The 576,716-nt window shown below is 52.1% G+C and overlaps 2 long non-coding RNA genes and 1 other non-coding gene across 4 annotated transcripts; all 3 read right to left on the bottom strand.

The window, feature by feature from the left end:
* Positions 1-138,732: 138,732 nt before the first annotated feature.
* Positions 138,733-144,012, bottom strand: LOC116657782. 2 transcript variants are annotated; one of them, XR_004312915.1, is made up of 4 exons: positions 142,944-144,012; positions 142,267-142,461; positions 141,128-141,717; positions 138,733-139,633 (listed from the first exon to the last, which is right to left on the bottom strand). It is a non-coding gene; the product is annotated as an uncharacterized LOC116657782 (long non-coding RNA). The 2 variants fall into 2 exon arrangements; XR_004312914.1 differs by lacking the exon at positions 138,733-139,633 and having other exon boundaries at positions 140,950-141,717.
* Positions 144,013-156,723: 12,711 nt separating this feature from the next.
* LOC116657870 lies at positions 156,724-514,228 on the bottom strand. The gene is made up of 6 exons (XR_004313024.1): positions 513,841-514,228; positions 494,647-494,770; positions 332,239-332,352; positions 323,168-323,382; positions 157,669-157,756; positions 156,724-156,781 (listed from the first exon to the last, which is right to left on the bottom strand). It is a non-coding gene; the product is annotated as an uncharacterized LOC116657870 (long non-coding RNA).
* Positions 373,878-373,984, bottom strand: LOC116658057. Its single transcript, XR_004313260.1, has one exon. It is a non-coding gene; the product is annotated as a U6 spliceosomal RNA (small nuclear RNA).
* Positions 514,229-576,716: the final 62,488 nt, after the last annotated feature.

The raw sequence follows: 576,716 nt of genomic DNA, 5'->3' as shown, positions 1-576,716 counted from the left end.
AGGTGTGTCACGGGTAAGAACCGAGCTGGACCAAAGGGAGCAGATCTTGCTGCTCCTGTGTCCTCTCTGGTGAACCTAAGGCGCCCTGGTGTTGGAAGCGGCTCCTGGGACCCATGAGAGTCCCCTGCCCACCCCTCCCCTCCCCTCCCCTCGTGGGACCCACACTGCTGACTCACAGTTGACCGCAGTGAGAGTATTTACACCAGGGAAATGGGTGGACACCGCAGATGGAGTCCTTCCCAGCCCTTCTGCTGAAAGCGCGTTGTTAACCTTTGCCAGCCCCCCGCAGGCTCTCTCTGTCCCTAAAGTCTCCCCCTGGCGTCCTGAGCTGCTGGCTGAAAGGAGGACCCTGGCTTCCCAGTTTGGAACCGATGGGCCGTCTCCCCAGGCATCTCCTAGAGCCCAGACAGGTGGGTAACACCCTCGGCCACATTTGCAAAGAGCGCCAGGGGGTCACAGTCACCTTTCGGGCAGGGGCAGCAGGGGAGGAGGGAGGCCACATCTTGGGAAGCCCTGGAACATGCTGCACCGAGCACTTGAGAGGGAGTCGTAGCTGCTGTGCAGTCAAACCGCCTCAGGAAGGAATCGCAGGTGCAGAAAATGAAGGTCCAGGTACTGGGGGGGAGTCCAGTGTCGCTTGGGTAAATTGTGATGGGTTGACTCACCTGAAAATTGTAAGGGATGGAGTAAAGGGAAATAGAGCAAAGAATATGGACATTAATGAACAGGGAGTAATTCTGGATTTAAGAGGTATTGGATTATGGGAGTCACCAAGAATAAACTTGACTAAATTGCTTGTTTATTTTTAGGCTCAACAGAATTTGCAAATCAGGGCATTGATCAATTGATTGATTTATTCATTGAATCAATCAGAAACTTATGGAGACCATACTGGGTGCTGGGCGAAATGTTCTGGGTCTGTGATATTGAATGAATGAGCTGAGGGCCCCAGAATCAGTACGAATACACAAGAATCCAACAATGACATCAATAACCAGGTGATTACAGATCTTGTGTGTGAGCTTTGTAGACAGGAAAGAGCACATGCAAAGGTCCTGGGGTCCAAGGGAACTGTGAGTAGGAAGGGCAGGAAGTGACAGAGTGGCAGGGTGTGGCGGAGGAGAAATCCACAGGCTAAGCCAGGGCCACGGCAGCCACGTTGGTTCTTCTGGTCTTGGGGGCAGAGTGACTGGAGGCTGCTGGAGGCGTAAGCCAGGCGGGTGGGCCGTCAGAGGTGCCGATTTAAAGACCACTTTTGAGAACTCTGTGGGGGGACAGACGGGACAGTGGCAGGTCCTTGAGGGAAAGCACAGCACCCCCCTTGCTTCCTGATCCTACAGCTTTGCGGCTCCAGGGCCTGGGGAGGCACAAACTTGCACCGGCTTCCCGAGCTCATGTTTTGATTTTCATAAATGCAAATTAAAATGCTTATCTGCTCTATAAAGACCTGGCATGTTTAACTAACCGTTATCCCTTCAATGTGGTCCCGGGATGTTGGCACCATTACTCTCCCAGGTAGAACAGGCATTGAATCCACAGGGGAGGCACTGAAGACGGCTCTTTCTGTCTGTCTGACCGCAGCAGCAGTTGAAATGTATTTATTCGGGATTGAGAAAATAGAATTCAATTAGAGCTGGAAGGGTGTTAAGTTAGGTAATCCCCGTCGTCTCTGTCTGACAGACGGGGGCGGCCTGACCTGGGAGGGAAGGGCTAGCAGATGTCACTGGATGCTGCTAAGCCCCTTAAACACTCGCTCAGTTCCGTTCATGACGTCTAAGAACCATGCAGGCTTACTGATACAATCTGATACCCTAATAGGAATCATCTTCTTTATTCAAATTGTCTGGTAGGGGCGTCCCTTCCCCGGGGCTTCCGTCAGGTGCAAGCCATGTGGCTAGATCACGCTCCCTTCAAATAACAAGGTGCAATGAGAGGACAAAACAGATGCAAACGGGTACGCCAGCTCACTTTTTATCTTACTTTTTTTTTTTTTTTTTTTTACAGTGGTGGAGTTTGAGATTTCAGTGACAAGGAGACTTTGAGATTTTTGGAAAGAAGCTGTTCTAACACCTGCCCTGTTGCAGTTAAATTCTTGGTTGCCGTTTACCAAAGAAGGTGGGTTTAAGGTAATTATCATGGACCTGAAGACAGAATTTTCTAGACGACTGGAAAACAAAATGAAAAATAATTATTATTTAAGAAAACCAACGCCCTACAAAGAAAAAGGAACACACGGGTTTTGGGTTTGGCCGCCTCTGCCAGGTGAATGCTTCACACCGCGGTTCAGCCTTCCCCCCCGCGTCACAGTCCCCGTGTAATGGCACATTCAGATGCTTCACCGGGACAAACGCCCGCAGACAGGGTTAAGACGCACACCGCTGTTACAACCACCACACTCCGAAGGCAGAAGCGGGGTCCTGACTGGCAGAGGGCCGTTCACCCACTGGCGGTCACAGCTGGAGCCACGGCTCACTTCCGCTGGTGAAAAAGTGTGCTCCCCTCCCCTAAGCTGCACGGTTTATTTGTATAGACAGCGAACCAAAGGCAGGGACACCTTCTATATTCTTAGAAAATAAATGCTAGACGGTTTGGTTTTGAGAGGAAAGGGAGGGAGGGTGCAGGGCTTAAAGCAACCGAGACCGGATTTCCCTGACGGGTGTTGAAATCAGAGAATGAACTGAGGCAAATGGTAGGAAATGCTTTCAGTCCCTCGACGAATGTTTCACACGTGTAGACAAAACATTTCTGCACGCACAGGAGTGGTGACCGTGTGATAAAACCCCCTTCGATGTGGACAGTCCCTCTGGAGCGTCCAGGAGCAGATGGCGTGTCTCTGCGAAAAGAAGGAACAGTTGCCAGACAGCTGAGGCGCGTGGGTCTCGGAGGTCCAAGTTAGCAGGACGCCTTCCACCCAGATGCCTGGAACTGTTTGCTGAGCGGGAGAAAATTCCAGAGTTCAAATGAAAGGGTATTTCCCTCGAATCCACCGAGGAAGCCGTAACTCATCACACGGACTTTCGTGGCCGTGACTCCCCTGCAGGCGACTTCCGGAGATGCTCACGCAGCAAGTGCTTCCTCTCGAAGAATGAGGTCATCGGCTGGAAAATCGGCTCAAAACCCCGTTGCACCAGACAACCAGAGGCGTCCCCAGGCCTGGCGGAGAAGGCGGGGACTGAGGGAACAGAGCACACTCTGCTGATCGCGTCAGGCCTGGCTGCGCGGGGGGCGAGTCGGAGGGCCGGCCGTTCTGTGCCACGGAGGCTGCTTCCCACGGTGGTGGGTGCGTCAGGACACACCAGAGTGCACGTGCCGTTTAAGGAGACGGATCTCAGCTTCCTTCTGATGGCGCAGGCTGGGCACCCCGACAGGACACCTGTCCCCCCCCCTCTCTGGGGTCACCCGCGAGCCCCAGGCCTGCTGCCCGAGGAACGCCCAGGCCGCCCCTCCAGGGCTCGCGGCCCCTGGAGCCCCTTCCGCGCCCATTGTTTGGAGCCCTGGTCATTTCTACGAATGGCCTGTAGATGGTTCCAGAGAAGACCCCCGCCGCTCCCGTAGGGGCTTCCTGTGATCGCTGGCCTGCCTGAGGCGGCCTACAAACCCGTGGTGATGTCGTGAAGTGGGAGCCTTGTCGAAGCGTTGACACCTGCGGATTTCAAAGGGAAGCCGAGAAAATAAAGCCCTTGCTTGGCGGTGCCCTGGGTCGGGGGGGCCTTGTCTCCGACGGGCTGCACTGACTTAGTTAAATCCGTATTTCCTTTCTCGAGAGCAGGAGTGGTAATAATAGCCAAGTCTCTGAAAAGAAAAAAGTTTACAACACTCGTCCTTGGTGCAACACTGCAGCCAGCGGCAAACAGCACGGCCGCTAAGATCGCGCAGGGAGCCTTGGTCTCAGCACGTGGCAGGCGCACGCGGGGACAGGCCTGGGGTCCAGGACCTCCGGCCGCTTGGCCACCTGGACGTCTGCACCAGCTGAGGCAGTGCACAGGCTGCGGGACCCCTCCTTCCTAAATCGTCGTTGGAGAAAAGTTGTTCTGAGTTACCAGCGTAAGGGCCGATCACCGTCCAGTTTACTAGGTCACATCCAGTCCACTCCTGAAAGGTGAGTCCTAGGGAAACATCGGCCCTACGGGATAGTAGTCATAACACAGTGTCTACCTGGCTGCCTTGAGCTGCGGTGCATGTCACCTGGTGGAATCCTTACACAGTGGGAGTTACTATTCTAGTGTCATTGGTGAAACTTAGCAATCGAGTAACTTTCCCGGACAACAGATGGGGGTCCGGGATTTGAATCCTCCCCCTTTAACTGTTACCCGGAATGGCAGCTGCTCAGCGTGGAGGGCCGGCTCCTGCCCACCGCGTGCTGTGGGCTGGCCTTCACCGTAAGCGTGTTACGTCGGCGGCCACCCGCACCGGAGATGCTCATGAGGACTTTCTGCTGGTCAATAAGGCACATCGGTCCTGGAGAGACCGACACGGAGCAGACAGCTTCCTTTTTTTTAATTGAAAACAAACTAATGGTTACCGGGGGCAAGGGGGAGGGAGGGATAAATGAGGAGTTTGGGATTAGCAGATACAAACTGCTTTATATAAAACAGATACACAACAAGGTCCTGCTGTGCAGCACGGGGAACTGCATTCAATATCTTGCAATAGCCTCCAGTGAAGGAGTGTGAAAAAGAACATGTACATATATGTGTGTGTGTATGTGTGTGTGTATATGTGTGTGTGTAACTGGAAGGCTTCTGAAGCCCACTTCCTCCCAGCCGAGCAGACGAGCCCTTGGACGGGGCCTCGTCACAGAGCCAGGCTCCAGGCCACCTTGGAACACCCGTCTCGTCTTCCAGTGCAGGGAGCTCTGCCTCCCTCTCAGCTGCGTGGTCAGTGTGGCGCCCTAGGCCCACACCCAGGGGGCAGGCAGTGCCCAAGGTCACTGGCTCCCCTCGCAATGGCTTCCGCAGCCGTGCGGCATGACAGTCAGGCTGAGGAGCCGGGCTGCGCTTTTCATGGAAAGTAAATGGCCAAAAAAAAAAAAAAAAAAAAAAAAAAAAAAATCACAGCTTCCGAACTGCATGCTTCAATCCTTCGCTGGTGATTTAAATTTTAAAATGTTTCTATTATAAACCCCAAAGAGTGGTTTCTGCTGGGTTCATTTTCAAGTCGCCCTGTAACAATCTCGTCCCTGGAAAAACCAGTCAAACTTAATAACAGGAGAGTTGAAAATAGAATGATAAGGACTCTGCTAACACTCTTCTCTCCCCCCATTCGAGTTAGAGGACAATTTTGTTTACCTGATCCGGGTGAGGCTCCAGTTGCCCTGTGGGCCTTTCAGGAAGATGAGGAATTTATCTCCTCCCTGTGCAGCATGGCGCTCACAAACCCCTGAGATCGTGATGTAAGCTTTACAACGGTCGGTAAAGAAGGCCGACACTGTATGTAAACCCACAAGGACCGGGCAGCCGACGTTTTCCAGCCCCCGGACCCCACGACACTGAGCTGCCTCATCGGTCCCTCAGGGAAGAAGACGCAACTCACACGTACGTGCGCTCTCAAACAGGAGGCCTCAAGTCCAGCGTCGCCGAGGTCAGGCAGGGCGTGGAGGCCAGTGCGGCGCAGCTGGTGCACAGAGGACAGAGGGGAACTCTCTCCTCCCTCCCCGTCCCTCCAGCCCCTTCTGGTCACGTGGGAGGGAGGCCACAGCGCTGCCAGATCTTAATTTTCCAGGAAAAGCCGGGAATCCAGATACTTTACGTGAAATTTCCCCAGTCTTAAATATTGACAGGTCATTAAAAAGCCACACGCAAAGCGCAGCACAAACCCAGCCTGCGCCCCGCCCCCACGCGCCCCGCGGGCCCGGCCGGACCTAAGCGCCTCCTCGGAGCTCGTCCAGACGGGCGGAGTGTTCTGAGCGCCTGCTCTGGACGTCGCGAATTGGAGGCTCACACGTTTTTCACCTTGTTTTCGTTCGTCCGTCCAGGTACGCACTTCAGGGCTCTGCCTCATCGCCCGTCGTCACCCGGGTCACTCCCACGAGCAGCCTGGTTTGGCGGGTTTTCTCAGTTTTCTCCCATCACTACTCCACCGTCTGTCCCCCCGCGTTGCTGTACTTTATACACACGCTGAGACACACCGGGAGCTTCAGACGCACTCAGCACCGAGCAATCCGTTTCACAGAGTGACTGCTTAGCGCCCTTCGCAACAGTTGCGTGTAAAAACGTGCCGTGCTTTTATTTACCGCTCCGGTCCGAGCGCTCTCCTCGATGCTGACGATACTTGACTTAGCATTCCATCAGTAATTCCCGAGGACAGCTGCTTCCCCTGAGCCCCCACCAGGGTCCTTAATTCCCCTGCTTTAATTCCCAGAGTCATTTGTGTTAATCCCCAGTCTAGGGAGCTTACAGCTTTTGGCTGTTGGTTGAGAGGGACCCGTACAAAACACTAAAAATCACGCAGGCTTGTGTTTCCTGGTGGGTCTGCAGCATCTCCCCTCTCTGCCTTTCATTTTTCAGCCTTCAATGAAGCATCTGTTTGATGTGTGTGCCCTCGAGTCACCGTGTTTTGAATTCATATGGGCCATCATTTTAAAAAATAAAGCCACAGATGTGTCTAAATGTATGGTAAGTGCCCAGACAACATGGGATATGGACAAATTTAGAAGCTCTCTCCTACAAATGTTCTGTGAGGACCCAGGCCGGAACTGGAAACCCAGAACGCCAGTGGCCATTGCTTCTCTAGCAATTTGCTTTCGCAGATAAAAGATGTGCTCTCAAAACTGGACATTAACAGGGTACAGTGGAAATTGACACGAGCAGCGTTTTCAACAACTGTGTTGTTGGGTTTCCCAGCGCTGGTGCAAAGTTGGCTCAGTGAAAATCAATGATTTTATTAGTATATATAGGACCCAGATCCTCAACCTGCTTAGAGGCTTTTTAATGAGGTGGATGCTGCAAACTCGAGGTTTTGAAAAAAGGTGAGTAAATGGCATGTCGGTTCTGTGAAGTCATGATTGGTTCTGTATTTTTTTCCTTTTTCTCCCCAGATGGAACAAGCTAAATAGCCAGAGCTCTCTGATGCATGGGGTCTTGTTAAAACAGGCTCCTGGATTAAGTCACAAAAACGAGGCTGAGACCACGCCACACATACCAGCCCCGCCGCCCCTGTCTCCCGCTCCCAAGGTGCCCACGCAGCTGCCCCTCTCCACCCACCGCCCCACACCACGGTGCTCATTAGTGTCGCGATGGTGTAATATGAACTTTCAGAGCTGCTGAGAGATCTAATTAGATGGAATGACTGATTTTTTTAAACACTTCAGGCTGTGGATGACACCCACTTTGCAAAATAAATCAAGCTTCCCGTGAATCTATCCGGGCCAAGTGGGTTAGAAGGAAAAGAATGCAACCCTGTCTTTGTATGAGTCTCTGGAACCCTCGTCCTTATGGTTAAAAGCACATCTCGCTGTCGTAGAGGGCAAGCGAGAGGACATTCTGACTTCATACGTAGCTCCTTAGGTAAAGCCATTCAGTCATCAAATCTTAATTGGAATGTTTTAGTCTTCTAAGACAGGAGGGAGAAAGACATAGACCTGGGGCAAGCCCACTTCAGTTCCCTGCTCTCTATTTCTAATTGGCTACTTCAAAGGCAAGACATGTCCTGCCCTGTTCACAAAAGGAGCGCGGTGAGGAGTGACAGAATTTAGTGCCCTCCCTAAAGCTGCGGCCCCTCCCGAGCAGACGCCGTCTGTCGCCAGCAAAGATGCTGCCGGGTGCGGGGCTTCCGCGGGGCTGGGAGCCCGTGACCTTCGGCGTGCAGTGGTTATTAAGATTTCACAGGAGTTACGTACAGTGTCACAATATTATGTCACCTCCTTCGAGACAGTATCACAGACATTATGACAACATGTAGCTCGTCAAACAATTATCAGTTGAGGCTGATGAACGTCGACAGTCTGGGGGAACACGTCAGGTGGTTGCGGAGCTCCGGGCTGGCACTCGGACGAGCTTCATGCAGGCGTGGCTGCCCTGACACCCGAGCCCATTTCTCTGGAAGAATTTAATTTAGAGAGAAGAGAACACTGTGTCTCCCCTGGTGTTCCTTCAGGTCACGGGTGAGTTCTGTCCTATAGGTGTGCCAGCGCGAGTGTGCAAGGGCGTGTTAAAAACAAGGTTTGCTGCAGCGCTGTCCCTTTTCATCATAGCTCTCCATCCCCGCCCCACACTCCAGACCGACCTTCTGTCTCTGCACCTCCCTAATTCTGGCTACTTCACACGAGCAGAGCCACACAGGATCTGCCCTTTCGTGTCTGGCTTATCTCACCAAGCGCCACGCCTTTAATGTTCGCCCATGTTTCGGCATCTGCCAGACTTCCGTTCCCTTCTGTGGATGACAGTGCTCCCTTGGATGGATAGACCCCCTTTTGTTTATCCAGCACTTGGGTTGCTTCCCCTGCTTGGCTGATGCCAACAGAGCTGCTGGGGACGCTCGTGTAAAGTACCTGAGCTCTGGTTTCAGTTCTTCTGTGTGTAGACGTGGGAGTGGGAGCTGGTGTAATTCCAGTGTTACCGCCAAGACCGTAAATCCCGCAGTGATGCCCTTCCGAGGGCTGCCTCGCGCCCCCGCACACAGTCTCCCCCTGAATTGAGAAGGAGAAATAGAGTCGCTACGTGGAAGAGGAGGTGCACTTTAACTCCTAATCAGCCTGACTTCCCCTCCGTGGAACAGACTAGGCGAAGCACCTGCGTCCTATCAACGCGGCAAGTGCAGCTGGAGCTTCGGGGTCACGAGGTTCTCATGGCGTTTGGGTTTCCTGAGCGCCTGTGGGTGACCCTTGCCAGCCTCTTGTGTTTCCAGGACGTACCCCGTGGTGCTCTGCACGGCTCTGATATATCCGAGTGGTAATTACCTGGCGTGACTGTCCTTGATTGTCCAGATTGTGAAGCAAATATTTGTGTGCCCCATTGCCCGCACTTTTCCCAGTGCCGCCCACACTCACCCACCACCCCCTGCACCTGGCCAGCAGGTGCTTTGTCCTGCAGGAGCCTTGCCCCTGACATCCCTTTTGGGTTCTGGGTAACTGTGCTGACCCTTATGGGTGGTGGAACACGAGTACACATCGATGTTGTCCAGCGCCTCTGGTTGGACAACAAGGTGCCAGGTCTTGAACCCCTTGGAGGACGAGGGTGCGGGGAACTGAAATCTGTGGACGATTAGGATTGCAGAAGTCCCTGGGTCTTCCCAAAGGCACTGGAAACACCAGTGCAGCCAGGCAGAATGACGGGGACTTGAATGGAGCTGGAAGAGGCGACAGCTGGACAAATCAGGACTTGAGGTGATGGGAGAGGAGGGGAGGAGCTGCCAGGGAGAGGATGGAGACCCCCCCCCCCGGAAGGCAGCACCACCGACGTCCAAAGAGCCCTGGCCTGCCAGCCCTCGCCTTTCCAGGGCCACCGCGGTCTGCCTGGGGTCTGTCTACGTGGCCTCCTTTGAATCTGTAGCTGCTTCTGCTGATGGGGAGGTCGGCGCCTGCGGTACTGTTAACGGACGTGAGAACAATCATCGTCACCATCATCTCTGTCGTTGGCTTCCTTTTGTTTTCCGGCCAAGCAGCTGCATGGGGAAGGGGGCGGCCGCTGTGGATACACACACACACACACACACACACACACACACGGCTTTCCAGGACGCAGCGAAGAGGGCCCAGATGTCGCTCCCAACACCTCCCGCCTGTTTCTCTTCACTTTGCAGATTCAACACTTTTTCAGGCAAAGCAGCCTTGTCCTCCTGGGTCTGCAGCTGTGAGGTCTGCTCTCTGGCTCCTGGGACCCGCCTGGAGGGCCGGGCTCAGCCGCAGAGGCCTTCCTCATCCATGCAGGCCTCTGAGTGCGGGGGCTGCACATGCCTCACCTGACCCGGGGAGGTCAGGAATCCGCCCGGAGCCTCTGGCCCCGGGAGCAGAGTGGTCTTCCCCTCTCCCAGACAGCCCAGCGCTGACCAGCTGCTGATGTGATGTTGGCAGAACAGGGACCAGCCCACCAGTGGAGAAGGTCCCCGCTCACAGTGAAAGGAGGATCTGGACCGTCCGCCCTCCTGAGCTCAGCCGAGGGGACAGCAGGGGCCTTGGCGCCCAGAGATGCTGCCATTCTCAGCCAAGCAACAGTCCAGGTGAGCCCCTGCCTCAGGACGACCGGCTGCCTGGCTGAGTCAGAGACACAGACCCCTGACCGTCTGGCTCACACATAAGCAAGGCCAAGCAGGCTCCACGGGCACCTCCCGGAAGCAGCAGGTTCGGTGCAGTCGGAGAACCGGGGCCGGCCCCCTGCTGAGCAGTTCCGAGCCGCAGCTGGGGACGGACTGCCGGGGTCCCAGGCTAGGCTCAGGAGCACGGGGCAGGGCTGGAGGAGGGGGCGGCGGCATGGATGCCCGCCTGCGTGGAAAAGGGCCGGGCAGGCTGCTGGCCTCATGGCAGTGGGGCCGTTTCACCTCTGGTGCTTCCCTTCCCAGACGGACACGCCGTTGGCTCCCAAAGGACCTGGAGTCCAGGACAAGCGCTCGAGACCCCAGAGCCGGGTTCTTATGCCCCGAATGGGCTCACACGCCGCCCGCCGGGCCAGAGCTGGCCAGGCCCCCTCTGCCAGCTGGACTCCTGCAGGAGGACCTCTCTGCCATCGTGATGCGGGCTATTTTAAGACCCTTTGGATGTAGTCCGGCCAAAGTGCACGCGCTAATTACGATCCCTTTTTGTTAATCACGGTGATCATCGTCAGCGCGGTGATTTATCACCTCTTCGGGGGCCTCGCTCAGCGCGATGATTAGACCTGCTCTGACAGCCGCCGGGACACTTCTTCATTTTAATTATGGAGGAAACGCTGTTTGTGAAGGAGACAGCTTCATTTCCTCCCCCTCCGCAGACGAGGAGGTTTTGTGCTGGGACGGAGCGTCCCCGGCAGAAGCAAGGGCTCCACCTGGAGCCCAGGTGTTCACTGCGAGGTGGCAGGAGCACGGGCTGGAGTGACCCCCCATTGGACGGTGTCTGGTTAAGCACTAGACTTGTCCGAGCTCTAGCCTCTGGCCAACCGGGAAAACACTCCCGCCCCCAGTTCTCCCGCCTCCCCCGACCCCAGCAGGTCTGTGGCCAGGCGTGGCCCGACACGGGGCCCTGGCCCCGGGCTTGTGTAAGGAATGCTGCGGCTTGGGGAAAAGTGTGCATTTAGTGGCGGCCGATTCCCTTTTACTGCGTCCTGCTCAAAGACTTTATCCCTGACAAGTTTGCAAGTGAGCGGAGCTGGCTTTCAGAAGAAAAGCCACGGAAGTGGGTGTGTTCTTGCACAGACAGATGTGTTTGAAGGATCCCCGAGCACTTGGCACCTGAGCAGAGTAACCACAAGCAGCTCGCTGCTCAGGTCTGGTCGGCCACCTGCTCCAGGTCTTCCTGGGTGGAGGGCGTGGCGGTAAAGGGTCACCAGGATGCCTACGGTCTCAGCTCTGGTGGAGCCTCCATCCTGGGAAGCAGCCATCCTGTGCACCTGCTGCGAAGGTGACCCCGAGGTCATCTCCGAGGTACCGTTACTGAAAGGGGTCATGTGGACTGACTCAAAGTCAGTCTCCTGCAAGGATGGTGGGGCCCCTGAGACAGAGGAATCAGGGGCAGGAAGACCAGCCGGCACTCCCTTGCAGCAAGTTGGGTGGGCCAAGCGGCAGGGGTGGTTGACACTCAGGGCTGGTTGTGACCAGTCCACTCTGGCAGCAGGCGTGGACCACGGAAGACAGTGTGTGCTGCGGGGGGCCTGGGCCTGGGCAGTGCTGCCTTCCCCTGGCTGAACACACTAAGGCAGGGCTCCCAGGATCCATGGTGGCTCCAGTGTCTGGGCAGGCGGTGACACTGCAGTCCCCATGGGTGCTGGCAGCCATAACAAACCCCAGAGGTTCCTTCCAGCTGCCTGGGTTCTGACTGTGAGCCAGGCACCCCCACTCACACTTTGGAGGAAGAAGTTTCAGCCCTGACGCCACCACGAAGAGCTCCTTGCTCCCCCAGCTCCACGTGAGCCCTGTGGACCCAAGCCAGACCTGGGGGGCCTCGCAGACATGCTGGCAGGGACCCCGGTGCTGCAGGAGGGCAGGACTGGACTCTGCCATCCAGACTTGGAAAAGCTCCTGCAGTTTGGGGGATGCATTGGAAGGGGACAGAACCCCAGGGCCTGCTGTCAATACCAGCAGGGGCAGAGACAGTTCTGCTTCTGTTTGACCAGCCCAGGCCCTGGCACGTCCAGGAGCATCGCTGTTAGTGAACAGTCGCTGAGTAAGGCGGGATGTAATTAGTGGGTGGACGCGCATGAAGGCACATGGCTCCTCTTCCTGAGGTCTGTCCTGGGCCTGACAGAGCATCCGGAAATGATGGAGGCACCCCCGCACAGCCATCAGGCTGCCTGGTGCCCTGTTGGCTACAGGATCTAGACGTGGGGCCAGCAGTTCCAACTTTACGTTTATGATGCTTAGAAAGAGCGCATGATTCATTGTTCCTGTTCCATCTCGCCATGGGCTAAACGTTCCCACAGCATCCTTGCCTTGGTGACTTGCAGAAAGAGAGCTGTTTTTGCTACTGTTTGCTTTGTGTACAGTGCGGCATATCCCAGGGAGTTGACTCCACAAAGGCCAGACTGGAGGAGGAGGTGGCAGATGGGAACAGGAGGATGGAAGGAGGCCACTTCCACATCCTATGACACGTGAGGAAGAGCAACACCCGTTTGCTGCTGCGAAAAGGCTAATCCAGCTCTGCAGACAAAGGCAGGTAAGATCCAAACAGCACATCCTTTCCTTTGAGACACGTGGCATCATTAACGGGCTCTGTAGGGGTGAATTTTAGGTGTCGGTTGGATGAAATGGTCAAACGTTATTCTGGGTGTCTGCGAGGGTGTTTTTGGCTGAGATGCATGTCTGGATGGGTGAGTTGAAGAGAGCAGATTGCCCTCCGCCATGCGGGTGGGTCTTGTCCCATCAGTTGAAGGCCTGAATAAAGCAGAGAGGCTGAGTAAGAGGACCACTGTCTGCCTGACTGCTGAGCTGGGATGCTGGTCCCTTCCTGCCTCCGGACTTGAACTGAAACTTCCACTCCTCGGGTCTCCAGCTCATTGACTGCAGATCTGGGGACCTTCCAACCTCCATAATCATGGGAGTCAATTCTCTATAATAAATCTCTCTCATGCACTATGCGTTTTATCAGTCTGTTTCTCTAGGGAACCTTCACAAACACAAGCCCCCAAGGTAGGTGATCCAATGGCATCACTGAGAGAGTCCACCCCACACCAGGTCAGTGCTAAGGTGTGTGTGCGGGTGGGGTTGCAGGGTCCAAACCTGGGGAGCCACCTCCCGACCTGGCCTTCACCAGTCACTGTCCAGGGGCCTCGGTTCCTTGAAGGGGGCTCTCTGAAGCTTCCACCCAAGCTCAGGCTGTAAATCTTGGCTGGCATTGGAAGCCCCACCTCTGGACACCAGCCTCCCAGGGGGCATCCCTGGGGCTGTATCCCGTGCGAGGGCAGGACCCGGACCCCTGACCCATCAGGACCTGCACCTTCACCTTCATCTGCGTCCTCCAGCCACCTCTGCTTCCTCACTTTCAAAGGCACTGCCTCTTCCTCATCCCCTCAGGGAACCTAAGCTCTCCTCAGTCTGGGCTTCACCTGCTCTCCAGGTGGCTTCCCATTTGGCTCTGCCTTGGGGTCAAGGGCACACGTACATTCTAAGAGAGTGAGCAGAAAACACAGAGCAAAGTCTCCCAAATCTCATCCTCTCACAGCGAGACCCAGCGACGTCGCTGAGATGAATGACACCGTCCATGGGCATGTTTAGGTGGATGCCAGCCTCCACGTTTATGGGAAGTTCTGTTTATTTACAAACAGCTGTATTACCCCCAAGTTGACCTCCACTTGAATTCAGCCGTAGGGAAGTGCTCACTGGGACCCACTTAGTAAAAACTGGCGGGGACGGTGGTAAGCCGTCTCCACCCGCGGAGACGCGCAGTCCAAGACAAGCTCACGCTTTACTTTATGTGCCTTGGGACTGGCTTCTTATTATAAGAAGCCATATTACTCATAATAGAAATTAAACACAGGTTAATATGGTTCACAGTGAGTATATAATAAGAATTTGTAGGAAGAGAATGTCTCCATCCTGCTTAGAAGCAGTGTGTGCTCTTACACAGGTCGTGGGTGTCCCCGGTGATTAGATTTGTACTGAGGTTTGTCTACTAAATCGAATTCTCCTCATGAAGATTATAAAGACTTTTTTTAAAAGCCAAAGCTCACCTGCAGCACAAGTCCTGGAGTAGCAGAGGACAAATTAACGACAATTTACTGCATTTCCAGTTGTTACCGGGCAACTGACGGGTCACTCCTTGCCGGCTGTGTTCCATGAGCTGCACTCGGGGGTGCGTTCATTTTGCTGAATAAACAGGTAAAATGCTTCAGGAGCACAAACACTTGTTTTCCCTCGGGCTTATAGTATCCTGTTCTTTGCTGATTGCAGAAAAGGAAAAAAAACCCACGTTTTTATCTTTTGATTCATAATTCAGACGCTTGGTGCACGGGATCTTCTTATGATCTCAATTGTTAATGTTTTCTCTTTGTAAGACAGGGTTTGAGCAAAGTCAACATTTTAATGTCGACAGTTAATGCTTGCTTGACATAATTTGTGTATTACTTCCTTTAGAAACTGGAAAGAGAAGAAAAGCACCTTTCCTGAAATAAAAGTTTGCAGGATGAAGATAACCGCCACGTTGAACATTCAGGATCCGTTTATCTTAGGACTTTCAAGAAATATTAGAAATATTCACAGTGGCAAGATATCACCAGAGCCGTCTGCAAGATAAATTAGAAACAGTGGTATCTTGCCTTTGATTTATTGCACAGAAAATGTAAATGCGATTCTATGAATATGACTCAATAAGTGAAAAATGCCAGGCGCAGTTTACTGTGATTATTCGAGGCTGAAAATCCTGTCCGGTTGTTCTATTAACGGACTGGGCGCTGGGAGCTCTGATCCAGGGACATCCTTCTCTTGAAGAGCGCCGGACGCCTTCTCCTCCCCTCTGGCAGAGGTGGGCGGGAAGGGCCGTGCCGCACGTAACTGCCGACGGGGGGCTACGCCTTCCTGGCTGAGTGGCTCTGCTCCGCAGTGATCGCTAAGGTGGTGCTGGCTGTGATGAGATGTGGGGCGCCTCGCCAAGCCCAGCCGTGGCCTGCGCGGTGGCTTTTGATACGCGGGTATTCAGGGTGCAGGTGGTCCCCTCACCGCGGGGCTGCTGTCCCCGACTCCTGATGTGAGAATCGGGCTCTGGGGCCTCCCCATGGCAGCAGCAGTGTCCGCCCCGTCCGAGAGCCACCATGAGAGTGGCAGAGCTGGTGCGCCCCACCCGGCCCAGGGCGGAGCGGGGGCCCCCGCGCGGTGGGGAGAGACTTGGAGACCCAGGGTCTCTCACGACGGCTTTTCCAGAGTCACTATTTCATCGTTTTTCTAAATCTCAGTTCATCCATCTCGGAAGAAAGGGGGCATCTCCAGCTGCAGCCCGTGACCTCCGACACCACCGTCAGGGCTCTGAGAGGTGTCCTCGCCCTGTGGCATCGGAGGAGGCTGTGTTCCCGGAGCATCGGGCCCCGGGGAAGGCAGGGCGCGGTCTGACCCCAGCCTGGCCGCTTACAGCTCGGCCGGGAACCCGCATGAGACTTGACGCGACGAGAAGTGAGCTTCCGTAAAGGAGGCCGTGTCGCGGACGGAGAGGACGAGCTCGCGGTTGTGGGGGCTGGGGGGCCGTCTGGGGGGCGGGGAGCGGGAGGCACAGACCACCGGGTGTAAGACAGGCTCGAGGCTCGAGGGTGCATTGCACACGCGGGGAATGTGGCCAATGTGTTCTAATAACTGTAAATGGAAAGTAACCTTTAACACTGCATACAAACAAAATACTTTTAAAAAAGAAATGAGTTTCCCACAGGGGAGCCCAGTTTCACATCAACACGTGCAAGCTCTGGTCCCTCTGGTGGGAGGTCTTCTCAGCCCCTTCCTCCCCTTGGGAAGCCGGGGCAGCAGTGCACTCCGGAGATGAGGGTTAAGGAGAGACAGCGGGCGCCTCCGGCTCAGCCCCGCCTTGGTTGAGTGCGGTTTGGTCGCACTCCCACTCAGTCCGTTTCGCCAGAGCAGAGCCTCGCCCTGCAGGTGCGTCTTGCTTCCCAGAGCAGAGGGACGTCCAACTCGGAGCTTCCTCATAGCCAGCTTGGGCGACTCAGTTCTGGCCGAATCACTCTGGACTCTTAAGTGCTCCTTCGAAAGCACAGCTGTGAGCCTGTCTCTCGATGTCTCAATATTCTAAGCATCGAGGTGCCGCTCAGTTCTCACTGAAAATTACTAAAAAGGGCTCAACGCGCATGAGCCTGCACACACGTGGCCCACGGCTGCCCACGCGGCGCACCGTGCCTCTGGCCTGCCATCCAGCTGGCCTGGGTCCCCGGGCTTGCCCGTCTCAGCCGTCGTGGGAGGCCCTGGTGGAAGCCCAGAAGCAGCAGGGAGAGCCTGGTGGTGCGCGGAAGCAGCATCCTGACGGGTGGCCTGGAGATGGCCGCCTTTGAAAATAAACCGAGAAAGATGAACAAGGACACAACTCTCCTAAAGCAATAAAGAAGACTTTGACACTTGAGAGCCAATATGGTGTCAGAAATAGATTTTTATCTCTATTTTTCATGTGCAGTCTATAGATCACAATTTCCGTAAAGCAAATAAAAGGACCCATGTTACTGGCTCTATATTTCACACATGATGGAGGCAGCACGGTAAAGCCTTCTCTTCTACATTGGTAAATAAAAGAATACTATTACAGAGGTAATCGAAGAAAAAAAATATACAATGGCCATTGAGGAAACGGGCCGCTACTCGGGGCACTCACTCTCTCAGGAAAGGAGCAGGCACCAAGGGAGGATGAGTCCGTTTTCTCTCTCCCTGGCTGGTCGTGTCTCTTGCTGGCATAAATAGAGATCGGATGCTTCTGCGTCCGTGGGACCGAGCACTGCATGTCGCGGAGCACGGCGTGGCTCCTGCTCTGACGCTGCATGAGACACACTGAGTTCCGGGTGCTCAGCTCAGCTCCCTCTCGGGCTGTCGGAGAGGCCGGGGACCTGTGACGACCAGAACAGCGTCTGGGGGAGGAAGTGTCAGAAGCAAGACTCGGCGGAGGAGGCGGGGGTGACAAGGGCAGGCGTGCACGGGGAGTGACCTACTTGGTAAACCGCATCCATGTTGGACGGACACTGGCAGGAAGCACCTGCTTGGCATCACTGTCCGGAGGGGTGGCTGAGTCACTGGTTCTAGAGCATTCCTCAGATGTTACCGTCGGAGCCTCAGCCCTGCCCACGGTGGTCTAGATCCATCAGTGAGCTGCACTTCGATTCGTTTCTCACAGCCTACGTTACCCCCACTTTATCCCCTCCCCAAATCCAATCAGTCTGCCTGGTGCAGCTCAGCGGGGCACGACGCGGCCTTACGTCCACCACCCCTCGGGGGCACGTTTGTAGGGGCTCAGCACCCGTGTCTGAGTTCTGCAGCCTCACGTGGGAAGAGGCACCACTATAGACAAGCTGGAGGCTCAGGTGCTGCCTTTCCCTTTCCTGAAATGTACGCTGGTTTCTCCTTGGATATCGGGACCCAGCCGGTTGAGGTGGAGTTCAGAAGGGCGGAGTGTGGACACCGTAAAAGGCCAAGAGAGGAGGGGCAGGTCTTCAGGGAGACGCCACATGGAGAGGACTTGCTTCTTGCCGTGCGTGTGCGGGAGCCTGGCCAGCCTGGGTTTGAAGGGAAGCCTCTGGGGCGTCGCCCGGGGCTCAGCCCCGCCCCGCCCTCTGCCCCCGAGATGGTCTGGGCGCCGGCTTGCTCCCGTGGATGGATGGCTTTGTGATTTTGCTGCAGTCTTCCTCAATCTCAATATGTTTTGCAGAAGTAAAGGATGGCATAATTTATCGCAGTTGAACATGTGCTTTGTTCAGTGACAGGGTAATTAGACATTCTTTCAGCAGACACATTAAATATATACTTATGCATTAAAGCTCTGTGTCTCCGATCAGCGCCGCTGATTTATTCTTTAGGCTTGGATCTTTGCCTGTTGATGGCCATATAAAGTGAAACTTCCATGCCGAGAAACAAAAGTGACAGGGAAGGAGAAACGGCTTCCATATGCTAAGTCAAGGTAAGGGCTGGGGGGCTGTTTAGGGGGGCGGGGACACGCACACACGTGCCTGTGTATATACCTGTATGTGTAGATCTAGAAATACTTAGCGGTCCCGAACAGGCTGGGGCTGGGTTCTTCTCTCCCTGCCTCCCTCCGTAAACATTAATTATGCAGCGATCAAGATAATTTTGCGTGCATAATGCTGACCTCTCTCACTAGAGGGCAACACAGCCTCAGCATAAGGATCTTCTGCCTTGTGCTTCCAGCGACAGGAGGTGTTTAATAAGGTGCCATGTGGATTTTATAATGAGCACCCGATTAATTCTACATCAGCGTAAAGTTACTTTTGAAAATCCGGTGACGCTCCTGAGTACACATGACTTGGCCATCTCAACAGGTGGCAGGGAGCTGGATCCTAATTTTGGCCGCCGTGGACAGGGCCCCGCCCTGTTTTCACTTGGGGTGCATACCTACAAGACTGGGGTGTCCCACGGAGGCACATGTCAAATCCACTGCTGCCCCCCACTCCAGAGCACAAGGCCACCTCCGCATCCCAAAGGTGTCCGGGTGGGCCTGCCGCGGCGCACCGCCACCTGCGCACCTCCTGGACAGCGCCTGCCTGCTGGGCGTGCCCTCTGGCCTTCCGCTCCGCGCCCCCCACCCTGGTGGGGGTGCAGGGAGGAGCCGCTCCTTGGGCCTTAGAGTCCAGCTTCTAGGAGCAGAGTGGATTTTTCATCTCTGTCCCCAAAACGTTGAAGGCAATCCGTTCGCCACCAGAACTTGTGTCAGCAGCACTCATTTAATATTAAAAAGTCCATTTGCTTTAACAAGTGGGGCTCCTGGAGCTGCCTTCCAAGTTATACGCAGGAGTGTCAACCTGCCCCCCGTGCTCGGCCGAGGATGGAGGATCTTTAAAAACCCTGAGAAATTGACTACACAGATTCTGCCAATTGAAAACGTAATTGCGTAAATCTGTCGTGCGTTCCTAAATATGTTAAAAATACTAGGAATCATTAGAGAAATGAAACAAAGCCTCAGGTTTCAAGAATCTCTTTGTCAAGTGCTGCGTGTGCGAAGAACACACTGAATTTCTTCTCTCAGAAGCTTTTCAGGCCAAGATGAATAATGAGGGCCCGGTTTTCCTTTGGAGGAAGAAGTCTGACATTTGACAAACACCCTTACTCAGCGTTTGCAGTTTTGCTTCCAGAAATAACCACGGCCTTTTCTTTGAAGTGAGCTCTTTGGAATAGGTGCTCAGGTTTGTAGAGTGGCTTTATTTCCAGAGGAGGATGGATGTGTGGGTCCTGGGGTCATGGGGGGAGGAGGGTAAGAATATACAGGTGTGTTTTTTCACTGGACAGCTGGCCAACAGCCCTTGGGGAAATGGGGGATGGGGGAAACGGGGGATGGGGGAAACGCAGCTGTGAACTCCGTGCAGCGTGTCCGGAGTGTTTGCAGTGTGAACCTGGTGTCCTTACACTCCAAGTCCACAATCACTGGCAGCATGAGGCTGGAAAATACCTCCAGAAGCCTCCTGGGTGCCCTTTGCTTTCTCGTCCCTCTCTTCTCGGGATCCCACCGCTGTGGTCCAGCAGAGCCGGCCGCATGTGGAAGTCAGGTCGCCAAGGCGCCTCCCTCTCCAATTCGCCAGGCCACGCCGTGGCCCGTCCATGCTGGAGGGTCTCACCATTTCCTTTGAAATGTAACTCATTATCCCAAAGCAGAACTAAATAACAAACACTCCAGAGAGGGGACAGATGGTGAGCTGCAGATTAGAAGCTCAGCCTAACCCTTCACCAGCATTAAATATTTAACATAATCGCACCACAGGTGCCAGGGAGGAGCCGGCATTATTTAATTAGGCTTAATTAAACATAAGGCAAAGTCTAGTACTGATTCAGGTTGAGTTTTTTAATCGATTACACCCCCCCCCCGGCCGTCCCTGTGTATTGGCCGTCTTGCACCCCACCCTCTGATTAACCAGAAGACTAGCAGGAAGAGTCAAAGTCGGGCAAGAAGATGGAGATGCTGTCAGTAAGCAGCCAGGCTGTGCATAAACAGACCAAGGAAAAGAGTGTTTTTGCAGTAAAGAAATTGCGTGAACACTTGGCGATTTCCAGCGCCTGTAAGGTGGGCATAGGACTTCTGTCTGGCTGGCATCTCATTCTTGATCTGAAATCTTTCCATTGGGAATGGGTACAGCGGGAACCTGAAACTGTCCATGCATTTGTGCCTGTGAGTGTGTAAAGGATAGTGTTCAGACTGCACTGCCCACATGGGAATGCTAACAAGAAATGTGGCAAATCCAACTTTGTGCACGTGCTTGCAACACTAAATCTAAGACCTCTTAAAGGGCAGGCAGAGACACTTGCTACACAAAAGGCATATTGTAACATTTCGTATTTATCATCAAAATAATAACCTGTCTTGACACCAACGCCAGAGTGTGAAATTATTTCAATTTCCGGCACCTGTGTCTCCAAAACGAAGAGGAACACGAACCTCAGATGCCGCTACGGAGTCATGAGAACCACTGTGTTTAATGTCAGTTTTCTTAACGCTGGCTTCTGCGGGTAAATTGTGCAGCACACCTCTCGTGTGAATGTATGTTGGCCGCAGGAAAGCTGGCTGCTGTCTCCAGGTCAGCGGTGCAGGTTTGCAACCTAGGACGAGGGATTCGCAGCGCTTGGCTCTGCCAAGTCTGTCCTTGGGCCAGAGATGCCTTGTCCATCTTCCCTTCGCATGCTCCGCCCACTTCCGTTCAGGAGCCTGACCCTGGACTCTTCCCCTGCGCTGCCTCCCAGGTGTGCTTTCTCTCCACCCCCCCACCCGGCCTGGGTTCCCCGGGCTCCCCAGAGCCCGCCCTTTTACACGGTGAGGATGCCCTCTCCAGTCATGCCTCACGTGGGCAGATCATCAACTTTATCACGTAATTTCCCTCTGAAATCCATCCGTAGCTCTTCCCTGATTATAGGATAAAGTCCTAACACCTACTGTTGGATGCAGATACTTCAAAATCCAACCCTGCCCAACTTAGCCAAAATCACCTTCTATCTTCAAATGAACGGTGAGCTCCACGCCAGCAACGTCTGCCCTGCACGCAGAAGAAACCACACTCATTCTCGCCTCCAAGACTTTCCCACCGCGTTCTTCCTGGAGACCCTTATCTTCTCCCTCTTCCCATGTCTTTAGGACTGGCCCAGGTCATTTCTCTCCAAGGTGCCAGCCCTGCCCTCTCTGGTCACTGTTGGCTGCCCCTTCCCTGAGGTCCTGCCCAAAGGAAGGTTTCTCTGAACCACTCACCATTACACCATCTGCTCCTCTGACTTCTTACCTGTTTCCCTGAGGGTCTAGTCTTCCCAGGGGGTTGCAAGTTCCTATAGGGCAGAGACTAATTTACATAATTATGTGTCTCCCAGGTTCTACAGCACAGCACCTTGAAAGGCACCAACGGGTAATATTTATCAGGTCTGCAATGGACCCCAAGGAATAGAACTGACACCAGTCACAGCTCATGAGGTCCTGAAAGGGTAAGTCCAGATAAGGGAGGCAGCTGGGCACAGAGGAAAGATACAGTAAAATACACACAAAAGTGGAGAGCTGTCCCCGCCTCTCTTTCGGCGTTCCCTTTGTGACAGGCTGGATCACGGTCCCCGCAGGTGTGCACACCCTCCTCTGTGGACCCTGTGGCCGTGTCACCTTCTGTGGCAAAAGGGATTTTCACCTGTGATTAAGGATCTTGGGATGGGAGACTATCTCGGACTAGCTGAGCTGGCCTAACGACGGAATCACGGGGTCTTCATAGGAGAGCGGTGGGAGGGTCGGCGACACTGTGGTCAGAGATGTGATGAGGGAGGCACAAGGGCGCAGTGATGGAGGACGGAGCCCCGGATGCAGGCAGCTCACGGAAGTTGGGAAAGGCAAGGAAACAGATTCCTCCCTGGAGCTTCCAGAAGGAACCAGCCTTGCCCACGCCTTGATTTGAGCCCCAGGGCAACTGGTTTTGATTTTCTGGCTTCAGAATTGCGAGTGAACACATCTGTGCTGAATTTGTGGTGATGTGTTCTAGCAGCCAAGGGAAAATAATTCACCAGCAGCTCGTAACCGCCGAGAGTCTGCCTGGAGGCCACTGGGTTGGCGTGGGTTCCCTTACCTTTCAGGCTGCAGTGGTCGTGGGGGGAACCGGGACTGAGGACCAGAGGGAGGGGCAGCCCAGGCGAGCCCCGCAGCCTGAGACCCTGGCCCCGCGCCGGGTCGGCGTGCGGCACCTCCGGCGGGATGCGCTGCCCTCGGCCTCGCGGGGGACGGGAGCGGCGCTCCTTGCCTCCTCCCACTGCAGACGGATTCCGAAGCTAATTTGAGGTAAAACTCAAAGAAAAGCTTCAGCCTCTTTGAAGATTCCACCAAGATGTTCATTGAAAATGTTGGAGCAATGCTTTTTAAGGGAAATGCCTTATGGTTCAATTAAAAGATCTATGTTTTTCTTTTTCAGGTTTTACGGAAATTCGGCCGTGTCGTAAAGATAAGCGGACTGGAAGCATAGTGCCCCCTCCCCAGAAAGCTGTTCGGAATGTGCCGCGTGTAGCTGGCAATTCATGGTGTCAAAGAGTCGAGGAAGAATGGAACAGGTTTTTTTGTTTGTTTGTTTTCACCTCCACAATTTAACAAGAGTTGAAGAGCATTTTCGTGATGACTTTTGGCCGGGGCGGGTGGGGGCACATTTCTGGAGCCAGTGCTTCAGGGGAAATGAGGGTTAAGTAACCTGGGAGCTCATTGTTTCTGCAGAGACCGGCCCACCCCCACCCCACCCCACCCAGTAAAAGAGGGATGAGATGGGACCGGGTGGCGGGGGGTCTGATTCCAAAGATGCGGGGGGCGGGGCTCAGTGACCTTGCCGGCTAGAATGTAAAAGAGCCCCAGACTTACAGAACGCCACTGGCCATTTCAGCTCTCCTCGAACTTTAGCCTCGGTCACAATTTTCTGTGTGGTTTGTTTAAGGGCTTGAATTCATCTCCCAAATAAATTGCTTTGGCTTTTCTGGAAATACAGAGGTTTACAGCAATTTCTGAAATAGCTTAATGACAAGACCAAGGAGACTGTGGGGAGGGAAGCTGCCTGGGCGACTCGCTGTGAAGAGTCATGGGTCCCCTTTCGGTGTCCTTGCACCTGGTGGGGGCTCAGGGTGTGGCCGCCTCCAGCATCACTCACTCCTCATCACTGACGGCAGGAAGCCTTCAGCAGCTCCAGGCATGATCCAAGTAGGGCCATCGAGGGACACGGAGACGGTCCAGCTTCCAGGAGCAGCCAGTCCTCCCTGCTCTCTGTCCATCCCCCGCCCCGCGCTCTCCCGGGTCTGCCTCATCTCTCACTCTGACTTGGTGCTATTTTATTAAATTGTGGAGCTGAAAACAAACAAACAAAAAAACCTGTTCCATTCTTCCTTGACTCGCTGATAGAATTCTGTGACCAGAGTCCTCCTTTTCTTCTGCAGTAAAAATGCCCGCCCTCTTCCAAATCTCTCCAGGTCTTGCCTCTGGTGAAAGCATGGCCGTGAAGACGCCCCTCAGACCTGGGACGCTGGCGTCTGACCCTCCGACTTACACGAGTGAGGTGCCGTGGGAGCCCCTGGGGCTGGGGGGGTTGCTTGGTTTCTCTGGTCCCAGTGCCTCGCCTGTGAGAGGCTGCCCGCCTGCTCACCCTCCGAGCTGTCATTGGCCTTGTCTTAGGACGCGGGACATTTCAGAGGCTGATGTTCCCAAGTCAGCTGCTGCGGTTTCCCAGCCCAGCTCTGCCCTTGCAGCCGGAGGGTCTCGGGCAAATACTCAGACTCGCTGAGACTTAATATTCTCCTCCGTGCAAGGCAGGCAATCACTCTGTCTTGTAGATTGTTTTGAAGAGTAAATTAAATGAGGTTTTGTAGGTGAAGCCTTTGGCGTGATGCCCAAGCAAACTATGACGGATAGACATTACGATGCTCACTGTACGTGCTCCCAAGCCCCAGATGAGTTATTTTTATCATCATTGTAAAGACGAAGAAACTGATTTGACATATTCATTTTTACAGAAGTCTGGAGAAATTCTCCCCTCCCAACTCACCCCCTGCCACCCCCCCCAGCCCAGAGGGTGAGCTTTCTAAGCATTGGATCTGATCATGTCAACTGTCTTCTTTAAGATCCGGCAATCGATTCCCATCCCTTCCAGGGTAGAGAGTCCAAGAGCTTTAACCTGAGAAACGTGTGGCCAAGTGACCAAAAACCTTGTATTTCTCCAGCCGTATGAGACATGTGGACAGATGTCTCTCCATCCAGGTTTGCTCCTCTGGCCATGCCCCACACCCCCGACCCCTGACACGCACAGACCACTCCTCTCCTCTTGGAACGCCCTGCTCACCTCCTCCGTCTCCTCTGCCACCGTTTCTCAGCTGGGCAATTGCCGCAAGCTCCAGAGGATCCGTGCCCACGCCCACCCCCCCACCTGCTCACACAGGCATCTATTCAAAGACACACATGACCACTGTACCCTTGAAACCTTGGCTCCCCAGGTTCTCAAGACGCAGCCAGATTGCCTGGCATTTAGCGGGTGCTGGGGAACCCTGCTGCAGCCGGCGTGCTCACCGTCTCTGCTGTGGCCCCGCCAAGCCCGGTTCTGGCACCTGGTGGGACTGGGTCAGTATCCCTGGAGGGAACAGTGCTCTGAGATGCTCCCAATGGGGTTGGGGCCATGCCCTAAGACCCTCCCCCAGCCCTGTGGTCCGTGGCCCTCTGCCTTCTGAGGGGAGAGTGTCCCCACTGAAGAGGGGCTGAGGATGGCACGTCCGGTGGAGTCTAGACCCGCCCCCTGGAGTCACAAAGGGCCCCACCGACAGGGCTGGAGATGTGATCCTACTGGTAGAAGCCTTGGGGTCTTCCCCCAGCCCAGGTTCCCTCTCACCTACGAGCCAGTCCTGTCGCCTGAGATGTCCAGAAACCATCCGAAAAGAGGCGTCCGGGTCAGACTGGCCTCGTTCTGCAGGACGACACTTTACTCCGGCACGGGGAGGAGGTTCTTCAGAACGGAGGGTCAGAGTCCCATACACGCTCTCAGCAAGGGGGAGCAGCACCCGAGCCTCATCGCACCTGCCACCCAAGGAGAGGAGCCAGACCCCTGAGACACTGACACGGCCCCCGACGGCCACCATTGCTGCCTGTGTCACTCCCCAAAACTGAGCTGACCCTGTGCCTCCAGAGGGAACTCAGCCCCACGGGCAGACGTCACGCTCCCGGAGAAGACAGGCAAGTCACGGGTTCCAGCAGGCCCGCCGGGTGCACAGAGCTGTGTCCAGTGTCGGATGCAGTGAGGACCAGATGGTCTGCGGCCTCCCCATCCTCGGGCTCCCTGCAGTGGCCTCTCCCTTTGACCCCCAGGCACCACTGGCCACGTGGGTCCCTTGGAGGCCTGGCAGGGACCCAGGCTCTGTCTGGATGAAGGCTGGGGTCTGACGGGGGCTGTGATACATTCTGACTTGCTGAGAACAAGAGGGGTCTGACGAGCCCACGATGCAGGGAGGAGAGCCTGGCGCCAAGCCTCCTGTCCCCGGACAGCGACTTCCCCAGTAACTTTCCAGCACAAACCAGGTGGTCTGTAAGACAGATTGAACTTGTTGGATAGGCCATGTTGGAAAACATATGTAAGTTCCATCCAGATGTGCTCTGGTGGAAAAAGCAGAACATACTTTGTAGGTGACATTGTTAAAGAAATGGATGCAGTGGACAGACACCGGACGAGGGAGGTGCCCACTGGAGTGAGGCCGGGATCGCAGCGGCGGCGGGACCCGCGGGGGGACAGTCACATGCTGACATAACATTGGCAGCCAGGGAAGAGCGTTCAACCTCCCTGATGTGATGCAAAATTATAATAAGTACCTGCTGTACAGCCTGTCAAATGAACATATTTTAAAAACTGTAATCTTTATGAATTAGAATTTTCTCCAGAGACATGCCCAGAGCAGGATACTTGGATCATACGGTAGCTCTATTTTTAGTTTTTTAAGGAATCTTCATACTGTTTCCCATAGTGGCTGCACCGAATTACATTCCCACCATCAGAGCAGCACTATTCACAGCAGCCAAGTCATGGAAACAACGTAAATGTCCATGGACAGATAACTGGTAAAGAAGCAGTGGTATGTATATACAATGGAATACTACTCAGCCCTAAAAAAGAATGAAATAAAGCCATTTGCAGCAACATGGATGGACCTGCAGATTATCATACTAAGTGCAGTAAGTCAGACAAAGACAAATACCATGTATCACTTACATGTGGAATCTAAAAAAAATGACATAAATGAATTTATTTATAAAACAGAAACAGACTCCCAGATACAGAAAGCAAACTTATGGTTTCCAAAGGGGAAAGGGTGGAAGGAGGGATAAATTAGGAGTTTTGGATTAACAAATACAAACTACTATATATAAAACAGATAAACAACAAGGTCCTACTGCACAGCACAGGGAACTGTATTCAATACCTTGTAATGATCTATAATGAAAAAGAGTACATATACACATGTATAATTTCATCACTATGCTGTGTGTAAGAAACTGACACAACATTGTAAGTCAGCTGTACTCAGTTAAAAAAGAAAGCGAAAAAACAAAAATAACTAAATAAAGAACTGTCATCTTTAATATTATTGGGGCTATCGTGTGCTACTGTCGTAAACTGCTGACGGCACTGTAAGTTGGAAGCACTGTAATTTCATAGTTCCTTGTGAAAATAATTTGACAAAATATAAAAATAAACACAGAAATACAAACTTAGACAAAAAATTTAGCTCCCAAGAACCTAGTCCGCGGCAGCAGGTGCGTGACTAGCAATGCTGTGGTCAGAAGACCAGCTCGTAACCCATGTTTCCCCAAAGCCTTGCCCCCCAGATTACGGCGAGGGGGGGTGGGTGACGAGGTGCAGTCTGACCCAGGAGTGTGACTGTGTACAGTGGTTTCTCCGGAGAGTCAGGACCACAAGGGAACTCAGGATCATGGTGGTAAACTTGTCAGCGACTAAAAATGAAAAGAACATATTCACGTTGTCTTTAATTTGGCTTGAATTATCCATCTGAAAAATAAGAAAAGGAGAGGGACAAAGACCCCTCCAGCAAATGAGAGCAAGCGGCAGCTCGGTCGCCTGTCCCCAGGCAGCGTCCGGCAGCGGTGTTATCGCCGCACGAGCTAGCTCCGGAAGGGCCTGGTTTTGGCCGCTTGAAACATCTGAGCCACCCACCTGGAGCCGGGCCCCGGCGCCCAGACGCAGCTCAAGTCGCTCGGACGCACGCCGGGGTCAGCTCTCTCATTCCCAGCCCGCTGCTGCGCCGCCGCCGCCCCGCTTACTGAGCGCAGGCTCTTCATTCCGGGTAAGCGTTCCCCTGTTGGGCTCCTCCTCTGAGCGGGGAAGGTGTCATGGGAAGCCAAATTGCCTCCTTCCCGTTTCACAAAACGGCTTCTCATTCCTCGTCACTCCACTCTGAAGGGCGCACAATGGACTTACCCACGCCGACTCCGCGTGGACCCCGCGTCGGTGCCCTGTAAACGGCTTGGTTTGTTCTGAGGAGTTGGCAGCTATCTCAGCGGTGAGAGGACCTCGGAGATGTTCATGCTGATTGAGTCCCCCCACCGCCCCAAGTCAGATTTCAAGGAGCAGATCCTTTCAAAGGCAAGACGAGCATCTGAACCTTTTGTAAGAAGCACTGGTCTGATGGCTGCCGTACTTATTACGGGCATTAAAGGCTTGCAACTGAGAATCATGCGCAGCTTGGTTTTCACTTGAATTCTGCCTTCCTGGTTCTTTTGACGGAGGGAAAAGGAGAGCCGGTGAGGGGAGCGCGCCCTTCATCTCGGCCTCTACTTCAGCTGCGCGCAGCGAGCCCTCATCAGACCCGTGCCACGCCCTCCACCGCCACCGTCAAAGGTGGAGCTGCCGTGAGCCCGGAGCCAGGCGGCCCGTGAAGGCCATCCGCCTGCCAGCCCGCGCTCAGAGCTAAGTCTTTGGCAACATGAGGGCAGTTCACTGGTTTGCCATCCCCCAGAACAAGCTTGGAATCAGACTCTGACTTTTTTTTTTTAACAGGTGAATTCAAAGAAGTCAGTGAGAGAAAGCTGCCTCTGAAATCCCTCCTCACCCAGGCGGCGCCGGAGCCCGCCTGTGAGGGCTGTGCTCGGCTGCGTCAGTAACGGGCTTGCGTGGGCCCCCACACTGCTCGCTGTGCGGGGGGCGCCATCACTGGGGAGGACTGTCCAGCCCTTGGCTCTTTCACAAGGTGGGCAGTGAACCGAGGGGCCCAGGAGGGCGAGGATCTTGGACGGAAGCCGCCGCGCTCGGGGCCCAGCACGCGGCTGACCCAGGGCCGTCCTGCCGCCCGTGGCCTCTCTCTGCAGAGCAGCGGTCCGCACGTGGGGTGCTGTGTCATGCCAGTGATGCAATGACCCGTGCCTGACTTTTCATGTCCTTGGCAGGGACGGTTTGGGAGAGAAGGGAATAAACAGCCATTTTCCCTTTGAGGATGACTGTCTCTGCAGGCTGCAGGTGTCCGCGGGGGTCAGTGAGCTCGCCGCCCCGCCCCGCAACGCGTGCACGCCGGGGTCTAGGTGTGCGCGTCAGCCTCCCTCAGCAGAGCCCAGAGAAGCCCCTACACGTTTAAAACTTCCAAACCAGGTTAAGTGTGAGAGAAGAAAGGGAGGGAGGGGAGAGCCCCAAGAACTGACATTAAGCGACTAGAAGACAAGAGAAGATGCCATTCACGATGGCAGGCTGCTGATCACCCGTGTCCCCGTGTTGAGACCCTCCAGCACACGTGGAGCTGCTGCAGCCGGCGGCCAGTGCCGTGCTCCGGAGGGCGCAGCGGGGCCACCACCTCCAGGATGAGGCGACGTCCTCCTCCTTTATGAGTTGATGAGGTTTCACGTAGTTTTGCTCAGATTGTGCTCAGCTCCTCTGCCTGGCCCCCCGGGGGACTCTGGGTGGCTGCAGTGGTCCTGTTCAAACCTGGAACGCAGTCCCCGAGATCCTCCTGGCTCCAGGCAGCCCAGGCCACAGGCAGGGTCCCCAGACGCCTTGGTCTGCCTGGAAGGAGGCAACTGTCCTGCGTCCCTCAGTGGTCGAATCCCCCCCGCCCTCAGGCCCCAGGTCCCGCGCCCAGCCCTGCACCTGACTTGGCCGCACATGACCTGAGGCTGTCGGGTTCAGGACAATCGTGTCTGTTCTTAAAAAAGCAGGCATACGCTGCTCAAGTCATGGGGCTCTGGGATTCTAGGCCTGCGGGGACGGGGGCAGGGGAGAGACCGGATGTCCCAGGAGCCCCTTGGAAGACGAGATGGAGCGTCTCTCCTGAACCCTCGTTCTGGCAGCGAGGGAGGAGAGGTTGGTCTCAGCGACAATCCAGGATGGTTCTAAATTGTTTTTCAATGCTTAAATTTTAGAAATACCAAAAGCTAAGAGTGTGGTACCTGTATAGAAGTTAAAGAAAAGGCATTACTCACTAAACATTTCTAACATGAAAGGAGAGAGAATGATACCATGACCCCCCCCATCCCCCAGACTCAACAGTGATCAACACACGGCCGACCTGTCCTCAGCCCGCCTGCTCCCAGATCTCAGACCCCGGGTTCTGCTCAGGCTTCTGTAAACGCCGACATTTGGCCTCTGAGAAATAGTGGAGATTGGTTTCTCCTTGGCCTCTCAGCTTCCGAATTCAACCTGATGAACATTAGAGTGTGAAACTTATATGTAAGCTAATTAATGGTTCTGGTTTGTTTTCTCTTTAGGCAACCTTGTTCGTTTCTCTGTGGGACAGAAGGTCGACGGGCGGGTGGCAAACGGGCGCTAAAACATCCGTGCGGTTAGCTGGCGCCTCCCCTGGGTTAGTCAGCCGTTCCCTCCTTATAGCCGGGTCGTGCTCTCACGGGTGGTGCAGCTGCCCCCACTCCCGTCTGACGTCCCCCGACGTGGTTCCAGGGAGCCCCAAAGATGTCACACGGAGGCCCGGGGGCCTCAAGCAAGGCCTGGGAAGTTTCTACCAGTCCACGGTCTGTGATGAACCAACGCCACGGAGGCCAAACCTGCCCCGACCCAGGGCTGATGGTGTGCGCTGGGCCGCAGAGCCAGGCGGGGAGGCCCCCACGGAGCAGACAGAGGCACCCTCGGCCGGCCAGGGGCAGGGGCCAGTTCAGAGCATCTCTCTCGCGTCACTAAGCCACGCGAAGGGTCTGCGGGGGCCTCTTCCCAGGCCTACTGCTGCTGAAGTCCAGCTGCGCGGGGTGGAGGCCTGACCTCCAGCCTGTGTGGCTGCGGAGGGCCTGGGCTGCGTGGCCCCGGCTGACGCCCTCCCCCGGAGCGGGCCGGGCTCCCGGACCCCGTGCTTCCAGGCGGCATCTTCTTGTTCGGACCTGGGTGGGGAATCAGCCAGTGATTGCGTTTCTCTCTGGGCGAGTGTTTTCCTTTTTCCTGTCTGTGGGGAGCTGTGTCCTCAAGGAACAGAACGGGACCTGCAGAGGGGGAGGGGGCAGTTACTGGAGCGCAGCGGCCTCGGGGATGGAAGGTGGCCGTGGAGTCCTGCTGGTGGGGGCGGGCCCTGGTCCATCCCTCCGCAGCATTCCAGCCAGAGGAGGCTCACGGACGGCAAAACATTGGATCATTTTGTTGTTCTGAATCATTTCCAACCTTCCATTTATCACCACGGGAGTTTGGCTGCGAAGCAGAATCTTATCCCCTGTAACCAGGCAGAGAAGCGCGGGTTTGACTTTTCCTAGAATTCTCCTTATTCTGCCCGTGGAGCTGCCTTCAAGTCCCGTTTGGAAGACGTGAGTGGGGACAGTGTTACCGAAATGCAGGTCCAGCCTCTCGCAGCTTGAATGGAAGCCAACACTTAGAGAGGCACATGTCGGTAGAAAGTTGGGTGCTCCATTCCCGAGGCCGGCATCCCAAGATGGGGCTGGGGGTCGGACTCCTGCCCCCAGGCCAGCGCCTCCCACCGCTGGCAGCCAGTGGGCGCGGGCTTCTGAGGGGGAGTTTCGGGGTGCACAGGCGGAGGGAGGGGCTCCGTGCGGCGCAGCAAGGCAGCTCTGACAGGTGCCTTGGAATCAGTCATGGTGTCACGTTGACTGTTTTGAGTGCAGTTAGCCTTCAGCTCCAGGGTCGTTTGTTCACATCTCCTTGAGGCCAGTTGTTGGAGTCGTGGCAGCTTCTGTCTTGGCTCCCGTCTGGTCATCACGGGGTTCACATCTCCCCCCGGTGGGGTCTCAGTCTCTGCAAACCAGCTCAGAGGACACGGCTCAGAAGATTGTCTACAGCCCTTGAGGAGAAACTAAAGGTCCGTGACTTGGTTTAATGGCTAAACTATTATTCTTCTGTTTGGCTTGACTATTTCCTCTATCTTCTGACTTCTCTGACTAAACTGACTCTTTGACTAAAGATTTTCTACCGAAAAGAAGCAGGCAGAGGGTGGAGGAGGGTGCGTCCTGGGGAGGCCCCACAGGGCCCTGCTCCGTTTCAGCAGGACCCACGCTCGCTTACGCTGGGGGCCGCTTTATCCGCTCAAAGGATGCTCACGTCCATCGTCTCACGGACATTCGCAGAAGCCCTGGGTGGAGCTGCCATGTCCCTGTGCTGTGGAAGAAGAGGTGAGACGCTCCCTCGAGGTCGCACGTCGAGTCAGTGCAGCCTGGGCCAGGCGCCCGCGTGCTTTCCACGGCGCTGCATGTCCCTCTGGGCCCAGCCTCACGACCAGGCGCTTCGGGTCACATGTCGGGCTCCTCCCTGAAGGAGTCTCCTGAAGAATTACTTTCAAGTTTGTTCTCACTTTGCTTTCAAAACCGGCAGATTTTATAACCCCCGCCTTCTCTCAGCAAGGTTTTGTGGTCATGATCGTGTTCATTTCAAAGCATTTTCGAAAGCAGCTGTTTATTAAAATGCCAACAGCCGTGATTAATTTCGGAGGCTCTGCAGTGCGTCTGCCGCCCGACGACGTCCTGGGCTGGCGCCGGGGTCTGTGCAGCGAGCGTTGCCAGGGCACCCCCATCCACGTTTATTTTGTCCAGGGAAGATCTGTCCGTAAGCCCAACGCCCAAACAACGTTCATGCCATTTGGCATCTTTGCAGACAACTGGCACTTCTTTAAAAAAAAGAAAGGCAAAGAAATCTGTGGGTTAACTGTTTGCACTCGACTCTCTAAAGAGGACATCTGTTAGCTGATAGCCCAGGACGGTGATTGATTTAGGAAGCCCTAAATCACATCTGTGTGGGGACAGAGGGCGGACGGGCTGCAAACTCTGGCGGAAAAAAACATCTGTCAATGGCCAAACAGGGACCCACGTTTGCACAGTCGAGGATGCCAACCTCACTGTGGTTCTGGGGTGGCGGGCAGAGCACTCATTTCACGTCTCAGTGGGAAAGGAGGAGGAACTGACTCCTTGACCAAATAATGCTTAGCAGAGTCGTTCACGGGGCAGCCCACCAACTGGTAAAGTCAAAACGATGAAACGAGGCTCTGAATGGAACACATACACGTCTGGAGATAGCAGAGGACCAGCTCCCTGGAGAAGGGCAGTGTGGTCGTGAGGGTCTGTGGCTAAGTGGGAAGACAAGCTTTTCACCCAGAACTAACTTGCGGTCAATCAGTTCACGAAATGAACGCTTTGCTGCAGGACTGAATCCCTGAAATCGGACAAAATCCACTTCACTGAATTCAATTTGCAAATTTATCAACTGGGTGCGTTACCTACGTGCTAAATGTGCTTCTGTTAACTGCTAATAACATGTGTAGCCGTTGCAAATGCTACTGGTTTCAACAGCCTTTGAGGATGTTTCCAAACAGTTTGGGAGAATAAAAACACACCCTGGGGACTCTGAGTTTCAGGCCTGGTGCACGTCACGGATGGACACATTGTAAGGGCTTGGACAGACTCCCCCGCCCAGTGCATTTTTCATTTCCAGCTTTCTTCCCAGCTTCCCTTACTTCATGGAGTTGATTCTTAGAATGGAAGAGAGGGCTGACGTGCAGCCCAGGAAGTCGAGCCTGGGAAAATGTTACAGAATTGGAAGACACGTGCCTGTTTTACCAGATTATCCTAGGAGTCAGAGGGATGGAGTCGGGGGCATGGGGTGTCAAAGTGCCCAGCTGGCAAGGAGAACTCGGACGAGGGCCATGCACCCTGCAGCGGGTGTGCAGCCCCCTCCAAGCTCCTTCAGCGTCACTCCCGAGACTGCTGTGAATTCCCCATGTGACGCGCTTGCCCCCCTCTGGCATCCAAGCCAGCTGTTCATCACCTGGGGGAAGCCCATCTCCCTCTCTTTGACATAAGGGCGACCACAGGAATGCCGCAGACTGTGGTCGAGACTGGAGAACCGACCGGCGTCTTGAACGCCCGAGCCCGCGTCTCCGGGGCGAGCGCACCCTCCGGGAGCTCGGAGTCCTGGCAGCCCAGGTCCTGCAGAAGCAGAGCGGCCGCGGCTGGGGCTGCGCGGCTGGAGACAAGGTAGGTGGGCCACCCGCCCCGCTGCCGCCCCCAGACGCCGAGTCCCGCACCTGCTCCTGTTCGCCAGGCGATGCTGACGCTGTCCCGCTGTCGGCCCTCTCGTCCTTGTCTTCCTCGCTGCCCCAGGACGAAAGCCTGTCATCTCCTCCCTCTGCCTGCGCCCTCGCGGTCTCTTCCTCCTCGACGCAGCCTCCCTGCCCGGCTCCTTGCACCGCCCTGTTTCCCTGTGGAACGTCCTGGGGTCAGCGCAACAGTCTGCATTCCCCACACGCGCACCCAAGCTCCCCAGAACTGCTTGAGGAATCCACACGCCGACTTGTATCATCATTAATTCAGGACTCCTCCCTGCGCCCTCACACAGCCCAGTGGTGTTTCTTTTTTTTTAATTTTTTAATATTTTGCTTTTTAAAATGGAGGTGCTGGGGACTGAGCCCAGGACCTCGTGCGTGCTAAGCGCGCGCTCTGCCCCCGAGCTGCCGGCCACCCCCACCCCCCGAGCAGTGTGTCTGAGTCCCCTGCTTGGAGCGGCCTCCCCCCTCTGCTCCAGTGACTGTCAGACCTTCTGGATTTCCTGCTGCTGACTCGCCTTTGAGATACAAGAGCAAAAACTCGGAGCCCCCAGAGGCCACCACCCCCAATGGCACTGAAGATGAAACCGGGGAGAAAATCCGCCTCCCCTCCCCACAAACCCTGTGCCCTCTGGGGGCGCATGTCCTCGTGGAAGGAGGCAGGGTGCAAGTAAAGAGGGAAAGCGGAGTTGGGGGGGAGGCGGAGACGGCCAGGTTGGCTTTAAATTGAAGGAAGGTGTGCAGGAAAGAGACAGGGCGGCAGTGCCCCGAGAGGCTACAGGGCCAGTGGTGCAGACGCCCCCCTGCCCTGAGGACGGGGACCTGCCGCTCTAACAGGCCAGGAAGCCCGGGGTGCGGACTCGACCCCCGCGAGCCCCAGCTCCCTGCTTTCCAGACATGCGCGCCATCCTTCATAGGGTGCCTCCCTCTGAGACGACAGCTCCCCTCCTTCTGAGACACTCTCCCCCCTCCCCGCCCAGTCTCCCTCCTGCTTGCCTATCACTTTGCAGCGTCTGTGTCCCCAGCAGCCACACCTAGGTCAAGCCCCCGTGACAAGTTCTCATGTCACCCTTCGGGCGTCCCTGCGCTGCCACGGCTAGTGAATGTTGGCCTCCCCACCAGGCTGTGGGTCCCCCAAGGTCCGGACTGTGCTGCCCCCGGGTCCAGGGCCATGGATAGTCCACGCCGGGCGTGGATGAAGCGCCTCAGCAGAAGAGGAGCGCCGTCTGTCCTCGTCACCAGACGGTGACCTCCTGTAGGACAGGTGCGTGTGCCTCCACCTCTGGGGGAGCCCGGGGTGTCCGCATCCCAGGACGATGCGAAGTTGGGTTGAACTTTAGGTCAAGCCTCGCGTTTCACTTGCTCGCTGCTCTGGGTCTGTGACCTGATCCACTGGCCGTCCCCAGCAGCTGGCTTTGTTTACGAGAACTAAGCCTGTGGTCTCTGCCCCGAGCGTGAGCCCACCCAAGTGCTGCTGGTGCCCTGATGGATGGAAAACGCCACTTCCACACAGAGCCTGTCAGCCCCCCGTGAGCCCAGGGTGCCGCTCTCAGCCGTTCCGGGGTGCAGCCTCTGTCTCCCGAGCTGGGTTCCCAACAGCATCACGACACTCCTTTGTTCTCTCAGCAGGCATTCACAGAGCCCTCCGTGCTCGGCCCTGCGCCGGCGGGGAGGCCGGCGAGTGAGACGTCGGGCCCCCTCCCCTCCTCTCTCACAGGGAGCTCGGGTGCCGGCGAGGGTCCGGCCTGAGTGCTGCCATGAAGCCGTCTCCTCGTCACCTCCTCTACTGTGCGCAGGCGGCCAATTTCCAAAGAATTGGAACAAAAAGCTCTTAACACTAAAGCTGTTTCAAACTTAATTGCAATTAAGCTCCTTATGAGCATCAATTATCCCTGTGCGGTGTGATCGCCAGTTAATAAGGGTTTGCAGCCGACAGAACGCCAAATTATGTGCCTTCGTTACTCTCAGGGCTGGGCCACCAGAAAGGCATGTTCCCGCCCGTGTTTTTACCTGCAGGAGCTTTGGACAGCAAGTCCAGCCGAGGGCTGGCCACAAACTCTGTCGGCGCAGGGTCTCCCCGTCCCTGGACCTCATCTTCTCATCAGCACGTGTGATGGCGCCAGCCCACCAAAGGGTGCCGTGGCAGGGACGTGAGATCACATAGTGACCTTAGTCAACGCTGGTGCGCCACGTGCCATGAGCTGCCCCCATCTGAAGTGTATGATTTATTCCCATGTTATATAATAACATCTGTTACAATAAAAGAATAATGATTGTGTTATTACTGTTCCCATTTTACAGATTCTGCACCACGTGACAGATGAGAAGACTGAGGCTTCAGGAGGGGACTTTGGGGGGATGAGGGACTGGCCCAAAGAGCCCAGCAGGTGGAAGCCAGTTCTTCCCGACATCCCAGGTGGGCTGGGGGAGGCTCTCTGGGGAGTTTCTCCAGCTGGGAGCAGGCTTGCCCCCGGGGGGCCCCGCCCTCAGGCCTGCCCGAGCGCAACTCTCCCCTGCTTCAAGCTGACACTGAGTGAGTGAGGTCGGTGTCTGCAAGTACCCACCACGCCTGAGCCGCCGTCGTCTGGCTTCGTGCTCTGCGGACCTGGCCCTTCGTGGGGGACCCCTCAGCCCCACCCCGGGGCCCAATCCCCGGCAAGATAGGTGGCCGAGAGCCCCCTGCCCGGCTCACCGCCTGGAGTTTTCATGACCAAAATCCTGAATTCTAAACTGAGATTTTATTTCAGTATGCCCTGCTTTTGGTTCCCAAGGCTTGTATCTTTATAATTTTGTTTTTAAAAAACAACCGTATTGCGGTTTTATTGAGTCATTCTGTCTTCTGCGTCCCTATTTGGTTATTTCTTTTCACGCTTTCTTCCAGGGCTGGGGGAGGGTTTCTTTCCCTGAGGACGGCGCTGGCAACTGAGGCTGGGAGGACACGGGCTCCGAGCAGGTGCAGACCGAGGAGAGCCCCGTGGCGCCCGCACAGCAGCGCGTGGTGTAGGGACGGGCTGGGGTTGGGGGCGGGGGGCGAGCTGCAGCCTCCGGAGGGCGGAGTGAGGAAGGGGGGGAGGGCTGGAGCACGGACACCTCCCAAAATTGTGATTGCATTGGCCGCCTCTAACTTTTGCTTTTCTGTTTTGTTGTTTCCTTTCTTTTTCAGTCACTCATTCCTCCACATCCTCTGGGTTTTGCTGGGCGTCCTGCTTGGGGGGGCAGCATGGAGCAAGGTGGAGGGGGTGCCCGGCCTGGGGCACACGGCCTGCTGGGACCCCTGCTCCCTCGCGCCCAGGCTGAGGGGTCCCGGCCTCTGACTGGTCCACTCTGAGCCCCCTGTCCGTAAAAGCAGGGGTGGTAGGTCCCTACCTCAAACTGTCATTGCGAGGATTCAAGAAATAGTGCTTCACGTGTTTGATAAAGAGTGAGAACACAGAGCATCTTAGGCCTGATTTTTCCTAACTTTTGAATTAAAAGCTTAATTCTTTGCTTTTTAAAACAAGTTTATTTTAAGAGCAGTTTTAGGTTTACAACAAAATTGAGGGGGAGGTACAGAGATTTCCCATATACCTTCTGCCCCCAAACATGCACTGCTCCCCATCACCATCCCCCACCAGAGTGAGGCTTTTATTTTAACCGGAGATGAACCCAGATGGAGCATCATCACCCAGACTCCGCAGTTCACATTCGGGCTCACTCCGAGCCATGCATTCCACAGCCACGGACAAGCGTGTAACGACACGCGTGCATCATTGTAACATTCCATCCTCACTGCCCGAAAAGCCTCTGTGCTCTGGGGGCTCACTCCTCCCCCCACTCACCCACACCTTGACAACCACTAGTGGTTTTTTTTTTTTACTGTCTCCATAGTTTTGCCTTTTCCAGAATGTCATAGAAGTGGGGCTTAGACAGCCTGTAGCACTCTCAGACTGGCTTCTTTCTCTAGTAACATGTGCTTAAGTTCCTCCCTGTCTTTTCACGACTTGAGAGCCCATTCCTTTTTAGTGCTGAATAATATTCTACTGCCTGGATGGACCCCAGCGTGTTTATTACTTAGCCTCATAAAGGCTTGAGTTGGGCAGTGTCAGTCCTCCGACTTCGCTCTTCTCCGGCACTGTTCAGTGGGCTATTCTGCGCCTTCTGCATCTCCATGTAAACTTTAAAATCAGTTTGTCAATATCCTGCATCTCTGATCTTGCTGGGGTTTGGACTGGGATTGCGATGAATCTATAGATCAAGTTGGGGAGAATCGACATGGTGACAATTGAGTCTTCCTATCTGTGAACGTGGAATCTCTCTCCACTTACTAAGTTCTTTGATTTCATTCATCACAATTTTGCAGTTTTCCATATATATATATATATATATATATCTTATATTAATTTTGCTAGATTTATACATAAATGTTTCATTTGGGGTGTTAATATAAAGGGTATTTTGTTTTTAATTTCAAATTTTACTTGTTTAATGTTGGTACATAGGAAAACAATTGACTTTTGTATAGTAACCTGGTATCCTGCAACCTTGTTATAATTGCATATTAGTTCTAGGAGAGGGGGGTTTTTGTGGGTTTTTTTGGTCAGTTCTTTAAGATTTTCTTCATAGATGATTATGTCATCTGTGAAAAAAGACAGTTTTATGTCTTTTTTCCCAGTCTGTATACATCTTATTTCCTGTTCTTTAAAATTCATTAAATGGCGTTAACAAGGACTTCTGGTACAGTGCTGCAAAGAAGCGATGAGAGGGGACATCGCTGTCTTGTACCTGCTCTTAGCGGGGAGCTTCAGGTGTCCCACCCACCATGAAGTATGACAATTTTTTGTAGGTGTTCTTTGTAAAGCTGAGAAAGTTCTTCACTATTCCTAGTTTACTAGAGGGTGTTTTTAATCATGAATGGGTGTTGGGTTTTGTTGAATGCTTTTTTTGCGTCTCTTGATACGACCATGTGGTTTCCCTCGTTAGTCTGCTGAGGTGATGGCTCACATTAACTGATTTTTGAGTATTGAGCCAGCCTTGCATACATGGGATGAGTCCCGTTTGGTCAAGGTGTGTAACTCAGTTTACACGTTTTTGGGCTTGATTAGCTGACGTGCTGTTGAGGATTCTCATTGTATGTTCGAGACAGATACTGGCTTGTAGTTTTCTCTTCTTTCAAAGTCTTTATCTAGTTTGGGTGTTGCAGTAATACTGTCTGCATAGAACGCGTTAGGAAACGTTCCTTTTGCTTCTAAACTCTGAAAGAGATTCTGGAGATTTGGCATCACTTGCCACCTCCAATGTTTGGCAGCACTCACCAGTGAGCCCATCTGGGCCAGGTGCTTTCTGTTTTGAAAGGTTATTAACTATTTCTTTAATTTATTTAATAGATACAGGCCTGTTCAGATAGTCTGTTTCTTCTCACATGAGTGTTGGCAGATTGTGCCTCTCAAGGAACTGGTCCACTTCATCTGGGTTATCCAATCCGTGGGCACAGAGTTGTTGACAACAGTCCTAGGTTAGCCTTGTAGTGTCCATGGTGCCGTAGAGATGTTCTCTGCTTCTTTCTGCTGTTAGCACCTCGTGTCCCCTCGCTCACTCTTGGTTAGTCTGGCTGGAGGCCTGTTGGCATTACTGATCTTTTCAAGGTATCAGCTTTTGGTTTCACTGATTTTTTTTCCTGGTGATTTCCTGTTTTTAATTTCATTGATTTCTGCACTAATTCTTCTCATTTTTTTTCCCCTTCAGCCTCTTTTGGATTTGATGTTTTTCTTCTTTTCTAGTTTTCTGAAGTGGAAACTTTTACTATTGATTTTAGATCTTTCCATCATATGCATTCAATGCTGTAAGCACTGCTTTCACTGAGTTTCACAAATTTTGGTAAGTTTGTTTATATTTTGCTTTAGTTAAAATGTTTTAAAATTTCTCTTCAGTTTTCTCCATTGACCCATGTGCTATTCTGAAGTGTGTTTTTAACTTCCAAATGTTCTGGGATTTTTCGGGACATCTCTCTATTACGGATTTTGGGTTTAATTGTGCAGTGGTCTGCAGGCGACACTGCGCGACTTCTGTTCTTTTAGACTTGTTACGGCGGGTTTACCGCCCAGAACGTGGCCTTCCTTGGTGCGTGTTCACGTGAGCTTGAAAAAAATGTGTGTTCTGCTCTCGTTGGATGGATGTGTCTATAGACACCAATTACATCCAGTTGATTGATGGTGTTGTTGAATTCAACGCCATACTTACTGACTTCCTGCCTGCTGGGTCTGTGTTTCTGATACAGGATGTTGAAGTTGCCAGTGATAACCGTGGGTTTATCCGTTTCTCCTTGCCGTTCTGTCCGTTTATTGCCTTATGCAGTTTGATGCTCTGTTGTTAGGCTCACACTTGTTAAAAGTTGTTATGTCTTCTCAGGAAAATGACTATGTTATCGCTGTGTAAAGCCCATCTTTATCCCGATGACATCCCCTGTTTTTAAGTCTGCTCTGTCTGCAGTTAGGTAATTTCTCCTGCTTTCTTTTGATTAGTGTTGCCAAGGTATATTACCTCCATCCATTTACTTCTAATATGTCTGTGTCTTTATATTTAAAATGGGTATTTGTAAACAGCATAGAGCTGGATCTTGTTTATGGATGCTCTCTGACAGCCTCTGTCTTAATTGGTGCATTTAGGTCTTTGACATTCCAAGTCATTACTGACACGGCTGGATTCACAGCTACCATAATCATTACCGCTTTCTATCCGTTGCCCTGGTTATTTGTTTCTGCTTTTGCTTCTGTCCTTTATCTGTCTATTGTGGTCTTAATTGAGCATTTAATATTATATCATTTTCTCTCATTTCTTAGCAAATTAGTTATACACCTTAGAAAAAAACATTTTTGTACTTGCCCTAGAGTTTACAATATACATTTACAACTAATCCAAGTGCACTTTCAAATAGCACCGTGCCTTTTCACTAATAATGTGAGTTCCTTATAATAGCAAAATAATCAGCACTTCTTCCTATCATTGCTGGTACCATGCTTTCATCCATCTCACTTACATCTGAGCACACACAAGCACATACATATTACATGCATAAGCAGACACAATCAAACGTGTTGCTGTTATTATTTCGAACAACCTGCTATCTCTTAGATCAGCGAAGGATGGGGAAAGCACGTTTTTCTTTTACCTCACCTATCCTTTCTTCAGTGCTCTTTCTTTCTTTATGTAGATGCGAGTTTCTGACCTATATTATTTTCCTTTTCTCTGAAGAACTTCTTTCTTATTTCTTCCAAGGCAGGTCTACTGGCAACAAATGCCCTCAATTTTTGTTTGACTGAGAAAGTCTTTCTTTCCCCTTCACTGTTGAAGAATAATTTCACAGGTTACAGAATTCTAGTCCAGTGGGGATTTTTTTTCTCTCAACATTTTAAATATTTCACTCCACTCTCTCCCTGATTGAATTGTTTCTGTGGAGAAGTCAGATGTAATTCTTGTCTTTGATCCTCTACAATAAGGTGCTTCATCCTCTGGCTCCTTCAGGATTTTTTCTTAATCTGTGATTTTATGTAGTTTGAGGACAATAAGCCACTTCTGGTATTTTCCAATATTTATCCGTCTCGGTGTTCTCTGAGCTTCCTGGGTCTGTGATTCGGTGCCTGCCATTAATCTGAGGAAATTCTCTGTTGTTATTGTTTCAAACATTCCTCCTGTTCCTTCCTTCCTTCTGCTCCTGGTGCTCCTGTTAAGCGTGTGTTACACCTTCTGTAGTTGTCCCACAGTCCTTGGGTATTTTGTTCTTTTTTTCTTTTCTTTTTTCCCCATCTTTCTTCTCTTTGCTTTCTGGTTTTGGAGGCCTCTATGGAGAAATCCTTGATCTCAGACACCCTGTCCTCAGCCGTGCTCAGCCTACTAACAAGCCTGTGAGAGGCAGTCTTCATTTGTCTCGCAGTGTGTTTTATCTCAACGATCTCTGTTTGGTTCTTTCTTAGGATTCCCATCTCTCGGCCTGCGTGGCCCATCTGTTCTTGCCGGCTGCCTATTTTATCCATTAGAGCACTTAGTATATTTTCACAGTCGTCTGAAGTTCTTGGTCTGATCGCTCGGTGTGCCTAGTGGTTTTCCTTCCTCGTCATACACGGCGTTCTGGGTAAAAAGAGCTGCAGTAAACAGACCCTCGGTGCCGTGGCGGAGAGAGGTGGGGGGAGCGGAAGGGCTGGACGGCTGCGGTTAAGTCTCCGTCTCTTAGGGAGTCTGTGCCTCTGGGCGGTGAACTTTACCGGGGTTTCTCGGTTTTCCCCCCCTTTACGGAGAGAAACGGGCAGGATGAGAGGAGCAGACTGGAGCTGGCGTTTCCCTGCCCCGGGTCAGCTAGGCTCTCACAGTCCCGCGGGTCAGGCCCTGGTTACCTAGCGCCCCCGAGGGCAGACCTTGTTGGGAGAACAGCGTTCTCTAGAGTGGTTGGAAATGGTTCCTTTCCCTCCCTGTGCTGGAAGCCTGGGGGGCACTTTTCTCCAATAATTACTGTGGAAACCTTGTCGAGCTGCTGGAGGTAAGTCTCATGATACTGTGGGGCCCCTACGACTGGGACCCTGGGGTTTCCAGAGCTGAGCCTCCCACAGTTCATCAGCTACACTCAGCTTCTCCGGCCTGGGTGCCGGCTCCTGCGTGGGTCCCCGCTGTGGGATGCTGTGACCCCCACGCTCGGCTGTCTCTCCAATCTTGCAGCAGCAGCTTGCACTGTGTTTCCCTTTTCTAGGAGCCAAGAAGAATTGTTGAGTTTTCAGTCTGTCCAGCTTTTCATTTGTTAGTACAGTGTAGTGACTTCCAAGCTCCTTAACATGTAGCATTGGAAACTGGCCAGTTCTTTGTTTTTAAATATTTTTCCCCAATAAATGCAAATAAAGTTGTGCCTTTGACTCTGAGCACCACTGGGACAGATCCCGGTGTCCCAGCAGGGCCGTGGTCCCTTTGTCCGTTCCTGTTCATTGTGAGTGACCACCTTACCCAGGCTCTGCTCCCCCTACCGCCTCCTCCCCGCACAGCTCCCTCTGTTCTCCGTGCTCGTGAAACATCGGCAGCCGCCCCAAGTTCCATCCTGTGGGCTCCCTAGTGTTCCCAGCTTCCAGGGGAGCAAACTGAGCCTTAGAAAGTTGCACACCCCTCGAGGGCACTGAGACAGCAAGCGGTCATCCGGAGTTCAGGCAGGACCTGCGAGAGTCCACAACCTGAGCTGTGGACCCCGAGCCCCGGCTCCCCCGTTTCCTGCAGTGGCCACTGAAGGGGTTTGGTGGTGGGTGCGGGTCACAGCCACCAGCAACCAGCAAAACAGACCTGAGAGCAGAGGCTTCTGATCTCACTTCTGGGAAGGCCAGGGTGAAATAATCAGGGCTATTTTTAATGTGGCATTTTATCATCTAATCTATGAAGGAATACATACTCAGGTTTCCAGAGTAACAATTTAGATGTCTTGTTTGGAACTAATATCTTGCAGCTCTTAAAGCCCTGGAAAAAATGGAGTATTAGTCAGGTATTTTGTTGCTAAGAAACCGGTGCAGAAGCAGGCAGCCCCATTTACAGAGGACCATGGCACTGCTGCTCACCCGCCGCAGGGTTTGAAATGCTTGGTTGGTGGAGAAGAGAGCTCCCCCAACCTCCAGGACAGCCCCCAACCCCCAGGGCAGCCCCCAACCCCCAGGGCAGCCCCCAACCCCCAGGACAGCCCCCAACCCCCAGGGCAGCCCCCAACCCCCAGGGCAGCCCCCAGCCCCCAGGGCAGCCCCCAACCCCCAGGGCAGCCCCCAGCCCCCAGGGCAGCCCCCAACCCCCAGGGCAGCCCCCAACCCCCAGGGCAGCCCCCAACCCCCAGGGCACTTTTTTTAAACACAGAAGGTGTCTCCAGTTAAAGGTCCCCTTGTTCCTACACCCACTCCTGGGAGAATGAGAAACGAGCCCAGACATTCTCATGTTGAAAGAAGGAAGCCCCAGAGAGGAAGGGCTCTTTGTGGGGAGGGGGGGGGGTCTTTGCTCAGTGTGCACTGTGGTCCCCCGCACCCTCCCCTCACCTCCCAGTTTGGGCCCAGGTTCCAGCCCTGCCCCTCGTGACCTCACACCTGGCCGTAGTTGGATGGACGCATGACCTGAGTGGGAACCACTGGATTCTGTGTCCTGGGAATTTGGACCTGGGTCTGAGAGATTTTTGAGTGGGAGTCTCTCCAATGCAAACAGACAGAGCACGGGGGTCTAGGGGTGACTGTATGCATGGCCATTGGTGTGGGAAGCAGAGAGAGGGCGGGGAGCCAACGGAGGTTTGTGGAAGCCCAGAAGAGCGGGTGGCGGTGCCCGTTCCTGCCTCAGCCCACATCCCTGACCTGGTCTCCCTGAGACGCGGGGGTCCTTGTCATGGGTTCCCTCCCTCCTGGCTTATGCTAGCTCAAGATGGTTTCTATTTCTTGCAACCAAAAAATCACATGGAGAAACACACTTCCATCTCCGGTGTGCTCTCTGGGGACTTGGATGTTCGGCGTCTCTGTTTTCAACCACCCTGAGCCTTAAATCCTGGACTCGCAGCCTCAGGGCTGCAGCCCTTCAGGGGGCTCCGAAGTCCAGGTTAGTCCCTTTTTCCGTTTCTCCCTCCCCGGCACGCCTGCCTCGGCCTCCCCACCTGAGGGAGCCCCGGGTTAGGGGACACCCCCGCCTCCTCAGCAAAGACGGGGTTGCCCGCTCGTCTTGAGAAATGCAGGCTGGTGACAGCTGAGCGCGCTCTGACGCCGAGGAGGAGGCATGTGAGGAAGCGTATGCAGGCGGGGCCTGCTGGGGCCTGCGTCCTGGCGTCACCGGGCACAAGGCTCGCAGCGTCCGGCTTGTCATTTGATCTTTTAAAGCCTCACTTGCCACATCTGTAAATTGAAGACAGCAACACTGTCTGGTCCTGGGGGTGAAATGAGGAGATGTCTGTGGTAAGCTGAATCGCCCCCCAACCCTGTTCATGTGCTGGAGTCCTAACCCTCCAGGACCACAGAATGTGCCTCTGTTTGGAGAGAGGGTCTTTACAGAGAAAACCAGGTTACCATGAGGCCAGTAGGGTGGTCCTCAAGCAGTATGTCCTTATCGAAAGCAGGGATCTGGGCATAGGCAGGCACGCCGGGAGAGGGCCAGGTGAGGGTGGCGGGGGACCCAGGAAAGAGGCATCGACGCCTCGGGAACAGCAAGGGTTGCCAGCAAACCCGCAGGACGGGAAGAGGCCTGGGGCAGCTGGTCCCTCCCGGCCCTCTGAGGGACAGCCCTGCAGGCGTTTGGGTCCTTACATGTCCTCGCTGTAATTTCGTCCAGCACGATCTTCTTTCTTCTGGCTGCCTTCCCAGTCAGGACCCTGTGGCTGGTTCTGGCCCCGGATCCAGGTTCCTGGCGGGATTCGCTCCTCTCCCTCTCGGGGAGGCCGTCCGAGGGCCCTGGCAAGGTTCAGGCTGCGAGCCACGTGGGGCCCCCAGCTTAGCTCAGGCTAGTTTGCACGCTTCCGCCAGCTCCTGCGAGCCTCCACTGGCTCCCTGCCGGCTCTCTGCTTCCCACGCCCATGGCCCTATGTGCATGCAGTCGCTCCCGGATCCCCCACTGGAGAGACTCCAGCCCAAGAACCGCTCAGACCCAGGTCCAAGTTCCCGGGACACAGAATCCAATGGTCCCCACTCAGGTCATGTGTCCACACTGTGGTCCATCCAGCTGTGGCCGGGTGTGAGGTCACGAGGGGCAGGGCTGGTGCCCAGGTCCAATCTGGGAGGCGAGGGGAGGGTGACGGGGACCACAGTGCACACTGAGCGAAGACCCCTCGCCAAGAGCCCTTTCTCTCGGGGCTTCCTCCTTCCAACACAAGAATGTCTCCCAGGACTGGGTGCAGAAACAAGGGAACTGTGATGAGGGATTGGGGACAACTTCTTTGTTTAAAAAATACACCCTGGTGATTGGCGGTGGAGCTCTGTTCTTGACCAAGAGTTTCTGGGGGGTCCCCACGTGCCCCTCTCAGCACCGCACACACGATGATTGAATCCCTTACACGTGACCCACAGAGGAGGGTCTGGGCCAGAGGCCGGAAGAAGAAGAGGGATGGGGGACGAGCACAGGTCACCTTGGATCATTGCTTCTCAGCCCGAGTCTCCTGGATGACAAGCAAGAGACAGGGAGCTCAGTGTCACCACGGTCCTGCCAACTGTCTCTGTCCCCAGGGCCCAGGAGGGTCAGCCTGGACGCAAGCACTGTCCCCTCAGGCACCACCGCAGCGTCTGTGACCCCGAGTCGTAGCCAAGCTCAGCCCTGCACCCGCTGGAGAGGGAAGGACAGCCACTCTGACAAGGGCACTGGATGGAGGGGGTGCCACTCGGGGCCCTGTGGCCTCCACGCGTCTTCCTTTCCAAAGCTTGTCACTGGGGACACCAGGGCTGGAGTGACGTGCCCTGGAGGCCACACTTACTGCCTTTCTCCTTCCCGGCCAGCAACCGAGGGTTCCGTTTCTGTCCAAGGAAATCGTCCCTGCACGGTCACCCTGCCTCCCGTCTCCTGTCCCTTCAATCGCAGCCACAGCAGCTGCCCATCAAACTGTGAGCAGGTTAATGACGGTTTGTGAAAATGTTTCGCGTTCCCAAGACTCAAAGCCACTACCATGCAGGCCGTTCCCATGGAGACGGCGTAAACAAAGCGGCTTTCCCGGTGATCACTCCCGTCGGGGGCACGCTGGGGGCCAGGCTCCCAGGTCAAGCCGCGTGCCGGCAGGACGCCCAGAGAAAACTCGTGCGTCCTCTCCCGACCCACCAGGTGGCCCCAAGCATCTTACTCCCAGAAAACCTGCTGGAGAGAAGACTCTAGAACATTCTACACCCAAACGGATTCTCCAACTATGACAAAATAAAAGCAAGTGCAACCATTCCAAGATTTTCATTTTCCTTGTTGTTGAAACAAAGAAATCCTACATCAGTGCGTTCTTTAAAAAAACCCAAAACCCTTTTTAGCAAGGAAAATGGTACATCCCTTGCATAGAGTGTGTTTTTCCCTGTCGAGGGAGGAGCAGCCACGTGGACACATCCTGATGTTTCCAGATCTGGAGTCTCAGTTCACCACAGAGAGGACCAGAGGATGCTCTCTGGTTAGTGTGGGCAGCTGAGTAACGGTCCCCGAAGACGCCCACGTCTGAAATCCTGGAGCTTGTGACTGTGTCATCTGACCTGGCAAAGGGTCTTTGCAGATGTGATCACGATAGGGACCTGGAGGTGGGAGCTGACCCTGGATTCTCTGGTGGGCTTGGTGCCATCATAGGATCTTTGTAAGAGGGAGGCAGGAGGGTCGGAGTGGAGGCAGAGGCGGGAAGAGGCTACGTGCTGGCTTTGAAGATGAAGAGTCCGGGAATTGAGGAATGTGGGCGCCCCTAGAAACCGGAAGAGACACAGAAAGGGATTCTCCCCTGAAGCCTCCAGCAGGTGCAGCCCTGCCCACACCTTGATTTTGGACCTCTGACCTCCAGAACTGGGGGCGAACCAGTCTGTGTTGCTCCAAGGCAGCGCCTTCGTGGTGATGGGTTTCAGCAGCACAGGAAGCAGGTACAGTCCGCGTGCAGAGTTCAGTGCACACGCCACACACTTCTCTCTGGGCAGCCTCTGCTCCTCCCTCCAGAAACACATGGCGCTGAGTTAGGACTGAGGGCGAGGAGGCAGCGCCACAGGAGGGGTGCTCCTGGCTGACAGCACCCCTCCTCATCCCCGCCTGCTTCGTTGCTCCTAGTTGCACACGTCACCACGTGACAGGCTCAGCGCTTGGGGCTGGGCTGTGTCCTTCCGAGAGGCGTGGAACTCCGTGGGAGCAGAGGCTTGGTCTGTCTGCTGCAGGGCGCCCTCCGCACCCCCGCCCGGGGGCACATCTGTGGAGCACGTGGCGACCGCTCAGTAAATATTTGTTGGCTGAGTGACAGCATTCTGCTGGAGCCAGGCTCTTGGCCATGTCGGGTCAGTAATTTGTTTGCATCCAGATCAAAATGAAATAAAAAGAATGCGGTAAGACATCTCCCTGAGCCAGTGTGCCCCTGGCTCCAGGAAGCCAGGCTCCCACCCACCCTTTCCCCACCCTGCGTTTCCCTCCTGTGGCCCAGGGCCGCCAGACGTGCTGTTTTGGGGAAGTGCTTTCCTGCAGGTGTCCTGGCTGAGCCCTGCGTCCTAGACATTTTTATTAAGGGTGTTCTTTAAGGTACGCATTATCACCCCAGGTAGCAAGTGCCAGGCTGCTCTGGACTGAGTTACTGTGGTTAGCAGCTCAGCTCACAGGGTGGACGTGGTCCTGCATAGAAATGCAAACCGTTCCAGGCGCTTGGAGAGAACTGGGCCTTTCAGAATTGTCCAGGGTTGTCATGCAGGGTGAGCTGGTGGGCCTGCCCACAGTGCAGGAGATGGTGACCTGCCCAGGGGGTGAGGGTATTGCATCATTGTGTCCTGGATCAAACCAGACCTGAAAGTCACCTGCTGTGAGCCAAGAGCTTGCTTTTGTCCCATCCTATATAAAGTACCTAAAGTGCTGTGGCATTTACAGTGTCAGCTTCTCCACTTTACAGCGAGGAGATGAACGCTGAGGGAGATCAAGTACCTCTTCCAAAGTCTAGCTAGTAAGTGGCCAGCAGGTTTGACCCCACAGGCTGATGCTGGAATCAAAGTCCCAGCCCCTCCATGCCTCTTCCTCCCACAGGTCATACAGTTTACAGATGTAAACTCAGCACAGAGAGGAGCTTGCTGCAGATCAGACAGCCTGCCCTGTTAGGTAGTGAGTTCCACATCCACAGAGGCATTCAAGCAGGGCATGAAAGGAACGTCTTTCTCAAGAGGCCAGGGCCCTTCACCCTGGAGTGTGTGTTCTGATTTCCGGTAGCCTGGGTCTATGACAGGGCCTTGAACAGCAAAGTCCTCATGGAAGGTACTTACTCTAAGACTGAACTTGCTTTTAGGGCCCTCCCCCTGCTTTCCTGTATCCTCCGCCCTCCCCTATGTGCTCAGTGCCTCAGACCTCACCAGCAGGTCTGTGAGGTGGGAGGGCAAGGACTGCTTCTTTCTGTCTGTCCTCAGGGTCCACGTCAAGGCTCCGAGAAGCCCTGGACTCGTAAAGACAGTAGGAGGCGATGCGGGAGCCAGAATGGCCCCTGCCTGGCAGGTGCGAGGCTCTGGGCAGATGGCGTCCGAGTGGACCCGGTCACCTGGAAGCCTCTCCATCCGCAATCACACGTCCCACAAAACACGCAGCACTGGGCACCGAGGGCCTGTGAACTGGCGGCTTTCTCTCCCCTGAGTGCGGGAGGGTGCTTGTTCCCTGACCACCCAGGAGAGGAAGTAAGGTGGCTCTGGGCCGCCCTGGGCTCTCTGTCCTCCAAGCCTCCACTGTTTCCAGTAGTCAGTGATGACACCCTTAGGTTTTCTGCCCTTTCAGATGCTCCTGGACCCCTCCTCGCCCTGGCTTCTGTTGCAGAGCATCCAGGGATGCAGTCAGCCTGGGGCTGCTGCTCTGCGCCGCCCTCGCAGGGGTCTGATTGCCCCGGGTCTGCAGAAGGCAGCCCGGCTCCCTGCCCGCGGGCAGCGCAGACAGCGTGGCTCAGCGCGGCCGCAGCCTGAGCCGGACGGGCTAGGACTGGCCGGGACAGGCCCGCACTCGGGTTCCCCCAGCGCCCCCAGCTCCGGGTCGGGAATCAAAGGGAAAGAGCACTTTGGATGCAGCTTGTTCCCTGGGATTGTGTTCCTCCTGCAGCTCAAATTCTGGGGACTTTGCTTTAAAGCCAGTTTTAATAATAACAAAGCAATTAAACGTTCATATGAATGCTATTGTTTGCCTGGGGCCCCTCCGGGAACTTCCCCTGTGCTGTTTCATCGAACCCTAACAACCACCTTGGAGTGTGACCGCCTTGGAGTGACCGCCTTGGAGTGACCGCCCTGTGAAGAGGCTCCTGCTGTCAGTCTCTTTTTAGAAGGAAGGGAAATGCGGCTTTGAGAGCCTAAGAAAGCTGCATTCTTCTGCCCAGAGGTGCTCAAGAATGACTTGTCTGAGACATCTCTGCCATTTCCCACTCCCTCCCTCCTTCCCAGACACAGGCTCCTTCACCCGCAGAGGTCAGAAAACTCATGCGTACACAGACGTCTGCAGCCTTGGAGCCACACGTGTGGACCTCAGTTACTCTGCAGGTTTGGGTTTTTGCAGAGTGAGCTTGGCTGCTGGAGTTGAAATGCTTCTGCAAAGTCACTGGTTGGCTTGGGAAGAGTTCCGGGAGCTGGCATCGCCTCGACTGGGCAGCATAAGATGACTAGGAGTGCGCATGCGTCCATTCATTGAGCAAACATTTCCTGGGTGCTGCTCGCTGCCAGGGACTCAACACCCAGTGAACAACAAGGAAATTCACTTGCCCTAACAGGACTTACGGACAACGAACAGAGTGAACACTAACGTATAGATCATGTTAGATGTCGCGTGAAAAGCACACTCCCACGTGCTTACAGCACGTCGCCCTGTTTCCTTAGCTGCGAACATGGGGGTGATGCAGTCACAGCCTGGGGATCCCTGGAGGGGTGGTGGGGTGACGCGCTCGGCCAGCACCGGGCACACGGCGACACTCACGCTCGTAGCTGGTTATTATCCTGTTGTGGGAACAGCCCCGTCACCCGTTTTCTGTCCCTGCCGCAAAGACACAGGTGCACACGCACAGGATGAGCTTTGCTGGGAATAACCGTGAAATAACGAAGCACGTGTGTTTCCGCAGCAGGAGGGATGGGTGAGACCTGACCAAGTCTTTGTTGTTTTTGCACCTGCGGGTACATCTGTTGGGTCATTCTAAGTATTTCTGGCTTTTCCACATCGGCCACAGGGAAGGAACCCATTTGCATCATTCCAAAGCTTCAGGTGGGAGTGACTGTGTCTCCGGCTCCCCTGGTGTTGGGGGCACCTGCCCAGTGTTCTGAAGATACTGACCCATCTGCAGCCAGGTGGGTGTGGGCTGAGAACAGGGTGGAGGTAAACACAGTGAAGCTGTGTTTGAAACTTGTAACTATGATGAGGTTGTTCTATGATTATCCAGTTAGTGTGTCCTCGTCCCCGGGAAAATTCATGCATCACTCCGAAGTTAAGGCAGGGGAGTAGAAGAGGGAAATGCAGTGTTTCTCTCCCTTGAGTGCCCGCCTCCCTGTGCACACGTCCCCAGACCTCCCGCCTCCCCAGGCTTTCCCGGCAGCCCATCGCTGCTCGGATCCTGCGGGCTCCCCGGAGGAACCCTTGAGGGTCGCTGTGTAAATGAGGAGAAAATTGGTTATAAATCAACTTAATTGCCAAAGATATTAGTCCAAGGAGAACCCAATTTTGTGTGAGGTGGTGGCTTTATTAAGAAGTTACCTGAACCGAGAAGGGAAAAAACCCCATAAATGTGTCTCTTAAGTCGAAGTCATAGGAACATTTCAAATTGTGGCACTCTTAACATGTTCTTAAATGTTTCTCCAGATTCACTCCCTTCTTGTTTTTCCTTTATTGCATCAGTTGGGCACAACGAGGAAACACCGCGTGCGGGAGGACCACGGCAGAAACGGCGTCTGTGCGCTGCCAGAAGCTCAGCGTGTCTCCGCCCGCTCTGCTCCCTTCTCCCACCGACTGGGTGAAGACCCTCCTTGTGGAGGCCCCCTGGGCAGAGGACAGGCTATGGGTCACCTGGGTGGTGGGGAGACCCCGCCACCAGGTTCCTCCTCCAGGAGGCAGCAGAGGGGACCCCCGGGAACCTTCCTGGGAGGGACGGCCCTGTCCCCAGGCTCAAGGGGAGGGCACAGGGGCTGGAAACCACAGGCAGTGGGAGACAGAGAAAGAAATGCAACAGGTAACTAAGGGTTTATCTGTGCTTGAAATTTGGTTCTTGGGTTTCCAAGATGGGATTTGGTGCCCTCGGACCACAGAGGGCGTCCTCTCTGAGTGCCTCACAGCCGCTACGGCGTGCCCCTCACCTCCGGATTGCACCGCCTTTGGTACAGAATTTGCAATATTTTCTGTAATTTACTTATGCAAATATGGTATTTTTCTAATTAAAAAAGAAACCCATGTCTTTCTGTCCATTTGGGAAAGTGTAGGAAATCATTTAGAAAAACAGTGAAGTCTCCAGTCGCCCCAGCATCCCTGCGTGCCTCCCTTCAGTACCTCCCGCCGGTGCCTGGGTTCCCTGTGCGCGCGCGCGCTTGTGTGTGTGCGCGCGCGCGTGGGCTCAAAAGCGAGACAGCTCTTCATTCACGTTTTTCTTTTGCTTTTTCTCTCATATTCATAGAGCGTGAGCATTCCTCATGTTCTCAAAATACTTTTCGAGAATGAATTTCTCCATTGTTTCATATTGCATCTTGCGACTGTTGTATTTTTGACACCTGGGCCCTTACTGTAGAATATGTCGGCCGTATGAAATTTTTCATCGCAATTAACCTGGTTGCAAAGCCCATCCTTCCACAAGAGGCTCTGGCATGTCTGCTGGGGAAGCCACTGATGTTTCAGATGGAGTGGGATTCACGGCCCCTCCGGGCTGAGGCGCTGGGCACCGGGAAACGTGGCCCAAACTCCCAGCTCTCTCTAAGTGGGATCTCGCTCCGGCTCGGGGGTCGGGCCCATGGCTGAGCCCACAGATGAGGCTGGTTAGAAAGGGTTTCTAAAAGGCTCACGTTGACTGGTTCCAGACGGTCCCAACAGGGTGAATGCGGTGCTGGCTTCCGAGTTAACAGACACTTTTTCAGAGATGTGCAAGCAGAGGGACCAGGTCAGGAAGGACACATCAATTTCTAACTGACAGGGAAAAACAATCCAAAATAAAGCCCTCATCATTCAAAATACTCATGTTCCAGCTTTGTGCTGTGTCCAGCTGGTCAGACGAGAGGGGTTCCAGGACAGAGGACTGGGAGAAGTGCAGCAGAGTCGCCCGGAGCCCCGCAGGGAGAGGCAGGCTCCCCGGGCCACTCCGCGCCAGTCCCGCGCCAGGCTGCCTGTCTCAGCTGTGGGCGCCGCGGGGCACCCCAGACCCGCCAGGCCCATCGGAGGAACAGCGGCCCCTCGGGGCCCGAGGAGTCTGGATGAGCAGAACGTGACCCCAGAGCTCGAGGCCAGAGGATCGTGGACGAAGTGGTGCCTTTTCTGGAAGGTTGTGTTTCATGGGACGAAACTTTGCAGGATGTGTCCCCAGGACTAGCGGGCTGATGTCACAAGGACGGGTCCCTCAGTTTGAGGTCTGTTCTTTGCAGGTGGCTCAGGGAAAAAAAGGCAAATTTAGGATAAGGATGGAAGGAGATATTAGGGAACCCAAAAGAGGAAGATGCCAGCATCTCAAGAGGCAAAGTAGCTGGGAAAGGAGTCTCGTGGGAACCCAGGGCCTCTGTCCCCCTTCCTGCCTCTCACCGTTTTCCTCTGCTTCTCTGAGTATCTGGGTCAAAAGTGGCTTCCTTAATGTTTTCTTCTTTACCTTCTTTAAAGCCACTGGACTAAGTCACTGGCGGGGGTGGATGACTCTCTCTCTGCCTCAACTGTGTGTCCGACAGAGGGACCCACTGACGGGCTCAGCTTGGATGGGGCGACCACCTGTGCTTCTGTCCCCTACGTCCAGGGCCACAGCACTGACTCCGCCTTATCTCTTTAGATATTTATGCTCCAAAGGTCTGAACAGCATGACACAGGGGAGTCGCCAAGAAACCTGCGACGTGCTGGCCTCGGCGGACCGTTGGTTCCCTCTCCTCACACGTCTGCTGCACAGGAGGCAGGGCGGGCCCCGGCAGCCCTGGGGTATCCGAACCCACGGGACGGGTCCGATGGGACGGCGGCCAGGGCCTTGGGCTCCAGCTGAGAGGCGGTGCTGCTCCTCTTCTGACTGCGCCTAAAACATGGCCCGCCAGCCCCGCTGGCCCCGCCCCACCTCTGTCCCTCCGCCTGCAAGGGCCTCTGAGCACCTCGGCTCATAGTGATGTTGGCTCCACAAAGGGTGTCTTTAAGCGCGATGGGAAATCAAACCGCCATTTCACTAATGGGCCCGTTACCAGGAACCGCCTGCCTGCGGTTACTACAGCTACTCCTCTCCTCGGGCGCTCTCCAAACAAACGGCCGCGTGGCTTTCCTGGGCTTCGGCCCCGTGCGTGTTCTTTGATAGACGTGATTATCCCAGGCATGCTCCATGATCTTTATTTGAATGCTTCGAACTGGTGGACAATGCTGCAAATGCAGACTGCAGAGGGGGAAAGAGAACAGTGTGAGTCACAGCCTACCCGGTATTATTCCTGCTGTAAAAAAATCGGAATCGGCGGGGCCACTGCCTGCCCCTGACTTATGGAGGCAGCACGTTCTCATCTGCAACGAGCCGCAGGGAGATGGTCACACTCGGCTGCCGCCGACGCACCAGGAGTCACGACACCGCGGAGCGGGTGCCCGGTGCCCTGGGAGAAGCCGGGATGATGCGGGCTCCTCACGGGGCGGAGAGTGAGGTGGGAGCCACGATGCCCAAGACGGAGGAGCCGCAGGGGTGCGGAGCCGGGCGCGTGGGAAGTGGTCATGGGATGAATTACTCCTCAGTGCTGTCTCCTTCCGAGTGTGCAGAGAGTAAGGGGTCAGGCCTGGAGCTGCCGATGACGAGGTCCCCGGATCCTGCCTCTGACTCGGTCGTGTGGCACTGATCCCCCCGGGCCTCTGCCCTCTCACGCTGGCTGGGCAAGCCAGGCCAACATGTGGAGAGCACTGGGGAGCGGCTTTCTCTCTACTGGGGTTTTACAGTCGAGGCCACCTGGCCCACGAAGGAGTTGGTTCCTTGGTTCAGGTGTTCCCCCGAGGCAACAGGTGGCTCTGATGGGAGGTGGGGAGAGCCTCCCCAAGTCCACTGGAGTGATTTCTGACCTGGGCGTGCAGAAGAGCTGGCCAAAGGCGGGCCTGGGAGGTGAGTTTGGCTGAGACTGAGCCGGCAGCTGTGGGTTGGAGAACGTGCAGAGAAGATGGGTTAGCAGCGTGGCCTTGGCACCCGACGGCTGTTTCCCAGGGGAGGAGTGACAGTGACACCTTTCTGTGTCTCCTCGCAGTGTCAGCTGTGTTCTCCTCTCACAGGACAGGGTGGGAGCCGGGAAGGCAGGTGCACTTCGTTTTCCCAGAGGTTCCCAGCATTATGGCCAGACTGACGGCCTCGGCTGGCGGGTCTTAAACCTCATCTCCAGAGCGGTCTGGGGTTCCGTCCTTGAAAGGCTCAGCTCATGTGTCCCCGACGCAGGCAAAGGCTCTGCTGCTGGTCTGCTTGATGTCCCTCCTCCCCGGCCACCTCCCTGCGCCCCAGGCCCCCGCCCGGCTCTCCCCCTCCCCCTGACTCCGAACTGCCCTTCATGAGACAGGCAAACGGTTCCATCAAGGCATGGACTCGGGTCACATCACTCCCTTTCTTGAAACTCCTCTGGGTGCCCCCGAGTGGTCATGGGACTCTCCCATTATCTGGACTTCGTGCCAGCACCCCGCACCACATCATCTTCTTTCCCTCCATCCCGCCCTCCCTCAACCTTGGCCTCGTGAGACGAACTCCTTGTGGGACCCTGACATCACCATTCTATTCCTTCCGGGCCAGTGTAATGCAGTGTCCCCCACCTCCTCCTCTGGGGGGCTCCTGCCCGTCTTCCAGGCTCATTTCAGATGTCCCTTCCCCTCACTGGGAAGCCTTCGCTGGTCCAGCGGCCGGGGAAGGAGACCTGCTCTGTCCCAGTGGTACCCCAGCCCCTCCATGGAGACCTTGTTGGAGATCGTCCACACCGTCTCCTCTCCTGTATCCTGACCTGCCTCTGCCGGCACGTGCACCTCCGTCCGGCGCCCTCTCTGCCCTGCACAGTCCCCCTTCCATGCCCAGCAGGCCAAGGGCCAGACACCCAGAGCTGCCCAGGTGCCGATCCGTCCCTCCTGGGAGACCATGTAGAAACACTCCAGCTCCCACTGCCTTGGTGGGGATGACACCAAGGTGCACGCTCTTTGCTGGATCCCAAGGTCCCCACAGGGACTAATTTCGTGTCCCACGGTGGCAGTTGGTTCATTTTCTTCCTGCTGGGGTTTCCTGGGGCCCCCTCCCAACAAACTTCTCGCACTTGAATCCTTGCCTCAGGCTCTGCTTCTGGGGACCCTGACAAAGGCAGGAACCCTGGCCGTGCTGCTGCGGGTCCTGCTCTGAGCTCACTGGACGGGTGAGCGCCTGAGGGCGCCAGGCATCTTCCCGCCATGCTGACCGCTGTCCCCAGCCTGGAGCTCTGGGCACGGCGACCCTGCAGCTGATACAGAGGAAAGAAGGCACAGGAGCTCACGTCATGGCTCAGCCAAGCAGACCATCGCAGGAAGCGCTGGCGCGGGGGCCGGGGTGGGGTCTCTGTCGGCGCAGGAGCTGACAGCTGTCACCGAAGACGCTGCATTGTTTTCTCTTCCTTCACGGCTGTGCGTCATGTGCTAAGCTTTTCACAGGACTTACAAGCTGGTGGGGGCGGATGGGGGGAGGGGGACACGTGTCTGTAAAACGCACGGTGATCTTTACCCTCCTCTCGCTACAGAAATTCACAGGCTCCTTGGCACTTGGGATCCCTGTGAGAAATGCAGCCCTGAAGCCAGCTCTTCCTCTGACTTTAACTAAATTGAGGGTGACATCTCCCCTGCAAGATCAGCCGAAAAAGAGAGAGAGAGAGACCATGAGACGTCCTCTTCTTGTTTCTCTCTTCTTTAAATCTGCATGGTGAGCATTTTTTTTTTTAAAAGGAAAAAAATTAGGTTGTTTATTGATTGAAATCTCCAGTACAACTTTCTTCCTTTACTAATAATTTTTCTTATTACTATAGAAACAGAACCCAAACAAACAGAAACCACCTGCAATTTTCTGTTGTCATCCTTCACTCGTAAGATTTGGCAGCTGAAGTGAATCCCCAGGAACACTTGAAAAATTATATAATTATCTATGAAGTGTACTAATGGCAGTATAGCAAATGGCTTTTTATTTCTCTTGCCATCCTTGACCTCTTAGTACAAATAATTCCACAGAGAGACGGCAGCCACTTTCTCACTAATGGGTAGAGGTAACTGCCATGAGATTTGAGGCTATTTCTAGCAATTTCAGATAATTAATTCTCTGAAACAGAGAAGAGGAATGCCCCGTAAAGGGTGGAGAGACAGATAAAACCACAACAGGGATGGTGTTCGAGGTCTGTGCTCGGCTTAGGGGAAACCCTTACAGGGACAGATGGAAGGGCCCCCAGTGAGGGAGGCTTGTCCCGCTTGTGTTTGGGGAGGTTGGCTGGAGAATGTGGGGACGAGGTCTCCGTGGCTGGCAGCTGGTCCAGGTGACCTCAGCCTGCAAGGCTGTGTGATCGGCTGGAACCCAGAGAGCATCGCAGCTGCAGAGCACCAGCGGGGAGAGAGTGCAGCTCTGGGGGAGAAGTGGACTTAGTGGAGCAGAGCCAGGAGGGGGAATCCACGTGGGCTGAAAACCAGGAAAGGGGGAATAAAGACAGAACTTTCTCAGTGAATAAATCATCATTTAAGAGTACCTCCGACTCACAACTGCATGTGCAGCTCACGCTGAGTTAAGTAATCCCCACGGTCAGCTGGGTAATTATAAGTTCCAGAAACGGAAAGTTACGGAGTGTTATTTTAGGTTGATGGTACGATGAGGATAGTACTGGCCACGGCTGATACAGGGCCTCTCAGCTTACAGAGCCCTCCCATGGCCGGGCACCGTGTGAGTCACCATCGTGGGTGAAGACGGCCATCTTGAGAGGTGGGAGGTGGAATGATTTGCTGAAGGTAATTCAGACTTGACCATCACTGATCAAAAGTGGGTATCTTGTTATTAATAATTAGGAAGTTTCTGGAAGAAACTTCAGTGTCCATCAACACATCACTGGATAAATAAGTTGTGGTATATCAATACAATGGAATATTACTCAGCCATGAAAAAGAATAAAATAATGCCATTTACAACAACAACATGGGTGGACCTAGAGATGATTGTATTAAGTGAAGTAATCAGACAGAGAAGGACAAATATCATATGATATCACTTATATGTGGAATCTAAAAAAAAGATACAAATCCTATTTACAAACCCAAACAGACTCACAGACATAGAAAACAAACCATGGTTAATAAGGGGAAAAGGCGGAGGAGGGATAAATTAGGGGTTGGGGATTAACAGACACACACTACTATATATAAAATAGATAAACAACAAGGACCTAGGGTAGAGCACAGGGAACTATATTCAGTCTCTTGTAATAACATAATGGAAAAGACTCAGAGAAAAATATACATGTATGTGTCTGTATAACTGAATCACTTTGCTGTACACCTGAAACTAACATTATAAATCAGCTACACTTCAACAAAATTTTTTTTTTTAATTAGGATGTTTCATTTCACATCACACAATATTCTTATTAATGGCATCTATAAATTTTGGTTCATTCTCAAATTTAAGAAATCTTTTGCCAAATTTACTTCATCTGTGAATCATAAGATTTGGGAGAACTTTCCAAAGACCAGCTTCTGGCTTCTTGAATCTCTCTTTAACTGTCCCCGGGCTTCTAGTGTCTGGTGCCCGAGGGGTTCCTGTGATCATAATAGAACTCCTGCTCCCAGCTCGGTCTCTTCGCGGCCGGATGGCGGCTTCATGTCCTTCTCAGACATCCTGGAAGGCCACAGGCGATGGCTAGATGCCGCGGGAGCACTTTGTGCTTGCAAACCGGGGAAATCTGGACCCTCAAACACAGGAATCATTGTGTTTTAACTGGCATTACCAGCTTGCTGGGAGAAACCTTTTCCTTTCAAAATAAGAAAAGGAGAGGCGGGAATGCCCCTGGAAGGGGCTCCGGGAAACTTTTCCCGGCACTTTCCTGGACACGGAGGCCGCGAGCTCCCGCCCAGCTGCTGGAGTTCCCGGTGACCGAATCGTTTACAATAAACAGTTTGGACAAGTCGGAGAGGAAGTTAATTTACCCTCTTGCTGAAACATTTCATTAGATCAGGGGTCTCCTCATCATTCATTCTGGGGAGAGCAGAGAAGGAAGGTCCTTGTGGGCTGTGGGTGTCAACTCCCTTGTCCCGAGGGACAGATGGGGTCACATTGGTGGGGACCTCGGTGCCCACGCAGCCCGCAGTGCCCACCACGCCGCCGCGGGCAGTCTCCATATTAGCTCTCGTTTCTTCAGTGGCTGGAAGTTCCGGGTTCTTCGTGGAATAAGAGAGGGAAATGACGGGGGACGAGCCGGGGGCTGGGCCTGTCTTTCCTGGGAGCAGCACCGTGGGCCTCTGGGAGGCGGGAGCACGGCTGCCTTGGTGGCCGGTGAGACATCAGGGCACTGAGCCTTCTGCCCCGGCCACTGCAGCCCCACTGTGCACAGAGAAGCGGGGACTTGAATGTCATCTCTGGGCGTCACTGCGGTGTGGCCTTTGGCCAGTTGTTTAAACTCTGTGAGTCTTCCTCGTCTCTGCTCCCCTCAGCCCAAGGGCAGTGGGAGAACGAGTCAGGTGGCGCAGGGACTCGCTGGGGCACAGGGCTGGCGGGAAGGAGGGGCTGCGCACCTGGTTTGAGCCACTGTTACCACTGTGCTGTTGTTACTGCCTGTGCACACCAGGTCTTAGCAGGGAGGGAGGCCTCCATCAGTGCCAGATGCCGCTGCTGCTAGTCAGTGCCATTTCCCTGCGTCACACCCAGGACCCGAGGTGGGGCGGCCTTCCTTCCGGGAGGCGAGGCGGGCGCTGAGCTTGCCCAGCGCTGGACGGTCACTGCGGCAGCACCGTGCTCGGGAGAGGGGCTGCTTCTTGCCTTTTTCCCTTCTTTTGTTCATTTTTTTCTTGCTTGCTTGCCTTTTTTCTTTCCTTTCTTTTTTTTTAAAACCTCTGCTGGCCTGTTACTTTTCTTTTCACGGGATGAAAGGGCAGGGAACCAAATCTGAGGTGAAGCAGCTGGCAGGAATGCATTTTCTCAATTTTTCAGACTTGTATCCTGGTAAATTACCCTGGCGTCAAACACGGAGATGAATATGGAGAGTGTGCGTCCGTGGAGATTCTTTTATCATCTTCAAATACACTGTTGGGGAGAGAAAAAGCCAGAGCAGACACCAGACACACTGGCCCAGTGGGCAAATGCATCTTTTGGGGTTTGAGGGGGGAGGGTAGGAGGGCCCACATGCCAGGGTTGATCTCACCTGCTTTAATGATCCTCAAGCAAACAGAATGACACTGACTGCACCAAAATTTACAGAAATACAGTATAAACAGAAGTGGACACCATTCTATACCAATCAGATTTGCAAAAAGCAAAAAAAAAAAAAAAAAAAGGTCAAAGAAAAAAGTCTCTATGTGATGACAAGGATGTGGAAAGGGAGGAAGTCAGACAGCAGGTGGGCGTCCACTCCGTGGAGAGCAGTTTGCAATCTGAGGATATGGAAGAACACAGGAGAAACCCAGGTCTCTACCCGGCAACTCCACACCCAGTGCCTGCTCTAGAGAAGAACGGTAACCTGTCCGCCTGGAGAGCGTCTACGGCTGCCCACTGCTGCTTTGTTAGTCAGAGGGCAACAGTGGGAAAAACCAAATTCTCATCATTCGGGGAGGCGGCCGAGTCTGGACCACCAGACAGCCGTTGATATGAACAGCCCTGACTCCACCCTGTGGCGTGGATCGGGGTGGAACGGCATCCTGCTGAATAACCCAAGATGCAGACAGGTTCCTGCAGCACGAGGCACCTCATGCAAACCACAACCCACGGACCACACGTTCTACAAGAGACTCCGGCGTCTGCCTAATTCTATTATAGCCTTAATGAGCTCAGTTTAATTGAATGAAAAATAAAAATGGGAATGGGGTGGGGAATTTTTCATAACAAACTGGGCATGCCCAAGGCTTTCTGCCAGCTTGATGAGTGTCAAAACCTCCCCTTTCACAGGTTGAAATGAACCAAAATTATGACCCACCTCCGCGCATGAGGCCGGCCGTGAAACAGGGGAGGTGTGCATTGGCATTTCTTGATGGGCCCAGGACCTCCTTGGGCTTCCTGGAGAGAAAAACCAGCTCCCATATTGTTTTGCTCTTAAGGAGTCACAGTTCAGCCCAGGATGTCCGTGCAGGAGCCAGTTCGTCAGCAGCTGGGTGGGCGTCTGCTTTCACCAGCAGCGGGAGAGGAGCGATGCTCGTGGGCGGGTGCGGGGCTCCCGGCCACGCCTCCTCTGGGGCTGCGACCTGGGTGTGGGACGCTGCCTTCCCGCTCACCGCAGACTCCGAAGCCAAGAGGAAGTCAAAAGCCAGTCAGAAGGAACCTTCTCTCTTCAGTGACTGAAGAGGCTCAGAAGTGAGGGGTGTGGAATGAGTGTTGACACTGAGCCGGCCTCAGTTAGAGTGGGAAGGCTGTTTAAATAATAATAAAACCCTAACTGAATGGGAAGACCCACGTGTGTATTGCTTTCTGAAGTGAGAGCCGTGGACGGCCTTCGCCTGTAATTGCTGTCAGGTTTTAAGCAATCCTCTTTTCAGATCCCTCCTTTCCATGCAGCCGTGAAAATTGTTACCAAGCAACAATCAGGTCTTCAGCGCTGAGAACGCGGCAGTGAGGGACGTGGAGAGCTCCCAGCCAGCGGCCGCTGCCGTAGCCCCAGCCCGGCCGGCGCCAGGTCAGCATACTCCGGCTGGGGTCGGGGGCAGGTGTGATGTTCAGGACGGGGGTAGGGGTGGGGAGGCCACGAAATTGAAAATAAATAAACAACCAGAGGAGACGCGCCCTCGCTCACCTCACAGCAGCACAACGTGGGGCTATTTTGCTGCACAAAGGCGGCTTGGAAGGGTGGGCGGGCCTCTCCTTGTAGGGGCTCTTGTGCCATTTCAGTCTCAGCCACCAGAAACGGCCGAGAAGTCCTGCCTCCGGACTCCACGGCGGCCTGCGGACAGGGCAGACCCCAAACCCCAGCCAAGCCCAGCAGCGAACTGGCCATCAGGGGCCTTGACGTGCTCGGTCTCCTTCAGTGGTACCTGGAAGATGCTTTTTGAAAGGAGAAGGGATTCAGAGAACTCACGAGGCCTCTTCACTACTGCTGAAGGATGAAGGCTGGTGGGACCATTTTTTGCCATCCTTGGGCCAAAAATGAGCCACAGAAATAGCCAATCATAAGTGGACACCCTCAGGTGAGACTCAGTCGGCCTGTATTTTGGGCCAAGACGGGTCTCTTCAGAGGCCTCTCGGGCTCCGTGGCGCCTGTCCCGCTGGCACCGTGCCGGCCGAGGCTGCCCTGAGTGGTTAGTTCTGTCCTTTTCCACACAGAACTGTAAACTCACCACTTGGAGGGTCAGCACCCAGGCCTTCAAAGGGGGCTGGACTCTTGCCAATGACCCGTCCACGGGTTATGTTCACATTAAAAGTAATTCTTGCTCGCAAGTCCTTGATCCACTTATCATCGTCCCAGCCACTAATGGTGTGCGTTCATTTCCTTAAAATTTGAGTTGGCAAGTAACTTCCAAGACTCTACCAACATGCCAGGCACTTGGGATACTCGGACCCTAAGCTCTTGGATAGATGTCCAGGAGTCACTCTCTGAATAGTGCCTCTGAGCAGACCCGCGGCTGCAGCGAGTGGGAAGAACTTTCCAGTCAGAGAGTGGCCTGTGCAAAGGCTCTGGGGTGAGAAGCTGGAAGCAGCAAGGAGGCGAGTGTGGCTGGCCCAGAGCTTCAGGGGAGGGAGGCCAGTCATGGGATCAGGCCCTGTGGGCCCTGCAGGCTGCGGCAAAGACCTTGGGTCAGTACGGGGCACTCTGGGAGCCACGGGTGTGGTGTCAGCAGAGAGATAACGTCCTGGAGCAAGGGACTTTCACATGCCTTCAGATGGAGAGCGCACTCTGCAGGGCCGTGCGGCAGGGCCAGGGCCAGGGCCAGGCGGGCGGCGCAGCCGCAGGGCTGGCTTCTCCTTTGGGGCCAGCGCGGTCCCCAGGCTCGCTGGGCTTACGGGACACAGTCACAATTCAGTCTCCTTTAAAACCAGAAGGAGCACAATCCAGCATGGGTTGTACTTGCCTTTATACCAACACAGCCATTACAAAGTTTACTACATATAAGCCCTGATCTGTATTGTATAGAACACACAGCCATTAAAATGTTTTACATACATTTTACATGTGACATTTTTGACCACTGTTATACAGATGACATAAATAGACAGAAAAATAGATAGACATACAGTGGTCCCCGGGTATCCATCCTCAGGGCTTTGGTTCCCCACCACAGGCACCCAAATCCAGGACACTCGTGTCCCATAGATTCCCCTCTGCATCCGACGTTCCCCACCTGTGGATCTAACCAACTGTGGAGCCCGTAGTAATAAATGTGTTTATTGAAAAAAGTCTCAGTGTAAAAGGACCTGCGCAGTTCAAGTCCACGCTGTTCAAGCGTCAGCTACAGACAGGCACGTAGTAGGTAGACACATGAATAGCAGATGGATGGGCAGTTGTCTGCAGTGGAAGACTGGGCCATAAAGGCAAAACTGATTGATTAGGGCATGAAAGTCCTTTGCGTCCCTGACTGCTCTTGGCCCAGCCAAGGGTGCCGGGGGGCCCAGACCCAGGCAGTGACAGTGGAAACATGTTCAGATTCCCCGTGTACATCACAGGTAATCCTGGCCAGGTTAGCGGACACATTGGAGGTGGGGTGGACGAGAGTCAGTGCTGACTTCGGGGGGCTTTGTGCTGCAGGGGACACCCATTTCCTCTTACCCACCATCATGTACCTGTCAGCCTCCGAGGTTCCAAACCCTGGTGAGCTCAGCTCCTCCCCGGACAGAGTGCCATCTCCAGGAGACCTGGAACCAAGCAGAGGAGCCAGCGGGCATCCAGCAGGGAAGCCAGCTCTGCTCTCTAAGAGGAGCTGTCACCATTCAAGGCATCCCTCGGGGATGAACACTTGCCCCCTGGAGCCTGCTGATGTGCAGACATGGCCCTGCTGACATCGGCCCTCTGCGGCGTCCGCGGGGCGGAGTGGAGGCGGGGGGGGCTACCCCTTCTGAAGAGGGTTGTCTTCCCTGGCGTCGGCATCTCAGGCGCTGACACCAGGACTCTCCTGGCAGAGCGCTTGATGGAGATCAAAGTGTGTGTGTGCACCGTGTCATCCAGGGCCTGTTCCCTCCTGCCACTTTCAACATGATTTCCGAGTCGTTCCGGGCACCTTCAGAGGAAGCAGCCCTGTCGCTCCAGCCGGCCGCTTCGGAGCAGCTCGAAGAGAAGCTACTTTGAAAGCTTCCTCGCCTGTGCCCTGCTCCTGTGAGCGGGTCCTGCTTTCCTGGGCTCCCGGCTCTGGCCTGCCTCTCTCTGATCCGTCTCATTTCCAAGCCCTGTGTGGAGAGTCCTAGCAGCTGGCACAAATGGGAGCAGTTAGCTTCCGTGGGTAATTAGTCTCCGCGGCCGGCCCTGGGCTCGGGACACAGTGGAGATTTTTATTTCAACTCCATTTTGTGTCACTTCTCCCACGTCTGAATCGGATGGTGTGGTGTTTAGAAAACCCCATTGTATTCCAGTAGCTTCTGGAATATTCCCGATGTGTTCCAATGTGGGTTCTTGCCGATTACTTTAAAAATGAGTCTCTTTCTGACCTTGGCTATTCAGCATTCACCTGGCTGTAAGAAAGGGACGCCTCCTGGCCTTCCTGTCAGAGGTCAGATGCAGGGGCTCGGGTGGAGCGTTTCAGCAGTGGGAGGAGAGTGAAGGTGAGCGCTGTCGTCCTGGGAAGCACTCTCCACCCAGTGGTCCCTTGAACTGCACTGAAAGGTGCTCTGAGGGGTCAAAGAAGGACTGACGGGAACTCCCACAGCATCACTTGCTAAGATCCCGCTTCCTGCAGAGGTCACACCGCTCCCCCCTGAGTGTGCAGGCGGTCATCCAGGCTCGGCCTGACCACCTTCAGAGACCGGGCGCTATCAGTGTCAGAGAAGGCTCCTTGCCGAGAGCTTGAATCATCAGGCGTCCCCCGTTCTCTCTCCCAGACACTTCTCTTCATTGCTCCTAACTCCGGTCTCCACACCCCACAGACTGGGAATAAACTTCCTACAGAGTGAGGGCCTTTGCAGTGAAGAAAGCACCGTGTCCTTGGGAAGCCTTCCTGTCGCTGGTCACAGACTCCCAGGACCTCCAAATGTCCCGTGATCACCTGCGTTTCCAGCTTGGACAGGGCAGCCACCAGCCAGCGTGGTGGCTTTGTGCACAGAAGAGACAAGCCACAATCTGAGTGGGTGGACCAAGGAAACACCATCCCTCTGGGTGGGCACAGCCCTGTGGGTACAGGGCTGAGCTAGAGGACGGCACTCCTGTGCAAAGCAAGGAGCCAAGGACGCGTGGGAAACGTCCAGCCCCATCCACCCCGACAGCCAGGGTCTTTGGACGACGCCCTGATCTCGCCAATAGCAGGCACTCGTGTTTTAGAAGTTGACAAATGGAGGGCAGGTTCTCACACAGCAGGGTTTTGCTCACTGGACAGGCAAGTGTCCGGGCGATGCACTGAGGAATAGTGTCCCAGGCCCTTTTCACCTTGGGGTTCACGTGTGTAGAAACTGGAGAGTTTAATGGGGAGTAATTTAGGGAGTCAGAACAATAGATCACAGGAAACGTCATCACGGAGAGGAAAGGACTCCAGCTGCCGCGGGCCTGGGTGGTGTCCTGGCTCCGTCCCTGCTAACTTCGGCCACCACGTTTACTCCCTCTGAGCCTCGGTTTCCTCGTCTATAAAATGGGGCAGGGAGCACGCCCCCCCTCTTCAGAGAGCTGTTGTGAGATTCAAAGGCCGTGATTTCTGCAGCACCGCCTGGAAAACTACAACGTCCCTTATGTGCTTGAGGTAGGATTAGGCCGTCTAATTCGTGTTTGGCCAAGATTCAAAGTATCTCGAATTCACACGGAGGAAACACACTCAGGTACATGGTGAGAAAATTGAAGGGCTTTCTTGACTTTCCAGGAAATAACCCAGAAGCCAGGCGGATGTGTGAGGGCTCAGAGCAGGAAACAGAAAGCACTCGAGGCGGCGGGAGCGGGAAGTGACTTGGTACGGGGACTCGGGTGCTGCGCAGGTGGGAGGGGTGGACTTCCGGGACGCCCGGACCGGCCAGCCGGCAGAGGCGGCGTGTCCTACAGAAGCGACCTGCCAGGGGGCTGCCCCCTCCTCCACCGTCAGGACGGTGGGAAACCAAACATCTGATCCGCAGAACTAAACACTCACCTGTTGTTGCTCAACAAATTGTAACAACGTAGCACACGTTAATTCTCTCACAGTTCCTGAGGGCCTGGGGTCTGAGCGGGCTTGGCTTGGTTGTCTGCTTCGGAGTTTCTCACGAGGCTGCAATCAAGGTGTCAGCCAGCACTGGGGTCTCATCTGAAAACTCAGCTGGGGAAGGGCCCTCTTCCAAGGTCACTTAATTGTTGGTGGAGTCCATTCCTCCAGGGCTGTTGGCTGGGGCCACCCTCAAGGGATCATGGGGGCCACCTTAGCATCGGCCTCCTGCACAAGGGATTTTGGAAGCTGTGGCTTTCAGCTGGTCAACTTTGGCAGGACAGGAAGCACTTGGGAAGGAGGTGTGAGTGGATGCTAAGTGCCGATCGACCACATTAGAGGGCAAGAGGAAATTAAAGAGCTCACAGTGCAACAGGGAAGAGCCTGGATCTGGTTGAGCCAGCGGCAGTCCCTGTGTGCATGTCCAGTGACCCGGGGCCCCTGTGGGCTGGGAGGCAGCTCAGAGGCCACTTTGTGCAAATGCCACCACAGGTGAGCCTTCTGCGGTGAACAAGCTGTGCAGTGGCAGACTGTCAGTGGAGTGTCACCACCTCCTACAGCTGGAAGGAGTCTTCTGCTCGAGGGAGGAGGCAGGGTAAGAGGGGCAGTGCAGCAGGACCCGGGGACCCCTCTGGTCCCTGGGTCCCCACTTGCACAGTGCCCACCTCTTGGCCCGTGTCCTGATCTGATAAACAGGGTGACGACCGTCTCTACCTCCCAGTGTTGGGGAGCATTGACACTTGCCTATAATTATTAAATGCTTATAAATCATTAAGGCCTTAGCACATTTCCCAGAACATGATAAATACTCAAGAATGTGGGCTGTCATTAGTTCAAGATGAGGAAACAGACAGACGGCTAACCTGACCCGGAGATTTTCAGTGGCCAGGTGGTCCTCTGGCTGGCTCGTGGTGAAGGTGGGCCTAGAAGCCAACGTTCCAACCAACTCCCATTATACCTCAGGAGAGCTAGTCCAATAAAATTGACCATTCTTTCCCCTGGTTAGGCTGAAACATATGAGACTGGCACTTTAAGAGGTTAAAATGTTTGCACGTGGACAAGTTCATGTGCTGTGTGAGACGCGCTCCTGCCTGCAGCCTGCCTGCCTGGGCACAGGTAGGGCTGGCCGTCCCGTGTCCACAGAAGTCCCTGTCCCCTCGGTCACGGACACACCCATGCTGTGACCTCTGCCCCCGCTGGCCACAGATCTGGTACAAACAGCCCTGAAGCTCAGGCTGGGAGTCGGCTGGTTTCCCACGATGAGTGCGCACCACAGAAACCCACCAGTTCCTGTCTCCTGACCTGTGTGACGTCTGTGCTTCCAAACAGCGCCTGGCTTGCTCTCCCTGCCCTGCCCCCGGCGCTTTCCCGCCAGGTAGAGCCGGCGTGACTTGAGGCTTCATCAGCTAGGCTGAAGGGAGAACGTTCATCATCAGCGTGCTGTCTGAGGCAGGTGAGTCCCAAGGGCCGCGGCTCTGCTCCGCGGCCAGCGGGTCTGCACGCTCACTGAGGACGGGCGGCAGGGCAGGGAGGTGACAAAGAAGACCAAGTCAGGGCAGAGGTGCACGGGGGAGCAGGGCAGGTTTAGCCTCCTTTATATTCAGCCCAAAGGGGCCGGCCTCTGTCGAGGAGGCTGCTGAGAACACAGGAGCTGGATGAACTGGATCCATTGCAGGGATGTGCCGTTTTTGCCACAAGGAGAGTGACTGCACTTGCAGTGGAGCATTGCAGTGGAGAATGATAGCCGCTCCCTGTAGTGGGAATCCCACAATCCCCGGGGATGCACGGCGGATTAAGCTCCCAACGCGTGGGGTTGTTTGCTGGGATCCCGTTACACAGTGTAACGGGAAGATGAGCCAGGACGATAGAATGTGTGGCCCACATGTTTACTTTTAGACACTAAGATGCATTTTGTGCACAGTGGGTCTCCAGGGGAAGCAGCACAGTGCCCCGGTGGTTCAGAGTGTGTGTCCAGGGGACGCAACGCGGTGCCCTGGTGGTTCAGAGTGTGTGTCCAGGGGACGCAACGTGGTGCCCTGGTGGTTCAGAGTGGGTGTCCAGGGGACACAGTGTGGTGCCCGGTGGTTCAGAGGCACGTTTTGGAGCCTGTGGAGTCCAGTGGATAGAGACTGTTTATGCTCGAAGGGAGTGCCTGGCAGTGTGGGGACAGGTGGCTTGGGGGAAGAGGAGGGATTCTGGTGGCAGACTGCTGTGGGGTCAAACCCTGCTTTTCCTGCTCACATGCCCTTATCCGTAAGACTAGGAGAACTGACAGCTGCATTGTGGCTTCGTGCAGACCAGAGCTGAGTCTGTAACGTACTAGGCACTGCAGCTGACACACAAGAGGTGTTTAATGAATGGTAAATGAGCTGGGTTGTATCAGCTACCTACTGCCTCAGCCTCAATGCCGTGTAACAAACCATCCCAACTCTAACTGCTCTGCTTGAAGGAACTACTATGCAATACTTTTTCCATGAGCATATGGGTTGGTTGGATTGTTCTGCTGATCTGAGCCAGGCTCAACTGACTCACCCAGGTTGGTGCCTTCTGTCTGAAGTCAGCTGCAGGTGGGTGGGAGCTGCTGGGCCAGGACACTTCTGCTGGCTAGCCTCCACTCTCCTCCAGGTGGCTCTCACCTTTTTTTTCTAGCAAGTTACCCAGAATGTGTTCTCCAGGTGGTGGAAGGAGTCAAAGCGTGAAGGGAAATGTCTGAGTACCTCTTCAAGTCTCTGCTTGTGTCACATTGCTAACATCCCACTTACCAAAGCAGGTCAGCTGGCTGAGCCCAGAGTCAGCTGCAGGGCCAGTCACGGGACAGAGGATGGAATGGGGCACCAGGAGGTCACTGATTGGGCCAGTGGGGCAACCATGCGACCATGGAATTCATGGGAGAAAGGGTCAGAATTGGAAGATAGTCTACCAATTTCATCATTTCTCCTTATCTGATCTGAGGTGCTGTGGTGCCCAGTTTGGTGACAGGGGTGGCAAATCATTGTGATGCTGAATATAAAACAACTGCCCAGACCCAAGAACCATCGTGCTGGGAGAGTATGGAGAGGTAGAAACCAGAACGGACCGCGGCATCCAGGAGGTTGCAGTGATCAAAAAAATAAGCCAAAAAATAGGGTGTGCCTTAGAAACAGCAGAAAACCCTCATTTTTAAAAGACCTTTCAGAATGTGTCTGTTGAATGTACATTTTTCTTTTGCAGTTTTCTCAACAGTAAACATGGAAATAATTGAATGTTTGCTGTTCAGAGGTGCCTTTTGTGTGAACTAATAAATGTCTTTCCATCTTGTGTTTGGGGGAGAAGTTAAATAAAAATGGTCACCAGGGGTTAATTTCGCCCACTGCCAAGATGTTAATTGTTCCCCTTTCCTTCGTTTCAGAGTCTGAGCAATGGGTCTTCCTGGGCAGCCCGAAGAGCCACCCGGAGAATGGAGGCTGAGGGGTGCTTGCGGGTGATGGGTGATCCCCCAAAAAACAGGAAGGGGGAGGGGGTCCTTCTCCACGCTGGTCTGGACCCAAACCTCCTGCAGAGTCTGTCTTCCCTCTTCCCTCCCAGGGAGTCCCTAACCTGTGGGTGGTTTTGAGGGACGATGTGTTAACCTTTGCCCACGATCGGTCCCCTGATCCCTTGCAGGAGTTGTTACCCCCATGGTGACACGTTGCCGCCTTTGGGAGAATAACTGTAAGGAACTCAGCTGCTTGTGGCTCATGAACCCACTACTGAGAGACAAGTGCTGGGTAAAGGGAGAGAGAGCTTGATCGAGGAAGTCAGCAGTCCTGGGGAGAAGCTGGACTCACGTCCCAAAGAACCAATGCCCTGTTGTCCAACTGAGCTGAGCAAGCTGAGCAGGAGCTTCCAGGGGTGCACGGGCCGGGGGCTGCGTGCGGAACAGCACAGCCAGCTCCAACAGTCGTCTTGAAACAGGTCTTGCAGTGGCCTGAGCGGCGCCGTCTTGGTGAAGTGCAGTCAGTCTTCAGCCCCAGGGTTCGTCTGCACCCATTTCCTTGAGGCCGGGTCATGGAATCGTGCACGACGGAGCAGCGCGTGTCCTGGCTGCAGTCTGGTCGGCGTGCAGTGGGCTCTTTCCCTCTGGCGGCAGGTACAGTGTCTGCGAACCGCTCAGGAATGTGCATCCGACACTGCAGTCTGTGTCCTTCAGGGAGGAACTGAAGGTCCTGTGACTCTGTTGTCCTCATCGTTAACCACTCGCGTCTGCTCTTTCGTGGCTCAGGGCGGGCGTGGGAGACGACAGCTTCTTTTACAAACAAGAGACGGGGGCATGGAGGCGCATCCGAGCCTGGGAGGGCCCCTCAGGGCCCTGCCTGGTTTCCTCGTTGCCCAGTCTGGCCAACGTGGGACCCGCTTCCATCATCTTTATTTCCTCTCTGGGGATGCCCTGACTGGTATTTACTTTCACTTGAAAGAGAGCAGTTCCTTCTGATGAAGTCAACAGCTTCCCCTGCGTGCCAGGCTTGTTTTATGATATTAAACATTTAAATAAAAAATTATAAATGCACCATGAAATGCTGATGGGACGATTCATTTATTTTTATTTTGCATGTTTTGAGGCCGTGGGGATTACTGTTTTGAAGCAGACTCAATTATAGTTCTTGAATTCTGCGCAGCGTGGAGAGAATTAGTCCCCGGCCGTCCCTGTGCGAGGGCCGTGATGCAAAGACCCCCACGCCTGAGCCCTCTGGGCTGCCGCGGTCCCAAAGAAGAGAGCGAAAAGACACGGGGGGCACAGGAGGCTGCAAGGCCACCAGGGGCGTGGGAAGAAGGGAATTCGCTCCTTTGTGCCCTCTCTCACTCAGCCCAGGAGCCTTCTAGGGAGGTCAGGTCCTGCCCCCCCTGCAGCGGCATGGCCTTTCAGGGTCAGCTGAGGCTCTGGCCAGGACCCAGTGCTTGAGTGGGGACGTCTGTGTCTGAGCCATCGCCCTGCTGTGTCTAGCTATGTGGTCTGGAGCAGCATGGAAACTCCCTAGGCCTCAGTTTCCGCATCTGTGAGATGGGCAGTTGCCTCACCTGCTGGGTTTGCTGGGAGAATGTGGTCGGTATCTGTGGAGTTTCTGAGTGCTTACGCCCATCAGCTCCAGCTCGCACCCGCCTCCCTGACCCAGGACTTCCTTTGCTGGTCTCCTGAATATGCTGAGTGGTTCAATCCATTTTTTTCCCCAATTACAGTGGCCAAAACTGGGGCTCTATTCAGTTAAGTAACTCGTCAAAGCTCAAGAGCAGAAGTTGAAGCCCAGTTGGTCTAATGCCAGAGTTTGCACTCTTTTTTTCTTTAATTGAAGTTACACTGTGTCAGTTTCTGGCGGTGCAGCGTAATGTTTCAGCCATACGTGTGCATACACACATTTGCCTTCATACTTTTTCATTATAGGTTACTGCAAGACTTTGAATATAGTGCCCTGTGCTTCACAGAAGAAACTTGTTTATCTCTTGTGGGTGTTGTGGGGAAGAGGGTGGGAGGGGAGAAACTGAGAGTTTGAGATTTGTGGGTATTAACTAGGATATGTAATAGAGTTTGCTCTCTTAATGCAGATGGCCCCTGCGGAGCCTGGAGGGACAGTGTGGCCCTTTTCTCGCCCCAGAAGCACCTTAGCCCCTCCAGCTGTTCTTCCCTAGCCGCTGGCAGACCAGCTCGCCCTGACTCAGAAGAGGGCTCTGAGAGCTCCAGGAACCTTGCCCTGCCTGCGCGTCAGCTAGGGAACGCTCACCCGTGTTTTAAAATATCGTTCCTTAGTGGGAGGGGCAGGGGTGATGCAGGAAAACACAGCTAAAAAAGTAAATTGAAAAGCCACTCATTTGGTTTCGTGTTTGTATCTGATGCTGACGGAGCGGCACTAGGTTGCAAATTCACAACGATTTCCTTCCACTTGCTGTTCTCGGCTCAGAACCCATCCTGCAAGCCTTCCGGCGCCTCTTCCGCCCCGTGCTGTGGAGCGGGGCCGGCACAGGTGCCCGCCTGCTGCTTCAGTCCAGGGTAAGGGATGCAAATCTAGGCCCTTGTAGTCATAATCCCATTTGAGACGTCGCCTCCGGTTGCCATGGTGATGAGTATGTTATCAGGGGATTATTATTTCCTGTGAAGGATGGGTCCAGAGAACCAGACCAGCCTCGAAGAAACAAAGACCTTGTGCATAAGCAATCATTCTGAAAAATTAAAACAGAACACAAGAAGTAACACATTAGCTGCCAAGTGCGTGACCCTTCAGATTCTTCAGCTCCAAATAACAAGATTTTCAGGTCTTTAAGTCCAAAGCCTATGTTAGGGGAAGAAGAGAAAGAGAAAAAGAAAGAAAGCCGTCATAACAAGAGAACGACGAGGGGAAATTTAATGAGAAACATGACAGGAGAGCAGAGAAAGTCCGAAAGTTGAAATACAGCAGATAACAGAGCGGAAAAGCATTGGATGGCTTTTAATGAAAGGATTACCCTGAAAAAATGCAACTGGAAGGACAAAAGTAATTTATTTTATTACAAGGAGAAGGTAGGTCAGCTGTCACGCATGGACAAAAAGTCCGCACCTGTGAGCCAAATCTGGGGAGAAGGTTTTCAGTGGAGAATGACTTGAATGGAAGGATCCTGTTTGTCAATTGCGCTACACGTAAGTTGAATGTTCTTCCACGATCCTCCCAGATTATCAGCTGACATGAATAATCTAACGTCAGTGAAGCATTAGATGTAAACAAAAAGCGTCCAAAAGTTAAGTTGAGAAGTAAGTGTGTTTACAGACATCTTGGTATTGCATTCAAAAGACCTCATCCGAGGACCACTCCATCTTCTATCCCACCTCAAATTCGAATTTCCTTTTAAATGTGAAGAGCCACCCTGAGTACTGGCTTCCAGTCAGTTAGACTTGGTGTCCAACTCCATTCTGGGTTTCACTTTGGGCTGCCTTTCTGGATCAGAGGTTGCTCCACTGATGTTCTTTTTGAGATATATTCCATATTTGTTAATTATTTAAGCTTTGATCAATCTGTATCAGCCAGTAGTTGCTACAATGCTGAGGAACAAACCACCCTCCCGCCCAGACACTGGAAGCAACAAGTGTTTCCTTCTCACTCACGAGTCAGCGGGTCAGCTGCCTGGCTCCCTGGGTGGCCGAGGCTGCACTGTCTCCCAGCTCCAGGCTCCAGGCTCCAGGCTGCAGCCGAAGTGGAGTTCTGCTCAAGGTCCCTCTCCTTCCTTGAAACCCTGGTCACCAGGGGCAACAGTAGAAGCACAGCCGGCCGTGAGGAAGCCCCAGATGCCATCAAGACTCGGCTCTGGAATGTCACCTGTCTCTGCTTAGGTTCCATCAGCCTAAACAGGCAGCATGTCCTGGCCCTGCTCCAGTGGGAGCATGCGGTATGCTGGCCCCAGGGGAGCGGGGAGGGACTGTTTGCTGAACTGTAATCCAGCGTTTGGTTCCATCCGACCCTGAGGCTGCTGCACCTGCTGTGGGCCCCAGAGGAGGCAGCAGCTCGTAGTGGAAGAGCCGGGATGGGAAGTCGGGGGATTTAAGCTCTGTGTCTGCCACTTCCCAGCCCCAGAATCACAGAGACTCATCCCCGCATCTGTAGAAGCAGACCAGGCAGGGGATCCAGGAATGCGGCCTAGGGAGCCACTCAGATTGGGGTCTGAATTCTGGGGCTTGCCACAGGCTGGTCCTGTGTTCTCTGATCCTCAGTTTTCCTTACCTGTGAAATGGGGGTAAAGCCACCTCCCTTCCCCTTTATATATTCAGTGCAAATCCCAGTGGGTGGGGGTAAGGCAAGGGCACCATCAGATTAAGTGAGTAAATAAAAGTAAAGTGGGTAACGCCACGCAGGGCACAGCATAGGTGTCTACTTGGCAGGCGAGTCAGTTACCCAGGAGAACAGCGTCTCGGGGACCCTCAGAAGGCGGGCTCACCTGCCAACCCTGGAGCCTCTGAGCGTGACTTTATTCGGATCTTTGCAGATGTGACTAAGGGTCTTGAGATGAGCTCATCCTGGATTTTCCAGGTGGACCCTAAATCAACAACATGTCTTTGTAAGTGACACAGTGGTGTGACAGAGGGAAAAAGGACAGAAGCGCCAGGTTGAAAGCAACCCTTGCTTGACCCTGGACTGCGTGGTGCACAGAAAGTCCCGTTTACTTCTGGCAGCAGTGGCCGTGAGGTGGCCGCTCACCCTCACGTGACTGGAGCCTGAGTCGAAGCTCCAAGCGGCCGCGCGCCTGGTCAGAGTTGGCCAGACCTCGGTGCTGTTTGGAGAAAACCGTAGCCTTTCTGGCCAAGTGCCCTGAGCTCCGGTTGTGCAGCGAGAGACGTGGTCCAAGAGATGCTCTCTGGGCGCCCAGCTCCCACGGCACGTGGTGAGGTGACGACGTAGCGGGAGCAGAGCTGGAACCTCACTGACTGTCCACTCTGGTGACTCAGTGGCCAGGTCCCTGCCGTAGTCAAGGCACTTGCTGGGCTTCCACATGCAGAGGAGCTCAGGGAATCCACTTGCCCGCGAGGGGCACAGACGTCCCTGTCCCCGCATTACAGGTGAGGAGACGGAGGCTTAAGGGCAGCACATCTCATCCCAGCACCCGTGCCCGGATCCACAGGTGAACAGGTCCCTGGGTGCCGCCCCACCGCCCCTCCAGTACGTACATGCACCTCTGTGCATACAGCAGGTGCTCACTAAGTGCTTACCAAGGGAAAGAATGAATCCTGTGTGACGTTTCAGTGGGGTTCCCTTGTTTTGTTTCAAGGGGGTCTTCCTAGTGCACAGGACGGAGCTACACCCCGGGAACCGGAACACGGGGTGCACAGCGAGGCTGCTGTGATGGGGACTCTGCTGTGTGAGCCTCAGACCTCTCGCTCTCCGCCTGCCCGGCGGTTGCAGAGTTTTCTCCTGTCCCTCTCCGGGGCCCAGGAAACTCCATCCCACAAGCCGAGAGAAATGTGCAGAACGCGGGGCCTGCCTCTAGACCTGTCTTTGCTAAAACCAAGCAGACAAAAAGGACCTCGGAATTCCGGACACCAGATGTCCAGCCACGGGATCAGGGAGAGTCTGAATGCCCGGGACGATGCTGGGGCGGCTCGGCTCCCCTCTGGTTCTCCGCGGCCGTCTGGAGCCAACCTGCCACAGTGTCGCTGCGGAACAGCTCCCCCCAAGGGCAGGTGCCGCCCGGTACCCTGTGAAGGTCATTCTGTTCACCATCTGATCAACTGTAACTCATTGAGGATAAAAAAAAACAAAAGAAAAAACAACGGGCCCAGAAAGAGCAGAGACCCAGGGCAGGAAGAAGAGAGATGGTCAAACTGAGCATGCGCCGGGGCTGCGGAAGCGGTGTCCTTTCCTTTTCTAATAACCTCATTAATACGCAATGATCAACCTCCCCATCACAGGCACTTTGAGCTCCCCCGCATATCAACACAAGGTGGCTTCATGTCGACGGCTCTGACGTGTCCCCGATACAGACGAGAGGCGATGGGCGGGCATTCGTCTCTGAAAGCCAAGGACTGTGGTGGCAGATCAATGCACGTTGAAGTGCCCTCATTCTTCATAAAATCACACTCTTATGACGGTAATTAAGCCGTGAGAGTGGGTCTGGCTGAACCCAGCATTCTTCTGCCACGAACAAATTTCTCATTGATCAAACGGATTTTATTTTTAATATTCATGGATTAGCCACACTGTCAAAACACCCCATTACTGTGTGCTTGTGGACTGAGCCCTGCCCAAGAGCCCAGAACCAGACGGCTGGTGGGAGGCAAATGCCTGGAATAGCCAGAGGGCCTCTCTCGCCTGGATGAACCCCACCCAGGAAGCCAACTCCGCCTGTGGTCCCCACCCTGCCGTCTCCTGTGAGATGGAGAAGCCAGGGGGGAGGAGGCCACAGGGACACCTGGGACATCCCCTAACCACCTCTGTTTTGTGCCCACCTGACCTCCACTGTATGGTCAGGTGCTGGGAACAGACCATTTAACTTGGGGAGAGACTGGGGTGTGGCCCTGGGGGTGTGTGCAGGGTGCGTGTGTGTGTATGAGTGCATGTGTGTGCACATGTGCGTATATGCGTATGAATGGTACGTGCTGGATTATTTTGGCCTCTAATTTGGCAGGCCCTACTCCACCTTCTGTAGCGCATCGGACTGAAATGGGAAGGTGACCATTGCCTTACATTTAAGATAAGGTGCTCCTGACAGCCGTGCGATGCTGTAGAAGTTCGTAGGAGGTTGAGTCCCGATGGCATTGAGGGGGGGCAGGGACACCCTGAGAAGACACCTGTCGTGAGAAGTAACCATCACATAACCATCCTCAACCACCAAGGGGGGGTTCAGTTACATTCACTCTATGACTGCGCTGAAGACAGATGGGCATGTCTGTATTTAGAAATACGCTCAACAAGGAGGATTCTCAGAGCAACCATGAAAACGTTCGCTGATGACTCTTCAGTTTGCTAGAATGTCCTGCCCAAGCCCCGCAGTTGGCTGAGAGTTTCCATGGTGGTTCTTGCAAAGCAAGAGAAGACAGAAAAGTAACGTGAGAGAGGAAGACCCCACAGCCCCGAGAGGACCAGACGGGAGTGGCGCGGGGCTGCGGGCGATGCCAGGAGTGACTGGCGGTCACATGCACTGACGAACTCTTTCGACAAATGGCTCTGAATTTCTCCTCTGCTCAGGCTCTGTGCTGGGCACTCCCAGGAGACAGAAGGATAATGAACCAGACCTTGTGTTTAAAAGTCTTCTGTTCTTGCAGGGGAGATAATACAAGTACACACACAAATTATGATGCACTGTATTTGTGGAAAGGGGTTGAAAAAAGTTGGGAAGAGATGACTAGCAAGTTCAGAGAACTCACGACTCACCCCTGCCTGGGGGCCGGGGGGGCCAAGTTGGGGAGGATGGGATGGGAGCTGCGTTTGGTTTGTACACAGTTGTCCTGATTAACCTCCGAAGAGTGGATGTGTGAGGGGTTTGGGCGTTTCCTGGGATGGAAGGGAATGCTGAGATAGATTTACTGCAAGAAGGAGCCAGTGAGCCAGTCTGTGACTCCTGTTGGGCTCTGTGTCAAACAAGCTGTTCACAAGCTTGACTGACAACAGGCTGCCGGCCAGTCCCCATGGTCAGCGTCTGTCTTCCTCCTCCTCCTCCCACAGGCACACCTCTGGCTCACCTGGGCCCACGGCTCCAGGGGAAGCACAGAAGCTTTCACAGGTTATTATACAGGCATGCGTGGGCTTTGCCAGCACAGACAATCTCCAAGGGGAGGCCAGAAGGTCGAGGGGACGTAGTTACATCCAGGACAAGTCCTTTGTGCCCTTCGGGACACCGATTCTGCTATTAGGGCATCGCACACTGAATTACTACTGGACCCCACACCTGGGAAAGAGCTAGTCCAGATCAACCCAGCATCGGCTGGGCAGGAGGAGAGGTCGGTGCATTCACCTGGTCCCATATTGCGAGCTTTTATTTTTCCTTTTGCACAGCCAGCTGTATAAAAGTCTCATATTCTTGAATTTCACTTTGGATTTAATTAAAAATACCAAGGTCATTCACCGACTATTCCACCTCGTTCGGAGGTCTGTTCAGTTTTTATGGACTCCCATTAAAGTTCACTGCTGGCGTGCTAGAAACGTCGTGTTCTGCAGAAGGTTTAAACCACCTCGTGTGACTTTCACCGTGTGGAACAGGGTGTTGGGACCCTCCGACGGCACCTCAGTCTGCAGCCAGAGTGGAGACAGAATCTGGCAGTGCTGGGACCCACGAGCCTCCATGAGGGCAACACTGCAGGGAACTGACTCCCAGGGGACGCAGCTGTTCAGGCCGCTGCTGCCCCAGCCCCGTGCTGGCCGGGCCCTTTGCAGGACTTGCAGGCAACGGATGCAGGGCCTGGGCACCCCTGTGCTGTCCAGTATGGCGGCCAATGACCACAGGCCACAACGGGATACTTGAGATGTGTGACTCGTCAGGACTGAGAGGGGCTGCAGGGCTCAAACGTGCACCAGTTGAAGGCCTGGTGCAAAAAGGGCTCATGGAATAGCTCGTTCATGCTTTTACAAGGATTGCGTGCCGCAGCGATGGCGTCTGGATATGCTGGGTTAGCTGATCCACGTTATTAAAGTTCGTACTGCCTGTTTCTTTTGCCTGTTTAAATGCGGCTACTGGAAAACAAAGTCTCACTCGCTTGTGGTCCTGCCAGAGAGCTCTGCTCTCAGCCTCCCGACACCCCCCTGCCCGCCTCCTCCCATCAGCCCAGGAGACGGGCCAGTTTGCAGTGGGTGGAAGCCTGGCTGTCTCCCTGGACGCCTCCCCTTGGGCGTCCTCTCCTGGACCACTCTGTCCCGCTGTGCAGGGACTTTGGGAACGGACACGCAGCCCCGTCAGTTTGTGCCTCCCTTGACTTACACCGCCATCAACAGCCCCCTGGCTTCGTGGATCAGGAGTGGGGTTGACCCTTCCAGGAGGGAAAGGACCAGCTTGCGCCCCGACACCCACTTCCATGAGCATCGGTCAGTCCACTGCACAGATAAGAACGGGACGACGTGGGAGGCGAAGGAGCGCTGAGATCCGAAGCGAGGAGGCCAGATTGAAGTCTGACCCCAAGTCTGAGCTCTTGGTTTTTAAAAAAGCGATGTTTAAGACAGCCTCACCTATGAGCACAGCTCATTTGTATTATTCCTGTCGTCCTAACGAGTTCTGAGCTCTCCGGGGGTGGGCAGAGCTCGGTCACCTCCCTCTGCAGGTCTGCGGGTGAGCGGCAGCCGCTGCCTTCACCTTTGTTTCTTCTTTCTTTTTCAAGGTGGCCGGAGAAGGCTGCCATATCGGCTCCCGCGAGATCTTTAGGGATCCACGTTTCCCCAGATCCCTTTAGTCACCGTCCTGTTCTGGGGGTGGACGCGGCAGCAGAATTTGGGTCCGGGCTCTACTTGCCTCCAGGAAGCACGGAGTCGCTGCCCAGCCCTCAGGCACGGCCAGCCCTGGAGCCCACAGACGGAAGACTCGGACCCCCACCGCGGGAGACGGATCTCACTGTTTCCCAGTAAGTGGTCCCCGCTCTGTCCGACGTAGCACGGGGTGCTCACACCTACACCAAGACGCAGGGGTGGCTGGTGCACCCTTCAGCCTTGGCCGCGGGGTCAGGGCTCCTGGGAGCGGGCGGATCAGGGAGACGCAGCTCCACCCGCAGCACGTTTCTCCGGTCCTGGTCCATCTGGATTTGCTTTAACTCCACTCCAGACCGGGGGCAGGTGGTCAGAGGAAAACATTTTGCCCCCTAGAAATAACTAAGACTCAGTAATACTAGGAAGACCCATTTGCACATTTGCCGTTGAAACCACATGGAAATTAAAGTCCTATCAGTGACGACACGGACACTCTCCTTCCACGTAAACACCACGCACAACCTGCTCTGGGAGTGTGCGTACACACCGAGCAGTAGCAAATGGTCATTAGTGACAGACCGCTGAGGCTTTGGGCTGAAGACGCCGCCCGGCCGGCAGGGTCCTGGCTCCGCGCCCCGGCTGCTCGCACCGGCTCTGGATCTACCTGGAGCGCGCAGGCCCCTGCTGGCCGGGACCGGAGTGATGGCGTGGAGGCAGGTGGTCTCCCCGGGCTCACGTGAAGGTGGCCTTTCTCTTCGGTTAAAGATGTGAAGACACCCGGTCGCTCGTCTCTGCAGAGCAGCCCTGGGGAAGCCGCTACCTTGCGCAGGTCAGCGTCCCCACCTGCCCCCTCCTGCTGCTCCTCAAATCCCCACTCCCCGTCCTGAGCCCCCAGGCTGGCTTCCTCCCGCCCTGGCCCCGTGTCCTGCATCAGACCTTGACGTCCCCTTTTGTCACAGGCACCCCCCTCTACAGGCTTAGGTGTTTACCTTCCAGCTGCTTCCCCAGCACGAGGCCCGACTCAGGGCAGGCCTTCATTCATTCCATCACTCATTCCTTCCAGAAGTGCTGCTGAGCACATCTGTTATCCACCTGCCAGGTTCCGTCATTCAGGAGAGCTGAAATTGAGGGGGCGGCAGAAGGCGATGAAGAGTGGAAAACAAAGGAGCCTGTGAAAGCATCCTGGGGTCCGGGAGGGTCCCCGCTGGTGTCCCCAGGCCGGGGGAGGGGAGGTTTTCTCGGAGGACGCGTGGTCTCAGCTTTCGTATTTGCCAAAGGAGTATCATGCTGTCACCTCGGGCGTTTCTACGAGGAGCCCATGAAATAATGAGGATGTGAAAATGCCAGGAACAGAGCCAAACACGGGGCCCAGGGTGGCTACTTAAGAAAGTGCATGCATCCTGTTTGCTTTTGCTTGTTTGTCTGTCTTCTGTTTTGCAAAACTCCAGAGGCTCTGGCCCTTCTCTGCTGCATGCCTGCAGGCCGCCACCAACCTCCGGGGCCGGCCGCACCCCCGTGGCAACGCAGGAACTGTCCTCCAGCCTTGCTTTCTCTCTGCAGACGGCGGGTAAGTGGAACGCTTATTTTTTAATTTTTGAAAATTTAAGTGAGTGGTACCCACTTGCCTCCTTCCTCGGCACATTAGGCTGCCCTCCCTGACCTGCCTTCTAGGGGTCATTGTTCTTTTTTTGAGCGCTATCTTGATTAAAAAAAAAACAATAAAAAAGGCAGTTCCAGATAAGCAAGTCCTTGTTTATTGATTTGTTGTCAAGTGCTTTTATGCAGACATACGTTTTATGCTAAGATTTCAGTCTCGCCTTTTATGACAATGAATATCGCATCCTGCTTTTCCAGCGTCCCCGTGGCTATGGGAGGTCCGCGCCAGCCCTGGCCCCAGGTTCCCAAAAGGACTCGTCCCCCCAAGTCGCCTGCTTCCAGGGGTCCGATCGATGTTCTCTTTCTGAAAGATGAGCTCAAGATGGCCAGCTGGAGACCAGCAGCTCTAACGGCCAATTAAATTCCACCATATGCTCTTTTGGTTCTGTCTTCTCAGCTGAGGGGTCTCGGCCACGCACGCCTTGACCGGCAGTTATCACGGCATCTCCACCTCAAAACCCCTCCCTCCCTCCTGTGCCCTAGGTCCCCCCAGAGGGAAGCTGTGGCTGTTGGAAGGGCACGGGGTGCCCTCAGGTTTTCTGAGAAGATAAATCCTGGCTGAGCCCGCTGGAGGAGGAAGGGAGGCAACCCGCCCCCCACCCCGTGCTCCCCACAGAGGCGTCTGGACCAGCATCACCTGAGGCCCAGCCCGGGCATCCTCTTGCTTTCTGCAGCTTTGAGGCGCTCGGATTGCTGAGACGCGAAAAAGCAAAGCGAGACTCTCTGGTGAAGAAGGATGCAGAAGCTCTAGGGGTCTGGGTAGGTGGCCACCGGGAGCTGGGCCTGCCTGCTGACCCATGCAGGGTCCACGCGCAGGCAGGAAGAGGACTTTCCAGAAAGGTAGGGGTGGGAGAGAAAGGGGTGGCTGGTCTTTCCTGAACCACCTCCCCCCCTCGGGAACTCACTCATGTCTAATTCCACCAGGGATGAAGAGGCCCGGACCCACCTCCGTCGTGGACAAAGGCCAGAGCCAGCGAGGAGATTAGAGCCAGTGAGTGCCTTCCCGGAGAGGAGCCGGTGTGCGCACCGCACCTGCAGATCCAGCGCAGTCTCGCCTCCAGCCCCTCCCGAAGGCCGAAGAGGAGCCCTCGGCCTTGGCCTCGCCGTGGCCCCGGGGCAGTGGCAGGGGAAGCGCTGTGCTGCCCGGCTGTGCGCCCCCGCCCCTGAAGTCCCTTGGCTGCTGCACAGTCATGCAGGGAGCGTTCGAGTTCTTTGGTGATGATTGCAAACTTAGCGGCTCCCTGGACGAACCAGTCGCTTCCTGCGGTTGTAAAATGAACAATTCACCCAAGATTATTTGAAGGCAAATCACTTTAAGTGTAAGAAATAAAAAGACAAATTGGCAATTGGATTTTGTGCGAGAACATAAGTGGATGATTTGCATTGGCGAGTGTGCTAGGAAGACTTAACTAGACGGGGTAGGGGGAGAGAGAGGAAACCAGGTCAGGCGGAGACGCGGTCATTTCAGGACTTGAACTTGGAGCCCCGGGAGAGGATTGCGGGCCAGGGACGAGGGCTTCCCCCGGAAGCTCTTTGCAGTGCACTTTGTTAGCGCAAGTGACCTGCCTTCATAACTGGATTAGCCCCGGAGGACCTGAACAGCTTGTCAACAACGTAACTGATGTTTACACCACACTTTCTAATGGGACAAATATTGATGTTGTCCACAATAAGTCTTTCTTGGATTGTATCCAGTTCCCCAGAGCACCTTCGATGGAGGCTGTGGGTTCTATTCGTTCCAGTTTCGCAGGGTGAGCCCAAGAAGCAATTGCCTCTTTAAATTGCCAAGGTCTCCTGGGACAGAAAGCCAGCGCTCTGCTGAAACACACTCGCAGAGCCAGCCCCCTCCACTGACCAAGCCCCTTCTCTGGCATGTGCTGCTGTGCGGGGAAGAGGCTCTGGAAACCTCGCTGACGGAATTCCCACGGAGCCCACCCGGAGCGAGAAGCACCCGGGCACTGATGCAACCGCAGCCCTTCAGACAGCAGCTCAACCCACCCCCAAGCTCCCCCCCAGGTCCCCCTCATCCTACCCTCTCTTCTTTCCAGTCTTTCTCAAACAAATGTCTTTGGATGCACAGGTCCCGAGGAGGGCTGAGATGCTGCACTCTGCTCTGGACCCCAAGAAGGGTGTCTTGCCCTTCACCTCCTGGTCCCCATGTCCTGCTTAATCCCTGCAGACCAGCATCTTAACTGGACACCGCCGTCACCAATGTTGTGAGACAAGAAGAGAGCTTCCATCTTAATGAAAGTGTTCTGGTTGAATGTATTTGGTATAAACCAAGTGTAATGTGAGGAAACCAGGTCTGCTTATTGCAGGACGTCTCAGCATTTCTCGAGCTGGCACGTGAATTGCAAAGCTTCCAGGGAGGGCGGAGGGGGCCGTGTAGTGTTTCCCAAGGGACGTCGTTCAGGAGAAGCCCTTTTCTCTGTAGCTGGTGGTCTGCTGGACACATGCATGAGAGTAGAAGCTCCTTTTCTGCACCCCGCCTGGGTCCCCCAGCTCCGGACGAACACCTCCGGTGACCGTTTGCCCACATCACCGGGCCACCCTCTAACTTTCTCCTTCTGCACATCAGCCTGAGCACTGTCCCCTTCGAGTGTCTTGGACCCAAACCCTCAGCCTCCTGGGCCCGTGAGGACCTGTCCTGCTCTTCCTGAAGAAACTTCCCCACATTTGGCAGAACACAACCAGTTCCTTCCATGGTCCCCCTTGTCACATGACCCGTCTCCTTGCTGCCCGGGCCACGCCCCTTTGGACACTGGCCAGCCCGTTGCATCGATGGGATGGTTTTGAAAGGAAATTTGTGGAGTGTTCGGGGGTACTTAGCAAGGCCCCTTGGCAGCATGGTGGCGAGGAGGCTGCGGGGGACCAGGGCGGGCAGCACAGCCTGTCGGGCCTGGCCAGTCAAGGTGAGGCTTCGGGGCAGGAGCAGGATGGGGCTGGGGGCTCCCCCGGGGCCAACCTCCCCTGGGTGCTGGAGCCTGGGAGCTCCGGGAGGCCTGGCGGCTGGAGGAGGGAGGAGGGACCTGCGGGCCGGGACAGCGGCTTCCACTCCCTCCTGCAGCCAGGCTGACTGCACATCGGCCCGGGCAGCGCCCGACAGCACAGGGGCTGCTGGTACTTCATGCGTCTGTGCGGTCACCTCCACCGGCCACGGTCACCTCTGAGGGAGCAGGGCTGCCCCCACTTCCTTCAAGATGCCAACAGAATCCAGGTCTAGGGGACGGAACCCCTCGGAGTGGGAAGGGCGTTGTAATCGCACTGCGTGACTTAAAGGAGCAGAGAAGTGGGGTAAGTCCACTGTGATCTGGCCTTTCTCCCAGCCGGGTTTAAGCAAACAACCTCAAGTTCATTGTCAGTATTTTCGGCAGATGACTCCGACCTGATGCTGGGGGGCCGCTCACTCACCCAGGAGCCAGTAGTGCCGTCCTGAAGGAACCCAGGGCCCCGCGGTCTCTTTACACAATGACGCTCAGGTGCAGTCTCGTCCTGGCCCCGTGGGAGGGGACAGCGGGCCCAGAGCTGCCCGGGAAACGGAGGCGCCTCCCTTGCGGCTGCGGGGTCTGGGTGGGGACAAGGTGCACCTGGGCAGAGGGGCCGGTTTACCCTCGGAGGGCCTGGGGTCAGAGGTGGAGTGGAAAGCAGGGTCCTGAGGGTGGTGGCAGGCCGGGGGAGGCCAGAAAGCCACCTGTGTCTGCCTGCATCCGCCTGCCTCACTCTCGGAGTTGGAACCCTCTGCTCCACTTTCTTAGAGAAAAGCAGAGGCTGCACCTCGTGTGGAAGACACACCCAGCCTGCGCAAGGCTGCCATGTTCTCCGCCTGGAGAGGGGCCTGCGAGGCGCTGGGGGTGGTGAGGGTCGTCCCCGAGCGGTGGGCAGTCACGGGGTCTGTCTTCCTGGCTGCAGCCTCGGCTGGGGCGGGGTCCGCACTCACTGGGGATGCTGTGGTGCCGTGTCCATGAGCTGCACGGAGTGGCCAGTGTCCTTGAACGGACACCAGCAACACGTGGGCTGCCTGGAGCATCACCTGGGAGAACCCAAACTCTGTGGAGACTAAACAACGCATTTCTGAAGAACACGTGGGCCAAAGAAGAACTCCCAAGAGAAGCTTAAAAATAAATATTTTAAACAAAATGGAATTAAAAATGTAACATCAAACTTTGTGGAATACAGAGAAAGCCGTGCTTAGAGGAAAACGCGTAGCAGTGAGTGAACACGCGGGGGAAGCAAGACGGAGAGCCAGGCGTCTGAGCTTCCGCCTCAAGAAACCAGAGAAAGGAGAGCAGTCCGAGCCGAAAGCAAGCAGAGGAAAGCGATGCGAACTGAAGCAGATGCTGGTAGAATTCACAACGGGGACAACGGAGAAACCAACCAAATCCAAGGCGATTGTTGTGAAAAGGTTATTAAAGGGCACGTCTCTGGCCAGGACGCCCACGCTAAGGACAGTGACATCAGAAACGAAAAAAGGATCGTCGTTCCTGACCCCACAGACAGTAAAGGGCACGGAAAGAATTCTTGAGCAACTCTACGCCCATAAGTGCGATAGTTTCAACACAATGGACCGACCCCTTGAGAGACCCAGGCTCCCGAAACTCACAGAAAGATAGACTGGTAGCATGAATAGATCTGCGTTTGTAAAATAAATTGAATTAATAATTAATAATTTCTCAAAAAAAGTTAGCACCAGGGCAAGACGGGCTCACCGGCAGTGCCTGAGGAAGAAGTGGTGCCAGGTCCCTGCAATCTCTTCCGGAAGCAGAGGGGACGCTCCCTAACCCGTCCTGGGAGGCCACCAGTACCCTCACACCAAATCCAGGCGAGGACACCGCAAGGGAGGAAGACGGCTGGCCAAGGCCTCCTGTGAACACGGATGCGGCCGTCCTCAGCAAAACAGCAGCAAAGTGAATCCAGCAGTGCATGGAAAGCGTTCCACACCGTGACCAGGTGGGATTTGTCCCAGCATGCTGGGCTGGCTCAGCACTCAAGGCCAGCTCATGTCTCCGTCGCCTCAGTAGGCCAAAGAAGGAAAACGGAAAGACTGTAGCCATAGATCTAGGGAAAGCATATGGAGGGATCCAGTGTCCATTCACGGTAACAACGCCTGGACGAGGACAGTCACTAGCCACCGGCAGGGCTGCAGTTTTAATCGGCAAGTGCGCAGCCCCTTGTGTCAAACCCCTCCTGGAGGCCTGCGCAGCCGGCGCCCCTGCCGGTTGGAAGGCCCGCAGCGTGCCGAGCAGGCTGCTATCTGAGCTGCCCCTGCGCAGGCACCGCAGGACCGGCTGGGGCGCCGGAGGAGTGCGGGCCCGGGAAAGATGCAGGTTCCTGGGCCCCATGCTCCGGGGCGGGCTCACGTGGCGGCCCGGGCAGGGCCAGGGAACGCGAATCCCCAGAGGGCAGGCGCTCCTCAGAATCAACCGTCTGGGAAGCACAAGAACAGGGAGGGAATTAAGTCAGGAGCAAACACGGCAAGTCGGGAAGAAAGCCCCCAGGAGGCATCGAAAGCCGAGTCTCATGACATGAAGAGAAAATCAAAATCAACACAAGTTCTCAAAACTCATCCCCTCGTCCCCTCGCGCCCGGAACGGCGGGCTTCAGGCACGTTGTTATCACAGGGACAAAGCGACAGACTAACGCAGGGGGCGTCCACGTGTGACCCTAACACCGAAATATCTTCTGCAAAGTGTCATTCAGAACTCTCAGATCCTTAAACATCGGTGCCCTCTGGGAGCAGGGGTCGTCACCCCACACTGAATAACTAAATTATTACCGTGGTAACTGCATGATTACCTGCTATTGCAGCAGTGACCCCTGCTCAGCCGCAGGAGGGGACAGCACAGAGCACGGATGGGGTTAAAAACACCGGCACGGCCCCGTCCGGGGTTTCCGGGCCCATTGCTGGGAGGCACTGGAACCCCGGCCTCTCTGACTTTCAGACAGAAGATGGTGCTTCCTCCTGAGTTGGAACGGGTGCCCTGGACCCAAGGGAAGACGCGCCATTTGGAGGAGCCGCTGCGGACGGTCCGTCTGGGTCTCTTCGCAGCGGCCAGTCCTGGCCCATCGGGAAGGGGCTGCTGGGCCCCTCCCGGTACTGAGCAGAGGTCGCCCCTTCTTTCAACGTGAGCTCGGCGATCAGGAGTCGGAGGCAGCTTCCTCCCCGGGGTCACACCTGGTTGACGAAGCTGCTGAAATGACTCTCTCTCGCTCTCTCCCCCCGTCACCGCCCCTTCTCAGCACTCACTGGCATTTTCAACAGAAAAGTCTAGAGGGACGAGTCAGGCAGAGGTGGCCAGCGAGGGTCCCAGGCTGCTTCTTCCCCTCCCTCGTGCTCGGCCCTCCCCACTGTGGTCGTCACTGTGGCCCCAGGGCCCTGAAGTCTCAGACTGAAGGTGGTGGAGGCAGGGCCGGGGCCGGGGTTCTGCCTGGGGCCACGCTCACCCCGCGGGTGGGGCTGGCCGGTCACCTGATGGACAGCCCAGCAGGTGGCGATTCTCTGGGAGGGTGGGGTCTGTTACTGGGATAGCGGACAGGAGCCTGGACCTCTGTGGGGGCTCTCAGACATGCACGTGGGATGGAGTGAGGGTGGGAGCAGGCCCTGGGCTGCCATCTCCCTGCAGGGGCCGTGGTCCCGGGAAGACACACAAAGGCCGTCCTTTGTCACCGTGGAGCCAGCCCAGGGTGCATCCAAGTGCCTACAGGCTCATCCCCTGCGGTTTCCGTGTGCGGTTCATGCATCCCCTGTGGTTTACAAGTGCAATTCATTTGGCTTCACTTTCCCATGGCCTGTGCCTTCACTTTCCCATGGCCTGTGCTCCGCTCTGTGAACTGAAAGGGACAGAAGCAGGGGGTGCAGGGTGGGGGGTCCTCCCGGTGCAGAGGCGGGTCCTCATCCTCCTCCTGCAGGGCCCAGGAGGCTCCCAGCCCTGCGGCCTCAGGGGAACCGCTGCTGGAGGGAGGAGGCTGCCCTGCTCTCCAGGGATCGGCCGTCTGACCCCAGAGGCTGTGAGACTTGGGGGTTGTGGAGGGCCTCCTGGAGGGGGTGACACCCTGAATTAACATATGAGAGAGGAGCAGGAGTCAACAGGGTGAAGAAAGGGGAAATATCTGGGGCAGCAAGGACCCAGGTTCTGGACCGAGGATGCTGGAGAGACCGCAGGGCCGGCCCTCAACGCTCCGTCCAGGGTTTTGTCTGAAGACACGACAGCCCCGGAGAGAATGCAGAGACAGGGCTCGAAGCAGAAGGCCCAGCTCTCACGCCCAGTGCCAGGCGGCCAGGCGCCTGGGCTGTTGTCCCGGCTACGTGGAGGGATGAGACGCCAGGCGCTCGCGGGGACGTGAGCCTCCCTGACTCCCAGGCTACTTGTCAGCCTTAGGGTTGAACCAAGGAGCTGCTTTTAACTTTCCTGCTCTTAAAACACTCCGTCTGCATAAGAACCAGCACAGGGCCTGAGGAGGACGGTGCCTGCCGCCAGCCCGCAGAGCGGCTAAGAGCGCTGAAGGCGGGCCGTCTTAGTGGGGTGTTAAGGTGTGCTTTAGTTCTGGAATTTTCCCTTCTTGCGTCTGAAAGAGGGAGGTGGCAGCTGCTGACATTCAGGACGGATGTGACCTCACTGTTGTGACAAACCTGTGTGATGCTTACAGGCGAGCCGTGTCGCTCTGCTATCAGACACGAGCTGGGCACGAAGGCTCTCGGGGAGGTGACAGAGCCCGGGCCCCGCGACGGAGGGTGGCTGCCGCTCTCCGCACACAGCTTCATCCTCTCCCTGGACTTCTCTCCTGTAGGCACGACCGCCTGAGACCCCCCCACCCCCGTCACAGACCCGCCCCTTTCCGACCACCCCCAAGTCAGAGCAAGACCCCACTTCCTCTGGGGGTCTCCTCACACACCTAGCCCCACCAGGTTCTTCCAGTCACCCTTGAAATGAGATGTCCTGACTCCCCAGGGTGTGTGGTGTCCCTCGCTGCAGCAGGCGACAAGCCGACGCGTTCCTCTGTGGGTGTGCTCCGGGGTCCTTGCGGCCGACAAGCACATCCATGGCCCGGGAAGAAAGCCGGCCCGTGGGTCTCCCCCGGGGAGCAGAAGTGGCCTGGGGACAACATCGCCACTGATTCAGCACGAAGGTCAGAGCATCTGATCAGGCTTGTGGGGTGGCCTGAGATGAGGGCAGAGAAGGATGATTTCGGGGGGAGGGGAAGGAAGGAAGGGAGGAGGAGGTAGGAGAGAGGTACAGAGGGAGGGAGACAGACGTGCTTCACCCTGGGGACGGGGCACGGGTCTGAGGGCCCCGGGCTGTAGCCCGCGGGCAGTACCGGCAGCTGGGCCCCTGGGGGGCGTGGAAGCCCCCTGGCACAGTGCCTCCCGTCCTGGTCTAGTGCCCCCAGGCCCATGTCCCCCGGAGACAGGAGGGAAGAGGAAAGATGACACAGGGAAGTGGGAGTGAGAGGATGGCTGTGTCCCAGGCCTCAGGTGAGTCCCTGGGACGCTCCCCGCCAAGTGTGGCTCCTTGGCTTCGCGCAGGAAAGAAGTCAAGAGCGAGCCACTGTTGAGTAAGGGTAGATTTACTCAGAGAGATGCACGCTCCACAGTCAGAGGGAGGGCCTCGCTCAGAAGGGGCTGCGGCCACGGGGCTGTTAGTCTTCTGGGCTTGGGAGCCTCATGTGCTGACCCGCGGGAGGACTATTCCAGCCACTTTGGGGGAGGGGCGGCGACTCCCAGCAACTGGGCCACCGCCCACCTTTGGCCTTCTATGGTCGTCCTTGGCACTGTCATGGCGCCTGTGGGAGGGCCATTTGCATGCTAATATATTACAGTGAGCGTGTAGTGAAGCTCAAGGTCCACTGGAAGTTGAACCTCCGCTGTCTTGGCGCTAACTGCTGCCATTCCTTGAATGGCCGCGCCCTGCCCGCTTCCCTCCTGTCCCAGCCTGGGTGGCGCAGAAGGTGGTGCCCAGGGTTTCCTCTCCTGGCTTGGACAGAGAGGATGTCAGCGTGGTCAGCAAAGACTGAAGACCGGGGGTCCCTCCAATTCCTTTGCTTTATATAGGATCCTGGTGGTCTTCGCAGGACCCTGGGGACTGGAGAGAGGCCGCAAAATGGCTGAGCTTTAAACTGACTAAATTTCGGGCACATTGGAGCTCGCTGTTGCCACGTGTCACCACTGACTGCGTTGTGCCCCACAGAGCAGTTTCATCGCAGAGGGAGCCTGTCAGCCACAAAGCTGCCACCTTTTGGAGTAGAAACCCTGGCTCCTGACCTGGAAAAGACTGGACTCTTTTCCCAACTTGTTGAAGCTGTTTCTACTCAATCATTAAATCTCACAATCATTCCGTCTTCCGAGCAAACGTTTTGGAGCCAGCGGAAGACGTGTGTGCTGCTGGCGCGGGAACGTCACGTCTGCGGCGCGTGGCTAGCTGTGCTGCTGTCAGCACAAAGGGAAAACAGCCCATCAGCATGAGCCCCGCAAGCCTTTCTTGTCAACGAGAGGCTGGCCTTTTTGAAAAGAGGCACACAGCTGGCTCGCTTACCCGCAAACCCTTGGAAAGCTGCAAATTCATAAATAAAGCCCAGAATAGAATTTGAGCAGCGACTGCCTTACCCAAGGTGTGAAACACTTAGCACTAAACAAGCGCTCTCACTCATGGCTGCTACATAAACAGGGGACTGGACACAACCAGGGACGCGCAAGGAGCTGGAGAGCAGCCGAGAGGGAGACGCGGACTCAAGACCGAGCACTTACGGTTTCTGCTCAGCCGTCTCCGTCCACGGATGATCCCCCTCAGGTTTGGAGTGTGAGGTTTCTTCTCTTTGCCTGAATTCAGGAGGCTAGTGGTGGCAAACATATTCTGATTAGTGGCTTGATTTGGGTCCAGCCTAAGCTGACTCTGCCTTTACTGTGAAAACCAGAAAGGGCTCAGGAATCCGGGGGTGTCACAGTGCGGCGGAGCGACGTCCCACCCGACACACGGAGGGCTGTCCACAGCCAACTGCTGTGAAGGACCTGAAGGCTTTCCATCAAGGGGTTTTTGTAACCCCAGCAACACCACAAACAAAAGACCTTATAAAGACGTCCGCTGACTCCGTTTCACGTAGAATTAAATACTGTGCCTGAGAAGCACAAGTGTGTGCATTATTTTGGGGGGACAGGCGCGAGAGAGGGGAGCCAGCTGAGGCCGCAAAGCCTCATTTAGATTAGAAGTTCCTTATTTCCTCATAAATAACTTATGTGTCAGTTTTTTATAGCAAAGGAATAAATTTACACTTCGACTTTTTAACACATTGGTTGTCACTGAAAATTCATCACACAAGAGTAAGCAAGTGTGTAATGCTGAAACGTGCCGTTCGAAGGGATTTAGAGTTGCCATTTTGATTCCAGTCTTGCCAGAACGCCTTGCCTGAGCTCACCACCCTCACCCATTGCCTCAGGACATGATTCCCGCATCTCCAGTGACCCTCCCATCGCCAGATGACAGGTCCCGGCAGAGTTTCACGCAAGGAAGAGGTAAAAAGCGTAATTTGCCGACATTCAGTTCTTTTGTGTTGCATCCAAGTTTCACACTGAGCAGTCTGCACCTCAGAAAGCATTATTGGGTTTATGTTTCTGGAAGTACTTTTCATTATTCATATTTAAATTATGTTCCTTTGAGAAGGAGATAAAGGCCCGGAATTTTTATCAAGAGACAAATGATGTAGGTTGTGAAAAATCTCAGCCTTTTATTATTAAAGGTATAAAGCATTCCAACAGTAACCAAAATACTGAAGTAGCATAAGGTCTGGTGGTAACGTGTTTAATGGGGGGAGGAATCGGAGGGGCTGCATACAATAAACTGCCCCTTAAAACTTTGTGCGTTGGATCAGGTTTACCAGATGAGTCTAAAGGGCTGACAGTTCATTACACTGCAGGACGTTGGCAGGACCTTGCTCCTCTGGTGTGCTGGACTTGGGCACAGGTGTGTGTCACCTGCCGGACAGCTGCCCAAACCCAGAACACGCATCAGGCGAGGCACAGGAAGCAATTCCCTCGGGGAAACGGAACAGAACACCAGGCAGTAGCGCTGTTACCGCAAAGAGGGCATTGGGTAGTAATTGGGTAGTGTTTAATACAAAATCAAATCAAATAAATAAATACATAAATGCACCACTTTTTAATTCTTGTAAAAGCAATAAACCAGAATAAAGTCATTTTTAAGAAAATATTTTAAGGTAGTTGAGTTTGTTAACACACAAAAGTAAATGAAACCTGCAGGGCTGAAGAATCTGTCCTTGGAGATTCACACGGGTCAGCGGACGCGATGGCCTTTGATTTTGCTAAGCCAGGACGCTCACGGCGAGACGGGGACTCTGGGATCCGTACGGATGGTCGTAAGGACAGAAGCTGCTGATTTGAGTGCCAACCAGGTACCAGGCGCTGCCCTAAGGCTTAGGAGCCACCCGGGACTCTTGCTAAAATGCAGGATCTGAGTCCATACGTCTGGGGCTGGCCTTGGGGCTGCCTTCTTAAACACTCCGACGATGCAGGACCCGTTTGTCTGCGACCTTCTAGGGCTTTACAGACAGGATCTCTTACAAACGTCATCAGACTCCACAGGACAGGACCGTGATTGTTCCTGCTTTCAAAATGCAGAAACTGAGGCTCAGAGTGATGAAGTGGCCCTCTGCAGGGGGTGGATGGTGCCCCGACCCCAAAACGTGTGTCCACCTGGAACCCGTGATGTTGATCTTATTTGGAGAAAATGTCTTTGTAGACATAATGCTTTAAGGAACTCCAGGTGAGACCAGCCCAGCTTAAAGTTAGGGTTAGGGCCTCTCAAAGGGTTCGCTGACCACCTGACCCCCGGCACCGCCTCCATCAGGTGCCCTGGGAGGGAACAGGCTGACCACGCTGCTTCTGGCCCCACCGCAGACTGGCTGCTGTAGCTTGAGGGGAAGCCTGGGCGGGGCCAGGGCCACCAAGAGCACCACCTCGTCCTCATCATCACCTGAAGGTAGTGGGTGGCCCTGTTGCCCCAGGAAAGAAATTACACCTTACGGGTTCCCAAAGCCAGAGCCGGAGGGCAGAGGCACCTGGAACACGAGCATCCCCCAGGAGGGAAAACGTGCCGAGGCAGCATTTTTCTGAAGCTGCATTTAGCTGCACGGCAAAGAGTAAAGGAAATACAAACCAGGGGCGCGAGAGGGAGCGGGGCTCCTTCCAGGAGGCCCAGGCAGCCCTCGGCCCACCTCCTGGGAGCGCTCTCCCTGCAAGGAGGCCCTGTGGTGGAGAAGTAGCTCCTCCAAGGCAGCAGATCAGAAGCCCTGACTGCAGATAAAAGGATGAAATGCAGCTGCAATTCTTTGTTATGGGATTTTGCAAGGACACTAAGAGGACAAGGTTAAAACATGTTAAATGTTTAAAACGGAAAAGGAGAGGAAAAGAACAGGAGAGAAAGAAACAGATGGTGCAGGGCCCACCGGTCAACAGAGCCGCCGTGTCTGAGACGGGCTGACACCGTCTACGTGTGGCGACTTCTTGGTTTTTAAAACAAAGCCAGGAAGAGTGTTCGGGTTAAACGTGGAGGGACTTGACTCCCCACCTGGCCTGAGGTATGAAATTCCATGACATCTGCCCATGAAACACCACGCTGCAGAGCACGGGCCGTCCATCCAAGAGCAGGGGGAGCCTGGCGAAGCCTCGACGTCCCAGCAGGTGACGGGGTGTGAGGCAAACAGTGATGCCAACGCAGATCGACCCATACTCGTCCTTAGATTGTCAACCTCGACTTGTCGTCATGGTCTGTCCTCCACCAGCCACGCGGCTCAACCCTCACCAGCCACAAGAGAGCTGGTGAGAGGTGTGTTTCAAAGCTCTGGGTCTCGTAACCCTCCCTCAGGCCTTGCTTGCTGTCCAAAGCGTGCAGTGTCCCCGAGTCCCATGTCTGAGGGTGACACTGACCTTCCCAGCTAGCGTCTCCGGGAGTCGCACCAAACGGGAGCTTTATGTCAGTTTAGGCCACTGGCTCCTGCTGCTTTGCTCTGACACGAGAACAGAGAAAAACCTCGTCAAACCACTCATGGGTTAAATTCTCACCCTCCCTGCTGGGGGAGGGGGAGAATCTACAGTCTCACGGTTCCGCAGGGAAAGGGGATGCGAAGGGATAAATTTGGAATTTTGAGATTTGCAAATGATAACCTCTCTATAGAAACATAGATACAAACAAATTTCTGCTGTGAAGCACATGGAACCATATTCGATATCTTGTAATAACCTTTAATGAAAAAGACTATGAAAACGAATATATGCATGTGTGTGCATGACTGGGACGCTGTGCTCCGCACCGGGAATGGACACACTGTAACTGACTGTACTTCAATTTTTTTTAAAAAGTTAAAATAAAACCATGAAATACCACCCAGGGATGATCATGGTAGCATCTTGCATGCTGCCTTCCTGTCTCTCAGAGAGACAGAAGAGTATTTTCTTTTCCAATAGAATGAAAACACTGCACAGCCTACTTGGAATATCGCCGAGCTGGGACGTCCTCCACTTACACAATCCGCCGCGGGTCCGGTTTGCCGCCGCCCAGAGCTGCGGTGACGCCCCCTGTGGCCCCGCCCCCGACACGCCCTCGCCCCGCCCCCCAGAGGCAGCGCTGGCTCGTTCCTGGCGTGAGCTCGTTCCTGATACGCTCGGATTTCGTGCCTTAAACCTCCTTTATTTCCCACCGGCTGGTCCGATTCCAGGGGAGCTGCGGCCGCCCGCGCACGCCCGGGAAAGCTAAGCCGGGAAGTCAGGGGGACCGGGCTGCCCGCTCTCCCCGGGCAGAGCGTTTCACTTGCCACTCACCTTTCATCTGAGTTATTTTCTCGTGCCTCCCCGTCCGTAAACGCGGTAGATCCCTAGGGCACGGTTTTGAGGATTAAATTGCATCAATCAAGTTTAAGGTTAAAGGAAGACACAGGTCAAGTGAGTTTGATGCACAGAGGAGTGTGCGTGGTGTTTCCAACAATCGTGACCCAGATTCCTTGTCTGCACAGCCCCAGGTAGAATTAGGCACTCACTTACTTGCAAAAATACCCTATTTTAATTTTAATTTTATTTTAAAATCAGTTCACAGCGATCAAGTCTGAAATAAAGATTATATGAATGAGGAACGTAAATTTAAAGTATGAAAACATAGAATATAGAAATGTATTAACCATTTTGTATTTCCTGTGGAAAGCCATTGAAAGACAGGTTCTCCCAACCTTTCTGCCTGCCCCTTGCCCTTTTCTTTTCTCCCTTGTTCACTTACTCCAAGGACTCTGCGGGGAGCGTGGGGAGGGAGGCCGTGGCCCCGGGTGACCGTCTCTCTCCAGCCGGTCAGTATCTGTGCTCCTGGGCCAGAGGGAGGCGGGGTATCGTTTGGTTTCCCTGTTCCCCGTCTGTGCTGATTCTAAGCTTGGTTCTCTCCGGTGTCCACCTCTCCAGGGCCTCCAAATAGATGTTGGGAACTGGACAAAGATGGGGCCCATCTGAAGCCCATCTATCAGGTCAGGCACCGGCCAAGGAGCCCACCAGTAGGACTGGCCTGTGGGCCTTTGCCCAACATAGGGAACTGAAAAGCACGTGTCTTCCACGTCCTGCAGCGCCGTCCATCCTCAGCGCCCCTCTTAGCTGCCTTTTACACCTCACTCCTTCAGAACGCACAGCTCACGGAGAACGAGCTCACGCCAGGAACGAGCCAGCGCCGCCTCTGGGGGGCGGGGCCACAGGGGCGTCACCGCAGCTCTGCGGCGGCAAACGGGACCAGCGGCGGACTGCGCAAGCGGAGGACGTCCCCGCTCGGCAATTCCAAGCAGCCTGTGCGGTGTTTTCATTTCATTGAAAAAAACACTCATCTGTCTCTCTGAGAGACAAGAAGGCAGCGTGCGAGATAATGGCCATGATCATCCCTGGGTGATATTTCGTGTTTTTCTTTTAACTTTTAATTAATGAGATAGTTGTAGATTCACATGCAGTTGTAAGAAATAATACAGAGAGACCCCATGTGCCCTTCAGCCAGTTTCCCCAGTGGTAACATCTTGCAAAATCATAGTACCAAGTCACACTGGGTCCTGACACTGGTACAAATTATTGCCCAGTTTTGTGTATACGTGTGTGTTTATTTCCATGCAGTTTTATCACGTGTATAAATCCCTTGACTACATGCAGTCAAGACATAGAACAGCCCATCACCTGGACCCCTCATGCAGCTCGTATAGTTACACCCTCCTCCCTCCCTCCTCCTACCACAAACCTTAGCAGCTGCTAATCTGTTCTCCATCTCTATACTTTTGTCATCTCAAGAACACTTTATAAGTAGAAGCACACGGTAGATGACCTTTGGGGATTGCTGTTTTTTTACTCAGTGTGGTTCCCTTGGGATCCATCCAAGTTGTTGCATATCAATGGTTCACTCCTTTTCTTTGCCAAGTAATATTTCTTGGCATGGATCTGTGCACCCACAGTTTCACCCATTGAAAGGACATTTTGGTTGATTCCAGTTTGAGGCTATTATGGCTAAAGATGCTTTGAGATTGGTGTACAGATTTTTTTTTTTTTTTTTTTTGAGCATAGGTTTTCATTTCTCTGGGATAATGGCCCTAGAATTCCATGGTTGGATCCTGTGGTTGGATCACATGTTTGGTTTTGTGAAAGACCACAAACTCTTTTCCAGAATGGCTGTACCATTTTACATTCTTGCCTACTTCACATCCTCACCAGCATTTGATGTTACCATCATCACCACTGTTATGTTTTGGATGTTAGCCCTTCTGTTAGACATGTAGCCACGTCTCATTGTAGCGTCAGTTTGCACTTCCTGAATGGTCACAACATTAAACGTTCTTTCATGTGCTCATCTCCATCCCAGCATCTCCTTCCATGGAATGTCCCCTCAGCTGCCCGTTTTCTAGTTGAATTGTTGTCTTTGTTTTTGCTCTTGTATTTTGAGTTAGCAGTACATCCCAGACAGGCGTCCTTTGTCAAATGCATGCATTTTCTCCCCATCTATAGTTTATCACTTCATCCGCTTAGCAGCATCTTTCTCCGAGCAAAAGTTTTACATTTTGCTGAAGTCCTATTTACCAACGTGCCCATTTGCAGAACGTGCTATTGATGTCAAGTGTAACCTCTCTCCGTCCAGTCTGCGGTCCTGAAGACTTTCTCACTTTCCCCTGAAGCTTTGTAGTTTGATGTTTTACATTTAAGTCCACAATCCAGTTTGAATTAATTTTTGTATAAGGTGTGAGTTTTAGGTCAGAATTCACTTTTTGCCTTTGGAGCCCAGTGGCTGTAGCATCATTTGTTGAAAAGTTCATCTGGGGCTCAGCTCTGTTAGCGGGGGTGGGGGTCATTGTACTATTTCCCTCTTATCTTTTAAATTTATGTTGTAGTTCTAGTTCTGGCTCCTGTTTAATTCTTAATATTATTGGCTTTCTTGTAGTCCATCTTTCTTTACCAGCCTTGCTCTATCTTTTCATAGAACAAAGTTTTGAAAAATTTTATCTGTTTTGAAATCTTAAATCATGGAACAATGCCTAGAAAAATATCGATTACTGAAAAGTAAGTTAAAAAGAATGCAGAGACAGACTGCAGTGAAATCTAATTTCACATCATCTTCCCGGCTAACAGTGACGGTTTCGGGTGATTTCAGCCAGGCCGTGCACGCAGCGGGAGTGAACATGGCATCCACCCCTGTGCAGGTGGCTTGGTGCTTCCCGGTGGAGGCACCCACCTTGTGATTCATCACTCCTGTCCTGGGTGGACGCTTACACAAACACCTGCTCCCTGTGACAGGAGAGGCACCCAGGCCTTGGTCACCCGGCTGTTCTGGACGCCTGGGGAGGACGTTTATCAGCAGCAAAAATGAATCGATAAACTGTGGTGCCTGCAGGGCACGCAGTGAACCAGAGCTACGCCAGCCACACGGTGACCATCAGAGAGAGACTTGAGTGCGATCAATAGGTTGGGGGGGGGGCGGGGGAGGGTATAGCTCAGTGGGAGACGGTCATTCTAAGTGAAGTCAGCCACAGAGAGAAAGAAAAATACGAAATCACTCATATGTGGAATCTTAAAAAAAGGACACAAATGAACATATTTATAAAACAGAAACAGACTCACAGACATAGAAAACAAACTTGTGGTTACTGGGGGCTGGGGGGGCAGAGGAGGGATGAACTGGGAGCTCAAGATTTGCAGATGCACACTGCTGTATATAAAATAAGCAGCAAGTTTATACTGCGGAGCCCAGGGAACTGTATTCAGTATCTTGTGGTAACCCAGAATGAAAAAGAACTGAAGCGTTACGCGGGACACCAGCAACTGGCTCAACATTGAAAACTGACTAGACTCCAATTTTTAAAGATGGAATAAAAGGTAAGTTACAGGCAGTGTGTTTTTTAATAGAAAGTTCCGTGTGCACAGGGCTGCGTGAACATGAAGGGGTCCGTCAGACACAGTAAAGTTACAAAGTGAAAGAAGAGAATGAGAAATACAGATCTTATTTATGTGTATTTTGCATTATTATTTTTAACTTGAAGGTCTAATTGGCTTCACTGAGGCATGCACGACTGGGGCGGGGTCTCATCTAGCAACTAGAGCGGTGACCCCCGAAGACGGTGGGGCGCCCATGGGCGTGCCGTCAGTGTCTGAGGCGCACCTGCTTCTCACACACGCCCTCAGGCACTAAGAGGCAAAGCCGCCTCGCTCTCCGCCGGGGGAGCTGGAGGGCAACATGGCGGCGGGGTCTTGGGGGGGCCCTCTGAGCCTGCTCAAGGATGCTCGGCCTCTGCTCCCGGAGGCCTGCGGCCGGTCCTGCTGGCACTGGGAGTGTCCTTGCTGTTCACCCAAAGGTCAGATTTCGCGGGGCGTCCTGCCCTTTAACTTGCTAATCTGGCCAGCCTGGCTCCCAGGGGGATGAGTGGGGCTCTGAGCAGCAGGCGTCAGGTCGGGGAGGAGGGTTTGCCACCTTCTCCAAAAGAAGCTCCCCTCTCCTGTCCCCGTACTACTTGACCTTCTCACAGAGCCACCCTCAAGATGACAGATTGTAACCAGCAGAAATAGGTTATAACCGCAAGGAAAATCGGGCTCACGTGTGACCATTTGGGCCATCTTTGCAGCCGCCCGGTGGCCAATAAACAGTCCCCTTGATGAGCGATATCTCAGGACTTATCATCCAGGGGCAGCGTCTCCCAGCGAGCTGTGGGCACGGACGCTGGCAGGAAGGTCTGTGGGGATCTGACTAGGGGGCTCTCGGGACTGTAAAATATTTAAAAGGCAGATGTGATTCAAGGTTATCTCTCTGATAAGGAACATGGCTCATGGAAGACACAAATCACAAAACCCCCATAAAAATGACTCACCGCAGGGATCTCTGCTTCCTCCTTGGCTGACCCAGGATGCAGGGGGTGCCTGGCATCCTGAGGGCATCACGGGGTAGTGGAGCCAGGTGGTCCATGGGGGGCTGGGCTGGGGGGTGATGGCAGGGCTGCGGGAAGCCACGTGGGGACCCACTGGTTCTGGGTGCCGGGTGCATATGTTGGCAACATGCAGCAGCCCCCCAAGAAATCCCTCCTTGGAAATGTGCACCTGCTTCCCTCACAAAGGTGCTTGTAACCGGGAGGCTGCTGCTGGCGGGGCGGCTGGGGATCAGCCTCAAAGGTGGTGCCTGGGGATGGAGGCATCACTGAGCATCAGGGGACCTGACCTTTCCCCTCACCGCCTGCCCTGCTCTGTCACCTGATCTTGCAGGGAAGGTGGTCCCCCCCCACGCCCCCGCCCCCCAAGCTGCCGGGGCCCCTATGGGGACCTGCCTTTGCCTTGTGTTCTGACGCTGGCATAAGACTGAATGTCCTGCCCCAGGACGCTTGAGAGGGTTTAGGGGCAAGGCAATGGGTTCGCCACGTGATGTGAAAGCTGGCTTGCCGTGTTTTCAGAGCTTACATAGAATAATTAGTCAATTATCACCTCTAAAGACAAAAGACAAAACTGAGAAATAATGGCCCTGTAAGCCTGACCTGCAAATCCTTCCTTCTTTTACTGGTGGAAAAAAAGGCGTGTGGCGTTGGGCTGTCGGTGTTCTGTTTTGCATCCTAATGACTTGCTTAGTTATTTTTTTAAGTGATTTTAGTTTAATTATCCCAATGAACAATACCTTTGATTTACTCTTTTCGTTCTAACTTGACGTATCTCTCATGCTTCTTGCTGTTTGCTGAGTTTTTGGTAAAGAAATCATTAATTTACGATCAGCACTTCCGTACACTCATGCTATACTTCACGGATTCTGAAGTGCGTTTATTTACTTGTGTTTCATAACTTGAATAATTTCGCCACGTGAGTGCCTTTAGGTCTTTTGTAATGAATTCTTCCAACTGTTGCATTTTGCTCAGTACTTAAATATGCGAAGATAAGAGAGAAGTAATTTTTCTGTATTCTGCCAACATAGTTTTATATAATAAAATCATCCATTTTTACCTGAAAAAAAAGAAAGGACTGTTTGTCAAAAACAACCCTACGTCTGCCCTCCATGGGGACCAGCATTGCCCCGTGGTTCTCGCTGGGGGTGGTACTGGCTCCCCGGAGGGTGTTGGAAACGTCACCGTCGTGGCTTGCGGGGTGCGGCCTGTAAGCCTGGGCTGGCGACAGCGTCCTGCTATGGACCCCGGGAGAACCGCTCCGCTCACCCCCAGGTGCCCGTGGGCCCCCACTGAAAGCAGAGAAGACCCAGACGCGCACGCCCGGGGCTCTGCCCGTCGTCCGGCGGCCCCAGCAAGCTCTCCACGGGGGAGCTGGCGCTCTGGCTGTGGAAGGCTGGTCGGCTGAAGTGTCCCTGAGTTCCCGAGGCATACGCTCCATTCATCGATCCCACATTTTACAATAGGGAGGCGGGCTCCCTGGAGAGGGCAGAACATTTCACACAAATAGGGGCAAGAAGGAAACTTAGGCGTCTGCAGAGGGGGAACGTTTGCTGATCACCGCCGATGCTGGGCGGGGAGCGTGGATGGAAGCAGGAGCCCAGCCTGGGGCAGTTCCCTGGTCCTCGGCCCCGCAGGTCCTCGGCCCGTCTCCCCCGCGAATCCGCTGGCCACCTGTCCTGCCATACTGAGACGCTCTTAAGGGCGAATCAGATAATGTGGGTGGAACATCTTGAGCAACTCAGGAGGCACATAAGCTCAGAGTAACCATGCTACAGCCCTTCCAGAGCACAGATCACCACCAGCTCCTAAGTAAAGAGGTTTTGGAAGGAGATGGAAAAAAAATGTAATCCTAGCTGGGGGCTAGAAGTAATGAATCTGCCTAGTGGTAATTAACACTAATAATGACAAAAATAGCAAAACCGAGCACCCGCTATGTAATGGTTAAATGGTATTAAATTTAATGGTAATTTAAATTTCCCTCTGTGACCCTCCCCGTTTCCCTGCTGGATCCGACAAGCTCTGTGGATGAAGCTTCTCGTCCTGGATTACAAGCTTCTAGGGGCTAAATTATAATCACAAATATTGTCATGGGAAGTTCTAATAGTAATTTTCATAGTGATATTGTAATCATATCATAATAGCACTTGTTAACAGTGTTCGAGGTTTTTTTGGCTTATTTTTTTTAAAGGTAATATGATTTAATCCCTACAAAAATCCACTGAAGTCGGAATAAATATCCTCATTTTCAGGTAGGGACAGCGAGGCTCAGACAAGTCCACTGACTTGCACAAGGGCACACACTACCAAGTGCTGAACAGGGATCCAAACTCAGAGCTTTAGAAGGACGTGGCTCATGCTCCAGCCACACACTCTGCTGCCCGTCTCCTGCTGGCCTTCCCGGGACGGAGCTGGGGTCCAGGCATCCAGAGCTGCCCACCTTACAGAAATCTCAGGGTCAATAGCCAGGCTTATAATGTTCACATCTCCAGCCTTCAAAAAAAAAAGAAAGGTGATCAGGAAAGGCACAGGACTCCACCGTCCTCCCAAACCTCACTCGATCTGGCTACTGGGCTCCGGCGAAATGGGTGAGACTGTTTCAGGTAGCTGAATGGATAAGTCTCATTTCCCGTGATGTCCACCTGCTAAGACGTGCGTCTGTCCCAACACAATGGCAGGCGTAAAGACACCTGTCTTCGTGGTGAAAGGCCTCCTCTGGGGTTGGCATTCAGACGTAGAAGGAGAGGAATGCAGTGTTTGCGCTGCTCAGCAGGCGGCCACAGCTTGGAAAACCATCTTCAGTGTCTCTTTTCAAGTGGAAAAAACCCCAAACATGTGGAATGTGTGTTTATTTCTTTTTCAGTTTGTGGTCTAGAAACACAGGCTGGAAAAGCCCCTTGTTTATAGATAGAATCTCCCTGAAACCTCAAACTCAGAGTCAAATAAACTGAATAGCAGTCAGCATTAAGACTGAGCACCAAGCTCATTCATTCAGCACGTGTGTTTTGAGTGCTCACCATGGCCAGGCCTTGGGGTAAGTTCTGGACAGATGAGTTAAAGTCGGCGTGGTTCTTGTGGTCACGAGGCTTTCAGCCTAGCGGAGGCGACCATGAATCAGAGAGTGACACAAACGTGCAACGTCACCCACTTCCCCTCTCGGGTGGGAACAAGGCTATGATGTAACCCCTCGCTGCTTCCGTTCAGTGTTGTCCTGGAAGTCCTGGCACATGACACAAGGCAAGAAAAACCAACCAACCGAAAGGGCAATGCATACAGAAACGAAAACCAAGAAGTAAAACTTGCTGTCAGCGGCTGATACGTTAGTGCACATCCAAAACATATGGCGCCTACAAACATAACGGCTAAGACTAGCACATGAATTTCACGTGGTCCCAGGGTTCATGGTCAAGGTGGAAACGTTCTGAGGTGGCTGCAACCCGTTTCCTTCCCCTGCAGGTACATATGGCACAGCCCCATTGAGAGGTCAAGTCTCTTGCTCCCCAGCCCTTGAATTTGGGCTGGTCTGAGTGATTTGGTTGACCAATAAGATGATGTGGAAGCGACAATCTGGGGCTAGGTCGTGAGAGGAACGCTCTCTCTGGGGGTGGGGGTGGGGTGGGGAGGTGTCCAGCCATCATGTAAAGAAATCCAAGAACCCCCGTTCTGAGGAGCCCATGCTGTATGGAGGGCGAGATGCTGTGGAGCAACAGGAAGCGAGGAGACAGAGGCCACACGAGTGAGAGGACCTGCACGACACCGAGTAGATCGGAGAGGAATCACCAAATTAAGCCCTTCCTGAACCTGTGGTTTACAAAACCATGAGTGAAACGCAATGGCGGTGCTAAGCCACCAACCTGGGGGCACTGGTGCTGAATGTGCCTAGTGGCTGCCGTGCTGGAGGGCACAACTCCAGGAGAAAACACGGGAGAACGTCTTCAGGACACTGGTGGGGCAGAGGTTCTTTAAGCACGACACCGAGAGCCCTGCCCGAGAAAGGACAACTTGCTTCTTCAAAATTTCATCCAAATGAAAACATTTGCCTATTAAAAGATGCCATTAAGAGAGTAAGTAGGCAATTCACGAAAAGAGAAAAAACTTCGCAAGACATTCCCCTGACAAAGGACTCACATCCGACTAAACACAGAATTCGGACAAAGCAACCAGCCCAAGAAACACAATCCAACAAAAACGGGGAAAACAGCTTAACGTCCACTTCACGGAAGAAGCTCTCGGAACAGCTGGCAAGGGCAGAACCAGGCGCTCGGCACCGTCGCCCACAGGCGGGCGCCCGTGAAAGCCGCAGCGGGACGCGGCCGTCCGGGCGGGACAAGCACGGGAGGCGACAGCGCCGCGCGGCGGGCGGACGCGGGGCCGCGCGCGCTCCTGCAGGCCGGCGGGGCGGCGCGGTTCAGCCCTTGGAGAAGCTGCGCGGTTCCTCGGAAAGTTAAATGCAGGGCATCCCCGTGACCCGGAATTCCGCTTTTAGATAGCTCCCCCGGGGGAATGAAATCACATGTCCGCAAGAAGACTTGCGCGGCCGCTTCTTGTTCGTACGCGCCGGGGACGCGGCGGGCGGAGACGAGCAGACTGCAGGCCGCAGCGAGGCGCGGCTCACGGGAGGGGCCGCGGTGGCGAAGCGGTCGCAGAAGCGTGCATGCTGTGCGGTTCCACCGGGGTGAAGTCAGAAAACCTGACTCTAATCCATGCGGATCCGAGCTGTGGCTGCTTCTCGGGGTGGGGGTGGGGGTGGGGGGCGCTTGTCTGGAAAGAGGCACGAAGGGGCTTTGTGGGTGGCGGAAGGGAGCTGTGCTTGTCTGGGGAGGTGCACACAGTTTATGGGTCTGTATAGTCGTCAAAACGTGTTGAATGGAACACTTAAGATCTGTGCCTTTTAGTGTCTATAAATTATACCCTAATTAAAAAGACAGACACAATAAACGTACACTTGCAGGGTCCTGCAGGGAAGGCTGTGACTCTGGAAATCTGTAGCAGAGGCATCTGGCCTGATGTTCCCCGAGCAAATGACCTTTGTACTGAGATGTGGAGGAAGGTTTAGCCCTAATTTGGAGAAGTGGGTGGGGGCAAGTCTGCAGTCCACTCCAGGGAATCTTCAGTGTGTTTGGGGGAGAAAACAGATGCCTGCCTGGCTGACTCTGACCATCCCGGGTTTGGGTGAGAGCAGAGTGAGGATGTGAAGGGCTTCTGGTGCAGAGGGGATGTGGTCAGATCTGTATGTTTAAGGGATTGTCCTGGCAGCTGAGAGGAGACCGGCCTGGAGAGTGGGGGCAGGAGACTCAGCGTGGGAGGAGGGGGTCCCTGCAGCCGCCCACGTGACAGGTGATGCAGAGAGCTGGGCCAAGCCGGAGGGAGACGGGTAGGCACGTGTAAGGGGTGTGTAGGAGGCGCCTGTATAAAGGATTTATTTGGGATTTGCAATGACGATTGAGTAAGGGGGAGGGGGGGAGGGTAGGGGATGACCTTTGAGGTTTTGGCTTATTTCTCAAACGTTTCTTTTTTCTTTCTTTCTTTTTTTTTTAATTGAAGTACAGTCAGTTACAATGTGCCAATTTCTGGAGTACAGCATGATGTCCCAATCATGCATGTATATACATACATTCATTTTCATTTTCTTTTTCATTGAAGGTTATTACAAGATATTGAATATAGTTCCCTGTGCTCTACAGAAGAAACTTCTCTTTAAACCTATTTTTATATATAGTGGCTAACCTTTGCAAATCTCAAACCCCCAAGTATATCCCTTCCACTCCCTTCCCCCTGGTAACAATAAAAGTGTTTACCATGTCTGCAAGTCTGTTTCTGTTTTGTAGATGAGTTCATTAGTGTCTACTTTTTTTCTTTTTTTCTAAAAGGAGAATGATTCTTTTAGAAACAGGAAACAAGCTTGGAGGACCAGGTTGGGGAGAAATACATGATTAGAGAACTAAATTTATACCACCAAAGAAAGTGGAAGGATAGCAGGCAATTTTTGGAGTGTGTGGCCATCTAGTTAAGTTAATTTGAGAAAAAAAGCCCACATCTTCCCCAAATTTTGAGAATCATTAGTTCTATCATATCGAAGAGTTGATATTTTGCCATAAAATGTACACTCCTTCACATTCTTATATATATATATATATACACATATGCAGTTGTAAGAAATAACACAGAGAGATTCCCGTATACCCTTCACCAAGCTTCCCCAATGGTAACACTTTGCAAAACTCCAGGATAAGATCATAACCAAGGTACCAATATGGATATAATTCACCACTCTCTTCTGATCTCTCCGATTTCACTTGCACACACACATTCGTGTGTATATTTAATTCTACAGTTTTACTCTGTATATTTTTAAATGTTCTATCTCTATTAGGTTTTTACTTTTTTCCCCAATAATTTTAAAAATTAAAGGAAAGGAAGTCGACAAAGAAATTGCAAGCTCGTATAAATGTTCCTATTAAATTAATGATGTGGGACCCACCCATCGATCCATTGTAAAACTTGAAATTTCTTAATTGAAATGGGGACCAGGGGAAAAAAATATAAAAACCCACTGTAAAAGCTAATGGTATAAATGGATTTCTAACATCCAAATTATTTAAAGCTGTAATTAAATGAACTGTGGAACAACGAACCTTTCTTCCTGGACGTAGAGCCACCATGAAAATGGATTTCCTTCCTAGGAAGGGTTAGTGCCCAAATTTGTCATCTTAGCAAAGTCGTTAATGTCAGCAACGTCTCCGGGACGGGAGGGAGCAAGGGCCACTCGGTTCCTGTTACTGTAAGGACAATACTTCGTGGACATAATCCTAAATACACGGTACGTTTTCTCAGGAGTGTGCGTCAACGATGTTGATGAAGACGGTGACCTTCACTGAGCACTCACTGTGCGCTGATGGCGTCCTCCTGGGACCTCGTGCAGCACCCAAGCCACTCACGGCGGAGGAAGGGAGGCGCAGGGCAGTTAAGCAATTTCCAAAGTGCCCGGGTGGCCAGTGGCAGCGTCACACTGCAAACCCGAGTCCATCCAACACGGCGTCCTAGTTTCTGATTATCACAGCATTTGCCTCTCTTCTGTGAATGTAATTAAGACACAAATTGGTCCAAGGTTGTTCGGCTGTGGATCACGTGACTGACGTTAACGTAACATCTTCAATCTGAAGGTGGGTAATTCTCCTCCGCCTGAGTGACACTTCCCGGGGACAGTGGACACCTTGAGGCGTGCTTGCTCTCCTGCTGATGTTTAATCCGTACATAACTGGCCACTTCTCTGCCTCCATGGCCGCAGAGCGCCATCCACTCCCTCCAGCCAGGTCTCCCTTCCTGCCCGTGGTTCCCGCTCACAGCTGCCAAAAGGTGGGTCCAGTCCTGCCCATTCTCCGAGCACTAGAGTGGCCCCGAGTCCCTCAGAGTCAGCACTGGAGCCTTGGCAAGAGTGAGCGAGGCCCAAGGGTCTGTCCCCGGCTCCCCCGGCCTCCCGGCTGTCCCGCGGCGGCAGGGACAGTGGGTCCCCCTGCAGCGCCTGAGTCCGTCCTTCCCTCGCTGAGAACGCGCCTTTCCAGACTTTCCTTTGGGCCTGTCCTCCCTCGCTCCCGGGTTCTCCGAAACACCCCCTCCTCAGAAGAGCTCCCCCCTCCCCCACCACGGGCGCGAGCAGCCCCGCTCCCCCGCACCGTCCCGCCCTCTGCGTCCCCGCCGCACGCTGCCCTCCGGCCCTCAGACAGCTGACGCGTCAGCACGCCTTTGTGTGAAAGTCCTGACAGCTTCAGCCCAGCACCTGCACCGAGCCTGTCACAGGGCGGGTGCTCCGTGAAGGCCATGTCCTCAGAGTCCACCCCCCCCCCACCCCGGGCACGTGGGGACCTCACCCACAGCACGGCAGCCGGCTCCAGGAGGCAGCTGCCTTCTATGGCCCGGCCTCTGAGGTCACGTAGCGTCCCTCCTCTGTTGTCACCCATCCACCCAGATTCAAAGGGAGGAGACGCAGACTCACCTACTCGCTGGGGGGAGCCTTAAAGTCACCTCATGGAAGTGTGTGAAGCTACCCTTGAAGCCACTTTTGGAAAGCGCCACCCGCCCCACTCCTCCAGGTGGCCTCGCGCACCTCCACAGCCAGGCGGCCGCACCTTCTCGGGGCTCCCAGGAGACCCACTGACACCCACCACCTGCCAACGAAATTGTCGCCACGTATGGGTTTCCCAGTCCGTCCTGCCCCCACTCCCAGCTGAATAAGCTGCTTTATTTCAGGCTCTGTGGATGCCGAGTGCATCTCTGTACCCCCCACTAGCAAGTCCGGACCTGAAAGCAGAGGAAAACCAAACATTTCTGATCAGGGAATCCTTGAATAAGTGAGGGAAACACCTCTTCTTTTTCTTTTTTCCTAATTGCATGATTCTGAGCAAGTTGTTCAATGGCTTTGATGGCCAGCTTCCTCTGTGCCACAGAGTAAAGGCTTGGATCACAAGTTTGGCCAAGAGTCAAAGTCGTGATCCACAGAAAAGCACCCAGAACGGAGGATGCCCCGGGGGATGTGGCCTGAGCTTGAGAAGGCGGGGATGGCGCAGGGTCTGGCTGATGACAAGGGGGTCCCACGGGCCAGCTGAACAGGAGAGGGACCGCACGGGCCTTCCCAAGGGGGAGACCTGGGCTCGAAACATAACTGGAAAAAGGGAGCAGAAGGCCTTCAAACAATCATCATTTAGAACGAGCAGGAGCTACTTTATTTAAGATCTAAATACGTTTCCCATAATTAGTTCTCCACTTAGCTCAGTAAAGTCCCCTGTAAGCATATCATTCATTATAAATAAATATTACCATGGAGATGCCATAATTATAATAATTTTCCGAGTGTTTATACGAATGCTTATTAACCATATGCATTTACCTTTGTGGAGATTTCTCATGAGATTTCTTTTCGTGTTTGCATTCTGATCACCGTCTTCACACGCAAACCCTGCAGCCTGAGCTGGGAAGCAGCGTAAGGCCTCGGGACTCTCCGTGACACGGTCGCGCGGGTCCTTCCGTCTCGGGCGAGGTCAGGGCTTCCCCGGCGTCCGTGAAGAAAGGCGCATTCTCGTCACAACGCTCAGGGCGGGTTTCCTCTCTCGCTCTGACTTTTCATGAGTGAACAGGGGGCTTTCCAGGAGCCATGACAACAGACATGACACCAGTGTGACGGTTAAGGGCATGTGTGACACATTGTCTTGAGCTTGAAACTACCTCGGCTTCCATTTCTGGTACGGTAAGTACCGGTAGACAAGCAGAAGGTCTTTGGGAGTTTTGCTAAATTTTAAGGGTGAGAGCAGTTCCTGGGACCACAACGTTTGACGGACGTGAGCTAAGCTGCGTCCCCCCCCCCCCCCCCCGCTCACATCCAGGGATGACCCGTCCCCTCCCCGGAGGTGCTGCGGCAGGTCTGCGGCTCCTCCGCTGGATTCAGGGGACTGTGGAGAGAGGGGCGGAGGTGGTGCTAGAGAGACAGAGAGGCGAGAGGCAGGAGGAGTTGGGGGGGGCTACTGCTGGGTCTGGGCTGGTCAGCTCTTCCTGTTTAACAAACCGCTCCAGAACTTGATGGCTTAGAACCACTGCCTCAGGATCTTAAACCGGCTACTTAACCCTTGAAGCTGAGGCGTGCCTTTGGGCTGGGCTGAGCTGGGTGGTTCCGTGCTGTCAGCTGGGCCCTCTCCTCCCTCTGAGGTCCATGTGGTTGCCTAGGCAACACTTTCTCTATAGGGATTGGTAGATGCTGGCCACAGTAACTTGGCTCTTCCCCACTCAACCTCACCTCCTCCAGGGGGCCCACCAGGCTTGCTATTATAGCAGGAGCAAGTTCCAGAGGGTGAGCAGAGTCTCTCAAGGCTTCTGAGGCCCAGCCAGCCATGATTCCAATCCACTGTCAAGGGCTGAGGCTATAGACTCCACCTCTCCATGGGAGGGGCTGCAAAGCCACTGCAAAAAGGGTCTTCACGGCACAAAGTGGGGCCACTTTCGCAAACTCTCTCCCTCTGGGCCTCTCTCTCTGCCACTGTCACACCGGCACCTCCTGTGTTCGCCTCCCAAGAGGTGCAAACTGATGGTCACGCCCACTGATGGCTGTTTTTTGTGTGGAGCAGTTGTTCAGGCAAAAACACCAGACTTTGTCTTCAGAACATGAACCCTGCCCTTCTTGTTTACGTGGCGTCCTTTGTAAGAAGCAGATGTTTGGAACTACAAACTTTGTTCTTGGAATCAAGGACAATTCACGTTCCTTCAGCTGCTCTCTGAAATACGCACTGCGCTGGCGGAATTTGGACTTCACCCAGAGATGCGCACCTGTGTGTTCTGAGTCACAGCTTTTGACAGGGAGGTCCACAGAATCACATCAGCATTGAATCTGACTCACGTCCGTCATTTTCAAATAATTTTAAATCATAAACACAGCTGGAAACGTGGCTGGAGGGGATGGAAAACCTTTGAATAGCGGGATGGTTTTCTTCTCAGTGACAAAGTGGGCATTTAAAGGTAGCACCACACAGAGGGAGGTATTGTTCTACAGGAGCTGGTAAAACCCAAAGGGCTAGTGTGATTCTTTGGGCAGAGACTATAGAATCTCAAGGAAAGAAAACAAAACGATTTAATGATTTAATTGTCATTATTTCCATGTATTCTTTTTTTTTTCCCTTTGGAAATTGCAATGTTTGAGTTTTTAAATAGATGTTAGCATTTGCCAAGGTACCATATGGTCAGCTCACATCAAGTGCCTGTTTCCAATCCCAGGATCACGGAGAGGGTGAACTCCGGAGCTGCTGCGTGCAATCACTCAACTCCAAGCAGCCCTGCAGGTGCCGATGACAACAACCTGGACGCCGATCACGGAAGCACCACTAGGAGATTCCATAAAAAAAATATCCTGGAAACGAACCTCTTCCCAAACCCATAACTCAGAGCGAACTCCTCAGAGGGTTTAGTGCACAGAAACGACAGGGCTGTTCAAGGAGAGTGTCATAGCTGGGCTTTCCAGAAGGCTCTCTTGGACTTGGGAGTTAGGCTGATTAGCTGCCTCCAGCTGTAAGTGGAGGGAAATATGACTTTGCATCTTGAGGAGCCCTCCATGTGAGTTGCCGCATGTCCCATCCACGGCTGCAGGTGAATCGCCACGTCAGCGTGAAATCCAACAGAAAGAGGCGTGTTTCCCGCCGTCTGACTCATCGTCAACGGCCCGCTCCTGGAGATTCCTGGCTGCCTCATCAGGTTATGCCAATAAATCTGAGTGAATCGCTGCTTGGTTTCTGATCGATGTCCCCACGGACGGGCTCGGGGCTGCATTTCCAGTGATGGGTCTTCAGCGTGGGGATGCGGGGCAAAGGAAAGGCATAGCCACTATCAGGAGGGTCGAGGGGTCGCGCCCTCTTCCTGATGGAACACTCACTGTCAGAATTGACTGGATTTTGTGGGCACGGCTGACGGGAGCCAGGGAAGGTACCCCTGGCGCAGAGTGGAGAAGTCTGGCCCAGAGCGAGGTCTTGCTCTGACGGTGACGTCAGCAGTCTGGGGACACTGGTAACAGAGCAGTCACCAAGCTTTCCCGTATTGTTCACAATTCTGATTGATTTTGTCTAAACTCATCTCATTGCCAACCAAGGTCCCATCAGTGAAAGTCCCTAATGCATGAACACTCAATCCCACACGGATCGCGTGTCAGGAAAAGCTGGCAGCGTCCCAGAGCACCCAAAGGCTTGACTCAGCTTTTCTAGGGTTCTGGCCTGCAAAATCTTCCTAGTTGGAGTTTTTAGACTATGGTCAGGGGATACTAGTCTTTGGATCCCGTTTGGAAGTGGGTTGTGTTGTCAAATCAGAGAAGAATGAACTTCCAACTGCAACAGAGACTAGAAGCTGAGCTCGGTCTCCTCTCATGTTGGCCGGTGTGTTACTGCAACATCACCAGTCGAGGTCAGTCCCCTTTTACAGGGATGCGTCCTCTTTGCCTGGCTCTTCAGAGCAGCCCGCTACACCTGTTCTCATGTGCTGGCCCTGAACTCGCTCCCGACACGTGTTAATCTGTCTCTCGCGTTTTCGTTAAGTGGACTCTCATGTCACTCTGTCTAGTTTCTATTTATAAAAGAAAACCTTGTTCATTGGAAGAATTTTGGAAATTTGAACTGAAGAGTGAAAAATGGTTCAAAACCGTCTTTGGAGCAGGGTGATTTTCGAGTTTTACACCCAAATTCTCCGCTGGTGTGAGGCTCCATGTTTACAGGGTCCCAGGAGGCTCTGATTTGCAAGGCCCCTGAGGCAGCCCTCTCCCCCTCGGCACAGGCATCTTCCAGGCTGCTTTTCCGAGACGCCCGGCTGCCGTCGGTCCCTTTCCAGGAATCCGGCTGGGTGCAGTGTAAGAGGCCACTGGATCTAAGAAAATTGGTCAGAGATTTGGAAGTCTTGGCATCGAGTATTAAATACCCATGGGATGTTCGGGGAACATAGAGTTTCACATTTTATCCACCAGGCGTCCGGGGCTCAGGCGTGAACTCCTGAGCTGCGGCAGCAGGGAAGAAGCCGCAGGCTTGGCGCGCGCAGCCGAGCGCCTGCAGCCCCGTTCTCGGAGCTGCCCGGCTCTTCCCCGCCCGCGTGTCCGCTAGCGGGACCGTGAGCCTCTCCCCGCACAGCAAGCGGGGCCGGAAGAACCTGAAGGACAGAACAGTCCCTGTGAACCTGAATTCACCCGGGGGCGGTTCCCACGACTTCCCACCGTCCCAGAACGACCAAGGGGGCTCCAGCGCGTGCCCTTTGCAAGGAGTGGGCTGGGGAGGAGCGGAAACACGTGTCTGCGCAGCGCAGGGCACTCGGGAGCCCCGACACTTTTGCCAGTCACTTATTGTTCGAGTTTGTAAATTGAGAAGGAGTTCTGGTCCGTGATTTTGGTCGTTTGCAGAGTCTGAAAACCTCTATTCTTTTTTTTTTTTTTTTTGCTGGGGCGGCAATTAGGTTTCTATCTTTCTTTTTCTAGTGGAGGGACTGGGGAGTGAGCCCACGCCAAGCGCGCGCTCTGCCACTGCGCTGTGCCCGCCCCCCCATGGAAAGCCCTGTACTTTTGAAGACAACGGCCTCGGTCTTACTTCTTCACTAGAGAGTTCCCGCCTGGCACGGGTCGGAGGCACAAACACCCCTGCTTGTCCCTCGGGGTGGGGTGGTCGCTGTCTCCCTTGCCCGTCCTCCCTCTTTGACAGAAATAACGGCGCTCTGCCGGTGTGCGATGGAAGTCAGGGTTACAGGTGCTTTTCAAAACGCAGAGAAGTTTTGGTGCGTTTCCTCCTCTTCTCTTCAAAGGACAAAGTGGCCGAAAAAGCTCCGTTTTGAGATGGAAACCAGCCTTGTTTTAACACCACTGACTGTGCCCATCAGCCGCTGCTTTGAGCTCTGGGAACTCCTGGAGCCTCGGCCTCCTCGTCGGAGAGCGGGGGAGCCACACCCGCGTGGCCGGGCTAGCGCGCGGCCTGCTAGGAGGCGTGCTCCCCCCACGTCCGGGACGGGGCCGCGTTGCCTGATGAAAAGGCCAAGCGACGCAGCTGCCAGATGTGAGCTGTGCTCCTGGTCTGATTTTGATTTGAACACACCAATCATAAGACGACGTTTTTAGGGCAATTGGAGAAATTTGAATATGGATGTGTTGTTAGATGCTGTTAAGAGAGGACGCAGGGGAGGGCGTAGCTCGGTGGTAGGGCGCCTGCTGGGCATGCATGAGGTCCCAGGTTCCAGCCCCACTACTTCTGTTAAAAAGAATTTTTTTTTTAAAAAAGAGAGGAGCTTCCTTTCTGAAGTCTAATAAAGGTATTGTGGTTTATAAGTAAACGTCTTTTTCTTTAAAGACACTGTACAACACGGGGGATGTAGCCAATATGTTATAATAACTATAAATGGAGGGTGACCTTTAAAAATTGTGAATCACTACATCATATACCTGTAACATGGAACTTCCTATGGCAACTATACTTCAATCTGAAAAATCAGAAAGAGATACGTACTGAAGGGTTAAACCAGAGGTGAAATGTCATGCTGTTAGGAATTCATTTAACTATATTCAACATCTTGTAATGACCTATAAAGAAAAGAATCTGAAAAAGAATATGTGTATATAAATGCAGAACTGAACCACCGTGCTGTGCACTGGAAACGAAGGTGACACTGTCAATCGACTACACTTCAATACAAAACAAAGTGCTTAAGTCAAAAACATTCGAAGCAAATACAGCTAAATAGTAGAGATCATTCAGTCAAGCAGGAATGTGGATATTTGTTACACTATTCTGCCTCCCTTAGTGTCTGTTAAAATTTCCACAGCAAAAAGGTTAGAAAACATTATATGCAAAGCTCCCAGCATGGGAACCAAGCAGGTGCTCCAAGCCCGGTCACTGTGTTGCGAGCCAGCAGGCGTCCACTGCTCTCTCTCCTTCCCGAAGAAAGACACGCGAGCAGGACAGGTATGGCTGTGCCCACCAGGGGCTGCTCCTGTGGGCAAGCCAGGTGTTTATGTTGCCACTAAAGTGGGAACGAAGGGCTTCACCCGGGGGCGAGATTCCGTAACTTGTTTCCCAGACAGTGGAGTGTATGTGGGTGTGATCATGCAGGATTGAGATTTGCAGTCGATACAGATTTTACCGCATACCCACTGTACGTCGCGGGGAGGATAGACTGGCCCCCAATTCCTCGCCCTCCTGTGGCCTGACTCTGCACCTTGGGCAGGTCAATGCCGGGTCTGTGGTGTCCGATGGAGACTCGGACCGTGTGACTTGCCGCAGCCAGTGGGGTGTGCGGGAGCCGGACACACGCTGACATGGAGAGCACGTGGAGGTCGGGGGTGTTTGCGGGGGCCCCGCCCGCCCCTGCCGGAGGACACGCCCCGTCAGGCCTGCGAAGGACGGAGATGTGGGGGGGCACCCTCACCGCCGGGCGGGGCCGCTGCGTAACTGGGTGCACTGGACTCACACTTAATTGTGTTCTTACTCCATTCGCAGAACGTTACCGAGGGGCTTAGTCACCCAGTGCGTGGTGGGTCCTGTCAGGCTGTTCGGAGACCCAGGGGACCCGCCGTTGGTACCCGCTTCTGCCACCTGCCGGCCCCAGCGTGATGGGATGCCTCCCCCGCGCGCGGCCCTCGGGAGCCGGCGTGGGTGGAGGAGGTTCAGTCTGTCCTGCCCAGGGGCAGCAGCTGCATCTTGCGTCCAGGGAGAGAGCTGTCTTCCTCCCCCACATTCTCCCAGAGGTGATGGAAATATAGAAAGAGAAGGGTGAAAAAAAAAACCCTGAGCATTTTCAGCTGCAGAGCCGCACCGGGGCGTGTGACGGCGGGTCACATCGCTCATGTCTCGTTACGAGGTGCAGCCCCCCTGCGGGGACACGACCCACCGTGTCAGCCAGAGAGAGGGGAAAGCGAAGGAAAAGCAAGCAAGCCACCCCCCGGCTGCTCCGGATCGGAAAGGGCGACTTCTTAGCAACGGAATTTTCTTCATGTATAAAAGGAGGTGAATGTGGGTGTTTAAGCAGCCAGATGTTCTGGCTGGAGTCAAAGGCTGGGAAGAGCCAGAGGGATTTCCACGTTCCTCAGAACTCGGGCTTATAGTAGCATTAAAAACCCTTCTCTGTGATGACAAAATTTCAACTGCACAGAAAAGAAGAGGAATGGCAGCATGAATGGCCACACGCAGGTCCCCAGTGGTCAGCTGGTCCCCACCCCTCCCTCTGTCCCTCGCCGGAAGGACGCCTCTCAAGCTCCAGGACACTCTGCCTTTAAACACCTAGAAGTAAGTACAGGGCGCTTTCTCAGAGTGCGACCCTGCAGAGGCCCAGCGCCAACTCCCCAAGCACCCGCATGAGAACCTCTGAGTAGCTGACAAAGGGACCGGGTCCTGGCCCCATGCTGAAGCCACCAAATCAGAATTCCTGTCATGAAACCTGCAACAGGCATGCAACACGCCTCGCCTCGAATCTGCTGCACCCTCCGGTCTAAGAACCCCAGCAGTGCCTTCCTCTGGGCCGCTCGTGGGTGGAGCCACCACGCTGTCCCCAGGGCTGGAAGAAGCACCCTTTTTGAGTCTGGGGGATGTGACGCTCGGCTGCGGGATGGGCGTGATGTGCGCCTGGTCCTCCCCGCCCTTCCAAAATAACATCCTACTTTTCATGAACATGTTGCCAAGCGTTGCCCAAGGCTACGCTCTCTCCCAGGAGTGAGGACCACAGCATGCGTCTCCCACGGCTCCCGTAATCAGCCAGGTGTGGTGGAAAGGGAGCTGGACCAGCCGTGGAGGGAGAGTCGGAGCAAGGAGACACAGTGGGACACAGAGACAGCCCGGGGCGACCTGGGGCTGCCACGCTGCCTCTCACTGCTTCCTCCCGTCCTTACAACATCCCAGGGAGGAAGACGAGCAGTGAATGGAAAGCTACATCCCACCGGCTCCTGGGAGCAGCCGCCCTCAGACCCAGACTCGTAATTACTGTCAATAAAGGAATGGGACAGTGTAAGGCGACGTCCCTCGTCAGTGTTTACTTTGCCCTTAATAAACGGCAGACACAGAAATAACCTCTTTATGCCATTTAATCCTTCCAACAGCCCTGTGAGATGGAATATGATAATTTCTGATTTCCAGATGAAGGAGCTGAGCCTCAGAAGGGTTCAGTAAGCCGTACAGAATCTCCCAGCTCGGAAGTGGCGAGGACGCTGGTACCCGAGTTGGTAACCGTCCGTGTGGAACACCCACCCATGGGGCAGAGGTGGTGATTTTTTAGCTTAAGATTATTTTTCTTTTCTAAAATTGTGCATCATGGGCGGGCACAGCCATTGGCTTCAGAAACTGGCACCAGCTTCTGCAGCGCAAGGTGAAGAATTTAAATCTGATTAGGAAGCACGGTTGCTATGGCACCAGGAAAGTACACTTTCATGCAAAGCAATTTAATAGATGTGAAAATGTGTGCCTTCTAACAGAAACACTATATTTTAGAGATAAAAATCCTCCAGCAGGCAGCGGGCTAATAGCCAGCCTCCTCGTCCAAGGCCTGGTCTTCTCCCCGGGCCCCGTCCTGCCCCCCACCAGGAAGGACTGATGCCAGCGGGACAGCCTCCGTGGGCGGCCTCAGGCTGCTTCTCAGCAGGAAGGGAAGAGCAGGTGAACCACACCCACCCTGCCCGGCGGCATGTGCTCAGCCCAGATTTCTGGGACTCAAGGGACATGCTATTCAATCCTGGAAGTTCACCCTTCCCCACCCTGCTCTGCCCCACAGCTGCCCTGGGGGCCCACTTCAAGGCGTATCTTCTCACCTTCGCCTGCTGTATCCAGGTGCCCAGGGATGTGGTCTTGCAAAGTGCTGGGGGCACCCGCTCCGTGACGTGGGTCCTTCACCTGTGCCCAGAGTCGGCTACATTCTGTCTGTGAAACCTTGGACAGGCTACTCAACCTGAGTCTCAGTTTCCTCATCTGGAAAGTGGGCTCCATGATTAATCCACCTCCCCACCCCCCAGTTCTATGGAAATACTGCTGACATGTAACATTGCGATGGTTTTAGGTGTACGTGCAAATCTGATGTACGTGTATATTTGGAAATGAGGACCACAGTAAGTGTAGTTAACATCTGTTGCCTCCTATAGTTACAAACTTTTTCCTTGTGATGAGAGCTTTTAAGATGTACCCTCTAAGCAACTTTAAAACATGGGGGTGGGGGTGGTATAGCTCAGTGGTAGAAAGTGTGTTTGGCATGCACAAGGTCCTAGGTTCAATCCCCAGTACCTCCGTTAAAAAGACAGTAATAAAAAATAATAAAAAAGATTAAAAATTAAAAAAAACCTTTAAAATATACACGTCAGCATTGTTAACGTTAGTCACCCTGCTCTACATTAACTACTGCTAAGATGCTTTAAGCAGATGAGCTCTAACCTGGGTTCTGGACTCATGAGAGCTCACCACTGGAAAGTCTCATGCCTGGCGTATTTGCTGAATAAACACAGCTCACGTCTCCCCACTGCCTGGCCATCCTCCTCACCCTGCCCAACCTTACCACCCACTTATCCATCCATCCACCCACCCATTCACCCATCCATACAACAAGTAGGCCTAGATGCATGCTGCGTGCTCAATTCTGCAAGGAGTCACAGAAAAAATGGTGAAGAAACACAAGACAAACTGTGCCCTCACAGCAGAGACTCTCGATGGGGGAGAAAGACATGGCCCCCACAAGCCCAAAGGCAGAGCAGCTGTGACATGAGCTACCAAGGAGAGAAAGGAATGTGGGGCCCCAAGGACACGTAATGTGGACTTGATCTAGTCAGGGAGATCAGGGAGGGCTTCCTGGAGGAAGTGGCTCTTGGGCTGAGATTTGAAGAATCAGTAGGTGTGAAAAAGATGAAGAAAAGAGGGAGAACATTCTTAGAACAGCATATTCAAAGGCCCCACGCAGGAGTGCCGAGGAGCTGAGCACGGCCGTGGCTGGAAGATGCGCTTCCCTCTGTGGGGAGCGGAGAGCTGGTGAAGCTAGGGCAGTGGCCAGCCAGGCTGACCCTTAAAACTAAAACTGAAAGTTAATCCATCAGCAGGAGGGACCACCAGTCTGTGAAGCTGTGAGTGTGAACAACATGGAAGGAGTTTCTGTCCATCTGACCGACAGCACGGGGATGCGTTAGCCGCCAGAGGGCACATCCCCACGAGGTGGAGTTCCCTGTGGGCACAGGTGTGGTGGCACCTGCCGTTTCTGCTCCATCCCCGCCCCCCTACGCCTTGCCCACGACTTGGGCTGCAGAGCTGCCTGTCTGACCACAAGCTCTGGGCGCTCATGAGGGTGAGGGGCCGCCTGGGGGGGTGGGCTTCACACAGGCTCATGGGGGAGGGAGAGGCAGGCCACCGCCTCCCCGCGTGCTGGGCAGGTCAGCAGATGCGGGAGGAAAACCGAGATGCTGTTTCTCAGGGGTTCTGGCTGTCACCGCAGGAAGCATCACAGCTCCCGCTGCAGACAAGAGGACGTAATTAACACGGAATCCCTCTCTCTCCATAATTAAACGTGTTAATTCTGCTTCGGCCCGTGGGAGCCCGTGTTAGGAGGGTATGATGAAGCCCGGCCACACTCTCAGGCCCCATGATCGCTCGCCTTCGACGAGAAAGATACTAGTTGGTGCTTCTGGAGCTCAGGACCCCGAGTGCCTGTAACGACCTCTTTTATGAATCAGACGCCCTTACTGCACCTGCCACTGGGGCTCCCCGTGCTGCAGAGAAGAAACACTTCGGACGGCGTCAGCCCCGCTCCCGCAGGGACCGACTCATACTGAGGAATGAGCTCGTGCCTTCTGAGCACTTGCGTTATCAGACATCCATTATCCCTTTTAATTTTTATCACAGCAACTCAGAGAGGCAGTTCCTATAACCTTTTCCATTTTACAGATAAGGAAGCGGAGCTGCAGAGGGATGCTGTTCCTCGCCCAAGGTCACCCGTCTTGTCGGACATGTGGCTGCGGCATCCCCAGGGTTTGGAGATGGATGTGATCTGTCGGGATGGATTTTCAGACTGGAGAATAAAGATCTGCCACCAAGTGAGAGCAGGCCTGTCTGCTATCACAGGCAGAACACGGAGGAGGAGTGTACATGGCCTGGGGGGATGGAGCCCAGTTTCTCTGGGGCCACGGTGTGACACGGAACAACCTTTGGACCAGTCGCCCCCCCCACCACGAGACCGGTACCCTCGTTCTCCGTTTCTGCTGCTGCTGCTGAAAGCGAGCTTCGGTCTGTGTGCTGATGCCGGCGGGGCTGGCCTGGGCACGCTGGTCCTCGGCATCCAGGGCCAGCAAACGTGGGGTGTGCAGTGTGCGCATTTGGAGGATGGAGGGAGGGAGGGAGGGACAGAAGGATGGAGGGGCAGATGGCGGACGAACTGACAGACGGCAAGGGGGAGGGCAGTGTGAGGAGGACCTGGCAGCCCGGGTTAAGGGCCATGGGCTTTGGGGGTCGGGGCCGCGTCATCCCAGAACTTTGGGTTGGGCTCTGCTATGTGCTGGGTTTGGAAGACCAGTTAGGTTTGGGACCCAAGACGGCAGAAATTAAACTTAAGCATAATTGGAAGAGGAGTGGGCAGTGGTTTTTTTGCCCTCTCCTTTTTGCAAGTCTCCAAATCTTCTCCTCTTCCTCATTCAACCAACCCCCAGCTCCTGCCATGTCTGTTCCCAACTGCCCCTGAATCGTACCATTTCTAAGTGAAAAACTCTTGTCAAATGATGATTTCCTGGTAAAGCTAATCATTTGATAGGAGTGGATTTTTTGAATGTTCACAGGACTCCAATCTCAAAAGATCCATAGGCTTCTGTCTGCATGTGAGATGCCTGAGAGTAGAAACTGGGGTGGTGGGAGGCTGTGGGCTCTGGGCCGCAACGGCTGGGATTTGGACCCTGGTTTCAGCACCGCAAAGCTGTGTGACATTGGGCAAGTTCCTTAACCTCTCTGGGCTGTAACTGCTTCATCTGTAAGATGGAAATGATGATAGTTCCTGCTTCATAGAGTCTTAGGATGATGAGTGTGAACGTGAACATTGGGCCAGAACAGTGTGGGGTGCACAGAACCAGCTCAGAGATGGGTTTGTGTTGTTATGCCCCTGTTATCTGAGTGGCTTCTGACCTCCCGGAGGCTGAAAACACTTCTCTCGTGTGTCTAAGAATTCAGATCTCCATCCGTTTCCCGTTTATCAGCTCTCCGCCTCTTCCTCTGCAGGTCAGCCCCACCAGCTGTATTGGGAATGTGAAGTTGTAAGATCTTAGTCTATCTTTTTTACGCAGTATTGGTTTTGGCACTAGATAGAGGTTGAAATTCAGTTACTCAAAATTAAAAAAAAAAAAAAAAAAAAGCCAGGCAGGCAGTCTCTGGCAAAAGGCAGAACGGCAGGGAAAACAGCTGCAAAGAGAATTTTTTTAAATGTATCACATAGAACACACGTGGACGTTAGCATCAGGGAAGGAATGAGTGAAAAGTGACAACAACGTGACAACCCAAGAGGCAGCTGAGGAAGACTCTCGAGCCCTCGGCAGCAGGCCTGAGGGAGGCAGCGGGCGCCGGCTGGGGTGACACATGGCACTGGACAGGGTGGCACACAGTGCTGGCTGGTGCGCGGAGGGGCGAGCACACGGGGGTGCCCAGACACGGGAGCCTCCAAATCCATGACCAGCAAAGGCGGAAGGGGCGTTCTGACTTGGAGGTGAAGTAAAGCCATGAAATGAAATAAAACAGAACTGCGGCTGGGAAGCCGGCCTTTCCTGACTTAGTGGGCAGCACGTGGTTCCACATGGGGCTGTGAGACTCGGAAGCCTCGCGCTGCGTCGCAGAGGCAGCAAAGGCGGTGCGGACACCCGCCTCCTCCCTCCCTGTCTCCTTCCGCCCTCTCTCCTCGTCCTGCCCCGCTGGCCATCGTGACCGGCACCAGGTCCTGGGTACTGGCCGCGGGGTCAGGCACCGGCCACTGCTCACCCTTCACCCACTTGCTCTCCACGTGGATCCAGAGCCAAGCACAGCTGCCGCCCCATTTTACAGATGAGGACACTGAGGTTCAAAGGCTGAGGTGACTTGCTTGAGCTGACACTCACTTGTAACTGACCAGGTCAGGATTCACACTCAGAGCTTGTGCCCAGAACTGTGTGCCGTCTGTGAATGTCAAGACCTCAGCTCCAAGGGTTTTGTGTTGGCGAAGCAGCCTCGCTCGGTAGGACCCAGAAATCCTACTCCTTGGTATCTGCTGAAGGGACGGGAAAGATCATGTCTGCACAAAGTCTTGCTCTCAAATCCATGATAATGCCACTCGGGAAAACCTCAACGCCCTCGTGTGGGTGAGGGGCAGACACCCAGATGGTGGGGTGCCATCCTCCCACAGACGGGAACGGAGCTCCGATACGCACCCTGCACGGGCGAGGCCTGGAGATGCTGAGAAAAGCTGAAGATACCACGTAGTGTACGATTCAATTTACATGAAACGCCCAGAAAAGACAAATTTACAGAGACAGTGCGTGAAGGCGGTGACCTGGAGCCAGGGTGGAGGGGGGGCTGATTGCAGAGACACGCGCGTCTTCCTGGTAAGGATGAAAAGGCTGAAATGATCTGTGGTGACCGTCGCAGCCCTTGGTAAAGTCGCTAAAAATCATTAGATTGTGCACTTAAACTGGGTCAGTGTGCTGATACGTAAAAATAAACCTCCATGAAGCTGTTTAACAAAAATTAAAAGCAACACTGGTTTACTGTCTTGGGAGATTCTCTCTCTTCCTCAAAAATACGGTGTGGAGGGGAGGGTGGGGGCGATTGGCAGTTCCCTCATCGTTCAGAAAATGTTCCCAGAAAATGAATAAAACATAGTGTTCCTTCCACATGTTCTCAGTGACATCCTGGGAAGCAGGGAGCTAGGAAGACCCACATGACAAGCCAGCCAGGCGGAGGGGAGGCCTGGAGCGGGCGAGCCGGGCTGGGCAGCCCGCCCCCTCACATCTCCGCGAGCTCCTGTCAAGACCAGCTCCCCGGCGCTCGGAAGTGTCAGCCTTGCGCCGGGCACGCCTGCAGGTCTGGGTGCGCGCTCTCTGCCCCGAGCCTCCGTTGCCTATGAACTGCCGGAGCCCTTGATTGCTGACGTGCTCTGGCTGAACGGTGCCTAACTCTCGCCCGGCACCCTGATGGCCACCTGGAATCGCTGGAGAAGGGCAAAGAAACGGGCAGTCACGTCTCCTCCGGTGGCAGTGGGCTCTGCAGCTGCCCGTCTCCTCTGCTGAGATCCACGCCCACCCTCCGGAGTCCGGCCGTCCCTGGCGCTGGGGATGAGGTGGGTGCTCGGGTCTCCCCGAGGAGTCCTGGCCTCGTCTGGGGGGGCCACTGCTCCGCTGACTACACCCTGTCCCTCTGTGGGGAGTGTCCGGACACTGACATCCACGTCCTCCACTCTGCTGGGCGACAGGAGGCAGCTCGCCATGGTGACACCATTTAACGCGAACCTGTGGGACAGCTGAGCCCGAAGACGGCCGTGTTCCTGGTGACTGAGCGAGACAGAGCTCTTTCTGCCGCGAGTGACAGTGGTGACCAGGAGACAATTAGAGGAATCTGTAGGCTCGTCTCGTTGAAAGTCCAAACTGGAAAGCTTCAGCCGCGCCACACCAGGGGCCCCAAGATGTCCCCTCCTCGAAGCTGCTTCCCATCCGTGGGCACCACGCTTCCTCCAGATGTCTCCCTGGGGGGACGCAGAGGACCCGGAGGGTGGCAGGCGGATGGAATCCAAGGAGTCAGAGTGTGGAAGGGAAGATGCACTTCCAGTGAAGGTCCCAGGAGGACCCCTCTCTGGACTGAGGGGCAGAAGTGGTCCGGGGGCCCAGCCGAGCACGAGGTCTGACCCCGGGGGCTGCAGACACGAGGGTGAGGGGTCCTCGGCTCCACCAGAATTAGAGGCCGAGGGAGGCACAGAGACAGCGCCTCCTGGAACCTCAGTGAAAGAAGGCAGCGAGGACGCCGGCCACCCCCCACGGAACGGCACGAGGACTCCCCGGGGGCCCGTCCACCCCGGACGCTGCTGCCCCGAAGGGAGGAAGGCGGCCGCGTCTCTCCGGGCGCCGGGTGTGATGCCAGGGCAGCACTCTCTCTGTCCGGGGACCGTCCTGGGAGCTCACGGTGGCCCGGAGGCGAGGTCGGCTTTGTCTTGGGGATGAGCTGACAGATTAGAAAGCCCCCGCGCCCCCGGAAGCACGACGTCTGGGGGCGGCCGAGCCCTCCTGGAAGCGCCTGCCGTGCGGACGTCACGCGGCCGCCGGCTCCACGGGACCAGAGCGCGCGGCCCTGGCCCCGCCCCCTTCGCGTCCTCGCCGTGCCCCGCCCCTCCGTGCCCCGCCCCTCCGTGGGCAGCGCCACGCTCCCTTCTCGGAGCTGCGCGCGGCCCTGCCGCTGGGAACGGCCTCACCGCCGCCCTGCTGCCCCGCGCACCCCGGGCCCCCGGCTGACCGGGGTCCGACACTGCTCCGCTGGGGGTTCTCTTCCGCGTGAGCACACGTGGCTCCCTGGCCCATCGTCCACGGACCCAACGCTCAGTGCCTGCTCCTCGTGGGTCTCCCCACCGAAGCTCGTTTGAGGTAAACGACACTCTGGTGAAGACAGACCCGCGAGCACACACTGCAGTCATGCAACAGCAGGCAGATCACAGCCCAGGCTGGGCAGACACACAGAGAGTCACGTGGGGTGCAGGCGAGAGCCTCTCCCGTCCCAGGGATCTGAGCCCCACTCCTGACCTTGAAAGAGGGCGTACATTTTCCAGGACATTTGTTTCAGCAAGGAACCAACGGCAAAGCTGTCTTTTGGCATCTCCTTATTTTATTATTATTATTTTTTTAATTTTAAAAGATCTGGTAACACCGTGACTGGATCCCAATCGTACCAGAGAGGAGACAGCAGACGTTTGAAACGTGTCTTTCTGCTTCTGCCTGCACTTCTGACCCAAACAGCTGTTCTCCGCTTCAATCATCTTTTGAAATGAGACAAATCAAAGATGCAGACAAGGACGGGTTGATGGTCTCCTGCGCCGACGAGCTGGTGGGCCTCGGGGCCCGGCACGTGTCTGCTTACACGCCGTCGCTGTGTTTTAGGGGCAAGTGGGGTCTTACACATCCTCGGTGACGGCCTCCTGTGTATTAGCTGAGAGACTCAGGCACTTAGGTGGAGCACAAGGTTAACCACGAGCAGCTCGCACCGGGTAAACCCCCTCGCAGGGGGCTGTCTGCCACTGACGCTGTGCACAGAGGCTGCGGCCAGTTTTGCATTTGCAGGGGAGGGCGTCACGGAGGAGCAAGAAGAGGTTGTTCCCGGGCTCTTTGCCCACAGGGTTGAAAAGGATGCCATAGCTCATAGTGAGCCAAGAACATTTCATCGAGCCCTGGACTGCAGACCGGGGGCTGGGATACAAGGGTCAAGTGGAAGACAGCCCGTGCCCCGCAAGGTCTTGGTTTGGGGTGGGAGACAGTTTGCAATGGACCCACGCTCTCAGGGGCTTGCACGGGCAAGGTTTTACTCTCTCTCAGTTCAGCTTTATTCTTGCAAATGCATTGAGAACCAGGCCCCATCCTGGGGGCAGGCGGGTTCATCTTCAGGCAGTGGCCTCCCCTGCACGTCCCAGCGTCATTGCTGCAGGACATCACGTGGCCACGCCCGCTGCGAGGGGATGGCTTTTGGAAGTCAAGTTTAATTGGAACACAGACACGCCCGTCTGTTTACACATTATCTGTGGCTGCTCTCCTGTGCTGCAGGACAGAGCTGAGGAGTTGTGATGGGGACCATATGGCCCACAAGATAAAAATATTTACTTTCTGGCTTTTTACAGGAAGATTGCCGACTTCCACTGTTAAGCGGTCCTGCTCCCGCCTGTCTCTCTGACCTCACGTCGCGTCATCCTCTTCAGCCCCCAGCACGTCTGGGAGTCCAGGGAACAGCGCAGAGACCCCGCTGTGCTGGAAGGAGGGTGTGCACGTGGCGGGATGAGGGTGTTTGATCTGGAAGGAGTATTTTGACCATTACTCTGGGCTTTCGGCGTATGAGAGAGTAAAGCCCGTTTGTTAAGCAAAGCCAAGCCAGAGCTGTGCCGTGTTTATTTCGGAGTGGGGGACGCTTCCGATGTGGGGTCTCGGCATCAGTACCGTCTCCGCTTACTCAGCAGCCAAGGGCTGTGATGACTGTTAACGCCCACAGCCAAGTCCTGGACTGAGGCCCCAGTCGCTTTTTCCCAGCTGAAGTGTGGGGCGATACCAGGCAATGTCTTGGGGACAGAACCCTGTGCTCCGAGGGGAAATGCGTGCAGACTGGCTTTCTCCCTCCTTCTGCGTCTCCGTGGGAACCCCACCCCCTCGCCGCAGGCGCTGGGCTCCCCGACCGCGGCGCCCCACAGCCGCCCCTCGGGGCCGCCCGGGGCAGCCGATGCTGCGGGGCTGGGCGCCGGCGCCACGGGCTTCCAGCGCGTCGTCAGAGCCTAAGTGATGGCCCTCCTTTTGTTCCTAATCTTGGTAATTTCAAATTTTACTGTAATGAGGAGTTTATTAATTTTACTAGCTTTAAAAAATGGTGAGCCCTTCCTGTTTTTTGTTTGTTGTTTGCTTTCGATTCCACTGATTTCCACTCTTAACCTTTGATATTTCCTTTTCTCTAATGATTTGGGTGTAATCTGTTCTCTTTGTAGCTTTTCAAGGTGGAAACTAAGACCATGGCGTCCAGTCCCAGGCTGGCACTCTGTTTGCAGCTGAACGTGGGGAGATCTGACTTACATTTTAAAGACAGAGGGGAAGCAGCACCAGGGACCCCAGAAGGCGGACATCAGATCTGTCCAGTAGGATGAGGGGCGCTCCCTGGGTGTCAGACCTGAGGTTTGTCTGAGGGCGGCAGTCCATCCCCGGGTAGATTTATGAAGGTGGAGGGAGCCTCCTCGTGTTGGGGAGCCCTTTGGACAAGAAGAGAGGAGGAGAGAAACGGAGTGGGCGTGTGGCGTTGGGGCTACGCTGGCAGGTGGTGAAGGTCAGGCATCTGACTGCTGTGGTCTAAGTCACATCTCTACCTCTCACTGGCCACTTCACCTGGGGACAGGGTGTGTCCTCTCACTGTTTCTGCATCCTGAGAGTTGGGTTAAGGACCAAACCCAAGGTGCGGGGTTCTTCTGAGGATGAAATGCAATCACCTAAATACAGTTTTGAGCCGAGTGCCTGGCGGACAGTGAACAGTATCATTAACAAAGCTTCCCCGTTCCAGGGAGCTTCACGACTGGATGCAGGAGAAAATGAGGGAACACAGGGGGAGGCGGAGAGCCCCCGACTTCCGGACCAGCGGAGAGAGCAGGTCTTTAATGAGGAGGCACCGCTCTGACCCTTGGAAGACACCAGTGTTTGTTTTGTTTCGTCCACTGGAATCGTCTTTATCCTCCGAGCAGAGCTGGGAGGAGACACTGTTCTTGCCAGAGGTTTCCAGCCTGTGGTGGGAACGTCTCGTCCACGGAGCAACAAAAGGAACACTGTGACTGTTCTCAGAGCGATTCTGCTTTTAAGTCTCTGCTTAACTCTTTTGAATGTAAAGTTCCTTTAAAGCTATTTTTAAATCTAATTTTATATTAATCTTTTAATAAGATCTGATTCAATCACAAGCCTTAAATCTCGCACCTTGGCTGGGTGAGCAGCCATCAGACTCCACTCTCGGAAACACTTTGAGGCGGGTTTAAGGAGAGGCACCTCTTCATGCTCTGGAAGTTGAATTGGCACCCATCTCCCTCCCTCACGTGTTCCCACCACGGAGCTGATGTGCGTAGACGCAGCTCCTCCTCACACACCAAGACAGCACCCGGCTCCACAGGAAGGGCAGGCTGAGCTGACGCCCTCCTGGAGATGAGCAGGGCGGACGCTTTCGCCTGGGTCTCTGCACAATGATGCGCTCAACCGGGGTCTCTCGGGCAGAGTATCTCACTGCCTGTCTCCAGCAGAACTTACGGTCCACGCTCCTTACCAGGTTAGAAAGGTGTCGGAGCCAGTGCTGTGTGGTTTGTCTTGCTCCCTTGATAGCACTTGGCCTGGAGCAGGCAGGCAGCACATTTGCCCCCGGAGACGTGTCAGCATCTGGAGACATTCATGTTGTCACCCCTGGGAGGGGGAGATGCTGACTTACAGGCGTGGGGGCCAGGGAGGCTGCTAAACTTCCCACAGAGCACAGGGCAGCCCCCTAACCAAGAATCCCCTGCTCTCAAATGTCAGCAGGGCCCAGGTGGAGAGCCCTGGCTCATGGTAACTCACTAGTTTTTAATGTAGCGGCTGTGAGTCTGGGAGTGTCCCTCCTGATAAGCAAATTCAGGCTCCAGAACCCCTTCATTAAGAAGATGCCCCCTCGGTGCTCTTTATGCCTAAAACCTAAACCCCAGGGAGATGCCGCGTAAAGCCTGCTTTGAGGGCCACGTCCCAGATGGTGTGCCAGTGGGATTTCTGGTTAAGCTGCACAGACTCGCACAAGGAGCAGTTTTTCTCCCCTTGAAAGTCTACACATTCTGTGGCTTCAGCTTTTCAAGCTGGGAGGGTTAACTTTGTCATGGGGTGCCCAGATGTTGTGTGGAACTTTCTTCTGGGTGTGTCTGTGCGGGTGTTTCTGGCTGAGATTAGTGTTTGAACCAGTGGGCAGGGGAAAGCAAACTGCTCTCTCCAGTGTGGGTGGGCCTCATCCAATCAGTTGAGGGCCTGAACAGAACAAAATCTTTCATCTAAAAAGAGGGAACTCCTCCTGCCTGACTGCCCTTGAACTAGAAGATCAGTCTTTTCCTGCCTCTAGTCTCGAATAGAAGTTTCAGTGGCTGTCGGCCAGCTGGCTCTCAGACTGGACCCACTCCACGGGCTCTCCCAGGTCTCCAGCAGGTCGGCTGCAGATCTAGGGACTTGTCGGCCTCTGATGGAGTTCTGGGAGCCGACTCTTTATAATAAATCTCTTTCTCTCTGTATGTTTCTCTTCCTCAGGAGAACCTGGGCTCACACACTCCTACTGAGGTTTAAACCCGCATTTATTTCTACACAGGCTTCTCCTCCTCCTCCTCTCTTCACCGCACTCTCCCTCCGACCGTGTGCAGCAGACATGCTGTTTGGTTTGGTTCTGCCAGCCGGGACTGCTTCTGCGGGCGGCCCAGCCTCCCTGCGCTTGCTGTGGTGGGGTGTGGGGTGAATCGTCCCCCACCCGCCATCCAAACTACAGTGTCACCTGGGAATTGGTCACGGGGACACGTGTTACTCCCAAAATGAAATAATAAAACTTCCCACACGTGTGATTTAACAAGAAATCCATCTTATGCCCTAACTCTAATATAGAGTTCAGGGGAAAGGAAAGCAATTTACAATAAAATATGTGTTTCAAAACATCAACGTCCATGAGCGCGCGCCCTGGACGACGCAGCGGAGCCTCAGCCGGTTCTCCCCGTGCGTCAGTGCGGCTCCTGGAAAGGCAGGGCGGGTGCAAAGCAGTCACTCAGAAACTCAGACCCACCAGAACCGCTGCAGTCAGAGACAGGCCACCTCAAAACGGAATACACTCCTGGTGAAGCCCCCACCGGCTGCCACGAACAATTTTACAATCTTCCTTAAATTCACATAGAGATTGTGTTCCTGGAAAATTCAGTGTGTGTTACAAATGCTCGTGTTCCTCACAAACCAGCACGAAGACATTAGGCTCAGACGGCGGTTAACATGCTTCTTCCGACACAGGCGTCTGGCCGGACGTATAAACGCGGTGGAGGATGGGCGCAGGTCCCCACCGTGCAGGGCGGTCCAGCGCCCCGGCACGCGGCCCCTCGGGCGTCCCTGCGCCCCGCGCTCCCCTGGACAATGCCAGCAGCGCCCCCCAACTGTTGTGACACCAAAGACACACAATGCTCCCCGGAGCTCTGAGGCCCTACTGAGCGCCTCTGAGCAGTCACGTTCCTTCAGCTGGAGCAAAAGCGGGGAGGTCGTGAGGCTTGGGCTGCTGTTACTCACTCTGTCCCCACACGTAGGAAGCTTGCAGGTGTCATGAAAGCAGGCTGAGGAGAAGCGAGCTGAGAGGTGCAGTGGGGACAGCATACCGTCCCGGCAGCCCCTGGATCCAGTCATACTTGAAGATGGCTCCACCCCTACGCGTGGGACTGTCTGAGCCAATAATTCCTTCATCTCTCTCTGCACCTAAAAGGATTAACCAGGAGCAGGGAGTGTCACACTGAACCTTCTACCAAAGTAAAGAATATTAGGATGTACAGGATGAGACCTTTGAACAAACGCTTTCTCCCCAGACTCCCCACTGCACAGAAGTGCCCACCCCCCCACACACGCCTTTCAAATACAACTACATGGCCACACAGAGAACTGCCACTCTGATTTCATGTAGTGATTTGTTGTCCTGTGTTCCTTGGGCCGTGTTTTCATCCCCAATATCAATACACTTATTTTCACAAAATCTTAGCATAGGCAAGTGGCAGCCATGATCCAGGATCAGTCAATTATTTTTGCGTAGGGGTGATGCGGGTCACTTATTTTTGAAGTCACACGGGATACTCATCTCACTCAGAAATCTTTACGCCATCGGTGATGCCTTCAGAGGATGTGTATTCATATTTTAATGCAGAGAGAGACTCACAGGAAGACCGAGGACTTATTGCTGCTTCCTTGGAGCGAAAACATCATCATCACATTCACCTGGGCTCTGGAGCCGGGCGACAGCTGCTGGCAGGAGGCAAAGGAGCCAGAAGACACCGAGCAGCTTGGAGGCTGGTCTGCGGGGCGCCAGGGTCGCCTGTCGGTTTCTCAGGAAGATCACTCCCCACCCCCAGTTCCTGCCCGTCTCTGAGTCGGTAAAAGGTGAGCTCATCTTTACAGAAAACCAGCGCCGCCGTCGGTTCAACCTTCTAGCATGAGGTGTGCGGAAGCTCTGCCTGCACCTCCCCAAAGAAGACCTCGCTCGTCCCTGTAGCGCGGTATCGCGAGGTCACGCCACGTAGCTTCTGGAAGCTTCGAGAGCAAACACTGCATTTCCTATCCTGCCCACGAGCACCAGGGGAAAGGTGATGAGGATTCTCTCCAGGCTTCCTCTGCCGATAATTAACCACCGTGCAGAAAACTGAGGCCAAGTGAGCATTCTGTCATTTTTGCTAGAAATGAAATGCAGCTTTCAAAACTGCTCCTGAGAAATTGGAGATGTTAGTGTCTGCACATCACATTGTATTTAAAAGCAGAATCGTGACAGAAGAATAACATAATCGGACCGCTCTTCTTGTGTGTGCGTGTGTGTCTGTGTGTGCGTGAGTGTTTTGAAACTGGGTTGAAAAGATCTGCCTCTTCTTATGAAATTTCCTAATATTTAAAAATCTCAACAGCAAACATCCTACATACACAAGACGGGCCGTAACACACCTGGAAATCACACAACTAATTTTCAGCAAGGCAAATACTGCTTAGGGATCTGGGCGCATTGCTTAGCAATGAACACACAGGGGGTGTATTTTCATTCTATGATAAACGCCTTCACCAGAGACGGTTTCTCAATAACGGGTCGTTTTTCTCTCTTTTCTGAGGATCAGAATCCAAACATATCACCAGAACCAGGTAGAAATTTTCCGTGTTCTCAACAAAAACTGGGGGGAGAAACACATGGATAAAACCCATCCTGGCTTTTCCAGAAAAGCTGAAGCATAAACATTTGAACCAGATGCTTATTAACTTTTCTAACAGGAAACCTGGATGTGCCTCCACGAATAAACTGACATCAGTATTTCTGCAGATGTTTTCATGCCTGTTTGCTCACACCAGAGCTCCTGCTGGACTTCTTCTTTCAAGGGTGTTTTTTGTTGGATTTATCACAGGACAGTTGCTTTTCTCAACACTCGCACCCCCCGGCTTTGCGCGATGTCGTAAAGTGCGTGAAGCTCCTTACTGCGTCTCTCTTAAATGTCTGCTTTTTAATCTCGAGTCACCAGGCGCATTTCTGGTACGGGAGAACTTGGACTAACTTTTTCCTTGTTCCCGGCTTTGAGAAAATGATTGTTTCTGTACAGAATGAGACCAAGTGAGGAAGAAGTCTCCTCCAGCCTTAAATTAGAGCCTTTGTTTTAAGGCGGGACACCGAGCTCACTGGCGTTTGGGTTTGGGGCCGCTGTGATCAGCCCTGCGCGGTGGTGGCGTTAATTGGCTTCAGTCCTCAAGCGGGAAGTGTCTTGACTTAACTTCACCAAACTCTCATTTCTGCCCTGTCCTCCTCCCAGAGCTCTTCTCCACTGGGCTCCGAGCACCTTTTGTTATGGAAATCATTGGCTTCATTACAGACCCTCCCATAACCTCCCTGTGGTGGGTGAGAGCTGGGCCAGGTGATTGATTCAAGAGGAAAAGTTGATTTCCAGGCTGCTGCCATTTCCACTGGCCACTCTTGGAAGGGACACCGTCTCCCTGTGGCCAGACCGAGGCTTGGGTCCTACCCCAAGCTCTGCAGGTTCCAGACAGAGGGCTCGCCAGCTCTGGTGGCCCTGGACGACGCAGAGTGACAACCAACGAGAAAAGTGTCCGCGGAGGCCCCCGAAGCCGCAAGGGTTGGCTGAACATGACGGATGCTCGGTCTGAGTTCTCCCTGTTAGATGCGAGTGGGGAGGGGCCTCACATCTTATCTAAATGACGAGGGGCTGGACCGGGAGAGACCAGCTGGAGACCCAGGGGAGCCGGGGGCGAAGCTGTTAGAGTCAGAAGGCCTGAGGGCCCGGGGAGCTGGTGTTGCGAGTCTCCGTCCAAGGGCAGGAGAAGGCCGAGGTCCGGCTCAGACAATCAGGCAGAAACGGTGCATTCCTCTTGTTCCTCCTTTTTGTGCTGTTTAGGCTTCCAACATGGGACAGGGCCCGTCCACGCCACGGGGCCCGTCCACGCCACGGGGCCCGTCCACGGCACGGAGGGCCACGTGATTTACTCGGTGTGCACATTCCGTTGCTAAGCTCGCCTGAAAACAGCCCCACCACACACTAAAAAATAACTTTTAACTGAATATTGGGTCAGGCGGTGGCCCGGTCAAGTGGGCACATGACATTAACCATCACACTTGCAGACAAGGAGCCTGGTGGCCTGGTGCCCAGAGAGAGTGACACCCTCCGAGCAGAGACCAGTGGCACTGCTGGTGGCAGAGCCAGGGGTGTGGGCGTGGGTCGGGGTCAACTGGACAAGGGAGAAAACCCACCCCCGTGCCTGCGCTCCGAGGGGTGGGGGCCGGGACCCTCGCACTGCAGGCCAGGCGGTGTCACAAGGAAAACAAAACAGAAGACGAATTTATCAAACAATTGTTCACTTGAGGCAGAGTGTGAACGCTTGATAAGAAAAATGCATGAGGTGGGGAAAAATGATTAATCTGAAGCAATCTGCCTCCTTTTCAATTCTCTCGTTTCTATACAAAAAAAAAACCCCAGAAATTATTAATCACATAACAATCCAGGAATGTTCCCAGTCTCCTGAGTGATTCTGAAGCCACAAGGAACTAAAGCCACTGATTTTTTTTTTAATTGAAATATAGTCAGTCTACAATGTTGTGTTAGTTTCTGGTGCGCAGCATAGTGATTCAGTTATCCATATATATATATATATATATTCCTTTTCATATTCTTTTTCATCATAGGCTAGTACAAGATACTGAATACAGTTCCCTGTGCGCTTGCTGTTTGTCTATTTTATATACAGGAGTGTGTATCTGCAAATTCCGAACTCCCAATTTATCCCTCCACACCCCACCTCCCCTGTCTGGTTTTCTATGTCTGTGAGTTTGCCTCTGTTTGGTAAATAAGTTCATTTGTGTCACTTCTTTAGATTCCACATATGAGTGATACCATATGGTGTTTGTCTTTCTCCGTCTGGCCGACTTAGTCTGATGAGGTCCACCCAAGCTGCTGCACGTGGCGTTATTCTATTCTTTTTGGTGGCTGAGTAGTATTCCATTGTGCATGTACCACCGCTTCCTTAGCCAGTCACCCATCAGTGCACATGAAGGTTGCTTCCACTTCTTGGCTGCTGTAACTAGTAAAGCGGCTGACTTCACTTTCGTTTTCTCTGCCTTTCTTGGGCAGTGATTTACTGAAAAGCTGGGAGGTCTTGATTTCACCCCTGAAAAGCTGGTGACTTAAAGGCTGTTTTCATAGAAAATAAATTTATGGTTATCAGGGGGAAAGGGGGCGGGAGGGATAAATTAGAAGTTTGGGATTAGCAGATACAAACTGCTATATACAGAATAGACGAACAGGGCCCTGCCGTGCAGCACAGGGAACTGTATTCAATACCTTGTAATAGCCTGTAATGAAAAAGAAAAAAAAAAATATATATATATACCTGAATCACTATGCTGTACCTCAGAAACTAACACTTAAACACTGCAAATCAACTACACTTCAAGAACAATAATAATAATGTAAAGGCCATGTCCAGGCTGAGGCTCCTCTGGGCCGCACGTCTGGCTTCAGGCCGGAGACGCGCGCGTGAGGCCTGACCCTCCGCTGCAGCCGCTTCCCGAGGGCAGCGGGTTCAGTTACGGCCCCGTTTACAGATGAAAACACGCGCTTGCATTCAGTCTCATTTGCCTGATGAGTCCAACCTGGATGGAGACAGTCTGAAGTGACCAAGCGCCTCCCTCCTGGGCTGACCTGAGAAAGCCCCTCACAGAGCGCGGCTTCGGGGCCTGGGAAAAGTCGGGTTTCCTGATGAGCACGATTTCCATCTGAATGTATCATTATTATCCGCTTTTGCAAGTGGGTAAGCACGTGATGAGGTTACGGTTCTATCCATCTTTGTCTATTCATCAATCCGTCTGTCTTTCGATCCATCCAATCTCATCTCTCACCACGTGGTTTTCCATTCATAAACATTTTAGCACAATGGGACGCATGACAGTCTCTGTGGTGAGACGCTACCTCCTTGGTGGAGAGATTTTCCGCCTCACGTGGCATTGCTGGAAGATTGCCACTTGCAGGCAGCGGGCTGTGCTCGCCCCGGCCCCCACCCCCAAATGCGTGAGTCTGGCTAAACTCTCTTATCCTACAGGTAAAGGGTCTTTGCGTCTTTGTTGCACATTGTAGTTCTCCCCAGAGTACCAGCGCCATCTGTGTCTACACGTCCGTCGGTGGAACCAGACGGTGACAGTGAATACGTGCTTCCTAATCTTGTACCGCGGAGGCTGATTAAAGGCGTCACGCTTCGGGGATGGATCGGATCCGTTTTAAGGGGCCTCTGGCCCCGTGTCCGTGTGGTCAGCGCTCTCACTTTCTCCATCGCATCCTCGGTGAGAAGGAGGCGCCGGGAACACGGGTGCTGGTTTCAGGCCCTGCCCTGAACCTCGACTTGTGATGGAGGAGGTCACCTTGCTCCTCTGGGACTCCTTCTTCTGTCAGACGGAGTTGAAAGCAGTGCTTTGCTCCTGGGGAACGCGGGTGACTGCTGACACCCCCAGGTTGTGACTCGCAGTGGTCAGCTCAGTGGGAGCCCGGTGTTGCCCCAAGAAATTGACTGAGGAAGCCACGTGCCCTGGCTTGTCTTCCTACAGCCTTGGAGACGCCACTCCCCACCTCGGAAAGCCCCACTTGTGTTCAGGCAGCTAAGGGCACCCCCACCTTGGTATCACCCCTCCCACTTGCCCCGGGCGGGGTGCGTGGTGGACCTGGCACACGACGGAGGCTTCTGAGGAGGCTTGAAAGGTGTTTGCTCCCTAACTGAAAGGTAGACTGAGAAGCTGACCCTTCCTTCTTTCTCTCTTGAATATGGTTATGGGTGGTCAGGATCCTCGAAGATCAAGCACAGAGCTGTAAGCCCCAGGGTTGATCGCCAGCCTGGAGAAGATGGCAGAGAAAGGGCAGAGGAAGAGGCTGGGTCCCTGATGGACCACAGCACCACATCTGAGAGTCTCTCCTTCCAAACTCATTGTTATAGGAGATAATTAATTATACACCTTTCCTGTTTGATGAACTCTTAGCTGGTGATTCTGTTCCCTACAGTATGTATGTATGTGTGTGTGTATGTATGTGTATACACACACATACATATATACACACTTCCATAAACTTCCATATATATTTATAGAAGGTACTCTGACTGTAAAATATGAATGTATCTTCATGGATAGAATCACACAGCCAAGCCTTATTTCTCTAACCAGGCAGCCCTTTCTCTGTGATTCCCCTGGAATTACTTCTCTGTTCAGGGCCAGAGAGAGATGATTGAGATTCCTCCTGTGCTGGCCCCTCTCCATCCACAACTACCAGGGCCCAGGAGGGTGAAAGAAAGAGCTAAGCGAGAGAGTGAATTTGGAAAACTCTGCTGGTCCAGCTTCTGTAGGCAGTTTCTCTCCCACTGAGCTCTCCGCATTCTTTTGATTTGCGCTTCGGTTTTTAATGAAGTCCCTACTTGGGCCAACTGCCTTGCATTTTCAGTTGGAAATCTGACCCTGGAAAATTCCTTAATGAGAAATAGTGTGATTAATAACTCAGCTTACGTACGCTCCGCAATAAACTCTGGCTTCAAATACGATTTTTGGGACTCGGAGGGAAGGGTTAATTTTTTGCTTGCCCGGGAAGGCTGGGTGCACCCTCTCTGCTCTAAAGAAGAGGGCGGCCAAGATAAGTAGCCCAGGGACCAGCTCATTGGGGTGCTCAATGCATGCTTCACGGATTAGTAAGTAGCAAGGTGAATGCATTTTTAAGATATGAGGCAGTTAGTTCAGAAAAAGACACCAGGAAGAAGACAGTGGGGTTTCCTGACTTCGGACCTGGGGAGGAGGAATTGGGGTCTCACGGTCACTCTTCCACGTACTGACCGTTGTTCCAGGACAGGGAGGCGTCAGATACAGAAAGAGCTTGTGAGTCAGCAGGAGCCGCCGGGGTGGGGGTGGGGGTGGGGGTGGGGGGCAGGTTGGACACAGGAGGTTGACCTCGGGTCTTTCTGAGAGTTGGGGAGCTAAGGTCACTTTGGGAAGGAGAAAGCTAAGTTTGTCTCCTCCTCCCCCAGTATGAACGCCACAGACCTCTGGGGGAAACTTCAGTCTCCTTTAGGGGGTCTGCAGAACTATCTTCATAGTCATACTGAGACAGAGTTTATCTTTCCCCTGGGTTGATGTTTGCACTGATGGTCAGAAGTCACGGAGGTAAAAGGGCTGGTGCCTTAGTGGGATGGGGGCGTGGGTGCCCGCAGTGACTGTCCCCTTCACCTCCACGCACCCCAGGGAAACGAAGCAATGCCGGTTTCATGTAAGGATTTCCTTGCTGAAGCAGTAAAAGGTGCTAATTTTCCTCACAGTGCTCTGAGTGCTCTGGTAAAAAGTACTGTGTGGGCTGATACAGGAAGCCAGCGCGTGAGGGCCGTCTCAAGGGTGTTCGAGTCGCCAGCTGCACTCTTCTTTTTTTCAAGAAACATCATTTTTACTTGAAAGAGTCTCTGACAGGTCGGACACTATTACTTAGACCTGGGTATTATGTAGAGGTCTTCCCCCGAATGAACTAAATTGAATCTCTTGTGCAGAATTCCAGATAACGTGCGTAGCCGCGCCAGCCTCAGGGGGGCAGAGGTGACAGCTCCCCACGCCACGCGCCTGGCTCGTTCCCAGCACGCAGCTCGGACACGGGCGGGGCAGAACGGGAACTCACGGCGGGGCGCTGCCGAAGCGACTCCAGGCAGACGGTCAGGGCCGACACCCTCCCCAGAAGGGACGTGATGAGCGAGGTTCTTCACCTCGGGGTCCCTCCCCAAACCCCATTACCCCAGCTTCAGCACGAGAACAAAAACTTCAGGCAAATCCCAATTCAAGGACTTTCTACAGAACACTTAACCAGGGCTCCTTAAAACTGTCCAGATCAAACACAAGGAAAATCTGAGAAGCTGTTACAGCCCGGAGGAGCCCAAGGAGACAGGACGACTAAATGCGGTGTCGTGTCCTGGACGCTGGGATTCTGGGACAGACGAAGGACACAGGGAGAAACTAAGGGTGTTAATATAACCACAGGTGTTACTGAGGGCACTCAACGAGAACGCATCAATACTGGTTCACTAACAGCAACAAATGAACCGTATAACGTAAAATGTTAACTCCAGAGCACGGGGCGCCTCGCACGCTCTTTACAGGTTTTCTGTAAATCTAAAACTCTTCTAAAATTAAAAAGTGTGTTTAAAAATATAAACTATTGAATCTGTCACTTCACGGAAAAGAAGTGACAGTTCTCGTTGCCACTGATAAACTTTGAGCTTCCAAGTTCAAATTAGGATTTTGGACAACTTGTATCCTGAGCTTGGCAGCCTCCCAAAACTTAGACTTTTCTGATGAAAATGGTGATATTTGCAAGTGTGATTTTGGGGGGATACTGTATGATAGAAAATCTGTATAATTTTTGGAATTGTTTCCCAAATGACCCATATGATGTTACCAAAACCAAATCACGCATTGGTAAAAAATTCACTGAAACTTGAAGATGGACCCGTGGACTTGACCTTACTAGGGTACGGGAAGCTCCCTGGTGTAACTGCGGATGTGCACTGTACCGAACCTGTAAGAAACCAGCACTTGTGGACTTGTGGACAAAACAGTGTCCACAACTGTCTGAAAGACCACTAAAATACATCTCCCCTTTCCAACTAAATATCTGTGTGAAGCTGCATTTTTTCATATATTTCCCCCAAAGTAACATCTCACAACAAATTGAACGCAGAAGCAGATGCACGACCCCTGCTCTGTGGATGGTTGGATGATCTCTTATGAGGCTGTGTTCCTCTGACCCTTGGCCTTTGAGCTGGGCCAGCTTGGACCGCAGCTGTCTCCTTCTGGTCAAATCTCTGAAAACCACGAATCGCCATCAAGCCACTCCAATTCGTGGTGCTTTCTACAAAGTCATTCTCACTTAATTGTTGAGAAGAGATAGGCTCAGATTTCCAAAGCGTAGGATAAACCAAGAAAGAGGTTATCATTTGTCAGTTTCACACCTGGGGATTGCCAAATTCACGCTGTTCCAAGCGTGATGAGTCAGCCAGGCCCACATCTGGGAACCGTTCAATTTTAGCGCCCTAATTTCAGGATGGATTTAGGATCTTCGCACATCTCCTTCGTAACAATTTCTGTTCTGTTGGAAACAAACACCAACTTACGTGTCTGTCTTCAATGCAGGGAGGCGATTCACTTTTCTGGCTCTGGAATAAAACACGACGGCTGGAGGTACATTTTGAGACATTCAGTTATGAGCTCTGCTTGCTGCTCAAGCTACTTCATTTACTCGACCTCTCTAAGCCTCAGCTTCTCCGTTTGTGGAAAAGGGGATGGTGCCTGGGTTGACCACAAAGTCCTGTTCCAAAGTGTCTGCGTGATAAAGACTGTAAACACACACACTCACACACACACACACACACGCACGGACACGTGTGGGTCTGTTTACTGTGTGTCTACGTGCATACGTTACACATTCACATTTACACGATCGCTATTATTACTTCTGCACCAACCTTTGTGAGGTTCTAGAAGGCGGAACCGGGTCTCAGGTGCCCGGTACACGGTTTGGCCCAAAGTGAGTCTTCAGCAAGTGTTTATTAACTTAAATTTTGGTGGGAAAAGAGTTTCCCTGTGTTTCACATTAAAGAAATCTACTCTCAGAATAAAGCCCCTTTGCGCCCCTTCCTCCAGGAAGAGCAGGTGCTTCAGCTGCCCTTCGTGTGATCGCTGCCAGCGGCTCCGGCGGCACCGCTGTGGGCGGCGGCCCGGCGCAGAGCAGAGGCGGCCTCCGGCAGGAGCGGCCGTGGGAGGCAGTGTGACTCGCGGGGGAGGCACACAAGAAGGCAGCTCTCTGCAGGGCCCGGTGATTTTGTGCATGGCCGGGCACATCCACGGCTGAAGCCTCCTGATTAATTTTCATTTTGATCTGTCAACCTAACTTTAGGGTGGCGCGAAGAAAGCAAAACTCACTGCGGCCCCGACTGACCAGGAGATGCAGACCCGTGTGCACGCTCCTGTGCGTGTGTGTGTACCTGCCGCCGTGTGCACGGTGGGGCGTGTCTGTGTCAGCCGGGAGCCCGAGACTCACCTAGGTTGCCCCGTGAGGCTGGATGCTCTGCAAAGACCACGGGAGTGGAGCCAGATCTGGCCTGGAACCCAGCACTCATCATGGCCCAGACTTGGAAAAGCATTCCTTTCCCATGGACCGAATTGGCTTATGACTAAGAGGTTGAACCTGTAACTTCTGATAACCTCTGATCACGCGTACAGCCCAGAGATGGCCAGAGTCCCTGTTCTCTCCTGTGTGTTTCCGCCATCAGACAAAACCAGTCTGGACTTGGGTTGGGAGAGATTTTATTTGAAAAGACTATTGTGGAAAGAAGGAAACACTGCAGTGCAAGGTGCTCTGGCCAAGAAGAGCCATGCTCGGACACGTACGTCGTGTTCAAGGGCCAGCTGGCGCTGTGCTGGGTCGGGCTCAGGGTGGGGCAGAGCCCAGGGCCCCACGGGGATGAAAGGAGCCTGACCACCGTGTGGCCAGGTCGGTTAGCACTTTGACCTTATTGGCCACGTCAGCCAATTGTTTAGGAGGCAAAGAACGGGAATTCGGAGGGGCCGTGTCTGATCCGGTCACAGGTGTATGCGGGGGCATCCGTGAGTGCTCGCTGAGTCATACTGCAGGGAGCGGGTCCCTGGACCATGAGGCTGTGTCCCAGGAGCACGGGGCTGAGGTGAAATTGGACGTTGTGCCCTGAGAGCCAACGTCTGCTCTGAGCCCCGTCCCGTGGGGCGTCTAGAACGGGATGCTCATGCTGGTTTCCAGGATCAAAACGACAGCCAGCGTTGCCCCTCTGCCCTGTGGGCCGAGCCGGGAGTTCACAGCCAGGACTGCGCCCAGCTGTCCGGGAAGGAGATGCCCATCAGAGCCGTCAGCAGGTCCAGGCTTCGCCTCTCACGTCGCAGCAAGTCGCAGCTGGAGGGTCTCAGCTGCTGGGCCGGGCCAGGCCAGTGCCATCCGGACCAAGGGTCTCCCCACCCCCATCTTCCCTGTTCTCCTTCCTGGTGTGACTTTCCTCTCAAGGCAGAAAAGTGGTTGGGGCACTTGTGGGCACCACCCCTTTATCCAGGCAGGCTTTGTCGTTTTATTCAAGAAGTGGCATGCTTCCTGGAGACTTCTGGGCGAAACTCCTTGGCAAGAGTTACATCACGTGGTCACTCCGAGCTGCATGGATTTCTGGAAAGCTGAACCTAGACAGTATAAAAGTGACCCACCTCATTCTCAAATCGTGACGCCTCATCTTGAAAAATCTAGTGAATTTACTGTATAAGCCGGTGTTTGTTTTAATACGAAAATAATATTTTAAGTACACACCAATTAAATATGTTTTTTTTCCTCCCTCCAACACCGGATTAAATTGAGGGGAGACCTAGTGCATTTGGTGACCTCGAGGGCAGCTGGGCACAAGGCAAAGCCCTTGGAGACGCACTTTCTTGGACCCTCCCAAGACGTGCCAGACAATTATCAGTTTATAAACTCAGGGCGAACAGACTTTGTCGAGTTGAAAACATGGACCCTGGGAGATTTGAATTTAGAAACACTATAGATTTTCTGTCCCGAGAAAATGTGCGTTTAGAGAAAAAAGGTTAAAATACAGTCGTGGGTAAAGCTGCCCTAAAGAGAAATATTGATTATTGTTCGATACAGCAAATAATAACAAAGTTGCCAGAATACTCAGGATTTTCAAAAATAAAAGCTGTGATTGAAATGAACACCACTAGGTTTCTGAATCCCATTGGGTTGGAGGCCGGCAGGGTCTCGGAATTGGGCGGGGGCTCGGAAGTGGGGCGGAGGCTCTGCTGTCTCCTTTGTGCCCGTGAGATGCTCCCTCTGCTGGGAAGGTGGCACAGCCGGCCTCCGAACTCTCAGGTGCGAGGACAGAACTGCTCTGACCAGCAGTGTCTTGTCCCTTCGTGCACTCAGACACTCACCTGTGTCATCACTGAGCCCCTCCCATGCATCACATGCTCTCCTAGGACCTGAGTGTAGGTGTGGGAAACACAGCCCCGTCCTCAGACAAATACACAAGCTACGTTTAGAGAGTGGTAAGTACTAGGAATTAAATAAATTATTACAGCAAAGAGTGATCCTGGGAGTCGATAGCAGCCAGGGAGGCCCAGGAAGACTTCTCTGAGCAAGCGATATTTAAGCTGGATTCAGCCCTAGGAACAGAAAGGGCATTTCATTTCAGAAAGCGAGGACAGCAAGTGCCAATGTCCTGTGGCACGCTGGAGAAAATCTTACAAGGACGACTGGGTTGAGAGAACAAAGACGAGGGTGGAGGGAGATGAGGTCAGAGAGAAAGGCAGGGGCTGGATGATACGGGGTCTGCAGGGCATGGTGACAAATTTGGATTTCATTTTAAACATGGGCACCTGCCACTCTATGAAATGTTTACCCATTAATCTGAGTTTTCATCTCTGAAGTCACATAGAGCTATTCTCTTCCACGTTACTATGCTCTTCAGGTAAATGAGCACGTGTCCCTGTGCCGTGAGCCCCTTTTCTCAGTCCTGTCACTATTTCCTGCTACTGTTCTGCCTTCTCACTATCTTAGGTGCTCCCTTCCGACTGGGGACCCCGCACGGGTAACCGTCCCCAGAACTCCAGCCAAAGGGCGCTGTCTGGACAGGTGCTCCCCCTCCCTCTCCCTCATCGGGCATCACCGGAGCATGCATCACTTACACACACTCTCCTCAAATCTTCCGTGGATGCTCATTTGTTAGGTTCAAGCCCACACTTCCAAGGAGAGGCTCCGAGAACGCTGAACGCCTCGGGCTCTGTTCGTGCTGAACATTCAGATTCTTGCAGTAATTCTCACCCTTTGTAATTCTGCTCAATTCAAAAAAAGGACAGAACTCATAATAAAAATCATTGTAATAAAAAAAAGAAGGAGGGAAAACAAGGCGTCTGTGCCGAGCCCTGGAGAGCTGCTCGGTGAGACTGCCGCCCGGGAGGGGCTCCGGTAAGATCCCATTTTAGCCAAACCAGGTCAACCTTTGCTTTTCTCTTTCTTGCTTAACCAGCTTCTTGCTCGCTTGTGGTTTCTCGGGCTGCCTGTAATGAGCAGTGTGTCCCAGCGTAATTACGGAGATGGAGCTTGGGGAGCGAGGCGTCAGGGAGAACCACGCTGCTCGGGGCTGCTCACCTCACCGCCCGGCTCTGAGGGCCTGGCTGAGCTGGAGGCCCGGAACCTGGTCCTGTCTTGGGGGTCTTTGTTAGTGAAGCCAAGGGTGGCTTCCCCCGCCCCTTCCGGTAGAGCTGAAGTTCTTCACCTGTTATAAAATGAATCTGCATTCATGGTGACAACACTGCGTCACAGTTTTGCCTGGAGGCGTTTTGCCTGGAGGATGAAAGCTCTAGGCGAGCAGCATCTGCCTCCTTCTGAAGGACTAAGCCATCAGTCCAGCTGTGAGTCTGCCCATCGACTTATCCACCCCCTCACCCACCCATCTACGCAGCCACCCCCTCACCCACCCATCTACGCAGCCACCCCCTCACCCACCCATCTACGCAGCCACCCCCTCATCCACCCATCTGCTCAGCCGCCCACTCACCCACCCATCTACTCAACCACCCACTCACCCATCTATCTACGCAGCCACCCCTCACCCACCCATCTACTCAGCCACCCACTCACCCACCCATTTATTCACCTACCCATCCATCCATCCATCCATCCACCCACCATTCCATCCATCCATCTATGCCTTCCTTCCATCCTTCCTTCCTTCCTCCCTCCTCCTTCCTTCATTCCATCCAATGTCTCAGGCATGTTCTGAGTACTGGGGAGTCAGTGATGAGCCCAGTTATTAAAATCTCACCTTCATGGGCCTTTCACTGTAGCTGCAGAAGACAGACAGCATACAAGGAGACTACAAACAAAATGCCCTCAGGAAGTTGAGTCGTGATAAAGTAAGGCCGTTCACGTGAGGCAGCACTGGGGTGGGGGCCTCTCAGATCAGGTGCTGTAGCAGCCAAATCCTGACCCAAGGCCCGATGTCCCTCACGGTGATGCCCTAGAGAGACAGAAAGGAGGCAGTCAGGTCTGCGGAGGGGAAGTCAGAACCACACCTTGGTGTTTGCGTGAACGGCACCCCTGGAGGTTGTGCAGTGCACGGCCCTGAGCCTGGCGCTAACTGCAGGCCACCTGCCCGCTCCCATGGTGCACCTGAACTGTCCAGATTTGCTGTCAACCAGCCCGTTGACGAGGAAGGCTGTGGTCAGTCCTTCCTTCATTCATTGATTCAATAAAAGCACACACTGGGGGACCCCTGGGGCTGGGGCTGGGGCTCTGTCCCCCTCCGGGGCTCTGCCTCTCCCTAGGCTGAGGCTGCTCCTTGGAGCCCCACTGGGGGCCACTCTGGCCTGCCCCTTTCCTGTAAGGAGGGGGATCCCTGGGACCCCCAAGGTCCCTGCCTAGATGCCCAGGCAGAGCAGCTCCCAGTGCCCACTGCCCACCCTACCTAAGCTGCTTTAGCAGGATCCAGTCTGCACCTACCTGGGGTTCCCAGGTGCTCTGTGCTGGGGAAAGGCAGGGGAGCAGGCTGCCCCTGGGCCAGCGGGAGCAGAGATCTGGATGGACCTGGTGGGCGCTGGTGTCAGACTAACCACCCCGATCGCTGACCGCGTTCTCACCGCGCCGGCAGGGGGCCGAGTGCAGCACTCACACCAGCTGCACACAGGTAAAGGGCGGGCGCTGCAGCCCACACTTCACAGGGACGAGCTCGGGGGGTCAGTGTCCAGAGTCCAGTGCAGACAGTCCCTGGGGCATCACTGGCGTGCTGTGTCCCTCCCAGGAGCCCAGCTTCAGGGACCCGGAGTCGGCACAGACTCTTAGGAACAAGACGCAGCCACGAGAGCTCATCAACCATCAGTGCCAGGTGCTGAAGGCCTCTGCATCCGGTTACCATAGCTACCGCTTCCCTGCACAGGTAGGGATATTTCTGCGTGCTGCCCAGAAAACAGTGATTCAGCTGTATCAGCTGATGACTTGAACGACAAAGCCATCCTTCATTAGAGAGAAAAGAAAATCATTAAAAAAACAAATTCTGAGAAATCACACCCGTGTGACTTTTTGTTTGGGGCCTAGGATTCATTTTTGTTTGAAGGCAGCTCCATGTGGAGTCAGATATCTGGGCTCTGACTTCCAGGGTGATGGGTGGGGAGCCCTGGCCTCCCCGACAAGAGGCAAAAAGAACAAGCCGTCGCACATCCTGCCCTTGAGACTGGCGGTGGACAGCGGTCCAGCGGGTCAGCTGGGGCGGGCTCGCACCCAGGAGGGCGCCAGGCCTGGCTGGGGAGCTGGCTGTGGGACACACAGGCCGGTGGGAAATGTTTCTGCCGCCGAAAGTAATGGCATTCGTGAGCCGGATGTCCCAGAATCTGCCCCATCCTCCTGCTGTGAGAGTCCGAGAGACGGCAGAGACGTGGAGAGTGAGGGGCCCACCGAAGGCCCGGCTGGCGGCTCCAAGCTGTGTTCTGAGGGCTCCAAGCATCCCCAGTGGCCGCTGGAACCCACCTGGCGCAGCTCAGGGACACCCGGGCAGGACGACTTCAAACCCGACTGAAGTCAGACCTGCTGGCTCACAAATTTTTTTTTCCTTAAGATACAATTTAGATACAGTAAAGTGCAACCTCTTCAGCGTGCAGTTCTGCGCGCTTTGACAAATGCCTGCAGTCACGTAACCAGCACAACCAGGACAGAGAACGCTCCGCTGCCCCGCCCCCGCCCCGCCCCCTGCTCCCGCCCCCGCTCCCCGCCCCCTGCTCCCGCCCCGCCCCCTGCTCCTCCCCCCGCTCCCGCCCCCTGCTCCTCCCCCCGCTCCCGCCCCCCGCCCCCGGCAGCCTCTGAGCTGCTTTCTGTCCCTACTGTTTTGCCTTCTCCAGAACGCCGGCCGTGTGAGCTGCCTCGCGCGGCGCGCAGCGTTCGGGGCTGGCTTCCTGCAGGGCGCGCGGGGCCTCTGAGGCCCGTCCACGTGGCCGGGCGCCTCCTGGGCTCCTTCTTTTCCGCACCGATCAGTTACTTCCTCAGATTGCTCTCAGCTCCCCAGTTAAGGGACTTTTGGGTGGTTTCCAGTGTGGGGTGATTTGGAAATAAAACTGCCATCAATACTTGCATTCAGGGTTTTGTGTGAACAAAGGTCCTCATTTTCACTCTGCTCGGTTCCTCGGGCTGGGCGGCCGTTTGCGAGCTGCAAGGTGTAAGAAGCTCCCGCCTGTCGTGCAGACGGGCTGCACACTTCTTCGTCCCGCTGGCAATCAACGAGGGCTCCTGTTTGTGCCCGTCCCTGCCAGCATTTAGTGTCACCAGTTTCTGAAAAATGTGACTGTTCTAATAGGACGTGGTGCTGTCGCCGCGTTTTTAATTTGCATTTCCCCCGTGACGGATGATGGGAACCATCTTTTAGGTGCTTACGTTCTCTTTGTAGATATTCTTGGGTGGGTTTCCATTTAAACTTTTGCTTTGCTGGCTTCTGTTTGTCTAATGAATTGAAGTGCCTCCAAAGATTTTATTATCGGGGAAAAATGTACAAGAAAAATTCCACAGCCTGATAAAACAGATGGGAGCAGAGGTAAAGAGGTGGCCTCCCAACGCTGCATTTGGTACTTTTTCCAAAATTCCAGATTAAGGTCTGCATCCCGTTTGTCTTGGGGTAATGGCAGCAGTGGGGCAGGCAGCTCCCAAACAAAGCCCCCAGTGGTGGCCACTCTCACTCCACCGTCCACGTTGTGCTGAGAGTAAGGATGTGTCCGATCATTGCTGTTTGCACACGAGATGAGAGTGCTTCCATCACAGCGACTGCTTTCACACTTTCTGGTACCAGACAGTGACTAGTTCATGATGGTTGCTAATAAACACTTGTTGAATACATGTGAGATTCAGTCCCCACCCTCCAGGTCCTGCATTTGGTTTGAAAATCCAAGACCTCCGTATTCAGAGGGAGAATTAAAAACATAATCTGTGCCGCGGGCCATGGACAACAGGTACTGATTAGAAGTTCTGCAGGAGGTGGAGGTTAGGAGGGTCCACCTGGGGGAGGCGGGGCTTGAACTGGGTACCGAAGGAGACCAGCAGAGAAGACGATGAAAGAGAATCCAGGCTGAGGAGGGCAGGCGTGAGCAGGGCACTGGGGGTGGATGGGCGGGGGGGGGGGGGGAACCAGGCCGGCCAGAGTGGAAGTGGCACCTGTGGTGGGGTTGCGGTGGCTGAAATTACAAAGGAAACGAAGGAGAAATGACAAGGGGGGCCCATCTCGTGAATCAGGGAACTGGTCTGGATTTGATCAAGGTCCACAGTCTCCAAGCCTGGTAGCCGTTTTGGTGACAGATTGGCTGAGGTCACAGGGGCCAGTACCAGCAAATACACCTGCTGAGTGAAGCGTCTGCCTGTCAGCTTCCCAGTAACGGGCAGACATCACTCTGACAAGAGGTGCCTAGCGTTTCATCAGATAAGTCAGCTCCAACCCGTAAGGCTGTGAGGTCGGGCAAAGAAAGAAGAAAAATTTCTGGGCTTATGCAGTAAAAAGGCTCAACATGGAGCTCTCCTTAATCGATACAATTATTGCAGCATTTTTCCTTAAATTACATGCTTCAAGAAGTGCATTCCAGTGCGTCGCAGTTAAATCACTTTGCTTTACATTTTCGGCCATTTCTCTAGTTCCTTAACCACCTCCTACTTAGTGTCTTTTATTGAAGGAGAGATCTATACGTGCATTGATTCAATTGCAACAGAAACCACGCTTCCTTCAGCTGGTGGTGGAAACAAAATCTATTTGTCAAGACTCAGTCCATGGTCGAGCCAACCACCGAGTCTCTCGAGAGTCGCCCTGTGTGGGATGCCGTGGGCAGGTCTATGGCTGGGTTTACATCCCTAGGAGCTAGCTGGCACCTGTCGCAACCCAGGCTGTACAATCAAGAAACACATAAGAACAGGGCTATAAATGAAGCCAAGCACTGGCCCTGGCTCTCAGCTCCACTGGTAAAGTGGCTGGAACCCCACCCCCCCGTCCCTTGGTTCATGGGACCCCTGGGGAGTCCGGCAGCTGTCACAGAGATAACTGCCTCCGTGCGTCCCCTGGGCCCCTGGACCCCGTGCCCCCACTCTGATGGTACCATGAAAGCTTGCTTCCCAGGACCCACAGAGGCGTAAGGAAGGGACAGACCCACCTGGCGTTGGTGACGCTGGCTCACAGGGACAGCCCTGTAGCTGAATAATCACTCTGTGTCCCAGAAATTAAAAAAAAAAGAAAAAGAACAGACATAGAGCTGGCTCACGGCGACCCAGAACTGTAGAGTGTGGTTTCTGGGCATCTGTCTGGAGCTCTTGAAACTCACTTTCCAAGGGAACACCTAACACTTACACTCTAAGGGACTGTCACATTAACTGGCACATCACCATCCACGTGGTCGTCCGTGGTCGTCCGTGTTTGTCCGTGTTTGTGCAGTGGCTGTTTCAGAGCTGGCTGGCCGTCCCCACGTCCAGCCTCACGTGGTGACCTCTGCCTCAGACCCAGGTCTGGGAAGTGACTCCTTCATCTGGCCTCATTGATTCACTGAGGTCACCTTTGGGGCATCACTAAGTTCTACTGGAACATGGCCAAGCCCATTCGCACGGGTGTTTTCTAGGGCTGCAAAGGCAGAGTTGAATCCTTTCCACAGAGACATCTGGCCGGCAGAGCCTAAAATATTTACTCTCTGCTCCTCTGCATAAACAGCTTGCTGACCCTGTTTTAGACCGCAGCGAGCACCTGACCACGGGCAGACACTCAGGGCTCCAGGCTCAGGAGCACCCTCGACGCTCAGCAAACGTGCACCGTGGGGGGCGGGGGCCACGCGGCGGGGCTCTGAGAATCAGGTGGCGTTTTTGCTACATCCCATCTCCCAGGTGCCTCTTGCCCCTGGATCGCCCAGCTCTCAGTGCACCTCAGTGATTCGTCTGCTGCACACATCGCCTTGGCGCAGGTGAGGGCTGAGGTCTTGGGAGGTTCCTGGGGTCTAAGGAGCTCAGACCGGAGGCCCCCTGGTCCCCTGCCGCCTCCCCCACAACTTGCCCCCTGAGCTTCCGGCTTGCTCTTTACTTGCATCCTTGTGAGATTCGTAATTATGTGAAATTGCATGAAATGTGTGGTGCACTTGATTAGCTCTGCCTGAGGCTGTCGGTAGGTACGGGGTGTGTGTGTGTGTGTGTGTGTGTGTAGTGATTTTGAATTTAATGGTTTTTGCAGTTAAGCCAGCTAGAGCTGGAGGGTACGCACAATCACCAGGTGAAGGCAGCAATTTAGCGGGCAGCCTGCTTCTGCTCCCGCGCATCCTAGTGCCCAGTGACCCAGCAGCCTCCACACACAGAGGCTTAACTGGGAAAGAGGAGGTTCTGGGCAACTCACTTCTATCCCAAAGGCCTCAGAGTTGTCCACTCCATTTCCCTTCCTCTGTCCCATGAGGTAAGTGAGGGGCACACGGATCGGGAAGAAGGCTGGACGGCCCGATCACAGGCGGCTTCTCCGTCCAGAATCCACCCTCCCGGTGGTTCTGGGCTGCACAGAGCCAGGCCAGCGTCTCCCAAACGCGCCTCACCATGAGAGTCGCCTGGGACGCAGGTGAAACGCGCACACCCGCGGTCCCCCTCTGGGGATTCTGCCTCAGCGGGTCCGGGGTGACGTCTGGCGCCTGCCTTTTCCCTCTCGACATTTCTGAGGATTCCGATGCTTCAGCAGCCTTGGGGAGCACGGAGCTTGTCCACCAACGAATACAAATGCCAGCTGGCATATTTCCTGTGCTCACCTCGTTCATCTGCCCGTCCACCCTCTGAGCAGGTGTCAGCACCCCCATTTCAGAAAGGAGGAAGTGGGGGCTTCCAAGTGCGTCTCTGGGGCAAGATGCCCCTGCAGGATGGGCCTGAGAGCGAGCGTGGAAGCAGGTGCACCCTCGGGCGCGTTCACTCGCTCATCCACGCACTCACTCACCCACTCCAGCTGTGGCGTCAACACGCGTATCCCTCATGTATCCCTGTCCACAGGGAGCGCCTGCATCTGTGCCTGACCCCATCAGCACCTGCGCTGGACCAGCATCTCTGTCTGTCTCACATCTGCTTCTCCTTATGTCCAGTCACACCCCCGTCTGTGTCCTTACCTCTATCTGTTTATAATTAAGCACCTGGGTGCCAGGCACTGGAGATGCCCATTTGCAAGTTGGGAGGTTCCTGACTTCGTGGAGCTTACAGGCTCCTGGGAAGGAGGGCCTTTAGCATCCAGTGGTCCAGATGGCTTTCCCATCACAGTCCTCTTAGGTGGCACCAAGGAGACCCCTGGGCCCCGCCTGCTCTGGGGCGCCTGGGAGAGCTCCAGAGAGGAGACGTGGGAGGCGAGACCAGGCGAGGGGTAGGTCCTGGCCCAGGTGCGGGGCCGGAGTCCCTGGAAGGGCATGTGGAGGCTGTCGGGATGAGCAGGGCCTGGAGCCCTGCTGCTACTGGAGCCCAGGGGTCTGGCAGCCCCGGGAGGAGTCAGGTCGCCAGGTGAGGATCAGGCCTGGATCTGGGTGGGGCCATAAGCAGAGAAGTCACGGGGATGGCTCTGCAGGGCATCAGCTCATCTTCAGAGCAGAAACACATCTTCAATTTTATTATTTTCTTAAAATATCCAAACTCTTCAAACCTGCAAAATCAGGCCCCAGTTCCTCAGCTGCCCATGCTGCGGTCTTTGCGAACTCGAGCACAAATGCCCCGAGCCTCTTCTCCGAGCCACGCAGAATGTCAGGACCCTGACAAGCGTGACCGGGGTGTGCTACCTCCCTCCCTGCGCTGAGGTCACTGGGCGCGAGGCCCTGGGCTTCTGCACCTTTCCCGGGGCTGGAATCTTTGGGTGCAGCTGTGCTCGACTCGCGCCGTCCGGCCAACGGTCAAGTATGCAGTCTCTTAATCAGTGTCTCCAGCCTTCAAAGCGTTTTTAATTTAGGGTCTGTGTTAGGCCCGCACGCTGGCACCCAGGAACCCTCGCGGTCCATTGAGACTCCCACCGCTCTCAGCGGGACTCACACAGAGCGCAGCGATCGATCGCTGTGCGCTCCTGAGGCACCTGCGAGAAGCGAGCGCAGAGGAGTGCCTGGAAGGTGCTCTCTGAGGCTGTGCTGAACGGGACTTCGCAGACCTTCCTTCCCCGTGTGGTCTTCCTTTCTCTGCTTATCTCTGAAACGCTCTTTTCCGTAAAGATTTTTTTTTCTCATTTCACTTTTGCAGAGGTGTCCAAGCGGCGACTGACACCAAGATTGTCTGAAAAATTATCTCGACCATCAAGACAAATGTGAAAATGGGCTTATATCGAACTTCTGGGCATGGTTAAAACACGGGTCATCGGGGAACGTGAGTTTCACAAAGCGACAAAGTAAGTATCTTGGCTTTGAAATGCCAGCAAGGTGCTCTGACATCTCCACAGCAGACGGGGATTGCGGGTCGGGATCAGGGATGCTGGTAACGCCAGGGAGGGCATAACCCTAACCCTACCCTCCTGACCGCTTCCCGGGCGCTCACGGTGGAATTTAACATCAAAGCGGGCCCCTACATTCCCCCGCCCTCCCCTCCCCCTCTGAGTAGATGACCTCGCTCTGGCAGGAGGAGGGGTGGGAACCGTGGTCCACCACCCAATACGCCACCATCCAGCTCCCCTCCGGCTGTCCCACGCGGGGGCCTTCCAGGTCCCCCTGCAGCAGTGCTAGCGAGGCGATCGGGGCCGAGGCGGGTATTTAACTACGGGATCTTGGCCACAGCGGCTTCCTAGGTGCGCAGGCGAGTCCCAAGTGCTGCTGTTTGGCTCCTCCCGAAGCCACCTCAGGGTGAGGGCTGAGGGCAGTCTGGGGATGCGGGAGGTGACCCCCCGGGAGCAGAAGGGCCTTGGGAAGGGAGCCAGGGAAGGGAAGGATGACAACTAACTAATTCAGTGAATGAGCAGGCTGCCCCGTGGCCGTGGCCGCGGGGCTCGGTCTCGCTGGGGACTCTGGCGTCTGGGCGTGGCCTCCGGAAGGGGGTGGGGCGGGGGCACTTACGCACCAGCATTTCCCCAGGGCTCCCACTGGGTGCTCAGGAACTGAGTCCCAAGGGGAAGTGGGCGAAGCCCCAGCCCCATCTTCCCAAACTTCCTTTGTCCTTGTGTCTCGCCGGTGTGTCCGCTGGGGCTGATTTCACAACCCGCCTGCCCCCACTGTCCCCCACCGTCCCCCGTTACGCGTGCAGGCTGTGAGGTCCCAGATGCTCTGCCCGCTGACTCCCCTCTGGGGGTGGCCTGCTAGACCCCAAGCTGTGACCGTCCTTTCAGGTGTTCTGCATACCTGCCTGTGACCCCAACAACGCCAACCCAGACATTTACTTCCTTTAATCCTTTCCCAACATGTTAAGCTGACAATCTCCTTTCCTAATGTCTTTCTTTCCCCTGTTTAGTTCAAAACTCCCCCCATCAGATGGTTAAATCTTACTTGTAAAGCACCGTGGATCCGAGCACACGGGGGCATTGTCTAGCCTGCCCCCCTTCTCCGGCAGGGTGACCGGACCACGCTGGAGCGCGGCCTCAGTTACATTTATAACAAGCCGGGAAAATGCACGCTGTTCCCTTTGACAGAAGAGAAACTGGAGTCCGGAGTCTGGTGGCGAGCGGAGGGTGGCAGGCGCCGCGGGAGGTGGCGGCACCAGGATCTGCGCGTTGACCCACCACGGCATCAAGTGCACGAGCTCTTTCTGTTCAACCCTGTGGCCTCTGGTGTCCATTGAAGCCTTGCATCCTGCTGGTCCCTTTGCTAGAATTCAGTCAAGGCAATGAAGTCAGAGGCCAAGAACAGCGAGAAGCTACAGAGCTTAAGAAGCACCTAGATTTGTGCCTGGAATTCCTTCTTTTGTCCCTTAATTCATTAATTAATTTAAGGTGTGGTTAAGCTCACGGGGGCAGGGCTCCTTGCCCGGTGCCGGCTATGTGATGCCGAGGGGTCTCAGGCCCCATGCAGCACCGACATAGTGGACGGAACAGGCACTAAAGCCAGCAAACAGGGGCCTCTAAGATTACACACTTGGCCAGAATTGTCCAGGGAGCAGGGGGCAGTGGGGGATGGGCTGTTAGGATGGGCTGACGGGGAGGACCTATCCGAGGTCCCTGGGGGCCTCTGAAGGCGGGCAAGGGGCAGTGAGGTGCAGAGCGCCCCTGGTGGGAGGGCAGGTCAGCGCGCGCAGAGGGCCTGACGGAGGGAAGGGGCTGGAGCAAAGGACAGACGGACAGAAGGCAGAGCGCAGGGGTGGGGGACCCAGCGCCCCGAGCCCTGCAGCGCTGGCTGGAGCCAGCTGCCCACACACGAGAGTGGGTGTTGGTTAAAGGTCCGTGTGAAGAGAATACCTTCTTAGCCGTTAGACCGTTGTCTTCTTGTGACAGAAGAAAACACACAATAAATGGTTCACGGCCCCGTGGCCGCACGGGCCACAGCTGCAGGGCGGTAAAGGAGCTGCTCGGCTGGGAGGGACAAGCGCACCGGACGCAAAGCCGCCGCCCGCCCCGCCTGAGCGCCCTCTCCCTGAGCAAGACACTCAGTAAGAGCTGGAGGGTTGTTTGTTTGTTTCAGTGATTCCTTCTAGAAAGGTATGTTAATCTATGTATCTATGTATTTTTTTCTCTTTTTCAGAACCCAGCCTGGAGAGCTTCCGGTGTCGATACCCCGTCAATCCCACGCTCACACCGGCTCTTACTTCTCCAGTCTTTTACCCACAAACTCCACAGGATCATTCTGTGTCTTGCTGCTGACAGGACGCTGCTGGGGACGTTCCTAGCGGACGGTTGGCGGGATAGAGCCCTTATGAGGGGCTGGCTGGATTTGTGTGGGTTAGCGTCACGAGCACACTGGGCAAGGTATGTGCTGGGCCCTCCGCCCCCAGGCCTGGGGCTCAGGACGGGGACTTTCTGACAACGAGGACACTTAGAGCTCTTGGCGAAGTCTTTGCAGAGGAGCTGGAAGTGGACGGGGCTCCAGCTGCCCACGGGTGCTGCCAGCCTTTCTCCAGCCCCGCTGTGTGGTGGGCTGTGTTCCTTTCCTAGGATCACAGGGCCACGTTCTCCCGACTTGATGGCTGGATCCCAGCAGGTGCAGAAGGAGGCCCCCGGGTAGGTGTGGGGACCAAGTTTGAATTTAGACTCGTCTACGGGGTGGTAGGTTGTGTGACTTGAACAGCAGATCATCTGTAAAATCGGTGCAGTTAGGTCAACAAGGAAGGTTGATGGGAATGGCCACGGCCGGCCGGCAGGAAAAATACGGTAATGGAGGGTGCCGGAGGAAGGGACGCTGAGGAAGATGGCGATGCTGGAGGGGGAGGGGGGAAGAGAGGAGAGGTGGGAGGAGGAAAGGCGGGGAGAGGACTGATGATCTGTGCAAGGTTAGCTCACCCTCAGGTGAGCCGCCCAGCCCAGGAGTGCGGCGCCTGCCTGTGGTCCCAGCAGAGTCATGGTCTTAATGAGCCGAGTCAGCACCACTCCCGATGCAAACAACTAGAAACACAGAAGCTCCTGGAGACGAGAGCTGACAAGGGGACAGGGCGGCCCTGATGGCCTCCTCCTCGGCCACTTTCGAGAGTCGGAGCGGCTGCGCCAGAGGATCCCCTTTGGCTTCATGGATAATCACCCGCATTTGGGTGTCTTTGCTTCAAGGTATCTTTTTCGGAAGCTCAGGAGAGAAGCAAGTGCCAGAGACGTTTCTGTGCTGCCAGGCTGACAGTTCATAGGACTTTCAGCAGGTTCCTCGGGAGCCGGTGGGAGGGGCCTCCTCGGGAGGGGCACGGGGGCGCTGGGGGAGGGGCACGCTGGGGGAGGGGCATGGGGTGCTGGGGGAGGGGGGCTGCGGAGGCCGCAGCCCGGCTTCCCAGCCCCTCACACTGAGTCATTTCTTTAAAGCACTGTCCTCGCCGTCTGCAGTCTCTTGCTCTTGTTACCGTTTATTCAAAGTTTTATACCAGGATAGGAACCGGGCCTCCATGGCCACGATTTCCACAACCGCCCCGGGAGCAGGACAGACGGGAGGGTGGGCGCCCTGGGCTTGTAGTCTGAGGACAGGGGTGGACCCCTGGCTCTGCAGGCGGCTTGTCCGCAGCCACGTGATCTCTCTGTACTTGGAGGTTGTCACTCCTGCTCGACCTGCCCCACAGGGTCACAGCGATAACCAGGGAGCCAGGGTGTGTGTGGACGGCTTGGCGACCAGAAATAGTCTGCAAATAGGAAACCAGAATCTCTTCTTAGTCTGACGGATCTGCCTGAGATCACAGAGCTACTCAATGCTAGAAACTGGTCCAGATTCCAGGTCGGTTTATCTCTGAGCCTGTTCCCCGGAGCGCTCAGGAGAAACGGGGTGGAGGCAGGAGGGGCCGGAGACTGCGCAGAGCGGGGGTGTGGTCTTGGCTGGAGGCGGTTCAGCCTGTTCCCCGGGAGCTCCTGAGCGGGACACGCCCCACGGGGCTGGCCCCCAGCGACAGTCCCCATGTCAGCCTGTCGTTCTCCACTCTTGGGCGGTGGGAGGCCCTGGCCCCACAAGGCCGATTCTGCAGGGATGGGGCACCTGGGGCCGTCGACAGCCACAGCTCCAACAGCTCGGGGGAGCGCCAGCCTGTCCAAGCGGTCTGGGTGGGCACCAACGGCACCCACTACACCCCGAACTGTTTGTCCCCATAACATGCAGCGTAAACGTAAACCGCGTGCCGTGACAGCTCACGCGGTATGTGACAGCCCGGGCCCTAAGGAGGGACTTGCACCGAGAAGGGAGACGGGCAGAGCCGTTCTTCCCGCTGGCTCATCCCCTCCTTGACTGAAGTCCGTTATAAAACCCGTGGAGAGCAGAGTATGGGGCCATCAGGCCCCCTCCTCGCCCTTCGAGGCTCCCGACAAGGCCATCCCCACGTTCTACTGGTCTCTCACTCTCTCTCGGGGACACTGTTTAAGAAAACTAATACAGACTGACGGGCACAGAGTTGGGGAGGGGGGTGCGGAAAGTCCACCTCCAGGGAAACCCATGTTGCATCTGCTTACAGTCATGATATAAAAGCAGTGTCTGTCCCTCTCCTGAAGAGCCTCGAGTCGGGTGGGCCACACGCGGAAAGCATTTCCTGGACCACGTGCCGTGGACTCGGATGCCCTGGGCTCCCGTGATGGGCTAGATTATTATCTATGAGCCGTTCATGGAAGGTTAATGAAACTGGCGTTGGGCCTCAGACTGGGGTGCAGACGCCAGTTCTGAGCACAAGGAGTGGGAGCCACAGCTAAGGACCCCCTCCTCACACCCAGGCCTTCCTCCTTCCTCCGGCTCCTCCAGCCTGGGAGTTAGAAGTCTCCATCTCCGCTTTCCCGCTGTGGAAGGAAAGATTGTCCTGTTCAGTCGGAAAGCTCGTGACGCATGCCCTTTGGGGAAAATGGGCGAGAAGTCCAGTCTAATTAAAGACGGGACCGAAGCAGCATCTTGTGGAGCAGGTGGCTTGCAGGTGGTCCCAGACACGTGCGGATGCGAGGAGACCGCCCCAGCCCTGCTCCCCACCTGCCCGCGTAGCTCCTCTCTGCAGGAAGACTTGTGCGTCCTGAGAAGAAGGAGCGGGGTTTGCGGAGAAGCGGCTCAGGGGAGGGGTGGGAGAGTCCCACCTCCGAGGGTCCTGGTGGGACCCAGGGCTGGGGTGACGGGCCCTCCACACGCCCGAAGCCGTAGCAACCTCCCCTCTAACGGCAGTGCCTTGTGGGGGACCTCACCCTCAGCTCTGCTCTGTCCTGCACGCACGTGCGCCCCGTGCGTCTCACGGGTGTGGGCCACGCCCGGGGGCTTCCTTGTGGCGCCGGGTCCGAGTGGCTGATGTGCGGGCCTCACAGCAGGGCCCCTGGTAATAACCTTGGCAGGCGCCCCTGCGGCGCTGATCACGGGCCAGGCGCTACTTCAAGCCGTATGTAGGTTCACTCTCCGAGCTCTCCCGAGAGCCTGTGCAGCAGGACTCGCCGGGACCCCACGGTGTGGGACCTGGGTCACAGCCAGCCCGCCGCAGAGCTGGGGGGGGACGCGGCGGCGGGCCCCGGGCCGCGCCTGTGACCCTTGGCTCCACCGCAGGCGGGGAAGATGCGGCGTTCCTGCAACAGCAGCACTTTCTCGAGAGGAACAGAAATGAGAACAAAAGTGAAAACAAAGCCAAGGGGCGTTTTCAGTTCTGAAAGGGGGCCGGTCACCGGCCTCCAACAGGGTCCTTAGCTTCCTGGGCCGGCGGGTCCTCCTGCCTTGGAAGAGACAGCGAGCACATCTGAGACACAGTCAGGGTGGACGGGGAGGGACAGGAGGCCGGAGGAGGGACCCAAAGCTCAGCGGCTGCTGACGGCTGCAGACGTAGCCCCGGGGCAGGGTGGGGGGGGGCTCCTGGGACCAGCAGCCGCTCTCCTGCCTGAGGCTCCAGGAGGGGCTCAGCACCCCGCCCCCCCCCCTTTGGCCCCTTCCTGCGGCCACCATCACCCCCATCCTGCTCCTTCTCCCCTGACCAGGGGCACCGGACCCCGCCTCTCCCACAGCCGCAGGTGAGTCAGGGTGCTGTTGGGACCCTCCCCAGCCACCACGCGGCCCCCTCCAGGCCTGGCCTTGGCTCCCTCTCTCTGGGACCCCCTTACTGGCCCTGCCGCCCCCTCGTCTTCCTGGCTAAGTGTATACGGAGGCTGAGCTCCGTCATGGCTCACTCTGGAAACCCCTCAAATGCATCCTTGTCTGTCATCTTTGGTGTCTGTCCCCCCCACCCCCGGTCCCCAGATTCTCAGCTCTGAGAGTGCGGGGCCATGCTGTCCACAGTGATCCCAGGGTGCATCTCAGGGCCGGGACGCAGCAGGTGCTCAGTAAATGCCGCCCAGTGTGACTGAGATGATGAGCAAATGCGGGCGGGGGCACTAGCCTCACTCGGTACAGCCCAGGCTTCTCCTGGGTCCTCTGGAGGGTGGAGCCCTGGGCAAGGGTGACCTTCCAGCCTCCACCCTGCCCTTGGGATGTGGGGAGGAGGGGACAGCCCAGGGGAGTCTTCTTGAGAACGCGATGAGTACTTAACACCCTTACCACCAAGAAAGTGTTCAAGGTCAAATCAAATATCAAGTCCAATACTCTGCCGATCCTTGAATGATGCCTCCAGCTTCCAAACAGGAGTCCACAGAGACATGACAGAATTAGACAGCAGCCCCGTCGAAGGGACAGAGAAGGAAAGAGGAGAAAGGGACACCGATTCTAGAGAGAATTAAGCATCGCCAAGTTCACTGTCAACGCTGGGTGGGTGAAAACCGCTGAAGGACGTGGCGCCTTTTCACAGCTGGTGCGGCCGCGAGAAGTCACCTGTAAAGGGAGCTGTGTGACAGTAAATTAAGCAAAGCTGCCCTATAAATGTGGATTAAATCTTACACTGGCTTTAATATGTAACACATCATCGTGAAACGCATTTTCATAAACCACGAGAGAAGTTCAGGAAAGGCCTTGAGAATGCGCTCGGTGTTGACGCCGGCGACGGCCTCTCTTCCAGTGAAAGCTTCCTTTAGCGGCAGCATGGAAGCAGCCGCATTTCATTCTGCTCTGTCACAGAAATGGGCTCTCACTGACCGTGGATGTCGCTGGAGTTGGCTCAAGGCACAGAGGACAACTTCAGTTCATATATTATCAGAACAGCTCAAATTATATCCCCAAAGGGTCAAGTGTGCGTGCTCATTCCCTCTTGATTTATTTTGTGATTCTAAAGAAAATCGGCTGGCGGGTGGATAATAAAGTGCGGCGTGGTGTGAGAGAGAGGGCTGCAGAGCAGGGGGCTCAGAGACCAGGGTGGGAGGTGGTCTGAACCCTGTGTTTCCAGCTGCGCGCTCCGCTGTCCGTAAGCCGCCAGCACACACAGGCGCGTTCTCGGCTGATCGAGTGTGTAGAGTCGACCTGGTTCACGAGCTGTCTCCCCAAATACATGGGAGCTCGAACCTCGTGGCTCAGCTTTAAGTTCAGATGAATGAGTCTAAGTTTAGGTTGATGGGTCTTATGGACACGAAGGAGGGAAAAGCATCTATCACGGAGGGACCAGCTTAAGGAGCTCATGGTTTAAAAAGAGCCAAGATTAAAAGGTACTGAAACAGAGCTGAGACACCAATGGCTCCAGCCCCTTGGCTGCTGCTCACAAGCAGCAGACACCTGACTGGTGTCAGTCAGCTCAAAGGCAGTCTCAGAATTCCTCTCCACGTACTCACCTCCACGGGGTCGGGGTTACGTCAGTCACTGGGTACCAGGCCTTCCGGTGCTGAGTCAGCCCAGCAGAAGCTTGGAGGCCAAGAATCCCTGTGGGCAGGAGGGAGGGTTAGGGAAGGGCAGCTGCATGTGGACGGCGGGACGGAGGGTGGGGTTTCTGTGAGGAGGACTAATGCGAGCAGAGCCGCTGAGGAGGAAGGAGGAAGGGCAGGCAGGACCCAGCAGAGAAGAGTTCAGATGTGTCACGGAGCACGTAGTTCAGAGGTGGGACCTGTCAGGGGATAACGTGGGAGCTCAGAGAAGAACCAACACTGTGAGAAAAGGAGAAGCCATGTTTGGGTAAACGAGTTTGGGGCTGATGTGATGTGATCCAGGGGGATTCTGGAGGGTTTGTGTCCAAGGGAAGAAAGCACGTTATTGAAGGATGCTGCCATGAGCCTGCGCAAGGGAGGAGCAAAGCCGAGCGTCCCAGTCACAGCCCCGGGCACCCGCAGCACCGCCCCAGCCAGCCCGCAGGGCACAGGAGACCGGCAGCTGGGTCAGGAGCAGGAGCAGGCGCAGACAGAGACCTCCCGATCACCCTGAGAACAGACGGCCTGGAAACCATCCCAGGTCTCCAGTGCGCTGTCCTAGGTGGGCTCCTCCAGAAGCAGACCCGGGAGGAGGATGTGAGAGCAAACGGGTCACTCAAGAGGCGATGGCGGTGACCCCAGGAGGCACAGCTAGAGAGCGGAACAGCGAGAAAGGGAAGGAAGGCAGGCGACGAGCTGTGTGGGTGCGGAGTTCGCGACGACGAGTCCACTGGGCCTGAGCCCTGGCTCTGAGTGATAACCTCGCGGGGCGGCAGACGCCAGAGCCAGGGTGCTCACTGCTGGGGAGGGAGATTACAGGTGAGCACGGGGAGGGCCGAACGACCCACGTGGTAAAGGATCGGAGTTGGGAACATCAGGGTGAACTCAGGTCTGCCTTAGTAAAGATGCAGGTGGTTACATCTCGAAATATTTGTAGATACGTGAATGCACGCAGATTCGTACACGTACAGAAATCCTGCTCCGTCAGCGAGGGCGCCGAGGAGCGATGACGGCTCAGTAACGGCGAGCACACCCGGCGCCAGCTACGGGTCTCTGCCCCTTTCCCCAGTAAAAGGGACCACGACCCCTTGGGCGAAGCGGCTGATCCAGGACTGGGGCAGCGGACATTCAAGCCAGCCTGGAGCTCCTCGTGGAGCTGGAACCTGAGGAGACGCTCAGCAAGGCCACGCCACACCCACACTGACAGGGAGACGTCCAAGGGCGCCCAGGGGCCAGAGCTGGAAACAACCTGAGCAAGAAAATGCAGTTTTGAGACCAAGTTGGTGGACTGCAGGAGGGGCTGGATGAGCAGAGATTGGGGCATCTTGAGGCATAAATTACAAGCAAACAGGAGAAGAGAAATAAGTTAGACAAGGTAAAAGGGGTCAGAAAGAGACGGTCTGAGAGGAAGCGCTCTGGGCGGCTGGCTCCACGCACGGTCGGCTTTCCCGTGATCGAGCAGGCGCTTCAGCGGGAAGGCTCACCCGCTCTGAAGAACAGGGCACTTCTACGCCGCCGTACTTCCCGTTTTCCTGAGAATTAGGGCTTGCTTCCATCCTCCTCTCCCAATCATCGCCTGGCACTTCCCCCAGCGTGAGGCTGCTCTTCCCCCCACAGAGGTGTTCCCTGAAGAGCCGGCAGGCGCCCTTTCACGTTTGGTCTGAGGCAGGCCGGCCAGCGCCGCGCGCGCGTGCGCGAGACAACGCGGGGTGACGCCTCAGCTGCCCTGCGCGTGCCGACGCTCACGGGGCAGGGGGCCCGCCCCCCCCCGCCAAGCGCCGGTGGGCTGGGAGGCTGCCCCTCTCCGAGCCCTGGGCTGGGCGGGAGGGCCAGGTGTCTGCTCAGGGGACACAGAGCCACTTCAGATTCCTCAGAGGAAGCTGAGCAGCATGGGCTTGAAACGAACGTGACAGTGAGGTTTCTACAAGGGACACGCTAGGTGTAGTTCGGGTCCCTTTTCTCAGAAGCAGCCGGGCTGCCGCTCCACTGGAAAGAGAAGAGAGGAAACAGAAAACCCGGTGCTTTCTCTGAGCCCATAGTCGGGACGGGCTGGAGGTGCTGGGGCAGCGCTGGCGGATGAACACCCCGGCTCCCTCACCTCCCAGGCGCGGTCACCTAAGGAGCGCTCTCGACTGCCGCCTAGAACTCCCAGCGGAGCCAAGTCCCAGGCGCTCCCACACTAACTCTTCAGTAAGCCTTCATTTTGGGATACTTTTGTGTTCACAGAAAAGTGCCCTGAGAGTGGGAAGTCCCCATACGTCCCACACGCCTGGTTAACACCTTCAGTGCGTTGTGTTTGTCTCAACCAGTGGACCAACACTGATGCACTGGATTAACTGAAGTGTGTATTTTTTAGACTCCTTCGCTTTTACCCAATGTCCTTCTTTCTGTCTCAAGCTCTCATCCAGGACAGCGCAGTACATTTAGTCATCGTGTCTCCTTCGGTTCCTCTGGACAGACAGTTTTCCAGACTGATTTTCTATTAACTTGACAGTGTGAGACCTGCCAGTTGGGTGTTTTATAGAATGTCCTTCGATTTGGGTCTGCTTGCTGCTTTTGTTCTCACAGGGTTAGCGTGGGGTTAGGGGTTTCTGGAGAGACGACCACAGAGGCAGAGTGCCGTCCTCATCACATCCTATCAAGTGTGCGAACGGTCAGCTTGACTTCCACCGCCTGTGTCAGTCTCGATCACCTGGTCGTGTTTGTTGGATTTCTCCACCATGAAATTACTTTTCCTCCAACTTTTCATAGGTTTTGGAAGAGAGTCACTATGCATGGCTCATACCTGAGGAGTGGGGAGGTTTACCCCACACACCTGAGGGGGGAATCTGTGCCTACACCTACGCCTACAGCTACAGCTACACCTACACCTACACCTACGGCTATACCTACACCTACACTGACACCTACCCCTACAGCCGCAGTCACATCTCCATCTCTCAGGCTGTCTCTCTATCTTAATTCTTCTGCACTGGACATTTACCTTCCCTTCCCTCCTCCTTTTTTTCCATCTTTTTTCTTCTTTCTTTCCTTATCCAACCATTAATTTATTCTTCTTTATTTTATAAAAATTAACAGACTGACTTTCAAGTTTATATGGAAAGCAGAAGACCGAGAACAGCCAGCGCAGCACTGAGGAGGAAAGGGCTCCGAGACTGAGGCACCCGACCTCGAGGCGTCCCTCAAAGCTGCGGCGACCAAGACAGAGCAGCCGTGATGAAGGAACAGACGCAGGAATCAATGCAATAGAACAGAGAGCCCAGAAACAGACTCACACAAACCGGTCAACTGATCTTTGGCAAAGAAGCACAGGCAGTTTAATGGAGAAAGGACAGTCCTTCCAGCAAACAGTGCTGGAACAGCTGGACGTCCGTGTGTGAAGATTAAGTGAATAAATAAACCCAGACACAGACCTTACATCTTTCGCAAACATTAACTCAAGATGGATCATAGGTCTAAAAGAAAATGGGTTAAAAATAAAAATAAAACAGATCATTATAAAACTTACAAAACTAGAAGGGCACAGTGGAGACAGCCTGGGTGACCTTTGACCTGGCAATGAGTTTTTTCCTGAAATAGCAAAAACCCTCTTAAAATTAAAACCATGCTCTCTGTGAAAGCAACTGGCTAGATAATGAAAAAACAAGCCACGTGCCAGAAGAAATATTTGCAAATCACACATCTGATAAAGCATCTGTGCCCAAAATATACAAAAATCCATAGAACAAGTTAGAAAATAATCCAATTTAAAAAACGTGTAAAAGATTGTAACAGACACCCCACAATAAAGACACAGGAGTAACAGACCCAACACCGCTTTCCATCGTAGAGTTAAAAGTTACAACAGTGAGACACCACCACACACCTATTCAAATGACCGAACTGCAAAGTAACAGACAGCAACGAGCGCGTCGCTGCTGCAGAACAGTGCGACCCTCCTTCATTCCTGGTGGGGCTGCCGAGTGCTCCAGCCACGTGGGAAGACGGTTTGGCAGCCAGAGAAAGCCTCAGCATACACCCCGGCCCTCGTACTCCTACCTGCCCCCCGTTGCTGGGAGACTTGTTTTCACGGAGAAACCTGCACACGAACGTTTACAGCAGCTTTGTGTGTGGTCGCTGAAAACTGGAAGCAGCCAAGATGTCTCTCAATCGGTGAGCGGATAAACAGATTTGGTAATGGATTAGAGCTAGAGAGATCAGTGTGAGCTCATGTTTGGCTTAACACAGACATGGAGGAATACTCTCGGAAATATTTCTAGATAGGCCCACAGACAGGAGTTGGCACGCACGCACACACGCCCGTGCTGGGCCAGCTGGGAGGGCCTGGGAGCAACGGTGCCAGGAGCGGTGAGCACGCCCAGCGCCCAGATCTTAGTCTCCACAGCGCCCTCCTCGGGAAGGTGGCTTATCCTGGGAACGGCGCAGGCATTGCACACGACGTGCCTGGAGCATCTTGTAGTGCCAGAAAGTAAGGGAGTGCTAAAAAAAATTAAAATCCCATTAATGAAAGTAAGTCAAAGAGCACAGGAGTCAACTGAAAAGCGCCCGGTGGTCAGCGCAGGAGCAGTATGAACAGCACAGTCCGTAAGGGAGAACTGGGCCAGAGCGCCAGATACAGCACGAACATCCGTCAGCCCACGGAAGTTACTGATTAAACAAATGGATGAATAAGGAAAGAAAGAAGAGACAGATCCGTGCAGGAGAACTCCGAACAATTTATGTAGATACTCTGTCCTCATGAGCAGGGCTAGGTCCCCAGTCCTTAGGTGCGAGCTACACACACTGACTTCCTTCCAAAGAGCGCAGTATGGACGTAGGGAGAAAGGAGTCACTTTACAGCAGGAAAACCTGACAGACACGACCTCAGCCAAGTGATCAAAGTCGGCATGGACAGGGACGTCATGTGGTTTCATGTGCCCTTCACAGGCTGCGATGGGAGTAACACTTCACCTGTGTGACCTTCCAAAACCCATCAGCCCAGGGCAACCAAGAGAAAGTCAGACAAATTCCAGTTAGGAGGCGGCCTCCAACGCACCTGCCCAGTCCTCCTAGAACCTGCCAAGGTCGTCAAAAGCAAGGAGGGCTGGAGACCCCGCCACAGCCAAGAGGAGCACAAGGAGATACGACGACCAAATGCAAGGAGGAGTCCTGGGTGGGGTCCGAGGCCAGGAAAAAGAGACATCAGGTAAAAACTCAGGGAATCTGAGTAAAGCATGGCCTGAACGGTGTCTTGATGTCGGTTCACTAACTGCGACGAATGTACCATGCAAAACAAGAGGCTAATAATAGAGAAAACTGGAGTAGGGTACACGGGAACTCTGTGCACCATTTTCTCAACTTTTCTATAACCCTAAGAGTCTATCATGCAAAAAAAGTGTTCTCTACTTGAAATAGTCAAGACAGACGTTGCTCAAACACCAGGTGGATTTTCCTGAGAAATGATGATTTTGATTATTGTTTATGCAGCTAGCATTTATTTGATGCCTACAAACACGTCACGCGCCTTCCCCAGCTCTGAGAACAGAACGAAGGACAAGGGTCAGACGAGGTTGTCACGACACCCGTGACCCACTGCCCTGCTCTGTACACTTGATTGTGATACTGAGATTATTCTGCCTGGTGTTTTATTTGTGCATGAATTTGTTTCACCCTCTTCAACTGGTCATTACCTGTTTTGAGAACTTCAAAGTCCCAATGCCTAGGGAAGGGCCTTGCAAAGAACAGTGTGATTAATAAATTCTTCCTTTCATTTATCGAATGCTTGTTAAACATCTGTTCTCTGCTGGGCACCATCCCAGATCAGAAGTCATGGTCAAAGGATGTTTAAGAGGGCCCTAAATTCTTCCTATGGGACAGCATGCAGACATAAGGGATAAAGGTGATAACCACCAAGAGTTACAAAAAACATTCCTGTGGTTTTGTGCCAAGCACCTGTGCTAGAGATAAGCAGGCAGACCGTCTCTATGGAAGGAGAGTTAGCCATTCAGTTCATGCTGTGCCCCCACATATACTAAACTGTTTGGATAATGACTTTGTTATGTAAAACTTGCACTAATAAGAAGAAAAGATTGCACTAAATTATTGAAGACCTTGTAGAGGCAGGGAAGGGGAAGGGGACCCCCACAAGTTAAGCTGTCCTGCTCCTCCTCGTCCAGAGGGCCATAGCTGAATGGGAAATTTTATCCCGGTGTGACCCCCCCTCACCAGGATTCCCCACTGATTAACCCACATGCCTTAATTTTCTGATTGACCTGTTTACCAGAAATCATTTTGTCTTCAATGTATATTCATATAATTCACTCTTCCTGTTTCCTCACACGACAGATATTCGGGGGTGGGGGGCACGTGCCAGTTCTGTTCTAGGCGTGGTGGGAACACCAAGGGACTGCCCTTGGCTTCACAGAGACTGCAGTCTACTTGGAGAGAGAAAATGAACAAATAAGCAAATAAATGGGTATTTACGTATTAGTAGACATCTTGATATTAGACACCGTCCTGTGACCACTAAGTTAATGTCCTTGGCTAAAATAATTACTCCTTCTCTCTGTGTCTGTTTCCTTCCCTGGGTGGTCATTATACGTCCCCCAGCCTCGTCTCCACCCACTCTCCTACCTGCCCACTGGGATCTAACCCGACCGTGGCCCCATCTCATTCTTCTGGTGTTGGATTAAATGCTGTCTTGTTGGCAAAGTCTTCCCTGATCATCTCCATGTGGTTACTGACTCCTTTTTGCCAGGAGAAATCCAGGCTCCTGGTCATACTGCCACCCACCCCAGCACTGACTTGAGTGTACATGTATGTGGCTGCAGCACTGAGGCTTTTCCAGCTATACTAGAACTACTGCCTGAAATAATTATTTGCATCAAATCCTATGGGGTTTGCACTTTCTTTGCCAAAGAAGCCTGAATAAGGCACTGAGCTGGGGCCAGAAAAATGGTGTTTGGAGAGTGAGTCTCAGCTGGGACAAAAGCAGAGGCAGACAGCTGGACCCAGACTGTAGTTTGTACAATCAGTCAAGATCGGGCAGAGCAGATGTGCGGGCAAGTGGCTGGATTTGTGGAGGCGAAGCCTGAAGGGCTACACTCAGGGCAAACAGCAGCTCAGCAAGAGGACTGTTCTACCTTCACGGAACTCCGAACCCAGAGTCCACTTGGCACCTCGAACAGTCCCCAAGCTAGCACCTCGGACAGCTCCCAGGGAGCCCAGAGCCTGGACACCTGGGAAAGGCCTGCTCTCTCCACTTCTGAAGGAGCGGCATTCACTCCTGGGAAAAAATGCGGACGCGGAGTAATCATCTCCAGCCCACTCTGAGTGCTTGGTTTCAGACACACATGGAACAGTTTATCCATTCACTTGCTACACTGTCTTTGAGAGCCTGCTAAAAGGCCACGGGCACTTCTGCACAACGAGGGGTTCCGCAGGATGCCTGCATGGGGGTGGGATGCGAGGCATTCTGCAGGGCTGGTGTGGGCGGATTGCCCAGCTTGCTACCCCGCGTCAGTGTGAAAGGAGCCTCTGGAGCCGGGGGCAAGGGCGGACTTAGGCTCACGTCTCAGCTCTGCCACTCACAAGCTCTATGGCTTTGACATAACAATAACATAATAATTAATAAAAACAGACAGTTAAAAAAAATAACCTTCCCAACTTAAAACCCATCATCCATCTAAAACTGCTGGACTGTGGAAAGGGCAAAAAATGATGCTCGTGAAGAATCCAGCATGGTGCTTGGTGCCTGGATGCCACCCAGTAAATGAGTGAGTATGGAAACTGGGGAGGGGCTGTCAGCTTCAAAACCCTCCAGCCCGTCTTGCAGAAACCACAACGTATGTCACATTTCTCCAGGCACTGCACAAAAGGGAGTTATTAAAGTCTGCTTTTTCTGCACGGGTGGTGCCCACAGAATGTGTCTGCCTCCAAACACAAAACCTGCTGCTTTGAACTCAGTGCAACTCCTATGTGGGAGGCGGCAGGTCAAGCTGGCCTGCCTTATCAAAGCCACGTAACTAATATACAAAGCCCATCACGCAGCCCTGGCCTTCCTAGGCTCTGTCCATCTCTGTGAAAGCAAAGGCTGGCAGCTTCCCTGCGGTGAGCCCCTCGGAGGTGTTCGCTGCGGTGGTCCTTCCCCCTTCCCTCACTGCCAGCCGTGAGAGGCTGCCTTCCCCTGAGCCACTACTGCGCTTCCTTCCGTTCTCCTGTCACTGTTGAGTTTGCATGGGGGCTATTGCGAAGGGCACTAATTGTTTCCAGGAATAGGAGATGTTCCCTTAGAAAGTTAAAAGCCCCACCGCATCCCCGATGAGAACACTTGTGGCTCATTCCCCTTAAAATATGTAAATATGTCACAGCCTCTGTGTAGAATGCACAGCCTGGAGCTCTCTGCGATGACTGCTTAGGTTTGAGGACTTTCTGACAGTTTGAGCACTGGAAACAATGAGAGAGAGGGAGAGGGTTAGACAGGAGGAGAGGGAGAGGGAGGGAAGAGCAGCGGAGAGAGATGTGTGGGGAGGCAGGCGGCACAGAGCATCACATTTCTCTTCCTTAAAAGAGACACCAAAATTGACAGAACCATCCTTTTATTTCCGTATTAGGATCTCCAGAGCATTCTTATTTAGGTAGCAATCTTTTAGAAAAGATACAGTTTTCAGCAAAACACACAAACACCTAATTCACTGGGGTGATATTTGCCATGGTGATTTTGCAGATGAAGAACTATTTTGTAGTGTTTTGTGAACAAGCCATTTTTAATAGTTGCATGCTGATCCTCTCTTGGTGGAAACAATCCCATTGCTTCTGGCAGATCCTTAAACCTACGTCTCTGCTCTCTATGGAGAACTAGACCTGGGTTCATCCCTTAAAGTCCAAAACGGCAGGTCCTGGGTGGTGGCGGTGACATCTTTTTGGATATTTGAATTGTCTGAGCCAGGTAACCTGTCTGAAAGGGCACAGGTATGGGAAGTCAGGTCTCGGTGGTCCCAGGTGAGATGCACGGCAATACAGCAGGAAGATATAACAACTGCAAACATCTGCATGCCGACTAACTGACCAGCAAAACATATGAGGCAAAAGCTAATAGAATTAAAGGGGGAAATGGGCAATTCTATAATAATAGTTTGAGATTTCAATACTGTACTCTCAATAATGGATAGAACAACCAGATGGAAGGCAAGTAAAGAAATAGAGGACTTAACACAACGAACCAACTGAATCTAACAAACATACCCTGTGCACACGGGGCTTTCTCCAGGATAGATCATATGTTATGCCACAAGTTGAGTTTAAGTGTATTTTAAAAGACAGCTCTCACACAAGTACCCACCCTGAGCACAGCGGGATGAAGGTAAAAGTGGACAACAGAAGTGAAACCGAGGAACTGGCAAACCTGTGGGAACTAAACACCAAGCTCTTAAACAACCAATCACGCCAAGAAGAAATCACAAGATAAATTAGAAAATGCCTAGAAGCAAATGAAAATAAAAACACAACATGCTGAAACCTAGGGGTCCAGCAAAGCAACGTCGAGGGGGAAGTTTATAGCTATAAATGCTGACATCAAAAAAAAAAAAAAAGAAAAAGAAAAAAGAAAGATCTCAGATCAACAGCCTGACTTTGGAACTTAATGAACTGTTTAATGGACACAGAGTTTCGGTTTCACAAATGAAGAGAGTTATGAAGATGGATGGTGGTGCTGGTTACACAACATAATGTATGTATTTGATACCACTGAACTGTACACATAAAAACGGTTCAGATGGTCAATGTTCTGTGATACGGATTTTACCACAATGAAAAATTGGAAAACAAAGTTATCTTCAAAACCCGGATAAGGCTAACTGCTGACTTCTCATCAGAAACCACAGAGGCCAGAACACAGCAGGATGGCACAATCAACTCGATGAAGGAGAAAGATGACCAGTCAAGAATTCCACACCCAATACAACTGCCCTTTGAAAAATGGAGGATAAACTGGGACAGAGTCTGATTTAAACAAAAAGGAAAGAGCCCATCACTAGCAGACCTGCTGCACAGGAAACAAAGGGAATCCTTCAGGCTGAAAGGGGAAGAACATGACGGCAATCTGAATGGACGTGAAGGGATAAAAATCCTTATAAAGCTAACTGCATAAGTACATATGAAACAACATAAACGCATTTTTCTAATTTTTCATCTCCCAGCTAATTTAAAGGATAACTGAAAAAAAAGCAACAGTTATAGAACTATGCTGATGGGCGTAATGTACAAAATGTAATTTGTGTCACAACAATAGCACAAAGGAAGAGAAAGAAAAAAATTGTCCTGAAGCAAAGTTTCTGTGTACTATTGAAATCAAATTGGTGTTGATCCTAACACGAGTATGCTATTATAATCCCCAGGGAAACCACTAAGAAAATAACTCAAAAATATAGTAGGAGAAATAAAAGGGAATTAAAATACTGCACTATTTATCTCTAAAGAAGGCAGTAATGCTAGAACAGAGGAATAAACAGACACAGGACATACAGAAAACAAATAAAACGGCACGTGTAAAATTCTACCTTGTCAGTAATTAGATTCAATTTAAATGGGTTAAAGCTCCAATTCAAATAAAAAGCTAAATAGATTAAATCTATTAAAATATGATCCAATATCTGCTGTCTACAAGAGACCCTGTAGATTCAGAGACACAGAAAAAAATTGAAAGTAAAAGGATGACAAATTACAGAACATGCAAATAGCAATCAGGGGAGTGGGTCCATCAACACCAGACAAAATTCAGTTTAAAGCAAACAATTGTTACTCAAGATAAAGCAGCATATTTTATGTCAAAAGGGTCAATCCACCAGAAAAACATGATGATTATACACATCTATCCACTTAACAACAGAGACTCAAAATATATGAAGGAAGACAGGATCCGAAACGAGAGACAGACAATTCAACAGCAGCTGGAGACCTCGATACCCTGCTTTCAACGACGGTTAGACCAAGCAAGCAGAAGGCTGCTGAGGGAACAGAGGACTCTTCAGCACTACAAACCAACCAGACCTCACGTACATCCACAGCGCCCACCCAACAGGAGCGGAATGCACATTCTTTTCAAGCCTGCGTGTAACCGTCTCCAGGACAGACCAAGTGGCAGGTCACAAAGCAAGACTGAATACGTTTAAAAGGAGTGAAGTCCTTCCAAGTAGGTTCTCTGACCACAGTGGCATCAATAACAAAATCAATAACGAAAGGGAATTTGGGAAATTCACAAATACATTAAAACCAAATAAAACACTCCTCTGACCAATACGTCAAAGGAGAAATTACAAGGGAAGTTAGGAAACACTTTGAAATGCATGGAAACAAAATCACAGCATGCCGAAACCAGAGGGTGCAGCCAAAGCAGTTTTTAAAAGGAAATTCCATTTGTACACTTTTAATGAGAAAGACCCTCAGTCAATACCCTGACCTTCCACCTTAAGAACCAGAAAAAAAGAGCAGGCTAACCTCAAAGCAAACAGAAAGGAGGACGTAATAAAGATCAGAGCGGCAATAAACGAGAAAGAGAACAGGGGACCTCAGCAAAAGCAAAACGGAAAGAAACCCTGCGGTGACGGTGCAATACATAATTTAGGCTGGTCTCACGGAAGTGGGTCTTTGAGGATGCGACAGGAGAGGGTGTGCACGTGCAGGGAAGATTTCAGAGACGCTGCGCGCCTCCAAGGAGCCCCCTGCCTAAAGCAGCACAAAGGGGCTTTTCTGTTTCTTCTCGTGCACGTATCGAGAGAACAAGCCCGTGTTTGTGGGGACAAGCCACATGCCGCAAAAGGGAACTTCTCTCGGCAAAACTCCTCAGGGGCTTAGGAAACTTGGGATCACAATGCCGTAGGTTCTTTCTGATCATTTCCGTTAGTCGCTCTTGGTCTCCATCTGTTTCTGTGCGAGTCCGTCACTGTGGACAGTGTGATTATTTGAATGCGTGCATGCGTTTAAGTGTTGATAACATGTTACAAAATCACATTCAAGGACGCTTTCCAGCTTGTTATTTTCATTCATTTTTCGTTTTTCTAATCTGATTCATGAAAAGGGTTTGCTTACTTTGTTTGAAGTTACATTTCCCTGATGGTTTCTGATTGCTGGGTTAAATGTATTTCCTCTTTTGTAAAACAAACGTTTGAGCTCCTTGCCCATTCTTCTATTGGACGGCATATGCTACGCATATTTCTATGCTAAGGATATTAACCGTCTGTTACATACAGTGCAGCTGTGTTCCAAACTGGCCTTTTAACTTTTGCACTTGCATGTGTGTGCGTGTGTGTGTGTGTTTGTAATACAATGCTTTAATTTTGCAAACTCTATCGATATTTTTATTTAGGATTTCTAATATCACGCTTGGGAGAATGTCCCCTTTCAGCAGGACTGCATACTATGCAAGTTAATTTTCTTCTAGCACTTTGATAGTTGTGTTTTACACTGACGTTTTAATACATTTGAATTTGTTTGATGTAAGGAATGGTATTTTGAAATAACTTTTTTTTTTCCAAATACTTGATGCCTCCTCCATTAACATGACTTAAATAAGTTCTTCTATTATGCTGACATAGGTTCTTGTTCTATTGATCTATATGTTTTGATACCTTTACCACAATTTTGTTTTTATTGTGGTAAAATACAGACGCCATAAAACGTACCATCTTAACCATTTAAAAATGTGCAGTCAAGTGGCACTGAGCGCATTCACGCTGCTGTGCAGCCGTCACCACCACGCTTCCCCGGGACTCCTTCCAGCAGCAGAACCTTTGCCACGGCTATTACATTTCATTGGAACATATCTGAGACACTTTTCTTGTTTTTTTCAGCACCGCATTTCTGATGTTTATTCCTCTCAATGAAATGTAGAAATGCTTTTTCCCTCCAAAAAACTTATCTTAGGAATTTGGTTGGAAATATATTATTGGGTAGAATGCACATTTCAAAGGTATTTAGTGTTCCCATTCCAAGATGTGGGATCCTAAACTTTGCAGTTCCAGGTCGCTGATAATGTCTTGCTGTATACACACACCTAGTGATTCCTTCTCCATTTGCTGAAGGTTCCCAGGGGACGTCGGAGGCGCCGAAGTCGTCTGTGGCGTCCCCAGCGCCTGATTCTGGCCGACGTGTTGTCAGAGCTAAGCCTAGCACCGAGCACATCAATGAACGACAGATGGCGTGTCTTCACGCAGGATTTGTGCTGTTTTCCCTGAAGGATATTTACTGAGCTTGTCTTGGTACAAGTTACTGGTATTACTATGGTGACTGCAGCATGATTTACTGGAGGTTTTATTCCACTGGACTTACTAGAGTTCTCGAAGGCCATCTGTGATGGGTGAATTGTCTCCTGGAAATCCCTATGTTGAAATCCTCACCTCCAGTACTTCAGGACATGATGTTTTTTGGAAACAGGGTCACTGCAGATGTAATCAGCTAAGATGAGGTCCTCCTGGACTAGAGTTGGCCCCTGATCCAGCCTGACTGTGGTCTTCATAAAAGATGGGGAACCTGGACACAGAAGTGCATGGAGGGAGAACACAACGTCAAGACGCCAGCTCTGCTGGGTCAGGACCGCATCCTGACGGCCTCGTTTCATCCTCATTGCCTTCTTAGAGCCGCCTCTGCATACAGCCCCACTGAAGGCCAGGACTTCAACACAAGTATCTGGGGGTGGGGGGTTATACCATTTAGTCCATAACATACACCCTCCATCGACTTGTTAACATGTGTCTGCAGGGGTCCCTGGGTTAGGCGGTGACCTTGTAGCTCGCGCGTTCACCTACGAAGTTCCTGGAGAATTGAAAACTCAAAAGGTCCCTTCAAGATTGACGTGCGGACAAAAGCAGAGTTGAGAGGAGAGACTCAGGGGCCAGTGGGCTCTGCGGGGGGCGGGGGAGGCACCAAGGGACATTTCCCCATTTTCTCCATTTCACTCAGGTCCTGCCCACCCGGTTCCTTGTCTTTGCTGGGTGCTGGCTTCTGCCAAACGCGCCTGGCCCACTCACAGACGCACCTGGAGACTGGCCCACATCATGTGCTTGAATTGGCGAGATGCCTCCCCGTACTTGTAAAGAGGAAGCAAGCTATAGGAAAGGGTCATTTTCTAAGGTATTTCTCTTAGCTTCAAGTTTGGTACTTAAAACAGTTAATCACATGAATTAGAGATGAATGAATTCTTTTTTTTTTTAAGGCATCTCAGCATCTTCATCTCCTGCCCAGAGGAACAGGATATTTACACTAAGCAGTACAGAAGAGCCTTTGAGGAACCACTGGCTTTTTTTTTTTTTTAGCATCTTAAGCGTTAACATTTTTAGAAAATATTTTACTCCACCTTCTAAAATTTTTTCTTTAAACTGTTTGTCTTTTGGAGGGGAGGAGGTAATTAATTTTATTTATTTTCAATTACCTTTTTTTTGATGGCGGCACTGGGGATTGAACCCAGAACCTCATGCACGCTAAGCACACGCTCTACCACTGGGCTGTGCCCTCCACCCCGAGAGATGAATAAATTTCCTTGTGAGAAGATAGGGAGAAACGTCCTAATAAGACTCAAGTTTCTCTCTCTCTTTCTCTAAGCTTTAAAAATATTTTTATACACTTCCATATATTCCTATAGAAAAATACATACTTTAGTCAATCTGAACCCCCTTTTACTCTAAGTGAGGTGAATTCAGAGATCCACCCCCGTCAGCAGACAGATGTGCCTTCATTCTGAATTGCATGTTGTCTTCTACTGAGAAAAAAGATCCGTTTTAATTTAGCCATTTTCCTGTTGACAGACTTTCTCCCTTGTTTTTCCTTGAAACGTAGAATGATGTGCACGTTTCAAGCAGCATTTAGCCATCAGTGTGATTACTTTTAATACATATTAACCTCACTGTGCTGTAACCCTCACGTGGCAGTTTGGTTTGTTTGTTTTTGGTCTTGTAGTATTTTTTTGTACAATTTCTTTAATTTTCATTGCCATGAAAGGACGCGTTTCTTGTTCAGCTCCAAAAGGCACCCGGTTGAAACAAAAAGGAACTGACCTCCCGGAGCAGCCTCACGGGCGTTACTTAACACCTTGATTTCTAAGAGGATCGTTTCTGCAGGGTCAGGTGGGTCGGGGAAGCCTGGAACGTCCCATCTGCCTTGGGAAGAAGGCTTGCTGTGAGGTGACTTCTGTGACAAAAGAGAACAAATAACCTTCAATAAATCAACTCCAAGAAATGTACTCAAACGAGCCAAGCCAATAAATCAAGCTCAGCAGCTCTGGAGAGAAAGCTCAGGCTCCGCCCTTCTTCCTCCGAAGCTCTGGCAGCAGGCTTACAAGGACACCGGCGACAGGCCCAGCTGCAGCCAGAGGCCAGCTTTCTCCAGGTCCCACGGACCAGCCATCAGCGCCACCAATGTCAGCAGCACCACCACCCTCATCGCCAACATCATCGACAGGCGTCCCGTCAGCTGACAGCTGCCATGTGCCTATGCCGAGCGTCACACTCTGCTCAGAGGTCGCGTGGATCACGCCATTTAAACCCCATAACTGCGGTACGAGGTAAACGTCATTACTGTCCCCATTTTGTACATGAGGAACAGAGGCACAGATGGCGGAGCAACTTCCTCAAGATGATATAAGGACCTCAGTTTCTTGATTCATATGACCTTAAACCCACTGGATGAGAGACTATCTGTAAAGCTCATGACTTACCTTGAACATCCTCACCTCACTTGGACTATGTTTTCCTAGCAAGGCCCCTCTAATGACATAATCTAGGCTCCTGTTACTCGAAGTGTGGCCCCTAAACCAGAAGCACCAGCCTCATCTGAGAGCCTAGTGTAAATGCTGGATCTCAGGCCCCACCCAGACGGACAGAATCAGAATCTGCGTTTTAACCAGACTCCCCGGCGGTGCGTGAGCACGGCGAGGGCAGAGGCACTCGGCGCAGGCGCGGGTCGGAGACAAGCTGTGACTTGGTCCTACGGGGGGCGGGACACCTCTCAGCCGGACCTCCCACTGTCCCAGCCTCACAGGCATGCTCAGAACGCATGGGGGTGGGTGTGCTACGGTGACTTGCATTTGGAAAGCTCCCCAGGTCGGCATGGAGGGCTGGAAGGTGAAGTCCTCCTTGGGACTGGAGCTGGGGACGAGCTCCCTGCAGGGCCGAGCCACACCCTCCGCCTGAGGGAGGCCCACCCACAGCTGGCTCCCGCCCGGGCCAGCTTCCCGGCCTGACTCCCGCCCTGGGCAGCCGTGCCTGCCAAGGGACACGGAATCGTTTACCTCCATCAATGGAAACTGGCCACCGGCTCTGCTGGGCTTTGGGGGTCCTTGGATTCTTTGTGCCTAAATCAAGGTCACGGAGTGGAGTCTGCTCTCACTTCAGAATCGTGGCTAGGACGGAACAGCAATCAGAGTTCACGTGACAACGGGCGACAGCTGAGTAGAATAAGGACTGGAACACACTTAACAGTGTCGCACTAGTGCCAGCTCTTTGGCTTTGATGCGCTGCGATTCTCCGAGAGGCCACCACTGGGGACGGGTCAAGGACTCACGGTGCTGCGTCTGGACTTCCCGGGAGCCAGAGATCACTCATGTGGCACTGCTGCCGTGTGGGGACATTCGCTTGTAACAACACACCTCCTGCCGGTCAAATCGAGCAAGGAAGGAGATCTCTGGGAAGATGTCGGGGGACACACGAGAGCAGAGGACAGGTTCAGAAAGGGCAGGGAGAGGACCACGACCTTCCGTTCCGGAGGGTCTTGCTGGCAGGGCCTCTTGCTGGACCTGCGGCCAAGGATGGCAGCTGTCTGGGTAAGGGTCCCACTCAACTGAACCCAGGAGGGACTGTCACCCTCGCTTGACAGGCAGCTAAATAAGCACCCGGAGCATCATCACACGCCCAGGGCGCAGTCACCGATGGAACCACCGTCCCCCCGTGCAGGGCAGAGCCTGCGTGTCCCAGCCCTTCCTGGGCCCGAGCACGGCTGGAGCCAGGGACGGAGGGGCTTCGCATCGCTGGACACGCTGTGCGACGTCGGGGTTGCGTGTGCGGTTTATGCTCCTACCACGAGTTCTCTGGAAACCACAGCATGGAATCTTAGTATGTGCGGGTGGCTTCTTAAAAGAGGAAGAACAGTAGCCGCCCATAACCCCCTGCTCGTGTTAACAGGGCTTTATATGTGTGTACGTAGCCTCCTGGCCCTTTTTTATGCATAAAATTATATTTTCTCAGACACTTGAAGTGGATCCTAGGAGTTAGGGCCCAGAAGGAACCGCTCTGTCGACCACTTTGCTATGATTTTAAGTTCCCGATGGAAGCGTTGTTGCCTGAGTTTTTCAGACCAGCATCCCCAGGGTGGGTGCGGGGAGACACCTCTGGCAGTTTACGCCCGTGCGGTGACAGCTCTCAGAAGCCCTGACGCTCCTCTCCGCCTTCCCGCCGTCGGGGGTGACTGGGGCATCCCAACTGTGAGGAGTCTCAGGAAAACCAAGTCTCTAGAAAACATTCGGGGGTCTCACCCCTGCCCCTCCTGACACAGTGAAACCTACGGGTGACGACAGCTGTGGTCGCCTGGGGACAGGCGATGCCAACGCAGGGCTGATGCCAGCGTCACCTGAGGCCCACGCGCGCTCAGCACGCCGCCAGGGGCACGGCCACCCGGCCCGGCCTGGGCAGCGGCCCCGTCCGCTCGGCCCCGGAGCGCAGTGCTGAGTCCTGTGGAGTGACCCGCGCGTGGGCAGGGCCTCCCCTTCCAGGGCCTCTGGTGCTCCCTTCTCAGAACAGCATCCCCTTCAGAAGTGACCTTCCAGAAACAGCGCTCCAGGCGGGAACTGCGCGTGGAGAGCTGCAGCCACGGCCCCGCACCTCCCCAGGTACACATCACTCAAGGCAGGGTCACCTGCACACCCACTGCCTCCGACCCCGCAGAGGCGTGGCCAGGAGCCGGACCGCGGGTGCTCAAGTCCCCACCACCGCCTGGTGGCCCTGCTGTGCCCTGATTCCTGCCTGCAAAATGCAGATAGTAAGAATATCTAATAAAAAAAGTTAAAAAATAAATAAAAACTACAAATGAAAAAAAAAAAGAATATCTAACGTGTGTCGCCAGGACCCCGGCGTCAGCACAGGAGGGGCCCACGTGGACACAGGATGGAGTCGGCCACCCTGGTTGTTGGGCTTCATTAAACCGTGGGCGACACTGAGGGGACGTTCCCCCCGGGCAGTTGGGCAGACGGGGCTGGAATGTCAGGACTAACACTTCCGACTTGTCACGTCTGTGAGCATGAGTGCCGCCCAAGGGTCTGTGGGATCTGGTCCCTGCTCCACTGCCTCCTCCCACCACCGCCTGCCTCGCTCTGGCTACTCTGCTCCCCTGGCCCTGGACGTCCACGCTCTCTGACCCTCAGATCCTTCTTGCTGGCTGCCCCCTCTTCCTGGAGGGTTCCTCCCAAAGGTCTTGCAATGGCTCACCCTGCCCCCCCCAGATCTCAGCGCAAACGCTGCCTTTTCCCTACCCAGCCCCCACCAGTGTATTTTATGTCCTTTGCAGCACTTAGCATCGTCTGAGATTGTCTTAGTCATTCGTTCCCTTATTAACAGCTTTCTCCTCCAGCCAGACCAGCCTGTCCACTAGGGCGGCGTTCCCGTTTGCTGTGTTCACTTTCTGTGGCTTCAGTGCCTGACGCAGACCGGGCTGACAGCGGGAAGGCAAGGCATACTCGCTAAAAGGTGAATGAATCTTCCCGAGCCTCGGTTTCCTGCTCCGTAAAGCGGGGCTGATGGCAGCACTGGTGACGTGGGGCTTCCAGGAGGACTGCCGTAGGCGAGGCAGGAGCGACGGTGAGCCCGGCCACCTCCACCCAGGGCGGCAGCCACCAATGTCAGCGTTGCTGACGTGGGTCCGAGAAGTGCACAATTCTCCGTATTACACGGTAAAATGATCAAAGGGACAACGAGGGACAAAGTCCACCTGGGGCTCAGAGAAGGGAGAGAGACAGAGCAAGAGAGCGTGAGGGGGTCCCCCTGGGTGAGGAAGACACGAGAACGGCAAGAGCGCGGGGGCCGGGGGGGGCATCTGAGGCTCCCAAGGCATGTTGAGGCGACGTACGGGAAAAGGGTGCGGAACGGCGCCAAAATGAGGGGATGTCGACTGTCAAACGTGAGCCGCCCGGAGGGGACAGACCCACACAGCATCGCTCTCTGGAACCAGATGTTCACAACCACCCCTGGAAAGCAAACACTCCTCCCTGCACTCACGGGGCGGGAGGAAAGGACGATCCGCAGAAGGGCTGGGGGGTCCTCTGGGCTGAGACACGAGGGGAAGTTCACGAAGGAGCTCCTCCCGCAGCCTCTCCTCTCCGCAGCCTTCCCGCGCCGACAGGAGCCCCGGCTTATTTGGAGCGGGTTGATTCAGAGAGCTGTCTGTGGACTCAAGGTTTGCACCTGTGGGTTTTGCATACGGGGCGAGCTGCAGGTGTGCAGACATAATTGCATGTAAGATGCTGCTGCCTGGTGGACGATCCGTCTTTCTTTTGGATGAAAATGCCTCATCACAGAAATGTGCCGGGGAGGGCTGCCCTGCCCCCCACCTCCCCCGCACAGCACCTGCCTTCCCTCCAATAACGCAGGTGCATGGCTGAGACCACCTTTTGAAAATGGGGGCTCAGTGATATCTCAGCACGGAATCTGGGAATGGACCCTCAGCAGGGTGAGTGAGAAACACCGCGCACCCCGGGCAAGTCGGAGGCCACAGCTCTGAGGCTGTCGACAAACACGGAGGAGGGAGGCTTGCTTGGGAGTCAGCCGCCGCCCTGCTCAGCGCCCACCTTCCTAGTCTCCAGCGGAATCGAGATGAGAGCTGCCTGATGTGCGGCGTTTTCTCCTAACCCGGTTCTGGGGTGCGGCCGCCTTGGCCACGGCCCGCTCCTGATGGTGCTGTGAAAGCACAGTGGTCCCCGCTCCAAACCGTCTTTCAGGAAGCGGGGAACCAGGGTAGAAGCACCAGCTTGCTGGAGGCCCGGCCACGTGGCTCCCCTGCACTGGCCCTGCTCAAACCATCGCAGCAGTAACTCTTCGTGAGAGCCCCAGGAAAGCTGCCGTGAACTTGCTGTAAATCAGGAGCATTCTAACGACCTCAATTCAAGAACTGTCTGCAGGAGGAGAGAGCTGCGTCGGCTGCGTCTGCTGGGGCGCTCCGAGGAGGGGACACCTGTGTCTCTGGCCCTTCTATCTCTCTCTCCACCCCTCTCTCCCTGGCTTTGTCTGAGCTCCAAAACGAGAGATATTTTCTCTCCTCCTCGCCAAGAAACACGACTGCCTGGAGGATTCTCAGTTCCCCGGACTGATGGCTGAACGGGCTTCTCCCCACAGAGTGACATCAACCCGCAGGAAGAGGAAGATGGAACTGACAACGCAAACGTTTAAATCATTTGCGCTGGCGCAGGGAGCACGCTTTCTGACGCGGCCTGGATTCAGCGTGTGTTTTAAGTAGAATTGTGCTTGAACCCACTAGGACACGTACATTCTCACAGTGAATTAATCCGGATGTCCGTTTTGGTTACCTTTTTACTATGGAAAACTTCAAATTTACTAAAGCGTGGAGAGCAGAGTTTAATGATCGCCATGGCCCCATCACCCAGCTTCCGTGGCTGTATTTGAATCTACTCGTTAAGCACTTACAGTTCTCAGTCTGCCTTCCAAAACCAGGTCAAAGGGCACTGCTTAGAGACCTCTATGTTTTCCTTAAATTTGCGTTTGTGCCACGGTCTGCAGCCTAAATCACCAAGCATTATTCTCCCATTAGCCTCTAGAGCAGAAAACCAAAGCGGGCGTCGCCATCCTGGAACAGTGGAGAACGGCGCCCCTCGGGGAGCAGCGAGCGTGTCGGAGGGAACGGAGGCTGGCGGTCAGCGGGAGAGAGTCCTGGATGCCTGCTGCCTCAGGCTCCTGGTTGACACCAGATACGGTCTCCTGTCCATGGAGAGTGTATGGGACACACCTTGACAGGCGTTTGGGAACCCAGGAAGGAACCCGCATGCCCCAGATTCCACTTTTGCCTGTTAAAGGTAAGACCTTAATCCTTCGCCTACAGAAAGATGAGCCCTGTTTGTCCTGCAGAGTTGCAGAGGGCAATCTCACGAACAAGTCTGAGGGATTTCTCCTGCAATGTGCAGACAAGATCAAGCAGGAGGGGGCTTTTGGAGGCTGCAGACCGACACCGCAGGCTGACCGGGGATGGACCTGCCTGGAGTTTGCCCTGACCACCCAGAAGCAGGGAGCCCGCCCCGCGGGGACAGGGCTGGAGGGGGAAGCACGTGGTAACAGCGCCAGCCTCACTCGGACGTGCGTTCATGAGAGGAGGTTTGGGCAGAGGGTCTGAGTGGAGCCTACTTCGTGAAAACAAAGTACCTTCTTCATGAAAACAAAGAACCTGGGGACGTCCTAAATGTTCCTAATAGGCGATTGATTGTATAAATTCAGATTTGTTCAGACAAGAGGAACATCCTGTCAACATTCAAAAATCACCATGCGAATCATGAAATATTTTTCAGACACACGTTAGTTGCTAAGAAGCACCAGATCCAGTTCTGTGATTCTGGTACACCCCTCTCCGGATCGTTGTTCAGAGGTAGGCTGCAGCCAAATGGGTGTAAAAAGTGGAACGTTTACAGGATTAGATCTGTGTTTCATTGTGTGGGAATCTATTTTCTCTCTGATAACTTTCCGTATTCTCTGAATGAACACATAGACACACACACACTGCAATAAAGACACATTCATTTTATACTTAGAAATGGCACATCTGTTAAATGAAAATAAATCTCCAAGTGTCATTAGTAAGGGTGGGGGCAACACGACCCAGGGATGGGCACTTCGTCAGGACACAGAGCAAGTGAACGTTCTGGGAACGCTGTGTCTCCCAGGCCGCGCTGTGTCTCCCAAGGCTCTTGATCAAATCGAGGTCTGCTTTCCCCAAGCAGGTCTGCCATTTTTCAGCACCTGTCAACTTTGATATAAGAATCAAAACCAACCTTTTCTGGTCTTACGCGTGCCTCGTTATCTCTGCCCTTACAGCCGACTAATCCAAGGAGAGCACCTCCCTTTGCCTGTGGATTTAGTGGTAACAGAAGCCTGAAATGAGGAACTGGTACAGCCTCCTCGGCCAAAACTCCTCTTTCCCAGAGAACGCCTAGGGATTTCTGCCCTAACGCCTTCCCTCTCTCATATGCAATGCTGATTGGAAGCCATCGCAGGTGGCTGGGGTTAGCTCCAGACATTTGTCTCACTTGGCGAAAATCAGCTCACACTTCAGCAGTGTTATTTGGGAATCGGTACTATCTGTCTCAGGGAGAACCTCTGTCTTTCCACAGCACCGGGAAAAATTCAAATCAGCGGGGAGCAGATTCTGAAGCAAAAGAATCTGTTATCTAAATGAAGCCCTTTTAGACCATTTTTAATGGTGATAAATTGGGAAAGCTGCTAAATGAGACTGAGGCCATAACTCACGCTGGATGGTATGAAGAAGAATTTAATTTAGCTTTATCTTCTTAGAAAAATCCAAGGGAAAAAAAAAAGAAAAACCTCAAACTGAAAATAGTGGTTCTTCGAGAGAATGAGTTTCAGAAGCGGGGCATTAACTGCCCTGAGACAGGACTCAGTCCTTAAGCCCCCCTCAAAATCACGGCAGTAAGTCACTTAAAGGCAAAGTCAGATTTTCTCCAGTGGGTCTGCTTAATGACTGACAAACTTAGAAGACTATATCCTGGCCCGTGCAAGGCGCTTGAAGATGTTTATCTGTTCAGGAGGGTTGACTGGCTTAATTCTGCTCAAATGTACATAATGTTGAACTCAGACTTAGTTCAGTTTTCCAGCACCTCTAGCTCAAATATAACTCTCACTTCATAGACTAGAGGCTCAGGGACGCCGAAGCTGCCTTAAACCACGTGTCTGGTTTTGAAAGACCTGCACGTGGACCTCGTGAAGTGTGTAGCAGTGAACTGTCCACAGACCACCCGCCCAGCACTCTAACCGTAAGGAGCCTCCAAACTGGTCCTTAAGGGCACGAAACATGGGGGAACTGGGCTGGGGAACACACGGGGTCTCCCCTCCCCTCCTGCTGCAGCAGGGGCTGTCATGCTTCTCCCGCAAAGGGTCAAATTGTAAATATTCTAGGGTTTGCGGACTGTACAGTCTCTACTACAACCACTTGACTTTGCGTTGCAGTGTGAAGGCGGCAACAGACAATGTGCAAACAAATGGGCATGGCTGCATGCTAATAAAACTTTATTTACACAAACAGGAAAGTGGGCTAATAACACTTTATTTACAAAACAGATTTGGCCCACCAGCCAGAGTTTGCAAATACCTGCTCTATAGGCAGCCTCCCCTGGACTTTAGCTTCAGACCACAATTACCACCATCACCACCATCACCACCATCACCACCATCATCACCATCACCACCATAACCACCATCACCACCACTATCACCACCACCATCACCACCATCATCACCATCATCACCATCACCACCACAACCACAACCATCACCACCATCATCACCATCACCACCACCACCACCATCATCACCACCATCATCACCACCATTGCCATCATCATCCACAGCCATCGTCACTGAGTCCAGGAACAGCCACTGTGACAAAGTGAGAGCTCACTGCTACTCTTCTTGCTTGGACAATCCTCTAGCTCTTTTGGAATATTGTCATCTTCCTTTTCATGGTATTTAAACTGTTGGCCCTGCATTAATCCTCATCAGCCACTCTGAGTAGATCAGAAGTTCCTCTTCAAGGCCATGAGATTTAAATTAGGAAACAGAGATTGGTCCGACACAAGACCTTTAAGAATTTATATTTGTGTCGTTACACGAAGGATGCTCTGAGCCTACATGTCAAGGTCCTTCTCATCAGGTTGTCTGCAAGGGCTCCCTGAGCATGGTCATTTTGCCTCTTATTTACACACTCCAGCCTCAGCCTCCCCTTACCCCCGCCAGGAGTTACTCTGTCCTTATTTTTGAGTGAACAAATGAAAGTCGAATTCAAGCAGCGCACTGAGTATTTTGAGGTGGATCCATGGCCCCAGTCCCTATCTCCAACAACAGGTCTGAGGATTTTCATGTCTCTTGCCAGCACATGGCTGGAGGAAAACCTCCCTCAGCTCAGATGACACACAGTCCAGTCTAGAGGTTTTCAAAGGGGTTCCTCTTAAGAACAGCTTTTGAAGGCTAGAAAGCTTTGGTATCTTTAGCTGAAGAAATTGAAATCTCAAAGCATCACTAAAGAAGTAGGCAAGCATTGAATGGGGTCTCCACCATGACGTAACAGTGCCTCACGTGGTCCGTAACGGGACTGAGCACTGGATGGACCATAACTCAGCGTCTCTGCTGTTCTAACAGAACTGCTAACGTCCCTGACTGTGCGCTCTTACATGCTCGCCCCACAAAGTCTTCCACATTTGATCTTTCTGTGGTGCCTGCCTAACAGTTCCCTTGGGATTCCCTCTTCCTCCCAGCAATGTGGGCACCACTATGCAGATACAGCCTGACCCTCAGCTCCGCAGTGCCCCAGCAGATTCTGCTCTGAAGAGTACATCTGGATAATTTTACACATTCACCAAAGTTTGCTACTGCACCTGTGGAGAGGGCCATGGTACTCCAGGTTGCCATGACACCTGGATGAGCATCAATGATCTGGGGATTATTGGATCTTTGTTCCCACGAGATTTCCCCCATCACCCACCCACAATCTCAGGAATCAGAGTTCATCACTTTTTAATATACATGGTTTCCTTAAAATTCAATAAAAAATGTAAATGACATTAATTCTATTCTCTGGAAGCCCAGAAGAGAAAAGGAATGGATGCTCCTTACTATCCACTGTGTCTGGTTAAGAGAGGGTTTTGGAGGGAGGCCAACGTAGATCTGAGTTCTGACTCTGCCACTGGCTAGTGACCTTGAGTGAGTCATCCAAACTTTCTGAGCTTCAGTTTCCTCGACTGTGAAACAAGAGTGCAGGAAGCTGTCATGCTGAGAAGGTCAAATGCCATCAGATGTGGAAGTACTCAGGGAAGTGCCCTGCATGGAGTGAAGGCCCATTACGATGAGTGGTACCAGTACATTCATCGACTGAACGGTTGTCATATTCTAACCTTTTTGTTTGGAAAAGGAGTGCATTCATTTCCTGGGGCTGGATTAACACATTATCACAAACGGGGGCTCCAAACAGTAGGACTTCATTCCCTCTCAGCTCTGGAGGCAGGAGGTCCAACATCAAGGCATCAGCAGAGCCAGGCTCCCTCTGAAGACCCCAGGGAAGGGCCCTTCCTGCTCTTCCAGCTTCCGGGGCTGCAAGTGTCCACGGTTTGGGGAAGCGTCACTTCCAACCTCCCTCTTTATCTTCTCCTCTGTGTGTGTGTCTTACAAGGACACACGTGGTCGCACTCAGGACCCGCCCAGGTAGCCCAGGATAACATCCTTCTCCCAACAGCCTTCATCGACTTACACCTCGTGCCACAACGTCAACGTTCACAGGCTCCGGGGACTGGGACGTGGGTGTGTCTTTTTGGAGGCAATCATTCAGTGCACAAGGGGTGGCAGTGAAAAACGGGGAAGAAAGGGACTATGAGGCCAGAGCTGGACGCTTCGAGATGGACTTAAACAAGGAGCCGCAGGTCTCTGATGTGTGGGTGCTTTCGTAGGTGCCACTCTGTCCCTGCGCTGCTTCTGCCGAGATGAGTTGAAGGGGCTGGAAAAGAGTGAACCCCAAGGGCCCAGGCTCGGAGGCCACCTTCAGACCAAGTCCACGGAGGCAGGGCACACGAATGATTTCCTGCAAGGCCCCCACGTTGCTTTTCTGCACCCAGCTTCTCACTTCCTCCTCCCGGTCCCTCTGTGCCCCAGCACTGGAGTGGGTGTGAACTGCGGCGTCTTCTGTGGGCGGAGTCGGGAAAGGAGGAAAAGGACGCATCTTGGGCAGCTCGGTCAAGTTCTGCTTATGGAAGCACATTTCCTACCCGAGGCGTACGGGGGGACCCCAAGGACTATCAGTTACTTCTTCAGCCAGGAGACAGATTTACGGCTGGTGGAAATGGTCCCACAGCATCAGAGGCTCTTCCCTGCGGACTCCCTGGGTGCTCATTAGATGGGCAGATCAGAAACTCCCCCACCCTTTGCAGAAATGGACAGCTCAGCAAAACCCAAACTCATTTAATTCAAATTTAATTACAGTTGGAGCAATGTGTGTGTGTTTTTTTTTTTTCACTCTTCAGTCCTAATAACAATAATGTCGCCGTGTACAGTGACACTGGCGAGCACGCGGGGGGTTTCAGAGGCAGCGTCTGGCTGGCCATTGGCGGCGGCAGCAAGAAAGCGGAGGCTTCTTTTCCAAGTTTCTAAAGCTCCAGTGATCGACGGTTTTCTAACCAGGTGGCCATTTAAAATGGAAACCAATCTTTTAGGCAACAATCAGATCTCAAGGAATGACATTAATAAAAGTGCATGTGCGCTGGAAAATAAAAAGCTACCAAACAGTGCAAAGAGGCATCAAAGAATAAACGACCCAAGTCGGGGTGGACTGTGTTCTGTAGTAAATCTCCGTGTCTCAACCCCACGAAGTTGTTTCTGACGGTGCGGCTGACGGAAGGTGACGCTCCAGGCGGAAACCCCGGAGTCCGGGATCCTTCTGGATCAGGGCTGCACCTGTTGGTGGTCAGGGCTGGAATCCTGTGCGCTCACTTACGTGTGGTCTCTGGCTATTTCAAGTGACAACAGCGGAGTTGAGAGGCTGAGGGGCTGTAAACCCTGAAGTATTTACCATCTGGTCCTTTAGAGAAAAATGAAACAAAAAAAGCCCTGGGCTGGGGCCTGGGCGTCTTCGGCGGGAAGGGGGAAGGGCCAGCAGACCCGCAGCGGGGACTGCGAGGGGCCACCCTGGGAGCTGAGCCCCAAAGCCGTGTGTGCCCTGCTGCACAGGCCCGGGGGGAGCACGTGGGGGGGGGAACAGGAGGCCGAGAAGTTGACTTCAGGGGGTTCAGTGTCCTGCTGAAGGCCTCCCAGGGCAGAGCCCTCGGAGCCCGCAGAGGAATCACCCCTCATTCCCGGCATGCTTGGCTGTCCCCAGATGAAGGCGGCAGGCTTGGCCCCGAAGGACAAGCCCCCAGTTCACCCAAAGGTCCCAGGGACCCAGCGTTTCTCAGGGTTAATTTCACACGGGACGCAGACTGTCTGGACCAGGAGCCGAGGTCTAGTGAGCTGGATACACATGCTGAGAGGCAAGTTCTAGATCCGCCCTTCCCCACCGCCCACTGGCCCTGGGGGCTTGCCGGCCTCCCACCCGACTGCCTGATCCCTCCCTCACGCTTAGGCACCAGCGGATTTCGAGTGCACGGTGTAGGAGGTAACCACGCCCGCTTAGGAGTCAGGGAAACTTGGGTTCCCGTCCAGACTCCAGCCCTTTCTGGCTCTGTAACTGTGGGCCGATTACGCGGGTTTCCCGGCTTTTGTGCCTCTTGGACGGAATGGTGTTGGGGAGAATTAAATCGGAAGCCGGTGTTAAGGGCATGGAGTCTGGCGCACGGTAACTGCTCCACCTGTGTTAGTGGTTTCTATTCTCAGCAGGCCATGCCCTGGGAGAGTGCTCGGGACCACGAGCCCAGGCAGGGAGCATCAGAGGACTCGAGGAGGGAGCGTGGCTGGGCTGCTGGGCGCTGGACACCTCGGTCATTGTGGCCTTGTTTCTCGAACGTGCCAAGCTGGTTCCGCCACAGGGCCTTTGCACCTGCTGTTCCCTCTGCCTGAATCCACTTTCCCCCACGTTTGTACCAGTCTGGCTTCTTTCATCTTTGAGGCTCCAGTTTAGATACTTCTCTCTTGGAGAGGCCCTGCCTCACCACCCATCAAAATTGTCTTCACTTATTTCTTATTTCTTTGCCCCTAGTGAGTCATCTCGCCACCTTCAGTCTCATCTTAGCATTTGTTACTTATGATGATCGCCTTTTTAGTCTGTTTCTTCTTTGTCTCTCACCCTCTATAAAAGGTAAACTCTGAGAGCAAAGCCCCAGAAGCCTGCTTTGCTCGGAGCGGGAGAGTCGCCGCCATGAGCTGGCCCCACACAGAGCAGGAACTTGGTAAATCTCCACTGATGGGCTCAGCAGTCATGACAGAGCTGGCCAGGCCTGGGGGTGGGGAGTCAGCGGAGCGGGGGGTTTGGGGGAAGAGCCTGAAGAGGTCACAGGCCATTGAGCACGCAGGGCAAGAGTGAAGGAGGCCACGGCCACTACTCTACTGTGGGTGGGAGGTGAGGGCCACCTGGGCCACCTGGACTGGGCAGTGCTGGCCGGGACCTGGCATCTTCTCTGAACTGATTCCATGCGCGTTTCCACGAGTCCCGTCCTCAGCCGCCCGAGCTGTTGGGAGCAGAAACGCTCCCGTTCCCTGTCAGAGCTGCCCGGGGAGTGAATTATCGGGCAATTTCTGAGAGGACATTTAAGAAGAAGACATCAAATTTAAGAGGTTACAATGAGCGTTCAGAAGTCAAAAGAATTGGGGAAATGACTTTGTGATTTTTCTTTTCTATCACGGCAACACAAATAATGAAATAACACATGCGTGAAGGCCTGAGCCCTTTTCCTCCTCTGAGTATTTTATGCTGCATAAAAACATGTCTTGAGAGCTTTCTTTGAGTGATTTGAAAACCAGATGGAAACCAGCAAACAGACTGCATCTGTCCTGGTAATGCTGTCATTTATTTCCTGGGTAAGTGAGTAGAAATGGTGGCCTGTGCTGCTTGCTGGGTGCTGAGCGCACAGCGTTTGGCCTCAAGCTACAGCACAAACATTTCTATGCATGATGGATCCCTCCAATAAGGAGGCCTGCGAGGGCAGGATCAAGTCGCAGGCATCAGCGCCCGGCGCTCCTTCCCTACGGCCGCCTCAGCGTCCCGGCGGCAAGCCCCGCTGCAAGCTGAGGGCTCTTTGCGCCTTAGTCTGCCGTGTTTATTCTTTTTGTCCTTTCAGAAGCATAAGAGGTCAAGATTGTCGAGAAAGGCCGAAAAATGTCCACTGAGCAGAACTGACCACTCGCCCTGTGGTGAGCGGGGAGCCCGGCCCCCTCCTCGCACAAGCCCAGGGGCTTTCGCAGCCAGAGGCAAGGAGAGAGGCAGTGGGTTCGTGTCAAAGATGTGCCCCTCCCCTTCATCCTCAGATGTGCACACCGGACTGACTATGATCCTCAGTTTGGACGACACACTGCCGTCGTGCAACGACCATCGTGCTAGGACCATCCTGCAGGGACGAGCTTTTATGTATCTTCAACCCTCAGTCCCAGCCTTCCTCCTAAGAGGCAGCGTCATGTGTGCTCAAACACCGTCAAGCGTGCTTTGCATCCAGCTCCCCCGTCTTCACGCACAGTGTCTCAGATACACCGTGTGAATTCACGCGTCATGGCCCTTCTCACTGACGGACAGCGAACCCCTGTTGGTCTCTCCTACACTTAATGTATCCACTTCTCTCCCGATGGTCACGCAGACTATTTCTGGTGGTTACCAAAGTCAGGGTGCAACCGACATGCTTCTGTTCATTTTATGCTTGTGTCTCTGTGAAAGTTTCTCCTTCTCTATGGAAGCACACGTGGGAAAGAATTTTAGGTCAGAACGAGGGACGTCCTCTTTGTCACTAGAAACGTCCCAGTTGTTTCCTGTAACTGCGGCCCCAGCGCTCGCTCCCACAGCAGCTGACAGGCCCCTCCGTGCCCTGGTCACCGCGGGACGCCTCATTTCTGACAGCCGGGCACAGACGGTGCCCCTCGCTGGCCCAGGTCCGGCCCCTCAGTGGTGCTTCTTAGTTTGCGGATCCTCACTAGCGTGTCCTGGCCCGTCAGCTCCTGGTGGCCTCTTTCCTCCGTCCTGCTGATTCGCTGGACGTTCCTCTGTGTTCCTGATGTTAACACCTGGTCAGTTACTCACGCTGTAAATGTCAGTACCAAGTATTTATTCACCAGGAGCGCAGGTAAGTTCTGAGTGTGCGGCACAGAACACACACTCCATGCGCCTTTTCCCTGGGTGAGCAAACTTGATGAATAACAGGTTAAATGGAGAAGCAGAGCGGATTCACGGGGAAAGCAGGGTTTGGAAGCCGAATGGGCCTTTTTTCAAAACAAATCCATTCTAGCTTGGCCACTGCCCTGTCATGGGACCCATGGCAGGGTCATCACTTCTGACCTGTGTTTTCATCTCTGTCTCCCAGGGTGTGGGTTACTTGAAAGTAAAGGACTGACATGCCAGAGACACGGGGTGGGGGCCTGGGGGGCGTCTACGTGGCGGGAGGGGCTGTTGCCCTCCTTGACCTCCAGCATCAGGAGACAGAGAATCAATATTTAAAATAAACCCTGGAGCCTGAAAGGGTTTAGACAGACAGACAGATAATAGATAACACAGAGCAAATGAGCCTCTACCTAATTACTCATTTATTTTTTTCTTTCCCCTGTTGAAATGGAAATAAACTTAGCCATTAAATAAAAATCAACATCTAATGGCATTTTAATAGGATAAAGATGGAGTATGGCTTACGATTCCATTCTGCCTATATTCCAAATAAACAGAATGGGTAAAACTTTATGCCAAACACACACAGTGGGCACAGTGGTCCACATCTGTATCTACCATGTCTATATCTGTACATCAACCCCCCTTCCACGCACACTAAACAAATACTTGCAAAAATGATAATAGCACTCATTTTTAAGTGTTGGGATTATAATTCAATTTTATTCTTTTGCTAAACATTTTTTCACTTTCTCTAGAGTTAATATGCAATTATGAGCATAATAATACAAACAATGGAATGTGTTTAAATAACATTTGTGGAGCATACGAAGCTGAGAAAGTACTTGCAATGTCTCATCAAAGAGGCTGGTTGCAGAGCGGGGCCTCCGTCCGCTCAGAACGGACAGGAGACAGACAGGCGGGGAAAGCGCCCCGTGCGCGTGCTCTAGCTGCGCGCCGCTGTTCCTGGTTTCTCTTTTTAGTGCTTTTTGCCTCTTTTGTTCTTCTGAAATACGTTTATTAACCGTTCATTACTTTATTTTGTTTAAAACGCCACAAAAGCCTGGAAAACTTTCAACAGGAGATAAAATTTTTAAAGGGAATTCTTTAACCAGAAAATTCCATGTTCCTCAGACTTCAGGAGAGTCCAGGATATAGAAGAAGTTTTGCTGAACTTTTCCAAAGCTGGAGGCCACGTGGCGGCCCCCTGCACCGACCCCTGTGCGGGAAGCTGCTCGTGTGTGCGCTAGGGTGTGTTACACTCACGCTTCACACAAAAACACGTGCTCATGTGCCAGTACACCCTCTAGTTCAAGCCACGCAGGCACCTGGGGTTCCCACCTGGAGAGCTACCTCGCAGGTGCTCCGTCAGCACCGTGCCAGGCAGGGTAGCTGCCGTGGCTACAGACCCTCTCCGCTTTCCTCCCTTGTGGCTCCCCCTGCCATTCCTCCTCTTGGACCCTGACCCAGAGCTGTGCTCCGTCACCTCCACCTGGGAGGGGACAGGGGCTGCAGGGGTGCAGGGAGCAGGCAGCCACTAGCCTGGCTCCTCCAGGGAACCTGCTGCTTCTGACGGCCCAGAGCTGGTGTGTCACTGCAGAGCACACGCTGGCCGGGGTGGAAGGTCCTCTGGGGAGAACGCCCTGGCTTGGGCTCTGTCACAAAAGCCACTTTCGTAGGAGCAGTGAGGAGGAGCACTCCCTTCCTGTCCACCAGCTCCTCCCAGTCCTCCTGTGTGTAGGCAACCGTCAAAGGCCCCATCTTCTCCTGGAGGATCCGGACCTCCGTGTGTGCTCGCCAAGTCCGGACCTACCTTAATTTTTTGGAAAAGTGCCTCTCAGGGTGAACCGCTGTTTCACCCCTTTAAGTTTCATCAGGAGTTTAAACATCGAGACAGACCTGACATATACGTTGTGTGAGTCTAAGGTACACAAGGTATTGATTCGATGCATTTATATGTCGCATTATAATTATCACCTGGTGGCATTATTGAGCACCTCTATCACGTCGCACAATCATCATTTCTTTTTTGTGCTGAGAACAATTAAGATCCAGTCTCCCGGCACGTCTGAAGTTTATAACACAGTGCTGCTGCCTGCGGCAGCTTCGCCGAGCATGCGCTCTCCAGGACGGACTCGTCTTCTCCTTCCGCGTGTGCGCCTGAAAGCACCTCCCCGGTTCCCCGCCCCGGCCCTGAAGACTGCCCCTCACTGTCCCCACCAGTGCAGCCTTTACAGGCTTCACGTATCAGTGACGCCGTTCACTCTCCGTCCTCCTCTGCCTGGCACCGCGCCCTCAAGGTCCGTCTATGTTGACAGACGGCAGAATTTCCTTCTTTCTCACGGCTGAATAATATGCCGTTTTAGATATGGCTCATTGTATAATATGAATTGATATTCATATTATTAGAAGGAGTGCAGTACAGTATTTGGACCAGGCACTGGAGCTGTGTAGTCTAGGTTTTAGTGCCTGGTCTGCCGCTCACCTGCTGTGAAACGTGGCAAGGTACGACGCTGTGCGCCCTGGCTTCCGCACCTCTAGTCTGGGGACAAAATAGGTCGCTGTGAGGACCAAATGAATTATTACTCCTAAAGTGCTTAAAACAGTGCCAAGTACACAGTGTGTGCTTAACAGATAAAACGATCATCACTGACATTGCCACCACCGTCACTGTCATCATCACCACCACCTCCATCATTACCATCACCACCATCACCACCACCATCACCACCACCATCATACTGGTGATGGTGTAGTTTAGAGTTTGGGCTTTGAATGCTGACGGATTCTGGTTTAAATTTCAGGTTCATGACATACCAGTTGTAAGAGCTTAAGTAAGTCACCTGACCTCTCCTACCCCCCGTTGTTCCATTAAAGTAGCATAAGCACCTTCCTGACAGGACTGTTATAATGATTTAATTAAATAATGATCCTCCTGTACTCACCATGGTACCAGGTACACAGTAAATGCTTAATAAATGATATATGTCAATATATATAAAATAACATATACTAATAAATACTAATATGAGCACCGCATTAACACACACACTAATGCTTGTACCCGTGGTATACGTCACCTAATGAGCTTATCTATTATATGTGTAAGCTTGTGTGCACGTGTGTGTTCTAGTCGGCTTCTCCCATCACACTTTTAAGACTGTGAGAGTTGTCATTTTAAGCCTCTTTTACTGTTGATACTTTCGAGACAGTTTGAGAATCAAGGTCCCCTTGCTCGCTTGACGGGTTTCCAGGCGGGGCAGGCCTGTGAGAGCTGCCTGTCCTCGGCGCTGGCTCTGTGGTTCCGGCAGAGGCGGTGTGACCGTGTTAACAAGGGCAGGTCCGGGGCGGGCGAGGCTTGCTGAACGTCTCAGCTTCGGCAAGAGCGGCCCCTGCGTGCGTCCCAGCTCCCTGGCACCGCGGCAGGCCCTCTGCCATTTTATCCCGGGATGGCCCCACCTGTCTACTCAGTTTTTTCTGCCAAGAACTCTGAGGGCACTCTTGAAAACACCGCACGTTTTTAAATACTGGCTATTCTTTTCTTTCGCTGTGTCACCCACGCAGGTCACTTAGGCACTGTGGACTTGAGCCTCGCCTGGAGAGCTCAGGCACAGGGCTGGATCGGCTGTGCCACCATGGATACCCACACCCCAGTGAGCACCTGTGTACGTAGCGTCTACTGAGTGGGGGGCACCGTGCTGGTCACTGAGGACACACAGGTGGCGGAACGGTTCCTGTCCTGAGGAAGCGCATCTTAACGGGACATCACGTAACACATACCGGTCAGCACAGAGGCAGCCCCCTGCCCAGTGTGTCCCTGGAGCACAGAGGAGGAGCCATCCCGCTTCTGTTGACAGGATCGGGCGGACTACAGGTGAAACGTAACAAGCGTGGAGGTGAAAACCAGCGTGACCCATGTGGGGAAGCACGAAGAGGTCAGCCTTGTGGACCGCAAACTGCGATTCATTAATTGATTCATTCAACGAGTATCTATCTGAACACCTGTCACGTGAGGGGACCCCCAGGAGGGACGAGAAGTCACGCAGGGAAGGAGCGGGGCTTGGGCTGGAGGTCCTACACTGCCTTGGGTCACTGCCTCCATCCTGTAGACCACGAGGTGAGGACACGGGACTTAGGTGGGGCTGGATGTAAAGACCCGATTCCCAGGCCCCGTCCCTGAGGAGCCCGAGTCAGCTGTCTGTGTCGAGAAGGGAGGGTCTGAACTGTTAATGAGCCCCCGGGGGCTTCCATTGCCTACAAAGTCTAGAAGCATTTTCAGTGGGCAGTGACAGGGCCGAGATATTTTTAGCTGATGGGAGGCATGGTTTCGGGGGCGTGCAGGCAGCAAGGCGGCGAGCCAGAGGCTGTGGGTATGTGGGAGGGGTGCGGAAGGGGCGGCACCAGGGGGCCAGCTGGTGAGCCAGAGAATTCAGGGGAAAAATGGGGTCTACAGGACCGTAGGGACCCGGATTTTCAGTTTAGCTGGGGCTCTGCTCAAATCAGGGATGGCCCCTGCCCCGTTCTGTCGACCACCCTCTAACTATTTAACAACAAAAAACGTCAGAGCATCAAGAATTAAAGACCCCCAAAGACTTCCTATTCTCTGCAAATCCCTGCTAAAAGGACATCTGATAATATTTAGATTCTACCCGCAGTGCCTCAGCCCTCCGTGCAGAGGGGAACTTTAATTCTGCCAGTGGTCCTGAGCCCAAGCAGGTGTCACTCACCCAGGCCAGGGGTCACCAACAGAGGGGGTGAGACCCTCGCTTGCCAGGTGAATGCATTCCCAGCCCTTCATCCCTTCCATAATTTTCAAGGGTGATGCTGGAGGCAAAATTAAGTCATGAGTTCACCAGTGTTCTCAGCCCTGACTACCTCCTCCCCCCATCGCCGGAGAGACTGTCGAGGACACAGGCGCCCAGACCCTGCCTGCAGAGACGTGAGCTTAATTGTTCTGGAATGAGTCCTGGGCATGGGTGCTGAGTCACTGAGTGATTTTAAGGCGCAGCCAGGCTGGGGAGCCACCACGTTAGGCCTTCTCCTGCCAATCCCTTCCCTCGGGCAAATCCTCTCAGTTCTTGACAAAGAGACAGTCCGCTCTTTAAGTAAACATGGCCTCTGGGCCGAACTAGAAAGATTCTCCAACAAAAGCAAGGGGCTTCTATGTATTATGTTTTTCCTTCCCTGCAAAGCATGGTTTTACTTCCCAAGGGGGCAGCGGCCTTTGGCAAACTTTGCTTGGAAAACAAAGGCATGCATGCATTTTTGCGTATTTCTTACCATTAGTGCTCCTGGCACGCTTAGGACCCTGGGGGATTTTTCTGGAGACTCTCCCATAATCCTTTTCCTCTGGGACGTCCAAGTGGAGGAATCCAGCAGGGTGGTGGACTCGGCTTTATCATTATACTTAATTCTTAGTTTTTGTTCAATAGAAATGAAACTGGCTCATCCTTTGCCCCTTTGGGTTTTTATTTTTGTTCAGCATAGAGGAGGATTTTCTAATGCTTGCGCTGTTTAATCACGGCGGGGACTGTCTTGAGAGGGGCTGAGGACCTGTCCTGTGAAGGAGGGCGCACTCCCCGCACATATACACCCACCTGCTCAGCGCGTCCTTCCGGGGAGCCCCCCTGCGCCAGGTAAGACAAGGACCCCCTGGGCTGGGGGACCCAAGCCCAGCAGTGACAGCGGCCTGCGTTAGGGCCACCGCTGTTCCCCGAAGCATGATGACTGCATGCTTGTGGCAGTGACCCAGAACCTTCCTTGCCTTTTATTCTGACTTGGGTCCGTTATTGAAATGGCTTGGATCTGAGCTGGTCACGTGGTTCTTTGGAGACTCGCCGGGCGCCCCCTTGATTTCAGGTGCCATGATGCCTTTGGTTAGAGCTCTCAGCCCATCTCTGCCTCTAAGTGGGCTGTTCTCCAGCGGATGGCCGCCAGGTTGGAAACTCGCTCCGGAGGCTAAAATCGCTGGTGAGCTTCATGTATCTTGATGGGGACGGGCCCGCTGCTGCGTGTGAACTGCCAGAGCCACCATCCTCGGCTTCCCCGCGTCCAGGGTCCGCTCCGGAGACCGGACGCCTCTCAAGCCTGGGCAGAAGGCCAAGCGGGGTGAGCACGCAGGCTTTTTCATCTCGGCTCTGAACTTGGGCTCTGAGGCTCGCACTTAACTCAGATTCTCACATGTCGGGGAATCAATCACTTGGAAAGAGCACTTGTCAGCATCAGTGTAACTCCTGGAAAAAGGAGACGCGGCACCTTCGCCGTCCGGCAGCCGCCCCTCCCGGGGGAGCGCTCACACCCGTGTCACGGGGAGACTAGGGGTCAGAGAAGATTCGCTGTGACTTTTACCTCTAATATGTTGTGTCAGTTTCTGGGGGAATTCTCCACTGCTCCCTTGAATTTTCAAATACCTCAGACCAAGAGCTCGTGAAGATATGCCCATCTGTGTGTGTCCTGGGCTTGAATTCTACCCACAGTCAAAAAAAAAAAAAAAAAAAAAAAAGCTTTATAAAACGTGGGTGTGCAAAAAGGTAGCTTTATTACATTTTCCATAACTCAATTTGAGCTATCATAAGCCCACATTTTCCTCTAATAACAGAAAATTAATGGATTCACTTGTAAGGGGTTCTGTCCCATAATGTAATGTGTCTCAGTTAATTCAGGCTTAGAATGTTGTCCCATTCAAGGTTATAACCTGCCCCTTAGGTCTCTCTCTCTCCCATGTCTAGGGTTAACTTATTTCCCTGGGACTGTGTCCCCAGTGGGTTCCGTGTGGCTCCCTGGGCTGGTTCTGCGTCTGCCCTAGGCCACCTCCTGTTCCAAATGGGAGTCACCCACCACGATGCGCGCTGGCCTCTGGCTGCTGTCCCTCTGCCCCAGCGTGTGTGGTCCCCTAGCCCGGTGCTGTGCACCCTCCGTATACAACTGGCTCGCAACTGGCTTCCCCAGCAATCTGTAACCTCCTTCTGGGCAGTGGAAAGGTTTGGCTCTTCTCCTGAGTCCCTCGGTGTACGGGGCTGTATTAGTTAACTTGCTGCAGTAACAAGTAGCCCCAAAGCAACAACGACAAATACTAGCAGGTCCCACATCGGGGGCCGTGACGCAGCCGCTGCTCTGCTTTGTCCTCATCCCGAGACCAGACTGAGGACGCGGCTCCTGATGGTGACACGCCACTCGTGCGCGGCCTACCAGGCCCCGTCCTGGGCAGCAGGGGGCGCAAGGGGGCTGCGGTGACGTCAGGTTGTGCTTACTGTAGTAAAGATGACACTGTACTGTCAGCCCACACACCTGCACAATGTAACACGATGTGGCGCATTTGATCACCGGACACGCAAAGCCCAGCCCAACACAGAGGAGAAACGGCAGGTGGGGAAGGGCTGGGGTGTTGGTGAGGGTTCTGAGCATCATGGCTGGTCAGCTGGGTGGACGGCGTGGTCTTTTAATGCAGCACGTTGTCCAGCTTCAAGGGCAGAGGTGGCCCGCTAGGCAGGATAAACCCATGGAGAGATGCTAACAGCCCAAGTGCCACCCCGAAGGAAGGCGTGTGACGGGCTGGTGAGGTCGGAGGGGCTGCAGGTGTGTCAACAAGGATGCTGCGTCTCTCTGGGTTCAGCACAAAGCAGCACCGTGACGGGTTAGCAACGCCTCTGCGGATGAACGGAGGGAAAGATGTGTGTCCTGCAATCACCACCCTGTGCTGCGTGAATCAGGCTTGGGGAAAGGCTGGAAAGGGCTGGCGTGCATAGAGTGCAGCGCTGAGATGGAGGAGCGGAAAGGAAGGGGTGTTTCCGGGAGGTCAGGCTGATCCCCTCTTGATATCCAAAGTGAGGTCTCAGAAGCAGAAATGCAGGACCCCGTGCTCACCCCAGACTTCCAGAAACGGAACCGGCATCACCTGCTTTTCACAAGGTCCCCAGGTGGCTCGCGTGCATTCAAGCCCAGGGCCATCTGCCATCAATGCTAGTCTGCGCGCGGTCTGCGCCGGCACCAGCTTCCCCACTTCCCTCCCGACCGAGCAAAGCAGAATCTCCGAATCCTAGAGACCCTAGGGCCCAGGAGTCCTTCAGGAGCTTTCCGCGGTTCTTAGACACAACATGGCCCAGTTTTGCCCAGGGGTTTCCCAGGCCGGGGTGGCTCCCGGGAATGGTCACAGAGGTACTTGGAGGCGCGTCCACGCACACTGACGAGGCTCTGAGCGGCAGGGCGTGTCGCTAAGGCAACTGGCTCTGTTACATCACTTTCTCCAGAAATGCCAGACCCCCTGGGGCCAGGAAGCGGGGGTTTCCTGAGGCCTGAGGAAGGGGAGCCCCTGGGGGGACGGTGAGGGTGGCATGGAGCTGGGGGTGGACTGCTCGCGGGCTCTGGCTGGAAGGGGGACACGGGGGCTGGAGCAGCGCTGAACCAAGGATGCGAGTCTGCCGCGGAGCCGGAGCCTGAAGGGAGAGCCGGTAACGGCGGGCCCGGGGCGGCGCTTCACGGGCTCAGACACAGACGGCAGATCACACGCCCGGTCCCTGAAGGCGCCTTTGTTCCTTCTGGAAGGGGGATCAGCAAGGAGGCTCTCGCTCCAGGCCCGTCCTCCCCATTTTGCTTAATGTCTTTGTTGAAAAATTCAAACTAGCTTTTTAAATGTGTTTCTGGGATTTGGAGACTCATTTTCAGAAAAGTGAAAATGTCTATCTGATGGACGTGGAGAAGACTGTCAGTTTTACACACGTAGCTGAGCAGATCAGAAGCTGCCACACCTCATGCGCAGATCCTACTTCTGGAAATCAGCTAGGGAAGGCGCGGCCAGGCCGGCCGGCGCCACGCAGTGGAGAGGACCCTCCAGCCACGCCGCAGACAGTGGGCGCGACACCCCGCCCTCACCCCCTCGCGCCCGCGCGGCCCCCGCCCGGCTCCCCGCCCCTCACATCTGACTGCTGCTGCGTGCAGACGGGACCAGCTGGCCACTAACTGCATCTCCTTTCGCTAAAGAATTATTTGAAATGAGTATTTTAATGAAATTATGCAAATGGCTGATTGGGATTTGTATCGGATCAGCAATACTTTAAGCAATATTTCATGGTGACACTTGTAGGAATCTACGGCCTGGTGGGTGTTCTGGGGAAAGCAAGGTCTTCCTCTTCCCTCTTCACGGTCTTGGTACTAAACAGCCATGTTTCTCTGGAATCCTCGGAGTCTTGGTGAAATGGACAAAGTCCATTTTAATGCTTTAAATGTGAATTTTCTAACAACACCAAAGATGGTCTTTATTGAATCTACATGAAACTATAAAACTGAATGGTTGTAAAAAAAAAAAAGAGAACCATTTTTTAAAAAAACTAGGGCCAGAAATTCTTTTATCACTGTTTGCCTCAGTCCACAAAGATCTAAACAATCGTTCTAACAAGAGGACGCTAAAGAATAAAAACGATAAAACAGCCAAAACAATCATGGGGCGTGAGCACAAAAGAGGCTCCCTCAGCCACAACACGCGTCAAACACACAAAAAGAGAGGTGTCGGAGATTGGGAGTGAAGACCGCGGCGAGTGACTCGAGAGCAGAGAGCAGAGAGCACAGTGTGTGGATTTATTTCCAAAGCAACGAGCGCACTTCCTGCCTCTAGAAGTTATTCACTAAGAGTTTGTTGAATGAATAAGTGACCGGGTGGCGGGTGAGCAGAGGCTCCCTGGGCACCTTCCCCAGAAGTGTGGCGCCCAGGCCTAGAAGGTGGGGTCACCGTAGAGCACGGAGCTGGGAAGACGTGTGTCCCTGTCATAGCAACCAAGGGAGTGAATGGTCTCCTGGCTGCCACCTACTTCCCAGAGAAAGGCCACATCTGGGGAGCTGCTCAGGGCATAATTATCGCCTGGGTCCCCCCGTGCAGACACCTGCCCTCCCCCTCTTCCTCCACTGTCTTCTCTCTCCTCTCTGCAGCCTGGACCCACCCTACGTCCTAGCTTCGTTAGTTCCCGCTAAACACCAGGCTCTGTTTTAGGAGAACCAGGATGGCCTCCGGCTGCCAGGCTGGACTCTCCAAGGCGGCCTCACAAGGACAGGAGTCCCCCACATTTGTCTTAGGGTCTGGGCTCTGCTCTGACCTCGCCGGTGCACACACAGCACAGAGATTCATGCCTGTCTCAGGCGCATCTCCTACCATCAGTGCCCAGGAAGTTCTTCCCCTCCCCTCCAGGTTTACCTGGCTCTGTGATAAGCATAGAGGAGTCCGAATCAGGAAAGTGAATTGGAGGGTCGAGTCTACACAGGCAGCCCTCACATGGAATTCACAGCTCACGCATCCACTGCTCTGGAGATGTTTCAGTACCAGGCTAACGGGAAGCCTTCTGGGCCAGGGTCTCCCCACTTGCCGGGCCAAAGGCTATGATTCAGAACACAAGACTTTCCCTTAACGTCCAGTACCAGGAGCGCCACTGGCTCCAAGACGGTACACATTTCAATCACCAATAAGCAGAAGGTGAAGGATGTCATCTCCAGCTGCCTCAGTCACACGCAAAACCACGAAACACGACAGCAGGTGTCCACGCCCACCCCCAGAGGCACCTCACACAGCAACGGGGACTTGGCAGATGTGGCTGAGTTAAGGACCTGGAGAGGGAGATTATCCTGCAGCATCCAGGCGGGCCCAGTGCCATCACAGGGTCCCTAGAAGAGGCAGGTGCAAGAAGAGGTCGAGGCGTGTGATGGGAGGGGGACTCAGCCCACCTCCCTGGCTCCGACGAGGGACGAGGGGGCCACGGACAGTGATGGCCCTCGAGGAGCTGGGAAGGCGAGCAAGCAGGTTCTCCCCGGAGAGCAGCCCCGCCCACATCTCACTTCTGTCCCAGAGAGACCCCGTTCAGATCTCTGGCCCCAGAACCGCCAGAGCGTGAGCGCACATTGCTGGAGCCGCCACATTTGTGGTGGTCTGCTGCAGACGCCACAGGAACTAGCGCACGCCCCACGGAGGAAGGAGGCCACGCGGCCGCGGGCCCTCCCGCAGGGCCTGCAGAAGGCAGAACCTCGTGGCCGTACCCACAGAGGGCACGCCAGCGACCCCCGAGCGCAGGCTGTCACCTCCCTAAGAGGCTTCACTGGTCTTAACCAACGGGGCACGCGCCACGCTCCTTCTCTGGGCCGTCTGCAGTTCCCCCGGGAAGACTTTAATCCCAGGACGTCTGCGAGGCTCAGAAGGATGGAACTGTCATCACGGAACTGCAGGCACAAAGGCAGCAATCTCTGGAAGGGAGTCTCCGGGACCTCAGATTCCACGGCGCCCTTCTGCTCCCTGTCAGCGCCGAGCTCCCTGGGCTGAGAAGGCCTGGTCCAGGGCACAGCGAGATGCTCAGCGTAGGTTTCAGGCCAAACGTTAGAACACCTGGCTCGACACCGGCAGGGAACATGTTCCATCAGAGCTGCCCTGCCGGTCTGTGAGTCACAGTCAAAAATCAAATTCCAAATTGATGAAATTTGCCCGAAGGGCTCCCCCCGGCGTGGGCCCTGCTTGCTTCCAGAGGCACCATGGCGCTGTGTGACCCTGGCCTTCGCCACGCTGTGCCCTCCCGGGCTACGACCTCGGCCAGGTCCCGGGTCTGTCTAAGCCCCAGCTTCCTTACCGCGACCACGCGGGCGGTGCCTGTCCTGCCCGTAGACATGCGTGCGGATCAGATGAGGTGATAGAGGCCGAGCACCAGCACGGCCCTGGACCCACGGGGAGCACGGCTTTCGTGGACGTTCATCTTACCGGCTTTCCAGAGAGTTCTCTCCCACCCCGCGCCCAGCAATTGCACGAAGCCCGTCTGCCTCCGGAAGCAGAGTCCTGCCTTCTGCTCCCGACAAGCTCGCCGGGCCTTTCCAAGCCCTGACCTCTGTGACGGTGGTGATGAACTCAGAGGTGCCTTGCCTGCACCTGCTTGGTTCTGATCAAGGGCCAGCGGTCAGGACGGGCAAGGCTAAGGGGGGCCTGGGGCTCTCACAGACCCAAGGTGCCCTTTGGGCAAGTGGAGCCCCCTGGAGGCCTTGGCATCCTCTCCCCAGATGCCTCACTCCCCTTCTGTCTCAAGAACCTGTTCTTCCTAAGGAAGCACATCTGGGCTTGGCCTAAGGGCTGTTCAGAAAACACAAGAGCCCAGCGGAGGCGGGGGCAGTGAAGTGACTGTCATGCTGAGAAAATCCTTCTGAGTTACTTTCTCCCGCGGTTTCCGCAGCGGCCCTTCTAGAGAAAATGAGGCCCCGACTGTGGCTGGAGTGGACACAACACAAAGCAGGCACTGGCAGAAAGGACCGCAGGTTAACCACAAGGACCTGTGTGTTTATGCAGAGATCCCATGAGGGGAAAATGGAGTACTTTTCTAAAAACACAGCTCAAGTAGCAGCAGCCGGCCAGCGGTGTCCATCTGGAGCCTCCCCGGCCCCCTGGGGCTGGTGGTCCACGTTTCAGGCATGTGGCCTGGACGGTCACACACGCCGCCACCGCCGGCACCCCTCGGACGTGCAAGGGAAATGGAAGCAGGTCTTGAGGACCGTAGAGCATCTTCTGGGGCCCTGAGCCGCCTCCACCTCCCAACCAGTTCTGCAGCTTTTATACACAGAGTCTCCTCAGTGACGACCTCAGCAGCTTGGCCAGGTGTCCCCGCCTGCTCTCCCGAACTCGGGCACGTGCTGGTCCCAGGAGGCATCTCGGTCAGCGGCAGAGGCCCAAGTGTCCGCTTCGTCGGCAGCAGAGCACGTTTCGGTCATTAGGAAATAAGTTTAGATCGGTGTCTGTCTTCACTGAGGATGTCTTCCTGATTCCGGGCTGAGGTGCGCTCACCTGATGATGAAGAGACGGGAAGTGCCAACACGGTGGGTTCTGGCAGAGGCTCAGGGTGTGCTGGTCGGGGATGGAGGCTTTTTTAAAATTGGAGGATAGTTGATTTACAGTGTTGTGTTAGTTTCAGGTGCACAGCACAGTGATTCAGTTATACGTGTTCTTTTCCACTATCGGCTATTACAGTCTATTGAATATAGTTCCCTGTGCTCTATAGTAGGACCTGGTTGCTAATGTCTTATATTAAGAGCCTCTCTGTGTTCAGGCAGCTTGGGAGCAACTCGCGCCTTCACCCGGAGTCCATGAGGCCTCAGGCAGGCGGCTCTGTGCCCTGTGGCCCAGACCCAACGCGGCCAGAGAGATTCCGTGTCCCCCCCCACCCCCAGCGCTGGGCCTTGTGGCTGCCGGGGCCCAGGCAGTCCTGGGCTTTAGGACAGCATGGTCCCCCGCTGAAACGCTGGCAGTGCAGTCAGCCGTCTTTGGCTGGGGACGCTTGTGCAAGCGGGCAGCCTTTCTCCTCCTCTCAGCCGCCATCCCTGCCCCGCAGGACTGCGGGGGCGTCACCAGCCGGCCTGGTGCCTGGAGGAGGCTCAGCACACATCGGCTGAATCAGAATCGACGTCTGCTTGTGACACAGGGCTCAGCACAGCCTGCTCCTCCAGATCAGGGCTCCGTCAGACGGCTGCCAGTCAGCCTGAGGGGGCAGCCTGGGGCGAGTGACTGAGGACAAACGCAGGGAGCTCCCACGCAGCACAGAATCCCTCCCAGGGGCCGAGAGGGGACACTGAATAATCTACCTCCAATTTTGTCACCGTCTGTTCTCTAGTACCAAAGGGGATGATGCTGGGACCGCGACAGTTGCAGACTCCCTCTTCTGACACACAGGTCCCGACTCGCTGGCTCAGTTCTGTAATCGGGAAGCCCGCTCTGGCGTTTCTCTGCCCTGCTGTGCAGGGGACGGGGAGGGGGTCTCAGGCGCCTGGGGGCGCAGGGCAGCTGCGCGGTCTGCCTGACGCCACAAAAGATGACCTGGCTCCGGGCCCTGCAGGGGAGGAGGACGGACGTTCTCACAGCCAGGGCAGGTTCGGGAAGAGGCGCCCGGGCAGCCAGCTCCCTCGCTGCAACCGTCACCGCGGTGCGAGGGGCGTCCCTGGGGCTGGGCCAGGGCAGGGCTCCAGCAGAGAGTCACCGCCCACCCCGTGCCCAGGCGCTGCCATGGTCTTCCTGCTGCGGCTGCACCGCCCTTGGGTTCTGACCCTCGCCTGGCTACCCAGACTTCTTTCTCCGTGAAGCGAGGCCACAGACTTCTTACAGCAGAACACGACTGCCTGGTCTTCCCCCAAACCCAGAGGGTAGCGGTCGAGCCCGGTTCACGGCTTCGCGGAGCACGTCCAGCAGCGGGCGGTGGCCGGTGTCTCCCGCTGCCCCGGCCACTCCTCCAGGCCACGCCAGCCCCTCCTCCCCGTGTCCACCCCACTCGGACACACGCTCCCCTACACGTCACCTCATCACCCTGGGGTTCTCGGGGTTCCTTCCCTCTAGGTTAGATCCGTAAGGGCCCAAACTGAATTTCGGCACCTTGCCCGGCAGGTTTTCATGAATGAATTTTTTCACTCAAATGTATACACCTGTTTACCTACTGGACAAGGTCGATGTCGCTGACCGTTGGTTGGCCTGGCTGCTCTCTGACCCCTGGTTTTGGAAACAGCAGGAAACTCACTAACAAAAGGGCTTCCCAGATGCTAAAGCTGTTCGCGGATTCATTCTGACTTAAAATTCTTGCAACTTATTTTTCTCTTTTCTCTGACAAACCCCCATCTCTCCTTCACTTGCTCAACTGCTTTTGTGCGAAACAGCCCCCAACCTTTCCACGACCGTCTCCAGTCCCTGTGCTTCCTTCACCCAGAACAGCTTGGCCTTTAACCCGCAGCCGTGCTCCAGAGAGGTGGTCACGGGCTGACGGCCTCAGAAGAGAGAACAGACCCTCCGGAGAGTCTCTGTGACGCCAGGCGGATCCACCAAGAGTAAGAACACAGGCCCCAGGAAAAGCCCTGATTGTCGCCTCCTTTCCGTCCCGCCCGGTTTTCCCATGCAACCTCGGGACACCAACCGCAGGGTGGATTCGCAGCCTCTGAGGCATCAGCCGCTCTGACCCCCCTTGGCCGGGCAAAGCAATCAGGCTTTTCTAATTCTCCCAAAACTCTGCCTCCGAGCCTCAATTTGGCCACTGGGGTTCGGAGGCCAGGTTTTCGGCAACAGGTTTCACCGGCTCCCCTTCCTCGCTCGGCCGGGGGCTCCTGCGCTGGTCGCCCGTCACCCCCCCGCCCCCCCCCCGCACAGGAGGAGACAGCCTCTCTTGCATTCCGGCCCCGGGCCCTCATTTTCCTGTAACGAAGGAAACTAACCCATCATCCTGAGCCCTGGCAGGTGCAGCGCACGGTCTGGATTCCAGTGGCTCCAGGACGTGCGTGATTAGCTCCGCTCCCCAGCCCAGCGCAGCTACAAGTGCAGGAACGGGCCAGGTGTAAACGCGGGTCGGGCTTACAGGGGAGGCGGCAGGCGGGCGCGGCGCCTCAGAGCGGCTTCGTGGACTTGGGTCAGTGGCTGGGGTCCTGTTATGTCTTCTTCGGGAAGGATTTTCTTCCCGTTTGCAGCGCGAATCCGGGTAGGAGTTTTACTTTTATTCGTGCGATTATCTGCCGCCGTCTGCGCTCCCCACTCGTCCGCACAGCCCCCGGGGCATGGCTGTCTGTTTTCCTTCAGCCCATCTACCCGCTGCCAGCAAGGGCCAGGCACGGAAGAGCTGCTATGCAGATCTGCATTTTTAAAAGTCTATTATAAAAGCCTTTATCAGCAGAACTATCTTACTTGCCGTAAATGTCTCTGTTAATATTCTCCAGATTCACATTTCTTGTCCGACAGTGGGAGAGTGATAAGTGTGGTTCTCTGTGCAGAGCTGCTTCAAGGAAATTTTTAAATTTATTGCTCTAAAAAGAAGTTGGGTTGGTTGCTTTTTTTTCAGGTTATAAAGACATTTCTTTTCCAAGGTGAAGCCTATGGATTGGATTGATAGTTTTAAAGTGTTCTTTAATCCATCTTTTTAAAACACATTTTCTTTTGCCTGATTATAGACGCAATACTATTGTAGAAATTTAGAAAAAAACCCAGGAGAGTTTAAAAAGAAAAACTAAAGACAGAGTATCTCTGCCTACAGCTCAGAGACAACCGTCCTGACACTCTGGTGTTTTCCTGACTCCTGTGTGTGTGTGTGTTTATTGATACACTGCTTTTTTAACTTAAAATTACAGTGCAGGAATTTTCCCAGATGGTTAAATCTTCTTCATAATATTGTTTCTAATAGAAGCATAATATCCCATCATTTACTTAATAATACTCAAGTTTGGGGACATTTAAGTTGCTTCCAATTTTTGGTACTTTATTTGATGTTGAAATAATTATCTGTTTACATGAAGCCTGGTGAGAACCGTTGACAACGGCCCCAGATGGTCGCCTGGTAACAGAACACAAGGTCTTTTCCTTCTTAGCTTCTTCCTTTTCCTTCTGCACGTATGAAGTCCACTCCTAACATACAAACTAAAAAAGTATTCACCTAGAATTTCTTTGGTGAGCCTTTTACTTGAAGTTAAGCCTGCACGCAGTAGAGCGCACAGGTTTGACAGGGATCCGCTGACGGGTCCGTACGAGCGAGCGCGCCCTGCAGCCAGCGCTGGGCTCAGAGCGTGCTGTGTCGCCCAGAAGCCTGCCTCGTGCCTCTGCTGACCGGCAGCCCTTCAGAGTATCCCCTCTTCCTACTTCTGTCACCGTAAATTGATGCTGCCTGTCTGGACTTTGCACAAACGGAGTCATACGTCCACCTTCCCCGTCTGGAATCTTTCACGCGAGGCTGTGTCTCGGGGTTTATCACGTACTCTTGTACGTGAACGGTCGCTTCTTCCGTCCCCTTCCTCTGTGGCAGGGTCTGGCCAGTGACAGCCCAGGGGCCAAGTCTGGCCACCGCCTGTTTCTGTACAGCCCACAAGTTAAGGTAAGAGTATTTTGTATTATTATTAAATGTTTATTTTTAGTAGGCATATTATCCTTGATTTTGCCTTTTGGTTCAGAAGACTGGTTCACACGCACAATTGACTTTCCGACCACTGACAGAAGACGTCTGTTGGGCCTGCATGTTCCATGCGCGGACTGCTCCGTGCACTCCCCCACTGGTGACAGCCATGCAGACGGCTCCCAGTTTTGACCGCAATGAGCTGCCCTGAACATTCGTCCGTGTACCCTGCTGCTGTTCCCACAGTCACACGGGGCAGGAATCCACTACGCCTCGCCTTTGCTCAGCTTCTGTGGGTACTTCAGTGTTCAAGGGGGCTACTTGAACGCTGCACCGCCGGGCACTTCAGAGCAGGGCGAGTAATGACGACATTAGCGGATATTCTTATCTTCTTCCTGATTTTGGTTTTTCACCACCAAATAATGATAATTATATTTATCATTATATATATCACCCTTTATCAGATTAAGGAAGTTCACTTCTATTCCTAGCTTGCTGAAGTTTTCATTGTGAATGGGTGATACATTTTTTAATGCATTTTTAACATCTATTGAGATGAAAACATACTCCACCCACTCCCTGGTCCTCCCAGGGATTGACTTTTGAATGTTAAACCAATATTTTTATTCCTTAAATAAATCCTGGACTCAGTGAGCTAACAATTTGTTTAGAATGTTGCCTTTATGTTCATGAAATTAATGTTCCTTTGTCTGTAATTTTCCTCTGTTGTAATGTCCTTGTCAGGTTTGCTATCAAGTTTATACCTGTTCATGATGAATCATTAAGAATTTGTCAAGAAAGTCATACACATCAAGAATGTAAGGAGTTCTGGTCAAGATGGCGGAGCGGTAGGACCACGAACTCGCCTCTCCTCGCGACTACAATGAAACCACAGCTGACTACTAAACGACCACAAAAAAAGAAAAAACAGTGGAACCTAGCAAAAAAGATCTTCTTCAACTGGAGACATAAAGAGGGAACCACAGTGGGGCGTGAGAAGGGGACATCATAACCAAGGAACTTCCCGGGATTCTGCAAAAAGCTGACACCACCTGCCATGGCAGTGGGGCTCCACAAGAGGGCAGGCTTTGTCTGGTTAGTTGACCTCGGTGCCCCTGATGCCTGCACAGAGCTCACACACCATGAGTGCTGCTAGGGACCCCTGAGCCCCAGCCCCACCACAACCACCCATTCAGGCCTTTTCTGAGCATCTCCTTGAGCTGGGGCTATGGAGAAGAATATGACAGGGGATTTGAAGGGGCTCAATATTCAAAGGAAACCATCAACAAAACAAAAAGACAACCTACTGAACAGGAAAAGGTATTTGCAAATGATATGGTCGATGGGGGGTTAATATTCAACATATATAAACAGCTCATACAACTCAACATCAAAAAAACACACAAATGAACAACTCAGTCAAAGAGTGGGCAGAAGAACTGAATAGACATTTTTCCAAAGAGGAAAGGCAGGTGGCCAACAGGCACATGAAAAGATTCTCAACACTGCTAACCATCAGAGAGATGTGAGTAGAACGACAATGAGATGTCACCTCACACCTGTCAGAGCGACTGTCATCAGAGGGAACACAAATAACAAACGCTGGTGAGGACGTGGAGGAAAGGGAGCCTGGGGCACTGCTGGCGTGAAAGTAAAGTGGTGTGGCCACTGTGGGAAGCAGTGTGGAGGTTTCTCAAAAAACTAAAAACAGAACTACCATATGACCCAGCAGTTCCACTCCTGGGTGTATATCTGAAAAAACACTATTTCAAAAAACACTAATTGCAAAAGATACAGGCACCCCAATGTTCACAGCAGCATTATTTACAATCACAAGATATGGAAGCAACCTAAGTGTCTACATGAGCGGATAAAGAAGATGTGGTGTGTGTGTATGTGTGTGTGTGTGTGTATGTGTGTGTGTATGTGTGTGTGTGTGTGTGTATATGTATGTATATAGTTAATGGAATGCTACTCAGCCATAAAAAAGAAGTAAGTTTTGCCATTTGCAGCAATGTGGATGGACCTGGAGGCCATTATGCTAAGTGAAATAAGCCAGAGCCAGAGAGAGAAAGACAAGCCCTGCAGGCCATCACTTATAAGTGGAATCTAAAAACTACAACGAACTAGTGAATATAACAGAAAAAGGAGCCGACTCACCGACATAGAGAATAAACTGGTGGCTACCAGTGGGGGTGGAAGGGCAGTTCGGGGTGGGGGAGTGGGAGGCACAAGCCCTTGGGTATAAGATAGACTCAGAGATGTGCAACACGGGGATATAGCCAATATTTTGTAATCACTGTAAATGGAAAGTAATCCTTAAAATTGCATAAATATTAAAAAATTAAAAAAAATACAGTGGTTGAAACCAACAAATTAACACTTCTCTGAATTCTGCCAGTTTCCTCACTAATGTCGTCTTTCCATTCCAGGATGCAATCCAAGGTCTCACATTTCATTTAATCACCACACCCCCCGAGTCTCCCATAACCTAGGACGGGGCTACAGTCCTTCCTTCTTGTCGTGTGATCTCGACACTTTTGAGGAGCACTAGTCAATTACCTTGTAAAATGTTACCTCAGTTTGAATCTGTTTGTTTTCCCATAGTTAGATTAAGACCTTGCGGTTTGGCAAGAAGGGATGCTCTGCCCTTCTGGGCACAACGCATCAGAGGTCACGCGACGTCAACACGTCTTATTCCTGGCGATGTTCATCTGCTCACTTGGCCAAGGTGGTGTCAGCTTAGTTTCTGCGCTGAGAACCCTCTTTGTAATTAATAAAGGTACGTCAAGACTTAGGGGAAAAAAGTATCGCTAGTGCTGTTTCTCCCTTAGGCACATGGAAGTTAGTGGTGGAGACACTGGCTCTGGACTCTCCTTCGGGGAGCCTCATGTCACAGCTGTGTGTGTTTAACATATTCAGGACTGTTTGGAGTTTCTATTTCTTCCTTCAATAATTCTGATGACTTTTCGAAGGATTTTTCTGTCATATACTTTTTCAAATTTATTACCAAGAAGTTGTTCAAACAATATTGCCATATTATTAATGTCTACTGATGCTCTAACGATGTCCCATTTCTCAGTCGTGTCCCAGCCTCCTCCTACAAGGACTCTGTCAGGCTGGATCAGAGCCCAGCCTAACGGCCTCGTTTTAACTGAATTACGTTTGTTTGAAGGTTTCACCTCCAAATGCGGTCACATTCTGACATCCTGGGGGTCAGGACTTCAACATGTGGACTTGTGGGCGATGCTATTCAGTCCGTGGAGAGGAGTCAGGCAGAGGCAGGACCTGTCACTGCCCCCAAAGGTACGCTTGGTGCTGACGGTGGCAGGAGGCACGATTCCGGCAGCCCGGAGTCAGTGCGACGCACGCTGGCCTGCACGCGGCAGGCAGGCGCGGTGGGCGCCGGCGGGCTTGGGGCCCCTTACATTTCAGCCCCAGCCATGCTGACTGTAAATGCAGCTGCGGCCGTGGAACGATTCTCCACTTACTTGATTGGCCTGGTGACCGACTCTCCCCTCCTCTCCTTAAGCATGTGGACAGCGCTCCACCCCCTCCCCCGAGTGCCCGCTGCCTTCAGCCCACCCTCCAGCTACCCAGGCACCCCTGCAGCCTCCAGCCAAAGCCTCTGCTCAACAAGATTCGGCTGCGTTTGCGCCCAGATCAATTTATGCAATTGTACACTTTATCGTAATTATACAATTCGACCAAATACCACATGAGCCAATGAAATGAGAGGACAAAAACAGGGTTGTTTTTAGGCAAACGGAGTGAAATGTTTCGGAAAGTGAGCTGCCAAAGAGAAGGTGCCGGCACACCGGGCTCAGAAGCAGAAGGTCGCAGACGGGGGACACGTGTTCGAAAGGAGGACTGTTCGCCCGAGTGATTTCAGCCACCTTCCTACGCCCAAGAAACTGACATTTTACAACATTAATGCTGCATCGTGATGGTGGTTAGAGGCTTGCGGAGAAAAACACTTCGGCAGTGTAATCGGGGCGTGATACTCAAGGAAGAGACTTTGGGTAAAATTCCGAATGATTGGCTAGTGAATGGTCACTTGCACGTGTCAAGTTAAAAATTTTTTAGATTGTGTGATTTTGAATGCGTCCTGGTCTTAACTGACTTCTCCCATCAACTTACTTGCAAGCATGCCTTAGAGATTTGGTTAAGAGGGCAGGACAACACCTCTTCTCCCAGCTGAAGGGAGAATGAAAGACAACGTCCCGGGAGCAGCTTGCTGAGCGCCTGGCAGAGGGACGCGCTGGGGAGCAGGGGTGACGACCACACGTCTCTTTTTCACAGTTTGTGATCCGCTCTCTCAGCTTCTTTCTGAAGAGGGTGAGGCTCCCTGGGAGGTGACCCTGGGGGTGGGGCTCCTGTCTCCTGGGTGGTGGGAGCAGCACCAAGGGGCTGATCTCCCCCCACTGGTGGGTACCACCGGGTTCCACACACTCTGCTTACAAAGAAAGTCATCTGCATGACAAAGGCGAGCATACAACACCAGGTAAAGCGAAACCTAGGCAGGAAAAGAGAGGAAAAGAGCTGACGACTGAATGGAATTGAATGTAAATTGTGTTACGGGCACTGTGAGTTTTTGGAGAGGAGACTGTACTCCCCCCCCCCCCCCCCGTGAATTCTGTTTGTCTATAGTTGCTTCTCAGAAACAAAGCCCCAGGAGCCCCCGGTGCCCACGGGGCCCCTTCTGCCCTGAGTGCTCTGAGCCTCCTGCTGGGGCGCACCGCGCCGCCCCCACAGTGATGCCGGGCACAGGCCCCTCGCTCCTGGGAGACCTGCCTCCACGCCGCACTCACCCCCCCAAGGCACCTGCCCCTCCAAGCTCCTCTTCACCTCAGCTGGCTGGATGCTGGAATTCTCTGTTTGAAAGGAGGGCAGGTCCGGCTTTATTCATTTTGTTTCACGGAACCGAGCTGAGATCTCAGGGTTTTGGCTTCACAGGAGAATAAAGCCTCACTCTTCAAACCGCCACCTGCCACCTGCAGACAGCTGGAACTTTCCACTCCTGGAAGTGCTCCCCTCCCGTGCATGCCCAGCCTCTTCAGAGCGACCACCCCGCAGGCAGCCTTGACTTTGCCGATGAAAATGGGCATCTCTGAACAGAGCTGGTATGTGCTGACAGGTTAAAAAACAATCAAAATGCTCTTTGCAATATTTCACTTTCAAGCTTTCCCAGAATTAATCGGAAAGAAAAAAAACAACCCACCCAGTCTTTCCTAACAGTATTGGAGAAAACCCAAAGTGTTTCATTTCACGGTTAATTTACTTTGTAATTATAGATCTGTTGGTAAACAGTACAATAATTTTTTTTTCATTTTGCTTATTTATGCTGTTTATGCTCTAAATGTTTTCACTGTGGTGTGATAGCTGTTTGTGAGGGAAGCTTGCTAACGACATTAATTCCAATAAAATTATCTGCACCTCACATGTACACGCACACACTGCTTATGCATAATCTGAACTCTGAGGAAGGCTGCTTTCAAAGGAGGAAGTGCATGTTACCCATTTTTTAATTTTTAATTAAAAATTCGAGTTAAAAAGCAGTATTAAATCTCCTAGTCTCAATTAAAAAAATTACACATTAGCACAAATATTTTCATTTCCAGCTTGAGATTTATGTACATGCTTATTTGAAAAGATACACAGCTATCAAAATTTTCTCCTGGCCGTTTTAATTTTATAACATTTTTATCATCGTGAGCTTGATTCAGAGAGAACAGAATGCAGAAAAGGGCACCCCCCCACACACACACAGAGGAGAAAAAAAGAAATGCGCCCACAAGCTCACAGCTCCTCCTCTGGAGCTGCGCACAGCCTTGAGCGTTTGGGTGTGTGCACGTGTGCACCCACTCATCTTCTTAGAGCAGGTGTGCACACTGTGCTGCGCCCCGTCTCCTCTCATTCGCGATGGTGGTAAAGCTCTTCCCCGGTCAGTACTGCTCTTCCACTCTTTTTTTTTTTTTTTACACTTAAGTACAGTCAGTTACAACGTGTCCATTTCTGGTGTTCAGCACCACGTCCCAGTCATGCATACACATACATATATTCGTTTTCATATTCTTTTTTCATTAAAGTTTGTTACAAGATATTGAATACAGTTCCCTGTTTTCTTCTCCCCTTAAAGGTTGCCGACTTGCCCCTCCAGCTGGTGGAGCAGAAGGCACAGAGCCCAGCCTCTCCTCCTGGACACTCTTGGGTTCCAACTCTCAACCTCTCGCCAACGGTGGGTCACATTTTTCAGAGCTGCAGTCGAGACAGGAGTGCCATCTTGCAATTTGGCTTTTTTACAGTTTTTACAATCATCAGGTTAACAGATAGATAACCTTCTTCCATTTTGATGGATACTAATTTCTGAAGATATCCTCCTAAGAATTTCCGTTGGTTACAGGTTTTACCTTTAAAGACAATGCTGCCGTTAACATTTCGTGTCAATATCTTGTTCGTTGTTGAATTATTTATTGAGCACGATTTTTGGCCAGGGCTGGAATTTCTGGGTCAAGGTCTTGATCACCTCGAGAGTCCTTGGTTTGAGTATCCATTTCTTTCCAAAATGCTTATTCTGTGTTTACCTGGGAAAAGTAAACTCATTTTTACTTCCAGGGTGTTCTAGCCTCTGAAACATAAGAGTAAGTGGTCATCTCCAGAAACAGCGAAGCCACAGTGAGGTTTTTCTCCTCTCCTGCAGCATACACGTCCTGACCCTTCATCTTGACAGGCACTGAGGCAGAGATGAAGCCCAGCTCCTGTCTTGTGCCTTGCTGACTCCCCATGTCTCGGATATGAATTACTATTGGCCCTTTTTGTTTGTTTTCTTTCTTTTTTTTTCGGTTGCAGGAAGAGGCAGCACATGAGAAAACAACTTTAAATGAAGAGTTAGGTGTCAATCGTGTGTAAGAAAAGTTTTAACATATTTTTACTAAATCTACTGTCTTATGTATATCATTTATCAAGACAAATTTCTGAAAATGTCTTTAAATATTAAATATTGTTTTAAAAAATAGTCAATGTAAGGTTGATTTGCAGAGAACTTTTCAGTAAGTAAGAATTCGTCCAGCACGTGGCATGAGGAAGATGTGGGGGGTGCACTTGGGGAGACCGTCTTCGGAACTCAGATGCCACCACTGCAGGTCACCTGCCCTCTCTGCTATTGGAGCTCAGTGTTTGGTAGTGAAATCTCAGGGATAGGCAGGTCTGCACAAGCAGGTGTTTGGTGAAGGGCTCCGAGTCATCTTTGAACTTGGAGTCTTTCAACCCATCGGTGGCCAAGTGTCTGCTTGTACTGTCTTTGTCCCTTCCCAGTGTCTGTCTTCTGCCCCCTCTGGCGGCTCCCGCCTGTGGTCAGCCTCCCCTGCATGATGCAGCATTTCAACAGCCTCCTCTTGGTCCTTCTCTGCCTCTCATTCCTCCTGCCTGTCCGCCCTTCTCCTCATCCCTGACCGTGAGTTAACACTGGTTCATCGGGGAGGGAGAAGGCAGTGGACAGGCTCGTGGTCTGCACAGCTGCTCTGTCCCTACCTGGAAGGAGTCTCTTTCCCACTGCTGGAACGGGACCCTCCGTCCCTGCCCCTCCCTCTCCAACAGGATGGGTGAAACTGTGGACACTGGCCTTCACTGGTGAACGTCTGAAAGGGGGGACGTCCTCTGGCTCCTATTTCCTGTATTTCTCTCACGCTGTGTAGATGGGTGCTAGGAATGCCGAAGTCCATAGAGGTGCCTGTCCCCCAGACACACAGCCCTGAGCCGGCTCAGCGTCCCCTTGGCCACGGCCGAGGTGCCGCTCCAGCCACACTCCCCTCGGTCCGCCCTCCCCTTTGTCTTTGCCCATCCATGACTTCTCTCCACAAATCTTAGATAAGTCCTCCCCTTTGCTCTTCCCGTGTTCCTCAGCTGCTGCGGTCCTCCCACCCTCCCTTGCCCCCGCCCCCTAGGGATCCAGCCATTTTGAAGTTTTTGTTACGTTGATTTGCCTTGTGCCAAAAAAGTCATCTGTGTATTTCCTCAAGTTGGAGATCACACCCCAAGTCTCTGTGAGTCCCCGTGCCTCTCACAGAGCCTGGCCGTGGTGACAGATCAGCGGGGTCTGCAGGAAGGAATGTAGTAATCGACCGTAACATCCATGGGAGGGAGCCAGCGCGGCTCCCAGGCGGTGACCGCGACCACGTGCGTCCTCCTGGAAGCTAGCTCGTCTAGTCTCCTCGGTAACTGCAAAAGGTGGGCTCCCTTCCTAACTCGTAATCTGGATGGTCTCCCAGGAAACCAGGGATGTAAATTAAGGATCTACTGAAACGTCTCTTTTTGCCCTGGGGTGAGCTTTCTGACCTTCTGTGCTGGTGATACAGCAGGGCGCCGTGAAGCCGCTCGCGCTGCAGGGACCACGGCAGCGAGCGCGTCGCACGTCGCACATCCAGCTCTTCGCTCGGCTGAAATCTGCACGACTTTTCCTTCTGCTGCCGGAGCCCCGGCCGCTACGTCCCAGGTGGGCCCCCAGAATGCAGCTTCCCTCCCAGGCAGGTACCCCTCTTCTGGGCTGGTACCAAGCCAGGGGGAGCAGCACCATCTGCTGGGGCTCCGGCTGAACACCGGTCCACGTTTGCCCTCTCACTCGGGAGCATCCTGGAAAGGTCACCGGGGGGACGGTGACACCCCCAGGTGACAGGGAAGGACGTGTCACGGGGCGGTGGGCAAGGGTCCCAGGGAGCTGTCGCAAAGCTCCCTACCTCGGAGACTCAGTTCTCGGCTGCAAGTCAAAAAACTGGGTGGGGCAAGTGTTCTTTAAAGAAACACACTTTGCTTTTGTTTAAGATGAACAGCTGAGCGCCCCTCCCCCACCCGACGGAAGCCTCTTCCTAAGAAAGAACAAGAGCTGTGAGAGCTTCCGGGGCGCGGGCCGGAACGAACGGAGGGGCTGCCTCCCCATCTCACAGCGGCCATGGTGGGTCCGGGTCGGCCCTGCGCTGCCTGTGTCCCCCGTGGTTGTGCGCTCGGCTTACGTAAACCAGACCGAACGGCGCGGAGGACCGACGCGCGCTCGCTCCATCTGCTCAAATACCGGACAGCTTTGCACCGCCTTCCACTGTCCCTCACACTGCCCAAGCGAACGTTAAAAAGGACAAGAAACCCATTTGTAATGACGACCTGAGGAGCCTCTCGTGGTCTTAACAATGTCATGTTAGGGAAACGCATGGATGGGCCTTTCTGACCCAAGACTGGCTGCTTCTGAACCGAAAAGTCCTGACACCTGACAAAAGCCCTGCCCACAGGGGCGTGCGAGGCCTGGGGGAGGGGTCAGCTCACTTCCGTTCTGCACGAGCATCGTGGTGGTAGAAGTGGTCATCGTGGGAAGTCCAGCCAGGTTTGGTTTCATGAATAGAAGAAAACACCAAACTTGCACTTTTTATTAACAAGCTGCCCCTTCCTGGGGCTTTAACTCTCTTGTACAAGTGAGCGTCCCAGGTGGCGTGGGCTGTCGTCTTTGTTTTGTTTGGACCTGCACCTTTTCAAGACCCGCAATGTCTTTTCTCTTTTCTATTAAGTCCTCAACACCCACATTCACCCGGCTTTAGTTTAGAACCTCCTGCGTTTGTGTGGCCCGCCCAGCGAGCCGACCCCAGGCAGGCTGGCCTCTGGTCACCAGGCTCGCCCTCCACTCCCCTTCGGAGGGGTCCTCATGGGACGGCCGAAGGCAGACCTCTGGCCTTAGCTGCATTTCAGCCACCCTTGGGTGTGTTCTGTCTGTGAACTGGTGCATTCCTCTGAGTTGCTGCAGGCCCCTTTGGGTGAGAAACATCTTTTATTCTCTTCATCACGCGCCCACTCTCTCCCCCACGGACGGCCTCTGTTTTCATGGCTCTCTAGCGAAATCATTCTCAGGGGGTTTTAAGTCATTTTGAACATGTATTTGGGCCAACAACAGAATCTCAGCAGAAGCCTAATAAAGTATTTATGCTCATCTGGATTCTTTTGAGGAGGTTTGGACTAGAGCTGGAACAGGCAGAAGTCAGTGCACAGTGAGCGTCTTCACCACATTTGGCAAAAGCGCTCTGAGCACATGCCTGGCGCGGCCCTGGGCAGACCTGGGCTTTGGACGGGGCAGGTACTGCGCCTGACCTCCCGGGGTTGCCAGTGCAAATGGGAGAATCCGCACTGATCAGGTGTGTGACAGTGAAATTAGGAGGGTTCTGGGGCCTCCAAGGGCTTGGGATGGGGCTGCTAAGTGTCCTGGAGAAGACCTGCCTCTGAGGAGGTGAGGGTTACGCTGGGACCCGAAGGGTGAGCAGGCAACTGGGGGCCAGACGGAAGGGACCATCTTCAGAGCTTGCTGGAGGAACTGGAAGAGGAGGAGGACATCCCCGAGGGACAGGGTCACACGCGCCCAGACAGACGGGGGGGGGGGGGGGCGGGCAGCCTGCGTGCCATGGTAAGAATCTGAAACTTTGGGAAATCATTACGACTGGGAAATCTTTACAGACTGAAGCTCATAAAGGTGATTCCAGTTAGAAGAAGGAACAGGTTGGAGGAGCAAAGTGCGGTGCCAGGACTCGGGCTCTGCTCAGCAGTCAGAGGAGGTGAGGGCGGCGTGGCAGCGGCAGCGGGATGCAGACAGAGAGGGTGCGTCACAGGTTCTCTTCTGGGGGCGAATCTCAGGTTCTCGGTAATCGATGGTCACGGGCGGGGAGCCAGCGTGAATGGAGAGAGAACGCCCTTTGTTATATTTGCAGGTAAACACTGAAAATCACTGAATCATGCGGCTGTTTATCCTCCCTGAATAAACCCAAGGCGAGCCAGCGTGGAAGCTGACACGATTCTGTTCGCAGTGCTGACCCAGCGGTTCTGAAGGACACCCGCGCACTCGGAAAGGATCGGAGCAAGATCCAAGCCCTCTCCCACCCAGCGTGGGAGGCGAGCCGCAGAACTGCGCACACGCGGGGCCCCGGCGGGATGTTCACGTGGCAGAGGGACAGGGTCCCTGAGGGACCCTCTGGGGGCACCAGAAGGAGGAGGGGGCGTGTCGGCGCAGAGCAGCTGGCGTGGAGATGCGATTACGGGGACCTGGGTGGGACGTCAGTCCTTTTATTAGAGAATTCACTTTGACATGAACTGGAAATCCGGAGTGTCAGAGCTGGAGCGTCCAGGTTCTCCAGAGAAGAACGTGAGAAAACCCGTGCATCCAGCTGTGACAGCCTCGGGGTCTGGGGCCTCCGTCACTGGAGGACGGGTTTTCTCTGGTTTTGATGTAAAAGAAAAGCCCAGGGAACTGGGGTTTCTGAAGCAACTTCATGAAGTGAAATCCACACCAATAGTGTCCTCTCCAAAGACAGAGCCGCCGAATTCTGGTCCGATCAGGATGCGCCCACAATGCCACTGGCACAGAGTTTGGGCTGAACTCTCCACATCTCTGTAAAAGGCACAGTGGTCAGAGCAGCTCACCTTCATATATCTCCGATTTTCAAAAACAAACAAGTACTCTTCATCAACACGTATTACAAGGGGTAATCCGAGAAGGCTGTTACAAAAGAAGTTCTTAATCACTAGTATCCGAAGAATACACATATTATTGATTCCGGGTTCATTGAAGACTATGAATTTAATGCTATAACCCTTCTCCCTCTGAACGCTGATAAATGGGACTTGAGGCTGTATAGGTAAATAAAACCGGGCGCAGGATATGAGCTTGCAGCACAGAACTCATTCTTGGTGCCACCAAATATTAATGCTGAGAGAAAACAAATTATCGGCCCCTCCTGCCGGAGCCATGAGAAAATGATCAATATTTCATTACATGGTGCTCTTCAGACATCTGAATAGCTCGTCTGTCCTATTTATGCCGGTTAAAATGAATTCAACCTATCAGGGCCAAATGCATTTTTAATGTTTCTCGTTACCTTGCAGGGAAGCGGCAGCACAAAGTCCATCTCACTCTGGGCCGTATCCTTCATTCCCTTATAGGCTGTACATAAACTGTTTATGTGCAAGTGTCCTTTCCTTATTGGGGGCAACATTTGTGTGTGTTATAGAATAAATGCACCAAAGGGGGCCTCTGAGGGTCACTTTGGGGGGCACGGAAGCTGTGGATCTTGATTTGAGGGCCTGCTGTGAAACAGAAGGTGGGGTTTCCCGGAGAAATAGATCCTCCCAAATCCTGACGGGTTCTTGTCCATGGCAAAGTGGCAAACGGCCCTGTGGGTGACAGCTGACACTCACCACGCACCCCCTGTGCACCGAGAACTGAGCCGAGGGACCTTCGTGCGTTGGTTACCTCAGCCCAGCAGCCAGTCCACCGCAGGTTCGGATCGGGCTCCGGTTCTCCAGCGGGGTTACGTAACCGCCCAGCTTCCCCTGCCAGGCTCTGCCGAGGGAGGGCACGGGCAGAGGGGGCGCCGTCTCTGGCTGCAGGGCGCCCCGAGTCGCCTTTCGTCGCTCTGAATGACGACCATTTGCAGAACGCTCACATTCCCTAGTCAGTTCCTACGGGAATGGTGGGTCCTGGGGGGCGCGCTGCCTCAGAGAGGATTTTGCCTCAGTGGGAGTGATCCAGAGCGAGGGAAAGATGGTGGTTAGCAGCCAGGATTCCTCTCAGGCCCTGGCTGCCTTTCAGCTCAAAGCTGGGCGGAGCAGGACCTCACATCCGTAGAGCCTCCCCTCTCCTAGGACAACACCTGGCCCCCAGCCGCAAAGCCAGCCCTGCTCCCGTGCCCCCACCTGACAGCACGGATGCCCTTCGTTACTTTTCATGCTCACGTTTCTCTGGCAGTGTGCCCTGGAAGTGAATTTTAAAGACTTCGGAACTCGGTGTACAGATTGCAGAAACAGTTACTTTTAAATTTTTTTCCAACCACTCATGGAAGGGGGAGCCACAAACGCAGCGGAGGAGCGGGATGGAGGAGAAGGGTGGCCGCCCTGCGTGGAAAGTTCACTACGTTCCTCTGAGCTAGAAACGCGGCCTCAGACGGCCCTGCTGTTGTACCTGCTGGTGCCTGAGAGAGGCTGGATTCCCGGCTGAGGCGGGAGAGCGCACCTTGCGGTGCTGTTCCAGGTGTGCCTTTGCTTATTTTGAAGGCTGATTATAGTTTGTCAATAGAAGAGGCAATTTGGTAGATAGGACATAAAATTGCAGCGTATCATGCTCAAAATAAATCTCAGACTGTTCACCTTTCCAGCAGACAGCTGAAAGGCTGTTATCCTAAAGACTACAGAGCGTCAAAATATTCCTTTAGCGTGCAAACAAAGGTGTGGTAGCACAGGGGCCACCTTTAACAGAGCATCTGCTAGAACCTGGAAGTGTGTGTCACGGGATCCCAGAAGCTCGGGCTGGGGAGCAGCTCGGCTTCAGGACTTCCGGTTACAGTCAGCGGGACTGCTCATCATGGGGACCAACGTACACCCACCAAGGGCAGCGTAAGTGACTCTGTTCTCGGCTCAGCGGAGGGGCCGGGGCTGCAGGGGCACCACCTCCAGGAGGAACAGACCTTCTTGCCGGCTCTGCTCAGCATCACCGTCACCATGTTGGAACACATGGGTCTGTTAGAATTACTTGGGTCTTTGAGACATACTACAGTGGAGGACAATGGCATTTGAGGCAAGGCCGTTGGCTGATTCTTTTAATACCAGTGGAAGGGAGTTTCAGAGTCCAAGACCAGTTAGAGATGATACTGGCCCTTAGCTTCCTATCCATGCTAAACAGCACTCAGAATCACCTCTACTGTCGGCCAGCTGAGCCAAGGAGCTCTTAATTCCAGGGCAGACACAGAGGGCTTTCTGGCCACCGTATGTCAAGCACCAAGGGCAGGACCCCAGGACAGCCAAGAAGGGTGGAGGGGCCAGGAGCACTGTCCTCACTTTATAAGTCCAGAATCAGGGGCCCTGATGACACTGCACAATTTCTAATCTCCTGGACTCAAGGAGCAAAGTTTGACTTGTTTCTCCTGTTCTGGAAACAGAAGCACAGAAGGCCGATCATGTGGTCTCTGAGGAGGCTCAGGGATTTGGGGTTACTTTTTGCATTTCTGAGAAAAGGACAGCTGTGTCTTGTTGGATAAAGATGCTAGAAAATAACGATCTGCTAACCCCACCTGTTTCACATGAGAAAGAAGAGATGATGAGAGTGTCAAGGGACTTTCAGACCCATGATTGGGTTTGACAGAGGGTCGCCACTGATGGGTCAGTGGAGGATCTGGCAGACGAAGACAGCCTGTGAAGTGACTGGGCGACCTGGGACTGAGGGGCAGACGGCAGCAGCCCCGGGCGCGCTGGCAGCTCTCTCTCTGCTGCGGAAAGCCCCCGGGTGGGCTCCCGTCTCCTCTTCACTACTTGGGAGTGTTGCTGCCATACTGTGTGCTTTCCTTCCTGCCTCTTCCATTCAGCCCGTTGGGACCATCAGCAAACATCCACCCTTTCATCTCCTACCTAAGAAACAAAATCTCCACCACCAGTCCTGAGCTGGATTAAAAATATAAATCAACAGCCAGACATGATCTGAAAAGTGATCCTCACACTTACAGAAACTTGAAATATGACAGAGGAGGCCAACAAGTCACAGGAAAGGAGAGTCTGTTCAGTAAGTCGTTCTGGGACAACTGGCGGCACATGTGAGCAGAAATCTGCACGAGTGAATCCCTACCTCACGTCCTACACAAACTCAAGTGTCAGGTGGACTAGAGACCTAAATTTGAGGAAGAAATAATTTTAAATTACTGGAGGAAAATACAGAAAAGTATCTTTTTGACTGCGGTGTTAGAGAGAAATTTCTTAAACAAGATGGAAGAAATCACATTCAGTGGAGTAAAAGATGGATAAATTAAAATAAAAACTTGTGTGCAAAAAAAGCATCACCACCACCATTACCACCATTACCACCACCACCACCACCACCACCACCATCACCACCACCACCACCACCACCATCACCACCACCACCATCACCACCACCACCATCATCACCACCATCACCACCATCACCATCACCACCACCATCATCACCACCATCACCACCACCACCACCACCATCTGCATTATCACCATCATAAGTGATAACAGGGAAGCCAAAACTGCAAGGTCATTTCAATGCACTTAATGAAAAAAATGATTAATATCCAGAAAATATAAAACAACCTCACATAAAAGGATCAAAGTGTGTGACTTTCCAAAGTGGTCATAGAGATGTAAAGAGATGTTCAAACTTACAAGCCACCAGTTGGAAGTAAATGAAAACCATTAAAATAATAAACAAATCACATCTATCCACCAAACCGATCACAGAAATTACTGAGTCTGAAGACACCAGATACTGAGGAGGCTGAAAAGCGAGAAAACCTCTCCTGCTCGCCAGTTTGGAGCCTCCGTGTGTGCCCCCACTTTAGGGGGACAGTCACCCACGTCCTCAAAGGTGACACACCTGTGACTTAGGACCTCCGCTCCTGGGTTTGCCATCTGAGTAGAACTCGTCTACGCGTGCAAAAGAGACAGTAACAGAATGTTTATCACGCACCGTGTGTGACAGAAAATGTTGGGGGAAAGAGTCCCCGGGCCAGACGATGGTGGCTAAACTGTAGTGTGCTCATACAATGAAGTATTAAGGAGCAATTAAAACATCAGACGTAACTGGTCAGTCTTAAGAACGTCGTGGTGAGTGATGAAAGGTGGCAGCAGAAGAAAATGCCGTGTGATGTCATTTACCTACGAGTTAGAAGCCTGCTGAACTCCGTACAGTCCACCGAGATACACACGCACACAGTGTGACTACAAAGACCTGCGTCACGACAGAGCCCGTGTTCTGGTGCAGCACGGGAGGGACTCCTGCCACTGTCCCTCTTCTGACCGGTGGAAGACGCAGATGGTCCCGTGGGGCTGTGGACCCTGCAGAGGCTGCTGGGCCAGAGCAGAGGCAGGAGACGGAGGGAAGAAGTGAGTGTGATAGAGAGAGATGCGCTCTCTGCTCAGGGGGCCGTTACCAGTGGTCCGGGAGAGACCAGGACGGCCTGGGGCGCCCGCAGCCCTCCCTGCCGGGGCTGAGCACAGCCTGCTGGAGGCGCCGATGCTGGTCGCCCCCTGCCGGCCCACACTGCAGAACCCCTTTCCTGCCACAGCCGAGACTTGCCTTGTTTTCCTCCCCCCAGCTATGTAATTCTGCAATAAGGCGACTCCTCTGGTCCCACTTTCTCTTCTCTTCCTCTTCTCATTTCCCCAGTTATCTCTTTTGCTTTAATGACAAAGCAAAATCAGGAATAACCAATGAGGGTGTCCTCACGTGGAACTGAGTATTTCTCATGCATTTGGCCTTTTAATTTTCACCAAAGCCTTTTCTCGTTAGGGAGGAATCCTTTGATTGCAAATGACAGAATCGCACCACAAACCACTCAAGACAAAAAACAAACAAACAAACAAACAGAAAAAGTAACAACATCAACAGGACGCACAACGGGGTGAGAGGGATGTGCTGGTCCTGCCCCTCCGGGACCCCCCTCCTCACCAGGCTGTGCCTCCCCGCTGGCCCGGGCTCAGCGGTGCTCACTCCGCCTCGGCTCCAGGCTCGCATCGTCCAGTCCGCTTTTCCAGAGGAAGCGAGAGGACTTCGCTTCCCCCAGATTCCAGTGTGATGTGCTGGGGGAGGCGAGGGCTGGACGGCGGGGTATCGGACGCCTGCTCCGGAACCCTCAGCATCTAGGAGGGGGACTGTCCCGCCATCAGCCTGGAAGACGTGCCTCCCCTTGGGCCTGGGGGGGGGGCGGTTCAGAACCTTGATCAACAGGACCAGGAAGGACCGTGTGGAATTGGTTTCCTAGCCAGAGGCACGTGTTTTTATCAGGAAGAGGGGTGGGATTCTGGGCCGATTAAATCAACACTACAGATGGGGCAGGGTGGGTTAAAAAAAGGTGACTTGCCCACAGTCACACACATTCACTCACATTCACACATTCTTAGCCGGACCTTTGTGCGTCTGAATCCAAGGACCACGGTGTAAAGTCTGCAATGTCCTTCTTTAACTGAAGTAGTTTGTTTACAGTGTTGTGTTACGTTCCAGTGTACAGCATAGGGATGCAGTTGTACATGTATGTATATTCCTTTCCATATTCTTTTTCATTATAGGTTATTACAAGGTATTGAATATAGTTCTCTGTGCTGCACAGCAGGACCTTGCTGTTCACCTATTTTATGTATAGTAGTTAGTGTCTGCAAATTTTGAACTTCCAATTTATCTCCTCCCACCCCCTTTCCTCTGGTAACCGTAAGTTTGTTTTCTATGTCTGTGAGTCTGTCTCTGTTTTATAAATTCATTTGTGTCAATTTTTTTTTTAGATTCCACATATGTGATATCACATGGCATTTGTCTTTCTCTGCCTGACTTACTGTACTTAGTATGGTCATCTCTAGGTCCGGCCATGTTGCTGTAAATAGCATTATTTTAGTCCTTTTGGTGGCTGAGTAGTATTCCATTGTATATATACCACATCTTCTTTATGCAGTCATCTGACCATGGACATCTAGCTTGTTTCCATGTCTTGGCTACTGTAAACAGTGCTGCTACAAACACGGGGGTGCATGTAACTTTTCAAATTAGAGTTTCCTCCAGATATAAGCCCAGGAAGGGGACTTCTGGATCATAGGGTAAGTCTATTTTTAGTTTTCTAAGGAACCTCCACACTGTCCTCCATAGTGGCTGCATCTCCCTTTTTTTAATTGTGGTAAACGAAACACAGCATGAAGTTTACCATCCGAACCATGTTTCAGCGCATCTGTCAGTAGTGTTAACTAGAGTCACACTGTCACGCATAGATCTCTAGAACATTTTCATCTTGCGGCAAACTCTGTCCCCATTAAACACTAGCCCCGCGGCCCTGCTCTCAGCCCTCGGCAACCACCATTCAGCTCTCAGTGTCTGTGATTCTGACGGCTTCAGAGACTTCATGTGAGCGGGATCATGCAGGGTTCATCTTTTTGTGTCTGACTTGTTTTGCTGAGCATAATGTCCTCAAGGTTCATCCGTGTAGTAGCGTGTGACAGGACTTCCTTCTTTTTTTGAAGCTGCTTAATAGTCCGTGTGTGTGTGTGTGTGTCACATTTTCCCCATCCATTCATCTGTCAGTGGACATCTGGGTGGCACCTGCCTCTTGGCTATTATGAACTATGCTTCTGTAAACACAGGCGTGCATATGTTTCTTCAAACCCCAGCTTTCATTTCCTTTGCACGTAGACCCAGGGGGGAGATTGCTGGATCGTAATGTATTTGTTTTACCTTTTTTGAGGAAACTGCGTTCTGCTTTCCTTGACGTCGGCACCGTTCTCCATCCCCAGCCACCGTGCATGGGAACTGAGGTCCCTGCGTCCTCACCGGCATTTATTTTCCGTTTGTGACAGCAGCCGCCCCTCCTGGGAGTGAGGTGTGCCGTGCACTTCTTGAAGGAGTTCTAGTTTATCTCGTTTGGCCACAACTCAGAGAAGGCTGAGGGGCATGGAGATGGCTGTTCCCAGCATAGCTGGGGCTTTCGCGGAAACCTCGGCCTCTCATCACGGGTGCGGTGTCCTGGGGAGAGGACCCAGATGACAGCCTTGCCTTTGGATCAAACCCCGGCTCCACCCCGGCACTGCTGAAAAGGCGCGGGGACCGAGGCCGCCGGCGGGAGAACCAGCTGAGCCCCCGCCTGCCTCGGCCTCTCTCGCTTGGGGCTGCCGCTTTTTTCTTCAGGGTCGTGTACATTCCTGTAGGTTTCTTTCCTCCTGGCTAGATATCCAGTTTTATTTTATTTTTGGCCACTGAAAGTAATGACCGCGATGCTGCTGCAACGTCTCTTGGCTGCTCCAAAGACACAGCAATCGTAAGGCAGAGCCGGAGAAGGTGCACAGGGCGCTGGGCCACGCGGAGCGGGGAAGCCGTTCCCTGAGAGTCTGCATAAACTGCTCTCTCGTTCCCAGACAGACCCGCCCGTGCTGGGGACGGCCGTCCGCAGAGAGCAGGGCAAAGGGGATGTGAACGGAACTCTGTCACAACTGGCTGCTTCTGCTCGTGACCCGATACCCAGAAACAGCAGGAAAGTCATTGTCGCATTTAATCATTAATTTAGACACATTAACCTGTTAGGAACTGGAGACACCAGGAAAATAAAACAGACACAGGCTGAGGAAACAGATCTCTTTTGAGGTGTGTTTCCTATAATTTTTTTTTTTTTTTGGCCTCTTGGAGTTTTCTCCCCAGTTCACATTTCTTTTTCGTTCTGTTCTTGGTTTCTCTGTGCACTCAGGGCCTTCGAGAGAGCGCAGCAGAGCGGGCAGCCGTGGCACACACACCAACACACACCGACGCCGGGGGTGTTCCCCTAGTGACCCTCCACTCTGACTTAGCTTCTCTGAATATTAACTTTCTGTGTTACAAATAATTAATTGATCATTTTCCCTGTAGCTCAAACTCGTAAATGCTCCAAGCCGGTGCGACCCTGTTGGGCAGGTGGAGCCTGGGAACCGCGGGGAGCTCCCTGGGCAGCTGAGTCTCGGACGCTCAGCGGCGCAGAGCGCGTGGCCCCGGATCCCAGTGCTCGGGCGGGCGTGTCCGCCCCGTGCACGTTTGGCTGCACAAGGCTGCCGGCTGCAGTGCCTGGTGAGGGGGATCCTGGGGGTGCTCCTGGACTGAACGTGCGATTAGCCGTAAGACACCCCCCTACCCAATCTGTGCTCTTCCTTTTGTCTTGTTTTGACATTTTACAGCCACAGCATCCATGTTCCTTGTAAAAATGGAAAGTGGCCATTCTCCCCCTTAAGCTAGCCCGTGTCCAGAAACTCCACTCTGCACGGGTGGCCAGGCAAGAAGCACAAGCTCACTGCAGACACTTTCCCTTCTGCTGCCACCACCGCCGTCAGCCCCGGAGACACTAGATCAGGACCGGCTTAGGGACGTGCCACTGCCAGCGACACTGAGGCGTGCTGACCTCCATCACTGAGCTTCCAACACCTTCTCACACAAAGAAAAGAAAGAACCCCCTCCCCCCGTGGGTCCAGCGTCTCCTCTGCACAGAGAGCAGGAGGGCCTCCCTCCTGAGCCAGCGGGAGCCGGGCTGGGCGGCAGAGGGCGCTGCGCTCCCTTCCGCTTCCACAGGGCGCTTAGCCAGAGAGCTCTCGGCCTCCGTGGCTGTCTTCCCGTCTCTGTGTTCAAGGTCAGCCGGACGCGATGGGTGACCCCTCCTCAGTCCTTGGGGTTTGCAAGTGACATGGCCTCTGGCCGCGTGGTTTCCAGGGACGTTCCTGCTTCCCGGGCGGATTGGCCACCTCTTCCTACGCACTGATTTCACATTCGTATCAAAGCCGCGGGCAGGCGTGGGGCAAGCCTTTAGGTCACTTGCGAGCTTTGGCTGCAGAAACAGGGTGCGTACTAATTGCCAAACAGAGCCACGTTCGACAGCGCGCAGGAAAGAAAGTGAGGGCACGTGTGTCCTTGAGTTCAAGGAGCAGGGGCCTGGGGGGTGGGGGAGGCATGGGGAGGGGCCAGATGGGAGGCAGGGACTGTGGGAAGCTGTCTGTATCCCCAACGGTGATGTTCCCGGCCTTCGCCCTCCTTTCCCGACTCACAGAGAGCTCTGAGTCCTGACCCCTCCCTCGCTCCCCGGCCTGCCTCCCTCGCCTCTGCCTCTGCTGTTTCATCTCCCAGCATTCCAGAGACAAAGGTGCCCTCAGGAGCGGCTGTTTGCTCTTAAGGGAGGACTGTGGTCTCCTCAAGGCCTCGAGGTTCCAATCCTGCTCCAAAGTCTCCTAGAAACTCTAGGCCAGCCCTTTTCAAAATGCAGGGCGAGCACGAAAAACTCTGAGGATCTTGTCAAAGCGTGGATTTTGATGCGGCAGGCCTGGCGGCCTCCCCTCCCCTCGAGATTCTGCATTTCTAACCAGGGAGTGCTCAGGCTGCGGTCCTCAGCTGTGATGGAGTCCACCAGCTAGACTGCGCGGGACCGGTAAGAGCACAGCCGACCTCCCAGCTAAGAGCACCCCAGCCTTCAGAGTGTCGCCGCCCGCCCGCCCGCCCGGCGCCAGCCTGGGGGCAGCACCCCGCTCGGCACAGAGAAGGCGCTTCCTGCTCTTGGGAGGACGTCGGTCATGGTGCATCACGGCCAACAGGACAGACCTTTTGGTACCAGGTGCGCTGTTCCGAGGTGGGATTCCAAGAGGGAGGTTCTATGAGTGCCCCTTTTACAGAGGTGGAAACTGAGGCTCGGAAGAGTTGATTATCTTGCAAGCTCACGCTGAGCTAGCCTTTGGCCGCCCATCTCACTGAGTGTGATGAAACGCAGTCAGAATTCTGCTTCTGAGAAGATGGAGTAGATTTACTGCTTCCACTCCTCCTGCTGAGTTTAGTAAAGCTCCTGAGACACACAGATGGATAGACAGAGCCTATTTATTTTATACATATAATAGGTCTTGTATACCTACTTGTATTTATATGTATAGATCTCTAAATAAGGAGGCTCTGAAAGGTAGAGCGCAGAGGCAGACCTCCTAGGGCCCTTGAAGAAGACGTGTTTGTGAATGAGTCTCCAGGCCTTTGGGGGTCCACACATACCCCACACTGGGCGCTTGAAACGGCAGCAACCTGGAAAGATCAGCAGGTGCAAACCAAAAAGCTTCGCCCAAAGCCCGCCCTCTCCAACCGGAGGGACAGGAAGGAGGACCCGAGCAAGACGGAGAATGTTTAGGAAAGAACTGCTCAATGGCAGGGCGCAGAAAACCCCCAACGGCGCCTCTCCCCAGGGCGGCAGAGGCTAAGGGGCCTGGACTTTGTCCTCAGCAGGTTGCACGGAGGCACCCAGACTCGGTCAGCACTTGAAAAATCACCCAAAGTAATCTGCCACAGATAAACAAGTTCACGCTGTAGAGCTCAGGGAACTGCACTCGGTATCTGGTAGTAACTTACGGTGAGGAAGAACATGAAAATGAGTAAATGTGTGTTCGTGTGTGACTGAAGCTTTGTGCTGTGCACCAGAAATGGACACAACATTGTAAACTGACTGTACTTCAATAAAAAGATATATATACAGAAAAAAAAAAAAACACAGCAATCTACCATATCGATGGGCTAAAGGAGGAAAATGACATGACAGTAACAATTGATTTAGAAAAAGCACTTGGCAAAATGCAGCTCCCGATCATGATTAAAAAAATAAAACCTGTAAAAATAGGAATAAAGGGATGTCTGCAACCTGAAAATGATAATCTAACAACAACAGCAAAATAACAAATAATCCCCTGCAGCAAACATTCAAATTGATGGTAAGAGACTGCATGCTCTTTACCTAATATTTGGAACAAGGTAAACCCATCTGCTCCCTCCACTCTCTTCTTTTTTGTCTGTAAATAAAACTTATTTAAAGCAAAGCTCATTCATTTATGCAATGTCGGTGGCTGCTTTCTTTTAATTTTAACATTTTGCTTATTTGTTTATTTATTGAGGAAACACTGGCTTGTAACATTACGTAAATCTCACGTGTTGCAGTTCAGCGTGCGTCTGCACGACAGCCTGCTCACCACCGCGTTCACTCTTCATCTGTCACCACACAGAGGACCCCTTTGCCCACCTCTCCTCCCCTGATGCCCCTTGCCCTCTGGGAACCACTACCCTGTTCTCTACAAGCATGTCTTTGTTTTTATTTGTTTGTTTATTTACTCATCTACTTATTTTTATATTCCACATATGAGTGAAACGAGACGTACTTGACTTTCTCCGTCTGACTTACTCTCTTAGCATAAAACCCTCAAGGTTTTGCATGTGTCTGTTCGGTTTTCCCAGCACCATTCATTGAAGAGACTAGCCTCTCTCCACTGTATGTCTTTTGCTCCTTTGTCACGAATTAATTGACCAAATCTGTGTGGGTTTATTTCTGGGCTCTTAGTTCTGTTCCATTGATCTGTGTGTGTGCTTTTCTGCCAGCACCATGGTGTTTTGATCACTATAGTTTTGTAATATCGTTTGAAATTAGGGATGTAATACCTCCAGCCTTGTTCTTTTTCCTCAGGACTGCTTTGGCTATGTGGGGTCTTTGATGGTTTCATATAAAATTTAGAATTTTGGGTTCTATTACTGTGAAAAATGTAGCTGAAGCTTTGCTGGTATCGCACTGAATCTGTGGTACACTTAGGACATTTTAACAACGTTAATTCTTCCAGTCCATGAACAAAGCGTGCCCTTCCATTTCTCTGTGCTCTCACCACTCTCATTCAACATCTGCTGGGAGATGTGCCCAATGCAGTAAGGTAAGAATGGAAACAAAGTATCTACATACATAAAGCAAAGAAATCAAGCTGCCTTCACCTGCAGAGGACATGCTTTCTCGCTTACTTGGAAAACCCCAAAGGAATCTACCAAAAAGTCTCCTAAAACTAACAGGTGAGTTCATTGCGGCTGCAGGATTTGTAATAAATATAAAAACAAATAAATTTACTTCTGTAGAAAATACAGAATTCAATACTAGCAATCAAAATTAAGCTACAATACTACTTGCAGTTGTTGAAGTAAATAGTCAGGTATAAATGTAACAATGCACGTACGTGACTCACATGCTAAAAAGTTATAAATACTGGGGTAGCTGCCAGAGAAATAAAGCTTATGTTCACACAAACCCTGCAGGTGAGTGTTCGTAACAGGTTCATTCACGATGTCAAGAAACTGGGGAAAAAAACCCACCTGTGCTTTAATGAGTGAACAGTTTAACTGGGGAGCATCCACATCATGGAATATCATTGGTCAAAACCAACAGCAACCTGTTGACCTTAATGACACAGACGAGACTCCAGAGAACGATGAGCGAAAAAAATCCAGAAAGTTTACCTACTGAATGATTCCATTTGCATAAGCTTCTCAAAATGACCAAAAAAAAAAAAAAAAAGATGGAAATGGAGAACAGAGTAGTGGCCGCGGGGCCGAGGAGAGCTGGGCAGACAGGACGGCGGTGTGGCTGTGAAAGGACAGCACGGGGACCTGGGCAGAGGGAACAGGGGACCTTCCGTGTTGTTCCTTACGACCGTGTGGGACTCTACAGCCACGTCAAAATAAAACATTCGATTCTTTAAACATTCACTGACATGATGGATTTTTGCCCAGCTGACATGAAAGCAGTTCTGAACCCCAACCTCACTTGGACTCCGCGCAGGCAGCGGGTTTTCAGTAATTCAATCCAAGAAGAAATCTAATTTGGTTTTCACATGTGACCAATCAATATTTGAATCGTGCCCAACTGGTTAGCCTAAAATAAATATGTCTTCAGTGAACTGGAGAATGCAAATTCTGTTTTTGAAATTGTTCTGGGACTCACAAAGGGAAGAAAAAGAAAAAGGAAGTTCAAGAAAGTGGACAGAGCTATCTGCCAAAATGAGTACAAAAGTCAGGGCCCACGCGGCTTCCGGAAGGAGCCCTTTCGGGAGGTGCTGACCCAGATGGATCTGACACAAACAAGTAAGCCTGACCTGTCCTGCTTATATTGAGAGAGTTTGACTCAAAACATAGTTCTTCACGGCATCTGGACCAAAATTCTCTCATTTACTGTGAAAACGGTGGTGAGTGTTCTGAGACAAAACCGTATTTTATTAACTAAGGCATCTTGATGTTCAAGTATTTCGGGTGGAAAAAAATCAATTTTCTCTAATGGGTCAAGGAGGACCTTTTGTAATAACCAAATCAGGGGTTTCCCCTGTGCCCGGGGACTTTTCCAGGTTCGCTCAGTCCACAGCATGCAGCCTGCCCTCCGGGGGCTCACAGTCCTGGGGGCAGCCCGCCTCATTTCGTTTTCATAGCAAGAAGCTGCCCTGATTACCTTTATTCTGCAGTTCAGTGGTTCTCAGCTGGGGGAGGGCCTGCCCTCCTGGGGACACGCTGCTGTGTCTGGACACATCTTTGGCTGTCCCGGCTACAGGGGTGCTGCTGGTATCCAGTTGGGGGAGAGGCAGGGATGCTGCTCACTGCCCCGCTCCGAGCACGGATGGCCCCACAACAGGGGGTGATCCAGCCCCCAGTGTCAACAGCGCCACGATAGGGGAACCCTGTGACAGTAGAAGAATGGGCTACTGAGAAGTCAAGCTGTTTGCCAGGGGAGAGCCAGCGAGCCTGCAGCCCCGCAGAGAGCTGAACCCAGGGCGGTGCGTCTGCTCGTCCCTCTGTGTTCTACCTCGTGGGGCCACAGCATCTGCAACTTCGCTGGCTCGGCGTGAACACCTCCAACGGCTCGCTGCTTAGAAACCCCGGGAAGTCAGAGGGGCGGGGTCCGGCCGTTGTCACAGCGGAACCAGAGGCCAAGCGCTTGGACTGAATACGTGAGGAAGCTCTTGCATAACCAGACGCTGTGCAGGTTTTTCCAAACTTCTCCTAACTTCTGACGTTGCCTTCTCTGGCCTGACCCTTGACCCCGCCCTGCGATCTTCATGTCTGGCTTTGGCTCTATGGAAGATCTCAAGGGACAGAAGTCAGAGGCTGACTTCATCTGACCCCTAGAAGGGGGTGCCTCCCCCGCAAAAAAAAGTATAGTATTTCCCTCCCCCTCAACTCAATTCCTTCATCCCACATTCTTTCCCGAGTTTGAGCAAAAAGATGAGACTGAAAGAACACATTTAAAACTAATCTAACCGTAAAAATCAGAGGTCACTACCGCCTCCCGTCAGAGCAAACAGCACTTTATTACTTTCGCCTGTGTCTGCTATTGAGCCTTAAATTAGCAAAAGGAAACAGGCTGCGTTCCTGGCTCCTTCTCTCTCGCTTAGACAAACAGCAGCGTTCTCAGAGGAGAACGCAACACAGCGAATCACGTTATTTTCAATAAATTCCAACAGTGCTGCTATAGTAACTGTCTTAACCATGATTAACGCAGGAAACGTTAGGAAAGCATGTTATTGTTATTCTAAATTAGGTTTTGGTTGAATTCATTTTTATGCATGGTTACTAAGATGTAAGAGTTTCGGAACTGCTAATTGTAACATTCCTTCTTTGGAGATAAGAGGGGACTGTGCACACAGGGCTTCTGCTGAAGGGTTTTAGTTCGGGTATTTGCCTGAGGGCCAACATGTTATCCAGTCAGCAGCCTGCTAAGGCGCGGCAGCCTGACACCCATGGAGCCCTCTGTTCAAGATTTTCTTTTCGTGTCGCCCACCTGCATCGACTTTGTGGAAAAAGCACAAAGGAGATTAACATCATATCATTTTCACGGTGTGTGGGGGGCAAGAAGGCAGGGAGGCAGCTCCCTACAGAGCCAAGGGTACCCTTTTCTTTCTCTTTCCAAATCTCCTTTTCATCAGTGATGGTGGGAAAATAAATACAAGAACACGAAACGCATTGATCGAGTGCTGACCGTGCGCCAGGCTTACATCACATACTGCCACCCGCTCACTTCACCACAATCGCCGAGCGTCTGCCACACGCAGGGCAGGGTGGGCGCTGCGGACGCACTAGAGGATGCCGGCCTCCCTCCTCCTGGAGCTTTCATTCTAGGGAGACAGCCAAGAAGTGTCTGCAAGGAAGTGGGCGAGGGGATGTGACGAAAAACTACCGCCAGCCCTGTCAGTAGACCAGGGGTGCTGTGGCCATCAAGTCATCAGCCACTGCCGCCAACTCAGGATGCAGACAAGCAGGCAGCTCGGCCTCTGCAGCCACCCCCAGCGGCGCCCCCCAGGGACTCAGGATGGGGGAGAACAGGACCCTGGCCCTGGACATCTCAGGTGCAGATCAAAGGAATGACTCCAATGAGCCCCGAACTTTGGTCCCTCCCTTGCACAGAAAAGCGCTAAATTCTTTCACTTGAGATGCCTGGTTTTCTTTAATTAGCAGTAATCTTTTGAAGCTCCGACTACCTGGTCTTTGTTGTAAAGCTCCTATATATCCTGGCTCGTCCCCTACCTCTTCGGAGCAGCCCCTCAGAGCGTTCCGAGAGGCTGTCATCCTGGGCTGAGCCCTCAGAATTGTCTGCCGAATAAAACATAACTCAGCTTTTAGTTGCATTTAGTATCAGTCGACAGGGGAGAGTGAGAGTGGTCGGAGGTGAGTCAGAGAGCATGGGTATGTGGTCAGACGCTGCAGAGCCTTGTGGGACCCTGGGTGGGGGGGGTCAGGCTTTTCCCCTGTGGCTGGTGGAGAGCCTGGAAGTCTCAGCAAAGGAAGGACTGATTTGACTTTTGTCCTAACGGGGTCCCTCCACTGTGGGTTTGGAAATAGAGCACAGGGGGTCAGGGTGGAAGCGGGGAGATGGATGCAGCTGTCCGGGTAAGGGGCTGTGAGACAGAGCACGATTCTAACAGTGGGACGGGGAGAACTGGGTGGGTCCTAGGTGGGGGTTGAAGGTTGGCAGGATTTGCTGATGGACTGTGAAGACAGACAACAAGAAGATGCTGAGGTTCTGGGCCTTTGCATCTGGAAGAAGGGATTCTGTTTCCCAAGGTGGGAGAGAACATAGGAGTAACAGGTTTAGGGAAAAAGTCAGGAATCCGATTTTGCACACACTAAGTTACAAATGCAATTTAGTCATCAAGGGAAGAAGTGAGTGAGATCCTGGGCTCTGGCTCCGCGGACGGAGTCAGCAGGCAGGCCCAGGGCAGAAATGAAACTTCAGCAATGATCACAGTAGACTGGTATTCATAGACACCTGGCTGAACGGTCACTAGGGGCCAATGGAACCGTCTCCCCAGTGGAAGAGGTGATCTGAGCCTTGAATTATCCCCGTGCTGAGAAGATCAGCGCAATGGAGACCAGAAGAATGACTCGTGACGTAGAAGGGCTGAGAGAATGGGACCCCCATTAACAAAAGTTAAAACCAAAGGTAAGACAAAAGAAACAGAGAGATGAGGTTTCTTTCTTACCTAAAACGAGGGAAGAGGGACTGTTGAATGAAACCATCCAGATAAAGTTAATGGAAAAGTGAGTTAGGAGATTTTTGCAGTGTCTAAAACTCACAGAAGATTTAAATATAGACTAAAAACCCACTCCTGCAAAACACCATGAAACAAAAAGCAGCTCCATCAGGGGAAGGGACAACGGGCTTGAGATGAGTAAGGGAAGACGAGTTCCGTCCGCCCAGACCCATGAGGACGTCACACTGTCCAGGGAGCAGGCGTGTGAGAAATGAAGCGAGGCAGCCCTGCATCCACTAGGGAGAAATGGGGAGCTCTGGGGTACCACGTGTGGGCAGGGCCGTGGGGCACTGGCATCGCCAGGTTCTGCTGATGCCAAGATACCGATGGCCGGTTACTCAGTCAAGCAAGTCACACGATCAGGCTCAGAATCAGCTGACAGGACGCACGCGGGGAGGCCAGGTGGAACGGGGTGGACGCACACCACGGAGCACTAGACCCCACTAAGGATGAGGCGCACATCCTGCTAAGCGGACAGATCTGTAAATACAGAGCTGAGTAAATAATGCAAGAAAGGGAGACGTGAGAAAACGACAAGGCGCGCTCCCCAAGGACACGTGCAGGCGAAGAGGCGCGCGGTGGAGGGCGGAGCTGCCACCTGCGTGGGGGGGGGGGCGTGCCGGGGCTGGGGGCAGCGGGGACACACCAACGGGGAGGCGCTAGCGCTGCGGCTGACGGTGCGCGGCGCACAGACGGTCCGGGGAGTTTTCTTTTACTTTTAAGATTCCACTTGGCCGAGGAACCTACTGGTCTCGAACTTCCGTCAGCGGAAAGCTTGAGACTCGAAAATGAACCTCCAAAGAGCAGGACAACGCGTGTCTGGGGGCTGCTGCAGTATAGGACCCACAGTGGTGCCTGGAAAATAGAAGTTAGCCAATGTTTTTCAAAAACTAATTGATACAAATGAATACAAAAGTAAATGTTTTTCTTACAGATGTTCCTTGAAGCCCCAACACGGTCCTCCAAGGCATTGTAGTCTTTGGTCCGGTTACGCGCCCGTGGCCACTTCCCTGCCGCGAGCCACGCTCCGTGCCCGGTGTCCCCCCCACGCCGACCGCGTCACGGCCCCACATCCTTGGCTCTTGGCCTCTCACTTCCTCAGGGGAGGCTTCCTGACCTCGCACGAGGGGAGGGCCCCTGGTGAGGGCCTCCTTTCCCACTACGGATTCTTTTGCTGAGACCTCTCGTTGCTCTGATTAGGTCATCATTGTCCACTGATTTTTTAATAGCTGTCTCCCCTGTTAGGTCCCTGAGCCCAGAGATTCTTTCGGACGTCACTGAGTCCCTCGGACCAGACACCTAACGTGCGATTTAGGAACTTTATTGCTGGAATAATGAGCTGCTGGAATAAAGGGAAAAATGAGACTTAGATAATTTCTCTTCTTTTGAGCAGCGTAAGGAAGAGGCTTTACAGGGCAGAGGGTTGGAGCTGCAGCGCTAACCTGATTCCCCACGGACGTCAGCTCTCTGCCCAGCCCTTGACCCTGGTTATTAGCACGTTCGAGGGGCCGCCTCCTGGTGGGCCCCCTGCACTGACACAGAAAGCACCTTCCTCCCTCAAAGGCTCCCAGCGTCTAGATGAAGAGGGCCGGCAGCCTCCGTTTCAGGCCTTGGATTCTATTTTCTCAAAACTCATCTAATATATTTGACTATATACCTTATTTAAAACAATTTGGTCAATAAAGGCTTGAAATCTCAGAAAGGAGATGAGATGCTTATTTGTCATGAACTGGCAGCATCTTATTATCTGCTGAGGAATGATTATTTAAGTTGTGGGTAGTGTACATGTGTGTATGTTTGTGTTTCTAGTGTCCCAAGAAAACATTTAAACTTGCTACTCATTTGGTCTCCAAAGCACAGCAATTTCCATGGCTTTCTACGGGGCTTGGGGTCTGAGCCGAGAGGTCGGAGAGCTTCGCAGGGGAAGGAGCGGCTGGAGCCCTCTGGTCCCAGGTTCGCCGAGGTCTGCTCTGCTTCCGCTCCGTCTTCCCAGCCTTCGCTTTGAAATGGGAGACGCAAGGCAGGATCCTTTGTTCATTATTGGCTTATGTATCTCTGTTAGTTAATTGCTTTTTATTATCTGTTGAATGGAATAATTATGTGCACAATCCTCTGAATTCTGCTTTTTATTAACATTTTATTTAGAAACGGTCTGCACTGAATGGGCTCTGTAAGTGACTCTGCGTCTGTGCGCGCACGCGCGCGCGGTTATATCCGGCGGTAATTGATCCGTTGCCAGCAATTAAGCATCCTAAAAACGGGGCTGGGAGACACACACTTTCCAGCCCAAACGCCAACGACCTTCTTTACCTTTCCAGATTTACTATGCTTCCTTATAACATTAGTTTTTACATGTCCTCAGGGCAGTCTTGTCACTTTGAAAAGATATTTTAAACTGAGTGGTACTTTGTCAGTGTGCAAGCACTGCCTACATGTCAAGTGTGTATCCTCGCTTTAACACGTGTCACACCGAGACCCAGTGGGACGCCCGGTGACCAGGAGATCGTCCCTGAAGACACATTAGGACCGGTGACTTCCCCTGGGTTCCTGAACCCGCATGATCGGGGTGCTCACCCCTCAGAGCAGGGAGAGCCAGCTCATGGCTTTTTCACAGGTTCATTAAAAATTCAGCTCTTACCCAACTGCGTTGGTCAAATTCTCTTCATCACTTTTCACCCTGGGAGCAGATCACTGGCCCACTAACGGTATGGGTCTTGGGGTGTTTAAGTGACTCTGCATTGTGTTTTCAAGACCCGAGCTGGGAAGGCAAGAGGTTCACAGAGTAAACCCACACGGCAGCCGCCCTCACTGCTCCAATTTAACGCTCCAGAAAAAGTACCAGAACGGCTGCTCTGTGAGGGTCTCAATCGTGCCCAAGGACAGGCGCCGTGAGGCGCGGGGGAGGGTAAAATGTGAAAAGCCACCCGCGCAGAGGTGCGCCTCCGCCTCTCTCCTTTCCCGGTCGGCTTCCCGGCTCGGCCCGCGCACCTGCGCGCCCGACCGGCAGAGGGCCCGCCGCCGCGCCGCCGCAGGACCGGGAGGGGCCTCGGCCGGCCGCGGGCTGGGAGTGAGCGGCGCGCTTCTCTTCCCTTCTTTCCCTCCCGGCGCCGCCTCAGGCTCAGCCGTGGCCGTGGAGCTGGGTGTCGGCAACGGGGGGAGCTAAAACGGCTTAAAGAAGCCCGTTGTCCTCAACAGAGAACCGGGGACAGGGCCCCGGGAGGCTGGCGAGCGCAGGCGGAACCTCGGAGAGAGAGGCCTGGAGCAGGGCGCCCTCGGGCTCCGGCAGAAGCCGGCTGTCTCGGGCTCACCCGCCGGCAGCGCAGGCGCAGCGACACCCCCGAAGCAGCCGGCGGAGAGCTCGACCGCGACACGGGTCGCCGCGTCGCAGACCAGCCCCGGGCGCGCAGGAGGCGGCCGCACCTCCCCGCGAGGGCTTCTAACGCTGAACGCGCGCCGCGGCCGCCCCCACAGAAGGCTCGGCGCGGCTCGCGGCCCGAGCCTGACTGCGTCTGATCGCCTCGCAGAACCACACGAACCCCAATAAGCCTCACCGAGAGGGTGGTAACGGGAGCCGCAGCGCACGCTCCAAACGCTCAGAGGCCAGTCCAGTCGAGCCCAGCATGCAATCCAAGAAAAGCGCGGCCGACTGTCAAGGAAAAGACAGCCAGCAAATTCCAGCCCCGGGACGAGTCCACGGGTGGAGGTGACATGATCAGATAAACACAGCAAATCAGTTGTTAGAACTATGTTCCAGAAGTTAAGGTAAACACGCTCGAAGTAAACAGAAACACAGAATTTCTCAGGAGAAAAACAAATGGTATGAAAGAGAATCAAATGGAAATTGTAAAAGTGAAAATTTAATATCCAAAATTAAACTCACCTGTTGAGCTGAATGTTAGAATGCAGATACAGAAGGAGTTACGGGATTTGAAGCTAGACTAAGAAAAAAGATAACCCCATCTGAGGATCCAGGAAAAGACTTAATAGAAACGAGCAGCATCTACTGGTGACGCACAGCTCTCGTCGGTGTTAGGAGAGCACGCGCTTAGCACAGAGCAAACACACACAGCCGCTGAAGACAGCTTGAATTCCGTGAAAGACACACATTTACAGGTTAAAGGAAAAATCCAGTCAAGACAAACTAAAAACAAACAAACAAAACCTCACAGACACGCCTTAATCAAAGTCCTGAAAAATAAAGACAAGAAAACATGGTTTGAGGACTGGGGTTTTTCATCAGGAATCGTGGAGGCCGGAAGACAGTGGAACACGTACTTTAAAACCCATGAATAAAGGAACTGTCTCCCCAGACATCATATTAATGCTTAGAAACTAGAAGCTTCCTCTGCTAAGGTGAGGAGCACGGCAAAGGTGTCCGCTCTGACCTCTACGCCCAGCATTGTGCTGACGGCCCTGGCCAGGGCAGTAGGAGGAAAGAAATACAATAAAACATATACCAATTGTGAATGAAGAAGTGAAACTGCTTTTGCTCACAGATGCCATAACTGTCTGTGTGGAAAATCATTAAAAATGGACCCCAAACCCCCTAAACCCTGGAAGTAATGGAGTAAGGAAAGGTCACAGGCCATGAGATCAGATTCAAATAGAAAAGTGAAATATAGTAACTCTGGCCTCATCATGAGAAGACATCAGATAAATCTAATTTGAGACACGTAAAGAATAAGGAAAGTCTGAGACGCTGTCGCGGACCAGAGGCGACTTAGAACACGTAGTGTTTAAACGCGAAGACTTGTCTTGGGTGGGATTCCGGAACAGAAGGCGGGATCCCAGGGGGGACCTGGAGAAACTGAACGATGTCTGTAGTTTGGTCAGCAGCGCTGTATCAACACCAGTTCCTCAGTTTTGATCAACGTACCACGGTCATGTAAGACGTGCGCTGCGCCGAGTGGACACATAACGGCACGTCATGGGCCATGCCTGCGACGCGCGTGTGACTCTAAAGTGATTTCAAACGGAAAAGTTCAAACAACGAAAGAAACCGAGTCTCTTCCAGAGGCGGCACCGAGGGGCGCTGGGTGGAGTGTGGGGCTCACTGGGCCCCTCACACTCTTCATAGTTTATTTCCTGGTTACTACAGAGACAATTCATAATAACAACAACGAGAGCCTTTGATGTGCGCGGTGAGGTTTTTCAGTCTTATGTAAGTGCAAGCAAAAGCATCGTTAGAAGCAACGACACACTAGCAAATGCTTAGCTTAACTCTTATGAAACAGTACACTTGCTCCGGAAGTGCCTCTTTCAAGCAAACCCTCCCTCGCACGCCCTCCGTCTTCCTCCACCCGGATTCCTGACCCCAGATTCCTGCACTGAGATGCCAGAGCCACTGGCAAGATCTCTGCAGGTTTATCGGATTTAATTCTCACCACGGCATGAGGTGGACATGGCTGTCGCCATGATACAAATGAGGAAGCCAAGGCCAGTTGAAACTCACTGCAATTTTATTGTGTAAGAACACTGGACATGAGACCTACTGTCTTACCACAATTTTTAAGTCTCCTTTATGGTATTGTTAGCGACAGACACAGTGTCATCAGTGGATCTCTAGAGCTTACTCATTTTGCGTAACTGAACCTCCACGCCAGTTGGTTAGCAATCTCCCATTTCCCCTCCCCCCAGCCCCTGGCAACCACCGTCCTGCCGTCTGACCACAGGTCTGACCATTTCGGATTCCTCGAGTAGGTGGAATCATGCACCGTTTGTCCTTCTGTGACTGGCTTTTTTCACTCACTGCCGTGTCACAGACGGCAGAACACCCTCCTTCTTTAAGGCTGAGTCATAGTCTATTGTGTGCACACACCACATTTTCTTCATCCATTTTTCTGTTGATGGGCATTAAAGTTGCTTCCACGTGCTGGCCATTGTGAACATTGCTGTAGTGAACCCTGGAGTGTTAATATCTCTCTGAGATTCTGATTTCAACTCTTGGATAAATACCCGGAAGGACTGGATCATACGGTGGCTCTGCTTTTAAGATCCTGGAACTCCCATACAGGTTTCCACAGTGGTGGCACCATTTTGCTTTTCCACGAACAGTGCACAAGGATTCCAGTTTCTCCGCATCCTCACCCATGCTTGTTGCTTTTTATTATTATTTTTTGATACTAGCCATCCTGGCAGGTGTCAGGTGTCAGGCTTTGATCTGTATTTCTCTGAGGATTAGTGACACTGAGCATCTGGTCACATACCTGTTGGCCATTTGGGTGTCTTCTCTGGAGAAATCTCTATTCAAAACTTTCACCTATAATTATATTATTATTATTATCATCATTGCTGTCGAGTTGTATGTATATTTTGGAAACTAGCCCCTTATCTGCTAAGTGGTTTACGAATGTGCTCTCCCATTCTGCAGGTCACCTTCCCACTCTGTTGATGGTTTTTTCTGCTGTGCAGAGCTTTTTAGTTTGATGCAGTCACACATCTATTTCTGCCTCTGTTGCCCGTGCTTCTGGTGTCATACTCATTAAATCGTTGCCAAGACCAGTGTCACGAAGCTCTTCCCCTCACTTTGTAAAGATCCCGCATGATCCGAAGACGTGGGAAAACTGCAAAATGTGGAGAAGGGGTCATGTGGAATCAGCAAGCTCTGGACGGGAGACCGGGGAAGAGTCTAAACAATCCACGGGCAACTCAGGGGCTCGGAGTCCCTCTGTTGGCCTTTGCTCTTGAAAACTTCCTGGGAAAGGGAGTCAGTGCATCGCTGGAGGACCCTGTCTGCTGAAGCGGGAATAGGACGGCCCTGGGCTGGGAGCAAAGGAAGGGAGACTGGCACTGACAGTTCCTGTCTGACTAATACAGACTCAGAGGCCATCAGTGAAGATAAATATTGGAATACAGCCTGATTCTCAGCCCTCCCAAGCGGTCCATGAATTTAAAAAATGAAAATCTTGCCATTGTGAGCGATCAGAAGTCGGTTCACTCACTTTTATCATACCGAGGGGAGAGATCAAATTCGGTGATGTCCTTGGCATGTGGTACTTTTAAAAAGAGACCTCTAGGGCAAATGTGTCTGAATGAATGTTTAATCTGCTCTCTCCCCTGCTGTGGGCCAGGGAGCAGGGCTGGGTCCAGGAAGGAATAGGGTATTTCCATCCGAGGAGCGCCCGGAGCCTGGGACACCTGCTCCGTCTGGACCGATACCCGGCAAACATCCCTGATGCCTTGCACGGAGAAGCGCCCTCCTCCATAAGCAACAGCAAGGGCCGGGCAGGCTCAGAAGGAGCCAGCGCATTTACATCAAACAGAAAAGCCAGGGGGTAGAAGAAGGAAGGGCAGCAACACACTTGGGTGAGTCTTCTGCTCGGAGCGCTGCGGCAGTTTCTCTCCGCTCCCCTGAATTGCCGGGTGCACGTTAGTAATTGCCGTTTCAAAGGAAGCCTTCCTGGAACAAAGTGTCTCATCGCTTGAGCTGGCCTCGCTTTTACCCTCTCCAGAGAGTGACTTTCGTCTGGAAAATGCTAATGGGAACGGCCAACACTGTAGCGCTCGGCAAGCGCGGGGCTGCAGGGTGTCGGGCGTGTGGATCGAAGCTCACGGAGAAGTTCAGTCCGCATCTCTCTGTAGCCAAGATCCGTTCCGCCTGTAATTGCTGCTGAAAGTTCAGGGTGGCATTTGGCTGATGTGCCTAAAGTAGTCTCCTTGGAGTTGTTGGGTGCGACTTGACAGCAGTTAAGGTACAAGGGGCAATGATCCAGCTGAAATCTTGTCTAAGTCATTTTGATAAGTGAACTGCCTGCAGAAGCTCCTTAATTGTTCCCACAGTCTTCAGCTGTTCCATTTGGCAGGGTCCTTTAAAAGGTCATTAATCAATCACTAAAGATGTGACGGTTTTACATTTTGCTTGCTTAACAAAACACAGCCCTAACAAAGTCTCTCCCACTTAATTTCAGATTAGTTGATACCGGGGTGCCTTCTACTAACAGGCAGTCAATCTGTTAATTGTGCTTTGGAGAACGTGTCTGTTCAGCTCCGGGTCGATGGGCGGGGACCTGGAACTTAGGGCCAGCAAGGAAGGACGCGGTCTTTGAATCGTCACTCGGCTTCCAAACTTTACAATGTGAGGGGACAAGCAGCTGACCTCCTCACTGGATCTGAGGTTCAATGAAGGAAAAAAATCTTATGCAAAACTGGAGAGACCAAGTCAGTCTGTTCAATGGGTAACTCACGCATAGCGCAGAGCTCTGTTTGCCACTTGGCTCCGTCGCACTGAATGACGCCCAGTCGCCTCAACCCAAACAGAAGCACCTCTGGTATTTTGGAAGGGATGGTTCTTTGCTGCGTGGGGGCTGTTCTGGGCATCATAGGATGTTCAGCTACATCCCCGGCCTCTTCCTTCATGCAAGTCATGACGACCAAAATGCCTGCAGACGTCAGCAAATATCTCCTGGGGAGCAAAGTCGCTCCCAGTGATTGAGAACCATTGGCCTAGACCACAGAATTAAGCTTTGTCCACATGTTCCTGGAAATAATTCATTTATCAACAAAAACCTATAAAACATAGTGAAATATTGACAGTGTCTCCCCCACTTTTATTTAGTAAATGTAGTGTTGATGGACCCCGTTGGGGTCTTCCTCCTTCCAGAGCCATCGCACGTACATTTAAGTGTGTGCACGTTTACATCTGTGTGCCCAGAGCAGCCTGTCTGTAGGCTCTTCATTAACCTTTCTTTAGAAAAATAAATGAGCATGTGTGGTCAACGGAGATGAAAACACAAGTTAGAAGGGTTAAAACCCCTGCTTCCTTGGTCCCCTCCCCACGCAGCACGACACCCAGGAGGGGGCCCTGGGGTCGGCAGGTCAGGTGTTGTGAACTGGCCCTGTCACCTGGAGCCTGGGTGGGTTTGGGGAAGCCTTGCAGCCTCCCTGTCCCGGCGTCCTCTCCCTCAGCGCGGGCAGACACGGTCCGCCTGCGGGGTGTCGCGGTCCCGGGTGAGTTAGCACAGGCCACGTTCGCAGGACGCTCTGGTGGGCCGGCTGCGGGGGTAAAGGCATCCTCACCCGCGTGCAGGCTGCACGCTCTCAGTCCCTTTACTCTGTCTCTGTACCCACCTGTGAGTCCCCGGGGACCGAGGCCCCTGCGTTACCTGCCACTGTGTGTCCAATGCCTCAATTAATGTCTCGCACACAGGAGACACTCAGTCAAAGGCGACTGTGGAATAAACACCAAACGAAGAAACGAGAGTGAAAGGCGAAGTCCCAGCCTGGGCGGGAGGCGGTTTCTGGAGGACCTCAAGGCGCCCCCACCTGTCTGAGCAGGTGAGCCCACCTGACGCGACTCCCGCCCCGACAAGGGCCTGTTTGGGTCACCCAGCACCGCTGCGGTCCTGCCCGCTCCCCGACCACGCAGTTCCGGGGCCAGGACCGCCCCCAACGTGGAAGACTCAGGCACCCCCCCGGGGTGACCGCCCGCCTCTCCGGGCCCCTCCCCTGGGAAGCACCGATTCCTGCAAACACGTGGGAAAATTCCACGACTTTGCTGTAAGGAAATAAACAGGAGGTGGGCATTCTGGGGGGACATTAGAAAAGCGACTTCCTTTAAGGTTAACAGGCAGGCGGAGAGCAGAGTCAAGGCCTTTCTGTACAGGCACTTTCTAAGGCGGGGACGGCCTGAGCGGGGTTCCGCAGTTCGGGTTTGCCGTCGTCTCGCTCACGGAAGGACTCGCAGTTGCGGGCATTCTGCTTGTGCCGCTTGTACCTCGTAAAGCCGCAAAGAGCGTGGGGGAAGCCAGGGAGCTACTGCAGAGTTGGCCCTGCTCTCCTGGAAGCAAACACGAAACAGAATTTTCAGCGTTAGGGCTTCAGCCAGGACGGGGGCAGGGGGCGGGAGGGCGGGTTGCCTTCAGCAGAGGCCGGAAAGGGACTCCTCGGCAGCGCGGGGGCGAGCCGGCGGCGCCAGGCACTCGTCCCCTCTCGGAAGCGGGGACCGGAGGTGGGGCACGCCCTAGGGCCTTCGAGAGTCTTGAGGTTGTCTCCAGTGGCATGAACATTCCAGCAAGATCACACTCCCCCTTCTCTTTGCTTGCACTTCAGCTCGCGGCCCGGAACGCAAACACACAGCGGTCTGCACCGGGGCTCTTGCAAGTCCTGGAGACAAGCAGTTGCCGGGGAGAGAGACGCCCCTACCTGATGTTTGATCATGAATACATGAAAGGGCTCAGGACTGCCGAGGAATACGGCAGGGCTTTCTACCTGGGAAGTGGAAGAGGGTTTGAATCTTTACCTGCCCTTTGAGCGTGTGTGCGTGTGTGCGTGTGTGTGTGCATGTGTGGCAAGATTACACATTCATAATGTTTTGACACCTCTGCTTTCCATTTCAGACCTAATATTATCCAAAATCAGGTGGTGAATTTAAGTGTCGTTAAACTGAGGTTGACAAGCATTACTGACAGCAAGACTGTTTCTTTTTTTCCCTCTTTTAATTTTTATCATTGCATACATTTTTGTTTTTTGGGGGGAGGGAAGTAATTGTGTTTATTTAATTATGTATCTGGGGGGAGGCAATTAAGTTTACTTATTTATCTTTTTAAATGGAGGCACTGGGGACTGAACCCAGGACCTCATGCCCGCGAAGCACACGATCTACTGCTGAGCGACACCCTCCCCCCAAGATGGCTTCTAAAACGTAATGAAACAGAAAAGGAAAACGAATGCGTGTGTGTGCACGCATGACTGGGACACTGTGCTGTGCACCGAAACTGACACACTGTAACTGGCTGTACTTCAATTAAAAAAATACGTAACAGCAGAAGAGGCAGTCGCATCCCCAGACAGACCCGGACACGGTGAGACCCGTATGCGGCGCATCAGCCACACAGAAGTAAGACGGGAGGCGCTTTTAGAGCACCCAGTTCTTAGGTCACAGGGTGCAGGGGGCCCCCAGCGGACACTGAGGCGCAGAGTCCATGTTCGGGGAAAGGCGCCAGGAAGCTCGGTGCTGCTCTCGGACGCTGACGCGGTGCCAGCGCTGCGGGTCCAGAGGGTGTGGCTGATTTTCTCATCAGCGTTTTTATCACTGAGATGATCAACCTGAGACTGTGATAATTTTGTCACACGAATCAAACACATTTTGATTAAACAGTACCAAGTCCACTTTGGTTCGTATAGTGAAAGCTGTTCTGGGTTATTTAACAAAAATTCAGAACAATCAGGTGACTTGCTTCAGGCCAAGCAGCTCTCCAGAGAGAACCGGGCCTCCTGAGCCTCGTCTGATCATCTTCCTCTTGATCAGGGGGAGAAGTCCATGTTCACGAGGACAAAAGGGAGGTGGAAATGGCTGCACTGGTTTTGCTTCTGTGTCCCCTCCCCACGTGGAAAGGCTTTACACAGAAGGGAGAATACCACATGTGGAATGACACCCGCACGCACGTGTGGAAGACGGACGTATGTCTTCTCCAAAGACAAACCCACAGTTTCACCTGCACTGGATCCCTCTGCTTTCCGAGGTATTCTTTCTGACGTGCACTGCTCTCCAGAGCAGGACGTGCTGACGGAAGAAAGCATCTAACACAGATGGGGACACGAGGTCAGGCAACTGGTGACCGGGGCCACCACACTTCTTCCCAGCAAACTTTAAGGAAAAACGACATGAATGAGACGGAATTTGATTTTTTTTAACCGCGCCCTGAAGGATGGGCCAGGATGCGTTGGTGCTTTGCTGTGCACCCTGAGGTGGGTTATAGTGAGTCTGTCTTTCTCCTGTTCGGGCCGTGATACAGGGACAGACATACACGCACATCTTTGCCTCCAGGTGCTGTCTGTTGATTGTCTTGCACGAGGAGCGGTGACCGCCCGCCGGAGGCTCCCGGGAATCCTTCAGCGAGATCTGGGCGGGCCTGGTGTCCCAGGATCCAGGAAACACTGGGAGGGTTTGGACTGCTCCCCAGAAATGGGACTGGGCAGCCCAGGACATCGTATGACGCTGAGTGTACTCGTAATCAGCAGTTCATTTATGAGTACTGACTGATTAGCTGGAATCCAGCTATTTCGCCTCCAGGTTTTTTATTCCATTCCAGGAATTAAAACCAGAAAGATCACCCATGTTGGCCCCTTTCTTGGTTGCAAGGCCCACGCACACCTGCTGATGCCGAAATTGATGGCTGTGACTTACTCATTTACTCATTTCTTAGCGTCTATATAGCAAGGATCTGCTCTGAGCTGGTGCCGGGCTGAGGCCTGGAACGGCTGTGGTCACGGGGTGGAGGCTCCGACAGCAGGGAGAAGTGAGGGAGAGAAACCCGAGCTCGGGGCGCAGTGGGGGGTAAAGGATGTCAGGGAGCAGCCGCTACAACCTGGGGTCTCATGGGATGAGCAGGTGTGACAGGAGGGCGCCTGTGAGGGCCGGGCTGGGTGTGGGGTCACCCTCAGCTGCTGGACTGGGTGGGAGGCTGGGCACTACCACATCTGTGAAGACCAGCCCCCGAGCCTTCCTGCCGGTCCCCTCTGAGACGCCCAGAAGGGCTGCAGGCGTGGGGCCCTCCACGGCTCAGGCATCAAGCAAGACGGTGAGAACATCATTTTCATTGTTTTATGATGTGCAGTTACCTTCTCACCACAGGTGATAATGAGTTTAACTTAGAGCAGATGTACGCATCTTCCTTTGAAAATGAAAAAGTGTTAAGGGGACCCCGTCAGAAAGGGGCAGGAAACAGTGACTTGGTTTGTGGACACAGCAAGCAAACATCTCACACGGGGCCGCCTTCGGGTTTGTGCAGTCCTCGCCCCAGAGAGGCCCCAGGGCTCGCCGTTGAGTCGAGCACCCTGGCTGCCGCGCAGGCGGGCGGGGTGCAGGGAGGTGGGGTGGCCTTGTCCACAGGGGGCGCGGGGCCCGGCAGGTGCCAGCCGGCACTGTCTCCTGCCTGAGGGCAGAGCCAGAGATGTCGGGGTCCCCGCGGAGGGCTCCCTGAGGCCCCCTTCTTAGAGGCCGCTGCTAAACTGAAAGGCAGATCCCTTTTGAATTGTCTCATTAGTAGTATAAATAGCAGCCACACGTCTTTTCATTTGAATGATAAATATTAAAATATCAAACACTGCATTGTTTTCTAAGTTTGAAATTTACACACAGCTCTCTCCAGGGGGAGAAAGGGAGGAGAGTTTGAGAGGGAAAGATATGCTGGGACTGGAGGGCCCGCCAGGGTCGGGGGCACAGACTCCACCAAGCCCCTCCGTCCCCACGCAGGCCCGCCCGCTCGCTCCCTTCCCTGGCACGGCCGCCTTCTAAAACACAGAGCGACGCGCCCTCTGGCCCGTGGCTGGGGGCAAGTACGCAGATTCAGGCGGGGGGCAGTTTTTGGCTTTATAAACCAACAGCTTTTAAAACATTCAAACCATGTGGCACAATATTTCCATTTCTAGCAGCTTTCCCCTGGGAAAAAAATCCCCTAGGTGTATGCAGACACATGTAGGAAGGTTGGCCTCACAGTGTTTTTATAATCAGAAGAAAACCAAAAAGGACCAGCTTGAGAGCCCACGAGGCCGACCAAGAGGGAGGTGGTTTAGGAACTGCATCTCTGCGTCCAAAACCGCCATCACTTCAGGCCCGGGTCTTACGTCGTTTCTGTGGCATCTGAGAACTTTTTGGGTTATTTACTTATTATTTACTTAGGATTATTTCTTTCAGTCTTTTATTTTAACTTAAATAGTGCCTAGACCTAATCTTAAAAAAAATTTTATGTAATCATTGGCTCGATATTCTATTTCTATAATTTTTTCAAGTATAAATTAAAACATATGAGTAAGATAAAGACATCTTTATCCAAGTGCCACCTTAGACTCCCTCGGAAACCAGCAGTAGTAAAATATCACATGTTGGGAAACACCGAATCAGATGGCATCGATGTGTCACTTTGGCAGAATGTTTGCTTGGCGCACACTTTACTTTGCTGGGAAGGAGCGAGGTCTGGGCTCAGAGGCTCCGAGTTCTGATCCAGATCAGATCGTAAGTGGTCCCTCCTCGGTGTCACTGCCCGGCAGCCACACTGGACGGCCCAGGGCACCTTACACGGCTTTCTTGGTTTCAGAGCACGTCACAGGGGAAGCAGAGTCTCAGGAAGGCCTCCTTTGAACCCCCCCCCAGGACATCAGGAACTGTCAAAGGCCTCTAATATGCATTCTGTGCTCAAAAAGGAAAAAAAATATAAAGGGAATCCTAGGAGCCAGGGAAGCCGGAGAGGGTGTGACTTAATGAACGTCCCTCCCGCTCCTGGAGAGCGGTCCACCCTTCTCAAGTGCACTGACAGCTGTCAGCTCCTGGGGGTGCTCACCGGGGAAACCAGCGTGGTGAGAGAGGCCCCGTTCTCAGACCGCACGCACCGGTCACTGCAGTCCTGGTCCCGGTAGTGACAGCGGCATCGTTCGTGCTTCCTCTCCAGGAATGAATAGCTATGCATTCAGCAATAATCGTTAGAGGCTGGTTTCACGGAGGCGGCCGTGGTTGGCAGAATTCGGAGATTCCTGCCCCTGGTGTGTGTGCCCCGTGTGATTCCTCCTTTGGGCGGAGGCAGGACCCAGTGTCCTTAAAGAATTGTCAAGTGTAGAAGGCATGTCACATGACGTTCAGGTTTACAGGGACCGAGTCAGCCAGGGCAGGACAACGACCTCTGACCCTCCGGCCCACATGCAAACTGCAAAGTCTGGTCTCCATGTGGACATTGGAAGCTCAGATGCAGCTCCTAGCCGGGATGTCCCGCATAGAGGACCACATGTGACGGGGCACAGGGGAGCCAACAGGGAGGACATGTGAGTTGTCACCGGGGGCGGGTGAGGAGGAGCGTGGGTTTTGGAGCGTTATACACCTGGGTCTCATTCCTGCCTCCACCAGGTCTCAACCAGCCCACTCAACAGACTCCATCTGCAGCCTGAGGGTAACGGAAGTGCCTACCTCCGCCAGAGCTCGTAGTGAGAATTAACTAAAATACCAGGTGGGCTAAAGGCTGGACACGGTGAGGCTTCCCCAGAGAACAGCACAGCTCGGGGCCAAGCCCCCTCCTGCAGTCATCTCCACTGTTACCCTCCAGGGCTCCTTGAAGAAGTGGCTGATTCTGGGACTGGGGCAAGAAGTAAGCAAGACGAGCCCGGAGCACCTTGTAAGTCCAGAAGGTGGGAAAGCACTTAAAAAAAATCGAAAAGCCAACCAAATAAAAAACTAACCCTTCAAGGGTGGCAGTAAATCAAAGTGACACAGGGGCCCATTGAAAGGTCACTCAGTGGCCAAAGCTGGGACAATTTGAGCAAAGAAATAATTAAAGCAGCATGGTAGTGCGGTGCTGTACCCAAAATACAAGATAAACATCCTTGAGTCTACACTGCGTACATGGCCGTTGACTAAGTGGGCGAGGACAGACAAACCGATGCACAAGAACCCAAGCCATCTGTGCAGACGGCCCACTCTCGAGGGGACGCAGCATAACCCTCAACGCCTTAGTGTGGACGAAGAGCACGAGACGGAAAGGGGGGCCTGCGTAACTGCAGTGGAGAAGCCGCCCCACACGGTGTTAAGGTCAGCATTACAGTGACAGTCGTGCGGGGGGCTGGGACCCCCGGCATGGTGGGACGAGAAGGGCCCTTCACCTCTGTGGTCTTCCTCCCCCAGCCAACAGCTCCAGCCCAACCACGACAAAGCCGCCAGACAAACCCCACTGGAGGGCCAGCCCATGAAAAGTCTAACTGGCACTCCACAGCCCGGGGGCGCCTAAGGAGACATGACAACGGACTGTGATGCGGTGCCTGGGTCTGACCCTGGGACGGAACACGGACACTGGACAAACACCGAGGGACTCCAGATGCAGCACGGGCTTAGCTGACGATGCTCTGTGGCTCATCCCCTAAAGCACCTCTATCGCAAGATGCCGATGGCAGAGGAAATTGGCTGTGCGGTGGGTGGCAAGTATCACCTTTGCAGTATTTCTACAGTCCTAAGACTGTTCCACAACAAAAAGTTATTTACAGAGCACGACGTGAAGCGTTTTGGATGATGTCACCGGATTATCCCAATAGAAACAGCTGCCTTTAGTTGTGAGACCTGCCGTCTCACTTCTGTGTGACCGGTGCATGGCGTACGGGTCTGTCTGGGGATGCGACTGCCTCTTCTGCTGTTACTTTTTTTTTTTTTAATTGAAGTACAGTCAGTTACGATGTGTCACTTCCCGGCGCACAGCACAGTGTCCCAGTCACGCATGCACACACACGCATTCGTTTTCCGATTCTGTTTCATTACAGGAGAGGGAGGGCTGGGGTGACTGAGTCACTGTCAAGAGGAGTTGGTGGCCGCCTTCCTCCTGGAAAGCATTTACTGGGATGGTCTGTCCCTGACGTGTGACAAGACTGAGCCCGGGGAGGTCAGGGCCGCCCTCACGCTGTGTGAGAAGATAGGGGTGGGTCTGTCTGCACTGCTGGCCCCAAGATCGTTTCCATTAAAATCATCTCTTCGATGAAGGACGGATAACTTAAAGAGGAAACAGAAACGCTCCCTCCCCTTCAAGCGTGCTCTCACCTCTGCTGGGAAGCACATCTCAGCCCCGTCAGCCGCGGCAGGAGAGGCTGCGACACGACGCTACGCTGTGTGGTCGGGCGTCAGCGCCAGAGCACGCGGGGACCAAGTGTCTGACTGTGTGGAGCTGAGCGCTGTTCTTCAGGTCCTGTATTCCTGAGTTATTAAACAATCAGATACCTGGGAGTGACAGCATTGGACAATTATAGACATCACGGGTCATCAAGCACCGGGGAGGAGGGAGCAGGCGGGAGACGCCGTGTTCCCGGGTGCACCGCCCGGGCGTCGTGAGAGAGTTTCTGTGGCGATGTGATTTGTTTTCCCCTCTGAAAACCAGAACAGAACTGGAAACCGTCCTGAGCAACCGCGTTCTTCACGCGTTTCCCGCCCGCAGCTCAGCACCTCGAGGCCGCGGGGAGCGGGCCGACCAGAGAACGCGGGTGGCACTTAGTGGAGAGAACAGACACACTTTTTACCTTCTAAAATAAAGGATGACTCACCCCAGAGTCACACGGAGCTCCAAAGCTCAGCGGTTTACATCGGGGCACCTTTGACACCCCTCCACCAAGGCACCGTATTTGCTAATCTTGGAGGCGCACCAATGCCAGGTTGTAGGTTTAGTCCAATTAAAGTGAAGTCATGCTAAAGCTTCAGCTTGAGCCTGACCATCCATCTCTCACTCCAGGACTGACCAGGATCCCAAAAGGCCAAATCTGTGAGCCCCATTTCCAACCCCGCAGGGCCACACGCCGCTCAGAGCGGGATGGGGCCACAAAAAGGAGCGGGCAGCTGCCGTTTTCCATCAACCCCGTTGACATTTACGATTTCTGGGGGAGGGCTCTGGGATGTGTCAGTGGGGTCCGGATTTGCAAGTACAAAATCAGCTTCAGGCACGAGGATGCAAAACAATTAATTCCCTCAGGCAGTGCCGTCTGCTCCAATCGGCCCTGGCAGAAGAGAAAGGCCGGCTGGGTGCTCTGCCCTCCCCAGGCCCGTTCCTCCTCCGGGTGTGGAATAAACGAGCCAGCGGGACACACTCCGTTCCCCAGGAGCCGTCTGTCCCGGGCAGTTTGTCCTGAGTCGGGTGGGGTGACTTTACCTCTGCCTGACGACTCCAAGACGCTGCTGACTTGTGAGATTCCGCTAATGACGGGGACAAGCAGAGCTTAAAAGTCCCCGCACTGCCGGCTCTGCAACCTGTGCCCTCCTCTGACCGGGAAACCAGTATCTGGGGGTGTCGATGGGGGTTAGTGCTGAGCAAAATGACCCCTCTCCCTTCCTGGCCCCCAGGATGGGCCCTCAGGAGCCGTGGAGGGCTGAACCGTGAAGCCACCCAAACTGAACCTGGTGAGTCCCATTCTGGCCCTGCAGGAGTCTGCAGTGTGAAGAGGGAGGTAAAGAGCTCTCGTCTCTGAGCCGGGAAGGAGATGCCGTAGCAGTTGGAACCAGTGTCCAGGGAAAGAAAGAAGGTGCCACGTGTAGGGAGGCAGAGACGGGAAAGGCCCTCTGGGCGCTGGCCCAGCCCTTCCCCAAGGCCGCGCTCTGCTGCGCCAGCCTCTCGGGGCTGGTGAGACGTGCCAAGTCCTCACAGTCAGCCCCCTTTACGCCTCTTCCCATCGGCTCTGCTCCCCAGGAGCCCTCGATACTGTGCGAGCATCCTTCTCTGTTCTGAGGCTTGGAGTCGGCAACCACCAAGCCCACAGCTCAGGACTCGGGGGGGGGGGGCTGTCTCCCAAAGCAAGTTCCCTGACCGTCGCCCCACAGCCTGGGGGCCGTGGAGGCAGCGCCAGCCCGGGTGGGCTTCAAGGGGCTTGGAGGCGGGGACGCTCCCTGGGGGCTCCTTCACGTCCCACCGGCCTGGCCTTGCTAGGGCGCAGCGGGGCCAGGAAGCTGCAGCCAGGCCCTGCTTCAAACAGGCCGAGATGCGACCCAGGAGCAGTGTGTCCACCTCCTTCTGGGCCCCGCCTCGGTGCCGCCTCCTCCACCCCACGGCTGTCACCAATGCCACGGCTGCTGTAGACCCTTCTTCTCAGAAACATCCTCTTGTTCAACAAACAGCGCTGAGGGCCCGCCCCGAGGGCCGCCGCCCGCCCGCCCGCCCTCACAGGCTGATGAGAATGAGTGTTGTCCGAGTCATGCTCATGCAGCTACCAGGCATTAACCATGGCTCTGAGTCCTCGTGCGTATAAACTCATCCCATCCTCGGGCACCCCGAGCGAGGCAGTGGTTAGGACTGCCATCCCCATTTTACAGATGAGAAAACTGAGGGCCAGAAAACAAGTGACAACCGAAGGAAGCATGACGACACTGAGCAGGAACGGCCGGCTATAACCCACTGAGCTCTCATGACCAAGGCCCACATCTTGTCCTGGACCTGGAATCGCCCACCCACGCACTCCTGCCCACGCCACGCGCTGACATCACTGAGAAACGTTCGTGTCCAAAAACACAAAGTCGTCACGAAGCATCACATAAACACCTAGGTTTGGTGGAAACTACAGGACAAGTTGGCTGTGCCTTCAACCACACTGAAAAGCCTGGGTTGAAAACTGCCCCCGAAGGTTTCACCACCTCAGTTTCAAAGAAAAAGGAGGCCAGGAAAGTCGTCAGACCCCTCATAGTCAGGCTGGAGAGAGCGGGAGACGAGGGAGGGAGCGGGGCCAGGCAGGCGGCAGTTTCCTTATCAGGCCAATTAGGACCATCGATCTGCATCCAAAATAATCATCCTTTGGTTCATTTATTCACATCTCCATCCGTCAGGTATTTACCGACATTCCACGGAACACAAGGCCCTTTTCCAGATTTTCCTAAAAATACAAAGATGACTTAGATGGCACTGAAGCCCGGTTTTGAGAAGGTTGCAGTTCAGTGGAAGAGGAAACGGACCAACGCAACACCAGGGTGGTGGGATTGCGATGAGAGACCAGAGGCGTGGTCCCCAGTGGGCGGGGACACGCCTCCCCCGGGAGAGGGTGGTGCGGGCCACACAAGAGCAGGTGGAGGGGCCAGGCGAACACAGGGACAGCAGGCGCAGCGGCTGGTGGGGGAGGATGACTGGGCCGTGTTCTAGTGAATGAAGTTTATTTCCATTTCTGTGGGGTCATAGCACACGTGAAAGGAGACGCTTTCATTAGTTCCTAGAGGCCTTTGTTTAACAGGCTGAGAAGGTTAGATTTTATCCAGTGGCCTTAAAGGTTTTCTGATTTTTTGGCCACAATAATCTAAGTGTTGCTTTAGGTATTAATCATATAATTCTTTGGTAGCTTATCCTAGTAAAACGAGCCAAGAGGACATCAGACAGCCAGAAGCCAGGCCTACAGACTGGGAGGGCTGGCCCAGACTTTTGCTTCCTTGCAGTCACTTAAACAAAGAAGGTTGTTTTATTGACTCATCTCATTGGAAATGCTAAGGGACGTGCTCACTTCAGGTGTGGTTCGATCCAGCAGCTCAAACACTACAAGGCATTTGCTTCTCCCCCTCTCGGTCTTGCTTCCTTCTCTCTTGGCTTCATTCTCGGGTAGATTGTTTCCAAAAAGAAATAACAATGGGCCCTGGCTGCTCTGGGTTCCGTGCAGCTTAGCACTGATGGTCCCAGAAGCAGCAGCATTTCTTTTCCCAGGATCTGTATTAATCCCCCAGCAGGACTTGACCTGTTTGGACAGGATCGACCCCGTTTATCATGTGTCCACCCCTGGACCAAGCATGGTGTCCAGGGGCTGCAGATGCTCTGACTGGCTGGTGTGGAGGGTGTGATGACCCTGACGGAGCAAGAGACAGCCTTCAGAGGAACTGCAGAAATCCAGGAGGGGACCTTCCCCAGTGCAGCAATGACAGGCCAGCGCAGCTCCGAGTCCCCTGCTTCAAGGCCGGCCCTCCGTCCCCAAAGCCCTGCGAAGCCCGAGGCTGCCCACGCCGTCCTGCAGGACGGTAATCATGTCCGCCTGTGGTCCACGCTGGGTCTCGAGGTCCTTGAGGGCAGCACATTCCCTCCCTGACCTCCTGCCTCTCACCCAGCAGAGTGTCTGCTCCACGTTAGATAAAGTGCACATTCTTGCTGACAGTCAGGAGGGCTTGGCAGCCCTGGAGGGAGGAATAAAGGAGGGATGCGAAAGAAACAGACCGTGCATTCCAGAAAATTCCCATCTGAGATTGTGATATTTGAAGAGCTCCCTCGAGGCATAACGAATGCTCTCAGGGAGCTGGAGACAGCATTACAAAGAAGACAACGGGGATCTTAGCAAGAAGGGTGGAGGATCAGAACCGTGGTTTCAGACGTGCACCGGCACAGTGAAACGGAAGCCCTGGAGTGCTCCCAGCCACGGATGGCACAAGTCATCCACGTGGCCCGTGGGCACAGCCCAGGTCAAAACGTGCCTGGGGGCCGTTTCCCGAGTCCTGCTACTGAGGCTCCGAGACACCCAGGGATCATCAGGGCGTTCCCATCACTCTCCCCTCTCATTAAAGAAGTGAGTGTCTAGGTTTACCAAAGGGTAGAGGGCTGATTGCTTTAATGGAGTTATCTGAATTTTATTTTAGCTCCATTTAGAGCCCCTGGGAAAACAGAACTTTTAATATGTCTGTGTTCATATCTCAGCAACAAATCTATGTTTTAATTAACATTTCATCTTAAGACAGTCTTAAGCGTGTAGAAGACGCGTGACACAGTTCCCACACACTCCGGGCAGCCTCCCGTGGTATTCACATCCTCCATTAAACACGACACGTCTGTCAAAATCAGTAATCAATACGGGGAGATTATTATCCACTAAAGCCCACACTTCTCCAAATTTTCTTTGTTCTTACTGTTCTGTTTTCTGAGCCAGCGCACCACCCAGGACACAGACGACACGTAGATCTGCTGCTCAGGTGGCAACGACAGAACACTGCAGACCAGGCAGCCTGAGCAGCAGACACCGACCTACTTCCCACAGCCCGGGATGCCGCGCGGCCCAGGCGGAGGCTCTCCCCGCACCACGGACGGCAGCTCTCTGTGTCCTCACGCTGGCCAATGCGAGCTCTCTGCTGCCTCTTCTTACAAGGACATCATCCTATCAGACCAGGGCCACCCTCGGGACCTCACTCGACCCTCATTCCTTCCGCAAAGGCCTCAGCTCCACGTCCAGTTGCTCTGGGAGTCAGGGCCTCAGGACACGGTTCTGGGGGGGGACACGATTCAACCCAGAGCAGACACTCTCTCCGCTTCGGCCCCTCTCGGCCCTGAGAGTGTCTCCGACGTGCCTTGTTTGGGTGACCGTGGCCGTGCTGAGGAGGACTGCTCAGGTGTTTGCACAACGTCCCTCAGCCGGGATCTGCCTGCTGCTTTTCTCATAATGAGCCCGGGGTGGCGGGTTCGGGAGGACAACCCCTGAGGCCTGGGCACCGTGTTCCTCCTGCCTCATCAGGGTGCAGACCATCGACAGGACGTGGACCCTGGTCTCCAGGCCCAGGTCATGTCTGCTCGGCTTCTGCAAATGGCAACTTTTTATTCCCCCTCCTTCTAGTCTGTCCTCCTGGGGAGGAAGTCACTCCGTGCAGCCCACACTTCAAGAACAGGAAGGAGGACCCACCTCTCTCAGAGCTGGGTAACATACACCACTGGGGTTTCTGTTGCACGGGAGACCTGCCTGTTCGCAGGCAGGCAGGCAGGCAGGCAGCCTGTCTGTTCACTGGGGTTGTGTCAGGAACCAGGCCTGGAACGAGGTTTGCTCTGCGTTGGGTGCTACTGCCCCTGGGCCTTCTCGCTGGGCAGAGCAGGGGAACAGACGTACATCTACAAGCCCTGCGCACACACACATCTACACACACCTTTCTGTGAGGTCATCTCTACATGCGTTACCCTAAACCTGAGTCCCACCCCGTCCCCCACGCCCGAGCATCACCCCCACGGGGCTCAATCCACCTTCCGCTCCCTGCTTCGTCGTAACCTTTCACTCCAACGACAAACCTGGCTCCCCCCGTCCACCACCCCGTCACCGTTCGTCTCCAGGGTTCAGAGGACCAGCGCCACGATTATGAATCTGGAGGGGATGCGACCCAGCCCATCACAGGCGGCGTCCCTGACTTGCACCAGAAAGCGCCCGGCCGGCTGGGGGTGGCGCTGGACGTGGGTCCGGCCAGGACGAGCCACGTCATTTAGGGGGCTCACCGCACAGTGAAAATGGGGGGGCCTGGTCTAAAAAGCGTTAAGAGCACTGAGTCACGCCCGGGGCCCACCCGGGCACGGGCCCCCGCGCGCCCTGCCAGGCGGCACACCTGTGACCCGGCCCGCGGTGGAGAGGGGACGCGGGGGAGCGAGCACCAAAGGGAAACCCGGCGGGAGGAGGCAACGTTCCAAACCCACCGCTTGCCCAGCGCCCACCCAGCTTCTCAGCAAACCCCGCCGCGCCGGCGCGTGTTCAGTGCGCCGCGCAGAGCTGCGAGCTGCGCCAGGGCGGCTGTGGGCGGCAGCACCTTGCGGTGTCATTCTTCGTCTCTTTTGTTAGGTCTTAAGTGTCTTAGAACCTGTTCACAAGTGGCGTTCACTATGCGTGGCTCTAACTCTCTTTCACGCCCCGTCCCCCCGTGTGGCCGTGTCCCCCTCGGGGGGCTCTCGGGGGGCGCACGTGTGCTCTGCCGTGGCGGACTCCTTGTTTCCATCCTGGGCCCCAGAATGTTCCCGCTTTGAAGTGCTGGTGAGGCTTGCCTCTCTTCATCTCAAATGTGTGCTTCCTCACGCATCTTCAAATAAATAAACCCTGTTCACCTCTTTCTCTGAACAGAGGGCCAGCCCGCCCAGGAACTCGCTCACCCCGGGGCTCGGGGAGCTGCGCGGCCTCCTGTTCTGTGGGGTAAATAGCTTCCAGCACTCGGGCGGATTATTTCCTCCCTCAGGAGCCTGGATAAGGATCATGGAAAAAGATTGGCATTCTCCGAGCCGAACCACATGCCAAGGAAAAAGCGAAACTCTCGTCACCGAGAAGCTGGCGCCGCCGAGGGAGGGGGGCGCTGTGCGCTGTGTCCCTGGGACGCGGGCACAGCCTTCCTCACAGCCGGCTGCTCGTCTGTGTCGCCCCCAGCAGCTGTCAGTGGGTGGTAGTGAGGAAAACTGGAGCACGGCTGGGTTTGGTACGGCATTTAAGTAAATTCCATCACACGTCGACGCATGAAAGCGGCCTCGCTTCTCTAACGGATACTTGCACACCAGTTAGCTGACTTCCGGGGGTCATTCTCAAATTCTCACCGTGCTTCTGTCGTGTCCCTGCAGAATCTAATTCGTCGCAGACTTGCCAGATCACACCGTCTCCCTGGAGCCCTCAGGCAGCTGCTCTACGCGGGGCGGCCGGGTGCACCCTTCTTCCGCAGACTCGGGGCTGCGTCCTCCGTCTGCAGCTGCCCCCGCGTCTCCCATGGGCCCGCCCGGCTGCTGCTGGGCTTCCCCCGGCCGCCTCAGGCCTCCCCGTGCAGAGCTGAGCTCTTCAACTTCCTAAGCGCAGCCATCCCGCTCTCTCTAAACTGCTGGATGGCCCAGCCCTCCCCAAGCTAGGCGCCGTCCGAAACAGCCCTGCTGGAGCCCCCTAGCCTCCACCTCCCACCTGTCCCAAGTCTGGTCACCTCCAGCTCCTGGGGGCCCTCCGCTGGCCCGTCTCGGCCATCCACGGCCCTCTGCTGCGCCGGGGCCCCGCCCTCTCTCCTGACAGCACGCTGCCATCTCCAACTGCAACATCTGTTTCCACGTCCTCTCCTCACCTGTCCTCCCCTCACCCGTCCTCCGCACTGCAGCCCGAAATCTTTGCAAATAGCATCTCAGGCTCCTGCTTACCTGCCCTGGGGCGGGATGTCAGCTTCTTACAGAGTTAAACAAGCATCCACCAAATGATCGGGCCATTCCACTCCTGGTGCTTCCCCAACAGAAAAACAAACCTACGTCCACATGGAGACTTGTACACGCTTGCTCCTGCAGCCACTGTATCATCAGAATAGAAAGAATCTCTACATCCACAAGGTGATGGGGGGAGCGGAGGGAGAGCTGCAGCAGGTCCACACCACGGGACGCCGCTCGGCAACGGGAAGAAACCAGCGATCACAGCCGCGCGACAACCCTGGACTCCCGCGGCAGGGGGAGATGCCTGTCACGAAAGCGTGTACGCATTCTGTATGACACCCTGGAGGAAACACACCTGACCTACAGAGACAGAGCAGAGCACCAGGTGCCTGGGACGGGGAGGGCGGCATGGATGGACTGCCGCACAAGGGAGCTTTGCGGCCACGGAAACGCCTTGTGCATTGATTGTGGCACTGGTTACGCTGGTGTGTTTGTAAAAATGTAGAGAAACGTGTGGTTAAAATGGACTTGTTTACTATTTGTGAAAACAATCAATCAACAAAACCAAGCCAAAGTCCTCTGGGGCTCCCCGCTCCTCTTTGAACAGAACCAGATTCCTTACTAAGTCTCCGCAGCGCCACGCCCTGGCCCCGGCGCTGGCGCCAGGTACTTGCCCCCAGGCCCCCGTTGTCCTCCCAGTGCAGGACGTCCCGGACACTGGGCTGCCTTTCTCTCTGGCCTTCACACAGTCTTCCCTCTGCCTGAACAGCCTTCCCCCCTCCCTTTGGCTTGCTGTCTCCCTTCTGTCCTCAGGTTTCTGCTTGGACGTCACCTCCTCCAGGAAGCTGCCTCCCCCCTAAGCCCCCGAGACCGTGCCCGGATCCTGCCATCGCTCCGACCGCCAGGCTCTGACTCGCACCCAGTGGACCAGGAGCCCTGAGAGCACGGGGCTGTGGCCTTCCCAAGGCCGTGTCCCTCGAGCCTCGCACAGGGCACGACCCCAAGGGACGGTATGTGGCCACCAGTCCAGTGAACGAGCCAAGGCAGTGGGGCCACGTGCAGTTGTCCATCAGCAGGAGGACAGGCTGTGGCCCCGCCCGGCTCGGGGCCCTGTCGCTCCCCTGCTCTGACCTGATGCTGGAGGCCTCGCCGGGGAGCCCCGATCTTGAGACACTGCGCGGCGCCCCGTTCTCCGTGGGCGCATCTCAAACACTACCCTGCGGAAACCCCACTAGTCTGTTGTCAGCTTAGCCTCGTCATGTGAAACAACATGCTGATCACGTGACGCACACTGGCCACCGGCTCCCAGGTGACGGGCCCCGCAAGGCTTCGTGTGCCAAGTGTGACTCTGCCGTCCCAGCCACGGAGGGCACGTGGCGGCACCCAAGGACAGGCGCTTTCTGGGGAGGAAAATCAGAAATTCCTCTGTCCGGCAAGGTCTGTGAAGGAAACACGCAGAACAGCCCCGCTCACCTGCCCAGAGCAGCGGGACAGAGTCGGAGGCCGATGGTCCTGGAGCTGAGCAGGCGAGACGGAGCGCTGCGTCTCCCGTCACCTGCTGCTTGGGGTTGCTGTTTAATCGGAACTTACTTAACGTGACCCTTCATAAAAAGGTTTTAAAATTTTCAAGAAGACAAACCAAAAAAATGAAATTAAAACTGGGGGGAGTGACCTTCTGAGAAACAAATGCCTGGACCCGCCAGCGCCCCGCGCAGGGAGGCACGCACCTCCCCCCACGTCCCCGGGCTCGCTGGCCGGAAGCAGCCTTGGCTCCAATTAGGGCTGCAGCAGCTTTTGGGGCCGAACTCAGCGGACACTGGAGTTTGTTTTGAGAGGCAGGTGTCAGGGCTTGCTGGCGTCCTGCAAGCTCACTCTGGGCTGTATCGGCTTGAATATTTCATGTTCGCCCTCATGAAAAATTAAACGAGAATGTTCTCGCCCTTTAGCAATGCTCTTTCTGACCAGGACTGATAAAGCAAGTGAGCTCCAAGGAGTCAAGAGACGCTTAGAATGTGCTGAGGGTTCGCGAGATGCCGAGGCCGGAGGAAGCCAGTCCCCCGTGCGCGCCGGCTTCCCTTCCTGTCCAGCCAGGCTCACTGCCCACGTCAGGGCGAGGGTGGCGGCGGGGGATGGAGTCTGTCCAGTGACGGGCCAGAGTCAGGAGAGCAAGTCAGCCTGTCAGCCCTGGTCGCCTCAGAGCCACAGGGCAAGGACGACCAGGGTTCCGTCCCAGGATGGGCTCCATGGGTGCGCCCTCAGTGTGTCTGCAGGACGCTGCCACGGGGCTCAGGGTGCTCCCCCCCCAGCACGAGAGTGGGACGGTCACTTCCCTTCTACTCTGTGGTAGAATAGTGCCCCCTAAAGATGGCCACATCCTGGTCTCCAGAATCCATGCATATGTCACCTTACATAGAAAACGGAATTTTCAGGTGAGATTAAATGAGGGATTTTGAGATGGGGGGAGGTTATCCTGGATTATTCACTTGGGTCCTCAGAAGCGGGGGGCAGGAGGCTCAGAGCATGAGAGAGACCTGACGGGCCACTGCTGGCTCTGAGATGGAAGGAGCCATGGTCCCAGAAATGCGGGCGACCTCCACCTCCAGAGGCTAGAAAAGGCAGGAACGGGATGGAGTCACCATGTACCAGCCAGGGGTCCCCAGAGAGAAAGAACTGACTGGGCAGATAAACACAGACAGATGTAGATATATGATGGATAAATAGATGGATGACAGATGGGGGGATGGACGAATGAATAAATGATGGATGGATGGGTGAACGGATGGATGGATAGACAACAGACAGATAACAGACAGATACAGACAACAGGTAGACAGACAGACAGAAGAAGAGACCTGTTAAAGGAACTGGCGTATACATTTCTGGAGCTGAGGAGCCCCAGGACCTGCTGTCCGCAAGCTGGAGAATGTGAAAGCCAGTGGTATAACTCAGCCCAGGGCCCCAAGAAGCAGGGGGCTGGTGACATGCGTCCTGGTCTGAGTCCCCAGGCCCGCGAAGCAAGAGCTTTGAGGGCATCTGCGGGCAGAGCAGACGATGTCCCAGAAGAAAGGGTGCTCAGGAAGGAAGAGGGCATCGGTCCTGCCTCCATCTTTCGATTCTGCCCAGGCCCCCAGTGGACTGTGTGATGCCCTCTGCAGTGCTGACGGCGTCTCCTGGTCTCGGTCTCCGGATTCACGTGCTAATCTCTTCCGGAGACCCCCCACAACAGACACACCCAGAAGCAATGTTCTACCAGCCACCTGGGCATCCCTCAGCCCAGTCAGGGCGACCCAACACTGACCATCACACTCCAGAAGCAAAGCAGCCCTGCCAGCACCTCGATTCTCAGCTCAGCGAGACCCAGTTCAGACTTCTGACCCCCAGACCTGTCAGCTCATGGATCTGTTTCATGCCACTGAGTGCGTGGTAAGCTGCTCCAAAGTGATACTCATGCCCGTGTGAAGTGGACGAGGGGACGCGAGAGCAGGCTGCAGTACGGAGGCACTTCTCGTGTTTGTTTGTACTGCTGCAGGACGCGCGGCACAGACTCAGGGTGGAGCCCCAGTCCTGCCTGGGAGGGGGTGCTTGGCACCTCCGTTTCCTTTCCCCTAAGATGCGGACGACTGCAGGTTGTCGGCAAGATCATCACAGAGGAACGTACCGAGGGAGACTGCCGCGACAGAATTAAGCACGGCTGTAACTCTCCCCAGTCACCACACGCGCAGTGTCCGCAGAGCCTCCTGCCCCGGCCGGCCGTGCTGGGTCACCTGGGAGCCGTGCCTAACCTCCGAGCAGAGGGAAGCCGGCCTCCCAGGGAGAGGTCAGCAGAGGTGACAAACGGCTTGGGAAGTGCTTCACCAGAGCAGCGCTAAGCGTGTGGAGCAGCCCCAGCTGCACTCGCCACAGCCTTGGGGAGGTCGGAGGGCTTGGCAGCCCGTGCCGGGGGCCCACGAGGATATTATGGGGCACAATTCATTGATGAATCGCGGAGGACCTCCTGGGTACCACGAATCACCCTAGGACCATCTACAGTGACAATCCAGGCCTTCAAGTTGCCGCTCTGCGGACCAGTCAGCATTCATTTCTGCACATTTATGCCCTGAAGGCTCCACTGTTTAGAAGAGGGAGGCTGGCAGCGAGTGTTTTGTTATTTCCTAACCAGGGAAACCTTCAGTCAGGACATTTTCAATGATAAACAGGCCAAAAGGAAAGGGTGCCTCATTGGGGGAGGATCTCCTGGGTTCTCACATCAGAGGTATTTGTAACGTGTGTACCTCACGCCTTTTTTATAAAACAGGGCAGGAGAAAGGCACCTACGCACAGGCTCGGTGCGCGCTACGCTGAGACAGTGTGTGGAAGACGCTGGACCCGCCTTGGCACAGGGCGGCTGCTCATTCTGAGTTCCCTGGTCCAGAGACCCTGAATCACTTGCTACCTTCCTCCCCACTGACCCAGACTGGTCCCCAGTGGGACTCCATATTCATTTAAAATAAATCATACCACTACAATGAATTACAATTCCTGCTTCTCACATTACAATGAACATACAAAGAGATCAGCCAGAACAGGGTAGAGGAGCTGCAGTGACAAGCAAGGCTGCGTGCAGAGAGAGGGTCCAGGACATCTGAAGGCCTTACCAGAGAATCTGAGCTCCTTCCTAGGAAAGGCACCGCCCGGAGGCACTGTCCCTGCCCCTAGGAGTACGTATGGGGCTTTCCCCGAAGGCACCCGGATGGTATCCGGAGATGAAGCATTTGGGCAAGAAGAACTGGTGACACTGTGTTGGGTCTGATGGCGTCGACCTTGGGACACTCCAGCGTGCCGTCACCAGAACAGCTCAGGTTGGTGCCAGGTTCGCTCTTGTCCCAGAAAGACTGGAGATCTCCAGGGCTTTGCGATGAGATGGCCATTAGATAGATCAGCAAAGAGTATTATTATTATTATTTTTAAAGTGGAGGAAGGAAGAAGCTGCAAGTAAGAGGAAAATGGCAAATGAAGGAGAGTCAATAAAAGCTCATTAATTCTGAGTCTGGTAACCTGAAATCTGAACATTCAGACATGGGCCAGAAGGAAGATTTCTTTTTCCTTGTTAAAAATGTTCAGCAAATGAATTGTGAATCTGGGTGATGGTAGAAGGTGTATGTTGACTTCTGTAGGAGAATAAATTGCTTTCAAGGTTATCGTGGTCACAAATAGGTAGATAAGAAGAGAACAAACACGAATTCTATTTTGAGTTCCTCTCCTTAGCTGCTAGTTTCTTGACATATTTACTCAAGAATAAAATAACACATCGAAAAGCATTTTATGGTCTGGAGGTTTTCACTAATTAACACTAATCTTTTAATGTAGTGAAATTTTACTGCATGAATATTTTCCTTCAAGGAATTCTAAAACTTTTATTTAGACTTGTAGTGTCAGTGTGATTTGGGGGGAAAAAAACCCATAATAATAGCGAGCATGACGGGTGTGAGGATGAACTTCTGTTCCCCCAGAAGCTTCTGGGAGGAAGTGGTGGAAGGGGAAGGGAAAGCCACAAAGTCACCGGCGAAGTCACAGGAGCCAGCAGCGCAGGTGTGGCTCTCGGGCCCACCATGGAGCTCTGCGTGAGCCGGTCAAACTCCCTAACCACAGGGGCCGTTCTGGAGGAGGGGCTCCCGAGGTGGAGTTTGGCGGGGCCTTAGGTTGCATCCTGCGCAGGATGAGGGGGACGAGGGGGGAGCCCTCCTGTGAAGGAGTCCTGATCAGCAGACCCAGCCGGCCGCTTGGAGCTCTGCAGCTAAATCAGCCCATGAAAGTCCCCCTCGTGCAGCCGAGGTGACTGGGCCCTGGCACCTCTGCATCCATCATTATCAGACTGCGCTGTGTGCAGAGGAGTGTCACCTTGGCCAAGGAGGCTCTCAGCCTCTGAGGCAGTCCCTGCCCCCAGCACCCAGCAGCTTAGCCCCCACTCCTCATCAGTAAGATTGAAATGATATTTCTGCCTCTTCGGGGCCCCGTGGGGTAGAATGAAGGACTCCAGAAAAAGCACTTAGCACCGTGGCTCTTACGGACTGAATGGTTGTGTCTCCCCAGAATTTGTATGTTGAAACCTAACCTCCGAAGGGATGGTTTCTGAACACGGAGCCTCCGGGAGGTCATGAGGGTGGAGCCCCAGGAGTGGGATCAGTGCCCTTGCACGGGGAGGCCAGACAGCCAATGCTCTCTCTGTCCACCAACTGGGGATAAAAGGAAAAGGCAGTAGTCTGCGACCCCAAGGGAGACCGCACCAGAACCTGGCCAGGCTGGCACCCTGGTCTCAGACCTCCAGCCTCCAGACTGTGAGAAACAAGTGTCTGGTTGGAAAACCACCGGGCTTATGGTGTTCTGACCTAGCAGTCTGAGCTAAGACACCGGCACATGGTACATGTGAATGAGTGTGAGTAGAATAGGATTATTCGCCTGTTGTTCATAGTCACAACAACTGTATTATTATTATTATTATTATTATTATTATTATTATTATTATTATTATTATTAGATGAGTTGCAATGGGCTAAGCATACGCCATCGCACCAGACATCAAGCTCAGTGAACCCGTCACGTCCACGTCGCAGGGGAGTCACAGGCTCAGGGAGGCTGGGCCTGTGGTAACAACGACACGGCCTGAGAAGCCAAGATTCAGGATCACAAGTCTTTTGAAATTTCTGCCGTGGTCCTGTCTTGCAGGCATAGTTTGGTTCTGAACGGCCTCCTTATTTGCACTGATTTTTTCTGGTCCTGCCAGAAGGGCGAGCACATGTGTTTGCTGTTGAGGCAGATGACGTGACTGCCAGGCACTGTTTCTAACAGAAGGGAGCCTAAGGCCTGCTTCCCCTGGAGGCCACACTCAGGCCTGTGCTCAGCTCGCCACACTGAGGGCCCAGCCCCGGCAGCCGGAGCACAGTGGCCTCTGCACGTGGGCTGCACAGCCGCCCATGACGGTCTGGCCGTGCGAATGTTTCCAACGTCAGCGTAGGAAGAGGAACATTTCAGTGGTCTGCTTTTCATCCTCACAGCACCAGCAGCAGCAGCACATACATAATTTAAAAATTATATATTTTCAATTATCGTGAGCTTCCCAAACAAGAGACTTTTTTTTTGGTGAATGTTAAATGCAACCAGATGATCATTAAAATCTTGCTCGTGTTGACATTTCCTTCAGCTCTAAAACTAAGTTAAATTTTCTTAGTAGTAAATGAGACCTCTTGGGAAAAGTGTTTCCAAAGAAAAGATTTAAGCAGTTTTCTAGCAGAGAAAGAGGAAATAAAGAATGGGGGAAAAAGGGAGAAATAGGTTTTGATTTCACCACTTGTTTTGGAATCAAAGTCATGGCTGATATCCCACTGAGATGAAAATTATTCCACGCCGGAGGAGCAGGGCTGAGAATGTGTAGAAACACACATTCTGTGAAATGTATTGACACTGCGATCTTACTAAAGCATGCTAATATCTAGGCAGAATTGACTGTATAACCAAAAGCACTGGGCAGTGTTATCCAAAATATCAGATATATATCCTGATCTGATCTCATTATTACAAAATTAATTCTGATCCTTGTAGGATGTTTTGAAATGCCTTCCAGAAATAACAAAACTGACAGCCTGATAAATCACATTTCTGTGGCACCTTAGTGCAAAGTCAGAAGAAATCAGTTTGATCTTCCTAGATGAACAGTTCATTGTTCACACTGCTTCCAGCTTCTAGATTCGACGTCTGTAAGAAAGTCCCCAAACCACCACAATGCCGAGGCATGTCCAGCATCACGTGTTCCCTGGTTAGAATAACCAATTTCTCATTAAACTCCTACAAGTACAAGTTTTATCTCTTTCAAGTCAAATTTCAACTCCTGCACCTGACTTTCCAAAATTCTTCTTAAAATGTCTTAAAATTAAACTTCCTCAGTTTTAATTTATTTCAGCGTAGAAAGCTAAGAACCGCCTTAAACACTACAAACGACTCCCAAGGGAAGCCCCTGGCAGTCCTCACGTCCTCGGAGGAGCTGCTCAGCGTGCTTTAGCTGTGGGGCTGGTTTTCGGTCCAGGCGAGGAAAGAAGGGTCATGAATCTTTCTTTTTGGGAGCTTTGTCCCCATGGTACCTGAGAGCCACGCACATCTGCAAAAAATGCAGGTGTTAACGATAAACATCAATGTCGTGTCCAGATGGCAGACCCCTTTTCCACTTTCCCTCTTTATCCAGGTGTTTTGGCAGTGGGGAAAAAAAAAAGCTGCCTTGCTTTTCCCAAACAATTTTTCTGCTCTCAAAGTATCCCTCACAACTTTCCTCGTCCGCTCCATTCCGAAGGTCCTGGTGAACCTTACTGCGTTGCAGCTGAGGCAGAATGTGGAGCCAGGCTGTCTGGGGTTGAATTTCAGGTCCACGTCTGACACACTGTGGGACCTGGACAGAGTCATGGAACATTCTGGTGCTTTCATTTCCTCATCTGTAAAGTGCAGCTATTAACAGGATTGACCTACTGGGTTCTAATCAAGATTAAATGCACTAATACCTACAAGTGGCTTAGGGTGTGCACGACACACAGCAAGTGTCTGTGACAGCGCTTTACTGCTGCTGTAATCCTCCGAATGTGGGGCTTTCATTTTTAGGCTTTGATTTACGCCTTTGAAAACTCTACAACTCTCTACAGGCTGATGGTCAGGTGATACAAGAAACTTTCCTCACCTCGCCTTTTATCAAATGTATGATCATACATTCAGCTGTTTTGTCCCAAGTATCGCACCTTCTGATGTCTTAATCAGTAGAATTTGAAACAAAGTTCCCTATCCGTGTGGAAGGGCTACTCTAGCTCTAAATGTTAACAACACACGCCCACCTTCATGTCCCATTACGCAGACGGGCATCGGGCAGAGCCTTCTGGTTAGAGAGAGAGACGCCATGAAGAATGGGAGGTTTACAGTCAAGATTTGGACTTCGGTTAAAGGTTGTGTTTTGCTTTTATAGCTGTATCGATTTCTAGTAACATCTTCTAAAGAAACTTCTGATTTCTTCTATGTGTTCTTTAAGTTTCCCAGCACATGCTGAGTAGAATTGATACATGTATAAATGTGCCTATTCTGTTCATTCATTCAAAATTTACAGACTACCCAGCGTGGTGGCGCTGCCCTTGGTGCTGAACATCCAAACTGCATCTCAGCCTGTGTCCCGGCTGCAATGAAGCAGCCAGGAAAGAAAGTGGCTGGATCAGATGCTGCTGTGTCAGGGTGCGGTCTACAAAAGACAAGAAGTGGGAGAGCTGGGTTAGCGGTTGCTGCTGGTGTCAGGGAGGTTGCTAGAAAAGGCAGTTAGAAAACACGATTTGAAGGGAAGCACTGAAGCTGCAATCTAAGTGATAAAAGAAGACCTTTGTCTATAGCTCTGCGGAAGTTGAGTCCCAGGCCATGGGACAGCAAGTGTGGGGCATTGGTGTGTTTGTATGTTGTGCGTTTGTGTGTGTGTGTGTGTGTGTGTGTGTGTGTGTGTGTATAAGAAGTAAAGAGAAACAGAAACAAAAACAAAACATGGTAAATTAACTACAGGATCCATACCCCTGCCTCCCCCTCTTCCCGTCCCACGGGTTAACACTGGCTCTGTGTTGCAGCTTGTAAGATCTTACTTGTTTGGGACTGACCTCCCACTCTGGACCCCTGGCACATTCCCAGGCTACGTGTGAGATCCCAGGACGTGAGCCGAGTTGGAGTAGGTCCTCCTCCCTTCACACCGTGGCACAGGCTCCTAGGATCTGTGCAGAAGTGAAGCAGAACATAACACTTCCTCCTCTCCCCAAGACCCTGGGGGAAGAGAAGAGAGCTCCCCTGCCCAGAGGAAGAGTCGAGCATCTTAGTTTCTCACAACAGCCAAAACAAACACAAAAATAAAACAAGCGCGAGGACAGCACAGAGCCCTTTCCCATCTCTCCAGAGAAGAGAGGGCTCGCTGGTCTGCGGGTCCCAGCTGGGACCTGCCTGCATCCAGAGCCGGAGCTACTGTCCCCACGGGTTGACCACCAAGCCCCCTCCCACAAGTCTGGCTGGGAACAGGCCCGGCACTTACCCAGGGCGGCCAGGCAGGCCGGGACACGCGCGCGCGCACACACACACACACAGTTTACACTTACTTGCCCACCTTCCTAAATTCTTACTTACTGATTCCAATCCTTTTAAAGATGATTTTTTTTTAATGAAGTCAGCTTATCTACATATCTACAGTATTTATACATCTGACATTTTTCTTGTTTAATGCATTCACATCACCGGGAAAAAGCGATATCATAATGTTGACTCAGGGGCCCTTGTGTTTTCCTGGCATTAATCACTCTGACTCTATCCAGATGATGTTGTGAGGTAGTGGCTTCTGACACACTGAGGAAGTTTACCTCCGCTGCTGCTTTACTGACCCTCTTCATCAGGAGTGGATGCCCAATTTCGTCTAATTTCCTCACGGCCTTTCTGGCACCATGACAGCAGCTGCAGCCCGGCTCTCCCCCAGCTTGTCACTAGGACGCTCGCAGACGTGATCTCACTTCTGGAGTGAAGTCCACTGGTCAGGGTGCATTTTACATATTTTAATACTTACTGGGTGATGGGTATTTTAATAATGCATTTTGCATATTCATTCATTCATAAGTGAGATTTAGCCAAATTTCCCTTTTCTCGCTCCATTGTTATCCTGTTTTCATTTCAGGGTTGTTCTAACCTTGTCAAATTAACTGAGAATACGTTCCTATCGTTTACATTCCCATGGACAAAGAAATCATCTGCTTCCAGCAGTTTTGTTAACACTCACCTGCAGTTCCGCCAGGGCCTGGTGGAATGTGTAGGAGTCAGGAATGTGATGGTTTTGTGGCATAAGAGGTGTCATTGGGTCCGGCAGCCTTTCTGTCTGTCCTTGCTGTTGGCAGGTGGTCTCTGGTTCTGCCTGTGCACAGGGGCGTGTGGTCCTGGACCCACCACCCAGCAGCACATCGCCTAGCTCCAGTCCAGCTAGCTCGTGCTGCTATGACAAAACGCCATAGAACGAGGGGCTTAAACAACAGACACTTATTTTTCACAGCCCTGGAGGCTGGAAGTCTGCAGACTCAGTTCTGGGTGGGGGCCGGCTTCCTTGCCTGCAGAAGCCTCCTTCCCACTGGGTCCTCACCTGGTGAAAAAGGGAAGCAGGTGTCCCCTTCTCTTCTCAGAAGGGCACTAATCCCATCATGGGGGCCCCGCCCTCATGAGCTCACCTAAACTTAATCACCTGCCAAAGGCCTCACCTCCTAACATCACCCCACTGGGATCAGAGCTCTAACTGTGAATCCTTGGAGGAAACAGGTATGCGATCCATGACAGCACCTGTCATGAAGCATCACCTGAGGACATGGTGATGGATGGACCTGGGTCTGCTCTAAAGAAGCCATTGGTCTGTTGGGAAGTTAAGTTCCAAGGGAGAGTAAACATTTGTTGCATGAATGAACAGAATGAATGAACGAGTCGGTTTGCTCCGGATGTGTCAGACCATAGTTCTTGCTCAATGCAGAAAAAGCAGGATCTGGGGCCACTCCTGTTTGCCAGCACAGAATCAGCATTTCCCTGAACTCAGTTACTTATCATCCATTTTTGTGATTTTCCACATCTGCATACTGCTAGCACTAATCACTTCTATAGCATATTCTTGAAAATAACTCAATTTTAAACCTAAATCAATTTACTGAGAAATAAAACTTTTGTTCTGATTGTAAATGGAAAGCCAGCAGTATGTGTTATAAATAGAATGTAACCCTTCAAAATAAGTGTCATCAAATAAAACACGTATTAAATCCTAGCCACGCAGTGAAGACTCTGAGCTTGAGAAAGCGTTCCCTCTTTGCTGCAAAGGGAGATCAGGTTCTGAATGTGGGCGACAGTTTCACAAGATGCCACCACTGGGGGAACCAGGTGAAGAGCGCGTGGAATTTCTCCATATCAGTCCTGACAACTGCACACGGATCTATGACTATCTAGTAAAAAGCTTACTGTTTAAGGAGATTAGCAAGTGTTACAGAGACGTTAGGGAGCGGTTCAGTCTCCCAGCTGCATCGGGGACATTCACAGAGAACTGAAAGGGGGTGACTTCCTCACAGTGCGATCTCATCACATTCCATGCACTTTTGGTACCAAATACAATCATTTCGGCAAAAAGCAGTAGTGCATGGCCTGCGCTCTGGGAAGCGCCGATGGAGGAGGTACGTGTGAACTCCTCCACGGTCATCTCGGACCTGACACAGAGCACCTCTGTCCGACAGCCCCGGGGCCAGCGTCCCAGCGCCCAGAATGTGGCCAGCGGGCGGGTCCACAGACTCGCTATTGAGGTGGAGGTATGAGAGGGCACCACCACTTGGGAAAGATAACTTGGCAGCTTCTTAATTTAAACTTATCGTACTCCTGGCCTCAGCAATTCCACTCCCACAGTCACCACGAAACAGAAAGACACACAGCCCTTCAAAGACTTGCATCCAAAGGATGAAAGAAATCACAGGACAACTTTGGGGATTAAACGCAGAGGACCCTACACCAGTGTCAGGTGGGACCTGGGGACCTGTCATCACCACAGAGGATGCCCACTGACCTGGGTGGCTCAGACATGGCCTCGGACAGGTTGAGGCCGGGGGGCCCTGGGCAGTCCCTCAGATTCGTGGGTGTCCTCACTGTGTTGTGGGATGCAGCAGACTGCTTACCTCGACTTCTGGGGGCACTGATCGTACCACAGCTGGCCTGGACACTGGGGTCCCGCTGTGCCACGACAAAGCGTCCCTGAGAGGTGGGAAGAGAGCTGAGCCTCAGAGCTCAGGGGAGTGCGGGCAACAAAACCCAGCCCCTCCTCTCCTGGATTCGGTGGCTCGGTGGCTCCTTGTAAGACCCAGACCAGACACAGGGAGAGGGGAGGGCAGGGGACCCTGAACCCACTGGGATTTACTTTCTGTCTCCTGCAAAAATGGGGGATTGACAGAGAAACTGAGTTAGTTAGAAATAAGGCAATGGACGTGAGTTTTGTGCCCAGAAAATCAACCTGCAGTGTTCTTATTTCATCTAACCTGAGAAGGGAGACCAAGGGACCATCCTGGGAAAGCTGCAGGATGATGAGGGGTCTGTATGCAGCACCCATGAATCATCTTCAGTCACGCCTTCATCTATCTGTCAGTGTTTCCTGGGCACCTAGGATTTTCGAGACACCAGGATCCTTCCTGGGGTGACAAAGGTGAACAAAAGCCAGGCCAGGTTGGAATCAGGAAAATTCTGGATGCTAGCGGGCTCTCTCCCCTGACCAAATGCCAGGCCAGGTGGGTTACCCCTGCTTCTAGTTGCCACAAAATGTAGCAGTAATGATGACAAAATTATTTCCTGAATAGCCACGAAAATGAGTCAGCTCAGTAACTATTTTTTAACATTTTTTAATTGAGTTAGAGTCCGTTTACAATGTTATGTCAAATTCCACTGTAGAGCACAATTTTTCAATTGTACAAGAACATACATATATTCATTGTCATTTTTTTTTCTCTGTGAGCTACCACAAGATCGTGAATATATTTCCCTGTGCTACACAGTATAATCTTGTTTATCTATTCTGCGTATGCCTGTCAGTATCTACAAATTTTGAACTCCCAGTCTGTCCCTTCCCACCACCCCTCCCCCTTGGCAACCATAAGTTTGTATTCTATGTATATGAATCTGTTTCTGTTTTGTATTTATTTTTTGTTTTTTTTTTCAGATTCCACATATGAACGATCTCATATGGTATTTTTCTTTCTCTTTCTGGCTTACTTCACTTAGAATGACATTCTCCAAAAACATCCATGTTGCTGCAAATGGCATTATGTTGTTGGTTTTTATGGCGGAATAGTACTCCATTGTATAAATATACCACATCTTCTTTATCCAGTCACCTGTTGATGGACATTTAGACTGTTTCCATGTCTTGGCTATTGTAAATAGTGCTGCTATGAACATTGGGGTGCAGGTGTCACCCTGAAGTAGGGTTCCTTCTGGATACAAGCCCAGGAGCGGGATTCCTGGGTCATATGCTAAGTCTATTCCTAGTCTTTTGAGGAATCTCCACACTGTTTTCCACAGTGGCTGCACCAAACTGCATTCCCACCAGCAGTGTAGGAGGGTTCCCTTTTCTCCACAGCCTCTCCAGCATTTATCATTTGTGGACTTTTGAATGATGGCCATGCTGACTGGTGTGACTTAATTTAGGATAAAAAAGATGTTGAAGAGCGTTGGAGTGCTTTGGAGGTGGCGTCTGTGCAAAAACAAAGCTGCAGGCGAGAACGGCCAGCTGCCCAGACCGTCGGGGCGAAGGGCCTGCAGCAGGGGGCGGGGGAGGAGCCCTCCCGTTGCCAGCCCCAGGCAGAGGCCGTGCAGGGCACTGCGACGCATGAAGCAAGACCCCTGCTTGCAAAGGATGACTGAATAGCAGCAACTGTGGCCCCTGTGGCCCACGGGCTGCACAGTTTCAACAACACAGCCTTAATTTTGTTTATCTTTTGGTTTTCATTAGTTGTTGAGACAAATACTGGATGGTGGTTCACTCAAGCCAACTTCAAGCCCTTCCCAACCCACTGCACGGCGCGGGCAGCAAAGACGCACCTTTTCCCGAGTCTGGCGTAGCTGGGGCTGCAGGTGACCTAGGTGCTGGCGAGCGGACAGCCTCCGAGTCCTGGTGGACGGAAGAGCACGCAGGTGCGGGTGTGGTGGGCACTCGGCGTCCTGCCCCTCGCCTCACTGGGCGGCGGTGAGAGCCTAGGCAGCCCGGAGTTCTGTGGGGGAGCTGGCCCCCCAATGGTGGCTGTGCAGAATCCACTTGATCCCCTGGTTTTGCTGGAAATGCGACGTGCTCCCCAGGGTCCTTTAATAAATTCACTTCCACTTGAACTAGCTCCATTGGATTCTGTTGCCCACAACTGAGAACTCTGTCAGAGAGAGGTTTGGCATCTGTTGGAAACCTTTCAAAATCTTTAGAACAGCGGCTACCTGAGCCACAAGGAGGTGACCTCATTGAGAAGAGCCAAGGGCTGGTCCATCAGCCCTGCTACCACCCAGCCCCGTTCATTCATTCCATCACTTGTCTGGTTTCCATCGGCACTTGAGCTGCTTCTGCCCTGAACCCCCTCCAGCACAGCACCACTGACAGGATGGTTGCTGGGACTAGGGACCCAATCTCCTCTGTGCTTTGTTTATTTTTTCCATAGTGCCCTCTTGATGCTATAATAAATTATTTAAATAACACATTCTTTTTAAGAACAAGTAATTTTTCTCCTCATGCTCAGAATACCTAAAAGCAAGCAAGGAAATTAAACAGATTGAGTAAAAAGCAAAAAGATTGATTAGAAATTTTGAAATAGAGAGAAAGGTATCTTTTCTCCCGATGGGAAATGCCATCATCTGGTCGTGGGCTATTAACACGTCATTTGTACACTGGAAGAATATCATGTTTGCAGAAATTAATCTGTCAGCTTCCTACGTGGTGACCAACACTGTCAGCTTCAGAGCCGCCAAGAAGACCGATGGTGTGGAGCACGGCTCAACAGCAACGTAAACAGAGGTGCACCGCGGTCTTCAGATGCCTAAGTAGATTAACCTGATTATTGATTAGCTGGCTTGTAAATTAGTGAGTTATCCCTATTAATTATGCGTGTGTCTTCATAAACATCCTCCTTGGGTTTCTGGTGATAGAGTGAGCAAGGTAAAGAACAAAACGAGGGTGACGCAAACCGCAGAATCTCGGGATCCGGGGGGCAGTTTCCGGGGACATCTTCCCCCAGGTCGCATGGTCACTCTCCTGTCTTTCCCACACTCCCAGGGCAGCGGGAGTGTCAGGACTGACCGTCTCTGCTGTGTGGCCCTCCAGCTCCACATATTCTGACAGCTGCTGAGCGGGACGATGAACACCTCCGTTGCCCCGACATCGCTCCTCAGCGGCTCCCGGGAGAAAGGCCATCCCTGACACCTTGGATGTGTAGGAGGCGCCCCGTCCACGTGGCCGCCACCATGGCGGTGCCTGTGGGGCGGGCATGGCGTTCCTTGTGCCTTCTCCATCTCGCTGAACAGCCAGGAGCGTTCTGAGAACAGAGCCTGTGGCTGACTGTCCCCTTCCTCCCTCAGTGCCCAGACAGGACCGGAGTCGCGGTGGGACTTCACTGCGTGGCAGCTGAGTTGAGGAGCTGAGTTTCCATCATCAGAGCCTCAGTATCGATCGCCCAGCCTTAGGACTGGCCTCCGTGAGCAGCCTGCTCTGAGGAGGCCGGTCCTGGGCCAGGGATCCTGGCAGGGGGGACTTTGCACTCCCAGAGAGCTGCTTCTTTGTCTGTAAGTGAAGAGTGTGGCAGAGATACTCACCAGACCCCAGCCCGCTTTGGGGTTCTCTCATAGGATCTGCTTCCTCATGCAGCCCCCAGCCCCCAGCCCCCAGCGCCCAGCCCCCAGGCCCCAGCCCCCAGCGTCTCCCGCCTCCCTGAGCATCTGATGCTGCCGTTCCCTGCGTGCAGTCCGTGTCCTCCTTCCCCACCAGGCGCTTCCGTCGCCTCTGGCCCTTCACCCAGGTGAGAGGGTCTTTCCTGTCCTACATCTTGTGTGAACGCTTTGACGTTTCAGACAGGTGGGTGCACGCTTCCCCGGTATCAATATTTCCCTTTTAAAATACAGTTTGGGATATCATCACACAAATTTGGGAAATGGAGAAAGATAGCAGTGGGTGATGAGTGCTCCATCTTGGCCATGAGTATTCTGTACGTTCAACTCCCCGCATCACGTGCCCAAAACGACAGGCCCCGGGGTGACCGGCCGCACGTGGTGGGCGTCCTCACCGCCTGCAGGCAGAGCTTTGTGCCTCAACTCGGGCAGCTTGCACGTGCCTTTTCACCGCATCTGCGGGAACTGGACGGTGTGGCAGGAGTGGCGTGCGTCGTCTCCTTGGAAGCATGACGTGCTCCTCAATGGATTCCATCATGGGGCAGAGAGACAGAACAGGCTGCCTTGCAGGCTCGGCCAGCTCACGGTCACAGCGCGGCAGCTCCACCGTGGGAGCGCGGGTCCCCGACGAGCACCAGGGCTCCCGGCAGCCATGAGGCTCCCTGACCCCCGGGGCTCTGCTACGGGCAGTGGGTGGGAGTTTCCACACATCCTCCGGAACCTGCGAGGGTGAAGCGGGTGCTCTGCTCCCCTTCAGAAACGTCAGGTTCCAGCAAAGCAGTCACTGCAGACAGAGTGCCCGGGACAGCGGCGCACAGGATGAAGCGCTCGCGTCAGAGCAGCCGCCCGCCATCGCCTGGGGCTGTCACTCCACTGATGAGGCCCATTTATCTTTTATCTTGCCCCGTGCACAGGCAGTGAGAGCCAGAAAGAACAGAGTTATTTGCTGGATTAAAACTCTGAAGGCATCGCCACAGAAAACTGGGGAATGGGTTCCTGACATTTTTTTCTTTACTATATATACCTGAAAAATCCCAACTAGACTTGAAATTGAACAATTCTTTTTCTGCTGTGGACGTGGAGGCTTCAGATATGGAGAGTCAGACATTAATAATTCATCCGTCCTTCTGCAAGGCAGATCTTCTGCAAACAAAGTGAGGGGCAGGTTGCAACGCAGAGGAGGCAGAGCTCCACGGAAGTTCGCTGAGTGAGAGGACGGCTGGGAGGACCGACCCCCAGGGAAACAAGGGACCTCCGTAACTGTGTTTTCCTCGACTTGCGGTTGTTTGGTCAAACAACCAAGGGGTGACCTAGCATGTCTGAGCTGTAACAGGAGCGTGTTGTCTCTGCAAGGCGGCTTCCGGCCGCCCGCCGGCTGGCAGGGAGACAGTGGTCCAGGCAAGGGCAGAGGCTGCCCCGAGCTCTGCTTAGCGCCTGATGCACTCCTAAGGCAGTGATGTTCTGCGTCCTCCCCTGGGGGTTCTGTCTGAGTGAGTCTGGGGTGGAACCCGGGACGTTGTGTACCTCTTGTTTGCAAACGTGGCCACACCTGGTGTCCCTGCGAGCGTTTCTGAAACACTGAGACCCTGGCCCCACCATCAAGGATTCTAAGTCCATGTGGACAGCGAACTGGGCATAGGATTTTTTCTTTCTTTTTTTTTTTTTAATTTTCTGAGTGACTCTAATGAGCAGAGAAGAGATTTTTTTTGATTTGGAACTTCTGACGGCGCAGATAGTCTCACATCCTTCTCCTACACAATCAACAAGCGTGCTTTTAAATACACAGCTGATCCTGTAAGAAAGAAAGGAAACCCGTGCATGCTGTAAAAGCAGAGAACAGGCTCCGTCCCTGGGCTCGGGGCTCCCGTGTGGTGACAGGCTCCATCACCTCGGGCAGGGGCTCTGAACGCCAGCTCCATCAGTGCCCAGTCTTACTCCAACCTGTTGCTTAAATATCTGCGTGGACGGGGCCCAGCCACCACTGAAAACAACCTGTCCCACCTGGCCCTCGCGCGCGGCAGGCTGACTCGGAACCTTGGGTTTTAGTTCCCACCTCACAGTCCGACGGGAACCCGGATGCTGATTGTCACTGCGTTACCCAGCAGCACACCAGGTGCCGGAGCCAGCGCAGCACGGCAAGGGGAAGAAAGAGAAACGAAAGGAGCCGGAGAGCAAGAAGTCGGCAGTCATTCACGGCAGATGGTATGATTTGTCTACAAAGAGCAAGCCAAAAGAATCAGTGTGAAGCCACGGGAAGTAATAAACAAGGTAAACAAGGGAGGCAGACACACGGACAATCAAGAAAACGAGCTGTGACGATGAACAGACGTATGCTCGTGTGTAGCTGAGAAACTGCGCGCTACACTGGAATTTGACACAACATTGTAAAATGATTATAAATCAATAAAAAATGTTAAAAAAAAGAAAACAAGCTGTATTCTTAAACAGCAGGAAATATCACCACACCACACCACGTATAAAATGGCGCTCACAGAGCCAAAACCCCTAAAAGATAGTTAGGAATAAAGCTGTCAAAAAATAAAGTCCTTTCTAGAGAATATAATAAAATTTTAATAAAGAAATAAAAGGAGACCCAAGTATACTGTAGGCGCACCATGTTCAGGGACAAACGCCTCAGTATTTTAATTCATTCAGCGAAGACGTATTCAGCAGCGTTCGGGGCCAGGTGCTACAGGGCCAGCAAACATCCTGCCCAGCGGAGCCCACTCCATAATGGGCAGCACGTCAGACGTGGATAAACCACATGGAAGGGAAGATGGAGCAAAGAAAAAGAGACCTGGAATGGAGGGTTGGAGGGGACTGCTGTGTCCCAGAGAATATTCTGGAAGGACATTCCGATAAAGAACCCTGAAAATGCAACACCTGAGCAGAGCTGACAGGGAGGTGAGGGAGTGTGTGAGGAGGACATCCAGGGAAAACGGTCCCAGGAGAAGGTCAGTGATGCGAATGCCATGAGAAGGTGTGTGCTTGGTGTCTACAGGTAATGAGCAGGTGTGTCTTGGGGAAGGGTGAGATTCGAGGCAGGTGCGGCGCAGGCAGGCTGGGGGTTCCTGATGGCTGTTGTAAGGAACTTCGTTTATCGCTCCTAAGACGAGAACCCATTGGGTGATTTTTACACAAAGAGGTGGCACGCTCTAACGTAAAGTTTAACTGGCTCATTTGGCTCCTTGTGTCAATAACCACAAGGGAGCCATGGTGGAGACCGGGTCCAGGTCGGAGGCTGCTGCTGCCACCCCCGTGACAGGCATCCGGGGAGTTGTGACCGAGGTGGCGAGAACCGGTCGAACGCTGCACACGTTCTGAAGGTAGAGCCAGCAGGAGTTGCTGATGAATCGTACACGGAGTATGGGAGAGTGAGGCCCAGGGTGCCTCCAGGCTTGGGCCAGGATCGCCGAAGGGGGGTGTGCTCCATCACCGGAAGCGGACAACACCCTGGGACGGGCACGTGGGGCAGGAGGAGGGGTATCAGGAGTGCCGCTGTGGACTCTTCCAAGCTTCAGGTGATGACTGGATGATCGCACTGGCCGCTGCACAGGAAATTCTGGAATTGAGAAGGAGGTGGCAGAAGTCTAGGCTGAAAGTCAATGTGAGATGGCATCTTTAACAGGCACTCGGCGAGGTCAGGTTCTAAACGCGTGGTCCCAGGACCCGCAGCATCAGCGCCACCTGGGAGCCCTTTAGGGGGCGCATTCTTGGGCCCAGCCCCAGATATCTGGGGAACTTTATAGCTACTGAACTAGAAGTTCCAGGTCTGGGCCCTGAGATCTGTGTTTAATAAGCCTCCAGGTGATTCAGTAGGATGCTGGAGTCGCTGGCCTGGGATTCTGCCGGAGAGAGAGAGATGCCTGTTCTAAGCATGGGGGCTTGGGACCTGCTGAGGCTCAGAGGGCAGGGCAGGGAGATAAGAAGGAACCAGCCAAGGAGACGGAAAAGGAAAGCAAGTGAGGTAATACGAGGAAGGTGGAAATTCTCCCCGGATAAACGCACAGATCCAGTGCAATCCCAAATAAAATCTCAGAAGTTAACAGAGCTTGACAGCCGATGCTGAGAGTCGCGTCACAGAGTAAAGGGCCAAGATGGATAAGACAATTGTGAGGAAGAAGCAGGCAGGGTTGACCTCAGCAGAAATCACACGAGCTGCAGGAGATTCGTGTGTGAGTAGGAGCGTCTCAGACCAATGGGAAGAGACGGACTCTTTAATAACCGGGGTGGAGTCAACCGGCTGGACATATGGAAAAAGATATACTTAGATTCCTACATAACACCATACACAAAAATATATTCCAGATGGATTAGAGGCCTACATGTGAAAAGCAAATGTTTAAAAGGAAAATATAGGATAGTATCTTTATCTCACTGGGATAGTAAAAAAAAAGTTCTGATTAAAAAAAGATTAATAAATTTGACTACAACAAGATTTTAAATATTTGAATGATGAAAGCCAATTGCACAAATCGGGAGCAAGTTATTTGTAATAGGCACCAGAGGCAACGTCTGATATCCAGAATATTCAGAATAAGAAAAGAGTAATTTAAAAAAATGATAGGGCAAAAAAGGCCTGCCAAATATTTTAAACAAGGAATCCACAGGCGAGAAAACCGGAATGTCTAAGAAGCACGCAGCACAAAGGCGCTTGGCCTCGAGTGAGGACGGAAATGCAGAGTAAAGCAACGTTAGCACAGCGCCTCCCACCAGCCTGGGCAGAAAAGAACAAGGTTAGCACCCCGCTGTGTTAGTCTCCTGCAGCCGCAGTAACAAATCACCCTACATTTACTACCTTAAACCACCACCAATTTATGCTCTGACAAGTCTGGAGGTCAGAGGTCAGAGAGCACTCTCACTGGGTCCCAGTCACGGCGCCAGCTGGACTGGTTCCTTCTGGAGGCCCCGGTGAAACGGGCAGCCTGGTTCTCACAGCTGCTCTCCAACAGGAGATGCAGAAGGAAGCTGGGAACTGAAGGAGTCAGCTGCGTCGTGCACTCATTCATTCGTTCGTTCAGCCGGTGCTCTACAGTCTGCCCCGCCCCAGGGACGTGCTGGGGACTCAGATGCTCCAAGGGGCACACCTCTTAGTTGAATCTTGGCAGGGATGTCACGGCAGGGAGGCAGCACAGGGAAAGCATCCTGCAGGCTCTTACCTCTGCCTCGTCCTGCACCAGCTCCTGATCTCAGGCTCTGGTCTCCAGCCGTGCTGGGGAATTAGCCCACTTTCTTTTGTCCCCCTACGTTCTCCCTGCGGCTTGAGGCAGAGGGAACGCTCCACAGTGTCCCACTGACCCACCATTTCATAGGTCTCAGCTTAAACTTGACCTGTTTAGAGAAGATCTAACACACAACCCAGATTTGCCTGCTCCCCCAGGAGCCCCACCACCTGTCTTGCTCCTCCGTAGCCGTATCACCTTGGTAAATGGCCGGAAGAGCCTTTGCCAGTGACCAACTGCAACGTTCAGGCAGGAGACACTGTGCCTTGTTTGTGGCAGTGTCCCTGTTGCCCAGGATGGGGCTTGAAATGCAGGAGGCCCCCAGTAAATATCTGTAATATGAATTAAAGAACATATGCATGCATAAATGAAGGCTGCTATCATGACCACACGGTGTAAAAATTGCAAAAATAAAATGGCAGAAGAGGCACATGGATGAATTAATAAGCTGGCTAGTATCATAGAAAATGTTCTTTGGCCGATAAAACAGTTGTCTCCATCTTCCTTCTCTCCTGACGCCATGAAGACTTGGAAATTAAATATTTATCTTCTCACCCCCTACATCAAGGGCTGACCATGAGACAAAGTTCTGACAAGCAAGAGGAAGGCAGAAGTTTGCTAGGGCGTTTCCAGGAGAGTTTTTGACTTCTCTAAAAGAAGCAAGAAAGTTTCTTGGTATTGCCCTCTTTCCCACTAACATGGATTTGATGGGTGGGGTGATGGCAGCCATCTTGTGATGATGTTCAACAGATGTGACAGAAGTCAGTGCACAAGGAGGGTAGTAAAGGTATCTGGTGGCATCGGTAAGCCAGTGAGCTTAAACTGACAGCCAGCCACCTCTTGACAACTTACAAGGCAAGACAGCAAGCCCCTGACCGTGTACTAACCGTGTCCTGGCCGTGTGCTGACTGTATGTTGGCTGTGTGCTGGCCATGTCCTGGCCATGTGCTGGCCGTGTCCTGACCGTGTCCTGACCATGTCCTGACCGTGTGCTGACCGTGTCCTGGCCGTGTGCTGGCCGTGTCCTGACCGTGTCCTGCCCGTGTCCTGACTGTGTGCTGACCGTGTCCTGGCCGTGTGCTGACTGTATGTTGGCCGTGTGCTGGCCGTGTCCTGACCATGTCCTGACTGTGTGCTGACCGTGTCCTGGCCGTGTGCTAGCCGTGTGCTGGCCGTGTGCTGGCCGTGTCCTGACCGTGTCCTGACCGTGTGCTGACCGTGTCCTGGCCGTGTGCTGACTGTATGTTGGCCGTGTGCTGGCCATGTGCTGGCCGTGTCCTGGCCATGTGCTGGCCATGTGCTGGCCGTGTCCTGACCATGTCCTGACCGTGTGCTGACCGTGTCCTGGCCGTGTGCTGGCCGTGTCCTGACCGTGTCCTGCCCGTGTCCTGACCGTGTGCTGACCGTGTCCTGACCGTGTGCTGGCCGTGTGCTAGCCGTGTGCTGGCCGTGTGCTGGCCGTGTCCTGACTGTGCTGACCGTGTCCTGGCCGTGTGCTAGCCGTGTGCTGGCTGTGTGCTGGCCATGTGCTGGCCATGTCGCCCACTGCTCACTGGCCTTCTTGACTCGTGGCTGAGCACGTTTCCAGCGGATACTGAAAACGGTGAAGCGCCTGGAGTTTCATGCTTTCATTCTGGACCATGTTGTGGGTTAACTCTGTCCTCAGGTACCGAGCAGAGATGAGTCATAAGGAAGGACGTCAGTGTGGTCATCCTTGACAGAGCCTCCTGCAGGCAGAACAGCATCCTTTCGTCTACCCGGGAGGTAATGGACGAGCCGGTCGTTGCTGTAATTGACTACTCGTTCTCCGATCTGCTGCTGCTCCCTCTAATGACCCTCTTTGGAACAGATAACAGCTTTTACTAGGCTCTCAAAAACCATGGAGGACCTTGGTGACGCTTCCCTGGCGTCGTGCACGTCTGTGCCCGGCGGGTGGGGGGGGGGGCGGCCCCATGCTGAGGGAGCTGCTTCCCCCTCACCTTCAGTGGGATTCTGTGGCAAGAATTCATTTCAGTCTCACAAGAGCCCAGACACAGGGGGCTACCCAGGGCCCCTCTCTGCCATCTGTCCGAGGACTCCAGCCCCGTGTTCCGTACGACACCCTCCTCTTCTTCAGCACCTTCGCTCTCCAGCCTCAGAAGGCACCATCCGCACAAACTCCAGGCGCCGCTCCCCTCTGGGCAGCCATGAAGCACGTTTTGATTGAAAACACGTCCCGTGATCCCCGAGTCGGAGTGGCTATATTGGCTCCTATGGAAGTCCACAGAACCTAGAGTCCTGTCTGTTACTTCCTTCTCTCAGCAGATACTTCCTGAGCCTGGGCCGCAGGGCCAGGCGCCCTGCGTGCGGTGGGAGGAAGCCCCCGCGCCCGGCCCCGTGGGACCGCGGTGGGGCGAGAGACGCTAATCACGCAGTCACGCACGTGGAAGGAGAATTATGACTGCAACAAATGTCCCCAGGGAGCGGGTTCTGGGGACACAGAAAGAGGATTTACTGGTCAGAAAGGTCAGAAACAGTTTCTGGGAGGAAGGGACTTTGGAGCCGAGGCCTAACTCGGTTTCCCTTCTTTGGCCCTACTGGTGCGAGGGCCGGGCCGTCCCGCACGCTGCAGGACGACGTGCCGCAAGCCTGCTTCTCCCCCCGGGGACCGGCCGCACCCTCTGCCTGCTGTGGCAAACAGAAGCCTCTCCAGATGTCGCCAGCTGTCTTCCAGGGGCAAAAACTACCCATGGCCGAGAAACACCGGTCTAAAGGTTCCCTGGCTGTTAGCCAGGTGACGTGGGTGGGGAAGTGGGAAGGTGCCCCAGACAAAGAGAAAGGCAGGTGCAAATGCCCTGTGGCTGGAGAACCAGGCCCCGAGAACGGGGAGGCTGGCAGGAGGCCACTGGGGTCAGACGAGCCACGTGGAGGGCCCCGAGGAGACGCTGCTGGGCTGCAAGCAGTCGTCTACATGGAAGAGCCCAGGACCACTCCCCAGCCCCGCCACGGGCTCTGACGCATCTACGCACATCTATGTGCAGAGCACAGGGCCACCCAGTGAAGCCCCTCAGTGCACCCAAGTCCTGCCAGGCCCAAGGGCCCACCCTCCAGGGCTCCCTTTCTTCAAACACGGGGCCCACTCAACGCCTCCCTGTGCCCACTCCCAGCAGACACAACCGCAGACTCCAGGCCACGATGTCGGAGCTGAGGCCCCATCCACGGCTGAGTCTAAGTCCTCCCATGCCCAGGCCCCCCGGCGTCCCTGGCCGCCCATTTGTGGGTGGGGGGAGTCTCCCGTCTCCAAATGTCACGCCGGTGGAGACCGAGAGCCAGCGTGGAGGGACGCCCCGGCTCTCGGGGCAGCACGAGTAGTGTGTCTGGTCGGTGACGGGCCGAGCCCTGGACGGCGATGTGTGAGAAGACCGAGCGAGGCCTTTCACATTGCCGTCAACTGAGTGGCCCCAGCAAGACAACAGCGAGACCGACGGGGTCTGGGTCACCAGCGAGATCTGAGCGGGGAGTAGGCAGTATGTTGGCGTCTTTCCATCGCAGCGGGGAGCCGATAAGGAAGGAAGCTGGCCAGGTGTCCCCCACAGCCTGCTGCGGGGGGAGAGGCGGGTCAGCGTGGAAGCCCCCTCAGTCCGGGTTTCAGAAGTGCTGAGTTTCTCTGATCGTTTCCTTAAGTGTTTTAGGCCTGTGTCGTGCTCTTCGGCTGACGCCAGCCTCGCTCAGTTATGCTGAGGGCGCAGGAGAGCCTTGTTGTTCCAACCTTAGACCCACGGCTGCGGCCCAAGTGTGGTGAGGGCGGCCTGGGGCAGAGTCTCGTCCCCAGCCCAGACTCCGGTGAAGGGCGGCCTCACCACGGCCCCGGAGCCCGAACCCCCCAGTCAGCCACTCGGTAATCCCCGACTCACAGACGCTGCAAGCGCTCTGACGCTTGTTGCCAAGCCACCACGACTGGGGACAGTTGTTACACAGCAACAGACAACTAAGGCGGTGCCCACGTGCCCCAAGTGGGCCGCAGAGCCTGGGGGGCCACACGGAGAGATCTAGGCCTGAAGGGAGACCGGTCTGTTTTCTCCGCAGCGTGTTCATCCGTTTATCAAGGCGCGTCGTCCCCGCGGGGACGTGCTTGGAAGGCGAGAACCAGGTCCGAGTCCCCCTAACTGCCTGCACGGCGCCCCGGAGGACTCTGCTCGGCCGTACGCTGTGGGGATCTGAGCGAGGCGTTGGTGAGTGAAGGGGTCCGCGGATGAGAAGTATTAAGAAGAGCTACTAATTTTTATGAATTATCCTAAAACAACCATATGAAATGTACAAAAAGTATAAACGTTCCCCTGCTCCTATCACCTCGAGACTGTGATGGAGGCTGAAGGGCACTGATCCACCGTCGGCCAGGCTGGCCTAGTTCTGTATTTTTATTCCAAATACTCAGATAAAGGCCACAGAACCCTTCTTTCTTAGACAAAAATTTGCCCCTTGTTTATACGAAGGATTAATATACAGAAAAGCATGGAAAATAAAGATAAAAGACCCACAGACATGAGACCAAAATTGAGCAGATATTGCATTTTCCACTTTGCTTCCAATGTTTGTAAGGCAATGGGCTGGTACAGAGGCAAGAATTCCTTTCTGAGGGCATCTTAGGAGACGGGCTCCTCCTACTAGCCACTCCCCTAGGTTGAGCAGTTTCCTTCAGGCTGTATTCTTGAAATTTTACTATGTGTGTCTGACCAGTAATTATATGGAAGGACAATTATATATACGTCTACATAAATACAATTATCTTATGTTTGAGAAAAAATTGAGAGTTGTGTCTTGCACAGCCTTTCAAAGCTTGTCTCTCTCTCTTGTCAGTTTTTGAGACTTCTCAACTGAACTGACAGCTCTGGTTTATTCATTTTAGCGGCTACATATTATTCCACCAACAGCGACACACCACCTATATTCATACACAGATTCACGCTGACGGATACTCGGTTATCTCCAATTTGCGTCTTTCCCCCAGATGCCGCACTGGCCATCCCGCGTGCGACTCTCCACACGTGCTTCTTATTTTCCAGAAGACAGGAGGCACCGTCTTCTGCAGCAGCACCGGGCTGCCTACGTGTGCATCCGAGTTCAGTTACATTAGTACCTGTCTTTGTCCATGGGGCTGCGAAACGAAATTCTGCAGACTGGACAGCTTATGAGCAGCACAGATGCTCTCCCACAGCCCTGGAGGCTGGGTGTCCACGGTCAGGGTGCCAGCGTGGTCGGGTGAGAGCCGCCTCCCGGGTCTGCTCACTCGTCCTTGGGTCCTCACGTGGCAGATGGGATGAGGGCTCTTTGGGGTCTCTTCTATAAGGACACTTAACCTGTTCAGGACGGCTCCATCCTCATGGCCTGAGAACCTCCCCAACCCAACCTACTAGCACCGTCACATCTCGGAGTTAGGGTTGCAGCATGAACCTGGAGGTGACACACACAGTCAGACCACAGCAACCTCTGAGACCGGCACCGAGGCCGCCGACACGCTAGGTCTTCACTTCACAACACCCAGCACACAAAGCAAGGACCCGGCTAGGCTGGATGCTCCCGAGGGCTCACATGCTGGCCTTTTTGTTTTCTGGACGTTGGTCTGCTGACTGCGTGAAGCACCAGAAACGCAAACAAACCAGCCAGAAAGAAGGAAACCCCGGTGAGCGTCCCTCCCAGAGGCAGAAGGACGCCAAAGCCCCCCCAGGCCGGTTTGGAAGCCGTCAGCTTCTCCAAGCGCCGGGTTCTTGTGTGTGTGTGTGGGGGGGTTCTCGCCATGCCGCCCCCTCCCTTCCTCTCCTCGCCACCCTCAGCGAGACACGCACAGAGAAAACAACCAGAAGGGACAAGAGAAGACTAGAGAGAAGTCTGGCGATCGGGGCCCGCGGTCGCCACGATCTGTTTCCTTAATTACGCTGAAACTCGTCTGCTCTGCGCGTTAACACGCTTCCGAGGGGCGGGGCTGCAGAAAGCCGGCGGGGCTTACAGAATCATTCAGCGCGCATTTTCTTTTGCCAGGATGCGTGTTTACTGACCAGTTCATAGACTCTCAGACTTTGGGGTGGGGAAGTAGCTGGCCAAACAGCTCACCTTCCAGGACAGCCTCCTGTTCACACGCCTTTTATGACGTTGCTGAAACTGACTGAGAGGTGACAAACTGGCTTCTGGTCAACAATCTTTGCAGCCTACCCTGTCTAGAACGTGAATATTCCAGCATGCTAGCTGCAGGCATTCGATGGCGCTGAAATGAAGCCAAGGAGAAGGGAGGATGGACGCCACCGTGTCTGCAGCCGCTGGGGACGAAGCCGCCGCCAGCCCCCTGGGGGGACTGAGCAGAACGGGGCCGGCGGTGGAGGCGCTGTGCGCACAGGGAGAAGGTGATCCACGGGTGATGGGAAAGCACGGGTTATAACGTGACCGAAGGTACAGACTCGCGCCATGTTCAATCCTTGGTCAAATCCACACATCATAAAAAGCCTTTCTATAATAAAGAATAATTTCCAATCCTCACTCAAGGAACAGCCTGCATTCCTGTTAGACTCCGGCGACCAGCAGCGGGGTGGGGGCGGCGGTCAGGCCCCCTCCTCGCGGTGCCCAGGGGCTTCCGTGTGTGGGAGGCCCGGAAGCAGGGTGAGCCCCACCTGTCCGCTCCCCGAGGGCTCTCACACTGCGAGCCGCTGCCCCGGCCCTCCGGCTGCCGGCTGATTTGAAAACATTTCTCCTTCTTTCCTCGAAGTCCTGAAACGCGGCGACCGGGAAGCGTGGGGCATCGTGGGTCCCGGTTCTTCGGGCGCTCCTGCACTGCGCGTGCTCCTCATGCCTCCGCCCTCCTCCCATGCCCCAGGCGTCCCGGCGCCACGCGCCTTCACAAGGCCTCCCCGGCACGCGGGGCAGACCCCGCCGGCTCCTACTGGACCTTGTGAAAAGGACAGGACGGGCTAGGGGTCGGGGGCCCTGAACAGCGGCCCCTCCCTCTGCCCCAGGCCTGGGAAACGGTGCAGGGGGGTGGGGTGGGGCAGGGTGCACAACCCTGGTTGTGGGCTGTCCGACGGAAGACAGGACAAACAGACACGAGCTGCCGTGTGCGCGTCACTGAGATAAAGCCACCCCGCGGTGCTGCCAGTGATGGTGACAAGCCACCGCCTGACGGGGCCCGAGAGGCTCCGCGGGCCATCCGACTTCACCACGTCAGTGATCCCACGCGGTGGGCCTGGTTATCAGCGCCGTCCCACCATGTCCTGGGGCAGCGCGCTGACTGCCTGTGGCTGCTGTAGCGGGTGACCAGGAACGTGGTGGCTGAAACAACACAGCGCAGCTGCCTCGCGGACGTCCTGCGTGGGTTTCCCGGGGATAAAGTCAAGGGACCGCTGGCTGTGTTCCTTCTGGAGGTTCTAGGGGACAGTCCGTGTCTCTGTTCTTTCCAGGTGCTCACGGCCCCTCCCGCCACCTTCAGGGGGCCCGGTGCTTAGCAATGACTCTGACTTTTCTTTCGCCTCCTTCTCCTTTTGGACCTGCGACTCCACTGGGCTCACCTGGAGAACCAGGGTTATTGCCCTCTCCTAAGGTCAGCCTCATTTCCATCTGCCATTTACTCCCCTCGGCCAAGCACCCCAGCACAGTCCTGGTGGGGGGGCGCTGTGTGGGCATCTCTGGGAGGCTGTCCCACTGACCACAGCAACTGAACAGAAGAATCAAGACTAGATCCGGGCACCTGGCACCCATGCCTCCCTCTCTCAGCCACCATCCAGTGGACACAAAACCGGGGAACGTGAGAGTCACCCAACAAACTTAATAAAAGTAAACTTTCCAAATGTGTGTGACGGCTGTGCACGACAGCTTGGAAACACTCAGCCTGATGCCGCACGGCGATTCCAACAAGAGAGAAAACACAAGGGGCCTGCCCTGGGGGCTCTCACAGGCTCGTCAGGAGACCAGCCCTGGAATGTTCCCAGCAGTGACGTCTGTAACAGGGAGAAAAGGAAGCAACCTAAGTGTGCACTAGAAGACGGAGCGTACACTGTGATAGAGGCAGACAGTGGGACACTGGACAGCACAGAAAGTTCATGAAACTTGAGCTACAAGTATCAGCGTGGGTGACGCTCACAAACGGAATGTTAGGTGAGAAACAAGCTGTGATTTTTTTGTGCAGCATGACATTTATGTACAGTACAGAGCGTGCGAAATGATGCATCTTCCCCAGGGACACACATGGTACACGTACACAGAAACGCACGGGGGCCAGAGGTCTCGGGTCCAGGAGGGGAGGAGCCGGCGGGGCCAGCGTCCCGGCCAGTGGACGGCCCTTCTCCTTGTGTAGGGGGTGCATGGGGGTCCTGTGTGTTCTCCCTCCTACTTTATGTATATTATATTTTGAGATTTCATAGTATTTTCTAATAACAAATTACAGCCTTTTGGCCTACATTTCTGGACTGTTAGTAAGAAGAGAAAGTCTCTTAGGCTCTTGGTTCCCATCCACACTCTAAGCTAAACTCAGAAAAAAGTGAGTCTGTATCCAGTTCTGGACGGTGTTTCCACGATCAGAGCCTCCTTTGGGTCCTTCATAAACAGGCGTGTGCCCAGGGGGCCGTCCTCAGCACCGCATGGTGACCTGCCCCGTGCCCGCCCGGTGAGGGGCCCAGCACCGTCACCGGAGGAAGCAGGGCAGGGGTGTACCGTGCCCGCTCACGTCTCCCACCTCTCACAGGGCAGCGAACCACGGGTTTGCCCTCGCAGCCACACTGTCAATCGGCCAGCTCGACGGCTGGGCAGCGCGTGGCTGGGCTGCGGTCCCGGCCGGGAGCTGCTGTGTTTCCAATTCAACGACCAGCTGGACAGTGACGGCCCCGAGGATGCTGGTCTTCACCGCCTCCCTGGCCCCCACTGACCTTCTCTCTGGACGACGCCCAGTCCACACAGTCCCATTAACGTGGAGATCCTGTATTAAGGCTGACCATTTATGAATTGCCAGGGTTTTCATGTTCAGCATCACAGGGGTGCAGGGGTCCACAGCCACACGACCCGGGCTGGCGAGAGTTTCAGGACCCTGACGTCAGGCCTTTGAATGTTCCTTCTTGCTCCTTCAGTGAGAAGATGAGCTGGTGGGAAGGGCTCAGGGACTCTCAGACAGCCGCAGCCCGGAACGCCCGGGGGGCCTCCTGGTGGAGGCAGCATCCTGCCCTGTGTGTTTAAGTTCTCACCTGGGTGAGAAGGACGGACCGTATTGAAAGCCCTGCCCCTAACACGCTGCTGCAGAAACCCTGCACCTGGGAGCGCAGCTGACGGCCACTTGCCCACGCGGATGTCAGGGCTGAGGGACCTTGTGCAGGTCGGCCACCAAGGAGCTGTGACACCTTCGAAAAGGCACTTAACCCCTCTGCACCTTCTCTGCCCCAGGCACGAAATGAGAGGACTGGCGGCAGTGCCGAAGCCCTTTCCAGAGTAACAAACGTCCGTGATTCGGGGGTCACTGTGCGGCTGGCCTCGGAGGGAGGGGGCAGGCCAGGGAAGGCCGCGGAGGGGCGCGGGCGCGGCGCGGAGTGTCAGCTCGGCGCCCTGGAGAGACGGCCCCTGACGCCAGGGGAGGACGGGCCCCGCCGGCGCCCGTGGCCTCGGCGCCTTTGCGGCACCGACAGGCCTCTCAGCCGGGAGCCTGGGGGCCCCGGGGGCGGGGCTTCTTCAAGGCGCTTCACAGACTGAACCTGAATGAGGTCGGCGGGGCTCCTCGCATCCGTCAGTGGAGCTTCAGGCAGACCGTGTCCCCCGCGGCAAGGGGACTGCCCTGTCACTTCCGGTGATGACAGGAAGTCTCTTGTTGTCACAGTTTTAATTTTATTAATTCATCTTTTAGGAGTAGGGAGGTGATCTGCGCAGAGAAAACCAACACTAAACCAGCGGCTGGACTTGGGGAAGTGCCATGCGGGAGGCGTATTCACTTTCTGCTCCTTCTGTTTCAGAAAAGGTGCACAGCTGCGACCTGGGGGAAGGTCCCACCTTTTCTTCATTGGAGCAGTTCTCCTGGAATCCAGCCTCTCCCCTCGCCCGAGGCTGCAGTGACAGAGGACTCATGACACAGACTCTGAACAAGGGACAGGAGGTGTCTGCAGACAGCAAGGAAGACGTGACGTCTGCACAGCTCCTTACGCAGGGGAGTTAAGGAGCAACGAAATAAGGCTCAAAGATAGAACAGAAACGCAAAGAGGAAAATGGCCCAACGAGCAGAATGACAGAAAATGTAAAAACAAAGGGAGAAGGACAGGGAGGGGCAACGTGGACGAGGAAGGGGCTCTGGAGAAACAGCCTGCAGAAGGTGGGGGGCCGGGGGCCAGGGAGGCAGGAGCTCACACTTTCAAAGATGCTCGCGAGGTTTTCCTTGCTTCGAACGTAGCAAAACACACCGAACCCACATTCATCACAAGAGAGAGTTGGGGGTGGCCTCTAAGCTAAGGGAAGTTTCATGGAATTCAAGTGACATGATGGGTGTTTGACTGCGGTGAGCCTCCTTCTCCCCGTCTGTTAAATATTATTTTAAAAATATTTTATTCCACTTACAGTAACCAGCCATCTGCTCATGCAAATAAGCACCAGCCTGGAGAAACAACTGTACCCCAGCCCTGGATATGAGGTGGAGAAGGCGGCGGGGAGGCGCAGGTGGGGGCGGGCGTGGGTCGAAAGGCGCCGTGATTGGTGCCCTGCAGACTCAAAATGCAGCTGCTTCGAGCGAGGTTGTCTTATTTCCTTTCTCTTTGTCCCCCGTGGTTTGGAAACAGGAGGAAGAATGTGTCGAGAGTTTGCAAATGGAAAGGACTGTAATGCATCTGCCACCGCTGTAATGTTCCCTTTGGGGAAGCTCCCCTGGCTGGGTGAGCAGCCCGGAGAGAGCCACGTGACCAAGAACTGAACACGGCTTCCTGCAGCCACGCTGGCCACTCTGCCGCCTGCAGGACACCCCAGCGGGGCCCTTTTTGTGGGGCTTCCGCCCAGCCCACAGCCCTCCATCAACAAGGAACCCCTCCCCGTTCCAGACACAGGGCTGCCCTCCAGTCATGTCAGGAAGGCATCATCCGTCCCACTGGGAACGGCTGATTGGACCAGGGGGGATAACAGATCCTTGCACATCCAGTCCGGTGGGAATCGATCACAGCAGAGGGTGCAGAGGGCTTAACCTGGAAGGGATTTAACCTCAGTCCTGAGGCTGCATACTGGATTGGCCATCTTCAGCCACAGGGGAGAAGGTGGACACAGGTGTGCACTGGTGCAGAGGATGGGGAGGGCTGCCAGATACACACACAGATGGGGAGGCAGGTGCACACCTGCATGCCAACGGCGGACAGAGCATCAGAGGGAGACAAGTGCCCGGACGTCCGGAGACACCAACTCAGAGACAGAGACAGAGACATGGAGCAAAGCTGGTGGAGACTCTGTGGCCCGGAGGAGTCTTCTTGGCACTGTCTTCAATGTCCAGCTCCACCCCGTCCCTCACCCGCCACACGTCCAGCTTCAGTGACATAACTCCGTATCTTTCCAATAAACCCACCCTTTCATTCCTTCAGCTACTCCGAGGGCATTCCCTTTCCTTCTGTCTGAAACACCTCTGCCCCTGTCAGCAGACCCACCGACTGGGCTGCAGACGTGCCTCTGGACTGAGCTCTGCCCATGCCTTTCGGAGCATCTAGATCTCCCCTTCCAGACTGAGCCCCACTTCTGCTCCAGAGCAGGTGGGACTTCACAGGGCCAGGGCACACGCCGCGGGCTTTGCTCCTAAAGCTGCGCTAATGGAGGTGAGCTGGGTGCTGAGCCAAGCCGGGAAGGTTGGGCCACCGGTTCTCACCAGGGGAGAGAGCTGGCTCGTGTCCAGAGAAGGTGCCCGAGGGGGCGGGACTAAAGCGGCCTTTGAACATAAGGGTACGTCCGCCACCAGCGGGGGTCGAGTGTGAGGCTGCTGACGTGTAGCTTGCTTCCAGGGAGACCCTCTGAAACACAATCCCTGCCTGAAGCCCCCCAAGGCTCCACTCTGCAACGGGAACAAAGCCCAGCCTCCTCAGCGCGGCCCAGCCCCCACCTGCGCTACTGGGCTTGCCCCTGCCCCCAGCCCCTCGCCCTGCCACCCCCTCTGGCCACGCCAGGTCTCATCTCGGGTCTCAGACACACTAAGCACGTCCCTGTCCGGGCGTCCAGCCCCACCTGCCGCCGTGAACTGTGACTCCGCCCTCCACGTTCCTCCCAGGCCGTCTCCTGCCCACTCGGGCTCTGCTCAAATGCCACCTCCTCCGAGAAGCCCCCCCGACCACTCCAGTTAAAGCAGCTCCCAGCGCGCGCTGTCATCCTCTTCAACACCCTGTCTCCCCGCTCTTAGTGCACGTAGCCGACCTGAAGCAACCACACCTAGGCGTTTACTCAGACCACTTACGTCCCTCACTGCCCTTGCAGGCCAGCCGGACAGGGGCAATGTCTGTCCTGCGCGCATGGCATCCCAGCAGAGCGCCTGGCACCGGTGACTTGCTCAACGCGTCATTTCTGAACTAACTACCCACCCACCCAGTCTCTCTTTCCGGCTCAGCTAGCCTGGCGAGGGGCGCACCAATTTCACTGAGCTCTTCAGAGAACCAGCTTTCTGTCTCATTGGTTTCCTCTATCAATTTCCTGTTTTCAATTTCATTGATTTCTGCTCCAATTCTTTTTACCCCTTTTCTTCTGCTCATTTTGGATTTAATCTGCTCTTTTTTTCCTAGTTTGCTGGGGCAGAAACTTAGATTGTTGACTTTAGAACTTTCTTCTTTTCTAATAAATGCATCCAATGCTATAAATTTCCCCCTTGACACAGCTTTTGCCGTATCCTAAAATTTTTGATAAGGTGTGTTTCTATTTTCATTTAGTTCAAACTATTCAAAAATTTCCCTGAAGATTTTTCTTCCTTTGGCCCATGCATTTTTTACAAGTGTATTGTCTTTTTCTTTTTCTCCACATATTTTGGACTTTTTTTTCATTCTCCTACTGTTGCTGATTTCTCGTTTAATTCCACTGTGGTCTGATGGCAGATACGGTATGATTTGTACTCATTTAGATGTGATGACGTGTTTCATGGCCCAGAGCGCGGTCTGTCCTGGTGAACGTCCCATGTGAGCCTGAGAAAAACGTGCACGGGGCTCTTGCTGGGTGACGCTGTCTATAGATGTCATTACTCCCAGCTGACTGGTGGTGGTGTTGGGTTCAACTCCGTCCTTACTGGTTCTCTGCCTCCGGGATCTGTCCATCGGTAACAGGGGGTACTGGGGTCGTAACAGGGGGTTCGCCTTTCCCCTCGCAGTCCTGTCAGGCTCTGCTTCAGGCAGCCTGGCGCTCTGCTGTTAGGCACGCACCGGGGAAGGACGCTGGCGCCCGCTGCACGAAGCGGCCCTTTCATCCTTACGCACCGATCCCTGGTAACTCTCCTCGCTTTGAGGTCTGCTCTGTCTGACATTAACACAGCTGCTCCTGCTTTGTTTTCATTAGTGTTAGCATGATGTATCTTCCTCCAGCCCTTCATTTTTAACCGACATGTATTTTGAAGTTTAAAGTGGGTTTCTTGCGGACAACATGTAGTTGGGCTGTGTTTTTAATTCACTCTGACGATCTGTCTTTAACCGGTGCATCTGGACCACTGACACGCAGAGTGCCCGTGACAGGCAGGGCTAACACCTACCGTGTTCACTGCTGGTTCCTATCTGTCGCCCTGGTTGTTTGTTCCTGTTTTTTGTCTCCTACTGTTTTTCTGCCTTTTGCGGGTTTTATTCAGCTGTTTATGTGATTTCGTTTCCAAATAACACTATACCACTTCACGGGTAGTGTGAGTGTCTCATAATAACAAAATAACCCAAATTCTTTCCTTCTGTCTCTTACACCACTGCTGTCGCTCACTTCACCCCCCATGCACATACACACACACACACACACCCGTCCGATGACAGTGGATTCCACATCACCCCGTGCCTGGGTCCCAGCTGGGATTTCGTAGAAGTTTCCTGCTGCTGCTGGTGGGCTGGGAAGACGCCTGATCGTGGCAATGCTACGTCGGGCCCTGGGGTGTGGGTGATTCCCGGTGAGGACAGGGGTCTCGTCAGGTTCTGGTGGAGAACACACAGAACGGGGCCCCCTGCTGACACTTCCAGTGTCGCCCTGCCCATCTGTCCCTAGAGGATATTGTTCATTATCATCTTTATAAATACACTCTTGATGAAGAGAAAATTAAATATGCGTGTGTTTTAAAATTAAGCATGCATAACAATTCTAAAAAACACTTTAATGGATTCAGTCAGCCGATCTTTCGTGAGTACTGTGGAGCTGGGGTGGCCCAGCTCGGGTGACTCCTACAGTCCTACCTGTGTCCTCAAACTGAAAACAGATTAAGGGCTGGGGTGGGGACTGAGAGCGTTTTACATATATGACAGGGAGAGAGAGAGACACTTCCAAAGGCCCGGGCGGCTTCCACCTGACGTTCGCATCCAGGACGCCGATGAAAGCCACTCGACTGTAAAGACCTCGGTCCATTTGAGGCTTTAGAAAAGTCAGCCTTTTCTCTTCAAATTCCCCTGAGTTAACTTTCTCCTGAATCCAAGTCTCGGCCAGGGGTCCGCAGTTCTGTGTGTACGCTAGAATCACTCAGGGGAATTTAACAGACACACCAGAGCTTGGAATTTAAGAGCCCCGGGAGCCTCCGACTGCGTGGCTGTTGGGCAGAGCCAGACAGCGGCACTTGCCAAGGCCCTGCCGGGCGGCGGTGATGGAGGATGAGAGCACACGCACTGACTCCGCCACCAGCAGCGGACACCGGGGGAGGGAAGGCGGTGGGGTGCCTGTGCCTCTACGCCCATGAAAGTCCTTGATGAAAGAACAGTTTCATTAATAGCGTCCTTCCTGTAACACCGCCTTAGAAGAACGATGCAGATGGCTTTTTGTGATGACACAGAAGCAGCCACGCCCGGATCTCCAACACGCACTGAACTGCTCACCTGGGGGACACAGAGCTCTGCTCCGGAGATCACCCACAGCAGGTGCTTCCGGCCTTACCGTTCTAGGATGTCACGTGGGGACCTTGGCACAGCGTGGCGTCCGAGCCAGCAGCCGGGGGGCCGTGCATCCCTCACACACGGCAGGTGGGCTGACGATGCCGGCCTGCGGAGCGCTTCCTTCCCCATCTGTGTTTAAAGAGCCCCGCCTCCAGGAAGCTCCTCAGGTGGTCCAGCCGAAGACCCACAGCTCTAGCGAGACCAGCCCCTCCTCTAAGCCGTCCCCACGCGGGAGCACCAGTCCCATTCGGGCTGGGACTCAGGTCCAGGAAAAATCATCAGAGACTCTTCCAGCTTCACCTCTTTCCTTCTGTCTTCCTTTTTCAGGGAAGGGGATTCACCTTTCTCTTTCTCCTTTTACTCCCCAAACATCCCTGGGGAAAGCACGTGTGTGCCTCCAGTTACCGCTTTGAGCAGAGGAAACGTGAGGAGGCGAGGCCAGGCCACAGCAGGACGGCTCAGGTGGCCCTTGCTCTTGTGGCCAGTGAGGGGCCCCACAGGGCCAGACGTCAGCAGACCCCACAGCCAGAAGACGAGGTTCAGCCGCCCAGGGGCGAGAAGGGACACGAGGGAGCCAGGAGCTTTCCTCCGGACGGCCGCAGGCTGCATGAGCTCTTACTGTCACCAGACTAAGTAGCTTTAATTGCTTTTCATAAGTAAGTGCTCTCCTAACGAGATACGCACTCTAGTATTTTCTTTATTCATGGCGTGCGTTTCTTTTACATACTTTTGAAGATCCATGTAAAAAATGGGTGTGATTTTTGGAGGTCTTAAAACAAGATACTTCCTCTCTGACATAAATGGCACCAGCTTCTTCACAGACACTTTTTCTCTCGTAACTGGAGTCAGCGAAGGTGGAGCTCGGTGCACGTGCATACGGTCTTGCCCGATGACGAAGCTGCGTGAAGCCAGGGCAGTGATTTCCACTTGGTCCCTATTGGCCTCGATTTCTCTATGTGTGACTTTGCCTGCTCATTAAAATTAATTTGCAAGCCCCCAAGTCAACACTCACAGCGTTTTGGCAGTCATACACAGACGGGTGCAGAGCAGTGACCATGTGAGTCATCCGAGCGCGTGTTCACGGCGGAGGTGGAGCCAAAGCGGCCCTCAGAGATTTGAGCAGAGGATGGAGTGGGCGGGGCGGGACAGCTCTTGGGATCCGTCGGCTGGGGTTCGAGTCCCAGCTCCGGCGCCTGTCAGTAGGGTGGGCTCAGGCAGCTCACTTAACACTTCCGAGACTTGTTTCTCTTTTATAAAATAAAGAAAATAGAATGTGCCACGATGAGCCATTTCTAAGACCTGAGATGATTATGTAACACAGTGTTCCATCTGTAAATAAGCCCTTGGGAGCAGCTGCCCGGCTCTCACGGTCCCGGCTTCGCAGGGACTTTATGGGAGCTGCGCGGGCAACAAGGATCAACGCACATTCTTTTTGTTTCTCTTGCAGCAGCAGTTTTTCAAAGTGTAACCTGCTCTAGGTCTCTAAGACGCCTCACAGACACACAGTCCAAGTGAAGCACGCTCGGCAAATTCAGAGCAGTAGCTCTGCTTGAAGAGTCACACCTACCCTGCACGTTAAAGGCCCTGAGAAGAAGTCCCACGTGGGGGATGTTCATCTCGCTTTGTTTTACCTGGTATTGTTCAATACATCTGAGCACTTCACTGATGTTTTTATAGGAACCTAGATTAACATCCTAAGGAATCAGGAGTGGTCCAAGGGACACACTGGAAGAGTGATCAAACCTTCCCCCACGAAGCAGTGGGCGCTTCAGGAAACCACGAGTTTCCCATCGTCTCCGCTGTTTCAGTAGAGGTGGGGTGAGCCTCTGACGGGAATATCGTAAAGAGTGTCTGAGCATCAGGCTGCGCTTATCCGAGAGGAACGCACGGTGCGCTGTTTTATACGGTGACGGGGTGGGGGGTACGAGTCAGAGAGCCCCAGCTGCCACCCCGGCGCGGCCTCGCGCCGACTGACAGCAACAAGTGTGTTATTTCACCTCCTCAAGGTCAGTTCACTGGTCCTCAGGCTGAGTGTCGTCATAAAACCCACCCCGTCATGCTACAAGGAAGCCTGCACGAGGGAAGGAAGGCGCAGGCCGGCGCCTGGCACGCGGACCCGGGACGGAAGCCACGGCGATCCTCACTGGGAAGCTGTCTTTGTGCTCGGGGAACTGGTCACTCTGGGCAGATGCTCCACAGCCACAGAGGTGCAAGGAGAGAACGTCCGAGTTGTCGACAGGGAAAGTCCCTTTACCAAGGGCGGGCAGAACCGCTCTGAGATCACAGGAGAAGCTGCGGCCCCAGGACTTGGAGAAATCCGGGCTATTCCTTGCTGTCATCTATGTGGATGGAGGCGGGGCTGACTGCTCTTCACGGCTGAGGCTTCCCGGCCTGTCTGGCGCCAAGTGCAGCGAACAGACCAGCAATTGAAGCTGATGAATTGGCTCGGGGTGGTGGGGGAGGCTGAGTGCAGCAGCCCTGGGGGAGGGCGATGCCCCCCACAGGGATGGGCGCAGAACTAAATGGCACATCCTTATTAAGGGACAGTGTAGGGACATGTAATTCAAGCGTGAGCACAGCCCTGAGTGACTGTGGGCAAAGGGGTTAACGGATATACCAACCGCAAGTGTGGCGCCAGCCAGCGACCACAATTAGACTGGCTGGAGTCAGGAGTAGAGGATTTCTGGTACGACTGTCCTCCGGGAAGCAAATGAGACTTCCAGCTGCACTGTTTGGAACAAACTCCCACCTTGCTCAGTCGCGGAGCATAACATGCCAACACGGCCCCAGCGAAACGAGAGGAATCCAAGGTGGTCCACGCTGGTGATGCTCTGGGCAGACAAAGCTCCACTGACCTTCAGTGGACTGTCCCAAGCTGAGCCATGTGTTTCTGTCCCACGAGATGAGGTCACCCCCGCACAGACCAAGCACTGGAAACAAGCAGGTGAGGGCTCAGCCTGCAGGCCACCTCCTGTGTCACTCCTGTGGCCCCAAGTCCTATCCTGCAGATAAACGTCTCTCGTACGGATGTTTGACACACTCCCCTCCTGTCACACGCAGACAGGACACTTGTGAGGACAAGAGCCTGGATTTAAGTCTTCCCATCTCTTAGACTGGCAGGGGCTATATTCCAGAAGTCAGCACCAGGAAACGCTTGTATGGATGAATTTCCTTACATGGTCAATGAGACAGCATGTTTGATGTGAGAACCGTTCTAGGAAACCCCAGGAGTAACGTGGGTCCACGTGTATTAAATATTTATTCAACGGACCTAAAAATTGTATGAATTCATCTCTCACATCGCATCTGTCTGAGAATGTTTATATTCTCCTGGTTAATATGGCTTTTCGAATCCTGCTTCCCGTTGAGGACAGAAGGAGAAGGAGGCATGTTTTCAGAGCTGCTTAGGGAGCAGCTCTACCCCAGCAAAAAGCTCGTAACCCCCAGATCTAATTCAGAAGAGGTGAGAGTGGCTTCCAGGGCTCCCAGACATGTGCTTTCGTCCTTTTGAGCACTTTTTACTCCACACAGCCGTTCGTCCACTGGCCTTCCAAGCAGGCTCCAAAAGCAGGTTAAGGTTTTGCTGCTCCTCCAGCTGTGGGAGAGGCACTTGTGGGGACCGGCTAGGTTGGGAGGATAGGACAAAATCCCCAGGGGCTGATGCACAGCACAGAAACTCCTTTCTCAAGAGCTCTGATCACAGCTTGGTGCTTAGCTCCCACGGTTCTCCTGAGCAGCGCAGATGCAACAGTATTGGTCTGGGAGGCACAGGAGTGAGCCCTGGATCCTGCCCTGCCGGCCACGCGGAGCCAGCCTGTCTCCTCACGGCGGGGTGGGAGGCCAGGCGAGGGCTCCTTCCCATCCAGTGTTTGATCGGCCATCAAGCCCTCCTCGAGTTGGAGGCTTCCCTCCAGCTCTTCTCCCAGTCTGTAGCCAAGGCAACTTTGATCGCTGCTAATTACTCAGACTTGCCTCGCTGATGTGCGGACACTTCTGTGTTTACAAATCCAGTGTCTTCAAACATAACGCATCCAACCAAGGACAGGACGATGCCACAGCGGAGTCGGGAGGCAAGCTTATTGCTCGTACAGGCATCCCAGCTGTCTCTCAGGACACCCCTTGCTTTAGAGAAAACAACAAAGAACACTGCGGAGATGCAAACAAAAGATCCGGAGATTGCTCGAGGGGGGCCCTTTCTGCCCGCTGTCCCCTCAGCAGGCCTTCAGTGGGGGCATTTGTCTGCAGGCAGTCCCAGTCCTAACAGACCACGACGACCCGTCACAGGAGGGGGCCCGAGAGGAGGGTCTACACACAGAGCTGCTCTGCGGGCATCACGGTGCTGTTGAGAAAGCCCTGGACGGGAGGCGGGGCGCTTCGTTTGTGACTGGGAGAAGGGGTGCCCAGAGAGCGGGCGAGGCACCAGCTCTGGGGTGTTTGCGAGGATGTCTCCAGAAGAGATGAGCGCATGAACCAGAGACTAGTTAGAGAAGACGGCCCTCACCGGGCGGGTGGGCACCACCCCATCTGCTGAGGGACTGAACGGAACAAAAAGACAGAGGACCAGTTCGCTCTCTTTGCTTGAGCTGAGCTATCCGCTTCTCCTGCCCCTGGACGTCAGAGCCCCTGGTTCTCAGACCCTTGGACGTGGACCAGTACTTACGTCATCACCTGCCCTTCCCCCTTCCCAACTACCTCCTGGGGCTCTGGACTTGGACTGAATTATACCACCGGCTTTCCTGGGTCTCCAGCTTGCAGACGGCCAGCGGTGGGACTCACCAGCCTCCAAAACCATGCGGGCAAATTCCTACAATCAGTCTCCTGATATGTATCTATTTATCCATCTGTCTGTCTGTCTGTCTGTCTCCTGTTGGTTCTGTTCCCCTAGAGAACCCTGACTGACACAGGCAGTCGACCTGAACCTCCCGGCTGCTGGCACCCAGCCACGGCTCGGGTCGCCCTAGTAACTAGCAAAGAGCGACGGTGGATGATGACAAGGCGGCTTTGGGGGCTCCCCTCCGTCCTCGCCCGGCCCTTTAATCCACTTACACGGAGCAGATGCACCCATTTCCACAGAAATGTGATGACAGGTTTCGAATTAGTCTCTGCATCTCCCCTTAGAGGCACGTAAGGCTCTTTTCTAATTTCTCGTCCACGTGGTATTTGTACCTGGCTCAGCAGGAGATTCGGGGACTATCCGGCTCAGCTCCACTGCTGGCTGGGCTGGTGTGTTCCAGTCAGTCGTCTTCTGTACAAAAATAAGAGCCTGTCCTTGGGTGGACTCGGGCCGAGGTCCTCACGGAGCCCTGTGCCCTCCTTCCCAGGAGGGCACTCTCCTGGGCGGTCCTAGTCCGACGGAGCAGCAGGGCTGGAAATGCACCCGCCCAGGGTCGGCAGCTCCGAGTAGATCGGTGCTGACTGGCGGAGCACTGCACCTTCTACGTCAGCCCGTCAGCGCCCACTGGACCAAGTCTGGGAGAGACTCAGAGGGGCAAGCACCACACGGGGGACACACGTGCAAGGAGGACCGTCCGTGCTGGCCCACGGGCCACGCTCCCCAAGCAGCAGGCCTGACCGCAGGGACCCGCCGAGACCGGCATTCGCTGCCAAGTGTGAGGACGCTCGCGGACTGGGCCACGCGGAGCCTCACGGCAAGGGCCCGACTCGCTGCGCTTAGACCGTGAGCTCAGGCTTCTGTCCCCCTGAAAGCACGCCGTGCCCACACGGCTGCCTCCTTTTCACAAAATATCAGATGGACATTTGGAATGTCTGGGCTGAAGTAGAAGCCACAAGACAGATAAGGACAGATCGGGGTGGGGGTGGGGGTGGGGCCCACATTGTTGGTGGGACGGTAGCTTGTTGCAGCCACTATGGAAAAGAGGATGGAGGCTCCTTAAAAACTAAAAACAGACTTACCACGTGACCCAGCAGTCCCCCTCCTGGGCATCATCTGGAGGAAACTCTACTTCAAAAAGACACCTGCACCCCCATGTACACAGCAGCACTACGTGCAACAGCCAAGACACGGAAACAACCTAAGTGTCCACCGACAGATGACTGGAGAAGAAGCTGTGGTGGACGTATATGATGGAACACTGCTGACCCATAGAAAGAATGAAATGATGCGATTTGCAGCAATATGGTTGGACCTGGGATTGTCACACTAACTGTAATAAGTCAGACAGAGAAAGACAAATATCACATGATGTCACTTATATGTGCAATCTAGAAAATCTACACAAATCAACTTATTTATAAAACAGAAACAAACTCACAGACATAGAATACAAACTTACGGTTAACAAAGCGGAAAGAGGGGGAAGGGATAAATTAGGAGGGGGCTGGGGTTAGCAGATACTATTACATACAAAATAGATAAGCAACAAGGGCCTACTGTTTACCACAGGGAGCTACATTCAATGTCTTGTAATAACCTATAATGGAAAAGAATATATATGTATGTAAAACTAAATCACTATGCTGTGCACCAGAAGCCAGCACAACACTGTAAATCAACTCTACTTCAATAAAAAAAAAGCTCAGAGAACCCCAAACAAACACCAGAAAAAAATCACACAAAAAAGGAACACACAGACATCATACTCAACTGTTCAAAACCAAAGAGCGATAGACAATCTTGAAGGAATCCAGAGAAAAAAGCATGTTACGTAGAGAGGGAAAAAACAAAAACTCAGAAGACTTCTCTTAGGAAACTATGCGAGCCAGAAAACAACAGAATACAATCTTTAAGGAGATGGAAAAAAATTGTCGACCCAGAATTCCATACCAAGTATAGGTATCCCTCTGTAATGAAAGAAAAAAATAATCTTTTTTTTTTCAAACAAAAACAGAGAGAATTTATTACCAGCTATCACGCAGTAAAATGTGTGTTACAGGAAGTTCTTCCGACGAAAGGGCTACAACGCATACTTGGCTTTACAGGAAGGAGTGAGGATCTCCAGAAACGGTTAAAATGAAAGGAAATACAAAAGACTATTTTTAATCACTTTAAAAACTAATTTACTACCAAAAATAAAAATAGTAGCAATGTATCATGGGCTCATAGCACGTGTACAAGTAAAACGTACGACAGAAATTACGCAGTTGTAAGGTTCTTACGTTATGTGTGAAGCACTTCAGCCGGAAGACGGACAATGATCAAAGGTGTACATCGAAGCCCTTGGGGCCGCCAGGAGAACGTCTGCGTAAAAAGTTGTAGCATAAAGACTGCGTGATGCATCCCTGGTCTCTGTGATCCTGCCACGGATGACGTGGTCTGCCGGAAAGAACTCCCGTGGACACTGCTGTTATGTTCCTAACTCAGGTGTCTGCAAACTCTGTTCCTTTCCCTGGAGCAAACGTTATGGCCTCCTCACATGCCTGGCCACTTCTCATCATTCAGGTATGCTGTCACGTGGCACCTCATCAGAGAGGACGTCCTACACACCACCACCCGGATCGACCCCCATCTCGCCAGTTTCTACCCTATTACTTTGTTTTACCTTCTTCACAACAACGTTCTGAAAGGGTCTTGTGTGTTGATTCCAGTTCTGTTTCCCACCAACAGAATGTAAGCTCCGAAGGACTCAGACCCAAGCTGATCTTCTAGCACGAATTCCCAGTGCCTGGAACCGTGCCTGGCCCAGCAAACACAATCAATCGACCCCCAGTGACTTGTTGAAAGAGTGAAGGGGCACTGTGCGGGGTGGGTGACGAAACAGCCACTTCACGCGGGACCGTGGCAGGAGAGCACACGATGGGTGTTGCAGGGGTGCATGGAAACCAAGGACCACATTTGTGTTAGGCCTTAGAGAACAAACAGAAGTTTGCTCTGACTGAAATGAAAAGGGGGCATATTGCGGGCAAATAAGGACACCATAAACAAAGACATGAAATTATACAGCACGTGAGGGGATGACACGGAACCCTGGTCGCTGAAATCTGCAACAATCAGTGGAGCAGTTGGTGTTAGCCTGGACGGGCAGGTCTGGAGACGGCCTGGCTGTCTTGCTTAGCAAATCTGACACTGTCCTGGAGGTGCTGGGGAATCATCAAGGTCTTTGATCTTGGCTACGACATGGCGGGATCAGCGTGTTTAAAGGAAATACCGTCATGGGTCTGGCAGGGAGAGGACCCACAAGACCCTTTAGGAGGCTCCAACGATAGCTGGAGCGGGGAAGAGGCTGAGGGGACGGGGAGGGGGCGCGGAGGCAACATACTGCAGCGCCAGTCTACGAGGCTGATGACTCACGGCCGGATGTGGGATGAGAAGAGGGCGCCTGAGGGCTCTCTCTAAGGACTCTCGCTGGGAAGACGGGCGACGCTGCAGTCCCACTTAGGAAATGAGAAGAGGAGCTTTCTGGAGGGGGAGGGGATGAGGAGTTTGGGCTTCCACAGGTGCTTTGAAGCCCCTGGGTGAGATCCAGATAGACGTGAGCAGTGGCTTGTTAGGAATAAGCGTTAGAGGTTTAAAAAGCTGATGTCCCGCAAGATACAAATATGGAAACCAACAACACGGAGGTTTCTGTCACCGTCACAAGACCAGCGGCGATGACCCAGAGGGTCCCGCAGGAGGGGTTTGTTTTCCCCCCTAAACGTGCGATGACCAGATTTCTCACTCCCCTCCACCCTGTGATGCTCTACTGTGTCCTGCCTGCTCTTCAGACAAGCACGTCACAGAGAAAACGTGCAAATGTGTCCACGTGCAATTAAATGTTCCCCAAGGAAAGTCAAGTCACTTTTTTACACCAATAATTCCTCTTCCGCGGGCTGCTGTGGCTGTCTCTTCCCGTTAAATGCTGTTCGTACCGCATCCAGTGCAGCGTCCCTCCTCGGGGGGCGCCCTGTGACACCGGGTGATGACGATGACATGCGTCAGCGAAACAGCCCTGCTGTAGCAGCAGCAGCGATCCGGTTCCATAATGTCAAAGGTTTAGAATAAAAAAAAAAAGAACTCATTCTTCCTTTATTATAGCATTGGATCAGAATCACAGGTTTAAAGCTGAATAATAGAAGTAACTTCCTGTGACGAAGGTAAGGAGGAAAACAGCACCTACGGAAACCGCTCGCATGCCGCGCGCCGGGTCGCTACCGGCAGGCGAGTGTCCCGACATAACACGGAGACGTAAGTCTGCGCCAGGTCGTTAGGTGCCCACCCAGCTGGTGGGATTACAAGCGTTTACCGCTTTCAGTTGATGATTTTTTTTAAAACAGAAATACATTGCTTCTCAAATACATTTAAAATCCCCACCTCTCTCTCTTTCTCTCTCTCTCCCTCATTACAAGAGGATCTAAGTAATTCCAGGTCAGCGTCTTCCAGCCCATCCCACACCCTGAACTTGTTTGGAAACGTGGTGGGGACTGTGCTAAGACACCGGCGCTCTGCTCTGCCTTCTGTGCGACACACTTGACCTGCCTGATCCTCTCTAAGACCTGTCCCTCCCTAATGGAGCTACTTGCCTGAAAGGGTATTTCACTCACATACTAAGTTGTTTTCTCATTTCTTTCATGTTTAAAACATTTTTGCTACTATGAATATGACACATACAGAAGAGAGTAAATTTTTAAAATATACACCTGAGCGACTGGTCATGAGACGCACACCGAGGGCATCACTGTCCAGACCAAAGAAAGGAAGGTCGCTTTGCTCCAGAAGCCGCTCCTGCCCCACCAGATCGCTGCCTCCCCACTCCCAGCAGCAATGGGCTTTCCCAGCTGTTACCGTCATCCCTTCCTTCCTTCTCTTTACGGTGTAAGCGCACAAGGATACAACTGTGTACGTTACAGTTTGGGTTTTAAAACATTTAGACACAAGGAACGGCGTGTTCTGTGCTCTTCTGAGTCTGGCTTCTTTTGCTTGGTGGACAAGTTCAGAACTTCCCCGAGTGCTGCCTTGGTGACGATGAACTGCTCAGTTAGTCTTGTCTGAAGATGCATTTGCTGTCTCTGTGTCACTGAAAGTCATTATTTTGCTGGGTATAGAATTCTAGCTTGGCAGTGATTTTCTGTTAGTCCTTTAATACTTTTTAATCTCACTGACATCTGGCTTCTATTTCTACTGTTGAGAAGAGAGTTGTCAAATCCAGTTAAATTGTTGTTGTTGTTGTTTTTTTAAGGAAACTTGCCTTTTTTTTCTGGCTATTTTTAAGAATTTAAAAATTTCCCTTCACCTTTAGTTTTCAGAAGTTATACACTAATGTAACTTAGTACATAATTTTTTTAAATTACCCTATTCGGGGTAGTAAAGCTTCTTTAGAGCTATCAGTTTTGTCTTTCATTAGCTCTGAAACGTTCCCAGCCGATGTAATTAATATTGCCTCTGTCGAATGTTCTCTCTCTGTTCTTCTGGGATTCAGATTAAGCAAGTGCCAGTCCTCCTCTGAGCATCCTCAGTGCCTCTTCCACCCTGTCCTGCCCTCCCCCTGGTCTGTCAGTCAATGACCAGCTGCTGACACTGACATCTGATCTATGTCTCACTCCACTAACTCTTTCTGCATCCAATCTATGCTAAGTTCACTGACTTGTTCTAAATGTTTATGCATTTTCCTACAACTTTCAACTCTTTTTTTAATAGTTGGCAGGTTCTTTGTAGAAATTCTCAGTGGCATCTGCCTCCTTGAACATGATCATCATAGTTTTTTTTCAGTCCTACAGCTCTCGCTCCTGGCTCCCCCGTGAACGTGGCTCCATTTCCTGCACCTTCTGCTTGTGTTTATGCACATCGCATCACCATCTCAGTGTGCCTGGTTATTTCACACAGTGTGCCAATCCCTGTACTTCTCCTGTGTTTGTAGACGACTCGGGTCCTGCCGGATTCAGTTTCTTCTGTGACCTTAGACGAACAACATCTCTTAATTTCAGCTGAGCTGTTCCTGGTCTTATCCCGCTAATTCCTCACTATCTTGTTGGCTTTCTCTGTGCTCTTGGAGAATTTTTAATATGCTGTATGCTTTTTCTAGCTGTCCTCATTTTGGGGGTTGGTCTTTACTTAATCTACCATTTTTCAAATGCTTCTTATTTATTCATGAAATAAATATCAGTTGCGCCCTGCTCGGTGCCAGGCACGACATTAGATTTTGGCTATGCAGCGGGGAGCCAGAGAGAGACACAGAGTCCCGCCACGTGAAAGTAGCCGTCCAGTGTCCATGTTTAATTCCTGACCTTTGTCCCAGAGCGCCTTATAAGGGCAGATCTGAAGTGCAGCCAGAAAGCATCGCCGTGCCTGCAGGACTGACAGATGGGTCGCCGGGAGGACTGACTGACAAGTCACCAGGAGGACTGACTGACGGGTCGCCAGAGCAGGGTCTTGGCAGGGTGCTGAGGGGCCCCGTGGCAAATGCACATGGAGAGTCCAGCTCATCTGACCCAACGTGCTGGGCGTGGAAAGTGAACTATGTCCCCTCATCCATCCTCTGGCAGCACAGCACACTGACCGCGTATGACTGTGCTGGGTCCAATCCCGCCTGGTCCTACTTACCATCTAATTGTGGGAGGAGGAGAGAAAGGGAGAGGTTGAAGGAACTTATTGAAGAGCTATTTAAAATTTAAACACCGTTCATGGCCACAAAAGCCCCGTGGTGCTCTAAAGCCGCACGGCCCCCTCAGAACACAATTCCCACGTGCTCACCCCGCCTCTTCAAAGGCCTGCCGGAACTAAACTCTTTGCTGTACGGCCGGTTGCTTCCGTGGCGACTGTTTGTTAGCGCAAATCTGCGTCCGATGGGGAAAAGGACAAACCGGCTCTTCCATCACACACTCTCAGCATCAACTCACAACGGACGGGGACGCCTGAACGCCACATGATGAGTCCCTGAGCAGGACGGAGTGAATAAATGCCCAGCCTGGCAGCCCGATCAGAAAGCAAAGTCGGTTCTCCGCGGGCCGGGGCCGGGCACGCGGTTCTCCGCGGCCTGGGGCTGTGCACGCGGTTCCCCTCGAGCTGGGTTCTTCTAACATGCTTGCTCCCTGGGGACAGTGCACAAGGCCCAGTGAGAAGTCACCAGCCGGGAAGAGGCCACTGCTCCTCGCCAGGGCGGGGGAAGGTCTGGCTCATCGCCCGCGGCCCAGGGATGCTATTCAGCATCGAGCCAGAGAGACGTGCTGCTGAACAGAGTCGGGGAAAGGGTTCTTCCCCCACATCTGAGAGGTGAGCGCTACTGGACGTATTTTCACGATGTGCAGCTACATGAACAGATCTCCAACCCACTTCTCTCCTCTTGGGCCAAATGACAGGCAGTGTAGATGCGGCCCATGCGCTTTGTCGGGGGCCAGGGCTCTCCAAGCAGGTGGCACAGACGGGTCGGGGGTGGGCTCCCAGGGAGAGCCCATCGCCGAGGGCTGGCATCTCCGCCCCGGCCCCTCTCTGAGCAGCAGCAGCAGCCCTCTGAGGCAGACGCTCTCCGCTGAAGGAGACTCGGCAGGGAAGCAGCACACAGAGCCAGTTAGCAGCAAACAGCCTGCATGTCCAGGAGGTGCACGGGGCGCTGTGCTTTTTTAAATACCCTGTTGGGAGAGGTCCTTCTGTTACTAGCTGGCTCAGGCTGCCGTAAGGCAGGGCCGCGGCCTGGGTGCCTTAAACCGCAGACATTTCCGTCCTCATCATTCTGGAGGCTGGATGTCCAAGACCAGGGTGTCAGCAGGGCTGGTTTCTCCTGAGGACCAGGAGGGTAGGTTGTGCCCCAGGCCTCTCTCCTTGGTTTGCAGATGGCTGTCTTCTGTCTGGGTCCTCATCTCTTCTGATAAGGACGCCAGCCTTGCTGAACACGAACCCACCCGTAGTGCCCGCCTTCACCTTCATCACCTCATGAAAGGCCCTGTCTCCGAGTACGGCCATGTTCTGAGGGACGGGGGCTAGGATTTCGGCAGATGAGCTGAAAGAGGATACCGTTCATCCCATAATACCTTCCTAAAATGACACAAAGCCCTAAAACAGATTGATAAATTTGACTGCACAAAAATAAATTTTTAAAAATTCCACACGATAAAAAAATCACCATTACAAAAAGTAAAAAGACGAATGAGAAAATGTGGAACACATCTGCTATTTATGTCGCACAGGGCCAATTTACAAAAGATGAAAGAGAGAGGTAGGGAGGGAGGGGGAGAGAGAGAGAGTTGCGGACAGTTTAAAAAAACCCAAAAGCCCAGCAGAAAAGTGGGCACAAAATACAGACAGTTCACAGAAAATAAAACACCAGTGGTTCTTAAACGTGTAAAATGACGCTCAACATGAAATGCAACTTCAACAACTTCAACGTGACTTTTTTTAGTGATCACGTCAGCAAAAATGCAGTAACCCAAAGCTGACCAGAATTCGTGGAATCGATTCTTTCGTATACTACCAGCGGGAGGACAAATTGATATGACCTCTCCGTTGGACATTTGGCAAATCTATCAAAATTACAATTATACAGAACCTCTGACACAGGCTTCCCACTCCTAGAAACGTGTGCTAAAGCAGACCCACCCCTGTGTGAGTGACCTGTGCGCGAGGCCAGCCACCTGCACCGCGGCGGAACGCGCAACACGACTGAGGCACGGCTCGGCAGGGCTGCGCCCGGGGGGCCCGCCACAGCTGGGCAGGGCAACGAGGCGGCCCCACCTGCCCGGGACCGAACCATCGCCAAGGTGCGTTCCGCGGGAAGAGCCAAAGAGAAGTCAGTCTGTGAACGTTATCATTTGCGATAAAATGTATTCCCAGCATCTGCATTCGAATGTTTCTAAGCACATTCGCTGAAAACGGGTGGTCCCGGCTGCCCCGAGGGAAAGCGCCTGCCTGGGAGATGGCACAGAAAGGGCGCCAGGTCCCCCTCCCCTCTTGCGTTTTAGACCACACAGACGCCGCGATGAAGACGTCTCTGGCAAACAGGACAAAATGCCAATAGCTGTTCAGAGGTGGGTGCAAGGATGACCTCCTCTGTTATCTTCTGTGCTTTCATGCTTATTTGAAATGTTTCATAATTAAAATTTAAAAATAAAACTTCACATCTTTTTGCCTACTAAAATTCTTCTAAGATTCCCACACACATACACCTAAATTCGTTCCTATTTCTGACTGTTACATCTGTTTTATTCAGCACTTTCAGAGTTGCAAGGGAAAGAAACACAAATCCAATGGGCTTTAGTGAAATAGGGAGTTTACTGGTTCTTATTGCTGGAAAGTCCCAGAGGATGCCTTCAGGTACGATTGGATCTAGGGTCCCAAATGATGCTGCCCCCCTGGATCTCCCTCCTTCTCTGGCTCTGCTTGCATCCTGGGCCCAGCACGGCCCTCCAGAATCGGGGAGCTGCCCACCTGCCCCGAGCTGGGATGAAATGGCCGGACCTTTATACACCGACCTCACTCAGCCCTCCCACCACCCACACAGCACAACCTGGGGCCAGGCGGCTCCCTGAACTGGAGCCCACAGCCGGGTGCCCTCTGTGGTGGGGTTTCAAACCCTTTTCTGAAAAGGAATCTAGAGGGTGCCTGCTCCCTCACCCACTACACTCTCTGTTTGGGTTTTTACTTTGCATTAGTTCTGCCCCATTTTGGATTTTAATACAGTTATGGGTTCATGTGTTTTATATTCTATACTTCACAATAAAAATGTGTTGTTTGGACGCTCAAATAATCCCACATCTATCCAGCGGAATTCCCGTTGACACACGATTATGTGCCTTTGAACCCTACCTCCTTCTAATGGAAGTGATATTTGTAACACAAGATCTGAGCATGTGCGCTACTGCCCCGGGACGCTCCTGCTTCTAAACCCTCTCAGTGGAGACAACTAGGGTGGGTGTTGTTAAATCATGCGGTCCATTACCGTTTCCTACTCCAATTGAGCAGGACAGAGTTTATTCCTTGTCTTTTTTGATTTTAGGTGTATGTATTTGTATACATTTGCACTAATAATGTTAACACAGTTATTTATTCTAAATGGTACATTAAATGGTGTCAAATTATGATGCCAAACTATTATTTAAAAAAACCCACTGAGTGAATTTTAAGATTTCTCTGTAGTTCTTTTTAACCTTAGAATTATAATCACCAAGGACTTAGATTCAGGTTGCTGTTTTCAGAGATTACAGGGAATAATTCTCTCTGTTATGATGTTACAACTTTGATATAAAATTAGGTTCATTTGTTTCTGCTTATTTTCAGCTTGCGGGTTGATTTTTTCCCCCCTTTTTGATTTACTTTTTTGACTATGTAAAAGCATCTGCAGGCTTCAAATCACTCAGAATTCTTACTTTGACATTTTTCCCACTGAGATCCCTTTTTCCTTCCTTAGTTTTTGGGCTTCTAAAATTGGCATATTTACAAACTTCTTATCTGGGCACGCTGGCATGTCACATGTACACAGGGAACACAAGAGCATGTCCCCAAACGTGAATTACGAAACACCACAGTCATGAGATGCTTCCTGAGAAGCGAGTTTGGGGAACTCGATAGACAGCCCCACCGGCCACACACACAGACCACGTGAAAGGCGATGAGAGGCCTTCACGAAGGAAGGGTGCCTAGTTCTCCTAAATACTAAGTACTGCAGAACGTCTGACCTCAGAATGGGTTCCGCACTGCACACTCTAGCAGTCTAGGGGCCTAGTGCTCCGAGGCGTAGACCTTGTTCTCCCTAACTCAGGTGCAACTCGTTCTTAGCAAAAGATTAGAATTGCCAAGCCTTCTCATGACATCTTCATTACGACCCACAGGCCTTAAAATAAGGGAACAGTAAAACTCATTATCGGTGTGTCTCTCAGCGAAGGGCTGACACCGCACAGGGTGTACTTGGAACATAAGAGATCCATCAGAGAAAGGACTTCTTGAGGCCCCTGCTGCAACAGAGAACTCCACTCCGCTTAGTATATGAAGGGACAAGTGGGCATTTGTTCCTTTAGGAACCAGAGCCTTCATCTATGCTAACTAGGTAAAGACCATCTACACTTTTATTTTCCACCTCAGTTTAAAAAAATATGTAAATAAAAATACACAAATAAGAGGCTTAATGAACATCAAAGATCTCTTGGACAATTACATAGTGAATTTCATAATATCAGGTGAATTGTTTTAACCTATAATGTTCTATATACATCTGCAGAACACGGTCAAACCGCGGGAAACCAACAATAAAGAGGAAATCGAAAGAAGCTAAGGAAACGCTTTACTCCCTTGAGGAACAAGGGTACAAGTCACGGTGAACCTCTCATCAGAAACCACGCAAGGAGTAAGGAGGGGCGAGATGCTTCATAGCTTGTCCGAAACTACCTACCCACCTAGAAGTCTACATCCAGGGAGATCAACTTTCAAACGTGAAGTGGAAACACTTTCTCAGAGAAACAAAAGCACTGGGAATTCACTGCCAGCAGCGCTCCCCTACGAGAGACGGCACAAGAAAGCCTTCCAGAGAAAGGAAACGGGACCGGTCCAAACTCAGATCGCAGACAGAAAGGAAGAGCCTCAGAGAGAACAGAAATGCAAGTAAAACGTGTTATGTTTCTGATTCTAAACCGAGCTAAAAGATGACCACGTCTAAGCTAAATGTTAAATTCACACCAGCAACAAAAACGTCGGGCAGCGCCAGCCCGTGGACGCGTGAAACAAACACCCCAGTGCTCCTGGGCTGTGAGCGAGGAGCCGGGGGCACCACCGGAGACCCCACGGTGCCGTGTTCCCGGAGGCGGACACAGAGGAACTCAACATGCGCACTATGCATCCACTGAAGAGCTTTGAGTTTTTCTAAAAAAGAGGTATAACTGATTTATTTTCGAAGAGATTGGATAAAATATAACCATATAAAGTCTCAATTTAACCAGAGAAGAAGGGAAAACTGAGAGGAGGTAAAGAAATACAGACTTATGGCAAGAAAAAGAGAACACACACAACTGTGGCAGACATTAATCCAACTGCACCAGGCATTTCAAGCGCAAATGGTCTAAACACACTAATTAAAAGGAGAAGATTGTCAGAGTGTGTATTTAAAAAAAAACCAGGACATGACTATCTTGTCTATAAGAAACCCTCTTTAAATATAAACATTCAGATGACACCAAAGTAAAGAGATGAACTTATCTGCAAGACAGAAACAGACTCACACACGTAGAAAACAAACTTACGGTTACGAGGGAGGGGGGGAGGAGCGGGAGGGGAGGGATAAATTGGGAGTCTGAGATTTGCAGATACTAACGACTACATATAAAACAGATAAACAATATGTTCATACTGTACAGCACAGGAAACTAGATTCAGTATCTTGTAACCTGTAACGAAAAAGAATATGAAAAGGAATATATATACGTATGTGTCTGACTGAGACATTATACTGTACACCAGAAATTGCCGTATCATGGTACACTGACTGTACTTCAATAAATATAAAATACAATAAAGAGATGGAGAAAGATACACCATGCTAACACGAATAAAAGACATCTGGAGAAGCTATATTAATGTCAGACAAAGCAGAGTTCAGAGCAAGGAAGATTATTAGGGATAAAGAGAAACATTATATAATGATAAAGCAATCAGTTCTCCGAAGAGAAACACAGTTGAACCTTGAAAACATTCTACTAAATGAAAAAAGACAGTTACAAAAGCCACGTGCTGTATGACCCCATTTATACAGAAGTCTGGAATTGGCAAATCTATAGTGACAGACAGTACATTAGTGGTTGCCAAGGGCTGGGAGATTTGGGGGCAAAGGAGAGCGACTGACGCGAGGAGCAGCATTTCTCCCTGCAGCCGTGCAAATGTCTGATATTGACAGTGAGAATGGTTGCATGACTCTGAATATGCTAAAAACCACTGAACTGTGTGCTATGACGGGTGAATTACGTCTCGATAAAATGGTTAAAAATAATAGAGGAAACTGGGTGTGGACGCTCCGTGTACCATCTTCACGTTTCTCCTGTAATTCTAAAACTCTTGGCATAAAATACAAATTTCATTTAATGTAACAAGACAGACCAGCTCTGACTCCCTGCTCCGTGGTTCCTACCTGCCTTCCAATTAATGGGCAGCGATGGGGAGAAGTTTGCAGAGCCCTACACGAGAGGAAACTGCCTCCTGCCTGCCAGACTTCTTTCCCTGAACAGAAGCTTCTTCCTGCACAGGAACTAGTCTGCATTCCGATGGCGGAAACGTCACTGCGTGTCACACTGCACTGGGCCTCTGAGACGGGAAAGACAGCCGCGGGCAGCCTGCAGAAGTTGGGAGCTGAGTCAACACGGCCCTCTCTCAGTTACGCATCTGCACGAGAATGAGAGAGAGCCAACTGTGCAAAAATACATCATTTGAAAAAATGTTTTATTTGCACCTAATTTTCCAATTAGGCAAGTGCTCGGAATCACACAGAACTCACTGCTTGTAAACGGTTCCGCTTGTTAATAGCCCTCCAGTGCATCAGTGAACCTGTACCAAAACATAAGACTATTGGATTTAAACTAAAAAAAAAAAAAATCAAAAGTAAGAACAAGTGTATATTTTTTTCAGCTTGAAATTTTAATTTAATTGACTTTCTCCGAGCTGAGCAAATAATGCATGAGTGTGTGTCTGGATTCAGTGCTCACGTTCTTCAATAAAAAGGGAGGGTGCGTGGGGAGGCCGGTCCAGATGAGTCCTGCTGGACGGTCCCGTGGCTCTTCTCCCACTTGACATCAAACTGCTTGACCTTATCAGATGGCGGGATAATCACGGGAGCCCCCGGGAATCACACGCACGTCGCCGGAAACACCCTTCTTGAAGTCCAGATACCACTGTCAGCAGTTTTGGGTCCCAGACTGTTACACTCGCTTTCCTTGGCAAATGCTAATCGATGAGCCAGCCACGGTGGATCGAAGGCGGCCGTGATGAAATGCCACCTTATGAAGTAATTGGCTTCATGGATCTGCCCAAATGAGTCATAAAACTATCCATCAATACCCTGCCTTGTGCGGTCCTGAGCTGACATGGTTCGCTCGAGGGACGCTCTGATCAGAAAAGCTGACTGTATGATTGCCTTGGTGACCCATTAATCATCTCCACCTTCGATGGGAAGGGGCGGGGAAGAAACAAATGTCCTTGTCGCCATTAGACCCGGGCTCACGGGGCACTGGCTGCTCCGCTGATACAGGCAGAGCCTACGTGCACTTACAAAGCCCTCCTGGCCAGGAGAGAGGGGTCATCGTTTTCTGTTTTGGAATTTGGACTTTTCCCAGCCTCTATCTGGGGTCAGCCACACAAACCCACGTGCATTTAGGAAACGCGGTCATACACATGCTTCTGTTCTGCTGATGCAATTTTTCTAGAAGGTGACTTTGTCTAAGAGAGAAATTCCCCTTGCACAAGTGTCTGAGCAACGAAAGCTTCCTAAGTATGTTCTGAATGAAGGGGGGAGCACCTGACTGTCGGGGAAACACGCAGGTGTCACCGAAAATTCTGCTGCCTGGTTGCTGCCCAGCCCTCAGAGATGCGCAGACGGCTGCGCACGCCGCGCAGGGTCGCCCTTCCCACAGACAAGCGGCTGTTGTTTTGAGGATTTTAACGTGAGAGCCAGTTGTCAATACATTCTGCTTCAGAGGAAGATTACCTGAATTGGCACAACATCTTCGATATTTTAAAGCACGTGTAAACGCCGCAGCCTACAGCCGGTACTGACAACTTCGGCTTAACCCTGGAGTCAGACACGGACGGGGAGCCCCTCCCTGTCACACGAGGAGATGGCTCCAGCCCTTCCTTCAGTCGTGCCAGGAGCCAGGGAGAATGGAAAGCGAGTGCTTCCTGGTGCAGGCTGGAGGGTGACCTCTGGGGAAGCTTTATGGAGAACTAGTATTTGATTTGGGCTCTGAGGATGTTTGGAAACCCAGTGACTGGGGGTGGAGAGGGCACGCACTGATACTGGAGGGATCAGAAGCAGAAACGGTACCCTCTCAAGGGCCAGGGACGAGAGCCAAGGATGGAGCCAGTGTGTGGAAGTCTCGCTCCCCTGCAGGGAGTGGACCTTAACTGGACTGCAGAGGGGACTTGGCGTGGCTGGAGCAGCCAAGTGGCCAGGTCAGCCCTATGGTGACCAAGATGGCCTTACCAGTTCCCTTCAGTTCAAGTTTTGGACCTTCCTTTTCTTAGTGTATTGTCTTTAGAAAACTTGCAATTGCAAATTACTTCCCTGCCCCTTTGAGATGTAAATCATCTCTCAGACTCTGTCGAGTTTTACAACCCAGGACTGTCTTCCTCAAGGACCCAGGAGTCATCCCTTTGAAACACGATCATCAAGAAAAAGAGACCCCCACGTCCTGGTCTCAGTGGGCAGGTGGCAGCCAATTTCAGTGGGCACCAACAGGTGAGCACCGCCCACCTGGCAGCGCTGGCACCCTCCCGCCAGCCCTCTGGCGGGACTCAGACACTCTCCTGCTGATTGTTTCAAAGGAGTTGAGTTCATTCACTGCCTCTCATTGCAATAGTCTCTCCCCCTGACTGCAATGGTCTTTTTTGGGGGGAGGCGTTAATTAGGTTTATTTAATTATTTTTTTAACGGAGGTGATGGGGATTGAACCCTCCCCCTGCAATAGTCTTGAATAGAGTCTTCCTCGCCTGTGTAATCTGCTGGGGAGGGGACTCTGGGCAAGGCCCCTCCAGCATTCTCTGAACTGTTTCCAAACTCTAGTGAGCATCAGAATTTCCTGGGGGGCTTCTTCAAACTGTATGCTGGGCCCCCAACCCGAATTTCCCACCCAGTGGCTATGAGGTGGTGCCTAAGAACCTGCCTTTCTAAAAGGCTTCCAGGCGATGCTACTCTGCTGACTCAGGGACCACATTTAAGACGCTGATGCAGAACCCAGATCCACTGAGGACACGCCTGGATCTTGTACAAGCGTGTGGCTCCCGTCGGCCTGAAACATCTCCCGACCCTCTTAATGGAATCAAGGTATCCCTCAGGTACCGGCCTCTGCAGACCAAACCGCAGCAAACTCCTTCCTGATGCCTCGTGGCACCTTGAACCTCACTCTCCAGGGCTCACGGCAGCTGTGACCGTGTACTTACTTGCGTGTTGTCTGGTGAAGTCTCTGTCCCCCTGGGGCTGGGAGGGACGGGAGGGCGGCTTGGTGACATGGCTGTGTGTCATCACAGACCCAGGCGCGTGGTCAGCAGCCCCAGACCTGGCGGGAGGCAGACTGCCGGGGTCGGTCCACACCCCTCACCACCACCGCCACAGACTTGGGGCAAACTGTTCCAGTTTTCCAATGTTTCATTTTATGCAAGTTACTTCATTACTTCAAGGTTTCAGTTTCCTCCCCTGCAAATGGAAACAGAGACCTACCTCCCAGGCTTACGACAAGGGTTAAGTGAGTTAGCAGACACAGATTGCCTCGAGGACCTCCCCGCTGCCCGCCCTGCACACAGTGAGTGGAAGGAGTTTGCGTTACTGTCGGCCACGCGGCGCCTGCTATGCGGTGAGTGCTTATTGCATGTCTGTTGATAAAGGAATAATAGTGTCCATTCAAAACTTACATTTCAAGTGAAATGCTGGTCAAACAATTTTAAAAATCCTTCCTTCAATCATGCCAATTACACAAAATTTCCCAACTGAAGCTCTGACGTTTCTACTCCCTGGGGCCTAAAAATGCCGGTTTCTTCCCGGCACCCTTACCGGACAATCAGGTATGGAGAACTAACATTAAACCAGAAAAAGGATTCTTTTTAACAAACACGAAGTGAGAGTTCCAAGGGCTTTGCTGTTGATAAAAGTGAGGAACCGGGGTTTCCATTTTCAACAGACCCACGTGGCTTTGACACTGAGGGCCCCTCCCGCTCACGCTCCTCCCCCACGCGCCTCTCCTTGACTGTGGAAACTCACTTTCCTCCCTAAGATGCACGCAGATTCGGGGTGCTGCTCAGCCTCCCCCAGATGGTTTTCTACCCCCTCCCGAAGTGCCCACAGCAGGAAGAATGCTCTGGCTCCACCAGGACAGGATGCCCAGCGTTTAGAGGTGGGGCTCACCTTGACCTGACACCCCGCTGCCGAGGCTTTCGGAGCCTCGCACAGGCAGCTCCCGGGCGAGAGGAATGCGTCCTTGTCTTCTGGATCTCAGATGGAACTTCTCATGCTCTGCTAACATCCTCTTTAGCAGGTTTGAGCCACTTTTCCGTCCTGGTGCCTTTTCTGCCCGCCTCCATGTGTCCATCTTGAAGAGAGGCCGTGAGGTCTGAGCAGAGCACTGCCGGCGGGGTTGGAGCCGAGCAGGTGTCCCTGGTTCTAGAAGCTGGACTCTATCGAAGTCCCTCAGGTTATGTTAGCCTTTGTGTAGACGCTTTCACAAATCTGCATCCCCGTTGCTTCAAAGTTACCCTTAAAAGGTGTTCACGCTTGCCTGCCCTGTGCTTAGGTGGCTGCGTCCTGCCAGCTTTGGGCTATAGTCCTCCATGCCCTTAGGAAGTCTCCTGGCTAAAGTCGTCGCAGCAAATCAGACTGTAGGTTTTCTTTTTTCTTTTGCTCATGATCTATCATCAGAAGTTGTCACTGCTCTTCCTGGCTTCGGACCACCCATGGTCCCAGTGTAGGGGACACGGTGGGGGCTGTGTCAGTGTCTTGTAGCTGCCACAACAAATGTCCACGAAGTTGGTGGCTTCAAACAGCAGAAACAGAAATGTGCTCTCTCACTGTCCAGAGGGCAGAGGTCCAAAAGCTAGCTCTCAGCAGGTATGTGTTCCTTTTGAAGGATCTAGAGAAGACCCCTCCTCACCTTTTCCAGCTGCCGCTGGCTCCTGCAGTTCCTTGGCTTGTGGCCACATCCGCCCAGTTTCTGCTCTGTCTTCATGTGGCCTCTTCCTCCTCCTCTCCTCGTGTCCACGTCTTCTCCTCTTCTGTCCTCTATAAGGACACTTGTCACTGGACCATGGGCCCACCTAGATGAGCCAGGATGAGCTATCTCAAGAGCATTAACTGAACTACGTCTGCAAAGACCTCTTCTCCAAATAAGGCCACACTCACTGTTCCCAGGGGTTTCCTCCTGGATGCAAATTTTTGGGGCCATCATTCAACCAACTCTAGGTCCCAAGACAAGACCAGCATCTTTATCTCATCAGAGTACAGGCTGGTAGAGTTCGGGGCTTCCGCGAGGGTTTCCATGAGATTTCATTTTCCTGGAAATGTCTTAGTTCCCCTTTGATCACTTTTTCTGTTGGCTTGTAGTCATAGGATATCATTATAAAGAAACTGAATAATTTAAAAAAAAAAAACCAGATCCTGCAAAAAGGCACATGAAAATGAGAAATGCTGGCCTAAAAGATGTTAGCTTGGAACGTTTTCTAACTATTCCAAATCACTTTTATCCTGAGAGCCATTTTATAAATTCATTAGACAAATCAGAGTTATTATCTTGGGCACATCTTTTATTCAAACTGTCCAGACTCCTAGCTTCTTTCTGCATACCTAACTTCATGTGTCTCTTCTATCTCTCCTAGAATTGGACTTTAAATAAAGTGAATGCACTGTTTGCAAAATACTGCCGCAATGAGCCTCCCGCCACCAAATGGTCAAGGCTAAGGAGCCGCTAAGAGCTTCTACGATCGCCGGAAGGCTGGCCAGTCTTGAGACGAGAGTTCCTGAGACCACCTTTTCTTTCAGATCTTTTGATTTGTTTTTAGCTGTGTTTTCCAAGGATATTTTAATAGGTTTCATCAGTGATTTATTTTTTTCCTTTGTACAGTGTTTGAAAAGCCTGTCTGAAAATCTGAGTCTGCAATGTATTTACCGTCTGCTCGGCTTGGAGTGTGTAAATTTCATCTTGAGCTTCAAGAGGACACCTGCCTCCCTTTATGCTGTGGCCACTTCTGGTGCTGGATGAGCATCTGCAAACACACGAGAACACTGGCAGCAGAAGTGACCCTGAGCGCAGACTCGCTCCTGCGCTGAGGCGAGCTTGCCTGCTGGGCTGGCAGGGGCCACCACCCCAAGTGACACACCCCAGCTCCACCACGAACTGAGCGCTGGGCGTGCCTGGTGACGTAAAACCAACAGCAAAAATAAGGGTAGAAATAAGTCCTGGAAACTTCACCATATTCCTACTAAAACATCGTAACCTCTTTGAAAAGGCAGACATTTTCAGATTGGATAAGTCACTCTGCCACACAGTCAACTTTATGACACAAAAGAATCAAAAGGAGAGGATGGAATTATTACAGCATCGACACATTCTCTGCTTTCTGAGCGTAGTTACAGAACCCAGGTTAGATCTCAGCAACGGGATGCCTGCACACGTGTGCACACACACGCACGCCCACACACACACTATTAAACCATAAGACGCATTCATTTACCATCTTAATATAAAGAAACCCCTGAATGTAATTCAACTTGCCAACACATTAAAGAACAGTCACATCAACAGATACACAAAATTATGTAATGTAACTCAACATCCAAATATGAGTTTTTAAAAACTGGCAAATTGGGAGTAAAAGGGAGTGTCCTTAACACGATAAAACCCCAGGCAAATATCAGACTGTTCTGAAATGACTACAGCCAATGTCAAGGCAAAAATTCCGAGCTTATTATTTATTATGTAAAAATACCCACCCCTGGACGAGCTAGCTCAGGGTCAAACAAACCAGCCACTGGAACAAAATCAGGTGCCCAGAAGGAACCCAGGCGTGAGGGGCCCTGGAGCGAGACAGGCTGCCCCGCGCGTCGGGGAGCAGGGACGGGCAGTGCTCAGGTGGGGCCGGCATCCTCGCCTCCCTGGCTGACACAGGGACCTTTACCTGACTTTTCATCACACCCAAACATCGTTCCGCGTCGACTATGCACTTAAACATGAGAAAGTGAAACCATTTCAAAGCAAAACAAACCTCTCGCAGTAAATCACGATGGACTATTTTATGACTCAGCACAGAGATCGCTTCTTGACTTGGGCTGAAAAGGCACAGACCACGACTGAAGCAGGGGACTCCAGGTGCTCTCACACTTGAAGGTAAAATATGTGCGAATACAAGCTGTCCTCGACGGCGCAAGCACAGCCACGCGCCGGGGCCTCGCGCTGACCGGCCCGTCACTGGGGGAGGAGGGCCACGGGCCAGGTGCGGCGCGGCCCGAGGCAGGAGAGAGGGCGCAACGAACGACTGGCCGAAAGCCAGCCGACAGCTTACAGCGCAGGCAGCGCAGACGGACACAGAGAGGCGCTCCGACTCGCTGGAGCGCAGAAAGCACAAACAAGCCCAGGGACGCCCTTTCTCACGCCCCCCTCCCCCCACCCCGGCGGGGCTCCGCCCACTGCGGGGGGCGGGGCTGGGGGCGGAGAACAGCCCGGCGATTCTGCTGAAAGGCGCTCCCGCACCAGCGCACCTGCCCCAACGCCAGCTCCTGGGCACACAGGCAGAACGGTGCGGGCTCCTCCGCTGAAGAAGACACACGCCCCTCAGGCACTGCTTGTCATGACAGTGCAGTGGAAACAGGCTAATGGTCCATGAGTGGAGAGAGAAAGAAAGGATGATTTAGTCACATGGCAGCAGAGAACACAGCGCTTAATGAGAACTGGAGCTACATGTGCCGACATGGATGAACCTCAGACACCCACCGCGGAGTGAAAAGAAGAGGAGGCTGCTGGCTCTAGGGAGCAGGGTGGCTGCATCGTACAACAGTGTAGAGGCGCCTAAGACATGATGCCGTGCAGTGCTGCACACTGATGTGCACGGAAAATATGCTTAAAAACCACGGGTGATGTGACGGTCCCATTCGTGCTGGCCAGGACCTCTGCGGAGAGAGGGAAGGAGGGAGGGGGAGGGGGACGGAGTAATGGCTTCAAATGGGGAAAAATGGAATAGAGGTCTGGTGTACTGGGTGGACACGTGTGGTTGTGTGGGATCTTAGCACATGGAGCTGCCCACGTGCTCTGGAAGGCGCTGTTGAGGCTGGACCACAAATCCCTCCTTCCTGTTGGCTTAGGTAAAGCGAATACTGCAATGTGAGCCCAGAGTCTGAAGGACCCCTCATCCCTTAGTTGCTAACACAAAGCCGCTCAAGGCAGAGGGGCCCACATGGTTGGCTGCTAACCCAACAGCCACTCTCAACTCCCTTCTTGCATACCTTCCATTAGGAATACCCCCCCCCCCAAAAAAAAGCTTTCCCAGCCTTCTTTACAACTAGAGATCACTGGATGGTTCAGAACCAGCCGAGGAGGAAGGCTGCTGGGCACGTCTAGGAGAGGCAGGAGAAGAGAGGCAGGAGGCGGGGGAAAAATATTTCTCCTGTCTCCTTGGCTGAATTCTGGATGTGATTTTGGAGCCTCAGCAGCCATACTGTGACAGTGAAGGGAAGGCCACGAGAATTAGCCTGCAGCAAGTTCCTCAACCAACCCTGGGCTCCCTCCATCCACACATCTTCTGGAGGAGAATTAAGCCTCCCAATTGACTGTTTCCATCATGATAAGCCATCCTAATTATTACGTTTTCTTTAGGTAAGGGTAATCTGTTACAAAGGTGCTATGACACCTATGGATTCCAAGTAAACACTGAACAACTGGAGACCATCGAGGAGCGAATGGGCACCACACCAATAATACGTCCCGTTTCCATCGCTCCAGCTCTTTTCCCAGCACAAACTCTAGGGACAGAGGACCTGTCCCCGCCTGGGCCAGGGGCCAACACCAATCTACCGCAATGGCGGGTCTGGGCTGTTCAGCGCAGTCCTGACCACTGGAGGCTTTGAATCATGGGGGTCAGTTCAAGAGAGGAGTATCTGGATGGACACGCCAAAAACCGTCCCCTGCAGACCAGACTCTGAGACTTTTGCTTTCAGTATTTTGCAAGGCTCCGTACGCCCGTTTCCTTCCCCGCCTTGAAGCCTCCCCAGGGACTGACCCTGTGCTCTTGTACAGCAAAGTCAGGGCAGGGGTCACCAGCCTGGAGCTGTGGAGCTGATGGTGATTAATTACAAACAAAACAATCAGAAAACTGTTCGCAGGATACGAGGTCATCTGTTTTACACCGACATAACACAAGTCTGCTCCGGAAATCCACTTTAAATCGGTATTTTGCTTCTCTTTCGTTGTTAAGTACTTTTCCCCCTTATCTTTAACCTCGACATTATTAACACTGCGCCAGGAATCTATTTTAAAAATCTCACCGTGACATTTCCGCAGAAAAGAGACCTGACCGTTTTATAGGTGCTGCAATCATTTGGCAGGAGACGACAATTTTTCTTTCCTCCACGAGTAAATCAACATTCTAGAAAATGCTTGTTTAAAACTCTTTATTCGACTGCCATTTGTAAGTGGGCCAGCACTTCCAGTCACCCAGAATGAAGAATGGTGACACTGCAGACAACTTCCATGCACAGGATTCTTGCAAACTGTCTTTCATCTTGGTCATGCTTCACATTCCATTTCCAAGGTGAGCTGAAGCCTTCACCCAGGTCAGAACTGAGTCTTAAGAGCTGAGGGATACAAGAGATTCCACAAGCTAATGAACACGGTTTAAAAGCTGACTGTGTGTCACTGCAGGCACAAAGCAGACTTTTCCCCAAATGATTGGTATTTTGCTTGCTCTTTTCTCATACTGCCTCTCAAATGACAGAAATAGGGCCTGTTGAGTCCTCCTGTCTGTATCAGAAAACCACAAATGATTGCCCTGCACACACTGATCATCACGACCTGCCTGGGGGGAGTGACAGTGGGGATGATGGTCATGCTGGTGTCGCTGCTGCTGGTGACAATGACGGCGATGGTGACAATGCTGGTGATGATGATGGTGATGGTGCTGGTGATGGTGAAGTTCATGCTGATGATGACAATGGTGGTGATGCTGAAAGTGTCGATAAAACACGTAGCAACCGCACACTGAAGGTGGAATGTTTTTCTAGGTACTGTGCTGGTCACTCTGTTCACATTATGTTCTGTAATCCACACAAGAGCCACAGGAATTATGTTCCTCCCCCTCCTGCAGTTATTAATGGTAGTAGTAGTAGCTCCTCCGTGAACAGACGGGAAAAGCAGACGCAGTGCATGGGCACACGCGACGCAGTCCACCTGAGGATGTGGACATCACAAAGGCTGTCCCTCACCTCGAATGCTAGAGAGTTATTACTTTTTAGTGCTAAATGTAATATTCCTCTGGTTAGGAAGTGGGGGTACCTGACTGGGGTTAGTTATCTTGCAAAAAATGAAGGGGAAAGGGGGTCACACCAGCACAGAGGCAGTAAAGTGCGGAACAGTTCATTGCTAAGGAAACAAAAGCATACTTTAAACTTGTCATAAAAGGGCTGGTTACACCAGACATGCCAATCACCACCTTTCCCCCACATTCAACGTGAAACCAACACCCCACGAATGCAGGCTGAGCCCTTGCTCTATGCTGGACCCCGCGGGAGGCACGGGGCACGCGCTGCATGAAGCAGCGGCCCTGCACCATGAGGCGTACTCATGGAAGCAGCACGTCAAAGTCACCCGCATGGATGAGGCCAAACCTGGGCACCGCAGACCCCAGCCCTCGCCCACAGCCGCATGGCCCAGGGCCCCGAACGAGCCGCAGCCTGTCTCCCGGGATGGAAAGTGGGAACAGTGAGGCTGGAAGAGGCTGATCACAGAGCTTCGTGGCTGGAGTCCCTGCCCCGGCCAGCTAACGCCACGCACATGCAGGCGGCAGAGCGGGGGGGGTGGGGGGGGGTGCTTCATGGACAAAGCAGGGAGGAGGGCCCTGGGCCCCGAGAAAGCCGGAGGGCGAGCTTCCCGGTGGCCCATCTGGCAGGCTGTGGGCCTGGCTGCAGACTCGGATGACCTTTAGACCTCCTTACTCCCTTCTTCCTCAGCTATCTGGGGTGGCTTTCTGTCTTAACCAGATCAATAACCTGAGAAAAAACTCGGTTACTGCAGATGTGCTGTATAAAAATTCAGTAAATGCATTTTTAAAGTCGAATCCATTTAGTTTTCCTTTTTTCTCAGTAATTATCCTAACTTTGACTGAAAAATGTTCTGCTCTGAAATCTATGCTCCACTAGACACGAGAGGAAAAACATCAGGGCCGCCCTCACCCTCAGGCCGGCGGTCTGCCTGGAGGAGATGGACGGAGACCAGGAACAGCGGTAACGTACAGCGCGTGCGCGAGCCCACGTGGACGGAGGTGACGGAGCCCCCCAGGCATGTGAGTGACCCCCAGGGAGAAGCTGGGCCCAAATGCCCTGGACAGCCAGCCTGACGCCCCCTAAGTGCACACAGGGAGACCACACGGCACTCCCGCAAACACAGCAGGAACTCTTTCCAGGTCCAACTTGGATACCAGGCAGCAATAATCAAGAGGCCATGCCAGTAAGTATTTTAACAAAGTGTGTTTGGCCAATCACGTCACAGACAGGACTAGTCCCCTCGAAGCCCCGCTGGTTCCAGGTCTCTTCTTCAACACCACCTCCTCACAGAGGCGTTTCCTGACAAACCTATGAACAGGGCATCCTCCTCCACCCACGCCTGCACGCTCCGTCCCCCGGCTCCACTTTACCTGCCGCACCTGGCCTGCGTGGGTCACGTTTACAATTCCTCCCTCTCCCCCAGAACGTAAGCCCGCGAGCACCTGGCCTCCCGCAGCTCCGAGAGCCCCCTGGCGCTCAGCAGCCTCTCAACAAATGCCTGTTGAGTCAATAAATGAATCCTGAAGACGTGACTTGTCAGCTGGTGCCGACGTGCAGGTCCCGGCAACAGGAACGGCCAGCGCATCCACACCAGCCACGCAGCAACAGCAAGTACAGAGGACCTACCTCAGTCCCACGGCTCACACAGGTGATGCCCCTGGGCCCGCAGGCCGGCCGGTGAGCAGGGGTGCGGCCCCCTTCCAGTCCGCACACTGAAGCTTGTCAGCACCCTGGGCCTCGCCCCAGACCGCCCGAGGCCTCGAGCGGTCCACAATAGAGACGGGACTTCACTCCAGGTCTGCTCACTCCAAAACAGGAGCTCGTGGCTTTCCCCTCTCCACCTACAGAGGGAAGATTTTAATCAGCTTTAACAGATTCTTGTGATTTCTGGAATGGTTTCCAAGGACTTAATGGCTTCTGTGTCCCCATCCCTTCCTGTAGAAAGGCCACAAGGTTCCAGCTGTCCTACTGGTTCTAGGGACACGTGCCCCAGGGATCTCCAGAGGATGCCCCCATGACTCCCCCAGCAGCATCTGAAATGGCAGTCCCTGGTAAACACGACACTCGCCTGGAGGGGCTGCTTCCATGGGAAATGGATTGAATAGAGGCAGCATTTCATAGTTGTGTTTTTGTAAAAAAGTGGACTGCATTCTGTGTTAAGATTTGACTGGACTGACACCTCTGCAGGAAGTTTCCCAGCTCCATCGCTGCACCTGACCTCTTTGTATACTGGGTTTCTGGAATGTTTCCCGGCAACGGACCCCAAAGACCCTAAAGATACAGGAAATGTTATTAAGTCCTTTCCCCCTTGATGCTCGCTAGTTAGGTCCCCATTTTCTCTTTCAAAAAAAAAAAAATCTCATTATTTCAAACAGTTTTGAAAAACGTAATTTCTGAAAAAGCTTTCTGGTTTAGTGTTTGTCTTGAGGGACATTGAAGCGCCAATTTTCAGCCTCAGCAGGTCCTCACACACTCCTCCACATCCTGCCGACCTCTGCCCTCGGCCCGTGGCCCCGCCCACTCCCGTGGCCCTCCCCTGCCACACAGGCGGGGAGCCCCCTGTGACCCTCAACCCGGGCCCCCAGTCTGAGGAACTTTTCAGGCCGTAATAGTTTCCTACTTGTCACCACTCAGTTAACCTCTTATCGGCTCAGGTTCTCTCCCCCCACCCAGATTTACTCTTCTCCCCGGAGAGCGTGTCGGTGCAGTGGTACTGATGATATGACCACGTGTTCAAAAGAAATAGCTTATTAGAAGCATTGTTGCCTGAGAAACACAAGCCAGTGTGTTTTTCCACTGAATTTTAGGTTTCCATAAATATAATTTTAACTTGGTCTTCTCCTAGGCCTAAACGCAAAATAAGCGTCCAACTTGCCCTCTGCGTTTCCAGAGTCAGAACAGTAGACTATATACTTCCTCGGTTTTCCGTACCTGGAGCTGTCACGGGAGACGGATCCCCGGGGTGATGGGCATGAAGCTTTCCAACCCTTTCAAATAAACTGACACGCAAATATCGTCTGTGGGGATGTAGAAGGTGCAGCCTCTCCAGAAGGCAGCTGGTAATTTCTTACGAAACTGACCACGCACCTACCATCCACCCCGGCAACTGAGCTCTTGGACATTTTCCCCAGAAAAAAAAAGGAAATGTACATTCACATGAAACCCTGTGTGTGAAGGTTCATAGCAGCTTTATTTGTGACGGCCTAGAAGCGGAAGCAATCCCGACGCCCTTCAGCGGATGAATGGTTAAGCAGAGGCGGTCCACCCGTGGTGCGGAACATTGGTGTGTGCAGCATTTTTTGATTTTGAACTGAAGGCAACTGAGAAGCAGCAGATACAATAAAAATTCTCTGTCCTCTTTCTGTTTGCCTAAAAGCAAGAAATAAATTTGTAAAGGTGCCCCCCAGCCCCCGCCAACCGGGAAGGACAGAAGCTAATTCCCAGGGACGACTCTAGGCCCTTAGGAGCCCTGAGACGGCGGCAGAGGAGTCCACGTAACAAAGCCACTGTACAGACCTTCCCTTCCATTGGTTCCCTTATGTATTCACCTTCCCACAATATTCTGCTCCTAGAAACTCAAGTCCTTTCCCCTTTGTCTTGACACTTCCTGGCAAAGCGTACTGTTCGTTTGTTAAGGTGCTACAGAAGCCCACGTTCTAACCGCCCTATTTGGTCACTCACCACCCAGTACTCCCGTGTGCACACGCCGCGCACAGGCTGAGGCGCTAGTCTCTTTCTCTCTTGCTAATCTGTCTCTCGTTGGTCTAATTTGCAGGACCCCAGCCCATGAACCCAAGCTGGGTAGAGGAGAAGTCTCCCCTCCATCGGCATCAGGGAAACTAGACAAAGAGCATGCAGAAACTCTCTGCATTATTATCTCTTACAATTACGCGTGGAGCCACAACTATCTCAGTAAAAGGCAACTACAAACACCCCGAGGAGTCGCTACAAGGAAACGGCAAATCTTCCTGCCAGACGACAGTTGAGAAGCCAAACCGGACAACTGAGTAGAACAGCTCGGTTTTCAGGAACGGCCTGTGCAGTCTTCTACAGGAGAGCCTCCAGAACTCGCCCTCAATGGTAAAGACGAGTTTTAACCGGAGACGTCAAGTTCTTGGTGGTCCCACTGCTTCTCAGCTCTGCTCTGAGCCAAGCACTGCTGACCTTAATTCAAATCAGGTGTTAATGTCTGCTCTGAAGTAAAGTGCTGCCTCTCCGGGCCGCCGTCTGCAGTTCACTGGAAAGTTTAAAGTTAACCCAAAGCGGGGTCTCAGTGGAAGCACAAGCAGGTGGAAACATTCCTTTGATGCCCCTCAAGCCTTGGCAACTGAGCCACCCGCATCTAGCGCTGGCCTGTCTGAGCCCAGGCCTGGTCACCGCCCCTCGAGGCCGGACCAGACCGGCACCCAGGCAGCGGTCCTGCTGGGGTGCAGCGCGGCCTGTCACGGAGCCTTCCTCCTGGCGAGGCTGCCGGTTCCATTCCCGCCTCGTCCGCTGGGCGTTCGATGTTGATGATCCAGTTGGAAGTCGATGCTTCGATTGTCTTTGATGTTTTCAAAGGCAGGGAAGACTGTCATCTTTTCAAGTGGCTCTCGGCTCTAGGTGAAGAATGGTTCTGATTTCTCGAGTGTCTATCAGAGGCAATTACACCCTGATTGACCTGTTTGCCATTAAAATGTCTCCTAACACGTGCCCCCACATTGGGAAATGAAGGTCTTGTTTCTGTTCTACTCAAGTCTGTCTGCTTGGAGAGTTCATCAGAGTGCTAAGCTTTGGGGATGAAAAGCACCAGATGGTTGGCGTATTTTGTTTTTCTGCATGGCTGACAATTTTCAAAATCAGTATGTTAAGCCCAACACAGAGAACACAGAATCTTGTCTATCTCAACACAGGTATGATAAACAACCAATTTGCATAGATACAGTGACAGGTGTACACAAAGATCCAAAGACAGAAAAAGACGGGGATCTTGCCCACAAAGAGTTTACAGTCTGATGTACGTGGCAGCGGGGGATGGGGACACCAAAGAGAAATGTCACGACACACAAGGAGTATCGTGGCCGCCGTGTTCCCACAGCCTCGATACTTGGAGGTACCGTCGGGACAGTGATGCACGCAGGGAAGTGACACTCGTCCTAAATATTAATTTGTCACTGACCACTATTCAGGGCGACATCTTCTCCCACATTTGTGTGACTTTCACTGACATCCTTTGCCTGCTTTCCCTCTGGGGCATTTCCTCTTTAATTACTGTTTTCTTTTGTATTTTTTTCTTTTTTTTTTTTCAGGTGTGCACTCTATTTTTAAGAAATTTTTTTACTGAAGTCTAGTCGGTTTACAGTGTTGTGTTAATTTCTGGTGTACAGCATAGTGATTCAGTTACAAATATTTTCATACTCTTCTTCACTATAGGTCACTACAAGATACCGAATGTAGCTCCCTGTGCTGTGCAGTAAGCCTTTGTGTTTTATCTATTTTATATAGTCAGTATCTGCAAATCCTGAACTCCCAATTTATCTCTCCCCATCCCCCTGGTAACCGTAAGTTTGATTTCTATGTCTGTTTTTACTGTTTTGCAAATAAGTTCATTTGTGTCTTTTTTTTTTTTAGATTCCACATATAAGTGATATCATATGGTATTTGCCTTTCTCTATTTTGAAACTTTTACATTTTAATTTGTGGAGTAACCAAAATGTACAACGACCTAGAGTTTTAACCTATGTTCACATTCAGATCCGGGAGGACAAGCAACGCTGGTAAGTGTCACTACCACTCCCGCAGTCCCCGGCACGTCCCCCCCAACCCCCGCCCCATCCTCGAGGAGTGAGCAGCGCTCTGACAGGTACAGACACCTTCCTCCTTACGATTCTTCTGTTTTTCTGTGTGAACGTATCCATGACGTGCAGTATGATTATTAGTTTGTATGTGTGATACTTAACTAAAATAAAGTGTATCAGACTGTATCCATTCTTTTAAACTTCACTTTTTCTCCCATGCCACGATGTAATGTTGACATTGCTTAGTGTACGCACACCGATGATTTTAAGCGCTCCAAAGCAGGGGCTGGCTCACTTTCCCTTAGAGGAACAGAGAGGAGGTATTCTCGGCTTTGCAGGGAGTACCTTCACAGGGAGCTTGCTGATCTCTGCTCTGTCGTGTTCCGCTGCAGACCGTGATTTGTATCCACTCCCTTACTGGTCTTTTAAAAAGTGCCCTCAGTATTTTATACTATGAAAAATGCAGTGCTCAGCCTGCATGTACACTGTCTCCTTGTGCACGTGTAAGAATGCTGAGGGTCTGTATCTCGAAGTTACTCCTTTGAATCTCCCCTCCAGTTGTGGGAAGTGAGACAGCAGCCCCGCCTGCAGTGACTCCACGTGAGCAGAAGGACGCACATTGCTGCTTTACACTCGCCAGCGCCATCAGGGCAAGGGAGAGAGACGTTTTTTAATCCACTGAGGTGTCAGAGGTAATTTGTAACCATAGCAACACGGAGATTATGCTGAAGGATCAAACCCTCAATCACTCCTTCAGCGAGAGTCTGCAAACGTAAAACTCATGGTTTTCTTCCCTCTGGAAAGTTCTTTATCGCTCTTCCTCTCGAGTAAGAGTATATCTGGGTACAGACTGCTGGAAACATCATTTTGCAATCAGAAGCTTTCAGTGTTTTTTTCTTCCAGTTTCTTTTGTGTTTGACCAAAAAAAGAAAAAAAAATCTAACAACTAATTGTGATTTCTTTTTAAATCTCTCTGCCCGAGAGTTGCTTTGGAGACCTCCTCGGTCCCCCGGTGCCCTGCTGTCGCAGCGCGGGAGGGTGAGTCGGGGCCTACGGTGTTCGCGCTGCTCAGGGCTGCCTGTGCCTCGCCAGCGTGTAGGGTTGTGCTTTCACTCTGGAATTTCTGTATTAATACTCTTTGAGCATTGCTTCTCCTGCCTCCTCTTTATTGTCGTAGCTGAAAATCCTACTAGATACATTTTTGAACCTACTCATTTTACCCTCCTGGGCTCGTAATGTCTGCTGCTTATTTTTCGTCTCTATAAATCCCTGTAGTGCATTCTGGGAAATTGTCCCATTTGGGTGGTTTATAAAGAAGGTGGAAATGAAAGGCCAGTAACAAGGATGAGGGGATGATCAGCGCTAAGGAGTCCTGAGGGCTACACAGTCTTTGAAAGGATGACATACACATTAACTTTAGACTTTGAAAGTTAAATGGCTAATGTTAAAATTTTAAGGGTTACCAATAAAGGAATAGAAATAGAAGGCAAAACTTCCAAATCTGATAAAAGGTTGAAAAATAAATAAAAATGAAGACTGTTCCATCACATACAGCACAGGAAGGGGCAGAATCACTAGGGCCTGATCATCCAAACACACCCCAATGGTTTTAAAACCACAATAAATGAAAACAGATTATACCACTCAGTTAGAAGGAAGAAATTTTCAGATTGGATTTTTTAAATAATCCAACCATATGCTATGTACAAAAAAAATTTAAAATGTAAGGTCCCAAAAGATTGAAAGTAAAAGGTTTAAAAAAACCATACACCCTAGAAATGCTAACCAAAACCAGAAGCTAAGGTAGCTGCGTGACGGACACAGTGGGCTTCGGGGTAACAGGGATCCTGAGGGAGGGAGAGCTTATTACATCCTGAGAAATGAGATAACTCACCAGAAATGCCCCCCCCCCCAAATCCTGAACTTGTGTGCACCAGGCAAGTGTAGGTTCAGGATGAATTAAAAAAAAAACAAACTGACAGAAAACCAAGAAGAGGCCAAATCAGCAGTGATAACAGGAAAGCAACACAGGTTTCAACAAATGAGGGGGGACGGAGTTGCAGGACACAGGAAGGACACGGACACCTGTCACTCACAGTGCAAACTAGGGGTCGGTGAAGCCAACAAGCGAATGTACCCCGTCCAGGTACCCCGTGTGTATGCTCACACACAAAGCAAGGCCTCACTGACACCAAAACAGCAGCAGGGCAAACCCAGAGAGTTTAAATAAATTTGTGTAAGTCCTCACAGCCAGCAAGAAGAAGAGTTCAGCCAAAAGAGATCGGCAAGATGTTTAGCACAGTGCCTGGTGTGTGAGGCTAAATGCCTGTTGTGCTGTGCCTATTATTTGCAAATAGCCCCATTTTATTGATCTTATTTCTCTCTGTTTCTCGCTGCCTTTCTTGGCTTTTCAGAATAGGCAGACAACCCATCCATCAGTCGATCGATCAACTGTTGCATGAACTAGAACTGCCACGTTAGTCGAGAGAACAGCGTTAGAGGCCCAGACGCAGGTCACTCGTTTTCTGTGTTAAGACATCGCTGAGTGAGGGGTGCTTTCCCCTGGAGGGTGCTGGCAGCTGAATCGCTCCATGTCTCTCCCTCCATCTGCTTCTCCTCCCTGACCTTGTGCCAGAGTATCCAGAAGGCTGAGAGGCAGCTCACCAAGAACAGCGTCTGGGTGCCAAGGCTGCTCTGGTTTTCCCCGTGATGTTCCTGCAGACACGGCTTGTCTTGCCCGTTTTCGGTCTGGAAGGTCCTCACTGCTGGTCCACGAGCACGCATCCTGCCTCCTCCTTGCAGCAGCGCTCTGGAGCCAGGCGACACGCTGCCCTTCCTCCTCCACCCAGGCAGCTGATCCCAAATGTCTGCAGCGCCCCCAGATCCTCCCGTCCGAGGGGCCATGTTTCTCGGGCAATACTGTGCTTCAGCGTGGGCACCGACAGACAAGCTGCTGGATCTCACAGAAGTTCGTCGGGAGCACCCTTTTCCACTCCTCGAGGCTCTGTACCACCGTCTGGAGATACTGGGCTGTGGTCCAGCCCTCGGTCTTCTGCAAGGTTGTCCCGCACGCACTGTGTCCTGCAGGGAGTTCTCGGCCGTGTGGCTGTGGCTGGCGGAGACCGCCTCCCTAGCACTGCTGGAGGCTTTCCTGCGGCAGGTGTCCCTGCTCCTTCTGGTAGAAATTTGCTGAGAGGCACAAGAGGACTACCTTCAACTCCCCACGTCATCAGGGGCCTCTCTTTCATTTTAGGATTAGATCCGAAAGGGGGCTCTAAAGCCAGGCGAGGAGACAAATCCAGATGATCCTCACACCCATCATTTTGGTATTTTTGGTTTAAATAATGTAAACATCATGTCGCTAAAAAGTAATCAGCAAAGGTCCCTGAATACCATGGAGATGGTTTCTGGCAGCAAAAAACTACATTAGTTTTCCATTTCTATAAACTGAATGCTCATTTAGAAGAAAAATGAAGTGTTTACTCTGAAACTACGTGTCATTAGGCAGATATTTTTGGACATTTGAGTCTGAAATATGTTTGTAAGAATTCTGTACCCAGACATAAACCCATATGGTGCAATGGTTATTTGCTTTTGGTGTGCCAATTTTGCAAGAGTTTTGTGTCTTCCTTTTCCCTTGATTTTGGAGTGAAGACTTGGGAGAGTGCAAGGAAGTTCTCCATACAATTAAGAAATTTTCCATAAAATTAAAAAACTCACATAATTAAATAGTAAACGTAACAGTGTGTAAGTGCCAGCTGTTTTCTGAACAGACGTAAGGCCATGGCTTCCATCTGGGCCGCTCTGCCTCAGGGGGACACCTGGTGATGTCCAGAGACATTTCCGATTACCACAGCAGGGTTGGGGGAACTCCTGTCATCTCGTGTAGAGAGACCAGGCAGCTGCAGAGCATTCTACAACGCACAGACCAGCTCCGAACAGCAGTCATCCCGCCCCCAGTTTAGACAATTATAAACACCGCCGAGGCTGAGGACTCTGGGACAAGGAACAGCTGATCTGATTAGGTTTTCAGAGACGCAAAAAATATAATTCTAGAGAAACCATGTTCTTCCTTCCCCAAGGGAAGGTATATGACTTTTCATTCGTACATGTTGCTGCAAGACAGATCCCCAGCCTAAGGCATGTCTTAACATTGTGCACAGTGAGAACGACTGGTCTGGCATTTGCAGAGCAGCTATGGGTCGTGAAAAGGACACTGGATTAGGTGAAAATGTCTAGGTTCCAGCCAGCATGGCTACCTGGCTGTGGGGAGAATTATTTTGTCTCTTTGAGCTTCAGATTTGTCATCTGTGAAAGAGTTAATGGCACTGACCAGACAGAACCATGTGGAGGGAAAGCAAGACCACAGCCGTGAGAGCACCGTGCACTCTGGAAACGCACATGCCTTCAGGGGTGATTTTTGGTTCATAATGTTTCATATACATCCTGTTCAGCCATAGGTGTTTCTTCAAATCCATTTTTTTAAGTGCAGCTTTTTTCTTTTCTAATGGCAAACCAACATAAAAAAAGGCACAGTGTAAACAACCTGTGTTCTCTCCTGGGTACTGTTATCCTGTCTTTATTTACCCGTATTTGTTTTTCCTTCTCGGTTTCCCCAATTCACCTGCTGCTACTGAAAAGCAATTGAAATCAGACCAAAAAAGAATCACTCACCAACCTAGCCCTGCTGTAATCAAACCCTCTGAATGGCTCCATCAGTCAAATCAAAGCCAGGAAGGCGCACGGTGCAATCAGAAGGCGGGCAAAGTTGAAGAAGGGGGTACCGCCTAAATCACTGAAATTGTGAGGGCACATTCTTTCCTCTCAGAAGTAAAAGCTAGAATTAATATTTTAAATGGTAAACGGGAAAAGAAAGAAAAAGGACCGAGTAACAATGAGAATGGACTTTTAAAGTCTTACCCAGATATGGACATCGGGGAAGCCGGGGGCACCAGCCACCGTGTTAAAAGATCAGGGTTTCTTCGTCTGGTGTTTCTGTCTCCCTTCTCCCCCCAAGACAGCAAACGATGTCTCCTGTAACAAAGAGGGGAAAACACATGTTTAGCAGGCCAGCGTGGGGACGTTTTGGAGTCATTCACCCGTGCAGTTCTCACAATGGCACTGAAGGATAGATTCCTGTCCCCATTTCACGGATGGGGACACCAAGGTTTAGAGAGATTAAATGCCCTGCTCCAGGCCCCCAAAGGGCTGCTGAGGCTGGAACCCACGTCCGTCCGACCCTCTGACATAGGACACTCCAACCACACAGTGGCCTTCGCGCCGGGACTGAAGGGTTCATACACCCCCAACACTTAGCAATGTGGAAATAATGTGGCACTTCCCTTTTCAGCTCAGAATGCCTTTTTATTCATTCCTTGTCCCATCCATTAAATTATCAGGAAGGACAATGGAACAGGCCTTGATTGCTCTAAGGCCTCTGTGAGGCCCCCAACTCCCCCAGACATCACATTTTTAGACTATTTAATTTTGGCTCCATTTTCACCTGTAGTCTTAGCATCTGACTATCTCTTTGACGATTGCTTTCCCAGGGAAAGCCACGATGGCAGTCTGGGTTATAGCGACACAAGCCAGAGTTGATGACGGCTCACCATGCGCCAAGCCCTAGACAGACGTCGCCTCACCCCACGTTCAGAACAGTCGCGGGGAGGTATCAGGCTCCTTGCTGCCCGAGCCAGGGCTGGGGCCCCAGGACTTAGAGCGGCTGTCAGACCTGGATGGCCAGGTCCCAGGTCTACAAGCTGCTTGCGTCTCCACACAGCCCCCGGCTTCCGGAGAGGCGTTCTCACGGGGTGTCTCGCCGAGAAGCACCAGGCTGTGTGGGGAGCCCAGCGATGGCCCTGGAAGGAGCCCCTGCCCCTCATCTCACAGCCGCCCAGTTCACCGCTCACCCAGCAGGACCACGGACCCCTGAGGCCAAGCCCTGGTGAGACCCGACCACAGGGTCCTCCTGGCCCGGCCACCACCCCAGGGGTCAGCCTCCACCCCACAAGTAAACGACCTGAGTCCACTCTTCGGCTTCCTTCTTTCCTTCTCTTTGCTTCAAAGAAATCACTATGTTTTTCAAGTTAGAGCAGAAACGTGGAGGTTGGGAGGCCTGGGGTTGGAAAATGGGTATGACCAGAAGGCCACACGAGTCCCCAAGCCGAGGCCATGCCTGGCACAGGTGGAAGTGGCTTTGAGGTTGTCACTCGCGGGCTGAGTTGATGGAGGTTTGGTGCGTCCTTTCTCGGCCATCGAGGTGCCAAACGCCCCTTTGGCCGTAATTGGGACTATTCTCTCGGGGACCTCATGCTTCAGGGAGGGGGTGAAATCATTGTGACACCTTGCACTGACCCTGAAGTCCTCACCTGACCTGTGGGAGGGGGTGTCGTAGATCCCAGGGCGAAAAACTGACAGTAAGAGAAGGGCGCGCAGAGCCGGAGGCCGTGATCGGTCCACGCGCATTCCTTCCTTCACGAGGCCGGAGTCTGCTTTAAGAAGAGAGGTGACAGCGGTGCCGGCAGTGGCGCCGTCCGCCCTCCGGGACCTCAGCGCTCTCAGCCGCCTCCCTTGCCTGTCACGACCGCGGTTTCTCCTGGTGTATTTAGATAAAACCCTATATGCTAGTTAATTGGGATGATTAAAGAAATCAGGCTGCCTCGGGCCACCCTGCTGCTTCAGACAGGAATTCACCAGGCGTGGAGAAGGGACGTTTTGCTTCATTCTATCGGCGGCCAGATAATGCCCCGATTTTCACAACTGTGGTCAAGCTAAAGGCTGAACAATTGCACTTCAGGTGTGAAATAGAGGCTGTGTTGTTTAACACCGTCCACGGGAAAACTGCGTAAACGCATTAGGGCAGGCAGTTTGGGGCACGTTTGAACAAGCTCGGGTGTGGGTAGACTTTCACAGGGGGCGAGTCTGAGCGGGTAACCCAGAGCGTGCTGGTGCCCGCCCGCACCGCCAAACCGCGCGGGTTCTGCCAGTCTCTGCGCACACCGGGGTTCGGCCACTGCACTGGGGTTTTGTCCTCTGCGCACAGAGCTCCGTATGGCCAGTGTCGCTGGACGCCTGGACCAGAAGTCGTGGTGATGGGCCGCCCCTCCTGTGCACCCGGCTCCGCACATATTATCTTCAAACTGCAGGTTTGAAAGCAGAGGCTCAGAGACACAGGCTGCCCTTCTGATGTCACACAGTCCAGCAAGCGGCTGAGCCGCCTGCCTTAACGCAGGCTCTTTCTCCCAGGCAGCACTGACCGCTGACCTTCAGGCTCTGCTGTCAGACGGTCTGGAACAAATCCTGCTTCTGTCACTGATGAGCTGAAGAACCGTGGACACCTACTGAACCTCAGCGCCTCAGCTTCTCTTCCTGCTGGGGGACAACCACCCCAACCTCATGGGGCTGCCGTCCACGCCGAGAGATGGTGTGATGTCGCCAACTCCATGCTCCTTCTCTCCCGGCATCCTCTCCTTCCTGAGCCTCCCTGCCCTTGTGGGACATCAGGAAGAGACAGGGAGCACTTGCCATGGGATCTGACTGCTCAAAGGGGCAGGATTCAGAGACCGCGGCCCACTTATGGCCAGATGAATGGGGAGCCTGTGGATGGCCGAGGGGTGACCACGGGCTGCAGCCCACCCTCCACAGTGCTGCTCTGCGCCCTGGCTCCTGTTGCCTGAGGGAAAGTCTGGGTCAAGGGAAAGCACAAAGTCTTCAAGATCTTCCAAAGATTGAGGTCCAAGAACTAGGACTGAATTTCTCAGAATGGCAGGACCTCTGCCCTTCTCCACAGCTTTTGGGGTCTTTCGGCCGTGGAAAACGAGCTTGCCTTGGGGAGCCTGTTCTGTGCACCCCGCGGATGGGCAGACAGCCTGGAGGCGCATCACCACGGACAGGCCGACTCAAGGGCACCACCCAGGGCCCACCCCCGCATCCGCTCTGGATTCCTCAGAGGGCTGAGCCGATGCGGACGGCGACTTGGCGCAGTGCTTCTCTGTGGATCATAGGTAAGGAGGTAAGAGCGCCTAGCCCCAGCTTTTCAACCAACCGGCGGGATGGCCTCCCGAGTCTCGGGCTCCGTGACTGCCGGCGGCTCCCGGCCTGAGATGAGCAGTTTCGACCGTAACACAGGCACCCGGGTCCGCCCGCACTGTCCGCTGGCTGCATGCTTCCTGCACACAGCACGTCCCGGGCCTCCCATCGCCAGTCCCCTCGGGCGGTGGACATCCCCACTTTGCGGAAGGTTAACAGCTGCTCAATAAATATTTGCTTTTCTATTCATAATAGTGATAATTACTTTTATGACACAAAAGGAGGATTTGGGGCAGCTTACTGCATAGAGGAAAATGTGTAATGATTTTTAGCCAGTGAGGTGATCACTCAAGTACTCACCAGGAGGCTGTCACTATGTTAAATGTCCCTCTTCAGGTTGTATCTGTCAGGAGTTAACCCAGCAAGTGGTGTTTCATGTTGTACAGAAGTCAACTCGCTGTAACCCCGCGTCCATCCTGGTAACGGTGTCTCGACCCGGGTACTGACGGCCAGACAGTCACCCCCTGTGAGGTGCAGACTTGGGCACTGTGGGATGTCTAGCAGCGCCCCGGCCTCCATCCACTAAATGCCAACAGCAACAACCAAAAATGTCCCCAGGCGCTGTCAAACATCCCCCGGCAGGGTAAACGTTCCCCTGATTGAGAACCACTGCCTGGCATCAATTACCACAAATCTGGAAGGAACGATGTCCGAATGCTACGATAGACTTGGGTTTTATTTTTAAGCTTTTAATTATTATTTTTTTATCCCAACAAAGAGATACTATCAAAATGCCTACAAATGACTTCTTAAAAACTTTTGCTTTCTTCTCATTCAGTCTGTTTCCTCTGAATGTGACTTCCCTGGCATTCATGGGCATTTGGTCAGGATGGAAGGGGTACTTAACTGAGGCCCTCAAATCCTTCGTGAACTGCGGACGACACCTTTGCTTCAAGGGTGGTGTCACGCCAGCTGGTCTCATCTCAGGGAAGGAAGGCAGATGTTGTCCCTGACTGAACTTGAGGAAGAAAGAAAACATGGGATTTGATTTTGTGCACAGAGTGGGTGCAGCGCAGACCACCCAGCCTCTGCCAGGGAAGAGCTGCTCTCCTAGGAAGGAGAAGAGGTGTCTGCTGCAGGCAGAGCAGCGGGATAGAAAATAATGGTGCTGCCTGAGCAGACGGCTGGGGACATCTTTTCCTGCTTCAGTGCTTCCCCAGGCGTGCATCTGTGGCCACCTGCGTGACCCCAGTCCTCCCCTTGGCCCCACTAACACAGATTAGGCACAACTGACAAGACGGAAACGTAGTCACTCCCCCTGCCTGCCACTACTGCTGCCACTGAACGCTTACCTAGGCCCGGAAAGTGCTTAACGGGTTCGGAAGGAAATAGTACAATCCTGAATCTGTTGTTCATCTGTTGCACAAAACCCAGGAACTGCCAACGTTCCAAAGTGCCAAGAAAGCTGGCAGATGAGAAAAGACGAATTCTTCAACAGGAGCGCTTACACCAGCATACCCGGCTCATTCTCTCCCGCTGACCTCGTCTGTGTGTGTGTGACATTTTCTCTGCAGCTGCGTCCAGGGCCCGTCACTGGTAGCGGGACACACTGGACGAGGCTCTGTGTCGGCAGAAATAAGGCAGCTCAACCTGGAGGAAGGACTCGAAGCTTCTCCCCACTGATGAGAAACGCCCTGCAGACAGCAAACGGCTAAGGCGCCCTGGCGCCCAGCACGGTCCCGGGAGCCCGGGAGCGATGCTTGCGGCATGAGTACACAGGTCAAAGACTGAACGCCGTTAACCAGCAAATCTCCTGTAGTGCTCAATGGAATCCATCTTATAAAAATAATGACAATAATTAACAATAAATGCAACATTTATCTCAGGCTAAGCACCATTCTACATTAACTCAGTTAATCCTCACAATAACCCGATGAGTTAAGTACTATTATTACCCTATTTTGAAGATGGGAAAGTGAGGCACAGAGAGGTTGAGCCACTTGTCCAAGGTCACAGAGCTAGCCTGTGGCCGTGCTGGGCATCTGTCTCTGGAGTCTGTGCTCTTAAGCACTATGCTGCGTTTTCTCTGCAGTAAACGAGATACAGTCTGATGACGGCTTTACATGAAGGAGCCTGCGTTCCACGTGAACACTGCGCGATCAGCTTTTCTGAAAAGGGAGCTCTCCTCTTGCTGCTTTATCACCATTAGGACAGGAAGAAGTGTGAGAGAAGGCGAACATTCATCCAGCGCCCATCGGACACGCACTTGGGAAAGCAAGATGTAAGGAGCTGTTTGCTGAAGTTCCCTGCGTAAAATCCGAGCGCATTTCCCACGGGGGCGCCACCCAGACTCAAAGCCTTGTTGGGACCACAGGACTCGCTGGTTCAAGAAGAGACAAAACGGGCCTCAGGGCGAGCCGCTCCCTGGCCTCGGGCTCGCTCGGCTACGGCAGCTGCTCTTAAAGAGCCGGGGTGAGACACCCTCTGGGCACAACGGGGAGGCGGCAGGCACGATGCCCCCTGCAAGTTTACGGCTTCCCTCAAACTCAAGTCTCCGCAGAGAGGAAATCAACCGTCTCCATAAAAGTTAATCCATGATTAGAAAAAAAAGTCAGTCTATTTGTAACTACCTGAGAATTAGGAATGAAAAAACAGACGTCTTCTTTATTTAGCGCTTTCTGCCTAAATAATGCAACGGGGGAGAGATTTTGTGGGCACGGATAATTTAACATAATTGAGTACGAGAACCAGAACGTTGCATCTACTCTGCTGTTTAATGACTCCATTCAGGACACCGACAGGGCCCCGGGGAGAGCCACGCTGAGGGTCCCGGAGAGCCAAGAGGGAAGGCAGGAGAGGCGCGAACGTGGAAGCAAGGGGCGGGAATGGAAATGTTTCATACGCTCGAGTCGGAGACGGGGGCTGTGCAGGACCTGGTGACGCTCAGAGGAGGACGGCGGTCAGCAGACGTACAAAGCGGTAAAGGACATGCAGCCATCCTCCCAGCACCGCCCATGGCCCAGGGTTTTTTGTCCTTTTTTTAATCGAAGGGCAGTCAGTTCTAATGTGCCAGTGTCTGGTGTACAGCACAATGCATACAGCACACGCATACATATATTTGTTTTCATAGTTTTTCATTAGACGTCATTATAAGATATTGAACATAGTTCCCTGTGCTCTACAGAAGAAACTTTTTTTTAAAATCTATTTTTATATATAGTGCCTAACATTTGTAAATCTCAAGTTTCTAGTTCATATTTTATGAAGGAGCTGCTGTCCGATGCCCTGGGCTGGGGGCTGGGAGATAGGGCCGGCCTGCCTCTGTCAGGGTCACCAGTTCATTCATTCCACCAACAGTCCTGAGCCCCCGACTCAGACCAGGCCCTGACCTCAGACCTGAGATGGATGTGGACACAGCGTGGCCTTGGACTCCTGGGGTTCACAGGCCGGTGGGGAGGACAGGTTTACAATCATACGACTTACAATAACACAAGAACGTGCACTGGGAGTCTGGCTAGGGAGGACAGGCCCCCGTGGGCGGGTAAACAGGCCTCATGGGGATGTGTGGGTCATGGACGGTGTTCTTCCCACCCCAGGAGAACTGAGGGGGTCCCACAGCAGGTCGGCCAGCACACCTTCCCCTGCAGAACAGGGCTCAGCGCTGCCCAGCCGGACGCTCCCACTTCATGCGCCGTCTTTCATTTGTCCCTTCCTCCGGGACGCATTGTCCCCTCTGTGGCCCCTTTTCTCTCCTCTGCTGTGAAAAAGCAGCGGCAGGAGCAGGCTGTCTGTAACGTAAGCTCATTGTGTTTTCAGCCCTTTTAGTGCTGAACCTGCACCCCAGGGAGGTAAGGCGATGTCCACCACATAAGAGGCAGACAAACCCACCGAAAAGGTGCGGAGATGCCGGAGCAGGATTTGCTGGGCTGGAAGATTTAATTTGCCGGACTACTGGGCCTGTCAAAAGTTTCCACAGTAACCACTTGGGTCCTCATAAAGCCGAGACAGTGGAGGAGGAAACTGAAATCCTGGATCAATGTCTCTGTTTGGAGACCTTAACTTATGTTTGGTTGAAGAAAAAGGAAAGAAATCCAACCGGCCGACTGTAATCGTCACGGCAGGTTAGCCCAGGAAACCGATGCACAGTTTGTGACATTTACCAGGAAAGCAGGGCCCGCGGCTGTTACTTACAGTGCTTTGAAAAGAACCCCAGGATGGCGATCTGCCCATCTGCCCATCTGCCCAGGTGCCCTCACCTGCAAACCCGCACCTCCTCCCACAGGGGTGACAGGACGCTGATCAGCCTGAGGGACAGAAGGATGCCTTGAGCAGGAGGTCTGCAAAGCCAAGGTCCCGAGGGTCAGGGCGTGTGCCCAGTGGGGGCAAGAGACGAACTCAGAGACCGGAAATGCTGGGAAATTGCACCTAGTCGGCCCCACCTGTTGGGGGAGCTGGTTCCCTGAGGCCAGAATATGCTCCTGCGCTGAAGGATTCACACAAGAGCCTGCCCAGGCTGCTGCCGTGGTGCAGCCACGGGCGCCGGGGGTGCTCCTGGGTTGAAAGGAAGGGGCTGGCAGGGAGCAGGGTCAGGCGGAGGCTGGACAGGCGGAGCAGCAGACTCGGGAGGCAGGTGTGGGAGTGGGTGGAGAGGGGGACTGGCTGGGACTGACCCGCCGCTTCCTTGGCTTAACACACAGCCCCTCAAGCTGACAGACCGGAGCAGGGGGTTAATTGTGCGCTCTCGTAGGCTGTGTGCGCTGCTCAGGGTTGAAGCAGAAACAGGATGTTGGCGTTGCCGCCCTCCCAAGTATTCAGTAATTGCAAAGGGAAGGACAGTTCTGGGGGAGAATCCTGGCACAGGCCCGGGAGGCTCAGGTCATGGGCTGCACCACCAGGAAGCCATGTCAACACCACGCACCCCGACAGGATGCAAGCGGGGGGCACGCTGCCTGTGGGTCCCTCCCGGCAACACACACCCTCAGCCTCATCACCAGCAAGCACTGGACAAACCCAAAAAGGCAATGCGGTATTTTCCACAAAATAACTGACCAGTATCTTCCAAAGTGTCAAGGCCACCAGAGATAAGGAAAGTCAGAAGAATTGTCCCAGACTGGAAGAGATGAAGGGGGCACGACTACCAAACACAGCGTGGGGTCCCGAAGCAGACCCTGGACCGGAGGCCCGGGGGATGAACCACTGGGGCGCTCACTGAGCTCCATGCTCCAGTGGGCGGCACCACAGTGAGAGTAATTTCTGAATTTTGATAAAAATTACGTAAGATGTTAACATAAGGGGGAGGTGAGTGACGGTGTGTGGGTACTCTGAATCATTTTTGCAACTTTTCCGTAGGTCTAAAAGTCTCTCAAAAAGAGTAACTCTTGGGAAAAAAAAGAAACATGTCCAGAGATGCCCCCTACATCACAACCAAGGAGGTACGACAACTCACGCCCGGGAAGACTCCTGACCTTTCTCTCTGATTCCTGAGTCATGTTTTAATCATGCAGGATGAAGTCATCTGTGCCCCGAGGACGTACGACACCGGGCACAGCTGAAATCTCATAAATAAATTACCAAACAGACGCGGGAAGGGGAGGACCGCTTCACCTTCCTGTGGCTCGGGGACCTCTGAGTCTCATTCACGGTAAATGCGGGCCTGCGTCCTTGTTGAAGGGGATGATCTGAACGGCTGAGGGAGACGGGTGGTCCACACCGGTCACGGTGGTGGTCCCTGGAGACAGACGTGGGGCTGGACCCCAGCCACTCCAAGGATGATGGTTCTGCTCTGCTTTTCAGGTGAGCTCAGTGGCCTGCTGTACAGACACAAATGGCGATCTTAAAGGCATAAACTCTGTTTTGTCGTAGCCTCTGCAAGGCCCGGTCTTAAAAGTTGAGACATGGCTCCATGAACAGACTAGGAGGTCACTGCTCTGCCAGGCATCTCATTGTGGGAAGGATTTTACCTTATTTTTCACTGCAGAGGCTCCTTGGTTGGGAGAAAACACTGATTCCTGGCTCTACAAACAAAGGGAGTGTATGGGTCAGCTATTACCACTGTGACGCAGATGATGCTGTGTAACAAACTATCCCGTACCCAAAGGGTTTACAGCAACTAGCCTTTATTTCTCACTCATGTGTCTGCAGGTCAGGAATTGAGTAAGCCATCTGTTAAGTCATTGGTAGCTTTAAATGATGGATTGAAATTGGCAAGTGCTAAAACGTACCCCTCCTTATTCCCCCAGAGAGCTGGCTTACCAGCAGGCCACAGCACCCAGACCCCATCTCAGCCACCTCCTGGCTGCACCTGCTAGCTGTCTGCTTCAGTGTGTGAAGTTGTTTGGCCCTGTGCCTTAGTTTCCCCACCTGTACAATGGGAATGACAGTGGCATCTCTCTCATGAGGTCACTGTGAGACCTTCAAGAGGTGAGGCAGGTATGAAGCTCTCAGTGCTGGCTCTACCAGCACCGGTTACGATGTAACTGAAGACAGCCGAGTGCAAGGACGCCACCCCAGCCACTCAGAGGGGCAGCCCAGGAATGCCCTCTGCAGAGACGCCTGCGGCAATTCAGACCCAGCCATCTGATCAGGAAAGTCAACTCAAGTGGCATTAGGACCACAAGAAACAACAGCCTAATTTAAAAGGAAGAGCTTTCATGAAAATAGACTTTCTGCCTCTATGCTTCCAGAAAACTCTCCCCAAAGCCACAGAAGCATTTCTAATTGTTGTAACAAGAAATAAGCAGGGGCAGAAGCCGAAGGCTTTTTCATTAAAGAATCACAGCAGAGATTCCGAGTCCAAGGACGGCAAAGCATCTCTTTTTTCTCACAATGGTCTTCACAAAGACCTTCCCTACTCATGGCCGGGGTCCGAGGAGGGCAGACTCCACCCATGGAGCCCCTGGTCGTCAGGGAAGACGACTTGGGCGCTGGATTGGGGGAGGAGTCAGGAACCCCAGCAGGTCCTCTCCTCACCCTCTGCGGCCCTTGGGGAGCATGGTGTCCAGGTGTCCAGGCCCAGGGGAAGCTGGTGGCACCTGGTGCACAACAGGAGGAAGGGGAGGCTGGAGGTTCCCTTCCAGGGAGCCCACCCGCTGGTCCAGGGGACCCTACCCACACCTGTGGTATCCCTATCCCTCCTAGCAGGGCTCGGGCCCTCCTGGCGGTCCGCCTGGGCCAAGTTGCAAGGTTGAATCCTGATTTGATCCCTTACAAGAGCGCAACAGCCTCAAGCATGAGACTCCCTTTCTGACCCTTGGAGGATAGTGCCTGCCTCGCAGGTCCAGTGTTAGCAATGAGCTATGCCACATGGCAGCTGCTCAGGAAACTCAACTCTGTTTTATCCATCATTTCCCTTCTTTTCTGACTTCCCTGCCTGACTGTTCCCGTGGCACCTTCATGGAAGCAATGAGAACTCACACCACCATGTCCCTTCTTCTCTGCCTGGTCTCCTGTCCACTCAGTCCCAGGCATCTGTCCATGGTACTAGGCGTGCTGCTCAGGGCCTGGGACGCAGGGTGAAATCAATGATGAGGGTATCCTGGTGATCCCTGCCCTTGACGGGATGTCTTCCTTTGGGAGGAAGGAGGCAGAGAAGAATTAAACTGCGAAAAGTGCTGTGAAGGAAGCAATGAGATGCTGGGGAAACCAGGATGAATGAGGATAGTACAGGGCCCATGGTAGACTACGAGTGGATTTTCTTCTGGTGCCAGCCTCTAACTTGTCCTGACACCTGATGACAACGGACCTCTCCTCCACCATATTAAAAAAAAATAATAATACGGCTCCTTCAATATGTCACGGGGAACACCCCACACACTGTGCAAGTCTCAGAAAAAGAATCCTCCTGGTCTCGCCTTCTACTGATGCCTGGAGAGCCTGCCTCTCTCTCACCACCTTAACGTGTCTTTCTACTCGCTCTCCACCAAAGGACACTGGTTAATTCTCTGGCACTGGCCTAGGGAGAAATTAAATTCTGCCCCCTGTGACTTCTGGCCCTGGGCATCAGTGAGAGGGAAGACGTTCTGCTAATGGTGAAGGTGAGCCTACAAAGCCTGACAGCCTGCCACTGACCTCTGGGCAGAAAGCGGCTGATCCCAGCCACACGTGGAAGCCCTCTGTAAACTGCTGAGCTGGAGCGGTGCGGTCTGATTTGAGTCTGCGAGAGAAGGCCACAGCCAGGGAGAGTGCACACCATCAAAGTTAAGGCCGTACTTACACTGACGAGCTGGATGTGCTTGCTGGACCCCAGGAGCAACGAGCACCCTTTCATCTGCTCAGGGGCCTCCCAGAATACGCACCATTTAGAGTTGGCGCACGATGAATGGGGCAGCAAGAATTAGATACGACCACATGGAGCCTCGGGCTGAGGAAGTCGACGCTGGATCAGAAGGTCAGGAAGGAAGATACGGTTCCCCACGGGTCTGACGGATGCCTCGTGTGTTGCTGAGGTTCTGAGAGTGGACAGACACACACACACACACACACACACACAAGGAGATGAAGGTGCCTGTGTATTACTCACTGTGTGTGTAGCATGGCCACGTGGTAAAGAAACATACACCCATTGGAGGAACATGCCATTTCAGAGACTACTTATCAAGCAGCGGCTCCCTGGGTACCGCGTCTCACAGCTCATCTGCTCCACACAAGGCTCCTTGACACCGGGGATTATGACTCTTCTCTCTTGAGATAAGGGACCTGTGGCTCAGCTCACACTGTCACCCGGCAAGTGGCAGAGCAGAGACTCAAACTCTCTTCTCTCCGTTAGGCTGTGCTTCAGAGAAGCCAGAAGTCTCAGCAGACAGTGCGAAAGCGGTAATAAAATCTCAGTGTTCTGGCTACACGGACTGTTGGGAGTCCTGTCTTGAGTCTTTTGAATCTTAACTTCTGTTTTTGTGTAAACATAGATCTATTCCACCTCGACTCGGCTGCATTCGGGGCATCGTACATTGCCTCCCTCGCGGCTGTGACCGCGCGAGCACCAGCTGACCCTGCACGCCCCACCCCCCGCCCCCAGTCCCTCCAGAATGGGCTGACAACCCTGGAAGCTGCCTAGAAATGCCAGGTACGTGGTGTTGCATCAGTGTGTCCCCAAACACCTTCCAGAGATGATGAAACGGTAAACAGCAGCCTGTTTTGGAGTTCTCCCTCGCTGGGGAAATGCATCTTAACGGCCGCTCTGAGCTCAGCGGCACCTGTGCCATCAGGTGACGACGCCAGCCAGGTAAGCCTGCAGAGCCCGATGCAGCCCCCGGCACGAGGCTGACGCGGAGAGGACATTCTCCGTGTCTCTCGGGGATGCTGGGAAGGGCGGCAGCCCGGTCGCCTCCTGGCTTTGCTATTTCGCCTTCTGCGGTCCTTCCCGCGTGCGGAGAGAGCACCGGGGGAGATCAGCTGTGAGCTGCTCTGCTCTGGGGCCCTTCACCTTCTCTAGCTGCCTGATATTTTTGGTCACTGTGGCCCCTGGAACCCCCCATCTGTCTACATAGCTCATCAGAAGGGAGAGACTGCTTCTAAAGTAGCGAATGACAAATCGTCTTCCCTTAGACGGGTGCCAAAGCAACAGGTCAGAGTGGGTTGTTCCTGTTGAGACAGATCACAGCGAACGCCGGCCTCCGTGTTGACCTGCCACTTACCAACCACAGCGAAACCAGGGTTATTTAATTATGTAGCTCTGAACACTGGCCACCCTCTCTGCCCACGGAAACATGGCCATCTGGGTCTGTAACAAATATCTGAAGGTTTCAGCCGCCAACAGATATTGATCGATCTCAAAGCCCCTCTCCAAATCAATACCAGCGTGCGGTCAGGGCTGCGGGCTCTGGGACAGAGGGATCTGATGGTCTGAACCTCCCCACACAGCCGGGCCGCTGGGGACCTGGGCGTCCTGCTGGAAAGGGGTCCCCAGCCCACCCACCTTCACGGCTGGTCGCGCTGTGAAAGCACTGTTTGCCTGGGGGAGTCGGGGGTGCTCCCAAGAGGAAGCACACTTAGGAACAAAAGGAAAACCTCTGTCGGGCTGATCTTCACCATCATCTTTCTTATCACCTAAGCGGCTTTAAGCTGATGATGTTTAATGAGATCTGTGTCGTTCAGATAGACTTCAAGCTGTGATCCAGCAAGGCGACACCAACTCAGCCTTACTAAACATCCCTCCCGACTTTTTTTTAAGTACTTCATGCCACATAAATTAGACTGCCATTGAGATAATTGGATCCTTGTGGCTCTTAATTTTTCACAGATACACTATTTTGAAAATAAATCGTGAACCAGCGTCTTTGAACGTTAGCGTTAATTTACATCGACTCTGCTTTCCTGACAGCTGAGGGACACCCCCTCATCGCCACGTGAACCACGAGTCAGATCTAAAATACTCATGTCAGTCCGAAGCAGCCAGAATCCCTCTGACTTTTTGTCAATCATCTTTTCAGAAACGAGTGTGTCCACTCAGTGATTTTATAATCAGTCGAAACTGTTGTTCCAAAAGCATTGTTTTCCCGCACATCACAAGCTCACATTCTGCCCTTGCACTGAGAGGGTGTAAATTCTGAGCAGACAGAGCACCTCCAGGACCATTCAGTACAGGTGGACAGGCTCCTCTGACACATAAAGGACTCGATGACATGTTTCAATAAAGAATAAAAAACATGCCCTTCTTCTCAGAAAGATCTCCTTTTGGCCTGTAGGCAGCATAAACACCGGCACGAAGAGGCCAGCTGAAACGCACTCCTCCGTAGCTGCTGATTATAAAATGTGGTGTAAAACGTGAACGCGCACCCATCACAGAGTTGCTCCACACCCCGAACTAACAGAAAGTACCCATATCACCAGTGATTCCGCACGGCCGCCCAAGCAGGGCGCGTCAGGAGGGCGAAATACAGCGGTGCCTCGGATGTCAAATGAGAGCTCGTCACCCAGGCTCATCCCCGCCTCCCACCTTGCACCGCCTCCATCCTTTTTCAGGGGGCAGATGCGGGAAGGAGAGAGGCTCAGTAAATACGGTGAAAACGCACTCGGCAATTACAAACCATTAAAGGAAACCCCGCTCACGGCAACGTGACGGCGAGGAGGCGTGGGGAGGAGACGGCCCGAGAGCTCGGCAGAACTAGACTAGGCTCTCCCTGTCAAAATCAGCCTTTCTTAGAGGGGCTCTTTGTGACACATTTCAGCGCACGGTGTGGAAAAAAGGGAAGGTGTTGTAAGGTGAGCCCCAAAATGACGGACTGGAGGCAGGGTTCTGCCTGTGTGCCATCCATCAAGCCACTGGCCTCTGTGGACTTCTCTCTGGCTCACGGGGCACCGCGCAAGGGGGTCTCGTTGCTGAAACAGGGCAGCTGATCCGACGCAGTGCGAAGTGGGCCCGAAGCCACGCAGGGCTCAGCGTGGCTCCCACTGCCCTGCGCAACAGCAGATTCCCCAGGGATCTGTGTAAAACACACATGAGGTTTCCCGGCAGGTCCGGGTGGGACCCCAAATTCTGCCTAACCAGCTCCCAGTGACACTGACACTGCCAGCCCCCAGGCCTCATTCCCAGGAGTGAAGCCCTGAGTAGGAGAGGTTTCTGATTCTACAGAGCAATGGGGCGTTGGCAGAGAGATGCTTTCTTAGACGACCCGGGGACTTGTCACACATCTGGTGAGGCTTGGAGTGAAAAGTGGGTGCCCCAAATAAAGTAGCAAAATTGCAAATGACACTTCTAAGGCTTTAGGTTGCAGGTACATCGATGCCACCACCTACATTTGACACTGCTTGCAAAAGAAGAGGGTGGATTTATAGCCAACGTCCCAGGAATGTGCTCCAGGGGCAGCTTATCATCCATTTGTTTGTTTAGTTTCCCAGGAGGCACCGAGTGTAAGTCAGACGGGCCAACTGCCGTAGCGCTGGCTGGGGGCGGCTCTTACGGATGCCCCCCTAGTCCCTGGGGTGACAGCAAACTGTGGAGCATCTATGTCCTTGCAGAAGTGTCTGGGACCTTGTCAAAATCTGGCCCCAGCCAAGGTAGCTGCCTACTTACACACGGGGGACCGTGGCAGGAGGAGAAATGAGCATTACCCTCACCCCAGCCCTGCGTCTTCATTACGACTATCTCCCTGCCCCTCCCTTTCATCATCACTGTTTTTTTAGTGTATTTCTCTCTTCTTCCTTCTGGACTGACTTAGCAGCACAAACCCTCAAATACAAATCGTACCAAGAAAGCATAGTGAGGACTGGCCGAGTCCTGTCGGGGAACCATTCGGAGTCAGGTCAGTTCCGCTTCCTCCTGCCCACGGAGGGCTGTTACTTGTAGGGCGGGACGGGGCGGAACTCATGGGTCCCACGCCCTCCGCAATAGGACGTCATTGATCTCCACTCTCCTTTCTTGCTTCCTCGCTGAGCTGTTGAAGAGGTCAGCACGGACTTCTGAACAAGAACCTCCACTGCCGAGTGAGGTGGTGGGGCATCCAGCATTCCAGTGAGGCTGCCAACTGGCCCATGATGCATGGCATGAGTGTCGGAATTCAATCATTCCTCTCCTGCCTTCTTCCCCTGAGGACATCCCTTCTCCGGGACCTCCCCACGCCTGCCTTTCACTGGACCTTCAGGTAAAAGGGGCGTCTGTTCTCAGTGATGGGGACGCTGACAGCCCGCGCCACGTGGGGGCCACTTGCTTTTCAGATGCCAGGGGCCGATGGCCTTCATGTGTTTGCCTATTGCTGACATTACTCAGCGTGCAGTGCAGCCTGGAAACATTTCCTTTGACTTTCTGTGATGTTTTCAAAGGTAGGAACAAACCCCGTATTTTTTGTTTGTTTTGCCTTCTGCCCAGTGGCAGGTGAGGCTGTGACTGCTGGTGGGGGCAGCAATGAGCAGCAGAGAAGGCGCCCTGACCTCTGTGACACTCGCTTCCACAGGGCCCTGAGTGCGGCCTGAGCCCGTCCTCATTTAGGACCTGACCGTGGGTAACATGTTGGCGGAATTGGTTGTGATCTTCAAAGGAAAGGTGCTCACAGGGCACTTGCTGGCCGTCCACTGCTCCGTCTGTTCGGTGACCTGTTCCACGTCCGTCCTGCCCCTGCCAGTGGGAAGCTGGCCAACCACACTGGGCGTCCAGAGGAGCCTTTGATGTCAGCATACAGAAGCCTCCTCAGAGTCTCAGGAGAGGACAGGAAAGCCAAGTGCTTTAGCTATGGGAGATGGAGGTAAAGAAGGGGGTGGGAGGGCCGCCCTCGTGTGTCACCAGGCCGGGCGACAAGCTGTCAGCCACGCTCTCGGGAGACGAGAGCGGCCCCAGGATAGAGGCTGCTGAGTGGCAGTGGCGCTGGTGCCAGAAACTGGCCTCGGAGAGGCTGAATTCACCGGCTCTCAGGGCTGAGTTGTTCCGGGATGATGTCCACTCGATGGGGTGGGAGGGGGGCTGCAGCCAGATGGAGAACACTCAGCAGATAACCCACCTGCCCACGTGCTCCAACCTGCTGTCCTGGCCAAAGGGCTTGGCTCGTAATGAATGCGCATTCGGTGGAGCTTCAGAAGCAGCCCAGGGCCCCTTTGGTGGGGCTTCTCTTCCTGACCCAGACGGCAGTCAGCCTCTCCGACAGGAGCACCGCGGCACGAGGAGGTTGGTCCAGGGAAGACGGCGGGCGGCACTTCTCACACGCGGTGATCACCATGTGGCAGAGCTCCAGCCGAGCTCTGGGCTCCACAGCCTCTGCCTCTCGTCTTTTCTCTGCTTTCTTCCCCAAAGGTGCCCTGGGGATGCGCAGCTGTCACTGCTTTGGTTCCTTTACGAATTATTCCTTTATCGTCTTCTTAATTTCAGGCATCATCCTTAGGACTTTTCAAATAGGTATCCATGTTACTGCCACTTTGCAGATGGGGAGACTGAGGCTCAGGGAGGTAAGTTCACAACGAGCCCGAGCTAGGGATGCGCGACACAGTCCACAGTCCCACCCAGACGCCACGCTCTCAGCCACCTGCTAAAACTGCTGTGTTCTTCCTCTGACGGAGGGAGAGGCTCACCCAGAAGGAGCACCAGGCCGGCAGAGAGAAGGCTCTAGGGAAGGGGCCTCCATGGAAAAAAAAACACAATTCTCACTGCCTCAGAGATGGAGAAATATGGAAGGTCCCCAACTAGTGTTTAAATCCACATACAATGAGTTATGGACCATGTAATTAGAGTAAATGCTCAACACGGGAGCAGAAACTGTAATTAAGTCTCCAATCCCTCTGAATCCCAAGGAGTGAGAACACTGTGAACACTGGAGTGGGACTTCAGGGTAAGACTCGGTTTCTGCTGACCACCTCCAGGTGGGGGGCCACTGGGGTCGATCTCATCTCTCCTGCGGGCAACTGGCTTCATTGCCGCCTCTGTGGACCCAGGTCGGGCCTCGGCAGACGTCACGAGGGTATCAGAAGCAGGAAGTGAGCATGCTGTCCCGTGGCTGCTGGGGAATGCGCCCTCCTCGTGTGATACAGGCAGCAGGGCAGACGGAACAGCCACAGACTGAAGTCAGCCAGGCACCAGGCGGCCACACGGGGTGAGCGCTGGGTGCGCGAAGCCTGTTAGCAAACGTCCCGTGAAATCGAGACGACCTGACCTGCTCTTTCTCTCAGTCGGAGGCCCCGCCGGCCACTCCCGACATCACCGCGCGACGTCAGAGCGCTGGCTGGCCGGGAGGGCGGCGAGCACGCAGTGGGCACCCACACACATCTGCCGAACGATTTGTGCCTCTCTCCCCACTCAGGGGGACGCTTTACTGATGGTTCCGTCCTCAGGAAGCGAGCAGGGTGAGCAGCTTATTAAAGGCAGTACAATATCCAGAAACTTCTGTCTCCCTCTAGGCCTGGTTTTCAAAGTTTTCACTGTAAATAATACAGCTATTTCAGCCAAGAGCAAGTGTGAGCAGCGGCCGCTCCCAGCTCAGCGGAGCCAGCATCACTCGTGCACACAGCGTGGCTCTCCAGTTGTTCACGGGCCCACGTCCTGGTATTTCTCAATTAGATCTTGAACAACAGCGTGAGGAAGAAGACGGAAACCCATAGTTCTGAAAGTTTCCACCTAGGTTTCCTCCATCCAGACTCCTCCCCTGGGCCCCCGGGTGACTGCTCAGCTGCCCCTGCTGCCCGTGTGACTTCCCACCACAAGTCTGCCCTACTCACCGGCCACTAGCCACACGCTCTTCTCCGGCTTGTCGGCCGGTGGGTGACGACACATCATGGACCACACCCAGCCTGCCTCCTGATCCCCTATGACCTGCGAGCAGAGACCATGTGGCCTGCAAAGCAACATTCGTTTACAGCAGGAAGAGGTGCTGACCTCGGGCCCAGACCTTCGGTTCTGGAAAGTCCGCGTTGTCACCTCTCAGCACTTAGTGGGGCCTCTGCCCACAGCAGGTCTCAACTGCAGCCTGACTGGTGGGACACAAAACAGCTCTCAGAAATGTCAGCGTTCGGTCCCACACCAGCTCCCCCAAGGCCCTGGAGCCCCGCCCACCATTTTGCTGATGGTTCTTGATGACTTACGTCTTGAGTTTTTCAAACAGTGAGATTAACCTCGTGTCAGAAGGGACTGGCCTGGGCCCAGGTCCTCAGAGGTGAGCTCTGAGCCCTTGGACTGTCCACCTCACAAGAGTGACTCTGTTTACCTGAGGCCTGGGGTCATCCGAGACGTCCTGTGCCAGCAATGGGGTACACGGGGGACCATGGGCCATGCTGCATCAGCTCGGCCTCTGCAGGGACGAGAGATGAAAGGTCCGCCCATGGTGGGTCAGCCGCCGTGTGACCACCCTGGCCGCCAAGGCTCCGGTGGGCTTCCCCGGGAGGCGATGCTTCCTGCAGGCTGTCCAACATCACTGTTGGGAAAGGTAAACGTTGTCCACGACTCCACGCAGGGAAGACCGCTGGGCACTCACGCCTGCTCTGCCCTTCCCCCGACCCTGCAGGACTCCCATCGGCCAACCGCGATCTGCACGTTTACATCGTAACAACCCGTAGCCGGGAGTACAACTGCTTTTCTGAGCTCTGTGGGTCCTTCTAGTGAGTCGCTGGACCTGAGGGTGGTCTTGGGGACCTCCTGACACACGAAGGCTGCCGGCTGATGGCGCTGCTGACGTGTGAGGCTAACAAGGCAGATCAGCCCCTCCCCCAGACATCGAGGTGAAGGCCCGCATCCCTCGCCCAGCCCGGCCCTTCCATGGCCCCGGGCCCACGCTGGAGAGGGCGGCTCTCCGGTCCGTCCTCAGGCCCCGCCAGCTCTGTCGCTGCTGCTGGGAGGGAGGCACTGCCACCTCCGCTTCCGAGCAGCGAAGCAGGCCCGCCCCGCATCTCCCGGCCGGCGGCGGGGGGGCCGGACCTGTTCTGTGTGTCTGCTTGTTCTGCCAACGACCAGTCAGCGTCTGAAGCGTCCCGGCTCTCTTGGCTAAAATGTCATTTTTCAGTCTTTTTGTTAAAGATGTATTTGACCGATGTGACCCGGAAGGGAAGTGTCAGAGAAGACCCTCAAGTCCGCCTCTGAGGAGGTTTGTAAAGCCGCACAAAAACACCGCGCTCCTGCTCCAGTCAGGACCGAACGTTAGAATGAGCCGGTGTCAGGTCGCTGTGACCCACAGAACTTGCCTCATCTCTTTCTGTGGAGTTTTTTCTTTTTTTGGTTGTTTTCACAGGAAAGACTTTCTCTTTTAGAAACCCAGAAAATGCAAAAATGAAGAGAGAAAGGAAGATTCACCTGGTTTCCTGCAAGGCAGATGCGCCCAGCTCTTGGGGTGACAGACGGTGATTTGTGACGCAGTGACTTGGGTTAAGTGATGGCCCCGCGGCTCTGGGGCGCGGCCAGAAGCTCTGGGGGCCGGCGTGAGGGACGCCGCGCTGGATGCGCCAGGGCCTCCGGGGGGCTGCCGCGGGCTGTGGAGCGGGTCTCTCCAGGTCCCCGACGGAATCTTCACCTGCCAAGTTGCCCTCTTCCTGTGGCCGAGCAGACATCGCGGTAACACTGCCAAGAAGAAGGTCTCTGGGTGGCGAAGTCCGCGAGCACGTGGAGGTCGGAGGCAGTCTGGGTGTCGGCCCCGCACGTGGACCGTCCCCACTCGGGTGCAAGGGCTTAGACCTCCCCCCTTCCGTAACCTGCAGCCGGGGCTGTTTCCTCCTGACGGGCGGGCGGGGAGCAACCTGAGCGCACGCTCGTTTGCGTTGGTTTTGTATGGCCGTATTTCCTCCTCCTACAACTGGCCTTCGAGTTTATCTTTTTAATCATTTTACATGCTTGCCAGAATGTGTCTGCATTTGGTCCCTTTGGGTGACTTTCCTTGGGATGTGGAGGACGCCCGTGGCCTGCATGCTGAGGTACTTACCACACTGCCAGCCATTCTTCCGTAATGGTGTCATCGCTAATTAGCTGTTTCAGCAGTTCTGGTCCTTTCCTTAAAGACACTTACAATTATTTGCACTGGTTTTCTTTTCTATAATTATCCTTTTATCTTATCTTTTTAACTTTTTCATCAGCGTCCTGCCAGAACTACCTGAAGTCTCCATTTTCCTCTGTGCCTTCATGAAGATCTTAGTGGGAACTCGAGAGACCTTGGGTGAGGGGAGGAGGCTGACCAGCCCCCACTGCCTGGCCTGATTCAGGAACTCAGGAAGGTCCTAAAGCATCTCCATTTGACTTGCGCTTTTAAAAAACCGTATCCTCCAAATAGCAAAAAAACAAAAAACAAACAAACAAACAAAAAACCCAGGTTTAATTCTGTAATAGAGATTATTTCTCTCACACAAAATACAGTGCACTGATCATATGACATAAATCACTTCTTCATTCTATAAATATTTATCAATTGCCTTCCACATAGCAGTCACTTTTCCGGTTCTTGGAAGAAAGAACAAAGCACAAAATCCCCGATCTTGTTGGGGAGACAGATGATAAACAAGTGAGGAAGTTATGGAGTGTATCTGGAGGTGCCCAGTGCTCAGGGACAAAATAAAGGCGTGAAGGGGGACGGGCACATGCTTCTGAGACGTGAGCTTGGATTCCCCTGTTACAGGGCCAGTCACCGACACTCAGGAACAAACACCAACAAGCTGTTCGATGACATTTCATGACAATCATATATTTCACGGAAATGAGTCACTTCAGAAATTTTTCTAGCTTGAGGCCCTGTTACATCAACACGTCATGGCAAAGTGCATGACGTCCTGAGCAGTGTCCCCTTCCCTGGAAGGTGGCGTCTCCTGAAAGGCCGTCCTTTCCAACTCGCACCGCTTGCTGTGCGCTTCGTCTCCGTCTCCACGGGAGTTTGCCGCTCAGTGGTCTACATAATGCAATGAAACGTGGAACAAAGCCCAGCTCCAGCAGGCCCTCTCCATGGGCGGGCGCAGGCAGGACCCCTGCCCTCGAGCGCTCCAGCTCTCCTGTCGTCTTGCTTCTCACTTCAGTGTCACTGGAGCAGACTGGGGGGTGGCAGGAACAGGGAACACCCAGTAGTTTTAAAGCCTCTTAGGAGCGTCTGTCTCCCCCAGTCTGAGGTCGGGCATCCCTCCTCCCCCCGGTGAGGGTGGTGGGAAGAAAGTCCCCCCGCAAAGTCCTCACCCTCACCCCTGGAACCAGGCTACCCAACACGGCAAAAGGGACTTTGCAGACTGGGTCTAACCAAAGACTCTGAGCTGGGAGGGTGTCCTGGAAGATCTGGATGCACTCAAAGCCATCACAGGGTCCTTAAGTGACAGAGGGTCACCATGGGAGGTGCGAGGACAGCAGCAGAGGTGGGGTGACGCCAGTGCTGACTCTGAGGACGAAGGAAAGGGCCGCAAGCCAAGGGCCGTAGGCGGCCCCAGAAGCTGGAAAAGGCAGAGCAAGGACTTCTCCCCGAAGCCTCCAGGGAGGCGCCAGTGCTGCTGACACCTCGATCTTGGCCAGGAGGCCCATGTCAGACTTCTAACCCGCAGAACTGTCAGATGACTGGTTTAGGTGGTTTTGGCTGCCAAGTCTGTGGTCATCTGTCACAGCAGCCACAGGAAGTTAATGCAAGGGCCGCCGCTGGTTCCCCTTCAGCTGTGTCAGGGCCGACAGAGGAGTTACCCGATGGCCCTTGAAAGGCACCCAGGGCCCTGAGCCACGCTCCCCGTGGCCGTGGTCTCAGCTGTGAGCTCACGGGGCAGGGGTCCGGTCTGCCTCGTCGGACGCTGTGTCCCCAGTGCCCATCGCAGTGCCTGGGACACACCCTGAGATTTGCTGGGTGACTTGAAGAGACTTGGTCCCGCAGAAGCTCTGTGTAAGGAGAAGGCGTTGGGCACAGCCTGCATCACGTCCGACTTTATGCCACATTCAGGGACTGGCCCGGGGAGGAGCCCTGAAGCTTATGCTTTCTGGGAGAGGGGTCCCCTCTGCCGGGAACCTGCCCCTTGACCAGCTGCCTGCACCCCTGCGAGATTCTGGTGCCTCACTGGGTGCGAGCACGGGGCTCTGGGCCCGGCCTCAGCCGCCCTCACGTGGAGAAGGTACATTCCAGTGTCATTAGGGGGCCAGCACGTCCATCCTGCCTCCCCCTTTTCCTTTCTGAGCAGCTGGAAAAGCACGCCCAGCCCATGTGCCCAGCTGAGGACGGCCTGACCCTCCGGCTCACAGTCACGGCATCAGCCCCAGGCGAGAGCTCCTGACGGAGCAGCTCAGAGCGGTCAGTGGTCCTGAGCTACCGCAGGCACTTCACTTCCGCGAAAAGACGCCACATTTCCTGCACACACACCCTTCCTGCCGGTCAGTTTTCCTCCGAACTGGAGCCAGGAGCCTGTGTGGGCTCCCAGGGACTGCTGTGTCAAAGTGGCCGTTCCAGGTGAAAACCGCAGAAGTTGCGAGCACGCCACCCGGGCTCCCAGCCCCTCCCGGATGCGGGAGCAGAAGCCAGGTGCTGTCACCACTGACCTACACCTCTCGCCTCCGCCCTCCCTACTGCAGAGAGCACCTGGGAGACCACAGGATAACCCGGCGGCCGCCCGTCCCGATCACTCTGAGCAGATGGCCTTTCTTTTAAAGAGGTAACCTTGGCAACAAGGGAGTAACACACCAGCTGTACTGGGGGATTAAATTTTCGTGCTAGAAGCATGATTTATGCTCCAATAAAGCCAAACAAAACCTAATTGGGTAGGATGAGACCACCAAAATTTATGTTCACGGTGAACAACAGGACGAGGACTAATGACCCCGGTGCAGTGTTCCATTTAGCTGTAATTCTACAGTCAATTAGTATTCTGTTTAATTGTACAATTAATGAACATATAAATTCAATTCATAGTTTATTCCTATCATTAAATTACTTATCTGAATTGCCTCTCTTTGGGAAAAAAATAAGCAACTCAATGCACACATCATGAGAATGACTCGGCAGTGTCCATCCTGGGCACGCCGTAGCTGTGAAATGGCTTCTCCACTACGGTGGCTGGGGTGCTGCTGCCGCTATTGGGAGCAGAATAGTTTAATCTTCTCCCATCAAACGAACAGGCAGTAGTTTCACTGACTGACACCCAGTTCCCCTGGCAGATTCCAGCTTCCGTCAGCAGATCCCACCCCACCCAGGGCCTCTAAGGGCAGCACCCGGGAGGCGGGGGCTTTGGCCTGACCTGCGGGAGGCACAGAATCCCTGTGGGTGCGTCCCACTCTTGGCAGGTGGGGGTGGCTGACACAGAGACGGCACAGCTGCCTCCCAGGCCTCGCTGGCTACTGAGCAGAGGAGAGAGAGGGACAACAGGAGGCCGAGCTCCAGGGGCTCCTGTGCTCTTCAGCGCCTACGAAGTCCCTGTGCAAGAGCACCTGCAAGCGCACAGGCGGCGGCGCTCCCCTGTGCTCACAAACAGGACGCCCCCACCAGGCACCGCCGCTGCTCTGTCCCTGCGGCCTCTGGGCCCCCACTGGCACGGGCATGCCTGGGCGGCCCTGGTTCTCTCCCAGCAGCCGAGGCACTGAAACCCCGGACGCTCCAGGCTCAGTGATGTCCTGTCGTGGGAGGGGGACAGCTCGGGGCCCTTGGTGCTGCACCAGCCGAGGGGTCCTCAAGCCCCGTGGAATTCCACGAGACAGCTGAGTTCACCGGCTCTGCCACACCTCCCAGTCGACGCCCTGCCCACCCCAGTACAGCGCCCAGCTCCTTCTCCCCCCAGCAGGAGGCCCCTCCGGTCTCTCAGGAACTTGGTTTCTGACTCAACTGCCCTGCTGCGACCTGGCAGCCCTCCTTGGGCTCACGTTCACTCTGCAAACCCTGCTCCCTAAAATCAAGTCCTTTTGACACCCCATTGTGAAATCGTGCAGTCTGGGGTCCAGGCTGCCTGGGGCCAAATCCCAGCTATGGCAGTGTCCACGCACGTGACCTTGGGCAAGACCCTGGGTCCGTCTGAACCTGGCTTCCTCGTCAGTGAGGAGGGGGCGGCAGCGTCTGCCCGGGGGCCCCGTAGGACTGAGGAGTGCGGGCCTCACGGAGCCTGGAGGCATGCTCAGAAGGGCCTCGGCTGCTGTGACGCAACCCGCCCCCGCCCAGGTGATGCCCGAGCGGTGCGGAAAAGCAGAAAGCCTATCAAACCAAATGACCAAGGTGGCTGACGAAGCCTGGCGCCAAGGGGCTTGCGGTGAGGCATGCGTGGGGCAGAGCGTGCCCTGGGAAGTAGACGGCCGTGGGACCAGGCCTCTCGAGACTTGCTGGGCCCCGCTGTGTGATTCGTTTGGTCTGTTTTTCCCTGTTTGAACACATGAACAGTCTGAATCATCTGATCCAAACAGAAATAACGCCTGGATGACCCGGCCGCCCTGCGTGTTCACACATGCAGGGCGGCTGGGGGCTTCTGAGCGCCCCCACCGGGGCTTGGTGCAAATGGCTTCACTGATGCCTCCAAAGTAAAAACTGCACCAGAGTTCAACAGGCAAGACATTACTCAAGACTAGTCAGCAGGACTAGTCAGCAGGACTCAGTCCAGGGCGAACAAAACCAGGAGGGAGGGGCTCTGAGCCCTAGGGTGAGCCAGTGGGAAAGCAACGGCGCCCAGCACAGGGGAGGTGGCCAGTGGGACGGTGCGGCGCACTGAGTCCCAGCCGCAGACGTTCCTCTCGGGGACGGGCTGCCTGTGCGTGCAGGCAGCGCCTGTGGACGTTGGGCGGCCCCTCTCCTCTGGAGAGCGGGAGATGAGATGCTGGCTCCCCACGTGCTTACATGTCAAGGAGGTGGCTCCCAGGTCCTTGAGAAGAGTGTGTCCTGGGTTGTCAAATGGACAAGGGGTTCAGGGGAAATCTGCCAAGGGGCAGAGAAAGAATTTACAGTTGTAAGTTTTCTACAGTAGATGCTCGAAGAAAACGGAGGCCAGAAACCTCCGCCTAGGAAGAAAGGTGTCTCAGGTTTCTCCAGGCTGAGGGGGCTGTTCAGGACGCCTTGGTCACAGGTGAGCGGGTCCCAGGCTGCAGGCTGGTGGCTTGGGGGTGGCTTGGGGACACTGCCGGCTGCCCCTCCTCCTGAGTTCTGCTCTGTGGCACCAAGGATGAAATTCATCTCTCAGGCAATCAATTCCCCAGCCCTAAATGCCTGGGTCCTCAATTCTCAGCAATGACAGACCAGCTGTGCCGGTTCAGTTCATGTTATTAGCTGTCTCTTAATAACCTTTGGGTCAGGGGTGTTATTGATGCTCGAGTTTAATTCAAATTATAATGGGATAAATCATCTGCCGTCTACAATCCTTGTTTATTGAATTTCGTATGATCCACTTAATTTAGGCCCTCCCAACTCTGAAGGTTGAAGCCTATTGAAAATCCGTCTCCTTATCCTCTCATGACCTAATTTATGTTTTCCCCTTTAACTTTTCCACCTACTTTATTGCTGTCACAGCCTCAGAGGCTCTGTGAAGCAGAAGGCGGGCCTGGGAAGATTAACATTTTTATTGCTTTATTTGGTATCCCAGCCAAGCCGCCCAGATGAAAAGAGACCTTCTGGAACCCTCTGCAGCTTCCCTCCCTGGAACCTTTGATTCTGTCCAGCAACAAGTACTTGCTTTGACCCAATAACCATCTCCCGGGTGCCTACTCTGTATTTTAAACTATTTTTGAAAATACAGAGTGCTTTGAAAAATAATGTGGCAACCCCAGGGAGGAGCCAAGCAGGAGTATCTGCATCCTGGGAGCACATCTGTGAGCTGGATTCAGACGGCCCCTGGGCAGAAGGCACCAGTGCTGGAACTAGGCAACAGAAGCCCGAGCTGCCCAGAGGGGGTCTGGTCTCCCTGGGGCAGGGCGGGGACTCACCTCAAAGGACCTGAGACAGATCTCACTGCCCAAGCTCAGGCAGATTTGAAGAGACGGTCAGTGGAGGAGGGAGGAGTGGTGGCGGAGACGGGCTTCTTGGTCAAGGCCCAGCCCCTGTCATGGGGTGGAGAACAGTGCAGGGCGACCAGGGACAGAAGCACCTCCCCAACACCAGCGGGACAGCGTTGAGTGGGCCTGGGCCGTGGGGGGCAGGACGCTGACGACAGTCAGGAGAGAAGCAAGGAGCTGGGAGCACGACACGGCGGCGCTGGTTCGGGGCCGACGTCCCTCAGCCCCACCTTGGAAGCGTGGGAGTCAGATCACGCTTCTGGGGAGCTTCCTCCAGCACAGGGTCTGATGCTGGTAAAACAAAGGGCCCGCCGTTCGGAGAAAGCAGGCGACTCGTGTAGCTGCTGATGGGAAGTATCTGCCGACAGACAAGAAGCGCCCTTGGCCCCTCACGCTTCCGACACTGGGCGCACGCGCGCCTTGCTGACTCACGCCCTTTAATCGCAGGCAGTTAGTGTGACTGGCAGCCCTAATTAAGCCCTTCCCCGCGCGGGCGCCCCCCGCACCGCTGCCCAGAGCGGCCAGCCCTCCCTCTGAGCCTCTGACTTGCTGCCTTCTCGGCCGGGCTGTTTAAGGGCTCGTCCAGACTGCCTCATCACCGTTAATGAGCAGTTTCATCTCACGTTTCCCTCACAGTTTTAAGATGCAAGGTGTTCTCTTAAAACGCAATCTAGTTACTGTATTGTCAGCCAAGGGGGCTCATCAACACAAAGGGATTTTGCATCAAGTTGCTGGATGCTTGGAACAGCCTTGGGGACGCCACCAGTTTTTTCGAACACGACATTTTTGCTCTTTAGCTGCAGAAGCTTCTGGTGGGAGTCCTTCTCTTTCTACCGATTTTTTAAAAGTCAGACTTTTTTTTGAGCCTTTGAAATACTTCTAAGTATTTCAAGCTAGACTTTCTGGAAGGGACTAATGGAAAAAAATTGAAGAAAAAAAATTACTTGGCATTTTAAAATATTTGAAGGTTTACTCACTTCTAAGATCAAATGCATTTAAAAAAAAAAAAAACTAATGGAAAATGAAACCTTACATAATTGCATTTGACTGATTTGTGTGATCCACCCCAGTTCATCAGGTTCAGAACAGACCACACAATCATCTTTCTTGAGGGTGCCCCCTCACCGATCTTTCCCTCCATCAGCATGTATTTCTCTGTTGACAATCTGCTTTGTGACAGGCACCGTGCTTTCGCATGTGTCTGTTTTTAGGACAAATCAAACACGAGAAACTGACTTTCCCCAGCTACCGCGCATTTCCCGCAGGTTCTTCACCGTGGTTCTCCCGTCCCCTTCCGCCCCACCGGGCCTCTTCACTCCTCCTCCCGTCTCCCCTCTCGCTGTCTTGGACCAGCCCCAGAGCCTCTGGTCAAGGTTTATTTTAACAGCCTCCTAACCAAGCTCTCTGATCCTTGCTTGGCCCCATTTCCTGGGCTGAAAATAGAGGCCGAACTCGTCATCCCGCGGTTCATCCTGCGTCAGCCGCCCTCCGTCCTCTGTTCCACTCCCACCCCAACTTCCCAGGGCAGCTGGTCTCACTGTCCCTGACTTTGCCGCCTCGCTCTGGAGTCCAGAAAGCATCCTGGTTCCCATCCCACCTCCACACCCTGCCCCTGTCGTGTCCATCTGTGTCCTGCCAGGAGGACTTTACACAGAGGCCACAGAGGATCAACACGCCCCAGGTCAAACCGCTCCCAGCGGAGGAGGTTTCCTGGTGCCCATGACCCTGGGCCGGGAGCAGGCCCCTCCGCGCTGTGCCCTCCCTGCTGCACGCCGGCGTCGCACACACTGTGTTGAATCGTCGTGTAATACATTTCCACCTGAACTGGGGTCTGATCTACTTGTTGGGGCTGAGAAATCCAGAAAGCAGGGGAAGTGATCTCTGTCCTCCACCTGTTTTAATGAGGGCTTTCCATTTGGTGGATAGTGATTTAACGGCTATAGAAGGAATCGGCTAAGGGGACAGCAGCACGATGACACGATGGGAGATCGCAGCCTGCGCCCCCTCACGTTAAAAAAGACAACAGAAACAACCATCCACATGTGAACACACCTTCATGGCAGCTCTGGATCCCAGGGGAGAGACTGCAGCACCCGAGTGGAGAAGAGAAAGGAGCCTCCTTACCCTGAAAAGGGCAGGAGGAGAGCCACTCCACCCACGTCGCCCCCCTTCCACCCCCCAGCCTCCACAGGCCCAGACTGCTGTCCCCCACCCCGCACTCCCCCGCGGGGCAAAGGAGAGTGACGGACGTAAATATCGACTTCACAGCAGATCTAGGCTCCCGGCCCTCTTAAAAAAATGTTCAAACGACCTGAACAGACACCTGTCCAAAGAGACAGACAGATAGCCAACAAGTTCTTGAAAAGGTACCCGACATCACCAATCACCAGGGAAATGCAGATCTAACTGCCCTGAGGCATCTCCTCACACCTCTTAGAACGGCCGTTTTTAAGAAAAACAGCCTCGGTGACTATGGAGAAAGGGAAGCCCGAAGCACCGCTGGCGGGTGTGTAAGCTGGCACAGTCACGGCGGAAAACAATGTGGGGATTCCTCAAAAGGTTAAAAACAGAACCACCACAGGGTTCAGCAATCCTGCTTATGGTTATTTACCTAAAGGAACTGAACTAAGGCTCTGAGAGAGGCACCTGCTCCCCCACGCTCACTGCACGTTTTGCATGTTCATTCACAACAGGCCCAGATATGGAGACCACATGAATGTCCATTGACAGGTAAGTGGATGAAGAAAATGTAGTGTATTTGAAATGGAATACTATACAGCCTTTAAAAACAAGGAAATTCTGCCATTTGCAACAACACAGATTGACCTGGAGGACATTGTGCTGAGTGAATGCCAGACATCGGAAGACAAATGCTGTGTGACCTCACTTGTAAGTGAACTCTAATATACTCAAGCTCCGGAAGCAAAGAGGAGAATGGTGACCACCAGGGCTGGGGAGGGAAACTGGGAGATGCTGATCACGAGGTGCAAAGTTTCACTTATGCAGGACGAGAGCAAGTTCTGGAGATGTTCTACACAGCATAGTGCCTACAGCTGACAATACTGTACTGTATGCTTAAAATTTTTCAAGACGGTAGATATTACATTAAGTGTTCTTATCACAAAATTAGTAATAATGGTAATAAAGGGGGTAGGAGGAGCCTTTGGGAGGTGATGGATATGTCTGTGGCCTTGACAGTGGCCGTGGTTTAATGGGACTACATTTACCCCAAAACTCCTTGAGATTCATACATTTAATATGTAAAGCTTTTACACATCAATCATACCTCTATCTAAAAAAAAAAAAGTGGTTTGAAAAACTAATCCATTAGAGAACGCACAGCATAGAGATTAGCTGACCACATAAGCTGCTGTCTCCCCGAGCTGCCTGGATTTCAAAAGGAAAACAAATAAAACGGGCATGTTTGGGCAACATCTGCCAATTTGACCCCTCTGATTTGTTTCCTCAAATGTGGCTTCTGTGTCAAACTGTGCACTGCAAGTGCCCGGGCGAGCTGGAGGACGCTGGGAAGACTGTGCTGTGGATTTCTGTGATGGTGAAACCTGACCCGCATCCCACTGCTTCTGGGACTAGAACGCCACGAGTCTCCTCCACGGGACATCTTTCTGCCATGTTTGTGCTGCCAGCATGGTAGCTGTTGACAGTGGCCTTTGTGGAGGAGTCCAAGCCCAGATGAAGTTAACCATCTCTGCTTCCTGAAGCAGATTTGTTGGGTTTGATGGATGAGTTGTGGGGGACAGGAGAGGGCGTGGTATCTGTCCCTTTGCTTCTAAAGGGAGGACAATTAAGGGTTTTTCTTTTCCAGCTGGGTGCTCTTGGCGGCGGTGCCCAGGCCAAGGGGGGAGCTGTGCCCCAACCCCCACCCCCTGAGCAGCAGCAGGGGGGCTGCACCACCCTCCCCCAGCCTCATGAGGAGTTAAAATCACATTTATGGAGCACGGGCCAGGGCCCCAGATGGAGGGTTTTCAGAAATTTCCAGAAGTGAGCAAGCCGGGAGCCCAGGTGGGAAATCCATCGTTGGGTGGACTACACCCTCTCTAACATCTCTGGACTCACCGCACACAGACGCAGCCCACGGCTAACGCGGGTCACAACCTGCCCTCGCTGCGCCCTTACTCCACACTAGGGCGCACGGGGGGGCTGCACACACATCACTGCTGGAGACCCTCACAGTAACCTCGTGGAGGTTTACGGGTCCCACTGGTGAAGGCTGAGAAACTGAAGCTCTGAGGACTTGAACTTGGGGGAAGCAGGCGGCGGCTCTGCGGCAAAGCCGCCCCTGGACCCGCGTGCACTCCGGGGGAAGGCGCTGCCGCCCTCGGTCTGTCATGGCCCCGGAGGCTCCCCGTCCAGGGCAGTGACATCCATCACAGGGACGGTCCTGCGTCAGGACGCGCTCGCTGGGCATCGCGCTGTCACCGGCTCCTGTCCGCGCCCTTGTCCCCGACATGGAAACAGCAGCCGCTTGGCCTTCCCGCCTCTGAAAACCGCTTTTTCCTAACTGCATTCATTCGAAACACAGGCTCGCTTCTGAATACATATTCTCAGAAACCCTAAGGAAAAGCATAAGGTTAGATACTCGCTAGAGCCCCGCCACCAGCGCTTTGAGCGTTTCCGGTGAAGCGTTTTCAGTTACAGCAGGTGACGCCCTCGTGCAGACGTGCGCGCGCATCCACGGCACGTGGAGACGCACACGCTCACGGCACGGGCAGACGTGCACGCGCTCACGGCACGGGCAGACGTGCACGCGCACTCACGCAGGAACCCGCTCAAGTTAAAGGAATCGGGATCCGAGACTAGGCTGCAATTTGGAGTCGGAATTGTCATTTAATAATCTGTCCCATTACGTCGATGTCCACGCTGACGGTCCAGAGCTACAGGTCACTGTGAGCGGCACGGAGCATTCAAATCTGGCGTTGCACCTCCATGTCTGTTATCCGAGAACGTCCCCAACGTTTCTAAGGCTTCGCTAGTGATCAGATTTGATCAACACCCTTCTGCATAATCCTGGGCATTTGTCCACTTGCGTCTTAAAACGAGGTCCCGTGTGCTGATATTTCTGGAACAAAGAGGTGCTTTCTTTTGAAAGGACAGAGCGAAACCAGCCTCTGCTTGGAGCTGTGGAGAGCTGGACTGAGTGTCCTCTCCACACTGACAAGAAAAAAGCTGGAAAAACTCCAAGTGCTTGACTTTTCTTGAACCCATCAGAGAACTGAGGTTGCAGAGCAAATAACCAACCAGGGACCTGGAAAGAGACAGGCGCCTGCAGGGAGCAGCAGGCCTGAACAGGTGCTACCTGCAGCAGATGCCGCACAAGCCAGCAGGAAGACAGCAGCAGAACTTTTGAACTTGTTGCAAAAGGCCAATAGCAGGTCAACTGAGGGTGCAAAGGCCCTGGGGTCTGCAGATAGGAGGACTCCCTCCCTCCTGCTGGCTTCTCCTCCAGGAACCCACCCACCACAGGCCTACAGAGCACGTGGGGAGAGCGGAAAGATGAAGGAGCAATGACATTAATATAAAGTGGATTCTGGATTGACCCTGGAGCAGGAAGGCACATTGCTAGGATAACTAGTGACACGGGACTAAAGCCTGGAGTTTAGGGAAGGGTACGCATCGAGCTAAGCGCTCAGTTTTGACAAAGGTGCGATGGCCACGTGAGATGTTAACACTGGAGAAAGCTGGGCGGAGGACAGAGAGGGCCCTTCTGTACAGTCACTGCAGTTTCCTGTAAATCGAATATTCCTTCAAAATTTAAAAGTTTATTAGAAGAACAGAGTGCTTTTTCTTGGGAAGAATAACCTTATTACAAACTAGTCAAACAGTAAAGGAAAAACGATGCCTGGGTATAATTTGGTAACTCTGTTAGCCGCCTGCGGGGCTTTGTGAAATTCAACACTCTGCAAACGTGCGGCGCGGGAGCTGGGAGGAACTTTCCCTCGTCGCCGTCCTGCTAATCGTGGCATAGACTCCAAACGCTTTCCAAACCCAATACCAGGCTCTGGTCCCCTGGGTTTCCCACTCCTTCCCTTTTGTGGCGTGATTTCACTCCTCTAAGGAGACTTTGCTTTGAAGCAATCCAAGGGGCAGACTGCAGTTTATTCCAGAAGCTGTCCTGCCCTCTTCAGCAGATCAGCTGCTGGCTCAGCGTGGACGCGGACCGTCCAGCCTGCCTGCCTGTGGTAACGGCGCCGTCACTTCCTACCTGCTCACCTGGGGGGGGGGGTAATTTCTCAAGGTCCTAATCACCCCACCTCTAAATAAGGAGAACAGTAGCGTTGCTGTGAGGACTGAATGGGTAGCACAAGAAGCACACTTGGAATAATACCTAATTCAATAAAAATGAACTTTGTCACTGTGTTAGTTTTCTGTTGGCTGGGAAGTGGTCACAAGACACACACACCCCCCCCCCCCCCCCGCCGCGGCCCAGAATCTCAGGGGCTGGCAATGATACAGGCCTCTGCAGCTCTGCACCCCCCACCCCACTCCCGTTCTACGGCTAGCGATGGGGGGACAGTACAGGGACCAGAGCCTCCCACAGGACGTGGGCATCGTTGTGGCTTGATGCCATGATTAGAGGGACGCCATGTACCATTTTCGCTCACATTTTACTGGCCAAAGCAAGCCCGGCAGACAAGCCTGGTGTTAACAGGGACAAGGTCGTGTAATCCTGTCACAGGAAGGGCAGTGAGTAACTGGGAGCAACGCACCATCAACCAGAACCACGACGACTGCGGATTACCGTCATCACACTTGGCGGTGCCGATCCCCAGGACTGGAGCTCTGCCGTAGGAGAACAGGATCGTCCTCTTCTCACTTCCCTTTGAAGGGGCCTCCTCCTCTCCCTTAAGGCTTATTAGGAAGACTTGGAATTTGCATAAAACAGCATTCCTCTTGTTCAGGCATTTCTGCAGCCGACTGCCAGAGAAGATGCACAACGTTTTCAAACTGGTTTCTAAAAGAACACGCATCACTGAGACAAAATGTTACAGAAGATCGCTGCCAGGCAGTTTTCACAGCAAGGTTTGACAGTGTTGGCTGCGGAAGGGAAGGAACCTGAATGGAGCCAGATGTGCCCCTTTACCCAGTGACTGTTTTCTCTGACCTATTTCGTCCAATCAAAGAAAAATCAAACAGAAAATTTCCAAAGTATCCTGAGGCTTCTGATCACTTTTTGCACAGAGAGAATCCCAAACTCTCAAATCCTAGCTCCAAGCCACACTCCTAAAGAGCCAGAACCTTCATCAATGCAAAGACCAGAAACTTAAGCACATTGCACCTCCGTCTTTAAGAGGAAATAGTCCGAGGGGAATCAGAGAGGATTCAATGAGTATTTAAAGTTTGCACAGTGCAGATCCAAGACCAAAAGCCACCAACTGGAAAGGCTTCAAGAGAGATAATTTCAGTATAAATCCAAAGCAACAAATAATCAAGAATTGGTTCTCCAATGTACAAAGTATGTCGTCAATATCAGTGAATATCCTGATTCACTGACAATGATCATAATAATCTCTGATTTTCAAGTCAGCTGTCAGGAGTGTTTGAAGTGCCAGTTTTTCTGAAAGTGCGGCGAAGCAGCCATTTGGCAGTTGCAGGCGCACTCCGCGTACTCTGCACGGCAGTGGTGCTCATTCTTCGTGGTTACCGATTTGACCTCTACCGAGTGGCCCAGACTTATGGGAAACTCATTAAGGAGCCAGGCAGTGACCTGACTCCATCCATCTGGAAGCTAATGGCATTAACTGGGAGAGGGCCGAGGGCTCCAAAGCCAAGCTTGCTCAGAAGCTTTTTTATCACCAGAGACTGCATGTTTGGGGTAGAATGTGAGATCCATTTTTTTAATCTAAAAGCTGGGAAGATGCTGTGACCAACAGCAATTGAGACACAGTGTATGTAAATTTAAAAGCGCACACACACACACACACACACTTTGAATCTTCCAAGTTCCTCTCTTCTCATCTCCAGCTGCCATTTTGTTGGGAGCCTTCATTTGCTTCTCAAGCAAGAGGAGATTGAGAATTGGGGCTGTCAACTAAAAAAGAATGAAGGAGGAAGGATGCAAATAAGAAAATAGTTTTGGGGGGCTTAAGAACTGCCACGGGGGAGGCATAGATTCAAGTAACCCCAAAAGCGTGTTCAGAGAAAGAGAGGGGTTTATAAAGACAAAAAGCCACCAGGCTGTTCAAAGTTGCCGGCCAAGAACTGTGACTGACTTTGATGTGAGTGGCAAAGGATTTGTCCTGAGGAATCACAGGTTATTTTAGGGGAGGGGTCTGATAAGTGGACAGACTATCATGGCTTATTTTCGGGTAAAGGTCTGATAAGTGTTTTGAGTTTCTGGCAGGTGCTCTGAATGACTCCATCAGGCCCAAAGGTCGGATTCCACCCAGGCTGAGATGTGCAGAAGGCACACCTCCTCTGTGGCCTCCTAGGTCCACGTTAGAGAGCTGTATTAACAACAGCAACTCCATTTTGCTTTTCCATTCACCGGGCCCACTCTTGGAGCTTTACCACCTTCTGAGACCACTGGACAAGACCATTAAGACCCCCGAGGAGCATCAGACCCAGAATGACGTAGGGTAGCGGAAACCACACGGCTTAGGTACGCACAGGTAGGTAACTGCCTTCCCAGTACTGAGCCGCGTGCCTCCACAGACAGCAGTTCGTGGCCCTGCTTTACATCACTGCAGTCCTTGGAAGTAGACGTTATTAACTGCACTTTATTGATGGTGAGAAAAATGAACCTCAGAGAGAGAAATATGAGGTCACAAGTGATTCCTCCATAGCTTTCCATACTGTGAAGACCTGTCATCCGTGCGCACCTACGGGCCATGCACATGCAAGATCTTCACAACTTTGATAAAGTCGAAGGAAGCTCAGGCCGACCCGGCGACCCTGGGAGCTGTTACTGGCCAGAGCCGCTGTGACTTCCTTTGTCTGGCAGTCCCTGCGGCTGTGACACGGTGGTTATTAATACGCAGGTCAGTGCATATACCCTACCCGGCCCTGCCTGGAGGAATTCTTATTAAAGGCGACTTATTTTCACTTCATTATTAAAGCCAGCCTTCTAGAGGCTTTCCAGGAACAGAGGATATGTGTTTCTTCCTTGCACTCACCGAGCCAGGTCCCTTCTGGTCAGATCCAACTCCACCTACACCTGCATATGCACCCCTGAAAGGACAGTGCAACCACCCTACCTGGCCTCAGCCAGAAACCAAGAGAAAAGCAAAGCCACGAGCAGCCTGGCGGGTCCCTAGGCCCTAGTGCGCCGGTCCTCAGAGCTGGCCCCCCAGCCCGCAGCATCGGCAGCCTCTGTGGAATCAGAAACCAGGGGGGTTGGGGCCCAGCCTTCTCAGTTTGAACCAGGTGTGTGCTCGGGTCTGGGGCTCCCCCCCCCCCAGAGGATCACTCTATGTCTTCTTTCCTCTCTTTGAAACAGCGACACCTCCTCCGTCCCCACTCACAGCAGAAGGCCTTGCTTCCTGGTTCACGGAGAACACAGAAGCAGTCAGAAGAGGACTTCCACTTCCTGCGACCATCACACCCCCTGGCCTGTGTGCAGACAGATCCCTGCCTTCTGCCCTCCCTGTTGTTGCTTTTGGTGACCAGCCCGTGCTCTCATCCAAGGCCACCCCCTGGCTCTGGCACTGGCCTTCCCTCTGCAATACTCTGGGACCCAGGTTCAGCACTTCAGCAGTTTTCCTCTCTCCTGTAGGTCACCTACATAACATCAAACCTGTCAGTGCTGTGAGTCCCATCTAAACCCAAGGAACGGAACGCCACCTGAATTCTCCCGATCGTCTCCCCTTCCAGCTCACTTAGCTTTTCCCCTTTCTGCTAACTTTCCAGAGAGCTGTCTATACTTGTATCGCGTCCCTCTCGTCCCTTCTCTGCTGAACGTTTCCCATCACGCTAGTGTCCCTACCACTCACCAAAACTGCCCGTGAGAAGGACTTGAGGACCTCCCCGCGGCAGAGCCCAGTGGTCTTGCTTCAGTCCTCAGGTGCTTGTCTGCAGGACCTGACACAGCTGGCCACTGTCCCCCATCTCCACTTGCTTCCAGGACAACGGACCTTCTTGATTCTCCACTTTCTCCACTGATATCCTTCTGGTCTCCCTTGCTTATCACTCCTAAAAATGTTGCAATGCCGGGCTCAGGGCTCAGTTCTGTTCCTTCTTTTTTTCAAGCAGGTCCCCGGGGTAGTGGTTCTCAGTCCTGACTCCAGCTCACAATCACCTGGGGCGTTGTGAAAACCTTCAGTGCTCCCTGGATCAATTCAATCGGAATCTCTTGGGTGGCACAGAAGCATCAGACTGTTTTCAAAGCTTCCCAGGTGATTGCTGTGTGCAGCCAAGTTTGAAAACCACCTTCCCAAGGGATCTCATCCAACTTATTGCCAAATCATCTATACACTAATAGCCCTGATCTTAGAGTTCTGGAGAGTTCCTCTCCCTGACTTCCAGACTCCCATTAGCATCCACAGTGAGATGGCTAAGGCGCAACTCAGATTTAAAATGTTCCAACGGGGCTTTTCATCCATCACCCTCAAATTCAGCCAAAGTCATCTTCATCTTCGCAAATGGAAAATCCATCTTGCCACGTTTTCAGGTCAAATTTCTTGAGGGGTCCTCAACCCCTCTCTCCCTCATGCACCCTCTGTCCCATCTGTAGCAAATCCTGCGCTCCAGGGTATACCCAGAATCTGACCGTTCCTCACCAGCGGCCACTGCCCTGGAACCAAGCCACGGTCCTCTCCTGCCTGCTGACTGCAATGCCCCCCTGCCTCCGCCATGCCTCCATCCTTCCTCTCCACTTTCTCTTCCAACCTGGCCAGAATCTATCAAAGTCAGTTATTGTCTCCTCTCTACTGAAACCCTACAGTGGCTTCTGATTTCACCAAGGGTACAACCCAAGGACACCATTTTCTTTGTAGGTCCCTTTTCTTAATCATTTTTATATCTATAGCCCATTCCATGCCATCATTAACCCGAGATCATCAAAACAGATGGCGGAACTGTTCCCAGCTACAAAAAACTTACCTCTTTTCTACAGGACAAGAAAACACTTCAGAGAGTTCTAGATCAGCATTTTCTAAACGTACCTGACCGTGAGACATTTTAAAATTATAATATATTGATGGAGCACCAAGAGGAGTTCATGAAGTATAAATGCAGGCTTAGATTAAAATAGACAGCACCAAAAAAGTGCTCCAAGGTGAATCAGTTTCTTAAAGAAATAATAAAAATTTGATTCATATTCACTTTGCTTTAATACAGAACAACAACAACAAAAAAAACCAAATTAGGGAAATCTGCTTATGCGTAAGTTAATGAGAATAAAATGTATCAACATAAAGTCTGTTTTTGCATGTGCATTTTTTTTTGTAAAAGACCTGCTGCAAAAAAAATGTTTTATGAAATCGTGCTTTGGGGGATTTATTCTAAAGCACGTAGCTGCTTAAAACTTGGAACGATGTCTCTTGAGTCTCACCCCCGCACGAGGTACAGCACCAACTCTGTTTCCACTCTGGGTCTACTCAGAGCAGGATACGGATATTCTGCTTCTCCGTGCGGAACGTGGCCAAGGAACAAAAATGAAAACTACGTTTTTCACGGTATTTGGGTGCGACTGGTTTAGGTTACTCCAAAACCCACTGATCTGCCCTGGATCTTCTAGAAACGGAATCTGCATACGTTTCTCCTCACTTCAAAATTTTTGCTTTAGAGGTTCCAGCCGGTGCGAGAGCCTCACGAGTCTGAGTGGTTTTCCCATTGCTGGTGTTTTGCTAACACTGCCTTCCTCCGGCCACAGGTCTGCGGGGAAGAAACTTGTGCAGCATAAATATTTTAGGCACCATAAAAGTTGAATAATGCCACAGATACAGGTTGACAGATTCAGGCAAAATGCACAGCACAGAGTGGTGGCCAATCAGTCAACAACATTAACGTGAAGGGCAGGTTGCGAGTGTTGCCTGGACACCAGGGCAACTGGCAAGGGATGGAGTGTGATGGTTTTGAGCCAGACGCCTGGGTCCAAATCTTGGTCCTGCTCCTTAGAAGCTGTGTGCCAGGGCAAATGCTTTAACATCTCTGAACCTCAGCTATCTTATCTGTAAAATGGGAGTAATTATAGTCCTACAGGATTAAATACAGATGAAATATAGTCAGCATCAGAACGGCACCTGGCACACAGTAAGCCCTACATCAGTATCTGACTTTTTCCACCTAGGTTTGCTGCCTTTTAACAAATATCTAAAAACTACATTTTAAAAAGTGAAGGTGGGAAGTATGACCCCCCCACTGCCCAGAGCGACAGTTATGAACACATTCCAAGGGCCAGGCTTGGGGAACATCGTCTTAAAGCAGTTGATACAGTCAGACTCTTCTCCAGCCGCGCTAGAACAGACGTCCACTGGGCACTCGTCTGGAAATAAGGATAGTCACAGGTACATTCACTGAGCACGTTTGGTCCAGACCCTGTGCTGGTGGCCTGGTGTGCTTTACTCCAGCTCCTCAGCCAGTCCTGCAGAGCGGCCGCCACACCCGCCTTTCCCGGGGGAGGGAAGTGCGCCGCGGAGACACTGACTGACTTGCCTTGGCACCTTGGGGCTGGGGGACGGTGAGCCTGGAAGAGGCCCAGGCTGTCCTGCTGTGGCACCAGATATTCCCTTCTGCCCCGCCAGCCCTGGGGGTACTCAGAGGACTATAAACAACCAGGCATTAGTCACACGGAGAAGAAATACGGAAAGGAAAGATGGTCATTCGGGGATGACCAAAGATGCCGTCAGAGCAAGGCCAGAGAGGAGCTTGTTACGGTCGGGGGCAGAGGCGGGAGGGGGACTGGGAGCAGCCCTGGTCTCCTGCTTGTCATTACCCGTGGCTGCTACCAAGATCAGGACTCTGGCTACTACTGGCGGGGCGGGAGGCGGGGGGGGCAGCACCACCTGCAGACCGGAAGAGGGAGGAAGACTCCTGGGCTGGGGGACTCGCTGAGGGTCTCAGGGAGGGAAGGCCCAAGTGCCGAAGGCCGTCTAGGGGACTTGGCTGACCCGGAGTCCTTCCAAGATCCTCAGCCCTCACCTGTGACTCCAGACTCTCTCATCTTTACTTCCTTGCATCCCTGGAACCCCAGAGGATGTGAGTCTTGACTCTCTGCCCTCCAGCCCTTGACTCGTTCAGTGACCTGCTTTTAACACATCAACCTTTTTAAACACATCAGACTTAAAATCTGCCTGTAGTTCCCACTTTCAAACCACACCTGCACACACACTACAAAAGAAAGCGAAGCCAACTCCAGGTGACTCCAAAGTCGAGTCACCTTCTCGTGGTGTTTCGAGGTGTCCGTGCCTCCTCCCCGACCCGCCCCACAGCTCAACTCCCTGTGGTAAACAGGAAGAAATGTCACTTCCTGCGGAGAAGTTCAGTGAGGGAGAAGGTGGATTCTTGCCTGATGTGAAGCCCTCCACATTTGTTTTGAGTTTTTTTCCCCAAAGAATACAAATATTTGGGTAACACAGACACCAAAAGTAAAATTAAAAACCACCCATGATCTCACCTCCTGCAGATTACAATGGACCTTGAGGCTAGAACGGAGCACCCTAAAAACGTAATTCCATAGCTTTTTTAAAAAACAAAAATGACATACACATTTTCAGTGAAATACATTTTCTCACCCTGCATTATTTCTAGTAACTTACGATGTTTCATCTTAATGCGATGCTGTGATGTAGTTAGCCAGTTCCTTAGTAAAGAACATTCACGCTTTTCCACTTGTTTACGTTATAAATAACAACACATTGAACATCTTTTAGTATGAATCTTTGTACATATGTTCCATTTCTGTAATTTTTTTTAGGCTCTAATCTTAGAGGTCAAGTTTCTGAGTCAAAAGGTATGGTTATTTTGAAAGATTTCAATTTGTAGCTCTAAGTGGTCCAGCAGGAATCTTGTATCAATTTAAGTTTTCACAAATAATTGCTGTGTGCTGCTCCCTACACCAATTGTCTCAAACTGATACCTCACTTTTTAATCTAAGGACAATAATATTTTTAAAATATTATATTAATTAATAATATTTTATACATTTAAAAATAATGACGTCAGAGATTACTTTTGTATTTAGGGAGGTATCTGCGCTTTTCTGAATTATTAGTAGTAGTCCATCGGCCAGCTCTCTATGATTTATTTTTCAATTTACACAAATAATACATTAATACTCAGCATGGAAAATCCAAAAAAATACAAACTAGAGAGAATAAATTGCCATATTCTTTCTTCATTCTTTGCTCTCACCCATCTCTCATTCCCAGCAAGTAACCATGTTAAAAACTTAGCGTGTATTTTTTTAGAGGGCGTTCCAGTGACTGGATGGCGTACCTACACTTGAAATTCCGAAACGTATCAACAAATTGTCCCCCAAACACGTGCACCAACTCAACTTCTCACGAAAGGCATGCGCACTGCCCCTCCTTCACACGCTCACCCCCCCCCCGACGTTTCAGTCTCTAATTTGTACCATCCACACCATGAGCCACAACGGCTGTTTCCCCCCGTGAGGCCCTGACAGCCTCCAGAGTGAACCAACCATGCCCTCTTCGCACTTTTACTAACCAGCCCGATTTCTTCCCTGCGCGCCCTTTCCGTATCCCGTACCCACGTGGGGCGTGAGCAGAAACCATGCAGAGGAGGGGGGTGGGCGCAGAATTCTTTTTAATGAAAAAAGTCAATGGATAAAATAATAGAAGGAAACAGCAGTCTGTATGTTATGTGTGTCTGTGTGTATTCCTTACATTTGATTCCTTATGTTCTGTTAATTATATATGTATCATTTAATATAAAAACTTAGAAGAAATACATGTATAGTAACATGATAATGTTATATGTAATTTAATAAAACATAAAGAATGTAAAGAACATATTTAATTTCTTCCATTTGAATTACAAATAGATACATCGTTTATATAAGATTGTGTGTATATATATATATGATTTTTTTTCTTTTCTTAGTGAAGTATAGTCAGAATACACTGTATCAGTTTCTGGTGGGCAGCATGATGTTTCGGTCATCTGTAGACATACACATATTCCTTTTCCCGTTCTTTTTCATTATAGGTTACTGCAAGAATATAGTTCCCTGTGCTCTACAGTATGAACTCGCTGTTCCTCTATTTTATACATAGGGGTTAGTATCTGCAAACCTCGAGCTCCCAATTTAAAAAATATAGAACCCTTCACGAATGTGTGTGTCCTCCTTGCACGGGGGCCGTGCTAGTCTTCTCTGGGTGATTCCAGTTTTAGTACATGTGCTGCCGGAGTGAGTGATCTGTCTTTGAACGGAGGGGAATGCTTGTCAAATGACCAGGCTTGAGGAGAGAGGGCGGCATCCTAACGTTCCCTGACCCCCTGCAGGAACCATGCTGATGGAGGGGACATCCACGGTGTCTGGATTCTGCCCTGGCTGCCAGGGTGCACGGTGAGGAGCCCAACCCAGGGCCTCAGTGTATGTTAGCTGCAAAATGATGAGGGATCTTTGGCTAAATGCGTGACCAGAGCATGGCCCTGTTTCAGATGACCCAGCGGTCCTCTCTTCTGGGAGCAGGACTGGAGCTCCCGGCACAGACGGGACACAAGGTGCAGAGTAGGGGCTTGTTTGCACAGGCTACTGCTGCAGGCACACTCTGTACAGACTTGGGGACAACCACATTCTCAACTGGGGAAGACTCCACTCCCCAGGGGGTGGGACTTGGCAATGTCTGGGGACGTTCCTGGTTGTCACAATTGCCAGGCAGGTGCTGCCGGTATCTGGCAGGTAGCAACCAGGGAGGCTGCTGCTGCAATGCCGAGGACAGTCCCCCCCCCGCAATACAGACACTCATCTGACCCTAAACATCGGCTATATCAACACAGAGGCCTCAGATGGCAGCTGCCAGCTACCGTGGCCCAAAGCTGAATTCTCTGCCCTCAGAACATGGTGTCAGAACACTCACATGCCACCCTGGTGGAAGCTGAGATAAGCAGTTGCTTCGTGCTCCATTTAAGATCCTCTTACCGCAGATTTTGTTCTGCCCCATAGGGCACGTTTGTTCATGCAGATCATGAAAAATACATGAAACATGAAAATGCTGTTCATTTCTCCCAATTCTTTCTCAAAATATTTACTTTGCAAAACGGATGGTGACTGAATTTGTATGCGAATTCAGCTCAGCTTGACTGATGTCATTACAATTCTGAGACGGTGTCTTGGAACTTTAATCAACAAGAATCCCACAATCCCCTGATGTAGGAGGAATTCCTCTCCTAACAATAAACATCGCCGGCAACCTATAGACAACCGATGCTTCTGCTCCACGCCCAAGGTCTGCTGCCAATCCGCCAGGCGACGATGATGCCACGTGCAGCGGAACGCACGCTCACTGAAGTACCCTCGGCACTGATTTTCGTGAAATACACATTTTCTTTTCTTTCTTGTTTCCCCTCCTAGGCTGTAATGAATTAACACTCGATGTTAACATTGAGTAGAGAGATGCGTCCTATTTCAAAGAAGCATATATGTTTCTTTATAAGATACCAGCATATTCCATTTTAGGAAAGTCACAGTTACTTAAAACATAATAAATAACTTTCATTAGATTTGAAAAAATATATATGAAAATCTCGGTGGGTGTGGAAAAGCAAAATGAGGAGGCTGAATAGGAAAATCCAAAGCATCCATTTCTTCTTTTGTTTGTTCAGCATGTAACTTATTAAGTACTTTCCACGTTTATTTATGAACCTGTGTTTTGTATATTACAAAGCGTGTGTTTTTATAGCAGTTGCATTTATCATTTTCCAAAATTATCACTGTGACGATTATTTACAGATGATTTCTTGCAACGGCATATCCTATTTTAAATATTTTCTAGCTATGGATTCAATTAACAAACCTTTTCAAGGTTACAGAGACAGAGCCGTTGGGTACATCCCAGACAGACTTTGGGGTGACTCTGAGTAGCCACGTTCAGAACTCAGAACTCAGATGGCTAGGAGATGGAATATGTAGCAAGTAAGAATTTTAGCTGACAAATTCCATGCAGTTCTGTGCTGCCGCCTCCCTCCTGGTAGGTGCATCTGACCTTGGTCATCACAGGGTCTCCGCAGCCACCCCCCACCCCCTCCAGCACTGATGCAGGAAGGTGCCTCTCTTATCCTCCTTGGCACAGTCTGCCCTGCTCGCCCCCCAAGTGCCCATTGTGCCAGGACACAGAGTCCTTGGATGCAGATGAGCAGAGTGGATAAGATACAGTTGCTTGAGTTGAACGTCAGGGTTCAGATTCTACCTTGGCCAGTTACTAGTTATGTGGTCTATAAAATCCAGATTGAAAAACAGCAACTTCCTTTGAACACTGTCGTCAGGATTAAATTAAGTGCCACGTAGGAATTGTATTTCCACATTGTCAGGGCTCACAATTGCATAGTTGGTGTGAGTCTCTTAGACCCTTACTTCCCCGAACACCTAGTAGAATTATCTCAGGGATTTATTCTTTTACAAGAGAAGTGAAGAACTGGCAGCTTCTTGCATCTTCCACTTTTAGGTCTACAGCAATTTCCAAGCTTAGAAAATAGAAAGGGTCTCGCCTCAGGTCAAGCTGGATCCAGTGACTCTAATACCTTCCAGGTAGATCTAAAGACAACTGTACTAGATGAGTGGGGGTGGAGGTGCCCAGAAGGGATTGGATGCAGCAGGCAGAGGAGAGCAGCATAGTAATTCCCAGACCAGGGACAGGAAGGAAGTCCATGGATGCTGTGACCAGTCTGAGGCGGTGCTCTGCAGGGAGGTGAGAACAGGGAGACAGGGCTTCCCGGCTCAGAGAAGCAGGGATCTAAGCACAGCATCTCCCTGCTCCAGCCCGGACATCAAAGCCTTGAACTCTGGGCTAGAGACTCGCACCAGCTATGCAGTTTTGATTTTTCTGAAGACAGAGATGGACCCAAGCAGGACTGACCCTGAAGAAGCACATGATAAGACACAAATCAGCATAACCGTGTACCAGGAAACGCAGACAAGACTCAGAGGGGCTCCCTGGGGAATTCAGAGGACGCAGGTGCCAATCCCAGCTCCTGGAGGGTGGAGGCGTACTTGAGGAAAGGCTTCTTGAGTAAGAGTCAGTTTTGTCTGACTCGGGGGTAGGATAGGATGGGGACTGGGGACGTGAGTTCCAGATGGGGTAGGCGTTCTTAGCGCTCTCGTCCTGCCTGAGTCATGTACCAATAAAAAGCCAAACAGGAGCAAGAGAAAAGAAAAAGGTCACCTTCCTTACAGAAGCCAAGCAAGTGCGTTACTGCCCATCCCTGCGGGAAGCCTGTCCGGACACGGCATGGCTGGACAGTGGCAGCCCCTCTAGAGGGAGAGACCAAGTTCCCCTGTGACTGCAGACTTTTCCACCCTAACTGGGACACAGTGCGCAAAAGAAGGCGCTGTTAGTGATTGCACTGGAACCACAATGGAAAAATCCAGATCGTTCCAGGGAAACAGAGGGTAGACTGGAACCTTCTGGCTGCAAATTCCACAGGGAGGAGGAAGCTTTACTGAGCATGCCCAGATCCTTCCCCAAGCCCAGCGGTCAGAAACCCCTGCCCCCACCCCCTGACCCCCGGGATAAGTGGTAAAGAGAAACCAGGTGTCTCGCTGAGTACTTTCCTAGGTAAGCATCAAGACTGTACAAGAAAGGTTCTACTAAGCGTGACAAGAATTTAAACATATTTACATGTTCTGTATAAATTAACTTAAATGTATATGTAAAGTCATACACAGTGAAAAAAGCTGCAGTAGGAAATAAGATTCGTAGAAGGCTGGGGTGGGGGGTAGTCGGCTTGCAGAGAGAAGGCACTGACACCACTGACTGCCCACCGGCTGCGCAGGAAACCGTGGAGTGAGTGCTTCTGACGGATGCTCTGCACAGCTCCATTAATTCATTCAGTTCTGTGAACAACCCTGCCCACAGAGGTCACCATCGTTGCCACCGGATGGATGAGGAAACTGAGGCTCATAGATATTTGGTGACTTGCTCAGGAAGACAAAGTTACAAAAAGGCAGAGCTGGGTTTGGATGCAAGACTTCAGCCTCCAAAGAGCAGGTGCTTTCCGCCTCCCAGCCTGAAATCAGCACCCCTGGGGATGCTCCTTCTCAGGCAGAAGGGAAGCAGCCACGAGAAAAGGCGGGAACAGACCCCGGGCTGGCTCTTTGGGGAAGAGCCACAGGCGTTGCTGTTATTCAGGAGCTTGGTGGCTCCGCCCCGGCGTCAGAGACAGTCAGTGCGGAACAGGCCGCCGCGTGCCAAGTGGGCGCAGTGCTCACCTTGGCTTAATTACAGGGAGTCAGCGTGGACTCGCCAAGGAAAAACCATGCTTGGCCGATCTGGTAGAAATTTTCAAGGAAGCAGCACAAAGAGTCAACAGGAGAGAGCCTGGCTATAATTTCCTCGGATTTCAAGCGAGCGTTTGACTTCACAGCACACAAAAGACTAATATTCTAGGTCAGCAAGGACGCAACAGCCAGGGAGCTGCCTGAATGGTAAGGAACTTGTCAAGATCCCCAGATAGAGCGGCTACAAGCCGGGGAGAACAGGGAAGACGTGACAGTTGGAAGTCAGCCGACACCAGCGCTCGGCGGGCTCTGCTCATTTCCTGACGATTCTGTTCGTGATGCTGGAGTTAAGAGAAGGCCAGCTGGTTTTTTCCGAGGGCCTCGAGACTGGAGTTTAAATTCTTTAGTCCAAGAGATAGTCCAGGGGTGCTGGTGGGTCAGGAAGATGTTTTATTTGGCAGCTGGAGCTGAAGCAGCAATTTTCCCTGAAGTTGCTTGAGTGAATTTAGATTCTTCTGAGGATTTCAAATTGTCTGAGCACCAGAGTTTGGGCTCTGGGTTTTGCTCTCAGCATTTCTTCATCCTTCTAGTAACCATCTCACGATGTCCCTCCAAGGAGCCTCTCACACCCTCTCACATGCCCACGTGAGGCTTTATCCTCACCCCTACAAGTGGGGGGCAGAACCCCAACCTGGTGGAATCAGCACCTCTTATTTCCAAGGGCACAGATCCGGGTGGATGTGCGACCCATGTCAGCTCAATCAGAATGGACCACAGGACCCGCTCAGAGACTCCCTCCCCCAAGGGGTCACCCTTCACCTGGGGACACGTTTGGGCTGGGACGTCAGCAGGCTCCTTAGCCCTTCCTGGGGGTAGACGGGCTGGGACGAGGCAGCAAAGAAGAACAGAGCAGGACGCCCGGACATGGACTGAGCCTGGCTGCATCCCCAGCTGTCAGTGCCTTCTCCATACTGAGGCCAATTTGGTTGGATTTTGATGTGCTTACAGCACAAAGAACCCTGACTGGGTGAAACATCCCCCCACCCCGCAGTTCTGTATCACTCTCAGGGCTTGGGACACAGACCTTTTCCTCCATAGCTTAATAGGGAAACCATGACAGGGGAGCTGTCCTGAATCAAACAGAGGTTACGCCCTGATGCGCCCCAAACCCCAACCTCGGCCCATCGTAGCAGGGCTCATGGCCACACCCAGGGTCCTTGGGAAAGGAGGAAACCTCCCCAGACCCCCCCATCCACTCCACATTAGAGGAAACGGGGGCCACACTGGGTCCCAGCCACACGCCCTGTGAGACCTGCTTCCAGGACAACAGCTGTAATTGATCATCTAGCGCAAGTTGGGTTTTGTCCATATGATGATCAATTTACCACCATCATCACTGTCGATGCTCAGGGCCCCAGCGATGTGCTGGATGCCGAGCTGACTACCTCACAAGTGTCGCCACGCGGCATCGTCTTGAGGTCTTCCTGAGCGTGAGCTACTCTGGTCGGCCCCAGCTTATGCACAGGCAGACAGAGGTATGGGCAGCTCAGTATCTATATGGTCAACAGCTACTTTTCCAGGGCTCACGTAAGGCTGCAGCTGCGCAAAGCACTGAGCAGCTAGGCTCAGAAAGCCCCACGTGCGCTCTCCTCCCCCCCGTGCACAGCACAGGCTGGTGTGTGTCGGGAGCGGTGAGCAGGCGGAGAGGATTCCGGGGGAAGCTGCAGAGATAGGCAGGGTCAGACTATCCAGGATATTAAATGAAGTGGTTAGAAATTTTGTTCTTTATCCAAAGAGCCACAGAGGACCATTTATGGATTTTTTTAGGAGGAAGAGGTGATGAGTTTTGCATTTTGAAAGAACAATTTGGAATCATGTGAGGTTACAGAGATTAAGAGCACCACAGAGATCTGAGAAATACCTGGAGGGAAAACCTTTCTCATACGGAGGGGACACTGATTAAGGAGGATAAAGAAGGAAGCTGCCAGGGCTGGGGTGGATGGAGCGTGGTGCCGGGCACCAGGACTGGGACCACAGCCAGAGGTCTGGTCGGGAAGACTGTAGGAGATGCTGAATTTGAGAAGCGTTTGAAATGTAGTGTTGTTGCCTTTCCGATTGAGTTGAGTGATCATCTGGGAGGCTTCATGAGAGCCTCGAGGGTAAGAATAAAGGGTGAGAGTCAGACAAATAAAAATAAAGACAAAGAAAGAATAAAGAGTAAGGCCCGGGCCAGCACGAGGAAGGCAGGTCAGAGCGGGGGTCCACGTCGGGGCAGGGGCCGGGGGGCACAGGCGGGAAGTGCTCGTGAGCCAGGACCAGCGGCCGGGAGTGACAGCAACTGAGTCTGAATGCAAAGCGGAGGTGGAACTAGGGTTCAGCTGGTGGGGGCGGGATGTGGGGACGGGGGGAAGGGGTTTTACTTCTTGTTAAGATGGGAGAGAAGCATGCCTACGAGCTGGAAGACAGGACGGCTACGAGAAACTGAGCTTCCAGAAGGGATGAAAGTGTCGCTGAGAACCCACGGTTCTCATGAAAGCATGAGATTCAGACCAGAGAGGAGATGGACCTGGCATGTCAGGAGGGCCGGCGCCTTCTCCTTGGGGGACACAGAGAGCAGGGTGGTGCCAGGGGTGAGAGGATACCACCCGCGGCTGGACAGTCAGCACGTGGCAGAGGCCAGCCCCTCCCTCCGGCTGGCCTCCTACAAACACCCCTCTCCTTTAATTAAATTAATTTGTTTCAATAGGCTGGCGACTGTGCGTTCAGTTTCCAAGGAGGTAAACACATCATCCTTCTGGGAACATGTGCTGTTTGGCTGGCGTCTTGGGTACCTGACTTTAACACAGCACATCTGTGCAGTAGCCCTGTGGGCCTCGGCCAGGGGCCTCAGACTCTATGGAGGAGATCTTAAAGATTTGGATTTCCAGACCTTGACTCAAGGGATGGTGAGTCAGGACGCTAGCATGCAGCCAGGGACTTGTCTTCTGTGCAACCTCCCTGTTCTGAGAGATGTTTGGTCGGGTTTGGGAACAATGGAGCTAAGACATTCGTGACAGTACATGACATTCGATATGGGTCCCTGGGGAGCCAGGTCTATGCAAATAGAATAATCAGCGGTCTCCATGGTAGGCCCCGGATTCCCAGAAATTGATTTGTCACAGAGTCCCGCACAGACTAAACCAGTGCTTCTCAGCCTGGGCTGCATATTAGAAGCACCAGGGGAGATCTTACCAGCTCCACTCCAGACCAGCTGACTTTGAACCTCCGGGCTAGGAATTCACTTTTCTTGAACAGCTTTTCCGAGATATAATTTACATCTCATAAAGCTAACCTGCTTTAGGTGTACAGTTCAGTGGGCTTTAGGATATTTATAGAGCAATCATCACCATCATTATAGTTTCATTATCTCAAAAAGTTTCCTAGGTGATTCCAGTGTGCAGCCAGGGTTGAGACCTGCAGTAAGAAATCCCTCGCTGAGATGTGCTTAAACCACACATTGCAGCTGCGGTGGTCATTAGCTAAGGCCCAGCGGATGGATGAAAGATTCCATTACTGAAGCCCAAACCTGGCCTCAAAGTCCCTGTCACCACGTCCATCTGTCCACCCCCCCCACCCATCCATCTATTCATTCATTAAGTAACATTCGATGAACAAACATGTGTGGGTCACCCACTCTGCACCAACCACTGCAACAGGTGCCACAGACTCAATAAGGAGCAAACACACCGAAGTGCAGGGCGTCTTAGGGTTTACAATAACGAAAACCGTGAAGCCAAATTATCATTTACCCTCTGACAGGACACACAAGGTCCACAGGAAGTCAAAACACACAGGCCGAGGCAAACACAGCTTACAAGCTACAACAGGATTTTTGATTCATCAGTTGCAGCCGACAACAGTATCGCCTGAATTCACCAGACGAGCAGCTCACTTCGCTCTGACGTTTACGCTGCCATTTACACGTGGAAAAGTACCCAGGGGCTGAACGGGCTGAAGGGGCTGAACACTAGGCAACCCCCGATTAAATGAGGGGCAGCCTGCGGTAGGACCTGGGGATGGACATGCCCGTGTGTACGATCAGCCAATGGTGCTCACTGTGCGGAATTGGAGGCCTGGCTTGTGATCTGCTTCACAGACTTACCTGTTTCTAATGATCCACAGAGGAGTGTGTGAGTGGACTGTGAGTGCAACTAAGTGAAAACTTTGGCTGGAAATGTTTCTCGGGATACTGGAAGACTTGGGGAATCTACATGCAAGCACGGACATCCAGACACTTCTTTCTTTTCTCATTGTCACCAAACACGGGGACGCACATTGTGAGACGCAAGTGGAAATACAACTGTCCCAGGACAGCCTTGCTCAGGGTTAAGGCATCCTTCCCCCCCGGCCCCACCCGTGAGCCCGTCCCAGCCCGGACTGCTGTTTCTGTCTTGGGAAGTCCCGCCGTGCTGGCTGGGTCTGATGTCTGCGGACACGCACTTCACTGGCCAAGACGAAGACTTAGTTTACATGCTCAGGAAGAGAGGGAGAGACTTGAGCCAATTCTATGATTTAGATACCTTGAAATGCTTCCGTAGTAATAAAAGCCTCAGTTCTGTCCTGGAGACAAACGGGCTTGTAAAATCATCCCCCTGCCTCCATTAGCACCCTGCAACCCAGCTGAGAACGCGTCATCAAAAAGACCAAGTCACTCCCGCAGCCCCGCCTGCTCTCAGCTGACACCGTCCCCCTCCCACAGGGCCTGTCACCTTCACGGGAACAGCAGGGGAGACGAGGGCGGCGGCGGGGGCGCCCAGAGCTGGGGCGAGAACTCCAGGCGTGGATCTTCCCTATCTCCAGGAAGGAATGACCAGCAGCTGGGCAGTTTGTGCTGCGAGGACTCCAGAATTGACTCGTGCACTGCTGTGTTAATTAGGAGAAATCATTTTCTCACAGAGCAACCCCTCAACTACGACAACCGGATAAATCTGTGCGCTTCGGGGCCACGGCAGCGTTTAATCTGGAGAGACGCAGCTCAGCGCGAGAGCCCCCAGGAGAAGGCGGTTCGGATTCTGAAGGAGGGAGCTGATTCCCTTCTGCTGCTGCCCCAGGAAGGGGAGGCCCTGAGGCGGAGGCTCTGGGTTTCTGGATGGTCCTCTGGGGTACGATGCTGGAATCAACAGGGTGATAATCACAACACGAATAACAACAACTTAGACCATCCGTGTCCCTCATTTCCTACCTGCCCGACGCTGAGATTAAGAATGTTACGTGCATTATGTCATGAAACAGCCACAGCTTTTATTAGACTTACCACTAACTTGCAGAAGAGAGGTTGAGGCAGAGAGTTTGAGTGACTTCCCCAAAGACTCTCGGGGAGCGGCACGGCTGCCACCCAAACGAACACAAATCTGGGTGCTTAACCACACTGAGAAGGGGATCCCAGACTGCCGGCTGGGAGCCCCTGCTCGTGCCTGAGACTCTCCCTCCACAGAGCCTTCTCTCGGTGCCGAACCCCAGCTGCTCAGAAGGCAGAGTGTGAGCGGCTTCCCTTGTTGAGAACGCCTGTTCTCTTGGCAGGGGCTCCTCTGCCCACACCCCAGGCGAGGGTGTGCGGGGCTGAGCAGGGCAAAGAGCCCAGAGCGTGCAAGCCTGCGGCCTCAAGAAGGAAATGAGGACTGAAGAGAGCAGGGAGGACAAGTCTGAGACCACAGAGGAAGGGAGAGGTGACGGATGGTAAGGAGCACGGAGGGCAGCCCTGGAATGGAGCAGAAGCAAGAGCCCGGGGGAGCGGGGCGGCGAGACAGGAGGGCGGGGCCACGGCGCGCACCGCGGGTGTGTGGGCACCTCCTGACACGGATGCGAGCCCGACCCGCACGGCTAAACCTAGTCCTCTCCTCCGTTTTGGAGGAGCCAGAGTCTCACCTCCAAGACCACGTGCCTCTTTCCAAACCCCGAATCTCCGCCAGTGTGTCCTTACAACTCCGGTCCTGAGTGACGCACCTTCACCCTCTCCCCACAAACACGCTTCCTTTGAATAATCTGACTGCAGTTTTATGCTAAAGACTCTAGGCAATTCTGCTTGTAAAAAAAAAAAACTTACATAATTTCATGTAACGCATAATTCGCCAAATACATTTGTATATATTTGGTCATGGTTTTTTATGAGTCACAAACACCATCTTCAGGGCTCCACACTGGGGAAGACTTCTCCATCCCATGGGAGTAAACTGGTGATGCTGGGACCCTTAGGTACCTGGGGGTCAGGGACATGAAGATGTCCCAAATGCAGTGGCAGGGAAAATTCCAGCACCCAGCCCAAGCTGGGCTGAAAGTTAAAACTTAACCTGATCCATATTTCTCTGCCTTTTTCATCAAATTCAAGACCACAACAATCTTGTAATAGCCTGGGCTGTGACTAGAACTTCAAAGGTAGAAGGACCCACTCTAAGCTCTCAACTGCGTCCCTCCCAGAGAGCAGCTCCCAGGAGGCCCCAACTGAAGTTACTCAAAAAATACCTAATATTTTGAATCACTACTTTACTACACACAAAAACTGCTCTGTGTAGATAACTTCAGTTGGATCCAAATTCCAATTTGAAAACCCAACATAAAATGCACTCCCAAGAATACATAATTAGACAATGTTTATTACAGCAGCCTGGGTGCTTAAAGTGTTGAATATCGGTTACTCTTGGAGAGATTTAAAACACCACCTGTTCACTTCTGTTAAAAAATATATTATAATTGTAATTTCAGTTTCACTGAAGTGCTCAGTCCTCACGCACTTGGTTTCCTCTTTTGAAGATGCAGTCAGGTTCAGGATGCCCCCATCAGGCAGGAAGCCGGCAGGCGGGCCGGTCCCCTCACTGAAAACACGTGGGCTGCTCTGGCTGGGACTGCCCGAACAGCCCCTGTCCAAAGGCCTTCCTTCCTAGAAAGCCACCACCGATTCCTATTCAGGGACGAGACATCCCTTAAGCACGCCAAGGAGAAGGCTGCCCCAAGGAGGCGTACGGAGCACAGCCGGCTAAGACCTTTTATGGCCTGTATTCGTGAAAGCCAGAGGCAACTGGCCCTTTGAAAATGTGCACTTGCCCCCCTAGGACAGAGAGCACCTTCACCATCCTCAGCTCAGTGTCTCCAGGAGGGAAAGTATCAAAGCAAAGCACGAGGATGCTCACGTCTGGTTTTGCACTTGTCCTGCCTCCTCTGCAAGGTCATGAGCTTCTTGACGGAAGGCTCATGGGTGTTAGGGCTAGATGGCACGTTGAAGACACTTAGGCCAACCCCCACCACTAAAACCAGAGCTGTGGGGTCGTCTTCAGGGCCCCCTTGGATGGCGCTGGAGCAGAGAGCCCCGTGATCCTCAGTGGGGGTAATCCCACCTCCACGAGGAAGTGGGGCCACATCTGGGGACATTCTGGTGCCACAGTCATAGGGATGCTGCTGGCTTCCCACCGAAGCTCTCTTTAGTTCTGTTGCTGTCAGGTGCCAAGCCCACCTTCACCTCCATCACTCCTCTGCAGAGTGGGCATCACAGCGCGCCCACCCCAAGGGGTGTCTGTGTGTCTTCCATGAGGTCATCTGGTAAAGTGCGTAGGGACACGCCTGGCACAGGTAATGGGCACACTGACTTGTTGAATAATGCCCACTAATGTCTCAGAGACGACAAGACAGAAAGAGTGGCCAAAGTCAAGCCAAGACAAGGAAACTCTCAGAAGCAACCACGAGATACGGGCAGCGAAATCCCACCAGGCACCTCCAGCTCTGCCGTGGCTTTACTCCACATCACCAGACGCCGGGACCCACCGGCCGGGATCCCAAGGGACCCCTGAGCCGGCGCTGGGAAGGTGAGCTGGGCGGGGTGCACAGGCAGGTCACCCTGGGCTGCCTCAGCATGTTTCAACCCATCTGACGTCTTCCCCCAAGAGACTGCAAACGCTGCGTTGCAGGAAAAGGAATCCGAACTAAACAGAAATGGAAGAAGTTTAAGGTGGATTTAGGGTACTATCTTTACAGGTCAGCCTGGTTGCACCAGGATTAAAGAGAGTTTGGTGGGAAAGCAAAACCATAATTTTAGGTTCCTCAAATAGACCAATTTATCTAAAAATGGAAAAATCCCTCACAATGGAATATTTTACAAGAACATGTTTAAAATATTTCCAGAGGTAGCCATTTTATGTGGAGTTTATCTCGGAACTGTTAAGCGTGCACCCTGACGTTGATCCACGCATTTTAAGAGGTTAGAGTACAGGTCAAGGCGCAGGAGGGAAGCAACGGGAGGGAGACGTGTTTCTCGGATGCACACAGGCGTGGAAAGGAAACGGCTGTTTCAGTGCCGTGAGAGCAATTTGAAAATGGTTAGTTCTAGAGCCAGATCTGCCTCCATAACAAGAAGGAAAAAACGTTCCCTTTTGTGAAAGGTCTGAGCGTGGTGCCACAGTCCCATTTTTAAAAGTGAAAATATAAAATCGATTTGATTCACATCTAGTATGTTAGCACCACTAAATAGCTTCCGGTGCTGGGTACAGAAGGGCCGACAGCAGCGTCTTCGAGACGGCTGCACGCCCTGTGAGGGGGGAGAGCAGTAGGAGCGGCTGACTCCTCGCCAAATACTAAGCTCCCGTGTTGCTCTTCTTGATCCAGACATGTTTGTGAGGCATCCAAGCAGCCCAGAGGAAGGACTGCTGCTCACTGTGCCTGGATGCACTGGCAGGCCAAGGTCGCCCCAGGCTGCTGGCATCCACCGGGGCCCAGAGGGAGAGAAGCATCACCTCAGAGGTGCCCAAAACAGACATCCACACAGCCCTCCCCGCCGGTGGGCGAGGACGGCCCGCCCGTGACACCATGACGAGAGGGAGCACACTGTACAACACGCCCGGGGTGACAGGGACTGAAAACCACAAACCAGGGCAAGGGGCGTCCGGAGCTGTGGGGATGGGCTGGGGAGGGGCGTCACCATTTTAGACAGCATGGTGTCCGGAGGGCGCACTGAAAAGGTGAAAATCGGTGCAAGGACTTGGAGAAGACGAGGAAGCGAGTCCTGTGGTTATGAGGGGAGCATCGAGTGACCAAAGAAATGGGGGGGAGGAGAAAGGCAGCTTCCAAAATGTTTTTACAACTCACATGGAGGGATGAGTTCTTAATCATTAATTTTTTCTGATACTTTTAGGGCAACTGGGTTTGGGGCACACTTAAGAAGTTATTTAAACAAGTTTCTTCTGTATAACAAAGGGAATTAGATTCAATATCTCGTAGTAACCTATAATGAAAAAAATGTGAAAACAAATATATGTATGTACGTGTATGACTGAAACATGATGCTGTGTGCCAGAAACTGAGACGACATTGTAAACTGACTGTACTGCGATAAAAAAGAAGTTATTCAGATACAGATTTCTTAACAATGCTTAATTTTAGGAAATTCCAATTCAATGACTATCAAAAATAAAAATTAAGCACTCAGAACTCTAAGGATACCGTTCTTCAATTATTTGGGTTGTTAATTTAGTTAATTGGTATTTTAAGTTTGACACTCTCAAAATTTGCAAGATATTTATAAGAGAGTGGAGAAATGCCATGCTCAGTATGGAACATTAAATCTTTTAAATAAGAAAATGGAAATGTCATTTAGCATTTTTGCTACTTGCTTTCATTTGAGCAGCGTCAAACACTGCAGGCCGGCAAGACTGCGGACTTCATTAAGTGCACGCTGCAGAGAGAGGAGTGGTTTTTCCGGAAGGGACGTGAATGCGAAAGTGTGCTCAGATAATTATGCGAGTGCCCACATTCGGTTCCACATTTGGTTTCCAAATTTGTCTTAAGGTAGGATAAGCATGTGGGGTAGCTTTGATGTGAAGCCTCTGCTGTAAGGTTTAAATGCTGCTACCCCTGTTAGTCAAACAGATTCCTGAAATACGACTGATGAATCATTTGATGCCTAATGCCGCTCAGTGGGAGCTGTGCTAAGCAGTCATCAGTCACCTTTGGAGGCTGCATCATGACTGTGTAATATTTTCCACCGGTACCTCATGATTCATACCGATTTCAGAGCAGAGAGAATATTTATATTCTGAAAGCAATCAGATTCGAGATATTTAAACTAAATTTTGTATTTTACTGAGGCAAATAAATTTCCAGGGAACATAATTATTTATAACCTGGTTACATACCACAGTAAATATTAAAACTGAACAAGCTTGAGAGGAACTGTCAGTTGTCCAAATAAATTTAGGTGGTAGGTGTATTTTTAGAGGCAACCAAGATGACTGTACTTATGAAACTGAATAATTTTTTAAAAAACATTTGTGGATGATTACAAAACATTTTAAGAAGCCACGTGGGTTTGTGTTCTGATAAATGATCCAAAGGCCTCCAGCCAGCTCTGAGCGAAGCTGAGTTACAACTCATACACCAGCTGCCACTGAGTCACCAGCGCCTACCCTCCTCTTTAATAACCCATCCCCGAGGACCCCGGCCTGTCTTCCCTGTGAATCATTCACCACCTTCGTGCTCAGAGGAAAGAGTCAATCTACTGTCTAAAGTCCCTGATCCTCCAGAGAGATTGCTATCAGTTCTGAGAGGCTGGGAGTCTGTACACAGAGCCACAGGACCATCCATGTGCACCCCAAAAATACGTGAGGGGTGCATGTGTTGGGAGCGACTCCTGTTGCTCAATTTTTAGGTGAAATCACAGCACCAACCACAGTGTTACTTCCTTGTTGCGCGTCCAGGGCCACACCCCCCCGGCGTAAGGCAGGCTCACAAGACGCCCCGTGGAACTGGACTGAAAACTCCAGTCCACCATCAATTCTTCAACAAAACGCCAATTATACACAGTTCCAGATCACAGACACCCATTTTCACATTAATGAGCTAAACTTCTCACTTTTTAATGCCTATCTTGGCTCCGTGCAGCGAATCTCGGGTTAGAAAAATGATCTAAATGTCCATCTGTGCACAGACGTGAGGCTGAGCCTGTGTATAACGTGTGCTTCGTCCATGGTCTTCTTCCCGTGACTGTTCGACTTGCTGGTGGAAGTGTTCTGACCTCTGGGTGGAGCCCTGGCCAGCAGCAAGCTCCTCTTCTCTCCCGGCTGAAGAATCATCCTGGGTCTGCCCTGGACGCCGGCCCTGCTCACTCCTGCACGTGGTTTGTCTCACTGTGTTGAGAGCCTTGTCTTGAGAGCCGGCCACTTCACCCCATGCTGCAGAAAGCTACATCAAACACAGGAACACTAATCACTGATAACTATTCTCAACTAGAGTAAGTGATGATTTTCCTGCTGGGCTCCTGAAAATCTAGCTTCTCATTTAGAATTCACCCAAAGTGCCTGCCCGTGAATTAACAATGCTGAGTGCTCACAGAGATGCTGGATTTTATCATCTTTTAGCTATAAGTTCAGGGAAATGTGATTGAAGCTGACAAGGTCTGCATAGACTTCCTCCTACTCCCTGTTTCCTTATCCATAAGCTGTGTAGATGCCTGCACACACACGCGCGCACATGCACGTGCACACACGTGCATGCACACTCTGTTTTGAACGTTTTTACTTCCCACTAATGCTTAAGCAGTCCTTCCCCTTCAGTGCTCTTCCTTCTTTGAGGCTGGTATGCAGTCCTTTGCATGTCAATCAGCATTCACAGCCATGGCCATTGACTGATTGACTCAACAGACTATTATTTATTGAACAATTACTCTGCTAAAAGCTGTTTTAGGTGCAGAGTATACGTTTGGAGCAAAACCATCCCCTAGCACTTACAACCTAGAAATGTGAATGCTTGGTCCTTGGCTGGATGGGGGAAAGCCAGGTGCCTCTGTCCCAGCAGCTGTCCAGGTGAGAGTCGCGTCCGCAGGGGCTAAAGGCGATACTGCGCATGCGCGATGCATACTGCCTGCAGCACAACCGAAGCCTCGGGCAAGCCACCGAGCTCCTTCGGGGTTTAAAGGAATATGAATGGATGAGGTGCTGGTTTTAAAACAGGCAAATCTTTGGACAGTCCTCTCTCGACAAGGTGGAGCCTGGCTCTCCTCCCTTTGAGAATGGCTGGACTTAACTGACGCACTTCCAAGGAACAAAATGAAGCAGATGATGAACTGTTGCTTCTTGCCCACTGCGTCCTTCTCGGGTCAGTCTCTAGGGGGCGCAGCTCCCACCCGTCAGGCTCCCAGGCAGCTCTGTGGAGCCCACAGTGGTGAGGAGCCAAGCCCCCCCGCCCATACCAGTGAGGACACTGTCTTGGAGGAGGATCCTCCAGTGTGAGTCAAGGCTTTGGATGGATGATGCAGCCCCACCGAGGCTGGAACACGACCTCTCGAGAGACCCTCGGCCAGAACCCACCAGCGCAACTGCTCTTGGATCCCAGACTTTCACACACCACGGGAGATCATAAATGTTTGTCATTTTAACCTTCTAAGTTTGGGGGCAACGTGCTGCACAGCAAGACAGAGCCAATACAGATGCCAACATCCTACTGTCCTTTTAAGATGGCAGGCCAAACTGTATTAATTCCCTGGAAATACAGCTACGGGTTAAGTCCCACCTAGACTCAGCACACCGTGTAAGAAGTGCGGGAGGCCCGCTGGAATACCCCTCTCTGAGTACACACGTGTGCACTGAACTCGTCCCACCCTAATCTGAAGACAGTAAGTCAAACTACAAATTAAAATGAAGGTTGATTTCTTTACCCAGGGCTGGTAATGTAACTTCTGTGATCTGGTTTGTCCCAGCAGTAAAGCTGGGCTCAGTCCGAGCCAGGCTCAAGGCGTTCTAATCCTGCAGTCGCCATACCCGGCGCACAGCAAGTCGTCGTGGGCCGGCTAGTAGGAGCGGCACACTTCTGCAGTGTCTGTGGCACCATGTTGGCTCAGCAGTGAAGCGCTGGCTGTCCCCTCTACCTCAGCTGCCACCGCGGACTCCAGGTCGCGTTAACAACAATGCAGTGATTTGAGGCTTGCCTACACGGTGCTCACTGTTCTCGATGCTGCAAGGGTGTTACCACAAGAGGTAGAGGTTACTACTTGAGGAACGGAAGTACCAGAAATGTAAATAACAGGGCCAAGTTCTCACAGGTTTTAAGTAGCCTAGATTCCAATACAGGCAACTAGGAAGCCGAGCCCAAGACCTTTTTAACCAAACCAGGTTGCCCTGTACAAGGAGACCAGCACTCTGCAGGTTCCCCTTGCTCCGGCAGAGATGACCACATCCAGGGCAGGTCATCAGAGTGACAGGGTGAGGCGGGGCGGTGGGGGAGAGTCCTCTCGGGGTCTCCATGGGCCCCAGGAGGCGTTCAGAAGTGAAGACATGACCAAGGGCTTCAGGGTGAACCACTCGGCCAAGGGTGGGCCACAGCCAGACCCAAAAGGGCCAGCGAGACCTGAGATGGATCAAGGCAAGACTTCCGGGCCCAAGAGAGTCAAGAAAAGATGGCCCAGGGGTTCCTTGGCTGTGCCTTCGGCAGCCCCAGAGGTCAGCAGGGACTGGACAGTGGTCTGTCCAAGCTCCACACAGAGGCCAACCGAGACCCCAGGGGTGGCCCGGGTCCACATGCCACTCAGGAGCCACCTGTGCCCACAGCCACGGCCCCGCCCACCCTGGCGCCGTCTGGGAGAGAGGGAGACGGAAGAGGCTGAACTCTGAGAAGCCGGGTCCCCCGCGCAAGGGGCTGACCTAAGTCAACAGGCGGCGAGTGAAGCGGGGGAGTGAAGGGGACAGATGCCCGAGAGCCGGGTGGGTCGCTTCCGCGCGGACTTTAAAAGCTGCATTCCGCTCACACTTTCTGGTCTCGTGTGAGTGAACGGCTGCCCTGCCGCCTGTGAAGGCCCTGCCTCGGTGCTCCTGACGGTGCCATGAGGTGATGCGGTGCAAAGAGCCAAAGGGACAGGAAGGAAGCACGCTGGCAGCTGAGTGACCCACGTGGCCTCGGTCAGCGGGCCCAGGGATGATGCTGTGGAGAGTGTCCTCCGGCACGCCGCAGTGAGGGTCCCTCTCGTGCCCAGCTCTGACCCCAGGACGCCCAGCACCGCACGCCCCCGCCCCCGCCGCTCCAGCACACTTTCTCCCCACCTCTGGGTCAGAGCACCACTCTCAGCCCCAGGCACTGACTCCATCTGGGTGAGAGTTTCTTGTCATTCTCACACTCCTCTGTGATGACGTGGAACAGCACTGAGGTGACGGTTGAACATCAATTTGTCACCACATTTTTGATGCCCGAAATTGTGCCTTCTAAAGGAAGAGTTCTTATCAAAAGCAAGTTTTGCTGTCTTGCCTGAAAAATCATGTGATCTCAACGCGACTTAGTGCTCAGATACACTCGGAAGGATGTTGCGCTGATGAAACAAAGACGCTTTCCCAGAATTATGAGCACATTATATACTGTCTGCATTGTTTACTGCAGACAGTGGGCTTTAAGGTACATTTCCAAAGACACATGGACTAAGGGAAACAGCACATCTTTTTGTTCGTGATTTGAGTCAGACAGTGAACATGATGAGCTTTATGAAGCATTAATGCAAGACGTTTCCAGGGCTGGGACTTAGAGCAAGTCTACCTGATAAGCAGCATGATTTTTTCTCCCCATATGGCAAGCTTTTGAGACGTAATAAAAAAAGAACAGTAAGATACAATTCTAAGAGAATGTCCTTTTACTAAGTGGAAATTAAAGTGAGGCTGGCCAGGTATAGGGTCACATTACTTGATTTTAATTTGGAAATTAACATAGGCCTGACTTTCCCTTTTTCCTCCAATTAATCACTAAGAAAAAATAATACACTTGGCAAAGGGAAATGCACACTCCAGGCTTATAGTTGTCACTGTGAGACCGGTGGTGACAAGGCTCTGAGAGCCCCTATCTGAAGGCTCCACTGTTCACATGAACTAACTCGGTGATGTTAAACTGTGCCTGTATTTTGGAGGGTGGCTTCTTCCTGGGGAAAGGTGGGGCCCCCAGGGAATAAAACTGAGAAGGTTGTAGTCTTTCCTTGTATCCACCTGCCTTCATGACTGAGTGGGTTATAGGCAGAACCATCCTTTCCTTTGTTGCTTAATTAGGCATCTCCTTTGGGCCAAGCGAACGTTCCCACAGGAAGCACTGCTCTTCTTCCTTAATGTGTCGTTTGGAAGCAAAAAGTGATGTGCTTCGTTGGTTTCACTTGGTGAATTTCCATATATTCTAGATGCTTACAAACACCTGAATCCTACATCTTACACACAGCTTCTGGTATCACTGGAGAGATTTCAGTGCATTTTTATTGTTTAAGTGGGAAGCTGTCTGCAAGCCTGGCTTTCAAGTCAATGTTTTCACTGGGGAACAGAAGGTGTAAAAGTGAAAATATGTCTCACTCCTTCCTTAAAACGGGACTAAAAATGTTTTCTAAGAATGCAACATGCAGATTTACACGGGGTGTCTCTTGGATTATCTAAGGAGGCAACCAGCAAGAAGCAAGAGTATCTGGGAAGAAACACCAGGGGGTGTGGTCACGGTGGGGCTACACAGATAGGCTCTCAGGGGTCACAGGGAGAAAAAGATTGTTTTTCAGAGCTTTTTTATTTGTGTCCTTTTTTCCCAGAGAAATAAACATGACTCTCTAACGCTAAACCAGAAGGCAAAGAGGCAATTCAATTTAGGAAGTGTCGGGTCAGTAAAAGTGGAAGTAACTCAGCCCTGTGCCTCAAGAATTCTAAACAAAGTTTTGTTTTGTTTTTAAGTCATTTGAGTGATTGTTCTACAAATAAAGATTCAGTAAAAACTGTTTCTCTACAAGCAGCAACGCGTTCAGCCTCAGACCTTCATCTGACGGGGAGCACCCAGGAGAGTCAGCTGCAGTCTGACCCACTGCCGCACTTCCACGGGCCGAGGGCGACTAACCCGACACCTGGAGCGAGATGCGCTACAGGAAGAAGACGACAGCTGCCCTCAGGCCCTGGGAGGCCCGTGCCCGTGTGCGTGGATGAGTGCATTTTTGAAATTTCCCCTTGCACTGTAATTATGACATATCCAGCAATTTCCAGTGGCTCTTTAACCCGACAACTTGGGAAGTTTGTATAATGGATGTGGATGAAAATGAGAGTAAAGCTGTCCACCACTGCCCAGGCAAATGCTGGCACGTTCTCTTACGAAGGAAGTCACGACCACCCAGATATGTTGACTCTGCGCTTTCCAGTCTCCCTGGACGTGGTCACCCACGTGGACCCACTTCTGGGAGGTGGCACTTCCCTATGGGCCAATCCCACCACACTGCCACATGTGGAATCCACTTCTCTTCTGCCTTGTAACTCACAATGGAGCCTCCGTGGAACTAGTGCATCTCACTCCATAGCTACTCACAGAGCCCCCACCACGCAGAGCAAAGTCTCAGCTGGCTACGGCTGCGTAACAAAGGACCAGACTGGGCGCCTGGGGGCTTAAACAAAAGAAATTTGTTCTCTCACCGTTCTGGAGTCTGGAAGTGCAGGTCAAGGTGTCGGCAGGGTTGGCTTCTTCTGAGGCCTCTCCCCTGGTCTTGTGGATGGCCATCTTCTCCCCTCGTCGGCCCTCTGCGCGTGTCTGGGTCCTATAAAGGCATCGATCACGTTGGATCAGGACCCGTCCACATGACTTCATTTAGCCTTCAGATACAGTTGCATTCTGAGGCCCGGGGGGGCAGGACATCAACATGTCATGGGGGAGACACAGTTCAGCCCATAAATGTCTCTCTGCTCTGATCACTGATGAACTGGAGCAACAGGAGAACACAGTCATTCAGCCCATTAACAAATAATCCCCGAGCATCTGGAGGGAATCGAGCTCAGGCAGGGGCTCAGGCTGGGCCCTTGGGACTCCTCGGGGAGCAGAGCGGACAGCAGATGCCTCAAACGAAGGAAATTCAAAGACGAAGTTTGGGTGAAGATCATCTTGAAATAAAGTTCTGATTTTCATGAATCTCTGTCCTTAGACATTTTCTCTTCTGTCCATTAAAAAAAAAAAAAAAGACATTCTTTTCTTTCTTTTCAGAGGCAACATCTAAGAGAAAGCAAGAACAGAATCCAACCCTGACATGATCCAGCCTGCCTTTGTGCGGCTCAGTCAGAAGTGCTGTTGTTTCCGGTTGAAATATTCAAAACGGGTGAAAATGTACAACAGAGGCCGTGAATGACATGGTCACGAGGGACGAGGACTCAACGGCCCTTGTTCTGTGTGAAGGCTGTCAGGGTCTCGGGTGTCACAGGAAGCGACTTTCTATTAAAGCTCAGTTTTTGTTACTTTCTCTTTCCCAGTGTTTGGCTTTCTACCATATAATGGGAAATTAGTAGAAGCGCATTGAAAACATCATTGTGAACAGGTGCATGATTCAAGCGGGCGATGCTGAAGTGACAGCTGAAGCACGAAAGCGAATCCGAGCAGATAAATGTGTGTGTAATTTTAGAGTTAATAATTATGTTGCATAATTTTCTTTGGAAGAAGGGTTTATAATAACATTTTCTAAAAGTGCCAAGCGAAGTAATTACACACTTGGCAAGCCATAAAAACTAAACAACTTGGCAAATGCCTCATTAACCAAGTTCTCAGGTCAATGCAAGGTTTGATTTTATTTAAAGCAGGAGATTAATTTTTTTTAAAAAATATAGGGCTTACTTTCTTATTTTATGATTTAATCATTTTTCTTGTAATTGCAGTTTTACTGACTGATAGGATGTTTTAACTGTGATTCTTTCTTAAAAATCAACATGGTAAGATTGAGGTAGACACCTCATTCAGAGACCTCGAATGGGGTGGCTGTGCACAAAGACAAGAGAGCACCACCTCAGCTCCTGTTCACGAGGAGCTGGAGTCATTGTTCCCGTCTCCATGGAGGCAGGACCTCACCGTTTTAGTATAACAACGTTTCGGCAGGGATCGAGCTAATAGCTAAGGAAATCATTTTGAGGACAAAGATGTAATTTCGCGAGTTCATCTATATTTTTGGAAAGAGCTGAGAGTGGGCTCACTCTCAGAGCTACAAGTTATATTACTGGAAGGTCCCGACAGTGTCGAAGTTTAAAAGCTCCTTCACATAAATTAGATGCTCCAGCCACCCCTTTTCATGTGGCTTCCATGTATACTGGTACATCTGCTGATCAGCTCCAGCTGGTAGCCAATTAAGGCTCAGCGCTGGGAACACAGCCCAAACGGACCAGGCGGGGGGTGAATCGGGTGGGTCTGCCTACCCTTTTATTGATTTGGTTGGTTACCCACCAAGAGCATTCTCATACGCTTAAAGCTATTTTTAAATAAATGTGATGCATTTACTTTAAATTTCTTATGAATGAAAACCACACATAATGCCAGCATTTAAAATATGTGAAATAATAAAAGTCAAAACCACACACATTCAACCCATTCCCCAAGAAGCAGTAGTTCTTTATATTTGATCATCATTTACTTTCCAGTTTTTATGCAGTCTAGTCCATTCTTTTAAAAATATGCAAGCATAGTCTACACGTTGGATTGCAGCTCGCTAGTATCACTCAACCTTGTAACTCAGAAAACTTTACATGTCAATTCATAAAGATTCTTCTTTGTATATCCATATATAGCTATATAGATATATTTTTGTTCTATGGGTAAACCATAGCTCACTTTTTTAAATTGCAGTATAGTCAGTTACAATGTGTCAGTGTCTGGAGTACAGCACAATGCCCCAGTCATGTGTGTAATGTATATACGTATTCATTTTCATATTCTTTTTCATTAAAGGTTATTACAAGATTGAATATAGTTCCCTGTGCTCTACAGAAGAAATTTGCTTTTTATCCATTTTTACATAGTGGTCAGACACATTTGCAAATCTCAAACTCCCAAATATAATTTATTTAGCTGTACCTTATTGATGGACATTTATGGTATATTCATTTTATGCCATTAATACTGCAAAAAATCATTTGTGTATTTATCTTTGTCTGCTTAAACATTATTTCTTTAACTTAGATACCAAAAGCAGAATTCCTTGGGCAAAGGGTTGTGACCATTTTAAACTGTGGTGCATTCAGCCAAATTACTCTTCAGGAGGGTCGAGCCAGTTTACACTCCGGTCAACGGCGGGGAAAGCACCCGTGTCACCCCCGCCCACCATTTCTGGTGTCGTGGATCTTTCCTTTCGCGATTCTCTAAGCACCGTAGGTGTTCAGCTGATGCTTTATTTTGCGTTTACATCATTATTAGTGAGGGATAGAATCTTCTCACGGACGCACTGAGTCTGGCTCCGATTCCTGGTCAAAACAAGTGGACTCGATCAATGTTTCTAAGATGGAAATGGTGGTTAATAGTGTATTGATGGGTGGTTAACAACAACACTCGCTGACAGCTCATGAGCACATCTACCTTTTATCACTGAATTTTCATCACGATGCTTATTCATTTAGTTCTTCCGTAACTATTAATGAAGCATCGATTCTGCAGCAGGCTATGCAGTAAAGATGAAATGATGAAAACAGGCCCATGGCTTCGCGGGAGAAGGCGCTCATCACCTTCCCATCAGAGATGAATGAACAGCAAACAGGTGTGGGGTAATAATTTACACAGCTAGCAAGCTGGAAAGGCGGCTACCAGAACCCACGGTTTCAACAGCTACGTTCTAACATAGGTATGAACTACCCCCTTTATTTTTCCACTGTGAAAACACTTTTCAGTCACCATGTGTAGTCCTCCAGCCAGAATTAAATCAAGACTAAGCCCCCAAGTCTTCGGTCGCTTGCTAAGACAATTTTTACTGTCACGTTTATCTTCATCTCATCACTGCCCTAACCATGCCTTGCTTACTGCATGTCCAATACGAACTACAACAACTTCCTGTTACAATAGCAGAGAGAGCCAACAGGTGACCTCTGAGAAATCATGTTTGAAAAGAGATAAGTACATTTAAGTATAATTGATTGCACGAGGAATAACGCCCAAAGTGATTACACAGTCTGGTACTTACAAAAGTAATTACACTTCAGAAAATCAAAATTAATTTGTACACTTCTGATGCACTTTTAAGGCTGTTGACATTTTATTGTAGTGCTTCTAATGAAATGAAAATTATTAATAATTGTTCCTACTTGAGCGTGACAAATGTCATTTGGCTGGAAAAGCAGAAGCACCACGGAGCGCCACCAAATTATAATGTTGTTGAAAGTTGGGGATGGATATTAATATTCAAAATGGTATTAGGCATCTGCATTACTTTAGCCACCAGCAGCTGATGGGCTGGATATCCTAAGATGGATGTGCATGGATGTCAGCACAATTTTCTCCTCCCCTTTAATGGCCAGTCGGTTGGACTGTCCAAGGACCTCATGAGATGCGCTCGTACGTCACGTTGACACACCTGCAGGATGAGGGAGGTCACCAAGACAGATGGACAGAGCCATGGCAGGAGAAAGCATCCTTTACGTGCAGCTGGCATCCGTGAGCCCACTGGCTCTTCTGCGAGATAGATTAGGGGCCAACTATTACAATCACAGGCACCCAGTGACAAATGAAGCCTCATCAGCATTCATTGTGCACTTATAAAATATGAAATTGGTCATTTTCAAAGGAAAATAAGCCAGGGGTTCACAGATGGGCTTTTAATGTAAACAAATAAAATAAAAATTGAAGTAAGCAAGCCACCCAGTTTAGAGGGACGTAAGAATAGCCGTGGCTGTTCGGGGCTGCCACTGCTCTTTCTTTCCCATGGCGGTGAATCACACGTCACAGAACGTCCAGCAACATTCAGCGCGCTCCCGCAGTCGTGCCGCCATCACCTCTGCCCGGTTCCAGATCGTCCTCTTCACCCTGAAAGGAAACCCGGCACCCACTGAGTGGCTGCTCCGCAAGCCCTGCACCCCAGCCCTCGGCAGCCGCAGAGCTGCTTGCTGTCTCTAGGGATTTGCTCATTCTGGGCATTTCGAATAAAAGGAACCATGCAATAGGTCTCCTTTTGTGCCTGGGTTATTCCACTTAGCGTGGCTCTGAGATTTGTCCACGCTGTAACAAGAATCAGTGTATCACTCCATCTGACGGCCGAACAACGTTCCACGGCACGGAGGGACCGCATCTTGTTTCTCCATTCATCAGTTTATGAACACGCGTGTTGCTTCCTCCTTTTGGCTGTTGTGAGTACTGATGCTGTGAACATTTGTGTACGTGCTTTTGTCTGGACACCTTCGTTCAGTTCCATCACTCATGAAACTTCGTGAAGGCAGAAGGGGTGCAGAGAGTCTTGCTCTTCCAGGCTCTGGGAGGTGGACTTCTGAAGGGAGGCTTTATGTGGGCCAGTAGACCCCTGCCCCAAACCAATAGGGGCATTTTTTTAACTTTTAAATTTTTTGTTGAGATAACATTACATAAGTTTCACGTATACATTGTATTTCCACTTCTGTATACATTGCAGTGCGCTCATCACCAAAAATTTAGTTTCCATCAGTCACACACTGTTATGGGGTTGTAAATGGATGCACCCACTTACCGTGGAAAACGGTGCGGAGGTTCCTCAGAAAATTAAGAATAAAACTACCATGTGATCCAGTTAACCCACTTCTGGGTAATTACCCAGATAACAAGCAAACACTAATTTGCAAAGATATAGGCGCTCCTGTGTTCACCGTAGCATTATTTACAGTATCCACGGTAGGGAATCAACCTAAGTGTCCACGGACGGATGGACGGATGGACGGACGGACGGACGGATAAAGAAGACATGAAGCATCGTCTCGACTCAAAGGCTTCACTGCGAGTTGTTTTTTTTTTTTCAGGGTTCTCAACATTTCCCTGAGAAGAAGTGTTTTTATCCATTCTTTTCCCATTGTTTGCTTTTTTCCTGCGCCATAGTCAGGGTAATAAACTAATTACCTAGAGAAACATCAGTGTCGCTCTGTTGACATTATCAGACAGGAGACAGGCACACCTTAAAAAGTGTAACACCGCTCAGAGCAGGTGTTCCCATGCCGTCTTCACAGCTCATAGTGCGCTTGCACAGCGCATCACCTTCGCCGGTGTTTCTGTTGTCGCACCAGCAAATAGCTCAGAGGCGTCAGTGTTCTCCTTTACTTGTACTTTCATGGCAGACGGGAAGCGAAGCCATGGGGAAACGCCTTCACATCTGTGATGAAGCCAAAATATCTGCCCCATTATCGGCAGAGCCTGTGTCTGGTTTACAGGGAAGGGGCGACGGGGAAGAGGAGCTCGTCTGTTCAGGGCCAAGTGCCTCAGAGTTCCAGGGCTCATCTCTGCCATCCACACCCAGCAGGGCACCTCTTAACCCAGAGGTCTCCATCCCTCCCTGGTGGCCTTGCCCCTGGGGGCATGCGGCAGGTGGTATGTTTCCCTGGATGTGATTCTGACCAAAGTCATGCCTCAGGCCGAGGGTCTTCTCAGCTCCGAGGAGCAGATGGAGAGCGGGGTGCTGGAGCCACCCCTTCTCGCCTTAATTTTAGTTTGCCAGTCGGTCCCATCAGGAGTCACCGAGGGGCAAGGTGATCCTGCAGCCTCCAGGAAGACACAGCATTTCTAGCCAGGGACAAATCCTGCCTGTTTGCTGGGTGCTCAGGAACTGTTCTTCCACGAGTTTATTTAGAAATAAACCTGTTCCTGTGCGTTCTCCCGGACAGAACAGATGACCGTGCACAATCGTGTGCGGCATTGTGACTGGACGCGGTGAGCGGACGCCCGGCTCACGGCTGTGCGAGGCGGTGTCGTCCTCCGCCCGCTGATGCTGCGAGCGCCCAGGAGGTGAACTGCTGTCAGAGGAGGGGCCAACCCAGGGCCCGCACTGGTGACAACGGCCCCGGGTAGAACCCCAGCGTGGCGCGGGCACGCGCTGACAGCTGCCGGCTCGGGGTGGAACCCGAGCCTTCCTTCCCTCTGACCAGCTCCGGCATGGCCTCGGACAGCGACGCATCACGCCCCCGCGACCGCGAAGGGAAAGAAAGTCACAGATGCGCCGCACGCTCTGTGGATGCACTGCGAACACAATCAAAGCGGCAGCCTGGGAGGCAAGCAGGCAGCAGGCAGCGCTGGTCTAGGCCGCCGTGGTCGGCCTCGGCTCCTGGCCCTTGAATCCAGGGAGCCCGCGGCCAAAGCCAGTAGTGATTAAAGTGCACCCAGGGACTCTGGACCCAGGAAAGTCAGATTTTCCAGGAGTTCCTTTATGATCCCAGGAAAGCTCCTAGACTCTCTAAACCTCAGTGTCTTTGTCTGTAACTTAGGCCGATTCACACGTACTTGGTGAAGAGTGTGTGATCATTAAACAGGATGATGTATGTGAAAGCATGATGTGGTGGGCAAATCTCTGTTGTCATAATTTGCTGCTGCACAGATGGAGGAAAGGTTCAAAATGTGCTTTTTTTTTCCAGTGAGAAAGGGAAGGGACTACCCTGATTTGAAATCTCTGTCTCCCTGCCCCCACCCCCTAAACACAAACACTGGGCTGTGAACAGCTGTGTTTCCCCAGCAGGAAATGCATGATTGGCCTCCATCTTGTTCGCCCCACGTTCCTGGAGGAGCTGCCCCGCACGCTCGCCTGCTCGGTGACTCCTGGCTCTGAGCGTGGCTAATAATTAGGAAGGGGACAGGCTCTCAGCAGGCAGCCAGAGGGACCATCACTCGAATTGAGTTTTGCTCCTAGTTTTAGATGGAGTTGTTCCTTTTTATGCATGTGATTTTAGAGGTTAATAATGGTGGCTTTGAAGCACAAATAATAATCCATTATTAACACAACAAAAAAGGAATTTGGCTTTTCTATAGTAACACTGGTTCTGAATTTTTTTCCCCCTAAGTTGGGAACACAAGTGGTGTGTTTTTTGGAAGTTCAAAAACACCAATTTGTCAGTGTTCCCTTCAAGTCTCATTTTGGTTACAGGATGATCTAAACGCACACTTTGGTCTTTGTTATCTAATTATCTTGGTTGTTTATTGAATTCTGGAGTTCTCTAGTCAGAATGAAAGGACGTTTCCTAGTTATTATTAAGCCATAGGCTAATCTCCATTTCAACACAATTAAATTTTACTCAAGTTTAATTTTTTTTAAGTACAAGAAGTCAGGGTTTGAATTATCCTTAGAACAAGTGACTGTTCTTCGACATGAAGGCGTTGGTTGCAAGATACAATCTGTATTATTTCCATGTTAACCTGTCATTCCAGAAGGAGAGCTCATTTAAATTAGAATGAAGCACCTGCCAAGAGGAGTCTCTAGCTACACGTGGAATACACAAAACAGACTTCCTGAATTAGTTCCTGAGAGCTGAACGACCCCCAAAATACTAGGACAGACTAGATCACCAACAAATAAACGATCCTTCGTAAGGAAACGCAAAAACCAACTGCGAGCCATGGCATCGCTACACTTGAGCTCTAAAGCCTCCATTCGAATTTGTTCACTACAGTCAGTTTAGAAAAACAAACAGACCCATCCCAAACACACACACACACCCGCCACACCCACAGACTGAGAGTTAGAGAACGCACAGACTAACAGAAATACAACACGCTGCGGGCTGTTCTTCCCAAGTAATTGTCCTGCAGCAACGAAGTGTGCCTCCCACCACTCGTGGCTCTCCCGCCAGTGTGCGCTTCTGTTTATTGGCTCATCTCATCCTACAAAACTGACAAGCTTCATATTAATCTGTCTCCAAAAGATCAAAATGCTTTCACAAATGTGTTAGTTCCTTGAGGTCTGGGAAGAAATGAAGCAGTTAGTTAAGTGCTATGTGACGTTGAATGAAAGCCTCTCGCTCCCGCTAACTCGGGCCAGCTACATAAATCCAGGGCCCAGTAAAGGAACCGGCGGCACGCTTTCTTAATGGCCAATTAGGGCCCGCTTTCTGAAAGCAAATAAATAAGAAAGACTTGGAGTGGAATGTGGGGCTTCGTTAGCTGGCTAAATTCTCAGTGGGGCTGTGTGCCTTGTATACAGATGACGGCAAACAGCAAACAGCCATTGCGGAGGAGACTGTAATAGGGGCAGAGACAGAGGACCAGAACAACCTCATTTTTCCTGGGAAGAGACGGGAAAGGGCCTTTCGTCTTGTACCAGAATCGTCCAGGGAGCTTGTTAAAACGCATCTTCTGGGACCAGACCCAGGAGAATCCTGGGCCCTCTGCTGCTGACTTTCCCACGGGACATACCTTGACAGGTAGGACTTGCTCCGGCAGCCCGGCCGCAGGCTCCTCTCATCAGCCCCACAGCCTTCAGCCTCATTCTAACCCCTGGGACTGAATGCGGCCCTCCCTGCTAAGCACGGAGTCCCAGCACCCCGCCTTCCGAATCACCCCTGGGGGCCCCTGCACAGCCCTGCAGTGCCTTCCTTTGGGCAGCCCACAGTCACGCGTCCCGGCAGCCGCGCCCATCAGGGCTCACAGGAAACAGGTGCTCCCAGGCGGGAACCTGGGAAGGCGATGTCGGGTCTCAGAGCGCTGCATTTTACCCACAGATCTCGGGTTCTCTCTGACTTTCCCTCTCTGTGGCCACCCACCTCTTGTCACTGCCTTGTGCTCCATCTACCTGTCACCCTGAGCCCTCTCGCCTCTCTGCTGTGGAGAATAACACCTCTGTGAGCACAGCCTTCTCCCTGGTCCTCCACAGAGCCCTTGGGGACGTCACTCTGCTGGGAACAGACGTCCTCCAAGTCTGGGCCCTCATCTCCTCTTGATGGGGACAGACTCCCCCGGGACCGGGCAGGCTCCCAGAGCTTCCTAGCCCACTTAAAGGACAGCGAAGATTATCTCAGACTCAAATCTCCAGTGAGATCACACTGCCCAAGCTGCTTGGGAACTGAGGACTTCTTTGTTTTGTTTTTGGTTGATCTCTGGGAAACACTACAAAATGAGCTGAGGGAGGGGTTCCCAGGAGCAAGGAACGACAAAGGAGAGGCACGTTTGGCCATATTATATTTACGATTTTCAAGGCTCAGACATGAAGACTAAATACCTGGTTCAGGGTGGCTCTGTTACAAGGCACCCCATTTGTCCACCCCTATTTTGCCACATTCTAGAAAGTTCTATAGCTGGTTCTCCCCCACCTGCCTCTGCATGCACAATGTAAAACTCATCTTTAGGACTTCATTATTCATTCGTACCTGTGAGGTACTTTTCTTCTCTGCCCCTAGATTGTGCTATTTGAAACATGAGTCTGCCCTGCCTAAAACCTTCCATCAGAAGGTAGAATTAAATGGGCCTCTACATGCGTGCTAGCCACCAAAAATTTGATAACTTGCCAACGTTGGGGTCTTCAGAAAACAGGATTCAAGGTGGAGATCTGTCCTGAGTAGGCTCCCTGGGGAGTGGTCTCAGGAACAACCTGAGAGGGAGGGGAGAAGGACTGGGCACAGGGAGAAGTTAAACCCCAAGGGGACACGGGGCGCAGGCTGCCAGGAAGGGGCGAGTCTTGGGCGGGGGCACAGTCCAGAGGGCCAGCACTGTAGGCACCAGCGCCAGCCCCAGCACCAGCACACCTTGCGATGGAGGCTGAGGGGTGGGGGCTGGGTCCTGACAGGAGGACCTGGGCCATGTACCAGCATCTGTTCATTTTCCTTTCATGTTACAGAAGCATTGGTTTCCTTTTTGTCTCAAGGCTGGGATTCTGCAGAAATGAAGATGTTGCATTTCTCACCGTTAACGTCGGATTTATTCTCAAAAGTCAACCGTATCCAACCACTTCTCCCCATCTTGGTTTGAGCTGCTCCATAGTGCACGGCCCGAGTGAGCTAGCTCTCAGCCCTCCTGCCGACAGCTCCACTCCAATGTCTGCTGCACCCTCCTCCCTACCCACGGGGCTCTGGCTTCCAGGCCTTTGCACGTGCTGCCCCCACCCCCGAGGATTCCCATCCCAGCTGCATGGCTCACTCTCTCCTTCAGGCTTCTGCCTGGATCCTCCCTTTTGGTCCAAGGAGCACTTCCTGGACACCCCAGAAAAGCAGCCGCCAGTCACCGCAGGTTCATGCCCCTCCACTACCTCCCTTTGCAGCACATATCACCCCGGCCAAGTCCACTCTGTGTGTGGGCAGCTGCATGTTGTCGGCCCGCTCACACCAAAACACCAGCTCTGAGGCGCAGTCACTTGGGGTGCTCACAGTGGATGAGAAATGCACTTCTCTGCTTTAGACAGAACCCCACCCTCAACCCAGCGGCATTGAGGCGCCGCAGAGAAAGGCGCGAGCGCGCTCTCGGGGTGGCTTCCACTCCTCTTCTCCTTTCTGGGGCTTTCCTCAACAAGCTGCAGTGCATCATCTCGCCACCAGGAAGCCTTGGGGGAAACTGACCCTGGAGTCAACTACCCACATCACCAGGGAACAGGAAGTGGCCAACGCGGAGGCAAGCTGGGCACACCGGTGTCCACGAGCCACAGAGACGGGCTCGCCAAGTGATCCACCCGGAGGCAGCGAGGCAGCAGAGCCCGGCCGCCCTGCTCAGGGTTGCTGCCCACACAGACCCCGCTCAGTCTGCTGGCCCTGCTGGTGCCTTCGCGTCAGCCCAGCAGCCCGGCCCCTCCCGCTCCCGACATCCCAGCAGGCGCTGTCATCGCCTACTGGTCCCCGCCCGCCCTCAGCACCTCTGCTTTGACAGCCTGGAAAACCAACAGAAACAGCTCTTTTAAAGGCCCAGAGAGGAGTTACACGGCGCTTAATGGCCCCAGTCTCAGCGCATCAGGTTGTTTGGTGATTCCGGGAACTGCTCCCGTGATGGAGTAGGAGGAATATTCCTGAGGGGAGATGTTACCGCCCAGTCCCGAGCTCCTTCTAGCCAGGCGGGAAGCCGGGCCTGCTGACCCACAGCGACGCCCTCCGTGGACACTCGACAGGAGGGCAAGCTCAGAGGCTCCAGCGTTAAGCCAGGAGGTGACTGTCCTCTCGGCCTCCCCTCTTCCAGAAGAGCTCCTCGGACCCCCTCCTTCAACCCTCCATTCACTTCTGCAAAGACAGGCAGCGGTGTGCAGGCACCACACAGGCGACCTCCAGTGCATCTCGTAGTGCTCGTGTGCACATCCGCTTGTGCTCACATTCCTCTTCGTTTGGAACCTTTGCTTTCACATCAATAGAGGGGAACAGTGACCTTCATCTCCTTCGCGTCCAACGTCATGGTCTGGGAAGGATGTGGTTTCATCCACGCCGGGTCCCCCCAGCTCATCTGCTGCAGATGGGGTAGAATTTACTTACTTGAACCGTAAAGAGACTGCCTCAAAATATTCTCAGAAGAGTTCTTAGGAAGCTGTGCTCAAAATATTTGGTGCACAGTCTTTGAGGCACCAGGGCTTGGAGGCAAACTAGCCGTCCTGTGCTGGGGTCTGCAGCATTGTGGGTGCACGCGTGGGACGCTAAACAGCAGTTGCAAGCAACGGACTAGATGTGCGCACATAGGCATGGTTAGACTGTTCTAAAATGTTGTGTTGACTGAAAAATGTGAGACACAGGATGAGCGTTCGAGCACACGGCCACATCGCCCATGCTTTAGAGACAGGCAGCAATCCCGCTGGAGTGGGGAGGGGAGGAGCGGGATGGAGGCGGGGCCTCCGGACAGTGGGCAAAATGAAACAAGGAAAAGACTTTCACAAGTGGACAAAGATGATGTGCTCTGAGCTGGAGTCTGATCAACTCAACTCTGCTTCTACGGGGAAAATAAAGGAAGGGAGGGAGGGAAGGAAGGAGGGAGAAGGACGACGAGGACAAGGTTGCTTCATTCAAAACCCACTCCCTTAATCCCAACCCGAGGAGATGCCCCCCGAGTCGCTAAAACCGTGGGGCCCCTCCAATCACTGAAACAGGCACGTTCATCGGGAGAACCAGCCCAGCCTCTGCTCCTGGTCACCCTTCCAGGGAAAGTGTGTGCACCTGCCCCAATCTCCCCACAAGCCATCGCCCCCTGGAGTGAAAAGACAATCCTTATTTGCTCAGGATCCTGGCCCACCCTGTCCTTTCAGAACGAGAGCTCAGTAAACACTTACTAAGTAGAACCCCGTGAATAACCTGACAACAGTGACCTGAATAAACAGGTGTGAATCGACTGAGAACAGAGGGACGTTCAGTGCAAGGTTTCAGATCAAAGACCCAGACAGCTGAAGGTAAACTGGAAGATTCAGGGCAGCTCTCTTCCTGCGTGGGCAGGACGGAGGGGGCGTCTGAGCAGAGTCCTGATGACCGCACCTCTCCCTGCCTGTCCACGTGCTTTCGCAGACTGCCCGCCTCCCCATCTCAAAAGGACGCGGCTCTGTCCTCTGGGCCGGCAGTGCTGAACCCTCCGGTTCGGGCCAGGCAGGCCAGGGGTGACGGGAGAGGACACGTGCTCAGAGTGACACTGAATAAACAACTCCAGGCGTTCCCAGCCACGTCCACGCCTGTCACCCGCACATCTCGGGGGCGCAGGGCCAGTTTCTCACACTAGTTGCTCAGAGGCAGTAGCTCCTCTGTGGGAAACGAGCAGGGGGGGCCTGGGCCTCAGGGCCCCACATGGGCTGCTGTGGTGGCTTTCATCGCCCCAAATCTTCCCGGGAGCGGCCCCTGCCGCGCCGGGTCCCCGCTTCACCGCTTATCCCTCACTGACATCACAGGCTCCCGGTGGCCGTGCTAGCCCCAGGGGGAGGCTTTGAAACACGTGGGGCACTTGGATTCTAGTTCCACCATACTGAGCATTTAAATATTGAATACCTGTTGTTCTATTAACCTGATAATCCCTTTATTTCTCCTGCACCTTGTAGGCCACTGTCAGGGCTTTATAGTAATTTTCCTTTTCAAAATCGCATGTCGTAGGTAGCGCGTATCACTTATGAATCTCGCCCCAGGGCAGAGCGGGGGCATTGCCAGATGTCTGCTTGTAGCAAGGCTCTTGCACACAGTCAAGGACTACGGCTAAGTACGCTGGCAAGAGCAAGGCCGGTCATCAGAGGACAGAAGCCATGCACCACTGAGCCCCAGCCATGACAGCCCTGCCTCACCTGGAAGATGGTAGGTGCTTCCTGCCCCAGGGCCTTTGCACGCTCACCCCCTCCCTGCAGCTCAGGTCCTCCTGCTACTGGAATGGCGGCCCTCCTTTCTCTGCACTCAGGCCTCCGCTCACACAGTCCCTCTGCTGCCCTGGCTGATGGGCCCCCCTCCCGTTCATACCCCAGCAGACGCCCCACCGGCTTTCCTTCCTGGCGTCTCCCAAGGACTAAAATCTCATGATGGATGCATTTGCCTCCTTGTTTATTGTCGTCCTCACAGTCTAGAGTAAAAACTCCATGGGGGCAAAGATGCTTTCAGTCTGATCCATAATGGATCCTCATTCACTAAAACCAAGTCTGTTAAACATAGACTTTTTAAATGAGTACAAACACACTCCTTGTTTCATGAGGTTGTTATAGGATTGTGTGAGATAATAGAAACCCTCGCACTTGCCCTTTCTTGTGTTTTGTGGGCTTTGTACAATTTACTCCACACAGCAGCCCAACGAAGTAGGCAGTATTCTGATGCCCATTTTGCAGACGAGCGCACTGATGCCCAGAGAGGGTAAGCAGCTTGCCTGGGATCACAGAGCCAGCAGGTGACGAAGGCAGAACTTGAACAAGGAGTTGGGCTTTTGAGCCCGACTCTTGGCACCACACTGGAGTATCTGATGCAGAGTCGGTCACATAAGCAGCAGCTCCAGGGACAATGATGACGAAGATGATGAGGATGATCACTGTAATGGTGACAACTGGTTCAGCCAACCCGCAGCCCATCCATACCAGGCTCTGGCTTCAGCTGCCCTGTCTCGGCAAAGAGGCAGGCTCCCAGCCCAATCTACTGGGGGAGAATCAGCATCCTCCTCTCCACCGGCAGAGGACCCCCCGAAATCCAGGCAGCTCCCACTCTGGTAAGAAGAGGAGGGATCGTGCGTCCTCCTCCAGGGAGAGCGGCTCCCCGGGGGGACAGCCAGGCTGTTGGCACTCTCTGCTGCTGTCTTAGTTTGCACTGGGATGAACTCGGGAGATGAAGATGGTCGCAGGACTGAGGGAGGACGGCCATGCGTGCCGTCTTTTAGAAGGTTCTGGACGTCTCCGTGCTTTCAGAGCATGGGGTGTCCGGAGGAGAGAGATCAGCTGCTGCGGAATCTCTCTGATTCTAACTGCCAGCTGATGCCAGACACGGAGTTTGCACTAGGACTCCCACGCCCCGCACGCGTCGGAGGTGTGTCTGGGGCGGTCTTCCTTCATAAGCAGTGGGGCGTCGCTCAGTGGGTGTGAAGATTCGCTGTGCAAGATGAACAAGTTCCAGAGACCGGCTGTGCAGCCCTGCAACTGAGGGGGCCGCCACAGCGCCATCTGTGAGCTGGAAACTCTGTGAGAAGGTAATCTTGTGTTGAGCGTCCTTACCACACACACACACACACGCCTGTTGGAGGTCACGGACGTGTTTATTACCTTGATTATGATAATAGTATCAGGCATGTGTGCATATGTCCAAATTCATTAAATTGTACCCACTAAATGGGCGGTATTTTTTGCAAATCAATTATACTTCAATAAAGCTGTTTTAAAAAACACTTCCCTAATTCTTTAAATGGGATTCACCATCTGCAGGCTGTCTGAAGTGGGTCTGGTTCTCCCCAACATTTGTGAGTGTACAAAGTGCCCCCACACTATTAGCTTTACAGAAACTTAAGCCTCATGCTGAGATCTGCTCCAGGTGACGCCTACCGTATCGGACCTGTAAACCAAATCCCTTGGGAAGCTCTGTAAGAGTCTATGTTTAAATTATAAGGTACAGGCTCCGGAGGGACTGCCCTTTGTCAGGCCACCACCTGGCAGGTGACACCGAGTTCCAAGGAAAGAGGGGAACTGGCCTTTGAGAAACTCTCACACGCGCTGGGCCAGCCCCATGGCACCCGGGGCATCATTCAGCATGAGCCCACGATCAGTCCAGCCCGAGGAGGGGGCACCGAGGTCCGACTGGTCAGGGGGCTTGTCCGAGATCTCCCAGCCCTCAGTGTGACCCAGGCCCGAGAACCAAGCCTCCCCAAGCTGCCCCAAACCAGCTCTATGCTCATCCCTCCCTCCCGCCCAGGAAGCAGCTCTTCCCGCAGAGGGCGGTCCAGCCATTTGCCACATGTGCCCATTTTCTCCTTGGAGTCCCAGCCAGCCAGAGACTCTGGTGACATAGCCGCCCCGCTCCAGGAACAGCACTGCCTCACAGGTCCAGGGGCTGCGATTTCCGCCACAGCCTCAACCTGACAGCTTCTTAACTGGCTGGAGAGCTGCTCGTGCTGGGATAATTTATTGAGATGTTACCTTGTGTTTTGTTTGCCGTATTTCCCCTTCCTCATTCCAGGACGGCAGGCAGACCTTTGAACCTGTGTCCTCGGGGAAGTCTCAGGATTTAGGGCCAGAAGCCAAGTCACCCCCCAGCCGCTCCTCCTGCCTGTGTGAGAGCCCGGGCTTCGCTTACGAGCCCTGACACCTGCACCTAAATAAAGGCCAGCTTCCTCTGAGCGCTGTCTCTCCCCGGAGGGCGGCACTGGCCGGTGGCCCCCTCTAGCATGCGTTGCTTTTCCGGTTTAAGTCTCATGGCTCCTTCATTCATTCCTTATCAGGTATTCATTAAATGCTACTATCACCAACCACTACTCTCTCAGGACAAGGGGACGGGGCAGCTCTCTTTGAACCAGAACATCACCTTCCAAAAGTTCTATGCTCTGACCTCCCCATGAGACAGCCACTCAGTATGGCGTTCGCACACCTCGCTCAAGGCTGTGGGTGGTTGGTGGTTATGTAAAATCTCGAACAGACATACAGACACTTTTTGAATGGGAAAAGACAAATTCAGCAAATGTAGTTACCTTTGAAGGCTGGAACTCTAGGTGACTTTTTCCTGCCTGTGTTTTGCACTGTAAATTTTATCCCTTAAAAATGCTTATCTTTACCTTAAAAAGAACTAAGTATTTTAACAAGACAACAGCGTGTGTGTTGGTTGGGTTTTGTAGTTGGTAATGACTCATTATTCACAATATCTGAACCAGAAAGTGTAACGATGCCGACTGCATCTCTGAAGCACCCATCACACACCTTCCTTTCTGTTTCCAGAACAGCCGAATCGGAGCAAACATGAATACATACTGAATGTGTGCTAATTTACTTAGTATATCCACGCAGTACACAGAGTCCTACAAAACTCTGCAAAACAGAGGAAAAGACAGAGGATGCAAACAAAACAAACAGAAACCTCTCAAACAAGCCTCGAGTCTGTCACAAATAAAACACTGCCCACGTGGCACGTGCAGCGCATCGTCCACAAAGGAGCATCCGGGCTTAAGGTGAGTCTCCGCGCCCAGCCTGGGCCCTGCACTCACCTAGGCTTCAGCCACGCCCTCTGCAGCCCCACCTGCCCCCAGAGGGCCCTGAATTCCACCAACAAGAAAATTATTATGTTAGAAAGTCCCTGTGTTTCAAGTCACAGACCTGAAGTGTGTTACACAGGATAGTAACAGTGGTATCAACTGGTGTTTAACGAGCGCCTTTTATCTGTCAGGCACCAGGACGCACAGCATCGTACAGCTGTGAGGAGCAGGCAATGCAGGCCCGGCTCCGACCCCACCTAACAGATGAGGAAACTGGTCACAGAGGCTTAGGCCGATGCTCTGCTCACCCAGCTGGTGAGTCTGGGGTGGGACTGGACCCAGGGCTCTCACACAGGCTCACGTTCACATGACCTGGTATTCAGTGGATCTTACACATTTATGCGTCTTTCCTGTGCCAAGGCATAGTCTTTGAAGCACACTTTTAGTGACTGCAAACAATTTGATTTCATGGCTACACAGTAGATTAATTTAACCAGACTCATCATTTCACATTTAGATTCTGTTCTACATCTGGTTATCATAAATAAAACTGAAATAATATGTTTATGTTTAATATTGATGCACAGCCGGTTTATGCGCTTCTTTGATGTCAAATGTTAGGCTTTGGTGATTTGAACCATAGTTGAAAGAATTAGACTGAGAATATCAGAGATGAAAGGAGAAGAGATGGGATCCCATGTCAACACTGTGGTGTTAGAGATTCAGAAAATTAGCCTATGCAATAAGACAAGAAAAAAAATCAATATGGTGCAATTATTAGAAAACAGAAAACTGAATTATTCTTGCTGGTGACATTGTTTATCTTGAAAGACTGACAAAATCAAACAAAACTATAAAAATAATGAGTGTCCATTAATGTGTTGAGTTACAGAAAAGATAGACAAAGATCAGTAGTTTTACCGTATGTGAGCCCAACAAGTTAGAAGACAGGACTGATTACAAATCACATTCACAGCAGACATGGACATGTAAAATGTTTAAAATCAACTTAATAAGAAATTCATAGGTTCCATATGAGGGTAATTAATAAATTAATGTTTAGACTAAATAATTACATGATTGGTCTCATACCCCCTGTTGCTAGGAAGGAACTCACAATACTCTAAAGATGCCAATTTTACCCTGATGATTTACAAATTTAATGGATTGTAATCAAAAGCAAATAGGATATTTTTTTCTTTTGCAATTAAACAGAATATTTTAAACCTTATGTCGAAGAATGAGTAGATAATAGTGGCTTAAAAGGATGAAAATTAAGAAAATATTATTTGTAAAATTATAAAATTAAAGATGCTAAAGAAATGATCCAGTGAATCAGCAAATGGTAAGTGTGGTGAATCCATTCAGAGGGGAAAGCAGACACTGCCCAGCACCTTCCAGCATGGCTGCTGATTGCCGCTTGGAATACTGAGGAATGTCTGACCTCTCAGCTGACGCACACACGCTAAGCACAGCACGACCATTCTAAAGCTGAGACGAGAGGAACTGTCAACATCTAATTTGATTTCAGGTAATGTGAAAAATGAAACTGCAAGGAATTACACATGCCCACATACATTCCACATTTCTGGGAAATCCTAAGTATGAAAAACAGAAAAGCAGTCATGATACCATTAATCTCATATTTAATTGTAGAAAAAAAAAACACTTTCTATACAAAATAAACTACAAAATTGAAAGGTACATTATGTCATTGGAAAACAAATTGCCTTATGAGACAGAAAATTTTCATCTCTTTATATATATAATTTATGACTCATCACAAAAACAGAATAATGAGCAACTCACAAGAAGAAACCATCACAGAAGAAGAATCATAAACAGCTAATAAATATTAAGGCCATGTTCAAATTCAGTAATGATCAAAGGAATCCAAGTTTAAACAGCCATGAATATCATTTGTAAGCTGCCACACTGAAAATATGTGCATTTAAAAAACATTTCCAAGAGCTGGTGAAAATACAGGAAGAAGGATACTTGAAGGCATTACGAGTGAACGTTTAAATTGGCAAAATGTTCCCAGAAGACAACTTGGCAGTGGGTCTGCCCGTCAAAAGTTTGATCCAGGAATCAAGCACGGGTGATTTGTTTTGCTCGTTCATTTGCTTAGGTAGATGCTTCTTGCATTGGTTCTTCTTCAGTTCTTCACTGGCACTGCTTTACTCAGCCCTCACAAACCCTGGGAAGCAGGCACCCGGGATTACCGCCTTTCAAGTGCGGACAGTAGGACAGGCACGCAGAGCTGGCATCCAAAGCTCGGGCCTTCCAGAAGCCAAAGCACAGGGTAAGAGCGTGCCTGCCTCTGCACCCCACGAGCACATGAAGGATGCACAGAAATGTCCACTGCTTTGTTATTTACACAGGAAGAGCAAAGTGGGGAGCAAACCAGAGAAATGAAATACTTACAGTGTGCCACAGATCTAAGGTCACAGGACTTCTGAATTATGTATTTTCAAGTAAAAAAAATAACTGTTTAGTCTTCTGAAAAAATTTTTTAAAAGATACAGAAATAAAACAAGAACAAAACCCAGAAAATATCACTCACATTGAGCTATAGGTAGATAGTACAGGCAACTTATATTTGAGTCTTTTTTTGGAGAGGGGTCCAAATTTTCTCAAGTGACCATGCGATGTTTGTGAAACTGCACACAACATAGATACGTGTGCATGAACACACACACTTGCACACACGTCGCCCAAAACAGAGCTCACTCCCAGCAGAGCCTCAACACCAGGACACCTGTGCACCACAGGCGTTAAAGGGACACAGTCACTAACAGTCATTCCCACCAAACCCCCATCCATCCAGGGCTATTCCTTCTCGATGGTCCTCTGTAGTTACAGGCCATTTGCTCACCCATCTTTGGTCCATCTGGTCAGGCAGCTGCCCAGCCCCATGGAAACCCCAGCTTCCCAGGTGAACACCAACCCCTCCTTAGTCTCCCAGCCCCATTGCTGCCACCTCTTAAAGATTTCTGGGGTCCTCTCCCTAGGGCTCTAGCTGACCCACGCTTTGCATTGTCTCCCGACCAGCAGACAAGCCTGTGCCAGTGGATTAGTTTTCAGGGATCCCATGCGGCCTATAATTCACACCTTTAGCAAGAGAACTGATTCTCAAACTAAATATGACGTCCTGTCTTGAGATCTGAAACCCACCAAAGTGGACGTGTTTGCCTCCTTCCACCTGCTCTGGGCACAGCTGAGAAACCGACCTTGGTCCCGCTGGAACGAAGGACAAACCCACAGGCTGGCTGGGGGCAGGATCAGGGGCAGACATGGGTAGAGAATAGACGGGGAGAAGAAACTGAGTGTTTCTGAAAGGTTTAAAAGGCACTAGAAAAGAAGTTGAGTTATTCTGAAACTAGTTTTAGTCACAGGAACAGCCATTCAGTGTCATCCACGCCGCCTCTGCTGCGGGACTGAAGGCGTGCCGGCAGCCCACGGGTTCTGACCCGCACAGTTGCCTTGATTGGTTTCCACGTGGGACGGGGGCTCACGTGGGTTGAGGCCCGAGAGCAGCAGGTGCCAACTCCACACGTTCCACAGAGATGTTCTAGAATCCAGGCTGGGGTGGGCAAAGGGTGGTCTGCAGAGGAGTTGGCAGCTGTTGTTGTAAATAAAGTTTTATTGGAAGAGTCATGTCCACTCATGGACGTGTTGCCTTTGGCTGCTTTCCAGCAACAGAGGCCATCTGGCAGACAAAGTCTAAAATATCTACTGTCTGGGCCTTTCCAGAAAATGGTTACTGGAGCCTGATCTAGACCATCAAGCCAGGACTCGCCAGGGAAGTGGTCCAGAACTGGTCTGTCACCTGCAGCCGAGTATCAGGCATGGAGATTGGAGTAGCCGCGAGTCCCCCCACCTGGGGAGAAGGGCCGCTGGATGGAGCGGCCTCGCCCCCACTCAAGTGACTCGGGCTCAGCCTGAGGGACTCGGCGGGCTCAGCCTGAGGAAGCTAAAGGCCACGGCTACGGTGACGGGGCTCGGTTCACACTGATGTGTGTCCACATGGACCTGACGGGGCGCGAAGGGGACAGCACCAGGCTGAGCTTACAGTGTCCTCAGGACGTAACCTGGTGAGTGAGGACGCATGAGCCGAGGGTGCCTGGAGGTGGCCTGCTGGAAGCCAGATGCTGAGGGAAGTCTGCTCCCTGCCAGAGGGACGCCTTTGCTTCACAGGGTGACGCGGGGCCCTGGTGATGGGTCTCGATCAGCCCGCGCCGCCCTCGGCCAGGCACTTACCCTGCCTGCGAGAGGCTCTGGGAACCAGCTTTCAGCCCCTTCCTCCCTCTGCTCACCGTCCTCCCCAGGCCTGGGACTCAGAGGACAGGCCGGCAGGGCAGGTGGGCAAGCCCGGCAGAGGAAGGGAAAGGCGGCTCCCCGAGTCTGCTCCCCAGCCACCCGGGGGGGCCGGGGCAGCGACAGGGGCTGTACCTCTCAAGGACGCCCAGGCCGGTGAGGATTCCCTGTGCGGGGACATCCTGATGGCTGAGGGGGCTCTTTTCTAACTGGAGGGCTTTCCTGCTCTGGGAGTGTGAGAAGAGTCACGGGGCCCGGCCTGGGTTCTGTCCAACACGTGGAGGAAAACTGGCCCCCGGGAGCCTACTTGAACCAACAGAGGGAAAAAGAAGAATGTCATCTACCATTTGGGGAATAAAAGTCAGTGCAAGGAGGTGAGAAATGGTGACCGGTGTGAGGACCCCATGCTGGTGAGTAATAAGGAGTGGTGGGGACTACGGTGTATCCAGAGGAGCCTCTCAAAGGAGCGGCTGTGACCACCTCCAGCTGTCTGATGCTTCGCGGAAATTCAAACACAATTTGCCAAATGTACTCATTTTTAATGAGACCCCAGAAAGATACGCATTTTTGTGAATATACATACTCTTAGCATCATATTCCTGTTTTCTTGTTTTTGTTTTTTTTCTTTAAAAAAAAAAAAGCCAGCTGACAGCCAACACCGGGACCAAACAAACTCATCCATCAGTTCCACGTCGCTGAGCTTCTTTAAAACGGTGCCTGACCAGCACCAATGCCGTTTCATGCAGTTGCCTTCCCTTCTACTTTTTCTTTGCCTTTTTCTATGTTAAGATTCTATAACACAAGATACTCTGTGTCTAACTTTAGCAGTCATCTCAACCAAGATATCTCAAAGCTCCTATTAACTAATCATAAATAAAAGAGAAAAAAGTAAAAAAAAAAAAAACCAAGTAATGTAACCAACGCTGTACACATTTACTTCTCGCCCTTGCTTGTTTAACTCTCTTATATTTCCCAAATTTAAAAAGCAGGTGTTTTCATGGCATCACCATCAGAATTTAGCATGCTTCCCCTCTGATTCCGGAAGAAGAAAGCATAAAAATACACCACCTTAGATTATTTGGGAGCCGGTTCAGCGAGCACCTAGAAGATGACATTATTCAAATAGCGTCAGTCTCCCTGTGGACCGTGGCCTCTGTTAACAGCTGTTCTATGAACGATAAAACCTATCCACCCATGAAATTCAGCTCTGTGAACGAGGTCATTACAGAGACATTAACATCCATGAAACATATGCTGGAATGTGAGTGCTATACCACTGCGTATTAGTGGGGAGTACTCCTTGTCAAAAGAACAAATATTAGCAGAAAATAAAGCCCAATTCGAATGCAAAATGTGAAAGGTGCTAAGTATATAAACTGAACTTGATTTTCTCTGGGTCTGTTCATCTTCGAGTGACGGAAGCAAACATGAGGCTTCACACTTGTTTCCTCCACACTAGGTGGTTCTGCAGGTTTCTATTAATCTGTTTCCAGAGTGACTTACAGGGTTTGGGGGCCCCGGAAACAGACAGACCCATCCTGCCCGCACTGCCCTGTGCTGGGAACACTTCCTGCATGCTGAACGCCCCTAACAGGTCACCTTCCCATTCGGAGGTACAGAGATAAAAATATGACTGTCGACAACCCTTTTACTTCCCGCGTTCCATTTTATTTCTGCCTGGAATCAAAGTCTGCGATGCTCCTCAGAAGACCGAGCTTTCAGAGCCCTGAGCGCTGGAAACGGAGCTCCTCCGACATTTCCGCAGCTCACAACACGTTCAGCCGAGCCCTTAGACACGCCTGCGCGTCCACGAGGGATGGGAAGCTCACAGGTTAGCCAGCCTCCTTTTTTATGAACAAGAACGGAGTGGGGAATAAGGCGGGCCACTGTCCCCCAGGGTCTCCCTGTGGAGTATCTGCGATGCTGTTTGTCTGCCGTACAAGTTCTCAGGGAAGACCCGCTCCTCTCCCACACCCATCAAACAAGCAGCACCTTCACAGCCGCATCCTCTTAAAGAATTACAGAGAAAATGTGCAGGGAGGAACACACGCCATCGAAGTCAGGCGAGAACTTCTAGCATGTAAAAAACAATGTGTGTCTTTTGCAATGTGGAATTCATGGAATGAGGGGCCCAAGTTAACCTAACGCGTCGTGGCAGGCTCAGGAGTGAAAAGACGGAGTTTCTTTTTAAAGGGAATGGTGCAGCTTATAAAACAGCTCCTAAGATGTTATGACAGATTCAAGAATGCTAACAAAACAGACTCCTGCACGGCGACACCCTGCTGTGCGTGGCTCACTGCTGACCCTCTCCATGCCCGTCCACCGCTGCTTCCCTCTCCTTCTGACCCAAGATGGCCGCTAGCCTAAATTCACATGGACCATCTGGTTTTCTTCTAACTTTGCCACCATGTGTGTCTCTAAACAGTATAAATATGTCAGTTATTGGGACTGTGCTTTCCACACGTCCCCCCATGGTTCTCCCTGCTGCGCCATATTGTTTTCAAGACCCGCTCTTCGTTGGCAGAGCAATGGGCCTTTCATCTCACCACCACACCGCGGCCCACTGTTCCAGTATATCAAAATAAATATCCATTGGACTGATCACGGATTTTTTTATAACAGAGTAATTGAAACACAGTTAATTAGTATATTTACAGAGTTACAGAACCTTCATCATTACCTAATTCTAGAAAAAAATTAAATCACAAAACAAACCAGAACTGTACCCATTATGTTCACAGCAGCACTATTTACAGCAGCCAAGACATGGAAGTGACCTAAATGTCCACTGAGAGATGAATGGATAAAGAGGATGTGGTATATATACACAATGGAACACTACTCAGCCAGAAAAAAAGACTGAGATAATGCCATTTGCAGCAAAATGGGTGCATCTAGAGATTATCATACTAACTGAAGTAAGTCAGAGAAAGACAAATATCATATGATATCACTCTCACATGGAATCTTAAAAAGTGGCACTAATGAACTTATTTACAAAACAGAAAGAGACTCACAGACATAGAAAATAAACTTATGGTTACCAAAGGGGTAACAGGGGAAAGATTAATTAGGAATTTGGCATTAACATATACACATTACTATATATAAAACAGATAACCAACAAGGTCCTACAGTACAGCACAGGGAACTACACTGTACTATTATTGCATGACTTACAATGAAGAAGAATATGAAAAAGAATATATATATATATACACACACACACACACACACACACACACATATACACATAACTGAATCACTATGCTATACACCAGAAACTAACACAACATTGTAAATCAACTATACTTCAATAAAAAAGCTCAGAAAACCTCAAACATGATAAATATCAGAAAAAAAAATCACACAAAAAAGGAACCCCTGGACATATCATACGCAAATTGTTGAAAACCAAAGATACACAGAAAATCTTGAAGGAATCCAAGGGAAAAAGCACATTACACAGAGAGGAAAAAATAAATAATAATTCAGAAGACTTCTCTTAAGAAACTCTGCAAGCCGGAAAACAATAGAATGAAATATTTAAAGAGGTGGGAAAAAATCATCAACCCAGAGGTCTACATCGAGTAAAGGTATCTTTCCATAATGAAAGGAAAAAAAAAAAAACACAGGAAAGGAGAAGACACACAGGGACACGGGGAAGAAGGGGATGTTTAAATGGAGGCAGAGACTGGATCATCTTGTTTACAAGCCCTGCATCACCTTGACCTCAGACTCCTGGCCTCCAGAACCGAACCGTGAGGGAACAAGACCTGAGTCCCAGGCGTGCTCACTGCCTCTCGGTCCTCCCAGCTGCCAGAGCACAAGAGCACATGTGTGTACAGCACCCCAGGAAAGGTCCGCCCCAGGAGGGGGCACCTGGCGCCCGTCATGCCTGTCCATTTGCTTAGTAGCTGGGTTCCAGCACACACAGGCGGGGGCATCAGACACCCCGCTCGCGCTGGTACCCCTACCCTTCCCGGGACCAACTGGGCCCACCAGAGTCGTGTGCTGATGTCTTCAGTTTTACAGATATCTCCGATTTCCAAATTCCTTAGATCAGCGCCTTGTCCCCTCCCACCTGAGTGAGGTTGTTTTGTACATTTTGATACAACTGGATTCTCTCTTCACAGTCTGCTTCCCTTCTTCAGATCCCCCAAACTCCTAATTGTTTTAAACCTTCATTAGCTGAGTCTCACTACTTGTGCTGTAAACTTCTGTGGGTTTTGGCCAGTACACAACATCACGCATCTGCCATTATAGGATCACACGGCAGACTTTCACTGCCTTCAAAAGACCCAGTGTTTTCCATGTTCAGCCCTCCTTCCCTCCTGAACCCCGTGGCACTCACTATTCTTCTTATGGTCCCCACGATTATGTTTTTCCATCATGTCATGTAATTGGAGACATACAGTATAGTCTTTTCAGACTGGTTTCTTTCACTTAGAAATTTACGTTTCCTTGATGGTTTTTTTTTTGTCATTTAAGATTGCATTTCATTTTATAGCTGATAGTATTTCATTGTATGGACATCCTCCAAAGTATTTTAATTTGTGCAATTTACCCCTTTATCTCTTGAATACCATGTTGTTGCCTCCGCTTGGTGATTCAGAAGAAAGCTGCTGTCAGTACTGGGCGGTCCCACCACCTACCATTTGCCTCCTCAGACTGCCGCTCCCCGTCACCTACCACCAGCCCCCTGTGTGAACTCTCTGAGGCCCCAGGTTCTCTGCCTTCCTGTCTGGTCCTATGTGTGCTGGAAGCAGAACTCTTTCCCACCTCACAGCTTTGTCTCTCTGCACATCTGCTTCCTTCTTATTCCTCTCTTCTGCTCCAAATAGACTTTTCTGTTTTTTTCATCCATGTGGCACAAAATGTTGACTGACAACACTTCCCAAGTTCACGGTTCCTCTGGTCAAGCAGACAGCGAGACCGGCTACAGACTCTTTGCCCAACTCAGTGTCTGGGGATTGGCTCACGTTGCGTTCAGGGACCGCATTGGTTTCCTAGGACTCCGTAAACAATTATTATAACCTGGTGGCTTAAAACAACAGAAACGTATCCTCTCGCAGTTCTGGACGCCAAGAAATTAACGTGTCAGCGGAGCTGCACTCCCGCCAGAGCCTCCAGGGGAGCATCCTTCCCACCTCTCCGGCTTCTGGTGGTTCCAGGCATCCTTGACTTACGGCCGCATCACCATAGTTTCCACTCCATTGTCACATGGCCTGCTACCTCGCCTGTGAAATTCCTCTGCTGTCACTCGTCATTGAATTTTTGGGCCCACCCAGATAATCTAGCATTATCTCATCTCAAGACCATTAACTCAATTACATCTGCAAAGACGTCTTTTCCAAATAAGGTCACATTCTCAGGTCCCGGGGGTCAGGTGTGGACCTATCTTGTTAGGAGCCACCATTCATCTCACTACAGTGGCCTATCTGGTTATGGGCAGAGCAGGAGTCTTCAAACCTTGGATGTTCCAACTCTACCAATGGAAGGGGCAGTGGAAAGAGGAAATGACAGTTTCCAGAAAACTGGGAGGGCCAATCCAGGCAGAGGGATAATGATCGTCAAGCAGATGCCTCGTGTTCACACAGGACGCTTTCAGCCCAAAAAGGACTACAGTCGTGCCCCTCCCGACACACAGACTTACAGCTTAGTTTCAATTACATTCTATCAGTCAAATCAAGTTTCCCCACATGACTCTAGTCTCTGCCTCTGTTACTCAAATTATTACCCATTCAGCCTGGAGTGTTTTTTTTTTTTTTTCCAACCTTTCGTTAAGAAAAGACACGGTGAATAACTGAAGTCTATAAATAGGACTGCACAAAATACGTCCAGCCCAATGCAAACTGCCTATTTAAACAGTGTGCACAGTGACCACCGCAAACTCACACACACATTTTTAAAGCACCCGATGGGTGGGAGTCCATCCCACTCACCAGTGAAAGGGTAATGAGAAGGCACTCATTTGACCATGTTGTGCTGCGTGGACACTTCATGAACTCACAGAGCTACACTGTGGTTCTACTGTGTCCGGTTTTCTTTGCTGTGAAAGTCCTTTGTAGTCACCCAACCAGACAGCTTCTCCTTTAGGGTGAGGACAGCACAGAGACCGAGCATCATAAGAGAGAGATGCTGAGGACGTGAAAAACGTAGACTGGGCACAGGTGGAGGGATTTGCCTGGTTGATTCCATAGAAAATGCCTAAGAACTATTTGTGGGACCCACCCCTTTTCCTAGGGCCGTGAGAAGGCTGTGTTGGGTTAATTCCCCTTGAGGTGTTTGATTGGTCTAAGCTGAAACAAAGCCCGCAACTCTGGATTCAACATCTCTTGTCTCTCCTTTAAAAAGAGAAAGCCCCAAGCCGTCCAATCTGCCACCCCACGCACAGTGCACCTGACGTTTTCAGACGAGAGGGTATTGTCAGCTGTTCTGTCTTGCTCATTCATTTCAGTTTTGTTAGACCCTTTGTTTCTTTGATGCTCAGAATATTGCACCATTTGGCTCTAAAATCTACATTAGAAGAGCATTAATTAACGGCAGACACATGCAATGGAGACAGTTTTAAAAATTATGCTTGAAGGTACAATGTAATTAATTTTGTACAAGAGAAACATAAAAGAGGGAGAATGAAACTGAAGGAAGCAGCACCACAACCCACCAAACGATAATGAGAAATACAATTGTAGATTAGACGAAGTAGGAAAAGACATATGGAGTAATTAGACTTCGGGGGGGAAATCAAAACAAAGGGTCTCCTGCTAAGCGCTCGTGAACACCGCATGGAGAACGCTATCTCCTGTCGGGACGTGTGTTCCCGTGGACGGCATGACTTGCCCGAAGTGTCTGCCAGGCGGGGGAGGAAGACGACAACGATGCAGGTTTGCTAAGCGCCCGGACAGTGGCGTCGGGGAATGACGGGGCTCAGCAGTGGTCCTGCCTAATGAAGGAAGCGCAAGGGACAGATCAGCTGTGATCAAGTTCGTCTCCCTTCCGATGGGCCAGAGCGGCTGCCGCGTGCTGAGGCCCATTGCCCCGGGGGTCAGCACTGCAGGGCGGGTCGTGAGCGCAAACATGACCGACGACGTCCAGCCACGGTTCCTCTGACTTTACTGCATCTGTGTTTCAGTGGTGCCCTCGGATGCTGTGAGTGCAAGTTACAGAAACCTCATGAAATTGAGTCTAGTAAACAAGAAAATGACTTTATATAAAACATTCTTCATGCAGGAGTCCACCCTGTGACCCCACATCACATGATGATGGCGACTGTGACTAACAGGGCGCCAGACCCCGGGCCGCCCTCTGCAAAGTAAGCGCAGCCACTGGCTTTTGCTTAAATGCCACGTGGTTGCATTTAACCAGCATCCAGATCAGACCCTCTCGTGGCTGACCTTCTGTGGGGAAAAAGAAGAACAGGGGTTGGTGTTGACTCAGTTGGGTACCAGGTAGCATTTGCTGAGGACTCTGTGCCTGACCCTGTGCTGGACGTGACGTCTTGTTAATCCACACAACTCCGCGCGGCACTGAACGACCCCTTTCACAGACGAGGACAGAGGCCCTGGAGGTGAGTAACAGGCAGAGGGTGGCACACCCAGGAACTGACCCCTCCCAGGAGACTCCAGAGCTCACCCTGTTTAGCGTAACATAAGAGGAAGATGGAAACACAGCGCCACAAGCCTAACAGCTTCATACAGCGGCCTTGCCCTACCTCCCAGTTCCCACCGTGGTCCAGGCACAGCGCAGCTTGGCTGGTTTCTGCGCGAGTCTCAGAGATGGAAGTCGAGGTGGGGGCTGGGCTTTCCCTGGGGGACTGGAGGGAGGCCGTTCCCAGGTGCAAGCGATCGGTGCCAGGACCCCGTCCCTGCAGCTCCAGGCTGCTCGGGGCAATGCTCTCCTCCCCCCACTCCCCCCTAGCCCTCACCAGCAGCGCCTCGACCACCCACATCCCTGCTCACGGTCATTCACAATGACTTCAGGATCATCGAAGGTGACTCAGGGTTTCTCTACCATGCTCCTCATAACTCTTCCTCTACATAGACAAAATAAAAGGATTGACTTCAGTTGTTTCTGTCAAAACAAAACCCCCATGCATGCACACTCCTAGCCTGAAGAGGGTCATAGTTTTCATCCACCGAGCTCTGAGCTGGTGCTGAGACTGGAGAGCGAGGGGCGCAGGCCCAGCCCTCAGGAAGATCAGCTCATAGTGGGTGATGCAGAAGGTGTGCCAGCCGTTAAGGGGCAACTGGACAGGATAAAGGACAGGAGAAACCCAGGGTCTCGGGAAGCTCGAAGTGGACACCTGGCCTGGTCCAAGGGTCGTGGATAGATAGCCAGCAGAGATGGACTCTGGAGGATCGTGGTGAGACAGGGCTCGGAGAGGTCGGCAGGGTGGGTTTGCAACACTCAGGGCCACGCTGGCCACACTGAAGACGTGGGACTGGATTCTGAAGGTGACGGACAATAGCTGAACTACGGGCATGGCTGGGCCTGCGGGGAAGCCTGAAATAAACCCAGGAGCCCTCCTTCCTCTCTCCTTGGACCTGCCTAGGCTCCCTCGGCGTCCCTGCTCAAAGCCCCAGCTGGTCCGAGGTGCACCTCCTGCTCACGGAGGCTCAGGGGATGGAGGGAGGCCCCCCCCCGAACCCCCCGCTGCAGAGCCGGGCAGGAGTGTAGCTCCTCTGTCCTTCCATCCAAGGGTCACCGCTGGCACTGCCGTCCAGTCTGCAGCTGGGAGTCCGGGGTGGGCGCAAAGGCCTCGTCCCTCTGGCCAAGGGTGCGACTGTGTCCTCGGTCCGCTTCCTGTCTGCGTCACCAAGTTGGCTTTCAGACAGCAGAGGGTCCCACCGCCCTCGTTCGGGAGGACGTCCCTGGCTTGGCACTTCCTGCCTGACAAGCGGGCAGAATGTTAGACTGGTCCCCGGGACCGTAAGGAGTTTACCTTGCCAGGGGCATTCCAGCCACTGAGGGATTTCTCAACAGCCAGTAATTTGAAATGCGCTCTGCTTGATGTTAGTTATTTATTTATTTGTTTGGTTGGTTAGAGCAGATTAGTGGTTTTAGAAAAAAGGACGGACGTGGCTTTATGATAAATGATGTGCATGGAGTGTAGGGCTCGCTCACTTTTTGTTCACAGCTGGCATCTCTCAGCTACTTCTGTGAGTTGAAATCTACGTCTGGAAGTTTCTTCTGTCGTCCTGCAAACGGAGCAGGAACTGAGTTGAAGAATCGATTCAGAAATTAAGAGCTGGGTGCTGGATGTCTTTGGGCTGGTCTTGTGTCGAAGTTCTCTGTCTTCTGCAGTGAGTTTCTAGGGCCAAGCTAGAAGCTGCCGAAGGCCTGCAAATGGCATTCTTCAGCTTTTAACTTTCACATAAAACAGAAGAAAAGATGGTCCCGTGTCCAGGGAAAGCCCTGGCGGCCGCCTGTGGTGATGCCTGTGCGCGCTCCAGAGGCGGGCCGGGCCGCGCGTCCGCTCTGCGGGGGGCTCGTGTTTAGTTGGATGGCAGGTGTTAGAAAGACGCCAGGCATGGATACATTAATAGCCCCCTCTATTTACACACACGCACTCTTCCAGGTACATCTAAACACACACCCGCAAACACACACACACACACACAGATTTTCTCCATCCCACCCAATTCTGGCAGTGGTATCTGTTCCGCCAGAGATGCCCCAGTGAATTATCTCTGAGTTTTGTGGCTGTGATCTAGAAGGAATCTCTGGGGTCATCTCATCTCTTGCATTTGATCCGGAATAAGTTCTTTAATAGGGAACCTATTCTCTCCCGAGATAGACCACTTGATTTTGGAGATCTCTATTAGAAATCTCTTCCTTACTTTGAGAAAAATGTCTGTCTTCCTATAAATTCCACCCTTTAAGATGCATTAAAGGAGTGAGTCCCTCTAACTGGCAATCATTCAGGAGAGACTGAAAGGCAGAAGGGAATTTTGAAATGAGGGTAAACAGTTGAAAGCTGGAAGCTTAACTGTGACAACTGTAACTTTGGGAGAGAAAAGAGTCACAAACAATTCGTCAGACTCTGTGGGGGGTGAAGGACAGAGGACGAGACATGGGGGAACACCCATCTTCAGGTGTCTCCTGAAGAAAAAGGAATAACCCAAGGAGACCGCCTCAATCCGGACCAGCTGAGACAGATACACTCAAAGGGCGTGACTGAGGAGAGCTGGGAGCATCCTCACAAAGATGCAGGCAGGTGAGGGGGAGGCCCACAGGATGGTGACGCACCAGCGGGGAAGCCCGTCCACCCCAAACTCTGAAGTTGGCAAAGGGAGGGAGTCGTCCTGGAACCCAGACGGAAGTGTGGACGGAGGAGAGAGACATCCAGGGGAGCTTTGGTCTTTCACACAGAAAGACAGACACTGCCGTGGCCTGGACTAAAGGGAACAGAGGACTGGCTCTCCAGTCCCCTTCCCACAGTTGATCTGCTCGCACCCCCACCCCCATTGGCTCCAACCATCAGGCTCCCAGGAGGCAAGGGGCTTCCACTGGGGCCAGCACGGGGGCCGCCAGTCAGGGTGGGAGAGACAGCACGTAAGAGCTGGGGAGGAGAGGACCAGGGAAGACAGAAGCCCGGTGATGAAGCATTTCATGGTATAAAACATTTAAGACCCATTTCTGTCTATGGAAATTCTTGATTTACTGAGACCTCCAGGATTCAGGTACAATCTGATAAGGAAGTGGCTTTATGAGCTGGTATTTTCCGTGCCTAGTAGGTGCCAGTTACTGTTGAGGACCCAGCAGTGAAAAAGAAGCCTGCCTTCCCACAGAGGGCTTCGGACAGCAAGTAAGTGCATGAAACAAACAGGTAAGATGACGGCTGGCGAGGACCACCGGGAAGACAGGCTGGTGTAACTGCAAGCACCTGTTAAATACACCAAGAACTTGCCTTTATTTTGAGACTGTTTAATAGGTCATTAAAACTGGTGTCTGTAAACAAATCGGAGCCAGCATTCAGCAATCCCAGAAACTCACATTCTGGGAAGAGAGGGCAGCGGGTACGAAGGCCCCAGTGAGTAAGCCGTCTTGGTGCGTCCTGGGAGCAAGGGAAAGGTCAGGGGGCTTAGAGCCCCGTGGGCATTGGGCAGACTACTCGCAGTGAGGTGGAGAAGAAGCCGGGGATGGACTGGCCCCTGCCTGGTGCGTGACGCCACTGGAAGGGCTTAAGCAGGAGAGTGGCGTGATGTGACATGAGCTGTTAAAAGATCGTTCTGGCTGGCATGTGGACAACGCCGAAGGGAGCCGAGGATGCTTTATAAGGCTATGTCAACAGTGTTAGGTAGCCTGAGCCCCAGTCAAGGTGCTGAAGACGCAGCAGAGCAGAGTCAAGAAGAGTTTGGGGGATGGAGCCGGTGTGGATAGCTGATGGGCTATGTGCCCTGGTGGGAGTGGGGCTGTTCAACAGAAACAGTACGTGAGCCGCATATGTAATTTCAACGTGCTGATAGTGAAAAACTAATAATGTGCTTTATTTAGCCCATCACATCCAAAGGATTATTAATCCCAACATGCAATCAATATAAAAATTATTGATGAGATATTTTACATATTTGTTTGGCACTGTGTCTTTGAAATTCAGGGAGCATTTTACACTTACAGTGAGTCTCAGTTCGAACGAGCTGGATTTCAAGTGCCCGGCAGCCGCGAGAAATGGCGGCCGTCACCCTGGACAGCCCAGGGCTTGAGAAACTGAGTGAATGCTGGTGCCACTGATGACGATGGTAAAGGCCAGCGCGAAGCACACTGTGAGGTCAAGGTTACGGGCCTGTTTTGGCCTGTGTAAATCCCTTGGACACACAAAGGGAGATATTACAGCACAGAGTTGAGTATGTAAATCTAGTGATCTGGGAGAGCCAAGGAGACAGATTTGGAAACTGGAGACAGATTTCGAAGTCAGCCAAGTGTGAGTGCCGCGTGAAGCCAAGACCCAGGGCAGATCGTAGAAGGACGGGCAGACAGGGGCAACGCAGGAGTTAGCCCCGGGAAGACTCAGCGTTAGAGCAGCGTTTCCCACCTCGGCACCCTGAGAGCTGGGCTGGATGTTCACCTGCGGTGGGACGACGCGGCACACGCTCCCCCGCCGGACGCCCGTCGTCTCCCCAGCCTCCACTTCGCAGTGTGACAGCCAGACCCCCAAACACCCCGGGCCTCGATGCACTTCCCCTATTCCCCCGCGTGCAGGGACTGCAGGTCGGACAGAGGAGAAAAAGCCAGGAATGGAGACAGCAGGGGAGGCCGGCGAGGCAGGAGGAGGTGCAAATAGTCTCCGGAGGACTGATTCAGAGCGGACGGCGTGCAGGGGAAGGCGTGACGGGGCCGGATGACGTGGGGAGAAGGGCTTTAGCTCCTGGGCGTGACTAAGAAAAAGGCCAAGTTAATTTGAATAATGCATTTTATTTAACCCAATAGGCAGAGATGCCAGGCACTGTGCAATTAGTCTGATAATCTCTTGGAGGACTCTGGGCCATGTGAGGCCAGGGAACAACGCTTCACTGACAGAGGGAATAAAGTAGAACAGAGATGTCTCAGGTGGTAAGGAGGTGCTCACAGGCCTCTCTGGAGAAGACTACTCCTGACAGAAACACTCGAATTACAGAAACACAAAGAGAAGGGGATTAATATTTTTCAGAAAACACAATGTCATATTTAATACACTCTCTGTGACTTACTAAATTCCGCGCTGCAGCGATTATAGCCACGCGTTGTTAGAGAGGTACAAACACGGAGGAACTTATTACTGCCAGAGATGATGATTAAAGCTACAACGCTTTGCCTGCAGACTAATACAAGCCAGAAAAAGTTATTAAAGCTCCTTTCGGAGAGCTCACTTGCGTCCTTGAGCTGAGTTCTAAGCAGAGGAGGAAACTGATAGTCTGATAACTCCCATTTACCTTAGTAACAGTGTATCTTGTCCCCACCAATTACTCTTTGCAAATTCTGGCTCCTCTTTCTGCATGTGGACCAGAGCCTGACGGAAGAGTTCTTGTGATGCCTGCAGCGCATGAAAACGTTTCTCAATCTGTTCTGCATGGTGCGTCTCTCTAAAGAAGCTGACTAAACTTTCAGATGTTGAAAATATTCCACTGCTACAAAGTACTGTTTGCGAGAGACAACGTGCGGCTGCCATGGCAATCACGTGACCCCCCTCCACCCCGCGCCGTGAGGATGTTTCTAGTAAACAGACGCATCCATGGGCCTCTTGCAGGCCCTTGGTAACCAGTTCTCTCTTTTGCTCTGCTTATCCCACGATGAACAGGGGCTGATGGCTGCAGAGATGTGGCCTTGCCCCGGCACTGGGCTGGCCAAGGAGAATGAGTTCACCTTCAGGGAATCACAGCATCTTTAAGCCTAGCATCGCCAACCAGAGCTAAAAGAATAATTGCTTTTCCCAGTCAATGTAGTCTTTGGTCCAGTGAGAAATACCTTCTAATCCAGAAAATCCCTGAGCCAAGAGTTGAGGTTTTCCCGACAGAGCGGCAGGGACACTCTCTGAATTACCCATTTCCACCTCCCTGGATGCAGGTGGAATCTCGATGAGATTCCTGTCCATGTGAGAGTGGTCCCCTAAAGCAGTGATCTCCAAACGCTTGTGGGGCTATCCTGGAATACCTTTAAATATTCAGGCTCTCAGGCCCACCCACGGCCCTACTAGAAATGCAGTGGGGCGGGGGGGTCAGGAGGCAGCTTCAATTCCTGTGGCCACACAGACTCAAAGCCTATCTGGGTCGGTTACAACCTCAGGAATTACTCAGCTGGTGAGAGCACTTCCAGCTAGGAGTGGTCTTGGTTATTCTGATGACAAATTTTTGCATCCCTCAATGCAGAGTCACACTTTTGAGATAAATTCTCTAAGAAATGGGAGCGTGCATCTATTTGAAAATTCATTAATCACTACTTTCAACACAGAGTGTGGGTCAGAACCAGGAGGGACTGGGATGTGGACAGGTGCCTCCAGGACAGAAAGCAAGCTGGCAGCCCCAGCTCCATTTATCCTGTGGATTTAAAATATCAGATAAAGGCTGCCTGCTTCAGATGGAGAAACTCTCACACAACTGGCTCAATTTGGAGCATTCACAGAAAACTAATTTTAAGTCACTTTCCTCGCTTTTCTGCGGAATTGCTTTTGCCCTGGGAATTATGTTTCCAAACTAAAGATACATTTTCCTGCCATGGTTTATTTCTGGATAACTGAAAGAAATGGAAAAGCTCGAGATTATCACGCTCTCTCAGCTTAACAGTCAACGTTCTAGTTTACTTCTTTTGCTATTGCATTAGCCTTTAAAGATGATGGTGTGTCTAATAAAAAATGAATACTAATGCATTTACTTTAGTACTGTGGATCAATTTATTTTTTTAATTTATGACCAGGTGAATTGTAGGAAAAAAAATAACGTTAGGAATCTGAAGCCAGACATAGCAGATGAATGAGTAAAGGCATAGTTAGTTGTAAAACTTTGCCAAGGAAATTCTTAACCTGTGTCCATAATTCTAGTCTCAGGGGAGAAAATTATCACTGAAGTGAAAGAGAGTTTATGTAATCCATACAAATCATTGTCTTTTAGAGTCTCAGAATGCTTTTTCAAAAAGATTTCCTTTCTTATTTAGAAATTTAAAAGCACTTTTTTCCTTGAGCAATTCTATTTTAATATTGTAATATATTATTGTGTATTTTAGGGATAATTTAAACTGTATATATCCAATTTACTTTACACATTTCAGTAAATTATTTTGTAAGTGCTGCCTGTTAACCTAGAAGCATAGGCATGCTGTGTATGTGCATACATGCGCATTCGTGAGTGTATCTGCGTGTATCTGTTATTCAATTTAACTTGCATTTCAGTGCAAATATTCATGCTCAGTCAACATACTCATGGAAAGACAAATGACTTTGGAAGACATAATATCCTTCTTGGATTAAAAGTTTAAAAAAGGACAAATACAAGAAAAAAAACAGTATTGTATCTAAAAGGTTTAACTACTTATCCAATTACTGCTTTCTCAGTGAACACTAGCACCCTTTGCTATTACCCAAAACGACAGTGCATTTCTGGAAATCAAGGCAAAAGTAGATGGCCGCCGACAGAGACAAGAAAACATCTCCTAGTTTCAACAACCAGAAAGGGACGGAGGGTTTCCCTTACGGTCACGATAGAATAACAGGGACTAGATTTAACTTCCCTTCTTCAGAACCAGAAAACAAGATCAGGCCTATGAGCCAGTGTTTAGCAGACACCAGACACCAGAAGAATGGGAGAGTGGTTCCCAGGAAGGGCAGCAAACAAGGGCATCTTCGCAAGTGCCCCGCCTCCCTTCCTGGGAAGATGTTCCAGCCCACAGCATAGGGAGGGGCCCCAAGCAGGGGCTGGTGGTCTCACCCAATTGAGGAGACTAATTTCAGAGTCTGCAGGTGTCAAAGGGATTACAGTTGGTGAGGCAGAGTTCCGGAAAGCGAGGGAACGGAGCACAAGAGACAGAGAGGAAGCCCCAGGAAGCAGCCGGCAGGACGATGCCAGCAGCTCGTTCACGGCCCCAGACACTTTGTGTTCCCACCACACAGAGTGAGAGCTCTCCTAGAACATGAGACGTTGACTTACGTGCTTAGAAAATACTGCTCGAGCAGTGGCAGAAATCATCCCTCGACTTCCGGCGGTTCTGGACTCACTCTGACAACATCAAGAACAAGCCTCACAAGGATAAAATTTGCCAGAGCAAAGCCCCATGATATGTAAAGAAATACAAAAATAATCTACCACGAAAAAAAAGCAAAACTCACAAAGTCTGGCATTAAATCAAAAATTATCAGGCATGTAAAGAAGCAGAAAAATATGCCCCATCAATTAAAGAAAAAAAGAAAAGGAAAAGAAAAATAGGAGAGAAAGTAATCAACAGAAACAGATTTTGAAAGGGCAGAAAGGATAGGGTTAGTAAATAAAGATGATAAAGAGCTACTGTAAATGTCACTGTTATGCTCAGTAACACAGAGGAAAGCATGAGAATGATGAGGAGAGAAATTAAAATTGTTTTAAAAAACAATTCAGACTTCTAGCGTTAAAAAACAAAAATAATTCAGACTTACAGGAGGTTACACAGTGTAGAAGAAAAGACCGGTGAAATTGATTTTGTAGTGACAGATACTACCCAAAATTAAACCAAAGAGATAAAAAATTAGTAGAAAAAGAGGTGGAACAATAAATGTACCAGCAGGGAGTTACGGAAGCACGAAGCAGTCTAACGTATGCATACCTGGAGTCCACAGACGCAGGAATGGAGATATACATACAACTTCATATATTTGTAACTTGAAGAACTAGTGGCCAAAATGTTTCCAAATTTGATAGAAAGTATAACGTCAGAGATCACAGAAGCTAAACGACCCTCAAGCAGAAGAAACATAAAACCACACCAAGACGTATCATAAACCGGAGACAAGGGGGGAGAAAACACAGATACAGAAGAACAAAACTAAGAATGACAGCAGACTGCCCGGGAGAAACTAATGTGATCCGGTGGGCAGATGAGTGTCATTGTAAAAATATTCAAAAGGGTGGAGGGGGACCCTTTTATCCCAGGAATTCTGTATCATTAAAAATATTTTTAAATGAAGGTGAAACAGACTTTTTCAAACAAAATCTAGGAGAATGCAATGCAGAGAGAGACACCAGCATCACAAGAAATGCTAACGAAGTCCTCAGGCAGAAGTAAAATAAGACTAGGTGAAAATCTTGTTCTCCACAAAGGGGTGGCAAGCACTCAGGCGGTGGATGTGTGAGTAAATACCACAGGCTTCTTCCTGTCATTTAGTCCATTTAAAAGATAACTGTTTAATTAAAAATAATAAGAATGTGATCTAGGATTTAAAACATGTGTAAAATAAAACAGGTGCCACCAACAGCACAAAGGCTGGGAAGGTGGGCGTGGGGTGCACCACGGCAAGTCATCATAGTGCTTGTGAAATGGCAGAGGATTTAAACAGAGACATTGGTAAGTTGATAACAAATACGTACTCTAAACTCTAGAAGAACCATTGTTTAAAAAGGTGTGGTGCATAAGCTAATTAAGAAGATAAAATCAAATTATAAAAAAATATTCAATTAATGTAAAAGAAGACAAGAAAAGAAGGAAAATGGAAGGTAAAATTAAAGGAATTTTTTCAACAAACAATGCTGGAAGAACTAGATATCCATGTATTAAAAAAAAGAACCTCAAACTTGACCTCACTGTATATATAAAAATTAACTCAAAACAGACTATAAGCTGGAGTAGTACAAGCTAAAGCTGTAAACCTTTTAGATGAAAAAAAACCGAGCTCATGCAAAGATTTCTTACTTGTGCAATGATTTCTCTTAGCTTATGCAAAGATGTCTTCAGTTGGATTCCAAACAGCATACATTCTAAAGGAAATATTTGACCATTTGAACCTCAACAAAATTTAAAGCTTTCGCTCTTCAAAAGCCATTGTGAAGGAAGTCAAAATGTAAGTCGAAGATCAGAAGAAAATGAAAATACATATATCTTCATTTTTTACACATGTATATATTCTTTATATATTCTGGAAATAAGGCCTCTAGTAAAGAAAACTTGAAATTTAATAATTTGAGGGCAGCTTAATGTTTTAAATGAGCAAGACTTAACCATTTATTTCAACAAAGACAGTATGTGGATGGCAAATGAGCATATGGAAAAAGTGCAACATCATTAGTCATCAGGGAAATGCAGATGAAAAACACAGTGAGCTCTCACTGCACACCCAGCAGAACGGCTAAGATGAAACATGCTGGCAAGGATGTGGAGAAACTGGACCTACCACGTGCTGCTGCTGGGAAGGAAAACATTACAACTACTTTGGGAAACATTCTGACTGTTTCTTATAAACAGCCACCCACCATATGACCCAGCTATTCTACTTGTAGTTATTTATTCAAGAGAAATGAAGCTATATATTTGCACACAAAGTCCTGTTTGCAGGTGTTCATAGAAACTGTTCTTACAGTAGCTAGTACCAGGAAATAGCCTAAATGTCCATCAGCCAGCGAATGGATTAACAGACTGTGGTACACCCATGCACGTGAATGTACTTAGCCATAAAAAGAAACTGAACTACTGAGATCACAGCATCATGGATGAATCTAAAAAACATTAAATTAAGGGAAAGTAGCCAATCATTAAAGATTACATACTGCTGGGTTCTATTTATATGAAGTTCTTGAAACAGTCAAAACTGTAATGACAACAGCAGATCCGTGGTTGCCAGGACCGAGGGGGTGAGGGAGGAATTAATTACAAAGGGGCACAGGAGAACTTTTCAAGGTTATATAGAAATGTTCTATATCAGGGTCATGACGATGGGTACTCAGCTGTCTTCATCTGTCAAAACCCATTAAACTGTGGCTTAAACTTGGTGCGTTTTATTGTATATAAATAATGATTCTATACAGGTGATGGAAAGAAAGAAAAATGCGCAGGGGAATAGACAGTAAAATACAGTTAATGACAAAGAGAGACTAAAATCCTGACTATCTTACTTCCAGCAGAGGCAAGCTGTGAGTAGGAACCTAGAAGCTCCGTGACATCACAAGCACTTGAGTGATGTCAGCCCGTAAGTCCACGCTCTCTCTGGCCTGAAGACTAGCTGGGAGTGGCGGTGATGGTCCTGGAAGGGCTACACAGCTCTGTCCTGACAGCATCCTGCCTGCTGCGCAGGTGCAGGCTGAGGGAAGGAGGGGAGGGCCTTGGTGAGCACTGCTCCACTGCTGGTGTTTACCCTGGGCTGCCCTCCACAGGCTCTGCAGATACGGCAGAGAAGAGGAGACACACTCATGAAGATGAATCTGTGCAGGAAACCAACTATTCACAACTAATCATCCAAATAATTTTCAGAACTACAAAGGGTCGTGAAAAAGTAAGTGACATCCTGAGAGCATCCAGAAGCATGGGTCATTTGTGATGAGACTTGAAGGGTCATTTGAATTTGGTCAAGTGTACACTGGGGGGAAAATTATTGGAGCTGTGGGGACAGCATGTGCAAAGGCCCTGAGACAGAAGTGGCCATGAGGTATGTGAGAATCTGGAGAGGCTGGGCTGCCCAGAGCAGAGAAGGCAAGGGGGACGATGGTGAGAAATGAGGAAAGACATGCAATTCCCAGCTGTAACTGCGCAGCACAGTCACACAGGTGGCTCTTAGCACAACATGTACCCAACTACTAAATCAGAATCAGAATAGCCTCATTAAAAGAAAAAAGAAAGAGAAAGAGAGACAGAAGAGAGCAAGAAAGGAAGAGAAAGAGAGAGAGAAGGAAGGAAGGAAGGAAGGTCTCCTCATTTGCTTCTAATTAGCAACCAGGGTTGAGAAGATCTCATCTGGCAAGAGGTACGCAGCGGAATGACTGTTCCTGTGCAGACAGATACGGCTGGGCCAGTTCGTGCCTGGAGTCAAATGCTCCACACGTGGGGCCACATAAGGGCTGTGAGAGTCATTATAAGCATCGCTGGGTGTCAACCCCAAACAATCCCCCAGAGGCTGGGAGGGATGGAAGACAGGAGACGACATCACTGGAGAAGGCACAGGAGGAAAGGCTCCAGCTTGTAGAACATGTCACTTCTGATTCATCACAGATCATCTTCTCCACTCCAGAGGCTTCTTTCTAGTCTCATTCACCCTCCTGTGAACTTCTGTGGTAAAAGCAAGGGCAGAAACGAGGAGGCTGCCCTGGTTTGCAGACGAGCCGGCAGGAGTCGACCGTGAGCAGGGTAGGGACCACGCGCCCATCAACGGCCCACCTGGAGAGCAAGCCCCTGTCCACTTGCTGAGCTGCATCGGCAGCTGGCGCACTTACACAGTAATGGATGTCTTTCATTTCAACGGATGAAACCTTCTGTACCCACCCTGCCCCCCCCAAAAAAGAAAAGAAATAAAAACAGAACAGAGAGCCTTCTTGCCTGCCCTGAACTTGCTCAGGAGGCCTCAGATTTGCTCCAAGGCCAGTCCCTGCGCGGCTGCCCCTGTGTGTGGGCCCTGAAGCCCCATTTCCCAGCGAGACCAGGAATCATGCTTCAAAGGAGACCAGAAGGTGAATGTCATTAACAAAGTTTGCAGCATATCTGAAACCACGGAGATGGTCAGGCCACCTGCCTTTTTCCTGCCAGGTCCCATTAAACCATCAAAGGCTTATTTGTGTTTCTTTGACGCGGGCTGCAAGTGCACTTCCTATGAATGATGGCAGATTAAATGTTATAAATGGACCCAAAGGCATAGCTGGAAACACACCAACTCCCCATCTTGGGGTCCACCTGTACTTCCATTTAAGTATCAGCTTCTTACAGTGTTAGCTAAGGTGGGTCTACTGTATTCACCGGGTGACCTGTTTGAAGGGCAACTAGGGTTATTCTTATATTTACTACATTTATCAGAATGTTTTAACACCCACAGCCTGGTTTCTGCTCTGGCTCGAGTGGAGCAGCTTACAGAAGATGATAAAACCACGAGAGCAAGAGAGAAAGACGGAGAGAACCACCCGCGGAGCGTCCATCTGAAAGCCCTGCAGCCAGTGTAGCCCAGACCCCCCCCCCATCCTGAGAGTCCCTGTGGGCAGATGGGAGCGGGGGTGGGGCTGGGCAGGAGGACCAGCACCTTCCTGCCCCCTTGTCACCCCGAGGAGACAAAAACCGGAGTTGGGGGCCGCTGGGAGATGGGGGCCAAGACCCTTTGGGAAAGGAGGAGGATTAAGCAGTGAACCTGATTTTCTGTACTCTTGTCCCCGAACTGTGCAAGGCAGCGCCACGAAGCCACCAGTGGGGCAGAAAAGGGTGGGCCAGGTTTTCAGCAATCTAGTCTAGGGCCACGGAGGAGGGGCGCTGGCAACCACCCGGGCCCTCATCTGGGACCCCTGCGGGGACAGGGCAGGGCACAGGAGAGCTCAGGTGAGCAGCTGGACCAGCAGGGCAGAAGCCACCCACACGGACATCATCCCTGGAGTCACCGCGAAGGTGACAACAGTGCAGAGAGGGGAGGACAGTCTCGTCACTAAACGGCACAGGGTCACTCAGATATCCATGCGGGAAAACGGTGTGTCCTGACTCCTGACGCGCACCACGCCCTTACGCCAAACCCAGACAGGCCGCAGACGTGAAGGCCGACACAGTAGATGCTGGAGAAGAAAGCGCAGAATACCTTCATTACTTTGAAGCAGTAAATATTTTAAAGCAGGACACAAGTAGCACTAACCGTATAGGAAAGAACGATTAATTTGTTATCTTTAAAATCGACACACAACGCCTTAAGAGAGTGTACAGGCCAGACAGTGCGGGAGAAGGGGCCTGTGACACCCACCGCCAGCAAAGGCCCTCTGGTCCTGAGTGCACGAGGAGTTCTTACAAACCGAGAAGAGACAGACACCTATCCCAGCAGGAAAAGAAAAAAAAAAAGATTTTTCTTTTCACCAAGAACCGCTACACTTGTGAAAAGGTAATCAGCAGCTTTGATCATGGAAAAGCAAGTTCAGTGCAAACACGACGTCACTGCGTGCTGAACCAGGATGGATAAAATGAAAGAGAAAACACCAAATACTGGTGAGGACACGGAGCAAACCTGGAACCCTGTGCGCTGCTTGTGGGAGGTTAAATGTTACACCCACCCTGAAAGTCTCCTCTGGAGGCTCCACACAGCTGAACACACAGATAATCCATGACCAAACGAGCTGCCTCTTAGGGACACACTCAACAGAAGCGCACAGTTCTACACACTGAGAACACGTCAGTCATGTTCACGGCAGCGTTATTTGCATCAGACAAAGTATGGAAACCACCCAGACATCCATCAACAGCGGAGTGGGCAGACAGTGGTCCTATTTACATCGCAGGTACCGCACAGCAGTAAGAATGTGCCCATTATTGTGGCACAGGATAATGCAGACAGATGCCACGAATGTAACCTACAAAAGAGCACCTACTGTGTGCTTCCATTTTTCAGCCTTCACGCAGGCGGAAGCCCAGCTCCGGGGATGGGAGCTGGATGGTGGGTACTCGTGGGTGGGAGGGGCCGGGTCCTGCTGCGGCCCAAGGAGACTTCTTTCCCTTTCGTCACATGCTTTTCTTGGTCGGGAGGACTGTCCTGTGTGTGTGCTGTCTTTGTGAAAACCCATACATCTGTGTGTACACTGACTTACACATTTTCTGCACAACTGTTACTTCAATAAAAATCTTCCCTTAGAAATGGTGCATATCCTGTGGCCCAGGATTCCACTTCTTAGAATTCATCCTCAGATATACTTACATGAAAGAAGGACACACACAGAAACTGTTGTTTGGATTTTTTTTTTTTTTTTTGCCACACTGGTTACTATAACCAATAGTCAAAGGTCGCTTAATCGGCTCTCTTTAAATAAATCAAAGTGCATTCGTGCAATGCAATATTCCACGACTATTGGGGGGAAAATGAGGTACGAGGTATTCTGTGTGGGCCAATGTGAAACAATCTCCGAATGCGGACTAACTGCCAAAAGCAAGCTGCAAAACAGTGAGCACTGTGTTCTGTGACTGCCAGGTCCAAGACACAGAGAGAGAAGCTACACGTGTCTGAGGAACCACACTGAACTCGTGAGAATGGTTCTGGATTCAGACACCAGACATGCTGGTCTGAACTCAGAGAGACACCGATCTCTTTATACCTTTTTCTCTCTTTGATTTTTTTAAATCATAAGCATACATTGTTTTCCAGCCCCACCCCGCAGACACACACACACACACACACACACACACACACACACACACACGCGAAAGACTGAAGACAACAAACGCAGGACAGGAACAAAAGGTGCTCCCAACAATCTCCCTCATCCTTTTTCCTCTTTGCACTGATGGATTCAAGGCATTTCTCACATTTTAATGTAATCACGGGCTGTAAACGGGGTGACATTCTGCTGTTTCCTCTTAGCAAAGGCATGGTTGTGGAGGCCTCCGGATTGCACCAAGGGTGACCAGGAGCAGGAGGGGGCGGGAAGGAGCAAGGGAGGCAGATGGGCCGCAGTGAGCAAGGCTCTGAGGGAACCAGTCACTTATGGGTTAGCTGTCCGGGCAGTTCCTGAAACACCTCGGATCGATGCTACTCTGCTCCTACTGTCTTCACAGGGGAGGGTGTGCGCGCGCGCGTGCGTGTGTGTGTGTGTGTGTGTGTGTGTTCAATTTCAGGGTCCTTTTTAAAACAGATCTCGCTCTAATGTGATAGGGAGTAAATTCAATTGCTCGAGTGAGGAGGGGTGCCGTTGGCAAGGAAGTTTTGCCTTAAGCCAGTTTAGTAATTAGGTTGGAAAACCTGAAGCAAACACAATACATATGTAGATTATAAGGTCTTTAATCTATTTTCACAAGATGGAACTAAGCTGGAAGGAAACGGGGCAAAATCGAAGCATAATGTGAGCAGAGAGACAGTCTCATTGCTGGACTGGACAGGTAGCAGTGAGCAAGGAACGTGAGCCCAGGATCCAGAGGGACAGGAATGGAGTTGCCGCTCTTGTGCCCCGGGAAGTGGGTCTGCACACGCGGGACCGCAGTGTTCCGAGATCTATTTCAATCAGGTAGTGGAGGGGCAGCCACCAGCATGTAAAACTTGACCCAGGAAGCGCTCAAAGTCTACTGTCTGAATAGGTGTGAAATGCGCAGGAAATGATGCTACTTTGCCTTGTTCAAGTGCTGCGTCAGAGACTGGGTGCATTTAAAAAGAATTAAAAATGAGATTCAGTCATTGATACAGAGAAAGCACACATTTGTGTGTGATTCATATGATCTATAATTTCCATAATGTGTATGCATTGTACCTAATGTATATATACAATGTCTACAATGTATAATTTATATAATGCTACATACATGTGTGTGTGTGTGTGTGTGTGTGTGTGTGTGTAATTAAAGAGAACAGAGCTGGACAGAAATTAAAGTGGTGAAGGGAGCTTTTAAGCAAAAACGATTGCAGTGGGGAAGAGAGACTCCAACATAGAACCAGGCTCAGCTCTCACGATGCAATGGGAACAAGTGGGCTTTTACAGCCAAGGAACAAGTTGCGGGAAGGTGGACATCAGAAGATGGGAAATTACTAAAAGGCACATCAGGTTGGAGAGGGGCTCCAGTAAACCTACCCAACGGGAGTCTTGCTGGGGCAGGCCGGGGGGACGGACATCACCTGGGGCGACACTGGGGGTGGGGAGCTCGATCAGATGTCAGGGTGGGGGATCCTCGCCACGCTGCCTTGGCAGGGTTCTTGCTCAATCTTGCTGAGTCTGGATTCTACAAGGAAGCGCAGGGATGGGCCTCACTGGGCAGAGTCTGGGGGAGACTGACTGAAGTTGGGTCAAGCAAGGAATGTCAGTTTCAAGGATGCTCTTTGCGGCGCTGCTTCTAATATAAAAGCCGGTCCCGCAACAAGCTAACGGGGGGCTGGCCGAGAATTCGGCTGTACTCACAGTGGCACCTCTGCACTGTGACTGCAGAGCAGCTCTCGTCAGGAAGAAGCCAGTTCCACACACTGACATGGACAGATTCCCCAGATGCAATCACTGAGCTGCAGACTTGTATTTCCAGCATAATCCCATCGATGTTACACACACACAGACTCCTCACTTCTGTAAACACGTGTCTGCCGTAAGAACGCGCAGAGCAAGGACACGGCTCAATCCCTTGCAGTGATGGGGCGAGGACCAGGCCTGTCTGTGATGTTAAGCGGAGCTTTATTCTTTTCTGTGATGTCTGATGTTTTCACAAGGAGACCTACACGTGTAATACTTGTGTACATTTTTTTAGTTCACGTTAGTGAAATGGTGGGTAGGAGACCACCCTGAGAACCACAGAGCGGCACCTAACATGACGCGGCTGCTCCGTGCGCAGACTGGACGTCGTACTGGTGTCCAAAGTCGCATCACCCCCTGGAAGCTACTACTGTCGGAATGACGCCCATTTGTTCGTTCATCTCTTAACTCTGCTAACATTCTTTTTGCCGGGCAATGTGGTGGGTGCTTGGGAGACACACAATTTGTAGGCTGCTCAGGCAGAGAAGAAAGAGACAGGAAAGAAAATAATAGCTGGCCTTTCCAGATGTTTCCAGGGTGCCGCTTACTCCATGAGGGGTGCTGTCGTGATTCCTACCACGCAGGTGAGGACAGAGGGAGAGGGACTAAGGCCGCACGTCCAGGCAAGAGGTGGCGCTGAGAAAGGAGCCTATACAGAGGCGGAAGGGATCCCTCTGGCTGTGCGCTTAGACTCAGAAAAGAAGGAAGAAGAAGTAGGGGTGGGGCCTGGGTGGAAGAGGAGCGGCTTCCCGAGGCTCCAGTCTTCAAGTTTCTTGGACCAGCAAAAAGAACAGGGGGAAAGGTCCACGCTGGGGAGGGGTATCCGCAGACAGCTGGAATACGGGGCGGGGCGGGCGTGACACCGAACAATCTCACTGCAGTAGAATGTCCTCGTACAGGAGCAGCAGGAACTTCAGGTCTCCCCTTTTCACTTATTTATCCCTCCTACAAAGGTTTGTTGAGTGACTACTACGTTTTCCTGCTGAGCGGGAGCCGAGCATTCAGTCAAGAGCAAAGACAGGCACTGCCTCTGCCCGCACACAGCTGACGGTCTGGGTGGGAATGGCGATCTAGAGACTCACCAACACTGTTGTTATACACTTCCAGCTCCAGCGAGACAGCAGAGAAGACAGCCAAAACCACTCCTGCCATTATTACACAGAAATGCTCATAAAACTAATAAACATGATTTTATAGGAAGAGCCAAGAAAGTTGGAAGGAATGAAGAAAGCCTGAATTTAGGAAAGGAAAACTAAACCCACGGAGGCAGCCTTGAGCTGCAGCTGTCGTGACGGGGGCATGTGTGTGTACGGGGTGGCTCCCAAGGCCCCCTGGAGCAGTGCTCCTCCCGGTGCACCAGAGTCACCTGTGGGCTTGTCAGAACACATTCGGCTAGACCCCAGCCCCCTCCCCAGTTTCTGATTTAGTTGGTCTCATTTCAGGTGTCAGATTCTGCATTTCAAAACTTCCAAATGATGTTGGATACACTAGGTCACGGGAACCCATTTTAAGAACACCAACTTAAACATTTATGTCCTAGTGAGGACAGAGCAAGGAGGGCAGGCAGGATGGAGACCCTCCCAAAACTAGCGCCCTCAAAAAGCCACCCCCTTAGTGACAGGGTAATCCAGAAAAGCATCATTCACCCACCACACCACAGAGCTTGTCTGTTTCTGCCTGGCCTCACCTTGGAGAGAAAAATAAAAGGTCTCTCCCGAGAAGTGATCATCAGAGCCTGAATCCCACACTGGTTTGGAGTTCAAAACTCGACTCTCAGATGATCTCCAAACCTCCAAGCCAAGGATTTAACACAGAAATGGGTGTAAAGCTAGCAAAAACCCTGTCAGGACACCTGGCAGAAACAAGTACAGACCTGAAGGGGACACCCCTTAACCGGGGCATATCAGCCTCCCACAGCTAAACCCCACTGAACAGAGATCCCCAATTCAAACTGACACACAGAAGGAAATACTCCACCGTAGGTGAGGATTCGCAGAGCAAGAGTCGAACCCCAAGCACAGCAAATAACAGAGAAATTCTACTATAAATTGAGAATGCTAAAAATGACCCTGCGAGAGGGGTAAATTAGGAGTTTGGGATTAACAGATACAAACTGCTATATACAAAACAGATAAACAACAAGGGCCCACTTTGGAGCACAGGGAGCTATGTTCAATAGCCTATAACGGCCTATAATGAAAAAGAATATGTATGTGTGTGTAACTGAATCACCACGCTGCACACCAGAAACGCACAGAACGTTGTAAATCAACTACACTTCAATAAAAGTAAAATGAAATTTTAAAAAATGGCCTAAAACAAAAAAAAAGAAGCAAAGCCATGAGACCAGAATAAAACACAGTGAAAGCAGATCGGGCAGGACTGGCAGAACCACAGGGAAAGTCAGCCACAGGGACTAAGGACTCAGCCAGCGAGGGACTTAAGGAGGAGAGAAACAGCTGGCGGAAGGAACAGACCGGGAAACGAGGGAGAGAAGTCGCTCAGAAAGCAGCGCAGAGAGAGCGGGGCACAGACAATGGGTTCAGAGTCAAGGACGCAGAAGACAGAACAAACTGGTTCAATAAGCCTTCCCTAGGAATTCCAGAAGCGGGGATGGAGGCCAAGGAGCAATGTCTTCTAAAAATCTGTTACTTTGCATGAGGGATGACAGAGAAAATGTACCAAACAGGATACATTTTAAAAAGAAAACCACACGAGGTACATTAAAAGCGACTAGAGAAACAGATAGATTTCCTGTGAAGGCGGGACAACGTGACTGACCACAGAATTCCCGACAGTGGTACCTGAAGTCGGAGCAGGGAGAGGACAACCGCCAGCTGCCCGGCAACTGGGCATCAGAGCCTGCATCCCCCAATGCCTGAGGTCAGAGAGAGTGGACAGGACAGAACAAGGAGAGGCCCAAGGGTGGGACCCGACCAGCTGAAGAAGCTGGACGGAGATGTGACTGAGCGGGAGGAATGGCTGGAGTATTGAGGTGAGGCTGTCACTTTCAGTTCTTTCAAGAATGACAATGACAACAAAAATGCTGCTGACAAGCACCACGGCACCCGGGGCTTCCCTTCAGAAGGTGCCACGACGTCTCCATCGATGACACACTCAATGCTGCCATCACCTTGGTTAAGAGGAGGTGACTGGAGCTTAAAAAAGATCAAGCACTTGCTCCAGGCACTGATGGACTTTAACTCGGGACACCCGACCGCAGGGCCACGCTGCAGCAGTGACTGGGTGATGTGGAGAGGAGCGGCTGCTGGGTGCACGTCCCCAGAGAAAATGCACAAAATCAACAGAGGCTGCAGAGGCCTCCTCGGCCCGAGTCCTGGGCTCGGACAGGCCAGGCGCCCAGACCCACCGGGAGTTAATGGCCAAGCACCCACCTCCACCGGGAGCGGTGCCGGCAAACGTCAGCACACGCAGATGTGGCTGTGCCGGGGCTCACTGGCAGCAGGAACCCAAACCACCAAAATATATACACACACACACACACACAAACGAAAACCAAGCCAAAAAAGGGCCCAGTGTCATAATTCAGTGATTCCGGGACACAGAGAACAATTAGCAATGACACAAATGGGAAAAGACCAGGCTTTATCAAGACAGAGGTTAATGTGAGCCTAAATAAAGGGTTTTTGATTGTGAGGTGGAGCAAAATAAGACATCTTCTACATTTTAAGCAAAGTTCTCATTAGAAGCAGCTGGTCAGCGTTACCCGTGGAGACTCAAGCCCTACCGCACCCCCTCAGTGGGTCTCCAGCTCGGCAGGGGCCCGGGCGGGCTGGGGACACACATGTAACCCTCAGGATGACGTTTCCGTGTCTGCCCAAGGGGACAGAATCAGCTGGGAATCCTTCTGTGGTAAATCACAGAGAGATTGCTTCAAACTAGTAAAAAAACATTATCAGGAATTGCTCAATTATGGTAAAAAACAAACTGCAGAGTTGGGAAATTGGGATCTGGGGGTTTAAACGATTCTCTAGCTGTTGTAACAACTTGAGAACAGACAGAGCTTTTGGTCAAAAATTGCCTTAAATCCTTTAAGGAGCAGATAGGAAATAAATGTGAAAAAAAGAAGACGCCTGTCACAGTGACCTTTCACATCAGGCGAGGGACACGGTACAGAGGAAAGTAAGCAAGAGCGCAGGCGGGAGGGCGCGAGGCGGGCGGGGGGTGGTGAGGCAGGCGGTGGGGAGAGGCGGGGAGAGGCGGCGGTGGGGGGGGTGCGGAGAGGCGGCGGGGGAAGACGGGGGTGGGTGGCGGGCGGGCACGTTCACTAAGGTCCAGTCGCGGAGGAGTCCTCTCCTGGTTGTAAAACAGTCCGGACCTGGGTGTCTGCTGTCTCCATTCACCCCATCACATGGTCCATCCCCTGCCACTGTCCAGTGACAATTTGGACAGAAGTCTCATGGTTTCCACATCAAAGGTGCTTCCCCAGTCACATGGCCTTGTTTTTCTCATTCACTGAACCTGGGGTCAGCAAACGTTTTCTGTAAAGGGGCAGACAGCAAACAGTGCAGGCTTTGTGGGCTGGATGGTGTCGCAGAGAAGGCAGCCACAGAGGACACGTCGGCCGAGGGCGCGGCTCTGTTCCAGTAAAACCTTTACTGATGGACCCTGAGACTTCAATTTCACATCATTCTCACGTGCCACCAAACACAGTGCTTCCTTTGAAAATTTTTCAACCACCAAAAAAACATAAAACACTTTCTTAGCTGATAGGTCCTACAGAAACTGGCAGGGAGTTGGATTTGGCCTCTGGGCCGAGGTTTGCTGACCCCTGAGCTAAAAGACATGCCATGTGGCCATGGGTCGGCCCTCCCAGTCCGTGCGCTGCTCACAAGCTGTGGCACATAGGGGGGCTCGGGAGGAACGTGCGGGATGGGTCAGTGGACGCGGGGACGAGAGGCGTGCGCAGATAGGGTGCTCGCGGTACGGCGGTGCACGTGGGGAGGAAAGACCCGGCAACGCGCGCTCAGGGCTGATACCGTCGGACTGATCTCACGTGCTTTAAGGCCGCCGCGCTCTGTTCTCCTCGCCCGGAGCGACAACTCTATCCACAGACAGGCTTTCAGGTCTCCGGATTTCATCAGCCACATGTGAAAACGCCATTTCTCTCTTCCCACCAAGCCGATGAGTGTGTACTGATGGCCGACTGTGTTCCTGGCCTAGCTCCCCAGCCCCTTTCAGCCGCAGGGGTCTACCAGCCCGCTGCCCAGAGAGGAGAGAGCAGATAAAGCCCCAGTAACCTTCTGACCTCCATCTGAACGTGGTTTAAGCTGCTCATAAAATGGGCAACAGGAAGCTGAGGCGGAAAGCCCTGGGCAGGGTCCTGGCAGGGTGGGGGTGGTGTTTACCTTCCCCACGCTGATTTTCGGTGCCTCCAGGACTCCGAGGTAATGTGGTACAGGACGATAAATCGAGAATGGAGCCAAGAAAAGAGACATAAGGCGGTGGCCTCAGAGAACTGTCCACACTCCAGCACTCAGGCCGGCTTCCTGCCGTGTTCCTGGGCATGGAATTCATGCCCCGAGGTCCCCCGAGCTGCCAGCCACGCGGGCTGAAGTACGTGGGTCAGATCCAGGACACAGAATCAATTCCTCCTCTTCTATGGGAGGCTTTTCTTTCCAATAGATGTTTGCTTTTAATAGAGCTTTAACAGAGCACGGGGGAGTCAATCTTTGACACGCGGAAGAAAATCTGAGACGGGTCAGCATAAACCGTGCTGCAACGTGCCCAATGGTAACTGGGTGGAAAACCACCCAAATAACACACTGTTGATAATAATAATTTAAACAAATGATACCACTCAGAAGAATAAACGACTTTTCCCCCTTTTCAACATAATAAAGATCTGAGTTGACCAGTTCACATTTGGATCCCAATCTGAAGTTTTCTAACTGCTGGCGATTGAACCCACCCAGAGATGCAAACAGATGCAATCTCCGTAGTCAGACATAAAGGACTAGGCAGCCAGCGTGAGCAAAGTGCTTTCACTAAAGAGAGCAAATAGCAGGAGAGTAAAGGGAATGCCTTTGTAAGTGGAATGAAATATAAATGTTATTTTACATAAAATAAATCTTATTTACATGTATTTTAACAATTATATACATTTAATTTTCTACCCTGCTCTCTGCTGTCACTGAGAACACAGCATCACTTGACTCAGCAAAGGAAGGAAAGGAAAAGAAAAGGAAGGGAAACTTCAAATCCCATGGGGTAGGTATCTGTGGGAGCTGAAAGGCTCTTCCACTTTCCAGCTGCGAGTCCTGCAACCACCTGAATAGAAAGACAGCATCCTGGCAAGCGGCTGGGAAACAAGAGGTTGGCAAAAATAATAGGAAACACACCGGCAAAGAATCAAAACAAACAAAACAACAGCCCCGGGTCTGAAGTGTGATGGTGGAAATGATAACTCAGCCTTCCATCTCCCTCCTGGATCACTGAGTTCTACCCCAGACTTGCACTGTTTACAAGTCAAAACAAGCTCGTGGCAACAGCTGTGCTGACTCCATCAAAGCTGAAAATCAAGTTGCACTCTGGCCGGTGATAAACACTCCAGGCTCAGAATCTCGTCAGCTCCGGGGCTTGTGATGTGCCGGAGAAAAGAGACCACTCGGGTTTTATTGTTTTTCTTTTTATTGCAAATTTCTCCCCACGAGACACTTCAGAAGTGTAGGTGTCTTTTGTCTTGATGTCTCCAGACACTGAGCGGTACCTTAGGTACAAATCGTAATTAGATACATTAGCATTTTAGAGCCACTGCCTATTTGATTTCTCTGTGGAACGAAACTCTAATTTAAGTGGTGTTCTGAGCACCTGCCACGCCCTCAGCCACCTGCTAAATACACCTCAGCGATCCGTCTGCACATGTAGCTATCATGAAACTGACTCCTCCTTATTCTCCTCTCTCTCTCTCCCCTCTTCCTTCCTTCCCTTCCTTTCTTCCTTTCCACCTTCCTCTCATTCTGACTAAGGGGCTAACTGCATAAGCAAAGATGGATCTTATGGTCTGGCCGGCCAGCACTGAACAGCCTGGTGCCGATGCCTCCCACACTGAACAGAGATGCACCTGCCAATCTGATCCTCCCTCTGAAGAAGGGAGAAACCAGCTTTCAGTTGTGCAAAATGCTCAACCAACGGCCTTGTGTGTTCTCCACAATGGCATTCTTGAGTTCCCGACAGTGGCCATCAAAGCCACCAATAAAATTAAAAACAACAGCTGTACAAATGAGAACAAGAGTGACAGACACTACACTTGTTTGACCAAATCTGGGGGGAAAACACAGAAAACGGAAGGGGGCCATTGCAGCGTTTCATTCCACGGAAACAGACAGAGAGCATCCGCCTGGTTTATGGAACACGGTTGTACTGGGAAGTGGTGTCTGGTCTCATGGGTGACCTTGTAACCTGAACCACCTGTGGGAAGGGACCTGCCCCTAAATGGATCCTGCAGACCAGACAGGACACTGCTGCTCCTTCCTTCCCTTGCTGGAAATCTACTCTTGTCTCTTAGGTAACTTTAGATTCCAGTGGATAACAACTGGAACGTCAACACTCTTTACAGCAAGTTGTTAAGGAAAACCTAGTACCTTTAATCATATTGTCAAAACCAAGACAAGTCAATGTATCAAGTTGTTTCTTCACAATGGGGCTTAATTACATGAGAATCATCCCCACCAGAAAAAAAAAGGAATAGCTGGAAGGAGCACTTTTCTTAATTGCACCAAACCCGGTGAGCAGGGTTTACCTTAAGATAAAATGAATAGTAACCAGGCTCATTAGAAGCCCACAGAGAACCAGTTAATAGTAAGGGATTCCCAGATGATTTGGGGAAAAAAAAGAAATCCTCTCCCGGTATGTTTAAGGTACAGGTAACAGAGCCCACTGAAATTCCGAAAAGACAAGGACCAGAGCTTTGGGATGAGCTGCCGCATTTAGAGTTTCCTACGTCAAAGGTGACCTTTTGTGAATGGTTCTTTTCCTTTTTTTCTGGGTCTGCACTGACCAAACAGAAAGATGGATCATTTCTTCCATTTAATTCTCCTTCTAGCTCAAATATTTGTACACAGGACTTCTGAGCATTAAATATACTCGAACTTCACCTAAGATAGGTTTGGAAAACTCATAGGAGGGCATGTGGACAGCCAAGAAAAAAATGTATTTTTTGAAATATTTAATAGTGAGGAAATTTACAGGATGTCATGCTAGGTGAGAACGCCCACTATAAAGACTGCCCGTCAAGGACGTAAGAAAATGAATTTTTCACCCCACTACCTTCTCAAAGTCCATTGAAAACAAAAAGAAAGAAGAAATAATAGCCAGAGGAAAAAAATAAAAACTACATTATCAATGAAAACAGAATGGACCAAAACACAAACATGACACTGGCTACCAAATACTGTGAACTCTGGGCACCGGGGAGGACAGAGAAGGCCACACACACCTCCCTGGAGCCCCCAGGCTTCCTGAGGGCAGGCGTGTGCAGACGGGAGGAGCCCATCAGCGAGGGCAGACAGAGAAGTCTCAAGACGCCCAGGTAAACCTGGCTCTCAGGTGAGCACCAAATGCCTTTTCCTACAAACACATCCCGAATTTTGCATGGGATACAGGTTCTCTAAAAATTACCCATCGCTTATTTGGTATTCAAATTTTACTGATCTCCTGAAGTGCACAAAATTGTGTTTAGAGCAGCAGAAGAAATCTGGTCGACCCATTGAGGGACTTTGTTTGCTTTACACAGTTTTGAAAATGTTTACGTTTACTGTCAACACTGTAAGTGAGGGGATTTCACGCTGCCGTGCGAGGCGGTGCGGATGGGCCTAGAGATGATCACATTACGTGAAGCAAGTCAGGCAGAGAAGGACAAATAGCGTGTGATGTTGCTTAAATGTAGAAGCTAAAAAAGAAAAAAATTCAAATTTTATTTGAAAACCAGAAATAGACTCACAGACATAGAAAACAAACCGTGGTTACCAGAGGGGAAAGGGGGGGAAGATTAGGAGTTTGGGATTAACAGATTCAAATTGCTATATATAAAATCAATAAACGAGGACCTACTGTAGAGCACAGGGAACTTAATTCAATTTCTTGTAATGAGCCATAATGGAAAAGAAACTGAAAAAAAATGCATGTATGTACGTATACGTGTAACTGAATCGCTTTGCTGTACACCTGAAACTCACATTGTAAATCAACTACACTTCAATTTAAAAAAAGAGAAAACAAACAAACAAACAAACAAAATGTAGGTATTTGGCTCCTCTTAGAAAATGAGATGATGTGTCCGATTCCCACGTGCTAAGAACAGACCAGGCCCCCCTGGACTGAGAGCGTTCATGCTCAGGTTGTCTTGTCTGCTTTGAAGGTACGGGACCCACTTAACTCACTGGCATTACTGCTTAGCTCTTGGAAGTTTGTTTTGTTTGGTGTTGGGTTTGCCCATCTTTCCCTCAGATCTGCTGGCGTGTGATGACAGCAGAAGCCAAGGATGCCCCTTTGGCCCCTTGGCCGGATGGGGGAGCACCCTGGCCACAGGCTGAAGACTTCTCAGCGTCAGGCCATTGTGGTGTCTGGGCTTGAGCCTGCAGGCTAGGAGAATCTGCTGGGAGTGATGAGAGGGAAGACAGCGCTGCCTAGAGCCTTACTGCCCCCCACTGCTGTCCTGAAAGCCAAAAACTGGTACAAGATGTCCAAAGGCAAGAAAGAAAAAGCCAAGTAGGAGAAAGGTCAGGCTCTCTTAGAAGAACCAGTGTGGCCCCTGGAGGCAGTTTCCAGTGGCCCAGGAGTCCTTTCAATATCAGTTTGATTTGTTTTCATATATTTCATTAAAAAACGAAATTCTTTTTTTTTTTTTTGCATGAAAATAGCACGCCCAGAATCATCCCTTTTCTGTAGAAGAGAATTGATTTATTTTGCTCTCATCAGCACTTACTCCGGAGAGAGATGCAGGAACTGGGTATGATTAACTGCTAGTGGGTGAGAGTTGAGGGCGTAGTTTAGTATCTTTCTTTGCATTTTTCTGTATGGTTTGAATTTTATATAATGAGCGAAATATTAAAGCTATTATTCTTAAGTAAACAGAATAATCTAAAACTACCCCCAAAACATATCATTTCTGTTACCCCAGAATGTTATTAATGGCTGTCTCTGGGTGATAGGATTAGAGATTGGTTTTGCTTTTATTTTGCATTTTTTGTGTGTGTTTTTTGTACTGCCCTCAATTAGTAGGCATTAATTCTACATTTAAAATGCAATCAATTTCTTTTTCTCAAAAGAGAGCGAAATTTGCCAAGTTGCCTTGAAAAGGGACAAAGGCTACGAGAGTAAGCCTTTTGGTCTGACTGTTAAGGGTGGTGAAAAAGGAGATTTCTTTCTTTTTAATGATTATGCTGATGTCTAATATGCCAAGTCTCCCCTAAGAACTCGTTTTCCTTCTAAATGGCCCTTCGTAGATGAATAAATCTGTCCTTTTTACAAAATTATTTCAGCTTTCTTCCCACCTCCCCTAATTTTATTTGGAGAGACCAGAAAGCCTCCAAAACCGTCCGCCCTCTTGAAGTTAATGTATTCATTAGTTATAATTGCCTCCAAAATGTCCTCACCAATCTTGGTCTCCTAGTTACTTAATGGTTTTGATTGGATGTAGAACACTTTTATCTGGGTTAATTTACTATTCATAGTACAATGATGGAGTGTTCATTTTGTTACCCAGATTACAGCAGTAAATGGAGTTATGTATCATCCACTGGAAAGCTCCATGGGAGTTAGCATTAAAATGCCTTTCCGGCATCTTAACGTAGAAAACATTTCTGCCAAACTCTTGTCATTTTCAGCATTTCTCGCCCAAACTTGCGGTTGCCCATCGCCCTTCTGTGAACAGACGTGCTTGTCAGTTCCCAGGCTGTGCTTCCTCCTGACCCCTGGCCAGCGTCACGCTCAGGTCTGAGGTGGGCTAGGATCGCAGGGGGCAGGCCTCTCCCGTGAGGATGCAGAGATGACAGTCCCTGAGTCAGAGGTTGTCGGGACCCACGGGAGCGTCTAGAGCTGCTGGAACATAATCCGCCCTCGGGACTTCCTGCAACCCCAGCTCAGAACCTGACCTCCTGCCTGCTGGGCTGTCTAGGCCCTACCCAGATCCTAGTAAAAACAGTCGCGTTTCTACCTTCCTGACTTCTGATGTGTGGACCGTATCTAGGAATTCTGTTCTGCAGCTACATAAGACCTGCTCTGGTTGTGTTGAGACTGTATCTAAATTTTACTTTCCCCCTAAGCCGGAAGAACTTAGCCCTTCTGCCTGTGCTCTGAAATCAGAATCTTCCACCCGGAATCCTTTCTAAGAGTGGAGACGGCACATGCCTCTTCCAGCCAAGTGAAGTCTTCTTTCCCTGACCCCCACGTGGCCTCCTGGTACTGCCGTCAGAGAGAAAACCCCACACCATCACCGCTTCCACCTGCTGGCGATGCAGCGGCTGCCAGTGAGAGTACTGTCTCCTCCCAGCGGCAGTATGTCTCCCGCGGGAGGCTAACTGCCTGAGAGCCATGAAGCTAAACATGGGCGGCGACGCCCAGCAGCAGAGGTGACAGACACCGGGCATCCAGGAGGGGCCTGGGGAGGCGTCGGCTGCCTGTTCCCCAGCACATCCACCAGCCACGCATTCCCAGTGGTCCCAGCAAACAGCTGGAGGCACTGCTGGTACTGATGGGGACGCAGAGTATAAACGAGGCAGCAGCTGAGGGCCTGGGCCGTCTGGGGAGACAATCTAGGATCTCAAGGTCCTCAGGGACACCTGGAGCTCCAGGAAGGAAAAGGGACCTTCTCAGGGCAGTGGGAACAAACTCCGGCAAGACAGGATACAATGGAATTGCAAACAGCCTTTGTTTCCGCCCTGGCGGCGTGGCCACCAGGAAATAAGCTCTGTAGAGATGCCCTTCCCGTCAGTAAATGGGAGCCAGTATTCTCCGGAAATGCAAAGATCACCAGATGTGTAAAAATACATAAATACAAAATAACCTGCAGCATTGTTGCAGGGCAAAAAGAAAAAAATAAAAAAAGGACTGGAAACAGAGTACATGTCCATCATTGGTGCGAAGTTTGCTGGATTAAGGTACAGCCACACAAAATTAGGACACAGCCACTTTTTCAAGAGTCTTAGGTCTACGTGATTGGCTTGTTGGGATTTCTAACGAACAGACGGTTCACGGCACCCCCCGAAAGCTGCCAGAGGCGGACAGAAGTAGTGTGCGCGTGCTGAGGGCTCAGAGAGGCACGCAAGAGATGTGGTCACAGGAAGACGCAGTCACCGAAAGACCGGCAAGGGTAGATCGGGTGACGGGGACTCGGGAAATTTTTAAAATAAAACTCATTTTATTTCTATGTGGTGTTCTATGGTTTTGATAATGAACATGAATTATTTATATAATCAGGAGGAAAACTACTGAGTGTTCGGGGTGAACGGAGCACGTACTGAGGCAAGAGGGCAGGAGTCAGCTTGCGGGTGGGAGGGAGGGTCTTGCATCCTTCAGGCCGGGGCTGCAGAGCTGGTGCCGTGGCTGTGGACTGCGGAGCCGGCTTGCTGGGGGGCGTGGGCGGGAGGGATCTTCCAGCGTGAAGCTGCCCATGATTCTGAGTATTCAAGAGACAAAGATAAAGGACCAGAGCCGCCCCCCCCCACCATGGAAATATGGAAATGTTCAGTGACCGGAGAGTGACCATTTCCCTCCTAACCCCTTCCCCGAGCCATCAGCCCCCTCTTCAACGGTCTGGGTGTTTGGGGGACCTAACGTGTTGCACAAACTGAAATTTTGTAAACAAGGAACCCAGATTCCTTCTGGAATCTAAGTCTGAAACAAAGAGAAACATCTGTTTGAATAATGAGCTGTCTGTCGGGAACATTCAGAAGGCAGGAGTCAGTGCCTTCTCTCGAACATCCGAGACGCTGGCAGTGCAAGGCGGGTGCAGTTAGCATCTGCGGGGCTGCACACATCTTCCCGAGGGCGGCCAAGGTCCCGTGTCCCCTGGGGGTCAAAATTAGCTCATCCAGCGTGAGAGCCACGGTGCCTCCTTGATTTTCAGAGCAGCAACCACATCAGACCCAAGCTGTCAATAGGCCCCTAAACCAGCCCTCCCACCTCTGGGGAGTAATTATTAGTCTGAAGATGCATCTCACCGGCATGGTAACTGAGACAAATGTTCTGCTCTGAGCATCTATCCATTTTAATTGAAGGAAAGTAACTAATTATGTCAGAGAAGCAGTCATTATACACAGGCTTCAGGCTGACCTTCTGCGGAGATGACTCGGGGGCTCCTTGGAGCATCGACACGTTAACCCGTCATTACAGCCCGTGATTTCCAGGGGGAGCCGCCACCTCCAACCGGACGAGCCCAGCACTGGCTGCAGCTCGAGGGGCAGGACGGAGCCTGACACACTTCTGAGAAGCCATTGAACGCGGTGTCAATACCTAAGGAATCATGACGTCTCCCTGACCTGCACACCCAGAGGAAGGAGGAAGCATGTGTCTGCGGCCCGAGGGCAGAGTGGGTGTGAGCTGACGTGCACAGCAGCCTTTCTGGGTTTAAATCAGATTGGCCCTGGGGGAGCGCACGGAGAAGAACGCATCATCTAAACAGATGTCCAGGCCACCAAGGCGGAGGCTGTGACGCCACACACGCATATAAAGATGACGCAGCCAAATGCGAGGTCAGCCCTCCCGCTGGGGCCGTGAGACACATCTGAGGTTGGACAGCCTGGGGAACGCACCCACATTTTAAAGCAAAGCCACTGAAACAAAGGGAAAATCACCAAAGCTTAGTCTCACCTAAAATGACCTCAATGGCAGAATCTCATTATCACAGTGAAGGCTGAAATCGGTGACCATAACAACGAGCTCCAGAAACCAAGGGACTGGGCACCATCACGGCTCCTGTGTCCCCGTGAGTGACGGGACCCGCAAAGCTGCAAGCAGACGTGTCACCCCAGAGGGTGAGGAATAAAGCAGAGCCGTGGCCTTGGACTGGCTGATTTGGTGACGGGTGGCCTTAGTTTCAGAGGACAGTCTGGTTTTAGAGATAGGGCTCTGACAAGTGCCCAGAAGCCACCAAGAGTCACCAATAATCAGCAGGTCCTGGGGGCCCCCAGGTCTGGCCAGTGTGTTGCCTCCACCCCTGGCTGCTGACAAATATTTCCTAAACCTGCCTGTGTCTGGATGGACTCCTGGTCTCTGGTTCTGTCCGCTGCCTCTACAGGGACCTGGGCTGTCTCTGGGCTGGCCCGCCGCCAGTGTTTTGACCTTTCCTCTCTGTTCTGTAGCCTTGGAAGGAGGGGACAAGGCTCCCAGCACCGTGGGGCCAGGGGACACTTCACCCAGGACTCTGTCAGGCCAGGCAGGGGCAGAACGCCCTAGTCTTACCTGCGCATCCAAGGCGCTCAGCATCCCTGGTCTCCAGTTTTCTCTCCTGCTCAAGGAGAATGTAGCTTCCTGCTCATGGTGACTGTGAAGATTTCATGACGGGGGTTTTGTGATGCCCCGAGCATGAAGCAGATTCTCAGTTACTAGAAGTAAGTACAGTCTGTTTTTTCTAGCCTACTGCAGGATGGACACAGTGTGGGCAGGTACATGCTGGACACACCCACCGCATAGCCCTCACCCACCTGCAGACACGCAGGCTCAAAACCTCTCACAGCAGAGAAAGGGGAGCTGTGGGGGCTTCTACACGGATCAGTGTCTTTCTTGGTCCAGATGGAAATGGTGGTCCTTGCCGTGACCACAGTCCCACACAGGCTGGTCCACACACGGCAGTCACAGATTAGATTTATGATCTTTTTATCTGAGATACTTACATTTCCCCAAATTCAAATCTGGGCAGAACACGCTTGCCCTGAATGCAAAACTGTTTCTACAAGAGTATACTCAAATCACGCCTTCCTCTTACAAAATCAAGAACAGATTTTTATTTTCATCAGTAACAAACATGTGTGACCTTCAGCAGATGCACAATACCTGATTAGCTAACTGATGAGGCAACAAACAATAGTAACATCTGACCTTTAAAGAGCATGAGATGCCTCATGGAAAATACGCAGCTGGGAAAAAAGCAACATTTTTGCTCCAACTTCATTACTTTGTCTATCATTCACCATCTCCTTCAGTTCAAAACAAAATATTTTCTCTTGTCTGGAAATCTTCCTAGAATCATCCAAATCAGACATGATTGGGCTGCTCTGCTGCCTGGAGCTGGGCTTTGGACAGGGCCCCGTGCGCCTCCCGTGGGACGGAGGGCCGGTCAGGCCGCCGAGGGGGCATGGGGTCCTGAGCAAGCCGATCTGTGCCCAGAAGGGATGCCGCGGGTGCGGGGTCAGGGCGTGTCAGGGAGCTTGGTGTCCTGGTCCGTACGAGCAGGAGAGTGGTGCTCCCCGTCGGAGACGATGCAGAGTCCAGATCGCGTCGGCCCCCTCCACTCTGTCCCCAGGACCAGGTGACTCCCTAACAGAGAGCTGGAATCTGCATCCCTCAGACTTCAATGTGCACAGGAAGCGCTCAGGGATCTTGTGAGAATGCAGATTTTGAATCAAAGTCCAGGGTTGGACCAGGGACTCTGGTTTCTCTCCAGTTCCCAGGTGATGCGGGTGCTGCCGGCCCTCTGGCCGCACTCGGAGCAACTGGACTGGAGGCAGCCGGGAGCCCCTTCGTTTCCTGCCGAGAGAAGGCGAGCTGCACGGTCCCAGGCTGCAGCCTCAGGCAGCCCGAGGCCCACAGAGCCCCTCGGGAGCAGGCCTCAGACGAGGCAGCCCCCACCCACACACGGGGGCTCTCTGCTCTGTCCCTGCAGCCGCACCTCCCATTTCTGTCTCTGTTCCCCCTGCGACCTTGCACCTCCTACACCTTGGCCCAGGTCGGCCCGCCTCGCACTCTCAGCGCCAGGGTTCTCTTCCGAAGGTCCTGTCGGCCCAGCAGCTGGCTCCGTGGCCAGGTCCCCAGGACGCAGAGCTCCACGCCCCCGCACGCTGTCCCCACTCTGCCCCTACCCACCCCCTCCGCGGAGCCCTTTCACCTGCGGTCCAGAGACGCAGCGACCGGCCGCGGAGCAGACGCAGCTTCCCGAGGCCCCGGCAGGACGTCCCGAGGGGTGCAGGACAAGGGTCCTGACACTCTAAGGCGCACTGTCCGCCACAGACGCTGGCCTTCAAGCCCTCCGTGGTCCCGTCTGGGTCACCTGGCCGGGCAGGCCAGGAACGCTGAGCAGTGAAGGCCGGGGCACCCCGCAGCCAGCAGCACGTGGGCCAGGAGGACGCGCACCTGCTGCCTCGCCCCGGCACCTTGGGGGCACTGCACCTGGCTCCCCCGAGCTCCCAGCAGGGCTCAGCCATGGCTGCCCATAACCCACTCGACAAACTAGCCTGTCCTTTGGTGGCTCCATCCTGCCCTGTCTCATTTCCCTGCCGGCTCTGCCTGGAATCGCCTTCTAAGTGAACTACTCGGGTTCAAGTCCCTGTTCCAAGATCTGTGACTAGGGGACTCAAAAGCACCGCCTCTCGGGCTCTTGGCAGCGTCAGAGCTGGAGCGAGGCGGGGTCCTTGGTGTCCCCGCCGGGCCGCGCTTGCTTCTTCTCGAGAAGGTCCTCAGAGGAACGCAGGCCAGCGATTCTGGTGAGAAGCCAACCTGGTCTGTGTGGCCCTCCGTCCTTACCGCTCAGACTGCTCTCTGGACTAACGCTGTCAACCTGCCCCAACAGGCAAAGGCTTCTGAGATGCAGACCAGAGTGGGGTTTGCATAGGAATTCCCTAATTTCCTCACCGAGGACATGCTGCCCAAACCAATAAATCCATTTGCCTCTTCAACGTACTGTCACGTAGTCCCGGCCCGCCGTGGGCTTCAGAAGAAACATATTACGTCCACGTTCACAGAGCATGAAAGGAATATTGAGATGTTACAGCAATCAATTTTTCATAAATAATATACACGTGTAGCCACATTATACATTCACAGCAGCAGTCAAGTGGTCGGGGAGAATGATCATTTATTCTGTTGAATTTCTTCAGAATGAATTCTGGGACAGATCAAACAAAAAAGTTATAAAATAGGAATTATAGGTAATGAATGCCTGCTTGTTGCGAGGGAGTCTGACTGGCTCTTATGCATAATTAAAGCGGGTGAGGTCAGGGTTAAGCTTAGGTGATTTTATGAGGAATCGCTCTGTATTCTTTCACGGAGCAAGAGTAACATTGGCTTGTTTTGCAAAGATTCATCATTTGAAATGATTGGAATTTAAATGCATCTTATTAATACGTTGTGATGAAAATATCATTATACAACACAGAACAGTGACCACGGTCTTCATGTTTGGATCCCCTGATGTGGAAGTTTCTTTCCTCTCCACACTCCTCCTAGCGCAAGTGAGTGCGGGGCTGTCCTGGGTTTTAAGATTACGATTTTCCAGGGGGAGAATAATAGGGTTTTGCTGACTTTAGAATGACATCTAACTATCTCAGCAGGCAGAGTAAGGATGAGGGCGGGCGCTGGAGGCACGGAGCTGGCCCTGCCTCCTTTGGGCGCCTTGGGTCCCAGCTCTGTTGTGAATAAGGGCATTGTTTCAAGCTCTCAGTGTCTTCCATGGGCTTCTCTTGGCTGAGTAACAGAATCCCCAGCCCAAAGGGGCTGGAACACAAAGGGAATTATGTGGCTCAGCTCCCTGGAAGTCAAGCAGAGGGCAAGCTTCAGGGCAGACTTCATGTGTCCACGCTGGTTCCAGACCCACCCAGTCCCAGCGGGCCTCCTCCACCAGTGGGACAGCTGCAGCATCTCCAAACCCAAAACACGACATGGCCCCAAAGGAGGGAGTGACACTGTCTCTCCCGGTGCCACAGTTCAGGTGGCTTTTGTCTCCAGAATCCCCCGTGCCTGCCTGCAGGTGTCTGACTCAAGTCCATTCCCAAACCCAGCCTGGCCGTGGGAATGCAGGCCCTGGAGCCACAGGGACCTCAAGGCTGAGGTACAAACACAGGGTGGAGGCTCTTCTGGGAAAGAGAGAAGGAATAAAGGCACAAGGCAGGCCGCCAACAGTGCCCAACAGACGCTTTTTAGGCATTAATGTCAGGCTTTCCATTTGGATTGCAGGTGGTTGAAAACAAGTGCCTCCTTCCTTCAACGAAGTCATTTTAAATTAGGCCCACAAAGTGAATGTCGGTGTTTTATTCCTGTGACAGGCCGTCAGTAATTTAAGGGGTGAACGTGATGGCGGAGATTTTGTTGTTGTTGTTGTTGTTGGTCTTACATATTTTTTGGCATCTCCTCACAGAAGCACAAAAAATTCTCTTTGTACTGGCCCCAGAAGAGCCTTTTTTCCAGGAGAAATATAACATCTAGAGATACCCGGGATTTTCAGCCCTGGCAAAAACAACTCCAGCATCCTCACAGCACATCAAAGAGAGACAGCCCCGTCCTCCTGGCCAGGGTTCTCGGTCACGACATGAAGAATAGTAACAGTTAATTGTGCCCAGAACTGCAGACTCTCCGAAGTCGTCACCCGACAAACAAGACTGATGTTTGAAGACTCCCCTCTGCTCCCTAAACGGCAATCTGAGTTCTGAGAAGCCATGATTTTGAGACAGGAGGGAAGGGGGCAGGGCACAGCCATTCAAGGAATGACACAGCAATTAGCACCAAGGCGGCAGAAGATTCGACTCCCAGCCGACCTTGAGCTTCATTACACGCTCATTGTAACACAGCTTCCACTCCTCACACTGTCCAGCTCCACCACCACCAGGGTTTGCACACCTGCCCCCTTAATGACAAGTGCCTTGAAGGGCAAAGTCACAGCACATCTGCTCCTTAAGAGGCCCTAGTTGGTCCCAGTTTTGAATGAAGCTGACTGATGCGCGTTCACAGAACCCCTTTCCTTCACTGTCACGTCTGCTAACGCAACCCCCGCTGTCAGCGTACACCCTCAGCCCGAGTCCTTTCTTCTCTTCGGTGTCTCCTCCCCACACCTGGGTGAACTCGAGTTTGCTTTCATGTCCTAAGGTGCAAATTAGTCCACTTCACAGATTGAATTCCAGCAAATTTGAATCCTGGGTGGGTTTCTGCCATTTTGGGGGATGATGCGCCCTAACCAAAAACAACGTAGATTTGAGCAAGTCACGGGGTGGGGGGTGTCCTCTGGGAAGGGCCGGGGCGGGGAGAGAGAGAGAGCACACCAAGCGTCTGGATGTAGAGTGCTTTCTGGTGCGGCCCCGCTCAGGCCTCCGCCCACCCGGCCACCCTGGAGAGCTGTTAGGCCACTGAAAGGGATAAGACATCGATGGCCTGCATTTTGCTACTTTCCTGAAGACACGTCACTTCAGCTGCACCGTGGATGCTCTGTCCCCCGACCCCCACACTCACTCCGCGGGAGGTGTCGGCACCAAGCCGGTGGGCAGGTGGACGTGCTGCACACCACACCCCGTGCAGGAGAGTGTGGTTCAGGTGTGCTCTCTCCTGAGTGTGTGGGAATCAACAAGCCCCACGAGGCCACGTGGCGTCAGCGTGCACGTCTGCAGGACTCACTCCCTAGGGGTGCCTGGATTCTCAGCTGTGCTGGTGCGGTGCGAATCCAAAGGTGACAATCCTGTCCCGTGGAATAATGTTGCACCACGATCTATCTAGACCAGAAATCCCAGGGCTGGATTTCTGGCATCTTTGTTGTGATGAGAAAAGGCAAGTCCGTTTCTTTCAGGGAAAGACCCCAAAATGACCGTGACACTGTGCGCCGTCAACCACCCACCCTCAGCTCCATGCTCCACACTCACCTTCCTCCCTGTCATTTGCAAAACCAGAGAAGATTCAACAGAAGGCTCTTAGGTGACTCGGCGGCCGTCCCTGTGAAGTTCAACACCATCGGTACACTGACCAATGAACCTCCTTTCTTTTTCTCAGGTAAGTCCACCTCGTCGGGAGGCAGAAACTCTCCCATGTGAGGACACGGCAGCAGGATTTGCCCCAAGGAGCCAGGAGATGTGCTACAACAGAACTGCAAGTCCGGCCACTGCTCTCTGGGACCAGGGGTCCACCCATGGCTCCTGTCATCTTCAGGGAGAAAGACAATACTATCCAGCACTGGCCAAGGTTCAAGGTCTCAGTCAGACGTAAATTTCCCCCAAACATCCATATCTTTCGAATGATGGCAGCACTAATGTTGATTTAAAAAAAATTTTTTTAAGGTGTCAGATGGCATGTCCCCGGATTCAAATACAGAATCTATGTTCCCATGATAGTTTATCTCAAATAAAATCTCCAAGCTACATTCTGGAAAGCAGACTCAGGGGCAGCCACAAGATGTGTGTCTCCCGAGGAAGACAGTGAAAATACATAGAGAAGCCGACGCCATCAGCACAGGAGAGGCAGGCGGTTTGCAGGGCTGCCACCTTCGTGGGGTTTGAGCCGCGGCTCCTCCCGGCGTCCTGAGCGGCTCCTTCCCTAGGAGGCTGGGCGGGATGGAGGGAAGAGCGGACCTGGATGAACACCCCCTGAATACCTGCTCTGCTCCCTGTGTGCCAAGCCCTGTGCCACCAGCACTGCCCCGTGAATAACGCAGAAACAGCGAGAAGCCTGACGCGCAGGCTCTGGGATGACGGTAGTGGCGGTGCCTCAGCGGCCGCTGTTCCCCTTCCTGGGCGCCAGGGTCCGGGAGAAACTCCCTGTGGATCTGCTTCGTCTTCAAAGCCTCCCTGTGAGATGCCCGCGACTACCATCCCCACTTTGCAGATAAGAAAGCCAAGGCACAGAAAGGTGGAGAAACTTGCCTAAGATCACACAGCTGGTCCAGACACAGGTTCTGGCTCCGGAGTCAGTGCACTTGGCACTCCTCTCTGAAGGCCCCCAGACCTGCCTCGTGCCAGTGGTCCGCACCTGCACAGCTGTGCATCTCCAGCCGTGCAGTAATGCAGGTCTAGGGCCATCTCTCCTGTGGTCTTCAGAACTTCTCCGAGTCATCTTTTAAACCTTCTGTAGAGCCTAACACAGTGGAGACCACTGGATCCTTCCAGAAAGGATCTAGTGAAAATATATGAATCCCCTTCCCTAAAAAATGCACACGCCAGCTGGCCTTGGAACCCTGTCTCCAGGGCTACACAGACCCCAGAGCTCAGCTGTGAGCCCTGGCCGAGAACTTCTACCCTGCAGGACCCCCTGGTGAGACCTGCTCATAGAGGCACAAAGTGTTGGTTGGTTTGATTTAGCTTCTTTGTGCTAATTCATCTTAAATTACCCTGAGATCCACCGTGGAGAAATTCTATTGATTGCTATTAGATTTGTTTTGTTTTCATCCTGATTCATATTCAAAACCGAATTAAGTTTCGTGGAAAAACACCCATCAAACGCTTCTGAAAGAGTAGAGTGCCATTACGGTGGCCTGGAGAGACCACCTACTATTTTTTTCCCCCACAAGCCCACTCAGCTCAAGGAGGGAGCATTAACTAACTGAGTAATTAACATGCAAATGAAGGAGCCAATCAGAGGACCCATCTCGGCTGAATTTCCACTGTACTCAAGCAGGGGGAAGGGCCCCTGCAAATGCAGATCTCTCAGAATCTGGGGGAATGAGGCACTTAATCTATCTCTTGATCTGTTGCTTAAACGCCATCTGGAGGAACTGCCCTCCTGGCCGTATTACATCCGGACTAAGTACATTAGCTCAGAGGCCCAGAAAGTGGGAGCAGCCCAGCCCTGCCTGCGCGACAAAGGGAACAGGCTCCAGCGGGGTCCCTGCAGTTGACAGAATGACTGCACACGGACGAAGTTACCCCAAAATGCTACGAATCATTTGAGGACCAAATTCCTGGTTAGCTATTCCAGCAGCTAAGTTTCTCTCTCTTTCTCTCTCTTTAATCTTTTTTTTTTTTAATCACGTGTTATCACTGCTTTCCTGCTAAATTTGTAGTGAGATGCTGCAGACTTGTGGCCTGAGGCTGAATGGATAGTTGGAGGGGAGAGGGAGCGAGGTCGCTGGCTGTTCTCCTCGGTTCCCCCCACACACCCCGGAGAGGAGAGACGGGGCTGTCCACCCACGAGAAGCCCACCCCAAGCTTTCATATTCCGTTCCGTGAAGGGACGCCTTGAGCAAGCAGGCTAAGGCGCTCCCTTCCCTCGTGTCAGTGAGGCAGGAGCAGCAGAAGCAATCGGCTTTTACTCTCTGGTTCGAGCCAGCGAAGCTACTTCAAAAGGCTGAGCTTGCAGAAAAGGCCCATGAATCAAGGGACACCGTACTATAGTTTAGACTTTGAATCAGGGAGTTTCAGTTCTCCAGGGTGCTGCGTTGCCCCCCCCAAATGCCACCAATCAAGGCCCCCTTCGTGAAGGAGGAGCAGTGTGACCAGGAGCACTGGGGAAAGTCCCTGCCCCTGGAGCATCGCCCACCCTGGTAAGATGCAGAAAGAGCTCACTCCTCGGGCTCAGACCAGCGAAAGGTTCTTTGAAAGGAAACTGGCATCTTACCCTCAGGGGCCGTTGGCCTTGGGAGCTCCTGAGATGACACCTCCCTAGTAAGGCAAGGCGTCCCAGAGACAGCAGGTGACTCGGGGCATCGCTGCAGACCCCTGCGGAGATGGAGATTTACGGGAACGCCTTGTAACCCAAGGACAACGTAACCTCGCAACCTCAAACCCATGTTGGTCCTCTGTCACAAACACACAACAAACAACTGCACCTCTACGCCCAATCCCCGTCTTGGCTAGGAGCAGAGGAACGTGACCGAAATCTGAAAGTCTGAATCTTTACGTGAAGAGACTGAACATTACCACCATAGAGCAGACAAGGGACCCGTAGGCAGGTCGGAAAAGCTGGACACAAAAATTAACAAATGAACAAAGCGAGCGCACGGCCTCTGTGCATCTGGGTGAAGTGCAAGCAAAGGTGTCCCACCTGTGAGCCCGAGACGGACGCGTCCCCCGGGAGCAGGGCAGGCAGGCCTCCCCCAGGGAAGGCGCAGGCGACGGGCGGCCGCCTGGACGGGGAAGGATAAGCCGCTGCCCTTGCAAACGATGGGAAGGAAACACGAGAACTTCGCAGGTGCTTCTGGGTACCTCTCCCCCTACGTCCTGTGACTCAAGCCTTCCCAGACTACAGCTCATTCTTCCCACAGGAGAAAGAAAAAGAAATGCTGAAACTCACTGCATGTTCTGGAGTAACATGCTCATCCTGGCTTTTAAATTACACTGAAATTCTAGTAACGTGGGTGCTGTGGACGGAACTGTGTCCCCTCCAAGTTCAGAGATTGAAGCCTAATCCCCAATGTTGTTGTATTTAGAGGTGGAACCTTTCAGGAGGTAATTGGGGTTAAGTGAGATCACTCTGATCCACTAAGACTGGCATCCTTTTAAGAAGAGGAAGTGACACCAGGAATGCTCACACGGAGGAAAGGCCACGTGAGGACACGGAGAAGACGGCCACCTCGGTGCTGCCTCACCGGAAACCAGCCCCGCCGGCGCCATGATCTCAGACTTCCAGCCTCCAGCACTGTGAGGAATAAACTGCTGTTCAGGTTCCCCCAGTCTGTGGTTTTCTGTTGCGGCCGTCAGACTGGGACAACGGGCTCTGACCTCTTCTGAAACAGGACAGAAGGTCTCGTTGGTCCTGGGTACTCACCATCACCTGGAAGGAGCAGCCCACCTGAAGGTGGAGCCTCCAAATGTGTATGTTGGTTTTGCAGCCGAAAAACTCCACTTGCTCTCTGTGAGTGGGGCTGGGGGACAGCAGGGAGGGGCAGCCCTGGAGGCGGGGTGCTCAGGCAGGAAGAGTGATCAATATGCTGAGTAAATGAAGGTAAATGCACATCAGCACCTGACCTTTCTGAAGGAAACGCCTGCACCCTCTTCACCAAGAATGCCAGTGCCGAGTAGGAACCTCGGCTAGGGTTTCCTGCACCTGGAGGCTGCAAGCTGGGGAGTGAAGGAAAGAAAGCTGGGTATTTACAAAAAAAATACTTTAAAACCACAAACAGAACATCTTCATCCTTTGTGTCTGAGCAACCGGGAAGCTTCACGTGCGCACTCACACGCGTGCGCGCTCACACGCACGCGCACTCCTGTTTTCTCTCTGACCTGCTGTGTGAAAACAGCAAGCCGCCAGGTGAGGCTCCAGGCGGAGCAGGAGGCGGCCTCGGTCATGTGCGCCAGGAAGCTGTCATTTTCACTGGTCCCTGGTTTTCCAAATGGACACGGGGTCTGTTCAGCCATCCCTTTCACTAACTGGACGACCGGGCAGGGAATTGACGGGGCACCTTTAGGTTTCCAGTCTGTGACGACCAAGGCTGGGAGGAAGAGGAGGAGGTGTGGGTCAGACCCCAGGGGAGAAGAGACCGGATCTGGGGAGTAAAAGGATCAGGAGAAGCTCCGTGGGCCAGCGCTGAAGAGCGGTTCTGGGAATAAAAGCAAGCAGCTTCCAGGCTCTGCCGCGGGTCACCGCTGCTGGTGGGGAGGGCAGGGGTGGGGGCAGTGGGCAGAGAGTCTGCGGCAGGAGGCGTCTTTCTCTTTCCCCACTGTCCTTAGTCAGTTTTCAAGAACGTATCAAATACCATCTTTCTTCACAAGATAGGTCCGAGTGACTTAGGCGTTGTCTTGGTTGGGGTCCTGTCTCCTTTGCCTCTGTGTGACTCAGGGCAGGTGACGAGGCCTCCCCGAGCCTCAGTCTGTCAAAGGGTCATGTTAATGACAGAGTAACGGCCTTCCAGGGCCTCTCTGAAGATTCACAGGCCGTTGCGGCCACTGCAGCTCAGGGCCTGGTGGACCGGGAGTCCTAGCTGCTGTTACGATGCCCTTTGCATGGACTTCCCTCCCCCCCTTATGTTAGTTTTTTTGCCTCAAGTCTGCTAAATAGTGCATCTTGGCTCTGGGAAGCGTTTGGTCCGAAGCCCAGACAACAAGCAGCCCTCTGTCAGAGGCTACCAGGGGAAATGTCACTGTCTCCCAGAGCCACGTCCTGCCAGCTCAGCAAAGGACTTCTCCAGGGTCCCCAGCAAGGCTCCTGCAAGGCCAGCTGTCGACATACCTTGTAGAATGTTCACTTGGCTCTCAGAAAGGGTCTCCTGAGTGGGCTTCTGGGCCAGAGACGCAGACCGGGCCCCGAGCCCCCTCCTGCACTGAGGGAATGTGGGCCATGGAAGGCAAACCCATGTGGCATCGTGAGTTAGAGCCTCGCTCGTCCACAGACACTCTGGACGCAGAAGCAGAGCCTCCTGGCTGCACAGCCCTGGGCCCGGGTGCCACCCCATGGCGGGATTCCCAGCCACGAGGGTGGAGGAGCCTAGCAGAAGCCAGCATGTGTCCTCGGCCAGCTTAAGCTCCCTTCCCTCTTAACGTCTTTGCGGTCCAGTGCAGAAGCAGGTGCCATTTGCCTTTCTACCTAATGATGCATTTGGACTCATGAAGATCCTTCCCGGGAAAAGAGAAAGGTGTAGGGCTGGGTTTAATGATGATCAAGTGGCCGTTCAAGAGCCCGTAGTTGCGAAATGCCAACCCCAGTTCTGAGAAGCCGTCTGAGCCTCTGCCAGAACACATAAGGACAAGAGTGGGCTGGTGCCGGGACGGTCGCTCCCTTTTGCCAGACAAGAGGAGCCCCCCGGAATCCAGGAATTCTACCCCCCCACGAGCCTCCGGGCGTGACCGCAGCCCAATCTCTAACTTGGCAAGAACCCTAATTCAGTACGCTGGATAGTCACAGAGCCTCCTGGTGTAACCATATTTGACATTTTCCATCTGGGCACAGGCTGATAAAGGAGAGGCCCCGAAACAGGTATTTCAGGCTCTCTCTGTCTCTGTCTGTCTGTCTCTGTCTGTGTCTGTCTGTCTCTCTGTCTCTCTCTGTCTCTCTCTGTCTGTCTCTGTCTCTCTCTCTCTTTTCCATCTGAGGCAGGCAGGTGCCTCACGCTCGTTACTGAAGGTGAACAGGAGCACGTTCCAAGAGAGCACAAAGAATAACTGAGAGGAGCTCCAGGAAGTCTTGGGTTTGTAGTAAGTCAGTCTTCCCTGTATTTCACGAAGCTCCGAGGAAACACAGCAGATATAGACAGCTCCCAAAAGTTTCCAGGGAGATCCGTGTACTTTCCAGGGACAAAGCTGTATGAAATATGTTCATGTTGCATTTGTTAATTACATTAGAGATAAATTCAAAACACAGCATCCCAGAAAACACCCAACGCCATCCTCCGGCCTTCTCTGTTGCTTGGCTCACCGTGGGACATGGGGCTGGGCGGTCCAGCCGGTCCCTGTGAGTCACCTCTATCCCTTGCTCTGCACACTGACAGAGTTTCTGTGGGTGATGCCTCCACTAAAAGGTCAAGATGTGCTGGGGGAGGACATTCAACGCAAAGGAAAAAAATGAATTAGTCCGAGCTAGGATTATGTTTTGTTCCTTTGGAATAACCCACGTGTCATTGTGTTCCAGTCACGCAGTGCCTTTTTCCTTCCTCTGGTTGAGTTAACCTGGCTCTGACATGTTTATAAGATGTTCTTTGCTTACTGTCTACGGTCTGGTCAAGAAAGAGGAGCCTGGTGTCCCAGCCGACAGATGCCAGTTTGGGATATGAGCCTTTCCCCGCTGTCCCTCGTCAAGGGAAGTATCAAGAGAAAAGCAGGGCGGCTCCAGTACCATTGGGATCCTAGCTCACACACCTGCCTGCAAGGGAGGAGCATCGCAGGTGTTTTCTAAGCCCCAGCGCTGGAGGCCTCACCCCCGTCCCCGTGGCTCTCTCGTTGTCCGTTACTGACAACTGCGTGAGGAGACCGTCCCCTGGCCCGGGCCCTGAGATGGCACAGAGAAGTTTTCTCAGGAGGATTCCCTGCACTTAGGGGTTTTGACTTCACAGCCTACACTCGGCTATTCACTCTGGAAAGCCCACCCGGGTTGCCAAGCCGTGCTGGGGCCATGCTCGTTCCGGAAACAGCACAAGCCTTGAGAAGGCACTCCGTAAACTTGCACAGGACCTTGCAGTGTCTCCCTCTGAAGGAAGCCTCTCAGGCCACGGAAACAAGCTTCCAAGCCTCACGTTGGCCTTGGTGAGGAGGAAGACCCTGGGGAGCTCGCCTGAAATGAAGCTCTACCATTCCAACGGCAGGGCTTGCTTTGACGTTTAATTTTCAAAGAGAGAAAATGCAATCTGAGGCCCCACCTGTTGGAAAACATGGTTCCACAGCTGATGGTCTTAAAATAGCCTTCCTCATCCCTGCCTCACACCACACACAGAAACTAAAGTCAGGTGGATAAGAGACCCAAAGAGAAGGGGGGCACTCTGTAAGCAAGGAAGTATCAAAAATGAACACTGAATCTGGGGAGGGAAGGCCTGGCTCTCTAAAACATAAAGAGCAGAAACCATGTAGGAAAGAAATATTTGGTTACATAAACCCTTAAAACTTCTGCACACCATGAATACAGTTCAATGGTAAGCAAAAGATACAGAGAAGACTTGCAACATACAAAATAAGGAATAGAATCAGTGCCTGAGATATGTAAAATGTTCCTATAACTCAATAAGAAAAATTCACTCAACACAATAGAAAAAATGGTCTAGGAGCGATCCTTCCTAAACCAATCTAGTTTGAATTTAAAACTTGTGTTTAGACTAATTCATCTGCCTAGTTTAGCGTGATCTCACGTGCACTCCCTCATGTCCAGCTAAGCCGACAGAGGGAGTCATTGGAGGAAATGACTCAGCGACATTTAAGGGTTAACGGTTCTACTTAGAGAGACTTGCTGATCATGAGGGGGTGTCTGAAAACATATAACTGCTTCACCAGTTTTCCAACATCCAAAATAAGTGATATGTTTCTTGTAGACCTCCAGGAATGAACATATTTATTTTCACCCTGACATGAGCCAGCTGGGTTTAAAGACATCAGTAGATGACATCCTGATGTCTCTGGTTCCCACCAGCCACTGAAGTGACAGAGTAAGGAAGCGCTTCTCCTGCCTGGGGCCCCGGCCTCGGCAAACACAGGGGACGCAGTACAGCAGGACCAAGTGGTGGGATGTCGCCATGCTGTGAACTGCGGGTGGGTCCATGTGCTGCTTGGACACAGGAGACGCATTCACTATGCTGGCTCTGAAGGCATTCTCTACTTCCCATGATGGAACTGCCACCAACAGGGTCAACAACCTATTTTATGCTCTGCGTATCTCTTTTTCAAGAAAACAAAGCCATTCAGGACAGAATTCTGATGCTTTGGACACTATTTTCGCCTGGCTTGATCCCCGCTCCTCCTCCTCCTCCTCCTCCACTATTTCCATCTTTTAGGTTCCTGAATGGTGACTCCAAAGCCCATGCCACATTCAAATCCAGCTGGAAAGTGAAAAATTACTTCTATTTTCAAAATGTTGAATGGGTTTTGTGTGCCATGTGTTTAAGGCTCGCAGCTCTAAAGCTCGGGAGAGAAATAAGTTGGATGCAAGAGTGACTGGAGTGCGTTCCAACTCTGAAATGTTAGGGCCCATCCAACAACAGAAGTTGGCTAAACAAATTATGTTACAACCGTTAAGATGCAGCACTATCTCCGTGACTTAATGTGATGTGGGAGAACACGAAATGGCAATGGGAAAATGCCCGTGATGCAGTAAGAGGGAAAGCCGATCACCCAGCATGATGTTCTGCATAATAACAGTTTTGTTAAAAATGAACACAACAACTAGGATTGTGCACACACACCCACAGGCACATGGAAACAAAGATCAGGAGGGCTGACGTTGAACTCCCTGTGGCCACTGCTTAGTAGTAGGAATCCAGGAACCTTTTATGTTTCCCTTAGTGCTTGTGTGTGTCTGAATCCTTCAACTGTAAACTAATATTGCTTTTCTAATCAGGAAAAAAAAATAGGTATTTAAAATATTATAAAATTGCCAAGTTGCACAATAAAGATTGATTTTATTGCCAGGAGAAACAGACAGTAATAGCTAAGCTTTTTTATCATGGTAAAATAACCAAAATATAACATCGACCATTTTAACCATTTTAATGTGTACAACACAGTGGCATAAAGTATCTTCACGCTGTTGTGCAAACATGACTACTGTATAGTTCCAGAAGTTTCCATCCCCCAAAAAGGAAATCCCATACACATTTCATATTCACTCCCCATCCCGAGCGGCATGAAGCGGTGTTACTTCACGTGGCTTTGACTTGCATCCCCCAGGTAACTGCTGATGGTGAGCATTTTTCCAAGTGCTTATTGACCATTTGTGTATCTTCCTTGGAGAGATGTTTATTCAAGCACTTTTGCCACTTTTTAAATCGGACATTTAATCTTTTTATTGTTTCGTTGTAAACGTTCAGTGTCTATGCGGGATACTAGGCCCTCATCATTTATGTAGGATTTGTAGGTTTCCCCCAGTCTTTGGATTATCTTTTTACTCTCAATAGTGCCCTCTGATGCAGGAAAGAGTTCAAATCGAGTGTATCTATTTTATATTTTGTTGCTCATGTTTTTGATGTCACATCTACGCCATTACTGCCAAATCCAAGGTCATGAAAATGTACCCCTGTTTTCTTCTAAGTTTAACAATCTGTTTTAACAATAGTAGGTCTTCCAACCTGTGAACACAGGATGTCTTCCTACTTGTGCTCACCTTCTTTACTTTCTTTCAGCAATGTTTTATCCCTCAGATTTATGTATCGGAACCATTTTGAGTTAATGTTTGTATATGATGTGAGGTAGGGGTCAAACTTCAATCTTGCATGTGAAATCCTGTTCTCCCAGCACCACTTGTTGAAAAGCCTATTCTTCCCTCATTGAATTATGCTGGAACTCTCTTAATGGAGAGATAACTTCTTCGTTCAATCAACAAGCTGTCCCCAATTTACTCATATTGCCTTTTGCAACTAGTTCATCAAATTTTGGAAATAGAAGTTTTCTCTGACTTTATATTGTACGTTCAAGTCCTCTTCTGTATGTGGGTCTGTTTTAGGGTCAACAACTCATTAAGCCAAAAAGGCAAAAAAAAAAAAAAATCACAAATCACTTATAAAGTCAAGTTTTAAAGGTAAATGAATAAAAATGCAATTTCAACTTTGAGAACTTAATAGCTATAAAAACGTCAAAATCACACTCTGAACACCACTCCATCCTGCGTATCATTATGAAATATAATATTTATCCTCCTGAGTAGCACAGACACTACGCCGAAGTACCTGTGCTGCTCACAGCCCAGTGTGAAGCTGGCGTGTCCCTGGCATCTGAAACCATTCGTCACCCATTAGATCCTGCAACCCAGGAGAGCACTTGATGGTGCTGATCTGTTAAAATGCCTCTCAGTTTGCTGCCAATGATTTTTGTTGTTGTTTTGTCATTGAAATTGTTGTTCAGGTGTGGTGACTTTTACTATTCCCTCCCACGCAGTTCCTGATTTTAGAAAATTCTTTCTTAACCGTCAAATCTTGGACTCACTTTTTTTAGGTCAAATATAACTGTTTTGAAAATGTATCTTATACCTGTGTTTGCAATGAAATTTATGGAAAATTCAATTTCAGTATAGAAGCCTGACTTCCTACAAAAACAACCATTCACTTAGACACCTAACCAGTTGTTCAAAAAGAAGATATGCTTCCCATCAAAATGAAATGCAACTGAAGACGCAATTCCCAAATAGGTGAATGAGCTGCACACTTGGAGACACACGGATTAAAGCAGTGTAGTCCCCATGGACTACTTCCTAGCTGTGAGATCATGGCCAAGTCACCTGAATTTTCTCAGACTTTGTTTATTTCTCTGTAAAATGGAAATGACAACAGGACCTATCCTATTGGATTGTTGAGAGGATTAAGCGAGAGAAACCAGATAAATCTGTTGGCGCTGTGCGTGGCATGGTCAATACATGACACTGGTAGAAGCAGCGTCAGCAACAGCCACAGTAAGGAATTCAATGCTCAGGATTCTTCTATGTATCAGATCTTCTGCACGGGTCAACCAGTTGTCTGCACTGCCTTCTCCACCTGTGTATCCTACATTCATTCATTCATTCCTACATTCAACAAATGTCCAGTGAATGTCTACTGCCAGTGCTATCCCAGGTTCTGAAGACGGCATAGTGCCAGGATCTTCAACCTAACTGCTTACAGGAGGAGTCAGCAGGTATATTGTGTTAGTGGCCAGACAGTGAATATTTTAGGATTTGTATGCCTCTGTTACAACTGTTCACCTCTGCCACTGTGGTACAAAAGCAGCCCTAGACCAAATAGCGAGCAGGCATGGCTGCATCCCAATGCGACTTCATTTACAGAAATAGGCAGCAGACAAGATGTGGCTCTAAGTCCTTAAATTACAGGCTTTCAGTATACAGCCTAACACAGGAGATGGTGAAATAACTATAATAAAGTAAGAAAAGTACTCTAATGGGCTCAAAGAGGACCAAGGAAGGCTTCCCAGAGGAAGCGATATTTAATCTGCTATCCAGTGGAGGCAGAGGAGATAACCAGGCAAGGAGGAAGAGAACAGTATTCCAGACAGAAGGCATAGTGTGCGTGAGGCCAGGAGGAGAAAGAAAATCAGGAAACAGAGACAGTGAACCAGAGACAAAGAGATGGAGACAGGGAGAGATGGAGACAGACAGAAATAGAGAGAAAAAGGAGCACCATGCTTTTAAAAAGCTAAAAAAAAATCAATTCTCGCTTGAGCGCCAGGGAGTGAAGGCAGTGAAACGAGAGATGAAGCTGGACGGAGGCCAGGGCCAGATGGGAAGGGTCCTGAGCATCAGGTGAAGAAGTCAGGGCTCACCCTGAAGACTTTGGGAAGTCCTTGAAGGTTGGAGGTGGGGACCAGCAGGATAAGCTGTGTCTCTGACTGCTGCCTGAGGGATAAGGTTGAGAGCATCACGTGTGGGAGAAGGGGTGAGAAGGCAGCTGCAACATCCAGGCAAGGAATGTGGTGGCTGGACCACGACATGGAAGGGCGTGTTGACAGGTGGCTCTGGTCAGGAGATGCTTGAGAGTTAAGACATTTTAACAGATTAACTGGGAGAGGGCCGAAAGGCAGAGGGAAAGTTTCTGCCTCATTAAGTCTCTTTGGAGCTTGCCTGATCTTCAAGGCTTTCCTTGAGTCCTCCGTCATCCTGGGACCCTTCTCTGGTCAGTCCTTCCCAGACTGACGAGCACTGATCTGGACCCCTTTTGCCCTAACCTCTCACCACGTGGAGCACATCTCTTGGAAGAGGCACGTGCAGTCAGCGTGTCTCCCCTTTGGGGCTGTTATCTGGGCCAGACATCTTTGTGTTAAACCCCAAGAGACCCTTGTCTGTTGTTGCATCTACATTTCTGAACATCCGAAAAACGAAGAATGTGCTTAAGTGAAATCTAAAAAGAGATCAATTAAATGAAGGGCTAAATATTCAAGGAAGTCAACTTCATTTTCAACAGAAGCACAAGTTTTGACAGTGAGATAATTGTATGCCGTAATCTTTTGGTTTTGCAAGACCGTGGACTAAAAAAAAAAAAAATCACTTCATGCTCATTAAGGGTAAGAAAATAGATTTGCAAGATTAGCAGCCTCTACTTTCAGAAGCATCATTTTCACTTTCGTTATTGGCCAACACAACAGTTCATTTCCCAAGGAGTATTAAAAGGCTTCCGTGACTTGATATTTTGAGCTGAAAAATCTGAGTACCAAGCACCAGGGCACATGTGCTGCCCTGTCACTCAGAAACTGAGCTGCTCTACCCCTTGGCCAGTTGGATGCCCCATAAAGCATGTCAGGACTGAGATGGGCTCGCAATGCAGTGTCCTTCATCCTTTCTATGGAGTCTAGAAATCTGCAAAAGTGGGTGTAGGAACATGAAGATGAGAGAATTTAAAAGTAGATAACCATACCTGGCTTAGAAATAGTCTGGTGCTGAGGCAGGGGAACCTCACTCATAAATAAACACTCCACTGGAAAAACAGTAGAGCCCCGTGTGTCCCCCACGGGAGCAGGAATGAGGATAAACTCCAGCATAGGAAACTGGCTTTTCTCTAAGCCAACAAAATTTGATCATTTTCCCAACCTACATGTAAGCCTATTCTCCTTTTTACTATTTCCTTACATTTTACACCTAATTTAATTTCTAGCTCCTGGTAGCTTATTAACTCGTACACACTCATAAACAAAACGGCTGAAGGAAAAGTCACACCAGAAGAGCTTTCAGCTGCTAAAATTCTACACATCAAGAGCTATTAGTGCATCAAACCTAACCTAACATTTCATTCTTTTAATGGGATGCATGCTGCATTTTGATAGCATTAATACAAGGCTAAATAAACACAGCATCACCGGAAACAGACCCAGATCTGAAGTCTGAAAGGGCAGCCACATTTCTTGAATATTCTGAACGTCAGCTTTTCGATGGAAAAAACATAATCCAACAGCAGCGACTGCACACACATAGGTCCATTCTGGGTGTCTTCGGTGCGTGTTACAAAGTTTAACCTGCTGAATCCTTACGTTTTCTGTGCCACAGTGTCTAGAGGCATTTACTGTGTTCTCCTAAAACTGCAGCTCATGAAGGTATGGGTAAGGTCCCTGTTTCCCAGTTATGTTTTCTGAAAAAGGATAAGTTAAGGTATGTTCTCCAGTAAAGGATGATCTTTCATGTGCGTTTGTTTCCGAAACTGAAGCGTGTCTGTTCGTGTTCTCTGGAAGCCGCCGTTCACCCTCAGAGAGTTTCCTGAAGTCCCCGGCAGCAGGACGCCCCCCGCACACCTGTAATGAGGGCTGGCTTTGTTCCCACCTTTGTCTGCTGACACCGGAGCGGCAGCGCGGCCCAGGGCCTCAGGGGAGCTTCTGAAGACGGCTGCACAAAAGGCGCTCGCCCCGGAGGCAGGCAGAGGTCATGCAAATGAGCCCCTGACACCCTTGGCTAAAAAAATAAAAGAAATCGCCTATGTTCTTTTAACTTAAAGTTGGGTGGTTTTATGGGGCTGTTCAGCCTATTCCAAAATAACAAAAAGAGAGCGCCGACACGGAGCTCTGCAGCCCCTGGGAAATGCTGCTACTCATTTTACATTTTGGAATTCTGGTGAGATGATATTTTTACATGCTGGTCATTTCAATTTTAATTGTTGGTGAGATTTTTTTCCCCCTCATCGTGGAGGATGATGACCATCTGTCCTCTGGTTTCACTGAAAATGAAGCAAAAGAGAAGGGCTGAATGTCGACCGGCTGGTTTTCTTCCTAAAGGGGGAGTACTCGGAAGTTTCCCACCGCCTGCCGGGCAGCAAGAGAAGGCAGCTCTGGCGAGGGAAGAACGGGCAGAGGCAGGGCAGGGGTCTGGCCGGTCTGGCACCCACCAGGGGACCTGCCGTTCCCCACTAGGAAACTGGTGCAAACAGAAATTTCGAGGGAAGCTGAGGGGCGGGGCGGGCGGTGTGCGGGCCGCAGGTGAGGACAGGGTCAGGAAACCTAGACCAGGAACAAAGGTGAGGACCCAGGCAAAGGGCTTCGTCACAGAGAGGACGCAAAATGCTTGGAGAGAATGATCACGAAGGAGTGGGAGTGGTGGGGGGGAGCCTGAGGCCAGCCCGGTGCAGACTTTGAGAGGCCACGAGATTCAAAATCAGGTGGGGCGCACATTCAAATGTGCTGCAGAGGCTTCGCTGAGAGCTTCCTGGAGCCCCCAGACCACATCAGTCAAATGGAAGTACTGCCTTTCCTGGGGCTTTTCAGCTTTCCTAACATCGTGGCTCGGGTCTGAGCTAGGATGCGCCTACTGCCTCCGTCTGCAACACGCCGCCCTGGGTTCACTCATCCTCGCCTGCTTTCTTCTTTATCACCCCTGAACTCTTTGCTGCCCAAGGACAGCCTTTCTTCGTGACTTCATGAGCTCAGGGACTTGCCATGAGAGTCTCTAACCCATTGTTCAGTATAAAATAAATAAGAAGCAGGGACAACAAAGCAATACAGTTATTCCTACGTCAGTGCAGGAATCCATTTTTAAAACTTCTGTTTATTGAAATTACAAACATGTAGGGTACTGCCTGATGAATTTTCTCAGGTTGAATACACTCATGTAGCCAGCACCCAGACCAAGAAAGGAAGCATTACCAGCACCCACAGAAACTTTCCTCCAGTCACAAGGGCTGCTGCTGTCCCGTGTTGGAATGCATTTGAGCAGGACCTCAGACACGCCGGTAGTGCGCTGTTCCCAGAACCACAGCTGGACAACCAGTGGGCTCAGGGCTGTGAGGCTGGACCAGCCAGCATGCAAGGTGAGCATCAGTCCCAAGCCCGAATCCAGCCTTCAGTGGCATCCGCCCACTTCGTTACGATGCTTGGCTCTCCAGGCATCCATGCAGGGCTGAGCTCCTCAGGTGGAGAGGATGACAGCCGGGAATCCGGCCATGCTCAGCAGCATAAAGCCAGGGAACTTAGGATTGACTTTTTCTTAGGGCTTCACACGGCTCACAGCAAAGCTTTCTGCAGCTGTCCCTGAGCCAGCAAACAAATCCTAGGGTCTCCTAATCCTCCCGCATATGATTACGGGTAGCTTGTTTCTTGGTGAATTAGCGCCTTGGTGTTCACGTTCAAGAGAGAAGGAAAACGGTTCTTGTCTTCCCCCGAGCAGAAGGATGAAGGAAGCATCCTCAGCGGCTTGTGCCTGCTATCTCTGGGGCCGAGAACAGCAGCGCTCGTGCCTCCGGGACGTCGAGGGCCCTGCAAGAGCTGTGAGCCTCCAACACGAGGCAGCCTCTGGTCCGAGGGGTGCTTCCGAGCTTCTGAAAGCAGCACCAGGCTGCAAGTAAACGCTGCGCTCAGAGGAGGCTGCTTTGTTCCCCCGGTCAAGGCAACCAGCCCCCGGTGCTTTTGTCCTCCGGGGACAGGACGGTCACTACCGTGGTTCCCACAGGCCACTGTGCGTGTAATTATCTCAAGGGCGCCTGTGAATCACTGCCTGGGGGCGGGCGGGGAGAGCTTCCGCGAGGATGTGTGTGTGAATGCCACCTCCTCGGTTTCCGCAGCCCGTGGAAGGGGCCCATCAGAATCAACTGAACAAAATCAGAGCTGCCACATGGGCCCCTTATCTGACCTAGAGTCCAGGTCCCAGGGAGGCAGAGGGCACTAGGTAGGGAGGTCCTGGGCAGGGCGAGCTAGGAAGGTCCCTCAAGACCATTTTCTCGAGTGGCCCACTTGCTTTGGGGGTACAGAGCATGCCAGCACCCTCACTGTCACCAATAAGACTGCCAGGCACTCACAGAGCACTGACTCTGTAGCGGCCAGCAGCTCACTGTGGATGTGTCAGGCACGGAACCCCCAAGACATCCCCATCAGGAAGACACTCTTAACCCCGTCACGGGTGAGGAAACTGAGGCCTGGAAGAGCCGGAGGGATCCCACAGCTGAAAGGTCTCGGCAGGATTCAAACCAGATTCGTCTGCCTCTGGAGCCCGGGCTCTCCACAGGTACGCTCCTCTTGGGGTGACAACACCGACCCCTTGCATTCACGTCTGAAGCACCACTTTTACGGACAAGCAGCGAACTCACAGACCCCACGGCGAGCCTGCAGCGTTGCTGCTGGGCAGCGTCAGAATGTCCAAGGCCAGAGCCCTAGGTCATGAGACCCGCTCTCGGCAGGACAAGAAGCACCTTCCGTTGCTCCCGGGATGATGGGCTGCTGGGGGACCTGCTTGGTTTTTTTTTTTCCCCTTGTTTTTTTAATTAATTAATTAATTAATTAATTAATTAATTAATTTTCTACTGAGATGAAATCCACATAACGTAAAATTAACCATTTACAGCATAACATGATTCAGTGGCATTTAGCACATTCACAAGGTGCATAACTGTCACCTCCATCTAGGTCCCAAGCACCTTCCCTGCCCAAAAGGAAGCCCTGGACCCGATCAGCATCACTCCATCCTCCCCTCACCCGGCCCCTGGCAGCCCTAACCCTTCTGCCGCTGTCAGCGGAGTCGCACAGCACACGGCCCTTTGTGCGCGGCTCCTCTCACTCAGCACGGCGTTTTCACAGCCTGTATCGGCACTTTTCTGGCTGAATACTATGCATTAGACCTTCTTTCTTAAAAATGAAACAAGAGGCAATGTAACCTCAAAGGAAAAGCCCTGACCCAAGAATCTTTGGAAATCTTGCACTTCTCACGGGACCAGGAGTCACTGTTCCGCATCAGACAGACTGGTTCCAGTATCAGGCTCCCTACTGTGTGGCCTTTTACTTGAGAGAATTACTGTACATGTCAGTATCCCTGTCAATCAAATGAGCACAAGTAATTCCACCAAACTCAGGTAAACAGGAAAACACACACAAAGGTTGCCAAATTGCCCAACATATAGTCAGGGTACATAAGATAATCAGTGTTTCTTCTTCTCCCATTCATGGGAGCATCACTGCCACTCCCACAGATATAACTGGGAACTCGTCTGTACACAGCAGACGTGTGCCTGAGTTGCTCACGTGAAGTGACTTTGAAGGAATCAAACCACATTTTGTATTCAGTAAGTAGAGCAGTTCTTAGGTGGACAAAACCTATTAACGAAGGAAACCTCCCAGTTCAACATGTGGATTAGCCACCTTTTACATAAACACGTTCATCCCAGTGTCTGGCACAGAACCGATGCCCAGCGCAAATGTTTGTGCAGGGAGGGAACAATCTCTTCATTAAGAAAAAAAGAGATCTTCTACTTGATATGTAGCCAGAGAAACAGGCTCCAAGACCCACTGGTTCTCAGACAAATGCAAATATAACTGGCATATGGGACACACAGTCAGTAAGTTACAGGTGCTGTCAGTCCAACAAAAACATGTGTTGAGTATCTACTGGGTGCCCGTCCCTGTGGGGGGGCAGGAGCGAGGCCGCAGGTTATAAGCTTTTAGCAGACGCCGAACTAACAAACAGGCAAAAGACTCACACGGCTCAGATCACAATTCTGGGGCAGCTAACACGTTTAGACATGACAAGGGAAGGCTGAGCTGCACACAGTACAGTGGGCGCAAGCCGTGGGGAGCCGTTTGGGTAGAGTCCACCTGCAGCATCTTTTTTTTCACTGAAAGGAGCCAGAAGAAAACTGTCCAACTCAGCCATTTTTCAGGCGGGACAGGTCTAGAGCAGACGTGGCGCCTCCACTAGAGATGACTTGGGTCCTAAACCCTGGACTTTCCTGCACGCCCTCTACTACCACTCAACCCCTGCAAAGCACACCAACAAGGAGCACTCGAGGCCGTTCTGGAAGAGGAGGAGACTGTTCCCGCCAATCTCAGAGCAACCTGCTGCGGGATCTACACCGACGCAGACGCACACCAGCAGCCATTCCCTCCAACCCTGCGCCGTAATCCCTGCGAGCTGTGAACGGGTCCTCTCCCAGCACAGTTCAACTATGCAATAGGGGAAGACACAAACAGAGAACTGAACTGATACAAATAATGGAAAAATAAAGAGTGGTGTACTTCAAAGCAAAAACTGCACAATGTTGAGCAGGCAAGGAAGACTTCATTCAAGGCGGTTGCCAAAGGGGAGAGTGGCCAGAACTCACTGGATCTCAAGGGAACAGAAACAAAAGGTGGGAGTGGTTTAGGGGGAACCAGGGGGAAAACGTGGAGGGCCTGAGTGAAGGCAAGACGCGCAGGGGGGGCAGCCCAGCACCCTGAGTCACTCCTGAGCTCACGAACATCGTCCTCTACAATCAGGCCACCTGTGTCTGCTCATCGGAGCCCATTAGTTTTCTACTTTCTCGCAGAAACTGGGAGAAACAGGGGTGCTGCCTCCCCTGAGGGTTCCCTTGCAGACGGTCCTTGAGAGAAAGATTCCAGGGTTGCAAAACTCCCGAGACGCTGTGTGCAGCGCGTTCAGCTCACCGGGGCACAGAAGGGGCCTGTGAGTTGTCAGAAGTACGTGCTCTCTGAACAAAGAGCCCCGCCTGGAGTCAGGGAGGGGCCGGCGTGAAGCTCAGTCAGGATGCGCGGACGCCAGGCGTCTCGGTCAGGGGTCCGGGACCCCTGCTCCCGACACCTGGGCTCTTTCAGAAGCGTGATTCCCCAGACTTCATGGCCTGAGTCAACAAGCTCCCTCGGAAAAGTCCCTTTACCAAAATGCTTAATTTTCAGACACCTCCCTGAAAAACTGAATGGAGATCGAAAGCTCTTCATTCCCAGAGACATGACTACTGCCCTGAACCCGGCCTGACGAGCTGGTCTGGACGCTACCACAGCCCAGGAGTGCATACTTCAGGTTTCAAAATATTTCTAAAGGTTCCTGAACTGCATTAAACAGAATGAATAAATAAGCACCGCCCTTGAGGTGCTTTGAGGGCCAGCCCCTGAAAGCCCCCTGGCGTGGCCGGCAGTCAGCAGTTACGGCCTGTGTGCGGGCTTCCCGGTCAGCAGGAAGTAACTCCTGAAGACAAGGCACACTCCCTCCCATCGGGCTGCCGGGCAGGTCGGCCTGGCTCCATTCCAGGGCCTCGCCTCCGGCTGTGGTTTGGACATTGTCTTTTCTGAAGTCACCAGATCGAAAGAGAAGCAGCAGGTGCCAAGGAAAAAGTAGTTTCTGGCAAGACAGCACGTCCTCTGCTGTGTAGACCCCGTAGTAATGGACTATCAGCCCGGTTAATCCTTCTCCCGGGAGTTGTGTGCGGGCAGGCCAGGGACTGAATCCGATGTCCCGGAGTTCTGTCTGGCCCGTCTCAGTGTTTGCCAAACAAGGAGATTCTACATGGAAATCTGGATTTCCAGTTTCTCTTGGAACAACAGAATGCACTGCCACAGGGAGCAGAGGAGCCCATGCTCTGAGTCCCGCAGAGCCCCTGAAATCCTCCAGTGTCCCCCACACCTGGTCCTGGTGCCCTGGGTCCTGGCCCCACACCTGCACACAGCTGTGGGTCATCTGCACAATAAACCAGCCCTAACTTGTGCTGCGAAGTGACACCATTTGCTCCTATTACAATCCTCATGGCTCTGGAGGTTGGTTGGAACCAGCTGGGCAGGTCTCACTTGGGCCTTTTCAGGGGGCTATAGTCACAGAGTAGCTGGGGATGGAGTGAAGCTTCCTCACTTACCCATCAGGATGGGTGCTTGTCCTCAACTGGAACTTTGACAAAGGCTCTTTGCTGGAACCTCTGCCCTTGGGCTCCGCACAGCGCGCTTCTGTGACAGCAGCTTGGTCCCAGAGTGAGTAGCCTTTAGAGAGAGCCAGGAAAGCTCTATTCAACTTTCTAACCAAGCCTCAAAAGTCACTCTGGCTGCATTCTGTTCACAAGATGGGAGTTCTGCCTCTGTTTTGAGCAGGGACACTGGCCTCCTCCTCTCACAGTGCCCTTGTCTGACTTCGGTAGCAAGATGATGCTGGTCTCACAATTGTAATTACCAAAACTAGACAGAAACTCCTCTTCCCATCATCAACGCAACGTGTTGCGCAGACCTCATAAACCAAGCCAAGTTCTCCTGCAGCTGCCCGTTGTTTCCTTATCAGCAAAATGAGGGCCCCAGCGGCCGCCCCACCCTAGGATTTTAAGGAAATTGATTTGGGGAGAGACGTGGTGCATTGGTTGCCACAAGCATGCGTTTTCAGCATTTCAGTGAACACCTACTATGTGTCAGATATTGTTTTGGATATGGGAATAGAGCAGTGATGAGAAGGGGTTCCTGCCCTCAAGAGCTTAAATTGTAGAAAAATGTGCTTTATTCAAAGGAGTGTATTTGGCAAAGAAAAAAATACTATACATGTTCTCTGGCTTTATGGTAAAAAGTAAACAATAGAAAGTTGTACCCATTTTCTCGTCCTCCTGTGGCCTGGGGAGGGAGGGAGGACCGGAGTGGACGCAGGAGACTGCGGGCGGGGCCCTGGCTCGAACGCCTCAGGCTTTCCACGCGGGGTTTCCGTGGCAGGGTTTCACCATTACTTACGGCTTATGTTCAGTGATGTCAGAGTAACTGAAATCTAAAGCTAAATAAAACCAAGGCCAAATGCCATTCTAAGAGCCTGGAGGCTAACACGGTTTACTGTATACTACTTGGAGATCTTTATTAATATTAAAACACATTTTTTTTAGGAAAATTGCTTTAGTGACCTTCACATGTACTGATGTTAGAATGTCACAAAGACAACTGTAAGCAAAAATATTTTTAAATTCTGTAAAAATAATTGTCCTATTACGGTTCAAATTATATACCACACCAAACATTCACACGGTAAAGGTCTAGGGCACCTCACGGCCGAGCGGTGTAATATTTAGCAGTAAACACATTAGCATACACTTCACAGCGCACAGTGGCACTGCACTCCACATGCTTTTGATATTCAAATCTATCTTTGCTAAGCATAGGTGATACTGTGACCTGGCACCGCACATATTTTGAATCAAGGCTTCAAGGTTCCTCCTATTTATATGGAGAAATTAACCAGGTAGAGCCAGAAAAAATAGAAATGTTATGAATAATAGCATTCTTTTCATTTCTAAACATCTCTTTGCAAACACACTTAGTGACGATGAGATGTCGTATCAACAATGTGGCTGTGTTTAAAGTGGGGTCTTATCCATACTCTGTTCAGTGCCTCAGGTGGACCTGGTAGGGGAGCCTTCAAATCCTCTGGTCAGGACAGCGGTGAGTGCAGTGGGCTCTGTACGTCCACCTGCTGAGCACCCACACCTTCCCCTTCGTGGAAGAGCACCTTCGTCTCTCACTGGGGAACCACCCGTTGGTGATGCGGACACTTGGGAGGACTGTCAGTCAGGGTGCCCAGGTACCCCAGCCTAAGGGCTGAGTGGACTCTCCCAGCCTGGAGTGGATCAACACAAGGAAGAAAAATGGTTTGGCAATCATGCCCCTTTATCACTGAGCCCAGCAAGAACTAACGTTGGTTCTGACTATGTGGGTTTATGAAACTGACTTCATCTTTCTGAAAACGAGTGCCTTGGGCATTAAAAGAAAGAGCCTAACTCCTCTCCACTCAGGCGATCAAGGCAACCGAGGCGGGAAGGGAGGCACGTCAGCCCGCAACAGCGACACTTTTTACCATGTCTGTTGCTACAGTATTGCTAAGAGACCTCTCTCATCCTCAGAGGAACCAACTGGCTGGGTAATTAAGGGGGAGAGCATGCTTTCAAAGTTAAAGGTATAATCAGAAGGCTGCAGAGGAAGAAAGGAAGGAGGTGGAGGTAGGAAACGGGCAGTGACATGGGTATCCTCCCCACACTAAGGATCCCGCGCAAATGCTCTGCACCTGCGGCTCCCACGTGCCCAGCGCGGCGGCCCGAACGCAGAGCTCAGAGACGTGCAGGGGCGGGAGGCGGGCTGCAGGGTCTGCAGACCCGGCTTTGGTTCTTGCTCTCCCGCCTACAGCGTCTTGTCAACGTGACTTAGGCTCTTCTGATCTGTTTTCTCATGTGTAAAATACAATAAACTCAACCTGCCTTATAAGGTTGTTTGAGGTTTAATTTAAAAAAATTAACTGCTACAGTAAGTGCCTTTCTATCCTAAACAGCTAGAAAACTGGACATGTTAATAAAACCATGGTTTTCAGCCACTGGGCAGAGCACACTGCAGAAGTGAGACCGCCAGGGAAAGAACCACACGTGACGTGAGCCCTATGCCTGCACCAGCGTGATGCCCTCAGGCAGGTTCAAGGCTGCAGCAAAGGAGAGGGCACAGGAACAGCTGGTATCACTGGGATGAGGAGACAGGGACTGCGGCTCAGGGGGCGGGGCAGCCGGGACTCACGGCGGCACGTGGGAAGGGCAGGGCTGCAGAGAGAGAACGCCGAGGACCTGCAGAGGTGGCCCTCCGGTCTCCAGCTGAAGACTGACCTGAGTGAGGAGCTGAGAGCATGAGCTGACCCTGCACGAGGCCAGGCAAAGGAGTACAGAGAGCAGCAAGGTGAGAAATTCCCGCAGCTACAGCGGACAGAAAGTATCAACCGGGGGAGCCCTCCCGATACGCAGGGCGTCAGGGAGAGCCCTCAAAGCGTCACATCTTAGCAGTGGGGCCAAACTAGCTCCAGAACACGGGCTGCCAAAGGCCTGCCCTAACAAAGTTTAAATGAAAGTCAGAAGAGAGCAAACTAACCCACCATTTATCTGACTTCATGCCGGAGCAAAATCCAATCACCCGATAATGCGGAATTTCACAAGGTTGAGTATCCAATTAAAAACTGCTATGTAGGCATAGAAACATAAAAACGTTCCCCCAAACAATAACAATCCACTAATAGGAATAGCCATACATGACAGGCACGACGGATTTAGTTGACAAGGACCTTGAAAAAAACTATTTCGTATCTTACAAAGATGTAAATTGAAAGATGAGCTCGATGGGGAGAAAAACGGAATATATAAGGAGACCCAGGTAGAACTTCTAGAGATGAAAATTGGTTACAAGAGAGAGGACGGGATTAAAAGAAGATCACACACTACAGAAGATAAGATCAGTGAATTCAACTCTCAGAATACAAGCTTGAACGCCAGCAGAAGCTGTCCCAAATGTAGCACTGAGACAAAAAACGCTGAAGAAATAAAGACGGCTTCAGTAAACTGTAGGGCAATTTCAGCAGGTTCAACATACACGTAATTGAAGGTCCAGGAAGTGGGAGGTAGCTTAAAATATTTTAGCAAATAAATAAAAACACCCAAGCTCACAGATTGAAGAAACAAAACTAAAACAAAAAACAAAAACAAAAACAGAAAAACAGAAAAACACCCCACTACACCAAAGCATGTTACATGATATTATTGGTGAGAAATTGGAGAAACTGGAGTGATAGCTTTAAGTATCGGGGGAAACAATTCAACTTAGAATTTTATTCCCAGTACAGATATCCTTTTAAAATGGAGATGAAATCATTTTATGACAAACAAGTAACAGAATTTATTGCTAGCAGACCTAGACAAAGATATATTAAAGAAAGTTGTTCAGGCAAAAGATGGATAATACTGGATGAAAATGTGGCTCTACGAAAGGAACGGCGAGCCCCAGAGCTGTCAGACACGGAGACAAAGAGGAAGGCACTTCGGTCGTGTTGGAAGATGGCTGACGCTCGCCCTGGGCTTCTAGCCCTGGGTGACAGAGTAACTAGGGCGAGACTGGCCTCCCACCAAGACAACGAAAACCCCAGGCAAACTAGGTGAAACGGCTGTTTTGAAGACGCTGGCCACCAGGCAGTGAGAGGCCGTGACCTGAGAGATGGGACACGAATGAGGAGAGCGCCACAGTGGCACCGTGTCACCCCTGGGGCGGCTCCCAGGCTGCTGCACGGGTGCGGGAGCCCCGGAGGGGCCGGGCACACTCCCCGAACCGAGGAGATGGCGCTGACGAGCCAGAAGACCGAGTCGGCCAGAGTTCTCAAGAAAGCAAAGGGCTGCACAGAAAGAGAACCATGGAAACCTGCAAAGGGCCCCCAGGTAAGGGACAGAGTACTGGCAAGCACACGTGTGAGAGGAAAGCCCCTCAGGCCAAGGAGAGAACCTGCCATGGGTGTGTGGATCATCGCAGTGCTTCACACGGGGCCGGAAGAGTGGCTCTTCTCGCAGAAAAATCAGAGAGCTGATCATTCAAGAGGCGCTGCGTGCAGCACACAGAAAGGTTTACCTCGGCTTCGGGGGGAAAAACATCCATGGACTAAATGAAGGTCTGCTCCTGCCTAAACAATCTTAAAGTCCTTCCTGAAAGTAGCAAATTATTTTCAAGCACTTTAACTGCACCCCAGAACAAAGCTCAGGAATATTTACAGGAATGTGGACATACCTGGTACCCAACCAGGGAAAATTCTTAATGTCTGACACAGAAAGTATCACCTAGTATGCAGAGAAGAAGGGAATTACGACCCGTAACGCTGAAAACTCAATTAAAACACAACCGGAACTCTCACAGATGCTGTAATTAACAACATCGGAAGAAAGGCCTGGAGGCTGGTCCAGACCCCTGGGACGCAGGGGGATTTCAGCAACTATGTCACACCAGCAAGCGGGGTCTGGAGCTACAACAGCTCCACATTTCTCAGTCAAAACAAAAACAAAAACAAAAACAGAAAACAAAAAACCAACAACATGACAAAACACAGTTTTCTGGGAGATGGATGGGATGAGTGAGAAGTGAACTTCTATCATACAGATAAACATGGGACACAAAGTTTCTCTTCCTGGTGGTGGATTTCTTGCAGAGGACCACGTCTGCATAGGTCTTAGCACGCGAAGAGCTTGGCGTCCTGCCAGGGAGGGGCCAGCAGCCCTGAGCCGGGCGTCAGGGACCGAGCGCCTCGGCCTAGCAGCTTGCAGCCGGGAGGAAATGCCCTCAGGGGCTCTCCATCCCGCTGAGAGCCCACATCTTACACCCTGCTGGGCGATGCGCAGATGACACTTAGCGACGTAACCAGGCACGTGTGGATGCAATCAGCTCGAAGAGTTTCACGCACCAGGAATTCTAGGGAACATTCGTCTCTGATGTCACAGGCGCTGAACACGCGCACCTCACCCTCTGGACTGCCGCTCGCCTGGCGGTGGCAGCCCCTCGCGTCCTTCTCACGAGTCCCCCCCAGGGACGTCTCTGGTTGGTTGTCCACCCAGAGAGGGCTGTCAGGACAGCCAGCCGCCCCTGTCAGCCGTCCTGGGATCTGCCACCACAGGGACAGCTCCAGGCTGCAGAAACAGGTTGACACAGTCAAGAATCCACTTGAAAAGGACCATATTATACTGGGTTAGTCACGGGAGGTAATCAAAGTTTTTTTTTTAATTTATTGAAGTATAGTCAGTTACAATGTGTCCATTTCTGGAGTACAGCATGTTTCAGTCATGCATATACATACATGTATTTGTTTTCATTTTTTTCATTATAGGTTACTATGAGATACTGAATATATTTCCCTGTGCTACACAGAAGAAACTTGCTTTTTTTTTTTCTTTTTTCTACCTATTTTATATATAGCAGTTAGTATTTGTACATCTCGAACTCCCAGCTCTCTCTTGAATTCTGTTTAGGTCTTCTGTTCATGTTTTGATTGGGTTGCTGGTTTTTTTGGTATTGAGTTCTATGAGCTGCCTGTATATTTTAGAAATCAATCCGTAGTCGGTCGCATCATTTGCAAATATTTCTCCCAGTCTGTAGGTTGTCTTTTAATCTTGCTTATGGTTTCCTTTGCTGTGCAAAAGCTTTTAAGGTATACTCAGTCCCATTTGTTTATTCAAAAAAAATTTTAATGCTGTATAATTGTCCTATGGGTACTATAATTGCCATGAACTGGGCGGCTTAAAACAATAGAACTTGATTCTCTCACAGTTCTGCAAGGCAGAGTCAGAAACAGATGTGTTGGCAGGGATGTGGTCCCTCTGAAGGCTCTAAGAGAGACTCTCTTCTTGCCTCTTCCAGCTTCTGGTAATTGTTGGCAATCCTTGACTCGTAGCTGCGTCAGTCCAGTCTCTGCCTCTGTTGCTGCGTGGTCATCTTCCCTGGACACACAGTTTCCTTCGTTTCCATCCTCATAGGTCCCAACACAGGCCCCCAACCACAGCACACACACAGTGAGCATCTTGCAGGAATGGAGACGGTGGCTTCTTCCCTGGGGCTCACGGGACCCATTTCCACCTTCCTAAACAGTCACAGCATCCTTCCGCCACCTCTGCCTCCACCACTGCCTTCCTGTCTTCAAAAATCACTCTCATTCTTCACAGGGCTCCTTGATCTTAAGCTTTCTTGCCCACCTTTACTCAACAGAGTTCATTTCCAAAGGAGAACAGTATCTCCCCATGAGAAATGCTACAGAAGTTTCAGGAGGGAGCAGGCGGAGAAGAAAGCCAGCACAAAAGGAGAGGGACAGAGGCCGCTGGAAGGCACAGCCAGGGCAGGGGAGCTGGGGTTTCAGCGAAAAGTGGAGACGAAGGAAGCAGCAGGCGGCGTGGAGGAGGAGATATGCCTTCCCTCCAGCTTTTGCACCGTCCTGGCTCTGGGACGATTTCAGATCTTCCTCGGGAAAAAACTCACATCCACTCTTCTGGGAAGGTCCCCGACTCCCTCTGCTGGAGTTAGCAGGGCTGGTTAGAGATCATTCATTCATTCATTCATTCCACAGCTGTCCACCCAGCACCTACCATGATCCTGGGTGCTGAGATTATCTGCTGCAGTGGTCTTTATACATTGAAACAAGAACTGTGTAACGCGAGGAGTCCTACTCTGGCTACGCCTCTTAGAGGGGAATGAACAGCAGGAGATTTAAGATCTCAGCAGGGCCTGTGTGGGGACTTGGAATCAGAAGGATGGGGTTCCCTCGCTCATCCCTCAGATGCTGAGCCGCACCAGCTCACTGCCACGCACCCCTGGGCTCGGAGGACCCGCAGCGAGCGCGGCAGCTGGGCCCCACCCTGCAGGCATTCTAGTGGTTCTGAGGGAACGGCAATGGTTAGACACCTGCAGGGACACAAGGACAGATACAGCGACAGGTTAGAGGCACAGAGAGTGATGGGGTGGGGAGGCTACCTCTGAAAAGAGCAAACAGGAACCCTTTCCCAAGGGCTGACTTTGGAGGTGAGACTCAGGTACCTAGAGAGCCACCCTGGGACCATTGCAGTCAGAGAGCGGTAAGTGCAAACGCCCTGAGGCCAGAAGCAGACCTGTGCATCAGTAACCCTGAGTGCCTGAGTGCCCTGCGAAGGCACCTGGGGCTAGAGGAGGGTGTGGCCGGGCAGGAGCGTGGGTTTGTTTTCTAGGTTCTACGTTGACCTGCCTCATGGTTGTTGATCTTGCTTATTTTGCACACGACAAACCAACAGCCATTTAGGTGATGTTCAGTTCCGTTTTTGGGGGGAGACCAGCATATGGCAGCAGGAATTACTGCCCAGAACTAGCTCCATAAAACCAAGCTCTGGGAAGCACACAGAAATTCCGTTTCCAGTCATTTGTTAAGAAGGCAGGTTAACAGGAGAAGGAGGCGGGGCCTCTTCTGTCCTGAAGCTCTGTTTAATGGCAGGGGTGGAGGTGGCTGCCACCAGCACGACACTGTCACAGCATCAGTCCTTTCCACTTGCCAGACACACAAAGTTACGGAATATCAGGAGAGAGAGCCAGGCTCTCTGCCTTGGAGAGTGAGGTTGTGGGTTGTCATATTTTTCGACACGTGAGTATCTGAGTGGGAGGCAGATGGACTGGCAGTGGGGATTCGTCAGGGTCTCAGAGAATCTGAAAAAAACTTTTTTGAATCCTCTATCAAAAAAATACATATACGGATACAGTTTGTGTAACATTTCAGAAAGTTCCTTAATCCCTTTCCTGGATTTCTGCAGACAGACGAGCTTGTGCCCTCAGACAGCACAGTTAAGCAGAAAGCCCATGGCACCTGGCGAATCCCAGAGCGGGCTACAGGAAGGCGTCCCTTCTGCTGGGGGCTGGGGGAGGACTCATGCCTTTGCTACACAGGCCGGCAAAATATCAAGCTTGACTTGGCCTTTGTGGTTGCTTCGGAGGGCTGACCTCGCTGAGTGGAGAAATCCTCCTGTTCCCGTCTGGAGGGCAAGGCGCACACCTCGCCATCAGCTGGAAGCCCTGGGCACGGCTGTCTAAATTTCAGCAGCTGAGCTCCAGGCAGGGGAGTGCTGTGTGCTCACGGCGGCGGGCAGGCTGAACGGCCCCGCCCTGTCCGTGGTCAGTGAAGGGAACGCACACAGCGCAGGTCCGCTGGGGCTGACCTTAAACCCGGGATGCTCGCTTTGCATAATGCACACCTGGTAAGAGGAGAGGTTTATTTTTGATTCACACGAGAGCTCAGAGTCCAGAGACAAACCTCTGCAAGGAAGTCTCTCCATGCTTCGGTCCTTTGTTCCCTTTAAGACATCTGCAAACCCTCATCGATTAAAATAATCTGGGATTCTGACTCAACACCCAGCTAAAGGTGTTGAAGATGACTTCTTGAAGGACATATCAGCTGAGCCCGACACTGAAGGATCCAGGGTGGGTGTGCGGGGATGGCAAGGAGAGAGGGAGAGACTGCTAGGGGTGGGGGCATGGAGAGGGGAGTCTGTCTGGGGGAAACAGGGGTATCCCTAGGGAAAAGTGGACGGGGGTGAGATAAATCATGTTCCCACCAGGCGCCCCCACAGCGCCCCACCTCCCTCACCTCCCCACCATCGTCAGGGGTTGTCTCGGCGGACTCTCCGAGGTGTTAGTATGTGTAGCCACTGTTCTCCAAGGGCTAAAGCCAGAATCCTGGGGGGCGCACTTGCCAGCACAGCTTGCAGACCCTGTCAGATGCCAAGTCCTGTGGACTCCAGCTTCCAGACTTCTCTCCCTCCAGCCGCCACCTCCCCAGTCCGGAACAGCATCCTTTCCTCCCCCGCAGCACCGAGCTGGTCCCCAGCTTCAATCCAGACCCCGTGGAACAGCCAGAAAGTTTTCACTGCACAGATCTGACCGTGTCCCTCTGCTGCAGAAACTTGACTGTGTCCCTTACTTGTGGGGTCTGAGCGCGGGCCAGGATGTCCCAGACAGAAGGGCTTAGCGATGGCCACCTAGTAGGGAAGGGGGAATGCAAGTTCCGCACTGGGCCCTGCTCCAACGGAGAAAACCCCAATCCATCCCACCAGGGGTGCGGGATGCTGGCCATGAACACTTAGGGGGTGAGTGGGTAGGAAGGAGAGATATGGCTGCACCTCTCAGCCTTTTTGGTTCTGCCCCACTTAGGTGTCTAAGGTGAGGCATCTGGCTTCAGGAATCCACTCTCCCCAGCCCCCCCTCCCCCTCCCTCTCCTGAGACCTTCTCCTTCATGTCTTCTCCACCCTGCATGTCTCCTGGTGAACCCCCCTCCATCCTCACACCCCCAGGCCAGCCTGCCTTCCCAGGGTGGCATCAGACCCCTAGTTATTTGCAGTTGGAGCACCTGCCCTCTTCCCCATAGCACTTTGCCCAGCTGTCATTTTTACATTTATCTGTGTGATGTTCTAAAAAGCAATACCTTCCTCCCCCACTGGACTGTAAACACACAAGGGTACAAACTGGGTCTGTCTCATTCATTACTGGAGCTCAGGGTCCAGAATGGGCTGAAGACAGGGCAGAGGCACAGGGGGAAGTTCTGGAACGTGGAGGAGGTTCAGGGTCGGGCGTCGGGGCCCTGAAGCGCCCACACCTGAGAAGACTTTGGTCCTACTGACACTGGAGTCATGGCTCAGGGGAGGATGGGAGTTAAGGTCCCTTCTTTTTCTCTCTCCGCCAGGACTGCCAGCTCAGACTGGAGGCGAGGTTGGTCTGTGCCTCTGAGAGGGCTGAGTGCGGCTCCCTGGGCTCTGAGGACAGGTGTGACAGCACACTGTCATGTCATTACTCAATGCCATCTGAATGGCAGGCCTATCTGTCCCACATTAGAAAGGCAGGACACAGGCTGTAGGAGTGACAGCCACCGATGCCTGGTGTGGGGTGTCACCAGTCTCGGGCAGGAGACAGTGGTAATCTGCATCATGGAGCCAGTGCCTCTGTTCAGCCTAGGACCTTGCAAAAGCCAACAAACCTTTTACATTCTCACTTAAACTCTAATTTCAGGGAGTGTGTTCCTTTTGACTGACTTTGAAAAGGGAAAGTAACCCAAACTTAAAGGTAACTTTGGAAGTGGTAGGTTAATAATGGCCACGTTTACTGAGAGCTTGTTCATGCCAGGAGTTACCTGCAGATCAGTGCGGTGGGACAGGAGGAAACTGCGGCTTCGCGGATTTAAGATTCACAGGAGCACAGCAGGGAAGTGGCAGGGCAGAACCCCCACCCCCACCCCCTCTCGCCCAGCAGCTCCGGGACAGAGCTCGTCTCCCGGGGTGTCACCCATAAGCACTTCAAAGTCCATGAAAGGGCAAAGAGAAGGCGGGGTTACTGACATTTCACCCCAGGTAGTTCTGTCCTGGGGGGACCGCCGCAGTCCTGTGCATTGTAGGGTGTCTCGCAGCCTCCCTGGTCTGTACCCGCTGGATGCCAGGAACACCTCGCCTCGAGTTATGACAACGAAAAATGTCCCCAGACATCGTCAAACACCCCCGGGGGCAGAACCCCACCCAGCTGAGGGCCCCTGAGGCAGAGCACACTGAGTTCCATGAAGCAGAGCCAGCCATCTAGAGTGTTCTACAAAGGCAGGTTCTTACTCTTCTCGCTACCACTTGTGAAATGCAAGTTTTAACAACCCCAAAATTCGAGCTCTCTAGGACTTGCTGGAAACTGAGAGGAGGTTAACATCAGCAAAGAGAGAGATTTTTTTAAAAGAGGAAGATTATCTTACTCTATCTGGAACCAAATTCCTAGGGACCCTCTATGTTTTAAAGAATCTAAGAAACAAAGCACGGTGGCCCCTCACCTGTCCCCTGGGGCCCTGCCCCGTCTTAGGATCTCCATAGTTGCCTGCTCACGCACATTTCGTGTCAGTCCTATGACTACGCGTGCGGGCAGGTGCTTGTGGGTTTAACGTCCTTGTCTTGGGTAAAATGGAAAATGCAGTGGGGAGAGTCCTGTGTCTGATCTGTCCCTGTAGGGTCGGGTGGAGCACTTGTTGGCTCCTAGGTAATGCTGCTGAATAAGTCTTTGTGTCGTAATCCTTTCAAATTCTTCCCCAAATCATGAGGGTAACGGTTAGAAATACTTAAGCACATCATACACTCACAAGTCACTATACAGGGAATATCTGCAGAGAAGATGAGGTGAGAACCTCACAAATTTAAAACCGGGGTAAATTTAGCTCCAACCTAACGGCCATGTCATTGATTTTTGTCACTCTTCATCCCTTCATTTTAGAAATAATAGTCATCAGATCCTGTAATCAAAAGTTTCCCTGTAAATTTAACGATCTGGGGCATTGGTTGTTTTTGAAATAACACCTGCAGAACAATCATTAGAGCCTTGATTAATGCTGCCTGACACACAGGGAAAAAAACACATCTTTTACGAAGCTTCAGGGTTTTAGTGTGAATAACCTGCCGAGCGCTCTAAGGGACCTCACTGCTGAATATGCAACAGCACAAATGTTAGGAGAGATGTGTGTGTGTGTGCGTGTGCATCTTTGCAAAAAGGAGATCCTTAACTTCTTGCAGGGAAAAATCAGAAGACACGATTAGGTTGATGCTGGTTTAGGAATTTCCAAAAATCGTCAGGATAGCTAAGGAAAAACCAGGGAGCCCAGTGATTATTTTTAGGTATCATAGAGAAGATGGATTTAGTTTGTTCCCTCCAGATTTTTAAGAAAGACTCCAAAACTAGGGATTAAAGTTACAAAGAGACTCTATGTGTGAAGGAAGTAGAGTCGTGAGTGGCTCCTCTGTCATGAGAGCACAAGACCACTGCCTGGGCGACCATCGGTCAAGGGACACCCTGAGAAGCCCCCATAAGGAAGGAAATCTTGACAAGCCACAGGTGCCCCGGGTGGTCAGGGACCACAGGGAGCACTCCTGGTGATGCAGGAACACTCCACACCACACGACCTTTTGGGGATTCACAAGACATGGGTAATACACACACGGCTCTGAGAAATCATTCAAGAAAAAGATGAAACTCTGTTTAATTTTGTTTTAAACATTGTTTCCCAAATTTATTGGACTGTGATGTCCCCACTTTCCTTTACATAAAACCCTGTACTACCTTAAGTCACGAGAGTCCCCCAAAATACCTTCAGGGAAATGCAGACCCAATGCCATTGACTAAAAATGGCAAATATGTTTGGGGAAGAATGTTGTCAGGTAGGAATGTCAAAATTACTTCATGAACTTTACATTTTTCTATGTGGCCTCCAGAGTCACTATCTGGAGTAACCCATCCAAACACTGGTTTTCAAACTGGTAGCTATAGGAGAGAAACGTAGCCAATGAGTGCTTGAGTAAGTGCCCTGGAGGCAGCTTAAGTCTGCTCAGGCCACATAGGACCCTGCAACAAGCTGCTCTAAGGCAGGACCACCACTGCACAGGCTGTCCCAGAAGTCAGGCTGCCTGGAGGAGGGCACCTTGAGCTGAGCCCTGGAGAGCGGGCAGCAGGAAGGCAGGCCAGCGGCCGCTCTCCGTGGTGCTGAGCGAGAGCCCGCCCCGCTCTGCACACACTGGACACAGGAGAGGCAGGTTCTGTAGTGGTTAGCAGTATGGTCCCCGTCCAGAAATGACCCGCTAAGAAGTAACCTGGTTTATGGCAGGAGCCACACTACAGTGTTGTGGGACGGCCTCGCTCAGCAGGCCGTCCCTGTGAGGAAAAACTACCTGCACCCCTACGTCGCACGACACACAGAACGGCGGCTTAGCTGCAGTCTCGACGTGGTGGGGCCCATGGTGGGATCAGTGCCCCCAGAGGAAGACACACCAGAGAGCTCTCTGTCTCTCTCTGTCTCTGTCTCTGTCTTCCCACCCCCCCACCCTTACCACATCCCTGCAACACGTGAAGACACAGCCATATTTCAAATCAGCAAAAGAGCCCCCACCAGATCTGGCCACGCCAGCCCCCTGATCTCCAACTTCCAGCCTCCAGAACTGGGAGAAACAAACCTCTGTGGCTTCAGCCACCCAGTCTGTGGTATCTTGTTACAGCAGCAGGAGCTGACAAATACAGAAGGTTACCATGAGCAAGAGACTGGGTCTCGGGACTCATTCTGGAGTAATTTTTTTCCCTGATCTGAGGTGTTTGCATGGGTGTGTTCAGTTTGTGAAAACCCACTGATACACTTAAGCTCCATGTGCTTTTCTCCACATTTGCTACGTTTCAATAAACAGCGCACATATGCACGCACACACACACTGGTTTGGGGTCTATTTTGGTCAATGTAATATTAACAGTCTGGAAGGAAAAATCCAGACAGTATCACATCTCAGGGACACACTGATAACAGATGTCCTCCCAAACCCGCTGTCTGACGTGCCGGGAATTTCATCAACCACGTGGGTGAGGAAGCAGCAGCACGAGGGGCCACTTGGCTTCTGAACGTGGCCTCCACACCCACCTGACGGAGCCCGGGCCTCTAAAGGTCAAAGGGGAACACAGTTCTGACTGCCGGAGGGGCTGTGGAGCTGCATGGAAATTCATCTTAATTAAGCCAAATTCAGTTTCAATCGGAATACCACTTCTTTATCCATTCCACACAATTTAGAAAAGAAGCATATTTTTTAAATTACCAAATGAAGGCTGCAGGAACAGCATTCGGCCAAAGCAGCCCATCCACACCAACCCTGGGTGCCATGATCAGAAGTTGGCCGTGACCAGCAGACTGGCCACCGTGACAGCATCTGGCCACACTAGAGAGGCGGCCTGTGTTTGACTCACATACCAGCTTGAACAAAAGGTGTAACGTGACGTCCGTCCCCACACTGGAACTCAGATTTCCACCCCCTTGTCAGGGAGAATTTTCCGCAGCCTGGGGTTGGTGGTGACATACGGCGTGAACACCAGGAGGGCGGACCTTCAGGGACCATCTCAGAAGCCGCCGCACCCCCTGCACTAGGGAGGACATCAGGTTCTGCCGTAGACATGTCGCAGGGCCAGCTCCCACGGCCAGAGCTGAGCACGGGCGCAGAGTTAAGACACGACCAACCCCTCCCCGGAGAAACAGCGGTAACTTAAAAAGAAAAAAAGCAGTTTTCTCCTCTTACCTCTTCCTGCCACTAGTCTCTTCTCTTCCTTCCTCTTCTCCAGCTTAAACCTGAATCTGCGAGACTCTCCCCAGAGTCAGCATAAAGTGCCAGCTGCTGACTGATTAATCTCAATCAGCTGCTCCTGAAGAGAAAAAAGAAAAGAGAAATCAGGTCAGCATTCCCTCGCACGGGGCCAGGGACAGCGGCTCTGCGTGGCTGTCCACCCGAATGTCTCTCTCCAAAGGCTCCGTGTGATCAGGATCCAAAGGGAAGGTGATCTGGGAGAAGACAGACTGTGAACAGGAAAAAGGAAGCTGTGAGGCCTAGGCCGGGGCAGGATGGGAGGGAGACTGCACCCCAAGAGGAGAAATGTCAGGACCGAATCAGACACTTAACGTGCCCGGCCGGCCCCCAGAGCGCCGGTCTCCACGCATCTTCCCCTGGCAGAAACGGGGCCACGGGGCTGAAAGGAAACAAGAATCTGGGCACATTCGGGGCTATGACTCATTTTTAAGCTCATGACATCAGAGAGTCCAAAATGCTAGTCAAGAACAACCCCGTCTTGAGAGTTCTAGAGCAGCAGAACATTCTAGAGCAGGGAAGGCCGTGCACCGAGGAGAGCTGTTACCAAGGAGAAACCATGGGGTAAGGGGCTGTTTCTGGGTAGTTTAGGTACAAGTTAATGCACACATCCAACCAGCAAGTATTCACCGGAAACGTCCCACGTGGTAAGTTCCTGGCTCTGTGCAAGGGGGCACGCAAACTGAGTAAGAACTGGTGTCCAGTCTCAAGACGTTTCCAGTCTAACTCAGCAGAGAAGTTCCCAGGGGCTGGGTGAGTTCCTTGCACGACACCACTCTGTACTGTGGCAGAGGCTCTGCTGTTTGGCTGTGGGCTCCATCCCCACCCGCTGGCTGTGCTCCTGGACTAGCCCTTCGAGAAGCGTCCACTTTTCCCGCTAACTAGCTGGCTGCTGAAGAGTAATGGGAGCGGGGGTCTAGATACTCCTATTACCCACCCCTCCCTGGCACAGCTGCAGTTCGGGGCACTGACGCCTGGATAAACACGATTTTGAGATGCTCTGCCCAGCGAAGTGCAAGCCCCCCTTTTCCAAGGGACAGGAGAGCAGGGCCGGTGTGGAGCTGCGGCGGGTGGCTATTTTGGGGCACCTTAAAATAAAGCCTCTCTTGAATGTATCCTGAGGGTGGTTCTCAGGCACAGAGGGTATGTACATGAGGCGTCTTCCCCTGCTCCGCGGCCTCCGGCCAGACTCCAGCAAGCAAACAATGAGTGTCCTCCTGGGTTCTGGTAGTCGGCTCAGCCCTCCCTAAGTGGCTCAAGAAACTGAAGGGGCTGTAAATTCTCCCAAAGGTTTTCCACTGGTGGGTACACATGAGAAACCAAATGATGATAATGTTTCTTTCAGAGCTACGTTGTTCGCAGAAATGGTTCTTAAATTTTATCTTTTAACTTAAATCGTTATTTCATGGCCATCAAAGGCTTCTCAAGCTCTTCTTAGAGATGAATTTTGTCTCAGAACGGAATTCCATGCTTCATTATCTTGCAATGATTGTGACTTTTAGATGATCATTACTCACTTTTTTTTTTAATGGGGGTATTGGGGCGAAAGCAATGTGGTAAAAATATGGGTTGTTTCCATTATGGACGGATTCAGATTATTTCTGAAGATAGAGCTATCCCATTTTTTGAAGCTGGTCATGAGAGTATTGTTAAACAAAGGTAGAAATTAAAAATTCAGAATATATTTTACATAATTAGTATTTTAAATTTGTGTGATTTAAGCATCATTTAAAAGAATGATTTGCTATACTGTAATTCCCACTATAAATCTCGCCTGTAATATATACATTAAAGCACTCTGAGATTGCTCTAGAATGTGAATTACTAAGTGCTGATGAATAATTTTGAATAATGTGACTGCTTTCACCATTGAGTGGAAAATTAAGATTGTGGTATCGCTCTATTTAGAAATGATTGGTTTGCAAGAGTGAAACTCACAGCTGTTTGGCCCCCTCCAAACGAGGGTGCTTCCAGAGCAGAGCGGAAACTGGGACTCCGAGCGTTTTTCATGCTAAAATGTTTCCATTATGAAGAAATGTTTTTCTTTAGTTGCCTGGAATGACAAGTTTCTCGGAAATTGCCAAGGCAAGAATAGAGACTGTGTCACAGTGGGTCAGGGTGCGTGTAGGGCGTGTGCTGGCCTGGCTGCAGGATCTCTGTGGTGACACAGTCTGACTGGTGGGGACAGGGCGTGAGCACCAAGGCTGATGGATTTTGGCCGCACGGTGCGGGCAGGTCTCAACCCTGGTGCAGTGGTGCCTTCCCAACTGTGGGTTTCCCTGGACCCAAGACTTTCAGTGCTGATGTCGGGAGAATCTGAGGCCAGTGGGGATGGCTGGTCACCCTGACAGATGAGGAGGAGGAGGGAGGGGCTGGTGGTTATACTACGGCCAATCACGAGTTAGCACTCGCAAGGCCCCCGCTAAGGGCCAGCCCTGTGCTGAGCACGCACAGGTGTCACCTCTTCAGCCCTCACAACAGCCTCACGGGATAGGCATGGTCGTCCTCCTTTCACCAGTGAGCAAGGCCTGGGTAAGTTGGGCAACTTCTCTGAAGTCACTTACTTAACAACTAAGGGCGCTTTGATGCAAACCCTGACCGCTCGGGGACCATGGGCAGGCTCTCGGCCCCTTTGTTAATATTAAACCCAACAAGAACCACCACCATTTCTTGGACGTTTAATCTGAATCAGGTCTTGTTCTGGATGTCTGATACACCTACGCATGTTTAGCCTCCACCAGTGCTGTGCAAGGGTTTACGTCCCTGTACTGCGAAGGAGGAGGCCGAGGCTTTGAGGGGAGGAGTGTCCCGCCAAGGGCACGTCCTTGCCCGTGGTCAATGAGTCCAAGATTAGGGTCCACACCTCCTCGACTCCAGGGCTCTTCCCACCTCCCCGCTCTGCCTTGCTGTAGCTCTCCAGAGCAACGCTCTTGCCACTGGGAATTTTTCCACTTGTGGGGAGCCAGTGTCGAGGAGGCAAATTGGGGTAATTTAACCCTAACAGACTCAGACAACTAAAGATCCCTTCTACCACTCACTCCCAATCACTGAGCCCCGTGGTGGCACAAGGAGCCACCATCCCAGGCTATCTGTAAGCTCACCCCCTCATCTCCAGCCCGCTGCAAATGGGGACCACACTTGCTGCCAACTGGCTAGTACTTAGCAAACATTTGTATACCTAAACACAGAACGCTTGGATTCTTCCTGTGTTGAAACAGTTTGGTCTTCCTAACCAGTTTAATTCCCTCTCGCTTGTTTAATTGTGCTACGCAAAGATTTCTGTGAAACTCTAATTAAGGACCATCTGACAGTAAACTGGGGCAGAGTCAGGGTTCAAGATGATAGAAATGTTGGATTTCTAGAGAGTGGATTGTTGAAATAATCCCTTAATTCAACCATTCTCAAATGATAGCCCACAGACTTCTCCCCTAGTGGAGTCCACAAGGGGATCTAAAAAGGTAAAGCTATTGTCATCGCCTTTTGCTCTGTGTTGACATTTGCACCAGATGGGAAAAAACAAAGACAGTGGGGCAAAGCTGCTGGGCCTCTGGCCTGGACCGAGGCACCGGCCACTAACGTGCTAGCGGTCACAGCATCCCTCACGGCCACACACTCCCAGCTCAACAGCAGCAACGCACAAGCCTATCTCAGCTGAAGATGTTCTTGAAAAAGCAGTAAAAATTGTTCATTATTGAGCATATAAGTTTTATGGTATCTCACACTCAATTACATATCATTTTGATATTCTGTGAGATGAAGTACTCAAAAACACTTTGCTACCCAGTAAACAACGGTGGCTGTCTCAAAAAAAAAAAAAAGCTAATTCAACTAGCACTTTTTCCTGGAACACTATTCTTCCCTGAAAGAAAAAAACAGACTGGCAGACACATTATTGTTTTTCACACTTAGGTATTTGGAATTGGTATTAGAATTTGAATTAGAATTTGGAAAGCTTGTGTTTTCCACCTTGAGTTTTATGCTTCCCAGTACTTAATGATTTTTCTGATGAGATCAGCAGTGATATAAATAAATGTCCATTTTTGATATTGGACAGTGGAGTATGCCTACATTTGGAAGACCTGCCCAAGACTCAGTAGAAGCTCACACAGTGTCCGACAGATGTCGCTGTGTTTAAATATTCCAGGACACCCCTGTGAATTCACTGCAGCATCCCAGAGGGCTTCAGTGCATGTTTGGGAATTACAGAGCTGCCTAAATAAATACAAAAATAAATAAACAAACCCATGCATAGAAGTTATGAGAGCATTATCAACCACTCTGACTTAACTGATGTTACAGAACGCTAACCTAACAACTGCAGAATGCATGTTCTTTTCAAGTGCACAGGTGAGTTCAACAACACAGACCTCATGCCAGGCCATAAATTATCAGCTAACTCAGAAGTACAGAGACCATATAGAATACATTCGCTCATTACAGTGTAACTAAATAAAAATTAAATAACAAGAAGATGTCTAGGAAAAACGTTATTTGGAAATTCAACAACATGCCTCTAATATATACTGCTAATCCATGGTTCAAGGAAGAAATTAGAAAACATTTCAAACTAAATAGGAACAAAAATATGATCTATCAGCCACGGTGGTACTTGAGGGAAAAGTACACTTAAAATGTTTATATCAGAAAAGAAGAAGGGTCTGCAATCAATCGTCTAGTGTCTACCCTGTAGAAGCTAGAAAATTAAAAGCTAAGTAAAAGAATTAAAATAATAAGGATGAGAATAACAATCAATGAAATAGAAAACAGACAAGCAAGAGAGAAATTTAACAAAGCCGAAAGCTGGCTCCGAAAAGAGGAACAGAATTGGCGCAGCCCTGTCTAACTTACAAGGGGACAAACAACAGGGACACAGTCCCAACACCAGGAAGGAAGGGAATATTGTCCTGACCTACATTCTACACAGTTTAAGTGGAAAATAAAGAAACACTGGAAGTAAACTGTATATGAACAGAATTTGAAAACTTAGATAAAATGGACAAATTCCTTGAAAAATACAATTTACCAAAACCTAGACAAGACAGAACGCAAAGTCTGAGTAGACTTCTATCTGTGAAAGGAACTGAATTTGTTAACACACTCATTTCTGCAAAGAAAATTTTAGCACCGGACGGTTTCACCGGTGAATTCTATTAAGTATTTAAGGAAGAGATAGCACAATGTGTACATAATATTTTTAGAAAATAGAGAGATAATCTCCAAATCATTGTATGGAGACAGCGTGCTACTGTGCCAAAACCTGACACAGGTACTATAAAAAATTATAAACCAGTGTCCCTCACGAACACAGGCACAATCACTGTTCCTTAACAAGTGTTAGCAGGTTGGAGATGGTTTGTAAGTATCACACAGAAGCATTACACAGATGAGATTGTGGGAAATACATACATATTTCTACAAAGATGCAGACGAAGTAAAATAGCTAAAAGCTAAAAATACTCCTTCTAAATGAGAATAAAGTGAAAGGAAAGAGGAGCTGTGACTTACTCGTGCGGTCTCTGTAGTCTCTACAGCTCTTGGTGAAACCACGTATGAGTGTAATAAACCTCTGGATTCTATATTCGACTTTATAAAAACCATATATTGTGTGTATTGTTTTTATAATATTTTTTAAATGGTGTTAAAAAACAAAAGCCATACACAGCAATCTTTGATTCTGCATAATCACCATGAAATAAAGGAGTTTGAAATTTGGTGACCTCTCCTGCAGAACACAAGAAATGCCTCCTCCCCCGGACGCAGTAGTTCAGGGCATGGAGCTGGGACAGCTGCTCAGTGACTCTGCCCTGCTGGCCCTTCCCAGGCTGAAGAGTAGGCCTGTCAGGGCCTCTTTATGTCCAGCAGGCTATAAGGATGGATGCTGGAATGGAGCTTGGCGTCCAGGTCCCATTTGGCACAAGAGATGAGACCTCCAGCCAGAAGCAAGTGACTCCACTAATTTGTTCCAAAGAGGGGTGGGAGGACATGAGAATGGCCATTTCCGACCACGAGTGTCATGAATACCAATGGAGAAATAAATTCCCAGTGTCTGCAGGTTGGGAAGTCTGTCATGCTTGGCCGACCAGAATGTAGGGCTGAATTTAAAACCAAAATCAGACCTGCTAATTGCTCACTCATTGCCAACTGTTTGAAAAAAGCAAACATATTAATGTGGCTTTAACTTTTTACAAGGTTTTTGTTTGTGTACCCAGATGGGAAAGTACACAGAATGTTACTGGGGAAGGGGAGTCAATCAGTTTGGAAAACAACAGATAATGTTTCTGTTTTAGTATTGAACGATTTCTACCTCTCAGGGAGTTGCTTAATGTCTACAGAGGTCCTCTGATACATAATTAGAACAACTTATCTAAATGCCCGCTGGCCCATCCAGAAGGGTGAATAATAAGAATATTTTTTAAGGATGCTGAAATTAAAAAAAAAACTTATTTGCACAATTCTTGGCTGCTCTGAGGAGCCTTTATATGGGCCATATTAATTGGGTCACTAATTCAATAGCAGCTTGAAAAAGTCGTTGCCTCAAAGTACTCATGGAAGAACAAATGCTTTCCAAACCATTCTAATTCAACAGAGACCACGGGAACGCAGGGGTGAGCTCCCCGGGGCAGGGCTAGGCATGGACAGACAGTGCATCCAGTCTTCACGACACCCCGCAGAGGAGGGCACTCAGGGCCATTACAGATGAAGGAGACTCGGGGAGGTGAGCTGGGTTCTGGGGACGTCTCAACTCGTCTGCACCCAGCTGGGATTCAAGTTCAGGTCAGCCTGTGCCCATCCCAGAAACCCACTCTGCCTTTTACATTAGGTCTCCAAACACCTTGTTTTTCTTTATGGAACATTCCAGAACTGATGCCGATTCCTTTTGCCCCGTAAGGTCAGTAAGCAGACCTTGTTGAGACCCACAGAGTGACAGATTCCTTAAGACACTTACAGCCCGAGCTCCATCCTCTTGGTCAAAAAGTATTAATGTTCTTCCAAAGCCCAGTGTACAACTGGTGCGTGAGTCAGGCCGAACAGGACTGACCTCACTCCGGACTCGCTGACCCTCATCCTCCCACTCCCCTCAGTCAAGGACATCACCAGCCATTCTGTCATATCTTTCTTTGTCTCATCCCACACCCACCCCGTGGCCCCCAACCCTGAGGATATCCCCAAGACAGCCTCATCTCCACCTCCCTGCAGCCCCTACGCTAGCTCAGGTCAGGCCACTTCCCACCTGGACCAACGTGGCAGCCCCACGGGGGCCTCTTCATTCCATTGTGCTCCCTGCCATGCTCTGAGCAGTACCCACTGTGTTTGTTTTAAACGCATACAGGATGTGGCAGGCAGCGCAATGTCCCCCATGAAGACCCGAGTCCTACTCCCTACAGCCTGGGAGCCTGTTAGGTTAGAAGCTGACTAAGGGCGAGCAGCCTGGATGCCCCAGGTGGGCCGCTGTGACCACGGGCATCCCCGGAATCCGGGGAGAGAGCCAGAGAGAAGGCGGGGCAAGGAGTCCGTGCACCGTCACTGGCTTGAAAATGACGGAGAGGGCCGCGAGCCACAGAATAAGGCGGTCTCTAGGAGCTGCAAAAGGTGGGGGAACATGTTTTCCCCCGGAGCCTCCAGAAGGACACAGACCCGCTGACACTCATGTTAGCACAGTGAGGCCGTGCTGCAGGTCTGAACATAAGACACCGAGTTGTGTTGTTTTAAGCCCCGACATTTATGGTAATTATTTGGAACAGCAAAATGAGAAACCAATATGCCCAGTGATGTCACCACCTGCTCAGAACGCTACCTCCTTTCCACTGCTTTCAGGAAAAGCTCAGCCCCTCCGGGTGGTCAGTGTCCCCGTGGGAGGGGGCCCACTTGACGCCAAACCTCCCTGTGCATCAGGTCCTTCCTCCCTGCCCCTCGGACCCCAGGCTCGGGCCCCTTGCGTCCCGGGACTGGGGCCCCTGCCTCTCCCTCTCCCCTTCCCTCCTCCCCACTCCTCCCCCCCGCCTCCTCCCCCTCCCCCTCCTCTAGGCCTCAGTTCTATCACCACAGGGTGTTCTGTGCAGCAGCAGCACTGGGAGATGGTGCAAACGCACATTCCCAAGCCCCCGGCAGCCCTTCTGGATCCTAAACTCTGAGGGTGGGGCCCCAGGCGATCGGGAAGTGCACACAGGTTGGAGAGGCGCTACGCTGTTCACTCCCCTCGCAGCCTGGCCCCAGGTGCCCGCCTCTTGGCCCTGCGGCCTGTTTCTCTGGCCTCCCCTCCCACCCAGACGCCCCCAGGTAACTCCAGGAGGGCGGGGGCCTCATCTGCCTTCAGCTCTGGCACCTAGAACAGGGCAAGCCACGGAACAAGCACGGAGTATGTGTCTGTGGGGTGGGTTACTGGGTTTATTTCCCAGAAGCCGCCCCGGAGGAGCCATGCGGCAGAGACCAGGGCAACAGAGGGCTCTGTCCTTGAGCTAACACTGCGGCAGAAAGGTCTGTTTTCACCTAGCGTGGGACAGGCTGTGGCAGGAGCACGTGGGGGCCTGGATGAAGGCTCCTGCGCAGGGGGTGACACCTGGCTCGCCACAGCCCCAGGGCAGACCCCCCCCCCCTTGGTGTCACCCCCTCCATCAGTGAGCTGCTGACGAGGAAGCTCCCTTAGTGCCACGACCTTGTGGGTCTCATTCATGGCCGCCCCATCCCTGGCACTGGGACAGTGCCTCCAAGCTAGAGGATGTCAGGAAAACCAAGCTGACCGAATGGACGTGCGCAGACTCTGAAGACAGAAGAGTCTTAGAGGGATGTGGACAAGTGGACCAGGTTTGGATTTTTTTCACGTCGGTTTGGGTGTTCTAGCTGGAAGACACAGCAAGTGTCAAAGAATCTGAATTGCGACCATTTGAGAAAAGGCCACAGACCCGGGTGGGAGGGGACATAAGAGCACCTTGCTGCAGGGGGACAGTGGCACCAGCAAAGCCGTGGTTCTAACTGAGGGGCATTAACCCACGTCCAGGCAGAAGGCTGCAACACAACCCCATGGAGGGACTCACGAGGCACGGGCTGAGGAGCTGCAGTGGCGCCGGCGGGGTCGCAGGCTGACCCCGCCTGGGGAGGAGGCACCCCCGCAGGAGAGGGGACTCTCAGCAGAGAAAGCAGGCCGAAACTTTCCATTTTAATTCTGAAAATAAGGGATGGGCTGGTTTGAACTCTGCTTGAAACTGTGGGACAGGGGCCATTTAGTTCTTTCAGGGCCATGGGGCCAAATAATTTGCACCTTTTCACAGAGCGGTGAGTAATCTGAGGTAGATTCATCACCACACATCACCAGCTGGCCTTTGGGTACTAATCTGATCACACGTCTCCCTTCAGTGAATTTCCAATAAAGGGTGTTGTGCACTTCTACTTATTTAAGATGAAAAAAATACAAAAGAACTCTTCATTATCAAACCTATTCTAATTCAACAGATGTCCGACAGGTGAAATGCTCCCCAGAGCACGTGTGGAGACAAACACGCACGTGCTGCGTGCAGGTCCAGGTATCTCTGCACGTGCAAGACACTGAGCGCAAAACACCGTTGCAACTAAAATTACACCAAAACCTGTAGCGCTTTTTGTCTCCTTATCAAAAATGCACTGAGCCATAGCTCAGTGAATATATTCAGTGATCTAAGCTATTCATTAAAGGTAACAGAACAGAAAAATAACTTCTGATACACAGCCATTCCAACATGTTATGTTTCAGAGTCTTTGCTAAATCATACTGTCAGAGTTCACTTTATTTTACTATTGAGTCAATGTAAAAGAAAGAACTCTCTCTCTCTCGCAGAGATTTCTCTCTTTTAATACTCAGGACCCGCTCTGCTAACTTTAATACCTCGACACTTCCAGACTTAATTTACTCCTCGGAACAAGCTATTAAGTATGCATTGCTGCTTTGTGCCTTCTCCGCGAACCATTCCCTTTTTTAAACATACGACCACATAGTAATGATCTCCTAGGAGAGGGCTTTATCTGGGTTTGGTGTTTAACTGAAAATCACGATGCCTAATTTGTGTGCCCATCCAGAATCCTTCACGTGATGTCCAGGTATTTTTTATTCATTAAAAAGTCAACCATATGGCTGTTCAGATGATATTTTCCCCTACGTAGATGGATTGAGAATTAATAAAAAATGACTGCATTATTGAACAGATGAAGTAATTAAATCACTGCAAGGTGAACGCAGTAACTCTGCGGCCAAGAACTGACACTGCCACGGAAGGCTGCTGTGCCCAGATGTGGCCAGAAATCGGGCTGTTTTGAGAATTTGTGTGCATGAGTAAACACTGCGGCCGCTATAGCCTGGCAAGCGCTGCTTATTCTGCAACTTAGGACTGCATTCTGACTCCAGAAATGCCTGGAATGCAAACTGATTCTAATTTAAAATGCTGAAAGATTCCAGTGTAAAATCAATAAAAGAAATGCAAAACTGAACAAATAAATAATGAACAAAATAAGACCTCTTCTTCATAAATTTTATTTTAGAGCATCAGAAACATGTCATATTTTGCTCAGATGGAAAGATTGAGAAATCCCAAGGTAAGGAAATTTGGCATAAAATATGAGGGGAAAAGAGTATCGAATTTAGAGACGTGTCAAACGCGGCAGATGCAAAAACTAAACTAAACAGCCAGGAAAGGCCCCAAATCGCCAAGCAAAGCACAGCCGCCCACGTGCTAAAGGCAGGGCCGCAACAGCCTGAGTTCCTGCCAGCTGCCGGCTTCCTTCCTTTCCCAAGATGCTCCCACCGCCCGGGCCTGCAGCTGACTGCAGGATTCTGTCCTCAGGGATCAGATGCAGCCCCGTTCTCCTGTCACTCACAGTCCCATGGGAGTCACAGGTCAAAACCAAAGTAACACACTTCCTCACAGTAAGGTTTTGAAAACTCCACTCCATCCCCAGCTTAAAACCCCCCAGAAGCTCCACAGTGCACTTTGAATAAAACCCACAGTCTCCCAACCGTCCTCTCTAAGTTCACTTGTCCACTGTCTTCCCCACACTCTCCCCTCCCCCCCCCCCTTCTGATCCAAGTTCACTCCGACCTCAGGGCCTCTGCACTGGCTGTGAGTGCCTCCCCCTGAAGTGCTCGTTCTCTTTATCCCTGTATGACTAGTCATTCTCCATCACCTCAGCCCACTTTATTTCACACCAGGTGAGCCCTACGTCGGGTCAGTTAAGGACAGCCTTATAACTGGGGTCTTCCAGGCACTTGGACATATTAAAAGATGACAATTCTTTGAAAAAGAGTCTTTGATGGGCTTCAGCTCTGCTGTCCTCCCTCTGGTGGCTCTCAGGCCACATGGGGGATGGGCACTGCTCTTTTTCAAGGCCACTAGACTTCGAGGTTGGGGGTGGGACCAGGGAGAGTTAAATGCCACAAAGCTCATTGTTCTCACCATTTTCAGCCATTTCTCTTTAAAAAAAAAAAAAAAGGCAAAACAAAACCAAAACGCAAAACACCAAACAAAATACCCTCTTAGCACTACTAAAGTCTTTGGTTAATTTTTAGAGTTCTGAAAAAAATTACTCTGACCACTTTTGCCAGACTTTATTTTTTAAATGGAAGAGCGAATTTCAGAGGTCCCTCCCTGTCATTTCATTTCCCTTCTTCCTTATTACCTGTTTAAACTTCCGCTCTTAACTGGCTCACTCTCCTTATCAGTTAAGTAGCTTAAGTATTTCCCATTTTAAAACTTCCTCACAAATTCTCGAGTGAGCAATCCAGCTTCCTCTCTTGAAATGGATCCATCTCTACCCAGATCCATTTTCTCATCTCCCACTGACCCCTCCTCCAACTCCAATCTGCTCCCGGGCCCTTTATCTGCCCATAACCTGTCCCCCAAGGTTTCCAGAGGCCTCCACCTGCCCAAACCCCACGACCGTCCTCCAGACCCTTACGTGGCCTCTTAGTGCCAACTTCCTTCTGCAAAGTCTTCTCCTGGTGATAATCATTGACATTCTCCAAATTTTCACTCTCAGTTTCCTTTAAGGCACAACTTCTACTCAGCCAGGAAGTGTTCAATCATCAGAGACAGAGAGACAGAGAGGTGAGGGGGTTGAGAGCAGGGGGAGAGAGAGAGGGAAGGAGGGAGGGAGGGTGGGAGGAGGAGTGTGTGTCGGGGGAAGAGAGAGATCACAGACCTCGCTCCACAGGTGAGGTCCTCACTCCACACTGGGCAGTTTCACCAGCCCCTGGCCCTGAGTGCACAGGTACAAAGGATTCTCAGGTGTACGTCTTCAGCCCAGCCCCTCCTCTCTGATTTCCAACTGGCCTCTCCCAGTGCCCTCCGGCCCGGCCCCTGGACACCACACAGCACTGCAAGTTCAGTGGACAGGATTCAAGCCTCAGTAAAAAGCAAGCCCAGGAGTCTGTGGTCAGTGGGGACCTCCAGATACCACTAACACACCACATGGGGTAATGGACCTCCACTCAGGCCCTGAGCCCCTTTCAGACTGCTGCCCCTATGACTTTCTCTGAATCCCCCATCACTGCCGGCCTCACCAGCCCTTCCCCACACCTGCTCCTCTTCTATTGTGTCTCCCTGTGAATGGTCCCATTGTCCATCCTGTTCAGAAAATCGGAAACCAGTGACCCTTCTTGGCACCTCACTCTCCGTGCTCCACCCACCCATCACCCACCCCAGGGGTAGTCCACGTCCCTCCTGATACGGCCTGGCTCACAGAGCGGGCAGAGCACACCTCGTCCCACATCTGCATCCCATGAGGTCCACCTGACAGCTTGAAATTAGCAGACGCCACACCCCGCTGTCTCCTCCCTTGGAGAACTGGCCGGCAGCACCCCAACAAGCCCATGCTCCATAGTTTCTTTCAGCCCCCCCCCCCACAACAGGCCCGCCGCTACAGTCTCTGCCCTGCCTTGAATGCCAGCTGACGTGCGGGAGACCCTCCTTTCTCCTCTCTTGTCACACCCCACATTGAACTCAGAGTGTCTTTAAAGAAAAAGCAAAAACTAGACTATAACATGCTCCTGACTTTTATTTCCACTGCTGTTTAAAAAACATCTCCATCACAGCCAATGAATTTCCACATGGTCTGGATTCTGTCTGCCTCTCCAGGCATTTCTCAGCATCCCATTCTCCCTATTCCAAAAGAGACCAGTGTTCAGAAAAGGAGGAACGGCCAACGGGTTAAGTGTGGTAGAGACATCAAGTGAGAATATTAAAACAAACGAGGTGGACTTGCAAGATGGAAGCCCTGGGGTCCTGGAGCAGGTGGCTGGCTCCCCCACCAGCAGAAGGCGAGCCCAGTGGAGACAGGAAATGGTCTGCTCACTGCTTCATCCTCAGCGCTGAAATCAGACACCGCATGCAGCTGGTGCTCAACATGTTTCCCAAATGAATGAATGAATGAATGAATGAATGACAGAGAGGTGTGAACAGAACCAGACGGGAGAGGATGCCCGCCACCTGGCAGGGTCCTCACGCCCAAGCCCCTGTAGGTAAGGACAGCCACCACGAGGAGCGTCCCACCCCTCTCAGATCACCTGCACACACCGTGTGGATGAACACAGAGTGCATCCGATCCACTTGCAACTTTTGGGGAACAGCCTTTTCACCTCTGAGTTAAGCGACACTCTCTGGGACCTAGAGGGCCGTGCTCTATGCTTCGCTGGAAGGAGCCGTGACAGTCCCACAGCTGCTTCTTCACAAGCTCTGAGCTGGCGTGGAGGCAGGACCCCTCCCTGGTCATGATGCTTTGATTCCGTTCCGGGGCTCTCCATGGTAACATTGGGGAAAAAATGTTGATTTTTTTTCTTCTTTAAAAAATACACGTGGGTTATAGAATCGAAAGAGAGGAAGAGTTGGAGCTGGTAACAGATCCTCTGAGGGACCTCACAACTCTTCTGCTGTTCACCCTCCGCAGTTCATGATGGACGCAACCGATTCAGGGCTGAGCCGGCAGTCAGTCATCTGGAAAAGGCACTGACAGCCAAGATGGGCTGCCTGGGCCTGCGAGCCAGGAGAGCACTGGGGGCTTAGACAGAGGACGCGGGAACGTGGAAATCCTCACTGCGCTGCTTATTGTGACAAAGGGCCAATCGGAAGTCTCCAAAAGCACTGATTGTAGTTAAACTGGGGGGCATGGCTGGTGGCAGAATTCAGGCCCTCACAGCTGTCAGACCGAGGTCTCGAGCTTCTTGCTGACAGTCTGACCACCCTGAGGACCGAGTTCCCCAGCTCCGTCACTTGCTTTAACGAAGTCAGCATGGGATGGGGTCTCCTTTAGTAAGATCGACGTTAGCATCTTTTGTAAAGCAGTCACAGGCATGGCATTCCACCCCCTTTGCCACATTCAATTGGGTAAAAATAAGCCACCAATCGCGTCCACACTCAAGGAGAGGGGATTACAGGGCCACGAACTCTAAGAGGTCGCCCTGCAGTCTGCTCACAGTACTTCTAGACCCCAGTCCCCAGCCAGGGTCCCCACACACCTCTCACAGGGAAATAGCTCATTGCCACCCGCCACACAAACACTGTTACCAGCCAGCGCCTAAACCATCCAGACGTTTCCAGACAAGTGCAAAGCTACTTATTTGCCACATGAGAAAAAACAGTCCCAGCTCTCGTTAACTTTCAACCCGGTGCCAAGAAGCACTCTTCAGTTTACTGGTCAGAACATCAAATGTAACCCTATTTAACGAAACACAAAACAGCAGCCCGAGGAATTTTTTTTTTAAGAAAAAAACGAATTTGGCAAATATGAAATCCAATGTAGATTCTAGTAATTCCTTTATTTACACTGAACAAGTCATCATCATGCCAAAGGCCTGGCTCATTTTTCCTGCCTGTTCTGCAGGGAACAGGTTTATAAATACACACTGAGACTCCCGGAGACGAGCCTGTTCCATTCCTCATTCTAAGAGACAATTGATCAGTCGTACCTTGAAGTCATTTTTCAAGGAATAACCATCAATATTAACAGCTGCCAGCCTTTCCCATTTATAATCAGCTAAAAACAGCCCTTCCCCACGGGGAAAATGTTTACATGTCTAATCTGGGATTCATTTACAGCTCCCAGGGTGGGAACCGGGCCTTATGCTGTGGATCCTTGGAGGCGCAGCCTTCCAAACCCCTGCTGACAAGGAGCGCTCACATGCAGACTTGGGAGAGAGCTGATTAGCAGGTGCCCGTGCAGTGCCTGCCCACTCCCTCCCCGACACGGAACACCTGCCTTCCACAGGGAGGTGGACACCCGTGTAATGCAGCAGAAAACCCCACAGCTGGGGATTAGAAGGGCCTGAGCCGGAATCCCTGCTCCACCACTAACACACTCAGGTCCACAGGCAACCACTTAAACTCTGAGTTTGGGCCCCCTGGTGCAAGCCCGCGGGAAGCCGTCACCCGTCTCATGGGATGCTGAAGGGGATGTGCGCAAAGTGCCTGCAGCATGAGACCCTGTGACTTGAGCTGGGAGCATTTGGCAGGCGGAACTCTATGGTTTGGGGCACTGTGTGTCTTTAAAAACATTGTGGTATGGAAAATTCCAGATGTAGATGGGAGTAGAAAGAAAAGGAAGATGAGCCTCGTGCATCTATGGACAGAAATCAACAAGCACTGGCTCTCGCCAACTCCTCTCATCCAGACGCACAAGCACTTCTCCCTCAAGTCATTTTGAAAGAGAACTCAAACCTCGTTGTGTCTACAGATACGTCAAAATGTTCCTCTAAGCGTCTTCATGTCTGACCACAGTACTGTCTTGCACTAAAAAATAGTAATTTCCTAACACAACAAATCACACCACTGGTGTTCATTTCCCAGTCATCGTATATATCCTATTTTATTTTTTACAATTCAGGTCCACACATTGCAATGAATGGATAGGTAACTGAAGTGTTTTACTTTCTGACAATGTCCTGTCATGTGTCCTAGATACGTTTCACAGACTGAGTCCTCATGGTGCCACATAACATGTCCCACTGCCCCTGACTTTTCTTCTCTTAAATTGCTAATTAAATCTAGAGGTTGCTGTGATAGTGCTTTAGTTTGCATATTTAACTTGCACAGTAAAACTGACGGGTTGTTTTTTTTTTTTTTGATGTATTGCTCTATGTCTGATGTTCGACTTTCTGTTTTTAAAATTAAAGTGGGATTTTTCCACCTTTGAAATGTTGACATTTGGGGCCAGGTAATTCTTTGCTGTGGGCTGTCCTGTGCACTCACTGTAAGATGTTTGGTCTTAGTCGTGACAGCCAAAAATGTCTTGAGGTGTTGTCAAATGTTCCCTAATAGAAGAGGAAGAATCACCCCCAGTTGAGAATCACAGATTTAGAAGATCAGAAGGACCGTGTCAGAAGTAGTAAAGAGACTTCTAGGCTTTCCATGTGGAAAGGTGAGCCCCCTACTCCAACCTCATAATCAACTGATTCGGAATGAGTTTGAACCATCCACACTTGCTCCTGGAAACTCCTCCAAACTGTAGCGCATAAGAGTGATTTGCAAGATAATTGGAAACTCTGGTCGGGAGCAAATTTGACTCTACCTGAGTTGCAAATCTCTTAAGAATGAAAAACATCAAAAAAGTATTGACTATCCATCAACAGATAATGGATAAAGAAGTGGTGGTGGCTTCTGACTATGACTCAATTAAAAAAAAAGTGGTGGTACACACACACACATACACACACACACAATGGAATACTACTCAGTCATAAAAAGAATAAAATAATGCCATAGGTACCAACATGGATGGACCTGAACATTATCATACTAAATGAAGTAAATCAGAAAGAGAAAGAAAAATACCATATGATATCACTTATATGTGGAATCTAAAAAAATGACACAAATGAACTTATTTATAAAACAGAAACAGACTTACAGACATAGAAAACAAACTTTTGGTTACCGAGGGGAGAGGGTGGGAGAGGAATAAATTGGGAGGCTGAGATTTGCAGATACAAACTACTGTATATAAAATAGACAAACAACAGGGTCCTACTGCACAGGGAACGACATTCAGCACCTTGTAACGCCCCACAGTGGAAAAGACCACGAGAAGGAATATGCGTGTGTGTAAAACTGAAGCACCACGCTGTACGCCAGAAGTTGACACAACTTTGTAAACTGACTATGCTTTAATTTAAAAAAAGTATTGAGTAAAAGATTTTGTAAAAGAAAAAGCTACTAGTATATTATGTTCTACTGGTGAAAAGATAATGTTTTCTCCCAGATTCCCCTTCCGCCTGGTGACAGCCAACATAAACGAGTCGAGCCAGGAGACCCACACCACCTCTCCTGTAGGCAGGACACCCTTGTGCAGCTTTTGGGAGATGACACGGGTTGCCTGCAACAATCAGAGCAGTTCATGCCTGTTTATCCTCTCTGTCCTCCGCCACTGCCAAGAAGGTTCAAGCTCCCTTTTTGGGAGCAGGAGAAGTGGCCCCAGCAGCCCACACTGGCTGAGCCTGAACATGCTCTGTGGTCAGACCTGTCTGATGGTCACACCCACGGCTTTGGGACTTCCCGGGACGGAGCTTCAAGAACATTCTAACCACCAATTTCCAGACTGTCCCACATCCCAGGCTATGTCCTAAAACTGGATTAACTTCTCACAGCATGAGAGACTCAGAGAGCGGCATGGAAGATGACAGGTGGAGGACCTGGGTTCAAGAGGCATCTCCGTGCAGGCCGTTCAGCCTCCTGGGTACCAGCTTATTCACCTACAAAAATGTTCATGGAACACATCCCTGGCACACACACACACACACACACACACACACACACACCCCTCTCATGGGGATCACCAGCAGAGGTGCCTTAAAGTATGCGTGTTCGTTCTGAGCATGTACCACGTAAATTTTACCTGTTTGTTTTTCAACAGATTCTGCAAGGTTTTGAGAAAAAGAGGAAGATGCAGACACTATTCCTGCTTCCCACTGGCTTGTGATCAACAGTAAAGGTGAGACGGGACAGCCTCAAACATCAACGACCCACAGAATATCGAGGCAGCTGCAGAATTGCATTGATGGACAAACAGCAAGAGCGGAGACCCGTGAAGATGGGTGTTTCTCACATATTCAGAATGGCGCTCTGTGCTTCTTGTCCTTTCTCATGTCCTTTAACTTTCACGAGCATCTTAGGGACTAAGTTCATCACTGCTCCCTTTTCACAGATGAGAAAATAAAGGCTCTGAATTTTCCAGCCATTTTTCCTCTATCAGACAGCTAACAAGGAGCATCATGGGTACTTAAGTTTCTCTCGGATTCCACTTTCTTATTTAATTGTGGCTTGCTTTTGGAAGACGTGAAAAAAAAAAGTAGCAAGCAGGGTATTTCATGATATATTGTGCTTGTAGGATAAACATCGATTTGGTTGCAATGATGCTTCCCATACCCCCTCCCCTAAAATACAACTTTTTGCTTTTAGCTTTTTTCTCTTTTACCTGAAAAAAAAAAAAAAAGACATTGGCAGATCACTTGAAAAGCTTACAGATGACTCTTGTAAGCATAATAACACCACTGATCAGTAGGCTTGGAGGCAAGACATGAGCTGGGATAAAATTATTTTTTTCCCAAAGGGACAACACACTTAGCAATAAAGTGCCCATTAGCAAACCCTGCCCAGCAGCGAAAAAACAGGCTCTTGCCACATGACTAGTGAGGGAGTGCGTGGAGATCTCAGCTGGAATGCAGAATTATTTTATTATGAAAAGACACTTGAAGTGAAATTTTGCTGAGAGAAGGACTTAGTCGGGACGGAGAAACACTTTGCACTTAGATTTCTTTATTGCTACACCACTGAACTCGAAGCATTACCCAAACTGTCGTTATAAATTCTGCATTTCGGGGGGTCAGGAACGAGCTCTAAAAATTGACTTCGTGCAGGCTGCAACTTGATAATCATCCTCTAAATGGATAACCAGTTTCTTTCATCATTCCGAGTGGCAGCTTAAAAATTAACACTCTTCAGAGTTCCAGATGTTCAAAAGAAATAGAAAATAGAATCTTCCTTCTGGTCCTCTCTTGCAAACCCTTTCTCCCCCAGGCAGTAAGGGGACCCTTCAATGGCATTCAAAGCCTGCCCGATGCCCCTGGATGTATAATCCTCTGGGACCGCAATCCCCGGGTGGTGGGGAGGCGGCCGTACTTACCTCTCCAGCACTGTCTCCCTCGGTGCTGGCCCAGCCCTCCCCTCCCCACAGTCCTCTGGGATGGACAGGGTTCTGGGCTGCCGACACTGGAATCCCTCTGGCTCCTGGAGTCATAAGGGAGAGGGGGACTTCCTGCAAGGCTGCTGGGACCCACAGGCTGATGGGTGTGCCAGGGTCTGGCTCAGGAAAGGGGAGGAAGCCCGGAGAGGCCCGGCTGGTCCTCGGGCGCTGTGCCTTTGCCTCCACTTTAACCTAGATAAATTCTAAACCCCGGATCGCACTGGCTGACACCCCGGCCTCAGGGTCTCCCTGCCCCCTACCACAGACCGCAGCCAGCCAGGGCCTGGCCTTGCCAGCTCTCCCACGGAGACAACACCCCACCCCTACAGGAGGCACACAGCCGGTTTCCCCAGTGACTGGAAGACGCTCCACTTCTGGGCGGCCTCAAGTGGGACAAGTGCCAAGTCAGCCGTCTTCCGGTTCTTAGGACGCTTCACAGTCCTGCGTGCTGGGGACTTCCACAGTCCTCTCCCCCAGATGCCTTCTCCCAACCCATAACTGGCTGATTCCTATCCATCCTTTAGAAATCAGCTCAAACATCTCTTCCTGGCCTCCAGGGACCCCCAGAACCTCCAGGCCAGTCTCCCCACACCCACTCTCACAGCGCCCCTACACCCCTTTTATGGACCTGTGCACAAAGGCAATCCTACACTCTACGCACTTAGCTATGAACTTCCCACCTTCACAGTTAAGGGGCGAAGCTCATGGCTGCAGGGGCCGCGTCGCACACTCTGCACCCCAGGGCCTGGCTCGGCACTTCCCCACGGCGAGCTCTTGGCCCCTAGAGAGGGATGCACATCTGGGCCAAACCCGGCCAAGCACGTTTGGGGAGGCAACTGGCCTGCGCTGGGAAGGTCCTCTTCCCGGTGGGGCCAAAACACAGAAGCTCATGCTCATTGCTGATCATCCCCGGCTCGTCAAAAGGATGCGGGTGGTACAGTGATGGGTTATTTTGTTCTTGTGTTACCTACCTAGTTATCCGTCTACCTACCTGTCTATCTAGTTATCTGCCTTGTGTACACACAGAGAGTAAAATCTATTAATAGTGGAAAAGCCCACTCACGGAAGCATTGGGTTTGCACAATCACAAGGTTACAGAGACGCGAGTGAGGCTGGAGCAGAGACCATGGCGGGAACCAGCGGACACTCCTCACAAAGTGGGTCGTGCCAGGGCGCCACGTTGGCTCTGCCAGCCTTCAGGTTCCTCAGTGGGAAAACAGCTGCCCATTTGTTTAAACAGAGTGTCTGTCCCCTAAATTCGGATTGCATCCCTGCCGGGAGCAGAAAGGATGGGGATGTGCCCTGTTCTGACGTGCTGCCATGGAGGAAGAGAGAGCGGCAGAGGTGGACTGACGTTAGGGAGGGGAGCTGACAGTCAGCATAGATGGATAATAGGAACTCAACCATCAGCAGCTTCGTCTTTTCTGGGCAAGGGTCTCAAGGCTTTACTCATTTGATTTAGCCCTCCGCCGTCTCCAGTAGGTGAGCATTAGAGATTGTCACTTTACAAGAGAAGACACTGGGATTCAAAGAGGGTAAGGGATGTGCCCCAGGTCACACAGCCGGAGCAGCAGAGCCTGGACTGGAGCCTGAAGCCCTGCCGGGGTCTCTGCCAGGGAACCACACCGTGCACTCCTCCTCCTCCTCTGCCAGCAGGTCCCCAAGGCAGAGATGTGCACGGCCCCCCATCTGCACAATAGCATCCGCTGTCTCCTGAGTCTCAGCTCACTGAGGGGAGCCCGGCTAAGCAGGACACGCAGAGCTCCCCACACACAGCTGAAGGAGGAAAGCGCTGTGGAGCGTGTGTCCCAGGGGGCCTCAAACGGCGGCAGGCGCCGGCATCACTGGGGACAGGTAAAGCCCAGCTGCTGGGACCTAGTTCAGGAGCTCGGGCGGGGGCTGAGCACGCACGTCCCCAGCAGACTTCCCAGGTGACACTGCTGGTCTGGGGAACACACCTGGGGAACCACTGGTCTCTCCCACCTAGAATTAAGGATTTGGGAGACAACGTGGGGCCCCAAGGAGTGCGGATGTGGCTTATTTGCCATGTTAAAGAACCACTCAGGACAGGCAGGGGAGGCGGCCCACACCTGCTGCCGGTGTTTCTCCCCACTCCCCTCCCCACCCCGTCCCCCTCCTCCTGCGGACGTGAGCAGTGCTGACGGGGAGTACACTGATGAAATGGGAATTTGTGTGATTTGGGAACTTACAGAGCTTCTGTCGGAGTTTAGCTTTCTGGCTTGTCCAGGGCGTCGCGCCATTCCTGGGGTATGAGGTGTCACCTGGCAATAAAAGCAGCGCAGAGGCTGCCAGCTGCATGGTTTCCATCTTCATTTACCTGACCAGGGCCCAGAGGCTACAGGGGCTAGAAAGACGCAGCTCCGAGAACACCCCCTTCCTCCTACAATCTTCATTTACTCAGTGGGGTCCCAGGATACACGGGTTCCATTGGCCCACGGCCCTCCACTGGAAAACTGACTCCTTCCTCTATTTCTTAATCGTCCGGTTGACAGGGACCCTGTTTGGGCTCCCAGGCCTACCTGTTTGCAGACAAGACTATGACTTAGAAAACAGCTTTCACAAACAGCAGAGGGTTTGTTTTCACGCTTTTTCAAAAGAAGACTCCTGTTTAGACTTGCCTGGCCATGATGCGCTGCTCCAGCAAGGAGAAGTAATTATGCTGTTGAACATCAAATGGGCCCCACAGGTGAACACCGTACGGTAACGGTGACCCTCCTTTGGGAGATGTTACGGTAGAGCATCCTCCCATGAATTAAGTGCCACATTTACTGGGCGCCTTCTATCTAAGCAGCCAGATGGGATTTATTGAGAAGTTTAGGGTGAGACCTTCATCCCCAAAGAGCTCAAAAGTCGCTGTGAATGGTACCAGTGAGCGGAAGGGCAAGGACTTGGCTTGGCCAAACATTCAGTGAGCCCTACAAACAGGGAAGGCCACTCACAGGCAGAGGAAGGCATGTCCTCCAGGCCTGGGAAAGGCTCTGGGGAGGCGGCCTCTGAGAAGAGGGGGAAGATCGCAGAGTTGGGGATAGGCTGTCACACAACCTCCCCTCCCGAAGGCACGTGACCGGGGACTGGTCAGCCCGCACACAAGGACACAAGGTCACTTCTGTCTATGTCCTGTCAGCTCTCCCAGGCCCCCAACACAAGTGGCTCAGTGGGCTCTACCCATGTCGGCACAGGGAGTTACAGAGGACATGGAGGGCTGGGGGTGGGGAGGCTCCCACCGCAGGGGCTCCCGGAAGGAGGAGGACGCGGGACAGCATGTTACCTCGGAGGCGGTCGCAGACTAAAGGGGTTACACAGAGAAACACAAACAACGCTTTGGCCAGAAGGGAAATGTTTATCAAAATGGGGATTAATTCATCAGAGGAGGGAACGCTTCAGAGTTGGTGGAACTAAATGGACTAAGTCAGCAGACCCTGAGGAACACGATGGGTTGGTGGGACCTTGAAGGGAAACCGCCGAAACAAGGAGAAGCAGGCGCAAGTCTGCAGAGAGTTCTCGACCTTCAGACCGCGTGAGAGAGAGAAGCAGAGGGCAGCTCAGAGCCCCCCGGCGGGATCAGGCGGAGCTGCACCCCGTCCTCCCTCCCCGGCCCCCCCTCCTTGCTCTCGCCAGCCTCCCCGAGGATCGGGGCGAAGCGTCCTCCTGCCAGAGCGCCTGCGCGGCGCCCCTCCCCGGGGAGCACCGCTGGGCAGCCCGACCTGAGATGCGGCGCTGCCAAGAAGGCCGTCACCATACAAATGCTCACGGAGACACACGTCCCTCCCAAGGCCTCTGCTCTGTCCTTTCATTGTTCTGTATGTTGGATTTTTGAAAGAAAACCAAACTGTACCCAGTAGTACAGATTTGGGGCTTCTTGGGGCAAATAATAAACATTACCAATACCCTCAAATATTTGAAGTCAGTCAGCAAACACGGAGTCCAGCACCAGCAGCTCCTGGAAGGAGCTTAATCCCAGATTAAGAAGTCACAGACGAAGAACACGTGTGGTTTCAGCACGACTGCAGACTCGCTTACGTCCGGAACCAGAAGGGCCAGCCCAAGCCTGAGACGGAAACCCCTCTACAGCAACAGGCGCGTGTTCCCACTGCAGGACGCAGCCCGTCCTTTGTTCAGCTGCTGCCAGCTCCTCAAAAAGCCTCTTTCATGCTGAGCTGGACCCCAGTTTTGGCTTCTGGAGCCCCCAGGAGTACAAACAGCCCTTCCCTTCACCTCAAAGTCTCCCAAAGGCTGCAGAAAGCTCTCCTGCTCCCCCAGCTCGCCTGGTCCCCAGGCTCAGCGTGTGCGGCCGCAGCCACGGTCCCCTCAGCCCCTCACCCGACACGCACGGGGCCAAGCACGCGTCAGGCCCCGCGGGACGTGGTGCGGATGGGACGGCAGATCAGACAGGCCGGCCTCAGCCTCCTGAAGCTTAAGACAAGTAAGGTGGACGGTGACAGCGTGCTTCCCTTCCGGTCGTCCCTAGTCCTACACACTCGCCTGGGAGCTGCCACGCCGAGGCAGAGGGAAGACACTCCTACATCTTTATCCTTAAAACACTTCCAAGGAACAGTCTGCAGAACACGTAATCCTAAGAAACGCTCCCCAAACAAGGGTCCTGTGACACGTGAACCTGGCAGCCACTGCCACCGTACCTGCCTCTCGGACAGACAGCTCGTGCGTATCAGAAACCCTGCATGCCCCTGCGGCACGATGTCCACTCGCCTTTATTTACACCATGGTTTCCCCAAACCATCTGAACACAGAATGCTCTCTCTCTTCAGACAAAAAGTTTCCTGCTTTATCATTCACCCACTGGAATTCCTTGAAACATTCTTGATTTGCTCTTTTCTTAAAAATGGAAGAGAAAATTAAAACCCAGGTAGGCAGCTTCCCTGCCTGATCTCACCTCTGGGGATGTGCGTGGAGGAGGTGGCCAGCCACTCACTGGAGCCAGGGCCAGCATGACTGGACCTTGAAGAGTCTCCAGGCAGAGTTATCCACACCCTCAGGAGTAACAGGAGATGGGGCAGACCCACCTGGTCCCTCCTGTGCCTGGGATTTGGCTCAGAGGAGCTGGTGCCACCATCTGCTGAGACAAACCAGCCACCTGTGTGTGACTGTCCCTGGTGACTCATTTGGCAGTGTGACTCACTTGGCCCAACTGTCACTAGAATCACACCCTGCAGGAATGCCAGTCACCTCTTGCCAACGCTGCCGTCAGCTCAGCACGCCAGGCCTGGCCTCACAAGCGATTTGTGAAACCAAGACTGGGGAGTGAGAGGTAGATGTGTTAGTCAGGACCCTCTGGGTCATAAGTGACAAAAACCAATACAAACTGGTTTATTAAAGACAAGGACATCATTGGCTCCCCTGACTTGGTGACTTGGGACAAGGCCAACTCCAGAGCCTCCAACTCTGCAGTCAGGTGCCTGCCCGTCTCCTCTGACGTCTTTAGGGGGCAGCTCCCCGAGGGGGCATCTCCGGGCTCACCACCACCAGCTCCCGTTCAGCAAGGAGAGGAGCCTTCCCCAAGGGCCCAGCACAAGTCCCTGACTGAACAAGTGACTGCAGCCACAGAGTGGCTGGGCTGGGGCTGGGTGGGCTCTCCATGCCTGGGGTGGAGTGAGCCCGCACTCAGACCACGCAGACTAGGAGTGGGAGCAGGGCAGTTCCCCAAAAGGAACTGACGGGCGGCATCACCCGGACACGGTGCAGGGCCAGCACCACAGGAGCCGTCCGCCGCAGGCGCGGGGACACCCCACCAAGCCAGTCCCACCAAAGACAGCGCGCGACAGACCGGATCCTCACAGCTCCTCCCAAACTCTTGCTTCTTCAGAAGCACTAAGTCCCACCTGGACCCCCATTCCCCCAGTCACCAAGGTGTTACCTACAGACAAGAAAGGTCAGCCCAGGACTACGCCTGCTCAGTGATCACTCCCCGTGCTCCTCAAGGGCAGGGCTCCTGACACTCCTCCAGGAAGTGCCTGTTCAACGCACCTGGGCCCGTACTGTCATTCCAGTGGGTCTGGAGGACAACTCTGGCATCCGAACGTACCGCAAGCATCCCAGATAATGCAGGTGCATGTGGTCCTCGAACAACGTTGTGAAAAAGCCTGCTTTGATCTACAGAGAAGCAGCTGGGGCCTGGGAAATGACTCCATCTCTTCAGAACAGAACAGCCTGGGGATATACACATAATCCTGAGAATCAGAGGAAAAGAAAGGTGTGGAGAAAGGTGAAGATTGACTCAGTTACTAAGGAATGAATGTGTTTGAAATCTCTCCGGTGCTGTGCTCTAGGGTTACAGAACAAGTCTCTGCCATCAGAAGGCACAGAGGAACAAAGGCAGCGGTGAGTCGTGGAGGGTCAGGGCTTTCCGGGGGCTGGAAGAGCTCGTTGGGTCCCAGGCAGTCCTGCTCAGCAGCCCAGGGACCTCAGCCGCATCAAGACCTTGCCTCGGGCTCAACTTTGCCTACTTGTAAGCTTAGAAGACTTGAAAGTCTAAGGACTGAGCATAATTGTAAACTCTGAGTCAGGCACGCAGATAGATTTGCATCTCTCCCTGTCTCTTATGATCCTTACAAGCACACACACATACACATAGCTAAATATATGTATCATGTAATACATAGATTTCTATTTATTTTTAACTTGAAAAATTTCTCTGCAAACCCGGCTATTAACACCTAATCTGTCCTCTGAGTAAAAGTCAAATTTAAAGTCTCTAAAGGTGCGTGTGTATGCTACACCTGTTATGCCGTGTGTGTGCATATATATTTATACACAATTTTTATAAAACACACACACTCACACCTCGGAAGGATGTTCTCTGCAACATTAACACATCGCTTGGTAGTGAGAATGTGGGTGACTTCCACTAATTTCTGTGATATGGGATTTTTATTTTGCACTTTATAGTTATTTTTACATTAAAAAAAACAATAAAACTGTAAGTCACAGGGGACCAGGCAGTTGACTGCCATGTCACATTAGCCAACAGCTTTCTAGTCACAAGGGTTTAAAATAGGACAGGCCTATTTCTGATGACGCAGACGCCCTGGCAGGTGGAAGGGAAGCTCTGCTTGGCAAGGCTGTCACACGCTCGGGACCCAGGTGGACCGAACAGCTCCGATTGGGAGACTTGCTGCCCAGGACACGTGGGGAAGGCTTTTCACATGGACCAGCAGGAGGCCCCTCTGAGGAGCTGACGTTTGACGAAGGTGCCAGGGCGCAGGGGCTGGAAAACACATTCCGGTACCTGCACTGCTCCCCAGGGCAGTGGGCCCCAGAAGGTTGCCCTGAGCCCTCCCGAGCCTGGAGGAGGGTCTGCAGGTCTGGCTGGGTTGAGGGAGCTCCCAGAGCCCCTCTAACTGGGGATCTGCCCAACTGGGCCTGCAGCTGCTCCTGGCAGTCCTCCATCTCCCCCTTCGCGCCTTTATACAAAGATGGGCAGGACCGTGCAGCTGGCCCGAAGGATCTTCACTAACCAGCTCCCGTCCCCTGAGTGATTGCTTCCCATTTGAGGCAAATAACCCCATAGTTCAGCGCTTTTCCCAGACAGCTTCCCATTTGAACGCAAAGCCCGCCCATTAAAGCCCGCCAAGCATGGCACCCAGCCTCCTCAGAGCTTCTTTACGGCCTCATCAGCGGTAACTGGACGATTACAAAGGCTTCTTCTGTTTTTAAAACTAGTGATTTATTGGACCTCTTCAACCTTTCCTTCCTGAGTCTGTGTATTACATGGGCATGTCTGGCTGTAATTAAATTCCCAGATTACTGTCAAGCCCATTGTTTTACCCATCCAATCTGCAACAACGCATTTTATTGTCTCTTCTTATTTTTTAATTAAGATAGAAATAGATATATTCCATGAGATTCAGAACAGAAATAAAACCGCCCCCTTCTCAATCTCAGGTCAGCCCACTTCAGTCAGAGTGGCTCTGGAGCAGGGAGGCAGGAAACCTGAGGGAACGGAACTCAGCATGGGAGGAGACAGAGGGTCTGCGTTCAGCCATCCTTCATTCAACAGGCATTTTCTGAGCACCTACTATGTGCTGGAGACTGGGGAAATGCAAGGGACTGGAGACTGGGGAGGTGCAAGGGAATTGAGGGGTGAACAAGACAGGACAAATCGCTGCCCTCATATGCTGACATTCTGCTGGGATGGGCTCGCTAAACAAGGAAGAGTAACGCAATGAGACGACAATGTATTTTATGAAGAAAAGATAACAGGTGTATGGTAGAAAGTGATGAGGGATGAGAACTAAGATCAAGTGACCACAGAAGGCCCTCTGTGAAAACGACAGTTGAGATGAGATCAAAAGGAAGAAGACACAGCAGAATCAGGACAGAGCACTGACGGCAGGGAGAAGAGCAGGTGCAAAGGCCCTGGGGCAGTGGGCCTAGGCGGGTGTTGGGAGGATGGAAGGTGAGGAGAAAACAAGGAAATGAGGCTGAGAAGCTGGAAAGGAGTTGAATCTGCAGTGGGGAAAAAAGAGGAAAAGGAGGGCATCCCAGGAGCAGATAAATGGGGAGGGACAGACTGCTGGGGGCTGGGGATTTGATAAGCTGCCCCAGTTTTAGCTGTATCTCAGGAGCACACCTGTGTGGTACACCTGCCTTTCACCCCAGAACTCCTGACCAAATATCCTTCCAGCCTGGAATGGGCATCAGACAGCAGAGGCCCTGGACCTGCCTGGACTTTTGCCCTGGGACACAGTCACCCTGTCCTTATGACCCACAGCCTCCTCAGTGCTGGACTGCAGCCTCAGACCTCAGAACTTCTGCAAAACCCTTCTAGGAGCTCATCCCCCAAAGTAAGTGTGGTGGGATATTCCCCACCCTCCAAGAAGGACAGAGGCTCACAGGGGTCATTCCTGTGGAGAAGACAAGAGCAGTAGGCATTCTGTGCACATCTGAGTGTGGGGACTGGATTAGTCCCCGCTGCATCTGCAGCCCCAGCACCTGGAGTGGAGCCTGGCATACCACAGGTGTTCAACAGGTGCGTAAATGAAAGGCTGGCCTGTAACAAAGACTTGACCTCTTTCGACCACCAACCTTGATGTGGCCTCTTACATCCACCCTGCACCCAGCGCACTCCGGGAGCAGGCCTGGGGCCAGCGCTCTCAGGGGCAGCTCTCCGCATGGTCCCCATTTTCCCCCCACCTCTTGTTCTGCCGCTGGACGGGAGTCAGGGAAACCAAGGGCCCCAGAGAGAGGCTGCAGGGCAGGCAGCACTAGACTGCGGGGCCCCACCTGCTCTCTTCTCCCCAGTGCACTCCGGGAGTGTCTGCTCCCTCCCAGCCTCATGTTTCACCTTCCAGCGTCCTAGCCTCGGGAGGTGCCAGCTTCCAGAAGGGGGAGAAAAGAAGCCTGTCCACTCTGTGCGTGTGCACAGTGGGTGACCAGGAGCCCTGGTCTGCCAGGACCGTGTCCCAGGACTTCTGGTGCTAAAACTGGGTAAGTCTGGCCAACAGGCATGAGTCGCTCAACCTGACACACGTCCGTATCTGAGTGCCTGTGCGTGCGCGTGTCTCAGATCGTCAGGTAGGATGTCAGACCTCCAGTGTGCGCAGGACAGGAGAGGTCAGTCAATCAGTGCTGCTGGAATAAGCAGCCCCTCGCTCCTTCCGTCTTGCAGAAAAGGACAGAACCCGATGGCCCACAACAGGGAAGAACCGAAGCTTCTCACGAGCTCGCTACAACAGAACCGCTCAAACGCCGCCAAAGGACCCTGAGACCTTTCCGCCCCGCTCCTCACCAAGAGGGCGAAGCGCGGGGAGGCGCGTCGTGTGCTCTTCTGTTTGCAGAGAGGTATCTGGAGCCGCACTTGTGTGTTCGTGTGTTAGTGTGATGACAGGAGGCAGTGGAAGACAGTTCTCATTTCTACTGAGGAACCACTTTAGTTTGTAGACATGGGCACTTTAAAGGATCCAACAGTTTTTTGTCAAATTCTCACCTGTGTGCTTTTCCTTCTGATGTAGAACGTTCCCTGCATCTCCAGCCGCATTTTCTGACTGAACTGACCCTGCTCTTAGAGGTGAAATTCTCAGGGACCAGGTAAGAAAGGCCCTGGGAGGCAGACGCTGGCCTTGTCCCCTGAGAAGAGCTGGGATGAAGTGAGGAACGAGGAGGCCTGACGTCGGGCACTCTGAGACGGGCGGCAAAGCGGGGTCAAGGCGGGCTGTGCGACGTCCAGCCCCCAGGCAGGTGTGGCTGGCGAGGGCAAGATGCCGGTGAGGCCCAGGCCTGCATGGGGCTCAGGGTGCCTGGGGTGGACGGAGCCCCTCTCAGAGAAGGAGACCGCACTCGCTCGGTGCTAACTGGGCTGCCTGCGGTGTTCAAGGAAAACAGACGCAAGCGGAGGACACGGGGGTTGAAGCTGCAGCAACCAGAGGCCAAGTTTCAGGGGATTTTGAAGAATTCCTCACTTGGGAGGCACTGAGACACTTTACAGGAAAGGGGAGGCTTCTCAGAATACAGAGACATGGGTGTTTATGATTTAGATGGGTAGAGAGCCGACTGCGAGGAGCTGAAGCGTCTTCATCTTGGCTTTGGCTAAGTGCAGAGGCCAGGCAGCCTGCAGGAGACGGTGGCCAGGTCCCCAGGATGCTCTTCAACAAAACTCCCAGGCCCTTTTCCCAAGTGATGGGTGAAAACGAACAAGTGAACGATTCTTAAATGCTATGCTCAGTGAAATTGCTGGCTGAGAGAGAACAGGGCCCCCCTGCACAATAAACTGTGTGCTGGGCACCACAGTGCCGGCGGCCTGACTCCAGGACTCCAGCTGCGCGTCCCCGGGACCCGCGAACCTCTCCAGGTCTCCGTTCCCTTGCGTATACGGTGAGAATAACAACGATACCTGGCCCATGGAGTCACTGTACAAAATAAAAGAAGCAATCTGAGTACTCGGTAAACACTAGCGGTTTCACTGTGATTATCGGCGTTACTATTGTTACCACTTGCTTTCATTTGATCTGCTACTACCTTTCGACTTGACTACCTTCTCCCGACACAATAATTATCTGATTTATATTTTTTAATACTCCTGGCTCGTCTACAGAGACTTTTCTTATAATCGGAAAAGAGATATGCAGAAGCCTTGGGCTAAGTCTCTCTCCTCCCAACTTGGGGCTTTTTAGAAAAGGTGAGGCCCTGAGAGCTGAACAGGCGTGTGGAACCTTTACGAGCACATGGCTGATGAATCCCCGGACCCCTGTGGGCAGGTCACGGCCCAGGAGAGGCCCTGACCCAGGCAGGGAAGACGAGGTGACATTAGTCTTGGAAAAACAAAACAAAGCCCCACAGTTTATACACAGGAAACCGAGGTAGGTTAGCTGACAGATACATACTATCGTCCCGTTTTGATTAGCTTCTAGAAACCTCTTCAGACGTCTTACGTTATTTTAATTACAGGGACTCATCCCAAAGTCCTCAAAGCTCCTCTCTCGCTCTACCTTCTACGTCTTTATAGGTTGTTTCTCTGACATTTATCTTTACAGACAATTCAAGCACTCCTGGGTATATTTCTAGTCCCAAAGTCTTCAAAGGCCGCCATTTCTTCTCAGTTTTTTCACGGCTTGTACCCTTTAGCATGCTGAGCTTTTGATGTCAGGTATCAATTTTTAACTTTTAATTTTGTCTCCAGAAAGTCAGGTAAAGAGAAATACAAAGGTTAAAATAATACTTCTGATAAGCGTACAGCTGCAAATTTCATGGCTAAAAATGGAAAATTAATAGTTCCTTTTCCTTTTAACTCTTACTGTGGTAGCCAGTTCTTGATTTCTGCATCTCAAAGATGCAGGTCCTTGTAGAAAAGGAGTCTGTGGTTTTGCGGACTCAGTGTGGAGGACAGGAGCCCTTGTCGGCGGGGGACACCACCGTGCCAAGTGGAAAACAGCCCTTCTAATGCAGGGCTTTCGAATGGCCTCCTAACACCTGTTTCTCATCTTTTAAAGATTTCAAGTTATCTGTCGGACCAACTGGGGCCACTGGGGAGAGGATAGAGAGGTAGGTAAGGGAATTTCTCAGAGTGATTTTTTGGAGAAACTGCATCAAAGACCCTCAGACTGGAGGACACAGGGGCCAGGTGCAGAGGCTTCCTGCTCTTGTCCTGTAATCACGCCGTCTTCCTAGAGGCGAAGGAACGTCATGGAGGAGCAGGCCCGGGGGCGGGAGAGAGTGGAGAGGGCAGGCCAGGGGAGGCGGCTCAGCAGTGCCGTCCTGAAGGCACCTGGGCCGCTCAGAGCAGAAGCGCAGGACAGGCACAGGCTCGGTAATGGGAAGCCCCTTCAGCCCCCGACACACAGGCCCCTGCGAGGTGGGCGAGTGTGCACCAGAGAAAAACAGCCGGATGTCCCAGTTCGGTCATGGACAGAGAAACAAGCATGGGAGCTCGGGGAAGGAAGTGCTCAGCCTGACGAGAACTGAGGAGGGCTAGGCCCAGGGCGCGCGGAAGCCACAGGGTCGCCAGGAGCTGGTGTCCAGGTCACACTCGAAACCCTTGGAGGCCACACGGGGGCACCGCGGGCACCGGTGTGTGAATGAATGGCTGGAGCACAGGGGCGAACTGGGATCCTAGCCCACAGCTGCTGGGCCCAGACCAGACTATGAAAATGACGGTGGTGGTGGTGGTCCCTCATTTAAACGTGGACTTGTGATGCCAGAGCAGCTCCGAGAGGGGGCACTAAGAGCACTCTCACTTTACAAAGGATAATACCGAGGCTCAGAGAGGTTCAGAAACACGCCCAAGCCACACAGAGAACGAAGCCTGAGCGAGGATTCAAACCCACATCCATCATCCCCAGGACCTCTCTCCTTCTTCACCTCCACACTCTACCTGGACATGCACCTTGGACTTAAGGATGAAGATGCGAGAACAGGAGCCCCCTGAAGGCTGGTTGACACTGTGCATGTCACTACTCCCGTCTGGTGGGCAGGCCACTGCCACCGTCAGATGGGAAATAAATAAGCACAAACAGCATCCTGACACAAGCATCATCCGCCAGCTCTGACAGGCGCTCCGAAGCTGCTCTCAGGGCACCCAGAGGCGGGGGGAGGCACCCAAGAAAGCAGCAGAAAGCGCCCAGCCTGAGCCCTGGATCTCAGCAGGGCTCGGGCAGCACGTCCCCCGGCACAGGCCTGGTTAACCAGGGCCTGCGGGATTAACACTCCTGGCACACCACCTGCGCGATTCCGAGTGAACACATCTGACGCCGTCTCGGCGGCAGGTGATTCCGTCTCCCTTTACTCCAGAGGGAATACTTAACTACCTGTTTTCAACACGGGCTACGTCTCCTCTTGCATAGCAATCGGGGGAAATCAGGGGTAGGAAAAGAAGAAGAAAAGTATTCCGTTTTTGTGTTTTGTTTTAAATAGGCTTTTAACAATCAACAAATTCAGCATCCTGGCATAGAAGAGAGGGCTCCCCCTTTCGGATCAGAAGGCCTGGGTTTGACCCGTTTACCTGCCACGTAACCCCCAGCTTAACATCCTTAAGCCCTGGTTTCCTATCTCTGGATTTCGAGCCCAGCTCTCGTTCCTGTAACTTCCTGCACAGACCACCGTGGAACTACATGGGCTGCTCAGAGAGCAGGGCAGCGTGTTTCTAGGAAGGCACCCGTCACGCAGGACCAACCCCAGCGCACGAGGATGAGGAAGAGCAGGGCCCTAGGGGCTGAGGACACACCCAAGAGGACCTTCAAGTGAGCTCTGCTTTCGGCCCCGCCCCACCCGCACTTCCGTGCCTCTTCTACTCTCTTTCTGTCTCCGTCCAGGGCTCTGCCAGCCTCTCAACCACCCAAACCAAACATGGGGGACTCTTCAATGCCCCTCCTCCTCGTGCCCCTCCATCCAGCCATGTGGAGGAGGGTCCTCTTCCAACAGGGGCTTCCAACAGCTGGACTGAGCTCATCACCCCCCAGCTCCCTGCCCCTGACCTCACAGGGGTGGCTTGGAACCAGCCAGTGGTGGCAGTATTTACACCACGGGAACCGGCAAACCCTAACACTCAAGTTTGTTGTCTTTATTTTTTTCCTAAGAGCTGGCTTCCCCCTTACACCCCACATTAGTCTGTCTCTCTCCCCCATCCCTGTGACCCTCTGAGTTCAAGCTGTCATCCTCTCTCGTGTGGACCACTGTGCTAGTGAGCTGCCTCCATGTCCCATTCCTGCCACTTCCCGCTCTCTGCATTGCAGCTGCTGAGCAATTTAAAACCTAAACTGGGCCGTAGTGATGCATCCTTACTTAACTTCCTATTAAACTCAGAAAGAAGTCCGAGCTCCTCTCTCTCCCACCACACCCTTTGTCTCCCCTTGCCCCTTGGTTCACTCTGCTTGAACCACACAGACCTCCATTCTGTGCTGGGCCATGCAGAGTACCTCCTGACCCCAGGACTTTTGCACATGCCCTACCTCTGCCTGGAACAGGCTCCCCAACACTGTCTGCAAGGCTCAAATGCCAGGTCCTCACAAATGTCTTCCTTGACCAGCTTTCCAGTTGACGAGCACACACACACATGAGAGTCCACCTCTATGACTGCTGATTTGGGTTAATTTATAGCCCTTGCATAATTTGTAACTCTCTATTTGCTCATTTATTTGTGTGTCCTTTGGAAACTCGGAAACAATTGTAAGCCCCAAAGAATAGGAACTATGTCTGTTTTATTCACCTGGGCATCACTAGAGCCTGTTACCTAATAAACTCTCAAATCATGCTTCCTGAATGAATGAATGAATGAATGAGCGTGTTCTCAGCAGATCTGAGACCAGGAGTTTTGAATCTGTGGACCAAAACTTCATTAAGCCTTTGAAGATTCCTCTGAGATCACATGGAAAACCTCGTTTGTCTGTGGATTTTTCTTTCTTGGTGCCTTCAAATTGTTGTGCTCCAAAGACAGCAGCCTGCAGTGACAACCGTGAAGGGGACATTCTGGCTGGATCCTGATTACCCTGGAATCCGTCTCCACCTCGTGCACAGGCGCCCCGTGGACCCTAGGCTCAGCCGTGCGCACAGAAACAATCAGCAAAGAATCCTCATCCCCATTTCCACAGCCGCTTCCTGCAAGCCGGCCGCGAGTCCTTCAGCTCTGGCTCACTGTCTTCCGACACCTACAACTGTGAAGAGCCCGGGTGGGGCCCCTGGGGGAAACGAGCTTCTGGAAGAGCAGTTAAAGGCTCGCGCGCCCCTGCTGAAAGCTGACAGCAGCGGCCTCGTGGCGCATTCAGCGGAGCCAGGGGGGATCCGAGGCTCTGTGGCTGTTCCAGCTTCCACGGGATGCGGGCTGGGTGTCCTGACATCCTGGGGATGAGCCAGGAGTCCAGGAGAGCACCGCACAGAGGCGGCAGCTGCTGGCCGGGCCCCTCCAAGGACCACCTGCCTCTTGGATCAATACTTAACGCCCATATTGATCTCAACTCGTTTCCTCACTGGAAAGCAGCAGGGCCAGAAAAAGCGGCAAACATCCCCCAAATAAAGGAGACAATGAGGCAGTGTGAGCAGAGACTCATGGAAAAAAAAAAAAACAAAAACAGTTTTCTCTAAAAATCATAAAACGTTTATAACAATAGCAGATAATGGAGTAGTATTATCTTCAGAATGCAAAGGTACCAATTAAATCTCTGCTGAGCAAAATGTCCCCCACTGCTCGGGCTGCACGCAGAAGCTCAGCACAGAATCCCCCCGGTCGTTCTCATCTCCTACCTCTGTGATTACAGAAACTGCAGAGCCATGGCTGGGGGTGGCATACAGAGCTCATCTATTAAAAACCTTTTTTTTTTAAGTGAGAAAAAGTGAGAACAGGACCCAGGAGGGATTGATCATAAAGTAGCGCAAGATGTGGGTGGAAGAAGAGAGAACGCATTTTGCCAAACCAGCAGAGCTCCGGACCTTGGGCTCCTGCGGTCCAGCTGGGATTCTCTATGGATGGGGAAAATTGAGTTGTCTTTCTAGAATGTCCCCCCTTGACACATGTCAGGTCAAATTTTCCCAGCAGGGAATAGATTTTTGTAATAATGCATTTTGATTTTAATTTATCTTTGTGAAAATTGATTTCCCTGAGTCAAGACCCCCATATTTTTGAATACTTGATGGGTGGGAGTGGAAACATGCTGCTATTTTAAAGCCCTTAGCAATTTTCTGAACCATCTTTGGGAGGGAAGACTGCTCTTTTATTTCAGAAAAACAAAATAAAACAAAGCATTTCAATAAGCCTTTTGATTTTGCAAAGGAGAAACCAAAATCCTGTTTGGGAGAGAGTCTCAACAAGAAGCAGAAGTGCCTGCGTGATGATGTGAGGGGTCAGCACGAATTCTCCTCTGAGTTGATGGTGTCCTGGGGGATGAGCCTGGGGTCGTGTGTGTGTGTGTGTGTGTGTGTGTGTGGTTGCAGGGGAATGCTTTCCTTCTGTTGGTTCCGGCTGAGGGTTAAAGAGAAGCACATCTCGCTGGGACCACTCCACTCCCATGGTTGAGCGTCACTTGAAATCATACTTCTTTCAGCTTCTTCCCATCCCTTTGCGCTTTCAGCGAATTTTTGCTAAGTGTTAAAATAGTCTGATTTTGACCCCATTTTGAGGAATTAGTGAAGGAGTTCAATCTACATTTGGGATAAAAAGACACAGGGAGATCGGTAGCCTTCCGGAGAAGGTAAGCCCAACATGCTGATGGTCTGTGGAAGGCCAGAGCGCAGGCCCGAGAAGGACACGTGCAGCGGACGTCAGTGGATGTAATTCACATGCTCCCTCCCTGCCTTCATTCTCCTTGAGCCAGAGCTCCTCTTTCTTGTCTGAGTCCCTCTGCCAAACAGACTTAGCCAATCAGAATGCTTTATCCCAGTGCAACAGTGATGACTCAGTCCTGGCCAATCACAACCTTCCCTAGGACTTCCACTGAACCATCAGATGTTGGCTAAGATGGTTGCTGAACAGATGACATAAGCATCAAGGGGCTGATGGTCAGCTTTGGTCCCATAAGGGAGAGCCCACCTGAGAAGGAAGAATGGCTGAGTTACTTATTCCTCTGGTTCCCTCTCTGCTCCATTGTTGCAGGTTGGCTGCATCTTTCTTCTGAAGAACCATTCTTCCATGTGACTTCTCCCTATAGCAGTGGCTCCATACAGTTCTCCTCCCTGGGGTCCTGTAACTGCCCCCTCCCTTTGCTCTCAGGTCCTGGGATGGAAACAGTTCCCCCACTACTATCAGCCTGGGATTCCTCAATATGCCACCATCCAAACAGCATCTCTTTACTAAATTCCCCTGCTTTGCCAGCCCGTGGTCTGCATCCTTCCTGGACCCTGATGGATATCCAGGTAAAGATCAGGATCTGTGGTCAGACACAGTATTTTCTTGTCACCTGGACAATAACAGGAGGTGTGAGCCCCAAAGAGTGGAGAAGTTTGGGGCCATTTATGTTAAACACATGATAAACACAAGTTATCAAGCCCAGTCTTTGCTCACAGAACCTCCTGAATCCTGGGAAGTGGCCACATCTGTTTGGAGTGTCCTCTAAACTGTCCTTGTCATGATGCGTACAAAGGGCTTGACTGTGCTGACTCTTAAAAACCAGGGCTGGGAAAGTGACATCAGTAAGATGGCAGAATAGACGGTTCCTCAGTCCGACCCCAGCTCAGCAACAATCATCCGGCATTCATCCATAAACAGAAGTGCCTTTGTGGGAGCTTTGGTAGGAGTGATGAAACCCCACACAGCCTGAGAGCTGTTGTAAGAAGGCAGGCCCGCACCCACGTAGGTGATTCTCTAACTGTGGTCCTGGCCATAGACCCCAAAACAGCTCTGTTTCCCTGAGGCCTCGGCTACAGCCCTATTAGTCCCTGGTTCTGTCATCAGCACCATATGCCAAAGGACCTGGAAGAAGTCACCCCTACCTGTGCACTGAGTAACAGAGACCTTGGTCTCATTTGTGGACCCAAAAGTGGCCCATAACTTGGCTCTGGTCCCTCTCAGCCATACACCAAGATCCAGTGGGATTCATCCATGCGATGTAAAGATGGTTGGACATGTGCATACCGATAAAGGTCAGTAACAAAATGAAGAATGAAGAGCATACGATTATCTCAATAGATACAGATAAACTGTGTGACAAAACTCAACATTCTTTTGTGATAAAAACTCTCAACACGTTAGGCATAGAAGGAATGCACCTCAAAATCATAAAGGCCATATATGACAGACGCACACTAACATCACACTCGGTGGTGAAAAGATGGCAGCTCTTCCTCAAAGATTAGAAACAAGAGTGCCCTCCCTCACCCCTTCTATTCAACACAGCGCTGAAGGTTCTAGCCAGTTCAGCTAGGCAAGAAAATGAAATAAAAGGCACATAAATCAGAAAGGAAGTTAATTTGTCCTTGCAGATGACATGATCTTATATATAAAAAACCTTAAAGTCTCCACCCAAAAATCCTGTTAGAACTAATAAATTCAGTAAAGTTGCAGTATACAAAATCAACATATAAAAGTCAGTTGCATTTATATACACTAACAACAAACTATCTGAAAAAGAAAGAAAAAAGAAAACCCATTTACAATAAGATCAAATACAATAAAATACTTAGGAATAAACTGAACCAAGGATGTGAAAGACCTGAACACTGAAAACTATAAGATATTGGTGAAAGACATTGAAAAAGACTTAAATAAATGAAAAGATATCTTCCATTCATGGACTGGAAGACATTATTGTTTAAGTGTTCACACCACCCAAAGTCTTCAATAGATACGTTGCAATCCCTGTCAAAATTCCAATGGCATTTTTGTGCACACTACCACAAAAGACCTCAAATAGCCAAAAAAAAAACCTTGAGAAAGAAGAAAAAACATCTGGAAGCATCACACGTCCTGGTTTTAAACTACATTACCCAAAGCTATAGTAATCAAAACAGCATGGCAACAAAGCAAACCCAGACACAAGGCTAATGTCTCACTTATTTTGTAAAGCACCAAATAGTAAATATTTTCCACTTGGCGGGCCAAAAGGTCTCTGTTCTATCTACTCAGTTTTGTAATTACAGCACAAAAACAGCCACAGATGATCATAAACAGAAGGTGAAACCCTCAGAGGAATGATCCAGAGACCTCACTCTGACGTGGGTCGGAACCCTAGTTCCTCATGTCATGACCTCGGGTGGGTTCTTCCAACTCTCTGTGCTTCCCTACCCTTCTCCATAAAATGGGTAGGGAACTGTGCTCTGGGAGGAAAGCATTAGCACGGTGCCTGGCACATGGCAGAGAACCCACATCAGTCAACACTGTGTCTTGGCATTCATGCCATTGTTGGATCTTCCAAACTCCCCTGGAGGCTGGTAAGGAATGCGCCTCACCCCCACTTACTGATGGGGATGGGGGCTTGGCATGGATCAGGACTTGCTTAGGTTACAAACCAGTGACAGCTCAGGCACATCTTTTACATCCTCTCCCGGGACCTTGACGTCTTCACAGGGCAACTGCTAGGGGCTCTGGGGTGAAGCCAGCATTTTGTGACGTTCAGGGGAAAAGGAGAGTCCAGGGGGCTCTGCAGAAAGCCATGTTATAGGGAGTCAGCAAGGCCCTGTGGTCAGAGAGCAGCAAACAGAAGGAGGGGCAGCTGGGAGCCGGCTGGTGCTACATGACACGGTTTATTTCCAGGGCATCTGAGCTACAGGGAGGGCTGGGAGTGGTTGCAGCACCTGCCCTAAAAGATGAGCAAGCCAGAGCAATCCCCTTCTGCCTATGCCCCTTCCCCAGAGGGGTCTGCACACAGGAAAGCAGGCATCGTAATACCTTTAAAAGTCCACCTACAGCCAGGGATGCTGGGTTTTGATTTACACACAAGCCTCTAACTTCCACACCTCCTCATCCCGGGACCCACACGTGGAAGCGGCTGGCTGGCTGTGCTGTGGAGTTGATTTAAGTGCCTTAGTAGTTCAAGGGATGAAGATCATCATTTCGATTCTTTGACTAAGAAAAGCACACAGACTCCACGTTACTCTGAATTTCCCTTTGAAGGCCCCAGCAGGGGTCTGGACGACATGATTTGTCTTTCTCCAAGGCCACACAGGCCGGCCAAGATGGGCTCAGATTCACATATCACCGTATGTGTCTCACATACAAACGGGAAAGACTACAGCCTGATGCTTGCAGAAGCAACGTGGTGGCCTGATTTGCGGTCACAGGTATGGACAGGGCAGGGCAGGGCAGCTATGGACCGGGTTCAGCATCCAGGTCACAGCTGTGTTCATTTCCGGTGTCTGCCGTAACAAATTACCACAGACCAGGTGGCTTGGAACAACAGACATTGACTGTCTCACTGCTCTGAGGTCCAGAGCTGTAGGATCAAGGTGTCAGGGGGGGTGGCTCCCTCCGGAAGCTCTGGGGAGAAACCCGTTCCTGGCCTTCCCGCCTGCCGGTGGCTGCAGGAGTCTTTGGCCTGTAGAAGCACCTCTCCCTTCTCTCGCTCCGCCTTCACAGGGCCATCTGCCCTCTCTGTGTCTACGTCTCAAACCTCCCTCTCCCTTCCCTTGTGAGGACACCAGTCATTGGACTCCGGGCCCAACCTAAACCCAGGATGATCTCATCCCCAGAGCCTTCATTTAATGACATCTGCAAATACCCACCTCCTAAGTAAGGTCGCCTTCACAGGGACCAGGGGTAGCACTGGACAGACCACTCTGGGAAACAATATCCAGTCCACAACTACAGCCCAAGGGACAGATTAACTACAAGGCAGTGTACACAAGCTCACTTGTCTGTCCCCTGCAGAAAGGGCATTTGCTCCTGAAGAAATGGAGGGACAATGAGTGGAACAGAGGAACTAAATTCCGGGCCAGGAGCGAGCCTCGGCGGGGTTCTCCCGGCCCTGTGACCTCTGGGCGCTACCAGTGTCTTGGTTTGCACAATTCAGATAATAGCAGAAAGTAGCCCGTAGCTTTGCCAGGGGAACAGAAAATCCAGGACGGTGCCTGCAGGACTGCATCCAGGCGCCGCTGGCTGTCGCCTTGCCTGCCTGCCAGGAGGAGGCGACGACCAGGAGGAGGGTGGAAAGGGCGGTGAGGTAACCTCTCAAACCATTCTGTTTATTAGCGGTGAGGTCTTCCATTTTGCCTCTGATCTGAGTTAATCATTTATTCATGAGCCTTGGAAAATGAGACATGGGCTAATTGAAAGCTCATCAGAAGAATGGGTTCCAGGCTTCCCACTAATCACCGGGGCTGGGAGTCTTCTGACAGTCAGTGGTGAGTGGAGCCAGGCAGGCTGGTTCTGCAGACACGGGCAAGGAAGGAAAAAGCTCAGCAGCCTCGGGTCTGGGTCTCTGCACTCAGGAGCCCACGGGTCCCCTCCTTGCGGGCTCCCTCTCAAAACCGGCCCCCTTCTTACTTCTAAAAGTCACGTTCGACATATGGAACAATGGGCATTCAGAATGGATTGGGGTTGCCACAGAAATTGCAAGCATCCAGGTAAGTTAGAGTTTCAGAAAAAAACATATTTTAGCATAAGTACACCCTAAATATTACATGGACATAACTACATTTAAGAATTCATTATTTATCTGAAATTCTAATGTAAGTGAACATGCTGTATTTTTATTTGCTGAATCTGGCAACCCTAGAATGGAGCTCAGCCAGAAACAGCCAGGGCCTCCAGGCGGAGGACCGGCCCCGCCAGGATCCTGGAAGAATGTGGCAGATCACTTCCAGGTGTGGGTGTCCCTGTCTCTCCCATCCCACACATCACGCCCTCATTAAGAGGTGGACCCTAGCCCCTCCCCCCGTGAACTGAAGACGGGGGTGAGGGCACGCTGTACAACGTGGTGGACGAGCCACGGTGTGGCTTCTGAGGCAACGCAGACTCCACCTCGCTGGCCGGGACACTTGCCCTTGGAGCCTCCAGCCATCAGCTTAAGAAGCTCAGCTGCCCTAAGGCTTCCATACTGTGAGGAAGCCCAGGTCGCGAGGAGAGGCCACGCGCAGGTGCTCCCAGGCCAGAGCCGGTATCAACTGCTGGCCACGTGGGTAAAGAGGCCTAGCCACCGACTAATTCCCAGCTGAGGCCTCGGGCATCACGGAGCAGAGACGAGCTGTCCCTGACGTGCTCTGAATGAATTTCTGACCCCCAGATTCTGCGAGCAGAACAGAGCCACTTGGTGAGGTGGTGTATCACACGGTGGCACCAAGGGTCAATCCCACCTCCAGTTGTGTCCTGCTTGGCACCAACCCTGGTAACTTTTCTCTGGCTTAATAAGCCTTTGTTCTAAACCTGCCTATGGTAGGCAGAGCAACACCCCACCAAAGATGCCCAGATCCTAATCCCCAGAACCTGGAAAGACAGGACTGCGGTTACAGATGGATTTAAGATTGTTCAACTGATTTTGAAATGGATCATCTGGGTGGGCCTAGTGTGGTTACAAGGGTCCTTATAAGTGGGACACGGACACAGAAGGGACAGAACCAGAGGGATGGCAGTGGGAGAGGGGCTCACACTATGGGGGCTGGGCTTGAAGATGGAGGACGGGCTGTGAGCTGAGGAATGTGGGCACCCCCCCCGGGCACCCCCCCCTGCCCCCCACCACCAGGAGCTGGAAAAGGCAAAGGAACAGATTCTCTCAGGAGCCTCCAGAAGCGTCGCAGCCCTGACCACACCTCGATTTTAGCCCCGTACGACCCAGTTCGGACTTCTGACCTCTAGGACAGTTAGATACTAAATTTGTGTTGTTTGAAGCCACTGAGTTTGTTGTGATTTGTTACAGCAGAAGCAGGAAACAATCACAGCCCGACGCCGTCAGAGCCTCAGACAGAGAGATGTTCCACTATAGTCACGTCTATGCACAAATAGCCCTTTCTGCCCGCCCCCTTCCCTGGGGATTTCCTCTGCTTCCTCACCTGCAGCCAACACCGACTCCACGCTCAGCCTCTAGACCTTTCTGGACCAGTCTGTCCAGTAGACATCAATGCCTGCCCCAGGCCCCCTCCCTCACACCTCTGCCTCCCCCAAGAATTCCAGTTCTTGGTGGGCAGGGGGCTGACCTCCTGTGAGTGGCCAGTTCCTCCCACCTGGCACCAGACTTGCCAGGTTACCTGCCTGGCTCCTCTGTCACCTGCTCCCAAGAACCTTCCACACCAACCACTCATGTCTTCTGTATTTTCTTCCCAGTTCCCAGTAGCTCCTGTTCTGACCATTTCCATCAGCTCTGACTCTGATAAGTTAAGGGCAAAACATACAATCTCATGGAGGGAAAGAGGTTGGCTCCTGAAGGTACTTTGAAAGAGGAAGAAATTGTTCTATTGCAAACTGGAGTCCCACTCCCAGAAAAATAAAACACAGAGCCCAAGAACATGCACGAACAGCTTAGTTTTTCAGGAGACAACAGAAGGCCTAAATCGCATTAAGCAAACCCACCAAAGAGATGGTTGTGACAAAGATTTACCCCAAAATTTCTAGGTTGAATTGAACATTCAGGTTTCATCTTTCTGGTTGCAAATATAAATGGGAAGAAAGAGCTATTTTCAGACAAGCAGTCCATTCACTATGAACTTACTCTTAATTCAGGGCGTACAGGGTGAAACCATTTACAAACTCAGCTGTTTACACTCAGCAATAATGTACTGAAATGTACTGGATGAGGCCTCACAAGTGACTTGTTTCCCAATCTGCTTTCCATTCCCTCACGCTTGTTGAAAATAGACATTCAAGGTCAGTTTCAAAAAAGTTGTTGTAAATAGATCACCCAGCCTGGGTATTACCAAGGATTCCTGTAAGGACTTGTCTTATATTATTTAACATTTTAAGCACAGTTGCTGGGGTTAATTAGATTTCCGACCCTGAAAAATTTTAAGTGCCTCTGATGACTTACTTCCAGCTGATAATTTTGTGTTAGAAACAGAAAAAGAATAACAAATAGACAGTGAATAAATACATTCTTCAAATTCTCTCTTATGAGTACAGAGAATATATTTCTGAAATTTAATTAAATATCAAGATGTCCACAAGATCTATAATAAACCACTTTGCAAGACCTCTAAATGTCAGGAAAACACATTTTACATGAAACATCCCCTCCCCCAAGTAACTCTGTGAAGATTCAGGGCTTCTATTTTTTCCAAACCTGCAGAATCCACAAGTACATATTTTATCTCAAGAGTACTTTTTCAAAGACTTGGGAGTAACTACTTGTTTGCAGTATGACAGAGTGGAAAGTATTTTAATTTATCACGCAGTGGCTCGTACCGTTAGGTTTCCAGCTATGCCAGGCGGTTTTAAAATAACGCAAGAGCTGTGGAGTTAAAGCTTAAAGCGGTGGAACTTCATCAAAGACGATAAACAATCTCTTTTAGTCGCTGTTCCACTTTCCTCATAAAGCCACGCTAGGTGCTCAGTGATGTTCAAAGCACATGGGAAAGGAGGTGGTATTTTGGGGGAAAAAATGTTAAAAAAAAAAAAACTATTTATTAGCTCAATAGCTTTACCACCTTACTAAATAACAACGTCTTGGTGTGTTTTCAGTTATCTGTGCTCTCCCTCTTCGCGTGCAGGACAGGGTCTCATTTTGCCGCCAGCACATCTGTCACACTCCTCGGACATTTGTGATGTCTCAGAGCAAAAAGAGGCATCAGACTCGGAGTCTCTGGCAGCCGCAGATACCGACAAGGACTCTGCGATACTGTCTGGTCTGCCTTGATCTCCACTGCTCGGCGCCTTCTGTTTACAGAAGGGCAGCTGAGCCCCCGTTCATTTCTGTGTCAGGCTGTGGCCCAGGACCAGACGCAGGGGATACGTCTGCCCACTAACATTAGGGAAGCCTTCGTCTAAAGCAGGAGTTGGCAAACTTCCTGCAAAGGGCCTGGGAATAAATATTTAGCTTTTGAGGCCAAAGGCCTTCTGTCACAGCGTCTCAACTTGCCCTGTATTTGGAAACAGCCATGGACAACGTGTAAGAGAATAAGCATGGCTGTGTGTGCCTGCAGAACCTCCCTGGGAAGGACAGGCGACAGGCCAGGCGGCCCGGGGGCTATAGTTTGCTGAACCCTGCTCTAAAGCACCTTTGCAAAACAAGCTTATTTTCATTTTTTTAATATGAATTTTTTTGAAGAAAATGTTGAACAAGTAGTAGCTCAGGAGGACTTAGCTACCCAGTGGGACGCTGGGAAATGTTTAGAAACTGGCCCCCCGGGGTCAAAGAAGCCCTGGCTTGTAGCAACTGCAGACTTCCCTGGGGTGAATGCTCTCCCTCCACAGCCAGTCTGAGGCTTGGAGCAAACAGCACTAAACACAGGATGTGCCACAGATCTCCAGAGAAAAAGACCAACAGTGTGTACACGTGTGCGTCCGTACTAATACACAACATATATGATACATATGATGTACAAAAGTACGCCTGTCACCTGCCAGCTGGAGACTCAGGAAAGCCGGTGCTATAATCCCAACCTGAATCTCACGGCCTAAGAACTAGGAGATCTGACGGTGTAAGTCCCAGTCCCAGGGCAGAAGATTGACGTCCCAGCTCAGTCAGAGAAAAAAATTCACCCGCTGCCTTTTCGTTCCATTCAGACCCCCAGAGGCTCATGTGAGGCCCATCGGCAGCATCGAGGTGGACCATCTGCCCCACCCAGTCTATGTGTCAATGGCTAATCTCTTCCAAAAACACCCTCACAGACACCCCAGAAGTGATGGGCTGACAGTTACCTGTGGACTCCGTGGCTCAGTCGAGTGGACACCTAAAACTCACCATCCCACAGAATTGGGGAGGGATGACACGATCAGCTCTCAGAAGCCACGCAAAGACCCTGAAGTGCCTCTACTGGGCTGACTGTGTTCCCAGCACACCTGGTCCATCCATACAAAAGGAGCTCACTTTGACTGTCAGCGCCCAGGGCCAGAGAGGCTGGCGAAATTAACAGTATCCCCCTTTGCAGTCTTCTGTTGGTCAGCCCAGGCCACCATGAGCTGGGCAAGCAAGTCCATGTGGCCCAGATGAGCCCATCCCTGTGGTGCCAACAGGCCCCACCCCCAAGTTCAGGGTCACCTCAGGACTTCCCACCCCAAGTTCCCCTCCAGGATTTCCCAGAGAGCAAACAGACCTGTGTGTTTCACCTGCGGGACAAAAGCAGACCTCAGAGAAGAGTGTGGCCACCACTGAAGCCATCCCTGCACTGGGTGAGCTGCTCTGGGGAGCTGTGTCTCCCACACCTCCCTCCCTTGGAGTGTATTTTATTCTAAAAATTCTCTGCCAATCTTTTTTTTTTTTTTTTTCCCCAGAGATGGGCCTTCTTGCTTTCTCTCTGCCTTACTGTTTTGTTCCATGAGACCTGGCTCTCTCGTGGCTATTACTTTGTTTAGAAGGCAAGAGGAAGGTTAATTAGCTTTCGTGACCCCAGAACGCTCAGGGAAGATGTCAACCGATCCACTAATTGCCCCTCACAGCTCGATACGGTTGGAGGGGCAAGGCCCAGAAAGCAGGAGGGCTGCTGGGTTTGGCTGTGATTGCAGCATGGGGGAGGGGGCAGTTTAAGGATGTTTTTTCCCGAGTCGTGCAGGCCAATGATTCCTCCCTCACATGGGTCCCATTCCCTGGTGCTCCCAGCCACCAAGACAGCCCAGGACACAGCTTTTGGCCAAGACTCCCCATTGGTCATAGAAACCATCCCTAAAACTACACAAGTCACATCTAGCTCTCTGAGTGTCTGAAAAACATGTCACCCTCACAGCTCCCCACTGTGCGTGGGAAGTCAAGGTCTGCCCGGCTACAGCCTCCTGAGTTAGCAAACCTCCAGAACCAGCTGCCTCCCTTGGGACTTGCTGGAAATGCAGAATCCCTGGCCACACCCCAGACCTGCTGGGTGGGGCAGGGCCTCTGGGTGCAGCCTGCATTCACTCAAGCTCTGAAGTCTAAGGACCACCCCACCACCACCACCACTGCCTGACTGTCGAAAGCCTGGCAGAGAATAAATCACCCCCTGCCCAGAAGATTTGTCCACCAAGATGCAAGCTGGTGAGTGGATGGAAACCAGGGTCTCCAGTGCCTCCCCTTTACAAATCAGTATTCCTCGGCCAGTCCCCTCTGCAGTTCTGGAAATCACCGAACACATGGAGCTTCTCCTTCCGAGCAGGCTGGGCATCCCCCTTGGCTAGCTTACCGTTTAGGGTGCTCTGCTTGCCAACATCACACATGCATGGGAGCCGACACACATGCCTCCCGCCACAGCTTCATCCTCTGCACGCAGCTCCTTCTCCTCCGCCGCCCGGCCACCATCTCCCCGTTGGAGGACTCCTCACTCCCACCAGGAAAAGCATCATGAGCTGCAACCTGTGCCCCCTGCTGGTTCCTGCTAAGGGATCCAGCTGGCCACACGTGTTTGCCTTCACCGGGGCTATGAGAAGTGCTTTCTAAATTATGGGAAAACACCAAATGCAGGCTTGGGACGACTCTCTGTGCCCACCTTGCCAAGGACGTCACAGGGTTAGCAGCAACACCAGTAGGTGAGGTGACATTCTGTTTGGGTTAAAAGTCCAGCTGGGTCCACATTTTCTCATCTGATGAGAAGACATCCCTCACACATTGTGTTTTAACTGGAGACGCCCATCAGAGCCCACATGGTAACTGGGGTGGGGGTGGGGCTCAATTCAGACATGGCTTGCCTGGGGTGGGCACAGCCGGCGGATGCAGGAGCCCCCGGAGTAGGGGCTGGGGAGAGGGACGGGGTGTTCCTTTTCGTTGGACTGCGATGAACAGGCCTGGAGGCTGGCCCACCGAGGAGCCCCTCACTGACCTGGGGCTCCTTCCAAGACCTAGGAGGGGCCCCAACAATGGGCTCACCTGGTCGTGAGCTTTGAGGAACTTGTAAGGGAAGATTTGAACCTCAGTCAGTTCAGAGCACTGCCTCCTGCTCTGAAGCCCCTCCAGGACACTGCCTTTCCCCCGGCTAGTCTCCAAGGGCTGCAGCGCTGCCAGGACACACTCCTTCAGGGCTTAGTGGCGGCTTGGTATGAAGTCACTCCCAGGTGAAGGACCACTGTGCCCCCGTCCTGGAGAAGCCAGGCTTCAGGGCAGGCCTGCCACCCACTGCACCACTCCCCTCCCTTCGCATCCTGTCACAGGGCCCAGGGCCAGACGGTGCATCGTGCTGTGAGCCTGCCCACTCCAGCGCACCACGTCTACCCACAGAGGAGGAGAAACGGGACTTGGAACGTACAGAGTCGGAAGCTCGGCCGCGGACGATCCCTCTGATCACAGAGCGTTACTCTGAGGAGAGGACGCAGTTCTCATCAGCAGCCAGTCAAAAGGCACCTTCCCCCAGAGCTTGCAATGCAGACGCGCAAGGGTCAGCACACCGCTTATCTGCTTGATGGAGTGACACAGAACTCGTCAGAATTCTTGTGTCTCTAGGGCAAAACTCATACAGTGCCACCGTAAGTACGTCTGTGTGTCAATCTGCACGTTGTAGGCAGTCAATTCTCCATAATAAAAAATAAAGTAAAATAAAACAATCTTACCCAACCCCATTAGAAGACACACGGGACTAGCTTTCTATTTTCTCTGTGGAAAAACAGTACTACAAAATTTTTGTCACAGGAAGAGGCAAAAAATACACAGCAAAAAAAATTACATAATCAGGAAACTGATTAATAAAAATATTCAATAACTATAGATTGTGTAAAACACATCAGCTTTTTAGAACTTAAATAAACCCCTTTCCTAACTCATTTTACGTGTGGAATTCTGTGTTCTTTTGCAATTTTAATTAGAGCCCACAGAGCCTGGATCCGAAAGGATTCATCTGTCCACATTATGTCTTCAGCAGATACTGATGGAATTCCCACCACAGGTGCTGGGGTACAGCAGGGAACAAGGTCAGCAGGTCCTTGCCCTCCTGGAGTGGGCGTCCCAGGGGAGGGTGCAGTTGGTCAGCATGTAAACAAATAACACAGGGGGCGGCTACAGCTCTGGCCAGACTGTGAAGGGAGTGAACACAACTGGCCAGGGAGTGTGAGGAGGGCAACTTTAAATGAGGTGGTCGGGGAGGTGAGTGTAAGTACAAATGAAAACAGTGGGAAGGGACCAAACAGGGGAAGAGCCATGAAGGAGTGGTCCAGGCCCTGGGAGCAGCATGTGCAAAGGTCCTGAGGCTAGAGGGAGGGAGGGCATTACTGTGTTCCCAGAAGAGGAAGGGGCCTAGGTGGAGGTGGGGGGATTAGCTGATGTGCTTTGCCAGGAGCCAGTGGTGCTGGCACCCTGTGCAGCCACGCTCAATAACACACATGAATACTGCACGAAGCCCTGACCTAGGTGAGAGGATGCAGACTCCCAAATCCTCCTCTGGCCGATTTCCAAACTCTTCTTCAATCTGGTCTAATTACACACAAACTCCTTTCCTGACCAGTCACCCCAGAATTCACGTGTCAACTGGTGCTGAGAAATGAGGCTTGCCAAGGGGAGAGGAAGAGCCTTTCAATTAAACATCTTTCGTGGCAAACAGGAGACGGGGCCTTTAATGTCGACTCCAGCGGGTTCTGCGTAAAGGAGTACCAGGCAGAAACACGATGGTTTGGACACTTCCTCCAAATATCAAAGCCAAGTGGATTCTTTTTCAACTTCAAGACAGAGATCCTTCTCTAAACTCCACCCGCCAATGAAAATCACGGGTTTCCCCTTCTCTGGAGAGCGATGCAGAATCAGTCCTTTGGGTAAGAAATTTGACATTCTTCTTGTTTCTCTTTGGAAACAGTGACCTGGGTCCTTTGCTGGTCTTGCCTTCAGAGGACAGGAGAAAAGCCTGCTCTCACTGGAAGGGGCGATGACTCGGAGGGGCCAGGAGGAGATTTACATGACATTTCTGGTTTCCCGGCAGCTTGAAAATGAAAGCACAAACACCCGAAGAGGCTGTTCTCTGCGCATCAGGGTGCCCGGCAAGCATCACCTAACAGCCCAAGTGGGAGATGTCACCCCAAAGTTATGGAGTTGTCCCTCAGAGGAGAGAGCCTGGTTCTTCTCTATAAGGTGGTTGTGACCACAGAGGGAAACAGCAGGTTGACAGTGGGCCTACAGCGGCTGTCACAAAAGGAACCTGCGAGGGGAAACCCAGCTAGAACTTCTGCGCGCCCGGCCCTCCCACAGCCGCTCTGGGTACAGCTACCACAGCGCCGGGCACGAGAGCCCCTGGCCTTCACGGCCGCCTCTCCCACAGACCTTGAACTCCAAGAAGATGGGAGGTGTGCTCGTTGATTCTTCACAGTTTAAAGAACCCTCAACACACACACACACACACACACACACACACACACACACACACACACACACACACACACACACACACACACGGTACCTAGCACATGGCAGGAACGAGCTAACTGTTGGGTGACTGCTGTGAGCCAGTTCCCCAGCTCCAAGACAAAGAAAAGCACACACTGCTGTGAAGCAAAGATAAAGCCACGGTGTCTGTAACCAACGCCCAGGTGTCTGCGGACCGGGACGCACCTGATGGCTTCCTCCAGGAGCACATAAATGCACCCCCAGGCGACAGCGGTGCCCCTTTATCTCTGAGACACATGTTAATAGCATCCACACATGTCAAATGACCAGTCCAACTGCAGGTCCTCTCCAAGGCAGATCACCACAAGCAACACAACATTTGGGGAGAGAAACCGAGATTGTCCAGCTGTGAATACCCCTGGCCCCCGAGGATGCGGACACAGGTGTGGGCGGGCGCCCCTCCAGCCGCCATCAGGCAGGAGTCTATCAGTATTTATCGGTCCTGCGAAAGCAGATTGTCATCCATTGATCTGGCTCCTGCAGTCAGAATCAATCAGGAACAAAGCCTGAATGTTCACGTTTGCCAAGTCCCTGCCTGGTTGGTTGGCCGGGCAGACGTCATGGATGCGGAGCCTGAAGACTGTGTCTGAGGATCCAAGTGTTCCCTGAAGAGGAGCCACAAGGCGCAGGCCCGACCCCAGGTGCTCCGTCCACGTCTGCAGGATGAGACTTCTTTCACTCAACGAATTGCTTACGAATTTCATGGAGGTTAAGTGTGGTACCAGAGACCAAGAGCGAGTGAAAGCAGACACAGGAAATGACCAAGTCCTGATCAGTCCTGGAGGGATAGCACACAGGACAGAGAGAAGGACAGATTAGGGGTGGAGGTGGGCAGGAAAGGCCTCTCTTTGGAGGTAACACCCAAGCTGAGACCTGAAGAAGAGAAGGAGCAGCCAGGTGAACAGGGCAGCAGGGGATGGGAGTAGGTGCAAAGGCCCTGTGACACGTGTGCATGTGTGTGGAGGGGCAGGCCCTTGGTCTGCTGAAGGACTTGGGTGGAGACCAGTGTGGCTGTAGCCCTGGGTGGGGGGGAGTTCAGGGGAGATACAGGCAGAGGGTGAGGGGGATCACTGTGACCAAGGCCTGGGGGCTGCACACACAGATTGCATTTGGCAGGTGCCCAGTTTTGACGGGAGACTTGGGGAATAACAGGGGAATACGTTTGAGGTGCTTTTCAAGCTCTCCACAAAGGTCGTGATGACAAAGGCCCTGAGGCGGGGGTCATCAGGAGCCGACCTGAGCCTGGCTGGCAGCTGCGTATGTTACGTCGCCTCCTCGGCCCATCGGGTGGACCCCAGTGCTGGGTGTGGGTTTGCCTTCACGCATCAATTACCAGGCTCTGCAGGACACCCAGCACCATTTATCCTGACCCGCTGCTCCTGGCGTGAGCAGATACAGTCCCGTTTCCAGGAGCCCTGCTCACCACCCTGGGCCTGGGGGTCCCAGTGGCGTTCCCTCCCTGAAAGCACCAGAGTCAGGGCTGCAGAGAGAGAGACAACCACCTGGTGTGCAGAAGATTCCAGAACCGCCTGTGGATTTTTCCCCTTCTAGGATTTTTACCTTAGAAATTCATCATCCTCTTCTTCCCTTTTGGGTGACAGACAGTTATTTCATGTACTGCTGAGAAGATAATTCCAAATTCTGTTTATTCTAATGCAGTTCAAAATGTCTGTGACTAGCATTTGAAAATAGCTCTGGGTGTTAAGTACTGACAGCCAGAAAGCTTCTGGAATCTGTCTCTCACCATCTCCCGGTCTGCCAGCCCCTCGTCAGTCTGTCTGTCTGCATCTGCAGGAAATGCAGGCTCCGCCATCCCAGGCGCCCTTGGCAGGGTTTGGGGCGAGGCAGGGAGGCAGCTGGGCTGCTCTCACCCAACCTGTATTTTTGGTACACGCTCCAGGCGCTAATAAGCTCTGTGGTGGGCATAGGGCCCCTACAGGGAAGGAGCAGGAAAGACCAGGGCCCTGTCCTCTTGAAGCTTTCAGTCTGCAGGGAAGACAGATCTTAGAGAGAGACAGTCACCGTCACCATGGTGACAGGGCTCCAATCCAGGATGGTCCTTTGACTCACTTCATTCAGGAAGTAGTGGAGGACTGAGGCTGAAGGCGGCTTACAGGGAAGTGTGAGTGGGCGAAACGAGGGAGGGGGGAGTAGAGACGTGGGTCAGGAAGCCCCTAGAGGTGTGAGTGCCCTGCAGGCGTCAGGAGGAGAACAGAACAAGCCAGGGGTGGAAATGCTAGAGGCCCGAGAGCCAGGTCAGGTGAACGGAGCTGGGATGTGGCGAGGAGACCTGGGAGACCCCAGCCGAAAGATCAGTGTCCACACTGCCTCCTCAGTGCATCCTCAACAGCTGAGGGGGCAGCTGGACAGGCGAACCGAGACTCCTGCGCCTGGTGCGGGGCCCAGTGGGGTGTGGCCCTGCCCGCCTCTCCCGCTACCTTTCTCGCTATTTCCCCCACACTCTGGGACTCCCAGCCACAAAGCCACAAGGACCGTCCTCCAGTTTCTTGAATTGTAAGCTCCCTCCTGCCATAGGGCTTTTGCTCATGCCCTCCTCTTTGTCCGGAAGGAACATTTTTCCTTTCTCTCCACTCTCAGAGAAATCGTCACGAAGGCTTCCCTGCTCTCTCCTTCCCCAAGATGAGCTCAAATCCTCCCATCACTTGCTTTGATAGCACCAGGCCCTGCACCTGCCTGGTGCTCATTCATTCACCATATATTTGCACAATTTAAAAAATTGTTATCTGTCTTCTCTGCAAGGTTGCAGCTATTTGAAGACAGTCAGGGACGACCTCTAGTTTTTTTTCAACATGGAATCTATATAAGAGGAGTGAAATCAACATTTTTTAATGAATAAATGTGTAAAAAAGTGAATTGTCTAAAAGAATGCTCCCAAGGCTCAGGCCACAGAGGAGACAGAAGTAACCACCCCCTGCAAAGGGTGTATTTCCTTTAGACTCTAGTGGGCTGGGTGGGGAGGGCAAAATGCCTTCAATCAGCCTACAAAAATCACCAAAATCCCGCTTTTCAGGAATTCAGACCTCTTCCGATCTCTTTTTCCTGTCACTTAGACTAGAACAACTTCATTGAATTTGGGAAAACTAAGACAAACAGCTCAGCACTGTATCCATAAAGCATCAGGTAATATAATATTTGGACTGATCTTGCCTTGTAAACAGCTTTGAATGTGAATAGCCAACACCAAAATGCAGAGACTGGGCTCCCCCGGCTCCCTGAGCACACACTTCCTCATCACCTTCTGGAAAAGTGTCCCCTGGGGCCATGGGGCTCAGACCCTTGAATCAAAGCACCACAGTCACTCCCAGCAATGCCGTGATCCCCCCTTCCAAACCCCCAAGGAAATGAGTCTTCCCCAATCACAGCAGAAGAGCTCTTTAGCCAGTGTCCACCCAGCTCCCTGCGAGACACCCCAGCACTCTGGCTGAACATCAGGAACCAGGCACCTGGTTCGGGTCGGCTAGCAGCCCGAGCTACCGAAGTCCCAGCCAAACGAGCCAACGGGGTTAAACATGAATGCACCCCCAGTGCTGGCGACCAGCAGAGCCGCAGAGACATCCGGTACAGGAGACGGTCCGAGAGTGCGAATGGAGGGCGCCCGAGGCCCAGATTGCCAGGCTGCTTCTGGGAAATGGCCACATGGTGGGCGAGAAGGAATGGCCTGAGCCTGGGAACTCAGCCGGCCGCGCGGCCCCCCTCCCTCCCTCTGTGTCTCCACTAATCTCAGGGGAGCGAGTCTGCGGGCCTGGCTTGTCCTTCTCCTGGAGGCCGGGCAGCCATGGGTCTGGCTCCGCGTCCCCCGTGGCCAGCAGGCACTGACTCCCCCAGAGAAGCTGCGGAGCCACTGCCCAGAGAGGGGCTGGTGCCGAGGGCGGGAACAGCCACTGCGATCCTGTCAGACCCACGCTCGCCCCGGGTCCTGACAGAGCACACGTCTTCCAGCGCGTCTCAGGAGGACCTTGATACAGGATTATAAAACAATATTGAAGTAACAAGTTCCTATCTGTTCATATTTCTCCTACTTCAAATTTAATTAAAGTTTCAGAAAAGACAAGGGTCTACCAGGTGTATGTGTGTGTGTGCAGGGGCGTGGCTGTTCTCGGAGAAAAAATCTTGAGAAGTCCATCTAGAGCCCAGCGTCAGGGAAAACAGCCCTCACGAAGACTGGGGACTCAAGTGTTGTTGGGAAAAAAAGAGAGAAAAGAGAGTTACACCTGGCTACACAAAAACTGAAAACACTATATGGCAAAAGTCTCTACAAACAACGTCAATTGATAAATGAAGGACTTGTAAAAAAAATAAATATTTGTAACACAGATAATAGGCAATGAGTTTACAGCTCTACCAGACACAGACGTCTTACAACAATGACAAGAAGAAAACAGCCCAGTAGTTTGGAAATGAACAAAAGGATCTGAGTAGGTGTTTCTCGAGGGCACATCCAAACAGACAACATGAAAAAGATTCTCGAACTCACCAGTCATCGGGAAATGGAAATTAAAGTCACAACAGGCTACCACTCTACACTCATCAGAATGGCAATGATTTAAGAGAGCAATCGCGCCTACAGCCGCGGAGACGCAGGGAGCGGAGAGCCCGTCCCGGCGGGCGGAAGGGCTGGTGCGTCCCAGGAACCGCGAGGTGACGGCAGCTTAACTCCAGAGGCCGCGCCCCAGAGGGCTGGCGGTGAAATGGATGTTTGCCTTCCCTTCTCATTGCCACTGACGTGGGTTACACATCTTTTTACCTCGCTGTTTGAGTGAAGGTCTCCCTTTCTGGCGTATTTCAGGCACCCATGCACATCTGACAAGTGACTTTTCAGGGCATGCATGTAGATGCTGTCTCCATTGGAGGGCATGTTGATGGCTGCAAACTTCTCCGTGACACCAAGGAGGAGTCCCTAAGAAAATCATCCCCACCCCCCGACCCCACCACACCCCACATCTTACAAGCAGGCCATCCAGGAGCCCTGGGCAGCGGCTTGGGGCTCCTCCCTGAGTTAAACTGACGCCAAAGATGGGTCGCCCAAGGTCCTCACAGCTACACTTACTTCACTGCCAGCCATTCCTGCAGGACCTGTAAGCACGAAAGACCCTGAGTGGGCTCACCACTTCCCTGTATGGTCAACTTTTCTCTCCACTGACCACTTTCCATCCACTAAAAATATATTCACGCCAACCCCCAAACTTCAGACCTGGCTCTTTCCGCACAACACTGCTCTTGATTGCTCCTCTTCGCCTCAAAACTTCTCAAAAACGCAGCATCCACTCCCCACCTCAGTTCTTCCTGTTCACACACCCATCCCGCTTCACAGCTTCGCTCCCTCTCTCCGTAGACTCACGCTGTGCCCGCAGGAAGACGCCGGCAACTCCCCGACGTCTACAGACAACGCCTGTGTTCTCACCGCTGCCCTCCTCGACCTTCAAAACACTTGGTCTGAGAACACGGCTTCCCCATCACACATCTCACCCAGAGCTCGGCGGGTGCTAGGTAAGTGTGTGTGGGTTGAATTCACGATGAAACACTGGAATAAGTACACACGTGGACAGGAAAGAACAGAGAAGCCCTAAGCGACTAACGCGTTCTCTGTCTAACTTAGAACAGAGGGGAGTTTGTGGAGTCTCTTCTTTCGTAAAATGGACACTTAAAAAAAGAATCCTCACATTCCTGCCCATGGTTCCCTGAGAAAAAGTTGGAAAAGGGGATAACTCTGAGGTCAGCTTTAGAGAAAGTAATTCTGTTCCTGCTACAATGCACAACAGGGTTTACAATTAATGCTATAGTACGTTAACTCTGCTTACAGATAAAGAAAACCTGCTGTGGGGAAATCCAGAGAGACTGAACAGGAGACACCCGTTCCTCTGTTGCCCCACTGGGTCCAGGGATGTCCCTTTGTACAAAAGGCAGAAGCCTGCTGTGCAAACCAACCTGATCAAGGCATTGGTTCATCATCCACCCACCCACCCGTTTAAGAATAACTTATCCAGAGCTTACGATGTGCCCAACACTGGGAACCGGATGGGTAGGTCTCCTGCCAGACCTAACAAGGTAAAACCGCACAGTGGACGATAAGAATTACCATCTCTGGTATGCCTGATGGTGGTAACAGCTAAGAGGAAAAAGCGGCAAGAAGAGAGGCCGGGTGTGGGGCACGCAACAGTAGATCAGGCGCCCAGAAAAGCCCTCACCAGCAAGATGGCCTTTGACCTGAAGGAAAGGGCAGAGGGTCAGACACTTCAGCCCAGCCGGTGATGGGACCAAGCTCTTGTCTTGCTCTGCCAGGTACCGAGAGGCGAGAGGCTGTACCTGGTGAGGTGGTGTCACCCGGGCTCTGGTCCTCACCAGTGTAATCACCCCTGCCTCCTGCTGTTTAAATAATTAAGGCATCTCTTGTTAGCTCTCCAGTCTCCATGGGGACTAGAAGCCTCCTGAAGCTCAGCCACCTGCCAGGTCCTTGCCAACTCCGTCCTATGGGTGATGGATCCTGCTGCCCTAGGGTCCACCCCTGGCTACAGAACCGAGAGAAACAGACCGATCACAAAGGATCGTGACACAGCCCATTTGACTTTGGTCTCCATTGCTTCTCAGGTCAGAGAGTCAGTTCATTTAGACACTCTGTCCCCCACCAGTCAGTTCTCCACGTGGGTCCTGTTTCCTCTTCCCCTCCCACACAGCTCCACGATGGCGAGGAAACAGACCCCAGCGTGCCCCACTCCCCATCTCCCTGTGTTATGCGTGCTCTTCTGAAACACACACATGTCCAGTCATCACAACCACAGCCTGAAAAGTAAGCACTGCTGTCACCTCTGCTCCCAGATGGGGCAGGGTGGAGCCAGGAAGCCTGCCCAGGTTTGCACAGGTAGGACGCCTGGAGGCAGAACCTGGTCTCGGACAGCCTGCACTCCAGGTCCACACTCAGCCACCTGCCACGCTGCCTGATGGAAGCGGACGTGAGGGCTGTTGTGGCCTTCATGCACGGCCTAGTGCCTGGCGTACAGTAGTCGTGCTAATAATATTTGTGGAGTGAAAGAAGAAGGGAGGGAAGAAGGGAAGGAAGGAGGGATTCGGAACAAGGACCTGGAGCGGCATCAATCTTCCTGCTCAGAACCGCAGACACAGCCATCCCAGAAAACCCAGACGGACGCTCACAGATCTGCCGTACATCAGTCAGATGCATGACTCAGCACATAACTTATCCACAGGTCGTAAAAGCTGGGCGGCACCTTCTTCCAAGCTTGAATTTCATGCATAAAGTTTGCGTGCATAATAACCCCTGCCAGATGCTCACAGGTGACAGACTCACAGCTCTTCTCCTTCTGGAGAGCACAGCAGTCACCGCCCCAGGTTACTGGTGAGAAGACAGCTCAACTCCCAGGGCAAGCCCTCGACTCATCCCTTTGTATCCGTCACCCTTGAGTAATGAAACAGGGACCTCGGGGCTGCCAGAGAGCCTCGCTGAGAAACTGACTCTTGGTCTGAGGCCTAATCTGCCCAGGTGCCGTGCATTAAGGGAGACAGGCACCCCCAGGCTGGGGAGCCCCGCTTTGTGGAGAAAGGTCACCGTACGTCACTTTATGATTCCCTGCCAGAGACATCTGAGAAAGGGAAACGCTTATGAAGGAAGGAGCACTGCCCAGTGAGACCAGCCAGCCCCGGCAGTGCAGGCTCCATTCACACAGGCGTTTGTCCACCAGGGTGGAGCGCCAGCCCCGCGGTGGGCAGGAGCGGGCAGCTGGCCCTGGAGGCAGATGGCTCTGAGAGCTCCAGGACTGAGAGCAGCACAGAGAATGCCTCTCTCTTGATCAAAACGCTGGGGAGGTAAAGGCAATACATCCCCAAGCAAGAGTGTAATGCAGGGAGCTGGGAGCCTTCACAGAAAACCACCCCCTCCCATCCAGACAGCACACAGGGCCACAGGCCTGAGATCTGAGGTCCGTAATGTGGGGTTCCGAGCCCAGCTCCACCACCTTCTTAATTTGGCACAGTATTTAACCTCTCTGAGCCTCAATTTCCTCATCTTTAAACTGGGAATGAGACTTTGTATTCCAGAGTAAAATTAAATGAGAAAATAATTAAAAGTGTGCGCTCACTGCCACTACTGTGGCAGCATCGTATTAGGCGACACGCCCAGCGGTGTGTGTTGCTCCTTTACAACTATCTTTCAGGTCTTCTGATACAGGAGAATGTCTCAGCTCCACGATAGCACATCTTTGACCCCTCATTTTACTCATTTATCTTATTTATCTTTTCAATAAAGGAAACAGGTCTTGGGCTCAGCCTCTTTGATAACTAATGGCATCGAGCTTAAACGTATTCACTTTTCATTGCAGTCACTGTTTCTGTTATCACCTATCAATACAAATGATCCTAGTTTTTCATCTATGGTACTAGTTCCTTTAAAAATAAATTTACTTCCATCTAAAAGTCATTAAGGAAACTTAAATGTGTATTTCTAAGTGAAAGAAGCCAGTCTGATTCCAACTATAAGACACTCTGGAGAAGGCAAGACTGTGGAGATGGTAAAAAGATCATTTGTTGCCGGGGTTTGGGGGAAGGGAGAGACAGAGGATTTTTAGGGCAGTGAAAGTAATGATGGATACACATCATTATACATTTGTCCAGACCCACAGAATGCACAAAACCAAGAGTGAGCCCTAAGGTAGACGATGGGCGTGGGGCGATGACGACGTGTCAAGGCAGGTGCACCTGCTGTAACAAATAAACCCTCTGGCGGGGATGCAGACGATACTGGAGGCCGTAGGGGCACAGGGTCTATGGAAAGTCTCTGTACCTTCCTCTAAATTTTACTGTGAACCTAAAACCGCTCTAACAATTTATTTTATCTCTGTTTTTTTAAAGTCAACTAAGAGGAGACAATAAGTGAATAATAATTAAGGTGATATTTAGAGATGGCAAAATCATGAAGGTGGTGCATGATCACAAGTGAATTTGACCAAAACCCCAGAGGAAGGAAGGAAATGGCTGAGGTTGGGAAAACACTGCCACTGCTGATGCACTTGGGACCCAGGACTCATGCGCAGGGGCGCGGGGAGGGAGGAGGGGCGGGGGGGGAGGACCTGCCCCAGAACCAGGGTGCCATGTGGGGTAGAGATGGTGGACTGGCTCCAGCATCTGGGAAGTCCCCGTTGGACCTCCTGCTACTGTGGTGACTGCGTGTGTAGAAAGTCCCGCACGAGAGCCCTTGCAGGTGGGTCTGGATGCAGAAGGGTCCCGGCTGCGGCCAGGGCGAGGAAGGTGGGCACAGTCCTCCCTGTCACTGTGGCTGTGTTCATTCTTCACTGGCAGCAGGTCAGGGAGACACTGGTTTCCGTTCAGCTGCCGTCCAGCCTCCAGAAACCTGTGAGGGGCACTGAGGGGTGGCTGTGCAGTGGCCACAGAGGCAGTGACAAGCAATTCCTCTTCCCGGATTACAACCAAGGAAGGGTTCCCACAGGCCCCGTGTCCAGTGGTGGCCTCCCAGTCCAAACTTCCTAGTCCCCTGGGCCTCGGCGGTCAGTGCTGGCCTGGGCAGACCCGCTGTGCTGTGCTGAGGGAGGCAACCCAGGGCCCAGGCAGAGCCCCACTCCAGCTCTTCTAATAACAACCACGGAGCACCTGAATTCCAGACCTGAACCCCTTCCTGCCTCAACCGGCAGAGGGGGCTCTATATGGCCACTGACCCCTGAGTGGCACAGGCTACCGCTGGGCCTTGTGCATGGGAGGTAGGACGGGGGACAGCACTGTCACAGCCCTGCGATCTGTCAGGGCAGGAAGAGCAGGCAGATTCAGGACGTCTGACCCATCCCTTCAATGTCCCAGGAACACCCGTGTAGACGCTCTTAACCATCCTGGAGATGCCCACCAGGCAAACCCACACCAACTGAAGCCACAGGGGCCACATCCCCTCCCACACGTGGTCCAAGTAAAACGTACCACGTGTGCATCTCCGCCCCCGAGGACGGAAGTTGAAGATGCGAGGAAGACGTTGGCTCTTCCCTTGCAGTCACTTCCCCTAACAAATCATGCGGCCCCTTTTTTACAAATTAAAGGGTGAAATGATGTTTCAAAGAGAAAACACATATGTGGGCATAGTTTCAACAGAGAGGGAGGAAGAGGAAGAGAGAGATGTGACTAGATTGCAAAGGGCTAAGGGGAGTTTAATTTTTTTAACGCTATCAGAATAACCCTGGCACTCCCCATCTCTGCCCCACTTTGATTAACTTTTATGGGACAAATAAATGGAAATAACCCTCCCCAGACCCCGCTTGGCCTATTCATTTCTCTGTGAAAACCGTGGCACTGGTTTCGCCAGGTCAGATGCGTAATCACATCTCCTTAGGTGGGAGTCTGCTGCGGCTGCAAATGCATTTATCAAGCAAGGCATGTTCTTTATTTCAACTTCCCTTTTTTTTTGGGGGGGGCTGCAGTTTTTATCTGGAACAAATGCCCCTGACTGTTCATTTTGGAGGGGAATTCAATAAAGTTAATGACTGAAAAAAAAAGAAGGTGAGGAACCTGGTGACTCTCCAGGCCATTTCCAAAATGCATTTCGAGGTGAGGGAAACCAAGGAGACAGGCAGGGCGACACTTAGCAGCGCCTTTTAATGAAGGAAGGAGGTGGAGGGGCTGGGAGAGCCGCGCAGAGATGCCCGCCCCGCCCCACATGGAGGAGGGACAGTGACCGGCTGCTCTCACAGGCTCACCGTTAAGGTGCCGTAACTTTTTCCTTTTTTTGGTCTGTGTGTTGCTTCTCTCTTCACACTCCAGGAACTGCAGGGGCAGGGAAGTCTGGCGTGGGCTTTCAGTGTAACTGGACTTGGTTGCAGTGCGCGTGATCGCCACCCCCGGCTTGGGGAGGTTCATCTCCAGCCGACCGCCGCTCTGGTGGAGCGCTGGGGAGCTATGGAAATACATTTTCCTTCCAGGGAAGCAGTGCACTTTTGAAGGGCTTAAAAACAGACACAAAAGACTGGACCATCCAGGAGTGAGCTCGGCCAGCAATCGGCTCTCTCTTCCTCCTCCTCCACATAACACGGAGGTTTTAAATAACACTGGGCAGTCCCACCACGGAAGCTGTTATTTTAAGCCATGTTCTTTATCCAGTTGTGCGCGATTATTCTACCAAAACGGATTTAACGATCATTCATATCTGTCACCATCAAATGGAACAGTGGAAACATCACTGCTCAAAGCCTTCGTAATTCGGTTGCTCTGAATGGACATCCCTGATCCTTTTAATACCTCCTGTCACCAATCTCCCCCACCCCCAGGCAGGCAACACGCCACAGGGGTAGGGGAGGGGCAGCTGCAGAGGGAGCCCTGCAGGGACCCTTGTGAAGAAGGACAGTGAGACACGGCATCAGAAGGACCGTTTTGGAGACTTGCTGCTGGGAAACTCTCAGTATAGCTGAGTTCACCGCACTTCAGAGGCTGGTCTGGGCTGCCACCCTCAACAGCTAGCCCAGTGCCTAGTATATAAAAGGTGCTCAATTAATATGTGTTAATGAATGAAACAGTCAGTCAGTCGTCTGGCCCCCTGGCTTACTGCTAGATGCAAAGGAAATCAGACCCAAGAAAGCCACAGGTAAGTCTGACTGAACTAAACATACAGAAAGCTGGATGTGGCATCCAATGCATTATCTGGCACCAGTGAGTTCCTTTGTGCGACAGGACAGACCTTCATCTTGGGCCAAATTCTTTGTTGCAAGGCTGACATCTGCCAGTTCGGAACCCTCTTGGGCATTTTTGGCAAGTTGTCCAGACCAGAAGCCCTTTAAAAGCAGGGACGCCTGTGCATCAGCTCCCTCCACTCTCAGAGACCAGCACAGAGACAGGGCACAAGATAACAACAGTGTGAGGTCATTACCGGCCTTTGGCTATTCCAGCCACTCCCTGCATTTCCTCGGCCAAACTGGACTCACTGAAATTCCATTTACTCTCCATGCTAGCCTCTCTCCCCTGCAGCCATCCCTCCTTCAGGGTGCACGGGGTGCACGGAGCTCACGGAACCCACGGAGCCCACGGAGCCCACGGAGCCCACTGTACCACGGCTCTAGCCCGGGAGCCTTTTCCTGGTGACAGTAAAGTGACATGAAAGAAGGCACGTGCTCCAGCATGGGAGGGACGGGGCTGGAACTAAGCACACTTTTCTTGTTGCCCTTGCTCCCCGCGACCTCCCCCAGATCTGCAATTCTCCAGCCGCGAGTACCGGCGGCTCGGCACGGCTTGACGTCCTTCCTCATCCTTTCCTGTGACCAGCTGGGTGAGAAAAGAGCCAGTGGACAATCAGAAGCACGGGATATGACCCTAACCCTACTGCCGCAGCCCCATCTGTATAGACTGTGACATAAAAGTTCTGGGGACACGGTCTGCCCGTGGGAATTTCCTAAAGCTCCCCAAGGTTGAAAACCAACAGACCGGAGTCTGACCAGTGGAACTGAGTAGCCGTGGGAGAGAGAAGCGCAAGATCTTTGGAGGAGAGGAGGTCAAAGAACTGGGGGCGCAGGATCTTGGAAAGATCTTCCAAAAGATACAGAAATCACCCAGAACATCCTCAGAGTTGTGTGCAAGAGCGCAGGGAGACGGTGAACCCCTCCAGGACCGAGGGGGGAGGGACAGCTAGGAACACCGGAGCCGGGTGGGGGCGGCCTTGGCTGAGGTGTGAGTTTCCGGGGGAGAGAGGGGAGCATCAGGAGAAGCCAGGGACACGCCAGCGCCATGACACAAGTCCCTCTTCAGCGTGGCAAGAAGGGCTATCATCACGGCGGTGGACAAAATGTCCTAAGTATCATCCCAATCCCACATGCAGTCGTGGAAAGCACGTTTCACTACACAGGAGCAGTCATTTCAAAATCGCTGTCACGGACTGTACCAGTTTTGAGAGCTGAGTGAAAATGCAGTCTCACCAAACTCGGATGGGACTGAGCGTCCCTGCCACTCAGTGATGGTCAGTTCCTTCCCACTTCTGGTGCCACATGCAGAATGATGGCCAATGGCCCAGGTTCTGGCGTCTGGGTTGCCTCCACCCTCACTGGTGCCTGGAGAAACACTCTTCCCAAGGCCTTGCTGGGAACACCAAGAATGCAGGCTTGGACTCTCTCTACCCGGACCATTTCTCAGGGTTTGCTGTAGCAAACAACCTCAAGTGATGAGGCATCTACCCTTCTGAAACAAAGAGCAGGCTTGTTCACCACTTACTAGACAAGCATGGATTCCCCAAGTTCAGTGCTCCTCACCCAGTAAGCATCAACCACCTGGGCGCCCCCGGGAAGCCCCCTTCGGACTTGGGGTGGGGCAGGAAGCCAGCTGTACCGGACGTTCAGCTGCTGGCCATGCTATGAGTTATAAAGCCCTCTGTCTCTGACCCGGGAGTCTCCTGGCTTCCCAGCATCTATGAAACATCCCTGTGGGTAGAATAAAATCCCAGACCCTGACGACCAACTTCGAGAACAGGGGTACGTTCTTCAGCTCTTCCTGCCTCATTTCCTCGTCTGTCACGCAGAGACAGAGGCACCCTCCCTGCAGGGGCACTATGCGGATCACAGGAGACAACAAGCCACGTCTGCACCACGTGCTGGGACACAGACCACCAGGAAGAGCTCTGGAAATGCCGACACTGTTACTCTGTTGATCGTGACTGACAGTGGTAACGATGATGCGTAGCAGGAAATAGCACTGAGAAAATCGCTCACATGTTTTTCTCCCTCTCAGAATTGGTGGCCTTCACCCAGATCAGGTAAAGGCAGCTGGCTCACGGGAGAAATGCACAAAAAAGGTAATACTCAGTTTCCGGTAACCACTCATCCCACCAGAGCTGCTTGTGTCTCAGAAGATTCTAAGAGATGGTCAAAGAGGTGATGCATGCCGCGGTTTTAGAGCTCAGTATGAAAAGCCAAAGTCCAAAGAGGAATGATAATTGTGTATTTGACATATCTTTTCCAAAGGCAAAAACGCCAGTCCTGGTCTCTGACCCCTGGTCCTGTGGGTTCCCAGTCCATACATCCAGCATAGGCCCCCTGTACCTGCAGACCTTCCCCTTCACGGAATAGTACTCAGCTGGCTCTGGCACCTTTCGGCTTCCCCAGGGACTTGGAATCCTCAGCCAGTTTTTATCTTTAGGCTTCTGCCCACTAGAGTCCTCTACCTTAGACCCACCACGCCTGGGCAGCCTCACACCCTGCACCTGCCCCTTAGGTCCTATAAATGAGCCTTCCTACCTCCCCTCTCTTGGGAGTATGTCAGGTCAAAGCCAACATATTGACTTACAGCCAGGGGCTAGTGGAGTCACGTGTTTCCACAGAGCATCCTTGCATCTTGGTACATTAGCCCAGGGGTCCTTAAGCTTGGCCACACACCTGGGGAGCTCTGAAAACTCCCCACTGCCAGGCTACACCCAAAACAGTTCAGCAGACTCTGGGGGCAGACCCAGGAATCCCCTGCTCCGATTGGACCGTGTAGCTAAGCCCGAGAAGCTCTGACTGGCCCCCAAGGATTGCGGGCCATTCGCAAACCAAAAGCGAAAGGAAAACCACTGCTCCCATTTATTTTTGCACCGCAAAGCCCAGCACCTGCCTAGCATACACAAAGTACTGTCCCTCCATATCTGTAGTTCCACAGCTGAGGACTCAACCAACAGTGGATTGAAAATATTTGGGGAAAAAAAACAATCATTCCAGAAAGTTCCAAAAAGCAAAGCTTGAATTTGCCACATCCTGGCAACTACAGTCACCCCTCAGCATCCTCAGGTTTTGCAACCATGGATTCGACTGAGGATCGAAATTCCTAGCTAAGGTTGAATCTGTAGATGGGAAACCCCCAAATACAAAGGGCTGACTGTATGTTTACTGAAAAAAATCTGCGTATAAGTGGACCCACACAGCTCCAGCCTGTGTTGTTCAGAGGCCAGCTGTGCTTACACGGCATTTAGCATGTATTTACAACCGTTCACATAGCACTTACACTGTGTTAGCTATTACTTTTTTTAAAAACATTTTTTATTGAGTTATAGTCATTTTACAATGTTGTGTCAAATTCCAGTTTAGAGCACAATTTTTCAGTTATACATGAGCATACATACATTCATTGTCACATTTTTTTTGCTGTGAGCTACAAGATCTTGTATGTATTTCCCTGTGCTACACAGTATAATCTTGTTTATCTATTCTACATTTTGAAATCCCAGTCTGTCCCTTCCCACCCCCCGCCCCCTTGGCAACCACAAGTTTGTATTCTATGTATATGAGTCTGTTTCTGTTTTGTATTTATGTTGTGTTTTTTTTTAAGATTCACATATGAGCGATCTCATATGGTATTTTTCTTTCTCTTTCTGGCTTATTCCACTTAGAATGACATTCTCCAGGAACATCCATGTTGCTGCAAATGGCGTTATGTTGTCAGTTTTTATGGCTGAATAGTATTCCATTGTATAAATATACCACATCTTCTTTATCCAGTCACCTGTTGATGGACATTTCCATGTCTTGGCTATTGTAAATAGTGTTGCTATGAACATTGGGGTGCAGGTGTCATCCTGAAGTAGGGTTCCTTCTGGATATAAGCCCAGGAGCAGGATTCCTGGGTCATATGGTAAGTCTATTCCTAGTCTTTTGAGGAATCTCCATACAGTTTTCCACAGTGGCTGCACCAAACTGCATTCCCACCAGCAGTGAAGGAGGGTTCCCTTTTCTCCACAGCCTCTCCACCATTAGTTATTTGTGGACTTTTGAATGATGGCCATTCTGGCTGGTGTGAGGTGATACCTCACTGTAGTTTTGATTTGCATTTCTCTGATAATTAGTGACACTGAGCATTTTTCATGTGCCTATTGATCATTTGTATTTCTTCCTTGGAGAATTGCTTGTTTAGGTCTTCTGCCCATTTTTGGATTGGGTTGTTTGTTTTTTTCTTATTAAGTCGTATAAGCTGCTTATATATTCTGGAGATCAAGCCTTTTTCGGTTTCATCTGCAAAAATTTTCTCCCATTCTGTAGGTTGTCGTTTGGTTTTACTTATGGTTTCCTTTGCTGTGCAGAAGCTTGTAATTTTCATTAGGTCCCATTTGTTTATTCTTGCTTTTATTTCTATTGCTTGAGTAGACTGTCCTAGGAGAACATTTTTGAGATGTATGTCAGATAATGTTTTGCCTGTATTTTCTTCTGAGGTTTATTGTATCTTGTCTTATGTTTAAGTCTTTGATCCATTTTGAGATTATTTTTGTGTATGGTGTAAGGGAGTGTTCTAGCTTAATTGCTTTACATGCTGCTGTCCAGTTTTCCCAACACCATTTGCTGAAGAGACTGTCTTTATTCCATTGTATATTCTTGCCTCCTTTGTCGAAGATTAGTTGACCAAAAGTTTGTGGGTTCATTTCTGGGCTCTCTGTTCTGTTCCATTGGTCCATACATCTGTTTTTGCACCAATACCATGCTGTCTTGATTACTGTAGCTCTACAGTATTGTCTGAAGTCTGAGAGAGTTATTCCTCCAGCCTTTTTCTTCAGTAATGCTTTGGCAATTCTAGGTCTTTCGTGGTTCCATATAAGTTTTATTATGATTTGTTCTAGTTCTGTGAAGTATGTCCTGGGTAATTTGATAGGGATTGCATTAAATCTGTAGATTGCCTTGGACAGTGTGACCATTTTAATAATATTGATTCTTCCAATCCAGGAGCATGGGATATCTTTCCATTTTTTAAGGTCTTCTTTAATTTCCTTCATCAATGGTTTATAGTTTTCTGTGTACAATTCTTTCACCTCCTTAGTTAGATTTATTCCCAGATATTTTATTACTTTGGGTGCTATTTTAAAGGGGATTGTTTCTTTACTTTCTTTTTCTGTTGATTCATCATTAGTGTAAAGAAATGCAACTGATTTTTGAACGTTAATCTTGTAACCTGCTACCTTGCTGAATTCTTCGATCAGCTCTAGTACTTTCTGTGTGGACCTTTTAGGGTTTTCTATATATAATAACATGTTGTCGGCATATAGTGACACTTTTACCTCTTCTTTTCCAATTTGGATCCCTTTTATTTCTCTCTCTTGCCTGATTGCTGTGGCTAGGACTTCTAAGATTATGTTGAATAGGAGTGGTGATAGTGGGCAGCTTTGTCTTGTCCCAGACTTTAGTGGGAAGCTTTTGAGTTTTTCACCATTGAGTACTATGCTGGCTGTAGGTTTGTCATATATAGCTTTCATTATGTTGAGATATGTTCCCTCTATACCCACTTTGGTGAGAGTTTTTATCATAAATGGCTGTTGAATTTTACCAAATGTTTTTCTGCGCCTATTGAGATGATCATGTGGTTTTTGTCCTTTCTCTTGTTGATGTGATGTATTACACTGATTGATTTGCGTATGTTGAACCAGCCTTGTGTCCCTGGGATGAACCCCACTTGGTCATGATGTATAATCTTTCTTATGTGCTGCTGGATTCTATTTGCTAATATTTTGGTGAGGATTTTTGCATCCATGTTCATCAGTGATACTGGCCTATAATCCTCTTTTTTGGTGGTGTCTTTGCCTGGTTTTGGTATCAGGGTGATGGTGTTAGGTATTACTAATAATCTAAGAGTTGATCTACAGTACACAGGAGGATGCATGCAGGTTACATGCAAATATTGCACCTTTTTAATACAAGGGACTTGAGCATCCTTGGATTTTGACATTCCAAGGATCCTGGAACCAACCCCCTGAGGGATGACTGCACTTAGCAAACACCGTGTTTGTTGAATGACTTTCCAATGGCATCAAGCATTGGAAATAAAAGAAGAGAAGAATACACCCCATCATATACCTTTCAACACCAGAGTGGACTTCCTGGCTTGTCCCCATATCAGGCCAGTATCTAAACCTCTCTGCAAATGAACTGTGACCCCACCCCCACCCCCTTACACTCAGGGAGGCCCGGCCATTCTGGGGACAGTGTAGCTCCTTTCCCGAACTCACATGCTCTCACAAAGGCAAGGCAAAGTCATCCAAAAGAGGAAAAACAAGCAACCTTAAAACACATCCCTTCATCTGGTTCTGCATCTCTAAATTAAATTTCATTGACTTGCTGGGAAAATGTGTTCCTTTATGTGCCCCCATAAATCGCTCATTTCAATGCTATACGTTTCTTTTTTATTATAGAAGGAGCGAAAAAAAAAAAAAGTTAAGTAATCTACACAAGCTGTATTTCACCTTTTAAAAGATACGGCTGCCTAACTAGACTCCAGGTGGGACAGGTTTGCAAGTAAAACGCGCCCCGACGCTTGGCGTGCCAGTGTCCAGGTGGCCACTGGCTCAGCAGGATGACGCGTTTTCATGGCAAGAGGCCAGCTGACGGCCACGCTGGGGACGTTACGGAGGCAATAGGCAGGCTAACTGCTGCTTACACCTCATCTTCTGTCTACACTTCTTTTTCCTCTCTCAGGAAGTGAGTTTTCAGGATTATTTTTTAAAACATAAATAAACAAACAAACAAGCAAGCAAACTGAAAGGAGTCTTCCTTGGAGTTACTCTCTAAGGACCAGAGAGAGAGGGTGTGTGTGTGTGTGTGTGTGTGTGTGTGTGTGTGTGTGTGTGATTTCTTAGAGGAATAAAGAAACCCTGCTGGACAAGGCCGCCGCCTCTGAAGGAGAACGGCTGCAGTCAGAGTGCCCCGTGCGACGTGCCGGGCGCAGCTGAGACCCTTCCACGCCATCGTCTCAGTCAGTCCTCAGAGCCCCGCGGGTACATGCTGCTCCTGGCGCCTCCAGTCCGTGGACGAAGGACCTGGACTTCAGAGTTGTCTGAGCCCCCTGAGCTCTTCTAGGGCATGTGGTCCCTGTGTTGTGGCACCCACTCAGCAGACACCTTCTTCTCCAACAAAACAGGGATCAAACAGTGAGCTCCAAAAGTCACATAAGGTAGAAAATCATTAGCCTGACGTGCACCTCAGCCATGCTGACCTAAGGCGTGTAGACGTATGTTCTATCACACATCTGCCAGCCTTTCAGGGGAAGTCCCCCTTTGCCCTCGGACTTGGGGTCTGCAGCCACCCACCCACGGTGCCGTTTCCAGCTTTCGCAACCTGCTGTGAGGACGCAAAGCAAATCGGAAGCAGCAGTGGGTGCAGACAGCAGTCAGAACTAGGACTTTCTTCCTCGAATCCCCTCATGCTGTCTCATAGAAACAACATTGGGAGGAAAATATTCTATTTAGTACCTTGTCTTTTTTGAGTCTTTCCAAAAATTCAACTGTTTTTACAGAAACAACAGCCTTCTTCATGTTTGCGCTCAGATGTCACCGTTTTCTATACTATTTAATTACGTGGTGTAAGTACACTCGCCAGGACGGCTGGCACAGACTCAGGGACACATGAGACCTGACTGGGTGAGTGCACGACTCACAGCTGGGAGGAGCAGGTGGGTGCTGGGGAGCCACGAGGCGAGCCTCCCGCCTGGAAAGCGCCAGGGTGAACAGAGACTCTGATCCGCCCAGAAACCGGCAAGTGGAGGCAGATGAAGAGGAGACCGCTGTCTCCCCAGTCGGTACTCCCGGCCAGGCTGCTGGTGCCTTAGAAGCAGTACGAACCTGCTGGCGGCACTGAGCACAAGGTGCGCACACGATGACTATTCGGTGAGCAAACACGGATGGGAATCAGTTCCTGCGGGCCGACCGTGGATGGATGAGTCAGGCTGCAGACTGGGGTGAGAAGGCAGTGAATGGGGGCTCGGGACCCAGGTCCGCTCAGAGCTTCAGCAGCAAGTCAGGAGCTGAGCTCTTCCCTCCTGGTCCTCTGGCAGCTGGACTGTCCGCCCACAGTCAGTTCAGTGAATTCAACAGCTGGGAAAAAAGGAAGATTCCATCGGTTCAAACAGCCTTATGAATGTTTCTTCTGACACTGAGCTCAGAGCGGCTCCGAGAGAGGCCGTGGATGATGACGAGGCGTGTTTATTAGGTGCTGCGATCTCCCTGGGCTCCGCCTGCGCCTCCCACGAGGGCAGGTGCGCATCGGCTCCGAGGTGAGGAGCTGCAGGAGCACTCTGGCCAGGGGCAGGAGGGCCGAGCTTCTCAGTGGGGAAAACATGCTAAACTCTCAAAACATCTGCTACAAAGAAATGAAGGATCAGATGCTCAGAGACAAGCTCTCCCCAGGACGATGGGGCCAAGGCTGGGAGTCCCCACCTTGCGCGGCCAGCAGGGCAGCTGGGCTAGGCGAGAAAGCGGGCTGCTGGACCCAGCCCTCTCCCCTCAACCCTTTATGCCTGCTCTCCGTTTCCATGAGTTCAGTTTGACCAAAGGGCCAGAGGTTCCCCCAAACCTTCCCCAAAGAAAAAATAATTAATAACATTACAGCAACAGCTAACATCCCTGGACCTCTCCCTGGTGCCAGGCGTTGCTCTAAGTACTTGGAATGAATTCATTCATTTATTCATTCAGGTTTAATGGTGTGCCTCTCCCTGCCGCCAAAAATATATTCACATCCCAGAACCTATGGGTGTTACCTCGTTTGGAAAAGGTCTTTGCAGACATAGTTATGTTAAGGATCTCAGGATGAGCTCACTCTGGATTACCCAGATGGGGCTCACGTTCAGTGACAAGTTCCATAAAAGATGGAAGAGGAGACATAGACAGAGGAGAGGTGACGTGAAGACAAAGGCAGAGACCTGAGTGGTGCTGCAGCCAAGGATCCCGGAGCCACCAGGAGCTGGAAGAGGCAGGAGGGATCCTCCACGAGAGCCTGCGGAGGGAGCCTGGCCCTGTAGACACCTTGATTTTGGACCTCTGGTCTCCAGAATCGTGAAGTACTAAGTTTTTTCTGTTTTAAGTCATTGTGTTTGTGGTTACTTCGGCCACAAGAAACCATTATGATCTTATTTGGCTATTTTCATGGATGTGGATAAGAAATAGCATCTTCCAAACCTGTTACAAATATTAAGTTTTAATATTCGAATTTGAGGGAGACATAATCAGTCCACGGCAGTATCTTAAAAGAATGAGAATCTTAAATTGTGTTTCCAGTGAAGCAGATGCCATGCGCAAGTGCTTTACGGAGAATAGTTAAGAGCTGTGACGTGGCTCATCCCTGGAGGTGGGTGCGGAGCGGAGGGGAGCATCTGTGCGGTTTGGCCTTTAACCTCCCGACACCAGGTACCCACGGCCATCTCTACACCACACAGACTGGGGAGCAGAGGCAGGAGTGCAGAGGGTGATCCTGATCTGCATTCAGGGCGCCTCCACTGCTTCCTACAGGTGCGACTCTCGACTAGCACTTTGGCATCCTCAGCCTCTGGGTCCTCACCTGCGTGACAGAGCCGATGACAGGGCCAACGTCCCCAGTGTGCACGAGGAGTGGCGCCTCGGAGCAGCGCCTGGCCTGAGTGTTTGGCTGTGGTCCCTGTCATGAGCTATGCTCATCCTGTCTCTGGCAAGCCTCTCACAACACACATACAAAATGTGTGATGAAGGCTCCCTACATCTTGAATTCTGCCCCCTGAGAGTCGTTTCACAGGAAACTGTGTTCCAGCCCCGACATATGAGGTCAGGATAGGAGTGCATCACCTTGGGGCGGCTAAACAATTAAATTTCATCGTTTGTATCCCCACTAATTTCTGGTTTTACACATCATAATTAAACAACTAATTATGGCATCCAGACAAGTGTGACAAATGAGCTTAAGAAATCGACAATGTTACGCCCTTGAAAGGTTGGCCCGGGACTCCTTGTGCTCTGCCTTTGAACCCAGTTCCCTCCCCACGACGGATATCCCTAAAGACCCTGTTTACTGGGGCCCCTCTCCCCTGGGCCCGCTCATTCGATCCATTTCTCATCTCACTCACGGAAATGATGGAGCTTTTGGCATCAACTTTCTTCTCACCTGTGCGGGGAGCACTGCTAGAAATGCCGGGTGCAGAAGGCTTTAATCTACGATGTGCTGGTGACAGTGGAAAGGGAGGATGGCTTCAAAGAAGCCAGGCAAGGAGGAGGGCTTTTCAAAGTTCAGAGAAAGAGCCGACATCAAAAGAGTGATTTTGCCATCCCCGGCGCATTCGCCATTTACAGTAAATGCGGTTCCACTTGACCTTTGAGGTTCCTCTCAGACCCACTTGTAGAAAATGCAGGTTCAGGCCCAGCCATTACCTCTACTTTGTAACCTTTGCTGGAGGTGGGCTGCGAGTGTCAAAGGTGAGATTCCATCTTTCTGCTTGACTTCCCGGTGGAAGGAGGAGGTGAGCTGGTGGAAAGTTTCTAGTCTGTCTCCTTTCTGCTCAAGCAAGAAATTGGTTAGAAGTCTCCACTCCAGCTGGAAAGCTTAGTGCTGGAGCCAACGGAAGGGGACCCTGCCAGGAGCTTCATCCGTCAAGGCTCACACCAACCCATCACTTCCCATCTCCCCATCTCAGGAGCCTTCCCACGGGCATTCTTGTGCTGTTGAGATCCCCTCTGCACACAGCAGGCAAAGCGAACATTCCAAAATCCAGCCTCAACATCTCACTCCTCTGCCTACAACGCTGCGTGACTTCTCGTTACTCTAACGAGGAAACCAACACCCAGGGTGGCCCCTCATGCTTCTTCAGGACCAAAGAGGCAGCAGAAACCCAGGGATCACGCCCAGCTCTGGGCTTTGGGACCAGCAGGTTGAAAAGCCAGACACCTACTGACCACCAAACCTCTGCTTTCTCTTTGCTTATTACTTTTTGAGCTGTATTTTCTCTTCATAATCATTGCATCAAGCTCAGTCAATATTTACACTTTCCAGGCTATTTATCTCAAAACAGACAGAAGAGGCATTAGGTCTGCATCACAGATTCTGGGGCCTCTGGTCCAAGTCACTGTCTCGTCCCCGTTTTTTCTCTGTAAAATCACTCCCGAGTGAGATCACAAATGATCTCATGTGTGCCCTCTGCCCTTAGTTTCGGTGCAAGAACTCATGCCCACGGCAACCCGTGGTTCTAACGCAAGTCTCCAAGGACACACAAGCCCCTCTGCCTTCTGGCAGACGTCCACGTTCACGCAGCTGAAGGCCCACTAATGGCTGCAGGGACGAATGACAGGTCCACTGGCTGCAAAGACAGATCCTTCTGCAAAACAAAGTCTCTGGCTCTTTTAAGAACAGTAATAAATGGAAATGTGTTCACCGTTCATTAGGACGTCAGATGCAGAACATGCTGTGTCAGCCAATTAAAATATTTATCTCACTTCAGAGGACAAAGGAAAAATAAGATGTGGTTATTTGTCAGGAAGAGGAAACGGCACTGGAACTCCTAAATGCAGAAAGAATGGCGGCAGAAGCCAAGGTGCAGCGAGCACGAGGCGTGGTGCTGGACGTTTTGCACAAAGCATCTCAGTTGCTCTGGTACAGATGGGGACAGTGAGGTCCAGGAGGGGCTGCAACTGTCCCTGGGCTCACAAATGCGGGCCTCCGTCCACTGGCCTGGCTCAGGCTGCCTGCAGGCCCCTCTCTGTGCCTCCCACACAATCTGGTTGTTTTCAAACATGGTCAGCTTTGATCAAGCCAGAACACACAACACCCTAAATAAATAATTAGTCATGGGGCTGTAAGTTAAATTTTGTTGATGACTTTTCCCTGCTTTATGCATTTTTCATTACGTAGCCCTTAGACAAAGTGTGTATCTATTGTTGAGGAATTAAACGTGATGATGAATTTTTGGTTCCTGGCAGGAGAGCCCATCTGTGCCCGTGCTCTTCGTGGGGTCAAGCAAAGTAGGCCAAATCCTCGTGCCTCCCGCTCATGAGACTCGCTCAGAGTCCAGGAACTCAGACGCAGTCAGCACGGTCAGACAGGAGCCCCACCGAGTGCTATGAGTGTACCCATTTTACAGCTGAGGAAAGTGTGGCTTAGAGATGCTAAGCAACTTGCTCAGGGTCCCTCATCCAGTTTTCAAGGGGCAGAGACAGAAATCAAACCCAGGTCCCATGCAAAGGGGCCGTGTGACCCACAACCTGTAACCTACAACCTATAACCCAGAGAAGGGGGGTCCTCGTGGCCGAGTCCCTGTCTGGGGTCACAGGAGGAATCTTGCCCCGACACAGGCACACAGAGCAGTCAAAGGAAAAGTAGGGCCTTTCCATGTTCTAGTGGAGCTGCTCAGAGAGGAAGCAGGCACGCTCCACCCTAGACCCCTCTCCCCGCTCCGTCTCGGTTCCTCCGACCCCTGCAGCTGTCCTCCAGCCCTCCCTCACGTATCCTTTCCCGCTCAGCCTCCAACCCCAGACAGTCCCCAGACCCTTCAGACTAGTGCCTGCCTCCCTCATCTGCTCCTCCCTCTCTTCTTCTCTCATTTTCTGATGAGCAAAGATCTTCCTCAACCCCGCTTTTCACCAAAGTAACTTATTCAGCCTCTCTGTCTCCTTCCAGGCCTCCCCGCAACTGTCCTGCCTCCAAACCCAGGCCGGGGACCGCCTGGAGCCCAGGGAGGGGCCCCATCCCTTCCACAGGCAGATTGCAGCAAGGGGGCCGAGCAGAAAGGGGGCGACACACATAGCAGGTGGTGTCCCTTCCCTCCTGACCCATCCTGAGGACAGAGCGGGAAATGTCACGCTAACGGGAGAGGTCTGAAGGAGCGCAGTGACCGGCGTGCAGAGCTCACGCCAACCCCGAGGTCACATGCAGAGGTAAGAATGATAAAGAATAAAACAGAGGGGGGCAGAAAGGTGGGGAAGCAGGGACTTCCCTGGCAAACAGCACTCGCGCTGCAATTAGCCTGGGTCAGGAAAGGAGATGTCCAAACAACATGACCGTCTTTAATCGCTGACCTGGGTCTGGGGAGACCCTGACGGTGAGACGGCGCCCATGTTTCCATCAGAGTTACTGTGGTCAGACGGACCTATTGCCCAGCCTGAAGCAGCAAGATGACCCTGGGCGGGAAATGAGCTGCTACTTCATAAACAAATACTAGCAGTTTTTTTTTTTTTCCCCAAATTGACTTATCTCAGCAAATTGTTTCTCCTTTCATGTTAAAAACCTATAGGCTGATGCTAATTTAATTATCACAAGTTTTTATTAGAATCATTGACAGAATTCATAATTAGAACTCTGCACGGGTCATGGAACTGGGGGCCACCCTTGTCACCAGAACGAGCCCTTCATTGACACTCACAGGTGACGGTGACAGAGGGGCAGGGTACCGCACAAGATGCTGTCTGCCAGTTCCAGCCGCGAGGAGATGCATCACCTCCACTGTGGCGTTTGACCTCTGGGGACCCAGAGCTCAGCGCTGCTGCAAAGGCCCTGAGGTTGACCCTTGGAGAACTGTGTTGGTGACTGTCCACCCCTCCTGGATGGAGGAGCAGGAGGTCCCGCCAGCAGCACGGACAGGACTGGACCCAGGGGGACTCCAGGCCCCAGCCAGCTGGCAGATACCAAGGCCTAGTCACTGGATACAGAGTCTAACTAAATATCAAAATCTGGGCCAGGGGCAGGGACCCAGGCTGGGGACCACGGAAGCAGAGGCGGCAGAGATGAAGTCAAAGGGAGAACACATGAGACAGACGGGAGTGAGAAGTTTCCAGGGCCGGGGTGCTCAGAACACTGGGCACCTGGAATCCTGCAGTTAAGGCTAAGGAAGGAAGGAGTCACCGCTCCGTGTCCTGGGGCTGTGGCCCTGGCCCCTAGACCTTTAGCCTTGGTCTATTTCACTGGATCCCCAATTAGATCAAACAGCACTTAAGTGCAATTAGCTGGTCCGGTGACACATTCTGGGTGAAATGCCCACACTGTGCCCAGCACACGCAGGTCTGCACGGTGCCTGCACAGCTTCCTCATCCCCTCCCATCACCTGAACGAGCTAGAAAGCGGCCTTCATTCTCCCGCCACTGAGGGTGAAATACGACGCCTCCGCACCGAGGTTCCGGTGGCTGGTTTCTTCTGTTCCTGCCATGTCACCTTGACTCTGCTGGCACCTGTGATTTAAAAGCGTGTGCTCAGCTCGGCACAAACGAATTTTCAAGGCGTGTACGGTCTTTTGTGATGTGAGAGCCAGATGGGGTTTTTATTGACTTGTGCCACCGATGAGCATAATTAGACGGAGGTAAGAAACAACAGGATCCCGGAGGAGGGAGTCGGCAGGCAGGGAGGCAGGGCCCGGACAGGGCGCCCTGAAGGTGTCTCTGCTGGAGGGCAGGCCACCGGACTGCAGGCGGCCGGGGTGACGCCTCAGACAACGAGGGACACGAGGGACGGTGGCACAGCCACACGGCAGCTCCCCGACCCGCTCCTCACTGAAGCTGAGGTGGAGCGTCCCACAGCTGTGCCCTCCCTGGCGACCACCCGAAGACAGCAACTCCCGACCCCCTTCTTCTGCAGGTCGGACACTTGGAGAATTCCTCCTGCAGCGGCCGTCCTTGGAGAGCTGGGCTGGCAGCGCCCACACCCACCGCTACCCCTTGTTCTCCAGAAGCTCCTGCCCCCAGGCCCCACTCAGTGCACTGAAAGCACCTCTGTCTCCCGTGCCTTGATTTCCTATTTTTCACATTAATTTAAAATACAGGAAAACACACAGAATAACAGCACCGGCACCCAGTGATCACGCCCAGTAACCAACAAACATTAACCGCGTGTTATTTTGGCTTTCTCATCCTGGCCCCAGGGGCAGCCACTGCGGTGACAGCGGTGTGTGACTCAGACCCACACTGCAGCAAGGGCACAGAAGTAGGCATGAGTAAGGTACGCATTTGTGTCTGAATTATACAGTACAGTTACCTGTGTACTCTACGTGCGTGTAAATATAATAGAGTTCATGCACATATATACGTAAAAGTTAATAAATGCCACATGGCATTGTTTTATTCTTTTTGGAATTGGCATAAGTGGACACTGTATATAATTTTATAGAACTCGCTTTTTTCTCTCAACCCTGTGTTTTGGAGACTTGTCCAGGCTGAAGCACACTGCAGGGGACCTGGCCAAGCTTCAGGCGGAGGGGCCCGGTCTCCCAGACTGACAAGCTGGCCTGTGGCTTCAGACGCCAGCCTCAGGTTCAAGGTTCCTGGGGCCTCCCTCACTTCTGACGACCTAGCTACAACTCCAGGGGTCCCCAAGATATCACCAGGTTTCATAATTCACTAGAACATCTCACAGAACTCAGGAAAGCACTGTATTTATAATTACCACTTTATTATAGCAAAAGGATACAAGTTAGAACCAGTCAGAAAGAGACAGAGGCAAAGCCTGGGAGGGTCCACACAGGAAGCTCATGGGTACCTTCTCCCCATAGGGTCCTGGACAGCGTCACGTCCTCTCAGCTTTGATGGGTGACAGTTAGCACAGAACAGAGCTGACCGGACAGCTCATCCCAGCCTCTGGTGTCCAGGATCCTAACTGGGGCCCTGTTATGCACGACCCGCATAGCTGGTCTTTAATTTTAGCCCCTCCTAGAATTTTCAGTGGACACCTTTAGTCTCGTCTCCACTGTCCCAGAGGTAGGAGCTGATATGACAAAGGCCCCACCCTGAGTCACACTGTAGGAGTCTCCAGTGGTCAAAGGCCCAGCAAACAAGGACACTCCTGTCAGGCAGGATGTTTCAGGGGCCTGGAGGCTACCTCCCCGAAGCAGAGGTCCCAGCCAGACCTCTCTTCGGGTAACGCTAATCTTCGTCACACACGTATTAGTCTACACCCTTTACCACGACTTCTGGTGGCATTCCGTCACCCAGGCCTCCTCTCTGAGCTGGAACTTCACATGCACATCACCTCGTAGAGCCCTCCCCAGGCCTCAGCCTGATGGCTACTTCCTCAGGACCCCAGGACCCAGGTTTCTCAAAGTGGGAACCTCCCATCAAAGTTAAACAGGAATGTATGTTCCAGGTTCAGATCCTGGTCTCCCTCCAGTCCCCTGGGAGATGATGACCAAAAATCCTTATTTTTAGTAAACCCCACAAGCCACCCTGATGTTACTGAGCAATGAGAGCTCTACCACACACGCAAAGGTTTGTTGACTTAAATCAGAATTCTGTACGGTCCCTGGCCATGCACAGTGCAAGGTGTGCAACAATGACCAGTTCTTCTCCCCTCAGCGGTCATTTCCTGTCCCTGATCCTTGTCCCAGTTTTTGACAGCAACACGAATAAAAACACGCGTATCCTAATGTAAGGGACCCCCCATTTTTCTTTAAATGTACTCTGACCAACCTGGATGGAAAAACTCCTGGGGTCAGATGTAAAAACCCAGTATCTATTAACAACATTTAAGCCACTAGATTAGGCATACATGCATACTTGCATCAAGTAGAGATTAATTTGGAAACGTTCACTCGTCTCATTCGATGAGACAGTTTACTCAGACTCGGCACATCTCTGACGTTGTGTCCGCCACCTCCGGGGCCGCCATCGGGATCACCCGACACCCTCCCAGAGGACAGCACGTTGGCTTTCATGTCAGTGCTGGCACTTAAGTGCTTTCTGACTCCACGTGCAAGTGTGTTTCTGGAAGCTGCTTCCCAAGCCGAACCCCCATTTATACAAGATGAGGATGGAGTGTTTCCTTTATTTTTTTTATACATCAATTATCTCCAGAACAACTAATCCTTGCTTTTCTGTTTAAAATGGTTCTCAAAAGGCTTGTGAATACACAGTGCTTAGAAATGTGGAGCCCCACCCTAGGGAATAATTACCAGATCTGTCCAAATGTTCCTGATTGCTGTAAAAAAAAAAAAAAAAAAATTCCCAAGACAGTCCTGACGTGTTCCCGCTACAAGCATCCCGAGCTGGAGCTGATGAGGTTCTTTCAGCCTAACGGGTCTTCCACAGCCAAAACTTTGTCATTCAAAATAAAGAGAGACCCATATGAAATGAAAGGCATTTAAAAACTCAAACACAAAGTGACTCCCACTTTCTGAGGAATGATTTTTAGAAAAATCGTTCTTCTGTTCAGGCCTATGTGATGAGTATAATCTCGGAGCTGAAATCTGGCCATCAGGATGCATGGTGGGGAAATGCCCCAAAGTTTTTAATCTGAATTTTCAACTTTACTCTTGAGGAAAGAAACAAAAAGAAGATCACTCCACTAACTTGCATTTGGCCCTGCAAAGCCTTGAAAACTAATTAGACCTTTTTAATAACCCCCAAATACTATATAAACATAGCAAGAGAACCCTGTCTTTGAAACCCCTCCCAGGAACTCAGGGGTCACTATGGAGACCGGGAGAAACCAGGAGAGGGAAGAGGAGCCGCCCTCTCTTGGAAAGGCAAACGAATGCAGTCTGGAGGCAGGTACCAGGTAAACACACACACTTTCCTTTTACTGGCACCATCTGTGGCCACATCACAGACCAGGATCAATATCAGAGCAGTAAACACCACTCTTCACAGATTCCCCGCACATCTCTCATTAAGAAACATGCTCCAAAAACACAATTACAAAAGAAAAATCATGGGGAAGAGCTGGATTCCTCAGCTACAGCACACCTGTCTAAGGATCGCATTTACAAAGCAGGTTCTGGTAATTCACTCAAATCAGTCTGACGCACAGCAGGCCAGGGGCTACCCGACAGGGCGTCCCCCACCACCTGAAAACAGAGGCCAGCACTGGGCTGCAGGTCTGGCAAGGAGAAGGGGCCACCTGGGCGCGCCCGCAGTAACCACCAGGAGCCGCTGGATGCTCACCAGGAACCTGGCATCTCTGTTTCCCTTGCTGCGCAGAGATCTCTCTGATCCAGGTTTGATTTCACCATCCACTGTGGAGCCCTACCACGGCGAGTGTCTGTTCTAGTGGGTGTGGACTGACCTCTCCCAGGCCTCTGGGGGGTCTGGAGAAGGGAGATGGCGGCAGGACCGGACCCTGGCATTCTTCTCTGAGGCACTAATTCTTAGGTGTTTCACATAATTTTGAGATATGACACATTTCTATGCACCCAACAAAAGTCATCAAGCAGGTGCGGGTTAAGCCCCCACCTCAGAGCTCTGGGCACAAGGGGGTGAGAAAGAAACGCCGTGTCCTGAAGCCACAGCCCTGCCCACGCAGGCGTGAAAGCCCGCACGGAGCGACTGCCTTGCCCGTGAGGGATGCAAGCAGAAAAGGAATATAGAATCTGCCTCCCAAGGGTCTAAAAGTGCCATTTCTGAACTGAGAGGACGGAGAGTATTCCAGAAGCACACGCATTTCAAGGACCAAAGTCCAAAATCCAAAATCCAAAGCAAACACTTAATCAATGAATACCTCTCATTAAAAAGCGATCAGTGCTAAGACACACCCCAGGTCATGTGCGAGAGCACTCCCCCCTCCCACTCACCGCTCTCGTTACTCTGCATCACGCAGTCTAGCTTCTGCTGGCGTTCCCCGGGGAAGCATCCCAACCCAAGGAAGAAGGTAAGACCACGAGAGAGAGGTCATCCCAAATGAACCCTGTGGCTGAAACCGTCTCCAAGATTCCTGCCCTCCTCTCCCCAAACAGCCGACCAAACAACCACCGTCACCTATATTTGCATTTTAATGGTTACCCTAATTCCAAACGTGAAATTATAGACTTTTCCCAGCTGCTTTTTAAATGCTACATTATAATTTTGAGGAAGCATCATACGTAATTACATTTAATAGACGAAGAATTGATGGAAACACTTGGCTGGAACAAAAAGCCCAGACCTAATTCTGTAAGCATGTTATTGTACAGTAACCCCCAATGAGTTTGTTCTTAAATCTCCTAATTAATTTTTAATTAAAAAGCTCAAAGATGCTATTACACTTGCTGTTGTAAACGGCCGTCTCAGGCAAGCAGAAACGAGTGAGCGGTACGGTACAGACAAGCAACTCCCATTAAAATCCACGTTAACGAGAACTGCTGTGCTCAGGGTTTCTGGGATGGAAACAGGCGCGGAAGCCTCCATGTAAGGGAGCCGTCAGAGGGCGGCTTGTTCTCCTTTAACTTGCAGAGGTATGTGTACGTGCAGTGTGACGCGTTTGTATGTGACAAGCTGTCCAGACCTGTATTTAAACAGATCCTTCTTCCACCCTTTCCAACATCCAGCTAAACATAGCTTGTGCATTATGTGGCAAATTATATTTAATATTTTTGCGAGCCAGAGAAGCCTTTTGCTTCTTCCAATGACTTTTTCTCCTATTCAAGTGCCATCCTGATGTTAAATTAACACACCCCCTTCCTCATGCCCCCTGCACAGGCAGACACTTCCAACCTCTCCATTTTAACATGTCCATCTATCCAGCAAGAGTTTGGTAGTAACGCAGTGATTGAAATGCTGTGTTTCTCTGGGGAGGCGGGCGATATCACAAATGGAAAATTATTAATAGCACCAAAAACAGCACGTGTCTCTCTTCAATGCAATCTCTTAAGAACAGGAGGGAAAGTGTTTCAGAAAAGACCAGATCATTCTCCCTACCTGGAACTCAGCCATGATCAGGACACCATCAGAGGGGCGCCCTTCGCCGGCCTGGCTGCTCGGGGAATGACCAACTTGAAGGATTGTAATTTGGAAGTCATGGTGCCATGTTTACCAGCTGTACTATTTAGTTCAAATGAAGTTTCCGTGGCCAATACTGTCTTTTGTTGTTCTCAATAAGGCAAGATTCACAAAATGAGTTTGTATCATTCTGCATGGGTGTGTTTCTTCTTTTCCAATTCCCCAAAGAAAGGCCCCAATGCTAGCCACAAATTTTGGACCAGGGTTCTTCAGAAGAACTAATCATTGGTTAGTCCACCCTCATGCAGCATTCCCCTGCAGTTAAGTGTTTCTCAGCCTTGGCACTACTGACACTGGGGTGGACCATTCTCCATGGGGGGGCTGTCCCGGGCATTGAACAGGGTTTGGCAGCATCCCTGGACTCTACCCACTAGAGGCCAGAAGCATGCCCCGCAGGTGTGACAACCAAAAATGTCATCTGACATTGCCAAGTGTCCCTGAGAAGGGGGAAAACTCACCCCCAGCTGAAAGTCATTACTGTAGATTTAACAAAGGTGGATTCTCAGCAGAACCAGCCAGAGAGAAGAGACTGAATATTGATGTGGCAGAGGATTATTGACAGAAGGATTCACCAGAAGGATCTCATATTTGCTCAGGCAATTAAGAAGATGGCCTTATGTTTGTTTGTTTACCTGGGGAAAGTCTGTGTGTGTGTGTGTGTGTGTGTGTGTACACAAACAGCAAGTGATCCTTAAAACTAAAACCTGGAGAGTCAGTTTCAGAAGCACCTTCATCTGTCTGGCTTTTTAAAAGAGAGCTGCTGAAAGCAGGACGGGAGCAGTAGGGCCACATTAGCATTTGCCAACAGTGAGATTTGTGAATCCGAGTTTGCTGAGCCTCCAGCAGTGGGGGGCGGGCCAGGAACCAGACAGACAAGGGCTTTAAACCCACAACGGCCTCAGGCCTGAGCTGCCGGCACAGGGAGGCTGAGGGGCCTGAGGGGCCGGAGGCAACTCTCCCTGAGCAGGCCTGAGCTTCCTTCTCTTAGACGTGCTCCACCTGCCGCATGGACTGCTCTGAAAACTCAGGCCACATTTCTGTAAATTGAATGACAACATGTAACATATTATTTTTACTCGAAGAGACTCATGGGGAATTCTTTTGAGAAG

Source organism: Camelus ferus, chromosome 19 (genome assembly GCF_009834535.1).
Source record: "Camelus ferus isolate YT-003-E chromosome 19, BCGSAC_Cfer_1.0, whole genome shotgun sequence".
NCBI lineage: Eukaryota > Metazoa > Chordata > Mammalia > Artiodactyla > Camelidae > Camelus > Camelus ferus.
This window is presented reverse-complemented; position numbering and strand designations above follow the sequence as displayed.